Source organism: Canis lupus, chromosome 6, assembly GCF_003254725.2.
Source record: "Canis lupus dingo isolate Sandy chromosome 6, ASM325472v2, whole genome shotgun sequence".
Classification (NCBI taxonomy): domain Eukaryota; kingdom Metazoa; phylum Chordata; class Mammalia; order Carnivora; family Canidae; genus Canis; species Canis lupus.
Genome location: NC_064248.1, coordinates 10,018,675 through 10,595,390, shown reverse-complemented (window position 1 = coordinate 10,595,390; position 576,716 = coordinate 10,018,675). Strand labels below are relative to the sequence as shown.

At 45.3% G+C, this 576,716-nt stretch overlaps 9 protein-coding genes, 5 long non-coding RNA genes, 1 other non-coding gene and 1 pseudogene across 18 annotated transcripts; 7 read left to right on the top strand and 9 right to left on the bottom strand.

Annotated features, from left to right (window-relative positions):
- Nucleotides 1-1,569: 1,569 nt before the first annotated feature.
- On the bottom strand, nucleotides 1,570-2,597 carry LOC125755201 (dynein light chain roadblock-type 1-like; annotated as a pseudogene).
- A 67,788-nt stretch (nucleotides 2,598-70,385) lies between these two features.
- LOC125755179 (uncharacterized) lies at nucleotides 70,386-73,683 on the bottom strand. Its single transcript, XR_007411006.1, has 2 exons — nucleotides 73,572-73,683; nucleotides 70,386-71,345 (listed from the first exon to the last, which is right to left on the bottom strand). It is a non-coding gene; the product is annotated as an uncharacterized LOC125755179 (long non-coding RNA).
- A 37,599-nt stretch (nucleotides 73,684-111,282) lies between these two features.
- TMEM130 (transmembrane protein 130) lies at nucleotides 111,283-128,602 on the bottom strand. Of its 2 annotated transcripts, none has more exons than XM_025426200.3 (8): nucleotides 128,444-128,602; nucleotides 121,920-122,225; nucleotides 120,051-120,210; nucleotides 117,113-117,279; nucleotides 116,358-116,442; nucleotides 114,982-115,184; nucleotides 113,032-113,144; nucleotides 111,283-112,672 (listed from the first exon to the last, which is right to left on the bottom strand). In XM_025426200.3, the coding sequence occupies exons 1-8, from the start codon at nucleotides 128,526-128,528 to the stop codon at nucleotides 112,484-112,486; spliced, it is 1,308 nt and encodes a 435-aa protein (XP_025281985.1). In that variant the 5' UTR covers nucleotides 128,529-128,602; the 3' UTR covers nucleotides 111,283-112,483. The 2 variants fall into 2 exon arrangements, with proteins under 2 accessions (XP_025281985.1, XP_025281987.1); XM_025426202.3 differs by having other exon boundaries at nucleotides 111,283-112,636.
- A 5,626-nt stretch (nucleotides 128,603-134,228) lies between these two features.
- Nucleotides 134,229-248,518, top strand: LOC112646058 (transformation/transcription domain associated protein). The gene is given in 74 exon segments (XM_035717825.2): nucleotides 134,229-134,490; nucleotides 135,475-135,634; nucleotides 136,045-136,094; nucleotides 141,113-141,223; nucleotides 142,230-142,334; nucleotides 143,433-143,516; nucleotides 145,570-145,626; nucleotides 147,335-147,460; nucleotides 148,916-148,993; nucleotides 149,201-149,289; nucleotides 150,155-150,251; nucleotides 152,432-152,570; nucleotides 155,626-155,704; nucleotides 157,389-157,623; nucleotides 158,333-158,693; nucleotides 158,782-158,879; nucleotides 159,305-159,499; nucleotides 160,319-160,510; nucleotides 163,296-163,461; nucleotides 165,366-165,622; nucleotides 167,671-167,871; nucleotides 170,359-170,510; nucleotides 171,428-171,627; nucleotides 173,254-173,471; nucleotides 173,571-173,768; nucleotides 174,336-174,596; nucleotides 175,257-175,418; nucleotides 177,575-177,671; nucleotides 179,303-179,424; nucleotides 179,753-179,923; nucleotides 183,462-183,530; nucleotides 185,900-185,953; nucleotides 186,085-186,105; nucleotides 187,789-187,908; nucleotides 188,139-188,258; nucleotides 188,655-188,819; nucleotides 188,914-189,095; nucleotides 189,306-189,504; nucleotides 189,915-190,043; nucleotides 191,852-192,118; nucleotides 193,347-193,553; nucleotides 194,569-194,727; nucleotides 194,814-194,948; nucleotides 195,827-195,937; nucleotides 196,937-197,083; nucleotides 198,711-198,924; nucleotides 199,488-199,613; nucleotides 201,834-201,980; nucleotides 202,712-202,911; nucleotides 203,549-203,670; nucleotides 203,988-204,201; nucleotides 206,289-206,468; nucleotides 208,810-208,956; nucleotides 211,783-211,902; nucleotides 212,288-212,575; nucleotides 212,728-212,865; nucleotides 213,496-213,608; nucleotides 214,038-214,173; nucleotides 217,542-217,733; nucleotides 220,473-220,668; nucleotides 221,344-221,609; nucleotides 222,182-222,282; nucleotides 227,015-227,216; nucleotides 228,590-228,709; nucleotides 228,711-228,755; nucleotides 230,161-230,251; nucleotides 231,513-231,712; nucleotides 232,460-232,721; nucleotides 236,585-236,810; nucleotides 237,755-237,972; nucleotides 240,147-240,331; nucleotides 244,819-245,022; nucleotides 245,108-245,302; nucleotides 247,371-248,518. Coding segments are annotated over 73 exon segments (11,619 nt in total). The 5' UTR covers nucleotides 134,229-134,490; nucleotides 135,475-135,534; the 3' UTR covers nucleotides 247,656-248,518.
- On the bottom strand, nucleotides 154,600-165,427 carry LOC118355010 (uncharacterized). The gene is made up of 4 exons (XR_004816589.2): nucleotides 165,297-165,427; nucleotides 161,600-161,757; nucleotides 155,635-155,713; nucleotides 154,600-154,965 (listed from the first exon to the last, which is right to left on the bottom strand). It is a non-coding gene; the product is annotated as an uncharacterized LOC118355010 (long non-coding RNA).
- Nucleotides 248,519-248,866: 348 nt separating the features above from the next.
- LOC112646299 (uncharacterized) lies at nucleotides 248,867-271,985 on the top strand. Its single transcript, XR_003127548.3, has 4 exons — nucleotides 248,867-249,173; nucleotides 249,484-249,650; nucleotides 260,722-260,896; nucleotides 263,174-271,985. It is a non-coding gene; the product is annotated as an uncharacterized LOC112646299 (long non-coding RNA).
- LOC112646298 (ferritin light chain-like) lies at nucleotides 249,831-252,514 on the bottom strand. Its single transcript, XM_049110854.1, has one exon. The coding sequence runs from the start codon at nucleotides 252,214-252,216 to the stop codon at nucleotides 251,698-251,700; it is 519 nt and encodes a 172-aa protein (XP_048966811.1). The 5' UTR covers nucleotides 252,217-252,514; the 3' UTR covers nucleotides 249,831-251,697.
- LOC112646297 (proline-rich protein 3-like) lies at nucleotides 260,890-262,227 on the bottom strand. Its single transcript, XM_025426199.3, has one exon. It carries the CDS (start codon nucleotides 261,804-261,806, stop codon nucleotides 261,033-261,035), a length of 774 nt encoding a protein of 257 aa, XP_025281984.2. The 5' UTR covers nucleotides 261,807-262,227; the 3' UTR covers nucleotides 260,890-261,032.
- Nucleotides 270,185-383,644, bottom strand: SMURF1 (SMAD specific E3 ubiquitin protein ligase 1). Of its 2 annotated transcripts, none has more exons than XM_025426198.3 (18): nucleotides 383,306-383,644; nucleotides 302,719-302,757; nucleotides 301,399-301,507; nucleotides 299,647-299,780; nucleotides 299,428-299,493; nucleotides 298,106-298,181; nucleotides 296,332-296,573; nucleotides 295,524-295,608; nucleotides 293,743-293,889; nucleotides 292,269-292,467; nucleotides 290,393-290,496; nucleotides 282,562-282,676; nucleotides 281,128-281,306; nucleotides 279,418-279,555; nucleotides 278,531-278,651; nucleotides 277,339-277,540; nucleotides 275,778-275,862; nucleotides 270,185-273,431 (listed from the first exon to the last, which is right to left on the bottom strand). In XM_025426198.3, exons 1-18 carry the CDS (start codon nucleotides 383,358-383,360, stop codon nucleotides 273,332-273,334), a joined length of 2,196 nt encoding a protein of 731 aa, XP_025281983.1. In that variant the 5' UTR covers nucleotides 383,361-383,644; the 3' UTR covers nucleotides 270,185-273,331. The 2 variants fall into 2 exon arrangements, with proteins under 2 accessions (XP_025281983.1, XP_025281982.1); XM_025426197.3 differs by having other exon boundaries at nucleotides 275,778-275,853; nucleotides 383,306-383,601.
- Nucleotides 344,160-344,261, top strand: LOC112646397 (U6 spliceosomal RNA). The gene has a single exon (XR_003127629.1). It is a non-coding gene; the product is annotated as a U6 spliceosomal RNA (small nuclear RNA).
- Nucleotides 383,645-383,826: 182 nt separating the features above from the next.
- Nucleotides 383,827-386,071, top strand: LOC125755178 (uncharacterized). The gene is made up of 2 exons (XR_007411004.1): nucleotides 383,827-384,341; nucleotides 385,506-386,071. It is a non-coding gene; the product is annotated as an uncharacterized LOC125755178 (long non-coding RNA).
- Nucleotides 386,072-403,141: 17,070 nt separating this feature from the next.
- On the bottom strand, nucleotides 403,142-423,785 carry KPNA7 (karyopherin subunit alpha 7). The gene is made up of 10 exons (XM_025426194.3): nucleotides 423,692-423,785; nucleotides 422,623-422,751; nucleotides 418,295-418,377; nucleotides 417,390-417,658; nucleotides 415,924-416,006; nucleotides 413,722-413,985; nucleotides 412,048-412,281; nucleotides 410,178-410,360; nucleotides 406,960-407,106; nucleotides 403,142-404,580 (listed from the first exon to the last, which is right to left on the bottom strand). The coding sequence occupies exons 1-10, from the start codon at nucleotides 423,755-423,757 to the stop codon at nucleotides 404,467-404,469; spliced, it is 1,572 nt and encodes a 523-aa protein (XP_025281979.3). The 5' UTR covers nucleotides 423,758-423,785; the 3' UTR covers nucleotides 403,142-404,466.
- A 22,487-nt stretch (nucleotides 423,786-446,272) lies between these two features.
- On the top strand, nucleotides 446,273-510,342 carry LOC112646291 (myosin-16). Its single transcript, XM_025426192.3, has 43 exons — nucleotides 446,273-446,694; nucleotides 449,974-450,117; nucleotides 452,490-452,646; nucleotides 453,246-453,273; nucleotides 453,591-453,687; nucleotides 454,443-454,535; nucleotides 455,596-455,659; nucleotides 455,931-456,029; nucleotides 456,215-456,318; nucleotides 457,088-457,226; nucleotides 457,580-457,848; nucleotides 460,016-460,186; nucleotides 461,615-461,794; nucleotides 463,396-463,522; nucleotides 464,518-464,576; nucleotides 465,433-465,520; nucleotides 466,666-466,783; nucleotides 467,929-468,049; nucleotides 472,032-472,168; nucleotides 473,497-473,578; nucleotides 476,482-476,655; nucleotides 477,554-477,781; nucleotides 478,295-478,399; nucleotides 480,561-480,647; nucleotides 480,876-481,021; nucleotides 482,182-482,272; nucleotides 482,732-482,788; nucleotides 483,448-483,534; nucleotides 485,202-485,447; nucleotides 486,331-486,448; nucleotides 488,110-488,237; nucleotides 488,595-488,791; nucleotides 490,238-490,370; nucleotides 492,331-492,547; nucleotides 494,502-494,638; nucleotides 494,732-494,835; nucleotides 500,635-500,827; nucleotides 501,859-502,062; nucleotides 503,048-503,173; nucleotides 503,942-504,112; nucleotides 504,719-504,919; nucleotides 505,927-506,154; nucleotides 509,943-510,342. Exons 1-42 carry the CDS (start codon nucleotides 446,341-446,343, stop codon nucleotides 506,125-506,127), a joined length of 5,982 nt encoding a protein of 1,993 aa, XP_025281977.2. The 5' UTR covers nucleotides 446,273-446,340; the 3' UTR covers nucleotides 506,128-506,154; nucleotides 509,943-510,342.
- On the bottom strand, nucleotides 460,117-523,598 carry LOC112646293 (uncharacterized). Its single transcript, XR_003127544.3, has 5 exons — nucleotides 522,223-523,598; nucleotides 483,393-483,576; nucleotides 480,438-480,582; nucleotides 476,475-476,592; nucleotides 460,117-463,015 (listed from the first exon to the last, which is right to left on the bottom strand). It is a non-coding gene; the product is annotated as an uncharacterized LOC112646293 (long non-coding RNA).
- A 24-nt stretch (nucleotides 523,599-523,622) lies between these two features.
- ARPC1A (actin related protein 2/3 complex subunit 1A) lies at nucleotides 523,623-556,740 on the top strand. Of its 2 annotated transcripts, XM_049110847.1 has the most exons (11): nucleotides 523,647-523,781; nucleotides 529,072-529,140; nucleotides 530,372-530,464; nucleotides 536,633-536,737; nucleotides 542,624-542,846; nucleotides 546,047-546,154; nucleotides 548,819-549,031; nucleotides 551,039-551,114; nucleotides 551,538-551,731; nucleotides 554,463-554,553; nucleotides 556,323-556,740. In XM_049110847.1, the coding sequence occupies exons 3-11, from the start codon at nucleotides 530,401-530,403 to the stop codon at nucleotides 556,359-556,361; spliced, it is 1,113 nt and encodes a 370-aa protein (XP_048966804.1). In that variant the 5' UTR covers nucleotides 523,647-523,781; nucleotides 529,072-529,140; nucleotides 530,372-530,400; the 3' UTR covers nucleotides 556,362-556,740. The 2 variants fall into 2 exon arrangements, with proteins under 2 accessions (XP_025281976.1, XP_048966804.1); XM_025426191.1 differs by lacking the exon at nucleotides 529,072-529,140 and having other exon boundaries at nucleotides 523,623-523,781.
- A 6,649-nt stretch (nucleotides 556,741-563,389) lies between these two features.
- ARPC1B (actin related protein 2/3 complex subunit 1B) lies at nucleotides 563,390-576,482 on the top strand. The gene is made up of 10 exons (XM_025426190.3): nucleotides 563,390-563,545; nucleotides 570,479-570,555; nucleotides 571,270-571,374; nucleotides 571,804-572,026; nucleotides 572,695-572,802; nucleotides 573,715-573,921; nucleotides 574,012-574,087; nucleotides 574,850-575,055; nucleotides 575,790-575,880; nucleotides 576,146-576,482. Exons 2-10 carry the CDS (start codon nucleotides 570,492-570,494, stop codon nucleotides 576,182-576,184), a joined length of 1,119 nt encoding a protein of 372 aa, XP_025281975.1. The 5' UTR covers nucleotides 563,390-563,545; nucleotides 570,479-570,491; the 3' UTR covers nucleotides 576,185-576,482.
- The last annotated feature ends 234 nt before the right edge of the window (nucleotides 576,483-576,716 follow it).

The window sequence follows — 576,716 nt, the reverse complement described above, 5'->3', positions numbered from 1 at the left end:
TTGGTGAAGCGAATAAGCTATTTTTTGAAAATTAATTAATAATTTAACATTTTATTAGTTGTGATAAGTGACAATTTTTCTAGAGTCTAATTTTCTCATTGGCAAGAGGGAAAAAATATCTCAGATTATTATGAAGAATTAAATGAGGTCACACATTTAATACTGAAGGCTCATCACAGGGGCTCAGTAAGGTGTGTTCCCCCTGACTCCCCTAGGAAATGTAAATTATCTGAGAGTAGGCCCCCATATTTTCCTAATGCTTCTCAAAAATAAATTTTATTGAGGTACAATTTACATACAATAAAATGCACACATTTTTGTTGGATGTCTTTTGACTGTATATACACACAAAATTACTGCCACAATCAAGATGTAGGACATTTCCATTAGCACATAAGGGTCCCTCATTGAGCCTCTTTCCACTAAACACACTCTCACCCCAGGCTACAGGTAACCGTTGATCTGCTGTCTAACCCAATGGAAAAGATTTCTTTTCCCTAAAGTATAAATAAAATGGAATTTTACTGGAGGTACTCCTATTGGATGGGCTTCTTTCACTAACTTCGATGTTTTTAGATTCATCCATGCTGTTGCATTCCTTTTTAACATTTAGCAGTATTCCGTTTCATGGGTGTATCACAATTTGTAATTTGTCAATCTGTTCATTTGTTGATGAGCATTTGAACTGTCTCTGGTTTCAGTCTTTAGGAATAACCTTTCATGAACATTTGTGTACAAGTCTTTGTGTGTGGACATGTGTTTTCTTTTCTTTTGGGTAAATACCTAGGAATGGAATCGTGATTTGTATAAGTGTATATTTCACTTCGTAAGAGACTGCCAAGCTGTTTTTCCAAAGTGGTTGTCACATTTTATGCTCTGGTTGACAACATATGAGAGTTCTAGTTGCTCCAGATCCTTGTCAACATTTGGTGTTGTTGGTCTTAAGTTTTAGCCACTCAGGTGGATGTAGAGTAGCATCTCACTGTAGTGTTAGTTTGCAATTGCCTGGTAAGTAATGATGTTGACCCTCTTTTCATGTGCTTGCTGGCTATTCATGCATTTGCTTTTTTTTTTTTTTTTTAAGATTTTATTTAAGAAACACAGAGAGAGGCAGAGACATAGGCAGAGGTAGAAACAGGCTCCCTGTGGAGAGCCAGATGCAAGACTTGATCCCAGGACTCCAGGATCATGACCAGATCATGTTCATCCACTGAGCCACCCAGGTGCTCCATGTATTTGCTTTTGTGAAGGGTCTGTTCAAATCTCTTGTCTATTCCTATGGTTTTGAACCATGCCTCCTACATAAAGAAAAAAAAAAAAAAAAAGCCCAAGTGTCACTTTCCCAGCTTCCCTTGACACTAGCCTATAGTCATCAAGTCCAGGCTTGACCAATCTGATACACCCAGCCCCAAATGGAGCTGTACATTGTGAGCTGGTGATTGGAACAAGCCAGGCCAGTAGAGTCCATTTTATTTTATTTTTTTAAAGCATTTTATTTATTTTTAGTTAAAGAAAAACAGACTTTTCCAAGGGGGACAAAGTGAACTGAAGATCAGACGGAAGGAAGCATGTGTGTGGGCTGCTCAAAGCTCTTGCTCCAAAATCTGGAGGTGAGGAAAGAAGGTCCTCCCAAGAATTCAAGGGTGAGTGGCCAGCAGAGGGTTGACTTCGATAACTTTGGGCACTAGATCAGTCTAAGTAGGCTCTATGGTGATTTCTACCTGCCAGTTGGTTGACATGATTAACATCATCACTCTTAGGGGCTATTACATTAAGGAATGATGCAGGAAGCCAAGAGAGTGGCTTATTCAGTTGGATTCTGAATCACAATCAGGAAATAGGCTTTATCTGGTACAACCATAATTTCATTTTCCTTGGAGCAAATTCAAAGGAAGGTGAGATCATTCTGGGGGTCAATTTCATGTACAGTGCTCCGGGCATTCAAGATGAAGCTGTGCCTGAGGTTGGCATACTGTGTAGTGGTGGGATGGTCCATGGTGCTCTTGATTGGAATGCCTTCTGTGTTCACCATGATGATGTCCTGTACTCCCTTCTGGCTCTGAAATCGCTTCAGTGTCTCCTCCACCTCTGCCATTTCCAACCAAACCAGTAGCTTCACAACACTGGCACCAAGTAGAGTCCATTTTAGCATTATTGGTAACACTAGCTGCCACGGCATCAGCGACCATGCACATTGGTCAGTGACCTGTATCAAGGGTTAAAGTAAAGCCCAATCCATTGGAATTTTAGGGCCAGTTTTTAAGGCCAACTCACACCAGGCCTGTGGCTGACTCTGAACTAGTCTCTGCCAAATCCCGCCTGTGATCCTGGAACTACCCAACCGCTTTTTAGTGACCTCCTTTCCTGCTTGCAACAGCCATGTCTGTGGAGTCTGTTTCCATCAGGGCACAGCTTTGAGCATGGTAGGTTGATGTGTTGATTTCTGGTGTTCAGGGAGTGTCCGAGATTGTGACTTCCGCGGTGGGAATGAGAATCCATGAATTAGCATGCCACTCGTCACTGCAGCCATTACAGGCTTGGCTTGCTTTCAACTTCTTTGCCAAAGGGCTTGACAATAAAAGACACTGTTGAAAATGAAATCTTATAATTGCCTTTTTTAAGGAGGGCTGTATTCCAAGGCCTGGATCTCCGCCCACATTTGCATTTGGATCTGGGAAACCAATATGGTATGATAAGTATTTATTTTTAATAATCTGATAGCAGCAAATACATTTCCCATTTCCCAAATTCTTTCCCATCACTCACCTTTGTGTCCCTGACAAAAATAAGAACAAGCTAACAAAGATTCAACTAAATTTGCAGCCGTGGTTTTCTCCATCCCTGTCCTTTGGGAATGAATTGTTAGAAGTTTCAAAGTTACAGACTCAGCACCCTGCCTTAAGTACATTTCCGGATTGCACTTCCCAGGGGTTGGTCCTGGTTTTGCAGGATCTGAAGCTTATATGACGTGGGGGATGCTCTTTATGAAGAGAATTCAAAACTACCACAAAAGCGTTAGAAGCAGGTGTTGTAACGTGCCCTTGCAAGGGAAGGGCTTTAAGCCTGAATCTCATTAGCTCCATATATACCTATTCCTTGCTATCGCTTCCATTCTTCAAATAGCAACAAATTCTAGAAGCCATTTGCTTCCTCCCGTGTCACTGGTCTACCAGCAGGTTAAACTGCCACCAGAGCTCTGGGCTTCCTCCACTTTGGATTGATCCCTGAACAACAAGGTATCATCAAGGCCTGGCGAACCAAGGACACAGATTTCCATGCTCTGTGATCAGGGGCAAGTATAAGTTGCACACTTGCAGAAGTATCACAGGGTCACTCTTGCTCATTCTCAGCCAAGACACTGCCATCCTGCCCTCCCTGGTCACGTCTCCATCTAGGAGCACAGGACTCAGGCAGGTTCTCTCTTAGGCTCCTATGCTATCACCTTTGTGTTTCAGAATAAGTTTTGCCTGTGCAGAAAGAGGTCCTCCAACTGTCTTGTGGCCTTGGATGACATGTCACTCTCCACTTTGCTTATGTTCCATACAGCACAGCCTGACCTATATGATGTGAGGAGGCAGGAGCTTTACTGAGGAACCTGCCAAACACTGCAGACAGGGCAAGTAGCTGAACGTATGTGCTACATCCTCACGGCTGCCATGAGAGCAGTGGATGGAGCCTTACCACGTGACTCACTCTAAGACTGAGCATTAAGGAAGACAGAGCCAGAGGAAGTTTTACAACATGATCTTACATTCAAGATTGTGTGTGTTTAGCCATAGATATAGTTACAGTGAGGACAACTCTATGTTCCAAAGATGGTTGCAACCTTATCTCCTATCCCACAAGCTCTTGGGCAGTGTGACCTTCTCACTCCCCTGCCAAGGGCTGGGGTGGGTGGGTCTAATTCCTCTGTCCTTGAACTTGGGCTGGCCTTATGACTCACTCTTAACTGACAGAACGGAGAGAAAAGGGTTGTCCGTTACTTTGAGGCTCTTGAAACTCTTCCTCTCCAGATGGCTCCTCTTGGGACCTTACTTGCATGAATTAGCAGCCATGCTGTGAGGAAGCCCAAGCCACATGCAAGGCTGTTTTCAGGTGTTCCAGTTGGACCCAGCCTTCAAGACATCCAAGTCACAACAGCAGATATGTGAATGGAGAAGCCTCTAGATTCTAGTCGCCTGTCACTGTTCAAATCTTCCTGGCTGAGGCCTCACACATGTAGAACAAAGAATGTGCTCTGCCTGAATTCCAGGCCCACAGATACCATGAGCTTACTAAAATACTTGTGTTGCAGGGAAGCCCGGGTGACTCAGCAGTTTAGTGCCTCTTTCAGCCCAGGGCCTGATCCTGGAGACCTGGGATCGAGTCCCACGTCAGGCTCCCTGCATGGACGTCAGGCTCCCTGCATGGAGCCTGCTTCTCCCTCTGCCTGTGTCTCTGCCTCTCTCTCTCTCTCTCTCTCTCTCTCTGTGTCTCTCATGAATGAATAAATAAATAAATAAATAAATAAATAAATAAATAAATAAATAATACTTGTGTTGCAAGTCATTTAGCTTAGGATAATTTGTTAGGTAGCAATAGATAATGAGATTATATAGCTATATGTTTGTTCAAGATAATATGAGTAGAGAAGGGATGGGCTGAGGCCTATACCAGGCTGTTAACTGTGGTCAGAAATGGGGGAAGACAAAAGAGGGAAGAGATGGGAGGGAAAGAGAGAGAGAGACAGAGAGAGAGAAGATAAGCAAAAGAAAAGTTTCCATGATTTAATGTGCTTGTATATGATCCCATTTATGAACTTCTGTGTGTTGATGTGTAAATGTTTAAAGAGATACCTGAAAAGATGGTCTCCAAAATGTCAGTGATAGAATTTAGGTGATTTTTCTTCCCTATGATTGTCAATATTGTTGCAATTTCTTTGACAATTACCAGGCATTTGTATATAATCAGAAAACAAAACAAGCATATTTTTACTAGAAAAAAAATTTATTTAAGCAATCCTGGCTGAGGGAAGTGTCATACTGCAATGAGTTAGCCATCCTCTTAGTTGACCATTTCCTGGGCCAGGGCCCCCAGTCTGGTCTTCTGGGCCTCTGCAGTGGCCTGCAGGGATGTGGCCTTCTGGGGTAGCCTCCATCCCCCTCCCCCACACAGTCTTGCCCCTCCTGGATCCTCTGTGAGTCCCAACATTTGCCTGCCCAGACAGTATCCTATTGAGTGTGGTGATGACCGCTATGAGCCTTACCCTCCAACAGGACCTGCTTTTCTTTCCACAAATAGTAGCAGCAGTGAGAGGAAGCAGGGGTTGAAGGCCTGTCTTTGCATCGACACCTGCTACTGGATTTTTTAAACAGCTTTCCTGAGATATAAATTCATATATTCTACAGTACACACTTAAGGTAGACAAATCAATGATTTGTAGTATATTAAATTAAAATTTTTAAATTGTGATAAAATACAGATCACATATAGTTTGCCATTTTAACCATTTGTGGTGTATAATTCGATGGCATCAAGTATATTCACAATGCTGTGCAATCATCACCATTATTTATTTCCAAAACTTTTTCCTCACTCCAGACAGAAACTCTGTACCCTTTAACCAATAACTTCCCATTTCCCTCCATTCCCCAGTCCCTGGTAACCTCTAAACTACTTTCCACCTCTATGAACTTGCCCATTCCAGATATTTCACATAAGCAGAATCATAGAGTATGTGGTCTTTTGTGTCTGGCTTCTTTTACTTGGTGTAACATCTTCTAGGTTCATTTATGCTGTGGCTCTGGTCAGTACTCTATTAATTTCTATGGCCAAATCGCATCCAGTTGTATGGACAGACTCCATTGCATTTATCCATCCATCCATCCATTGAGTTGCTCTGTCTTTTCTGCCACTGGCTTTTTCGAGCCCCAAAAGTGTGTTTCTCCTTTCAGGTATGGAACACGTTTACCTTGATCGGGACCCAGACTCTGTCCTGGGGATATTTCAGGTCTGGAATAGGAGGTGGGGCGAGTAGGAACAGCTGTGGATAGAGGTGGTGGATCATGGGTAGCCGGCCCACGCCTGTGAGTGTGGCCCCTGGTTGTAGCCCGTGGCTAACACAGATTCTGGGTCATTCTCTACAGTCTAATCTGGCCTAATTCCTCACCCTGTCTGGAACTCAGTTTCTCATAAATACCTCCGTGTGGGCTGCTGAAATGGGCTGTGCAGGCAGCACTTAGCCCAGTGCTGGTCCATGATGAGCTCACGATGCACAGCAGCCATGGCAGCAAGGCCACCTTGCAGCTGGTACCTTCCACCTGCATCCTTCTACCAACTGTATTGCTCTGCCTGTGGCTTTCCTGGCAGCCAGAGCCTGCTCTGATGATGCCCATGGCATAACGGATGGAGCAGGGAAATATAGCCATCCCCTTTTCCAACAGCCACCCGCTAATCATGTGTAAACACCAGCTCTCTCGCACTTGGATGGGGTTATCCGGTGCATTTTCCCTAGTGCTTCCCAGAGTCCCCAGTGAAGCTCCAGTTGTCCATGGGGGAGTCTGGCTTGGCACCACACCCTCTGTGGGCTGCCTTCTCTTCCCTGTCTCACTTCCCCTCTCTTTTACCAGTCTTCCCTGGGCTTCCTGAATAAACCACATGCACTTCAATCCTTGTCTCAGGGTCTGTTTCTAGGCAAAATTCAAATTAAGACCCTCATCATACGAGTAGAAGTAGTAGCAGGAGTAGCAGCAGCAGCAGCAGGAGGGGTAATAATAAATAGGGTCCCATCTCATCCTCCACTTCCTCCAGGAAGCTTCCCTTGGCTGGACCCCCCACAGGGACCACCCTTTCCTACAAAGTTCCAGCAGTTGTGGCTCTAGCCTTCATTTCTCTCTTCAGCACATCCACCTTATTTTATTCCACATCTCATCAGCTGCATGTAGAAAATGCTAATTTTGTGGGCTGGCCCAGGGGGCCGACAACCGCATGCTCTGAATCTGTGATGAAGCCATCCAGCCTTTGATGGAGACAGAAGATGAAACGTGGCTGGGGCGCATCTCGGGGAGATGGGGCCCGGCATGCAATATTTAAACGGCCCTTTCATGAAAGGGAGCTACCCAAGCTCTTAACATCGGTGTTCCAGAAAGTCAGACTCGATTTTTAGCCTCAGACTCATGTTTGGGTGCACTTCGTGTCTTAAATACTCATTTCTGTGGCCTTGATATTTCAATTCATTTCCTTTCAAGTTTTACAAGCCCAAAGTGCTATCGTCATCGTCATCGGTGCTTTGTTGAGAGGCGGGCACGAGAGGTGGGGACTTGTCACATGCGACCAGGGACTGTCACTATCCCTCAGAGGTCAGTAAAGCTGACCCTTTGACACCGAGATATAATTGTGTGAACAGAGCCCGAACTACTTGAAAAGTGTAAAGTGTAAAGTTGATTTAGGGCAACACGTCTGTTCTTCCTCCCTCTTTTTTCCACTTTTTTATTGAGATAGAACTTATTATAAAGCAGATCTACAAGCACTGCTCAACGAATTCATATGCATGTGCCCCGTGCAACCACCAGCAGATGAGGATGTAGAACATTCCGTCAGCCCAGAGGGACCCCCATGTCTTCCCATCCAGCACCCCATAAGGTAATATATATATTATCTATGTTCTACATGTTATATACCTCTGCATCTGATGGTGGTTATATGGATACATAATGTAATATATATTATATGTGTCTAATTTATTGACTTCACTATTGCCATGAATTCTCTGGGTTATCAGAAAGCCAGGTACAGGGCGCCTGGGTGGCTCAGTCAGTTAAGTGTCTGTCTTTGGCTCAGGTCATGATCCCAGGGTCTTGGGATCGAGTCCTGCATCGGGCTCCCTGCTCAGCGGGGCGCATGCTTCTCCCTCTCCCTCTGCCTGTCACTCTCCCTACTTGCGCTCTCTCTCTGTTGAGTAAATAAATAAAATCTTCAAAGGAAAAGAAAAGAAAGCCAGTTATGTATTCCTATGGGGAGGAAAATTCCCTCAACCTATTATATATAGTAACTAAATTTTCTCATATGCTTGTACATGTTAGTATTTTAAATGGTACCAATGAATGATATGTCACTCGTTTTACTAAAAAACCTAAAATAGACATGCACCTTAAAATGAGCTCAGGCATATATTTACTTTAATGATTAGAATAATTGGAATTTTTTCAGGATAATGAAACTCCTCCTATTTCTTCTTATGAGCAGAGAATTAATCTTTCTCTGTATATATTGAACCAACTCTCTTTAAATCATCCCATTTTTTTTCCTCCTCATCTCCAAAATCAGAGGAGAAAAATCAAACAAAATTACCCAATGCATGTATGGGTAAAGTTCACACTTAAAAATTTTTTTTATTTATTAGTTTCAGAGGTAGAATTTAGTGATTCATCAGTTACATATAATACCATACCAGGTCATTCCATCATGTGTCCTCCTTAATGCCCATCACCTGGTTACCCCACCCACCACCCACCTCCCTTCCCTGTTTGTTTCCTAGAGTTCAGTATCTCAGACTTTTAAAAATTGTGGTAAAATACACATAAAATTTACCATCTTTACCGTTTTTAAGTATACAGTTCAATTACGTTAAGGGCATTCACTTTGTTAGGCAACTGGTCTCCAAAACTTTTTTCTCTTGTAAAACTGAAACTCTGTACCCATTTAGAATAACCTTTTACTAAAGTACAAATCAGATATTCTCTCACTTAAAGCCCTCTGAAGATTTCCCATTTCTCCTATTATTAAATCTAGGTTCAAATGATAAAGACCTTGCTACAGCATCGCGGCACTGGTGTTATTTTTTCCTGGCCACACGTAGCCTTCACCACCTCTAAATCCTCACATGGCTAGACCCTCATTTTTTCCATTCTGCTCATCACCGTCTGAAGTGAACATGTTCAGTGACTGATGTGTGGTCTACGATTTGCCTGACTGCAAAGGACAGGCTGCCTTCTTGATTACTAAATCCTCAGAGTCTAGCACGGGGCCTGGCGTTAGTAGGTGTTCAACCAGGGTTTGTTGAGTGAATACTCAAAGGAAAACAGTGAGTGAGAAGAAAACAAAGAAGATGCTGTAGGGGAGCATACAACCCATTGAGGTAAACATGCCTCCCCGTTCCTGCTCCACCCCCAGCCCCCCCGCCAAACACACACAGAAATGCCAAGTGGGTAAAAATGGGAAGACACAAAAAACAGGGTTGTGGCATATTAGGGTTATATCAGAGCAGCAGAGCTTCTAAGAGCTATATACCCAAGATTTTTACTGTAGATGTCATGGGCTGAATTGTGGCTCCCCCAACCCATTCAGATGTTGAAATTTTAACTGCCACTATCTCAGAATGTGACTGTATTTGGAAATAGAGTCTTTAAAGAAGTAGTTAAAATTAAATGAGGTCATGGAGCAGGCTCTACTACATGGTGTCCTTATAAGAAGAGATCAGGACACAGACACAGGGAGGGAAGACTATGGAAAGACACAGCGGAAAGGTGGCCATCTATAAGCTAAGGAGAGAAGCCTCGAAAGAAACCAATGATGCCAGAACCTTGATTCTGGACTTCCAGCCCTCCACCTGGTCTGTCCAGCCTCCCTCACCTCACCTCCTGCTCATACCTGCTACCTGCTGTGCTAGAAGTCACAACCCCTGGCTGCCAGGGGACTGGGATCCATGAGGACAGGATAAGCTGTGTCTTGTGTTGCAGAATCCAGCATGTGGGGGCATGTGGCTCAAAGGTGGAGATGCTGAGAGGCTGTGGCCAGAGCTGGAGGATCACATCCACCTTCACCAAGCACCCTGGTGGCCTGCTAGCCAGACCTGGCTGGCCAGGGCCATGGAGCTCAGTTACCTAAGGGGGAGTGGAAAAGCCTGCCTGTGTAGGATGGGCCGCCTGGCCACAGGATGCCACCAATTTCCTGGACTTCTGAAGACAGGTATGGAGAGGAGCACCACAGGCAGTGCTTCTGGTGGGCCAACGGGTGCCCGGTGACCTAGGTGCACAGGTAACAGAGGTGGCAGCTGCATGGCACCACTGCCCAGTCATCAGGTCCTTGTTCCTCATGGCATTTGTTTTTTCTGTGTTTTATGTGTTGAGTCAGTTGCTCAATTGTTGGAGAATTGATCCACGGATTCTGTTTCCATTGTGTGTGCTGGCTACATCTTAATAGGAGAAACCACATCTGACAGCTACCTATCAACAGACGTGGCTGCATCTCGAAATATAAGTTACATATGTAATTTGCCACAGATCTCGTGGTTGAGAACTAAACAAGATACAGGGATTTTTAGAAAGATGCTGCCTTTAGAGCATCACAGCTTTTCCCGAATAAGCGTAGCATACAGGACATCAACGAGCCAACCTTATATCAGAGACCAGCAAGTACGCACCCTCTGTTTGGCGGAAATGTTATTACAGTTACAAAGAAGATCCACAAAGATCTGAGCTTCTTTTTCAAATGTATTTTTAAAATCTCGAACCAAATGATATTTTAAGTAGACAGAGACTAATGTTCACATAATCCAGTGATCATCCATCTTGGTGGCTCACAGAGAAGCACTCATTAGCTGTTCCATAATATACTGGAGTCAAAACTTATCACTTACACTAAGCATTGCAAATTAAAGGAAAGGCCTGATTTCCTTTTAACAGAATACTCCATATGCCACATCAAAATTACAGAAATAATTGGGTGTCAGAAACACTGTTTCATTTCTGATGTTCTGCCAATGAAACAAATTACTTTTACTGAATTGTGTTTGGGGGACTCCAGCTGACCCTTTGACACTAGAAAGAAGGATTTCCCATAAATAAAAGCTTCAGGGCAATTTTACTTTGTGATTAGTGATTTTTTTCCCCATGCCACCCGATTATTAATCGTTGGGATTTGTGTTTCATATCAAGGCAGGAAATTAATCACACCGTGTACAGGACTTCATGTAAAGAAATACTTCATGAGGTCCCATTTATTTCAAAAAGGAAAATGTAGTTAAGCATTTAAATTAAATAAACGGATCGATGTTACAGCAATTACTAGGGAATGATTTGCCACATGGCAAGGAGAATGCATTAAAGATATGAACAGCTGTTTCTCAGTTTAAGTTTATAGCGTTTCAAAATTCAGGAAATGACTTTTGTGTTCTGGTTGGATTCAAACTGCAACATTAACAGAACCAGCCCATAATATAGCATTCTGAATTATAAAGCCACTTAGATACTTTTACCAAAGTAAAATGTTTTGGCAAAATGATCCAGTTCTCTGTAATGCAATTAAAGCAGGTTTCACATTAGAGTTATATATTATGTTAGTGATAATTTTCACTACAAAGATATCATTTATATTCCAAATCCTAAGCACATAGCTTCATGTAGCAGTTGAAAGAAGAGCCTGAAATTGCTGAATTCAACACAGCAGGGTAATTATAGTATAAAAGGTGAGTTGCTTTATTCTGAGGTTGGTCCAAAACTAAGATCAAGAGTCTGAGGCATAACAATCTTTGAGAGTCCTCCCTCGAGAGCATTTAATAGGCTGATGACAAGTTAGATCGAGCAGACTTTTCAAATATAAAATCCTCATGTGAAGAACAAAACCCCCAATCAAGGGATTTCTCCACCAAACCCATCCCAGCTGATCTCTTTGGTTTGTACTTTTTTTTCCTGAGGTCCTCACTAAATAGCTGCTTTCTTAAGAGAGGGAATTCTGAGCATCAGTGAGAAAAATAATTGCAATGATTGAAATAACTAATGGTTTTGAAAATCGGTTAACAAAGGCGACAGGGGTAGGGGGGAAACATTCATCCTGCTTTTTCTGAATTAATGTTTCCCAGACTAACCAGACAGTTAGGGGCATTTTTTTGTTTGTAGAAATCTTCCAGCTAGTATGCACAGAAGAAAGTGTAGATATTGCAAACTAAGCAATGGTGTGATCTTAAAAAGATGCCATCTGACATAAAACCTGTCCCTGATGCGAGGATACACTGTCGTTCATGAGTGATTTTTTTTTTTTTTTTTTTTTTTTTTGCATTTCATGAAGTGATCTTGACAAAAACTCAGCCTGAATCTGACAAGTCTTTGGATTTACGTGATTGACTTAAATACAGGAAACAGGGGAAAGGGTTATGGGACACCAGGTGGCTGCAATCAGCAAAATCCAGATGGAGGAGTCCCACAGAACCAGCAACCATGTTTCTCTGACAAATCACAAAAAAAGGTAGGGGAGGAAATAAAGAGGAAGATCCAGGGGTTTCCTCCTCCTTTTCCAGAATAAAAGAGAAATAGGATGATCCAATTGCAATGTGTGGACCGCATCTGGATCCTGATCTAAACAGCCTGTAGAAAATACATAGATTTTTAAGAGAACTGGGGACATGAGAAATTTGAATGCTTCAAAATATTTGATGATGTTGGGGACTGAGAGTTAATTTTTTAGGTATGAGAATGGTACTGTGGTTGTTTTTTAAAAACCAAGTCCTTATCTGTTAGAGACATAGTACTGACATATCTACTAGTGAAAAGTGATGAGCTGGAGTTTACTTCAAAGCAGCCCAGGATGGAGAGGGTGGGTGCATTCTGTGGGGCAGAGATGGAACAGAAGCGGAACCAAGCTCAAGCTCTTCCTGCTCCCAGTCAGGCCAATAAGAGGCAAGATGTTGAGGCAAGAAAAGCAACTTTATTCGGAAAGCCAGCACTCAGAGGCAATGGTGGGCTCTTGTCCCAAAGAACCAACTCCTCTCACTGTGAAGTCCAAGCTTCTTTTATGTCAACAGAAGGGGAACTCATGAGGAGGTTCGAGTCAGAAAGTGACTGACCTCTGTAGACATCGGAGGGGCGTCAGGTAACTTATGCATCCTTGGTCCATTGATCTTTGGGTACCGGAATCCAGCCGTGCCGCCTCTGTAAATCTTAAGCATATCAGTGTCATTTCTGTACGTACTTTCTTACCTCCTTGGATGAGGTAGGTTTCGGATTTATAGAAGCAGTCTTTGCCAATCTGAGCTGTAAGCAAAATTCCTTCGATGATTCCTATGCCTACGTGCAGGGCTAATCAGAAGTTCCAAAGCTAGAGGTCACAGCAGCAAGGGAAATAGAAACCACATGGAGTCAGACGTGCTACATTCCTCTGTGTTCTGGGAGGGACCGTGAGGTGGCCACTTATTGAAGCTAAGAGGGGTTTCTTGACATTCACATTCTCTATTATTTGTATTTGAAATTTTCCTTAATAAAAGGGTTGGTTGTGATTTTTTTTTTTTAATTTAAGATGCAGTGAAGTTCCCAAGCCAGCAATGACTTTTTAACCAAGTTCAGAAGTTAATTTTTTTAATTGGCTAAAATATCTGATCAACAAATAGATTTTCTTTCTGTGGAAAAAAAAAGGGTGGGGAATCTGCCTAATATTTTATGATTATTAAATAGTAAATTTAAAAAATACATATGGCCAGCTACAGGACCTCAGTGAACCTAATCTAATATCTTACACCCTACTCTCTGATCATTTCTCTAGAATGTTACTGCCTGCTCCTAACACCTGGGGTCCCTGTGCCTGCCAAGGGACACCCCGGATGTCTCAACCCTCTCTTTTAAGTACCAGCCTCTCTGAACCTTCTTAGTAGCTGCCAGCATTCAACTGCCCTGTACTTCCCCTTGGGCCTCCTGTGCGTTTCTGAGGCCAACTCCGACCCTGGCCACCGTGGCTTTGTTCCTTAAAATTGTTCATCCCGGTTCTTGAAAGTGTGGTTTATAAATGAATCCTGAAAAAGTTTGCTTTTTGCTAAAGGCATGCCCCTCTGAGCTGAGGGGCCAGAGTTACCGTGGGATGCCCAGTTCATCAAAACCACCAATTCGGATACCCAGGAATCAAGACAATTGCAGTGAATGTGTTGAAAAGGTTTTCCATAGGTGTTCGAAGACATGCCCTAAAGTGGAGGTCTTACAGTGCCAGCAGCCTGGGCAATGTCTAGGAGGAGGCCCATGGTCATGAGCACCTCCTGGGATCTGAGGGGCCCTTCACTGCCAGCCTGGCCTGCATGTCTGGGGCAGCTACTGAGGGGGCAACCTGGAGCCAGAAACACCCTGCAGAGAGCAGGGAGGGAAAATCGGCTCTGACACAGCATTTCTGAACCTCACTTTTCTTGTCTGCAAAATGGGCCTAATAAGTGTACCTACATGTATTGCTTACCTGGGGCTGCTACAACAAATGACCACAGACTTGACGGCTGAACATGATAGAAATTTATTCTCTCACCATTCTGCAGGCCAGAAGTTAGAATCCATTTCATTGGCCTAAAATTGCTGGCAGGATTGCACTCCCTCTAGAGGCTCTAGGGGAGGATTTGTTTCTTGCCTCTTGCAGCCTCCGTTGGCTGCCTGCATTCCTTGGCTCATGGCTGCATCATTCCAATTACCACATCTAAGCCTCCTAATCCTCAGCTCCAAAGATTCTGATTCCTCATTCCTGGGGTGGTGGGGGCAGGAATCTGCATTTTTAAGGCAGGTCAGGTTGGACTTGGTGAAGTTCTGTTTATGACTATCCAGGATCATGCATCCAGACTTCTCTCTGTTCACCAGAGAATGTGGCATCTGCCCCCTGCTCTACAGCTGGGCCCCCCAGCCCTGCGGTCAGACATGTTGACCAGCCTTCTGGAATACATCCATCAGGACCCACATGCCCAGGGTCTCATGTCTGCTGTCAGAGGCTGGGTTCCCCGAATAGCAGACCCTGAGTCAAAGATTCAGTGCAGGTGCAGGTATACTTAAGAGGGGTGTTCATTGCTGCGGCTGTTATAACAAATTACCACAAGTTTGGTGGCTTACAATCAAAATTAATTCTCTCCCAGTTCTGGAGGCCAGAAGTCAGCAATCATTATCTGTGGGCTGAAATCTCAGCGTGGGCAGAGCTGCCCTCCCCTTGAAGGCTCTAGGGGAGAACCCACTCCTTTCCTCTCTCGGCTCCAGGTGGCTGGTGTTCCTTGGCTGATCTTGGCTTCTGCCTTCCTGTCACCTTCTCTTCCACTTGTATCAAAGCTCCCTCCACCTCCTACTTCTGACAATACCTGTGATTATATTTAGGACCCACCCAGATATTCAGGAGAATCCCCCCACCTCAGCATCCTTGATCGCAATTACAGAGACCCTTTTACCTTATAAGAGAACGTTTGTAGTTTCCAGGGATTGGGACCTGATATCTTTGGGTGGCCATCACCAGCCTGTTCTACTGCCTCATGAAATAGTAGTGAGTGTTCTTGGTTTATACATGTAAAGTGTCAACAAACCGCACCCACAACTAGAAACCTGCAATCATAGGCACCCCATTGTCCTCGGCAGCCAGGGAATTGGAACCTGACACCTCAGCCTCATCCCCAGAAGCCATGCTCTGATTTTCCCCCATACCTTCTTCTGTGTTCTTGTCTCATGATCCCTGGAAGCCTGACAGATGGCCAGTGGAACCTGGGCAGTGTAGGCCCCTGAAGACAGAAGGGCCATGTCCCATGCAGACACTCCATGAGCAAGTAGTGCTGGAGTCTGCAAGCAGTCAAGGGAAGCTTGTCAACCAGTTTGTCGGAGTAAACTTTTTCTGAAGAATTGAACCTTGCCCTTTTAAATGCCTGCTTCTTTAGATTTTTTATGAAAATGTTTCTGAAGTGTGTTACATATTCCCCAGCAGTCTTGAGACTGGAGCTCAGCCTTTTGCAGCTAACTCAGTGACAGCTGCCACATGATTTTTGCTGTACCTGCCTGTCACTGGACCAGCCTGAGAGGCAGAAAGGTGGCAAGGTGCCTGCTTCAAACTGAAAGCACAGGATAACTATAATGTCCTGGTTCTTAATTTTCCTGTCTCCTTCCACCTGCCAGAGTAGCTATAGTTTACATCTGTAGGTATTCCTCCTGCAGGCAGACACCCTCCCCTCACTTCCCCTTATTTTATTTTGACTCTTCTAGTAACTGTGGGCTGGGAGGTGATACTACTGAGGCTTATTAGCACTTTTTGCAAAGGAAGAGTTAGTGGTTTCTCAAGGAGTTCTCTGAGGACGATCATATTTTTTAAAGATTTATTTTATTATTTATTTGCGAGAGAGAGAAAGAGCACGAGTGGGAGGGGCAGAGAAAGAGGAGAGAGAATCTCAAGCATATGCCAAGATGAGCGTGGAGTCTGACAAAGGGGGGCTCAACCTCATGACCCTTGGATCATGACCTGAACCAAAACCAAGAGTTGGACACTTAACTGGCTGTGCCCCCAGACACCCCAACAATCATCTTTTATTATTATTATTATTATTATTATTATTATTATCTTATGTGCCTTCCTCCACCACCAAAAAGAAACACTTTGTATCCTCTCACCTATTTTTAGCTGACATCAAATTTTTTCATGACTTGAAATGGTTGCAAAGGATAAAATGTCTCATGCATTGTAAATATTAACATTATAAAAATGACACTTATGAAATCAATCGTTTCAATGTATCCAATGAAATCTGAATGCCATAGCAATTCAATAGCCATCATCTTTCATTTGAAGATACATGAACGAGTCTTTTTTAAATAGCCAAAAATGTTGTAACTTCCATGTCTCTCCTTGAACTCCCATTTCCATCCCATTTCGCCCACAGAATTGCATCCTAATGTAATATATTTTTATGCTTGAAAGTATTTTATTAATCATCCTATCATAACTCTCTCGACAAAAAGTATAGAAGTTAAAATTACATTTTTTAATTACCTGTGACCATAAAGCTCAAGAGTCAAAAAAATTTTTTTCTCCTGGTTTGAGCTAACAGTACAATTATGAGTATCCAATTTATCAAAACCAATTCATTATCCATCTTTATAAATAATTATAAGCATAAAAATAAAATGTTGTTAGAACTGCATCTCTTACTGAGATAGATGAGGCTATCTTAATTTTCTGTTAGTTCATGAATCCATGGAGGGGTATAGCTCTGGCCACAAAGATCCAGAATTTAGCCTTAATTTTTCTTCTGTTGTTTTCAACGGAAACTTAAAAAATATATACTGGTTCATAAAATAAGTAGATGGGAATGGAAGGGGTTTTGTCACAGCAGCTCTACTCAGTGGTAAGAACTCCGTCAGCGTTATGGCCAAAATTCACATCATTATTTCTCATGAAAAGAATTTCCATCCACTGACAAGTTCAGTTGAGCTCCTTTTAGTTGGATCAAATGCCCAGTTTTGGAGACCCCTTGAGTCACACCAGTTCTCCCTCTGCAATAGATGAGTATGCCAGAGACAACTTGAACTTGGCCTTCAAATACCAACCAGATGAGTACTTGGGTTGATAGAGAGCTGCCCTACGCATGGAGAATGTCAGCTCTGCTTGGTCCGCATCCAGGACTGTCCACCCAGACTCAGGAAGGGAAGGATTGATGCTGACTGGAGGCAGGAGGCTGGGCAGGGAGACCCACACAGCTAAAATGGTGCAATACCCAAGCTGATGATCAAGAGGAAGGAGGCCATTAGGGCTTTGACTCCGTGGTGCCAATCTTCAGCTTGACCCAATTTTTGAGGTGTTTCCAACAGAGTGGACCAGAAATTATCATCCATAGAGCTGCAACTCCTTTCATTTATCAATTTCTTACGTGTGTGTTCATTTCTTCATTCACCAAGTGTGTGGAGCCTTCCTTAGCTTTCCACCTTTTGTCTACCCAACTCTGTACTAAACATTTGGGACATACAGGTGAGTTTGGTGGGTCGCTCTTCCTCAGGGGACTTTCCATGGGGGGCGGGTGCAGGCAGATCAACAACAACTCTCACCCCTCTCTCTGGAATGGAAATCCAAGCCCTGAGTGTGGCAGGAAGAAAAGAAATTTGGGATCTGGAGGATTTTTTTTCAGGTGGCGATTCACACTATGTGCTCTGGACAAGCATCCCGCCTTTTCCCATCTGAATATGTTGGCATGGGGTAGGGGGATGACTCAGATCTCCAAGCATTCCCCAAATGCTGACACCCACCTTCCAAACTGCCTCCTTGGTGGATGATGTCAGGAAAGTCTTGGGGTGGGGGGGACCTCAATGTGCCTGATGTCTAATGTCTCTAGATGGGTGCCCCCAGCTCCCCACCTAAACCAGAGCCTCATGCTGGACTTTGTCAGTTCACTGTACTTACCCAGTCATCCCTGTCTTCTTGTCTCTCTGTTTTTGAAACAGTGATGAGAGGGGCACCTGGGTGGCTCAGTGGTTGAGTGTCCTCTGTCTGCCTTTGGCTCAGGTCGTGATCCCGGAGTCCCGGGATGAATCCTACATCAGGCCTCCCATGGGGAGCCTGCTTCTCCCTCTGCCATCGTCTCTGCCTCTCTCGTGAATACGTAAATAAAATCTTTAAAAGTAAAAAAATAAAAAAAAATTAAAAACCAGTGATGATTTAGAAAGTTTGTTGACTGTTGCCATTTAAGCACTGGGGGATGTGATTTTCAATCTTTTTTCTTTCTTCTCTCTCTCTTTCCCTCACCCCTTTCACCACCTTCCTTGTCCCTTTTCTCTTGTCTTTTTGGGGTTTTTTTTTTTTTTTGGGTTCTTTTTTTTGAGATCAGATTTATTGAAGCATAATTGACATACAATAAAATTCACTTCTCTGCTTGGACATTTATGAGTTTTCACAAATGCCTGCAATGTGTAACTACTGTAGTCAAGATATAGAGCATTTTCATTGTGCTACAAAATTGCCTCCCACCCCTTTAGAATCGACCCCTCCCTCTGCCCCCACCTCAGCAACCATGGACTTGATCTCCCTCTCTAGCGGTTTGCCTTTTCCAGATTAGCGTATAAATGGAATCATGCAGCTTGTTGCCTTTCAGGTCTGGCTTCTTTTCTCAGCCTAATACACACCGATTTTGCATATGTACCATGGTTTGTTTATCCACTCTCCAGTTGAGAGACACTTGGGTCGTTTCCAGTTTGGGGCAATTGTGATTAGACTTGCCATGGAGATTAGAGCATAGGCCTCTGTGTGGACATAAGTTTTAATTTCTCTTGGATAAATGCCCGGGATCAAGATGGCTGGGTCAAATGCTAAGTACTTTTAACTTAGTGATTCTCAGCAGGGGATGATCTCCACCATCAGGGGACATATGGCAGTGCTGAGGCCATCATTCATTGTCACACTGTGGGTGTAGATGAGGAGCCCCATGGTTGAGCACTCTCAGGCCCAAACGTCAGCAGGGCTCCAAGTAGGAAAGCCTGGCTTCCACTTTTAAGAAACTGTCCTCCAGAGTGGCTTCACGTCCTCTCCAGCATTTGATGCTGTCAATCTTTCCTTTAAAAAATATTTTTTTATTTTAGCTGTTCTAATAGGTGTGTAATCGCATCTCCTCATGGTTTTATTTTGCATGTCCCTAATGACTAATGATGCTGAGCATCTCTGCAACTTACTGACCATCCATGCACAGCTAACCCTTGCACCATGCAGGGGCTAGGGGTGCCGATGCCCAACGTCCCCCCATAGCTGAAAATCCACATATAACTTTTGACTTCCCCCAAATCTAACTACTAATAGCCTACTGCTGACCAGAAGCCTTGTGGATAGCATAAATAGTCAATTAACACCTATTTGGGATGTGGTGTGTATTATATACCATACGCTTACAATAAAGTGAGGGAAAAGGAAATGTTATTAAGGAAATCATAAGGAAGAAAAAATACAATTACACAATAGTACTGTGTTTATTTTTTAAAGATTTGCAAAAAAATAAAAAAATAAAGATTTGCATGTAAGTGGACCTGCACAGTTCAAACCTGTGTTGTCCAAGGGTCCATTGTACTTGCTTTAGGGGTCTGCCCATATCTTTTATCCATTTTCTACTGAATTATTTATTTTCCTTATTATACATACTTCTTTTTTTTTTTTCCTACTTTAAGCCCCATAACAGTCCTGTGAAGCAGATTTGATAACTCACATTTTATACATGAGGAAACAGACTCTGAGATGTCATAGGGCACATGGCAAAACCCGGGGTCTCTGACTCTCCCCCCACCATCCAGGCGTGTTTGGTGTTAGAGCCCGTGCTCTAAGCCAAATAGAGCATCCAACCACTTTTGTTCTTCCCTCCCTCCTTCCTTGTTCTGTTCCTCATTCTCTCCTCTCCTTTCTCCTTTGGCAGACAAGTTCTTTCTTTGAATGAACAAGATGAAAATCAAACCAATTTTTTCAAGGAAACAAATTCTGTGTACTTCTTGATGAATGCTGGCCTACTTAGCTCAGGGGAAGAATTTGAGAACAGAAATGTCTTTGCTCCTCCAGGCCAGAACTCATGCTGAGATGGGGGGAGGGGTTATATTAGAATTTTGACAGAGCCAAGGATTGTTTGGATGAAAAACAGATCCCCATTTGAGCAGGAATGTGATCTCAGGGCAAGAACAGAGGGATGAGGTTACTGAGGGCCTTGATATACTAGACTCCAAATTAATGGCTTAGGTGCCCACTTTCTTGCAAACCTGAGACATTGGCCATGTTTCCTTGGCTGTGACTTAATAATTACAACCTGTGTTCCAAGGAAGGCTTCGTTCTTCTCTAAATGAGCAACATAAAAAGCCAGTTTCCAAATATGTGCAGCGTGAGACACATTTGGTGGAGTTAGCATCAGAATCTCATCAGCAACAAAAGAAAGAGAGTGACACTTGGGGAGGCTGCTGGTTGGATTGATTCAATAAAATTCTCTGAAAGGAGCATCAGGGTCTCCAGCTTCTGATGCTCACAGGCCATGGTGCCACTTCTGCCAGCACCCATGACCCCAGATGCTCCTTGGAGGAACCAGGAGGGCACAAACTTGCAGCCCCTGTGTGGGAGTGGGAGCGGGGTGGGATCACTGCACATCGGAAACCCCCCAATCTCTGGCTGCTCCCTCATATCGGCCCCCAAATGTCTCCCTTTGTGAGCAACTGTCTGATGTCTTTTTTCTTCCTGACACTAAAAATGTGATGTCTTTTCCAACACCATCCAGTTCTCCGACTTTCCATGCACCAACTAAGCGTCCTACAGTTCAGTCCTATTCTGACACTGACTCTCAGAGTTGACACGAAGCCCATATATGAAGAGCTCAGCCCTGCAAGATTGCAACACCCCCCCCCCCCCACTTCAGACACCAGTGACAAGTCCTAGGGGCCACTTGCACTTCTGGCTGATTGGCTGTCAATTCGGGGGTGCCCACACTTCCTCCTCGGGTTTGATAATTCACAGAACAACTCACAAGACTCTGTAAACACTTTGCTTATATTCACGAGTTTATCATAAAGGGTGCAGCTCCAGAACAGCCAGTGGAAGAGGCGTGCAGGGCAGGGTCTGGAGGAAGGAGTGCCGAGCTTCTGGGTCTTCCCTGGCACACCATCCTCGGAGCGGGTCAGTGCGTTCACCAACCTGGGACCTGTTGCATTTTATATCCCAATCTCCAGTACGTACCCCTTACCAGAGGCTAGGGCGTAAGGCCGAAAGTTCTCCTACCACCTGATCCCATACTTAGTCTTTTGGGGGACTAGCCCCCATCCTGAAGCTACCCAGGGGCCCACCCTGAGTCACCTAGTTAGTATAAATTCCGGTGTGGGGGAGAATGATTATAGCAATTAGTGATAAGGGGTCCTGGGAGAGGATTGGAGGGGCAGGAGTGACTCCGGGTTGGGGTGTGGACATGAGCTGGTGGGGCCTAAAGGCGGTGGTGGCACCAAAGTTAAGGGCTGGGAGAAGGGAGAGCCGGGCTGGAAAGAGGCTGGAACTGGGCAGGCAGCGAGCCAGACCAGGAGCCCCAGGCTCTACCCCAGCCGGCCACCCCCCTCCCTTTGCTCCTCCCACTGTGACAGGGCCAGAAGGTTTGTGCACATCTGGGGGAGCGGGCCCCCAGCTTAGCCAAGGCCCCCGGGAGGGGTGCCACTAGGCTACAGTTCCCAGAAGGTAGAAGCAAGAGAGCAGGACCAGGAGGATGTGTGGGGTCAGGAGAGTGCATGAATTGACAATTCCGCCAGTCCAGAAGCTGCCATCAGAGGCAACAGTCCAGAGGAGTTTGATCCAGACGTCCCTGCTATGTAGCCGACCCCAGGAAAGAGATCAAGCTTTAGAAGCCAGCGCAGAGGGCAGATGTGAGCACCAATCCCTCCTCGGCCAGCCTGCCCCAGGTCCTGGGACTCACAGTATTCACAGCTGCTCCCTTCCCCAGACCTGCAGCCAGGTCTGCCAGAGGCTTAGGGGCAAGTGGCCCATATCCCTGAGTCATTATTCTGGGTGGGGCCTCCCGGACCTAATGCTGACCCCAACGAAGGCTGACGCCCAGTGGCATCCTGCCAGCCCGCACACCTGGGGTAACAGGTAGAACCAGGTGGTTCTTCAGGAGTCATAATGAGACTTGTTCCAAGCCCCCAACCATCGAGGTTCCCAGGGGAGCCAGAGCCTGGAGATACCATGACTCATTAGCTATTATTTTTAGTTTTATGCCACAGAAGATGTGCAGCAACGAGATCAGCTTAAATGTCTTGCTATAAAAAGGATGATGGATGGGGGGCGGTGGGAAAAGAGGGAGAACAAGTCAGACATAGAGATCAAGGGGAGGAAAATAAGAAGTACACCAAGACTTTAGCAAGGGTTCCCCCTAAATGGCAAGATGAGGACCAATCCTAAAATATTTCTATAAAGAATTTATTTCTTTTAATAATAATTTAAAAATACATGTTAGTTAAGTAAATACACAGGCATGAGGAGCCCCAAGGAACCCCTCAAGACTCAGTGTGATGCAGGCCTCCTACCTAGTTACTGGCCTTGCTGCAAAGACTACCTCCCTCCTAGGGATTTTGAAGAATGTTCTGGAAACAACATGGACCACACGTGCACTCCTGAAACAGCTTTCTCACCTCCTGGTGTTCACACCATGTAGTCACCTCTCCATGGATGCAGATCTAGTTCTTGTAGCCAAGAGGACATGAAATGAGGGAGCATGTGACTTCAGAGGCCAGGTCGTAAAGGACATTGTAGCTTCACCTTGTACACCTTAGACCCCCCACTCTAGCTGAAGCCAGCCACTGTGTCAGAAAGACACTCCAGCAGCTATGTGGAGAACTGAGGCCTCCCAGCAACTGCCAGCACCAACACGGCAGCCACTCGAGTGAATCACACAGAAGACGCTCCTCCAGCACCAGTCAAACCTTCAATCACCTGAGTGCAACCACATGAGAGATCAGGAGCCAGAACCCTCCAGCTCAGCCACTCTGGAACCCCTGAGCTACAGGAACCATAGGATAATAAATGTTTTCTTCCTTCTTTTAAGCCAGTAAGTTTGAGGGAATAGATCATGAACACAAATGGTGATTTCCATTGGAAAGGCCTGGGTCACCACCTGAGCCCCAGAGCCAGGGATGTGAGCATCCTACTGAACCACAGGCTTGAGACCCACACACCCAATGGGATGAGGGTCGTGGGGGGCGAGGGAGGTGAGTGAGGGCAGTTGATGCACAGGCAATGTTGGATCCTGTTTTTATAATTTTGATATCTTGCTCATCATAGATTTTTTTTTGGTCTCACTTTTGATTTTTTTATTTTATTTTTTATTTTTACTATTTTTTAAAGATTTTATTTATTTCTTCATGAGAGACACATAGAGAGAGAGAGAGAGAGAGGCAGAGACACAGGCAGAGGGAGAAGCAGGCTCCAAGCAGGGAGCCCAATGTGGCACTCAATCCCGGGTCTCCAGGATCAGGCCCTGGGCGGAAGGCGGTGCTAAACCGCTGAGCCACCTGGGCTGCCCCTCACTTTTGATTTTTTAAAACGTTGCATTAAATAATTGTTTACCTTAATTGCTGAGTTTTTGGCACCCCTTAAACTGGGCGTCTTGAGGTGAGTGCCCCACATGCCTGGCCTCTTCCTGGCCCTCTTCCGTGGTCAGACTCCATCCCACCTGCAAGCCTCCATTATGCTCCTCTGCCCTTGTCCTTGGGGGCTCAGGGGGAAGGAGTCACCCCTCTGCTAACTCAGAGTACCTAGTAGGGCTGAAACTCCATGCCCTGCGTGTCTGGCCTTCCTGTGTGATTACCAAGAGCGCCACAGTCAAACATGGTGGCCTTGCCACGTGTGGCTACTGAGCATTTGACGAGCAGCTCATCCAAACTGTTCTGTGCTATAAGTGTACGTCAGATACACCTCAGTTTCCAAAGGTTTCCTACAAGGAAAATAATGTAAAAATTTCTATCCTGAATTTTTTTATTGATTAGTGATCTCCTTTAGATATAGTTTGGATACATCTATCATATATGTATTATATATTTTAGATATATTCCTTTTTTTTAAATGTGGTCAATATTCTATTTCCATTGGGTAGCCTTATTCTGGATCATTCTCCACTTCTTTCCTCAGGATCGTTTCCTGAGTACCCTTCAAAAGCCAGTTCTGGGGCAGCCCCGGTGGCCCAGCGGTTTGGCGTCGCCTGCAGCCCGGGGTGTGATCCTGGAGACCCGGGATTGAGTCCCACATCGGGCTCCCTGCTTGGAGCCTGCTTCTCTCTCTCTCTCTCTCTCTCTGAATAAATAAATCTTTAAAAAAAAAAAAAAGAAAAAAAGCCAGTTTTGCAAGCTGAGACTGAACCTCCCTTGGAAACCCAGCCTCAACCATCCTAATTAATCCCGAGGCTGTGTGAATACCCCTGATGTCCAGAAAAAATTAAAAATAAAAACCCAAGAGGTGAAGATTATAAAATATGGCCTCATATTTTTCTATCTCCCCATCACTTCCCTCTGCAGGAATGGAGACATCCACCATCCTCCAGCACTTTCTAGCCTCTCTCTCTCTCCCCTCTTGCTCTGCCCTTAGCTGGCTTCTCTTCTCACCCACTCTAGCGGCTCACATGTGTGTCCTCAGACATCAGAAATGTGTTGTGAAGATGAAGAGGGTGAGACCTCTTCATCTTCCAGGTGGAGCCAGGACCCCAGGGTAGAGGCTGCAGGACGTGGGTTTCAGCTCCAAGAGAAAGAAACGTATGCCAGAGCAGGGCCACATCACCTGAGACAGGCCCCCTCGGGACACCTGTCACCTGCTGTGTCTGAACAGAGGCCAAATGACCAGTACCAGGCTCGGAGATGCTCATCTGCACCAGAATCACCCAGAAAGTGTGTCCCAAAGGCAGATTTCCAGGGATCCACACCCCTAGAGATGTTGACTCATCAGCCCTGACAAAGGGGTCTCTAAGTCTGAGTTTTTAAAAGGAATCCTAAGAGCCACATTTTGAGAAGAAGAAGTCCCTATGCTGGCTGAAGGCAACTCTTGTAGGCTACGGGGCTAGCTGCTAAGTTAGTGTTTGTTGAAAGACTAAATGAACAAACGAACGGTGAATGAATTTGAAGACATATTAATATTCCAACAGCCTCTTCCTGTTGGATGAGAGAGGCAGCAGCTCTTGGAAAGGAACCTTATCTCAGCAACAATCCTCAGACACCTGAAAAACTTGCTGTCTCCAACAATGTTATTTTTTTTCCCTTTGGAAATGTATTTTATTCCCTAAGGAAATATTTAGCAAAATTTTTAGAGGTTTTTTTCCTGAGTTGACAAAGAGAAGTATTCCCATTTGGAGGTGATTCGTTTAGATCTAACATCTTTATGGGACAGACAATATTTAAAGTAATACTTTAAAAAAATAAAGTAATACTTTTTAATTAGTATGCATCTAGTTGTTACATATAGAAATAGCAAGTGTTATATTTTTCTAGAAAGAATAATATACTAGAAAAAAATTTTAATTTTTTTGTATTTAGGATACTTCAAAAAAATTTTTTTCCTTATCAACATTCTAATCATTTACAATGAGCCACTGTATAAGGGTATTATAAATTTTTTTTAAAATTTTAACTTAAATTCGATTAATTAACATATAGTGTATTAGTTTCAGAGGTAGAGTTCAGTGATTAATCAGTCTTTTGTTCAATTTAATTCAATTAATTAACATACAGTGTATTATTATTATTAGTTTCAGAAGTAGAGTTCAGTGATTCATCAGTCTTATAGAAAACCCAGTGCTGGGGGATCCCTGGGTGGCGCAGCGGTTTGGCGCCTGCCTTTGGCCAAGGGCGTGATCCTGGAGACCCGGGATCGAATCCCATTGGGCTCCCGGTGCATGGAGCCTGCTTCTCCCTCTGCCTGTGTCTCTGCCTCTCTCTCTCTCTCTCTCTCTGTGATTATTATGAATAAGTAAAAAATTAAAAAAAAAAAGAAAAAAAAAGAAAACGCAGTGCTCATTCCATCACATGCCTGCCTCAATGTCCATCACCCAGTTATCCCATCCTGCCACCCACCTCCCCTCCAGCAAACCTCCATTTGTTTCCTATGATTAAGTCTCTAAAACTAAAAAAAAAAAAAAAAAAAAAGAGTCTCTTATGGTTTGTTTCCCTGTCTGATTTCATCTTGTTTCATTTTTCCTTCTCTTCCTCTATGTTCATCTGTTTTATTTTGTAAATTCCACATAGGAGTGAGATCATATGAAAATTGTCTTTCCCTGATTGACTTATTTTGCTTAGCATTTGACAATGTTATTTTAACAGTCTTGGCTTAATGTGACCTTGGGATAGAATCCTTCTGGCCTGAGCACCCTCGGCATTCTCAGATGAGACCTGGGTCTGAGTTAGTGAGAATAAACAGGCTGCTTTAAAGATCTCCATTGGGCATTTGTGTATTATTTGGCTTGGGCCGCCATAACCAGGATACCAAAGACTGGGTGGTTTACACAACAGAAATTAGTTTTCTCTCGGTTCTGTTCTGGAGGCTGGAAGTCTGAGATCAAGGTGTCGGTAAGCTTGGCGCCTCCTGAGGTCTCTCTCCTTGGCATGTAGACGACTGGCTTCTCCCTGTGTCCTCAATGGTCTTCCATCATGTTTGTCTGTGTCCTAATCTCTTCTTACAAGGACACCAGTTATGTTGGGTGAGGGCCCACCCTACTGACATCATTTTACCTAAACTCCCTCTTTAAAGACCTCATCTCCAAATATGGTCACATTCTGAGGTCCTAAAAGTTAGGACTTCAACATATGAATTGGGAAGGGGCCACAGTTCGTCCTGTGACCATTTGCAATCAGAAATTTCTGATTTCCAGGGCACCTGGGTGACTCAGTCGGTTAAGCATCTGCCTTTGGCTCAGATCATGATCCCAGGCTCCTGGAATCCAGTCCCTCATCGGGCTTTGTGTTCAGTGGGGAGCCTGCTTCTCCCTCTGACTCTCCCTCTGCTTGTGCTCTCTCTCTCTCTCTCTCATAAATAAAATCTTTAAAAAGGAAAAAGAAATTTCTGATTTCCAAAGAGTCTTGAGTCCCCATCTATTGGAATGGAATCTATACTCCCAAACCCAGAGGTCAGGGCTCTGGGGACTCCTAGAACACACAACAAAAGTGAAACAAAGTCATTAATAAATGCTTGCAAATAGCATGATCTGGACAGTGGTGCTGGTCCTGTTGTCTAAGAGGGTGGCACATGGGCTGGTTCCCTTAGTCACCACACAGAGAGGGCCCTGTCTTCCCTGCTTGCTTGCCCCTGAGACCCTTCCCAACAAGACCCCCTCTCTGTGCACAGCCTCCTTCTCCTCCTTGAAACTTCCTCTCTCTTTTCTCACATTTGGGCTTGGGGAGGTTGAGTCACCCTGAAGGAGCTTGACAAAATGGCTCACAAAAGTGTTTTTATTTTAATAATTATCAGCCCCAGATGCTTCCCTGGTGAGACTCCTCACTTGAGTGGTGATAAACACAGCAACCGGAAAGTCACTTTATTAAACCATAAATGTTTGCCACAAATCACAACTAAATTAGCCCTTGGTGGAAGCTGCACAGAAGCCCGGCTGCTGCTTTCATTCCGTGAGGAAGGGAAAGGTAACGACATATTTTGAACACTGTCTCATTAGGCTTTAAAAATCCCCGGTGCCACTCTGTCTTGTGGGTTTGGACGTGCTTGGCATACATGTACGTGTGCATGCACGTGTGCCGAGGATGTTGAGAGTGGAAGTGGATGGAAGAGCAGTTGCCTTTGCGGCCAGCCCTGGCGCAGGGATCGCCATCACAGCCCACCTGTCCGTCCGTCCTGCAGCTGGAGCAGAGAGCAGATCTCCCTCCTCCCCGGCAATGCCTGCATTTGAGCAATGACTATAGAGAGATCCGGTGCTGCAAAAACTAAGCCAGGAGCCCCTCTCCAATATGTTCTTGGGAATCCCTTCTTCTTTCTTGGACTCAATTTTTTCAGCTGCAAAAGGGAGGAAATGGGGTAAGACAGTGGTTTTCAAACCCTGTGCCATGGAACCTTAACAGAGGCACCTCAGAGTTCCCTGTGATGAACCAGGGGAAGTCGGAATGGGCAGACTCCAAACTCCCCACTTCACTTCCACCCAAACAGTTCTACCTTTACCTGTTTTGCATGTTGTGGCCCTGGAGGGGATTTTTTTTTAAGGGGTCTGAAGCCAAAAACTGTTTGAAATACATTTGATTTAGTGGCCTCTAGGGAGGTTTCTGGTTTTGGGTTTCATGAAACTGTGATTCAAACATGTGATTCTGGGACCAGAACAGACTTTTGGTGGAGGAAGTTTATTCTCAAGCTACTCTTCAGTGGATGGTCATCTCCACACCTGTCTGGCAGTAGGGTCTTGTGACTCTACCTGGTATCATAATTAACCCAGTGCTGGTTGTTTGTTACCATGTCTGATGACTCTTATGCCCCCTGGAGAGCCTGGCTATGGTAAGTCAGAGTAATAACACCAGTCTCCCCTTCCTGTGCCTGTGGCAGGCATCACTAATCAATCCCCATGCTTTCCTGCTGAGCCCAGATTGGGGTCCAGCATCCTTCTCATTCCATTGTTCCAGACAGCCCCACCAATTGATAGGCAAAAGTATGCAAGATGCAAAATATTCGCCAAGATTTTCTCCTTCCCTTCTTTTTTTTTTTTTTAAGATTTTATTTATTTATTCATGAGAGACAGAGAGAGAGAGAGAGAGAGAGAGAGGCAGAGACACAAGCAGAGGGAGAAGCAGGCTCCACACAGGAAGCCCAATGTGGGACTCGATCCCAGGTCTCCAGGATCACACCCTGGGCTGAAGGTGGCGCTGAACCGCTGAGCCCCCCGGGTAGCCCTTTCCTTCCCTTCTTGATAGAAAAGTCCCTGAAGGGCAGCTTGGGTGGCTCAGCGGTTTAGTGCCTGCCTTTGGCCCCAGAGCGTGATCCTGGGGACCCGGGATTGAGTCCCACATCGGGCTCCCTGCATGGAGTCTGCTTCTCCCTCTGCCTGTGTCTCTGCCTCTCTCTCTCTCTCACTGTGTCTCTCATGAATAAATAAATAAAATCTTTAAAAAACAAAAAAAGTCCCTGAAAACATGGGGACAGACCTTGTTGTGGCTTGTGCATGGTGGTCTTCAAAGCATCTCCTTTCCTGTTCATAGGGAGCTTGGGGGAATATCTGTATCTATGGTGGCTCATATCCAAGATGGCACATCCTGGTGTGGTCCCCTCCCACACTGAATACTGCTGACCTGCATAACCAGCAGGATATTTTGGAAATGACATCATGACTTCAGACACTAGACCATGTAAGGCCTTGGGGCTTCTGCCTTGTTCTTTCTTGGATTACACCCCTTGGAGGAAACCAGCCACCATGTTGTGAGGATACTCGGGAGAGGTCCACATGCCACCCCCAGCCAACAATTAACTTGCCAGCCACATCAGTGAGCCCCCCGAGAGCAGATTTTTCCAGTCCCAACCAAGCCTTCGGATGACAACAGCACCAAAAGACATCCTGACTGAACCTTGTTAGTGAACCCCCAGCTAAGCCACACTCCCATTCCTGACCCACAGACCTTGTGTGAGATGATAAATGTTTACTGTTTTATGCTGCTAAGATTTGGGGTGATTTGTTATGCAGCCATGGGTAGCTGTTGCAATATCTGAATCTACATGTTCCAGGGAGGACTCCAGCACAAAGAAAGGTACCATGGTGATACCATAACTAATCATGGATTGTCACAGAGCTCTATAAATAGAGGATAATTTGACCCCAGGGAAGGTGAAATGTTAGTAGGGAAACCGAGTGGGAGTTTCTTTGACGTGGCTCTGACTCACCCAGTGATTCCTCACTATGGCATTGCTTTTCCTTCTACCTCTGCCCATACAAGCACATCTCTGACTGTATTTACTAGTCAAAACCAGAAGGCCTCAGGTCTCTCTCACCTTAAGAACTTATCATCTAAAATCATAATGAGGAGGCCCAAATAAAGAGAAAAGAGTGAACAAAAGGAAGAAAAACAAGCATTTTGGTTTCCCACTGCCCTTTCTCTTTTTATTAAAATACTTGTCCATCATGATTGTGAATCCTGCACCCTAACGAGTCACCTGCACTGCCAGTGCTTATTGCTTTGATGGGAGATCTTTTTTATTTGTTTGGGCTGAAGCTAAGTCATAGATTTACCGCTTTGCTCATGACCGGTCTTAAAACACATGATTTAAGTTCTCAGAATGCAAATAACTCCAGATATCCTCATAAATGGAGATGCCAAGGAGGGTTTTACTGTTGGAAAGAAAATAGCAAACAAGAAGTAATGCTGATAACAGTAAAATGGTCTCTGTATCTACAAAAGAAAAGAGACACAGAAAGAAGGAGGAAAAGAGGGGAGGGAGACATCATGACAGCTGAAATTGTGACAAAACTTAATTTTAAACTCTGGAGAACCAGCCTCCACTCACCTCTCTTATATTGTCGTTGGTCTGTGAGGTTTAATGCCTGCTTTCCTGGCCTGCCTCTGGAATATCTTCCCCCAACTGACCTACAAACACTTTATGTGGAAAGAGAGAGAGGACCCCCATGGCCTCACAATGGGTCTGATAGATGGATTCTTGGCTGCATATAAGCAACCGCCATGCCCAGCAGCCACCACAATGCCCAGGTCAGCCACACCTGCTCAACAAATGTTTGTCCAGTGATGGAGTAAATGAAGAAGGCATCCTGTGCAGTTAACTGGGCACTTATGTCACTGTGATCACCCTGGGGGCCTGCTTGAGCCTAGCAAGGGAGATATTCTCCCCACTTTACAGATGAGGTTACTGAGGTTCAAAGAGGTTTAGTAATTCCTGCTAGCAAAGGGCTGGCAAGGAAGGATCAAAAGCCAGATGTCCCTACTTTACGTCACAATGAAGCTGGAAGAGGGAGGATGGACTTGAAAACAAGACAGGGCTGAAGTTCAGGGATTGTGGTGAAGAGAAGCAGGCCCAGTCAACCCTTCCATCAACAGATATCCTATAGCGATGCCTTCTCAGCAACACAATGAATCTTCTGGACATTGGCTGTAACTTCAGAATATTCTTTTCCCTTCCTCTGAGAGCAGCATCTTTGATGTTTGGATGCCGGGGAGGGAAGGAGAAGGCAGCGTGACCCTCTTCCAAAGGGTCACCCGGCCCCCTACAGCTTCTTGCCTCTGCCCAATGCCCCTTAGAAGAGTTGTTCTTACCCTGGCCACTCACTGGACTTACCTGGGGAGCTTTTAAAAATACTGCTGCCCTGGCCCTGTCCCAGAGAGTCTATAATTCAAAAGCACACCAGGTCTGAGAACAGCTGCCCCAGGGAGAGATGGTCACCTTTAGGAAGAATGGTCCAGCTTCATAACTCCCAGGAACTGCCACAGTCTTGGTGTTGGAGGTCTTGGACTTCAGTTCTAGAATCTGGGCCTCACCCCAGCCACCTGGGAATCTGTTTGAAATGTCAGATGCTGTCCTCAGCTTCCAATCCAGTAGCCTGGGTAGACCTGGGAGGCAATGCTTTTATTGAGACACACATGGCTGGAGAGATCCAGGAACTAGGCTGAGTTCAGATGCAAAAAATGTCTCTTTTCAGCTCTTCCTTCAGCTGTATCCTCTTTAACCATGAAGGACGAGTGCTAATGGCTGCTATTTAGGATTAGTTGGTGCCAAATCACCTGCAGGCAGCCATTACTCTCTGTTAATGGGGGAAGAGCCTCCAGGGAGCTAGTGAGGCCAGGATTCCAGATGTATATAGATGTCACTTCTCAGAGTCAGGCTTGTCATCCCTGAAGTTGTGGCGTCCTCAGTGCGGGGCTGACTGCCATTCCAGAGATACTGGGATTGCCCCCACTCCCAGTAGGTGCATTTGGGTATAACCAAACTAATGGGAACTGAACCTCATTGTGTGCCAGGCACTGTGCTGGGCCAGGGAGATAAACATGAGGGACCCTGGGCCAAGGGAGTTACCAACCAGGAGTAAACCATGATGATGCCACATGAGGAATGGACACCTAAATGGGCAGGGAGTAGGGGTAGGGGGACTTCATGGGAGATGCAGCCTTGGTGGGGTGTCCTAGAGGATGGAAGATTCCTCAGGAAGACATCAGTATCACACAGAGAGATGGGACAGAGTGACAGAGGTTAGGGAGACAAGCCTAAAGCCACAGGGGCTTGATTACAAGGGCCTTAAAGCCAGGGAAGGAGCGTGAGCCATGATCCTAAGAGCAGCAGGGAGTCTTTGAAGGTGTTTAATGGCTGTTTCAGAAAAGGTGCTGGCCGGAGGGGCCTTCATCTGCCACTGGACAGATGGGACTGAAGTATAGACTCTTGAGTCCAGAGGCAGGTGTAGACTCTGGCTCTGTCACTTCCTTCAGGGACTCCCTGGGTAAGTTCCTGACTCCCCTTGGTTCATTCCTATTCCCTTTACTGTAAAATGAGGGTGAAGAGGGTACCTTTCACATGTGGGAAGGCAAGTATGAAGTCTCATAACGCTTGTGAAACATTCAGCATCATTTCTGCCCCATGACGAGCTCCCAATAATGGTCAGCTCTTATAATCATTCGCCTGCAGCCCCTAACACTGTCCCACACATATCCTGATGTTTAGAATATATGATGAAATGAACAAACAAATTAATGAATGAATTAAGTCTAACCTCATTTTATAAATATAGGACCTGAGGGGTGCTTGGGTGGCTCAAAGCGGGTAAGAGTCTGACTTTGGCTCTGGCCATAATCTCAGGATCCTGGGATTGACCCCTGTGTGTAGCCCACATCAGGCTCAGTAGGGGGTCTGCTTGTCCCTCTGCCGATCCCCCTGCTCCTGCTTTCTCTGTCTTTCAAATAAAGAAATAAAGTCTTTAAAGAAAAAAAAAAAAAAAAAACTAAACATAGTACCTGAGAAGATCAGGTCAAAACTATGGCCCAGGGCAATATAGGTATCAAGGAACAATTTGAGACAGATTTTACATTAACCATTAAGGGCCAAAATAATAACCCAAAGCCCTCTTAGACACTGTAGTACCTTCCTCAACCCTGTCTCAGGAGAGACACAATAAAGTGATGGTCCAAACTGGAGTTGTCTCTGAGTTTCACCATATTTCTGTCATGTTAAAGTTCTTGTATTAGTCAATATAGGAGAGGCTTTGTTCATTAACAAAATAACACCATCATCTAAATGACTGAACACAACAGGTTTCTTTCTAGTTCACAGTGTATATCTGGCACATGGAGGCAGGGCCAGGGGAGGGAGCAGAGATGTTTTCTCTATGCAGCCACTCAGGGATCCAAGCTGATGGAGACCTTCTCAATCGCCCAGCCAGGGGAAGAGGAGAGACTGGAGGATCGTGCTTCCTTTTTAGTGCCTCACCTCGGAAGTGATATAGGCCACTCCTTATATATCATCGGCCAGATCTGACCTAACAGTAAGGGTGCAGCTGCCACGAGCTGGGAAGCAATGGTCAACAGGAGATTGATGGACAAGAGTAATATCCACCCCAGTTCTTAATCCCCCTTTTTTTCTAACTAGAACATTTAATCAGTGCACTTCATTCAAAGGATCTGCTGCAGCTAGCTAGGTCAGATTTACAGAAATCCAATTTGAAACTTTCTGTACCTCCTCTTTTCTTCAGGAGGGGACTGAGTTTTGCTTGAATGACCGCTTTCTTTCTGTAGCTTACAAAGTCATAGGCAGAGAGCGTTATAGATCTACTGTGGACTTTGCTATATGCTTTGATTTTATGTCCACATTCATGTTCATTATAAGGCCGCTGTTCCCTTATTTAGCCAATCTTATGGCAACAAATACAAGTTTGGATGGAGATTAGGGGGTTAAATTAATCTGACAACAGTATCTTTGCTTGCTATTACAGTAGAGCTTATAATATCAGTTGGGCTGATTTAACAAAATTTATAATGTATTCTGCAGTTGATGGCTTGAGCCTAATTGAACACAAATTTATAATACCATCCAGTGTTGTAATTAAAATGTGGTAAAATTAGCCCATCAAATATTGTATATACACACACTCTCACAAAGCCATCAACAGCTTTGTTTTGTATACGGTCAATTACGTTTTCAAAGTGGAATCCTCAGAAGAATCCATCAGACAAATCAAGATGAAAGGAAACCAATTGAGAACTTAAGCCTGCTCTAAAGTGACAAGGAAACACTTGGAAAATTGTTTTCAGACAATGAGAGAAATTAATTTTCCAATGTGGTGATTTGGGGGCACAATTAGTCTCCCATGTTATTTGAATGACCACAGGATTATGGGAGCCCTGAGGCGGTTCAGATGCATGAAAAGAGAGTTGTCCATGTATCTCTGTCTAGAGTCCAGGCCATGTAGGAAAGAGAAAACAAGATGTTCTTCCCCCAAAAAACCATGATGGCACTAAAAAGGCAGATTTGCTGCAGGGATGAATCATTAGGTGGGCTTCATTAACTACAATCGTCATTTGCTATGTGATGACATATTCTATCATGGGGGGCATCTTCAGATCAAAATTGCATTTCGAGTCTAGAAATACTCCTTCCTTAAATATTTTAGAAGAAGAATGAAAGGAGCATCAGGACACAGTGCTAGCAATGGGGAAAATGTTCTCACCATCAAGGACTCACGTTCGCATTTTTATTAGCCTTCTGCTGAGGTACAGTGGAGGGGTGTTTTCTTCAACCAGGAAAAAGCAGAGGAAGGAATGGACTCATAAGGAAATGGCTTGGTTGCTCCTCTTATTTGGGGCATAAATACTGATCTGTTCCAGGCAGGGGCTTTTCCAGCGGAGCTAGCCCCGCTCTCCCCTCACTGCCCCCTGGTAGTGTTGGGTTGAACTTAGAGTTAACGGAAGGCAAGGCTAAGACCTCAACTTCAAGTTCAGGGGTTTCCCAAAACCACTTCCAGTTTCAATAATTCACCAGAGCAACTCACAGGACTCAGGAAAGCACTATGCTTACTATTAGAGTTTTGTTAGAACAGAAGAATGTAAATTAGAACCAGCCAAAGGAAGGCTTGTGTGGTCAAAGTCTGTTAGGAGCCCAAACATGAAGCTTCTGTGGTCTCTCCCCAAGGAGTCCTGGACAGTGTTTCCCCCTCCAAGCCACGGTGTGTGACAATACTCAAAATGCATATTGCCAACTAGGGAAGCTCATGTGAGCTTCAGTGTCCAGGGTTTTTATTGGGGTTTTATTATGCAGGGATGATTGAATCCTTCATGGCTGAACCCAGTCTCCAGCCCCCCTCTCCCGCCAGAGGTCAAGCTGATATCACATAGCTGAAAGCCCCAATGCCATAATCACATGGTTGGTCTTTCCACTGTGGCCAGCCTCCACCCTGAGTCATCCCCTTGACTTAAACCATCTGGGGGGTCTTCCAGAGTCACCTCATTAGCATACATGATCAGGGCTGAGAGGCACATGAATAACAAATATCCTTTTTTTTTTTTTTTTTAACAAATATCCTTCTATTGCTTGGGAAATTCCCTGTGCATAGAGGTTACCTCCCAGGAGCTAGGACAAAGTCTCTCTTTAGGGGAAGCCAAATGCCATAGACACAAGGTGACATTCCCCACCCCCTCCAGGGAGGAAGGAGCAACTGTACCTCATTGGGTTTGACCTGTGGGCAGACCCAGCCAGAGCCCAGGTTTATCTGCCCAGGCCACCTGAATTGTCCAAATCACACACACATCAGATCATGTCCCTCTAGCCTCACACCTGGAGCTACACCTGCCTCTCACTATGCCCTCTTTTATTTCCAGAGACAACTGAATAAACTTTATATGCCCTCTTTTAAAAAAGATTTTATTTATCTATTTTGGGGGAGGGAAGGGCAGAGCAAGAGAATCTCAAGCAGACTTCCTGCTGAGCATAGGGAGCCCAAGTAGGGGCTCAATCCCATGACCCTGAGATCATGACCTGAGCCTAAATCAAGAGTCAGATGCTTAGGGCAGCCCTGGTGGCTCAGTGGTTTAGTGCTGTCTGCAGCCCGGGGTGTGATCCTGGAGACCCGGGATCGAGTCCCACATCAGGCTCCCTGCATGGAGTCTGCTTCTCCCTCTGCCTGTGTCTCTGCTTCTCTCTCTCTCCTCTCTGTGTATTCTCATGAATAAATAAATAAAATCTTTTTAAAAAATTTAAAAAAAAAGAGTCAGATGCTTAACCAACTGAGCCCCCCAGGTGCCCCCCACTGTGCCTTATGGCACCAGTCATGTTGGATTAGAATTCATCCTAATGACCTCATCTTGATTACATCAGCAAAGAGCCTATTTCAAATAAGATTGCATTTACAGGTACCATGTTAGGACTTTAACACATCCTTTGCGGGGGTGGGGGAGCAATCCAATTTGTAAGACAAAGGGAGATTCCTGGCATTTCTGTCTTGCTTATATCCTGTCCTGGATCCTGCTTCTCCACCATCCCCATGACACTCTCTCCCAGTGCATCTCAGATTTCCGCCTGGTGCACCCAGCATGCAAGCATTGGCTCCAGTTGCTTTAATAGAGCACCTCAGACTGAGTGGCTTCAACCAGAAAAATGTATCGCACAGTTCTGGAGCCCAGAAGTCCTAATTCAAGGCGGCAATAAGGTTGGGTTCTCAGGACTGTGAGCGACAGTCTTATTCCAAGTTTCTCTCTAAGCTTCTGGAAGTTCCCTGACTTGTGACAGCATAGCTCCACTCTCCACGAGGTGCTGTATGTGTGTGTGTGTGTGTGTGTGTGTGTGTGCCTGCGTCCCCCAGGCACATTTCCCCCTTTCTAAGACGACTCCAGTCATATTGGATTAGGGCCTACCCTGACGACCTCATTTTAACTCTGTAAAGACCCTATCTCTAAATAAGGTCATATTCTGGCCTACTGGGGTTTAGGATTTCAACATAGGGCCTTGGTGGGAGACACAACTGAAGCCATAACACAGCAGTACCCAGCCTGCATCATAGTCTCACCTGGTGGCAGCCAGAGCCCTTCTCCTGTGAAATTGCCTCTCCTGTTGGGACGCTGTGTCCCTTCAAAGCAGTTCCATCAGACACTGGGACTAGGGCTTTTATCCAGGATATTGTTACAGATGGTGCCTCTAAAAGCTATGTTTTAATGCCTTCTCAGCTGCCACCCCCCATTCCCCACATGTCCCCAAACAGAAGCCTCATGTAATCATGGGACCTACCAGCTGTTATGGGGGGGGGGGACATCTGTAATCATCTGAACTCCTGGGAATGGGGGGCAGTTATTTGGGTAGCACATTGGCAAAGCAGGGGGGAGGTGCCAGGTGGCCAGCCCACAGCGGGGAGCTTGGACATGCCTGGAGGCACAGCAGCAAGGCATTGAGATTCAACCAGAAATCAGGGCTTTGCCCTCAGCAATATGGTTCTTCCCTTTCTCGGCCTTTCCTAGAGATGATTTAGAAGCTTCTGGTGGATATGTCCTATTGGCACATCCCAGGGGTGTGGTCCCACCCAGAGTCCTTCTCAATATGCAAAATACACATGCAGCCGACCCTCACTTCTGCAGATGACAGCTTGGAATGGCCAGGAATTGCCGATCGGTTCCCAATACAGCCTTGAAGAGCACTTAATTGTGATCCTTCAACACCCCACATTCATTTATCTCATATCTAAATTAAAATAAACATCTTATTTTTCATTCACAGCAGGTGTATGCACCTTGTACCTTTGAGTCAGGCTTCTTGAGAGCATCTGAAAGGCTCTGTCAAGGTCATGGGGCCTGAGGAACTGCCATGATAATGAAACAAGTCACCCAGCACATCCCCCAATCCGACAGGTATGGGGATCAAGCTGAAAAACTCTGTTACAGGGTGGAGGGGCGGTAAGCAATTGGCAGTGCTAGGTCAAGGGCATCCTTGGGCCTCAGGGGAGCCATCCCAGCAGCTGTTCTGCATTTGGGTTAGGGAGGGGTGCAGAGGATGAACAATTAGAGTGCAATGGTGCTTGGGGACCCTGTAGTTAACATAATAATCATCATAACTTATTTGAGGTGAGCTTGCACCAGGCTGAGCACTCTGTGTCCATTATCTTTGATCTCTTGGTCTTCTTCCTCCTCCAGGACCCCAAGACCAAGGACTCACAGTCTCATAGTGTTCGTGGAATGTACACCCCTGACTCCATTTATTGGGATGTTTCTTAGTGAGGCCAAAGTGTGGCATTGAATCAGACAGACCAGAAATCTGATCCCAGCTCTTCCGTCATCCTTCACTGTGCAGCTGGGATGGCGCTAGCTCTCCTCCTCCACCTTCAAGTTCCTCATATGAGTGGTTTATCCCTTATCCCCTCAACTACCCTAGAGGACAAGACAGATGGCTAATTAGCAGATGGCTAATAACAGGTGTTGCTCCATGTGGAGCAATTGGAACCCTCCTCAACATGGCTGGTGGGAATATACGATGGTGCAGCCACTTTGTTTTTTTTTTTTTTTTTAAGATTTTATTTATTTATTCATGAGAGACACAGAGAGAGAGAGAGGCAGAGACACAGGCAGAGGGAGAAGCAGGCTCCATGCAGGGAACCTGATGTGGGACTCGATCCCGGGTCTCCAGGATCACGCCTGGGGCTGAAGGCGATGCTAAACCACTGAGCCACCAGGGCTGCCTGGTGCAGCCACTTTGGAAAGCAGTGGCGGTTCCTCAGAAAGTTAAACACAGAGTCAGCATACGACACAGCAATTCCCCTTCTAGGCATCTACCCAAAAGAAACAAAAGTATATGTGCATAGGAAAACTTGTAGATGAATGTTTATAGCAGCGTGCTTTAGAATAGCCAAATCGTGAAAGCAAGCTAAATGTCTATCAATAGATGAATCAATTAACAAATTGTGGTATATCCATACAATGGAATATTATTCAGCAATGACAAGGAACACCCCACAATATAGAGGAACCTGGAAAACATTTACGGTTTAAATGTGTGGCCAGATACAGGGGGCCACACACTATATGGTGCCATTTATATGAAATGTCCAGAAAAAGCAGATCCACAGAGACAGGAAGTAGATTAGTGGCTGCCAGGAACTGGGGAGGATGGGGAATGATTACTAATGGCTGTGGGATTTCTTCTATGGGTGATGAAAATGTTCTGGAATTCGAGAGTGGTGATGTTTGCACAATTTTACAAATATACTGAAAACCACTGACCTGCACACTTTAAAAACAGTGAATTTTTTGGTGCCTAAATTATGTCTCAGAATTTTTCTCAAAAGGAAAGGGACATAAGGCTTCTCAGGAAACTATAAAATATTATTAGTGAGAAACACTGAAAATCAAATAAGGAGAGAAATACTCTATGTTTAGATGGGAAGAATCAGAATAGTGTGAAGATGTCAATTGCCTTCAAATTGATGCTCAGATTTGCTGCCTCCCCAGTCAAAATCTGGTCCCAGTATTTCCTCAGTTCTCGCCAAGGGTCCCACAATGAAGTGTAGGAACCCCTGCTGTAAATGAGCCTTTGCCAGCATTCTGATGAGGATGAGGGGGATGCTGTGCAAAGAACCCCTTTGAGGCCTCCCTCTTCACAGCTCCAGCTAGGGCACACAAGGAAGCCAGGCTCTGAAGCCTTCCCAGTCCCCTCTAGAATGGACCCGGAGTGCAGCAGCAGCATCCACCTGCAGCAAATGTCCTGCTTTTCGTGCAGCAGCCTTGAGATATGCCATTCCTTTCAGAGCAAGGGATTCCAGACTTCCTCCCAGCAATCTCTGCATAACTCCATTTCCTAACCTGCTCCCCCAACTCCTCTTCCAATGCCCAGCAGGCCCTGCTTTGCCAGCTGATAACATGCTGTTGGAGCCTCCCCAGTTCCTGGCAGCCACTAATCTACTTCCTGTCTCTGTGGATCTGCTTTTTCTGGACATTTCATATAAATGGCACCATATAGTGTGCGGCCCCCTGTATCTGGCCACACATTTAAACCATAAGTGGATTGGGAGCCAGAGAAATGATAGAGGGCTAAATTCAGGAGAAACAGGCAGAGGCCAAGACATCCGTACTGTGCCAGACACTGTGCTGATCCCCAGGGACACAAGCCCCAAAGCTCCACTGCAAGTCCAAAAAAGGCTTCACGGAGGAGGAGCCTTGAGCATTCCAAGCCATTGGCTCACTCTCCTCTCCCTTGATCTCCCATGGAGGCAATGTGAATATTTGGGATTTGCACTTGGCAGTCATAGCCCTATCTTCTGGTGGCGGTGCCCAGATTTTTCTTGGGGAGCCCCCTCTTTTCATTGGACATGGATTGGCAGGCCTGTTAATCAGGGTCTCCTGCCTGCCCAGGCCAGAAACCAGACACATGTCTGCAGCAGGCCAGGTCAGCCAGAAGCTAAAGCAGGCAGCACAAAGCCTGAAGACATTTAAGTCCATCTGGCCAACAGCAGCATGCAACCTCATTGGCTCCTGGCACTGGGTCCCTGGATCAGACACAGTCCTATCCTTTCTGGTGCTCAGCTCTTCCTCTTGTCCTTGGGTTTGGGAGTCACCATGTCTTTCCAATACATTCCTCTTTGGGTCAAATTTAGCCAAGAGTTGGAGTTTTGTGATGGCTTCTCCGATCTCCACCGTAAACTCCCCCATTGGGTGATAACTATGGTGATTGTGGAGGTTTGGCCCTACCCTGGGTCTAGAAATAGACTCTGATTAGCCTAAACCAAATCATATCATCCCATTCCCCTTGCCACAGTGACTGATTTAAAGGCAGATAGAAGGCTCCAATTGGTCTAAGAGCCCAGGATTTTTGTTTTGTGATGTGAAGGTCTCACTGTTTTATCATATGCAAATGAGGAAACGTGCAGCAATCCTGCAAGCAGCAGGGGTGCATTTCCAAGATGAAGCCAGAAGCGTGGAAATAGAGAGGAAAGAAACAGTTTTGATTGGCATCTTTGAGCTACTGGATCAACCTTCACCTGCTACCCACCTACCTTTAAACTTGTCCCATAAACTAATGAATCTCCTTAATTGTTTAAGCCATCTGAGTCAGGCTTTCACATGCAACTAAACCTTCCTAACACAGTTGGTTCCCTCTTGCCAATAGAGAAAGAAAGAGGCTGTCACTTTTCTCATTTTCTGGCTGAAAAACTCAAGCCCGAGGAAAAGATGACAGTGAGGATTTTAACCCAGACATCCTGATCCTACCCATTGCTTCCTGGTTCACCACACTGCCCTGAAGCCTCTTGCTCGCATGAAGAGAGAGGGGACTCCAGGCAGAAAATACTAGAATGACAGACTGTGTGTGGTGCCTGAGGCTAGAGGTTGAGGTCCTTGGGGCTGGTGCCCAGGGCCTGATTCGGAAAGGTGGCTGAGAGGAAGCTGGACAACTCTGTCTCTTTTGATTACAGTAAGGAGTGTGAACTTGACTCCACAGGTAATGGAGAGCCAGGGAAGGTCTGTGGCCAGACCGTGAGGAAGGAGATGGTAATGAGAAAGGGTGGAAGGTCATGGGGTGACATGACCTGCAGGACACCTGCAGGATGGGAAGGCAGCCCAAAGCTGGCTCCGAGGGCACACAGGGAGGGGACATCCAGGCCCCAGGCAAGGTATATCATAGGTACAGCTGAAGCTGGGGCGGCAGTTTGCCATCCAGACACTTGTCAGTTCTCCCGGGAGAAGCCAGATTCTGCTTGGGGAATGTGTGTCAGAGACTTGGGGAGACACTCAGCCAATCAGGAGGGCTCTGATCCATCTGCAAACCCAGCCTTTCCCAACACTTGGCAAAATCCTGACCTGGAGGGCCAGAGCAGTGGGCAGGGCCCAAGACTTCATTCTCAGAGTTGGTTCTGTTGACCTTGAGCTGTGGCTCTTCAGAAAAGAGGATATTTAAGGACACCTGGGTGCCTCAGTGGTTGAGCGTCTGCCTGTGGCTCAGGGCATCATCCCAGAGTCCCAGGATCGAGTGCCACATCAGGCTCCCCTCAAGGAGCCTGCTTCTCCCTCTGCCTATGTCTCTGCCTCTCTGTGTCTCTCATGAATAAATAAATAAAATCTGGAGAAGAAGAAGAAGAAGAAGAAGAAGAAGAAGAAGAAGAAGAAGGAGGAGGAGGAGGAGGAGGAGGAGGAGGAGGAGGAGGAGGAGGAGGAGGAGGAGGAAGGAGGGGGAGGAGGAGGAAGGAGGGGGAGGGGGAGGGGAAGGAGGAGAAGGAGAAGGAGAGAGGACATTCCTTACAAAGCCTGGTAGCCGACAGAGTGTGGATCGAGATGCCCCCGATGTCCCCCCACATGCACAGCCAGGCCTGGAATTTGGGTCCTTGGGCTGGTGTGGTCCAAGCGCAGCCCTTAGCTGGGTGGATGCAGCTCAGGGCCAACTCGGTTTCATGAGATCAGCACCACCTCCAGGCCTTGCAGCCCTTGGCTCCCTTTTACCTGCGTTCTGCTCTACTCAGCCGTCCCAGGGCTGCCAGCTGCCTCCCACCTTGGACCTCCTCAGCCAGGACGCCCTTTCAGTGGGCCTGGCTCTCCTCCTTTGTAGGACCCACCAGGACTGCAGGTGGGTGCATCCTGTGAGGCTGTGGGTTTTGTGTGCACAGACAGACAGCTAAGGGTAGAAGCTGCTTCACACGATGAGGCCACCACCAGCTGTGCCCCAGAATTTCGTCCCATCTTGCTGGACCTCATCTCCCTGCTCTGGGCCTGCTTGGGACCTGCACCACCATCCAGAGGAAGCCAGGAATGCAGCAGGAGGGTCCTGCCCCTCACGCCCCTCCCACTGGGGACACGACCCCATCCCTCCCAGTGGCCAAGCCAGTAGCTCCTCTCACACTACTCAGCATCGGGGCCTCCTCACCGGTGCCTCAACACATCCAGGGTGCTTTCATCCCAACGGCTCCTCTTGGATCACTTGCCCTGGGCCCTCGGCCTGGGTGCCTCGTTTCCCGGCTTCCCTCAGAGACCCCTGTGTCAGCTAGCTGGGGCGGCCGTGACAGAGCACCACAGGCTGGGGAGCTTCAGCAGGAACTTCTGGTCTCCTAGAAGCCTGACACCAAGGTATCGGCGGGGTTGGTTCCTTCTGAGGTCTTCTTCTGTAACTTGTAGGCTGCCATGTCCTCCTCTGGTCATCTCTGCATGTGTGTCTGTGTCCTTATCTCTTTTTTATTATTATTATTTAAGATTTTATTTATTTATTCATGAGACACAGAGAAAGGCAGAGACACAGGCAGAGGGAGAAGCAGGGTCCCTGTGAGGATCCTGATGTGGGACCGGATCCCAGGATCCCGGGATCATGACCCGAGCCAAAGGCACACATTCAACCACTGAGCCACCCAGGTGCCCCCTTATCTCTTCTTATAAGGATACCAGTCCCAGGGATCACACCCATACAACCTTGGTCAACTTCCATCACGAGCCCTCTCTCCAGTTACATATGGGGTTGGGGTGAGGACCCCCACATATAAAGTTGCAGGAGACATGATTCAGCCCAGAATGGCATCCTCCTCAGAAGGAACTTCTCTGACCAGCCCTGACACTGGTCACCTGCGCTGTCGCATCCCTCTTGGTAGCACTCAGCGGCCCGACAGGCCTTGAGCTCTCCCCCGGCCCTGCCAACCTCGAGGACGGAGGCCCCTCAGGAGCAAGGCCCTGTTTCTCTCCACCGTCTGCAGCTTCTAGGACAGCACCAGGACTGCAGTAAGCTCTCCATGTTTGCTGAATCCCCAAGGTAGCCCCGAGGCAGGTCCAGCTCTGGGGTGCGGTCTGATGGGACAGCTGTACAATGTGCAGAGACAGACAGACATCCAGAGGTAGTGGTGACAGGGCAGGGCAGCGGTCAGGGCTTCGGCAGAGGGGCCGAGGTAGAACAGAGCAGGGAAATCTTCAGGCTGAGGGAGAAGGGTCCCCGAGGTGGTGCCAGCTGAGGCACGTCCAGGGTGCTTGGGTTGAGGGGGTGGCTCCTGTGTGGGCTGTCTCTGCCCCATTCAGGCTCTGGAAACAAGCCCTTCTGGTCCAGGGAAGGAGAGCCTGGCATCCTCTGGAAAATTCTCCATTGCATGCCTGTGGTTGGGGGGAAGGAGGGGCTGTCCCATCATTTTTGGAAACAGAATTTAATGGGGTGGGTGAAAAATATCAACCTGTCAGCTCCACTGCGCCTGCCTGCATCGTGGCGGACACTGGCAGCTGTCTCCTCTCGGTCCCAAACCCACAAGGGGTGGGCCATCAGGGCAGCCCAAGCTCCCCTTGCCCCCTGCGCATACCCAGGGCCCCAGCATGCCAAGGTCTCTGCTCCAAAGGGCGATGCTTCCCAAACTCACTGCCTAATTAGTTTTCTCCCACTGACCCCTGACAGGCAGGTGATCACAATGGTGCAGGAGACCCTTTCTGTGGCAGATGTCATGCAACTCCCCAGCGCATCCGGGGCAGGAGCCCAGCACCTGTGCGCCTTAATTAAGCAAGTTAATTACTTGCCAACATCAGGGCCTGATCAGGCCTTTTGCACAGAAGGCCTCTGGGTCTGCTTTGCATCCTTGCAGCCCCAGGGCATCCCTGACTCCCACGCAGGACCCAGCTTGGTGCTCTCGGAAAGTCCCTGAGTCCCTGTTCATCATTTAGCACAGAAATGCGGCCACAGACTCATGGGCAGAATGAGTGGGGATATTCCCAAGGCCCAAGGCGCTGGGGAGGGAATGAGAATGTTAGGAAAGTGTTTTCAGCAGCAAAAGCACCTCATTTGCCTGTGGAAAGAGCTCTTTTCATCTGCTTTTATACCTACTGTGTGCAGGCAGGGCATGAAGGGGGGGGGTGCTGAGGTATTTGCATAGCAACAAGGGTGCTCGCTGACCTGGCTTTGGCTCAGGACCCAGACAAGCCCTCTGTTCATTCTTTAACCCCACCTCCCCCACAGCAGGCTCAGTCCTGGCTCCGTGGTCCAGCCCCCAGAAGTTCCTTCCATTATAAGGAAGTGCATGGTCCCTACCCACAATAGCTACTCAGCACCTCACAATTTACAAACTGTTTCACATACGAGGTTATTGGAATCCTCTCTGAGAGATCTTGTGTCTACTTTACATACAGGTGAATAAGCTCAAGTGTAGAAAGCATAATTCTATTAGAACTTTTCTGGTATCAAATAACAGAAATTGTTCAATTCAATTAGATTATGAAGTAGGGGGTGGGGAAAGTCCATAACCTCTTGGGTCATACAACTGAAGATGTAGGAGTAAGGTAAATGGCTTCAGGCACAGTTGGATCCAAGTGTCAAAATGGGTCTTCAGTAATCTGTCTATTGTCAGTTCTTCTGGGCTGGCTTTATTCTCCGGCCAACTCTGTCCTTATAGTGCAAAAGGACCAGCAGCCACTCTAGACTCCTGTCTCACCAGTGTATCACCACACTGAGCAGGTGAAAGTGAGGCAGGTACTGACATATACCTCCTGCCCTTGATACCTTACTCAGGAATTCAAAGACCCTCCCACCCACCCACCCCTCCTGCCCTGGGCTGGCTGAGCTTGCCCCAATGGGGCAAGACATCAGACTCTCTGCTTCTCCAGAATCCCTCCACCCCACTGCCCACTCTGTCCATACCATCAGCACCCTCTCTCCGTGGCCCAGCCACTGCGCCCTGCTCAAGTCATGCACAGTTACCCTTCCTGACCTTGTGGCCAAGGCCTGTCTCCTTCTTAGTGATGTGAAAACAGGTATCACATGGTCCCACCATCCTGTATGCATGTGTCTCAGCTCTCCCCACCCAGGCCCCAGGAAACTTCTAGAACAGGGCTATTTTCAGCTCAGCTTCCCCATGCCCAACAAAGGGCCGAGCACACAGAGTATTGAATGAACGAGCGAATGGTTGACGAGGGTGCCCACTGAGGCAGCTGTCTACACAAACTTGAAGCCATGGCCAGCGGGGGCGCTTCAAGGGAAGGGAGAGGGAGTACCTTCCACCTCATGGGGTGTGCTCAACAAGCACCTCCATCTGCAACAGCTCCCCGAACCCACCAGCCAGGACCCCTGTAGTGAATGGCAAATGTTGGTCCACAGAATGGCCACTCAGCATGGAGCTCCATCCACAATGCAGAGTGAATGAGCAGCCTCAGTAATAGGGCGGGGAGTCATTAGGAGATGATTTTGCTGCACTCAGAAGTGGGGACAATCCCACCTGCAGGCCAATCACAATCACAAGTTTAATGAGCTGGGCCCAAAGTCAGCCACCCCCCAACCCCACCCCAGGGGCTGCAAGATCTAGCAGAGAGCAGCTGACACCACAACTTCTGGAACTCCACTGCATTTGTCGATCCCCCCAGCACTGCCCAGAATTTGAGGACTCCAAGCTACACTTGCAGCAGAAACTCAACAAATGTTTGTGGAAGCTAAAATGCTTCTCATCTGTCTGCCTTGCTCCATCTGTAACACTCACGTCTTCTTCCCTCTTGCAATTTTCTGAGGGATCACCCCTTACCATGGGGAGGTCTGTGGCTGTAGCATGGGAGGGATGGCTGCCATGGCGCAGAAAGCAGGATGTGCTTGGGTTGTTCGCCTTATTTCAGTTTTTTCACCAATAATATGGAAATATTTGTAGTCCTCTTCCCAGTGCAAGTGAAAGAAACCCCAGTTCAAAAATTCTTAAGGAAAAGGAGGAATTTAAGGAATCATGTTACTAAAACATTCAGTGAGGACTTCAGGGACACAAGGGGAACAAGCATGGCTCAAGGCTCATTCTCTTGGCTACTCTAGCCTCTAAACTGGTTTCATGTGGATGGGCTCCTTCTGTGCCTGCGTTTGAAGTTGCACTCACCCCATGCAGATCCTGAGACAAATATTTGAGTGAAATCATTTATTTGGGAGATTTGGGAGCTAGGAAGTGAGACAGGGAGGGGAAGCAGCCAACATGGTGTGCACTGAGAAGCAAATTACCCCTCTGGGCACCTGGAGCTGAATGCCACGGGGGAAGTCTAGGAGAACAGTGAGAACATGCCTAAGGGGTGAGGAAGCTGGTTTATTTACCTACCAACGCTTATCCAGCCATTCGGTTCACTCCTGGCACCTGCTGAGCTCACCCCTGCAGCCAGGGACAGCTCTTAGGCAGATTCACAGGGACCTATAGGCAGCAGTGTCTGGGGTTTCCTCTGAACCAATAGATTCATGTTCTCACCTGAATCCCAGTCAATCACACTCCAGCCAGGGGTGCGGGAGGCGCTGTTTGGCTGAGAGGGTCACATGTCCCAGCCTCTGTGGAAGATGCTAAATGGTTGTGCTTGGGGCACATGCTCACCCCTAAAACTTGACACACACTCACTGAGCCTGTGTCACATGCTTACCTGGCCCCTGGTGGTAGGAGCCCCCTGGCGCCCCAAACTCTATGACCAGAGATTGGGAGAGGGATGGCTCTCCAAAAGGGGTACTGGGAGCTGGGGAGGCAGAAACCACAGCTGTCACCCCCAGAACCCTGTCACATTGTTTGGGAATTAAAGACAGTAGGATGCAGAGTGTGGGGCACAAAACTCAGCACCTGCCAGGCACCTGCCAGGCACCTGGGGCACGTGTGTGGAATCCAGCAACCCCACACGCCCCACAGCATCAGTGGATGCACCACTCCAAGCTTGCTGCCTCGTCTCCCCCTTTTTCAAGCTTTCATTTTTCTCCACCAGGTTTTTGCATTTTTTCTGGGATCTCGGACTTTGTTTTCTTTAATACAGAAAAGATTTTTTTAAAGCTTCAAGTTGGATGCTGTCTTCTGAGGAGCTCTTTCTTGTGTGCCTGCTGCCCTCACCAACCCTGCAGCGGTGTGCACCAGTGCGCTTGCTTCCTGAGCAGATGAGGCAGCCGTGGGGTCAGGGACCAGGCCTTGGCAGTGGCAGGGGAGACAGTGGTCGCCCACGGACCCATTAACTGGGCTAAAGCCTCCCCAGTGTGGGTGAGCGAGCCCTCTGATTTGGCCCTTGTAGAGAACTGTACATGCAGCCAACTAAATTCTACAACTTCTGGTTCAAACACAGCCTCGCCGTGGGTTCTCCTAAAGTCTAGCCAAGGCTTCATGGCGTTATTTTGTCATTCAGGACATGCTTATTGACCCCCTACTATCTGCCAGGCACTGTCCTAGGCATGGGGGCAAGAACAGGGAGCAGAGAGGCAAAATTCCCTGGCTTTGTGGAGCTTACATTGCGGTCAGGGTAACTAATAGTAAATAATGATTAGGTAAGGTGCACAGTATGTTGGAAGAGAGTAAACGCTATTAAGAGCTAGGTGAAGGAAACAGATGCATGGAGTGTGGGGGGGGGTTGAGGTTTGTTTTCTGTTTGTTTGTTTTTGAGGAAGGAAGGGGCAGAGGGAGAGGGAGACAGAGCATCCTAAGCAAACCCCACACTCAGCACAGAGCTCCACGCGGGACGCGATCTCACCACCCTGAGATCATGACCTGAGCCGAAATCAAGAGTTAGACGCTTAACCGACTGAGCCACCCAGGTGCCCCGGGAGCGGCGCTGAGTTTTAAGTAGGCCAGCCAGAGTGGGACTCCTTGAGAAGGTGACAGATGAGCAGAGATTTGAAGGAGGTAAGAAATGAGCTGCAGGCGTCGAGGAGACCCGTGTCCACCAGCGAGGACAGTCAGTGCAGAGGCCCTGGGGTCAAGCATGCCTCTTGTGCTCCAGCCTCAAGGAGACCAGTCACAGAAGGGGCTTAGGTAGAGAGGACAGAGGTTGGAAGTGGGTCCTGCCGGCCCTTGTAAGGACTTTGCTCTGTGACAGGAGCCTTCAGGGGGTTTGTATTTTGTGCAAGGACACACTTTGTGCTGTCCCCCTGGCTGCCCGCTGAGATTAGGTTGCAAGGTCAGCAGTGGACTCAGGAAATGCTAATGCAGCCCACCTAGGGTACCAAGGAACACAGCTGGGACCGGGTGGGAGCAGACTGCGGGGTGGATTCTGGATCCATTGGGCAGGAGAATGACCTAGGGATGCATTAGGCAGGGGGTGTGAAAGGAAAGGAATTCAGGCAGGTGGAGGGGAGGAGCAGTGGAGAGGCTGGAGCAGAGGCGTCCTGCATCCCCACAGCAGGGCTGGGGTGATGCAGGGAGCTCCTGGGAATTCAGCGTGGGGGCTGGGAAGTTTCAGACATCCAAGTGAAGAAGTCGAAAAGGCAATTGCACGCGTGAGTCTGCAGCGTAAGAGGAACACACTCAGGGGTCGTTGACCGCCGATGGTCTTGAAGCTCACCAGGAGAGGGGTGCAGTCAGGGGGAGAGGGCCAAAGTCTGAGCCCTGGGGCCCAGCTAGGACTTGAGGGAGGGCGGAGGGGAGAGACAGAGGAACCCGCCTGTGGGGTGGGAAGCAAGCGGGACGGGATGTGTGGACCAGGAAACCAGGGAAGAGGGTTCTCCCGGGGGACGGGATTGAGCTCCCAGAGCTTCAGGAGCATCCCAAGGAGGCTCGTGGGCGAGTTTGCGAGAGGCAGGGAGGAGAGGCAAGAGCCCGGGAGGGTCGTGTTGCAAAGCTGAGGAGGCAGATGGGCCGCTGGAGCAGGGGGTGGGGTGGGGAGAGCTTTCTCCGCTGCAGCAGCACAAGCACCTCCCTGCGTCGACACCACACCGTGGAGTAGAAAGACAGGACGTGGTCCTGATGCGAAGTCGTGCCTTCGCCGCTCACATCCCTGGGGGCTTTTACCAAATTCAGAAGGAATCCAGGCGGCCCACAAGCTACCAACGGCCACCCCCGGACAGATGTCACCACTCTCCCGCCCGTGACTCCTTCAGGCTGATGCAGGGCCTGGCAACCCGTTCCTGCCCCCTCCCTCCCCCTCCCTGGCTGAATAATTTAGGCACTATTCTAAGTTCAAACTAAATAAAGCAATTTAGAGTGACTAATTCTTTGTGAATTTTATGTTCCCCAAGTGTATCTGCTGGTACCAATGCCGGGGACCATTTATCCCCCTGATTTCAGCTGCGCGGATTCTGGAAGGAGATCCCAGGCTGAGGTGGCCTCATTTCTAGCAGCAGGCAACCACAGCCGAGTCTCTCCGTCAGCTTTCTTCCCACCTGAGACAGGGCTTCAGGAGGGACTCCGAGATCTGTAGTTTATAGGGGCAGGTATGTGAGAGATGTCATCAGCCATGTGGCCATTCACAAGGCCACCTCAGGACTTCACAGTTGGAGGGGATGGAGGGAGGGGGCTGGGCTGGGCTGGGCTGGGCCAGAGGCCTCTTCTCAGAGAAGATGGGACGTGAGCAGGCCCCCAAGGCCCAGGGGCTTTGGAAAGGTAATGAGAAGCTGTGTGCACACCTGTCGAAGGACTTGGAGACAGCAGACACGTGGAGGAGGAGAACATGAGTGAGGGGAGGGACGGGAGGGAAGGATTCTTCTCCACCCAGGCCCCATCTCTGCCTGTTCAAACCTGCTCCTGCTGCCCAGGTAGAGCCCCTGCACCCCCTCTGGGCTCCCAGCCCTTCATCCTTCCCTGACCCTAGCCTTGTCCCCATCTGGACTGGGAACATTTATGTTCAGACTGGCCTTCCCCTAGCCTGGACCCTCCTGGCTGTGTTGGAGTCTGGGAAAATGGGGCATCCAAGAGAGGGAATGGCCAGTGAAGGACTGAGGTCCAGTGTGCCTCCACATCCTCAAACAGCAAGGAGGCCAGTAGTCAGAGAAGCAGCACCCTGGGTCTGGTCCATAAACTGGCACAGAGTAGGAGCCTTAGGGATGACAGGTGAATGAATGGGGGGAGGGAAGGATAGAGAGATATGCACATGGGGGGTGGACAACCTCTGTCTAGGTTTTACTGTGGCTATATTATGCTCTGGCCCTGAAATGTCCTTGCTGCAGTGAGCTGTGAGCACGGGGGTGGCCGTGGAGTCCTGCCCCTGTCTTGCTGGGTCCTATGTGAAGCTGTTGGGAGCTGGATATCAGGATCCTGTGATGAACCCAGGATGGTGGCACCTGCCTGCCTGGCACGCAGGCACCCCCCACCCCCCGCCCCGCCACACACACATATACCAGCATGGTAGCCTGCCTTCGTGTAAGATGGGGAGGTTGGGTGGGGTGTCTGAAGTAGACACAGGAGGACAGGTCTCAGAGAACCTCTTGTAAATAGCCCTGTGAGGTGGCTGGATTTCCTTCTGGATGAAACTGGGGATGGCAGGAATGTTCCTGATGACCCCACAAAGTTCTTTTTAAAAATATTTTATTTATTTATTCATGAGAGAAACAGAGAAAGACGCAGAAACATAGGCAGAGGAAGAGGCAGGCTCCTGGTGGGGAGTCCAATGCAGGACCTGATCTCAGGACCCCGGGGATCACAACCTGAGCCGAAGGCAGATGCTCAACTGGTGAACCACCCAGGTGTCCTGACCCCACAAAGTTCTGAGTCACCTTTGGGAAGGCGCCAGAGGCAGGGACAGGGGCCCAGAAGCTCTGTGAACCTTAGCATCAGGCTTTGAGTTGGGGCAAAAAGCTGAACATGACTCCCCTCCATCCTGTGGGAGGAGTGAGAGCTACAGGTGAGCACCCTGGAGGCTTCCACTCAACTGATGCACAGTCCTGCTCTATTTCCTCCAGAAGAAAACAAGTCCCAGGGCCAATTCAGAGAGGAGGCCTTGATTCGATTCCTGGGGGACCATCTTAGTAAACATGTGTTAAGCATCTATTATGTGCTAGGTATACCCCCACAGGTCTATTCTAATTCTCACAACGCTGGAGACAACAATCCATTTCCATCTTGAAAAATGGGAACAAAGCCCAAAGAGGTTGTGTGACTAGCCACAGGTCACACAGCATATGAATGACTGAGTTGAGATTCAAACCAAGATCTACCTGGCTCCCAGAGGATGCTACCTACACACTGCTTGATATCAGCTCCTGAATCCTGGTCTCAAGGAATGGAAGTTTTGAGGTTGGAGAAAGCATTCGATTTTCACCTTGAAGGGATGATCCTCCCATCCCCAGAGTTCAAAGGGACCTCAGTTATTCTTCCTACTGTCAGATTTCCCAGGATGAATCAAAGGCACTAAATTTATTGTGTTAACGCGACTTCTCAAGCGTCCCAATAACGGCTCTGATTTATAACCAACACATTGTTTTAACCACATTACGAATGATAAAAATCAGTCCCACAAACTCACCTCAAGAGAAACTGTATTAAAGGAAGAAAAGAGGTGGTGAGATTAGATGTTGCATTAAAAGATAGAGTGATGGATTAAGGCCCAAAGCGTAAATTTAGTGAGACTTGCCAGAAAAAGTTGGAGGGGTAGTAAATCCAAAGTGACAGTCTGTGTACGGTGTAACAGTATTTGTCACTTTTATTATAGTTTGTTCAGAAGTTGTAGATGGCTCATTATTTAAAAAAAGAAAAAAAGCAAAACAAAATTCAATAAAGCTTAGAAATGAAAGCTTCTTTGGCTAAGGATATAGGTCGAAGCCTCAAATCCAGCCCACTGTGTCAGATCAGAGTACATACAGATCATTACATACTGGAAGTTTCTTCCTATCATATCCAGAAAATGTCCCAAACCCAGAAAATGTGGGGAAGGCTCTTGGAGGATCGCAGATCATGCCCCGGAAGGCAGGGAAAGATAGAGCCCACACCCCCACCAGGGCAGGCACTCTCATTAATAACAATGACAATATCCAAGGGTCTGACGTTTCTCCTGGGCACTCATTCAAGGGGCTTCTGAGAGCAAAGAAGGCTAGACCCCAAGGCCCGCTGCCTCTCTTCCTGTCCTAATCAGAGATCTTGGAGTAGACTGGATCCCTCCCTGCGACGGGATGACGTATCCATGCTCTCTGCTCTGTGATTTGTAGCATTTCTCGCTATTGTGCATGTTCCTGCCCATCTGCACTGCCTTGGCCATGCAAGAATTTTCAACAGATACAATATGAACAGAGGCTTGAAACATGCCTATGTTTCCAGAATAGTGAAGGCACGAGGAGCCACCCTGTGCTACTGACCTGAACCCAACCCACACTGTGGAACCAGGCCTGGCTGAGCTGAGGGGAGCCCAGACACAACCCAGCTGACCTGCAGAACCATGCACAAGATTTTTTGCTGTAAGCCATTGGGATTTTTAAGACAACTTTTACACAGCATTTCTGTAGTCAAAACTGACTGATAGGGATGCGGGCATGGCTCTGTGGTTGAGCGTCTGACTTTGGCTCAAGTCATGATCCTGAGGTCCTGGGATCGAATCTCACATTGGGCTCCCTGCATGGAGCCTGCTTCTCCCTCTGCCTGTGTCTCTGCCTCTGTGTGTGTGTGCCTCTCTCTCATGAATAAATAAATAAAACTTTTTTTTTTTTTTTTTAAGAGGCTGACTGACAGACCTCAGCTAGGCCTAATGGGCTGGGTGAATCCACCTGTCCTCCATGATACCCCCTGAGTTCCCTGCTCCATCTGTTTGTCCTTCCTGGTCCAAATAGACACATCCATCAACCAAAGTGGGAGTGATCAGTCCTGGTAGCACCAGGTGGCTTTCTAGATGCTCACAGTAGATTCCTGCTCAAAGCCTCTATTCCAGTGGCTCCCTAGTGCCTGCTGCACTTTTCCCCTGGACATCTGCTTCACTTCTGTCCCCATCTCCTCACCCCTTTTAGAAACCTCACTGTCTCCATGAAGTCCACTCTGGCCACTGTTTTTTATCTTGTTTTTTAAAAATTTTATTTAGTTATTCATGAGAGACACAGTAGAGAGGCAGAGACACAGGCAGAGGGAGAAGCAGGCTCCCTGTGGGAAGCCTGATGCGGGACTCGATCCCAGGACCCCGGGATCATGCCCTGAGCTGAAGGCAGTTGCTCAACCACTGAGCCACCCAGGTACCCCTGGCCATCGTTTTTTAAATGCCCTGTTTATTGAGGTGTAATCTGCATACAGTAAGAGGCACAGAGTTTAAGTGTGTATGTAGTTCAATGAGTTTTGAACAAATACATCCAGGTAAACATCACCCAGACCCAGATATGGAAAACTGACCATTCTTCTTTAAATTCAAATTGATTCTCCTTCCACCTCCCCACTGCTCAATTTTTTTCTTTTTTTCTTCACCTCTTAATTCACTTATTGATTTTTATGTGTATTCGTTTACTTATCTAGTCTATGTTTACCCATTTATAATATTGTGTATGATCTTTTTTGCCAAAATAATGTAAGGTCCACGAGGATAGAAATAATTATCTCTCTTGTTCACAGATGTATCCCAAGAGCCTGGAATAGGACCTTGCACATAGTCAGTGCTCAGTAAATATATTTTTAATGAATAAATGAGTCCCACTTTATAGATGCGGACAGTGAGTAAATTGCTCAAAGGAACACCATGAGTTAGTAAAGAAGAAATTGAACTCAGGTGGTCTGGCTCAAGAGTACCGTGTCTGGGCAGTATCTCATGCTGCCTCTCAAGAATGAAAAGATCCACCTGGCTATCCTGGTCCCAGGCCTCCTCAAGAGTTCTGCTTTTCCCAGGGCTTCCAGCCACCATCTTGCTTCATCCTGTACTCATGAGACTCCTGTTCTCTCTAACCAGCTCCTCAGGCAAAACTTTCTGAAGGTCAGCAGAGAGTCATCAAAGGGTCCTCATGGCTGTCTGCATAAAGGGTACCTATGGTCTCTCCCTCCTTTCCTTGGCCTCTCAAGGGGACAGCAGGCAGGGTGGTTACGGGAGGATGTTTTCCCAGGATGTCTCTCTCAGGAATGGGATCTCTTGTGCACGAACCAGAGAGTTGTTTGATTCCCACCTTTTCTAGAGTCCCTCACCTTGCCTAATTACAAGCAGAAAACATCTTGCAGACAAATTTATGTTCATCTATCTGCTTTCCATCCTTCCCTTTGGTGGATTTTCCTGTTGGCAGAGGGATGCCATCAGGGTATCACAGAGTGAGGTTCTATGTAGACCTGCCCATGAGGATGGCCCCCTCCCTCTCAATCAGGCATTTTCATACATAGCTGGTGGGAGTATGAAATAGTACAACCCTCCCATGGAGGGAAAATTGATTATAGCTAACAAAATATCATGTATTTATTTCCCCCAGCTGTGTGATCCCACTTCCTGAAATCAACCCTGAAGAAACACTTCTAATGATACTACATAGATACACGGGCAAGTTACTGCAGAATTATCTGTAATAAACACTCATATATCAGAGAGTGGTTGAAAAGCCTGTGGTACATTCACATAATGGATACTATGCACTTGTGTAAAAAAAAAACAAAAAACGATGATCTCTATATCCTGATACAGAGCGGTTTCCAGGATACATTAAGTGGAAAAAGCAAGGTATGAAAAAGTATTTACTGTGGGGTTGTTTTCTGTATAAGAAAGAAAGGGAAGAAAACGCATATACATACATATTGGCTAATTTTTGCAAACAGAAACATCAGATGGTAACCTCAAAATTAACGAAATTGGCTACCCCCAGGCAGTGAAGGTGGATGGGGTGCTTCTCTGACTATACCTTTTTTTAAAGATTTTAGTTATTTATTCATGAGAAACACAGAGAGAGAGAGGCAGAGACATAGGTAGAGGGAGAAGCAGAGACACAGGTAGAGGGAGAAGCAGGCTCCCTGTGGGGAGCCTGATGCAGGGACTCTATTCCAGGACCCTGGGGTCACGCCCTGAGCCGAAGGCAGACCTCAACTGCTGAGTCACCCAGGTGCCCCGACTATACCTTTTTTATACAGTTGTCGCTTTGGCATCAAAAACTAACTCAATGATATTGAGGAGGAAATGCCCCAAAATGATTGAGAACATAAATAAATGGAACATACTATATATTACACTGATGACATAACAATTAGAGAACTTTTTTAAAGAGTTAATCCAAGTTTATTTTTAAATCCTCTGAAGCTTCCTTAATTCGCAAGCCTAGTCCACAGTAGGCACTCAATAAATGCTTTGTGAAGTGAGCAAGAGAATGAATGAGTGGACGAATGTATGGATGAATCAAGAACTAAGGTGGGAAGCTTTGTCCAGCAGGACTACTATAAGGATTCATTATTAATACATATAAAGCATCAACAACAGTGTGGGGGGACATAGCCAGTTCATGATTGTTTTTTTATTAGTAGTAGTACTATTATTAAATACTGAGTCATGCTCTCCACGCTCATGAATACCCTAAGTACTCGCCATTGAGCTGATGCCATGCCAGTGGAGCACCTGTCGCCAGACATTTCCTACCCTACTCTCAATCACAGTCGCTTGCCAGGTTCACCAGCTCCACGGCCCCAAGTAACAGATCTGGTGCCATGTCTTCAGGCTCGGAAGACACCCAAACCATTCACCAAAAAATGTGAAACCAAGAAAGAAAAGTCCCAATGCCACAAGGGCAAAGCCTATTTCACGTTTCAGATGTCAGCAGCCTCGACACTCTGCTGTAGGTGCAATCATAAAAGTTTCAACTCTCCAGCGCCTCCTCATAATATTCAGAACTGTACACAGGATTTAGCATGAAGAAGATGCCCAGAGAACAGGCACGCATGCTGAGTTGGCAGATTATCAGGGTCCTAAGGATTGGGGAGGAGGGTTGGCACGGCCCACGTCGCCCTGAGGTCTGCCCAGGACAGCCTAGGAGGAAGGCTGGGGAGGAAGGTCCCCTTTTAGCACCTGCATCACACAGACTCGTGGCCACTCTTACAGGGCACTCAGGTTACCGTCCAGCTGGCTCTGCCCAGAGATGTGTGCCCTGGTTCCATAGTTCTCAGGGTTTGGGAACCTAGACTACCTCTCCTCTTTCCTCATCAAATACAAAGCAATTATGTCAAAGGGATGCTGAAACAGGCTGCCGCCCTCGGGGATGGGGAGGGGGAGCTAGGTGGGGCCGCAGCTCTCGGCTCAGTTCAAGGTACAGGGTTCCACGCTGCCAGATGACAGAACGCATTTGTGCATGAAAAGAGAAGCCTCAGAACAAAAGGCAAAGAACAACACACGTCCCACTCTTGGCCTTGGTGATGCTTGACATTTCTGGGAAATGAATTTAGCGCAAAAACCAACAATTCAAAACCGTGTGCCAAACAACCGATGCGAATAGAACCAGTGGGGGAAGAAAGCAACGTGAAGATGAAGCAGGTCCTAAAATAGCCCTCGTTTGCTGCTGTGTCCACGCGAGCAGAGGGAGGCAGGTTGTCAAGGGAGCTTTGTGAAAGCAGGAAAAGAGGTGGGAGCGAGGGCCTGGCTATTGAGGGAGTGTGCATGTATGGGCGGCGGGGCTGGGTGGGGGGGACGTTCCGCTTTATTCAGATTCTTGGTCTGTAAACTCCCAGCAAACTGTCTAAACCTGACTTCTGATTCCCCCGAGGGCCTAACCACCCTTCAGCTGTGCCAATGGTGTCCCAAGGCCCTTTCTACTCAACATGTCCCAAACAGACTTTTCTTTCATTGCTCCCTCCCCCACCTCCAACACACACACCCCAAACTCGCTCCTCCCCACCATTCCCCATCTTGGGGTGGGGGCAAGAGGGTAGTCTTCCCCCTTGACTTCGCCCTATCCATCCTGTGGCCTCTATGGGGAGGCAGCCTTGGTCTGTGTGAATAGGTACAGGCTCTGGAGCCAGGTGGCCATGGTTCTGGGTTCAAATCCCACCCTCCCACTTACTAGCTACATGACCCTGTGCAGGTTTGTTTCTCTGAACCTTGGCATCCTCCTCTGTAAAATGGAAGTGAGAGCACTACCTGTTTGCTACAGCACATAGAATTCATGACTTAAAACTGTAACAGTGATGAGCTGTGCCTGGTCCACATGAAATACTAGAAAGATGTTGACAATTATGATTGCTGTTTTAGTATTTCTCCACTTTCAAATATGTCCCATTTCCCTGTCCTCGCTGTCCCTTCAGCAGATCTGCTCAGCCCACCCGTGATCATTCTTCACCCTGCCTTCCCTCTCCCTCTGGCCAGGGCAGCCAGGGTGAAGGGCAGCAAGGAGGGCCGGGGTGGGGGGGTGTCCACCCTACTCCCTATCTTAGAGGTTCGAGGGACAGCCCTTTCCCTTCCCTTAAGACCACTTCGGTCATGCCTGGCCTGAGGGACTCTTACCTTGGAGGGTGTAGTGTGTTGAATAGCGTGTCCTCCAAATTCAGGTCCACCCAGCACCTTGGTTAGTGTGATCTTATTTGGAAATAGGGTCTTTGCAGATGTCTTTGAATTACGTTGATGTCATACTACATTGGGGTGGTCCCTTAATCCGATGACTGGGGTCCTTATAAGAAGAGGACACAACACACACAAAAATACATATAGACGGCAACCATGCAAGACACAGGCAGAGGTCAACCTGAGTGAAGCAGTGACCAGCCAAATATGCCCAGGATGGCTGGCAACGACCAGAAGCTGGGAGAAGCAAGGAGGGAGCCTTCCCTAGAGACCGCAGGGAGAGAGGCCATGCTGACATCTTGATTTTGGAACTCTGACCTCCAGAATTGGGAAAGAATGAATTTCTATTGTTTTAAGCACTTGGTTTGTGGTGATTTGTGACGACAGCCCCAGGGAAACTCAGACAGAGCCCGTTGCACCTCGACTTCCACACCTTCGAATACCCCTGGGGTCCTCCTTAAATACCACTTACAACCAGCAACACGGGAGTCAAACCGCCCACCAGCAGCCATGATGTGACAGTTTGTAGATGTGTAATTAAACTTGTATTGATTACGATTTTGCAATTTCTTTTCCTTCTTGCACAGCCTCTGATAGCTTTTTCTCATTCCAAATGTTCTCTTAGCCTTTGAAAAGCTTGCAGCGCAGAGGCCCTGTGCCCACGAGGCCTGGTAGGTGGAACGCCCCCACCTTTCATGCCTCCTCTCGGACTCAAAGACACCCCTGGGGAGGATGCAAGCCCTGCCAAGAGGCCACACACTGCCTGCCCTTGGTCAGAGGAAGCCGGCCCACTCCTGCATGACCAGGGCCCAACCTCTCCTGCTTGGGCTGTGATGGGGGGGCAGATATCTACTCTCACCCCACTCCCTGGGGTTCAGCCAATCAGACCCCCGCAGAGCCAGGTAGAGGTTTGGCTGAGGGGCGGTGGGTTGCAGGTCAGTTGAGACCCTCCCTAGCCTTCCTGGCCTCCTCCAAGCCTCTGAACTATCTTGGAATTGAGGTATCAAGAGAGACAAGGTCAAAGCACCCCTCCTGCCCTGCCCTACTCTTCGTGGATCACCGCCCACTCTTGGCTTCTGGCGGCTCCCTCTCTGCAGGTCTCCTATGTGCCCCAGTTTATGCCTGTCCCCCCCCGGAGGGCGCCTTCTGCCTTTCACACCACCCAATGCTGGCTGTGTTCACGAGATTCTCGTAATACCTAGAGCCACACCCCTCCCTGAGCCTCAGTTTCACATGTGAGGATTTAAGCACATGCTTGTCTCACACATCCCTGGGCGGCCAGGCGGTGCCACAGGACAGAGTGAGACACACACATGGTCAAGGTTAAAGGCAGTAAGTGCCACCCAGGGAAGAGACCAGCGCGTGATGGAGATGAGGACAGCCGAGAACAGATGACACACACACGCTGGGCTCAAGTGGTTGCAGTGTTGACTTGCAGCAGGTTGGAGAGGGGAGGATGCATGAGCGCCAGCCCTGTGCAGTGCATCCATCCTCCGTGGATCTACTCCACAGCCCCTTCGTGGCCGCAAGCACCCCACTTCCTGCTGCAGTGGAAGGGACCCACTCCCCTGCGGTGTGGGGTCTAAAATACAGACACTGCACAGGCATGCCTGAGGGCCACTGACCCTCAGGAACAAAGGGGCACTGGGTGTGAAATAGCTACAGGGAATAAGGGAATAAGCCCTGTAGGGCTGTGTGGGCTCCTCACTTCCTGAGAAAAAAGTTCTCCAGGCCAGAGTCTATCCCCTTATGTGACCAAGCAGGGACCAAATGACTGCCTTTCCCAACAGAGCTCCATAAGTAGCACCTAGAGTCACTGTTACTTTACATCCAATCTTCCTCCTCGTTGCCTCCTGGGGCCGTACCTCCTCTATTAAACATTCTTTCACAGCTGGTGTCTCCCCGACACGGCCCACTTACCCATACATACACTAAGGGGGTAGCCTGTCCTGTAGAGCAGAGGTGGGAGTGAGGAGTCCTCCCCAAAGGGCCACCTGGGTTTGCCTTTTCCACATTTGTCTCCTCTTCCTCGTGTCTGATCAGTTTTCATATCCTACCCGCCCCCACCCCCAACCCCACCCCCACCTCCTTCTTTGTCCATCCAGTCACCTTCTCCATAGGTCCTAGAGCCTCTCCGATCACCCCCACCATACCTCGCAAGGGACAGAGCCAAGGTAGATCTGTCTGTCAACGAGCAATGAACACGGTGGGTCTTCACAGGATGAGGGCCAAGGGAAAGCACACCGTGGAATTCGGTTTGCTTTCACCATCGCTGACTTGGAGAGACATCGCTGGCGACCTGTCACCTCTCATGGGGAGGCACAAGACCCCAGTTCCCTCCCACCTTGGGACACTTAACCTTGTGGTATCTCAGGGCATCCACCTGCCAGGTGGGGCTACCACACAGCCAACTCAGCCCCTGCCCCATTTGTGGGAGGTACACTCACTCTTCCCACAGTGGCTGCCCCCCGCCAGCCTGTACCATTTTATTGGATCATTGTGAAAATAGAGACGGAGCAGCAAGACACCCCATCAGGAAGCTCCAAGATCTCGGGATCCCTGGGTGGCGCAGCGGTTTGGCGCCTGCCTTTGGCCCAGGGCACGATCCTGGAGACCCGGGATCGAATCCCACATCGGGCTCCCGGTGCATGGAGCCTGCTTCTCCCTCTGCCTGTGTCTCTGCCTCTCTCTCTCTCTGTGACTATCATGAATAAATAATAAATAAAATCTTTAAAAAAAAAAAAAAAAAAGGAAGCTCCAAGATCTTAATGTCTACAATGTATAACTTTTAACTTCTTTTTAACTAAGAATTAGCTCAGAGGTAATTGCTTAAATCACACTGATGAAAATCAATACGGAGTAAATTAAATGTAAAGCAAAATTTATCCTGAACGTGTTCCTTGTCGCCTTTGAATAATGCGATGACAAAGCAACTATTTTACCTCCCAGGCTTAGAGTTTTTGTTGTTGGACATCTCAAAAGGAGATGTAATTATAGGGCCCATTTATCAAAAAGATTAAGGAAATTGGGGAATGGGAATTGGTTTGCAACAGTTGCGGAAATTAGATCAACGTGAGCCTTAGGTCTGCATTTTTCACACTGTGTCCAGAAAGTTTCTCGAATCGCACTGTTTGCTGGCCTCCCTCCCAGCCCCACAAATCAACAGCCACATACAAGGTTGATCCAGAGGGAATGTGGGAACAGGAGACAGAAAAGAGGCCCTGAGTCCTGTCCCAAGATGGAAGCCTGGGCCTCTCCACACTGACTGAAGGGAGGGGGCTTGTTTTTCTCGAACCATGTTGCCAAGGATACGGCATCCAGTCCTCCGGATCTGAATGAAAGAGCCTGGTTTCCGGGGTTTTTCGTGCATTTCATAATTTAGAATGTGTTTGGCTTTCATTTGCAACCCGGCCTGCCAGCCCATCCTCCCCACAGCTCTGCAAAGCTAACCTGTAATGAACATGAATAAATCAAACCTTCTCCACTCCCGCTGCCTCATGGGGAGGAATTTGGGGTGTTGGGAGGATCAGAGGAATCTCCTGGTTGGGGGTTCTCAAGACTCATCCTGGAAGTGTCACCCAGGGTGTACAAAATGCACACTAATGATCCCCACGCACAGGGTGAGGCCTGGGTTGGTCTTGCAGAAGTTCCCGGATCATTCTGGTGCACACCTCACTTAAGAACCTGCATTCCAGCACCCTGCTTTCTGGTCTCCAGGAGCAGCTCTGAAGGTCATTACCAGGAGCGCCAGGCCTAACACCTCTGGTAGTGCCATGGAGATGGGAACAGAGGTCCCATTCCTGGCTCTGCCACTTGCCAGCTGTGTGACCTTGGGCAAGTGACTTGATGTCTCTGTGGTCAACTTCCTTAGCTATAAAATGAGGACAGTAACAGCTCATCCTCTTGCTGGGTTATGGTAAGGCTTACAAGAGATCATGCACATACACTCTGACATGTAATGGGACCCCTACCAGTGTCCACTCTTAACTTCAGCATGTGTGTTTGTTGGTCCTACCTCATAATGATGAAAGTGGGGTCTTGGAGATGCCTTCCTGCCTCAGCAGGCTACTCCAGATGTTTCCAGGGATAGTCATTTCCTAGCCCAACCTGCCCTCTGGGGAGCACTGAGCCATACAGGGGACCCAAGGGCCCTGGACACACAGGCTTCCCTGCCTACTGGTTTCTGAGCCTGGACACGTGCATACAGCTCCCCCTCTTTGGCTGTGTCATCTGTGCACCCAAAGCCCATTCTTGAAAGCCTCTGGAAACCCTATTAAATTGTTCCCCATCTTGGAGGCTATATGATTTCCTGTGGCTGCCGTAACAAATTGTCAAAAACTGGTGACTTATAAAAACAGAAACTTATCCTCTCATAGTTCTAGAGACTAGAAGTCCAAAGTCAAGGTCAGCAGGGTTTGTTCTTTCTGGCAGTGCTAAGGGAGAATCCATTCCCTGCCTCTCTCTCCTGGCTTCTGGAGGTTGGCGGCAATCCTTGGTATTTCTTGGCTAGTAGGAGCGTCATTTCAATCTCTGCATCTTTCCCCCTGTGTGCCTGTGTCTTCTCTTCTGTTTCTTTCAAGGATACTTGTCATTGCCTTTAGGGCTCACTCTGTTAATCCAGGATGATCTCATCCCAAGATCCTTCACTTAATTACATCTGCAAAGATCCATTTTCCAACTAAGGTCATATTCTCAGGTTATGGGGGGTTAAAACGTGGATATATCTTGGGGGGGCACAATCCATTCCACTACTGGAGGGGTTTTCAATCTCTGTGTTTCCTCGGTTCTAAGACTCCATATTTTAATGTTCCTGAAATCTGCATGTATCTCACAACCAACGATAACTTCCCATGTAGTATTTCTGCCTCCCCCGAGCTGTTATTAAGTCAGTGGTGATTGTGTCTTCTTGTCTATGATGACTTGACAAGGAGGAGGTGGGGAGTTCAAGGCTGTGGTCAAAGGACCCCAATGGGCCTCCAGGCTGTGGACTCTTCTTGCTGGAGGCCAGGCCTGTCCCACCAGCTAACATGGGGTACCCTGGTTGCACCTCAAAGAGCAGATCTCCCCTGTAGGCAGGACCAGCCTAGCTTTCTCACCACCACTGGAGGGCTGTTGGTTCTGTGGCCTACACCCCACAAACTGTAGCTCTCTAGGCCCAGAGAGGAGAGAACCAGTCTCTCCTTTGTTCATATCCCCTCTTCCTCCCCCTCTGGGGCTCACTCCTAACCCTTTGAATGTCAGCTATAAGTGTTACCTCTTCAGAGAGGACCACCCTGTCCCAGGCAGTGTCTCTTTCCTCTCCCCTTCTCATCCCCCCAGGCACACACACAGTTAATCCCTCTTGATCATGACAGTGGTAATAATTTTATTAGTTTTTTGTTTTATTTTTGTCAGTCCCCACCAGGCTCTAGCTCCATGATGGCAGTGTCCACAACCTGCTCATTCACTCCAATATCCACCTTTCCAACTGGCCACAGAAAGTGCCCAGCAAGTGAGTGAATGAACAAATGAACATATGAAGAGTGAATGAGTTAGTGACTTCCAACCACACCACACCCTTGGAGAGACTTTTATAGACACTGAGTTCAACAAATCATGTCTGATGTGGGCACTACAGAGACAATAAGTGGGGCTCCCAAGTCCTTTCTTAGCAACAGATAAGTGTCATTAGATAGAATTTGTGGTCAAGTCGGAGCTGGCCCCTGACCCACAGAGGGTCCCCATCAGGACCAGCTCAGGCTGGTGCCCTGACACTCTGCTCTTCCAGGTCCAGCCTGGGGATCCTGCTCAGGGAGGGCTGAGACCCCCAGTGTGAGAGTCTCCTCCAGACCTACCCCTCCAGAGAGCAGGACTGACCCAGGGACCCCACGGCTGTGCTCTGGGACCCACAGATCCCAGCTGGTGACTGAGGGTGACAGGGTGGGAGATGGGGGCTCCACGCCTCCCCAGCAGCCCTGCTCAGCCTCCCTTAGCCTACATAGCATCTAAGATGCTCCATGCCACATCCTCTCCCCGACTCTTGACTTGCCTCAGGGTCTGCCTTGCATGTGGACTTAGGTGCCCCGCAGCTTTCCCGGAATTCTTCCCCATTGTTTTCCCCACAAGAGTTTCTCCTAATAAAATTCGACCATGGATCATAACATCCATTCTTGGGGATGCAGAGGAAGTCCTATCCGCTTGTGAGGGGACTTGTAGGGATGCAGCTCCCAAAAAGTCATTCTCGGAGGGGGGGGAGCAAAGATAGGGTGCTTCAGGGGCACCCCATGAGGCTGGCAATGTGCTGGCAACTGCACCTGCTGGGGCGGGGGTGCTGACAGGCACAAGCTTGCAAACTAGAGCATTTTCAATTGCCAGCATCCCAACTCAAACTGGCAGAAGTGAAAAATGAAAGGCTCATGTAGTAACCGAACAGTCCTGGAGGGCCTCACTCCCAACCCAACTGGGGCCTCACTCCCCCAGCCTGGGGCTGGACTCTCCCAAAGACTCACCATCGTCGGGGAAGCTCGACAAACGCCAACTTCCGGGTCAGCCAGTCCGTGGAAAAGCCCACGTGAAAGACCGTTTCTGATTGGCTTGGCTGAGGTCACATGCCCACCGCTGGCCAATCACTTTGGCCAGAGAGGTCAAGCGTTCTGATTGGCCAGGCCTGAACCACGTGGCAGTTCCGCGTGGGAAAGTCTGTGTGCCACTGCGCAAGAGTCCTGTGCAGAGAGGGGAGCTGGAGGGTGACCCCCGAAGGCAATGCTTCCAGCCGTGGAGGGTGGGTGCTGGAGGAGGGTGCTATACCCGTGGAAAGCAGGGCAGAGGGGAAGCCCAAGGCCCACGGGGGCATCCATTGTGCAGAGCTCGGGCTCAGACAGAGACAGGACCCGAGACATGCCCATGCATCCCAGAACTTTCCAGCACCTCTTCTGTCTTCGCTCCAAGGTCAGTGGGAACACTGAACGTGAGGAGGGTCGGGGTGGGGCAGACAGCGGCAGAAACGAGCTTGAGCCTGAGAAAACGGGACAGATGTGTGGAGGCAGCTCTAAGAAGGAAAGGGAAGGGCAGCCCGGGTGGCTCAGTGGTTTAACACCGCCTTCAGCCCAGGGCGTGATCCTGGAGACCTGGGATCGAGTCCCATGTCGGGCTCCCTGCATGGAGCCTGCTTCTCCCTCTGCCTATGTCTCTGCCTCTCTCTCTCTGTCTCATGAATAAATAAATAAAATCTTAAAAAAAAAAAAAAAAAAAAAGGAATGGGAAGAGGTCAGAGTCCTGGGGCTGGCAGAGCAAGGAGGGTAGGCGGAGGGGTGGATAGGAGCTTGAGCCCAGAAGCTCCCCAGTGCATACTTTATACATAAATGTCCACTGAAACGACCATCCTCTGAAGCAAGTAAATAACTAAACAAGGAACAGAAGTCTGACCAGCCAGGTTAATCCTGATAAATAGGTCAATACCTGCAGCCCCTCATCCTCTCAGAATCCACAGCCACCTCTGATGCCTTTCACAGCTGGGCCCCGATATTTCCTGGTTTGGGACAATAGGGCATTTGGATTTTTTTTAATGGCAGAATCTGGAAGCTAATTAGGCCATTACTCTTCAAAGATTTAATTTGCTTTGATGGGCCCATCTATAATCATATTTCCAAACAGCTTCTATTTAATTACTGCACAAAATGAATGAGGTCCTTGAGCAATTTGTGTCTGATAAACTCACCTCCTGTTTTAGTTCCCGAGACAAAGAAAGACACTGGGGTGCAGGTGGGGGGTGGAGACCAGATGGAGGAGGTGGGGATAGAAGCTGACATCTCAGGTGGCCACTGTCCCCCCAGGAGAAGTGTTGTAGGGAATCTTGTCTCTGAGCGCTGAAACCACAGCAGGAAGGAGCCCACTGGGAAAGGTGAAGCCCCACTTCCCTCTGGAAGGAGATCATCAGGCGTTTGGGGATGGAAACCCCAAGAGGGCAGGGATTTTATCTGGCTTTTTTTACTGCTGTAGCTCAAGTGCCTGACCAGAACTGGGCAGAGCTCCAGGTGCTCAGTAAATGCCCGCTGAGTGGGTGCCCCGAGTGGACTTGCCTGAAGTCTGCGTTCTTACAGCCTGAAGTGTGGGAGAAAGGTGTTGATTGACACCGTGGTCCTCCACCATCTGATCACCTGATTAGCTAAGGGATCTCTTGTAGCCACCAGGGCAGCTGGTGTCCAGCCACCCAGCATTCAGTCTCCCTTCTTCTGGGGATGGCACCCTCACTTTGTTATGAGGGTCCCCTTGCTCCCTGTACTCTGTCTTGGTGGGTTTTATAAGTTGAATTGTTTCCCCTTTCTCAAATCGGTGTGTTGAAGTCCTCACCCCCAGTACTTGAGCATGCGACCTCATTTAGAAATAGGGTCACTGCAGACATCATTAGTTATGACGAGGTCATACTGGAGTAGCTGGGCCCCTAATCTTATAGGGCTAGTGTCCCTATAAAAGTGGGAGATTCAGGCAGAGACACACACAGAAGGCTGGAGTGATATAACCACAAGGCAAGAACTACCAGAAGCTGTGAGAGGCCTGGAGTGGGCCTCCCCCAGTGCTTGCAAAGGGAAGATGGCCCTGTCGATGCTTGATCTTGGACTTCGGTCTCCAGAACTGTGAGACAATACATTTCTGATGTTTACTGATGTCACTTAGTTTGTGTACTTTTTTTTTAAGTAAGCACTATATATACCAAATGTGGAACTCAAACTAATAACCCTGAGATCAAGAGTCCCATGCTCTATGGACTGAACTGGCCAGCACCCGTGTGTGGGATTTTTAATGGCAGCATTAACGGCTTAATACCCTGGGAGTGGCTGTCACAATGCCCCCACCTGCTCTGGCTAAGGTGCTGATTGGATGCCCCATCCCTGAAATTTGAATCCCAAGGTTGTCAGTGAGCCCTGACATACTCTGTCAGCTGGGTGATTTTCCTGTAGGGAATCTGCTTCCTCTTCAGCTCTGAGCTTCCTTTCAAGCCTCCTAATAACAAGGGCATCTTACCATATTCAGAAATTTTTTTTCTGTTGCTGGCAATCAGATGTTCCTGACTGACGCCAGAACCAGAGAGCTGCCCCCTGTAAGGCAGGTCCCTAGGCAGGGGAGGAGACATCAGTGTTGCTCAGCGTGGAATCATCTGCTCCTTCCTGTCCCGACCACACACATTATTCAGCCAATCTAGATCATATGTTTGGTTCAGGGATGCTGCAGTGAATAAGGCAGCAGAAAGAGAGATGATTAAATAAACAATTTCAATACAGCAAGGTGGGCGTTATGACAGGAGGTATGGGGCCATGTGGGTGCACAGATGAGAGGCACCTAACTCGCTGTGGGTAGGGTGGCTGGTCGTTAATGAGAAGGGAGCAGGGCTGCCAAGAGCTGAAGAGAATGGAGCTAGGGTGACCAGCTGTCTTGGTTTGCTGGGACTGTCCCAGTTTTAGCATTGAAAGTCCTGAACCTTAGGAAGCCCCATGGCACCAGGTAACCTGGAGTGTTGGTCTCGCCAAAACAGGACACCCAGGGGATTGAGAATTGAGAAGGGGCAGGATCATCAGGAGCCTGCTGTCCTTGGAGGAAGGTTCGGATCTTAGCTAAGAGAAAGGGAAATCTTGGGGGCATCTTATGCCAGAGTGGGACACGCCGAGACCTGTGACTTTTCCGAGGGCTCCTCCGGCTGCTGTTTGAAGAATGGACCATAGGGGCTGATGGGGGCAGGCAGGCCACTTACACAGGTGTGCTGTGGGTGAGGCCCCGGGTGGCCATGGAGGTGATTCAAGCAGTGATTCTGAGTCTTTTTGGGGAGAGTGGTGGTGACAGACCCACTAAGACCCTGATGAGGGCCATGGACACTCTCCTCCCATAGATGCACATAGTTACAGGCATCCATGTGCTCTTTCTTGTGCGCACACACACTGTTGCATGTGGTTTCAGGGGTTTTACAGACCCCTAAGATCCATCATGGAGCCAAGATTCTGAACCCTCCTTTAGAATTCTAGGCGGCCACATACTGTGTTGGCATTTGCCATTTCTTCGGTGATCTGTGTCACACCTCCCCTACCTGTCCTTGCCTCTAGAGCCAAAGGCGCTCCCCAGCTCTCCTCTCCAGGTCAGCAGGGTCAGAAGAAGACCACCAGTCCTGTCCATCTGGCTCTAACTCCCGGGTCTCATCAGCCTTGAGCTGTGGGATGGTGCCTTATCTTGGTCCTCAGTAGTGACCAGCCTTTTCCCAGGCTGTCACAATGGTCCCTGCTTCTTGGGTCCTGCTGAGCTCTCTGCCTCCTGCCCATTTCCATCCTGGCTTTTCTAATCACCTGTCACCTCCAGTTTACCTCCGGTAAATCCTCCTTCACTTAAGCTAATTGTCAGGTCAGTTTTGTTCAAGTCAGGTTATGCATATAACAAGTAGGTGGTGGGGCCCAGGGTTCAAACTTGGCTAGACTTGATGCCCAACACATTGCTTTTTAAAATATCTTATTGCCTGCGACACATGCGTGTGTGTGTGTGTGTGTCTGCATGTGATGTGCGCATGTGAGAGAGAGAGAGAGCAAAGGGGATGTCCAACAGTCTCCTCTTAAAAAGATTTTATTTATTTGAGAGAGAGAGAGAAAGAAAGAGAGATCATGAGCAGGGGCTGACTCCCCGCTGAGCAGGGAGCCCACTGTGGGGCTCCATCCCAGGACCCTGGGATCATCACCTGAGCCAAAGGCAGAGATGCTTCACCCACTGAGCCATCCAGGCACCCCAACACTCTCTTTTTTATTTGAAGATAATATTACAAATGAAGGAAGAGCCTGCCCTTGACTGAAATACAAATATGTAAGCAATTTTATTCTAGTCCAAACTCCACAGAGGAAATTGTGCCTGATGTGTTATGACAGATTCTTGGGGCAACACAGTGGATGTACTCTTTCTTCTCGGAGGCGAAGGCGCCGTCTTTGACTTTCCCACCCAGCATGCAGGCCCAGGAAAGTACATATCACACACATGTGATAATGCTGCCTCCACGAAGCAGAGGGGGAGAAACTAGGAAAACAACTAATAAATAACACACCCAAGAAGAGAGAGGAATTCCCTGCCTTCTCTTTTTTTAAGATTTTATTTATTATTCACATATCTTGTTGGCATTTGCCATTTCTTTGGTGATCTGCATCACAGAGACGGGGGCGGGGGGAGGAGGAGAGAGAGAGAGAGAGAGAGGCGCAGAGACACAGGCAGAGGGAGAAGCAGGCTCCATGCAGGGAGCCCAATGTGGGACTCGATCCTGGGACTCCGTGATCACGCCCTGAGCCAAAGGCAGATGCTCAACCGCTGAGCCACCCAGGCATCCCGTCCTTGCTTTCTCTTTAATGCCTGAGAACACACCAATTACTGATGGGGTTTTAAGGTCTCTGGAAAGGAGACACACTGTTTAGAGCTCCTGGGGTAGTAGGTATCGTGGGGATGCTGGCACAGGCTGAAGGTGCCAGATGCCTGTCAGCGGTGATTGCTGGGAGGTCCAGAAACAAACGTAAACTATAAATTCCACCAGTGGAGACATCCTATGGTAGGACCTGAAAGCACTTGGAATTGTCCCAGCAAGCAGCCGGAGGCCTGGCCTTTCCTAGCAAAGGGCACAGTATGGACCGCTGATGGGCACTACCTGGGCTGTACCAGCCTCCAGTGGGTGCAGACCCCCACGCTGAGATGAGACATGGCTCTTCTGGCCCCCTCCCCTAGCCTTCGAACCATGCCACTGGCTGCCATCCAGTGCCTGGGACGCTCCGGGACCCTCTGGCTGCTGCTTCCCTGGCCTAAGTGCTGTTGACTCAGACCTGGGTCTGAGCCTGGCTGTTCTGCTATCCTTCTTGCTTCCTGCAGTTCACAAATTGGGAAGCAGCAAAGACATCGATCTAGCCCACATGGTCACTGTGGACACAGACAGTGCTTTGGGGCATAGTGGGAGGGGAAACTGAACCTCATCCATAGGTGGGGGGGGGGGAGACCCCAGCCAATCCAGCTGCTGCCCATTCAGCCTAGAACAATCCCAGGAAACAAACTGACTCTGCTGGAGCCTGCAGGGAGGGGACAGTAGCCACTGGCTTCAGGGGCACTGCCAGGCTGTTCCAACTTCACCAAACCTCTTCCTCCCACCTCCCTGGGCTGTTATAATGGTTAAAAGATGTATTCTTTCGCTTGGTGATGAAGTAACCACAGATAGAGGCTTGAACAACAGAAATGTATTCTCTTACAGTCTGGAGGCTGAGATGGAGGTTACAACCTTGACATATGAATTTGAGGGGAGGAGGGGGATGTAATTCAGTCCATATCAAATGAAATGCTGCATAGAGACCACCGGACACATTGAAGGTGGTTGGTAAACAGTAGTGAGTACAAGTCCTTTCTTTAGGGCAGCTGAGAAGGTAAGCAGAGACAGAGTATAGGAAACGCTGCAGTTCTGGTGTCTTTCCTCATTCAGCCCTTCTCTCTACCAGGAAGCCATCCTGGGCTTCATTGTCGATTGTTCCAGAGAGGAAGTAATTCAATTCCTAGCCTTATGCAAGCCTGGATCTCCCTAGAGCTTCCAAAGATGAGCTAATGGGGCCCTGAGGCAGGAATCCCAGGCCTGTGGCCCCAGCTAATCGCCAGTGGCGATCATGGAATGTCAGTAGAACCTCCAGCCCATGGCAAGACCACGGTGTCACTGCCCTGAGTCTGTGCTCCTTCCCATGGTTGAGTCCCCTGGGTCAAGGGGCAGGGAGGCAATCAATTTCTGCCCCTCTGACTTTCTTTTTCTGACCTAAACCTGTTGGTAAGATTTCCTCCAGGATACCCCCAGAGGCCCTCAGGACTGTTTACCCAAGAAGGGCACTGCCCCCAAAGCAGGAGACAGGCTCCTGAGCTCAATTCAGGACTCAGCAGACTGAAAGAAGGATCAGAAGGGAGAGGTTTCTTGGTGAACCGGGTTCATGGCAAAGCAAGATTCAGAGCAGCTCCCGGCCATTTTCCTGGTGGTCTCCCATCCTCTGCACAGAGTTTTAAATCTGCCCAAACCCAAAACAAGCTCTTCAGTGCTGGTTGTGTCAAAAGTGCGGTCTTCTTGGCCCTCATCGGCCCTTCTTCCCATCACACAATGGCTGTCCTCGTCTTCCCTTTTTTTTTTAAAAAGATTTTATTTATCTATTCATGAAAGAGAGAGAGAGAGAGATAAACAGGGAGCCTGATGTGGGACTCAATCCTGGGACTCCAGGATCAGGATCACGCCCTGGGCCAAAGGCAGGTGCTAAACCCCTGAGCCACCCAGGGATCCCCTGTCCTTGTCTTCCCTGAAACTTAATGCATTGTATCAATGGGAAGATATTTTCAAAACTGTCAGCAAATTGGTGATAATCTACCCCTAAAACATGACAAAGGCTTTTTTTTAACATTTAAAAGTTAGATTGCAATGGACTGCCCGCCCCCCATGAGGCCTATGTGTATGAAAACAGTTATTTTGAGTCCAGACAGTTTGATTTGGTGCAAATGCAGGGGTGCTGCCCCTGCCATCACCACATGTGTTAATGGTGTGCAGAACTGGGTTCTTGCCCCCACTAAGCTACACTTTGAATAATGGAATTATAACTTTTTCCCATCCTGCCTTGGTAGATCTCAAAAACTGCAAACCAGCATTTTTGGGGTGAAGCTTCAGGACCTGGATTGTACAGAATAGAGCAAAGGCAATCCCCCTATGACTCTCTCCTTCCTCCAAATCATGAGATTTATCCAGAGGAGACTTTGTGTCATGTTGCCTACCCATCAAAGCTCCTTTTCTTCTTTCCTTTGGAAATTTGATGAGATCAAAGTGTCAGCTTTCACCAGCAATGCCTGAAGAAAGTGAGAAGGCAGATGGGCCTCGCCCACCTCCACGGCCCAGAGCCATACTGCCAACGCCTTTTGAAGGAAATGCTAGACTCTTCCCGCATGCACCTGGCTCCCCTGCAAATTCATAAATGGCAATGCATGCAAGAAGTAGATGAGTTCCTCAAAAAATTAAAAATAGAACCACCATATGATCCAGTAATTCCACTTCTGGGTATTTACCCAAAACACTTGAAAGCAGGGTCTCAAAGAGGTATTTGTACACCCATGTTCATAACAGCATTATTCACAAGAGCCAAAAGGTGGAAGCAACCCACATGTCCCATCAACGATGAGTGGATAAACAAAATGTGGTCCATCCATACAATGGAATATTAGTTGGCCTTAAAGAGGAAGGAAATCCTGGCACATGCCACATTAGAGATGAACCTTGAGGATATCGTGCTAAGTGAAATAAGCCGGGCACAGAGAGGCGGATTCTGTACAATTCCACTTACATGAGGTTTCTAGAGTAGTCCTATAGAAAGTAGAAGCCAGTGGTTTATCCTCCAGCTCCCAACTGTTACTTACTGGCCACAGGGCTGTTCTGTTGGCCCCCAGCATCTGTGGATGTCCTGCTCCATATGTGGATCAAGAGCACACCTATGGCAGAGCTGGAGGTGCTCAGGCCAGGCTGCCTCCCACGTGACATGCACTAGTGACATGAGGATTCAAGGGGCCCTGACTGCTGCACTGGCTCCCACTTTAGGCCAGTGTACACTCAATATTATGTGTGCAGGGGAGATTCGTAGGTAGCAAGCATGGGATGGTCAGAGGTCAGAAGGGACAGGAACCCTGCGAAGATCAAAGACCCCCCCATGGCTAAGTGTGAAAGGGGGATCAGGGCCTTGAAACCAGCAAGCCTAGGTTTGCATCCAGTAGGACCAGGATGCATCAGGGCGTAGCTTGGAGCCTTATCTCAAGATAATAAATCCTACCTGATGGGGAGTGTGGTGGGCAGCCTATGAGATTTTACCCTTGTGAAATCCCCTCTGCTGGTGTATGGGCTGGACCTGGTGACTCACTTCTTAAAAAAATAATGGCAAAAGTTATGAGCTGTCACTTCCAAGATGAGGATATAAAAAGATTCCATCTTGCTTGTCAACTTTTGTCCCTCCCTTAATCCAAACTGCCATCTTGTAAACCACCCATGGAGGGACCACATGGTGAGGAATAGAGGGCAGCTTCTGATCAACAGCCAGGAAAGAACTGAGGCCCTTAGAGAATGGAATCCTGCCAATAACCAAGTCACTGAATGTGGAAGTGAACCCACCCCAGCTGAACCTTTAGATGGGACACCAGCCCTGGCCCACACCTTGATCACAGTGAGAGCCTTGATCACAAGTAAGCTGAACATCTGGGCTAGGCTGTGCTCAGAATCCTGACCCACAGAAAAATATGAGATAATGAATGTGTATTGTTTTAAACCACTACTCTTGGGGTAATTTGTTACAAAGCAGTAGACCACCAATAGAGGGGATGCAGTGTTTGACATGCAGTATTACTTACCGATGTTGGTTCTTTTCTTCTTTCCTGCCACAACCTCTGTCTTGTAGATCTACCAGCCTTCAGTGCTCATGCACCCAGAGGAAGATCAGCACCACCCCATCAGAAGTAGTAGCATGCTGAGTGACCCTGAGTCATCGGAGCAGGTCACATTGTGCCAGCCTGTGGAAGTGGGTGAGTAATGCCACTGTGAAAGTTCTCTATGAAAAAGAAATGAAGTCATACTAAACATAATAATCATTAAAAGTCAAGTCATTTAGTCAAAGAGAAGGAGCTAGGATGCATCACAGAGACCTGGAGTCCACCTTTTCACCTTACAAGCAGGGAAACTGAGGCTAGAGAGTTTGTGTGAATAGCAGATTTGTGTAAATAGCAGAACGAGTTAGCAGAACCAGATAGTTAATCGTGGCAAAGAAACACCTAACCAGGTGCGTCTTGGTGAGCAGAGAACAGATTCCCTGTAATTGGGCCAAACTCAAGTCGTGATTTCTGGGAAAACAAAGCCGGGCTTCAGGTGGTCCTCAAGAGTGCCTGAGATGAGAGGGTCCTTGGGAGGGAGAAAGGGGCACCATTGCTTGAGCTCAGGAGGACGGCAGGTATGAGTGGATGGTGGGCTGGAGGGGACACAAGTGAAGAAAGGACTCCTGTGTTTGGAAAGCCAGAGGCCGCTGGACTCCTGCAGACACCTGCCAGTAGGGGGTGCAGCTGTGGCAGGGAAGTGTCCAGGGCTGAGAGGAGAAGACCACCAGAGGTGCTTCCTACGGCCTGGCTGGCCCTCAACACACCGGTCGAACTCTTGGACCGTCTCCGTCTCTCAGGAGGCCCAGCCACCCATGTGTGCAGAGTGCGGAGGTCCCAACCAGCCAGGGAGACCTCCCACGGGATGACAGATTTCAGGAACCAGCATGCACCCTGGGGAGCCTGGGGGCTCCAGAGACGGCTGCACGGTGAAGCCACTTGGGAGAAGGGCGGTAGTAGTAGGGATGAGGTCTGGGTGCCAGAAGCTCCCTGGTACCTCCAGATGATTCCCGTGCTCCCCACCTCCGATTCCATGCCACTTGCCCCTCGCCCCTTCACCCCCTCACTGTGGTGTCACAGGCAGTGGTCCTCCCACTGTGTAAAACAGAATGGCCCTCTACACGTGGAATTACCGTGTGATCTGGCACTTCCACCTCTAGATATGTACCCAGAAAACATGGAAACAAGAACTTGAAGGAATGTTTGCTTATAGCACTGTTACTCACAGGAGCCAAGAGGAGGAAGCAACCCAGATGTCCATCAACAGACCAACGGATAAACAAAATGGGATCTATCCCTATAACGGAACGATATCCCACCTTGAAAGGGAAGGAAATTTGAACACGTGCTATAGCATGGATGAACCTCGAGGACACGATTTTAGGTAGAACAGGCCAGTCGTAGAAAGAGAATTCTTGTACAGTCACATCTGTATGAAGTCCCCAGAGTTGTCAAATACAGACAGATGGTAGAACGGTGCTTGCTCAGGGCTGGAGCTGAGGGGAGCAGGGTGGGTCAGTGTTTAATGTGTGCAGAGTCTCATTTGGGGGAAGATGAAAACCTTCTGGAGATGGATGGTGGTGATGGTAGCACAACAGTGTGAATGTGCTTAATGCCACTGAACAGTACACCTAAAAATGGTCAAAACAGTAACTTTTATCAACAAAAATGAATCAGTAAAGCAACTCACTAGTGGTTAAGGGGCTTTTATGTCTCCAGGATGGGCAAGATGGTCCACTGGGCGCCATCTTTGTGTCTTGGGCAATCCCAGAACTGGTTGTCCCAGGTGTACTCATGCTGACGCAGTCCATGCTGGGGTCTGCCTCAATAAACCACCAGGCAGAGAGAGCCCTGGGCACCTGTCACACGAGGTTATGTTGAGAACTAAGGGCTCTAGAGAGGCATCAAGGCCAATGCCACACACAGAGGCCAAATTGCTGAATCCATTCTTTGTGTCCCGTTGTGTCAGAGGCTGGTAGAGGGTATGAGCAGTACAGACCAGTCACTGGACATGTAGAGACAGGGAGGGGTGGGGGACACTGGGTCTGGGTCAAGGACCATGAAGGAAGGACCAGGCAGCTCTGTGCCAATGGAGCCTGTTTGAGGCCATGAGCTGTGGCTGGAGCCTGGCCTGCCTGTTCCTCAGTTTTCTCTGGAGTGTAGAATGATCCTTAAGAGCTATCCCAGGGCAGTGCCAGTCTGCAATTCTGTTTGAGGGATAAATGTGTCCTAAAGCAGGAGTAGTGTAGCAGACACCTGCTCTGCCACCTGGCCAGTGGCTCCTAGAGACCTGGAGAGCTTATGAAGTTAGAAATGCCCCACCCTGCCCCACAAAAGTCAGCTTTGGGAGCCTTGTGGGAGGCCCTCCTCCTGTCTTCATTCAAACACTCTTCAAGGATTGGGATATACCACCCCAATGCTTATGAGCCCTGGGGTGGCCCCCACCGCTCACTTTGCAGATGAGACCCAGGAAAGATGAATATGGCACCAGAAAGATTTTCTAAAAACGACCAATCTGGAGAGGGCAGGTCCCATTCCTTTTATTTCTTGGGATCCAGCTGGGCAAGGCCAGGCAGGAAGTAGGAGAGTGGAGCATGGCAGGGACCAGTCCAGGAGCCATCTCTTCCTCTGTAGTATCTTCATTGCCATGACAACAGTAGCCGTGGAGTGTTCACTCCTCTGGAGTGTTCAGGTGCTGATGCTTTACATGGGATTTCTAATCCCGTAAGACAGTCTTTCAAGGAAGTTGCCACTGTCCCCACTATATGGATGACACAATCACTGCTCAGAGTGGTTGCGAGACTGGCTCAGGGTCACATAACAGAGAGGAGGTAGGGCCAGGATTTGAACCTGCCCTGGTTCCCCCATAATAAGCATGCGGCCCCTGAGGTCCCAAACTCAAGGGACACCTGGAACATGCAAATGATGCTGAGGAGCACCCCCCACCCCCATCCCCTGTGAGTGTGGCAGGTCCCCATGGGCAGAGTCTCAGCACTGGACTTGGGAGATGCTGCTGGCTTGAAAGCCCAGGAGCTGCCCCTGCCCCAGAAGCAGGCTACAGTGGAACACACCCACCAGCAACCCCACGCTACAGCGTCAGCCAGCTGGACAGCAGGCTGGCAGCCAGCACGTCGTCTGTATAGTGAATGCCAGCAGCAGCTCCCAAGGGCCTGAGCAGTGGGCGTGTTCCCTCGGCTGCCCCTGCACATCTGCACCCCCTGTTCCCCGCCAGCCGTGGTCTGCTCAACCCCCCCTGAGGCTCAGTTCTACCCACAAGTGTCAGCCCAGTTTCCAACCCTCTCAGGGAGGTGCTGAAAGCTCTCAGCAGGCACGGGCTCAGTTTGAATTAGGTTGCTGTTGATGTTATTATTTGGGGAGAAATGCTCATTTCCAGCCCCCACACTGCACAGATCAGGGCTCACATCCAGGATTGAATGCCAACTGATTCCAGGGAGATGGCGGGAATTAACTCCATTTCTGTGCTAGAGTCAGGGGTCAGGCTTGAACCTGATGGGAAACTCCAGGGACTTTGGTGTGTGTGGAGGGTTGGGGGGAGCTGTGTGGTGTGGGGTTGGGGGTGCTCAGAGAAGGAGGTGGACAGCCAGGCTTGCCCAGGGACAAGGTTTGGAAACTACAACAGCTGGCCTGGGGTCCAGGTTTGCCTCTGTGAGCTCCACAGGGCAGCAGGCCAGGAAGTGCCAGCCTTGAAAGGGAAGACTGGCATGCAAATTCAGCTTTCTCTGAGCACCAGCCACAGGCTCCCAGGCAGGGGGCCAATAGTGAGAAAGGGCAGGGTCTTCTCCTATGCTTCCTGCAAGGATTGCTTCTCCCCTCCTGCCCTCTCTGGGACTTACCTTTGGCCCTCCCCTCCACGTCTTTCCACATCTACGTTTTGGCATGCAGAGATCTGTGTGCGTGCATCAGTGGTGCTGGGAGTGGAGACTGTTTCTTGTGTGCCTCCGGGACACATAGCTGGACTGCACTTCCCAGCTCCCCTACCAGGCAAGTCTGGCCCATCAAATCCTCCTCGACCCTCCCTCCTTCCACGGATCCCAGAGCCCCACAGGAAAGTGTAGCCACTCCATGGAAGGAGCCTGGACCCCTGTCTGACTGTGTGGAGCAAGCACCCACTCAGCCCACATCAGGCTCAGGCGTGAGAGAGAAGGAGACCTCTACTGTGGGAAGTTGCTGAGGCATGCTGTGGGTTGTTAAGCTGCTAGAGCTCCAGGGCCAGGAGGAGGCAGCTAGAAAGAGGGCCACCCAAAGTAGTGGCGGCTTCCCATGGCTTCACAAGCAGCAGAAGCCTCAGCCAAAGGAGAGGAAAGAGAAAGATGGCATCCGAGGACCCCTGGAACTACCAGGGGCCTTAGTGGGTAGGGGAATGGGTCCCATGGTACAAGTGAGGCAAGAGGCCTACAGAGAGCAGCAGCCGTGGCCAGGGGTCTCTGTGAGCAATCAACCATAGTCCAGGAGACTGGGAGGCCAGTGGGACCCAAGGCAGCACATCCAGTTACATTCCTTACCCCCACAGCCGTCATCCCCAACCCTGCCCTTTTCTCTGAGTGCTATGGCAAACGCTGCCGCTGGGTGCTCAGAGTTCTCCTTGGACATATGGCAGAGACTTGTGTTGGAAGCCTAAGCAATCTGGATTTGAATCCCTGCTGCACAACCAGCTCACCCCAGACATTAGCTCTTGACCTGCATGGCTTTACTCAGCGTGCGTGGTCTCTTCTCTTGTAAGGATACTATTCATTGAATCAAGGGTTAAATCACAAAAATTGCCTGCACCCAATTCTCCCATCCATGGGTCAGGGGCAAAGGGACAGTCTCCTGAGATGACCCCGGTGGACCACGGCCTCCTGGTGTTCATGTTCTCATGTGGTCCTTCCCCCCCTGGAGCCAACCCTGTGACAAGAATTTGGCAGAGTCATGCCAGTTCCAGGTCTGGCCTGTCAGAGGGCTGCCAGCTTCAGCTGCTTCCCTCCTGGATCCTGCACCTTGGGGAGCTCTGTGCCCCATCTACAAAGTCCAGGTCTCAGGAGGATGACCCAGAGAGGTGGACTCTCCTACCACACGCAGCAGAGAGAAGTCCAGTTGTCTCAGGGTCCAGTCAAGCCCACAGATGACACCAGCCCAGCCACTCTCTGGAGGCTTTCAGTGGGATCAGAAGAAGAACTGCACTGCTAAGTCCAGCCAGCCCACAGGACTGGGAGACATTTTAGGATGGCTGTTTGGGGGCAGTCTGTTAGTTGGTAGTGGAGAAATGAAATTGTAGGGTTTACACTCCACCTCCTTTGGGGCTGAAATCTGCAGAGAACCCGTTGTGAAACATCAGTGGGAGATGGCCCCAAGAAGCATGTGTTCACGTGGCCACCGCAAGCAAGGCTCTGGTGTAGGAGGCTTTTGGGGAGGCACCCTTTCCCAACCACCTCTATCTACTCTGCTGTCCTTTCTTCAGTATTTAGAACTAAGAATTGTGGAATTGTCAGAAGCAGCAGAACTCAAAGAGATTGCAACCTTAGGGGCCCTGGCATGACCCCGTGAGTGGCCCTTAATGGGGGGCTACAGGGAGACCAGGCTGTGTCAGGATAATAAGCCTTCTTCAAGGAGGGCTAGCTCCCCCTGTGAGCCATGGTGTCACAGAGAGGCCACTTAGCCCAATCACCCAAGTCCAGGGAGTGTGACCAGGACTTCGGATGAGAAAGGCTTCAGGTAGGGGCACGGCTCACACTGGCACTGAGGGGAAGTGGGCCCTCCATACCAAGCAGGCATATCCTCCCAGGAGATTCAGAGGGCCCTGCAACTGGGTGGTCTTGCCCAGCCCTCGTGTGGATGGGGCCCTAAGAGAACAGATCCTGCCCAGGTTTGCGCACCAAGGTAATGGCATGGTCTGGCCTGCTCATAGGTCCTGTCCCCATGCCAGGGTCCTCCTAACCCTCCATATCCCTGCTGAGGCTGTCCAGGCCAGAAGAGTAGCTTCCTGGGGCTCAGCACTCCAGGCTGAACCCTGGCTGGGCAGAGAGAGGGATGGGAGAGCTGCCCCTCACTCAGTGTCCTGTCCCCTCTGGCTGCAAGCACAGCTGGATGCGGGCTGACTGGCTGTCACAATTGTCATCTGCCCTGGCAATAAGCCAAGGCTGTTACCGAGAGTGCCATTGCCATGGAAACCATGAGTCAGGGCTGTACTTAGCAGAGCCACACTTGCCAGGGGCTCTCAGGGCCTCTGGTCTGCCAACGCAAAAGGCGACACCAGCACATAGCATCTCCTTGGGACTCGTTAGCAGGGTGGAGTGGGGGTGACAGGGAAGGGACAGGTAGGGAGAAAGGGAGGGGGAGAGAGGTAGGCAGGATGGGAGTAAGTAAAGAAACCACGTAGCCACAGGACTGGCTTAGGGGCTGCCGAGCCCAGACCACAGAGGCCAAGGGGTCCTTCCCAAGCAGCCAAATCTGCAACTTACCAAACCCAAGAGGCCAAACTCCCAGAGATCAGAGCTCAGGGCTGGGCCCCACAGATGCAGATTTAGCAGCGATGGGGAATTGGGGTGCCTCTGGATCACAGGGTTCAGCCAGAGAGGTCATCCAGCACAGCTGCTCATCTCCAGGGGTGCAGGGAGGTTTAAGGAGTTGCCCAGGTGGGGCCAGGAAGGCAAGAGGAGGAGAGCCCGTCTCTGTCCACAGCAACCTCTTCCAGCTCCCCATAGTCCAGCGGTCAGGTGGATGCAGGCCTGCCAGCTCCGGAGAAGGCTGTGTCCACACAGGAGTCCCCAGCATGGCCTGGGCCCAGCAGGAAACAGCCCCAGCCCCCAGATCTGCCCTGGGCACCCCGATTGTATTGGTGAGTCAACTGCCAGGTTCCCAGGCTAGCTCACACAAACCTCATTTGCCACATCCCCTCTGCCCCATTGCAGAGTCTGGCCCTTGCAGAGAATCGGGCAGATGCCACCCCAGGGAGGCCCTAGCTGTCTGCAGCTGCACAAGGCCCTAGGAGAGCTGTAAGTGAGGACTGCCATTACCTGCCCACCCTGAGTGACTCTCCTCTCACATCTTTACTGACAACTGCCACAGAGCTCGAAAGCCGGAAAGCTTTGCTCTGACCTGAGGACTTGGTGATCGCAGAACAGCATCGTGGCCACTCTGCCACTGAGCACAGCCCAGGTGGCTGAGCCATCCGTGGGAAGCCCCGATGTCCACCCTCACACATGTGATCCCAAGGAGGCCACAGGGCTGGGGGCAACCCGACTCTTGGCCATGTGGCTCCTGAGTTCCAGGGTGCCGAGGGACCAGGGCAGAGGGCTGACCTCCGACGGGGATGCAGCCACTCAGCTGGGGGGGAGGTGCTCTATAGCCCTTTCTGCCAGTTTGCTGAGTAAGCAACAGAAAGTTAGATGAAACGTTCCAATTGCGGGGAAAGGAAGTCAAGCATCATGTGCTGGCTCCCAGAGGACAGTCATTACTGCTGCTCCTCTAATAGCAGAAACAAGAATTAAGGGACATTGGAGAGCTGCCTGGAGGAGGACCAACACCTAACCTGCCCACCCTCGTGGCACGAGACTGTTGCCTTCGACCGAGGAATGAATAGCTCAGGGACACATCTCTCGAGTACCCCATGGCCCTTCAGTTCTGTAACCACAGGGGCTCCTGCCCAGGAAACACACCCATTCCAGTGCTGGGGGGGCCTGGATCCAAAAGCCCCCTCCTCCCTTCTGTAACAGACATCTCGTCCAGCAGGCTTGGCCCCTAACCCTCGCTTGTCTCCCAAGTCAGGTAAGTGTGATTGGTGCGGAGCTATGAATGGGCACGGATGTGAGCTGGTGTCATACAGTCTCCCTCATGTCCAGCGTTTCTCACCTTTTTTTCCATTATCACCTTCCTGAGGAGCCTTTTTAGACATTTTTAAAGAATAATTGACCCATCCCCCATGAAACTAAATACTAGGGAATATGATTTTGTCAGGTAGCGATGAGCTTTGGATGGACACACACCACTGTAATAGCTAAGACTTCTTTGGACTCTCCTCCTAGAACTAATTTTAACCCCTTGGGAGTGCCGTCGCCCCATTGAGAACGTTGGATCTAATCCGTGCATTGGTGGTGCACGTTGGGGGATGGCCACCACTCATTTGCCCATTTGGGGTTCTGTGGCAGGTCCATGGACCGGACACCAAGACTGGAGTCTCCTTACATTCAGTCCTTGCCCAGAGGTACTCATTCCAGTAGGAGCAACACACCTGGGAGGGTAATTAGCAGACAGGCTGCTCTCACCTGCAAGGGGAGCAGGGAAGCATCTTCCAGCGAGTAGGCAGTCTGGTCCCCACAGCATGATGTGAACCCTGGGAACCATCAGGGTGCAAACGGGACCCTGTGTCTCAGAAGCCTACTTGCAGGAGGAAGACAGAAATCATTCCCAGACTGCTTGCTGATGTCACACTCATGTTCTCCATGCAGGACCCTTTCCCAGCACAGCCCTCAGACGAGGCAGCGGGAGCTGTGCTGGAAGGGGAGAGGTGAGTCATCCTGGCTGGCATGCTGGACCAGCCTCTCAGCAGAGAACAGTTTTATGGTGATCAAGCCACAGACAGGGCAGGACGGGGCCGGACATGTGCCCCTGGCTCCTGTCTCTCTGAAGCCCCAGCCCTGTGACTGCACACTTGTCCTTCCTGCAAACAGTACTTCCCACAAGGTCCAGTGGCTGATGCTGCGTGCTGGCCAACGGGCTTCCACCTGCCAGCCTCTGTGTCTCGTGGCCCGAGGACTTTCCCTTGGACACACAGCTGGCCGGAAATCTCCAGAGCCAGTCCTCAACTGGTTACAGCTGAGAGCATTGGTGCGTCAGTACCCTGGTACCCTGGTTCCCTGCCATCCCCACCCCCAGGGTGGGTAACCCCAAAATGTGTGCTCTGTACTGTCTCCCACGACTTCCAGAAGCCTCGGGTTGTTCCTGTAGTGTGACCTTGCTTGATACTTCACCTTGCATTGGCCACCTCACAAATGCCCCTCGGATACTTCCCACATAAGTCACTTGCATTCAACTCCTTGTCCCAGGGTCTGTTTCTGGAGGAGCCCAGGCTGAGATGGGCTTCCATCCTGCCTCATGCTGTGACCTTGCTTGGATGCCAACGGTTGCCTGCTGCTTTGTGGATCACACCCTCAGAGCCAGGGCTGATTTTTGGTCAGCATCTGCAGAGGGCTGGACAGAGCTCAGGGGTGACAGAGAATGGAGTTAGAGGAGGCACTTGGCAGAGGAGGGGCCACTTGAGCAAGGTCTTGAAGGGTAAATAGGAGTTTGCCTGTGGAGAAAAAAGCACAGGAGTACCTCCACCTCGCCCATCTTAACCCTGAGCTATTTGCAGAAAGTACCTGGACAGCGATACCCATCACTTAGCTATGGGATTCTGGAATGTGAACTTGTATAGCTCTGACTGGTCACTCCTCAGCTCTGAAATCTGCAGTGGCTCCCCATGGCCTGCAGTGGGTCCAAGCTCTTTGGCTTATAGTTTGAAGCCCTCTGCAAACTGGCTCTACCCTACTTTCATGCTGTCACTCATGTCATTGCTGCTGCCGGCTGCCCAGTGAGCCCAACCTGGCAAAATTCTGTCTCTCCTGTGCCATCCAAACACCCTCTCCGCCAGGAAGCCACCCAGTGGTGGCTCAAAATAACGGCTCTCAATCCTGTGCCCATAGAGCACCATGGACAGACTCTAAGGCACCTTCCAGCTCCAGACTAGGGTGAGTCACTAATCTGGGTCAACCAGAAGCTCCTCAAGGTTAAGACCCATCGCGTGGACTCCCTGTACCCCCATATCCCAGCAGTAATGACAATGACCTGATGCTTCTGGGACATTTCACAACTCCCTTATATCTCTCCTTCGGCCTTGTGTAGAGAACACATCTCCACCAACACAGCTGGTTCAGATGGCCTGTAGGGGCACCTGTGCAGCCCCGGGGCTGGATTTATGGTTTAATTTATGATTTATAAGAGGAAGGATGGAGCTCATCAGGAACGCTTCAGCCATCCCACATGCTTCTTAATTAAGTGAAAGATGAGGGTCCCACTGTCTTAGGAACCCCTCTTTCCTCCCCCCCCCCCCAGTGTCACATTGTCAGAGGCAGGGTCTGGGAAGGATATGCTCAGAGTGGGTACGGTCTAGGTAGCCCAGGATAGAGCCGATTCCCCTTGCGGATGAGCCTGACACCCAAATCAGAAGTTTGAACGTATTCCTTAATTAGAGCTCGACTTTGTTCTCAGCTGCCCACTGGAGTGGGCCCCCGATAAGACCAGGCAGCATTGTTGTCTTTATGCTTATGAGGTGAATCCACTGGAAGAGCACATTCTAAATGAGATTACATCTTATACATGTTTAATGTACTGTTTTCACCATTTAAAATGCGGCTGTATTAAAATAGCAGGGAGGGAAAATTGACTCTCTGAGCTGGGTGTGGAGAGAATAGATCACTAGTGAAATGAATAATATATTAACAGAATAATGATGTTGCTTCTCATATTAATCGTATAAATCACAAGATTCTCAAGCTGTCAGCAGAAGTTTAAAAAAAAAAAAACAAATTCCAGTTTTCCAGATGAAGAATCCTGAGGCCTTTGTGGGGGGTGGGGGGGTTGGGGAGGGCGGAGCTGGTTGCTGGGGGTCACACTGGTTATGAAACAGAGGTGTTCAGGGCCTGCTGAGGAGGCTGCCAAGGACCTGTGACTTGCCCTGGAGGCGGCAGTGATGTTGCAGGAAGGCCTCCCCTCGGGTCCAGCCCGCATCCCTTGCTGAGGCCAACCATTTAGCCGGGATATGAGAAACATGAATGAGATGTGGTCCCCGGGCCACAGGCCAGGCCAGAGGGACAGTAATAAGGTGCATAGAGGGCTCCGACCACATGATACGAGGCAGGACAGAGACTGGGACAGCTTTGGGGTCAGAGCCCGATGCCCCGCCCCTGGGGCCTGTCAACAGCAAGCGTCCAGTCCTGTTTGGAGGTCTGCAGCTGCAGTCGTATGTTGAATGAGCCTCTAGTGACAGGCCGGGTGTGGGGGTGCTCTGGGGGCCATAAGGAGTGATTGTAGAGTTGCCGAGATGGATGCCGCATGTGTGTAAATATCTGCACGCCGGCTGCACGTAGCTCCACCATGGAGTGGGGGTAAATAAAGACAAGGAACTGCCCTCGGAGGGGGTGGTGGTGAATCAGAAATCAGGGCTGGAAGCATCCTAGGGAGATTCCTCCCATCCCCCTCAGTACTGCTTGTCATCAGGACTGGTCCCCTCATTGCCCCACTGCAGGCCTGTGTGGACCAGCAGGGCCTGAGCTGGCGTTGCTGATGCCTCATTGTATGGAACATGGAGAAGAAAGTTCCCCCCACCCCCACCTCCACTCAGCTGGGGAGCAAAACTCCCGGGATTCATGGGCAGCCTCAGCCCTGCCAGCCTTGACACGGGCCGTGGGAATCAGCCACTCTCACCTCCTGTGCGCACTGGGCTGGAAACCCCCCCCCCCCCCAGGCCTTATCTTGGCGCATGCTCACAACCAGCACATGCTGTGCACGGTTTCCTACTTCACAGGGGAAGGAAAGGAGGATCCCAGGAAGAGTATATGTGCGCCACTGCCCAGCTGCTGAGTGACAGGATCATTTGGGTTATGGGCACATTTTATACTCCCCCACCCACTGGTATTGGACTTAACTAGGTGACCCAGCCAATGGGATATAAGCAGATGCTAGAGGAGCAAAGACAAAATGTGCCGGCCCTCTCCCACTTCGACCATTACCTCGAGGAGTGCTTCCCCCAGGGAGCTTTGGCCCCTTCGGCCTGAGCCCCAAAATGAACACACAGGGCAGAAGTAAGCCCCACCCGCATTCCAGAGCAGAGCTGCCCTGCAGAGCCCCGCCAGGTTCTGGAGCCCACAGCTGATCCTCAGGCCACGAGTATGAGCATAAGCACTTAATTCTGTAAGTTACTGAGTTACGGGCTGGTTTATTACACAGCATTGCTGTGGTCATTCCTGGCTGATCCAGAGGCAAAGCCCAGGCTCACCTTTAGGGTAAACCACCTCCCACAGGGTTGAAACAGGGCAGCGGAGGCTCACACAAACCCAGCAACTCTTTCGAGCTTGGATCCCACTGACAATCTGAGGAATTCTTTTCCTGCACAAAACCCCTCTCCTGCCCTGGCCACGGCTAGTGCAGGGTCCTTCCATGGACATCTGAGTCAAGTCTCAGGTCTAGGCCCCCTTCCCCACTGGACCTTTGGGGCCCTAGTAACCACATGCACCCACCAACGCAGGAGTACTACTAATCCTTAGAACAAACATTTCTGAGCTCTGATAGTGTCCACCCCTTTGCTCTACCATCTCTTACTATCGCCATTATCCATGAAGTAAGCTCCATCACCCCCAGCTCCAGTCTTTAGAGGAGGAAAGTGAGGCTCAGCAGTCAAGCAACCTGCCCAGTGTCACACAGCTGATAAATGCAAGAGCCATTTCTCCAACAGAAACGGGCCTTACTCCCTACAGTGTTCCCACGCCCTGTACCAGGAGGTTCAGTCCAACATCCACTCCTCCACTCTGGGCCCTGGAGGTGGGCCACTGGGTCCTACCCAGCAGTCAGCCTCATTTGTCCTACCTGGGAGGTCAGCCCAGGCTCATGGCACCATCTGGGTATGTTGAGTCCGGCCTGGCCGGTTGGGCCACAGATAAAGCTGACTCAGGCACAGACAGGTGAGAATGCTGGGGCCTCACCAGGTCTAGGGCAGAGGTACCTGTGATCACCTTCACTGCCCTTTGCCTCACTCTTTCAAGGCTGAGGGCTCAGAGGTGGGCAAACCCCAGCCTCTGTTTTCCCACACACCCATTCTACCTCTAGGACTGCCTCTCACCTGAGAAATCATTGGCAGGGCATCACTGCCCTGAATGTGCTCAGGGATGGTGTCCAGATGTCCACAGCGGTGGCCAGCCCCGGGCTGGTGGCCGCAGCCTTGCCCTCCAGTGGCACCTGCCTCCCTGGGTGGAAGGGGGAGCATAAGGGGTGCTCTGCTCCCGCAAACCTCCAAAGTTCATGGAGGTGCTCACAGAGAGCCTGGCAGGTGAGCACTCAGCATATGTGACTCACCACAACGGTTGCCATTGGTGCAAAGCTGGACTGCCTGCTGTGCTGCTGGCCCACCCCATTTCCCTGAGGGACCACATCTGAGCAGGGAACTCTGCCCAGCAGGACCAGTCTGGTCCAGGCAGATGCGGGAGGGGCATACCCCGGGCTCAGCTGGCTGAGAGATAAAAACTTCTCCATGGCAACCCAACCTGCCCCCCAGAGGGGGTCATTGGCTTGGTTTTCCAGGCCACGGGAGGGCAGCCCAAACCCCCCAAGCTGGAGAAACTGGGGCACAGACCAAAGGCTCTCACTGCACCAGATCACAAGCTCCCCAGGCCCCTGGGCAGCAGTGGAGCTGAGCAAGCTGGGAAAGTAGGCCAGAGCCCGGAAGCCCCATCTCCCCCCTCCTCACACGCTGGGGAGGCTCTTGAAGACTGGTACCCTGACGATGTTTGAGGCTTCGGTGGAGGCGGCTCTGAGCTATGACGTGGAAGGGAAGCTACTGGCAGGCTGTGGGAGCAGGGAGGGCTCCCACAGAGTCGTCAGGGAATGCCATCTCCCGTCTCTGGTGGAGGAAGGAAAGAAACCCTTGCCTCCTTGGTGGCTTTTCCTCCGCAAAGTCTTGAAGGCCCACTTCTGGTAGCCAAAGGGGATTAACCATCAGTGTCCCGGACAGAGTAAAACAGATGGTTGTGCATGTGGTTCTGCCTCCCTGTAGAGAAAGCTGACAAGGACACCAAGTGGCCTCAGTGTCACCCAGCAAGGTAGGGGCAGTGCTGGAAGCAGACCCCAGCTGTCCTGACTTCCAGACCAGTTAGTGAAATCATCTAGGGAGATGTTTTAAATTCCAATGCCCAGATCCTACCTCGGGGCCAATGAAACCAGAGTCCCTTGGTGACAGCAGCGCTGGGCTTTTTGTCAGAATCCAGGTCCCATCACTGCTCAGTCACCTGCCTGCTCCCCAGCTGACTTCATCCATCAGCTTCAAAGCCCTCCGTGGGGCTTCAAACACTCTTTCTAAAGCAACTTAACAACGTTCTCCCTGCAGTCTTGTCTACATTGTTCACTTGCTTGACCACCTCTTCATAGATGGTTCCAAGGTCAAATTTAAAAGATCAACAGTTCTCTTGGCGTGTCTAGGTAGCTCGGTTGGTTGAGTGTCTGACTCTTTATTTTGGCTCAGGTCATGATCTCAGGGTCACCAGATCAAGTTTCATGTTGGGTTCCACACTTGGTGCAGAGTCGGCTTGAGTTTCCTTCCTTCTCCCTCTGTCCCTCCCCCCACTAGAGCGCGCTCTCTTTCTCTCTTTCTAAAAATAAATAAAATCTTTCAAAATAACCAAAAGTTCTCAAAAGTGAGGAACATTCAACTTCCCCTCCTCCACACAGCCTCTGCTGAGTTACCCCCACTTACACCCAGAGCCCTTCCCAGAGGTTCAGTCTCTCCCCTCTGCACCACTCCCAGGGCTCCTCTTGGCTGTCCTTCCCATGCTGGGCACTGCTTCCCATGCGTCCACATCACCTCCCCCTGCCCCCACCCTCAGCATGGACTCCACATCTAACTCACCCCACCCTACCCCCCACCCCCACTCCCGGCCCCTGGCATGTGGTTCCCGCCAAACAGGTGAATACTGAGGTGTGCCTGTCATGATAATGACCATCACATGACCTTGAAAAATAAACACGAGAGCTGGAACATCCCCACTGACAGCTTTGATCTATTCTGACCTGCCTATCTTGAAGTGTCGTTGTCTAAGAAAGCAACTCCTACAGGGAGCCTCTATTCTAACTTAATAAAATGTGCTTTGTGGGTACTACAGATTGAATATTTGTGTCCCCAACAACTCCACATTCATATGTTAAAATCCTAATACTCAATATGATGGTATTTGGGGGGAGGGCCTTTAGGAGGTGATTATGTGGTGAGGGCGGGGACCCTCTGAATGGGATTAGCATTCTTATAAAAGAGGCCCCAGCAGGTTCCCTTGTCCCTTGGGCCTGTGAAGACGCAGGGAGGAGATGCTGTCCATAACCCAGGATGCAGGTTCTCACCGGACACCAAATCTGCTGAAGCCTTGCTCTTGGATTTTCAAGCCTCAGAATCATGAGCAATAAATTTCCATTGTTTATAAGCCCCCGAGTCTATGGTGGTTTGTTCTAGCAGCCCAAATGGACTAAGATAGTGAGTCTACAAAGGATAGCAAACAACTGCAATGCCCCCAAGCCCCCAGATCCTGTGTCAAGCACTCCATAGATGTATAAATAGTATTTAGTAGCAGAGGATCCGGTGATCCAAGGAAGACTGCAGGGCGAGCAGCCACGAGGTCAGGTGGGAAAACTGATAGGTCCAAGTCCTGATTTTGGCTGGGCAGCTTCCCGGCTCCAAGGGCCTGGGCACTGCCTCCGCATGCTCACAGATGCACACACTCATCCTGGGGCCTTCTGGGATCGGGATCGGGGGTGGGGTGGGGTGGGGGGAGGGCAGGGTCTCCATGCACAGTGGCTCCGCGCGCTGCTGGAGGCTCCTCGCAGACCAACAGCTCCCAAAGGCGAGCTCCATGGTGGTGCATGAGGCTCCACCAACCAGGACATTTGCAAACACCATGCACTGTGCACAGAAAGCCCAGCCTGCTTTCTGTGGAAGAAAGAGAAGTGGAGGAGGAAAGGTCCAGCATCAGGGGCCCAGTTGCAATTGGGAAAGCCCAGCTGGGATCCAGGCAGCAGTGGAGGGTGGTCTGAAGGCAGACTCGCATATGGAAGAGGGGGGCTTCTTCCTGGATCTGTCAGTGGTGCCTCTGAAGTCCACAGCCGTGTTCTCACCTCACCGTGCCTGTCAGGCCTGCACCTACGTTTCTCGGACAGTTTCTCCAGGTGCCCAACAGGGAGCATGTGGCCCAGCCGGGGCCATGATGGAGACTCAGAACAAGTCTGTGAAACGGAATCGGCTCTCACCGATGCAGACTTGCTTTGTCCTTTGCACTCAGCGGGCCCCCACGTCCCTTACTTCTAGTTCGGGCATCAGCAGAGGATGCTGTGAGTGCACAGCCAGATCACTGTTCAGCCCAGGATGGGCAAATCAGAGGCAGACTGAGAATCCTGGCCCTCTCACCCCATTTGGTCAAAAGGAGATGGAAGATCAGAGGATTGGAATAGGTTAATGGAACATTCTAGGTCTCAGCTATGAGAACCTTTGCTCCAGGGTAGAATTGAAGGAATGAAGAAGGACGGGGAATTTTATCCTGGTCTCATAAAAAGGCAGTGTGAATGATCCTCAGCTGCTACTGGACCCATTAAAGGCCTAATTTCCATTCACCTATAACTTTATTAGGCTCATCCGAGCTATTCATCAGACAAGGCTGTCTTGAAAAGGGTGGATAGTGGCTTTTATTAAAATGTCTTCCTGGTGGCAAATGCATTAGGTTTTATAGTCCTACACACGCATCTGCCTTCAACAACGGGAAAGAGCTGCCTCGCCATCGCTGGGGCCGCCAGAGGTTACAGGTAAGACCTAGGAGACCAGATGTCCCAGACACCCAGCCCTGTGCCTGGGCCTTAGCGTCTGGAGTGGGTCCTCGCCCCACCTCTGGAAGTTTGGGTAAAATGTTCCATCTCAGAGAGCTACCAGATGCCTCTTGCACAGCACCAGCCCCCACCAATTCCCAGCTGCCCTGCCCTTCAACTACGTGCTGGAGCCAATGTATATTTTTGGAAACTGGTCCCAGAGTAGAGCCTGGAGAGTCTGGATAAGGGGTGGCCATCCTGCTGGAAAACTGTGACAGGCAGCCCTGGGGGCCCTAGGGTTTGGCAGGTTCTGAAAAACGTGGAAGGGAAGTGGCTGGACGGACAGAGCCGCTCAGCAGTGCAGAGTTAGGGAGAGGAGCCCCCAGCACTGGGGGAGGGAGAGCCTTCCCTGATTTACCTGTGAGGTTCCAGGTCTCCTCTGCCTTGGATACAAATCCCTCGTGGAGACAAGTAGGGAGGGAGAGCGGAGTGAGTCCCCCAGGATCAGGCCAGCTCTGCAGCTTTGCCACCATGTGGTGTGGAGCGTGTTATTGGCCTCTCTGAGCCTTGATCGCCTCATCTGTAAAATGGAGCTCGCATGCCCCACGATGCTGAATTGTTGGCAGGATTAAAGCAGTCAGATCTCACAAAGCATTTAGCAGTGGGCCTGGCACATAGTGAGCCCAGAACTCACACCAGCTGTTATTATTATAGTCGCAATAGTGCCCCCATGATGAGCAAGTGTTGAGGGTGGCAGGGCTGCCAGTTGTCCCACTCCATGGCCAACTGGAGTGAGGGGGGTGGGATATGAACTCTTCCAGTTTATTCCTAAGCCAAGCAGCTATTGAGCTGGAGCCCAGCTGTGTAGGGCTTCACGTTTGTCTGCCTGCCCCAGGAAGAATTTCTAAATAATTAGTTGTCGTTGACAATACTTGCAATGTTACTAAGGAGAATATAACGAAAGCCTACACATCTGGAGATAATAGTACTAACCTGTCTCATGGGCTGTTGTGTGGATTAAATGAATCAAATCGCGTAAAGAACTCAGAGCCAAGTGCTGTGTATGTGCATGTGCCTGCATATTTAGAAAGTTTTCTCTGGGATTCTGGCTGCCATCATGAAACAAAATGGCAGCCAGCATATTTCCCACGGGCAGATCTCTGCTTACTCGTGGGGGTGTTCCCTGCATTTCCAGAGGTTGTAAGGATGGGGAAGACCCTAGATGGAGCCAGCTCAGCTCTTGAGCCCAGGTCCTACTCCAGTGCCTGATTATACGAAGGGTGTTTCCAATATGAGAGGCCTGAACGTTTCTTCCCATACCCTTGGCCCCCTGCTGCCCACGCATCCCCTGGCTGCAGTATAGGTAGTCCAGAGAGAGCAGACCGGGGCCCCTGAGGGAGACTGGGAGACTTTCGGGGGAGGGGTGTTAGGGCAAGGCTGACGCATAATCCGCTTAGGTTTTATTTATTTTTTAAAGATTTTACTTATTTATTCATGAGAGAGAGAGAGAGAGAGAGAGAGGCAGAGACACAGGCAGAGGGAGAAGCAGGCTCCGTGCAGGGAGCCCGACGTGGGACTCCATCCGGGGTCTCCACTATCACGCCCTGGGCTGAAGGCGGCGCTAAACCGCTCAGCCACCCAGGCTGCTCTCCACCTAGGTTCTAACGGACTGAGACCAGACCACGAGGGGATAGGACAGAAGGTAGGGCAATAATCTAGGCAAGAGATGGTCATGATTTGGACCAGGCTAGGAGAGTAGAAATGGAAAGAAATGAGTAGATTCTAGATAAATTGTGAAGGTTGCCAATGGGATATGTCGTCAAACAAATGAGCTACTTGAAGAAAAAAGAGAGATCCAGAGCAAGCCAAGTGTTGGCCTGAGACATCGGAAGGGTGAAGTTGCCATCAACTGAAGGGGAAGGCCGTGAGGAGCAAGACAGAGGTAAATCAAAGCTGGGAAGGGCTAAGGGGCTCCCCCCAGGCCCACTGGGAGCCTGTTTCAGGAGACAGGAAGAGGAGGGACGGGCAGGGAAGTGGAAGATCCAGGGCCCCCACCAGCCATCTGCCTTCTGAGTGTTTGTCTCCAGGAGGGCTGCCCAGAGGAGCCCTCCCCAGGTAGCCAGGCCTCCTGCTCCTACAAAGGCTCATGCCTGTCTGGAGGGAGAGCGAAAAAAAAAACACCTTGAGGGAGGTACACGTCCTTCTTGCCAACAGATAACACAGCCCCAAACTTCTAACAGAGCAAAAAATCCCCTAAAAGGAGCAGTTGACACCTGACCCTGCTGCTACCTCCATGAAGGGCCTCCAGTCTCCAGGCCGGGCGCCTCTCGGCCCTGAGCCTGCCTGGATATCCTGCACACAGGTGCAACTCTCGGTAAAAAACCAGAATTCCTCTCGCTTCAGAAATAAAAGGTAGGCATCTGCCAGTGGTCTTAATATCTCTTCTTTTCCATTCTCAGCATGAGGCTAGGGCTCTTTATAATTCATCAAAAAGGCCACACATAATGAGCTCAGCTCTAGTTCTGCAGCCAGGGCTGTCAGCTCACCTTTTAAGGGCCACACACACACACTGGCTGGGGACCCTTAGATCTTGTTGTCCTGAGGCTGGGGATGAATCACCTATGAGTCAGGCATCAGGCTGAGCCAGCACTGCCCTCTTCCTGAGGACCAGCTGTGTTACAGGGTGGGGGGCCAGGCTGGGGGCTTCCACAGATGCCACCTCACATCCTCCTCCTCACAGTGCTAGAAGGAAGGCACCTACATACCCATTTTGCAGATGTGAACACTGAGGTACCATGAGGTCTAACATCTTATCTGAAGTCCCCTGGCAAATGTCTAGTAAAGAATCAACTTGATCCAAAAAGAGGTCTGGTCTTTGTCCTCAGCTCCCAGGAGGTGATCTTTTAGCCCTTGGAAATGGCCTGCCTGATAAGAGGGGTTTTGTTTACCTGGGGGCTTTGGGCCATGCCAGACAGCTAACAATGTGATTTAGAGTGGGGGCTTTGAGTCATACAGGGTGAACTTGACCTCTGGAGGGGCTGGACATGGAAGTCAGCCACTCTGTAAGTCCACCATGCCTATATGAGTGAACCCCAATGAGCATTCTGGACACAAGACTCAGGTGAGCCTCCCTGGTGGGCAGCGCTTCATGTACTTTGTCACATGTTGCTGCTGGACATCGTGTGCACTGTCCTTGACTCCACTGGAAGCTCTGCATCTGGTGCCATCCTGGACCCTGCCCCCTGGCCCTCTTCCCTCGAGTGATCTTAATCTATATTCCTTTGCTGTAATAAACCATAGCCATGAGTACCCCAGCTCTCGAGTTCAGGAGTCTTTCCAGTGAATTACAGAGCCCGAGGGTGGTCTCGGGGACCCCTGAAATTTGCAACTGGTGTCCGAAATGAGAGTGGTCTTGGAGATCCCTGAACTCTGCCACTGGGTGTGAAGTGAGGACCTGTGACCTGCCCCCTATTTGGTCTCCTGGACTAGGAGAGAACGTCTTTCTGTTGTTTTAAGCCCACAGAAGCTTAGGACAAGGATCTCAGCTCCTCTGCAGCTCACCAGCTGTGAGTTCGTGGAGATTTTATGGTGGCCCTAGGCAACAAATACAAGCCATCCCTTCCAGAGGCTTCTGCTACAGCAGCTTCTCTGGCTTCAGCTGCTCGAGAAAGACCTCTGCTCCAACAGGATCTCTCTCAGGCCAATAGCAACTTCCCTTCACTGTCCATTCGTTCCCTGGACCACCGTGGGGGCCGTGGGAAAGTGCCCGGTAGCCCCCACAGTTGCATTTGCTCCTGAGGCCACCCACCCCACGGGCTGCTCCCAGCCACAATGGCCCGCAACAGACCCCTTCCTGGGGCACTCAGGACCCCACAGCCAGGGATTCCCAAGAGCCTCAAGCCTCCCAGAGGCTGCACATCAGCTGAGCACATCTCCCTGCAAACCTCTCCCTCTCTCCTTCACCTGCGTCCAGCTGCTCCAGCCTTTCCCAGTCCTCCCTCCCCCTTCCGGCTGTATTAGTGTCCCGGGGCTATCACAGCGAATCATCACAAACTAGGGGGAGCTTGAACAGCAGAAATGTATTTTCTTGCAGTTTATGAGACCAGAGTCCAAGACCAAGTTATCAACAGGGTTTGTTCCCTCTGGAGGGTCTGGGGGATAAACCACTGCATGCCTCTCTCCCAGCCTTCCGTGGCTGCCAGCCATCCTTGGCGTTCCTTGGCTTGCAGACACACCATCCCAATCTCTTCACCATTGTGCCGTGACCTTCTTCCCTGTGTGCCTCTCTGTCACCCCCTCTTCTTGTAAGGACCTCAGTTGTTGGATTCAAATCATCCCGAAATCCAGGGGGATTTCATTGTGCGCTCCTTAACTAATTATGTTTGCACAGACCGAATTCCAAATAAAGTCACATTCCGAGGTCTGGGGGGACATGGCACACACACACACACACACACACACACACACACACACACCAGACCTAAGATTTGGGAATGGGGCAGGTGGGGCGGATCAGGTTGAGGATGGAGTTGCATTGTGCACTGGGACCCCCACCCCCACCCGGCTTCCCTGCCTCCGTGGGAGGGGCTCTGGTGTCACTGCTCCTGCCAGGGGAAGAAAGACCCAGTTCTGGAGCCAGGCCCTGGCTTCCAGGGTGGCCGTGCTCAGGAGGCTGTCGCGTTGATGAAAATACCACAGAGCCGTCTGCAGGGCTCTTCCTCTCACTGTCTCCCAGTGCCTGAAATAAATGAAAAAGAGATGTTCCTGGCAGAGTCTGTGGAGGAACTCCATGGCAGGAATGAAAATTGGCTGCAGCATCCAAGAAATCCTTGAATGGAAAGAGATTTCTAGGACAACACACCTCTAGGAACAGAAAGTGTCAGTGGTAGAGCCTGGGGGAGGGAGGGAGGTAAGCCTGCATGTAGCATGTCCGTGCATGTCTGTGGACACTCCCACGAGGGGCACACCTGCACAGGTGCTCACACCTACGCAGGTGTGCATACCTGCTGACGGTGTATGAACGTGCGGGCGGGCATGGGGGGCCCAGCCGAAATCACGGCGTAGGCTTCCTTCTACTGTTGGACCATCTGTCCGCCTCTCCCATCACCCCCATGCCCACTGGCCAGCTGGGGTCACCTTGTCCTGCTACATTTGAACAAAATTGGCTTTGGCCCTTGTCCAGGGCCTGGGAGGGATTCCAGCCTCCTGCTGCTCCTGGGGGATCCGCTGAGGCTGACACGGCTCCAGCCCCACCTGGCACCGAGTTCCAGCTTTCGCTGAATCCTCCATCTGCCCTGCACCGTGCAGTCTCCTGTGCCAGCCGGCCCTTTACCTCCCTCACTGGAGCTTCAGGGACTCGCTCCCATAGGCAGCTTTCTCCTGGCTCTGTCCCAGCCTCCAATGCCTTTAAACCAAAACAAGGCAACCGCGTGGCCAGTCCTGCTCTGGACCTGTCCTGGCTGGAGAGCCCTCACCTACCCCTGTCCAGGACTCACACAGGCTCCTCTTTCATCACAATGGCCCATCTGGGATTTGCTAAGCAAAGAGAGTCCCCGTCCTATGCCCAGCCCCTTGGCCCTCCAATCCTCCATCCCTGCCCCAAAAGGGACCTGCTTGATCTACAAGCTTGGTGCACCACGAGGGCCAGGAACATGGCTCCTCCCAGTCCTGCTCTAGGGGGCCTTCCCAGCCCTCCTCAAGGGAGTGGATCCCTTGGTCCTTCGAGAAATACATCCTGGAGAGACCTGGTGTTTGCCCCAACCTCAGGCTGCAGTGGTGAGGATCCAGGAATGTGTGTACTGAGCAGCCTAATCTGAAAGCCTTTACTGACAGAGGGGGAAACTGAGGCCAGAGAAAGAATCAGTTTGCCTCGGTCATGCCATGAGTTAGTGGTCCCAGGCCACAGAAAGCCTAGGTCTTCTGACTTGGGATGAGGTCTTTATCCCAGCCAATGGGGCTGGTGGGCACTCCCAGGCACAGAGCTGTGAGTGGGCATTCCTTGAACACCCCAGAATCCTCAAAGACCAGCTCTCTGAATGAGTGTCTTTTCCTGGCTATTAAAGCTGGGATCTCTGATAAAGCCAAAATTTGGTTAAAGGCAGAACCTAGAGGTTCCCTTGGGAACCCCTTTTCCCCTCTCCATGCTCAGGGGTGCTCAACTATAATGTGGGCAGAATTTAGCACCTTCCTCTCCTGTCCTCTCCACTCCAGTCCGAAAAGTACTCAGTGTCCCCATCCTCCTTCCTCTTGGAGGAAGACATTTTTGCCAAAACCATTATAACACTGTTATGGACTGGAAGATTATGTCCCCACCACCGCCACCCCCACCCATATGCCGAATTCATATGCCGAAGCTCTGACCTCCCAGTGTGACTGTATAAGGATGTAGGGCCTATATAATTAAAGTTAAATGAGGTCACAGGGTAGGGCCTTGATCCAACAGGACTAGTGTCCTTATGAGAAAAATCATCAGAGAGCTCTCCGTCTACACACACGTACCCAAGAAAAGCCGTGTGAGGACACAGCGGGAAGGTGGCCGTCTGCGAGCCAAGCACAGAGCTCTCACCAGAAACTGAATCAGCCAGAATCTTGATCTTGGACTTCCAGCCTCCAAAACAGTGAGAAAATAAATTTCTGTTGTTTAAGCCACCCTGTCTGTGGTATTTTGTTATGGCAGCCCTAGCAAAACTAAGACAAGAAACTGAAATATTTACAGATTAAATGACACCAAGTCTGAAAGAGATGCCTTAAAACAATGCAGAAGAGGAAGTGAGCAGAGATGAATCGGGATCAGCTGCAAGCTGATAATTGTTGAAGCTAAGTGACAGGTTCATGGCGGGGTCATTTTTTCCCCTCTGCTTTTATGTGTCAGAAATGTTCTCTAATAAAATGTTTGTCAAAATAGTATGGTGGAGTGGGTCATGAAATCAATTCGATGGGTCACAACCAGCTTTTTTTTTTAATGAGAAAGGATAAAATAGAATATACCAGAATGTATCATGTACAACAATGTGATACTTTGTGAAACTTTTTTCAAGGATGTGTGTGTGTGTATGTGTGTGATGTACTGGGTCTGAATGTAAAATGTACTCTTATTGTGGGTCATGATCAAAAGAGATGAAAAGTTCTTTCTCACAGGTGATTGGACCGTGGCCCCTACAGTCAGATTGCCGGGGTTCTGGTTCTGCTGCTTACTGGCTGTGTGGTCTTAAGCAAATTATTAAACTTCTCTGTGCCTTAGTACAGCTAATAATACCACTCCCATCATAGGATTGATGGGAGTGGTATTAGGATCAGGTAAGCTAATAATGTAGAGTGCTTCCAGCCATTCTCCTAACACATTGCAAGGGCTCAGAAGGTAGTAACTATTACTGCAGTGGCCATAATATACATGGAAGCTATTATTATAGCATCAGGAATTTGTTGGCCTGGATGGGAGGATGTGTGTTTTATAAGAGGAGAAAGGCAATGCTCAACCATTGTTATAGAATCAAAACTCAACTGAGTAAATTTGAGGATCTAATTGGCTTTATTCAACCATTCATGAATCCAGCAGCATCCCACCCAGTAAACACACAGATGCTCCCTGGAGCTGTACAAAATGGAAGGCTTTTGTCGGCAGGGGGGTGGACAAGGAGATAATCAGCAAAAGAAAAGAAAGGATTATCCTTTCTTAGGATATCCTCCCTTAGGGGAAGAGATGTGGTCTTCTCACTAACATCTCTGGGAAATTCCAGACTCATCCCTTTCAAGTTCCACTTCTGGAGAGGCTGAGAGTGCTAGTAATCTGGGGTTTGCTGTCCTGGTGGCATGATTACATTTTGGGCCTGTTCATTTTTTCCTTCCTTCCTTCCTTCCTCCCTCCCTTCCTTTTTAAAGACCATGAAGTGAATTGAATTTCTGGCAGTGGGGCACTTCATCCATTTGTGAATGTTAACTCTTTCACTCATATTATGGAATGCCCACTCTGTGCTAGTCCCAAGACACTGGCCACAGACAGATGCACAAGGCAAATACGGCCCTCACCCTCATGGAGACCACCCCCTATCTAGGGAGAAAAAGCAAACAATAAATGGTGATTAAAATGTCATTATTGGGGTGAGGAACTAAACAGGGTGATGGGGAATGGCAGAGAAGGGAGGTAGTAGCCTGACAAGGACTTACAGTGGCCATAATATACAAGCCTTTAGCCAAGGGGCACCTGGCTGGTTCATTCGGTGGAGCATTTGACTCTTGGTCTCAGGGTTGTGGGCTCAAGCCCCACTTTGGGTGTAGAGGTTACTTAAAAATAAAAATAAAAAAATAAGATTTTATTATTTGAGCTGAGGGAAGGGGGAGAGGAAGAAGCGCACTCCTGCCTGACTCAGTGCTCCATCCCAGGACCCTGAGATCATGACCTGCGCTGAAGGCAGATGCTTAACTGACTGAGCCACCCAGGTGCCCCAAAAATAAAATCTTCAAACAAACAAACCACTCAACCAAGAGGAAGAATGGGGCCCAAGGCTGGGAGGCAAGAGACCCTGGGAATGACAGCAGCTTCTCAGTAGGATACCACTGGTCACGCATGGCCCTTATGTTTACCATGAAAATGGAACGGAATTAAAAATTCAGTTCCTCAGGGCTCAAAGGCATCAGGCAGTGTCTGGGCAAGGACTTAGAACATTCTCATGGTCTTGGAAAGTCTGTCGGCGGGCGCTGGTGGAGACCCCAAGCTACACGGTCCATTGCGGCAGCCACTGACCACAGGTGGCAGCCGAGCTCTAGAAATGTGGCTAGGGCCTCTAGGGAAAAGAATTTCAAATTTTCTTTTATTTTAATTCGCTAAAATTAAAATTGAAAAGGGGATCTTTAATTCAATCATTGGAAGGCTTTTAACTATATTTGGAACAAGTTGGGTACGTGAATCCATTTTTCCAACTGTACATTTTATAAAATCTAAATATAGAGCAAGTTAAGACACGCTCTAAGAGGAAAATACATACACCAGATGGTGAAACGTAATATGAAGAAACAAAGGTAAACCGTCTCATTAATAAACTTTATATTGATTATATGTTGAGATGATAATAATTTGAATATATCACACTAAGAGAAGATATTATTAAGTAATCTGGCCTGTTTCTTTTCATTTTTAAATGTGGCCAGTAAAAATACTGTCAGTTACTTATGTGGTTCAAATTTATTTCTATGGGACAATGTAGGACTAGGGTTTGGAAAGCTAAGCAGTGAATGGAGAGGTCTGTAGTGGGTGGGGAGGTCTTGTTGGCTCAACACAGAGTTTGGACTTCTTCCTGGGTAATGGGGAGCCACAGCAGGTGTTTGAGCAGAGCAGTGATGCCTCTGAAGGATCTGTTTGGCAGCTTTGGGCGGAATGAGGGGAGCAGGACACCAGTTGAAAAACCATTGTTGTCGAGCTCATCAGACAGGATAGTGGCTTGGATTAGAATGGAGAGGTGCTGCCTGTTGTCTCTCTCTTAAGGGGACTTTGCAGACATGTCACCCTAAACTTCTGCTTTTCTCTTATCAGCCACCCCTCACTGTAGGGGGACAGAAAAATATAGGTGTTTAGTTGGGCTCATGGCAATCCAGAAAAAAATGGGGACACCCGCATTGTAAGGAAAATGAAAAGAACAGAGGCTGGGTGGGCAAATAGCCACTTCCACTGAGAGAAGGTGAAGGAAAGAGAGCCAGAGGCTTCAGCCGGCAGGGTGGGAGGAAAACCAAGGGGCACAACACAGGGTCTGTGTGTTTCTGGAAGGTGGGATTTGAAAGGGGGAAGTCACCTGCCTCCGTTTTGACATCAAACTTTCTAATTGATAAATGTTTCTTCCCAGTTTATCTCTTAATTCAGGCAAAAGACCCAGTGGGCAAAGCATCCTGTGAGGGGAACGACGGCACCCTTGCAAGTAGTGGGGACTGCGCGGAACCAGCTAGACCCCGCTGATTGGCCCTGGGGACAGTGCTTGACCTGACCTTCGCTGCCCACCTGCGCGCCCCCACTGGCCTCTCCTGCATTTTCCTTATATAAACCAGGAACCGTTATCAGCACTTTGGCACAGTCTTTGAGGCATTAGCCCCCTTTCTTGTTGCACCGGCACTCGTCTCTGTGCCTTGGGTCTGTCAGCCAAACTTGGTCAGCTTGGGACCCCCAGCTACAGGCTGCTGCCCAGGAGCCACTGCCTGAGTGCCCAGCAAGATGACAGGTGAAAACCTCAGGCACAGAGTGGGGCTCACCTGTGGCTCTTGACAACTATTTGTCCACTAATGTGAGCATCTAGCACTAATGTCACCATTTAGCTATGTGAGCATCACTGGTGACCTTGGGAAGAGCAGTTTTGAGGAGATGCAGGCAGGCGGGCAGAGAAATGAGAGGGAGGTGAGGTTCCAGTGAGTGTGATGCTTTCCAGAAGTATGGCTGGGGAGAGCAGAGCCGCTGCAGAGGGAGGCAGGTGGAAAGACATGGGGTGGAAGGAGAGGCCATGGCCTGCTTAGCTCCCAATCCCAGGACCTGGTATTATTAGTATTATGGCTTTTATTCCTATGCAAATGAGAAAGGTAAGGCTCCAAGAGGTGGGCCTATGGCCCCAGGTCTCCAGAGGGGGCCCACGGTCTGGGCCCAGCCTGCACCTGGGGGGGGGGGGCAGCCTCCTGCCACTGCCACTCCCGCCTTGCACCCTGCATCACCCCTGCCCTCTCCCACTCCTTCCCAGCGTCCTAATCTTTCTTTAATGAGCTGGCTCTTTGATAATCGCAGTGGGCCTTTTATGAACTAAACAAACCAAAGCTGCAGGCTATTTTTTTTTTTTTTTTTTTACAAAAGAGCTCATTGAATAAGCAATGGGCTTCTCTGCAACTATTTTTAAAGATGGAGCTGCAGGCGAGTCTGTGAGGAAAATCAGAGTGAGGGAGCTTCTGAAGGTCACCTGGCATTTAGGGAAAAATCCAGAGCTGGGGGCGCACCTCACTGACCCCTGCGCTGGGCCCTAGAGAAGGTGGAGGTCCTGGGTGAGAATCCTGCACACAACTCCACTCGCCCCCAGGGGCAGCCAGCGAGGAACTGGCCCAGTGTCCCGGCTGACTCCCTTGGACCAAAGAGTTCTGCCTCTTTTTTTTTTTTTTTCAAAGATTTTATTTATTTATTTGACAGAGAAAGAGCAAGGAGAGCAGAGGGAGAGGGACAAGCAGGCTCTGCGCTGAGTCTCAGAGCCAGATGTGGGGCTTGATCCCACAAGCGTAAGATCATGGCCTGAGCCACCCAGGTGCCCCAAGCTTCTGCTCTCAAAAAAAGAAAGAAAGAAAGAAAGAAAGAAAGAAAGAAAGAAAGAAAGAAAGAAAGAAAGAAAGAAAGAAAGAAAGAAAGAAAGAAAAAAAAGCCACAACTGCCCTCGGCTCCTGCCAGTGGCTCCAGCGTTCCTTCTTCCTCCCCCGGGCTGCTGCCTCCGGCGCCCACAGGCCACTGTCGCATCCGTGGCCTGCCTCTGTGGCCCCTCCCTCCACATGGCTTCAGACAGCCCTGCAGACACTCGTGACCTCTGCTCCATGCTGAGAACCAAGACCTCAGACCTGGTCCCCGCCCTCAGGAGCCTCAGGGCCCGACCATCTCCTCTCGGGATAAAGCTTCCACACACAACCGCGAGCCTATTCCAGCCACTCCCGAGGCATCACAGCAGAGAAACTGAGGCTTCTCAGCCACTAAGATGTCAGTGGCTGCATTTGGCGGAGCTGGGTCTCAGCCCTAGGGCTCCTTCTGCGTCCTCGGATCCAGCTGCCTTACACCCTCTAGGGAGCAACCTGTCCCAGTATAATCTTGGCTTCAGGGGACTTGGAAGGTGCTGGAACTTTGTGGAGGGCCTCTGGGAGGTGCGGTCAAGTGGATTTTTAGTCAGCCTCCCCTTTGCACAGGCCACAGAGCCCCCGAGGCCGGCACTATTATTTCCCCCAACTGAGACAGGGAAAGTGACACTCCGAAGAACAAAATTACTTGTCCAAGGTCACTCAGCTTGCAGGGATTTGAGCCCTGGGAGCCGCCCTCCCCCCTTGCTTACTCTGCCCGCCTCTGGGCTCTTGGGGGGGCCTTCCCCTCCCCATCCCCCTCTTCCGAGCCCGGGAGCCCCCTGGTGGCCAGCGCCGCCCCTGCACCTCACCTTCCGGGCAGGGACCTCACTCCCGGGGCAGGTGGGCCCCTCTGAAGGCCTGAGCTGCGGCCTGGGAGCCAGGAGGTCACATCCCAGCTGTACCACCCCTCCCGCAGCTCTGCGGCCTGCGGAGAGCCAGGCCAGAGAAACCACGGAACAATTAATTGGTGCTTTATTCTTTTTTTTTTTTTAAGATTTTATTTATTTATTCATGACAGACACAGAGAGAGAGGCAGAGGGAGAAGCAGGCTCCACACAGGGAGCCCGACGTGGGACTTGATCCCGGGTCTCCAGGATCACACCCTGGGCTGAAGGCAGCGCTAAACCGCTGAGCCCACCGGGGCTGCCCAATTGGTGCTTTATTCTTGTTGCATTTTCCCCTTCTGAATTCAGAGAAGAGAGCAGGGCCTTAGTCCCCCTCTGCCCCCAGGTCTTGTGTCAGACAATGGCCACTTCCTGGCTGTTGCGGTGACACTGCAGGACTGGAGGGGGTTGCCCCAGGCCAGGCAGTTGCAGGGATGCGGTTGCCAAGTCCGGAGGGAAGCATCCACGCCTCAGTAAGGATGACTGAGGAGGGCTACAGCTCAGCTGGGGTGTGTTCCCAGGAATCCTGGTGTTGGCTTGTTTGGACCCGAAAGCGCTGTGCCCAGCAACGGTGAGCCCCCTGTGCAGAACCCAAGGCAAGTGGGCATGAGCTGCTCCGGCCCCTGACACTCGGTGACTTGAGTCATCAGCGACCATCAGAGTGCCAAATAAAAACAAGTCCAGACTTAGGAAGAGAGATTTGATGCAAAAAGATTGTTGCAAAGACGGGGAAAAAACTCTTGCAAGAGGGAGAATTCTCTGACCGTCCGGTCGGCAGGCGTCTGGAGAGAGGTAGAGAGTTTCTCTGCTCCAGAAAAAAGCAAACCGAGGCAGAAAGTGGGGTGGGGAAGCGGGATAGAAGATCAGAGAATGTCTGGTCCTACCTCAGGGCTATTCCAGGACGGGCCCTCAGTGGGCTGGCTCAGGCTGAGGACCAAAGTTCAGGCGCCAGGAGAAAGGAGGGACGAGTAACCAAAATCTGGCTAATAGAGCACTTTGCTCTGATTGACCAGTGGAGACAAGCAGTTCAGGTCATTATTTATGATCCTGTGAGGGAGAATTTGAGGGTCTGCGTCTGTCCTTGTCAGAGGTGAACAATGGAGGTGGGCACCTGTGAGTCTCCTCTGAATCACATGGAGAAGGTTGGTTCTTTGCAACAAGTCATTTTCCAGAACACAGAGGGAGGGTGGGGGATTCCTTGAAGCCCTGCTGTTTTCCTAGGAGCGCAGGGCTCAGGTAAAAATCTACATAGTCAAGAGCGATAACACTGTTCTCATTAGTGGGTTGAATCCGCAGATAGCTAGAATGTTCATTGCATCCATGGTGAAATACAGAAATAAAGAGATCACAGGCAATAATCTTTGTCCTACTTGTTAAGATCCGGGAGCAGTGGGTATGTTGCCCTGGGAATAGCTGGTGGTGATGCTTGTAATAAGGCCCCTGCTGGACTATATGCTGCAGTCTCTGCCCCCTTGAGCTCAGAATCCTAGAGCATCTCCCTGGGGGACCTGAGCAGGGTTGGGAGGGGTGGGGGTAGGGGAACCTCATGGTTTTCTGCCAGAAGAGCCACAGGTGGTCACAGAACTCTTGTCACTGTGGTCTGGGCTAGAGTCAGGAAACTCAGCCTCTTCTGTGTCAGGCTCCATACTGGGCACCAGAAGGATTTTGGGCATGGTCCCCAGGCAGGCGTGAAAAAGAGGCATGAGGACAGCAGGCACGATAGCCCTGGACCTGTTTAGTGGCTGTTTCTCTGGTTCCTGGCTCAGTGTCGGTCATCATGGGGATAGGAGGCCCGAAGGGGCCGGGCCTTGCTGGTTCACGGCCACGTTCCCAGCACTTGCCACAATGCATGCTGAATGAGGGGTGAGCCCTGACAACGGTGGGGTTGTGGGGAGACCACATGCATCCAGGTGAAAGGGGGAAATGGCAGCACTAAGAAGGTGGGAAAAACAAGTAGGAGGGGCATGAATGCCAAACTAAGAGTTTGGACTTGGTGCTAAAGGTGATGGGGGGCTTTTGAGGGTTTGGAGCCCGGAAGGGAGCCGATCCAACCTCTGTTTGGGGCCAGAGGTTCGAATGAAGATGCAGCACCTGCCACGCCCCTCCAGTCTCTACCGGGACCAGGCTAGAGGGGCCCTGGCGCCCAGTCACACAGTCCTGGGGAGCTGGGAGAGGAGGTGTGGAGAGAGGGCAGAAAGGACAGCCAGAGTGGGAGCCACCCTCTGAAAGGGAGGCCTGGCCGGCCCTTCCCGGCTCTGGGGCTGGCTCCCTCTCAGAAGAGCTTACAGCACCCCCTGCTGCCTGTTCCCAGACTCGACCTGGGCTCTGGGGGAAGCGAATGAAAAGGACAGCATGGTCCCATCGCTGCCATCCGCAAGACTTCTGCTGCAAGGGCGGTTGGATGACCACAGTTTCCAAAATCCTAACTCAACATGAGACTCTCGTGACTCTGTAATATGCCCAGCATGCTTCCCATCACCTGCTCCCGAAGCAAATGTGATTCTTCACACTCCTGCTCCTAGGGTCCAGGGAGCTCATCTTTCACTCCGGAGGCCCTGGGGTCCCCCACACATGTTATCAGGTTCTGGATAACTCCAGGTTTGGCCTCTGTAGGGAGGATGAATAGTGTCCCCCCCCCTCCCCCTGCCACCGAAATCATGGCCTTTTGGAACCTCAGAATGTGAGCTTGTTTGGAAATAAGGTCTTGCAGGTGTAACTAGTTAAGGCGCTTGTGATGAGATTATCCCAGGTGGGCCCTAAATCCGATGGCAGGTGTCTGTATGAGAGGAAGGAGCCCGGGGACGTGGGGGAAGAAGGGCACCTGAAGGAGGCCTGAGGCTGCCACCATGTGTGTTTGAGATGAGGAGCACAGGGCTGCCAGCAGCCACCAGAAGCCACCATGTGAGGGTCTCTGCTAGCGCTTTATCCCACTTCTGAGGTGTGCCATTCACTCTCATGCCTGTACTCACACCCTTGCATGCACACCCATGTGCGCAGGCATGCACATAGGCACGTGTGTGTGCAGTTTACAGAAAAGAAGAGGCATGGGCTATCACAGAGGCGGAACACATGGATGTGGAGGGAGCTGGCTGTGACGGCCGTGGAACGCAGTGATTAGCACACCCTGGGTCCCTAAAATGCTCCCTGTTCTCCCCAGGACCTGTGTGCAAGTAGCCAGCCTGTGCCTCCCACCTTCCATTCCTTCTCCCGCTCCAGCTCTGTCTCCTCCCGAGGGGAGCCTGGGCAGCCTGCTCCTCATCACCTAGGGGAGGGGGCGAAGTTCCTGTGAGCAGAATGGTCTCTGAGCGAATGCCTGGAAAATGCATCCATTCTCTCTCTCTCTCTCTCTCTCTCTCTCTCTCTAATTGAAAAAAAAAAGTTGATGAAGTTCACATGATACACGATTGACCATCTTAAAACAAATAGTTCAGCAGCCGCTTCTGCACATTGTACAACTACCGCCTCTCTCGTTTCAAAATATTTTCATCTGCTCAGAAGAATACCCACTAGCAGCTCCGTTATCACTCGCTGCTCCTCCCTCCCAGCCCGCTGGCAACCACCAGCTGGCTCTCTGCCTATGGATCTGTCTGTTCTGCACAGTCCATGTAGATGGAATCATATATGTGGCCTTATGCACCTGGCTCCTTCCACGAGTCTAATGTTTTCAAGGTTGCTTCACGTTCTAGCGGGGGGTAGTACATCATTCCTTTTTAAGGTTGAGTAATATTCTAGTGTGTGTATAGACCACAATTTGTTTATTCTTCTGTTGGTGGACGCTTGGGCTGTTTCCACCTTTTGGCTGTTGCAAATCGTGCTGCTGTGAACAAATGCCGTGAGTGAGTCATCTGAGCTTCCGTTCCCCGTTCTTTTAGGTATGGACCTAGGAGTGGAATCACTGCATCCACACTAATTTTGGGTTTAGCTTTTTGAGGGATCGCCAAACCATTTTCTGTTTTCCATTCTCACCAGCACATCCTTGCGAATGCTTACTATTTTGTTTCTGTTGTGTTTGGTTTAGTTTCTTGTAGCCATCCTAGTAGGCATGAGGTCCTATCTTACTGTGGTTTGATTTGCATTTCCCTGATGACTAATGATGTTGAGCATTTTTTTCATGTGCTTATTGGCCATTTGTAGATCTTCTTTGGAGAAATATATGTTCAAATCCTTTGCTCATTTTTTTTTATTGGGTTGATTGTCTTTTTGTTGTTCGGTTGAAAGAGTTCACTCACTGTACCAATTGTGCAAAACAAAGAAACTAAAGCTCAGACTGTCACTTGTCTATGGTCTTGGAGCCAAACTGCAACTCAGACCTCCGTTTCTGCAGTCCCTCTCCCCACCCCAGCGGCAGTTAGGTTTTTGTAGCTGGAGTTGACTCGTGCTGACCTGTGGACATCTCAGAAAGACTACTAGGGAAGAAAAGATGATGCAAAACAAAGGGGGTCTCCTCTTCCAGAGTCCCAGGAATGCCTTTTGTCTTAGAAGAGGCTGAATGCTCTGGAAACCGGTTCCTAGGTAGGCTGCTTGAATTGTGTGTGAACATGCATATGCGTGTGGCGTGTGCCTGTGTGTTCATGCATGTGCACAAGTGTGTGCATGTCTGTGGGTGCCAGAGCTGCCTGGACCTGCACCATCTGTGTCCCGTGTCCCCTCTGTGGCACGGGAGACCTGCCACTGGAAGGAAACTACAGGAAGTACGGCTGGGTGGGACTGCCACCTGCTGGTCGCGCTGGGTGCTGCAGGTGTACTGCCTGCTAGTCGGGGTACCCACACCTGGTCTCCTGGGTCGGATGCCCAGGGCAGGAGCCTTTAGGGCCCGAAGAAGGATCTTTTCTTCTGCCCCAAGGAAAACAGAATGCCTCCTTGTTGCTCCCATGCCCTTTGAGCTTCTCTAAGGAACAGCTACAGGGGCCAGATAGCCTTCTTGGCACTATGAGCCCCCCTCCAGTTCAATCAAGCCCTTAGAATAGTTTTTTAAAGTGTAATATAAAATGATAGGATCACAAAGGAAACCAATTATAGTGAAATACAGTTATCAAAATAGTGATTGTAATATATGTGCTTAGTGAAATAAGATCCAGCACCAGGTCTAACAGCAACTGTAATTTTGAAGACATGATCAGCATAGATGATGTTTTGAGAGAACCTGCAACAATCGGAATGTGATGTGAACACATTTGGGGTTTCTACCGATGGAAGTCAAAGAACTGCTAACAGCACTGCCTAGATTTATGGCGGATAGAATCCCCACAATTGATCAAGGTTTATAACGTTGAAGATGCAATTTCTCCCCCTCCCCACCCCAAGTTTGTGAATTCTCTCCATGGATCCCTTGGGGATCGGCCACCCCAGGTTAAGAGCCCCTGGCCCCGACCTTGCCAAGTGGCCCCAGCTCCTCCAGCCTCTTGGCCAGATGCCAAGCAGGTCCCAGCCAAGCTTGAATCTTCAGTCCCTGCCTCACCACCCACAGCCTGGCTGCCTCCCTGCTCCTGCCCTCTGAGCCCCCTCCTCAACACAGAATGAGGCATCATCCTCAGAAACCAGCCCAGTGGCTTCCTGCTCTGATGGTAGACATACAGCAGAACCAGTTTCTGACATGACATCAGATGAGGCAGCTCCAGTCCCCCAGGCAGGAAAGGCCTCCCCACCCCTGCCACAGGCGGTCCCTCTCCAGGATACAGACAGGGAGATCTCTGCATCCTGTCACTTGGACATAACCCCCTTGCCCAAATCAGGGCTTTCCAAGCCATTTTTGTTCTTTTCCTTAGGATCTTCTCTTTTCTAAATTCCAGACATTGTGAGGCCATAAATGGGAGAAAGGACATTTTTCCCTCCCTTCCTGGATATTTAATGAGCACCTACTATGTGCTAGGCATTGTCCTAGGTGCTGGAACTATAAATAGTGAACACGGTAGTCAAAGCCCTTCTCTTCTTGGAGTTTTTATTTGAAGGGGGAAGACAGATTAAATACATAAATTAGTAAAATTAATAGTATGCTATGGGGTGATCATTGTTATTGGGAAGCCAAAGGAGACAGGGACTGCCAGAGTGACACTTAAGCAGAGAGGCAGAGGGGGAAGCCCTGTGTGCTTGTAGCGGAGAGCATCTGGCAGGGGGAAGAGCCGAAGCAAAGCCCTGAGGAAGGCAGAGCCAGAAGGATGAGCAGCAGGGACTGAGAGCAGTGAGGTCAAAGTGGCCAGGTCATGGCAGCCTTGGGGCCACTGGAAGGACTCTGAGCTGCAAGACATTGAGGGGTTTGGGTGGAAGAGGACATGGACCTGGTGCACAGACTTGGGGCAGGGTGAGGAGGGGACAGTGGAGTGGGGAAGGCGCCACCAGGGCAGGGAGAAGTGGACTCTGGACCTGCTGGTTAGACGGGTGGGTGCCGCATGTGAGACCAGCTGTCCCAAGGACACAGGGAAGCACATTCATTTCCTGTGGCTGTGGAAGCAAATACCACAAACCGGGTGGCTTCAAACAACAGAAATCTATTTTCTCCCAGTTCTGGAGACTAGAAGTCTGAAATCAAGATGTTGTGGGTTGAACTGTGTCTGTTCACATTTCCTAGGTTGAAGTCCTGACCCCCAGCACCACCTCATTATGTGACCGCATATGGAAATGAAGACTTTAAAGAGGTAATTGGGTTAAAATGAGGCCACGGGCGAGTCTTAATCCAGTCTGTCCTAATCCAATCTAAAGAAGAGATTGATTCTACTCTTGACTCCCTGGAGTCATAGGAACCCGCAGCCTCTCATGGTCAATATTCGGGTCCCTCCTAGAACAGCCAACTGGTGAGAACACCTGCTCCAGCCCCTCTTGCTGTCTGGGGTCAGGGGGCTGTGTGTGTGGGGAGAGCTAGTACCGAATTATGACACCGTGGGCAGCCCTGGTGGCTCAGCGGTTTAGTGCCACCTTCAGCCCAGGGCGTGGTCCTGGAGACCTGGGATCGAGTCCCACATCAGGCTCCTACATGGAGCCTGCTTCTCCCTCTGCCTGTGTCTCTGTCTGTCTCTCTCTCTCTGTCTCTCATGAATAAATAAATAAAATCTTAAAAAAAAAAAAAGAATTATGACACCGCTTACAAAGACACTAGGAGCTGGTGAGTATGCAGTTAGCTCCCCACAAATGCTCCCACCTGGGCTGCAGCTCTGCTAGCTACTTGGTACCCCTCCCCCCAGAAAGAAGCGCACAGAGACAGCACAGCAATCCTGCCTGGAGTACCTTGGAAGACCTGCCTCGCTCTGGGTGGGGAGGCAGCCTGCAAAGTGCTCGACCCAGCATACTGCCTCAACAGCCTGCGTACCCCCTAATTTTCAGGTGAAATGTTTTCCTGCTGAGCTGTACTGCAGTTGTGTGCATCTTTGGTTGGCAAAGTGAATCCTCCCTCTACTGCTGTGTTTTTTTCTGCGTTTCTGTTCCAGTGGTTCTTTCTTCCTCTTTTATTTGGTTGACGATTTGTGGCTTTTTTTTTTCTTCCAATGGTTTTAACTTCTGTAAAATAAATACCCGATAACCGCAGTTTTTACAGAGGTAGATCTCCATTTGTAGCATGAACAGCCACTTCTAAATCCCTCTGGGTGGGGTTTAGATTTTTTTAAAGATTTTGTTTATTAATTCATGAGAGAGACAGAGAGAGAGAGACAGAGACAGAGACACAGAGGGAGAAGCAGGCTCCCTGCAGGGAGCTTGATGTGGGACTTGATCCCAGGACCCTGGGATCACGACCTGAGCCAAAGGCAGGTGTTCAACCACTGAGCCACCCAAGAGTCCCAGGTTTAGATATTTTAATCCTGGGTTCTCTTGAAGGCATGTGCAGAGATGGGGACCTATATACTATTCCAGTGGGGAGTGGTTCTAAATGACACATGGGCCTCATCGATTAGGAACCCAGTAAAATAACTCAAGGCAAGAATAGAACCCCCACCCCGTCAGCTTCCTCCAAGGTCTCATTTGATCTTCTAACCAGTTATCCAAGGCACTAGGGTCTCTTGCAACACTCAGGTCCCTTCTCACCTGAACCCTGACACGCTGACGCCCCCGCGTGGGGAGTCAGAGGAAAGGCATGTGTGGCAGCATCCAGCCGACATGCTGATGCTGAAGTCTGAGACATTTCTCCAAATGACTTGGTTCATTAAAAGTGGGGCTTCCCAGGGTGGTACAGCCAAGGTGAGTTTGGGGTTCATTCCCAACCACATCCAGCTTGAGGCCTGGGGCACACCGGCTGGCCAGCTTAGGTGGTGAGGGTGGTGTGAGAGCAAAGGCAATTTAGAGAAAAGTCCAAATCTCTTAAAGAAGATGCTTAGGTAGGAAGCCAACTCAGAGGCGCACAACTCCCAAGTGTGGTCCTCAGAGCAGGAGCATCAGCAGCATCTCGAATCTTGTTAGACACTCAGAATCCCAGGCTCCACTCCCAAACTCCTGAGTGAAATCATGTGCCTTAGCAAGACCTCTCGTGATTCTCAGGCACATCCAAGTTCAAGGAGCCCTGCTGAGACTGGAGGTGCTCACACTTGATGGCACCAGGACTCCTGTGGGGACACAGGTGGCTGCCCCCGTAGCAGGTATGGACTCAAGTGTGGGTGGGATCCCAGGATCTGCATTCCCAAGTTCCCTGAGCGTGGCCTTTCTTCCAGCTCTGATCTAGCATCTGCCTGGAGCCGCAGACTTGGCTGCACTTTGGAGTCATCTGAAGGACACCTGGACCCATGTCCCAGACACCCTCCTCCTCCCAAGTCTGGTCTGTGATGCAGCCTGAGTGGAGACTGCACCTGGAACCTGGTGCCCCAGACAGCAGCTCCATCCACACTTGCCAGAGAACACATTGGCGATGCCCTGCTACTCCAAGGCCCAACCCCTCACCCCCACCACGCACAAGAAAGAGACTCCTGCCCCTGGCATCTGCTTGGCTATGTTGAGAGCACACAAGCTTTATTCAGCAACAATGGCAGTTATTTCATGAGAATGAGCTGCATGACAGCGAGAATGCTGTTGTCTGCACAAAGTCTGAGAGCGAAGATTACGGCAACAGAGCTTCACGCCCCCATAGCCCTGCCCCCTCCCCCCCAAACTGGCCCCAGTTGCTCCCTGCACTCCTGCGGGGCTATGGGGGGCCTCACTGTGGTCTCTCTCTGCACCTGTACCTGCCCTCTGTGCAAGCTCTCCGCCCCCGCCCCAGCAGGCTCCCTCCAGTCCTGCCTCCTCCTTCTCAAGGTCACCCCTGGGGGCAAGAACACCAAACCCCACAGTGAACCCAAGTCCCCACTGGCTTGCTCCTCCTTTGCTGCGAGGCCTTTTCCTCAATGGAAGTGAACATAGTCTCAGTAAAAGCAGACGCTATTTATAAAGCACTCTGTGCTCATGAAGCATCAGCCCTGTCCACCCCAAACCGCCCCACCCCCACCCCCCACAAGCAGGCAGGAAACAGTGTGTTGTTTAGAACAGGCCCTAGGAGCCACATGGACAGCACTCAAAGGGAAGGGTCAGGCCCAGGAGCTGCAGAGGCCAAGTGGAGAAAGTCTGGTGTCATTTTAGTTCTAATTCAGGACACAGCAACCAACATAACTGATACAGAAGACATCATCTGAGACACCTGTGTGACACGTATGTGTGCATCTCTGTGTGTGTATGCATATGCTTGTCTCTGTATGTTTGAGCTTTTGTGATGTAGCCTTCACCATTGGTAACCTTCCTCCCAGTTCTCTGACCTTGGCAGGGCCACGCTGTGGAGGGAAGCTTGGACCCTAGATGGATGGCAGAGGTGCCCATGTGGGAAGGATGCGTGAGGGGCAGCCAGGCACACCTGGGAGAGAGGAGGCACCCCGTTGAGTGTCAGGTTCCTGCTTAGGGTTCTTCAAAGGCAAGGGGTGGAGTAGGGCTGATGGAGGAAGTCTTACGGCAGAGGCTGAACTGTACAGATGGATGGATGGCAGGGATGTAGGGCTGAAGGGGGGGTGGTGGCGGCAGCTGGAAGTACAGATGTGTGGTCAGCAGGGTGGACAGCCCCGCCCATGTGTACCCCTCCTGCTTGGTGGCATGCACCACCCTGTCTGAAGTGCCCAGTTCGTGGTCAGTTAACGCTAACATGGGACTGGGGGGTGCTCACACAGTGTAAGTTTTGACGGATTTGTAGAGGGGTGGCAGCAGCCCGTGGTTCTCCCGGACAACCTCCAGGTACTCAGATGGAGTCTCCAGCAAGAAGGGCCCGCAGCACATCTGGCAGCAGCACCGGACCCCAGCAGGCGGCTCCGGGTTCTTGTCAGACATGGGGGAAAAGTCAAAATCAGCCACCTATGGTGAACAAAACCCCATGGGTCAATCACCCGCCTGCCAGACCCCCTTTAGGTGGCCTTACGAGCTCAGCTACCTGGTGGCACAGGCACACAGTGTTTCGCTATGCATTGCTCTCTGGTCCTCCCTCTTTGGGTCGCCCTCCCCCTTTCCAGCTCAAGGGCACGACTGCAAGGCAAGGGGTGAGCACAGCCACGAGTCAGACGGAAAGAAGTCAACTCAATTTGGCCCACCTATGAATGTGTCTTGGGTACACCACCCCCAGCCCTAGGACCCTGCTCTGACATCCAGACGCCCGCTAGGCGCCTCTCTTTCAGTCAGGGCCCGGTGGTCCAGCCTCCACACTCCTGAGCACCCACCTCTACCATGTCCTTCTGATGAGCGGCATTCCGTAGGGTCATGTACATGATGAAGGCAAGCATCATGGTGATAAGCGTGGCACACGGAAAAGCAAAGACAGCCGGCTGGATGCCTGGGGAAGAGACAGGGTAAAGTCATAGGGCTGGACAACTGGTGGTGAAGGCTTGCTTTCTGACTGCAGTGGGGAACAGAACAGTCAACCCCACAAGAGCTGTTTTTTCCTTACATACACGCATCCCAACTAGGCAAGCCCAATGGGTGAATCCCGGATTCTACATAAACCAAGTTGGGTGTGTTAGCGTTTTAAGAACTGTCCACATTACTTGACAAGAGGTGCACCCCGAGTGTGGGCTGGACTTAATGACTTGCCCTAACAAATAGCACAAGATAGAAGTGATGGCTTCTGAGTCCAGGCCATCAAAGAAATCATAGCTGCCTCCTTACTCTCTTGGGTGACTTGTATTGGAGATGGGGAAACATGTTGTAAGGATACCCTGCGACCCTGTGACCTATTGTAGCTGCCTGCCCTCCACCAGCTCTAGGCTCACGGCCTGCCCCTGCTGCCAGGAGGCTGTGTGATGGAGCAGGGGGGACCTAGGGTCTGCAGTTAGGAGGCCCTGGGTTCGAACCCTGGCTGAGCAAGCTCCCTGATGCTAATGCTGCCCCACGAGGCTGCTTCAGGGATGCCACGAGGTGAGGGGTGGGAGTGTGCCAGATGCATGGCAGGTGATCTGCACTGTGGGTCCCCCTCACACTTCCCCAACTCTGCCCCGGGTGTAGACGTTGCAATATGCCAGGAGGCTCTGCTTTCCAGGGAAAGGCAACATGGAAATATCTGGAATGCTGTCCCCTCTGTAGGATTCAGGGGGATCCTGGGCATCCAGGGCTCAGGAGGGGCTGAGGGAGGCAGGGCCCCAGGCCCTCAGTGATGCCCTCAAGGCCAGCCAGGGCCTAGAGTGGAGCACGGCATCTGCCCAGTGGCTCAGACAGAGACTGGGGACATGGGAAGGGACAGCAGCAGCATCTGGTGTCCTCGCAGGTCTGACCCTGGGGCCAAGAGCAGCTGGCAAGGTTTCTCTGTGTACCCTAAAAGCTGGGTCCTGGCTGGACACCTGAGAGGCCACCCCTCAGGGTTCTGGTATCCCACTTTCTCCTCTATGTAAGGTAGTGCTTTTCTGGGGTCACAAGAGTACCCCCTGGAAAAGAAGGGTAGAATTTCACACTATCATCAGCTAATCCTCTGACTGTAAGCCAGTGGCTGGGGCTGACTGTGACTTGGCATTCCAAAGGAAGTGGCAGATAATAGGACCCTCACTTCACACTTTCTGAGCAGCTCCCACTCCCTGGGGGCTAGTTTAGTGGCCACAACAGCGCCGAGATCTGGGTGATGGCGGAGAAGGGAGTACTGTGATCGTGACGTCTTATTTAGAGGAGGAGTGCTCACGACGGGGACAGTGTAGCATTGGTAATATGTGGGAAGGAAACCGGGGACAATGATGGTGGCAGCAAGTAAGAGTTGAGCTGTCTTGATGCTGAGCACCATGGGATCGATGGCCCTGGTCCATTCAGTGGGTGTTGGGGCCGGTGGGAGGGGTGCTGACGGTGGTGTGGGCAGTGGTACTGACAGCTGTCTGCTGGCTCTGGATGGTCCTTCCAGCACTGTGTGCAGGTAATGGTGGCAGAGCCGGTTGGTCAGGTTGGCCACTGGTATTGCGGGTGGTGTTGGTGTCAAGGGTGGTGTTGGCAGAAACCAGGGGTCCTAGGGCTGCCTGGTGATGGCACTGGTCATCTGGGGGAGCTAATGGGCACTTAGTCAACAACGTTGGTTGGGCCAGTAGGTTTAGTGATGATTCCCTCAGTGGTGGGTTGGCTGCAGGTGATGGCGCCAGGGTTGACTGTTTTTTTTGCTGCCTGTGTGGCACTGGAGCAGAAGGCAAGATGTCACTTACTGGAGGGCCACACCTGGATCCTGTGGTACTGATGCGTCTTACTGATGACATTCTCAGCCCGGATGCTAAAGCAGTAGTCCCCCGGATCCCTGAAGGTATGGGTCAGGTTGTAGGCTGTGGTGGTCACGGACACCGGGTGGCATTCCCCTTCCTCCAGCGGGAGGCACTCGGGCTTGAGCCGCCAGCACACAGTCAGAGGGGGGCTGTGGGGAAATGGGAGTGGGTTTTCAGAAATGGCTCAGCGAGGGGTGTGGGCACAGACCAAGTCTGAGAAAGGCCGGACAGCCGTGAACTTTAGTGTTCTTTCCAGCACAGAACACCTAGCTGTCCTGGCCTCTGCTTCACACCTCCCGGACCGGGGAACACGATGATAAATAAGAGATACCCCCCCACCCACCACAGAAGATGCCAGGCTAGTGAGGCAAACAGGGACAGGCACGGGCTGCTGGATGGGGCAGAATGAGCGCTCCAGTGACACACGGAGTGTGCCGTGGAAGCAAAGGGGACAGGTGAGCACATTCTTAATGAGCAAGTCAGGGAGGCCTTTCTGGAGGAGGCACCATTTGAATAGGATCTGAAAGGATAAGCAGATTTTTGACAGGTTGGGAGGGGTGAGGGCAGTCGGGGTTATCCACCTGCCACAGCACGGGCTCAGAGGCTGGGAAACAGCTTACAAAGAATGCTGAGCAGGCAACCCCAGGCCTGAGTAAAACACACCCTCCTGCCACCTCACCATCAGGTCTGCAGCCTGAGTAGCTTCCCACCCCACTTTTCAAGTATTCAGCGCCTGCCCCCAAAGCTCCCAGAAAGCTTTAGAAGCTTCTTCCAGCCCCATGGCTCATCCTCCTCTTTTCTTGGCCGCTTTGCTGCGTCCCCATCTAGCCCTGCTTCCGCGTCCTGTCCCTGTGTTGAAGGGTGGGACTGGTCCTCCCCACAACAGACCTTGGAGGGCTGAGCCCTGACTGCCAACCTCTGCAGCTCCGTCCACCCTTGTGCAGAGAACATGCCCTGCTTCCCAGTAGCTTACTACACACTCAGCCTAACACTCTTGCCAAGAACCAGACCAGTTTGCTTTCTCAGGGCTGGAGGCAGGCCCAAGCCACATGCTGAGGGCTTTTCACACGACTAGTTCCTCCCCTGCCTTTGCCTCAATGCCTACACTGCAGACAGCTCCAAGGGGCCCATTCTTTCCCCGCTGGACCACGGTAATGGAGCTACGCCCACAACTCTCCCATGGCTGCAGGGCAAGGTAGGCACCAGCTTCCACCAGCCCCCAAACTTGGGGCCCCTCAGGGGATGGAGCAGGCTCAGGATCATCCATGGGAAAGTGTGGGCAGGGCAACAAATCACCCACTGTCCGATCGGGGTTCACTCACCTCCCCAGGAAGTTCAAGGTCACTGTCAGCTTTTGGAAGGTCTGAATTAGGGTGGGCCCCAAGACCTGGATGCCTCGTAGGGTTTCTGGAAGGCAGAGAGGGCCCGTTAGACCTGATGACTGAGGACAACTGTCTCAAAGTTCTCAGGGCTCAGGGTTGTGTGACCACCACACTGTCCTCTTCCAGGCTCTCTCCCAGGGGCGAGTTGCAGATCTGCCCAGGGCATGCCTGGGTCCCTGACAGCAGCAGGTGCTGGAGCCCACTCAGAGTGAGGATGCTGGTAGGGGCGGAGGGGGGGTGTCTCTGGTAACCAGGACTAAAGATGGGCTCCGAATAAGCCAAAGTCTGGGAGAGGCAGGTTTGGGTGTTTCCCCTCTGCAGAAGCCTGAGGCCGCCCAGCCCCAGCCAGTGTGGCCCGAGACCAAAGAGCAATGTGGACCGCCAACTCACAGCACAGTGTCTGGCCACAGGCTCAGGCTCTGGGAGCTAGGAGGCCTGGGTTCAAATCCAACTCCACCTCTTGGTGGCCATGTGACTTCCATTGGGCCTTCAGTGACCTCTTAGAGGGGGGATAATGACCAGCTGCTCAGAGGGCTGCCCCAGGGGAACGTGAAGAGAGGATGTGCACCCAAGCTCAGTCCCATGCCCAGCTGGAGCCACTCTGATCTTCATGGGATCCAACCCTGGAAAGAGTGCTGCCCAGGGCTCCTCAAGGTGGCCAAATGCTCAACCAGTACCAACCCCCAGAGACGCACCCTGCAGCTTCAGTGAGGCAGAGAAGTCGCCTGTCTTCTGCACAATGCCCTTCCCAGCATTCTGCGTTGCCTGTTCCCACTCTGCCACCACCTTGAGCTTCACAGTGAAAGTTCCAATGATGGAATAGTTGTAATAGACCATAGCATCTTCAGTCACCATCTGGGTGCTGTAAGGTGACAAGAAGGGACTCACATGACCTCTTAGAGTCGGAGGTGTCCACAGAATGACAAGCTCGGCTACCAATGCTTTGTGAGCAAACTGGGCATCCTCACAACAGCAGCCCCCAGAGCCAGCCAGGATGCAAGGTCAGCCATGCTTGTGTGGTCATCTGGCTGCTGGTCATCTTTGTGCTTATAAATGACAGCTGGGAGAACTTCCAGCAACAAGCGCCTATCACCTGCCAGGAAATGCTCTTCCCCCTTCCACCAGGAATCTACAAGGGCCCTGCATTAGAGACAAGGACAATCCTGGGAGGGAAAAAGTACAAACTTTGGAATTAAGACCTTCTTGACTTTTCTAGATTTCCTATCTATATAACTCTTAAGTCTTATTTTTCTCATCTGTAAAACAGAATCGTATCTCCATCACAGTTTATGATATGACATATAAAATATTATGCTTTTTCCTGCAATTACCTGAATTACTTCAAAAGGAAATCTAATAAAATAAAGAAAATATTTGTTGATTTCTCAATGCTCTTTACATATGAAGTTTAACAAACCTTTATCTATTAAATATCTTCCAAATATTTTCTAAACCCAGTTTAGCTTTTGTCTTTTGGTTTGCTTTACTTCTTTCATACTCAGATTTTAAACCTAGTGAGCCAAATCTAGCATTTTTTTCCTTTATAGTTTCTGCCTCTGTTTCTCTATTCTTAGAAATGCTTTCCCCACTGCCAAATTATCCAATTGCAGAGGACCATCAATATTTCAATGTAGTCCTGTTTCACTGTGTTTTTTTCAATCTCTCTGGAATTGCTTTTAAGGATCAGATTGTTTTTCTTCTAGTTAACCAACTGCCCTAGTGCCATTTATTAAATAATCTATCTTTACTCACTGGCTAGAAATACCGCTGTTAACATATACTAGATGTGTACATAGACTTAGGTTTGTGTCTGCCTTTTCTGTTCTGTTCTGAGGAGTAGCCTTTTGTAGCTGCAAATTATTTGTGGCATTTTTTTTAAAAGATTTTACTTTTAAGTATTCTCTACACCCAACATGGGGGTCGAATTCATAACCCTGAGATCAAGAGCTGCATACTCTACTGACTGAGACAGCCAGACACCCCTATTTGCAGTTTTCATAATACATTTATGTATCCATTTCTATCTTTCTCCCCATCTCCACTCATCACCATTCTACTTTTCTGATTATTTTTCCTTCCGGCAATATTGAGAAATTCTCTCTTCATTTTTTAAGTCTTTTTAAGGTTCTAGGTACAATCTGCAGCTTTATTCACATAAATCCTACCACTTTAAGCTACGTTTATGCTCTTCCAGATTTAATGTTTTACAACTATTATAAAAGATTTTTTTCTATTGCAATTATATATGGAAAGGCTATGAATCTTTGTTTTGTAACCAGCCATATCAGTAAAATCTCTTTTTAGTTTTAAGATTTTTCATTTGAGGCTTTTGCGTTTTCCAGGTCATCTGTGTGTGATGATTTTTGTTTCTCCTTTATAGAATTTATATTTCTTTTTCTTGTTTTATTTCATGTCTAGTCAAAAATGTTCCATTATAGCAAAAATAGTAAATAAAGTATTTAATGTGAAAAGAAATGCCCCTAACTAGTATAGAGCCTGTCCCCTGGTTTGAGACAGATTTTCCAGATGTTCCTTATGTTATAAACTACATATATATTTATAATGACATACATTTTTATACATGTATATATGCATTCATGTATATATGTGTATGTATATGCATACTTAAACACCAAATTTAAATGAACTGTAGAATCTTTGTCACATCCCCAAAATTATACTTTATGGAACATTTATTGGACTTGTATCAAGCTTAAAAATAACTGGAGAGAAGTAGACATCTTTACAATCTTAAGATTCACAATCCTGGACATGGCGTATATTACCCGTCTACTCAAATCTTTGATATCTCTTAGTAGCTCTAGTTTTCTTCACACAAGATCTTGCCCATTGTCAGGTAAGTGTGCTCTTAGGTTTATTTTATGTACTATTTTTGTTGTAATTAGGAGGAATCCCCACTTTGTTATTCTAAATGGTTACTGTACATAAGAAAGCATGCTGAGTCTGTAAGTTCCATGGGGCTGAGGAGTGGTACACTAAGCCTTTGATGAACTTGGAAAACTGGTCTCAGTTTCTCTGCCTGAGAAATGTCTTAAGGAATGCCAATGAATGAAAGGTGGAAAAATATGGGATAGAGTAGGAAGGACCATCAGCCAGGGACTTGACCCAAATGGAAATGAGGGGTCTTCACAGAGCACCACCCTCATGGGAGCTTGGGACATCTGTGGGCTGCCTGGACTCAGTGCCTGTCCCCCATTTCCTGACCTGCCTCCTCCAGCCTGGCTTGTTTGGAGAAGGGAAGTCAGGAGAAATGAAGCCAGAACACCTGAATTCTATGACATGAGTATAATCGCATGTGCTGATATATTAGCCAGGTAGGTCTTTCTAGAATCAAATGGAAAAAATGTCCTATTTTGACCTGTCTTAGAGGGATGTTGGGGCACCAATGACCTCCTGTACTAGGTTGTAGGCACCTCAAAGGCAGGTCCTGTGACTGGCTCACTACTGGTCCCCACGTACCCCAAGCTTGACACAGAGTAGGTGTTGAAGGAATGTCTAGAGGCAGAGAGAGTGAGCAGGTGAAGGTAAGAAAGTACAGAGCAACTGTGCATGGGACAGTGAGGCCACCAACCACAGGCCAAAGCTCTGGGGCATCAGCGGGGAAGGACATACCCATCTCCGAAGTCCCAGTTGTAGAGAAATGAGGCAGTCTTGAAGAAGTTGCTTGGGTCATGGAGGAGGAAGGAAACTTTAAGGACAGTCTTGGTGAGGTAAGAACTGGGCCAGGGCAGGGAGGTGTTCTGGGTGACAACAAGGTTCCCCACGAGGAGCTCTGGGAAAGAGACCAAGGTGAGTGAGTCTTGGTGAGAGGGTGGGAAGGTAAGGCCAGGGAGTGACCTCACATGCTGGCTGGCAGGACAGCCTCTCCCCACACTAACCTTCTAGCAGAGTGAGTGGCAGCAGGAGGGGACCCAGCAGGTCACTAAACACATACATCATTGCCCCTCCTGCATGGAACACTGGTGAAGACTCACAGCACACATGTGAGCACACACATCACATGTATAGCCTTGCTCCTGCACCGCTTTTACCAGGATCCCAAACTTTCTAGCACAGAAGATGCCCAGGACCAGGAGGAAATGCACAGGCTTTGAAAGAAATTATCAGGAGAGATTTCAAATTATTAGATGAATCTAGAAAAATTAGCAGTTCTACCGATCACAACTTTACACCCAATGTGCTAGGCTGGGTAAGGACCACTGTTCTGTGTCTGCATCTCTAAAAAAAAAAAAAAAAAAAAAAAAAAAAATTAGGAGTTGATTTTTTTCACCCCAAAAGCAGAATGTAAGGTGTGCTCAATAAAACTCATTTGGAAACTGCTGAAAAGTAGGATGAAAAGAAAAGAAACCTCCTGTCAGTCAAACATTAACTATTGTTGATGTTTTGGAGAATTGCAAAGCATTTGTGTGTGTTTAACAGATATGGACACCACATACACATACATAAATTAAATACAGTTGAGTAGATTGGTTACTGAAGTTTGTGTTTTGGTTTTTAAATTTTTCTTTTTTTTTTTTAAAGATTTTATTTATTCATGAGAAACACAGAGAGAGAGAGAGAGAGAGAGGCAGAGACACAGGCAGAGGGAGAAGCAGGCTCCACGCAGGGAGCCTGATGTGGGACTCCATCCTGGGTCTCCAGGATCATGCCCCAGGCTGAAGGCGGCACTAAACTGCTGAGCCACCCAGGCTGCCCGGTCTTTAAAATTTTCTAAGCATGAGTATTCCCCCAGGACATTACAAACTTTGTAAAGGTAATTGTTATTCGTTATACAAATTACACCCATATACTTAACCAGTCCCTTTATGATTGCGTACTTAGCTTATCTCCTATTTTCTTCTGTTGCTATAAACATCACTGCAGTGAACATATTTGTACATAAAACATTACCCAAATGGAAATTTACTTCCTGAAGACAAATTCTTTAACATATTGTAAACTCTAAGAGAGCAGGGAGGGACGCCTGGGTGGCTCAGCGGTTGAGAGTCTGCCTTGGGCTCAGGGTGCGATCCTGGAGTCCCAGGATCAAGTCCCACATCGGGCTCCCTGCATGGGGCCTGCTTCTCTCTCTGCCTCTCTCTCTCTCTGTCTCTCATGAATAAATAAATAAAATCTTAAAAAAAAAAAATAAGAGAGCAGGGACTTCCTGGAAGGAGAGAGAAGTAGTAGGGTGGGAGGCTGGAGGGAAGAGAATGAACAGACAAGAGATTGAAACAGTGCATAACCGTTGATACGTATCGGTCAGCTGCTCTCGATAGGGTTATGTTAACTTAGACCCCCAGTAGCAACATGTACTTTCTGTGTCCCTTCCAGTACAATGCTGTCAGCAGTGGGTATTAAGCATTTTCTGATCCTTCATTAACATATAACAGAGAAGGGACTAGGAGCCTAATTGGTGTTTAGAGGATTACTAACCAGGGTGGATGTTTTTCTCTGCAGCAAGAGTCTGAAGGCAAATTAGCAAACAGAAAGGGTCCTTACCTGTGATAGGGAGGACAAGGAGGCTCCTCGCCACAGGCTGGCACGTCCAGCAGTCGGCAGCGGTGACCCAGACAGAGATGGGGAAGTCCCCAGGCATGTTCCCCACAGCTCGGATAGCGGAGCTGAAAGGCTCATCAGTCTTCCCCATGAGCAGCAGCGGGGTATGGATCCAGTGGAAGCGGTAGAGGCGGGAGTTGGTGGGCAGGACCAGGCTGCCGTTGTCGTTGGCCACTAGGCTGGCTGTGATGGTCACCTCTGCCCCCGTGGTGGCAGGGCCATCGGTGGTGAGGTGGAGTTCATACAGCCCTAGAAGCCCAGAGACAAACTATTTCAGGAGAGGCATGGCAAGGGACTTACTGTCACCCTCTGGGCTGGCTGCTGCTTCTTCTTTTTTTTTTTTTTTTAAGATTTTATTTATTCATTCCTGAGGAACAGAGGGAGGCAGAGACACAGGAAGAGGGAGAAACAGGCTCCCTGCAAAGAGCCCAATGTGAGACTAGGTCCCAGATCCTGGGATTACGCCCTGAGCTGAAGGCAGACGCTCAACTGCTAAGCCACTCAGGCGTCCCTGGGCTGGATTCTATTATTCTATTTTACAAGTGGAGAAACTGAGGCCCAGGAAGCTCAAATGACTTGCCCAAGGTTCCTATGGCTAGTTCATTGTAGGCTGGGATTCGAGGTACCTGGGTGTCTCGGTGGTTGAGTGTCTGCCTTAGGACAGGGAGTTTGCTTCTCTCTCTGCCTAGGTCTCTACCTCACTCAGTGTCTCTCATGAATAAATAAAACCTTTTAAAAAACAACAAAATGAAACATTGTAAGCGGAATTCAAACTCAGGTCAAACAGACTCCAGAGAATTTTTTATGCCAGCCAAGCAGAGCATTTCCAGAGCACAAGTCTGATCTGGCCAGACTTATTTTTTAGCTATGCAAATGACTCCCAACATATGTCACAGGAGGGATCAGCTTGGTTGCTGCCAAAAAATGCCCTCTATTACCCACTCTTTTAGACTAGGCTTGACATGGCAAACAAATTCTGATCTGAAACCCAAAGCTGAGTCTGGGGTCTTTTAGAGGCCTAAAGTGATAGACAGTGATAGAACAAGCCTTGGGACAAAGGTCCACTCTGATTCAGGCCAAGCCCTCTTCTGTATCTGTAACGGAGGAGGTTCTAGATCTACACTGCCCAACACAGCAGCCACTGGCCACACATGGCTGTGTGTTTCAATTACAATGAAACAAAATTTAAAACTCACTTTCTTAGCCACAGTAGCTGCATTTCTTTTTTTTTTTTTATGATTTTATTTATGTGTGAAAGAGAGCGAGAGAGAGAGAGAGCGAGAGAGAGAGAGAGAGAGAGAGAGAGAGCAGGGAGGAGGGGCAGGAGAGGAGGAAGCAGGCTCCCTATAGAGCAGGGAGCCCAATGTGGGGCTTGATCCCAAGAACCCAGGATTATAACCTGCGCTGAAGGCAGAGGCTTCAACTAAGCCACCCAGGTGTCCCATGTAGCTGCATTGCAAGCGCTCAGCAGCAAAGATACAGAATATCTTCATTATCATCAAGGTCCCACCAGACTGCACTGTTCTTAAATGACCTCTGGGATTCCCGCAGAGGCCAAGGCTGGAATTATATACCTCCAGCTGGTTGACTCCTCAGGGAATTTGAACTGAAATATGGGGCATGTAGCTCTTACAGGTTAACTGAGAATCAGTCTTAGAAGATCCTAGCAGAGAACAGGGCCTTGAGCGTTTGGGATGGAGGCCAGGTCAGAGGCCCTTTAAATAACACTCCCTTCCTGATTACCGCATGGAAGGTGACACTAAATATAACCTGAAAATAGAGGAAATAGAAAGTTAAAACTTAAAAATTTGTCTTAAAAATACAAATAATCAGTAACAACCGGTATTACCATGTGTGGGCATTTCCTATTTAAAAGAAAAATTGTGCTCACACTTTGGAATTCTATATTCTAATTGTTGTTTTCAATTCCATATGTGGGCATTTTCTTAAATCATTATTCTTCAACTGCTACCATGTGCATAATATTTTGTGTATAAACAAAGTAAGATTTTTTAAAAAAGGTTTCTTTCCATTATGAAAGTAATATGTATGTATAAAGAATATTAGAAATATCCCATTATCCCATCTCCCGAAAACATCTGCAACCATACTACAGTCCTCATAGCTCTTCTTCACATGTAGTTTTTAATTGAGATATAATCACACTCTGCACACAATTTTAAATTATTTTATTTTCACATGACAACATGTCAAAGGCATATCTGTGGTCACACTAATGTGAATTTCACTCTTGGTTTGATGATTCCTCAAGCAGGTAGATCTTTTTTTTCTTCTTTTTTAAAAGATTTTGTTTGTAAGCAATCTCTACACACAACGTGGGCTGGAACTCACAACCCTGAGATCAAGAGTTGCATCCTCCACTGACTGAGCCAGCGGGTGACCCTAATTTTTTTTCAAGTAAACTCTATCCCCAATATGGAGCTCAGGTTCTTGAGACTGAGTCCCATGCTCTGCCGACTTAGCTAGCCAGGTGCCCCAAGCAGGTATATATCTTCATTTCCAGAACTCTTCACTCTTGTCAATAGTACTACTGCACGTCTTGGTGACTATTTTGTTATAATTTGTAAATTTCCTCTTCAGATGAGATTTCTGAAAGGCTCCAGGTTAGAGAGTGTCTAGCCAGCAGACACCTCACCAGAAGAGGTAAGGCAGAAGAGGTAAGACAGGCAAAGGGGCTGCAAGCACCTCTCCGCTCATTTCCCCCACTCCCATCCACCTTCCTGGCCTCATGCACCTGCTCCCCAGGTTTCAAGTGCCTCCTAAATGCTGGCGGAACCAAGTAACATAGACCTACTTTCTGGCTCCAGATCTGCACTGAGCAAAAGAGGAGCTGCTAACCACACGTCACCAAGTTTAAATTAATCAAAGTTAATTACTTAAATTGAATTTGAACCAATACTAAAAAGTCAGTGCCTCAATTGCGCTAGCCACATTTCAAGTGCTTCACAGCCAGATGTGGTCAGTAGCTCCTCTTCAGGGCAGATACAGAATATTTCCTCCATCACGCAATGTTCTGCTGGACGGTGCCACTCTAGGGTTCTCCCCTCCCCACACCTACCATTTTCAGCCATCGCATTCTGTTGGGGCCGTAGAGAGAAGCTGTCCCAGGTGTAAGTCCCTAGTCCTTTGCCACTACTCCTCCCATCTGGGTACGTTTGCTTCCTCTCCATCACTACTAGCATTGCTAAAAGCCAGCATTCAGCCATCTGGATCACTGCTTCATCCTTGGCCCTGGCCTTCGGCCTCCAGTCCTCTCTCTCAGCACCATCCATCTCCTGCCCCTACCACCAAGGAGCTTCCTCTACAGCTAATGTTTTCACGGGCCAGCCTCCATGTAGAGTCCGAATTCACATCTTGGCACATCTATGCTGGGGCTGGCCATTTTAACTCTTGCAGTTCCTGTGACATGTTCTGTCCTTCCTAACCTCAGGACCTTTGCACATACTGTCTCTACTGCCATTCTCCACCCACACGTCAATGGATATAATCTCTTCCAGGAAACCTTCCCCGAACCCCTCGTCCCCTCAATGCTCTCCAAACAACCTGGGCACACAGTGGTCCCAACCCCAAGTTGACATGAAGGTTTCTTTTTCTCCCTGCAAGTTCCTTGAAGGCAGGGATCATTGTCATCTCCCCATGCACCCAACAGAGTGCTAGGCACAAAGGTTCAACACTGCTGCTGCCCAAGAGAGATGAGAGGGACCAGCCCATGTGGCACTGCCCCAGGAGACCATTTACCTAGGTGGTACTGACTGACCCCCTTCCTTGTGCTCCACTCTACAAGCACTGGGGGAACCCAGAAGTGCAGGACATGCCTCTTGCCCTCAGGGAGCTCACTAGAGATCTGTCGGACTCAGCAAATCTGTGACGGGAGCATGTGTGTGCCTCAACTGCATCCCATTAGCCTGTGGCAGTGTCCCCTGCCTACTCTTGACTCCTGCTCCAGGTTCCCTCTGTCCACATCACATATTTCCTGTTCTGAATCCCCTTCTCTAGAGGCATATTTTGGATTGTAAAGTCACTTGGACTGGCACTGAAAAATGGACCTGCAGTGTCTTAATCCTAAAGAGAGAATTCTAGATACTATGGCAGAAATTGCTTCAAGAAAACACAGTGTGTATTTTACACTGAGGGACATGAGTCTTCTGAGGTCCCCCATGTAACTACCTGGAGTCACCAAGGAAATCTGTACTCCCCCCCCAAACCCCCACCTCCGGGTTGAGTTGTCTTCTCCCTCCCTTTGGCTATGAGGCAGCAAGCATTTGGCCAGGCTTCACTGAAAGAGAGGCCATCTCATCCCTTCTCCCTCTTGCTCCCGCCCACCCCCCAGGCGAGGAGTGTGGGCCAGAGCGAGGCTGGCAGGTGGCAGGGACATTCGGCTGCATGCTAATGGCCATCCAGCATCTGCAGCGAGACTGGAGACAAGCGCATGTCAGCGCTACGCAGATGCAGACCCGTTGCCAGGGGAATGGACTGGCTGGGAGGAGGGAGGAGGTGGGGGGGGGGGCTGTGGCTACAGCTATGTTGCTGCAGACACTGACCCAGCTCCTGGGAGCCCCCACACCTGTCCAGACACAAGGATCCTCGGTGGGCACTTTTTCCCAAGCTTTTTTTTTTTTTTTCTTTTTTTTTTTTTTAAGCAGATGTTTCACAGCCCCCGGGGTAATGCTGCTTCTCTCTTCCTCAGGGCTCTCAGAAGTGTCCAGGGCATCCAAACTGAAATGGACTGTGAAGGCTTTGCCACGTATGGCTAAAGGAACCAAGCCCAGGTCCTGTTGCCCTACGAATCTAAACCTATCTTTCTAGGTTTCAGACCCCAGGTGACATGGCCTTGGAGTACAGATCGGCTAAAGGAGGGGGTTAGGGGTCTCCACAGGTGCGCTGAGTGACCCAGAGCTGAAAGAGCCAAAGCAAAACACCAAGTGGCAATTACCACGAAGCCTGACCCACAGAAGTAACACTCACTCACTAACAGGCCCTGTGGGCTTCCACTTTGGAGAACGTCTTCCCTGATAACACTGCATGTGGGACCCTGAACATTCTAGAAAATGGCTGCATTGGCTCTTTCACACTGCACATGTGGATAGCCACGAATGCTTCCTAAGTTACCTCTGAACAGCATAACCTGGAATTAACGAATGGTCCAGTACTTGGACTCTGGACTCGGATCTCCACTTCTTGCGTGGGAAGCATCCCATACAGGCTGACCCAGGCCCCAGGAAGGACCGAAAGGGCGTCCAAGTCTCTTTTTTCACATGTGTGAAGGAGAAGGTATGCTCCCCAACCTCATTACCAGCTTATTTTGGTCATATCATGAATAGGCCAGGCTGGGAACCATACAGGACTTCCAAAGAATTAACGTTTTGTTTTTGTTTTGTTTTGTTTAGGCCACGGTGATCATTTCCAGACACATGTAAACCCAATGGACAAGAGACCCCCATCTCTACACGAAATTTATAGGAGGGAAGCAGGTAATCCCGACCAAGCATAATTCCCACAAGGTTCTCTTAATTCATCCGTAAGACACAGGTTTTTATTTTACCTTTTGGATTCTCTTTCACAATTTTGCATTAGATCTCTTCCTCCCTCTACCATTCTTGGGGGAGGGGGGGCGTAATGAAGAATGTTGGCTATTAAACACACGCTCATCCCCAGAGCTGTCACCTGTCCCCCAACAACTCTCCAATCCGGGTTCTTTTGTTGTTACCAAAATGAGGCAGGAAGGTTGGCGCTGGCCTTTCCAGCTGGGGGGAAGGAGGGGGCCTGGAGGCACGGACCGGTGGGGAGGGGGCGGAGGGAGCACCCAGCAGAACCTGTCAGCTCGGGGTCCATTTTGGAAACCAATCCAAAGACGAAATGGCAGACTGGCCTCTTGGGCTTTAAAATCGCCACCTCCCCGAAGCCAACACAAGCAGGGGGGAACCTCTCCAGACAAGATGCCATTTCAAGGCAAAGACGCTGCTCCGCGGACAACCTGTCCGTGCTCCCTCGGGGGAGGGGAGGAGGGGAGGAGGGGAGGAGGGGAGGAGGGGAGGAGGGGAGGAGGGGAGGAGGGGAGGAGGGGAGGAGGGGAGGAGGGGAGGAGGGGAGGAGGGGAGGGCTGGGCGTGCGGACCGACCGCGCACATTCCCGGTCTCCCCGCAGCGTCCTCCCCGCCCCCCCCCAGCCACCCGCACGGGCGCACCGGCCACCGCGCGCGGTTCCCAGGGCAGGGCCGATCTGCAGGTGGCAGCAGGAGCCGAGGAGGCCCCTCGAGGGCCGGGCCGACGTGTGGGGAGAAGGATGAAGGGACAGAAGAGAGGGCTTCGAGGAGCCGGCTGGCCGCCGTGCCCTCCGCCGCGCGCTGCAGAGGCCCCGGGAGGAGGGAGGAGTACAGAGCAGGGCGCACGGCTGGACAGCCCGGGGACACCGCCCGAGGAGGGAGGGCGGCCGGCGCAGCGCCTTACCTGCGGCCACCCCAGCCGGGGCCAAGGGCAGGAGGCAGGCGAGCCAGAGGACGTGGCCGAGGCGCGGCCAGAGGGCCGGGGCCATGGCTGCGCCCGGAGCGGCGGGAGCGCCGAGGGGACGCGGCTGAGTCGGCGGCGGCGGCGGCCCGCTCCTCCCGGCGCGCGGCGCGGGCAATGCGGGGAGGTGCGGGCGCGGCGCTCGCTCGTCCTCGCCTCGAGACGCTGTGGCTGCGCGCCGCCGCCGCCGACCCCGGCCCACGTCAGCCGCGCCGCGCCCCCTCCCCGCGTCCCGCCCTCCGCGCCGCTCCCCTCGCCGCACCCCTCCTTTCCCCTAGAACCCCCGCCTCCGGAGTCCGCGCTCCTGCAGGCTGCGCCGCCTCCCGCGCCCCCTCCCCTCCCCTCTCCCCCCGTACCCCTCTTCCCCCCCAGCCCCCCTCCCCTCCCCGGAGCCGCGCTCTTCCCGTCTGCGCCTCCTCTCGCACCCCCTCCCTTCCCCTCTCCCCCGGTACACCTCTTCCCCTCCCCTCCCCTCCCCGGAGCCGCGCTCCTCCTGTCTGCGCCCCCTCTCGCACCCCCTCCCCTCCCCCTCTCCCCCGGTACACCTCTTGCCCCCGCCCCCGCCCCCACCCCGATCCTCCCCTCCCCAGAGCCGCGCTCCTGCAGGTTGCGCCGCCTCCCGCGCCCCCTCCCCTCCTCTCTCCCGCCGGTACACCTCTTACCCCCCCAAGACCCCCCCGATCCTCCCCTTCCCTCCCCGGAGCCGCGCTCCTCCCGCCTGCGCCGCCTCCCCGCGTCCGCGCCCGCCGGCTCTGACTCAGCGTCCCCAGAGGCGCGCGCCCCGCTGCACAGCCGCGCGCAGGTCCCTTTGCATTCTTCTCCAGGTGCCATTTCCCCTCTTGACGCACACGATTCGGCGATGCGGCTCCTCATTCACGTGGAGCTGTGCGCCTGCCGGCCCCGGGGCAGAGGGCCTGCAAACGCCTCCTGTCCCTCCTGGGATGCACTACATACGCTGAGACTCGTGTCATTCCTCAGTTTACCCTCTCTGTGCCAGCTGTGAAACGGCTCATGCTCACAGCTGGGCCCACAGTGCCGTCGCTGTCTCGGAGGGCCTTGTGAGACTCAGGCGCAATGAGGAGTGGCCAGGCCCTTCCTTGGCCTGCCGCGATAAAGCGGAGCATGTCTTTCTTCCTAGAAGGTGGCTGTTCCTGTCTGGCCTTCAAGACTGGAAGCTGGCAGCCTGGATCCTTGTCCCACCTCTGCCTTTGCTTAACTCTGTACCTGGGCAAGGGATCCCACCTAGAGGGAGGGGAATTGGACGACCCCTCTGGCCTGGTGGGCCCGATGGACCACGACTTGAATCACAGCATGGGAGTGAAGACACCTACAGGTATGGCCTCTGTCTCTGTGACAGGTGTGGCCTCCACTGAAGATAGGCCCAGTGGCCACACTGCCATCTCACGCTAATGGAGGCCAGACAGATTTGAGTGACCCCCTCCCCCCCCCCAGGAAAGTTAAAAGTGCTAGACAGGGGTCACTGCTCAGTAGCATCAATCACCATCGTGGGGACAATACCAGGCCTATAAAGTAGGAGACTTTGGATTCTCCCTGAGAGTTATGTGACCTTGGGAAAGTCACTTTCCTCTGAGTCCCTCACTTTCCTTTTCTTTAAAATGGAAATTGTCCCGTAGTAAGAATAAAATGAGTTAATACATAGAACAGTGCTTCAGACATTGCACTCTATCAGTACTGGCTGTCATCATTAGAATTGCTTTCAGATCTGGGAGAGTTTTGCTTGTCCATCAGGAATTGAGAAAATTATGGTTGGAAAAAAATAGTATAGTAGTAATAGTAGTTTAAGGTTATAAACCGAGTTTCAAATATTTAACATTATTCAAAGGTTTGGTTCTTAGTGGCTTTTTTTAAAATTTTTTTTTAATTTTTTTATTATTTATGATAGTCACAGAGAGAGAAGAGAGAGAGGCAGAGACATAGGCAGAGGGAGAAGCAGGCTCCATGCACCGGGAGCCCGACATGGAATTCGATCCCGGGTCTCCAGGATCGCGCCCTGGGCCAAAGGCAGGCGCCAAACCGGCTGCACCACTCAGGGATCCCCTTGGTGGCTTTTAAAACAAACTTAATGCAGGGGCAGCCGGCTGGCTCAGTGGGTGGAGCATGTGACTTATTCTTGGGGTTAAATTGAATCCCCATGTTAGGTGTAGAAATTAATTAGAAATAAAATCTTCAAAAAAAAAGTTTTAGGGCCACCTGGGTGGCTCAGTCAGTTAAGTGTCTGCCTTGGGCTCAAGTCTTGATTTCTGAGTCCAGAAGTCAAGCCCCAAGTTGGGTTCTCTGCTTAATGGGGCGTCTGCTTCTCCCTCTGTGCCTCCTGTTCATGCTCTCTCTCAAATAAATAAAATCTTTTTTTTTTAAATAAAATCTTTTAAAAAATAAAAATAACCTACTAAATGCAGAAAACGAAGTAACAAAATTTAGCTTTTTTATGTGTAACTTGATTGGATTGAATAATAATTTTACAGTAGTCGCAGATAGCCTTATCTATGTTACAGAAGCCACCTGCAAAGGCCACCCTGAAACTGATGATCAGATTATGAGGTTATTGGGGGAAAAATACAGTATTCTGAGTATTTCCCCTGGCGAAATTATTACAGTATTATGAGTTAGTGAATTGGGGGAGGGGAAGTGGGAGGAACAGTTGTCTTTTTACATTGGGCCTTAAGAAAGTTGTCTCTGAGGAGGTACATTTGAGCTCATCAAAGACGACAAGGAGCCAGCTTTGTGCCTCTGAGGAAAACATTTCAGAGGTCTGAGGTGGGCATGAGGCATAGCAAAGCCACTATGGCTAGAACATGAAGAATGAAGTTGGGAGGTACATAAGGCCAGGGAATGAGTATGAGCTGCAAAGTCTCTGGCGGGTTTTAAGCAGAGGAGGGGTGTGATATAATTTCCCCAATAGGGATGGAATTGACAGTGTCTCTGACCTCCAGTTCAGGAGATAGACAAGAAAACAGGTAAAAATCAGGGATCTCTGGATGGCGCAGCGGTTTGGTGCCTGCCTTGGGCCCAGGGCGCGATCCTGGAGACCTGGGATCGAATCCCACGTCGGGCTCCTGGTGTATCTCCTCTTGCTTCTCTCTCTCTCTCTCTGTGTGACTATCATAAATAAATAAAAATTTAAAAAAAATCATAACAGTATGTTGGATTCTTTGCTAGGAGAAGGTAAGGCCAAGGGAAGTGTTGGGATTTTGCCAACAGTAGAGCTAAGCTTAACTATAGGTCTTCAGCCTGTGCAATTAATCTGAAACTTACCAAAGGATTTGTCTACCTCCTGCTTTTTTCTCCACCCCCTTCCCAACAAAGGTTAGTAAAGAACAGCTGTTTGCACACTGATTTTAGCCCTCAGATTATTCCACCTTCCCCAACTTTGGACCTATTTCTCTTGGGGGTGTTGGTGGTAGTAGTAGAGAGGATTTTGCTTGCCAGATCTTTTTCCATGGGGAAAAGATGTTCTGACCCATTTTATTTCTCCCAGCTCAGACATAAGTAAAAAAGACATCCACATAAAATCCCAGCACTTCAACAGATGTTTGTTCTTGAGTGGCAACATTTTTAAACATGCAAGGAGCATGCTTCTGAATAGGGCACCTTTCTTCCAAAATATCTTGCAGGTATTGCAAGCTGCATTTATTATGAGGTGTGAAATGTATCTATCTGGGAAGGGAACACAAAGACTTTGGTAACTTAGTGATGATGGGGGGTGAGGAGTTAAGATATTGTCAGGAAAGGGCAGGAGGTGGAGCAAGGTCTTGGAGGTGGTGGAGATAGGTCATCCCTTTAACCCTCTGTCCATCTAACATGGTAGCCATGGATTACCAGGAGCCAGATGCTCACTATTCAACCATTCTCCTTGATGGAGTCATAGAGGAGGCCCAACACTATTTTTCCCTTCTAAGGCCTCTTGGTCCAGCCCATGCCATCTCACCTGGACATCAGGGCGTTCTGCCCCACTCCCCCTCCTCATCACTGCTCTGTCCTGGCCTGAGACATCTGCCTGCCAGGTAGGAGCTTACAGAAAGAGATCCTCTGCAGTCCAGCCTCTGGGTGATGTGGCTGCAGAACAAATGATCAGGCTGGCCACCTCCGAGCAGAACACCAGGGCTTTCCTTTGCTTCCAGGGTCTCGTCTGTTTCCAGCCTTAGCGTTCCCAAGGCCCCTGCTTGCTTCTTCCCCTTTCAACCTGTTAACCACCCCAGGAAGGGAGGAGGGAGGAAACCCCGCTCGGCCAGCCACACTCAGTTCAGTGACGGACTCTTCCTAGGCCCGACTGCCGCCTGCTAAGGGAGCTGCTTGGGTACCCACCGCCGCGCAGCCGTCCCCGCGCTGCCTCACATCCTGCCCAGGCCCGGCTCCCACCGGAAGATTCCCGGCACCTGCAGGCCCCTCCAACCTTGCTGGCGGCCCCGCCCCCGCAGGCGGAGGTTTAAAGGGCCGGGCGGCTCCAGCCGGGTGCAGTGCCCCTCCCTGCTCCCGCCGCCCGCCCAGGCCGCACCCACTTGGGGGCGGTGCGCCCGGGCCTATTTCTCCCGCGGCGGGCGCGGCTGCTTTAAGCGGGGGCGGGACTGCACCGCGGCGGCGGCGGCGGCGGCGGCGGGGGCTTCGGCTTTGCTGGGGGTCGCGGGCTGGTTCTGCAGGGGGCCGGCCGTCGAGATCAGGGTAAGCGCGGGCCGGCGCGGGCGAGCGCGGGAGGGCGGCGGAACGACCCCGGGAGGAGCGCGCGGCCGCCCGAGCCGGGGCGGGGGGGAGGGCGGCGTGGGGAGGCCTCTGCGGCGCAGCGGCTCCGCGCAGCGACAGAGATAGGCTCGGTGCACCCGGTCCCCCCGGCCCTCCCCTCCTGGCCGCCGCCGGTGTCCAGCCCGGCCGGCCGGGGTCGGCGGCCGCCCTGTAGCCTCCTGCTGCTTGGCCGCGCTGGGGAGCTCGGGAGGCGGAGGGCCGGCGGCGCGAGAATTGGCCCTCGGCGCTCGCCGTAGCACGGCCTGGAGGGCGGACGCTGGGTGTCCGGAGACGGCGACAAAAGGAGGGAAGCGCAGAGCCGTTTGAGACCGGGGAGGGAGAGCGTGGGGTTGGGGCCTCGCTTCCCCAGAGGCGCCCCGGGCCAGCCAGGCACCTCCCGGCCTCCACGCAGGCCCCTGGCTCGCCGAGCCCGGCGCGGAGAACGAAGGTAGCGGCAGCGACAGCGCCCCCTCTGGCCCGGCGGCGCCGCCTCAGGCTCTCGGCGCGGCGCGGCGCTGCGGGGCGCTGCGGGGCGGGGCGGCGGGGCCGTTTGTCCGGGCGCGGGCGCTGCGCCGGCTCCGGCCTTCCCACCTGGGCCGGGACGCGGTGGCCCCTGGAGGCCAGGCCCGGGCCCTCGGCCCCCGGCGTCTTGGAGCCGCTCTCCCACTGACCGGCGTGATGGGCGGTGTTCCCTCCTCAGCGCCCCCCACCCCAGGCCCGGCGGGACGCTGGGCTGGGCCTCCGGGGGCCCCGCGGAGTGGAAGAGTGGATCACTTCGGTTGGGGGGGCGGGTCCAGGCCTTGAAGGAGTTTGGGCACGACCGCGAGGTTCGTAGGCACACGGGGAGGCCCCGACCCTGACTCTTGGGTCCCAGGGGTTGAGGGCCGGGGTGGGGGTGGGGGGCATTCTGTGTTTGGAGGGGGGCGTGTGACCTGAAGGAGGAAGCAGCCGTCGGGTCGTCCGGCGGGCCTGATGGAACCCCTCTTGGGTCTCAGGGCGAGAGGAGTGCGATAGAGCAGCAATCCGGCGTCTCCTCCGTGTTGGAGAAGTGCTTTTGGTGTCTCAGAGAGAGTGGCCCGTGGAGGCTCTGTGGAGTCGGGGTGTCCCCATCACCACTTGGGGCCGAAGAGTGCGCTGCTGGGGAGGGCTTCCGGTACGGAGGGCTTTTGAAAGCCCTGCAGGAGGAAAAGATGAAGTCCTGAAGATGCCTCTTGACGCAGAGTGGAATTAAACGGTTATATACACAAGGAAGATAGGTAAAAGCAAATTCAGTGGGTTCCCAAGATACTTCTGTGAGTGGTCCTAAAACAAACCGGGTCTCCCTCTATATATAATGTGTCAGTCAGCCTGGAGAGGTAGTTCTTGAAGTGTGATGGCCAACAACTTGGAACATTCATTCAGAGAAGCATTTTCTAAGTTCCTGCTTTTGTGCAAGCAAAACTTAACTGCTTCCTGGGCCCCTCCCTGAACCACCGTCTCTGGGTTGTGGTTGGAGGTCCCACCTTGGGCACCTGATGATCCTTGTGCACACTGAAGCCTGAGAACCAGTCACCCAGGGTAGCGGTTGTCCAATCCAGTCAGCTGCCTGTTTGCTGCTGCTGCTGCTGTTGTTTTTAAATATTTTTAATTTTAATCTCTACACCCAGTGTGGGGCTCAAACTTAGAACCCCAGAGCCTGCAAGAGTTGCATGGTCTACAGGCAGAGCCTGCCAGGCGCCCCTCAGCTACCTGTTTTTAATACAGCCTGTGAACGAAGAATGGTTTTTAAGTTTTTAAGTGGTTGAGAAAACGTCAAAAGAAGAGTAATGTTTCGTGATGTTTGAGAATTATGTGAAATTCAAATGTAAGTGTCCATAAATTAAAATTTTATAGGTCACAGCCATGCTCTTTCATGTATGTGTGTCCATGCTATTTTCTGGCTGCAACAGAGCTAAGTAGTTGTGGTAGAGACCACAAAGGCTGAAATATTTATTGTGTCTGGTTTACAGAGTTTGCCCATCCCACAGTCTAGGGAAAGAAGGATATACAGTAAGGGGAGGGGGGCGCCTTTGATTATAAAAATCATGTTTAGAAATTAATAGGTAAAATGGATGTAAGTTTACTTTCAAAAAAGCAGAGGGAATAGTATTGTGGGCATTTAAAAAGTATTTTGCTTAATATAGTCATTTAGGTAAGATTTTCATAGAGACTGTGAAGCTGTGCCTTCAGTAAGTTGGCTAACCTTACGCTCCTTTTCATAGGCTGGGTGAACTCATGGACCTGATGCTTTTCTCTTGAGAAAGAAACCACTCAAAAGAAAAATGGCATTTGTTGCAACACAGGGGGCCACAGTGGTTGACCAAACCACGCTGATGAAAAAATACCTTCAGTTTGTGGCAGCTCTCACTGATGTAAATACACGTGAGTTGATCCTTTTTGTCATTAAAAAATGTGTTATCGTGGTTCATCTGTCTCAGTTCAGATGGTGTGCACGTTGAGAATAAAGAGTAATGTTGGCTTGTATCCTAATTTTCCTATTCTCTGCCTTGTGGAGAAGCAAAGTGATGAGCATTATTGGCTAGAGCCCCAAAGAGGCACATGTGTGTATGTGTGTGTATGTATGTGTGTCTGTATCCTTGTCTGTGCATGCACATGTATGTCTGGGAGTACGAATGTGTCTGACTGATTATAGGGAACTAGTCTATGTGCCTTCTGTTGGACGATGACAGTCAAACTGATAAGATCTGATTGCTTCTCTTAAACATTAAATAATTTTATGAAGATCCTTGACATAATTTAAATTACCTGATAACTTGTTTTGTCATTTACAGCTGATGAAACAAAGTTAAAAATGATGCAAGAAGTTAGTGAAAATTTTGAGGTATGAACTTACTATATATTTTTTTGTTGTGAGGTAAATATTCACATGTGCTTCCCAATTGCTTCTCTGTTAATCTTAGTAGTGAATCAAAAACCATTCTCTCTGTTAATGTGATTTATTGTATTTCACAACTGATATGAGATGTGTGCACGGTATTGTCCAACTATTTTTTTTTTAAGATTTTATTTATTTATTATGAGAGACACAGAGAGCGGCAGAGACACAGGCAGAGGGAGAAGCAGGCTCCATGCAGGGAGCCTGATGCAGGGCCCCAATCCTGGGACTCCAGGATCACAGACGCTTAACCACTGAGCCACCCAGGTGCCCCTGTCCTTACACTAGTGACCGTGAACCTCAAGTATCATTGAGGGATGTTGCTTTGGTTTTGGTGGTTAAACCTTTTTCAGTTTTGAGGCATATACTTTCAGGATGCAGCCAGACTGAAGTTGTGGATTCATTACTTTCACATAATAAATGTGTACCACTGGGTACAGAGAGCAGGACATCACTGTGGCTCTGTTACTTAGCAATTGCATGATCTTGAGCATTTTCTCTCTTCTGAGCCTCACGATCCACAATTTCCTGGTATCCCATGGGTCCCTGGGCTCTGTTCACTTTTCTTTGGTCTTCTCTTTGTTCTTTAGATTGGATGATTTCTGTTCTCTGCCTTCAGGTTCATTGACTGTTTCTCTGTCCTCTCCAGTTGGCCAGGAGGTTTTAAAGTTTCAGTTTATTTTTTATAAAATTTTTTTTATTTTAGTTTTTGTACTTTCAGTTTTGGCATTTCTGTTTGGTTCTTCTTTCGATTTCACTACTTCACAGAGATTATCATCACATACCAACATCATTTTGTTGTTGTTATTCTTAGACCATTTTATAACGACTGCATTAAAGTCTTTGCTAAATGCAACATTTGGGCTAGATGAGGGTTAATTACTGACTCTTGGTCACATGATCCTGCTTCTTGCATTGTCTAGTAGTTTTTGACAGTATGCCGAATACTGTATATGAGGCCAGGGGACTCTAGATTGCTACCTCCCTCTGAAGAGTCCTGATATTTTGATTGTGGTAGGCAGTTAACTGGTTGATCTCGAACATACATGGGCTTGGTTTTATGCTGGGGCACAGAGGATCATGGGAAGGCTAAGGTATTCCTTGGGTCTCTAACCTGGCGGGATTCACCCTTCAAACCCTGGCTTCCCATGGGTATCATCAGAGGTTGATTTTAGGCTTGGCTTGTTTTAGAGGCCTAGAATAGGCCTTACTCGAGGGCATGGTCCTTTCTCAGCTGGATGTCTGGGGTGTTAAAGAGGTGTTACTGAAAGTGCACTGTGCTTAGGCTGGAACCCCAGCATCCTCCAACATTGTTAAATCTCTGATACCTCTTCGTCTCTCAGTCCCAAAGCTGTCCCTGTCCGGTAAGCTCCAGGTGGTCTTTCCCCCTCTAATATGTGCAGTCCAGCCCTCTGTCAAGGTCTCAGAGACTCAGAGAAGACCATGCCCTGTAGTTCCTGTTTCTCTGGAGCTCTGCTTTGCAGATTCCGGCCACTTGAACTGTTTGGAACTCTGGTGTTTGCTGCTCAGCTCAGCAGGTCCATCCTGCTGACCTTGGGTGTCAGCCTGCCACACACCAGTCAGGACATCTGTACCCAGGCAGAGAGCCACGGTGATCATATAATGTCCCCTGCTCCCGGAGATTGTGGTCTTGCACTGCCTCTTCTCCAGTACCTGAAAACCATTCTCTGGTTTCTTGTCCAACTTTATGGTTAGTTTTGTGCTATTAGTTTCATGGGCAGGAGAGAAGATTTTATTTATTTATTTTTTATTATCTTTAATGTGAGGATAATAAAATATTTTTAAGAGAGTTAATGTGATTAAGAAAAACAGATAAAATGTTTTCAGCTTCAGGCATGGCCATTTGGACTACAAAGGATCAAATAAATGCTGGTGCAGGAATGAATCAGTGCCCTTCTCTGGAGCACTGGGTAGTATTTCCGTTTGGTGGTTTTATTTTAAGTAGATGTTTTTTAGGACTTGTTGCGTTGAACTGAGCTGGGAAAATAAATCCTGAGATATTTAGAGATTGAGCTAAAGAGCTTTCTCTTTTGCCCAAGCTGCTAACGCAAGCTGTTAAAAAAAAAAAAAAAAAAAGGTAAAGAAAACCCAAAAAATGAAAAAAAGGAGGTGGGAGGTAGAACATGATTGGCTTGTGTTCTGCGTTTTTGGAAGAACTGATAAGTGAGAACCAGAGCCCCAGCGTTTGAAAGGATGCAGTCCGTCCTGGAGGAGCTGGCAAACCTTGAGAAACAAGCACGTATGTCAGGCGTCTGAGTGCGGGCCTGGATCAAGTGTCCGACCTTTTCTCTCCTGTTTCCTGTCTGCCAGTTAGCAAGTTAATTTCTGACTTTGGTCACAGTCACATTGATCAGACTCCCAGAACTAAAGTCAGTGGAGCAATGTACTTGGGCTTTTGAAAATCATGACTTTGGAAATCCGTAGGATATAAACATTTGCCTTAAATGAAATTCAGATGACTAAGGCCTTCAAAGAATCAAATACTAGAATGACCATCAGTAGGTAATTCTAAGTTAGCACCACTACCACCCCAGAAAAATACCAGAATGAGGGGACTGAAATTAAAAAAATAAAATAAAATAAAATAAAAGCCAGTGCTTACAGGAGTCTTAGAAACACATTTCACTAAGCACTTAGGAATAAAATTGTGGGCCAAGTAAATGTCCTGTGGGCCATCTTTCAAGATAGGAGCTAAAGAAACCTCCAAGTTAGAACTCCTGTGACAAATTCATGTGGATCAAAAAGCTGGGAGCTGAGTTGAAATCCTGGCAGAATAACCAGGCAGCTTGTGAATGAATCTTTTTTATCAGAGGAATCTGAAACTCCTGTTTTGAAAATTTGGAAGCCGCAATCAAATGGGCCTCTGTGCAGATGAGCTTAACTTCTTGGTAACTTTGATAATGATACAATGGGAATTTTCTTCCTTGAGTTTTTGAATATGGATATTTTGTAAAAAGTCTTAAGCTTTGGGGACGAAAGTTGAAATACACACACACACACAGGCTCCTGTTCCCAGTGAATTCATACACCCTACTTGGGGAGAGGCTGGGGGCTGCCGGAGGACTTCTCCCATGGTGTTCTGTGCGAATGGAGCCCTGGGTGGGTCCTGGGAGCCTGGTGCTCAGGCACACGTTCCAGGAATCACACTATTTTCTTTCCTGGCTCCTGTGGCAACCCTTTTCTGGTTTTCACCTGTTTCTCTCTCTTCCTTCATAGACTCCTCTTCCAGGATTACCTTATAATGGTAGACAACCCCACATCTTTATCTGTACCCCCAGTGAGCGTCTGGACTGTCAGACGCTTGTATTTAATTAACTGCCCATATGTGTCCTCTCAAGGACTTGTCAGGCTAGCGATAGTAACAGTTGAACCCCTTGCTCTTATGCTCCCACCTTCTGCCATGCTCAACTAGTTTTAGTGCCTTCACATCCATACTTTTTTTTTTTTTACATCCATACTTTCTTATAATTTTCTGCCTTTGCAATGGCTTTCCTTAGAACCTTCTTCATTTCCACTTTTTTCATGAGGTTAACTCCTGCTGGACTTCTAGGTCGTAGTGTAAACTTCGCTGCTTGAGGAAGGGGTTCTGTGTCCTTGGTTCCATCCAGTACATTGTGGTCTCTTAGTTGCCAGTGCTTCTTCTATTATAATTCTGTACTGTTCTTTTTATCTGTATTCCCAGCATATGACTGCCTCCCGCATCTCTGAGGGCATAAATAGTATCTACTTTCTTCCTTTTTATGTTTTTTTTAAAAAAGATTTATTTATATGTTTTTAGAGAAAGTGCACGTGTGCAAACATTGGGGGGGTCGGGGAGCAGAGGAAGAGTGAGATTCCCAGGCAACTCCCCATTGAGCACAGAGCCCAATGGATGGCTCCATCTCATGACCCGGAGATCATGACCCGTGCGAAAACCAAGAATTGGACGCTCAACCAACTGAGCCACCTGCACATCCCTCCACTTTCTTCATTTTATCTCCATCGAGCACATGATAGAGCCTCACTGAATGAGCAAGTGAGGCCTTAATGGGGAAAGGACCAGGCTGTTAGAGACACTTAATTTGGAAACACTTCTCAAGCTTTTGAAACAATATTCAGCAAGCTTTATAACCTCTCTGAGCCTCTTTATCAATGAAATGGAGATAATACTTACCTTAGGTTTGTGAGGACTGAGTGAAAAAGAGTAAAAATACACAGGACGGCAGTTAGCACACAGGTGATCTGGTAATATTGCCAGACGACAATGAGCATTTACCTTAGAGCATTTGCTGTGTCTTAAATTAACTCATGTAATCTTCATGTGATTACCTAAGACAGTAAATAATATGATACTCAACAGAGGGGACACTGAGGCACAGAGGCTAGGTAACTGCCAGAGGTTCCCACTTTCTAAATGGGATCCAGAAACTGCTCTAGGAGCCATTTTATGTCACTGTCTCCAGACTATGGGGTCATTTCCAATTCTCCTTTTAAAGTCAGTGCTGGGAGAAATAATGGATTAGGTTAGATTATAATCTGATGAATATAGATTTGACAACTCAGCTTTTCAGATTAGAAAAAGGTACCAGTTTGTTTAGGCTCTTTTTCATTTTCCACTTGAAGAGACTATGATCTAGAAGCTAAATGTCTTTTCAGAGATCTCACGCTTAAGATGTGGTAGAGCCAGCCTCTAAAAGAGGCTCCAGATTCCACATTTTCCACAGCATTAGTATTTCTACTTTTAACATTTAACAGTTTTAACATTCATTTTGCATCTTAAATTGGATTTCAGGAGCAATGATCATTTTAATTAAAACTGTGTTGTAACTGAAATGTCTAAAAGTATTAAAAATTGTTGGCTTCACTACAATGTTTTGTATTTTCTTGAGGTTATAATATGTGAATTTGAAATGAAAATGTGTACACAAACTTAATGGCGTTTTCTTTTATTTTTGCACAATTAGAATGTAACCTCATCTCCACAATATTCTACATTCCTGGAACATATCATCCCTCGATTTCTCACATTTCTTCAAGATGGAGAAGTTCAGTTTCTCCAGGAGAAACCAGCCCAGGTAATCCATTGAGGAACATCAGTGGTGATGGAGGTGGGGGGAGGGGGGAATGTCATGCTGTAAGATTGTAAACTTTTTATGAATTTAAACAACTGAGAAAAGGTGGGGCTCCACTTCAAAATAAGAGTGTTTTTGTCACATAAGGATGACCTTGTCCCCAGCCATGCCTCCTCAGTTAAATTTGGTTTTAAGTCGTTCACATTTGCCAACTGGTGACGTGGGTACACTGTTCATTACAGATGAGTTCAAATATCCACAAAAAAGAAGGAATAATCCTTTAATGACCCTCTCCATAGCTACTCCCTGACTCTGCTCTTCTAATTTGAGTTCTCATAACTTCTGACCAGTTTTATCTATACCTCCACCCACTCTGTACACTCCCCTCCTTACCATGATCATTTTAAGCGTCTCCTATAAATGTTTCAGTGTCTCTTAAAAGTAACTCTTTCACTAGCATTATGGTAATTTTTAAAGTTACTGCCAAACAAAGTATTTTTATGTTGTATCAGTTGAAAGTCTAGATGCTTGACCTACCTTTCAGTTGTGGGCTCCATGGACCAAATCCTGAAAACTTGGTCAGCTTGTGATGTAATCATTCCTTGGGCCCAAGAGAATCAGGAGAGAGGATTGTAGGAACCAAACCCATGATGGAGGGAGATCCCAAACCAGGTTCAGTTTGTGTTGTGCTCTTTCATGCAAAATCCATCCCGACATTCACACACTGGTACCCTTCTGCTGGAAATAATGGTTTCATTGTGAAAGAGGGAAAGTTTGGCTTGGTAGGTTTGGTGCACAACTGTAGGGGTCTTGAAAGTAATGGTTTGTGGTACGTACTTAGGATAACATTTAAGTAATTCACAGGACCGTTTCTGAAATGGGGTCCATCTTGTCATTTGATGGTTCCCCGTGCTGGGTGCAGATAACTGTGTAACTTACGGAGTGTGAAAGAATTACTTTGGGATTCTTGAAGGATTTGATTTTTACATTTTTAATTTTTCCTCACCAGCAACTGCGGAAACTAGTACTTGAAATAATTCACAGAATACCAACCAACGAGCATCTTCGTCCTCATACAAAAAATGTTCTGTCTGTGATGTTTCGCTTCTTAGAGGTAATCTTTGAGAATTCTTGTTATTTAACCATTTCTAGGTTGTCAGTGGTTTTCTTACTGTAGAATCTAGTACTGCACAACTGCTTCCCTTTCACTAAAGCTCTGATTCACATGAGTAAAAATTTTCTTAATGTCCATTTTCCACCATTTCGCCCACCAAATTACTAATAAATATTATTATTGAAGATTTTTTTTTTTTTTTTTTTTTTTTTGAGTCAGCAGGGAATTGACTAGACACAGTGGAAATCTTTAGAAAGGGTTGGGTCAAAAAAAGAAAGAAAGGGTTGGGTCGACAGACTCGAGTGCAGGGCTCTTTGGCTTTGTGCTACTTCAAGCACAGTAAATACTCAAAAGAGTTTCTCAAATTCTTCAGGTGAATTTATTTGGTACCTGTTATATTTGCCTCTAAAATTGTTTTCTTACTGTTCTTAGCCTTGATATGTGTAGAATTCTGTTGTTTCTGGGCCCCTTGAAAAGATGAGCTTTATAGGGGATAGAGTTGGATTCAGATCCTAGCTCTGCCATGTGTTAGGTGTATCATGTTAGCCATGTGGCTTACTTTCTTTTAGCTTTAGCTCCCCTAGGTAAGATGTGGCTCACACCCCATTCAGAGAGTGTAAAGTGTTTATCAGATGGTCCAATGAAAACATAGTGGGTTTTTTAATTTTTTTATTTTTTTTTTATTTGAGAGAGAAAGCATGAGCAAGAATTGGGAGAAGGAGAAGCAGACTCTCCACTGAGCAGAGAGCCCAACATGGGGCTTGACCCCAGGATCATGACCAAGCTGAAGGCAGATGTTTAAGTATCATTTGGACCATTAAGACCTTTGTTCATGGTGTGACTTGTCTTAAGTGCCAGTTACTCATCTGTCAGAGTGTTATTCTCCAGAGCTTACTGGGCGGCATACCCTTTAGATGGTCCACCAAAGACCTCAAAAGCTTCTTATCTGAGACAACTATTCTGTGTTCTCTGTTCAATAAGTCAAATCTGAGTTAGCTGATGTAGGGTGTGTATACAGAAAAATGCTTAGCGAATGGTCAGTAATCTTTAGATTAAAATAACCTCAGAAGTATAACTTAAAAAACATTTTTTTTTTAGACGGAAAATGAAGAGAATGTTCTTATTTGTCTAAGAATAATCATTGAGCTACACAAACAGTTCAGGCCGCCTATCACACAAGAAGTAAGTGCTTATCCTGATTACGTTTATAAAAGTGTGTCAGTAGGTTTTTTTTCCACCATGTGATTTATTTATTCTCTTAGAATTGACAGGACACATGCTACTTTCAAGAAAAGGATAGCCTAAGTTTGGGGGAAATTCTTTATGGGTTTCTTTTTTTTTTTTTTTTTAAAGATTTTATTTATTTATTCATGATAGTCACAGAGAGAGAGAGAGAGAGAGAGAGAGAGAGAGGCAGAGACACAGGCAGAGAGAGAAGCGGGCTCCATGCAGGGAGCCCGATGTGGGATTCGATCCCGGGTCTCCAGGATCGCGCCCTGGGCCAAAGGCAGGCGCCAAACCACTGCGCCACCCAGGGATCCCTCTTTATGGGTTTCATAGTGACTTTTTTCTTGTCAATGTTTACATAAATATTTGGGTGAATTTGTACATTCATTGAAATTTAGTAAACTACCAAACTGGCAGAGCTTTGTGGGTAATTCTGGTATTTACAGGCCTGGTATGCTAGAAGGCTCCAGTCATTTTATGCTCTGCAGGGGTTTAAGATGTGGGTTCTGAAGTCTAGTGGGATCATCTAAAGGGCATACCAGTTCTGAAGTCAGAACTGGATTGGAATCTCAGCTCTGTAGTTAGTAGGTATCGACATTGGTAAGGTTTTAGCCTTTTGGAGCCTTTTCCATAAAATGATACTCACAGGACATATCCTCAAAAGGTATCTTGAGGAATTAAATTTTTTTTTTAAACACATATAATCTGTATATTCTGGCAAACATACCCCCTCCCTGAGATGCCTTCTTTTTTATACTGACTCTTTATTGGTTCAAATTATATGTGGAAGAGTTCATAGAGGGCAGTAATAGCTTTTGTATAACAAGAGTGGAAAGTTCGTCAAAACTCAGGTCTTCATTAAGGAAGTCATATAGGAATAAAATATAAATGTAATGAGTGTGGGAAAACCTTTGATTCTAGGTCCTATTTTATGTGACACCAGAGAACTTAGAACCAGTTAAGTATGTAGGGATGCAGTAAAAAGGGAAACATGAAGATTTCCCATTTGGAGTCAGGATCCTTTAGTTGATTTTGAGCGTATCAGGAATAAACCCCATGCTTTTCTGACTGCACTTTGATTTTCCGTCTGGAAATGCCACTCAGGAGTTTTTGGTTGAAGTTTTAAAGATGGATGAGAAGGCCTTACCACCCTGAGATTTTTGAAGAATTAAATATAGAGTGATTGGTACCCACATAGTAAGCACTGAATATGCTGTGTTAGCTGTAATTACAGTTTTCTTCTGTTGTGAACCTTACTAAGTGCCTATTGTCGATTATTTTGAAATTAAAAGAATAAAGATGAAGTAGAATTCCCATTACCTGAAGAAAACTGTTTAATGTCTTGATTTTTGTTCCTTTTCCTATCTTAGGTATATTTGCTACATAAATTTGATAATATTGCATTTGACATTTTATGTCTTGTTTCCCTTCACATTGTATAAGAGTATTTTCCAATCATAAAAAGTTCCTTATAAAGGAAGTTTTTCATGGGTGCCTAATAGTCTTTCTTATGATGCCCTTGTGTTTGGATATTTAAGGTATTTCAAAATTTTTATTTTAGGACTTTGCTGAGTGTCTTGTTGACAGTTCAGATTATTTCATGGACTGGGTTTGTAATAGTAGGATTATCAAGTCAGAAGTGTTAATGCTTTAATGCTTCTGAAATTGTTAAGGCGATTTCCAGAAAGGTTTGAGCACTTGACACTTCCCCTGGTAGTATGGGAGAGTCTCTCTCCTGTTGGACTCTATCTTGCAGGGTGTAGCAGTACTTTTTGAAAGGCAAGAAGTGGCATTTATTTTAATTTTCATTCCTTTGCCCTTCCTGAATTAGAAACTTATTTCCTTTGTGTTTCTTTTTTGGCTTGTCTGTATTTTGAGTCTGACATTTTTCCTGCCAGTTTTATGAGTTCTAACATGTTAATACTATTAATGTTTTTGCTACCCACTATGAGCGTTTTCTGTTGATAAATATCTTCCTTACACTCTCTTTTTAAAATTTTATTTTTAGATACATCATTTTTTGGATTTTGTGAAACAGATTTACAAGGAGCTTCCAAAAGTAGTGGTATGTTTTTAATATTGACTTTCTTACTTATATTCATTTATTTCCTCATTCCAAAGGGAATTTGGAATATTTGGGTTGAAAGAGTAACCGAGGGGAATGCTGATTTTAGAATGAGGAGTAGTTAGTGGTGGTCAAAATGTAGGTTAATACATCAGCATTTAAAAGAATTCTCTTGCTTTCACTGTTTAAATACATTATTTTTGACATAAAAGCAATAATATATTTTTATTGTAGAAATTTGCGACAAAACCAAGGCAAATTTGTAAGCAATCATTGATGTTGAAGTTTTGTTTTTTCACATTTTTCATGTTTTTTAAAGATGGTTGTATTCCTGTTGTGAAGCCTTTTTCGGGAAGTGGTGTACACTTTCAGCCTCCTTTTCAGTATCCTTAAAATTCTTTCCAATGTTCAAAGAAGTCTTTCTAACTGGCGTCAGAAGTGTGGGGACGGACATGGTGTGCCTGAGGGTGTGCTCCTCCCCACCTTACTCTGGCTTGCAACAACCAGTTTGGAACATCCTCCGGAACATTTCTGTTGGGGGTCCTAGTTCTTAGTGGCCCCATAACTTCCTGTCCTATGCATGTACCTGGACTGTCTCCGTGGTGCTGCTTTTCCAGATTTTCAGCTCCTGTCATAAGTAATGGTAAAAATCATTGTGCGTAAATCTCTTCGTAAGTCAAGAGTTTTCTAAAGATTTTTTTTTTAATTTAAAAACAATTTTTAAAAAATTAATGAAGTAAAATGGACTCCTTTGGTATTTTAAGGATTTTTTTTAATTAATTAATTATTATTTATTTATGACAGTCACACACACACACAGAGAGAGAGAGAGAGGCAGAGACACAGGCAGAGGGAGAAGCAGGCTCCATGCACCGGGAGCCTGACGTGGGACTCGATCCCGGGTCTCCAGGATCGCGCCCTGGGCCAAAGGCAGGCGCCAAACCACTGCGCCACTCAGGGATCCCCTTAAGGATTTTTTTTAAAGACTTTATTTATTTATTCATGAAAGACACACAGAGGCAGAGACATAGGTAGAGGGAGAAGCAGGCTCCCCTGTGCGGAGCCTGATGCGAGACTCAATCCCAGGACCCTGATATCATGCCCTGAGCCAAAGGCAGACATTCAATCACTGAGCCACCCAGGTGCCCCTGTTTTAAGGATTTTAACTTAAGAATGTGTAAAACTTAATTGAGTTCTGGGTTGCCAAGTCCTGTCAGCCTGTCATTTCAGCCAGAAAAGCTGCTGTTTGTCAGAAGCTGTTTTATTTAACATAAAGTCCAAATTACATTTAGAACTGAGGATGGCAATGAGGCCCTGGCTTTTAAAAATGTCTGTGCTTTGTTGTGGTTCCTGTCTTTGTTCTCTGAAGGAGACTTTGGAAAGTGGACTCAGTGGGGCCTAGCTTCTGGGTTCCTACCACTAGAGGCATGGGCTACATGAGGTAGTAATGTAGCATGTCGTGCATTACGTCTATCACCAGCTGGGAACAAAGGTAGAAAATACTTGGGCAAGTTTTCGTTTTCCATTGTTGGGGTAGAGAATATTGTCACTGCCGTGTTACCTTCACCCATAGAGGACTCAAAGTTATGGCATCTGTGTGACAGAGACGGGTATAACGTTGGATTTCTTCCAGCACAGGTTGGGTGTGTTTCATTGAGAAATATTGTGTCTGACATGAGGAAGAATGACTTCCACTCTTTTTATGCAGAACCGCTACTTTGAGAACCCTCAGGTGATCCCTGAGAACACAGTCCCTCCCCCGGAAATGGTTGGTATGATCACAACAATTGCTGTGAAAGTCAATCCAGAGCGTGAGGACAGTGAGACGAGAACAGTAAGTTTTTTTCAGTTGTTTTGCTTTGTTTTTATTCCTGTCTTCTGTACTGGGTAGAGGAAAATAATGAGATACGGACTTTTTATGTATATTTTTTAGTATATTGTGGGTTTTTTTTCTCTAAACAGTTGGGGCATTTAAGATAACATAAATGTGTGTGCCTGAGAAAGCTTCACTGATTCTTAATGCAACCCTGAAGTGCTGAACGGAAACTAGTGGAAATCCAAAATCACCTATTGGAAAGACAGCTGCCCAGCCGAGGGGATCGCTGCTCCATCCTTAGCCCTGACATTAACAAAGTCCCTTTAAAGCTACATATATTTAAGAAAAAAAAGTTGATTTTAAAAAATGAAAAAAAATAAAGCTACATATATAAATTTCTACCTCGGTACCTGAGAGTGTGGGCTCTGGGGACAGAAGCTTGGGGACCATGTTCCAGCACCACCATTGGGCTTTTTGACTGTTGCAAAGCATATAACATTTGTTCTAGCTTAATTTTCTCTCTCATTATCTGAGAGCCCTGTCATGTGGAATTTTGTGAAGGTCATACTGGTGTTGTCTGCAGGTAATACATTGTATTGGATGTATATGGTACACAGGTAACCTGTACTGAGCAATTACGAGGCCTGTTTTCAGGATTGAGTTAAGAATATCATCTATATTTGTTTTATAATTTTGCAGAATGTTTTGATTTGTGCTAGGGTAAACAAGAAACTGCATTTTGAAGCTTTCATTCCTTTTCTCTTCTGGAACCAGAAACTCATTTTCAGTTTCAGTCATTCTTTTCTTTTTTGTCTGCCCCTGCCCATTGTCCTGACATTTTCTGAGTCTGACATTTTGCTTACCTGCGCTGGGAGTTCTTATGTCAACATTAAAACTATTAAATTTTTTAAAATATCATAAACATTCTGTGTTTAGAAGTATATTTGAAACTAGGTAAATTTGTACTTTCTGATGTTGTTCTTTTGAATCAATTAATAGATACTAATTTAAAATTTCTTCAAGTGGGGATCCCTGGCTTGGCACCTGCCTTTGGCCCGGGGGGTGATCCTGGAGTCCCGGGATCGAGTCCCATGTCGGGCTCCCTGCATGGAGCCTGCTTCTCCCTCTGCCTGTGTCTCTGCCTCTCTCTCTCTGTGTCTCTCATGAATAAATAAATAAAATCTAAATAAATAAATAAAAATAAAATTTCTTCAAGTGATTTGAATGTCTAAGTTTTGACAAATTTTTCTGATGTTTTTACAACATCAGAAAATAGACAAACCAAAGGAAATAGACAAACCTTTATATTAAATGATAGTTCTTTGTGCTTTGTTTTCAAAATAGTTTGGCTCTTTCACCACAGGTATTTACAAAGATGTGGCAATTCTTTCCATTTTGCTGGGGTGAGGCTAGTAGCAGGCTCTTTTAAGTGCCATAGTGATAACCGTGGTCCTGCTTGCTTCTCTCTTACAGCATTCCATCATTCCAAGAGGATCTCTTTCTCTAAAAGTGTTGGCAGAATTGCCCATTATTGTTGTTCTAATGTATCAGGTATGCACATTGCTTATTAGTTTCTTGGGTTTGGGGATTCTTATTTTATGACAAAGTTCATATCTAATTTTCTGTGGCAAATGGAAGATGCGTGTGATGTACACATGCTGACTAATGTAATGAATCTTAGGGGTTTTTTGGTATGCCAAATTATTTTGCTGTAGCCTAGTGTAAGAGCATGAAAATCTGCTGTGTTTGCTTTTTTAGCTCTACAAACTGAACATCCACAATGTTGTGGCTGAGTTTGTGCCCTTGATCATGAATACCATTGCAATTCAGGTGTCTGCACAAGCCAGGTGAGATTTCTGTGGACAGCAACATGGCTGACTGCCACGGTTCTTTAATTCCAAATAAAAATATACTTGCTGTCATCTTTTGTAAGACATGGAAATTCTGGGTGATAACATTTTGGTCAGATGATACGCATTTTTGACTTTTTGAGCTTACATTTGAATAATGATGTGAATAGTTTTAGTTTCTTATTTTGAAAAGATGAGCTAATATTTTGGGTTTTTGTGTCTTGTGAATTTAGAACTATCATTAGGTGTTACTGTGCTCACTCCCAGCTGTGGGATAGACAAGCCTTGCCACCTTCAAGCCCAGTTCTTGCTGTGCCTTTCAGCATGACTGCTAAAATGTTCTCTACCCCTTGTTCCCCCTCACCAATCATTCAACGTGTGAACTGTACATATTTATCTTTGGAAGCCCCAGTGAGGCTTCTTCTCAAACTTACGAGCATCCTCTTGAGGCCTTTGTCACTCACTCTCTTGACTGCTGCCCATCTGGCTTTGGGTCATTGGAGGGGGGATCTGAGGGTGAATCAGCCGTAACAATCCCTGGTGGCCCTAACTGGGGTCTTTCATGGAGCAGACAGTCCCTGATAGAGTCTGCTGGCCGAGTGGGTCAGCCTGGCATTGGCTCTGGGATGCACATTGCAGCTGCTCTGGAATGGTTTCGAGAGCCGCTTGCTTTATGCCTTTAAACCCTTTGCATTATTTGGAACTGCACACAAATGTAGAATGTTTACAGTTGGTGCTGTGTTATGATCTGTGTAGAAATCATGCTTTTAGGACTTAGTCATTATTATAGGCTTTGATTAAATCTAACACCACCTAAAGAGTTAAGAGCTAATACTGTAAATTCTATTCACTTCTCATTTAGGCAACACAAGCTTTACAACAAGGAGTTGTATGCTGACTTTATTGCTGCTCAGATTAAAACATTGTCATTTTTAGCTTATATTATCCGAATTTATCAGGTAAGTTCATTAACTTTTAAGTCAAGTGTACTGAGATATAATTTACATGCAATAAAATACACCTTTTGCAGATACACAGTTCTGCAAATTGACAGATGCATACAGTTAGTAAACCCCACCCCCACCCCCCAAACGTAGAATCTTTCAAAGTTCCTTTTACACGTTCATAGTCCATTTTCTCCCCAGTCCCTGGCAAACACTGACTTGCTTTGTGGCACCTAGTTTTGCGTTTTCCAGATGTCAAAAAAATGACTTGGGTAATGTATATAACCTTTTGAGTATCACTTTCACTTAGCAGTAGCACTGAAATTTATTCTTGTTATTTTATTTTTATTGGGGTTAGTTGTCTTGGTCTGTCTAGGCTTCCTAACAAAATGGCATAGACTAGATGGCTCAAACAACAAAAATTTATTTGCTCACAGTTCTGGAAGTTGGGAGGGCCAATATCAAGGTCCCTTCAGGGTTCAGGTTCTGGCAAGGACTCTCCTGTGTTGCTAGTAGCCGCCTTCTTTCTGTGTCCTCACATGGGGACGGGTGAGTGGGGACGGGTGAGAGATGGCTGGTTCTCTTCTGAGGCCACAGTCCCATCGGATTAGGGCCCTGTACTTAAGACCTCATTTGACCTTAATTATCTCTGGTTTCTCGGTGCAGTCACAGTAGGGCTGAGGACCTCAACATGAATTTGAGGGGGCAGCATCATCTGAAGCTGCAGTACTGACCTGTATGGGTGTGCTATGCTAGGTGTAGCCACTCTCACCAGTTGCTGAGCATCTGAGTTGTTTCTAATTTTTTTAAAGCAGCTTTATCAGGATATAATTTACATATAAAATTCACTCTTTAAAAAAATAAAATAAAATTCACTCTTTTAAAAGTATTCAGTAAGTGGGTTTTAGTTTATTTACAGCCTTGTACCACTATCCCCACCATCCCATTTTAGTACTGTTTCTTCACCCTGAAAAGTCTTCTTGGCAAAAAAAAAAAAAAAAAAAGTCTTCCTGGCCCTGGTTGGCAGTGCCATTCAGTTTCCTATGGCCCTCAGCTCCTGGCAACCAGCGATGTCCCTTCTGTCTTGGATCCGCTGATTGCGTTTCTGGCCATTGTTAATGAGTCCATCATAAATGGACATGGGCACACAGATACTTGTGTGGGCATGTATGTTGCATTGACTTCTGTGTCAGTGCAATTTTTGAGGAGAGATTGGAACTTTAAAAAAATGGCATAATTCATAAGCCGGTGATAGAGTTTGCAGTGTTCTTCGATAGGCTGGAGGGTGATTTCAGTTCTGTTTTTCCCACTCGTAGTTGTAGTCTGTCTTTATTTCAATCCTGAGAAGAACTTGGAGGAAAGAAATGACCTTATTTCCCATTAGTCATAGAATGTTTTTGTGTAAACTTTTGGTGTAGTTGTGGTTCTCAAGTGTGGGATAAACCTAGTCCTGACCCATTGTATAACAGTGGAATTATATTGCAGTTGTTTTTTTAAGGAAAAAACTTTGTTATTTTCAGGAAAGTAAAAATGAAAACATGTTTGCCAAATTGTTGAGAATAAAAACTATCTTGGAAAGCATTCATAGCTCTTTTTGTCCTTTTTTAAGGGCATTTGTCTAGATAATGATAATTTGCACTGAGAATACGGAACATTTGATTTTGAAAATCTGAATTAGGTACTCTTGGGTATTTTAGCCAGCTTGAGCTACCTTGGTGAATTGCATTGTTACTACTCCTCAGAAGGAAAATGATGAGAGCTTGTTCTTGAGGGAAAGGGGTCTCTGGTGTCATTCACAACATATGTTAACGGGATGACAGAGTAGATTATGTTCTTTTTTTTTTGTAGATTATGTCCTATGAAATTTTCAATATTCCCCCTCCTTCCCACCAATAAGGAAGTGATTCGTATTCATTGTTAAAAGCTGGGAAAACAGAAAAATACAAAGAAGTCATCCATAATCCCATCGTGTAAAAGAAACTACTAAACACCGCTGTACGTCCTTCCACGGTGGCAGCAAGCACCCAAACTATTAAAACTTTCCAGATGCTGCTTGTTTATGAGGGTGATTACTTCATGAGGGTCCTTTGAGCCACACTTAGTCTTACTGAACTTTTTTGAGTTTATAAAATTGGGGTTTTTCTTACCCATCCCATCTGTGTCAATATTACTTTATTTCCATCCTCGTTTTGCAGGAGTTGGTGACCAAGTACTCTCAGCAGATGGTGAAAGGAATGTTACAGTTACTTTCTAATTGCCCTGCAGAGACTGCACACCTCAGAAAGGAGCTTTTGATTGCTGCAAAGCATATCCTCACCACGGAGCTAAGAAACCGTACGTCCACTTTATCTTGGAATGCTTGCATGGGCCTGTCTGCCTGTGGTACTGTAGGCATCCCCTTGTTGGTCTGAGTCTTTAGTTTGCTTGGGTGTTTTAGGCTCCATGTGTCCTTTTCTTTACCGCTCTCTCAGATTTACGCTTCCTCCTTCTTTCTCTGCCTTGTTGCCTCCGCACTCTCGGTCTGCCTCTCTACTTTGCTTGCCACCAGCATTCTCCCCATGTCTTCCCAACAGTCTCGTGATTAATGTGATCATTTTCTTAGCATAATGGCGCGTCCTCAGCATCTCCTGGTACTTCTCTGCCTTTTGGCTACATACCTTTTGAAACTGCAAGTAGCTGTTTACTCATTAACTCACAGCTAACAGTCTTTAAAAGGTGAGAAGAAAACAGAATTTTCTTTCTCCACACTGTGAAAATGGTAAATTGGTCCTGTTTTTTATGCACAAAATTACTTGCTTTTTGCTAATCTGATAATTATACTTTTTCTATCAATTATTGATATATAATTTTAAAATACTTTTCTATTTTCTATGTCCAAATCATTACATCAAAGTTATATCCTAATTGTTTTGGGTTTATTATTATTATTTTTTTTTCATCCTGTTTTGAGATGGTAATCTTTCGCCAGTAATGATTGAATATTCAGTGTTTTATTTGCCTGGCTTGTAAATTGGAGCATCTGTAAAACTGGCTTTCTTATGTAGTTTTTAAACATGAAGCGTACGGTTTGAGTAGTAACACATGAATTAATACAATAAAGCTCAGGTGTTTTATGCTGTTAAAATACAAGTTATAGTGATATTAAGTATGGATATAGCTGAGTAGAATATAGACTTTTTTAAAAACTTTTTTTAATGTAATCTATAGAGTACCGAAAAGAAATGTATGATTTTGCAAAAAACTACAGAACAAATGTGTGTGCACGTCCTCCATGTTGAGAAATTCAGTGTCACCATCCCGCAAAGCCTCCCATGTGCCTCCACGGCCAAGGGCCATCGCAGTTTGTACAGTCATGGCTCCCTTGGCCATATGTGGCTCTTCTGCATGTTCACCACTGAACAATATTATAATAAAATAATTTTAAATGGAACAGTTTATAATCTATTCACTGTGGTTCTCAGATTAACCATTAGCATTCCTGCCATTTGAGTAATGAGACTCTGGAAGGTGTGCTTGGGGAGCTATGTAGCAAGAGGTTTCTACTTGTTGAAATGCTGACAGATAAAAAACCCTTTCCCATGCTTATCAGGGAATCGTGTTCCATCGCCTGCAGCCCAGCCCTGGTGAGGGCTTTGTTTCAGCCTTTGGGCTCTTCCACAAAGATCGTTGTGTTTCTAAGATGCTGCTCTCAGGGTTTGATTGCATCAGGCTTGTTGAATTCAGCTTTCAGAGCCCCTCTCCCCCCTTTCAAGTCTCTCTACTGATTGATTTTATTTATTTATTTTTTTAACAAAATACTTCACGATACTTTGCTTTGAAAACTATAGTAGTTCTTGGACTTTGGTGGGTAACATCACATCTCAAAAAGGGTTTCATTTAAAGAAATACTTAAGGAATTATTTCAGATGTTAGTGTTATTGTACATTATTATATTGTTTGAAAATACAAAAAAAATGTATTTATATAGCTAAAATTTACACGTCCACTCACATTTTCAGTTAGCCCTGCTTTTTTGGCATCCAAAATGATACCAAGAGGTAACTTATTTGCACAAATTCTGAAGAGCAGTAGTTTGAGAAAACCTAGCTGTTCAACAATGTTACCCATTTTTCTGGAGACTCTGATTCTGGGTCATGGAGGGAATCTGGGAACTAGCGTCATACAACTCAGTTTCTTACCACTTCCTCCTTGCACATGTTGCTTGTCCCTAGCCAACCCACCAGCCACCAGTGGTTGGTGCCTGAGTCCTTTGCATTTTTCCTTCTGTGCCTCCTTCCTCTTGGCCACCTCACTGAGGACATATCAGGCACATTCCCTTCTCTAACTTTAGAGGGATTGCTGGCTGCTTTTTCATTTGGCACTTGTCCCTGTGCTGCTTTGCTTTGGGAGTTAACTGGAGATGTGCATTGTGTCTCTCCAGTGTATACACTTCTATTATAGCTTTGACCCTTAGTAGCTGTTAGCTGGTGGAGAGTGTACTTTATTTTATTTGATTTACTGACGCTGGCAACAATGCCAGGCTTATTCCAGAATCTAAACATCCTTTGGATGTTTGTGGCCAGGGCTCCCTAGGGGAGTATGGAAGAGAGGCCTAAAAAATGTAGGTTGCTGCCTTATCTGTACATCCTCAGAAATGTGATTTGTCTTCGAGTGAAGACCAGCTGTTTCTACCCTGGTGAAGTCTACAGGCCTCCAGGGGAGTAGGGAAGAGGTTTGGTCATGATGCCATCTGCAGGATTAGAGAGAGAGAACTCGTGTTGAGTTTATAGTCTGCCTCACCCAATGTGTAGGGACCCCTAACCTGGGCTCCATGTGTAAGAGAACCCTGGAGAATTTTTAGACTTTTGTAAGTTATATGGAGAAATACCCTTATTTCCATAATAAGTAATCGTAAAATGTTTAAGAAAGGTGAGTTCAGGCCAGTAGATAAAGAGACATTTAGCAGACGCAGCTCCTCCTCTCCAGATAGGTGTGGGTGGATGGTGGCAGCTTTTTTTTCATATATATTTAAGATTTGTTTTATTTTTAAGTAATCTCTACGCCCATCGTGGAGCTCAAACTCCCAACCCCACAACCATGAGTCACATGCTCTTCCGACTGAGCCAGACAGGTGCCCTTCTGGTGGCAGCTTTTAAGAATGATGGGATGGACCTCCATGAAGTACTAGGGGCAGATTCTCTGCCAGGGAACAGGAAGCTGATTTTTTCTTATTCTGTGATACAGAGTGTGTGTGGCCCAGCAAAGCCAGTGTCTTGGACTGAAATACAGCACATGTATATTTCTCCTACCCACACTTTTCCAAATCTAGACTGTAGATTGGCTACTGTTAAGTAGTTCACGGTGTCATTGGTGTCATTGGTGACATATGCGATGAACATTTGTGTTCTAGAGTTCATACCTTGCATGGACAAGCTGTTTGATGAATCCATACTAATTGGATCAGGATATACTGCTCGAGAGACTCTCAGGTATGATATCTGTTGATAAAACACAGGAGGGTCAGTGAACCCTGGCACTTTATGTTATGAATGTTGCAGCATACATAGGCTTTACTCTCCCTTTAGGTTTAGAATTGCAGGAAATTTGGAAATGCCTTAGGTTGCTTTTTGTGCCTTAGCTTATGGGGAAAAATTCATAGGTGTTTTGATTTAAATTGTAGGTAAAATTGTATCTAATTTGTATTGGTTTTTCTGTTGTTTTTTTTCTTTTTATATAACAAATGTATCTCTTTATTATGGACCCAACAAGAAGCAAGAAGGAAAGAAAACCTTTTGGTTCTACACAGAGAGTTCAAGTAAAGTGGATAATATTTTGATGTGTTTCCTTCTAGCTTTATTTTCTTACGTATTTCATAAAATGTAGTTGTGGCCATGTTTATTGTTTCTTTTTTAAAATTTTTTTTTTTAAACTTTTATTTATTTATGATAGGCACACAGTGAGAGAGAGAGAGAGGCAGAGACACAGGCAGAGGGAGAAGCAGGCTCCATGCACCGGGAGCCTGACGTGGGATTCGATCCCGTATATCCAGGACCGCGCCCTGGGCCAAAGGCAGGCGCCAAACCTCTGTGCCACCCAGGGATCCCATGTTTATTGTTTCTAAAGGGGAAAGTTAATATTACCTTTTACAATGTAAAATGAATCAATATCAGTAATTTTTTGGTTCTAATATGGGAAGTGTGGTAGGTCTTTTGAAAAATATGCAGAACAGTTTGAGGATAGTGTAGACTAGTTTTCCATATAAAATAGTTACAAATGTGAAGACACTTTTTTTTATAGCTTGCAGTTGAACTTGTCTGCAGTTGGACATAGATCATGTCACTCCTGCTTGAGATCTTCCAGTGGCTCTCTGTTGCCCTTGGAAAAGACCACCAGCCTCACCGCTTGCGTGGAATTTGGCTCTACTTTCCCAGACCTGCTGCAGCCACGCTGGCATCTGTGGCATGTTGGCCGTTCCTACTCAGGGCCTTTGTCCAGTTTCCTCCATCTGGAGATGTCTCTGGCTGTCTGCCCTATGGCCCTTTTATCCTTAAGGTCTCAGCATCAGTGTGACCTTTTCAAAGGGGCTTTGCCTGCCCTCTAAGAGCAGTTCCCCCTCTGGTCTTTGTCATGGTGCGTTTTCACATCTCCCATAGCACGTACTGTACCACTTGTTCCAATGTTTCTCCTCCTATACATGAGCTTCCTGAGGGCTTCCTATTCACTTTGGTCACGGGCACACTGGTTTTTAGCTCATGGCTGGCACATGGTATCCAGATGTTTAGTCCGTGAAAGTGCTCAGTAGCCCAAATGTTCTTTTTCTATCTCCGTAAAATGGGCACAATGTCTAAGGTGTTAATTGGCACACAGTGGTTTATATTTGAGTAACAAAACCCGTTTTGTGTGTGATTGAGCTGGTGATTATTTCTGCTTGTGTACTGTATGTGCAATCGTCACCATGACGTGCAAGAACTTTGGAGGTAAACATTTAGGCACTGAGACTAGGCTTGAGCATTGTGGTCATGTAGCTGGGAAAACTGGAACTATAGTAAGCGTGCCCCAAATGTCCCACCCCGATCATGAATTGCTGGGGCACATAGCAGGAGAAACAGTGGCCTGCGGACGTGGCCCCATGGGAATGTTGACACGCACACTAGCAGAGGTCTCTGCCCACAGGCCCCTCGCCTACAGCACATTGGCCGATCTCGTGCACCATGTCCGTCAGCACCTGCCCCTGAGTGACCTCTCCCTCGCCGTCCAGCTCTTTGCCAAGAACATCGATGATGAGTCTCTGCCTAGCAGCATCCAGACCATGTCCTGCAAGCTGCTGCTGAACCTGGTGGACTGTATCCGCTCCAAGAGTGAGCAGGAGAGTGGCAATGGGAGAGATGTCCTAATGCGGATGCTGGAGGTACCGGTTCTCCTGGGAGGTGTCAACAACCTGCTCTCTTTAATCCCACCCACTGCTAAACTTGTACAAGTGCTTTGCTAATAAGTTTATGCTACTGTCAGATTGTTAGGCTGGATCCCTGGTGTCAGACCACCTGGGGTCAAATCCCTGCTCCCCATTAACTAGCCAATGCCCTGAGGCAAGATGCTTAACTTCTCTGTGCCAGCCTACTCATCTAACCAAGGGGTAATCACAGTGTCTGTCTCCTGGGATTGTTGTGAGAGATAGGACATAATTGGTGAAAGCTCTTACACCATGGTTCCTAGCAAGTACTTACATGGAGTATTTCTGGGACACTATAGCCAAGGGCTGGGTTCGCTGTGAACACCTCTGGAGAGGCACCCAGTTGGGGTGTGGGTACTGGAGTAGAGTGTAATTGCCAAGGCTAGTGGGTGATAGTCTGGGTTTTGGAGTAGCGTGGGCCATGCCCAGGCATATCTGACAAGTACCCCAGCTTTGCTGAGCCAGAGTCTTCATGGCAACAGTGGAAGTAGTGATGCCACTGTAGTTACCATCAGGGAAGATGGCACACTCTCTTCCTTCATGTGAAGCAGAGCGACCTCAGCAAGTGGTTTCAGATTCAGAGAGTTCCTTTTTCTGTCTTCTGAAAGGGTTGTTGGCCTATCAAAGGGAATGATTTTTGTCTTTCTCGCCACTTTCTCTTTGTTAGGTCTTTGTTCTCAAATTCCACACCATCGCCCGGTACCAGCTCTCTGCGATTTTTAAGAAGTGCAAGCCCCAGTCAGAACTTGGAGCCATGGAGGCAGCCCTGCCTGGGGTGCCCACTGCCCCTGCAGCCCCGGGCCCTGCCCCCTCCCCTGCGCCTGTTCCTGCCCCCGCCCCACCCCCGCCCCCCACTCCTGCCACTCCCGTGACCCCAGCCCCTGTGCCTCCATTTGAAAAGCAAGGAGAAAAGGATAAGGAGGACAAGCAGACATTCCAGGTCACAGATTGTCGAAGTTTGGTAAAAACCTTGGTCTGCGGTGTCAAGACAATCACGTGGGGTATAACATCATGTAAAGCACCTGGTGGTAATTGCACTCTTGAATTATTTAGACATTCTGTTTTTCACAGAGTGGGTTTTATTCACAGTAACTGATTATTCTTTCTCTCTTCCAGAAGCTCAGTTCATTCCCAACAAGCAGTTACAGCCCAAAGAAACTCAGATTTACATAAAACTTGTGAAATATGCAATGCAGGCTTTAGATATTTATCAGGTAAGCAAGTGTCCTTGAACCAGGCTCCCAAGTGTAGAAGAGATGCTAGTGATGGAAGGGGTCTTGAGAGTCTCATCTGTCATTGTTTTGGATGGTCGACAGTATTTGTTCTGTAGCGTAGCATTGCGTTAAAAGTGAAGAGTTTTACTTGTGTCAGTATGTGCATTCTGTGGGAGGTGGTGATTAGTGTAAGTGGACTGCAGTAGATTTAAGTTTACTAAATTTATTCCTGTTTGGAACCCTTAGCAAAGTTCTTTTATTTTGATTATTTTCCAAAATCAAGCTGAGAATAGCGAGGTAAAAGATTGGATGGGGCATTTATTATCTAATTTGAAATGTTCTGTTTTAATATGTAGCTTATCTACTTATGGAATATGTGCAGAGATGCCTAGTTTTAATGTCCGTGGGTTTTTTTCCCGTGCTAGGTCCAGATAGCAGGAAATGGACAAACATACATTCGAGTAGCAAACTGCCAAACTGTCAGAATGAAGGAAGAGAAGGAGGTGTTGGAACACTTTGCTGGTGTGTTCACAATGATGAATCCCCTAACATTTAAAGAGATCTTTCAAACGACGGTCCCTTATATGGTGGAAAGAATCTCAAAAAATTATGCTCTTCAGGTATAAAACTCCTTTTTCCTATCTTTTCAATAGTAAATTTAAAGTTATTTATATGTTGAATACTTGGTGTTCCATTTATTTTGAGAGTTTTCTAAATAATATGGCTAAGGATATGCTTGTAGAACAAAACATTTAGTTTTTGAGAGCATGTGTGTGCTTGTGTGAGTGGGGTTGGGGTGTGGGGGAGGTTCAGAGGCGGAAAGAATCTCAAGCAGACTCCCTGATAAGCACAGAGCCCAATGCAGGGCTCCATCTCAGGGCCCTAAGATCTTGCTCTGAGCTGAAATCAAGAATTGGGCAGTTAACTGACTAGAGAAATATTAGGGTACAATACTAACATTTTTTTCGGGATGCCTAAGTGGCTCAGTTGGTGAAGCATCTGCCTTTGGCTCAGGTCATGATCCCAGGGTCCTGGGTTCAAGCCCTGAGTTGGGCTCCCTGGTCAGGGAGAGTCTGCTTCTCCCTCTCCCCCGTCTCATGCTCAGTCTCTTTCAGATCTCAAAAAAAAAAATCTTAATTTTTTTTCAAAGTATCAATATGTTTTGGATCAGTTTCATTAGTAGGAATTAAATGTACATTAGAGGTAGGCTCTTGGCATTTGATGGTGAGGATAAAATAAGGAACCTAAGTCTTTGAAGTAAACTGCTCCACTCAGTGCTCAGAAGATTTATTAGTTTTTTTTTCCTTTGGGTGGATAATTAATTTCTTGGATTATATGATACAGGTTTGATTTTGTATTTTTGGAAAATTCATTAGTTTGTGCTAAAGCTGCTTTGAGGAAGGGATTATTTTTGTCACCTGTATGTCTTGTTTTGACAGATTGTTGCCAATTCCTTCTTGGCGAACCCTACTACCTCAGCTCTGTTTGCTACGATTCTGGTGGAGTACCTCCTGGACCGCCTGCCGGAAATGGGCTCCCACGTGGAGCTCTCCAACCTGTACCTCAAGCTGTTCAAGTTGGTCTTTGGCTCTGTCTCCCTCTTTGCAGCTGAAAATGAACAAATGCTGAAGGTAAAACTCATTTAGATCCAAGTGTACTTTGGGAGTTCTTTTGTTTTGTTTTTTTTTTTAAAGATTATTTATTTATTTATTCATGAGAGACACAGATAGAGAGAAGCGGAGAAACAGGCTCCATGCAGGGGAGCCCAATGTGGGACTTCATCCCAGATCCTGGGATCATGCCCTGGGCTGAAGGCAGATGCTCAACCACTGAGGCATCCAGGGGTCCCTTATTGTTGTTTTTTAATTCCTGTTTTCACTTTTGCACAGACTGGAGTTGCTTATTTTGTATTTGTAAAGTGTTCTTTGAATTATTTTTTTTTTTTAATTTTATTTATTTGTTCATGAGACTACATAGAGAGGAGAGAGAGAGAGAGAGAGAGGCAGAGACACAGGCAGAGGGAGAAGCAGGCTGCATGCAGGGAGCCCGACGTGGGACTCAATCCCAGGTCTCCAGGATCACACCCTGGGCTGAAGGTGGCGCTAAACCGCTGAGCCACCCAAGCTTCCCTCTTTGAATTAAAAAATACTTGCAACCAATAAGGACCAAATGTAGAAAATATCTTATATATTTCTAAGCAGAGCTTCATTTATTTACCCATGACTTAAAGCGAAAACTTCAGATGCCTATGGTCGGCAGTGGGTCGCCATTAGTATTGCCAATACTGATTTTTTTTTTAAATTCAAATTTATTTCTCTGGATTACACAAGTAAAATAGCACATCAATCCTATTTTAAAAATTGAGTGATAGAAAGGAACAAAGAGGGAAAAAATGTCTTCCCTGACTTCTCCTATCCAAAGAAATAGCTGGCTTTTTGACAGTTCTGATTAAGTCAACAATTCTGCACTTTAACTCTGTTTCTTCTCTGTTCTTATTTTCTGTGGCAATACAAGAACATCTTGTTTCGGGACCATTTGTTTATTTTCCCCCTTTTTATAAAAAATTTTAACCAATTTGTATTCCTTATTAAGACTGTCTTGGAGCAATGTGTCTCCTGACATCTTTTTTTTTTTTTTCCTGACATCTTTATGGATGACTAATTGCAGTATAATCTGATCTCATCAGTTATTTGATTTTAGCAAATGGCTAAAAAACTTACCCCTGGTTCCATCTCCCACTGAAAAAGCAGCAGATGGTAGAACAAAAAAACCTAATAAAAATGTACTTCCACCGAAGGCAGAGTATTTTAATTCCTGCAGAAAGTTGAATGTTATCACCAGTTGTCTCTGAGGAATGATATCTTCCCATAGGGGAATTCTGAAAATATAAACAAGATCCTTTTTTTTTTCCTGGAGTAGTAAATGTACAGATGGCGACAAAGAGTACCAGTGATCTCTGCTTTTATGTGACTATTTCCTTAGGGTTTTTTTCAATTCTATAGTAATTACTTACCAACAACCTTGATGTTACTTTCCTGTTACTATGAAAGAAAAATACTTGACTTTTTCTAAGGTAAAAAATATTTGATTGTGATCTGTGTCCACGTGATTTATCATCTTCAAAAAAATATAATTTTTGCTAACGTTAGATACAGAACAACAACAAAAAATACAGAACAAACCTTAATGGAAGGATGTTGGAATATCGTTCAAGAAAAACATTCAAAGAACAAATTTCGTTAAGACTTCTTGTCAAAATAATATATGTAATCGATTTAGTCTGTAAAGTAATTGTATTGTGCCATTTAGGACAACAGATTGGGAACTGTGTCACTGATACACCAGCACTTTTCAGTTCACATTAAATATGCCTGTAAAACATTTCATGTGCAGCCTAACCTGTCACATGTTAGAACCAGGATCTGAAGTACTAAATAAAAAGCTAATCTGGCTTAAAATGTTAATTAAAGTTACTTTAAGCTGATAAAGTGCTTTTATATCAAAGAAATACTTACTTTTAAAATTAAATCTTTGAAAACCTTATAACCTAAGTTAAAAATTTTTTTTTAACTATCTAAAAAAGATTTTATTTGAGAGCATGACAGAGTGCACACGCTACCAAGAGCGTGTGCACGAGATGAGGGAGGGTCAGAGGTAGAAGCAGGCTCTGCACTCAGTGAGGATCACTCCCAGGATCATGACCTGAGCCAAAGGCAGCTTAACCAACTGAGCCACCCAGGTGCCCCTTACTTTTTCTTTTTTTTAAAGATTGATTTATTCATTAGGGAGAGGGAGAGAGAGCACATAAGCAAACAAGCAGGGGGAGGGACAAGCACATTTTGTGCTGAGTGTGGGCCATAACTAGGGCTCAATCAGATGACCTTGAGATCATGACCTGAGCTGAAATCAAGAGTCAGACACCCCTTTATGTAAAATCTCAATTTTCATGGGTCTTCTCAACTTTGTGTATCATATTTGATAGTGAATTTTTATTTCTGTTAGGTTACTTTTTGCATTTAGATTGTTAGAAGAAATGGGCGTCTTCATCTTGATTATTTAGTCTTCTAAAGGAGGTGACCATATATCTTATAAAGGAAGTGACCATATTCACAGGAATTGTAGGGCTGACAGACCTTGCTCCAGAGTTGTCATCTTTTCAACATCATGGAACTACACAGTAACATGGGAACCTATTAAATGTTTTTTTCCTGGACGCCCTGGTGGAAACCAGCATGTATCTTAAGACAAATTAATTTGAACCAAATGAAGGCTGGAAAGATCTTGTTTTGTTTTCCCTTTGGAATGAAGTCATCAGAATTACCTTCCATTCCCGTTTGCAGTGAACCTTCAGCGTGAAACGTGGTGTGGCCCCTCCTTGTTTAGAGCCTATTAACCTGCCTTTTCTCCACCCTGCAGCCCCACCTGCACAAAATTGTGAACAGCTCAATGGAGCTTGCACAGACTGCCAAAGAGCCCTACAACTACTTCCTGCTGCTTCGGGCCCTCTTCCGCTCCATTGGAGGAGGTAGTCATGACCTCCTGTATCAGGAATTTTTGCCCCTCCTACCAAATCTCCTACAAGGTCAGAGCAGTGATTTTGGTTGCCTCTTAGTCTCGCGTGCACATGTGAATTGGCTGCTTGTGTTTGTGAGGTTTGCCCTCTGTACCCACCGAAGGTCATTGTGAGGGGATGTATGTGTATGTCCCCTGCCAGAGGGGTGTGTGTGTGTATTTGTGTGTGTGTTCATCCCTGTGTCCACTCTCTTTAAAAGCAGTGGGATTTTGAAGGGAGCCCTCCTGTTTAGGACTAGACCTTCCCCTCCCTGCTCAGAGTTGAACAGAATTGGAAGATTTTCATCACCCTGGTTAGACCTTGCTTGTATTTTTGTAGCATTTGGTAAGCAGGCCTAGAAAGTGTTTCTAGGGCTACTTAGTAATAATATCAGGGATCCCTAGATTGAAAGAGAATCGGAGTTATAAAGCTGATTTATAAGTGTGTATTTTTATTTTGTTGCAAATTTACATAACTAGGATTCTATAATTTCCATATAATCAGGAATACTTTCAAGACATAGAGCTCAAGGGGCTGCTTAAAGAGAAGCTATTTACAACGTGTAATACCTAGGAGGCACTGGGAAATAGTTGACCACATTGCCTATAACTTGGCCCTAAGTCCACCATGCAAGGTGGCCCAGCCATAATCCAACTCTACTCTCTGTATTTTTTTTTTAATTTTTTTTTTTAATTTTTTTTTTAATTTTTTATTTATTTATGATAGTCACAGAGAGAGAGAGAGGCAGAGAACACAGGCAGAGGGAGAAGCAGGCTCCATGCACCGGGAGCCCGACGTGGGACTCGATCCCGGGTCTCCAGAATCGCGCCCCTGGCCAAAGGCAGGCGCCAAACCACTGCGCCACCCAGGGATCCCCTACTCTCTGTATTTTACCCCATTGCCGGTTGTTCACCAGCCTGAGCCCTCTGTTCTGAGGAATCTGATTTCCTCCTCCTGCACTCTCTGTGCTGTCTGCAAGCTTGTTTCTTCCTACATAGTTGTGTTAAGTGGATCCCCTTCTGGGAACTTAGCCTTTCCCTGTCCTCCTTTGGACTCTGAATCTAGTGCTGCTGCTGTGTGATGCCTTCACTGATCCCTGTTTCTGTGAGCTCTCTCCATTCTTGCTAGTTTGTCTCTCAGTACTCAGGGCAGGTCCTCATCTGATGTGTCTCAGTGAGGAAGTTAGGAAGGCACTCCGGGGACCCTCATGAAGAGTGGGGAGGTTGACTTAGTAAAAAGGAAGATCCTCTCCATTGGTAGGAAACAAAAGTGGATTTAAAAAAAAAGGGGGGGGGGTTGTTTAATATATCATAGACCTCAATTGGAGTCTGTTGGAAGCCTGAGAAAAGATGTTAGGTTGTAGACCTCAAGCTGAAGGTGACTGCACCTTACTGGAGTCCGTGTCTTTAGATTGGGCTTGTTAAAAACCTACCATGTTTATGTATGTATGTATATATAGAGAGATATCTACATATTTATTGGTATAGATATATAGATATCCCAAGCAGGCTCCACAGTACCCACAGGCTCCATCTTATGATCCTGAGATCATGACCTGAGTCAAAATCAAGAGTTGAACACCTAACTGACTGAGCCACCCAGGTGCCCCAATGTAACATGATTTCTACAAGATCTACATATAATGTTAACTATTTTATTAAGATAATTTGACATTAAGTAATTATATTAATTATAGCTTAAATTCTAATTTGTAATTTATAATTGTGTGCAGCCTGCTATCATCACTTTGAACATGACAGAAGGGGCTACGATTATAGAATAGATTTAGCTAATGCGGTAGATTAAGACCTGACACATCTTCCTGTTATCACGTTAATGTTTATGATAAAAGGCAGAACAGTTACCTTGTACAGTTTGTGTTGGGCTGTCTGGCAGTAACTCTCCTCTCTGCCGTCCTTGAACCCTGTGTTTAGGGCTGAACATGCTGCAGAGCGGCCTGCATAAGCAGCACATGAAGGACCTCTTCGTGGAGCTGTGTCTCACAGTGCCTGTGAGGCTGAGCTCGCTCCTGCCCTACCTGCCCATGCTCATGGACCCCTTGGTGTCTGCTCTCAACGGGTCACAGACGTTGGTCAGCCAGGGCCTGAGGACCTTGGAGTTATGCGTGGACAACCTGCAGCCTGATTTCCTCTATGACCACATTCAGCCGGTCCGCGCGGAGCTCATGCAGGTGAGCCCAGGCTCTTCCAGTGCCAGTGCAGGGCGGGATGCAGGGTGCTCCTGTACCCGTTCTTACTTACTGGGGAATTCTAGGCTAGTGGTTTCTAGAAGTATTGGACCTCCACTGAGCTCTCCGTGCCCCATATTGGGCTCTCTGCAAGATAAAGTAGTGTAGCTTTCAACTTGCTTTATGTGAGTCTTCTGGCTTACGCAAAGATGTGAAGAATGAAGAAATACTGTATGTGCTGAAGAGACATTCGTTTTGTAGTATTGCCCCCTTTGCAGAGAGCTTTTACAAGTGGCATGTACTCATTAAGTTGATGACCTCTGAAGGCAGATGTTATGGTTACTGTGCGCTTCCAGGGAGGTCCTTCCTTTATCCACAGAAGATCTGGAGATACCACACACTGAAGAGAAGCAAACTCGTAAGGGAAGCGCAGGGGTCCACTTTAGGGTCAAGGGAAATGAAGCAGATAATCAAGGAGCTTGTTTTGTGAAAACATTTTATATTTTCTCTTCGTGAGAGTTTGTGTATTAAATATTAGGTTTTTCCTTCATGTTTTGCTGTTGTATTGATTCATAATGTAGTTGGTAATTGTTAGAGGTTTAGGCTGCTTGTTACTTATCTACCCCTTTTGTAGAGAGTATTTGGTCCCAAGTAGGGGTCAGAATGCCAACTCCTGTAAGATAGGATTCCAGATTGGAAATTGCAGCGTGCACTTCAGGCTGGGTTGGGAGACTTTCCCCACCAGTCCTGAAATGCAGACCTTTGGCTCCATCTAGGTGGGAGAGGATGGTCCTGGAGGTCAAGTCAGGGCCTGTAAGTCTACTTTCTCATCCATCATTTGGCGAATTGAGAACCTGCCTTGAGAACAGCACTCTTGGTTCTGGAAGGCAGACTCTGAACCTGATGCAGGTGTGGGTGAGCACCATGTGGGAGGAGGAGGCAGGGATGGGACTGTGGGCCTCTTGCCATTCCAGGAGGCAGACAGCCCTAGGGAGAGACAGAGGTGAAGCTATTTCCTGCTTTTGGAGACAACCCCCCACCCTCTCCCCCCTACTAGACAAGTAGCATCTCTCTGTGATCTCATCACCCATCTCTCATTGCCAGTGCCACCCCCTCCTGGGGAGTTTAGCAGAATTTCCCTCTCCTGAGAATACACGAAAGGTGGTTGGGCTGGGCCCAGGGGTGGAGGTAGGGAGGCTTAGCACCCCTCAACAGTGTTTATTAATGACCAACCTTTTTGGACCTTTAGGGACATAAGAGAAATTGAAGCTTTGCTTTAAAAAAGAGTCCCAAGATTTTATATTGGCTATTCCTAGACAGTAATATCTGTCATTGTTATGGAAGGTGATTTAAGAAAATAAACTTAAATAGACATAATAATTTTTAGGACTTAAGGTGGTGGTTTTAGGTAAAGGACTGTGGGAAAACTGACAAGTGTTTTGAAACCATTGAGTGCTTGTGGTCCTTAACACTAATTGTGAATATGAGGTACACGTCTTTGTCATGTATTCCCATAATCCAGATCCGGTCATGATCCGTGTTTCCCTTCTTATACCGTGAGATGTGTAAGATAGTTTATCTGTCATATTTATTTGTAGGAATTTGTCATGTTTGTATTTTACAAAGCATGATAGTAGGAGTAAAAACCTGAGAACTCCCCATCAGACCTCAGGACAAGAACTTTACCAGTAAATAGCATTTCCCTCACGCTTCTGATCCCATTTTGTATATATGCTTAAACAATACATTACTAGTTTTCTTGCTCTTGAGCTCTGTAATATTTATAATATGCTACCGTTTGTGTTTCAGGGGTGTGGGAGGACATTTATGTTCACATGTGCATTTTCTTTAAAGACAAAATGTTTTTGGAAGGACGCACAAGACTATAACCTTGGCTTCTCCCAAGAAGGAGGAGGTGCATGTTTGGAGGATAGAGATGGGAGGAGGAATTTTTGCTGTATAGTCTTTTATAACTTTCAAATTTTGATTTGTGAACCATGACAGTGCATTACCTTGAAAGGATTTTTAAATGAAAGTACGTTGTGTCGTAGGCTTTATGGCGCACTCTACGCAATCCTGCTGATAGCATTTCTCACGTGGCCTACCGTGTACTTGGCAAATTTGGTGGCAGTAACAGGAAGATGTTGAAGGAATCCCAGAAGCTGCACTATGTTGTGACGGAAGTTCAAGGCCCAAGTATCACAGTGGAGTTTTCTGATTGTAAAGCATCTCTTCAGCTCCCGATGGAGAAGGTAAATTTGGAAGTCTTCAGGAACTTCTTAAAGATAACTATACATTTCATTTTAAGAAAGCTGATTTGTGTTTGAAAACACGTAAATAAACCATGTACTCTCTTGGGAGGGAATTTATTATTTTTATTTTTTATTTTTAAGTTAATCTTTACACCCAACGTAGGGCTCGATTCATAACCCCAAGATCAGGAGTCACATGCTCCACCGACTGAGCCAGCTCAGTGCCCCTTGGAGGGAATTTCTAATTCAAAGTACAAAATGTACTAGCTTGGTTGTCAAGGGGGCTTTCATAATACCAGGAGGCCAGTGGATGTGTATTGTGTGAGAACCGTGGACCCTTGAACAATTTTATCTTTCCTGATAGAGCAGGAGGTACCAGTCCCCAGCCCATCCTTGAACTCAGTCTGTTTTGATGCCTGGCAGGCTTTACTTCAAGGGTCATTTAGAACAGAAGTTAATCCCATTCTTGTCACCCCTGAGTACCTGCTTCTCAACCATCCTCTACCCACACCTAGCACCTGCTGCTTCCTGGGACGACTCCATGCTCTCTCTCCATCTGCCATTTACAACTCCAGTTTTGTTGGGTAAAAAAAATGGACAGAGTCCCCAGCATCTTGCCAGTGTCCCACTCTACTACTTTTGCTCTATCTATACTGAAAGCTGTTTCTGCCTCACTTTACTGACCCCTCCCAGTCCTCTGTCACATGCATATTGTTCCGCTTGATTCTAATCTACATTGTCAGGGTCGATTCTCCCCCTTATCCTAGAGCTGGCCTTTTTCCACCTTGTATTACAGCTTTGTTACCATGTCTTTCCAGAACATTTATCTAGCCATTATATAGTGAGTATTTTTTTAAGGGTGTTAGAGCCTTTTACATGCATCTGTGTGACTCAGCTGTTTTATAAGCCAAGTGCCAGCTGGGATTCCTGAGCTCTCTGTGGATCTGGTCTTAAACCAGCATTCTGTGGCCTGGAGCGACTCAAAACCCTCCCTCTACTTAGGCTAACTGCCCTGTTGTTATATTGTAGAGCTCTGCGTGTCCACCTTTCTCTGTACAAAGTTTACCCATGTAGTGAGTTCTGTGAGGTTTTTCTTTTTTTAAATTTTTTTTTATTTATTTACGATAGTCACAGAGAGAGAGAGGCAGAGACACAGGCAGAGGGAGAAGCAGACTCCATGCACTGGGAGCCCGATGTGGGATTCGATCCTGGGTCTCTAGGATCGCGCCCTGGGCCAAAGGCAGGCGCCAAACCTCTGCGCCACCCAGGGATCCCCAGGTTTTTCTTTTTTAACCAGACTTTCCTAAGCATCTGGGAAGAACAATATCCATCATGAGTAGTTGTCCCTCTAGAGTTATTTTCCATCATCCTCTCTCCATCCTCCTGTCCCCATACTTCTCAAGCACATACATTGCCCTGACCCTTCCCCAGCCCCATCCCATAAATGAGTGCCCTCCCCAGACTTGGGGAGGTACATCTCCAGCTCCTCACCCAAATAAACACTTCTCACCCAAATAAACACTAGTTCCCTGCTAAGAGACTACAGCTAAAAATCTGTCTACATCAGAAGTTAGTGTAGTGAATGCCCTGTGTCAGTAGCACATTCCCACATTTTAGGTAATAACTTTAATACCAGATTTCTGTTTGCTTCAGCCCGGTCGGTGGCAAGGTTGGCATCGGTAGGGAACACTAAGATTTGTATTTGATCTCTGCAGAGACTAAGCAGAACCAGAAAATCCCTTTGGAGGTAGTTTTTCTCCAAAGGAGACCAAGTTGTGGAGATAGGCTTCCAAGTCTTCTTGGACACCGCCTCCCTGCCACCACCACCCCCCAACACACACACACACACACACACACACCCGGTGTATGAGGGGCCGGTTTCCCAGCAGGGTGGCTGAGGGCATGGGGTACGGCGCTGCACCTGGGGGGCTGCCAAGGTGAAGGGAAGAAGCAGTATGGCCACACCAAGTGCCAGGGAATCCCCATTAAGATAATCCTGCTTTTGGCACACTTTATAACCTGTTATTCTTCTGGCAGATAATTGGCTCAGAGGTTATATTGATCCTTAACCACTTCCAAAATTATCCCCACAAGCCAGGGTGACACATTGAGGAGCTGTTGTCCTGCTCTATGTGGCTGTGTGTGAGTCTGCAGGGCAGGGCTGCTGTCCCTGTCAGTCCCTCTCTGCTCTTGCACACCCAGCCTTGGTGAATCTTTAATCTTTAACACAGATCAGGTTTTCAATTTATAGTTAAATAACTGTCATTAAGGATGCCTAACATCTTAGGTTGTTAAAGGCTACACATGATTTTGAGCGTGTGATTGCCTCCCCCGCCTTCCTGGTCAACCTAATTGAATAGAATAAAATGTGTGTAGCTATGAAAGTTTTCTGAAAAAATAAAGAAAACCTTTTTATCTTCCAAAGAGAAAGTTGAGTAATTGTGTAATTTCTGTGTAAACTCTAGTTTTTCTGTTTCTTTGCCGTAGGCCATTGAGACCGCTCTGGACTGCCTGAAAAGTGCCAACACTGAGCCGTACTACCGGAGGCAGGCGTGGGAAGTGATCAAGTGCTTCCTGGTGGCAATGATGAGTCTAGAGGACAATAAACATGCCCTATACCAGCTTCTTGCACACCCTAAGTATGTGGGGCACATGGTTGTCTGCGATGGGTGCAGCTTAGTCTGGACTTAGGAGTGCAGAGGACCTCCCATATTTCCTAGTGCTATGTGGGTGCTCTTTCAAGTCAGGAAGTTGACATGTTACCTGCCCAGTAGTGCTTGTTTGGGCTTTTAGATGAAATGTAGAGGACAAATCTGGTGCTTGAGAATTAAGGTTTCCCTCAGTCATCATGTTCCTGATTATTGCCTCCCTTTAAGGTGGTCAGCTTCAGGAAGCAAGTATCCTGCCCGTTTCTTGTGCTTCAGTATGGCATCCATAGTGCCTGGCACATGGTAGACAGTCAGTGGCTCTTTCACTTTTCTGGTCTATGGTGATCCTTTCATTCCCCAGATATTTGTCATGTGTTATTTGTATTTTGCTCTTACCAGTTAGGTAAGATGATGGTCTTATGTGATCACGTGTGTACATTATTTTACTGTGTTACACGGTTAGGGGAAGGGACTTTTCCTCTGTATTTTCGCATTTTTCACAGCATCAGTGGTAGGTGGTAGATGCGCTATCATGAGGTCTATAACTTCGTCTGATTGTTCCTGTGATGTGATTTTTCAACACACAACAGGCGTATAGCTGCCTTAAATGGCTTTTTCATTTCTATTTGCTCATTGATGGAGTTACTTCTTAGAATTTGGCTTACTCAGTTAAAAAGGATCAAAGTCAAGCATTGAATTTCTTTAAAAATTATAAAAATAATGAATCTGCCACCATGTTGTAATTTTGCTCCCAATTTATCACTTGTGCTCATATTAGGTAGAACATACTGGGAGTCTAGGACCACTGGTTATTTAACATTCATAGTGAAATTCATCATGTAAGTCCAGGTGGCATCATCACCTCAGCACTTCGGTGTTGTGAGAATGAATTCAATTCTATCTTTCAGCTTTACAGAAAAGACCATACCTAATGTCATCATATCGCATCGTTACAAAGCACAAGACACTCCTGCTCGGAAGACTTTTGAGCAGGCTTTGACCGGGGCATTTATGTCTGCTGTTATTAAAGATCTCCGACCCAGCGCCTTGCCCTTTGTCGCCAGCCTGATCCGCCACTACACAATGGTGGCGGTTGCCCAGCAGTGCGGTGAGTGGGACAGAGGAAGTGGTTATGTGACTTCCTTAGACGTGTTTCAGAGGAGCAGTTAGACTGGTTGGGTTTTGGCCTTGGTTTTCAAATTTCCCACTTACTGCAAGATAGTTGGGATTTCAGTGATGGGTGCAGTAGTAACTTTAAAACTGTTATCAAGTTTCATCTGTACAGTATGCCCAGTAGAAGATTTTCACCCTTTGTTTTTTGTGAAAACAGGGCCCGAGTACTTGTGGGATCACTGCATAGGAGACCGTTTGTGGTCTCACCCTTGTCACTGGTCTTCCCTCCACGCTTTGTGTTCCAAGGCCCAGCCTCTGCTCTCCACTCTCCACTCCTGGGCTGGCTCCTCCCCGTCTCCATGTGGTGCTTTTCTTTGCTCCTGGGGTGCTCATCCCTGCTGTTTCCTGCCTCTGCTTCAGGGCCCTTGGGCTCTGGATGGGGAGGGACCACTTTTGGTTGTCTCCTTGTTTTTCTTTCTAATCCATCACAGACTGGGTATGCTTACAGAAGACACTAAAAATGTCCTGACACTGCCAGTTGCTGTGGAAATTTCTGGACATTTAGTCTCAGTTTTTGCACCTCCTCCCAGACCCATGCTGGTGGGTGGACATGCTCAAGTAGCGCTGCTGCAGTTTGAGTCCCCAAGGCCCCCCACCCTCCAGATGGACAGCATTTCTCCGAATGCTACAGAGCACCCAGAACTTTCCCCTTGTAACTCTTTTTGCCCTTCTTGGCCCAAATAGTCCGTGCTGTCCAGTTTATCTTAGATTGTTTCTCAGTGTCCTTTTTTTTTTTTTCCTCAGTGTCCTATTAACATCTTTCCAACAGACTTAATAAGCTTCTCAATAATATCCATCTTGCTGGGTACCTGGAAGGCATTAATTTTTTTTTTTTTTTTAAAGATTTTATTAGAGCACAAGCCAGAGGGAGAGGGAAAGGGAGAAGCAGACTCCCCAGTGAGCAGAGAGCCCGATGTGGGGCTTAATTAATCTCAGGACCCCGGGATCATGACCTAGCTAAAGGCAGACGCTTAACCGACTGAGCCACCCAGGTGCCCCTGAGGTGTTAATTAATAATAGATTGTTCTCTTTGTGGGCTAGGTGTCATAGCTGGGTTGTTTTGTAATTATTATTTGTATGTCAGGAATGTCCAGAGTGTAGCCCATACTTATTTCTGTGCTGTGCTCCTTGGCCTGTTAAATAATTTTTTAAGAGAAGATATATGAGTCTCATGATTGAGAAAACCTGAAAAGAATACAGCTTAGAATGGAAAACATTCAAAAAATAGCCTTTGTGCAAATCAGACCATCCTAGTTTACAAGTAACTGTAGTTTAACAGAAATTGGTAGAAAAGTACTAGCATTGGATTTTATTGAACTCCTAATCTCACATTTAAAAATGAGTTAGTTTTGGGGTACCTGGAAGGGTCAGTCAGTGGAGCATACAACTTTTGATCTATGGGATTGTAAATTTGAGCCCTACATTGGGGATAGAGATTCCTAAAAAAATAAACTTAAAAAAAACAAAACAAAACGCTTTTTAATGTAGTTTTGCCATTTGAAGGACTAGAACATCCATGTAAATAACCTCTCCTTTCTTCCATGCCTGCCACCTCTTTCAGGTCCTTTCTTGCTGCCCTGCTACCAGGTGGGTAGCCAGCCCAGCACAGCCATGTTTCACAGCGAAGAAAATGGATCAAAAGGAATGGATCCCTTGGTCCTTATTGATGCAATAGCTATCTGCATGGCATATGAGGAAAAGGAACTTTGCAAGATCGGGGAGGTGGCCCTGGCTGTGATATTTGATGTTGCAAGTATCATTCTGGGCTCAAAGGAGAGGGTAAGAAAGGGGGATCTTCTCTTCTGCAGGCATTCTAGAAACCAGTTACAGAGAGTTGGAACAACATGAGGGTCTATGTGTGTGTTTTTCTCTCTCCAGGCGTGCCAACTGCCTCTGTTCTCCTACATCGTAGAGCGCCTGTGTGCGTGTTGCTATGAACAGGCCTGGTATGCGAAGCTAGGGGGTGTGGTGTCCATTAAGTTTCTCATGGAGCGGCTGCCTCTCACTTGGGTTCTCCAGAACCAGCAGACATTCCTCAAGGCACTTCTCTTTGTCATGATGGACTTGACTGGAGAGGTAGGTGATGTATGGTCTCAAATCTAAGCCAGCTGTTCTGGAAGTTTGCCTAGAGAATAGTTAGGATGAGGCAGTTTGGCAAAATGCTTTCCCAGAAGCTTAGGTTTCATTACAGTATCTTTAATAAGGACAGATCAGGACCCCCACATGCTGTCCCTGGTTATCTAAATATCTTTCCTCCTTGATAAAGAACCGTCACTGGCTGAGTACATAACACGGTATATCTGTGAAGGCAAATAATACTTCTCACGCTCTCCTAGGGCTAAATAGTGCACCTGCTGCAGGAGTTTCTACAGCAGTAGCATTCTTTATGAAGCCTTATGTAAGTGTAACTGAAACAAATAGAATGTAGTGGGCGTTGCCAGCCTACGTGTTTGGTAAATAAAATGAGTATGTTTAGGTCCACATGTTCTTTTCTGAATGACATATAGGAATTCTAAGGTGATTTAGCCACTGAAATACTGTGCGGAGGTTATGAAGTAGTCTTGTTAAAATTCACTGGCCCCGGCAGTGGAGGTGGGCCCTCCGCGATAGCCCCTTTCATTCTAAGGAGTCTCTGGCCTACAGGTTTCCAATGGGGCGGTCGCCATGGCAAAGACCACCCTAGAGCAGCTTCTGATGAGGTGCGCAACACCCTTAAAAGATGAGGAGAGAGCCGAAGAGATCGTGGCAGCTCAGGAGAAGTCTTTTCACCATGTGACACATGATTTGGTTCGAGAAGTCACCTCTCCAAATTCCACTGTGAGAAAACAGGCCATGCATTCGCTGCAGGTCTTGGCCCAGGTCACTGGAAAAAGTGTGACTGTGATCATGGAGCCCCATAAAGAGGTAAGATTTCTGTCACTGGAACTAGGATAACTTGAACAAAACTCTTGAGATCCTTTTCCTTCTCCTTCAGATGTGACTGGAAGAGGATATGTAATTTATAATTTTGTGTCCACTTCACAAAGTGCAACTATACATGCTGTCTTTGACCTCAGGCACAAAAGCAGTGTGCTTACATTAATGGCTCTATCCATAGCTGTCAGTGTCAGGACAGAAAGCTGCTTTCCTGCGTCTCTGTAGCACAGTCTGGTCACTCTTTATTGTTTTACGAATGGTCACTTTGGAAACTTGGAAGTTAAGTGTGTCTGACATGTAACTATCCACCATCCAGTTTTAGCACATGGAACATACCTTCCCTTCCCTAACTAAAGGACATCCATAAACACTTTCCATCTCCCAGTTTCTTTTCTTTTTTCATGAAAGACACAGAGAGGCAGAGACATAGAGGGAGAAATAGGCTCCCTATGGGAGCCTGATGTGGGACCTGATCCCAGGACCGCAGAATCACGACCTGAGCCAAAGGCAGACGTTCAACCACTGAGCCACCCAGGCACCCCCCATCTTCCATTTTCAAACTGATAGTCATTTGAGAATGTTATGATGAGCCATATTTGCTTTTTAAAGGATGGCGGGTTAGTAGTACTTCCTCCTTGCCTCCCCCAGGTCCTCCAGGATATGGTCCCACCTAAGAAGCATTTGCTCCGACACCAGCCTGCCAACGCACAGATTGGCCTGATGGAGGGGAATACATTCTGTACCACACTGCAGCCCAGGCTCTTCACAATGGATCTTAACGTGGTGGAGCATAAGGTGTTCTACACAGAGGTAGGGGGGTGGTGGTGCGGCGTGGTGTGGATGGTGATGACGTATGTCTGGTAGCCTGTCTTTGTGCACGAAGACTGGTCAGGCAGCACTCAGAGAAGGCCCGGGTAGTGACCACAGGTAACCAGCTGTAACCTGGCACAACCACCTGCAGAGGTACGTTACAGAAGGTAGGCCGGGTAACTGGAGATGGTCAACCATCTGTGGCTGTTTTCTGAGTCCTTCGAGCTTTAGCCTTCTCCAGGCCTTGATCCCAGAGCCTGAAGGATGTAGTCTAGAGAAAGCTGTGCTGCCTACTTTGATTGCTCTTATCAGCTGGGGCTTAGAATAACACTGGCTTAGAGCAAGCGCCAGTTTATTGAATTTATTCATCACTTAAGAATGTGCTGTGTGCTGTGAAGAACTTACCACACATGAATGCCATTATTTAGTTTGGACAGCTCTTCGTGAACTAGAGATTCTGATTGTTCTCATTTTGGGTGATAGCAGATGGTGTCCTACAAGTGTTTGTGAACTTTCCAGTATGGGGTGATATTAGAAACAGATTGAACTGTACTTCCAGTCCAATTCTAAGCATTAATTCATAGAATACAGTGATGGTTTGGTGATGAATCCCAAAGTGAAATTTTTTTTAGAACCTGAATCCTACTCTGGAGGCATTGTCAGAATGAACAGAGGCAAAAGTCATAAGAAAGCAACTTCTTTCTGATCCACACTAAGTTTGAATTTCCACTTACGAAAAATTTACCTCTTGAATTTTTAAGCCCAGTGTATTTGCTTGGACATAGAATTCTATGATCACATGGTCTAGCTTTGATCTTTTATATCTTATCGTATTCCTTGTGTAGGAGTCATAGTTCATATGTTTGGACAGAGGTTCTAGGAGAGCCACTGGAGGATGGGAGGAAGTTTCCCTTTGGTGATTCCAGAGGCACATGTGTTTTCCCCTGTGTGGAAAGTTCCTCACTAAGCTTAAGACCAGAACCTGATAGTGTTGAGTGATAAATTGCAGGGAATGCAACTGGTTTTCCAAGTGTTTATCAGTGTACTGGCTGTATCAGAACATGTGGGATCTTTTTAAAAAGAGAGACTCCTGAGTCATCTCCCAGGTTTGGAGTCAGCCCTCCAGATCTACCAGCTCTAAGCTTCCCAGGTGATTCTGTTGTGGAGTATGCATCACTCTCTTTCTAGAGATAGCTACAGATACAGGTATCTGTGTGTGTGTGCATACGCACGTATTTATGAGGAGAGTAACTCATAGTGATGGAGTGGAATAGGGTGGTGGCTTAAAGTGCTTATTAGTGTATATATCCTTTTTTGCTGTTTGAAATCTTTTACTAGGTAGGAATCTTTGAGGGAAAAAAGATACTGATAAAGTTTATCCCATTTTCCCAGGATGTAAATAGAGAAAACAGTAATAGAACAACATGTATGATATTTTGGGTATTAGATATATAATATATACTGGGGAATGATAAAATATTTGGAAAGATTTTTACAGGAATCTCTGAGTTAACAGGTATTCCCAGTGATTTTCAACTTCTTTATGCTTTTCTGTACTTGAAAAAAGTATTACTACTCAGCTATTGAATTACAGCACGTATGTTTTTTGAGCCATGGGCCCATGGCTTATAAGGAGGGAGATGTTCCTGCCATCATGATATTTGCAGTTCAGGTGATTGCCAGTTATGGTATCAGAGTGGGTGAGAAAGTATCTAAGAATTTTTTTTTAAATTTTATTTTATTTTTATATTTATGATAGGCACACAGTGAGTGAGAGAGAGGCAGAGAGATAGGCAGAGGGAGAAGCAGGCTCCATGCACCGGGAGCCCAACGTGGGATTCGATCCCGGGCCTCCAGGATCACGCCCTGGGCCAAAGGCAGGCGCTAAACCACTGCGCCACCCAGGGATCCCCAGTATCTAAGAATTTATTTCACTAATGAGGTTGACACAGTTTGCTTTAGAAGGAAGCTCTGTCACATTCAATATTCCCTAGGGTTTGAGTTTAGTTTATCAGTCATTAATCATGTTGTGTGTGTTTGTGTGTGTGTGTGTGTGTGTGTGTGTGTGTGTGTAAGATTGCTATGTTCTGTAATTTTCAAGGTTACTTGTCTTCACAGTAAGAGCAGGCTAAATTAAATTATTTTATCTTTTACAGCTGTTAAATTTGTGTGAGGCTGAAGACTCAGCTTTAACAAAGCTGCCCTGTTACAAAAGCCTTCCATCACTGGTGCCTTTGCGAATTGCAGCATTAAGTAAGTTAATATGAATTAAATCTGAAACAAGCCATGGGTATGAAGGTACAAGGAGACAGTGGTCTTTTGGGGTTGTGGTTTTTTTTTTTATGTTCTTTTTAAGGTGGGATAATCATGTTTGAGTATTTGTCAAACATATAATCTATTGACATTGTGAGATGTCAATAGATCATATAGATTGATAGGATTTAAACAATTGTTTATTCTTGTACACTATGCATTTTACTTTGTAGTAATTAACTCTTAATGCTATAGTTCTCTGATGAATCGAACGCTTTGGTTGAAGAGAGCAGTCATAGCATTCATATATTGCCAGTTTCGCCCAAATCAGAGTATATAGGAAGATCTACTATAGCCTTCATAGGTTTTGCACATTGGTTTTGTAGCATTTGAGATTCTGTTGTCTTCAAGGCTTCATGAGCAACGTCAGCTACATTGTTGAATTTTTACTCACTTAGAAGCATCACACCACACCCCACCCACCCCGTCCCCACCACCCAACACACCTTTTTTTTTGGTAAATAAATACCCAGTACAAGTTTTTTTTTAGTTGACTTGGTCTCTTGCTTTCTCGGTATGTATGTATATATGTATGTATGTATTTATTTATTTATATTTTTAAAAGTCAATGATTTTTTTAAAATATTTTATTTATTCATGAGAGATACAGAGAGAGAGAGAGAGAGAGAGGCAGAGACACAGGCAGAGGGAGAAGCAGGCTCCATGCAGGGAGCCTGACATGGGAGAGAGGCAGAGACACAGGCAGAGGGAGAAGCAGGCTCCATGCAGGGAGCCTGACATGGGACTCGATCCCGGGACTCCAGGATCAGGCCCTGGGCTGAAGGCGGCGCTAAACCACTGAGCCACCAACAAGAAAGTCCTCTTTCTTGGTTTTTTATACTCTATATGAAATGTTGCCAGAATCTTCCTTGAGTTAGAGATAGAGGAGCTGAGAAGCAAGCCATAATACCTGCATGAGCATGGGGCCGAGGTTTGGAAGACATAGCAGGTGGGAGGGAGAGAGATGCTCGGCAGCCAAGTTTGACAGCTTCTTTCCTCTTGGGATACCTTTCTTCCAGTGCCTCTTGTGCAATCCTGTTGGCTAGTACAGGCGTTGCTCTTGGTCAGATGTTCTCTCTTGACTAACATATTCCCTTTTCTGAGAATATCTGTATTTTCAAAACCTTTAACTCCCCACGTGGGGAGAAGGCTGCCTGACATGGATAGTGGAAGAAAAGCCAGGCTGCATGTGTATTCCCTCATCACCAGAGTTCAAGGCCAGTTCAGTGTGTCTGCCCACAGCCCAGCTATCCTCTCACCCCTTGTGGGGATGTCTTGGGGAAAGGGTGTCAGTGGGCACCTCCACTTCCTCCCTCTGTCTATCTGGACAGGGTAATATTTACCATGGCTCTTCTGACAGGCTGTTGGCTCCCCTCTTAAATAACACTGACCATGTGAGTTAGAAGATTACATGGCATTCTTTGATCTTTTTCGAGGGCAGACACATGGGAAGTGGTTCAGTGATTCATACTTTGTGTTGTTTGGTAAGAGCCTTTAGACAAGGAAATTGTTTATATCTTTTTAAGGTTAATAATGAAATTGATTAACCTCATTGATTTCTCTTCCGAAAGATGCGCTTGCTGCCTGCAATTACCTTCCTCAGTCCAGGGAGAAGATTATTGCTGCACTCTTCAAGGCCCTGAATTCCACCAACAGTGAGCTGCAGGAGGCTGGGGAAGCCTGCATGAGAAAGGTGAGTGGGATGCACGTGTGTATGTGCGGGCGAGGGTCTGTCTTCAGCGCTCTTCCTGTTCACCTGGTTCATGCACCTGGAAGGCTGCCTCTTGTTAGTACACATTGGATTCCAGTAATGTCTCTATTTGTTTCCCAGTAACACTGAGCCTATTAAAATAGTGACAGTAATGACTAGTCTTCTTCATCATAAACTTTTAGAATGTGCTTGCCTAATATTTCATTTTCTCACGGAAAATAAAATCTTGCTGCTAGAGCTGAATGAGTTCATTCTGTTATAAAGTGTATTTTGTTGTCTATTTTTCTCCATAACCTTTCTTTTTAAATAGTTTTTGGAAGGTGCTACCATAGAAGTAGATCAAATACATACACATATGCGGCCTTTGTTGATGATGCTGGGGGATTATCGAAGCTTGACGCTGAACGTCGTGAATCGTCTGACTTCCGTTACCCGGCTTTTCCCAAACTCCTTCAATGATAAATTTTGTGATCAGATGATGGTAAGCCATATTACATTTAAACATACTCTGTATTCAACCTGAAATTTTAAGGGTCTTTTTTTTGGGGGGGGTGGGCAGTAACATGGGGGTGGTTAAAATTCAGGAGGTGTGAAAGGGGTACTGTGAACGTCTCCTCCCATCCCTGTCTTCCAGCAGCCCATCTCCCCTTCCCGGGGATAGCCAGTGATAATGGTTTCCTGTATGTCTGTCTGAGATGTTTTACATTTATAGGAGGACATACATAATTCTTTTGTTTCCCTCAAAAGGCAGCACCATGTACACACGGGTCATATTCTTTCTATTTACTGCTCATTTCAGATCAGAACATGAAGTGCTTTTTCTTTTTTTAAAATTTTTCTAAGATTTTGTTTATTCATGAGAGACTCACAGAGAGAGAAAGGCAGAGACACAGGCAGAGGGAGAAGCAGGCTCCATGCAGGGAGCCTGATGCGGGACTCAATCCCAGAACTCTGGGATCATGTCCTGAACCAAAGGCTGATGCTCAACCGCTGAGCCACCTGTCTTCTGGCTATGTAATATTTCATTATGTGGACATGCCAGAATTCGCTTCACCATTCCCCCACTGACAAATGTCTAGATTGCTCCCAGTCTTTTGCTATTATAGACGTGATGTATTGAAAAACATGTAAGAACTTTAGGAGTTTTTTGGGTTTTTAAAATTACCAAGAAAATAATTATGCAAATAAAATACCTGTTAGACAGTGTTTAAATTTGAATATAAGCAGATGAAGGAGGTTCAGCTGTTAACTTTCTTCTGCATTCAGTTTTGCTTCCAGTAAGTAGACGTTCGTAAATAACTTAAGATTTCATGGTATGTTATTGTGGACGTGTACGTACTTCCCATGCTTCTGTTTCTCGGGTGGCCTTTGGCCATTTAGACATCTCAGGACACCAAAGATAGTTGGTTTTTTTTTTTTTTTGGTTTTGGTGCACCTTTACCCTAGCTGTAAGTGGGGGTGAGGTGACATATATAGATGTAGCGTATGTAGAGTTGCAGATATATGGATGTGTGAGGGACCATACAGCTTTTTCTGTCACCTACTGCGTCTTCGTACCTGCAGATACCTGAAAAAGGAACAATGACTGGAACACCTGACTTGGAGTTGGTAGTATTACAGTTGGCCCTAAGAATTGTAGCTGATGCCCTATTAGAGTGTTATCGGGAAACAGTATTCCATGGGAGTAAATCTCCCGAATTGGAAGGCTCTTTCCTGTTTAACTTCTAGATGTGTATACACACCCTCCCTACCAGTGTATGTGCATGCGCACGTTAACAGACGTGATCACAGTAGGTGAGGTTGTATCACTTCCTAAGGAGAGCACATCAGATATGCATTTTATCCTCCATTCAGTGTGAGACCTGTGCATGTATGCCGACTATCCCAGTGTTGTCATGTTCATTTCTTCCCTCTCCGCTGTCTTTTTTCGCTGCCTTTGCATGCCTGCCAGAAGCGATGTGCTTGTGGCTAGTGGGTGGTTTTACCACCAGGCTGACCCTTGACGCTTGGCTGTGAGCTGAGAGTTATTCAGTGAATGGTATTAGAACAGATTCTGTAGAACAGTGTGAAGAGACTGCTGTACCACTTTACAATCCATAGTTTCTGACTTGGGGTAGGAGTCGTCTTCTCCCTAGAGTGAAGTTTGGGGGTTTATGTTTTTGATTTGTTCAGAGGATTTTCCCTCCCTTCTTTGGCATGGTAGCTATTTTCAGAATGGTTAAAATTTCTCTAAATGTAGAGAATGTTGATGTTCTTGGATAAAGAAACTGAAGCTACCATTTGTCCAGCTGTGTTCCTCTGGCCCCCACCTTGCTAGAGTCCAGCCTGAGGTCTCTGCCAACAGGGCATTTGCGTGTGTGGCATGGATGGGTCTTCTGATGTGTTCATGCCTGCTGCATTGCAGCAGGGGTGGTGCAGTGGTCAAACACACATTTGCCCTTTGAGTCCTGGTCTTCAGAGCTGTGCTCTATCTCTGAGCCTTTGTTTTCCCGAGTGTGATGGGCTTTCAAGGTTAGCAGCTCAACCCTTCAGCATAATTTTAAGAGCTGAGACACCCTACTCTGTAGAATGGGTATTCATGAACACAATCCTGAAAATTTGCCATTTTAAAAATTTGAACTGCTTGATATTTGACTTTGAAGTCTCTCATGTAGTTATTTGTGGTGGATAGCTCCTTCTTGAACTAAAAGTGAACTTATGTACAATTAGTGTATTTTTTTCCTTTGGGGAATCTGAAAACAGGATAGGTGATGCAGCTGGCTGCTTCCATTTCCTTTGGTTTTGTTCCTCTCTTATCTTTGGCAAAAGAGCTGTTGTAGTAAGGTCAGGTTTCATGAATGTAGATCTTGGCGATTAATATCTTTCCAGGAATTTTACTGGCAAATAGCTTAGTGTACTTAGTTTCTTTGAAAGCATATAGATTTTAGTGTTTCTCAGTGTGTGTTATTTGGAACACTGGCCCTATAGGTGTATTTAAGTCTAAGTGTATTTAAGTCATGTGTCCCCAAGTCTCTTTTACCATGGAGTCCTTTTAAAAACAACTAGTTAACTTCCTGCAGGGCTTCAGTGTTTGAAGAACAAGTCTGGACAGTGTGAGACAATGAAGATAGTTGTGTTATTTGGATAGTCTTGTGGTTTTACCTGTAGGCTCTGAGTGCCTATCTGCCAGGCTTTGCTGGACATCATGGCTGGGAGGCTGCCTGCTGCATGCCCCGGTCAGATAAGAGTTGCTTTGGGCTCAGGGATCTCTCTCCTCCATGGTCTTGGAGTAGAACACAGTCTTACCATGTTAACAGTTGCCCTTGTTCTGCACAGAAGGGAAGTGATTCCTGTTTGCCCTAATTTGTACAGCCTCTGACCATGCTCATCTCACCTGCCCACCACCATTTCCTCCCACCCCATGCCCATTGCTCCTTAGCCATACATAGCAACCAGCCTTCTTGTTGGTGGACTCAGGGCCTTTGCCTTTCCTTTTCTCTGCCTGGTGTGCAAGACCCTCCTTGACCTTGACTGCCTTCTCCAGCTGATTCCTGTTCCTCTTTCATAACCTTTAGCATGACTGTTCCACAGCAGGCACCTGTGTCCTTTACCTGTTCTCCCCACTTGAACCTGAGGAACGAGGATAGGATGATGTCTGCCTGTCTTTCACTTCTCCACCCAGGTACCTAGCATGGTGCCCGGCTTCTACAGGCGCTCAATGAACAGGTGCAGCACCAAGTAACATGGTAATAAGAGGACAGCAGTAAGATGCTAGCACTAGAATGATCAGGTTTCAGGACTTTTTTTTTTTTTTTCTATCAGCATAAATTCAGCCTTTTGTTCATAGAACGTGACGCAGATGCTAGTTACCCTCCTCTCTAGAGCAGTGGTTGGGCTGTTTCAAATATGAACACTGCCATCCTACGTTAAATATAATGGAAATTAATGATTACATATGAATTTTCATGTAAGAATAGTATGGAATCGAACTGATCCTCTGTGAGGGGAAAAGTGTCTAAGGATGTTGTTTTTCCCCACAGCAACATCTACGAAAGTGGATGGAAGTGGTGGTCCTCACCCACAAAGGGGGCCAGAGGAGCGACGGAAACGTGAGTGACTTGTTTGCTTCTGGGAAGGGCAGCCCTGCCGGGCACTGCTGCTGGCAATGTTAATATTGGAGCAGTGCTTTTAAGTAAAATACCGGTCAGAAACCCAGTTTATGTCATCATAGTCCGTGTAAAGTGTTGAACATCTTTTACCAGCATTACATTTTGCCTTTATTTTTCTTAATTCTTGAACATTTCTTTTTGTGTTTCTTTAAAATCTCCTTTGTTCACCTTAATATGACGTTTTTGTTGATGAGAATTCTGGGAAGCTTGAAATATTAGTATTTCAATTTTACTAGTTTTGCTATAAAGTACATTTTCTAGAGTGTTTTTGGCAGCTGCTGTCTGCATGGTGGTGCATTCCTCAGCTGTGGTTTCCCATTGCTTCCCATCATCACCGCCTCATGAAACTAAGTATAGATTTCAGGACTTCAGACACTGAGGATAGTGTAGCAAAGCATCACATAAATACCTGCATGTATGTTTACAGGTCTGAAGCCCCACCCCAACTGTTTGCCAAAAATCAAATGGCCAGTACTTCAAAAACACATTTTTTATGGGTTTAAGGGAAAACTACTTTAGTTCAATTTTTTTATGTGCCTGATGTTGGTCATTTTAAGATTTTGCTCTTAAAAATAATGGTTCTTGCTGTTTTGAATCTATTTTGTATAAGTTAATATTCCTTTAAAATACTTTTTAAGTTGATAACTGTTCTATCGGTAGGATCGTGTTTTCCCTAAGTTCCTGTTAAACCTGGTGAAATTGTATGGCAGTGTCCTAATAAGGGGATTCTATAGCTTTTCAGAGGCATAATCAACGTGGCTTTTTGTCTTCCTGTGCCTATTTGTTGGATGCTGTGTTTCATCCCAACTTGGATTTTTTTTTTTTTTTTTTTGGCTTAATTATGCTTTGTTTTGACCATTCTGTGTCAAGGTGTTTTGTTTATGTAAGTCTCTATTCCTGCCGCTTCTAAACAGCCAACTAAGCAAAACTAAACCAGGATTTTAAACTTTTTTTTAGGAGTGTTATACCACCATGACCTCTTTGAAGGTTCGTTACTTATATACACAGGGAAAAATCAGGAACCTCTTTGTGGGGAAGAGCAGAGTGTATTTTAAAAGCCTAAACTTTTGGGAGTAGGTACAGGTGCCTCTGTGCTTTTCCTCCCCGTCTCATCCACTAGGTATTTTTGCTCTAAGTTTTATGTTTGTTTTATCTGTTAACTCTGCAACACACAGTTCTAGAATAAACATTTAACTCCTACGAGGCAGGTGAATTACTTCCATTAGATCAGGAAGATTCCATAAACTTGTATAGCAAGTTATTTGGAGGGCTCCTTGGATGGGGCAGGGGCAGTGGGCAGGAGACGGAGCTGTGGGTTTTAGAAAGTCCTCCCAACTCCTGCAGGAACATGTGGTGACCACCGTAGGAGTCTGCTCCTTGACCGGCCTGGAAACACCCAGCTCTGCAAGGATGGCCTCAGGCTGTGGTGTTTGGGGTCCAGGAGCAGCGTCCCCACCATTTCATCACCTCAGCCCAGGGCCAAGCTGCCTTTGTACTCTTGAGCTCTGATAATTTTTTATGGATGTTCAGAATTGAGTATGGATCTTACATCGTGTTTGTCCCCATTTGGTTGAATCCCCAAATAACATTACATAATTGAGAACCCATAACTGAAGACCTGTTAAATAGTTGACTATAATAAAACAAACACGGGGTTTTCTGTAATGCTGGGTACCGTGATGATCAGAGCTTTGCATGAGCACCATGTATAGGAAGGCTTGCCTGGTTCTGGCGTTAAACTCCCTTGGGAGGACTCAGGACCACATGTGCCAAGTCTGTGTGCATACACAGCTTCACTTCACAGAATAACCCAGATATCTGTGGGCGCAGCATGGCCTGTGGGTTCCTCTGGTGTGGGGGCCTCACTCATGCCCAGTTGAGGGAGCTAAACCACCTGTACTCTTCTGACTTGTGCTGGGAGAGAGGAAGAGATTTTCTTTCATGTCAGCACTGCACATAAGGTCATAGCTTACTCGAAACAAAACCAGATTTTTAAATGCATTTGTTTACCACAAGGTCTGACAATTTCTCCCCCTGGGCAAGAATTCTGAAATTCCTGCGTTTTAAATTTTATTTAGGGAAGGGAGGTATTCTATCCTACACTGTCTGAAGGGCTCTGTTTTGACATCAGAAGGGTGGAAGGTGTATTTTTTTTGCTGTTGAGCATTTGTTAATTATTGTGTGTGCTTTTTGATAATTGTCTTTCCTGTCTTGTTTCCCCCAATAATCTTTACTGTGTATGAGTATATGGGAAGTTTTTATGTAAATAACATAAATAGAAAAAAGATGATTTTCCTCCCCATCCTCAGGAGAGCATTTCCGAGTGCGGGAGATGTTCCTTGTCTCCATTCTGTCAGTTTGAGGTGAGAACAACCCTATTAAAGTCAGTTTATGACTTGTACTGTGAAGAACAGTTTATCTTTTCTTTTCTTTTTCTTTTCTTTTTTACCTTTTTGTTGCCTTTTTTCATGCTGTAATTTTTGTTTTGGTTCAGCCTGCCATGGAAGGGGTAGAGGTGAGAATCTCAGTGGAGGCACAGGAGGGGGTGTTGTCGCATTTGGTTTTGCTGTGATTTGTGGTTCTGTGGTGGACAGAGTGCGTTGTGCCTTGGAGTGCAGTGAGCCGTATTGTCTGTCTGTGGCGGAGTTGTATTAGTACCATTGCTGTGAACTGTCCGGATGCCAAGCATGTTTCCTATTAGGATGTTTTAAAGCAAGATGCTAAGTTCTTTGGTTTCCTACATGTTAGAATTGCAAAATGTCAATACTGTCTAAGATTCACCTGGGTTTCGCTCTTCATCATGTTTGTACGAGCTCACACATCTAACAACCTTTTAGAAGGAAACCACACAAAGAATAGCATACCTGCTAGGAAATGGGAGGAGCTCATTTCACACTCGCAAGTGCCCACTTGCCTGGAGCTTAAAACCTCCTTGCCCCTCAGCGCCCAGGTCCCCCTGCACCTCTTGCTCACGCACACCACACCGATGTAGTCCCAGCGCTGGGACTTGGGACAGTCAAGCCCCGAGCTTTCCCTCTGCTGTAAAATGGGGATGATAACATTGTCAGTCTTGTCTTCCGGTGCTATCATGAAGACCAAAAGAAGTGGTTCCCTGACTGCACTTGTAAAACAAAAACCATAATACAGAAGTGTCATGATTAGCACATTGTAATTTCAGAATAGAGCTTGCTCTGTGTGAAGACCTGGAAATTCTGTAGAAAAGAACTCTACAGGAGAGGTGGGGTGACACCAAGCCATGTTTTCTCATTTCTTCCCCAGCTCAGTTTAGTCTTTTTCTCCGTAGAGGCTTTGGGGGAAATATGTTCAGATGTTCCTGGGATGTGGTCCCTTGTGACGAGTGTTCATCATCCCCATTTTACTGTCATTAGTGTGACGGACATCCTGTTACACACAAGGCAGGGGAGTACATCAGGGAGTCTTCCCTTCCATGGCCATGGCTCCGGCCATGTGGGATCTCTTTGAATGGCGGATACCACACAATGGGAACTGCCACTGAGAACAGAAAGTTGGAACAGGAGTGATTGACCACTGAGCTGTTAGCACCTTAAAAAGTGCAGAAATTTGGCACTTCACATTTTGGATATGATTCAGTAGAGCAATTTGTCAGCTTCATCTTTAGGCCTGATTGACAAATACTTCGTACCGTGGTCAGTCATTTATTTACATTCATGTTTAATTTTTCAGGATAAATACTTAAGGATTTTTTGAAGACTTTCTTTGTGCTAAGTTTTGAGGGCCAAAGGAGTCTGTACCCTCAGAACTTAGTATGTTGGGAAGACCCCATGATGTCACAACAAAGCGGGGGAACCGTAACACTCTGACAGCCACAGGCATGCTTGTTTCCTCCACTATAGGGGGCTAAGCATAGGCAACCCAGCAGTTCACTTCCAACATTTGTCCCTATTCTCGAAAACGGACACAGCACAGTCACAGGTGTACACAGCTCCCTCTGCCCTCTGTTGACAGATGAAATCTGAGTGCAGAGGGCAGTTAGTTTCCTTGGGCCACAGCAATAACCTGACATTGATAAATTGTGGCTTTTTACATGTTAATTCTTTGCTTCTGGTGGCTAGCCTTGTGAATGTAGCTAGACCATAGTAGGGTCTGTAGTAACATTGGTATCTCTAGCTGCTAAAATTAATTGGCCTGTTTTGTAATTTCTGGTTTTCTTCATTAGGAGATGAAAATTTGTTCGGCTATTATAAACCTTTTTCATCTGATCCCAGCTGCACCTCAAACTCTGGTCAAGCCTTTGTTAGAGGTGGTGATGAAAACAGAACGGGCTATGTTGATTGAGGTAATGATCAAACTTGGGGTTAATTCTGATTCTTCCTCCATCTGTTGGCTTGTTATGTTTTAGGTGGATTAATTTAACAGCATGAAGCATGTTTGATGTTAGCATTTGCTTATAGCTGTAGCACACTCTACTTACGAGAGGGAGAGATGCCTTCTCCTGCCACGGTAGGTCAATAGGCCAATGTAGCCTCAAACCCCAAGAACATGCCATTTTCTCCATGTGTTTTCTAGGCCGGCAGTCCCTTCAGAGAGCCTCTGATCAAGTTCTTGACACGGCACCCCTCACAGACGGTAGAGCTGTTCATGATGGAAGCCACCCTGAATGATCCCCAGTGGAGCAGAATGTTTATGGTAGGCACACGATGAGCTGCAGTCAGGTGTGCCTGCAGATTTGTGTCAGCTGGAGTGCTCTGAAATCTGAAATTCATACGTCACTGTTCAGTTCCCCAGCTGTATTTTTCTGTAATGTATCCGAGTGTTAGAAACATCATTGGTGTGTATGTGGAAAGTTTGAATGGAGGAATCCTTCTTTAGGATTTTGGTGGTGGTAACGAATGAGTTGCTGAGATAATGAAATCCGTAATCACAAAGTATTATTACTGCTAAGAAGCAGGTTTTTTTTTTTTGTTTTTAAAGGGTGGTTATAGCGACTTTTTGGCTTGCCTAGAAAGACTTAGAAAGAACCTTAGGATTTGGCTTTTGTGGGTTTTGACTAGCTTAAAATAGCTTGTTTTGTTCTGTTTTCAGAGTTTTTTAAAACACAAAGATGCCAGACCTCTGCGAGATGTGCTGGCAGCTAACCCCAACAGGTTTATTACTCTGCTGCTGCCTGGTGGCACCCAGACTGCCGTGCGTCCCGGTTCGCCCAGCACCAGCACCATGCGCCTAGACCTTCAGTTTCAGGCCATCAAGGTAGCATCTCTTCTCTGAACAACTGAACTCTTCAGAGTTTAGGCAAGATGCATAGAGAATCCTGTCAGTTCCCTAACTGTCGCTTCTTTAACAGATCATAAGTATTATAGTTAAAAATGATGACTCCTGGCTGGCCAATCAACATTCTCTGGTGAGCCAGTTGAGACGCGTGTGGGTTAGTGAAACCTTTCAAGAAAGACACCGAAAGGAGAACATGGCTGCCACTAATTGGAAGGAACCCAAGCTGCTGGCCTACTGTCTGCTGAATTATTGCAAGTGGGTACCTCTGTTTGGCTTTACATTGAGTGAGTTATTCTATCCGGCAAGCTGAACTAGAGTCTCTATGGGAATTTGTGCTTAGCTGTGGTTCACTGGCCCCGTGCAGTTACACTTGTTAGAACCGATTGTGACTTTGAGCTGGTCAGAGCTCGCATGCAGTTCTAAAGCTGGCCCCAACTTAATCTGTCTTCTTGTTTGACCTTGCAGAAGGAATTATGGAGACATAGAATTGCTGTTCCAGCTGCTCCGGGCTTTCACTGGTCGTTTCCTCTGCAACATGACATTCTTGAAAGAGTATATGGAGGAAGAGATCCCCAAAAATTATAGCATTGCTCAAAAACGTGCCCTGTTTTTTCGCTTTGTGGACTTCAATGACCCCAACTTTGGAGATGAGCTGAAAGCTAAAGTGAGTCCCACCGTTAGGCGGCAGGAGCCATGGGCATTGGAACCAATTTCCTAGGGAATTGAGGGGACTGTCTGTTATGCTGTGTCTCATGGTTAGTTACATAACGTGGACTGTTCGAAGCATACAGCAGATCCGGAGTGAACCAGTGTTGAACACTAGTCTACTAGTGTCCTTGTTTTTAGAAAATGACTAATCTGACATGAGAAGACTAGACAGACTGACGTCACTTTTCCTCCTGTTTTCACCTACCTTTCCAGTCATCCACTTTAGTAAAAGGATGATTAGTCACACCCTTGACAAGATCTGGCATCACGGGTGCAACGTGACCCACTGATGCTCCTGCCTGCCTTAGTAAAGAAACGAAGAGCATAGCATTGCTTTTCTCCTTCATTTTAAAATTTTTTTTGTAGGTTTTGCAGCATATCTTGAATCCTGCTTTCTTATACAGCTTTGAGAAGGGTGAAGGAGAGCAGCTCTTAGGACCTCCCAATCCAGAAGGTGATAACCCGGAAAGCATCACCAGTGTGTTTATAACCAAGGTGACGTCACTAATACGTTGGCATGAAAAGTAACTTAGCAGATGAGTAACAGAATGCGTGCAAGTGTGTATGTGTGAGCGCATGTGTGTAATGGGTTCGTTGAAATAAACCTGTTGCCCTAAGGCTCTTATTTCTCATGATTGCATTAATTTATAGCAGAGCATTATAATTCTTACTGGTGCATTTTTAAAGGTAGCTTTACTTTAGGATGGATTGACTTTCCACACTAACAGGTTTCAATGAGAAACCAAATGTATGCCTGAACTGACGTAGATTCAAACTCATGTTATCAGAGTTACTTTGTAAAAACCCCTCTTGTTGGTCAAAGTTTTTGACGTACAGTTTCGTCCTTAGCTTTGCAAAGGAACATATTACAAGTCAGTGAGAACATCAGATCGGATCTGGTTGTCACCGTGATCTGCCTTGATCTTTTGTTGTCAAGTTCACGAAACCGTTGTGGTAGCAGTGGTGTCTAAAGTTACCTTAGGTGTTACAGTCTCTGTATTTTTATAGTAGCATTTCCAGAAAGGTTTTACTGGGTTGTGTGTTTCTTTGAGAAGTGCCTGCCTGGTGTTCCACACAGGGTCTGTCCTCTCCCATGCAGGTCAGGCCTTTGAACCTTGTTGGCAGGTGCTGTGTTTGCCTTGAGGTTGGTTGAGTGTTCTGTATACATGCTGTCTGCTGGGGTGCTGTGAGCCATGGGCATTCCTAAGGTGGTGTGCCGAGTGCGCATGAGCCCTTGGGAAGGAGTCGATTCCTTACCACTTCTGTCACTGTTTCATCCTGGGGTCCAGAGGAAGGGGACTGTTGTTCCACTTGGCAGTTTATTGGTCCTTGCATAGTCTTTGTCCCTTAACACAGGCTTTCCTCCTATTGTTTTCACCCTACCTCTGCCCTCTCTAGGAATGTGAGCTGAGCCCAAGGGGTCTTTTTCAGTCCTCTTACTGATAACTTGCTGTATTCTGGGCAACTAGATGGAGAGATGGTCACCCAGATGTGGCCCCTTCCCTTGTGCTGCCTTCTCTAGACCGTCTTTTGGGTCGGATGCTGCTAACGCGGCACAAGTAGGAGCTGGCATTTCAAGTGTTCGAGGAAGACAGAGGACACTGGGCAGGTGGGGGCCCCAGGGTGGGGCCATCGGGAGCAACAAATCCAGGAGAGAGGAGACTTGGGGGGCTAGAGGGACCCTGATGGAAACACAGTTATGGAGAAGACTTCAGCCTTTCAGAACTTTGTGGTAGACGGAAGTTGGTCTGGATGTCCACTTGAGTGAGGCAGTTGGTGCACCTGATTGAGTAGAGATACGTGGGGTGTTCCTTGGAGTGTGCCTTTTTTCTTATGTTCATAAAACACGGAAATCTATCAGATAGCTGATGTAGAAAACCGTAGCAGTTTCTTGAGAGATTTGTTTCCAGGTAGCATTTTCTGATCCTAATGCTGAAAAATCCGGACTAGATAATTAATAGCTGACTAGGAAAAAAATCTCAACTACTTGGAAATAAGAAACTCCATCCTGCAAACCACCTTGTATCAGAGGAGGCCCTCCTTGTCCCTCAAGTTCCTCCACTTCCTGCATTACAACTTCTAATTCTGCCCTTGGACACTGAAATAAGTTCATTGAATTTCTAATCCTACATGTAAAAGGAAAATTGATATGGCATCATTGCTTCCCTTGTTGTGAAACTTGATGTTATATATTGTGTGCGCACACGTGTGTGTGTTTTAAAAGTTTAAACTTGCATGATCCTTAGTAGGTAATGCAGTTCAGAACCAGAAGTGAGTTCCTTTTCTGCTTGTCTTTCCCACAGGTCCTGGACCCGGAGAAGCAGGCGGACATGCTGGACTCCCTGAGGATTTACCTCCTTCAGTACGCTACCCTGCTAGTGGAGCACGCCCCCCACCACATCCACGACAACAACAAGAATCGCAATAGCAAGCTGCGCCGCCTGATGACCTTTGCGTGGCCCTGCCTGCTCTCTAAGGCCTGTGTGGATCCGGCTTGCAAATACAGTGGGCACTTACTTCTGGCGCATATTATTGCCAAATTCGCCATACACAAGAAAATTGTTCTTCAGGTACCACACAGCTCCCTTCTACCCTCCTCATAGCCCCCGACACTCAGTGGTCTTGCACACATGTGCATGCTGCCCCCTCCTACAGTCGTGGCCTCCTTTCCTGTTGTCTTTCCCAGCACCATTAAAAATGCTTGTTTCTGACATCTTAAAAGCACTGTTGTGCTCACTTCAGCACATATACTTAAAAAAAACAAACAAACACTGTGAACTCTCCTGTGACTCTACATTCTCTCTTCCCTCCCCAATTGCCAGTCTGCTCTCCTGTTCTCTGCAGCCTTGCTGTTGAAACAACAAAATGTCTCCTTTGTCCACCTCATGCTCCTCTACACATTGCATTCTGTCTTCTTTTATCCTGGTCCATTGAAACCATTCTGGAAGCCCAGCTCCCTCTTTAGCTAAAGACACTCAACACTTTAGAACCTTCATCCTATTGACCCCCTCCCGACAAGGAACACATCTTCTCTGAGTCCCTCAGTGGTTTAGGCCTTGATGCCAGGCAGCCCTGGGTTTGAGTTTATTTTTTGCTGTCACAAGTTCTCATGACCCTGAATGAATAAATTATTTCTGTCTCTGTAAGAATTAAAGGTAATGATACAGTTCAGTGCTTAGTCGGTCTGTCCCATTAACATCTTATACATGATCGCCCTTCTCTGAGATCACATGATCAACCCCAGGCATGTCTCTTCTCCCAGCCAGAGACCCAGAGGCTATCAGTGACACCAGTTCCCCCCCAGTGTCCAGGCATGAGTGAGTCTTGGTGATTCCCCTCCACCCTCAACACCTGTCAGGTGGTCTTTGTGTCCTGTGACCTTACATCAGAATGTCACCTCTCACTTGCACTGTCCCAAGGGTGCCTCTGATGGCAGCCTCTTTTTCTCCATTTACCACACTGTATCCAGAAAGAAATGATCTCTGTGCTTCACCTGACTTCCCATGAGTCACACTAGCCTAAGTCCCTGTAGGGAGCTAGGTCTTACTCCTCTTTGTCTATTGTACCCTCGCCCAGCATGGGCACAGTGTGGGTGCTCAGTAGGAAGAGAATGTGAATGAGTTCATCACCCAAAACTTAACAAAGGAGAAAGCAACTATGTTCTTTCCTAATAAGACAGCCCTAAGGAATTTTGTAGAAATCATATTACAGAAGTGTCCTGCCTTGGTTCAGAGTGATTGGGTTCTTTGTTTCTCTGAGCCTTCATTTTCCTATATAAAACTGTCTTCCCGGTGTTAGGTTTTTCACAGTCTGCTCAAGGCCCATGCGATGGAAGCTCGAGCAATTGTCAGACAAGCGATGGCCATATTGACTCCAGCAGTGCCTGCCAGGATGGAGGACGGGCACCAGATGCTGACACACTGGACGAGGAAGATCATTGTGGAGGAGGGCCACACGGTCCCTCAGCTGGTTCATATCCTGCATCTGATCGTGCAGCATTTTAAGGTGTGTAGGAAGTACTGTAGATGGGGCTGGCTGCATGTTCAGGCATTTGCTTTGACTTTTCACTTCTCTCTAATGTTCTGCAATAATAAGGTGGCTGTTCGCCTTTTAGTAAAGGTATTTCTGGTCCGTTGATGAGCGTGTGTGTGTATGTGTGTGTGTGTGACTGTCAGTGTGGAAATGGCTCTGGTTTAGAGTAGTGTCCTAGGTTTCTGCTTTTGTCTAGGACTATATGTTTCATGTAAGTACTCAGGTAACAGTGAGTACCATTGATTTAATACTTTGAGAGGTAGTCACCGTTAACTCTAGGTCTTGGTAACATGGCTTGAAGAGTTGTGTCACCAGCACCTCCTTCTTTATAGCCAAATTCCCCACTTTGTTGGATTGATTCAAGTGTATTTCTTATAGATTTTATGTAGAGGAGAAAATTCTTTATAGCCAGCTCTTTTAGAATTGGAAGTTTGCCTCTTGGTATTGGCTGAATATCTGCAACATCAAGTCTGAAGTTAAGTACATGTTAGTAGCCTCACCTACCTAAAGAGAATTCAATATTGCAACTTTTTTTTTTTTAAGATTTTTAAATTTATTCATTTGAGAGAGAGAATGTACAAGCAGGGTCCTCAGAGGGAGAGGGAGAGGCTGACTCCCTTCTGAGCAGGGAGCCCAATGTGGGGCTCGATCCCAGGACCCTGATACCATGACCTTTGCTGAAGACACTTAGAAACTGGGCCACCCAGGCACCCCAACATTTCCCCAGTCTGTTAAGATGGTGCTAAAGGGCTGAAATCCAGTGTTCTGTTGAGATTCAGCGGGAGGCTGGGGGAGAGGGGTGATAAATACCCACACACATACAGAAAGTAACGAGAAATTTCCTAAGTCATGAGTCAGAATTTTTAAGCAGGAGTTTGGGTTGTGTGCATGTATATGCCTGTGCATGTGCGTGCGTGCGTGCATGTGTGTGTGTGTGTTGGGGTCATGGTGCAGCAGCACTGGTGTGATGCAGACCCCGTACCTGCAGGTGTACTACCCGGTGCGGCACCACTTGGTGCAGCACATGGTCAGCGCCATGCAGAGGCTAGGCTTCACACCCAGTGTCACCATCGAGCAGAGAAGGCTGGCTGTGGACCTGTCTGAAGTCGTCATCAAGTGGGAGTTGCAGAGGATCAAGGACCAGCAGGTAGGTCTGTCAGACTTCTTCCAGACTCATTCTTTCTGTTATTCCCTAGAAATCAGTTTATAACATCACGTTATGTGTCTTTTAAGCCGGATTCAGACATGGACCCAAATTCAAGTGGAGAAGGAGTCAACTCTGTTTCATCTTCCATTAAGAGAGGCCTGTCGGTGGATTCTGCCCAGGAGGTGAAACGCTTTAGGACAGCCACAGGAGCCATCAGCGCAGTAAGAGCATGTGCTTGCTTTTATGGGTTCTGTGCTTCCTTGGGGGATTTTGTTCATTTATTCTACAAATTCTGAGTGTGGGCGAAGTGCCCAGCACTGCCCCTGGACGTACCTGGGAAAGGCTGCACTCAACAAGTAGAAACCGAATGACGACAAGTAGAAACCTATTGACACCCAGGGGACTTACTCATGGTGTTTTCCAAGTCCCCAGACAGGGTTTTCTTTATGCACGTATAATGCCATTAGAATCTTGACAAGAATGGTTAATTACTTGCAGTAAGCCATTGAGAGAAACACTTTAGGGTAAGAAAACTGATCAAGAATGTGCAGTCATGTCAAGTTCAGTTTTTTAAAAGACTGTCTTATTTTGTTTAGAGGGCAGCCGCCAAGAGAGTCCTGGGGATGCTCGCTCTCCTCACCCCTTGTTGAGGTGTTGGCTCTGTCACTGTGTGCCTGAGGTTGAACTGTCCCCCTGCTACCACCACCACCACTGCTACTGTTCGTTCCTCCAGAGGATGTGATCACTGCATCCACCTGTGCTCAGCTTGGACTCCCAGAGCCATGGGAGGTTTTGTCCATTTATGTGTCTGCACATATTGGTGGCAAGCAGGTCCTGCCAGCCCAGCCCAAACGCCTTCATGGAGGGCACGATGCTGCCTCCCCTGCTCCCTGTGGAGCCTCGCAGCTCTTCTCCTTCCTCTTAAGCTTCTCTCTTCCACACGCTTTCTACAAAGCAGAGTACCAATGGCTGTCTTATCAAAAACTAAGGGAAGCACCCAGAACAGTATCTGCCCCCAGAAGGACTGTGAGCTGGCTGCGTAAGTCAGCACCTTCCTTTGGGAACGTATTGTTGAGAATGCGCTTCCTGCCTCTTCTAGGTGTTTGGGAGGAGCCAGTCGCTGCCTGGAGCAGACTCCCTTCTTGCCAAGCCTATTGATAAGCAACACACAGACACCGTGGTGAACTTCCTCATCCGAGTGGCTTGTCAGGTGCGGCTTTCTGGATGTCCTGTGTTAAGGCTTCTTCAGAACAGACTTCTTAGTAGATTCCAGAATATTATCTCTGATAGAAAATGGATAAACCAAAGTCAGGCTAGCTCTGTCACTTTCATACCAAATTCCATTGATTTTGTGACATGCTAATATTTCTGAAACCTATGTTTTATGAGTGACAGGATTTTTTATTTTTTTAGGATTTTTTTTTAAACATGTTTTTGTTTCAGCAGTGATAAAATAATGGTGTATCTTGTAATTAAGGGCATCTTGGTGTTGGCAAAACGTGGCAGTAGATCAGTGATCTTGGGCAAGTTACTTATCTTCTGAGTTACCTGTCTCATAAAGGTGCTGCTGGGATGATTCAACCTACATAAATTATATATAACATTCAGTAATCGAAGGTGCCTTTAAGCCTGTATTTATTTGTTATTCATGTCAACATATTTTTTCATGATTTATCAGGAATCTATTTCTGAAACTTCAGTTTTCCTTTTCAAAAAAGAAAAAACATTGTAAATGAAATTTTCCTAAGTAGTTGGGTTTTTTGTTTTGTTTTTTAGAATATGGGAATCTTAAGTTTATGTAGTTATTAAAGAGAATAGCAGGTCTTGGAGTACTGGTGAGGACTTCAAAGTACTGAAAAGAATCTGCTAAATTAGCCAGTATCTTCTTGGTGCTTATGTATGCTAGGCACAGCCCAGGAGGTCCGTGGGGAGGACCCAGCACTTGGACCCCACCCCAACAGGCTTGGGGAGCTGCCCAACACTAATCTATCAATCACACAAATGAGTGCAAATCCCCACTGACCCCATAGCAAGGGAGCAGGAGGATATCCCATCAGGGAGTATCTCCGAAGCAGAGAAGGCTCAGTGGAGTCTGATGGAAGAGGAGATGGCAGGGTGGGAGGGGGCTAGGATGCATGGGCAAGAGGCAGCGTCAGGAGCCTGCAGTTGTGCCGCTGAGACGGGGCCTTGAATTTGAGTGCGTTTCCAGGTTAACGACAACACCAACACTGCGGGGTCTCCTGGGGAGGTGCTGTCCCGCCGGTGTGTGACTCTTCTGAAGACTGCCTTGCGACCGGACATGTGGTCCAAGTCTGAGCTCAAATTGCAGTGGTTTGACAAACTGCTGATGAGTGTGGTAGGTGCATGTGTCTATCGCTACCACCTGGGCTGGGGCTGGGGCTGGACTACCAAATGCTGAACCCTCTGTTACCTCAGCCAGTTTTGGCAGCTAAGGAGAAGGGGGAGGGAGTTTTGCTTCCTGAAACACGTTTTAAAATTTCAGCTCCTGCCCTCAGCAGTTAGGAGCTTTGGAAGCATAGCAGTTCTCTTGCCCGTTGAAGTCTCATTTCTTAAACTGACTTCCTAGCTGGCTTGGGGTAAACAGTTTTAGTTGATTTATGCAACAACCTCTAAAATTGAATTTTTTAAGTGGACATAAAATTTGTTATTGAGAACTGTGAAGTCAAATAGTAAAGAAGTTAGTCCCCAAAGCTGATTATCTGGTAGGTTTTTTATTGTTTGTTTCTATAAAAACCATGGTCCTGTCATTTCTGGCAGCTACAAGCCTGTTTTAAACATTTGTTATTTTGCCTTGCAAAGACTAACATAGTTGCCTCCATTTTTTGAAAGGTTACAAAGATTCCCTATGCTATGAAAACAGCTGGATCATAGGCTGCCTGTCTGCAGTACTTGTTTTGATTCTAGCTTGACATAGAACTTCTAGGTTTCCTGCAGATTTCTTTCCTCTTTTTCAAATGTCAAATTGCTTTCCTGCTACACACAGTCACAGTTGAGTCAAGCTCAGCCATGAGTGGACAGCCTCTGCCACGAAATAGGCTAAGTTTTCATGATGCCATGCCCCCAGTGACTTTCTACTTTGTTTGGTAGCAAGAAGATTTTATCTCAGCCCAGTGCACACATATATGCATGTGTATATATATGTATGCATGGTATGTGTGTGTGTAAACCACAGAAACTTTTTAAAAAGCAGTACTGTACTATAAACCATGCACTCTATTTCCTATTATTAATGCTGGCATCATCTGTTAGATTGATTTCATGATCCACAATCTCAAAGTTACTTCCTTTTGGAAGGATATATGTATGTTAAGTGAAAAAGAGTAGAGGAGAAAAGGAAAAGTCAGTGCAATGATTGCATTTTTATTTTTTTAAGATTTTATTCATGATAGACAGAGGCCAGAGACCTAGGCAGATGGAGAAGCAGGCTTCCTATGGGGATCCTGATGTGGGACTTGATCCCAGGACCCTGGGGTCACAACCTGAGCCGAAGGCAGATGCTCAACCACTGAGCCACCCCAGTGCCCTGCAATTGCATTTTTAGACCAGATTTTGTTGATTTTCAATTTTTTAAAAAAGGTGCCATTTTTAAATAATCCCTAACCCAACATGGGACTCAAACTCACAACCCTGAGATCGAGAGTCACATGCTGTATGGACTGAGCCAGCCAGACGACCCTGATTTTCACATTTTTAATATTGGATATTAGTATCTTTCATGAGCTTTTTTAAAAAGGAGGTTTGACTAAATATTTAAAGAAATTTATTAAAAGAATTGTGAAATTCTGCTGTATTCGTAAGGTATGGTTGTCATGGGTTTTTATGTGTATAGTATGTTTATTTTTTGGTGGTTTTTTATTTCATTAATGGCATGTAGTTTTAGGTTTTGCTTGGTTTGTGTTTCTGTAATGGACTGTACCAGAGGATTGATATTGTCTCTGTGTGACCTGTGTTCTCCATTCCAGGAGCAACCTAATCAAGTCAACTATGGAAATATTTGCACAGGACTGGAAGTGCTAAGTTTCCTACTCACTGTCCTCCAGTCTCCAGCCATCCTCAGTAGCTTCAAACCCCTGCAGCGTGGCATCGCTGCATGCATGACGTGTGCAAACACCAAGGTTCTCCGAGCAGTCCATAGCCTCCTCTCCCGTCTTATGAGCATTTTCCCAACAGAGCCAAGTAGGTGACCTTTTCCCTGGTGTCTGAGTGGATGGGAGGGCACGGAGCTTGTCACTTGAGAGTGCTCATCCTCTGGTTACTATAGTGAGCATTTTATTATCTTGCTTTTTTGTGTGCTTTCACCTTTTCTTTAAAAAAAAAATGGACATAGAACTTAATGGTAGCAGTCATTGCATCGTGTTTTCTGGTTTGCTTTAGAAATGCTGTTATTTGTCAGCTGAATGTGACTGTTTCCTTATGGCAATAAGGGGGAGTTGGGTTATAGTGTTTTGTCAGATGTTGAGCAGCTGCCAAGATCAGATTTTGGAGTATCATAAGTAAGTGCATCTCGAGTGTGTTAATGGTAGAGCTTGGTGAGCTAAAATGTCACTTAGCTTGGTAAAGTCGCATCAGCCCAGAGAGGAGCACCACACGTCCTGCAGTGGGAGAGGAGCACCCTTGCCAGTTGCCACAAATCCCAAGATAACAAGCTCAGTGCCTAGCATTAGGAAAGTTGACCTCCCAGTGCCCGGACAGGCCTGAGAACCCAAACCACAGGGCCCACATTCTCACTTTTGTTTCAGGCACTTCCAGTGTGGCCTCCAAGTATGAAGAGCTGGAGTGCCTTTATGCAGCTGTTGGGAAGGTCATCTATGAAGGACTCACCAACTATGAGAAGGCCACCAACGCAAATCCCTCCCAGCTCTTTGGTGAGTGTGTGTCTGCCTTGGTGTTTCTAGTAGTGGTTCCATTTGGCATTGATCTCTGTGTTCTCTGGACCAGCTTTCCTTCAGGGAAAGGCTCGGAATGTCAGGAGGAGCTTTGAGCTGATGTGTGCTGCAGGCATCTGTGTGTGGCCTGCTACATACACCATAGGCCACCATCCCCTGTGGTATTTGAGGGTAACACCCTCCACCTGACCAATATCTGGGCTTCCTCACTTCTTCCTGCCTCAGATGCAGGATGGGGTTGCTGGGGAATAGTCCCATGTTGCGTGGATACTGCTGACCCAGTATCACGTCAAACACGAAGATGCTGCCAAAGCAGTGTGCAAGTATGTATAACCACTGCCTTTTATACTATGCTCACCTGTTAGTAAGCCGCTCACCTATTACTAAGCCACTCACAAGACAAGAACTGGTTCCTGTCTGCTTGATGAGGCTCTGGCTGCCCCAGGTGAAATGAAAGTTGGTTTCTCAGGTAATCAGGCCAGCTAGTTCACTTTGACCTCCAGAGATCCCTAGAAGTCTAATGTGTAGATACTTTGCTTTTCCTGAAACACATCTGAGGAAGATTAGACTTTGGGTTAGCAATTTAAAATTTTTTAAAAACTCATTTATTGTATAAAATTTTGAAAGTACAAAGGAAGGACAACTAAAAGTTGCCTCTCTACTTATTAACATTCACCCTTAACATCTTGACACGTGTCTTTTTTCTGTATATACATGTATAAATGCATATACAGGAAGCCCTTATTACTGCAAACATTTCTATCTGAATTTGCAAACTGAATACATTATTTCTTCTGAGTTTCTTGCTCTCCAAACTCTTGCTACTTGCTATCTGAAATTCAGGAGCCAGATAAATTTAGTTAAAATTGTATCCGTAATTGTTGAAGCTTGCCATCCCTATTCTGGAACCAGAATCGATTAGATAGTTGAGGAATGCTTTTGTGACTTTTTTTGAAGTTGGATCATACAGTAGATTCTGCTTTATAACCTGGCTTCCAGAGCATGAATATCTTGTTAATTCTCTAGAGGACTCTTTTAGAAGAGCTGATGACCGGTCAGTGGCCCTGCCTCCCTCCTGTGGGAGTGACAGCAGGCTGAGGGCAACACTGGGGCTGGTGCCTGGAGAACTGGTCACATCACTCCCCTCCCTGTTCTAGAGTCAGTTACCGACCCATCATCACCAAGTGTCACAGGTTCCCTCTTATGGAATCAGATTGATCATGCATTCACCCTCTACTGAGAAATTGTACAAATCTGTGAGTATTGCACCTATAAACGGCAGATAAATACTCTTTCATTGGTCTATAGTGGGAGCCATTAATATAAATTTAAAATTTAATGCGTAGGTCAGGTTCATTAAACTGTCAGGAAAGGTAACATTTTTTTTTCATGTATTCCATGTTTATGCTCTGATGTTTTGCTGATTTTTATTGAGCTTTGGCAGTTTTACAGAATGAGTACAAGCTGAATTCTAAAATATCATGTCCAGATAGTCTAGATTTTTTTTTTTAAGGACTGTGTTTCTTTCTTCCCTTTTTTTTTCCCCCCTTGCCCAAGCATATTATGGGACAAAAAACTTCACTTAGGATGGTTTGCTATAACCTAAAGATAAAATCCACACACAACCAAAGGTACGAACACTGTTTACCAAAGCATAAAAATTGGCTCTTGTGCTTGGTGTTGACCGTGCATTAAGAATTAATTCTTTGACATTAAGAATTAGAAGTATGGGGATCTCTGGGTGGCTCAGTGGTTTGGCGCCTGCCTTTGGCCCAGGACATGATCCTGGAGTCCCGGGATCAAGTCCCACATCGGGCTTCCTGCATGGAGCCTGCTTCTCCCTCTGCCTGTGTCTCTGCCTCTCTCTCTCTCTCTCTCTGTGTCTATCATGAATGAATAAATAAAATCTTAAAAAAAAAAAAAAAAAAAGAAGTGAAAATACAGTGCTCTAAAGTGTAGCATATGCCATTCAAAAGCTTGGAATGTTGACATTTGGGGTTCATCTGTACTTTTGTCAGAAAGGAGCACATTTTTGTTCAGCACATTTCAAAATGTTTTAAATATTCCATAAACATGGAATATGTGAAAAAAAATGTTACCTTTCCTGACATTGTTTTTGTTGTGATCCATTTTTTTTAACTTTTCTTAAAAAACAAAAACAAAAAACCAACAACCAACCAGCAAATTTCTGCCTTTTAGGGACCCTTATGATTCTCAAGTCAGCCTGCAGCAACAACCCAAGCTACATAGACAGGCTCATCTCGGTGTTCATGCGTTCCCTGCAAAAGATGGTCCGAGAGCACCTAAACCCACAGGCAGCATCGGGCAGCACAGAAGCCACCTCAGGTGATGGTTGTGGTCCCTGTGGGTTTTCACAGGCTCTGTGTCAAACCTCAGGGATGCTGCTGTGTGATTGAATGCTGAACCGAATGTGAAGTCCTCTTGTGTTTATGCAGTGCCTTGTCCATTTGCTCTCAACAGAGAGGTTTTGAGCATCTTATTTAAAACCAAAGTAAGACTCGTTTTTAAAATGAATTAACTCCCAAATTTGTGAATGTAAGGATGAAGGAATTTTTAGGTGGCTACACATTTATGTGGAACATTTCACCATTAAACAAGGGCAATCTGCTGGTTTTGCTGTAAAACAGATTGCATCACTCGAGCTGTTAGGCCTGACGATGACTTAAATTGCAGGTTGCAGGCCTGAGCTGTGGGCCCCAGGAACCTGCGTGATACATGGGTGTGGGTGGGAGCTGTGATTGGCACCGCTATTAGAGGCAACTCGGTACAGAAGTGCCGTGAATGTGGTTTCAGGGCTGGCTGAGTATGGGTCATCTGCCCTGGTCTATCCGCTCCATTGTCCCATCACCTGTGTGGAGGCTCTTAGAAGGCCACCCTCCCAGGCAGAATAGCAGGGGAGTGGTGAGGTACCTCAGATCCCAGAGTTCTCACTGGAGAAAATATTGGAGAGGGGGAGTGATGGGCAGATTCCGACACTCCACGTCACACACAGTGGTTGCCTATGGAAACACTGAATGTGGATTGTGGGGGTGTGTTCTTTTTCTCTGCATGAGCAGGAACGGGTGAACTAGTGATGCTGAGTCTGGAGCTGGTGAAAACACGCCTGGCCGTCATGAGCATGGAGATGAGGAAGAACTTCATTCAGGCCATCCTGACCTCCCTCATTGAAAAATCTCCTGATGCCAAGATCCTACGGGCTGTGGTGAAAATTGTGGAAGAGTGGGTTAAAAACAACTCTCCGATGGCAGCCAATCAGGTGAGCAGCCAGAGGGCTGTGCCCTGGCCAGGCAGCCACCTCCGTGTGTGTGTATGTTTAAGCACAGCTTTCTCAGCTCTTCTCCTGAAAGTTCTCCAGCAAAACATTTTCTCCCCTCTGTGACATTGACAGTATTCTTTCTTAAGATGAATTTTTCTCACTATGCTTAGCAGATTTTGACTGAAAGCTTGAAATAAGAGGTCAGTCCTCTTAATGTGGTTTTTTACTTGTATTAAACTGTTAAATGAACCTTACTTATGTCTTTATAGTGGTGTAAAGGTAAGACCCAAAAAATTAATAACAAGGGACTATTATTGAATTTAGTAAGATGCCTGCAAACTTATAATTTCTTCTATAATTTAGTTGCTTTCTCTTCCTAGTGAGTTGCAGCCCCAAGGAAAATTAGATGGGTGGCTATCTTGATTTTAGACAATTTGCAGATACAGCGAGGGTCTTTCTGTTCATAAATGACCTTGTCTTATTTTACTTGAAAAAATTACAGGAGGTTAAAAAAAAGAGAGAGCAGATGGCTAGAATACTTTTGAATATGTCTTTTTTCGAATAGAAGTAATTGACTTTTTCTCTAAAAAAAAAAATTATATATATATGTATGTATGTATACACCCAATTAATATAGACGCCTACACTTCGGGAGAAGTCCATTTTGCTTGTGAAAATGATGGCCTACATAGAAAAGCGCTTTCCGGAGGACCTCGAATTAAATGCCCAATTTCTAGACCTCGTAAACTATGTCTACAGGTAATAACTGCGGTTAACCAATTATTGCATGTGTGTGTCCACATTGTGTCCTTTGACAAAATGATGTAACAATCTTTTCATGATTGTTAAATCTCAAATATCCATGTAAATACTAAATCTTGTAACATATTTTGGCATGATTAATGCACCTTTTGCTTGAATGCTACATCAGCTCAGGTTGATTTGTGATACACCCTTGGCTTTCATATTGGTGTTTTGGAATGTTGGTGCCCACTTGTCTTCAGCTCACTGGCTTAAGGCCTACAGAGGCCCCCGCTTGTGTGGCTCTTCACCCGGTGTTACTCCTTCCATTTCAGGGACGAGACCCTGTCTGGCAGTGAACTGACTGCAAAACTCGAGCCGGCCTTCCTCTCTGGCCTGCGTTGTGCCCAGCCTCTCATCAGGGCAAAGTTTTTCGAGGTTTTTGACAACTCAATGAAACGTCGGGTCTACGAGCGCCTGCTTTATGTGACCTGTTCCCAGAATTGGGAAGCCATGGGAAACCACTTCTGGATTAAGCAGTGCATTGAGGTAGGATGGGCTCAGCTCACCATCTGTGGCCAGGGCATTGAAACTAGGAGGTGTTAACACTGTCTAAGATGAATTGGAAACCTCCACCGTAGACTGCTTTAATCTCTTCTAGGAAGAGACAAACACTTTTAAAGTTGTGCTTAAGTTGAAGGTTTTTGTTTTTTGTTTTTGTTTTGGTTTTTAAGGGTGATTTTAAGCTCTTAGAAAATGGAATGGTTTTCCTTAGTTTATAGCTAAAGGGTTCATTTTCTTCAGATACGAAAATTGTAAATTCTGTCTACATGCCCTTAAAGACACCATGAACTGGGATCGTCAGGTCCCGTCATTCTTAGAGCAGGAAGGTAGAGCAGCCAGGCCAGACCAGCCCAACAAAGCCATGGACTTTGATCCCTCAGTGTGAGGAGTCAGGGTGCCAGTAACAGGGGCCTGGGTAGGCCAGTCAGACCGTTCTAGTGGGTGGTCGGATATTCATGACATTTCTGATAGGATTGTAGTGAGACTTCCGATTTCTTGTGTGTTACTGAAATCCGCTTTCATTGGCTTAGTTACCTGCCTACTGCACTAGGCAACCTAGTTTCCCATAGGTTATCAATGCTATGTGGATGATTCTAATCTGCTGGTGTGGAAGGGGTGAAACCCAAAGGTCACCACGTTACTCTGTCCAATGAGACCGAAGATAGTGAAGTTCTTTTCAGGGGAAGAAGGGCCTTATGTACTGGGTGTCAGGGAGAGCTCATTGACATGTCTATGTTGATACTGCACGTGCGTTTCATAATGGCATGTGTTTGGAACTTGGCTAATGGCCACACGGGCAGAGTTCCTGATTTGTTCATCTTTCATTCGAGAGACTTGGTTGCTGTTAGGTGCCAGGCCCTGGGTCGGGTACTAGAGATACAAAGATGAAAACAACCTTAACCTGTGGTAGGTACACTGGAATTGATGGCGAAAGGACAGGTTATAGGGCACAAGCTGGGGATCTGCCGATCCTTCCCCCCATTTGTCCTCTCTGGTCTGTCACCAAGTGTTACCAGTTCAGGGCCACCTGCTTCTCAGCCTTTCTTCTCCTTCCTCCCTTGTGTGGCCACCATCATTGCTCACAAGGATGACAAGAACAGTTTGCTCACTGTCGACACTTTCCTCCTACCCACCACAGTTTTGCTATTGTGACAGAATTGCCCTAAATGAGATTGTGTCACTTCTTGCCTTTGTACTTGACACAAAATCAAACTTCTAGGATAGTCTTTCTTGCCCCCGAATGACCAGACCATTGCCTCTCCCTCCAGCCCTGTGCTGACCTCCATCCTGCTGGCCTCTTGTGTTCTCACACAAGCAACGATCTTAACACCAGGCTAGAGCAGGGTCCTTATTTTTCTTTTAGTCTCCCCATCTCATGGACATGTTATCACAGTGAGTATGTGCCTTTTTGTTTGGGTTTGGTTTTGGGAATTTTTTGTTTTGTTTTTTAGTATGTGTCTGTTAATGTGTTGATATGGGTCTTATCCTTCCTCTGACACTTCATCTCCACCGGAGCCTCAAAGCACCAAGTGGGTACTCAAGAAATATTTGCCTCCAAAATGCAAGAGTGACTTAGTTGAGGGGCAGTGGCCAAGTGGTGAAGCAAACTGGGATGTGGGGACTCATCAGGGAAGTGTTAGATGTGAGTGTGGAGTGTCACATTACAGAGTTTGTGAGCCACGCTGAGGAGCTTGTACTGTCCCCTCAGGGCCGTGGGAAGCCACCAGGGGACACAGGAAGAAACACTCAGGTCAGCTTTGTGTAAAGAGACAGGTTTGAGATGAGGAAGTCGATGAGTTAGGAACCTAGTCCATTCATGAGCTCATCTGGTGGGGGAGAAAGGTAATGAATTTATGCTTAAACATGGAGTCAGAGGTCCTGAGTGAGTGGTGTCTGGAAGAGAGGTTCAGACTCTCCATCTAAGCTGAGGAGAAGCAAACAGCAGAGTTGTGAGCCCAGAAGTCCTCAGGTGCACTGCAGTCAAGAGGACTAGGTCTTAACCATGGGTCCCTGCACCCCAAATGCCGGACAAATGTCCTAGGTTTGTCTGCTTTTTCATAAACTCTCTTCAGCTGCTTCTGGCAGTGTGTGAGAAGAGCACTCCCATTGGTACCAGCTGCCAAGGAGCTATGCTTCCATCCATCACCAACGTCATCAACCTGGCCGATAGCCACGACCGCGCAGCCTTTGCCATGGTCACACATGTCAAGCAGGAGCCTCGGGAGCGAGAGAACAGCGAGTCCAAAGAGGAGGTAATGCTCCAGATTGCATAGTGCCTCCTTCTCACAGCAATGTTTCTGTTTCCATTGATGAATTTTATATCAGCCTTCGATTTTGGGGAGGTGGGACGGCAAGATTCGCATATTTAAAACCTGTCTCTACCTCAGAGTTCAGAATATGGTACTTGTGTTCAATTAGATTTTTCTTTCTTTTTTATTGAGATACAGTTGACATGAATTACATTAGATTCAGGTGTTCAACAGGATTCAGTATTAACTTGTATATGTTATGAACAGTCACTACAGTAAGTCTAGTTAACATCTGTCACCACACAGTTACAAAAAAATATTTTTTTATAATGAGAACTTTTACTGTTTACTCTCTTAGCAACTTTCAAGTATCCAGTACAGTATTGTTAACTGTAGTCACCACGCTGTGCGTGACATCCCCAGGACTTACTTTATAACTGGAAGTTTATACCTTTTGACCACCTTGACCCATTTTGCTCATTCCTGATCTCCCTGCCTCTGACAAGCACCAATCTGCTCTCTATGAGATTGTGTGTGTGTATAAGATTCCACATATGAGTGAGATCATATGGTATTTGACTTATTTCACTTAGCAAAATGTCCTCAAGATCCATTCATGTTGTTGTAAGGCAAGATTTAATTTTTTTTTTTTATGGCTAAAGAATACTGCATCATATGTATATACACACCATGCCTTCATTATCCATTCTTCTGTTGGTGGAGACTTGGGTTGAATTGATAAGCATCTCGTAATGCCATTTAATTTTGAGATAGGTCACTTTATCATGAGCTAGTGCTGCTTAGTATAGGATATCCTAGTGTTTGGTGATTTTTCTCTCCAAGTGAAAGCGCATGTTGTGTTAGCACTACTCTCGGGAGGAATACCCACCATGGCTCCAGGGGGTTCCAACCAGCAGCTTGCTGTGAACCTCCGGAATCTCCATCTCATCCTGGCAGGGGCAGCCCTGGAGCCAAGAACTGGCCATTATGTCTTAATGGCCCTTAACACTCCAAGAGGAATGGCTCCCAGCATAGAAATTTAAATTGTGTCTCCTTTGGTTGTTGGCTATCAGAAGCTATCTCTCCTTGGAGTGTTGGGTTTTAGAAGTAGTCATCCACTGGTGCCCAAGTGGCCCAATTGGTTAAGCATCTGACTCTTGCTTTCGGCTCAGGTCTCCGCTCAGGTCACAATCTCAAGGTGGTAAGACTGGCCAGCATCAGGCCCCACACTTAGCAGGGAGTCTGCTTCCCCTTCTCCCTCTGTGCACCCCTCCCCTTGCTCACACAAGTGCCCACACATTCTCTCTAAGAAATAAAATCTTAAAAAAAAAAAAAAAAAGGCAGCTGCAGCCAGTATTAAAGGAGGAGGCACCTTCTTTGCTTTAAAAGGGATAGCTTAAGGGCAGCCCTGGTGGCTCAGCAGTTTAACGCCGCCTTCAGTCCAGGTCGTGATCCTGGAGACCCAGGATTGAGTCCCACATCAGGCTCCCTGCATGGAGCCTGCTTTGCCCTCTGCCTGTGTCTGTGCCCCTCTCCCTCTCTCTCTCTTTCTGTGTGTCTCTCATGAATAAATAAATAAATAAAATCTTAAGAAAAAAAAAGGATAGCTTGATCCCTCTTCTACATGTAGGATATCTACTCATTAACAAATGAGAATTTAAAATTTTCTTCTCTCTTGCTAAACACTAGATCATTTAGTGATATGATCTTTTCCTTCTGTAATTCTGTGTGAACTAAATTACCTACTTTGAAGTGATTCTTCTGCTTTTTCAAGGACACATACCAAATGGGGATAACTTGATTTGGAGGCTGGTTTGATGACTAGATTTTGGCTGTGACTTCTCAGAAGCTTCAGACAGAAATAAGATTTATTCCTTTTGGAAATAAGTCCTGTAAAACATTGTGCCAACAGATTCTGCATAGTGACCCTGACAATATTCTTAATCTGAATGAGGAAGACAACAATTGCATTGTGAGGCTATGACGGGCTGTAATTCTTTTAGTGCCTTATATTTATTATTTTTACTGTTTAGAGTTTATACTTTATTTTTCATTTTACTTAACCCAATCTAAATAGGAGAGCAAAACAGTGACCTTTCCATAGTGTTGTTTTAGCTTTTTTCCTTCTCCCCTTTAGTGTTACATAAAAAAAGAGAGGTCTGACCTAGTTAATCCGCTTGTTATTTTAGAACTTAAGATTATTTAAATAATTATAAACTTCCAGGAACCTGACTAAAATTTTACTTGCCAAAAATGTAACAAGAAGCTTGTAAGGGTCCTGTTTGTTGGGTTTTCTTCAACCATTTGACCTTTTGGTTTTACCTATTTGTGTTTTGTTTTGCAGGATGTAGAGATTGATATTGAGCTGGCTCCTGGTGACCAGACCAGCACACCCAAAACCAAAGAACTTTCTGAAAAGGACATTGGGAACCAGCTGCACATGTTAACCAATAGACACGACAAGTTCCTTGATACTCTCCGGGAAGTGAAGGTCTGTGTGCAAGTTCAGAGGGAGGGTGGTTCTTTTCCCCCCACTAAATATATTGAATCCTAAAGTAGGATTATGCCACAGTAATGTGAAACTGTCTTCTACAAGTTATAGGTAGCTTTCTTTCCTTTCTCAATTGACACCATCATAGTTCCATGAGACTCTAAAGTGGATATTCTCGGTAAAGATTTGAGAAACAAATCTCAAACAAATTTTTATAGCATCTTGGGGGAGAAAATAAGAAAAAGAAGTTAATTTTTCCACTGCTACTCTTTGAAAGAAATGGTAAAATTGTTTACTAAATATATGATAAAAAATACATGATTATTTTTCAAGTGCAGTAAAAGGGAAGAAATGAGAATAGGTTAACACGGTAAACAAAGTCTATGTCACTGTGCAAGGAGAGGTCCTCCAAGTGTATCTAAACTCTTGCTTCCACAAACTCTCAGGTTAATTGTTAATGTTAAGTGTAATCATTTCTAGTTAAAGATTAAGAGAATCCAGGGGCACCTGGTGGATGGGTTCAGTTGCTTAAGTATCTGCCTTCGGCTCAGGTCCTGATCTCGAGGTCCTGGGATGGAGCCCCATAATTGGGCTCCCTGCTCAGCAGAAGTCCAAATCCCCCTCTCCTTCTGCTCCTTCCCCACTCATGCATGCACACACTCTCTCTTAAATAAAAATCTTTAAACAAGAAAAACTAGGAGAATCAGTTAAGGTTCCATATGCCAAGTTCATTTAGAGGAGTATTACAAAGAAACAGTGATGATTCTGTTCATATCATGAGCCTAGGTGAAAAAAAAATTAGAAACTACTTCTCACAAATAGTTTCAACATGTAATTTCTCTGGTAACGTACCCTGATTTTATGTATTAAATCAACCTTTGAGCTTTTATATCTGAGTAATTATTTATGTGTTGATAAACATATAACACTTGGTCTTCTGGTGCATGGGACAGAAATCAGCATTCTTAACGTGTAGATGGAAGGTTTTCTCATTTACAGACTGAAGACTTTACCAGGCCCCTGTCCCTCTTGTCATCACTGTCAGGAGGAGGGATGGAGGATCTATGCCCCCAAACCTAAAGGTCTCTCTTGGCTAACAGTCATCACAATAAGTCCCCATGTAGATACTGACTTACTCGTTGCTTTGGCATGAGTGTAATGATCAGCTCGTTGTAGAAATCCGAGTACATTTTAGCAATACTGGATAACTGAATGAAATAGACAAGAGGAGCCAGCCCTCATGGAGCCTTTGTTGTAGTAGGGAAAGTAATAAACAGAAATAAAGTCAATATGTACTGTGTCAGGTGATGAGTGCTACAGAGAACAGCAAAGCAGCCAGGTGGCTTGGGAGTCAGAGGGAATGGTGTTCATGTTACTATATCATGTGTTTATAGAAGTCATTTTTTTTAGAGCAAGGTAGGGTTCTAAATCACTGCATTTTTGTAAGTCAGTTTAGCCCTGACATTTTCATTCTCGAAGCTCCTTGACCTGTGAAGTGGTCAGGGGCCAGTCGGCACTTCCAGGCTGTTTGTTTCTAAGTCTAGAGGGATTAAGAAGCATCCAGACAGGTCCTTCATGAAACCAGGCACACTTGCTCTCTTTTCTGCTGTGGGCATCTTGATCCCAGAATTGACCATTTTATTCCTTGGGACATCTGTGGAAGCCAGTGTCCCCTCCCTAATCTCCCTGTTGTAGGGCCACCACAGCATGCACCCACATATTTACCTCTCTCTATGGGATTGTGTGAATGAGAACAAGCCAGGAACCTATAGAATCCCCCATCTGCCCTCGAGACAAGCGTCTTTATTGGCAGGTCTGTGATCATGTATGGCCCTTCAGTGCTTTGGCCTCTGCTAAATTGACCTGGAGCCAGGAGGCAGCTGACATAGTGGCAAAGGAGGAGGGAGCACCCATGTGAGGTCATCCAGGCTCATTTTATCATGGTCTTCCTCACGGGGCAGTCTGTTACCAGCAAGGAGCATTCTTTACTTAAATGTCTTCGCTCATTTTCTTTGAAGTATTACATCTTTGCTTTCTGCATTTTTGGTAGATATGAATATGGGAGTGATTTTCTTTCTTGGATTTGCTGTTGAAGTAAGGATAGCATAATTATGACCCCCCATCACTGGAGCCCTGTCTCTGTGAGGAGGTGGGCTCCACCGGCCCAGGAGGCTTCAAGCCAGCTGCAAACCTGCCTGTTTATAGGAAGTATTGGCAGCTAATTCAGACTTCCAGAAACAGCAAAGGTGTGGACAAAGCCAGAGGCATCTGTGGATTTGGTTTAGTTTTTGGGCCCTGAGTTTCCTACCCTGACCCCTCTTGCAGTGCAGGGCAGGCATCCTGTTCCAGGCCAGGCTGCTCACTGTCCACTCTTGCCCACGGTCAGCTGCACAGACTCTTGAGTTCTTTCAGTTCCTGATTTGTTCTTCACAGTTGTACTTTTTGGCCAGTGACTTACCTCCTATGCATGTGCTCCTCCTCTTTTCTCTTTCATGTTTCCAGTGGCCTCTGCTTTGGTGGCATCTCTGTGCCTCCCGTTTGCACATCTGCACCAGCCTTGCATTTGCCCTTCTCAGATACTTGAAAGATAAAAAAACAAAACAAAACAACAACAAAAAAAAAACAAATGTAGGCATATCACTAGCTGCTAAGCACACCATGGGTTCCTGATGCTCAGAATCTGTGTTTTTGCTCTGACATGACACTTGCTCAATCTGTGAACGTTTGAAAGTGGAGGAATGTCTGATAAAGCATGAGACAGTAGTGTCCTGAGCTTGGACATATGAAGCACCCGCATGGCCACATGAATCTTTGTTGTTTCTGTAGACGGGAGCACTGCTCAGCGCTTTTGTCCAGCTGTGTCACATTTCAACAACACTGGCAGAAAAGACATGGGTCCAGCTTTTTCCCAGATTGTGGAAAATTTTGTCTGACAGACAGCAACACGTGAGTATATATTTTAAATCCTGTTTCAGGGGGCACCTGGGTGGGTCAGTAGTTGAGCATATTTGCCTTTGATTCAGGGCGTGGGATTGAGTCCCACATTGGGCTTCCCGCAGGAAGTCTGCGTCTCCCTCTGCATATGTCTCTGCGTCTCTCTCTATACATGTCTTTCATAAATAAATAAATAAAATCTTTAAAACTAAAAATAAATAAACCCCGTTTTGGAAAACGTAGTTTTAGGTTTTGATAAATATTGTGAAAGAAAGGACTCTAAGCTTCACAGGACAAGGAAACTGCTCACTGTAATCTGATAAGTGAATTCTCCAAAATCCTGTCAGATGCTACATAAGAGAGTAAAGACTTCAGTTGCCATGCTCTTTGGTTTCAGGCTCTGGCCGGTGAGATTAGCCCGTTCTTGTGTAGTGGCAGCCATCAGGTGCAGCGTGATTGTCAGCCCAGCGCATTGAACTGCTTTGTGGAGGCCATGTCCCAGTGCGTGCCCCCGATCCCCATCAGACCCTGCGTTCTGAAGTACTTGGGGAAGACGCACAACCTTTGGTTCCGCTCCACGTTAATGCTAGAGCACCAGGCTTTTGAGAAAGGTCTGAGTCTTCAGATTAAGCCAAAACAAACAACGGAATTTTATGAGCAGGAGAGCATAACACCACCACAGCAGGTGAGCCCCGCCTCTCTGTCGTCTTGGCCGGTGACCTCCCCATTCTAGTAAACCTCTCCCCAGGGATTTTAAGTTACAGCACAGTGAAGTTGCTTTATTGGGAAGAAAATGTTTTTGTCACAAGCTCTTAAGAAACCATGCTCTGTTTTCAGGAGATACTGGACTCCCTTGCTGAACTGTACTCCTTGTTACAAGAGGAAGATATGTGGGCTGGGCTGTGGCAGAAGCGCTGCAAGTACTCTGAGACTGCGACTGCCATTGCATACGAGCAGCATGGGTTCTTTGAGCAGGTAGACACCAGAGGCCCGTCCCCTGGCCAAGCCGTGGACTTGACGAGAAGTCGTTTCTAATGTTCTCAAGTCAGGGTTCATACTAGATAAAGTCACTGGTTTATTTCAAGCGTTTATCTTACATATAAAGACCCTTTGATTGGAGTTTCCGTTTAAGAGAAACCTACGTGTAGGACGTGAACATTTTTGAAACTCAGTCCTGAACCTTTTAACATTAGATGCTAAATGTGGATGCATTTTATCTGCAGTCAGTGGTCCTGTTGGAAATGGCAGGTAGATTGTAGTTAGTGTTTAAACTTTAATCCTCATGTTTGTCCTTCATTGAAGTGTGGCTACCATCCCAGGATATGGGTCTCAGTCCCATGGTAGGGGTACTGAGCCACAGAAACACCAGAAGCACAGGCATGAGCTGTGGCTTCTGCTGTCCTTGCTGAAGGACAGAGAGATGTACCCCGGGGCGCAGCAGTCTCTGTTGGCTCCGTCTGTCCTGTGGGGGATTATGTGACGCCTCTGTTGCCTACATGTGCAGAGCCTCAGGTGGCAGTGATCTTATAGAGAACCATGTAGGCTGCCCCCAGACCTGAGTTCCAGCTTGCCCTAAGTAATTGAAAGCATTATTAACTTCCTCAGGCACAAGAATCTTACGAAAAGGCAATGGACAAAGCCAAGAAGGAGCATGAGAGGAGTAATGCATCCCCTGCTATTTTTCCAGAATACCAGCTGTGGGAGGACCACTGGATTCGGTAGGCCCAAGTGCTTGACGTACTCAGGAGTCTGTTAAGGAAACTGGTAGAAGAAAAGTCTGAAATTTTCTAGTAATGAGTGCTGTTAAAGGGGAGCTTTGCTATTTTCTTTTCCTTAGAAGGAAAAGAACAATCTCAGAACAGCATTAAATATGTGACTAATTAAAAGCGACCATTGGAGAAACAACAAACGATCTCTGCCTTCCCACAAGCTCTGGTACTTTGGACTTTGCTGTGTGGTGGGCGGCTCTAGGTGTTCCAGGGGGTCAGTGTATTTCAGAGAGCTGGGGGCTCACTTCAGCCCACCCTTTGCCCTGTAGGGGGGATTTTTTTTTTTTCCCTGCAGAATGGCAGTAAACAACTTAAAATCTTACACTTTACACTCTGTGTGTTGGTAATTGAATTGCTCTTGAATCCCTGGTCTTCCAGGTGCTCTAAGGAGCTGAACCAGTGGGAAGCCTTGACGGAATACGGCCAGTCCAAAGGTCACATAAACCCTTACCTGGTCCTGGAGTGTGCTTGGCGGGTGTCCAACTGGACGGCCATGAAGGAGGCATTGGTGCAGGTGAGACACCCTCCCAACCACCAGGTGCCCCTCCCAGAGTCAGATGATGATCTCTGCAGCTGTGTGTGGTCCTTTCATGAAACCGTGGATCTCTAGCGAGTTCTCGTCACTTAGAACAAGCTGAGCAGTTTGGCAGGTGAAAGATAGCTCTTGGGAAACAAGCGTTATTTTTAGTTCTCTCTTAACACTTCCCAGATTTGTGCAATTTGGGAGTTAGATTAAGCATTCATTTGTTGTGGTGGAACTGGTGCAAGAGTGCTGCTGGAGGTGAGCGCAGCAAGGGTGAATCATGCACCGGGCCTGGTAGATTAGTAGCTGCTGTCGGCAGATATCTGCTGAATGAAGCATTGTTGTATTGAGAACATGTTCTGTGGAAGTGAAGTATAAGTGAAGCTGAGTCATGAATTTGAGTTCCACAGTTTTTAAATTCACTTCCATCCAGAGGAATTCGGTGCACAGCGGGAGAGTGAGCCCAAAAGCCCTGATCTCTTTTTCCCACCAGGGGGAATCCAAAAGCCACAGTCTTGGACAGCACAGCTCTGTGTCATCTGAGCCCCATGAAAGGTTATGATTTTTGCCTTAGTCGGTCTTCAGAGGCAGCCATTGCTGTTGCTCTTTATCGTTTCCTGTATCTGGGCCCTTACCTCATATTCCCCCTCAGCCCCTTTCCCTGCTTCTGCTCCTCATCTTTCTACCTTTTCCATGTGGTATTCATGGTTGGAGTGGAGGTGGAGGAAGTGTGTCATCCTGTTCTCACCTGCCCTTTTACCCAGCAGGACTTGTTTGTTCCCTTCTCGTAATATGGAGTTCCCTTCTCGTAAAACACATCCTGAGATTATAGTTACTGTCTCTGAAATGATGAACCTGAAATTTTAACCAATCTCATGGCTACCATGTTTATGTCATTACTGATGTCACTTTTTAACAAACCTGGAACATGTAAAAGATGGTAGAACTGAGAAAGCGAACCACAGGGGGTGGAGATAGCTCAAGGCTTGCATTTGGGGCTGGGATCTGGAAACTGCTCATCTGATGCAGGGAGTTTATGCCAGAGATAACCAATCACATCAGTAAAATGTATATCTTGTTTGTAACAAAATGCACTTATAATGGATTGTTATTTCTTTGCTCTGATAAAGGTTGTGCTGAGTAAATCTTTATAGCTCACTCTGGCATTTCCTTTCTTCTCCCTTTCCAGGGTTTCACTTAGCTGGATTCATGTAGCGTCATGCTGTCTGTAGGGCTGAGAAATGACTTTTTTCTTTCAGAAACCCTTAATTTTCTAAAAATTGTAAGGCTTTTACTGATTAGAAAAAGCTCAAAGTATATGAATAAACATTCTGGGTAGTCTGTAGTAAATTCAGATAGTCTTGGTCCAAATAGATGGTCCAAAATTATGTACTCATTTACTGATATGTTAAGGAAAAACCCCCTCAGGTTACTTCTGATTTTGTTCTGTGCATTATGATTTCAGGACTGCTTAAAGAAGTATGGTTGTTTCTAGGTTTGATTTAATTGATGGAGGGTAGCTTGTTTTGGGGTCAGAAAATAGGAGATGCCTTTATTCTTAGTGTTATGGAAGACAGATGTGGTGATTGACAGAAGCCCATCTTGAATAGTGTTTAAGCCCAGAAAGTGTGAGATTGGTATGATTTTAGAGGATCACATTGGAAGCAGATGTTTTGACAAGTTTGTCTTCCTAAATTTCTTCATTGTTGGATTATTGAGATAGAAGAGAGGCCATGAGTGTGAATGTCCTTTAAAGACGTAAGATGTAAAAAAAGGAAAGAAAGAAAGAAAGAAAGAAAAAGAAAGAAAGAAAAAAAAAGAAAAGAAAAGAAAGAGGGATCCCTGGGTGGCGCAGCGGTTTGGTGCCTGCCTTTGGCCCAGGGCGCGATCCTGGAGACCCGGGATCGAATCCCACATCGGGCTCCTGGTGCATGGAGCCTGCTTCTCCCTCTGCCTGTGTCTCTGCCTCTCTCTCTTTCTCTCTGTGTGACTATCATAAATAAATAAAAATTAAAAAAAAAATAAAAAAAGAAAGAAAGAAAGAAAGAAAGAAAGAAAGAAAGAAAGAAAGAAAGAAAGAAAGAAAGAAAGTCAAAAAAATAAGCCAAAGAGTTACATAAATGCAGGATGGCACCATCATCGTCATTATACTTAATATCATTCAGGCAGATAGTATTTTGGCACTAAAATGTGTGTGATTTTTTATCATTACCGAAAGCTGTTCAGAATGAATGTTACGTTGATTTTGTGACAGCAAATTCTATAAAATACCTTCAACAGATATATCCCTTTGTTCTTACACACAGAGATTATTTTTGAAAAGACCTTCATTTTTATCACTTATGTTTATAAATAACTGTTAGAGATTGATAAACTGAGATGAGTTCTAGTGCTTGAAGTTTTTTTTTAAATAAGCAATGTTTTCACATTTATTTTTTCTTTTCACATTTAAATACCCAAGTATCTTTTTTTTTTTTAAGATTTTATTTATTCATGAGAGAGGCAGAGACATAGGCAGAGGGAGAAACAGGTCCATGCAGGAGGCCCGATGCCAGACTCGATCCTGGGGCTCTGGGATCATGCCCTGCACCAAAAGCAGCTGCTCAACTGATGAGCCATCCAGGCATCCCATCTAGTGCTTTCTTTAAAAGGTTAGGCAAACAGCTTGCAAGGGCAGAAGTGGTGAGCACATGGAACCTTTATGGGCTCTGAGCCAGGTGGGGGTGGGGGCAGGGTCAGAACCAGGGAGAGGAAATGTGACAGCTCTGGGCTCTCCTTCATGATAGAACTGACAAATCAAGATGTGAAAACTCTGGGGGAGATTTTATAGTAGGTAACAGAGTGTGGCTTTTGAATGACAGTCCAATTTATGAATGTTCTCTTCTTATCAATCGGAATTGTTGCCTTTTGCTTTCTTGTAATGTGGAACAAATTGGATTGATGTCCTAGGATAACAATATGAATTGGAAACAATTCCAAATTGTATTTATCAGGGTGGAGATGAACATATGTTTAATACATTGGAAATTTGCTGACTGACTTTGTAGCCAAGTGGTGATTGTTAATCTGGCCTGTCACAACAGGGTTGATTGGTTTCTCTCTTTTCTGGAACTGCTGATGACTTAAGGCAAAGAACCTATAGAGATTGGCTACTCACTAGTATTTGGAAAAGGAAAGTATTCAGAAAAATGCAGTCTAAATGTATGACTTTTCTAAAGAAAGTAAGCATTTATTCATAGCTTAATTTCTGTCTATTGCCTTGCATAATTGGCTATAAAAAAATTGGCTTGCATTTTTGACCCTTCATATTGAGAGGAAAATTGCCCATTGCTTCCCATGTGATGTTCTTTCACCACCAGGTGGAAGTAAGTTGTCCCAAAGAGATGGCTTGGAAAGTCAACATGTACCGTGGATACCTGGCTATTTGCCACCCTGAGGAGCAGCAGCTCAGCTTCATCGAGCGCCTGGTGGAAATGGCAAGCAGTTTGGCCATCCGTGAGTGGCGGCGGCTGCCCCATGTGGTGTCCCACGTGCATACACCTCTTCTCCAGGTGGGTGAGGCACGCTTACCACCCTTGTGGTGAGGAGTCTTGTGGGCCTGTCGCTGCAGCCCATCTCCTGTCCAGGTGTAGGTCCATAAACCGAGCTGGACAGCAGGAAGGAAAATCCTTCCATTCATTTTGTCCTCTCTCATTTAAACTCGTTCTCAGTAAAAGAAAGGCCAGGGTCAAAATATAGAGGAATAAAATGTTGCGTCTCATTTTTAGAGCTTCCATGGTATGTAAATGACAGAGGACATTTAAGAAGTGATTTTGATGATTCTCATTTTTGCTCTAAGCATTTTCTTTAATGCCCATTATACCCCATCAGTGTGATGCCACTGTGCAACATGAGACTGCAGAGTGCCGGTTGCATAGCCTGCGCCTTAGCCTCTTCCTTGCTGGATCATCTGCACTGTTTCTGATGGTTCATTCCAGCCACACAGGCCACCTTCACTTGCCAGGCTCTGACACAGTCTCTCCTACAGCCCCTCGCACACAGTGCTCCTCTGCACAGATTGTACTTCTCCCACCTCTCTGCCTGACCTTGAGGATCCATATAAGCAGGAAGTGAAGGCTAAGGCATAACTGAAAATTGCCCAGCTGAGTGTTGAATGCAGGCCACAGCAGGCACATAGCCCCTTAGCAAATGCTGAGCAACTTGGTGGTTCTGGTCGTTTACTGACATCTCTGGCTCCCTGGCTGGCCACTAATCCAACAGAGCATAGACTTAAGTGGTTGCATTCTACATACAATAGAGCCTTGATAGAGTAGCGTACCAGTATACTTAGTGGGGGTCCCAGAGGAAGTGGAGCCAGAAGAGGGGCCAAAAGGAGTATTGGAAGAAATCATGCCTGAAAACTGCCCAAATTTGATAAAGAAACCAATTTTATTTATAAAGGAGATACACATATGAGCTTATATGCGTGGGAAAAATTGCTCATCATTAGTCCTTAGGGAAATGCAAATTAAAACCACAGTGAGATATCTCCTATCCCCTACGCTGCTGGAATAAAGACAATAATGAGAGTTGGTAAGGATGTGTAGAAATTGGAACCGATGGGATTATAAAATAGACTGGAAATACTCTGACAGTTCCTTAAAATACTAAGTACAGAATTCCTGTAGGATAGCAGTTTTGATCCTAGAGAAATTAAAACATGACCATACAAACACTTGTCCACTGATGTTCATGGCAGCAATATCCAATAATGGCCAAAATGTGGAAACTGCCCAGATGGCCACCACATGTTGAATCAATAAACAGTGGCAGATCCAGGCAGCAGACTGGCATTCGGCAAAGGCCCATTGCAGCAAGGGTGAGCCTTAGCAACACACTGAGTGGAGAAGTGGGCACAGAGGGATGCATGCTGTATTGCATCTGTGAGGAGTGTCAAGGATGGGGAAATGTGCAGAAATGATGCAGATCCCACCCTGAGGCAGGAAAGAGGATGGGAAGAGGCTGCTGGCAGATCCAGGGCCACTTTTGGGAATAAGGTAGGCGTTCCCATGCGCAGATGAAGATTATATGACTTCGGGAACATCCTAGAAACTACTGAATTGTACACTATAAAGGGAATTTCAGTGATGTTTTAATTGTATCTCAGTGAAGCTGTTGTAAAACAGATACTGCACTGTTGTGCTTTCAGTAAGCTCTTGGCAAGAGAGGTGTGCAGAAAACTGAAGGTAATGAACTGAACTCAAGGCACAGATGGAAAGTGGAGCTTCTTGCAGGCAGTGTCTGCAGTTAAGATCAGTCAGTAGGCCAGCAAGTACTAAATCTAGGTGCTGTGCTCAGGAGGTTCTAATAAGTTTAAAACCGAGATTCTGCTCCAGAAGAGTGTCCAGCTGGAAAGGGAGGAGGCAAAATTTAAAAATTTAAAACGAGGGAGGCAAAATTTAAAACGAGGGAGACTGATTCGGTGCCATGCAGTAGGGTGGAGAGTGAACATGGGATTTAGTGAAAGGAGAGACCCCCGTGGGAGGGGAGTGGAACCTTATGGGTGGGTAGACTTGGGATGGGCTCAAAGTTGTGGCCAGGGCATTTGGAACCAGCAGCTCATCTGGGGTGTAAAGGGGACAGACTCGTGAGGGACGTGATAGAAAGCATATGTGCCAGCCCAAAGGGATCGCCCAAACCATGTTTTGAGATGCTTAGTATGACCATGGGGTTTAAGTGTGGCTGGAGACCCTGAGGGCCAATGGACCAGACTGTTCTGACCTGAGCCTTCAGTAGGAGAGCCTGGCTTAGTTGATGGCAAAGGGAATAATAGACAGTTTGGGGAGCTACCCGTTAGTAAAGTGTGCTGCCTGCACCACTGTGCTCCCTCTCCTGTCTCACAGTAGCCACAGAGCTGAGTTTTTTGTTGTTGTTGTCTTTTCTTTTCTTTTTAAGATTTTATTCATTCATGAGAGACAGGCAGAGAGAGAAGCAGGCTCTCTATAGGGAGCCTGATGCGGACTCGATCCCTGGGATCACGACCTGAGCCAAGGGCAGACACTCAACCACTGAGCCACCCAGGTGCCCCACAGCTGAGCTTTTAAAAGTGGAGGGATCACAAGAGCAGAGTTTAGGGTGAGGAGTAGACAAAATGTGGATTTGCGGTATCTGGACAAGCTCGAGTGTTTCCTTCAGTATAAGTGAGTCGTGAAAGCTTTACAGTCACCAGATAGCTGATGGACTCTGGTTTATTTTCCTCATCTGCTTCTTACCCTGATGCTCACTGTGGAATCCCTTCTGGTCCCATTCAGGCAGCCCAGCAGATCATTGAACTGCAAGAAGCCGCACAAATAAATGCTGGCTTACAGCCGACCAACCTGGGCAGGAACAACAGCCTGCATGACATGAAGACAGTGGTGAAGACGTGGAGGAACAGGCTGCCCATCGTGTCTGACGACTTGTCGCACTGGAGCAGCGTGTTCATGTGGAGGCAGCATCATTACCAGGGTAAACCCACCTGGTCCAGCATGCATTCATCATGTAATTTTCCAGACATCCCACTGTTCTGCTTTCGTGTCTTGGTTTTGTTGTGGGTTTTTTTGTTTTGTTTTGTTTTTGTTTTTGTTTTTTTCGTTTTTGTTTTTTTCTTTCACCAGATGTTCTATTTTCTGGCAGGTTTGGTAGGTGGTGGTTGGTCTGGTGAGGGTAAAGGTGAGGGCAGTGAGAGATGAGGAGCTTCTCCCCACCTGCTAATGCTTCTCTGGTGAGAACAGTTGCCACTGGAAGTATAGACGGTGGGATCTGAGCTCCAGGGTGTGGCGCTCATGGTGGAGGCACCCCGAGGAGGAGCTGCTTGACAGTGGCTTGTGGAGCCTTCTCCAGGTGGCCTGGTCCTCTCTGCTCCTCCCTTCAAGCTGCCAGGCACCTCTTCAGAGCCACCTTTCTGATTTAGTTAACCATGATGCTAATGCTCAGCCGTTAGGCAGTGCTGCTTAACCTCTTATTTTTATATAAAATATCTTCCTTGTATAAAACCCAAGGAAAAGTAATGAAGGTTTGTCACAGAGTTTCCCGTTTTCATAAGCCACATGTGCGTGTTTTTCATTTTTTATTCAAGCCTTATTGCGGAACACTTTGAGAAATGTTTGGCAGGGACTGATAGCTCTTTTCTTTGCTCTCTAGCTATTGTAACTGCCTATGAAAACAGTTCTCAGCATGACCCAAGTTCAAACAACGCCATGCTTGGGGTTCACGCATCTGCATCGGCGATCATCCAGTATGGGAAGATCGCCCGTAAACAAGGACTGGTCAACGTAGCTCTGGACATACTAAGTCGCATTCATACTATTCCAACCGTCCCTATCGTTGATTGCTTCCAGAAGATTCGACAGCAAGTCAAATGCTACCTCCAGCTGGCGGGAGTCATGGGGAAAAACGAGTGTATGCAGGTAGAGTGACAACGGAAGCTGGTGCCTTCCCCCTCTGCTGAGGAGGTCTGGTGGAGCACAAGTACCCATATGGAAACTCCTGGTACAGAAAGCAGGAAAGGAGGGTCAGAACTTTATATAAACACAGCATTATTAGCAGGAAACAGTCCCTTCACAACTAGAAAGGGAAAAGATACCACTTGAGTGTTGAAGGTCCACTTTATGGTCTCTGTTTCACCTTGTCCTTGGTTAATATATTTAAGGAGAGAAAATGAAAAACAGCAGGATTATGGATGTAAAAGTAGATTTTGATGATGTTGAGAGGAATATTAATGAAAACAGGGAAACGGACTTAGGCATACAAAGCTTTGGAAGAAAGTATCTTTAAGGTATCAGAATCGAATGTGGCATTTAGTGATTCCGTTGAAGTATGCTTGTCAGGCAAGAACTGTTCATGGTAGCAAGTTGGCTCTCAACTTAAGTTGCTTGTCGATGACCCTTAGGACTTACTACCTAGAGAAATATTTTAATGCTGTTTTAACATCACTGTCTAGAAATTTCAAGAGCTTTTTTCCTTTTTTTTTTTTAAACAGGGTCTTGAAGTTATTGAATCCACAAATTTGAAATACTTTACAAAAGAGATGACAGCTGAATTTTACGCACTGAAGGGAATGTTCTTGGCTCAGATCAACAAGTATGTATGTTATACAAGAGAAGAAAAATTCATCAACTTAGTTATAACTTGAAGTCATTGTGAAGCTGCAGCTTAAAGTCGGTATGATTTAGTGATAGTTGTCAGAGGTAATTCTCCAGGTAGTCTGTCTCTGTGAAGATAGTAACTTAGAGCAGATTGATTAGCCAGTTTGATGTGTAGTACTTAAAGACACTTTTTAGAAATGAATTGCTTAAACACAGAACTGCTGAGAACATAAATACATTTCCCCATTTTCACAGCATGACATTTTGGACTAGAGTTGATTTGATTCCTTTTATGGAAACAGTTCTTATTTTAGAACGGGGTCAGTCAGCTCTGACCTGCAGGCCAAATTCGGCCAGCATCTGGTTTTTGTAAATGATGTCTTGGAACACGCCCGTTCTCACTGATGTTGTCTATGGCTGCTTTCACACTATAGCCACAGAACGGAGTAGCTGTGACAAATTGTTTGGCCCACAAAGCGGAAATCCATTTACTGTCTGGCCCATTACAGAAAAAGGTCCTAGAACCCTGCTTTAGAGAAATGAACATGAGATGAAATTTTGTTAAAAGGATACTGATGAGGGATCCCTGGGTGGCGCAGCGGTTTAGCACCTGCCTTTGGCCCAGGGCGCGATCCTGGAGACCCAGGATCGAATCCCATATCGGGCTCCCGATGCATGGAGCCTGCTTCTCCCTCTGCCTATGTCTCTGCCTCTCTCTCTCTCTCTGTGTGACTATCATAAATAAATAAAAATCAAAAAAAAATTAAAAAAAAAGGATACTGATGAAATATATTAAGATGCTGCTTATTGCCATATGTAGAGCTGTAAAGCCCACTTTTTACATTTCAATAAAAGGGGTTGCATTTTTAGCTTATTTTAAATAAGGAAGTGATTTTGTCAAGATAAATTTTTTTTTAACATTTCAAATTCACGTGACCTAAAATACACCATTCAGAAGTGTACAGTTAGTTCAGTGGGCTTAGCACATTAATGGTGTTGTACAACCATCACCACCTGCTAATTCTAAAACATTTCCATTATCCTCAAAAGAAACCATATACCTGTTAGCAGTCACTCCCTGTTTTCTCCTTCCCTTGTACCCTGACATCCACTAATCTTTATATCTCTGTGATGTTCTTATTCTGAACATTTTGTTTTGTTTTTTGAAGATTTTTTTATTCATGAGAAACAGAGAAAGCGAGAGCGGCAGAGGGAGAAGCAGGCTCCATGCAGGGAGCCTGACTTGGGACTTGATCCCGGGTCTCCAGGATCAGGCCCTGGGCTGAAGGCGGTGCTAAACCGCTGAGCCACCCGGGCTGCCCTATTTTGAACATTTTGAATAAATGGAATCCTACAGCCTTTGGCCTTTTGTGCCTGGCTGCCTTCACTCAACATCATGTTTTCATGTGCTATAGCCCGTGTTAGTACTTTGTTCCTTTTTGTGGGTGAATAATACTCCACACTGTGTCTATATGTTTTATTTATGCATTAACAATCAGTGAACATTTGGACTATTTCCACGTGTGATTACTATAAGGTGGCTGTGAGCGTTCACGTGCAAGGTTTTGTGTGAGCGTTTGTTCTCACTTGCCTGGGGCATATAGGGGTGAATTTGCTTGGTCATGTGGTATTTCTTTATCTTTTTGAGAAACTGCAAGATGGTTTTCCAAGTGGCTGCACCATTTCACACTCCCACCAGCAGAGTTTGTGAGTTTCTAGCTTCTCCACATCTTTGCCAGCAGTTGTTGCTTCCCATTTTTCTGATTGTAGCTGTGCTCATGAGTATGAAGTGGTGCCTCACTGGTTTTGATTGTCATTTTCCTGTTGATCAGTGATGTTGAGTGTTTTTTCTATGCCATTTGTTTGTCTTCTCGACAGAAACGTGTTCAGTTAACTTTGTCCATGACTAGGTTGGATTATTTGGCTTTTTATCACCCAGCTCTAATTCTGAGACATTTGGATGTAAGTGTCTCTGAGGTACACGGTTGTAGACATTTGCATGCTTTCTGGAGGCTGCCTTCTCACTTTCCTGATTATGCCCTTAATGCACAAAGCTTCTCATTTTGAAGTTGAGTGTATCTGTTTTCTTGGGTTGCTCATACTTCTCATGTCTTTAGCTATGACACCATCACTTAACTTAAAATCACAAGATTTATTCCTATGAGTTCTTTGAAGAGTCTTAACAGGGTTAGCTCTTCAGTCAGGTCTTTAACCATTTTTAGTTAATTTTTATATGTGGCAGGAGATAGTGGTCCAAATACATTCTTTCACATGTGTATAATCTGTGTCCCAGCACCAGTTGTTGAAAAGACTTCTTTCCCATAGAAGGGCCTTGGCTGCCTTTTAGAAAGTTAGCCGACCAGAAAGGTAAAGGTTTGTTTCTGGACATTCAGTTCTGTTCCATTACTGTATATCCATCCTTATGCTGGGGCCACACAGAGTTGCTTACTGTTGCTTTACAGTAAGATTTGGAATTGGGGAGCGTTCTTCAACTTTATTCATTTCCAGGATGGTTTTGGCTGTTTGAAATCCCTAACATTTCCCTTTTTGTTGTTGTTGTTGTTGTTTGTATATTTTTTTATTGGAGTTCGACTTGCCAATATATAGTATAACACCCAGTGCCCTCCTCCGTGCCCGTCACCCAGTCACCCCATCCCCCCGCCCACCTCCCTTTCCACTACCCCTTGTTTGTTTCCCTGAGTTAGGAGTCTCTCATGTTCTGTCAGCCTCTCTGATATTTCCCACTCATTTTCTCTCCTTTCCCCTATGATCCCTTTCACTATTTTTTATATTCCCTGTATGAGTGAAACCATGTGATGATTGTCCTTCTCTGATTGACTTACTTCACTCAACATAATACCCTCCAGTTCCATCCACATTGAAGCAAATGGTGAGTATTTGTCCTTTCCCTGACATTTCCACATGAGTTTTAGATTCTCCATTCCTGCAAAAGAGATCTTTGGAATTAGAGTGATTGATCGCAGTGAATCTATAGGTGAATTTGGTGTTACCATCATAACAGTGTTAAATCTTCCAGCTCATAAACAAATGATATTTATTTAACAGTGTTTTCACTTAATAGTGTTTTACATTTTTTAGCATTACAAGTCTTGTATTTCTTATGCTAAATGTATTTCTAAATATTTTATTTCTACTGATATTAGTGAATTTTATTTCCAGATTCTACATAGCTAAAGTATAGAAATACACCTGAGTTTTGTATGTTACTCTTAAATTTTCAACTTTGCCAAATGTTTATTTGCTCTGGTGTGTGTGTGTGTGTGTGTGTGTGTGTGTGTGTGTGTGTGTGTGTCATCTTTAGGGTTTTCTGTATATGAGATTATGTCATCTGCAAGTGGAGATAGTTGTACATCTTCCTTTCCAATCTGGATGCTTTTACTTTTTTTTTGCCTGATTGCTCTACCCAGGACTTCCGGTAGTAAGTTCAATAGAAGTGGTGAAAGTTCTTGTGTTGTTCCTGGTCAAAGAGGAAAACCTTTTAGTTCTTCACAATTGAGTAAGATGTTACCTGTGGGCTTTTCCTGTGTGACCTTTATTATGTTAAAGTAGTTTCCTTCTATAACTAGTTGGATGTGTTTATCATGAAAGGGTGTTGGATTTCGTCAAATGCTTTTCCTGTACCAGCTGAGATGATGGTGTGTTTTTTTTCCTTCTGCTAATGTGATGCATCACATGGGTTGTTTTATTTTTTGTTTGTTTGTTTGTTTATTATTTATTTATTTATATGTTGACCCAACACCTTGCATTGCTGTGATAAATGCTACTTGATCATGGTGTATAATCCTTTTCATATGCTGTTGGGTTTGGTTTGCATTTATATTCATGAGGGATAGGAGTATCTATTTCTCTCATGTCTTGTACGTTGTTGGAAGATGTAAAGCTGTCTCTTATTTGCAGATAGTAATGTGGTGCAGCCACTGTGGGAAATAGTTCATGAGTTCCTCAAAAACTTAAACACAGAATTCCCCTATGACCCAGGAATTCCACTCTTAGGTATATACCCAAAAGACTTGAAAACGGGTGCCCAAGCAGGTTCTTGCCCATGAATGTTTGTAGCAGCGCTGTTCACAGTAGCCAAAATGTCAAAACAACTCAAATGAATGGATAAGCAAAGCACAGTGTAGAGACACAAAGTAGTATTCAGATGTAAAAAGGAATGTGTTGGGGATCTCTGGGTGGCTCAGCGGTTTGGTGCCTGCCTTTGGCCCAGGCGCGCAATCCTGGAGTCCCGGGATCGAGTCCCACTTCGGGCTCCTGGCATGGAGCCTGCTTCTCCCTCTGCCTCTCTCTCTATGTCTATCATGAATAAATAAATAAAATCTTAAAAAAAAAAAAGGAATGTGTTGACACCTGCTACAGCATGGGTGAACCTCAAAAAATCTGTGCTAAGTGAGAGAAGCCAGGCATGAAAAGTCACGTAATACACGATTCCGTTTCTATGAGATACGCAAAATAGGTCAATCCATAGAGCCAGAAAGTGGGCTGCTGGTCCCCAGGGACTAGACATTGGGGAAGATGGAGAGTGACTGCTCCACATTATGGGGTCTTCTTTTGGGATAATAACAGTGTTGTGGCACACAACAGAGTGGCAGTTGTATGACAGTGTTAAGGTACTAAATGCCACTGAATTACTCGTTTTAATATGGCTGACTTTGTTACATGAAGCTCACCTAAAAAAAAATCGTTTTGATTTTGTCTTCTCACAGATCTGAGGAAGCAAACAAAGCATTTTCTGCAGCTGTGCAAATGCATGATGTGCTGGTGAAAGCTTGGGCCATGTGGGGTGATTATCTGGAGAACATCTTTGTGAAGGAGCGGCAGCTACATCTGGGGGTGTCTGCCATTACCTGTTACCTGCATGCATGCCGACATCAGAATGAGAGCAAGTCAAGGAAATACTTAGCCAAGGTAAGGCCAAAATAACTACTTTTCACCAAAGGCTGTCTGGTAGCCTACAGGTTTGCACGGGAAGCCAGCTCTTTCCTCATCCATGCTGGAGGTAAGACATTTTGTGGTGACACTGTCCATTCCCATTACTCTTCTCAGTGTCTGTCATAGTTCAGTAGAAAGCTAAGAAAACTGAGGCCTAACATACCTGGAGTCCCAGGACTTTAAAGCAGCAAAACCATGCCTGGCATCAGTCCTGGGAGTCAAGTCCAGTGTTCTTGGGACCTCACCCTGGACACAGATTCCTACAGACTGACTAGGCTGCCAGGAGAGCTTACCCGCCTGACACCTGGTAGATTCTCCCCTCTCACTTGCAGGAGAGGTGCACACAGTCCTAGAGCTGCTCTGCTCTAGTCGCAGGTGACATGGGATCACATGATTTCTAGAGACACTGCAGGGTATGGTCACGCTTGGTGGATTTCTGTCCCATGTTGCCCCAGCACAGCATGGAGGACAGGGCTGGTGGCAGATGTGCACCTGCCCAGAGATGCTGCTTAAAACTGTGATTCTTTCTTCCATGTTGCGCCCTCTCTTTCTCAAGAAATAACATAAATAAAACCCAGAATTAGGGGCACTTGAGTGGTTCAGTCGGTTAAGCATCTGCCTTCGGTTTAGGTCATGATCCTGAAGTCCTGGGATTGAACCCAGCATCAGTGGGGAGTTCAGTGGGGAGTCTGCTTCTTCCTCTGCCCCTCACCCCACTCATGCTCTCCCCCCCTCAAATAAAATCTTTAAAACAAACCCAGAATTAATCTTTGTAAAAAACTTAAAAATAGACCATTCTGCTTTTCTGTTTTGTCGCATTAAAGGTTTGGATTTCTTAGAGCCCCTGAATGTCCAAATTGGGAATGAATATCAGCATCTAGTATTTAAAGCCGACTCCAGAAACACACACCAGCTGTGGTGACACACACAGAGAAGTTCTCTAGATATTTACCTACTTCTCAATGTAATTGTTTCAGACATTTGTGGGCGCCTCATTCCAGGGTGATGTTCATCACAGATTTTTAGCAAAAGTCCATTTTGTTTTGGTGATGTCGTGAGTGTGAATTAACAAATTGATAGGCTCTTGAGTCACTCACCACTGCTCGCGGCTGATTGGGTCAGTTAGTGATTGGCAGTAATGTTTAATCTTGGTAAGAACTGTATTTGCATTCGGGGTTTCCTTTGTATATTGTATACATTAAGTTTAGCAATATTGTTTGTTCTTTTGGACATATTTTCCCACATTGCCAGTAAGGCTATTCTATATGCTGTTTTAACGTTGGAGGAAAGTCACTTGATGAAGGGCCTCAGAAGTTTCATTCACCTCTGGGATTTTTCTTCTGTCTTAGGTGCTGTGGCTTTTGAGCTTTGATGATGACAAAAACACTCTGGCAGATGCTGTGGACAAGTACTGCATTGGGGTTCCGCCCATTCAGTGGCTGGCCTGGATCCCACAGCTGCTCACCTGTCCTGGTGGGCTCTGAGGGAAAGCTGCTTTTGAACCTTATTAGCCAGGTGGGAGTAACAAGGTCTCTTTGTTCATGAGAAAATTATGCCTTCATTTCATGTGTAGGAAGGTATACACATTTAGACATCGGTTGATAAAAAGCACATTTAAAAATGATTGGAACAAAATAATCTGTTAGATCGTTACAGTAATAAAATGCTGATTTCTTTGCTTGCATATATTGCCACACAAAGATGCAAGTAAAACAACCTTCTTTTAAAATGTGCAGTTACTAATGAATCCTCTGAATTAGTGAAATGTGTATCTGATATTTTGCAGCCAAACTTACCTTCTGACTAAAGTCTTCATAATTGTAGCAGTTGTCCTCCCTTGTGTGGTTGTTCTGGGTGAAAGCTGTGTGCACTGCGCATGTGGTTAGGGAATGGGACACACTGGGATCCCATAGGAAGGTTTTCATGACCATGATTTGAGATGATTTCAGGTTGTCCCTTGGTGTGAAAAGCCTGATGAGTAGAGGAAGGCCCCCAACGGTGGGAATTTGGAGACCGCTGTATGTCATACAGCGCCTGTGACTGACTCCTCATGAATGAAGAGCATCCTAACCAAGCATTTAGGAACTTGCTGCTCATCATTCTGTCTCCAGCTTGCTTTGCCCTTTACATGTGACTCATCATCCATGTTGTACCCAGAAATAGTTTTATTTTTCCCCCTTTAAAGCCTGCAGCAATGAGCCTGGGTATTGGTATTTTGCCTAGAGTTTATCTCCTGGGATGTAGATTCAGTCTATGTGATGTAATCATTCATCAGACATCTCTTAATGTATGTTAGCCAGCTATTGTGTGGCCTGTGGCAGAGCTAGACTCTATTCCTGTCTTTTCATAGGCACATTTGGAAGGGTCTGAGTAACTAGCTATTCTGGCATTTTGAAGAAGCCATAAAACCCCAGTTTGGTAAGGCAAGTGTTTCTTACCTTAAACAGAAAATCTTCTGTATCCTCCTTGCTGCGGTTATATGAAGTTTCTCCCTAATGAACCTATTTGTCAGTTAGAATCTGCTTCCAGTTCCCAGTGAATTGTGCCTAGCATAAAGACTGACCTTACACCTTACATGTTGTCCCATTTCTTGGCTGAGTGAGATCCAGAGACCAGTGTGTTTTGTTGTCTTCAGATTTCCCGAATCAAAGGCAAATGTGGTTTCTGTCTTTAATAGTCCCCAGGCAGAGTACATACGCTGTGTTGATCTTTCTCAGATCTTTTAGAGGTAAACTAGGCATTTTACCTGCTGTTTAATCAGGACTCATACATGAGCCCCTGTGGTGCAGTATTTGTCTCCTTGGTTCAGAGGTAGACCCTAGCCCATTGACAAGTGGCAGCAGTTACTTTCCGTACAAATTGTCATCATCCAGAAGCACAGTGATCAGCAGTGCTCTTTATGTTCCATGTCTCTGAGCAGGTTGGACGTGTGTATCCCCAGGCGGTCTATTTTCCCATCCGGACCCTGTACCTGACCCTGAAAATAGAGCAGCGGGAACGCTACAAGAGCGGTATGTCTCGGACAGGGCAAGCTAATCAAATTGTGGAGGGCTCATTCTGTGGGGGTATTCCATGTTTGGATGGCTGGGGACACACTCCTACCCTCAACCTGTCTGTCTTTAGCCAGCGAGAAGACACTTTGGGGCTGGAAAGTAAAGCCTAATCTATGAAAGAAGGCAATGGCTCTCATGGTTGTGATTTAGTAGAGTGTTGGTTTATCTGAATGATTCGGTCCATAAGTAGTTAATTATAAAGTTTAATAATACATCCTCGTAAGGAGTATAAATGTCAGTTAGTGTGTATGTCATTTAGCTTATAAAGTCTTTAGCTGTCAGAAGAAATCAGCATAGAGATCAGTCTTACAAGATTCACCTAGAAGAGTCTTAATCTGTACTGAATAGCCCTCCTATGTAAGAAATAACTTACTAATGGTTTCTTTTTCCTGCTACACATGGTACCTTGGTAAACCATTAAAGCACCATCTGCTTCAGCCCATTTTTAACACCCAGATATTCATGCTGCTAGCGCAAAGACTTTGTAAGGTCACCTGATCCACTGGGCGTGGTTGCATTACCCGCTGCTGAGCTGGGCTGGTCAGGAGACTGCATGGCACGTTCCAGCTCTGGCCTCACGGGTCTACCTCGGTAGATGTGCGTTTGGGTCGTTTGAAAATTAAGGTTCTTTTATTCTGAGTGAGCCAAAGCTAGAGAAATAGGCATTTGGTTCTACATTTCTACAGCATATTTCTCATACAGCAAATGACTGTATTTTTCAAAAATACCTTTTTAACACATATGATCTTTGCTTTCCTAAATGGAAGAAAATGTAGACTTGCTCATTAGTTACTTTCTGATTCTCTAAGCTATCTGCAAAGAATGTATTGTGAAATATTTTCCCCAAACATTTAAAAGATGCTCAGGCTCATTAGTAAAGTTAAAAATGAGAGGACAGTGAACACTTGTGCGCCCCCACCTCAGTCCACCATGTACCACACAGCCCTGTTTGCTCTCTCTCTTGATGTGACGCTTTTTGCTTTTCACGGAAACATCTGAGGCCAGGTTGGTAGGCAGTCGCGCTCCACGTGCCCAAATCCCTCAGCGCACGTCTCCTTAGAGCCAGGGCGGCTCCCACAGTCCCTGGGGAACCGGCCTCGTGATGTATTAACACGCCTGCAGGAACCAGCGTTCCTTTGGCCGATGGGTCCTCTAGAGCACCATCTCTCGCATCGGGCCAGTTTTGCGCTGACATTGGCGTTGTGTGTGTTACTCTCAGATTCTGGACAGCAGCAGCCAAGTTCAGTGGGTAACCAGTCCCATTCTGCATCAGATCCAGGGCCCATAAGAGCAACAGCACCAATGTGGCGCTGCAGCCGAATCATGCACATGCAGCGAGAACTCCACCCAACACTTCTGTCTTCCCTGGAAGGCATCGTTGATCAGATGGTCTGGTTCAGAGAAAACTGGCATGAAGAGGTATGTAGGGGAACCTACCATCCTGTGTACTCTGGGCTGTCTTACCTTCAGATTAGCTGCCTGGTCCATGTATGTGTTCTGTGTTACCTATTTGGACAGTAAAGTAAGCAGATAGCTATGTCTGCATCCTAAGATAGCCTCAGATATTTGAAGCAGAGTATGCCAGAAGAAGATGAGATTGAGAAAGCCAGTTCTGGCCTCACCATACTTACTGTGCTCACATCTGTGAGTGCTGTAATTCACTACCACCTAATTCCAGTTAACCAGGAGCAGTAATGGGTGTGAGCAGGGTCCGTGGTGTAGGTAACTCCAGAGGCGGAGTTCTTCAATGAGCTTTTCGGTAGCCAGGCCCTCTCCTTAATCTGGTGACAAAAGGATGAGTCCTTATTATCTAGATGTTTGTTTTATTGGCCAGGAGGCCCCCTTATTACTGTTTCTTTATGCAGCAGTAACTGCAAAGCTGTCTGCATATAAGGTGTTTTCTATGGCTAATCAACGGAAGGGTGTGTGTATGACGTAAGTGGAGGTTTTTTGTTATTTTTTGTGTTCAGGACACTTCTCCTCATGATTAAAAACATAGCTGACAGTGTGGAGCATACAGGTTGCCTCTATGCTGTACTCATTGATCTTACACCTACTATGTGCTGGGAGGTGGTGGAGGGGACACGTTGGTCAGATGCTTTGTGGTCTGTTAGTTGCTGGAATTGAGAGCTGTTTTGTAAATCGTCTTGGGTCTCTTTCCACTAGGTTCTCAGGCAGCTCCAGCAGGGCCTGGCGAAATGTTACTCTGTTGCATTTGAAAAAAGTGGAGCAGTGTCTGATGCCAAAATTACCCCCCACACTCTAAATTTTGTCAAGAAGTTGGTGAGCACATTTGGGGTAGGCCTGGAGAATGTGTCCAATGTCTCGACCATGTTCTCCAGCGCAGCCTCTGAGTCTCTAGCCAGGAGGGCACAGGCTACTGCCCAGGACCCTGTCTTCCAGAAGCTGAAGGGCCAGTTCACAACCGGTGAGTCCTTTCCTGTATCTAGAGACATGTTCCACTCTCCTGTACCTAGAGAAGTGTTCCACTCACTGTTCTTCCTTTGTCTTTAACATCTCCTCTCCTTGTTATTTCTTTGTTTTCATGAGCACTGTTTTGGGTAAGCTTGCCATACTCTGTTTAAAATGCAGACTCTGGGATCCCTGAGTGACTCAGCAGTTTAGCGCCTGCCTTTAGCCCAGGGTGTGATCCTGAAGTCCTAGGATCGAGTCCCACATCAGACTCCCTGCATGGAGCCTGCTCCTCCCTCTGCCTGTGTCTCTGCCTCTCTTTCTCTCTGTGTCTCTCATGAATAAATAAACAAAATCTTTAAAAATAAAATAAAATGCAGACTCAGATCACAAGGTCACTGTGACTCAGCAACCTAAGGTTGCACATCCTTCTCTCCAGTGAAGGGTTAAGGTCTGGAGCCAGGCTCCATGTGAGGAGATGGAGGGTGTTAGGAAGAGAAAGGTTTCATGGGGAAACCACCCTTTCCTGTCCCTCCTCCATTGGGTTTTTGTGGGAAAACTGAACGGTGGGAGGTGAGATAGGCTCAAGGTACAGGGCTCAAGGTGACAAGTAGAGTTCAAACCTGTAGTGGATTCAGGTGGTAGAAAGACAAGGAGATAGTATCATCATTACTTGTCCTTGGTTTGGGTTCGTGTGTCTTCCGAGGCCCCCAAGAGCATGAATCTTGGCTCCAGCTTTGCATGATCAGTGGCAGATGAGTCCAGTCTCCTTTGGCCTCAGCCTTCACCTGCCAGACAGGGCCCCTGGTTCCCTGAGTGTGTGCATACACAGGCCAACCATGTCCCCTGGTGTGCAGGCAGTCCTGCCACCCATGTCCCACTGCCACCCTGCTGACCTGCCCGTCCTCTGGCAGAGGAGCCCTGGCGAGCACCAGGTCTCAGAGCATCTCTTTAGCTGCCTGGGGAACTCTTGCAGGCTTTTGAGTCTCAACCCATGAATGATTATCATAGGAAAGAAGATTTGTCTGGTCAACTTGCCTGCTAAAAGAAACATTTTACTTTAATTATTGCTTTTATAACTATGTCCAGAACTTCTTTCTTCACTGATACACTAAGCCATAGAAAAAGTGGTCACACTGTTTGTTGTTTAAAATATCTTTTAAGAACTGTTCCATTGTAGAGAACACAGCTAGAAATATGTGCTGTGTAGATGAGATTGAAATCCTGTAAAAGAAAATATTTATCCCACTAATGGCAAAGGATGCTTTGCAGCTACAGCCATGAGTTTCTTTTGATCTATGTCAGATACAGCATGTCCTGCCATCATTCCAGGTAGCCCCAGGGCCCCGGGTTTCTTCCCTTGTGGTGTGAGTGGGACATTAAAGGTAACGCTGGACTCCCCTTAAGCTTGAGGGCCTTCCTCAATGCACCTACCACCTTGACAAAGATGGTGTTTGAACAGTAAAACATGAGCCTCTCACACCTTTTTCACATGAAAAGAAATCTGTCATCTTAGATTTCTTTTTTTGTGACATTCACATGATGGGTCTGTCACTATTCCCTGAAAAAAAGTCCTGAGATGAATTTTATGGAAACTATCATATTTTACTCCAGGGAAATGATACTCAGTATGTCTTTATCTTAAAATGTCCACTCATTAAATCAAATGTAGTCTGAAATAGATTTCATTATGAGACAAGTCATTTGGATTTTGATATAAAAAAATACAAAACCTGAAATTCGTAGGAAGAGCGCTATGAGGCTCTAACCCTCTTCTAAGCATGGGAGTTTCATATGTCACTCAGAGCTCTGCAGCCCCTCTGATCCTCCTTTCCCAGGAAGAACCAGCTCTTGTGTTTCAGTGCCATGTTCTAGTCCACACAGCAGAGTGAGAGTTGCCCCACCTCCATCCTCGGGCAACATCGCACATGCTGGCTACTAACTCCCAACCCCGTAAGGAAGCAGAAGAAAGTTCGAAGGTAGTATCTCACCTTTATCCCAGGGATTGAGAACATATGTACACACAGGAACTTGAACACGAATGTGGCAGCCATTTTATTTGCAAAAGCACCACACTGAGAATTGATTAGCAAAGTGTGCCATATCTGTACTCACGTGAGATAAATAAAGTGGGGTTTTAGCCATTGATTTGGCAACTTGGCTGAACCTCAAATTATGCTGAATGCAAAAAAGCCAATCTCAAAAGGATACTTATTGCATGGTTCTTACCTAAGAAACATTTGTAAAATAACCAGTTGCTCAGTTGGTTAAGCAATTGCCTTTAGCTCAGGTCATAGTCTCAGAGTCCTGGGGATTGAGCCCCACATCGGGCTCCCTGCTCAGTGGGGAGTCTGCGTCTCCTTCTCCCTCTGCCCTTTATGTTGACTCTCTTGTTCTCCCTCTCTCCCACGTGTTCTCTTTCTCTCTGTCTCATAAATAAATCTTTAAAATTTTTCTTTTTAAAGTAGTGTTACAGTGGAAGTGGAGAATGGGTTAGTGGTGGCCAGGAGTTAGGGATTCAGGGCTCAGGTGGGTGTGGCCATATGGCTGACACAGGGTGCCTGTGGTGATGGACAGTTGATCACCTTGATTGTAGTGCTTCTGGGCATGCTAAGGTCACGCTGGGGTTTGGATTGCCATAGTCGCTCTGGTGCCTTTGGGCTGCCTGTGTAGGTGTTGATGGGGCCTTCACCAGCCCCTGGTTCTACATTCACATTGACTCCCAATCATTTTCTCTGCGTTTGGCCCTGGTCCAGTCCCTAGCAGCCCTGGAGGAGGCAGCAAGTAAGGCAAGCCTGCAGGAGGCAGTGAGGACCTGGGAGAGGAGTCTACATCAGGATCTCCCACACACAACCTAACTCTACAGAAGAGCATCTACAAGAGGCGCCAGAGAGGGCAGCCTGGGTAGCGCAGCAGTTTAGCGCCGCCTTAGGCCTGGGGCATGATCCTGAACACCCAGGGTCGTGTCCCATGTTGGGCTCCCTGCATGGAGCCTGCTTCTTCCTCTGCCTGTGCCTCTACCTCTCTGTCTCTCTGTTTCTCATGAGTAAATAAATAAAATCTTTAAAAAAAAAAAAAAAAAAAAGGCACCAGAGAGCCCTTCAGCTTGAGTGTGAGGGTCCCCTGCCACATCACAGATTCCTATCCTTGTCAGCAAGAGGATGGTAGCTCCCATGGGGTCTATTTGCAGCAGAAATGATTCAACTTATCCTGACCTTCAGGCTCTGGCGAATTAGAGAAACTCAGAGCCCCTTCCACCACTGGTGCTCATCTGTGTGGAACTGAGACTTTTTTTTAAAGACTAACTTTTCAGCTGAATTGACCTTTTAATATCGAATTTCAATAAAACCTGAGAAATACAGGAGTGTTTTAATTGCTTAAATGAAAAGTGCATGTTTTCCATTTTTGTCACTTCTGTTTCTTGTCTTAATTTCTTCTGATGAACTAATTTATAATTTACTGTTTGCCTGGATTGGGCTTTTTTTTTTTTTCTCCTTTAGCTTCAGATTGATGACTGTGTTGGCTTTTGGCATGGGGCCATGGTTCCTGAGTGTGATGCTTGCTCTCAGGCGGGGCTGGCCCAGGGGGCTCCTATGCTCCTCGGAGGGTTCCACGTAACCTCTGGTGATGATGGGGGGTGAGCTTTCCTGTTAGCAGTTCATCTCTTTCCTCCTGCAGTTTCGGGGTCAGCAGAGATGTTGCTCAGGCTTCAACTTACACTTTAAAGAGAGACAGAAACTAAAATGCTTTTTGCTCCAGATTAGACATAGAATAAAACATGCCTGTTTCCTACCCGCGAGGCTCTTCAGCATGATTTCGTGGTGAATTCCAGATAACCCAGATGATTAAAAATGTTTTTAATTATATTTTATTTTGAAGATTTTGACTTCAGTGTTCCAGGATCCATGAAGCTTCATAACCTTATTTCTAAGTTGAAAAAGTGGATCAAAATCCTGGAGGCTAAAACCAAGCAGCTTCCAAAGTTCTTCCTCATAGAAGAAAAGTGCCGGTTTTTAAGCAATTTCTCAGCACAGACAGCTGAAGTAGAAATTCCAGGAGAATTTTTGATGCCAAAGCCAACCCATTATTACATCAAGATTGCTCGGTGAGTGAACCCAGCATGGCAGTTGATCCACTAACACACACCACCCCGCGCAAAGCCCCGCTGCAGGGCAGAACTGGTACCGTGGTGCAGACTCATTCCCTCCCTCATGCTCTCCTTGTCCCTGAAACAGGAGAACATGAGATTGTGGAATCAGGCACTTAAAGGGTCTGGCCTAAGTGATGGGTGAAATGTCTTGAGTCAAGTTTGTGTTTCTTTTGCTTTTAAAAATACCTTTTCTGAATCCCCGTGGAACTGGACAGAATAGAAAGTTCCCCAGTCTATAAAACTCTTAAAGCTCAATATTCAAAACAGAATTGGACAATTGTAATATGTACTAGAGCATATGTTGTATCTTATTGTAAATGCCAGAAGTACTGTAACAAATGGTCATAACCAGAAGTCTGCTTTTTCACGCATCCAGAAATGGGTTTCCCAGTCGTCCGGATGTGACTCCTCTTCGGGCCAGCCCTCCCTGCTCCCTGATTTCTGTTGGCGGCCAAGGCCCATGGCAGGGAGGTAAAGGCGAGGGTGTGTAGTCTTCACACTCGCTCCTGGGGCACCTGCTCCCCGGCGGGCTCTGTGCCTGATTATCCTGCTCCTGACATTCAGACTCTGCCTCCTGCCCCCCACTGGCTCTGTGGCTTGAGGGGCTCAGCACCAAATCAGCTCCTGAGGCAGGACCCTATGGCCTGATGGTTTTAAAGCTACAGCATCATCTTCTCTTCCACCTTGTGTTTTTCCTCTGCCAGGGTGTCTTCCCCCACATTGTAAAATAATGTCACACCATTTATACCTTGTCAAAGTGACGCCTGGACTTGCAGTAGTCTGTGTTGTCACCACAATTCCAGATGCCATTCTTAAAAGTTCTGTTTTCTTCTCAAAGAAAAGGATTGGAAATTGAGGCCTTGGGGAGCTAGTATTTCATTGTGTGCTTGCTTGGGTAGGTTTATGCCCAGGGTGGAGATCGTGCAGAAGCACAACACCGCAGCCCGGAGACTGTACATCCGCGGACACAACGGCAAGATTTACCCATACCTCGTCATGAACGACGCCTGCCTGACAGAGTCCCGGCGAGAGGAGCGTGTGCTACAGCTGCTCCGCCTGCTAAACCCCTGTTTGGAGAAGAGGAAAGAAACCACAAAGAGACACTTATTTTTCACAGGTATGAGAGGTGCACTTTGGGGGTACATGGCTGATCCCGCTAGCCTTTGTGGGTTTTCACATGCTGTCTCTTGGGAACTGAGAGTGCCCTGAAGCACACCAAGGAGGGAGAATTCTGGAATGAGGGCCCTGCTCCAACAAGAAGTCACTCCCTAGCCTTTCGGCTCCTCACTACAAGATGAGTGCTTTGATGAGTACTTGTTTAGATAAGTGGGTGCCGTGTCTGGGCACACTGCTTTTGCTCCTTGCCCGGGAGTCCATCCATGCTCTGGTGAAACATTGGCTGAGTACAGGGCATATTGTGAGCGTGTTAGCAGCATGTCATGAGCATGTTTAAGTGAGCTCTCTGGATGACTTCTGGAGTTCATGCTGCACTGTGTGGCCACTGCCGGCACCCACCTTCCCGGCAGGAAATACAGCATGAGGAGGGTCGAGAAGCCCTGTGAAGGCTGTAGAAATATTGGTCACATGGCAACCAGCCTCCTCTGAGTAAGATCTTTCCATGTCAACTTATGTGTGATTTGTGGATGATCCATTTCTGTCTAATAAGGGCAGAGGTGAGCTGCCTATAATCCTATTCAGAGTAGAGAACCATTGTAAAAACATTTTAGCATCTAGTCTCCAAGATTAGGAGCCCATTGCAATGCATATTATCTAGTCCCGTGTGGAACTTTCTTCTGACCACTAAGAATCCAGCCCATTTTGACCTAAAATCTTTTACCCTTAAGTTCAATATCCTGAAAATAAGTAGATCGAAAAAACAAATCTATAGAAAACCGTTTGCATGTTAACATGTGTATAATGTGATCTATAGTGTTGATCATGTCTGGGGTAATAGATGGTTCTTTGTTTTTTCCAAAGAAACAAACTCTTTGTCAGCATCATACAACAGTTCACATATATGCCCTAGAGTCACTGTGGAATTTATGGTTTGAAGCCATGGCAGCAAGCCAGTAGTTGTGCTTTAACTGACATTAGGCGAAATTCATTCTGGGTTCAGTAGAAGTCAGAAATGTGTGTGTGTGTGTGTGTGTGTGTGTGTGTGTACCACACTGACACCAAATGTGGGTGCAGATGGTCATAGTGGCCTAGGGACTGGCTGGTGCAGACACCAGGTCAGAGCTTCCACTTGCTCACTAAGCAACATCAATGTAGCTTGCTGCTATGTCCCCCTGTGGACAAGCTTGATTTTGTTACCTTCTTGCTATCTTTTGGGAATTTTGGCTTGAAATGTCTTAAGGGGTACCTGGCTGGCTCAGTCGGTAGAGCATGTAACTCTCAATCTCAAGAGTCTTGAATTCAAGCCCCACATTGGGCACAGAGCTTACTTAAAAAAAAAAAAAAAGTCTTTGTAGTAGTATCTTGATCTAGTATTTTTAATGTATAATTTGCCAACAACATTTTGGGGTACGTACTGTACTCTCATTTATGGATGAAAAAACTGAAGTTCGTAGAAGTCCAGTGACAGTTCTCAAGTCACATCACTGGGAAAACAGACTTGGGATGTGAGTGCAGGCTGTCTGGCTCCAGGGCTGGCACACCCGGCACTTTCTGGTTGAGTGCAGTCCTTTTGGAGATCATCATCATGTGAGGCGAATTGCTTCATCAACTATGTCTCCAGTGCAAGAGTGGTCATCCAGGTGCCACATGTGCCTCACTCTCAATACAGCTCCACAAAGTTACTGAGTGGAGTGATCAGATTTCGTTCTGGGAGCTTTCCATAGCTGAACCACAGAACACAGAAAATGACTGGAGTGTTTTCCTAATTTCCCGAAGGTGGGGCCAGCCATCCCGACACCTGGAGACAAGTTAACGTAACCACACTGGATGGGCTACCTTGGAGTGAGCGGGAAGATTGAACTCTCCTGATAGAACCCTGATGGAGGACGTTGGCAGAATCTCTAACTTTTATTTTTAAAGATTTCTTTCTAAAGTGTTTCTGTTCACATGTGTCTTAATCACAAATGATGGCAGCTCGGGCTCCGTCACCCAGGAGACATGGGCCTTCTTGCTATATGCCAAGTTAGCGCATGGTGTGTGACTTTCAACTTTACCCCCTTCCTTTGCTCATGAAGGGCTGAGTGAGCTGCTCCCAGGACGTCCCCGGAGGTTAGAGTCAAGCACTACCCGGTGTATTCTCTCAGTCTGCCCAATTTCCTTCTCCTTTCTCCTCAGTTCCACGAGTGGTGGCAGTGTCCCCACAGATGCGCCTTGTGGAGGACAACCCCTCTTCTCTTTCCCTCGTGGAGATCTACAAGCAGCGCTGTGCCAAGAAGGGCATCGAGCATGACAACCCCATATCCCGGTACTATGACAGACTGGCCACGGTGCAGGCGCGAGGGACCCAAGCCAGCCACCAGGTACCAAATCAGGATGGTCAGGAGTGGGAGCTGCTGCCTGCAGCCTCACATGCAGCTACTTTCTGCGGCAGTGCTGCCATGACATGTGTGCTTAGAGAAGTAGTGGGCAGCTGAGAGGTACCTTGTTGCCTCCTTGGACTTGTGAGGTAGTAGAAATTAGGTGACCATGGACCCTAATGAAGTGACTTTTGCTGCACAATAACTTAATGGCAAACTCATTTGGCAGCCAAACTTAATCTAAGGATCATTAGGCTATTTATCCACTTAATAATCACCTTCATCTCGTTTGCTGCTGGGGTATTAGGTAACATATAGTTTCTGTACTGTGGAAACTTTCTAAAATATAAAAATTGGCGAGTTCTGAAACATGTCAGGCCCAGCTGTGTTTCGGTTGTCTTGGGAGCACAATGCCTACCACAGGCCTGGACTGCTCTAGGGTCATCGGGTGGACGAAGGGCTCTCTCTGCCTGCAGATTCCTACCTTGGTAGAAAGTAGGAGAGGTGTGGAGTCTGAATGAGGAGATTTTGTATGGGATTGTGTGGGTCACCAAGAGGCAGCTTTCTTGGCCTGCTCCCCAGACACCACTGTGTTCCTTCCTGTGCCTCCTGAGAGGGCTTCATAGTTTCTGGGAGAGATAGCATGGAGCTGGAAGCTGTCACCTGGCCTCCATCCTTCCAGGTCTGGCTGCCCAGCAGGACCCCACATGGTCTCTAAGCTGGACCATTACCTTCATTAGTCACAGTCGTTTATAAAACACTGGGAGATCCTCATGTAAGTATTTCAGTTAGTCTGGAACCTGGGAGACTTTGTGTTTTTAGCAAGATGGAGCCCACAGGGTACTCACCTCACCCACCTAGGCAGTGCTCAGGGCAGGCAGGGCCTGAGACAGTCCAGGCCTTGAGGTCTGGTGCAGCCTCCTACCCTTGTGCAAGCAAACTGAGTGGAATCCTTCCTCTGCTCTGATTCGCCTCTGTAGACACAGCTTGTAGCCTGCCTTGGGAACTGGTATCAGGGTTTCATCAGGCCACAGGCCACTGCCTGGTCACTCTGTGGACCAAGGACCATTCTGAGGGTTTGTGGGAGATGAATGGATTATATTCTGAAGGCTACATTTGCCTTTAACAGTGTAGAAATTGATGATTTCCATGTGCAAATATTTGCTTGTGTGAAGATGTCTTAGTGTTTTATAATTAGCTGTGTGACTAATGAAGGTAATGGTTGGCCATGTTTAGAGACCACATGGGGACCTGCTGGGCCAGCTAAAGATGCTGACAACAGTACATAACCGTTTAGTGTCATAGCGTTTTCTTACTCTTTGCACCCTAGCTTGTTTTCTTGCTAAATAACTCTGTTTCTTCATCCTTCGCTTTTTAAAATACCTTTATTGAGATATCATTTACTTGGCAGAAAATTCACCCTTTAAAACGTACAATTCAAGGATGCGTGGGTGGCTCAATGTTTGAGTGTCTGCCTTCGTCTCAGGACATGATTCCAGGGTCCCAGGATTGAGTCTCACATTGGGCTCCCTGTGAGGAGCCTGCTTCTCCCTCTGCCTGTGTCTCTGCCTCTCTCTCTCTCATGAATAAATAAATAATATCTTTAAAAAAAAAAACATAAAAACTACCAAAATTCCTTTAAAAAATAAATATACAATTCAGAGGTACTCTGAATTGGCTCATTTAGTTAAGCATCCAACTCTTGATTTCAGCTCAGGTCATGATCTTAGAGTTGAGAGATCAAGCCTTACATTGAGCTCCATGCTGGGCATTCAGCCTGTTTAAGATTCTCTCTCTCCTTCTCCACCCCTTACCCCAGAATACAATAAAATAACATGTACAGTTCAGTGTTTTCAGCATATTCACAGAGCTATGCAGTCATCACCACTGTCTATAAAACATTCCATCACCCCAGGGGCACCTGACTGGCTCAGTCAGTAGAGCATGCAACTCTTGATCCCAGGGTCATGAGTTCAAGCCCCACATTGGACATGGAGCTTACTTTAAAAAAAGTTAAATAAGACACTTCACCCCAAAAAGAAGCTTCATACCCTTTTCCTCTCTGCGCCCCCGACATTGGCAAACATGAATCTTCCAGCCTTCCGAATATGCTTATTCGTTATATGAAAAGAATCATACCATGTGCTCTTTTGTGGCTAGCTTTCATTTAGCGTAACGTTTTTGTCGTTTATCCATTTTGTAGCATGTATCAGTAGTTTGTTCCTTTTTTATTGCTTAACAATATTCCTTTGTGTGACTGTACCACATTTAATTTATCTGTTTGTCAGTTGTTGGACTTTTGGATTATTTATACTTTTTGACTTATGACCAGTGCCAATGACTGTAAACATTCATGTATATGTTTCTGTATGGGTGTATGTTTTTATTTCTCTTCAACATATACCTAGGAGTAGAATTGATGGGTCACATGGTAAGTTTTATGTTTAACATTACATGAACTGCCAAACTCTTTCCCAGGTGATTGCAGTGTATAAAGGTTCTCTTTTCTCTGTATTCTTGCCAATAGTTATTATTATTTTTGGTTATAGTCCATTCATTTTGGGTGATAACAAGTGATATTGAGCAGTTTTTCATATGCTAACTGGCTGTTTACATATTTTCTTTGGAGAACTATCATTCAAGTCCTTTGCTCATTTTTAAATTATATGACTTGTTTTTCTGTTACTGATTCTAAGAATTCTTTGTATGTTCTGGATGCAAGTGACTTCACTTTATTTCCTGTATATTGGCTATGTTTTCCTGTTCCTTTTCTCATGATTTTTTGTTGAAAACTGAATATTTTTAATTATACGTGGCAACCCTAGAAATCAGATCCTTTTCCCCAAGGCTTGTTGTTATTGCTGCGGTTTGCTTAGTAACTTTCCTGGACTAATTTGTAAAGTATGTTTTTGTCATATGCAGCCATTGAAATCTCTGTTCAGCTAGCTAGTGATTTGGAAGAGATTTCTTAAATGCCTTGAAGCAATAAATCTTTCCCCTTTTTAAGGGCTGTGTGTGTGTATGGGGAGGGGGTGTCTTCAACATGCCCAACTCTGCCTTCCTGTTTATAGAATCTCAGGGTCAACCAGATGTGAGAGCATGGGGCTTTCTGAGGGCCTTCTGAGGCTTTCTCATGAGCATACAAGTGGTCTTCCAGATTCTTAGGAATATATTAAAGCTTTTCCAAGCCTCTTGTGGTCATCTCATTCCCTAGTTCTTCCTTTTGTTTGCTGTTATCTTTTGTGCTCTAGCTGATATCACTGCCTCAGGCATCTGCAGCATTAAATGGTTGTCACTGATTGCTTTCAGCAAATGCCCTTCAGTTGAAGTAGGATGCTCCTCACTGACTGAATTCTGAGTTCAGAGACAAGCCCAATGAATGGGACTTTTTCAAGAAGCTCTTAGATAAGATGACTAGTGATAATTCTCTGGAGATGAGGCTTGGGGGGGCGGGGCTCACTGAACCCATTCACTCATTCCAGTGGCTGTTAGGCTGCTGGTTTCCATATAGCTGCCATGATTGCAAAGCTGTTGGTTTTCAAGGCCATTGTGGAGGTGGGTTAAAAGGGATGGGAATAGTATAATTAAACTGCTACAGAGCACACTGTCACTAAAATTCAGCTTTTTTTCTTGAGTAAAAGCTATTCAGATTGTTGTAAGCCTTTAATTTCCAGAATTTAAAAATTTCCAAAGTTCATATAAAATTTTTTAAAGTTTATTTTTATAATTTGTACTACTGTTCTTGACGGTCTATGTGGTTCTTGGTTGCTTAGGGCCTGCATTCTACTGGCTACTCAGAGCCCATGGGTAGGACTTAAGCAAGAATAGATCTTGTGCCTTTATCATTTGGTCTAACAAGAACTAAATTAACTCTGTAAACTTTTTATTGAGACTGTCTCTGAGTTTACAGTGTTTGAAATAGGTTTACAAGTCTCCTAGCACAGAATTGTGTAAAAGTGTTATGTAATATATCTGCTGTGAGAAACTAGCTCCTTCAGTTTATAAAACTGTTGTTTTTAATAGTCTTAGCTAAGAAGAGTTGGTATCCAGTTCTTTTTGTTAACTGGTCTAGTATATTTTGTAGTTAACAAATTATGGTATTTGGATTTATGTAAATTCTTGGTAAGACAAATATCACTATCATGCAGCTAAGGCTCTTATTCGGATGGCTCTGTCGTTCCTTAAAGCATACAACATGAGCCCTGGGGATGGCCTGGGTGGCTCAGTGGTTGAGCATCTGCCTTCAGCTCAGGGTGTGATCCTGGAGTCCCGGGATCGAGTCCCACATTGGGTTCTCTGCATGGAGCCTGCTTGTCCCTCTGCCTGTGTCTCTGCCTCTCTCTCTCTCTCTGGTCTCTCATGAATAAATAAATAAAATCTTTAAGAAAACAAAACAAAAAAACGTGAGCCCTAAAGGGAAAATTTTCCTTTGAAAAGAAGAAAACAAGTGAATTAAAAGGAAGCTATCGTGGAGTGATATATCATTTCAGGTCCTTAGAGACATCCTCAAAGAAGTTCAGAGTAACATGGTGCCACGCAGCATGCTAAAAGAGTGGGCTCTGCATACGTTCCCCAATGCCACAGACTACTGGACGTTCCGGAAGATGTTCACCATCCAACTTGCCCTGATTGGCTTTGCAGAATTCGTCTTGCATTTAAATAGACTCAACCCCGAGATGTTACAGATTGCTCAGGTAATTTGGTGTGAACAGGCAAAGCCTCTCCTTCAGACTTCTGCATTGTGCTGGTTAAGTTCTGAGAACATCTCCTCATGTTTAGGACACCGGCAAACTGAATGTGGCCTACTTTCGGTTTGATATAAATGATGCAACTGGAGACTTAGATGCCAACCGTCCTGTCCCTTTCCGCCTCACACCCAACATTTCTGAATTTCTGACCACTATTGGCGTCTCCGGCCCGTTGACAGCCTCCATGATCGCCGTCGCCCGGTGCTTTGCCCAGCCCAACTTCAAGGTAGGCCACAATGACTGCGCAGCACACACAGTGTTACTTAGACACTGCGCGGCCTCGCGGGCTGCTGGTCTGCTAGTAAGGAGAGAGAAAGCTACTTGTTGCTGAACAATTCAAATTTCTTCATTTGGGAAAAAGCATTTTGAAATTTTTGCTAACGCATTTAGGATGTTGAAGCAGCTTTACAAAAAGGAATTGGAAGCCTCTGTTGGACCATTTTCCCAACTATTACTGTTGCTCATCGGGTTTGTTTACTTGGTTTTGTAGCTGCTTTCCATTTTGCTTTTATGTAAATCTTTCGGCTATAAAAGGGCAGAAGAGTGGCACCTGGCTGGTTCAGTCAGTAGAGCCACATGACCCTTCATCTCCAGGTGGTGAGTTCGAGCCACACACTGGATGTAGAAATTACTTAAAAATAAAATCTTAAAAAAAAAAAAAAAAGAGGTGGAAGTATTGTCTGCAGGATAGCACCTTTCTTACTAGCACTGTGGTTACAGTGACGTGTAAGGCACACCCTGAGGTCCCAACAGTGGAAGATGAGATGGATGCCCTTGGCCACAAGAAGCTGTGGGACAACTCTGTCATGGTGACAAGGTGGCCACCTCTGCCTTCTTCGGGCAGTGATACAGGGAAGGAGGGCAGACCGGGATTCAAATCCATTTCACACTGACTCCGAGCCTGTCTTCACCACTAGAGTAATCTCTCCTCACAACTGGGGACTAAACCAAGTTATTTTTCTTTTAACTTAAGAGACCGACTTGTACCTTTTTCTTTTTTTTTTCTTTTTTACCCACAGACAAGCAGTTTGTGTCTTGAGAGGCCTTCACATACCAGTTGCTTTCCAAAAATGGTCAGAACAGTTTTAAAATTATTAGCTAAATGCTTAACTGTGAACACAGACTTTACATTACATATTTCTTGTGCTCTTCAGTGCTCAGTTGCACGTGTCCCTCTGTGGAGTGCTTTCTGAGGAAAGCATGAGTATGAACATGAGTAAAAATAGCCTTGAGATTTCTCTGTGAGTGAGCAGTCTGTGCTCTGATGCAGCAAGTTCACGGTCACTTATTTGGGGTGTAAGGCTTTAAATAGAACGTTCTCACAGAGATAGGAATGTTATACTTCTGGAAACAATCATCAGGCAGCCTTAGAATGGCATTTATTTGAAAACTTTAAAGAATGAAGGAGGCTCTCCATATTTCAGAGGCCTGTTAGAGCTTGGAGTAACGCCGTGCATTGCTCTTTGTATAGACAGTGCAGTGTAGTTGGGAAGGAAGTGGGTTTTCTCCAAACTCTGGACCAGATTTCTTAACAGCCTAAATGTAAAGAATGCCTAATTCACTAAAATGTAGACCATTTTGTATGGGAATCTCTTCTAAAAACACATTTGGGAGGCTCTATTGTTATGCCCTGTATATGGAGAAACTAAGGTACGGGGGGCTAAGTAACTCTCCCAAGGTCACCCAGACAAAGAGTATTGGAGCTGGGGCTAGAACCCAGAGTCTGTACTGTGTCCGCAAAGAGGCCTGGGGTGGCTTTCCTTGGCCTGAGACCCATACCGTATGACACCCACATACCATGTGTCCTTGTGATTCCTTCCTGTTTTAGCCCAAATGTGACCTTGTCACCAGCTTCCCTGAGAACCCCCTCTGAGCCTGCCTCACTTGCTGTTTTCTGCACCATGCCCTTCATCAAGGGCATGTCAGGCATTTCTCTGTTAGGACCAAAGCCCCATAAGGGCAAGGGCTGTTGGTGTTTCTGCTTTGTTCGCTCTTGGCTGCAGTGCCAGAACAGGCCCTCAACAGGTACTCAGATGTGTGGGGTGAAACAGACAACTGGCACCAGGAAGCAGTGTGACAGCAACAGGTGCCATTGGATACATGTGCCCTGACTCAGAGCAGAATGCTTTGCCTTTGGCCAGTGCTTGACCCCAGATGCCTTCCCTGGTGCATCGACGAGGCATCCGCCCCAGCCCTGGGTGCTATGGCTCACCATTGTTGGGCCCCACCTCGTTAGGAAGTTGCCCCTCCAGGTTGCTCCTGGTTAACCCAGCACCTTTTCCTTCTCCATGCAGGTGGATGGCATCTTGAAAACGGTGCTTCGGGATGAGATCATCGCTTGGCACAAAAAAACACAGGAAGATACCTCCTCTCCCCTCTCTGCCGCCGGGCAGCCTGAGAACATGGACAGCCAGCAGCTGGTCTCCCTGGTGCAGAAAGCAGTGACTGCCATCATGACCCGCCTGCACAACTTGGCCCAGTTTGAAGGTGGGGAGAGCAAAGTGAACACCCTGGTGGCCGCCGCCAACAGCCTGGACAACCTGTGCCGCATGGACCCTGCCTGGCACCCATGGCTGTGAGCTTGCCTGCTTCCGCCACCCCAGAACGTGAAGCACCTCTGGGCTCCATGCCCACTGGCTGTTTAGCTCTTCCCACCTGTCTGCTGCACTCACTGCAGCCTGCAGCGTCACTGGGCTGTGGTCACCCCCAATAGCATGTGTGCGACAAAGGGGAAACAGTTTTGGGAGAGCTGCCCCACCTGGAACAGGGGCCAGGCCATTAGCAAGGACAGGGTGAAAACGTCTGAAATTTACAATTCCTTTTACGAAACCAGGATTCCCCAGTTGGGGATGTCTTTGTGAATTATTTTTTACTGTGTTCCTCGGTGTGAATGTACAGATTGGACTGTAGAAGACAGTTCTGTCCGTTTTTAACTCTGAAGTAACACCTCACAGGAGCTTTGCGCTTTTGTACAGACCTTTGTAACAATTGTACAGAAAACCTACTCTGTTAGAGAAACAGGAAATTATGAACAAATCGTGCTGGTTTTTCTCTGAGCACAAACTTTGATGCTGTATGTCCGCGGCTGTGGGATCTCACTAAGTGGCTGATGTGGGTCAGCAAGGCCCCCTCTGCCCTGTGGGAACACCATTCCTACACGTTTGGATTCAGATTCCATTGGGAGCACACGAGCTCTGGGAGCTGGCAGGTGAATCTTATGCTTTTCATCGGCTGGTTTCTTGGGCACCTTCTAGACATTTACTATCATTGTACCTGGAAAAACACTTTTTTCCTTCATAATTTAAAAAGAAACAGCAACAAAGGTTTGTCCATTCACTCCAGTCTGTTAATGTTCACATTTTTATAAATATGAGCATTGAGAATGTTCTAAAATTTGTACAGTGTGATTTTTTTTTTTTAGAATAAATATTTTATAAAAGGATGTGTCGCCTCTTATGTGTGTGGAAATGCTTGTTTCTGTGAGGTGTTCCCTCAGCCCCTCAGGGACTGAGCCTTGGGGCCAGCACAGGCCAGGCTTCAGGGTGGCTTTCTGGTGACGCCTGAGAGCAGTCTCAGCTCATAACTTCGGGGTCTTCTGTGATGGTGACAAGGAAGGCGGGTCCTGACTGACAGGGTGAAACATGCCCAGGAATCTGGTCCCTTTGGCTTGGTTTCCCCACCTCAGGGCTGCTGCCTGTGATGGGTGTACAGAGGGGCAGGTGGGCAGGCGCTTGGCCTCCTCCATCCTGTGGGTGGCGCCCACGAGGCAGAAGAGCCTGCCCCGGAGGACCTGGAGGGGGGTGGTGTCTGAGGATAAGATCCGGAAAAACGGCCTGAGGGACAGGGCTTGCGGCTTGCATTGTAAAATTATGATTCTGAATTTAAAAGGACTCCTCCATTGGGAAGCGCTTTGCTGAGAGGCAGACGGCTTTCACACAACTCCGGGCCAGGATGCAGCCCTTCCCAGGCCTTGCCTACAGACCTCTCCTCCACCGACGCCCCAGGCCAGCATGGGGGAAGCTTGCGGCAGGTTTCCTGCCGTGTCACTGCAAAATCCAGTCCAAGGGGCAAAACCAGAGGGGCCGGAATAAGCGAAGGTGACCATGAGGGTGCTGGTCTGTACCTGGGATCCAGGGTCATTGGCAGTGGGTGGCCGCAAGATGGGGCTGTTACACGGGTCACTGGTCCTCAGGTGGAGGGTCCCTGATCCCTAAGTGAGTGGCCCTCCACAGAGGAGGGGTTTCCAGCTCAGAGAAGAGCAGCTCCTGAAGGTTCAGCTGTGGAATGTGGTGGTGCTGACACGGCGTGGTCAGCATTTGGAGGAGGGAAGTCAGTGTACTGAGGGCCCCAGGTTCTGAGCCAGCTTCATTCAAACCATGCCCTTGGCGCCCATCCCCCCACCTCCAGGTTTCTAGGAAAACCAGCCCTTGAACAGTGAGGGCAGAGAGTGTTCCTCCGTGGAGTTCCAGCACCTTCTGCTCTCCATCCATCCATAAGTGGAAAGGTCAGGGACCTGGACTCAGGAGGCCAGAGAACGGGTCTGTTTATGGGGGTTCTCCAAGCACCACTGCAAGGTAGGTACTGTTTTATTAAACACGTTTTTTTTATTATGAGAAAAGATACATAAGATTCACCATTATAACCATTTTTAAGTGTCCAGTTCAGTGGCATTAAGCGCATTCACATAGTTATGTGACCCCCACCCCCACCACCATCCTTCTGCAGAACTTTATTCGTCTTCCCAAACTGAAACTCTGCATCCATTAAACACAACCCCCCGTCCCCAGCACCTACCCTTATACATTCTGTCTCATGGATTTGTCTCCTCTAAGAATTTCCTTTAAGTAGAACCATATGGTATTTGTTCTTTTGTGCTTGGCTTGCTTCCCTCAGCATCCGTCCTCTAGGTGTGCCTGTGGTGTAGCATGTGAAAGCAGTTGCTGCTTTTTTAAAGCTGAATCATACTGCATCACAGGTATATGTGTATATACCACATCTTGTCTTTTCATCCATCAATGGATGGTTTTTGGATATGGTAAATAATGCTGCGTGAACACGAGGGTGCAAGTATCTGTGGGACTCCCAGTGCTCAGTTCTTCGGGGAATATGCACAGAAGTAGAGTTGCTGGATCATATGGTAATTCTGTTTTTAACTTTCTAAGGACTGCCGTGCAGTTTTCCTTAGCAATTGCCTCATTTTATGCCCCGACCAGTGGTGTACACAGGTTTCAATTTCTCCCCATCCTTGCCAATGTTTATTTCCTTTTATTCTTGTAACAACCATTCTAATGGGTGTAGTAGGGTAACGTCCATCTTATTGGGGTTTTGGTTTACATTTCCCTTGTGATTAGTGACTTTGAGCATCTTTTGATGAGTTTGCTGACCATTTATGTAACTTCTTTGGAGAAACATCTATTCAAATCTTTTGTCTGTTTCTTAATTGGACTGTTTTGTTTTTTGTTTTGTTTTTTAATTGTAGGAGTTCTTTATATATTGTGGTTCCTAACCTCTTACTAGGTTTATTATTTACACATTCTCTCCCATTTTGTGGCCTACTCTCCCATTCTGTTGACAGTGCCCCTTATGCCCCTATGACAGTGCATAAGTTTTAAATTTTGATATAGTTCGATTTTTATAGTTTTCTTTTGTTGCCCATGCTCTTTGTTGCCATATCCAAGGAATCATTGCCAAACCCAATGTCATGAAACTTTTCCCATTTTTTCTAAGACTTTTATAGTTTCATTTTTTTTTCTAAAGATTTTATTTATTCATGAGAGACATAAAGAGAGAGAGAGGCAGAGACACAGGCAGAGGGAGAAGCAGGCTCCATGCAGGGAGCCTGACGTGGGACTCGATCCCAGAACCCCAGGGTCATGCCCTGGGCTGAAGGCAGGTGCCAAACCACTGAGTCACCCAGGGATCCCCTATAGTTTTATTCTTACATTTAAATCTTTGGCCCATAAAGTAGGGGTTCTATCTCTTTCTTTGGCCTATAGATACCAGTTTTTCAAGTGCCATTTGTTTCCAAGTGCCACCCTCCACAGAATAGTCAATTTAACCATATATGAGGGGATTGATTTATTTATGGGTTCTCTGTTCTATTACATTGGTCTGTATGTCTGTCCTTTTATTTTCTAAGTATTTATTTTAGTAATCTCTACACTCAGTGTGGGGCTCGAACTTAGGACCCTGAGATTGAGTCACATGCTTTTCCAACTGAGCCAGTCATGTGTCACCTATATATGTCATTATGTCAGTACCAAGCTGTTTATTACTTAGCTTTGTTGTATGTTTGGAAGTGAGGAAGTGTGAGACTTCCAACACTGTTCTTTTTTCAAGATTCTTTTGGCTAGTTGGGGGTCCCTGAGATTCCATATGAATTTTAGGGTGGATTTTTCTTGTTTTGCAGAAGTGGTGTTTGATTTCTTTTTTTCTTTTTTTTTTTCTTTTTTTTTTTTCTGCAAAAAGCTTTATTGTCTCCATTTGGTCCACGTTTTGAGAAAGGGCTCCAGGATGGTTAAAAAGCTGCCTCATGGCTGCATGGGAAAAGGTTCAGGCACAAGCCCTGGCACTGGGGGATGCCAGAGGAGCCCCTCAAAGACTGCTGGTCTCCAGAGGCTCCTAGTCGTGCTTGAGAGTGAGCCTTTCGAAAAGATATTCACCCAGCCCAGCCTGGGGGGTGGCCAGCCTGCGGAGGTTAGTCAGGTGGTCGCCCATCTTCTTGATGAGTTTTACCTCATCTAGGAAGTGGTTCTCCAGGAAGTCACAGAGATGGGGATCCGCGCGGGCAGAACCCAGGGCATGCAGATCCAGAAGGGCCTGGTTCAGGTTCTTCTCCAGAAGCAGGGCGGCTTCCATGGCATCCAGGGTCTTCCCCCACTCATCTTGGGATGGTTTCTGCACGTCCTGGAAGAGGGCGCAGCCGCCGCGCTGGTTTTGCATCTTCAAGAAACGCTCAGCGCCCTCGCACTTCTCCAACTCGCGGAAGAAGTGGCCCACACCCTCCAGAGCCACATCGTCACGGTCAAAATAGAAGCCCAGAGAGAGGTAGGTGTAGGAGGCCCGCAGGTGCATGTTGACCAGGCGGTTGACGACGGCCTCCACCTCGGTAGAATAATTCTGACGAATCCGGGAGCTCATGGTTGATTCCAGACAAGGAATTAAATTCAAACTTGGGTGTTCACTGCCGGTGGCAGAAGATGGCCAGGAAGATGGCTCCGAAGGTTGCGACTGGAAAAAAGGTTGGAGGGTGGCTGTTGGCTGGTAGAAGGGGCGTCCCTGGGTCTGTTCATCCAAACACTGTTGAAGCAAGAGACAGATCCGCAGGACTGCCGAAAGCACCGCCTGGTGTTAGATTTCTATAGGAGTTACATTGAATCTGTAAATCATTTTGGACAGTAAAGACATCCTAGCAATGTTAAGTCTCCCAGTCCGTGAACCCAGAATGTCCTTCCATTGATTTTTGTGTCCTCTTCAACTTCTCATTTTATAATTTTTATAGTTTTGAGTGTGTGTTTCATTTTCTTGGTTTATTCCTGTTTTATTCTTTTAGATGCTACTACAAATGGAATTATTTTCTTTTTTCTTAATATTTTGTTTATTTTTTCATGAGAGACACACAGAGAGAGAGAGAGAGGCAGAGACACAGGCAGAGGGAGAAGCAGGCTTCATGCAGGGAGCCCAATGCAAGACTTGATCCCAGGACTCCAGGATTGTGCCCTGAGCCAAAAAGGCAGATGCTGAAACCACTGAGCCACCCAGGCGTCCCTGGAATCATTTTCTTAATTTCATCTTTGGGTTGCTCATTCACCTATAGAAACACAACTGATTTTTGTGTGTTGACTTTGTATCCTGTAGCTTCACTGAATTCATTTTTTTAGTTCTGACAGGCTTTTTGTTTGTTTTTATCAGGAACAAAAGATCTTTCTTTTAAGACAGTGTTGGCATAAATTTTCCTAGGGGGAAAACCATTTTAGTTGTTGGACACATGCAGTCAGAAGTCTGAAAAGTTAGGAGGCTTTAGTTTCTTGAAGGGAAAGAAAATAAGAACTGACTAAAGTTTCTCTGAAAAACTTTACTTAAAAAGGAGATCATGGGAGGTAAAAGATGAGAGTTGGGTCTCAAGGAAATGGTGGAGCTCAAGAAGCATGGAGGAAGACAGCTACCTTGCGGTAGAGGTGGTGGGGGTCCTTAGGAGGGGAAATGAGTATTTTAATGGACACTTGGGCCACTCCTGGTTAATGAACCAGCTAATGGTGGGGAGGTGAGGAGAATAGAGGGAAAAGCAGGGGGAACAGACTCTGGATTATGAACCTGTGAGCTGGTATGGAAATTTTGGCTCATCAGAAGAAAAGTGAGAAAAATCAATGTACCAAAGTGAGGTTCATAAAGGACAATCAATGATAGTCCTCTACCATGAAAAGCTTTTCTTTTAGAATGTCCTTATTAGGGGCACCCGGGTGGCTCAGTGGTTGAGCATCTGCCTTTGGCTCAGGTCATGATCCTAGGGTCCTGGGATCGAGTCCCGCATTGGGTTCCCTGCAGAGAGACTGCTTGTCCCTCTGCCTATGTCTCCGCCTCTCTCTGTATCTCTCATGAATAAATATACAAAGAGAGGGGCGGAGACATAGGCAGAGGGAGATGCGAGATCATGCCCTGAGCCGAAGGCAGATGCTCAACCACTGAGCCACCCAGGTGCCCCTAAATAAATAAAATCTTTTAAAAATGTCCTTATGAAATGAAATGCTAGTGATATGGGTGATTGTTATTAATTTCTCTAATGTTATCTTTGACAAACTAAAAAATCAATAACTATATACGAGTCTCCTGATTCTGGTCAGTATATTTTACTGGTCTGTAAAACAGAAGAGTTTGGGAAATACTAAACAAGTCATAATTATATGGGATTCTGTATAAGAGTGTAAGATGTTTCTTAATCTTTAGCTTATTTTTAACTCCAAAATTTAATGACAAGGCTAAAAAAAAAAAGCATGGACCTACATCATGCATAGATAATAGATGAAAAATCTTAAACTAACACCAAATATAATTCAGGACTATTTTGATTCCTACACCGCATGAATGTGTAGTGGTACAATTTTTATGTATTTCTGGATAACATGCATTATTTTTAGTGAATTATCTAGAGTTACTGTATTCATCTTGACCATATCATAGTCTATGGTCAAATAATATGCCACTTCACTTATGTCAGGATCCTACAACAGTAAACTTATATTTCTCTCCTCCCATCCTTTGTGCCATTGATGTCATACTTTTTATTTCTATCTATGTTAACCTCACAACACAGTATTATTTTTACACTAGGCTATATTTTCTTTATGTATATGTAAGTTAAATAATCTCTATACCCAGTGTGAGGCTTAGACTCATGACCCAGAGATCAAGAGTTACATGCTCCATCGACTGAGCCAGCCAGGCACCCCTAAACCACACTTTCTTTCTTTCTTTCTTTCTTTCTTTTTTTTTTTTTTTTAAACCACACTTTCTTAACAGGAATCATATTGTTCCTTTGTATGGGGGACTGATTTGATAAAAATGCCTAAAAGGCTCCTTAGAAAGATGGCATTGTTTTTTAGTTCTAACAGTTTTTTGGTATGTATTTTCTTTCTTTTTTTTTTTTTTTTTCCAAGACCACAGGCATGGTATGTATTTTCTTAGGTTTTTCTATTTGTAAGGTTATATTGGATAGTGTTCTATATATGTCTGTTAGGTACAACTGGTTGTAGTATTGTTCAAGTCCCCTTTTTCATTAGTGATCTTCAGTCTACTTATTCTCTGTATTATTTAGAGTATTAGAAATCTTCCACAATTACTGTAGAGCTATCCATTTCTCCCTTTAATTCTGTCAACAATTGTTTCATATATTTAGGAGCACTGATGTCTGATCCATATAATTATAATTCTTCTTTCTTCTTGGTGAATTGGCTTTTTATTGTTATATGATACCCTTCTCTGTCTCTTGAATAGTTTCTGTCTTAAAGTCTGTTTTGTCTTACATCAGTGTAGCTGCCTCTCTGCTCTCCTGTCATTACCGTTTGCACAGACTACCTTTGTCTATCCTTTCACTTTCAAGCCATGTGTGTCCTTATATCTAAAGTGAGTCTCTTATGGATGGCATCCAGATGGACCCTGGTTTTTTTTCCATCCTGCCAATAAATGACTTTTGATTATGGAGTTTATTTATATCTTCTTTTTAAGTTTATTCATTTTAGTAATCTCTATACCCAAAATGGGGCTGCAACTCATGATCCCAAGATAAAGAGCTGCATGCTCTTCCAACTGAGCCAGCCAGATACCCCTAATTCATTTGCATTTAAACTAATTACTGATTAAAGAGGACTTAGTTTTGCCATTTTATTTGTTTTCTATGTCTTAAAGCTTTTCTCCTTTCTCATTTCCTCCATTACTGCCTTCTTTCATGTTCGGATGATTTTTTTGGTAGGGAAATTTTGGTTCCTTTCTCATTTGCTTTTGTGTATATTCTACAGATATTTTCTTTGTGTTACCACAGGGATTACACTTAATACCTTAAAATTTAAGAATCTCAGTGAAGTTGATGCCAATTTAACTTCAACCATATACAAAAACGACTTTTTTAGAGCTGTGTCCTCCATTTGTTATTGATGTATCAAGTTACATCTCTATACATGGTATATCCACAAACATAGATTTTATGCACTTGCCTCTTAAATCGTGTAGAAAATTAAAAGCGGGGTTACAAAACCAAATTGCCATAATATTTGTCCATGTATTTACCTTTGCTAGAGAACTTTATTTTCTTATTTTTTTGTAAAAATAATAAACTTTATTTATTTATTCATGACAGACAGAGCAAGAGAGAGGCAGAGACACAGGCAGAGGGAGAAACAGGCTCCCCATGGGGAGCCCAATGCCGGACTCAATCCCAGGACTCTGGGCTCACGCCCTGAGCTGAAGGCAGATGCTCAATCACTGAGCCACCCAGGCTCCCCTTCTTACGGCTTTGAGCTACTCTCTAGTATCCTTTCATTACAACATGAAGGTCAGCCTTTAAGCTGTTCTCTGCAGGGCATTTCTAGTGGTAATGAATTCTGCCAGCTTTCATTTTTCTGGAAGTTTTAATTTCTTTCTCATTCTTCTTGAAAGACAGATTTGCTAGATACAGAAAACTTGATCGACAACTTGTTTTTTCTCTTTCAGTACTTTAATTGTCCCACTGCCTTCCAATGTCCAAGGTTTCTACTAGGAAGTCTGCTGATAATTTTATTGAGGATCCTTGCACATGATAAGTTATCCTTTTCTTGAAACCTTAAAAGATTTTGTCTTTGGCTTTTGAGAGTTTAATTTAAAAGTGCCTCAGTATAGGTCTCTTTGGTTTATCCTGCTCAGAGTTCTTAAGCCTTCTGGATTTATAGATACATGATCATCTTTCCTCAAACTTGGGAAGTTTTCAGCTATTATTTCTTCAAATAATCTATTTCTCTCTCTCTCTCTCTCTCTCTCTCTCTCTCTCTCTCTCTCTCTCCTCTCCTTCTGGGACTCTCATAATTCCTATTTGGGCCCATCTGATGGTATCCTATAAGTCTCTTAGCCTTTCTTCACTTTTCTTCATTCTTTGTCTTTCTGCTCCTCTGATTCACTGATTTCAAATGACCTGTCTCCGAGTTCACTGAATCTTTCTTCTGCCTGTTCAAGTTTTCCAGTGGAACCGCTAGTGGGTTTTTCAGCTCCAGAATTTCTATTCATAAATCATTTTCCTGATTTCCACTGATTCTTTGTCCATTTTCCCCCTTAGATCTTTGAGGATTTTGGGAAGGAGGTTTTTTTTTGTTTTATTTTTGTATTGTTTATTTACATTCAATTAATTAACATATAGCTTATTATTAGTTTCAGAGGTAGAGGTCAGTGATTCATCAGTCTTACAGAACACCCAGTGCTCATTGTATCACATGTCCTCCTCAATGCCCATCACCCAGCTACCCCATCCCCCCACTTCCCTCCCCTCCAGCAACCCTCCGTTTGTTTCCTATGATTAAGAGTCTCTTATGATTTGTCTCCCTTTCTGATTTCATCTGTTTTATTTTTCCCTGTGCTCCTCTTTTGTTTCTTAAATTCTGCATATGAAAAAAAATCCACGAGTGAAATAATATGATAATTGTGTCTCTGATTGACTAATTTTGCTTAGCATAATACCCTCTAGTTCCACCCATGCTGTTGCAAATCGCAAGATTTCATTTTTTTTTTTTTTTTTTTATGATTCAATAATACTCCATTGTGTATATATACCACATATTCTTTATCCATTCACCTGTCGATGGACATCTGGGCTCTTTCCGTGGTCTGGCTATTGTGGACATTGCTGCCATAAACATTGGGGTGCAAGTGTCCCTTCATTTCACTACGTTTGTATCTTTGGGGTAAATACCTATAGTGCAATTGCTGGGTTGTAGGGTAGCTCTAGTTTCAACTTTTTGAGGAACCTCCAAACTTCTCCAGAGTGGCTACACCAGCTTGCATTCCCAACAAAAGTGTAAGAGAGTTCCACTTTGTCTTTGAGCATTTTTAAGACAATTGTTTTAAAGTCTTTGTCTCAAAAGCCTATGTTTATAAGTCTATGTTAAACCTCTGTCTTATATAAGTCTATGTTCAGGAACTATTTTCGGATATTTGTGTTTTTCCTTTGTATGATGCATGTTTTATTTGTGCCTTGTGATCTTTTGTTGAAAATTGGGCATCTGAAAAATGTGCCAGTTTTTGTAGACCATTTCTGTGCAGAGGAAGACTTTTGCTGATTGGCCTGATATAGAGGCTCTTCTCAGGCTTTTTCTGGGTGTGCATCATCCCTGAGCCTATGTATATGCCTAATTCCCCCCCAGTTACAAAGCTGCTTTTAAATGTCTTAATTTTCTTGAGAGTATTACCCCGTCTTCTCGAGCCTCAGACATTCTATTATATTCCTCCATCAGTAATCTTTTGCCCCCAGTGTCTTCACGTAGTCCTCTTGCAGTTTTCATGGGCCATGCCTGTTGCTTCTTGTAGCTTCCTGTATTCTGAGATTTGAGCTGCGCTGCTTTCGACTGAGCTCCAGGTTATGAGACACAAAGACTAGCCCTTCAGCCTCTGATAGGCTGCTTTGCTCTCCCTGGTTTGTAAAAAAGGGGACTGGGGACCTGGCTGCCACTTCCCCCAAACCATGCTGTGCCACACCAGGGAGGGAGTGCAGGGGGGAGGCAAGGGCAAGTGAAAACACTTTGAAATTTCCTATCACTGTAAATGTAGCTTTTTCTTTTTTTTTCTTTTTTTTTTTTAAATGTAGCTTTTTCTTGACTGCACATTTGCTTTCTTGCTGTAGATGTTTGATTCCTAGAGCTTCCATAAAGTTGTTTCAGCCAGTCTGTAGTTTTTTGCTGTGTCTGTGGGGAATGAGGGCCCAGAGCTTCCTAGTCCTGCATCTTGGCTGACGTCACCATCTACGCCTTTCCTTTAAAGGTTATATTTTATTAAGTTATAATTTGCGAAAGTGTAAATTAAAAATCTTTTAAAAGAAAAACTCATTTACAGAAATATATCAGTCTTAAAATCCAGTCTAAATCCAGCCCTTGACACACAAAAATGAGCTCTGAAATCCTCAAGTACTCTTAGGGCAGGTCCCATAGTGAGGGGCCTGGCACCAACCAAAATCTGTCCATCCTCACATTCTCTAGACTCAGGAAAAAAGGGAATAGTTACTCATGAGATTCACTTTTATGTCAAGTACAACCATAAATTAAGCCCCAATGATTGTAACAGCAATAAAACCAAAAGAGGAAAAATTGTCAAAATTGTCTTAGAAATTATTGTTTTATTTATGGATTATTTTAACAGACTTAGTAACAACAAAAATTCTGTATTCACACTACCCATAAATAGAATGACATGGAATCATCTAAGTTATAAGATTCATATTCAGATATTCTTCAGTTATTAATCATTTTAAGAATAGTTTTATCAAGACTCTAATTAGAACCACTATATAATCTCTGAACATATGAAATATGTTTTATATTTTTAGCAATAAAGCTAAAAGAGAAAAAACTCAGTTACTTTAGTGCAAAGATAAAACTATGTAAGTAAGGTTCTAGATCGTTAGAAGGCAATCACTTCCTCAGACTGTGGATGAAGGTGGATTCTGGTGTAGACATTTCTCTTGTAGTGGAGTATGTGTTGAGCCAACAAAGACCACAGGAGGAGAGACTGCCTGGAGGACAGCATTCTCATTTTCCTGAATGTAGGGAAGTACGGGTGCTGGGCTTGGTCCCTGGGACCTCTTGGTTTGGGGAACATCTGAGTCCAAGGAGAGGACTGGCATCTTGGCCAGCGGTTCTGGGCAGATGAGTGTCTAAGCATCTGCCAGCCATCAGGAGGATGGACACGCTCAGTGGAGGGTCTCTTCTCCTGAGGGCCTGAGCCTGTGGGGGATGCCTGGGGCCCTGTACCATCACAGCTCCATGTTCCTTCTTCCTCAGGGGGCTGGTTTCCCTGCTGGGCCTCTTGGGCCTCTGCCAGATGCTTCACCCAAAATATTAGGGGTATATGTTAAACTTTTAATTTTTTAAACTTTTAATTCCTTCTGAGTAACTTTTGTCTGAAGTCTGCATTCTTTTCCTAAATTACTGTGCTTCTCTCATGGGAAATGAACTGACCTTGAGAAAGTCCACTGAGGATTTCTGATGTTTCCGGAAGAATTTTGGCCTCCTGACCAGGTTTTAGCTGTTCACATTTGTGTCTGACCTTTAAATTGCTTCAGAAAGATTCTCCTTTCTCTTTCCATGGAGAATGAATTCTTGATTGAATGAAAATACATTCCAGAAATGATACATTTCTTCATCTCTATTCAGTTTCTGCTGGACTCCTACCTCTCACTTTCTGTGACTTTTTTTTTTAAAGAGAATCATAAGGAAAAATGGGAAATTTTTAACATCCAGATTCTATTCTTTATGTGATCATGAGCTCACATAAAGTTGATTTTCACCTCTCAGGGTGAAGGAGCCCTCTGACTCGGAGATTAGAACCCCATTCCTGGGGATCCCTGGGTGGCTCAGCGGTTTAGCGCCTGCCTTCAGCCCAGGGTGCAATCCTGGAGTCCCGGGATCAAGTCCAGCGTCGGGCTTCCGGCATGGAGCCTGCTTCTCCCTCTGCCTGTGTCTCTGCCTCTCTCTCTGTCTTTCATGAATAAATAAAAAATAAAATCTAAAAAAAAAAATAAAAAAAAAGAACCCCATTCCTATAGAGCTGCAAGAATGTGCCAGACTACACCAACCCCACCAGGTAAACGCCACGCCTATTTTAAATATTTTCCAAAAGCTGGGAGTGGGGGAGGTGGGCAGAATGACTGAAGGTGAGTGGGATTCCAGTTATGGAAGGAGTGTGTCCCAGGGAATACAGTCAGTGTTGGCATGGTAGTGTGGGATGGTGACAGACGGCAGCTATGCTTCTGGGGAGCAAAGCATAACATGTAGACTTGTCAAATCCCTGTGTTGTACACCTGAAACTAGTGTAACATTGTGTGTCAATTGTACTCCAACAAAAAAATATTTTTCAAACCCAGAAGATCCTATAACTTTCATATGTAAATCAATATTGAAACTTTTTTTTTTTTTTCAGCACCAAAGAAGTTTCCTGTTGAGCAGTCAATCGGCGAAGGGGAAGAGGATCCAGGAGGCAGTTGAAGAGAGCAATGGTGGGGTCCTGAAGGCGAGTCTCTGGAGGCTGAATCGGAAGAAAGCCCACACGCTGGGCACCAGTGATGAAACAAAACTCTGGACCCCAAATGGGGGAGGTGAGAAATGGGGGTGGGTGTCATTGACTGAGGGTGGTGGGTGGAACAGCCTCACAGTAGCCGTCACAGGGCCACAGGGAAATATATGGCCGCTAGGTCAGAGGGCTCCTTCCAGCCTGGATGGGAAGGCACAGTCTCACAGAGGAGGTCCATTGACGCCTGGGTGGTAGAAGGCACAGAGGTCCTCATATCGACAGTGGCCCTTTTTGGCAAAGTGTCGGCAGACGGGGCGGTTGGATTTGTCTTCCATAACTTGGGGGCCATCCTTGGGTGGGCAGGTATTTTTGATAAGAGACCAACTTTTGAGCCTTCGGGGATTTCTCTGCTCTTTGTGAAAGCCTCCTCTGGAAGGACCCCCATGGCCTGGTCCAGGAAAAGGAGGTTCAGTATTGGCCCCCCACCAGCCACGACCATATGGGCCGCACCTGGGACCCAGGCCTCCCCGGATTGGGCCTCTGCCCCTGGGAGGAGGTGGGAGGCTCAGCAGTGGTGGAATCATTGGTCCCCTTGATCCTGGAGGACCTCTGTGAAGAGAGTCTGCATTCTTTTCTGTCTGGCTCCTTTCGCTCAACACCGTGTTTGTGAGATTCATCCAGGTTGCCTGTAGCAGGAGTTCGTTCATTTTCATTGCAGTGTAGTATCCCATTGCATGCACACACAACAACTTATTTATCCATTCTACTGATGGTGGACATGTGGGTGGATTCCAGTTTGGGGCTGACTTGGGATCACCAGGCTTTCCATTGGCCATGGGGGGAGGGCCCAGAAGGCTAGGTGGTCCGATGGGACTCCCATCCTCCTCGTCTCCAGTCTCCCCCCGCTCTGGCAGCGGGGGCTGTTGCGGAGGCGGCGGCTGCTGCTGATTCTGCTTCTTTCGTTTGGGCATCGTGGTTGCGGCAATGCGAAACATTTTTAAAGTGATCTCAAACTTTTATTTTTTAAAGCACAAGCAGCAGGGTGAGGGGCAGAGAGAGAGGGAGAAAGAGAATCTTAAGCAGACTCCATGTTCAGCGTGGAGCCCAACATGGGATTCAATCTCATGACCCTGAGACCATGACCTGAACCAAAACCAAGAGTCGGATGTTTAACCAACAGAGCTACCGAGGCACCCCAACTTTTTTTTATTTTATTTTTATTTTTTTATTTTTTCAAACTTTATAAATTTTTTTTTTTTTTAATTTATGATAGTCACAGAGAGAGAGGGGCAGAGACATAGGCAGAGGGAGAAGCAGGCTCCATCACACCGAGAGCCCGATGTGGGACTCGATCCCGGGTCTCCAGGATCACGCCCTGGGCCAAAAGGCAGGCGCCAAAACGCTGCGCCACCCAGGGATCCCTTTTTTCAAACTTTTTTAACAGAAGTTTATGAATTTTATTTTTTTCCAGTTTGAGATACAGTTGACATATGACATTGTGTTAGTTCAAGGTGTACAATATAATGATTTGGTACATGCATCTATCACTGTTTTTCTCTGATTGCACTGAAGGATTCTCTGGAGATTTTAAATGGGACCTGTAAGGGCACAGCTAATTTTCTTTCCCTGACACCATAGCACACATTTGGTGTTCTCTTTTCTCAAGACTTTTTAAAGTATCTGAGCCACATCAGTCAGTTTCTTCAAAACTTGCAACACACCTTCTGTGGGCTTTCTGCTTCCTGACAGAGCCGTCCCATCCAAGTTCACATCCCCACATTACATCCTCCCCGTATTGCTGGCCAAGTCCTCCTGGAGCTGAGCTGTGGGACCAGCTAGGGATACCCAGTGTCCCCTGCATCAGGACTGGCACTGGACTCCCGCCCCACATGCCCTCTTGGCTCATCTGACACTTTATTCCATGCGCTGACCCCCTTCCTCCTCCAGCTTTCTCCTGCTTCTGAAAACAGCTTTATGCTTCCCTAGAGACGATAATTCTGATTTAGGGCATTGTGAAGGGGACTTGTGAAGCCTCCCTTCATTCCTCTGTTGGCTTCTAGAGGCTGATTTGGTTGCAGTTACTTGGCGCTGGGTGTGTTCTGAGGACTCGCTTGAAGACTGAGCTTTCATCCATCAGCTGTTGGCGCAACTGTTCCACACATTGAGTTTTCTCTTTGCTTAGTTGACTTGTGAAACTCTTGACATGAAATCTCAAGTAAGGGGGGGTGGGGCTTTCTGTGTGAAGCTAAGCTGCTCAAGGGGGCTGCCTTTCCTTCAGGAAGACTCCTTGTCTTGTTTGCACAAATCAGGCTTTTCGTGATGAAAAATCAAGTATGACCCTAATTGTCACCATCTCCCACAGCAATCTGTGTGTGCTGGTCCCCGGCCGAGGACCTCTGCAAAAGTGTCACCTCTTGGCAGCATGACCAGCATGACATAGAGCACTGCAGCCGTCAACAGGTAGGCGAGCACGTACTCCCCTGGCACAAAGACAGAGGCTGCTCTCGCCCAACGTCCCCTGGGAGCCCCTGGGCAGGAATCTGACCCCATGACCCCCAGGGCTGGTGCACATGGTCCCTGGGGCCAGAGGGGCTTCCTGGAGTCTGGATCACCCTGGCCCTGCCTGATGGCCTATGAGCCGTGGGGGGCCAGTACATGCGGCCAGCTGTGGCCAGCATTGTCCTTTCCCTGCATCATTCTGTGTCCGGATGCCACATCTGCCCTGCAGGGCTCAGGAAACTCCCCCCATGCAGGCCTCTCCTGCATTAGGTCTGGCCAGCTTTGAATATCTAGGAGGGTTACGGGAGGGGTTCTGGAGGGTCTCACACAAGGTACTACTCTCCCCTTAAAAGCCAGTGGAATGTTCAGTGTTCACGGTTCAGGAATCTGAGGTCTGGCTGTGAGCAAGGAAACTTGATTTCAAACCCATCCTGCAAGCAGTGAAATGCTTGAGGTGAGGTAGAAGCCCTTCAGGATGTTGAGATCACAACAGGGATCCTGGGGGCCAAGGGCTCCTCCTGGGGGCAAGAGGGCTGGGGGCGCCTGGTCTGCAGGAGGCTGCCATATGACACACTGATTGCAGCCTGTGAGACTCTGAGCAGAGGACCAACTTGAGTTGTGGTAGGAGTCCTGATCCATGAAAAATGTGAGTTAAGAAAAAAAAAAAAGGGAAAAAAACAGCCATGTATACAAGGGAATTTAAAAAGCCATGCTCATGTTCATGGAAAGACACAGGTTCAAGAAAGACCAGAGAAGACCTCAAGCTTTCACCTCAGGCTCATCAGAGATAACTTCAACAATTGAAAAGAAAAAATAATGGGGAAAGAGGATAATCTGATTTCCAGATTTACATTATAAAATTCAAATGTCCAGTTTTCAACAAAAAGTCACAAGGCATACAAAGGTATGGCCCGAAAGAAACAAGTAAACAGAAATCATCACTGAGGAAGCAGACAGCAGATGTACTAGACCCAAGGACTTTAAAATAATGGTCTGAAGGCTGCTGAAAGGGCTAGAGGAGGACATAGAAAAAGACAGGAAAACAGTATGTGACCAAAAATAGGAATATCAATAGAAACAGGAATTACAAAAAAGAACCAAAAGAAAATTCTGGAGGTGACAAGTGTAATAACTGAAATGAAAAATTCCCTGAGTTTTAAAAAGACATTTAAGTAGGAAGAATCAATGAACTTAAAGATAGAACAGTTGAAATTGAGAAAAAAAGAAAAGTGCACAGAACCAGAGTCCTATGGGACACCATTAACGCACTGTGGGAATCCCAGAAGAAACAGAGAGAGAGAGGGGAGGGAGGGAAGGAGGGAGGAGTCAAAAGAATATTTGAAGAAACAACGACCCTTGGGATCCCTGGGTGGCGCAGCGGTTTGGCGCCTGCCTTTGGCCCAGGGCGCGATCCTGGAGACCCGGGATCGAATCCCACATCGGGCTCCCGGTGCATGGAGCCTGCTTCTCCCTCTGCCTGTGTCTCTGCCTCTCTCTCTCTCTCTCTCTGTGTGACTATCATAAATAAATGAAAAAAAATAAAAAAGAAACAACGACCCAGAACTTCTCAATTTGATGAAACACATCAATCTATATGTATAAGAAGCTGGACAAACTCCAGATGGAACTAACTCAAGGAAACAGCAAGATAAAGAATCTTGAAAGCAGCAAGAGAGGTGACTTGTCATGTACAAGAGATCCTCAATAAGATGATCAGATTTCTTATCCAACTTTGAAGGTCGGAAAGCAGAGGACTGATTTATTCAAACTGATGAAAGATACTTTCAGAATTCTATATCCAGCAAAATTGCTCTTCACAAATGAGGGTGTGTGCCACCAGGACTGCTTTACAAAAAGTGCTTAAGAAGTCCTTCTATTCGAAATAAAGGATGCTTGCTAGACAGTAACTCAAAGCTGCAAGCAGAAGTCAAAATCCCCAGTAAAAGTAACACATGGACTATTATAAAAGCTAGTATTATAATTTTGGTTTGTAAGTCGGCTTTTTAAATTTTCTACAGGATTTAAATACATAAAAAACTAATCTATATTACTGGGCACACAATGTATCGAGATGTAATCTGTGACATCAATCATAGGGGGAGATGGAGCTGCACGGGAGCAGGGAATTTTATGTGCTATTCAAATTGGCATAAATTAGGTTGTTGCAATATTAGGATGTTAAGTGTAATCCCTGCATAACCACCAATAAAACATCTATAGAATATATACAAAAGGAAACCAGAAGAGATTCAAAACATGTCGCTATAAAAAAATCAGATACGAAAGGCAGTTAATGGAGGAAGTAAGGGACAAAAAAAAACTATAATGTACATAGAAGATGAATAATAAATGGAAGAGACAAGTTCCTTCTTCTAAGTAACTAAATGTCAATATATTAAACTCTCTAATCAAAAGGCAGAGATTGAAGATGTCTAACTAGAAGTTCCAGGCCTGTGCTACCCCCTTGGAAACACTGAAAATACATACATAAAAACAACTACAGACTAAAATAACTTTATAGGCCCTCTGGAAAGCAGACAAAAATTTACAGCAAGCAGGTGAATGCCATCAAGAAAAAGCCACAGTCAAAATGGCAGGGAATTCTGTGGCAGTTTTGTTTGCCGTTGTCTCAACCCCTCCTAGCACAACAATGCATGGTTGGGAGGAAGCAGCCCAATTCCTGGTTTCCTTCCTTGTGACGAAAGGAGGAGAGCAGAACTCATTTGCCATGTTCTGAGCTGTCCGGACTGCCCGAGGGCCTGGTTTCTGTCTTGCCTGGCTTGGAGCTGGAGAAGATGGCATGAGGGACTGCAGGTTGGCAGCAGCAAGCAACACAACATGTGCAGACCTACAGATGCCTGGGGCAAGATATTATGAGAAGCAAAATACAGTAACATGTCTAAGGTCCCGAGAAGAAGCTGGGGTGAGATTTTGGGATATTAGGACTTCTTAAAAGCAGCCACATGTGTATGGGGAAAAGGGGCAGAGAGTGCTTGGGAAATGTATGGGCCCAGGCAGGACACGAGCCCAAAAAAGACCTGACTTAAGCCATCACTCTGGGTTGATCACAAGTTTTAGAACACACTCTGCTAATTAGTGAAGGTCTTCCTGCCATTCTGCAAAGAATGGGAAGATATGGCTGTTTTTTCAAATGATTTCAAAACAAATCTTTTGTTTGTTTTTTTAAAAAGGTATTTATGGCTTTTTTTTTTTAAGATTTTATTTATTTATTCATGAGAGACAGAGAGAGAGAGGCAGAGACACAGGCAGAGGGAGAAGCAGGCCCTATGCAGGGAGCCCAACGCGGGACTCTATCCCGGGACCCCGGGGTCATGCCTTGGGCTGAAGGCTGCAGCTAAAAGCCACCCAGGCTGCCCAAATCTTTTGTTTTCAATGAAAGATCTCAAGGCATACAAAGAAACAGGAAAACGGAAACGTTCAAAGAAACAAAATATTATCTTCAGAAACCCTAGAAACCATCCCTGGAGAACCACAGGCATCAGGCTTACTAGAAAAGACTTTAAAATAACTGTTAAATATTCTCAGAGAACTAAAGGAAATCAAGCAACTGATATATGAACAAAATGAGAGTATCAAAAAGTTACCTTCTTGAAGTATATTAGTAAAAAGAGCCAAATTCTGGAGCTAAAAAATACAACAGCTGAACTGAAAAATACAATATAGGGATTCAGCAGCAGACCTGAGCCGTCAAAAGCATCTGTGAACTTAAGACAAGTCATTTGAAATCAGTGAAACAGAGGAGCAAAAAGAAAAACAATGAAAAGCAAAGAGGGCCTAAGGGCCTTATGGGACACCATTAAACAAAGATTTGCATTACTGGGGTCCCAAATGGAGAAAGAGAGGGGAAAGGAGCAGAGAACATACTTGAAGTGATGGACAAAAATTTCTCAAATCTGAGTATAGAAATGGACATACAATTTTAAGAAACTCGACAAATTTCAACAAGATAAACCCAGAGACACCCACAGCAAACACTGAAAAACTGAAGGGCAAAATGGACAGCTCTACTTAATAGGATTCTTTAGGACCTCACTCTGAGTAAGTTAGAACAACCAACTAGAAGATCAGTAGGATCTTGTGAGGACTTGAACACTAGAGACCATTTGGACCTAATCAACCTATATACAAATATCTCCGCCAACAGCAGCAGAATATACCTTTTCCTCAAGGGACACAGGGAACATTCTCCATAATAGGCCACATTCTGTAAGGCCATGAGTCGAGTCTCAAAAAATTTTAGAAGATTGAAAGCATACAACACAGTTGCTCCTCCCACAATGGAATGAAGCTAGAAATCAGTAACAGAAAGAAAATTCATGAGTATGTGGAAGTAAAGCAATACATTACAAGGGAAATTAGAACCTATCTTGGAAAAAAAAAAAAACTATCTTGAGATAAGTGATCATGAAAACACAAAGCAGCACTAAGAAGGAAACTTAAAGCTATAAATGCTTACATTAAAAAAGAAGGAAGGTCTGAAATAAAACACCTACCTTATACCATAAGGAACTAGAAAAAGAAGATAAAACTAAGCTGAAAGCTAGCAGTAGGAAAGAAACAATATCACAGCAGAGAGAGAACAGAAAACAGAAAGCCACTGAAGTCAAGAGTTGGTTCTATCAAAAAATCAACATAATGGGAAACCTTTAGCTAAATGCCTATGGCAGGGGAAAGATGTGAACTCAACCACACAAGAGGGCACCTTACTACAAATACATTAAGAAGGATTATAAGAGAGCTCTATGAATAATTGTATGCCAACAAAATGGATAACCTGGATGAAATGGACACATTTCTAGAAACACAACCTACTAAGACTGAATCATGAAGAAATAAAGTCTGAATGGACCTATATATAACTAGTAAGGAGATTGAGTCAGTAATCAAATGCCTCCCAACAAGAAAAGTCCGAAACCCAATGGCTTCATCAGTGAATTCTACCAAACATTTAAAGAACAGACACCAATCCTCCTCAGACTCTTCCAGAAAGAGAAGAGAATGCTTTCTAACTCATTCTTAGGAGGCCAGCATCACCTTGATGCCAAAGCCAGACAAAGACACTACAAGAAAGCAATCAGTCAGTAGCCCTCACAAATATTGATGTAAAACATTTCCAACAAAACATTAGCAAATTGAATACAACAACACAGTAAAAGGATTAAACACATCATGACAAAGTAGGATCACCAAAATGCAAGGATCATTCAGTATATAAAAATCGATTTAATATGCCATATTAACAGAATGAAAGGGAAAATGATTATCTCAACTGACACAGAATCATTTGACAGAATTCAATACCTTTTCATAATAAAAACACTCAACAAACTAGCAATAGTGGGAAAATGCCTCAACACGGTAAAAGCCATACATGAAATATCCCACAGGTCCTATCATTCCTAAAAGTAAAGGACTAACAATTTTTCCTCTCAGATCAGGAACAAGACAGCATGTCCACTTTCATTACTTCCATTGAACATAGTACTGGAAGTCCTAGCCAGAGCAATTAGCAAGAAAATAAAGAAACAGGCATTCAAATTGGAAAGGAAAAGATAAAATTGCTGACAATACGATCTCATATATTGACAACTTTAAAGATTATACATGCATCATTAGGATAAATGAAATCTGCAAAGTTGAAGGATAAAAGTCAACACACCAGCCAGTTGTGTTTTTAGACAATAACAGTGTATAATCTGAAAATTAAAAATTCCATTTAAAATAGCATTTAAAAGAACACAATACTTAGAAATAAACTTAACCAAAGAGGCTAGTGACTTAGACACTGGAGACTACACAACACTCTGAAAGGAAGCAAAGACAACACAGCTGTTAGTCCAGAATGTCTCTTCTGGGTACCATGGCCAGATCAAGTCAACACATAAAGTCAACTATCACGACAAGTGTCCATCAAACCAAGGGAAATGCAAAATGTGCTACATTCCTACAAGAGAGCATTACTCAGCCATAAAAAGGAATGGAATTGTGGTATAAGCTCTAACACAAGTGGACCGTGAAGTCTGCTAAGTGAAATAAGACCTGGGGAGACAACTATTTCATATAAGATTCCACTTATATGATGTCCCTAGAATGGGCAGGTTCACAGACAAAGCAGAACAGAGGTGACCAAGGGTCAGGGGATGGAGGAATGGGGGTTACTAGTTAGTGGGTCCAGAGTTTTAGTCTGGGAGGATGTCTTAAGAGGTTTGGGTATAGACGGTGGTCATTATTGCACTATGCTTGTGAATGTTTTCATTGCCACTGGAGTGGACTTTACCAATGGGTTAACTGATAGATACTATGTGTGTTTTATCACAAAAAAAATAATTGAAAAGGAAAATAAAAATGCAAACCAATGAGTATGCCCAGTGTGTGAAGATACCAGTTAACAGATTCAAAACTTTCTCTAGCCCACAAGTTTTTCGACAGAGCACGTTCAACTGCTTGCTGTGTTTTTATTCACTCTTTCTACAATTCTAAAGTTTTTTTAAAAGTTTTTTTAAAAAAGATTTTACTCATTTATTCATGAGAGACACACACACAGAGGAGAGAGAGAGAGAGAGAGAGAGAGAGAGAGAGAGAGAGAGGCAGAGACACAGTCTCCATGCAGGGAGCCCAACGTGGGACTCCCGGATCCCGGGACTCCAGGATCACGCCCCAGGCTAAAGGTGGCGCCAAACCGCTGAGCCACCCGGGCTGCCCTACAACTCTAAAGTTTGTCCCTTTTCCATTCCAAGTTTGTCTAACCATCACCTTTCTTTTTTGTGGGACTGAAAAAACAAAAAAAAAACAAAAAACAAAAACAAAAAAACAAACTCCACCTCATTTCCACACCAAAATATCAGACACCAAAAAATGTAAAGTCGTGAGTTTATTGCATATGTAACAAAATGAATCTGACCTCCCGGGTCCAGCCTGCTGTACAATCACTGTTTGTTTTGTGTTTCCAGCTGGTTCCATAACCACATTAAATAGAACTAGTATTTCTTTAAATATTTTTGATTTTGACATAAAACACAACATTAGTGTACAATTTTCACAAAATAAATCAGCAATAAAAACAGTGGGAAGAATAACAAGGATAGCAGCAATACTTAAAAACAAGACGTTACAAAATAAATTAAAAAATACATTATAAAGTGGTTGAGAAACAAAAATAAACAAATTTTAAAAATTCATACTATGTTTTGGGAAGGCTGCCGTGCGGCACACACCTGGCTGCACATGGGGCTGGGGGACGGGGCGTCTTCTCTGCGGAAGGCCATTCCTGACAGCCCAGGTTTGAGGACCACCTCACCTGAATTGGGACCGCGCAGCTGAGCAAGCTTAGGGAACACGCTCCACCTGGGGGGCAGACGTCCCCCTCAGAAGAGAGCTGTCCTCACTGGCCCCCACACGGCCCCTCTGGTTTTCCTACCTACAGCACTGGCAGAGCGGTGGTTTGCTACATCCCTGAGGGTCGGCTGATGACCGCTGGTGAGGGCAAGCCTGGAAGTTGGGCCCCTGAAGCATCTGGGCAAAGAGGTGAGGGGGGACGGGTGGGTGGGTGGGGATTACTGAGGAGGCTGGCGAACGAGAGCTTGTGGGGAACGGGGTCTGCACAGACCCAAAGTGGAGCGATCGGGAGCTTTCACCCACTGTCTGCCATGCTACTCTTGGGGTAGCTCAATCCACTGTTGATAGTGAAGGTTCTAGAAGTGTGATGCCACTGACAAGCCCGTTTGGCAAGAGTAAACCAGGGCTCTGGAAGGTTCTGCCCTTTCAGGCTCCTTTGTACCACACAGCTGATGAGGGTGCCCACGTGCAAGTGTAAGAAGAGCCAAGACCCAGGCCTTACAAGACAGGTAACGCTCGCTGAGGTGACATCTGAACCTGACACACGGGAGCAACACAGGGCTGGCAGGTGCAGTTCCTAAGGACCGTGCCCTGATCCTCCCCACAGCAGGAAGATCGTCTTAAAGGAGCCAAACACAACAACCCTACTAGACCCTCGTCTCCTCACTAATCCCTACAGATTTTGGCCAACACCACAGAAGACTCTAGAGGTCCTTCCCACCACGGTAGGGGGTGCTCTCAGCTCCCCCGGGGAGGACTCCTCCTCACACTGTGGAGGTTCACCTTGGAGAGGAGGCCTATCTAAGGGAAGGTCTGTAGTGGGTATTTCCTCGCTCTTCCAGAGGAAGATTACGAGGGAGGATGAGAGAGACAAGGGGGATCCAGCTTCTAGAACGCCCTCAGAAGGATCATGGTAAACGAGACACAAGATAAGCCCAATGGGGGCAAGGCAGAGCTTCTGGAAGACCAAGCCCACAAGTTGGCCTGGACTTCCTGAATAGATTTAATTTTCCTTCCGCGCTCTCTCCTAGAACCTCCACGAGCAGCCCAGAAGTGTGCTCTCGCAGCTCCTGGCACCCACAGCCGGCACCCGTGGCCCACCAAACTGGCAAACCCCTCATTCCAAAGGAGGGTCTCTCCCCCAAGAGGTCCCGGAGCTCCTCACAGGGCACCCGAAGAACCACAGCGAAATAGGAAGGGTAAGCATGCCTCCAAACCCACCATGGTCCAGAGATTTCAGTAACCGAGTCATCCAAAAAAGTCCTTCCAGACCCATCTCAGACCTACAGCTGAATCCCAACGCTTAACTCCAAAACCAACTGCAAAATTTCAACAGTGAAATGTCGTGCTAATTAATTACCCCACACTGGCCCCCCCAAAACAAAAACAACAAAAAACCAAACAGGACAATTTGCTGCTGCTGCTGCTGCTGCCACTGCCGCTTCCCTTCATGGAAGTTTGTCTCCAATCAAACCACCCAGTTAAAATACTGCTTGAACTGCTTGTGCCCATTGGAAAGGGGTGTTAGAAACTCAGGGTCTGGGCTGACTTTGGCCTTGCTCAGCACATGAAGGATGTTTGGGCGAGTGAAGTGAGCAGTGATTGCTAGTGTCGCCATCTGACACTTGGAGAATGAGCAGAATGAGCAGAGTGGAACCATCCCCCCAACCTCCCCCACTGTCAGAACAGCAACTCGGTGAGGGGAGCTAAGTCACTGAGGTTATCCGTCTCCCCCTCTCCCTTTTAGACTAGTGCACACCAAGCCAGCAGCTGGAACAACAGACTTCTCTTGTTCAGCTCGTAGCAACTTCCCGTGATGCGGTGCTTTGTTAGTGTTGGGGTGCCCAGCCCACATACAGGCAGGACAGGCTGCACAGATCTGAGGCTGGTGTGGTCTGTTCTTTTATAAGCTCTGTTATGTGGCATTTTCACTGGAAAAATATCTTGAACTAGATCAATAACATGGCAAAGGGGACTCTTAACAGAAAGATCATTCTTCTCGATGCAAAACACATTTTTCAGCCAGGACACCCTGAAAAATACCCCGGGCCTCCAGCACAACTGCCCTAGTTTCCTTTACCTTTCCAAAAGGGAAGCACATTTTCGATGCAAGCTTCCTGCCGTAGAATTCCGACAGAAGATATGGTTATTTTTTTCAGTTAGAAATTAATCTGCTACCCCGAGCAGACTGCTAGGCTGTGATTGGAATGTGAGCTGCTGAACTTGCAAAGGGCCTCGGGACTGTTTGGACACAGCACAGCTAGTGGAGCTACCAGTTACGAACCCTCAGTAAGTCAAGCTCAGTTCCAGAACTTGTGGGTCGATCCTCCGCTAAAGACCACAGGGCAGTGAGCCTCTCACCATAGGGTTACAGTCATAGAATATCCTGTGTGACCGAAGCCAAATGCTAAACCTGGCTGCCTTTTATTGGATGGGTGATGGAAGGGGGTGGGAGTACTGTCATAAAGGAGGAAAATACGGGTGGAAGCCACCAACCAAAGTCCCCCCACCCCCCTTGCTCCCCCCAACGAAAAGGAGGGGAGACAACCCTTTCCCTCCGGTTATCTAGGGTTCCCGGGCCTCAGCCAGCTTCGCAGGAGGCACACAGAAAGCTTGCTTTTGGTCTGGTGGTCATGAGCTAGAATCTGTTGCCTTTGGTTGCTCTTCACTCCACAGCAAACCCACAAGTCTCCTCCACGGCTGTCAGCAGCTTCTCATAGAGCTTCTCATATGATTCATAAGGTGGAATGTCAATCCGATTAAAGCTGGAACAGGACAAAAGACGGAGAGTCATTGCTGGGGGTGGTCCAGACCTAGAACCTACTTCAAGGACAGGACAGGCGGGGGCAGTGCCTTCGTGGCCCTGAGCTAGCAGAGTGTGTGTGTGGGTGCACGGAGGAGGGATGGAGCCAAGGGAAGGGGAAAGCAGCTCATCGCCTCGTTGGGATAAGGAGGTAGAGGCAAGTTTTCCACTTCTCCCTGGTCCTTCTGCTTTGAAAGTCAAGATTTTTCATTGAACACACAGCAAAACAGCTTCTAAGATCTTTAAAACCAAAATGAAACCAGTTACTATTTCTTGGTTCTATTAGGACAAAGCTCTCAGCTCGTTTTGTTTGTTGTCTTCGGGAGGAGTTATTGCTCAGCACCAGGAATACCAGCTTGGGAGACCACTGTAAACCAGACCAGCCGCGGTCAGATCACCACTAACAATCTACTGCATGTCTAATCCTCCGTGACTTGATCTGAGACCAGATGGGCCAGCCTGGAATACTTCTTGCAAAAACAAGCTCTATCTCAAAACTAATGAAACGTCAAATCTCTGACACTGAAATGAAACAAATGATGAACCAGCATTTCCCTGGGGAAATTCATTTCTAATGCTGTTTTTAAGAAAAAGGAAAAAAGAACACCCTTAAGAAGGATATTCTCTCCTAACAAATAAAAAAATACAGAATTCAGACCGAGAGGCCATGTAGTAGCTTACTAAATTACAAGGGGTTAAGCAATTAAGGATGGTTTTTCTCAAGAAAGATTTAGGCTGGGGATCCCTGGGTGGCGCAGCGGTTTGGCGCCTGCCTTTGGCCCAGGGCGCGATCCTGGAGACCCGGGATCGAATCCCACGTCAGGCTCCCGGTGCATGGAGCCTGCTTCTCCCTCTGCCTATGTCTCTGCCTCTCTCTCTCTCTCTGTGACTATCATAAAAAAATAAAATAAATTAAAAAAAAAAAAAGATTTAGGCTGAATGGCGGTGAGTCTTTTTGTAAACTCAAGCATCAGAGGACACTCCTCACATCTGGTTCCCTCGAGGCACAGAACTATGAACGGACAGAGCCTTACATGGAGCACAGCAGCTGCCGGGCATCAACACGGCACTGTTGGCCTCGCTGGGCAGGGCGCTGTAGCCTCGCCATGGCCTCGGGATGGCGCAGACATCGGAACCCACGCCCTGAGGTTCCCAATCAGGAACCTTCTGTTACACCCTGATGCATCCTGGTGACCAGGAGCTGGCTCTCCTGAACTAGAACCACTAGTCTTTTCAATACACAGTTTCTGAGGCAAACGGTATGGAAGTAACTTGATTTTTAAACCACAAAGGAAGTAACCTGCTATAGATATTATTTAAGTTAAAATTTAGGGAAGAAACATTTTTCAATATACAACATGCATCCATCATGGACAAAGTTCTGAGAAAGGAAACGGAGCCCCAGGAAGTGAAGACTGGTAACTCCAAATTAGAAACTACAGATTTGGGGACCTGGGTGGTGCAGTCGGTTAAGCATGTGACTCATGGTTTTGGCTCTGGTCCTGATCCCAGGGTCATGGGGCCAAGCCCCAGGTCTGACTCTGAGATCAGTGCAGAGTCTGCCTGGGTTCCTCTTTCCCTCTCACTCTGCCCCTCCCTCGTACCCTCTCTCTCTAAAATATTTAAGTCTTGGGAGGCCTGGGTTGCTAAGTGGTTGAACATCCGCCTTCGGCTCAGGTCATGACCCTGGGGTCCTGGGATGGAGTCCCATATGGGGCTCTCCTGAGGGGAGCCTGCTTCTTCCTCTGCCTGTATCTCTGCCTCTCTGTGTGTGTGTGTCTCTCATGAATAAAATCTTTTTAAAAAATAAGCCTTTTAAAAAATATAAAATACTACGTTTTCGGGGCACCCGGGTGGGACTCTTGATTTCAGCTCAGGTCACAATCTCGTCCGTGAGATGGAGCGCTGGGTCACACTGAGTGTCCTGGAGCCTGCTTAGGACTCTCCCTTTCCCTCTGCCCCTCCCTACCACTCGCACGTACGTGTCCTCTCTCAAAAAAAAAAAAAATAATAAATTTTAAATGAAAACTAGTTTTCCTACTGAGAGGGACAGGTGTGCTCACACAAGACCCAGTGAGGACAAGACCTGAGCTGCTGGAGTGCCAGCCAACACAACAAAACTGGTTTCATGAAAGACTTCCGATAAGCCTCATGTGACACACTGCTGGCTGCTCGTTCCATTTGACACCAGGGCCATAGCCAGTTGTTCTGGGATGCTGATAAAGGACACAGTGCTACATAAAAGAAAAGAGCTTAGAAGAGTCACGCAAAGGGTGGCACTCCATGGGGACAGGATCCCGGTCCTTACCAGGTGTGGGCCTTTGGAAGGTTGTCTGTGTTGGCATCGATCAGGTGGATGGTGAAGAGCCGGGGCCCTGCGGCGCCTGTAGAACCTTACAAGAAAACATTCTAGTTAATGCACTTCAAAGGCAGGGCCCGGGCCCCACTGCCAACCACACCCCCAGCCCATGCCCGGGCTGCCCGTCTTGCCAGAGGGTCACGGCCTTCACACTGCAGCATGACCTCAGCCTGCTTTCGGCTATGCTGACCAGTGGCCATCCTGTGACCTGTCTCAGACATTCTAGAAAAGCTCAGGGACAGAGCAGACTGCTGAGTGTTCCTCAGGTACCCTGGCCAGGAACCCCCCACTCAAGTGGGCATATTTGAAGGGTAAAATCCTTCAACCACTAGTTATGTTTTTCCTTTTTTTGAACAATTTTTTAGCAAGCAGGCCTGCTACTGGCAGAGGACAGCAGAGTTATAATAAAAGCAGGATACAGGGTCAGGAAATCTCTGCAGGCAGAGAAACGATGGGAAAAGAAAAGAGACAAACAGCGAGGACAAAAGCCCAAGGGGATGGAAGTGACTTCTGTCAAAGAAGTCCTTGAAACACAGAAGAGTCTACAGGGAACATCCTACACGTGCAGTGTATCTGCTGTCACTAGTAACATGCAGAACTCCATTTACTAAGTTTTAGTACACTATCATTCTTCACCTTTTTCCCTCCGCTCTCAGGGTTATCAAAACTCTGGACATCAGATTATTTTGATCACAGTCGGAAGAGACAAGAGAGAGGCTGGGTACCCAAACCGCACAGCGGAGCCTATCAAGCAGTGCATCTGCACGGAGCAGGGAACTGAGGTCTGGGGAGGACCCCTGGCACTAATGACCCACAAGGCAACAAGAGACTCCACCTCCTGATGCTCAGGCCAGGCCTTTCCCCCAACATCTCAGGGCTGCACACAGAGAGCTGCTATCAGAAGACTCAGAAATGAATCCATGTTGCACTTCAAAAACTCTGATTTCTTCCCCAAAGCCTTGTTGCTCTTTGTACCCTCCCTCTACCAATCGATTCTATAGGGCAAAGGGGAGGCACTCGCTCCAGGGCCCTTCCTTGCTCAGATCTTGCCCGACTCAGCCTGGAACAAGTGCCTGGCTGGCCGGCACCCACCACGGCGGCTGCAGACTTGCCCACTGGGCCAGGGATGCTGCAAAAGGTGAGCTCAACAGGGAGCTGGGCTTTGCTTTCCCGAGCTTCTCTCCTGTGTGTTTATGGGTATTTTCTTGGGCAAAACATCATACAGCCTTGAGCCGTGGAGCCGCCAGGGAGAATGGCGACTAGAGCCCACCATCTTTTACAAGGGAGCAAGTGCAGCCTCTCTGCCAGCTGCGCACCTCCGCAATGCTAGACATTTGTTAAGGAACACAGGCCACAGCATTTCCTAGAAGATGTTTCAGGAGAACCACCCCACCACGGTGGTCCAGCTCTTCCTGCTGTAGCCTAGCAGGGGACACGTGTTGGGGGGGCAGGGCGCACACACACACACACACGCACAAGGGGTCAGGAGCCCTGCCTCCACATCAGTCACCTTGCAAAGCCTTGAACCCCTGGAGAGGGACCCGAGTGGACCCAGTCACGAACTGCAGGAGCCTGGCCCTCCTCTCCTCATCGAAGGTCTCCACGGCCTGCCAGAACCACCTGACGATGTTGCTGTCGGCCACGCAGTGCTTCAGCCGAGTGTTGGACTTCCAGTCGCTCACATCTATTTTATCCAGGCCGCCTATGATGAGCTGTGAAGGTGTTCAGAGGCAGGTTACTTCTCGAACGTCCAAACAAGGGTCCCGACACACCTCCCATGCCCAGGACGTGAAAGGAGGTGATTTACAGTGTCTGAACAGACTAGCTCCAGACTTGGGCAAACAGAGAGTGCAGCAGGATGCCCGCAGCCCAGTACCTCCAACTCATGGCCACCTCGTGCCACTTTGCAACCCCTGGCCTGTGGCACATGCTCCTGTTCTAACAACCAAGTCCACATTTGTGGTTTTGTGCCACATCCACGAGGAGTTGGTACAAGAGAACCAACTGGCAAGACCAAAGGGGCCAAGTGTAAAAAAGGGGCACATCCGGGGGTGGGGGTGGGGGGCTCAGGGGCCGTGACAGGTGGAGCTCAAGATCTGGAGCAGAGGGACCGCACCAGGAGCTGCGTACGTGTTTTTGCACTGGGGGAAGGAGGGCGCTCAGAGCTGCTGCCTGCCGCGGGTGACACCTCACCAGGGACAGAAAGACAGAAGGATTTCAGAGCCCTGAGCCATTTGGCATCGGAGGTGGATTAGAGATGAATGAACCACTATGTTCGAGCACATGAAGTGTGATTAGAGAAGACAGTAACACTTTGTTCTGAGTCTAATAATAGCAAGAGCCAAAACAGAAAGCTGACGTGGTGGGAGAATCTGGTGAGAGCAGATAATTTCTTCCCTCTGAGGTGGATACACAGGAGGGGGTTTAGGAACCTCCAGGGCTAGAGCTCCTAAAAAATATGATAAGACACAGAACGCCCCACACAACATCCAGAGAAGAATCTAGACTCACTCCACCAAAGCAGACAGCCCCTCGGCGTGGACATAAACAGGCTCAGACACCCTCGACTCCCACTGGCTCTAGCTCTATTCTTCTGGAACCCTGACAATCCCCAGCCTTGCTGGGGAGCAGGCAAGCCACACTGTCAGACAAGGCATCTGAGACCTCTATTGCTAACTTGGCTCGTCCCGCTGAGCACACACCTCTAGTTCCTTCTGGTCAAAAGGCTTCAGTAAGTGTTGAGGAATAAGTTCATTAAACCCTTTCTGTAGAGCGAGGAACTGGGCTTCGATCCCCCTCATGAACCTCCAATTCACATACAACCTGGAAGACAAAGTCACAAGTTAAAGCCAATAGCAAATAGTTCACGGGAAAGATTTTTTCCTCACAATAGGTTCTGACATCACCTGCTGAAGCTAATGCCTTGCCCACCAGGCCTCCCCTGGGGGGCACCAAACCCCCACCAGCTGGAAGTACCAGGTTAAAAATAAGTCAGCACAGGCCCTGACATATTCTCGTGCTTTGCTAAAAACAGCAGTAGGAATTAACCTGACCTGTCACAGCAAGTGGCATAACTGAAAAGTAGATTTGAAAATAAAACACGAGACACCGTGAGAGCCACACACCAGTCTGGCAGCCTAAGCACACCGACAAGCCCATATGCTTCCAGATTTCTAGTGTAAATGACTAGTCATTTATTTGCCATCAGAGGTGGGAAGGAAAACAGACCACAGTGAAGCAGACTTCCTGGAGACTGCTCTCAAGGAAACTAATAGGCTCCAAGTCTCTCCTGCGCCCACCACCTTCACACCCAGATCGGAAGGCCACCTGCAATCCCTTCCACCACTTGGGTTCTGGGCTCATTAGTCTCCCTTCACCAGGTCAGCCCTGGTGGGATCGGGGCTCCTCTGCACAGAGCCCCACTGCTGAACCCGACTGCTCTATGACTGTGATTCTGATCAAAAGTGCCGGCCGGGATGGGTAAGCCTCAAACAGCGAAGGAACTTTGGCAATCTAAATGTGAACCCAGGATGGTCCCAGGCATCTGGACGTCCCCATGGGCAGCCACCACGGTTCCCTGGAACATTACCGGACATATTCTTTCTTGTTCTCCTCTGTGACAGGAACATTTCGGCCATTGGGTTTTAGTTCATGCTGAAGAATCCTCCCGAAAGCATTGTGTTCCACACAGAAAGTGTGGTCTAGCACGGGGGTGATATCATTCTCTCTGTGGAAGTTAGGACAGAAGACGGATGTCAGACCATGGCCACAATACAGCTGTGAACAGAACAGGAGCTGGAACAGTCCAGGAGATGGATGGACGGACCAATGGCATTTACTGACTGCTACCCCCAGAGCTGAGTGGGGACAGGTGGGGAGCCTTGGGCAGACACAGGGCCTGGGACAGGCCAGGGACACTTGGAGCGGGAGGTGCCGGGGGACCATGGTTCCACGATGCACCCTTGATACTTGGCTCCCCTCGTTCACAGGAAGGTGACAGTGGCTCTGTCATCCTGTGATTTTACAAGACACAGTGACCTGACTGCTTTGTAAACAGAGTCTATAAACAGAAGAGAGGGATGCATGAAGAGCCGAGTCAATGAGAAAGCAACCTGCAGGGAGATACACTCAGATGATACTGTCCTCCCGCCCCTTTAAGGCAGCCCCTCACACAAAGTAGCACATGAGAGTCTCGATGGGCTCCTCCACCTGCCACACTTCTCGAAACAGAGGGAAATATCTCCCTGCCCCTCACAGACTACCCATTTCCAGTAGGGCCACGTGAAGTGAGGTAGAGTGCAAGACCAGACTCTCCCTCTGCCAGAGCCTGGATCTCCCGCTGCTGTGGGATCAGTTCACGTGTGAGGACCTGTGACACGCTGCTCACCATGCAACTGGGCCCACTGCTTGCAAGGGTATGTTAGGATAATTCTTTTAAATTTTTAAAATTATTTTTATTTTTTAAAGATTTTATTTATTTATTAATGAGAGACACCAAGAGAGAGAGAGGCAGAGGGAGAAGCAGGCTCCATGCAAGGAGCCCGACATGAGACTCGATCCCGGGTCTCCAGGATCACGCCCTGGGCTGAAGGCAGATGCTAAACCACTGAGCCACCCAGGCTGCCCACGATAATTCTGAAACAAAGGTGACTGAATATGGGGATCCCTGGGTGGTGCAGCGGTTTGGCACCTGCCTTTGGCCCAGGACGCGATCCTGGAGACCCGGGATCGAATCCCACATCGGGCTCCCGGTGCATGGAGCCTGCTTCTCCCTCTGCCTTTGTCTCTGCCTCTCTCTCTCTCTCTCTCTGTGACTATCATAAACAAAAAAAAAAAAAAAAAAAAAAGGTGACTGAATATAATTTCTCTTGATACTTTTCTTGTAGCAAATACTTTGACATAAGATACTTTGATGCTGATTTTGTTTTTGATACTTTCCCTCCACCTGCTAACCAGAGCCCCCCTAGAGAGTCAAAAGCAAACCACCCACCCACCTCTCAGGCCTGGGGACCAATTGTGATCAGACCTGAAAAATGTGAGGAAACAGCAAAAGAAATGAGCCTATGAAGTGAAACTGGCCAAACATCATGAAAAAAGCCAGTCAACAGAGTATTTCTTGTTAAATCTTCTTTTATGTTTCTGGTTGTAAATCAGTGTTTCTTTATTTCTCTGCACCAACTTCACACCCACCCCTCAAAAGCATTCACATGCACACACACATACAGAATGATAGTCTGGCACACAAGATGGGTGGCTGTGCACGAATGTTCCATGAACTGAACGGTGAGGCTGTACTTACAGAATCCACACCAAGCTCTTGTGTAATTCTGGGTCCACCGACTCCAAATCCGAGAGCTGGATGGGCTTCCCCAGGAGCTGCTTATAGAAGGGAACCGTGAAGCCCCCGTTTATGTAGTGCCCGTGGAACACAGCGAGACCCATGATCCGGCCCACAAAATGGAAATAAGACAGGTGGTCCTGTAGGGGGCACCAGAGAACACGAAGTCATTAGAAAAAGGCAGAGCCAGAGTGGAGAGACCCTGTGCTGCCTCCAAGCTTTTTGGGAAAACTGTCTCATTGCAGCCAGGCCCTGACTCCATCCCTCACAGGCTGTGCTCTCAGACATAGGAAAGAGAGCAGGTTAGGTGGTCAAAACTTGGAGCACGTCTTCTGCATGGATCATCTGAACATGTTACATGCCCTTAATTCAGACACCTGCTCAGGACTGCTACGTCACTGGCGGCACTCCGTGTGAAAGGATAATGCAGGGCCCCTTACTCCAAAGTTGTTAAGGATTTCAACACAGCAACTGCAGGGAATGAAACCAAGCACAGGTCCTCCAAAGAGCAAGGTGCCCAGGAAGCTGGCCCCGCGTCTCCCTGCTGCACCACAGAGAAAGCAAGCAGATGGCAAATCCCCTCCTTCTTCTACCATCCCTCCCCGAGTCCCTAGAGAAAGTGGAAGAGAAAAAAATGCAAAGAAGAAGAAACAGCAAAAAAGGAACAGAAAGGAAAATAAGTGTAAGAGGACCATTCTAAAACTAGAGCTGCTCTGGTTTTTCACAGGAAAACACACATCTCTGCTTTCCATTGGAATTATAATCAGAATTCATCAAAACCTCATTTCCATTTTGGTAAAGAACTCTGTCACACCTGAATGATTGTAGTGTAGAGCTGGTCCCAGGCTTTGCCTCAGGGGCCTTGGCCTCGGCAGCGGCAGCGGTAGCGGTAGCGGTGACCACGGGCCCTGCCCCAAAGGACAGCCCCCAAACACCTGCTGCCCAACTCTGGGCTGGTCACGCAAACACTCCACACTTACAGCCTCCTCTCAAGCAAGCAGCTAAGACTATCAGCACTGGTGGCCCAAAAGGCCAGTTGGGGAAGTTCCCATTTTGATTAGGAGGAGGACCGACTATGTAGCCCACGTCTCAGAATGACACGGTCAACAAACACAGTCCTACTACCTCAGTTCCCCCAATTGGTGATTAAAGGGCTCTGAGCATTCCGAGCAGCTCATTTTCACTTCTGTCTTTGAAAACAAAATACCCAGTGATCCCAGGCATGGGACACACAGGAGAGAAAGCCTCCATCTCAATCCAGTTCCCACTCTACCTTTCAGTATCTATTGTCAGAGACTTTGCATAAGTCTACAATGAATAAACTGAGACCAAACCTGAATATCTATTTACAAAAATTTTCCAATTCACTCCCTCTTTATAAGTGTGAATACTTACTGGATTAATTGAAGAATCCGGGTTGATTTGCAACATGTAAATGTTGTCCGTAGAATATTGGAAGAGTCCATAATATGGATTCAACATTTCATGGCATAATAAATAAAGCCACTCCCTAGGAACAATAACATGAAAGCCATTTTATACGTGTGAAATATCTAATCTTATGTCTTACCCAAAAGACTCATTGCCTGTGCCCTGGAAGGCCACACTGGAGGGATGTCCTGCTCTGAAAGAAAGTGACTTGCACAGATTGATTGGGAAGTAATAACTCACTTCTGACTGAATGACAGATGGCTTTTATGGCCCAAACCCCGATGGTTCTGAAGCTGATGAACCAGATGGACCAGAATCGGGACCGCCTCCTGCAAGCAATGTTCTCGACACGTATCTTGTCAGCTTTCCTGCACCTCAGCTGGAGTTTTCTTTGCTACTGTGCAAAGATCCACATCTCAGGTGATGATGTTCATGATGTGGTAATGATGGACAAAAGTACAATAAGAACTAAGATCCTACTTTTATTTAAAAAGAGTGTGCATGCACACACATGTACACACAACAGGAAAAAACTATCCGTGGAGCAAAGAGAAAAAGGAGGATTTACGCTGATACGTTGACAATAGTTAACCTGAGAATTAGCAGTCTGGGGCACTTTCATTTTTCTTTTGGTTCTTTCTAGATACTTTTTAAATTTCCAACTTTAACATGTTTCTAACACTTAAGTGAGGAGAAGATATTTCAGAGTCTGGGGAGACAGGGAATAAGAATGACTTTTGCCCTTCATAATCTTCTATCTTGTCAAATTCTATTTGCCATAAAAATTTATGACTTTTTTTTTTTTTTTTTTTTTTGCGAGAAAGAGAAAGTGCGCATGCAAGCAAGGAAGGGGCAGAGGTAGAGAGAGAATCATAAGTAGGCTCCATGCCTGGCATGGTGCCTGGCTCGGGGCTCGATCTCATGACCCTGAGATCATGACCTGAACCGAAATCAAGAGTCACTCGACTGACTGAGCCACGCAGGTACCACAACATTCATTACTTTTTGTAATTTAATAAAAAAGTTTAATACTTAATAAGATTAGATTCTAAGAGTTCTAAAATTTGGATGGAATATATAAGAAGAAATTATTTTCAGAATTCCTATATATTCCAATCATTTCATTGTTAAAAAAAAAAAAAAAAAGCCCCAAATCAGGGATGCCTGGGTGGCTCAGAGGTTTGGCGCCTGTCTTCAGCCCAGGGCATGATCCTGGAGACCCAGGATCGAGTCCCATGTTGGGCTTCCTGCATGGAGCCCACTTCTCCCTCTGCCTGTGTCTCTGCCTCTCTCTGTGTGTCTCTCATGAATAAATAAATAAAATATTTCAAAAGAAAAAAAAAGCCCCAAATCAGAAACAACATAAGCCTCTCAATAGAACCTGTATGATTCAGTGCTATGGTTAGCTGTGACAAGCCCAGGTATGGGGAGAACCTTACACAAGCACCTGTACCACTTCTACAAAGAGCCTCTTCTTTCTATTCAAGTTTTATTCTGGAATTTCTTCCTCTGTCAAATAGAAAAGGCATGGAACTGAGAGAGATTATGAAAGGACAAGCACACATGCAAATAATCCAAGAAAACTGTGAGGATACTCACAAAAAGGATCAGACCACAACAAAATTATGTATCAAGCTCAAAAGAATGGAAAGGAAGTGCCGGAAGCAAGGAGACCCTAAATGTCAAAAAAAAAAAAAAAAAAAAAAAAAAAAATCCTTTATTAGGAAAGGCAGAATTTCCCAACTATAAGACCTGGACTCATCCCTGCATTTTAGAGTTTGAGTTTGAGAAGAATCATTTTCAGAAGCCAAGGACCTGCAACTGTCTAGACAGGAAGTGATTAAAATACAAGCAAACATTCTGACCGAGTCACGCACGAGGTAGGGAGGCATATTAGGTATGCTAAGGAAGTGGCAAGGGGAAAGCTGACCATACAGGCAAATGGTTTTTTAATGATACAGGAAATGGTTCAGAACCAAACACTGGGGAAGTGAGCGTAAACGGATTCTCATCGACCAGCTGATGAGTACACACACCATGTGTGGGATGTATATCTCTCTATAGCTCTCTGTAGGGGGTCTGCTTCCCTACAGTACACGGAGGAAGGACCCCAGGCCTGAAACAATACAAGACCCAACTGGAGGCAGGAAAAGGGCAGAACTCACAGCTCTTTTTGCTAGAGCACCGTGTCAGCCAAGGCTGCTCCACAAAGACTTCTCTCCATGCGGAAGACTTAATAAATAAAAACAGGACACGTAGAAGGAAGAGAACTCCTACCAAACTAAACCAAGCTATTCCTGAGAATATATATAATACCAGCCAAAGGAATGATGGTAGGTTGGAACAGTTCAGGATACTGAATTTCTGAGACTATAAAGGAAATAGCATAGAAGAGGGAATGCAAGTAGTCTAATTTCAATTGTTGGGGCAAATAGGAATGTCTAGGGAGATTCTCTTTCTGCCCCCCTAATCCTCTTGCCCAGAGACAGAATTTGTGCTATTGAGGGCAAACAGAAGTTACATTTGCCAAAGGAAAGATGGTTTCTAGAATCAAGATCGAGAAGTTCAAGAAACAATCTAAGGATAGTCTTGAAAGGAAAAATGTTTCCAATGGAGAGTTGGTGCCGAGGTGAGCGCACTGTTGGGCAAACGCATGCCTTTCTGCATCTGTCATCCCAGGTGGATTTGGCGGGACGGTGGGAGAAGGGCAGAGACAGTCAGTGAGAAGAAGGTGGAGGAATCATTCCATCCGGGCCGGAAGGCCAGATTGTGACTTCTTGCTTTTTAATTCTTTTCTTTGGCTGCTGAAGAAAATACCAGCTCTACCCAGAAACCAAATGAGACCACCTGACCACCTATAATGCTTTTCAGAACATAATTTTTCTTGGGGCAACTGCTGTAGGGCTGAGAGTTGGCTTGTGTTTTCTAAATTGTGGGCATGTAATGCTGTCCTACCCCCTGACTTCCCAAGACACATCCTTACAGGAGGAGCACGGGCCTCCTCTGTAGCAGCTACCAGAGATTTCATAATTATTTGTGTAATTCTTTCATTAATGTCTGTACCTCATCAGACCCGGGACTCTGGAGGGGCAGAAATCATGTTACTTTGCTCACTGTGGTATCCCTAGTACACGTAGAGTCTCAACATTTAATGGTTAATGAGTAAACACAATTCTCATACAAATGACAGGGGTGTTAAGATTCAGTCATGTGAAGACTCATAGATGATAGATAAGAACTTCTCAATTTATATTTTGTTACCATGGAATCAATAAATGAGTATGTTATGACAACATAAAAAGATTTTTTAAATGCTACAGCAGGGCAGCCCAGGTGGCTCAGCGGTTTAGCGCCACCCTCAGCCCAGGACATGATCCTGGAGACCTGGGATCGAGTCCCATGTTGGGCTCCCTGCATGGAGCCTGCTTCTCCCTCTGCCTATGTCTCTGCCTCTGTCTCTCTCTGTGTCTCTCGTGAATAAATAAATAAAATCTTTAAAAAGATAATTAAAATGCTAGAGCAGTGCAGCCACTGTGAACGGCAGTATGAAGGTTCCTCAAAAAATGAAAAATAGAAATACCATGTAATCCATTAACTCCACTACTGGGTATTTACCCAAAGAGAATGAAAACACTAATTCAAAAAGTTGTATGCACTCTATGCTTACTGCAGCATTATTTACAATAGCTAAGATCCAGAAGCAACCTCAGTGTTCACGGACAGGTGAATGATAAAGAACGTGTGGTATACATACATGATGGAATGTTAATCATAAAAAAGGGTGAGATCTTGCCACTTGTGACAATATGCTAAGTGAAATAAGTCAGAGAAACAAAATACCATATGATTTCATTTATATGTGGAATCTAAAAAATACAACAAAACAAACGAAAGCAGAGACAGACCCATAAAGACAGAGAACTAACTGATGGCTGCCAGGGGTAAGGGGTGAAGGGCGGGGTCAGGTGGGTGAAGGGGAGCAGGGGTACAGGCGACCACGGCAATGAGGAAGTCCCAGGGAGAGAAGGTGCACAGCACAGGGTTATGGCCGGTGGTAGTGCCGTGGCACTCACTGTATGGTGACAGGTGGTGGCCATGCTTGTGGTGAGCAGAGCATAAGATGTAGACTTTTACAAAACATTATGTTGTACACCCGAAACTAATGTTACATTGTGTGTCAATACTTCAATAAGAGAAAAAAAAAAAAAACCCTCAGAGATGGGGAAGTAAAAATAAATAAATAGACTGTCCAGAACCACCACTTTTGTTCACATTAAGAAAACACACTCAAGCACCGGAAGTTGAGATCTCCTAGAAGTAGGGGAAAAAATTTCCCAAGCAAAGATGGGAAATGAAAGAAAAAGAGGAGAGACCTGAAGGGTCAGCCCAGGGAATCCAGCTTCTGAGCAAGAGGCACTTCAAGAGCAAAGCAAGGACATGGAAGGGAGGACACTGTGAGTCAGAACACGCCGCTGCTTGGGCAGCCCCTTGTCAGGTGCTCTTCTGGGAAGTGGGGACTCAGCAAGGACAGGGCAGCTCCGGGGCACATGGGCTGTGGCATGCAGGCCGGGGCCAGGGAAGGACCCTAACGGGGACTGTGTGAGCAGACTCCAGAGAACAGAGGGACAGGCTACCCGAAAATCTCAGGATACTATAGGCCTGAGGCAGACCGCAGGGAGAGTGCAGCCACCACAGGCCAAGCCTGGGGCCACCTGTGAGGCGTCAGCTGGAGGCTCTGGTATAGGGAATGACTGCCAGAATCGCTAGAAAGTTCACACTAGCTGCCTCAGGCAGTGGCCTATGCAGGACAGTGAGAAGCAGGGAGGCAGGGGGAATGGCCACAGCATGGCAATCGGGAGCCAGGAATGGCAGAGCCTGAATGGGGAGCCAGGGAGATGGAGGGGCCACAGATGGTCGGGGCAGGGCTCTCTGCTGAGGACCATGGCTGGATGGGCTCTGGGAGGTGACAGGGAGGGAGTCAGGGCTGCCCAGGGACCAAGGTAGGAGAAACAAGAAACTAGTATGAGGGGGCCACCAGAGATTGGGTACTGTTAGATTTAGGAAGCTTTAAGAATCCCTGAGAAGAGCCCAGGGCAAACAAGTGTGCTGTTGAGGGGAACAAGAAGTAGGGCACAGGCGCAAAGATGTAACCCAGGGCTCACTCGGGCAAGCCTAGGACTGAGATGAGGGCTGCTGATGCTCCGGGGTAAGGAGCACCGCACAGGGGACTGGCAGTGAGCCAGAAGGCAAACAAAGAGAGGGTAGTGTCCCAGAACCAAGTGGAAAAAAAGCTTCGAGAATAGGGAGTGACCGATGCTGTCAGGTGCTGCTGCCAGCACCTGAGCGGGAAGCACAGGAGTGGTAAGGCAGGGCCTGGGGAGATGTAAGCCGAGGGAGACCTTGACACAAAAGGCTTCAGAGGGCAGAAGGACAGAGAGCTGGGGAGGGGTGCAAGAGGAAGTGAGGGATGTAGAAGCAGGGCTAGGGTGGTGAACAACTCTTGCAAGGGGTTCTGCTATAAGGAGAACAGAGAAACAAAACAAAACAGGTCAGTGAATCAGGGAGGAGCATTCTTAAGCATATTTTTGTTTTTCCCGGAATTTCCCATTGTTTTTCTTTTTACTTTGCTCCATTTGCCTTTCATGCCTCCTTAAAGCTTTGACAGAAAGGGATATGCTGTCCAGGGAAGGCTTGGGGGCATGTGTTTCTTTTAAGAAGGGAGTTGTAGCACACGTGTGTGGGGGCAAAACCAACCCAAGAGAAAAGGAGAGAGGAACTTTTTGAGGAAATGAGACAGATGTGAAAGAACAGTAGGAGCACAAGGTTCTGGCACGTACTGTGCAAGGCGCAGGGTTGCCCTTCTGCAGGAACACACCTGGGCCACATAGGGCCATTCAGGGAATACAGGGCCCCACACAGGGCCAGATGCTAGCAGCCTAGGTATCTGGTGGTGGTAAGGAAATACTCTTTACTTCTGTGTCCTCAGAGCAAGAGGAACCAAAGTCTGCAGCTGGGAGTGAAGGTGGGTGGGAGCGAGGGAGAGGTCTGAGGAAGAGCGTAGTGGGGATGCAAGAGAAGCAGAGAGAAACATGGCAGGGAAGCATCTTCCTCCAGCCACCCTCTGCTGCTCAGGAGAGGCTCAGTGGCCCCAGGACGGACCTTTCGGAGCTGAGGTTCTACTGGCCAAGCACAGCCAATGGAAAGAGAAGTGAAGGAGTGGCTGTGGTGGTGGATGGCATGTAAGGAGGAAGGATGGGAAGGGGGTGTAAAAGAGAAAAAAGGTAGTAGATCCTGGATGACAGGTGGTCCTGGGTGGAGCTAAATAACTTCTGGTGAAGGAAGGCCTAAAATCAGACTGTCCTCAGACCACAGCTCAGGAACACCCGGTGCTGGAAGACAGGACAGCAGTGCCTTCAAAGCTCTGAAGCAAAGTTATTTTCTTCCTAGAAGTCTATAAAAAAATCAATCTATCAGTCAAAATGACAATTAACAGATATTTTCCGTAAAACCTTGGAAGATTTGCCTCCCACAGGTCTTTTCTAAGAAAGCTACTTAAGAATAGACTCTGGTAACATGAGAGAGAAAACCAAGGAAGAGAAAGCTGTGAGATCCAAAAAGCAAAGCTCTAGCCCAGAAAAAGCAGCGAAGCCCCAAGACGACAACTGTGCAGAAGGCCTAGAGAGCCAGGGCTGGATGGTCTCCATGACAGAGACACAGAAAGGAAGGGAGGTGTGGGGGATAGCAAAAGATGAAGCTTAATGGGGCCGTAAAGACAAAGCCTGCTTTTTTAGAAAAGAAGACAAACATGAATAAATCCTTGGAGAAATTAAAATTTGTTCAAAAGGCTAAAATAAATTATGAAATACCACCTAAGCCCTCAGTGAACAATATTTACGTAGTCATAACAGTACAAACAATGTACTGATTTTCAACTCTTAAAAATAATAGGCCAACATGCACAGGATACAGAACAGTCTAGAAACCTTACACCTCTACACTGTGAAAGTATGATGGATGCCAGAACATAGGAGGTAAAGGGGGAAGGACTTCTGAAGGGGAAGTCAGGAGTATTTATATCCCTTTTGCTTATGAAAATGAGGTCAAGAGATATCGTTTCCAGTTGACAAACCAAAAATAATGATGAAAACACATCATGTAAAGTTACAAAGACAATGAAAGAAGATCTACAAATTGTGACAGCACCAAATTAGGAATGGAAAGTATTAAATTAGATCTCACCACAAGCATTATCATCTATCTGTGTCTATGACCATATACATAGTCAATGCATAATGTCTGAACTTGGTCAATTTAGTGATACAATATTACCTATTAGAAGAAATAGTTAAAAGAGCAAAAAAGGCAGTTGTCTCAAAGGTGTAATGAGGTAGGATGGGAAATAGCAGCTTTTCATTTTTCTATTTTTAAGATCATGTGCAGGAATTCTTTTGACCAACATAGCATTTTGCAAAATTCCTTTGAAACAAGTGCCCCAAAAGTCCTCTCCTGAGAAGAGCAAGGCTGCCTCCCACCCAGACTAATTTCAGGAGCAGGTCCCTCGTGTTTCAGGTGTGGAGCTGTCAGATAGAGTGGAGGGGCGGGGGTGGGGGTTTGAAAAATTTAAACCTCTCTTTCCAAGAAATAAAGTGTGGCTCTGCCACACCCTCATTGCCAGAAGCGCTGAAGGCCACGTGGGAGTCCTGATCACCCCAGGACAAGCGCCTCCCCGAAAACCTCCCATCCGGGCAGTGCAGCGCCCCATGGAGCAGAAAGTGGGATTGACCCAGCCCCTCACCTTGCCACTCCGCCATAATCCAAACCTTCTTCTCCCCGGAACTTCACCATCAGCCGCTTCTTCAAATCCTTAGGCCGCATCTTCATGATCTGGCGGTAAGATTCCTGCTCGGCAAAATGACAGCGTCAGAGAGAGGAACAGGTGGCATTAAGTTACAGTTACAAAAAGGTGAAAGGTTGTCAGATGAAGCCTGAATTAGGATGCATATTCATTTAAATCCGAGTTCACTCTGGTTCCCTATCAGAGCGTTGATTTGGTGTCTAGTGTCCCATGTAGCTTATGCAGTGGCTCCTGTCACCAGATCTCCCCGGGTCTCCCTCAGAAACAAGGCAGCTGGTGCCAGGCAACACCACACCGAAAGGACACTCACAGACTCATTCTCAGCATAATCACTAAAGGCTTCAGAGCACACATCCTCCCTAGAGCCCATGTTCTCCACACAAATTAATTTTAATGTGGCCATACTAAGAACAGCTTCTTTATTTTAACCAACATGAAGATGTCACTAGAGAATCTGAATAGTAAAAACATTCTAAGCCTGTTTTTATATCTGAGGTGAAGAACCACATGATTTCCACAGAGTCAAAAAAGCAAAAGAAGGGTTTTAGTAAGACATACAGTAGCTTACCCAAAACACAGAGAACAGGTGGCCAGCCCAGCCTGCCCCCAGATTCAGCATTTTGAGTGGAACTAGCTGAATGTTTGTAGACATTTTCAATGATAAGGCACTTGAGAATCTTTTCATGCTTTAAATTTAATGTAATTCAAGCTCTGGCATCCCAAGAGGGAAAGAGGATGCTGAGTAGAATGATCTGGCAGCAACATGTCAATAATTCAGCTCTTTTCTCTCCCCAGCAACCAGTTAAGACTGCTCAACGGCCATTTTGGCCGATTCCTCCATTCGCCCAACACTGGAACACAGGCTAACCCTGGGCATTTCCTCAGTACCCATCACCATGAAGGCCGTACTGGGCTCCCCAAGCCACAGTCCTCACCCTTGTGCCCCTCCTCCTGCTGCTGCAGCCCAGTAGGATCTGCGTTCAGGCCCTATCCAGTCTCCTTTGATCACTTCTGCCAATGATGCCACAAAGGCAGGCCAGATATGGCCCATATGAAGGTAGAATCGTGGAGATTCTACCTTCCGATCATCTTCCTGGAGTAAAGGGCCCCGTCTACAAGAGGGTCCCACCTGGTTGGTGGCCTTGATCCCTCCGAGGAGCTGTATGAAGGACAGAACCCTTCCCAGGACCCAGCTGATCTTCCTTATTTCCTGAAAACACAATGTAGTGGCCATTTGGTCCCTAAGCTGCTCTGAGGAGGCCATGCCAATGGATGAAGCTCTGTGCAAGGGCAATAGAAGGAATGACTGGTTCTGAAGAAACCAGGCAGATTTTGGGAATGTGTATCTGCACAGAGCAGGTAAGAGGATTTCCAGGATTTTTTTTAATACTTTATTTATTCATGAGAGACACACAGAGAGAGAGGCAGAAACACAGGCAGAGGGAGAGCAGGCTCCACACAGGGAGCCCGACATGGGACTCGATCCCCAGACTCCGGGGATCACAATGCCCTGAGCTGAAGGCAGACACTCAACCAATGAGCCACCCAGGTGTCCCAACAGGATTATTTAGTACTAGTTTCGGTGTAAATCTTTTTATTTTCACTTTAGAGGCTCTTGAGCTTTTCAGCTTTTCAACTTCCACCACAAGAGGAAATACGGTCTGTTTCTCTGTGTGACCACTGGTCCTGAAAAAGCCCTGGAATTCACTGAGTAATAAAATCAAGGCCTGAAACACCCAATAGAAAGGAGAATGCACTGTTTGTAAACAGGGATGAAGAATCTGTGCCTCACTGCTGGTCACACCAAATTCCATACCTCAAATATTTCTTCTCTGGATACTTCGATACGGCAATGGCCGGCTTGGGGCTGCTGAAGTGAAAGCTCATGTCTGAGCACCTTCAGCTTCTGCACTAAATCTCGTTCATATCTCTGGGCAGGCAGCTCCTCATCTTCCACGGAGCCCTCGCTGGGCAAAGGCAGTGGCTGGCTGGGCTCCTTTAGTTGGCACTGGTGACTGGAAAGAACAGAAGCATCTAGGTCACTCCAAAGCAGCAGCCAAGGGAGCTGCAAGCAGCGCCCCCCACACTGAGTGACTGAACTGCGAGAAGAAATGTTCTCTCTGCTGATATAACCATACATGAAGATGTGTAAACACTGACAGTGGCCACCACTGGCCTACATAGAGAGGTCTAGATACGGCCTAAATAAAGAAGATACCCCAATTCCACGCAACTGCTCATCCCATACATTTTCAGTGCTATAAAGAAAAGCATAAATTGCAATCATTTATCACGCATCTGGTATGTATCTGTGAGACTGACCAACGTGTAGTTGGTGAGATGTGCCTTGGTGGCTAGGATTACATGGAGCTGACGTGAGAAATTTCATAAGCAGATTATCATAAAGGGGCAAACAATGCCAGTGCAATATAATGGAAACCATTCCTCATTTTCACGACCCAGGCATTTCTAAGCTCACTCAGAAAATTCTGGTAGAATCAAGGACTAGGGATAGTAGAGGGATGAAGTGGCATTTGTCTTGTTCAGGTTCTGCCACCAAGGTCAGCTGTCAATGAAAAGGGCTAATGTGGGCTCTTAGGTTCTAGAGAACACAACAAACCCAGAACACTGAACATGGGATCCCAGATAACTTTCAGTTCCAAGTTGTCCCAGAATGATGGGCATAGGACAAGGTTCCAGGGAGGAGCATTATGGACTGTAGCAGCCCTTCCAGGTGGTGACGAGCAGGCACTAAGGAAAAGCCTAATTTCACTGCCCCTCGCTCTAAGGGCCACCAACTCCCTCAGAGAACTGCATGACGGAAGCTTCAAGAATGGAGCTGTACTGTCTAATACTGCCCTCTCAGTGAATTTTATTTAGGCTGCAAGCAATAAAAGGTGGCCAACAATACAGCTTCAGAACTACTCATGGCTTTTTTTATTTTTTAAAAAATTTATTTACTTATTTGAGAGTGAGAGAGAGAAAGCATGAGCAGGGGGAGGGGAGAGGGAGAAGCAGAACCCCTGCTGAGCAGGGAGCCTGATTCCAGAACCCTGGGATCATGACACGAGCCAAAGGCAGAGCCACCTGAGCCAACTGAGCCAACCAGGCACCCACAGAACTGCTCACAGTTTACTGAGAGTTTGAAATGCATATCTGCCCACCAAATATTTATATTTTACTTATTCTCCACTAACAAACCATGCAGTAGGTACATTAAGAGAAATATTAGTAGAAAACATGAAATTATAAATGTAAAAGATCAACAAAGATTTTGTAAAAAGTCTTACTTCATGATGTGATGTAATCTTGGGTCTGTAAACTGGGTTGTCCGGTTATTATGATCTACAAAATATATTCTCCCCGAAACTGTACTTCTGACTTCCCAACCTGGTGGCAGTGGTCCAAGTTCATCACAATTCACACTGTTAAGGTCTCTACCAAAATGGAAGAAAACAGAGAGGTTTGTCCATCTGAGAGTGGAGGTATACGACCAAAACTTCAGTGAGAGGAACCTGGTCAATGCGGCTGTGTTCTGCTAAGAACAACAGTCATGGTGCTACTTACATGCCAAAGTCCTACTGAGTCCAGGCCTCCATGCTGCAAGTGGCAGCAACACCCGAGAGATAAAAATGAGGCTTTCAGAGCCTACAACCATGAGGGAACCTGGTCCCCATCTTCCCCCAGGTCCCACCTAGGGAAGAGCATTTCTTACACGAAAGAGGGCCAAGTAGCTGGAAATAGCTGATTGCTGTCAGAAAACTATTTGAATTTACAAGCTAAATTAAATGCTCAAGGTCACAAAGGTATCTTCACTGAAAAGCTCCCAGAAGCACAAGTTTAAAGTTCCAGGGGACTTATGAAATGCCTTCGAAATCTCCCATTTCTGAGCAGATGCAGCGGAAAGCGGCATTCTCATGCTTTACTGGGCTTTGTTACACAAATGTTTCTGATTCTGACCTCTCGGTTAGTGAGGTCAGTCCAGTCCAGTCACATGGGAGCAGATCATCACTGACCAAGTCACTTGTCTAATTAGCCCAACACCTGACATTTCCTACAGTGGGTACTAATGAGACACCTCATTCATTTGCAGGTAATATTTCTATTCTAATTATAGATACTGAATCTTAAACTTAATAGAGACTCGGGAAGTCAGTGACAGGAAGCTTGTTCTCAATCAAACAAATTATGAAGAGAAAGGAAAGGAGCATTACTAAAAATGTTATTAGGTAGTAATGCTATTCGAAAACAAAACAAAAAATTTGGAAAGGAAGCAAAACAAAGGAAAAGAAAAAAGACTTAACTCCATTATGGGGCAGGGGAGGGGAGGGGAGGGGGTCTCTCTGACCTGGACTCAGGTGTATGGCCTTATAGAAGGAATTCATATAGAAAAGCCTCATCTCCCCTAGCAATGGTCCCCAAGGGACTGAGGCCATAGGGACAGTCAAGTAGAAGAGAGAAAAGGTAATTGAGTCTATTTCCTTTGTAATGTTTTCTCATGGAAAATTTTCAGCACACAAAAAAGTAGAGCGAGACCATCAATGAATAACCAACATTGACAATTACCAGCTCATTGTCCATCTACCTTGAACCTGCCCCCTACCCCCCTACCCAGATTATTTGAAAATCTCAGACATCCTATCATTTCAACCATTGATTATTTTTAGTGGAAAATGAGAACAACACATCTTGAAGGACTCACTGGCTTTTCAAGCAAGAGCACATGTGATTTCATCTAGGGGTGAGGTTCTTTTTCAGTTCCGTGATCTGCTTTCAAGGTATAGGCCTGCTTTCCAAAGGACCCACTTGTGAGACAGCAGGTGCCCATTTACAAAGAGGAGCCTGAAGGGGGCAGCAGGGCTAGGACTCTAACCCAGAGAGCCTGGGTCCGAGACCCGGTGACTCATTCTCTCTGTGAAGCTGCTCTTCTTTCAGCCGGGGGTGGTGGTGGTGGTAGTGGTGTGTGTGTGTGCGTGTGTATGTGTGTGTTATCATCCAGCAGGGAGGTGGGGGGAGTCCCCTTGGACTGCTGGAGAGAGGGCTTTGGCCGTGCATATTTCAGAAGACCTACCTTGGTATCCTGGGGTCATGCCACGTGCTAACTCCAGTCTGCGTGTGCAAAAAGTAAACTTGCCCCTGCACCGTTGTTCTTTGCTCTGCACAAGACATCAGAAGATGCAGGTCAGTTAGATTCAATCCTGAGGAGAGCTTTCAATGAATCCTCAAAGCACAGAGTCTAAGCTTCCTTTCGGTTTTCTTTAAAATCACGGAGAAGAGGACAGTGATTCGCCTCTGATGGACCTGCTAACTTCACAAACCCTGTGCAAGTACTGGGGCAGCTCTCACTGCTCCCTGCTCACACCTGCAGACGTGATGCTCCCCTCCCTCCGCCGCACCCCATGAGTAGCTGGCCATGTCTCTGCCTGGAGACTGATCTCCCCTTGACCACGGTCACCTCCGTCTGCTCTCACTTCTACTATTATTATCTGCATATCTGAATCCTATTCCTCCTTCACTGTGTTCTCCTCTCTGGGGCAGTCATATGATCCCTTCTCTCCCTCGTCCCAGCGCTGTCCTTCCCACATTCAAACCACAGAAGGCTACACCTACCCTCCTCCAGCCCACGCATCATCTAGGATTTTTTTGGTATTCATTTGCCTAAAATTTTCACACGATTGCTAAACTGGGAGAGTAGAGCAATTGCTGACAAATTCATGATGTATCACCGCCTTTTTTATTGGTCTCAATTCTGACACAACCATCGTGTGGCATGGCTCTACACACATCAGCAGTTATGGCACATACCAATTATTTAAAAAAGGGTTTAAAAAACAAACCAGCATAGCCAGCAGGCGAGATGGCAGGGCAAGTTCTCTCACCATAGCCTTCAGGCAGTTCTGGTGACTGATGGCCGTGGGGTCGGTTCTGGGGCGTTTGTAGTGACCCCCGGACCTCAGGATTTCGGAGCCGCTGTGCCTGGAGTCTTTGATCTTGACTCGGAGATTCCACGAACCTACAGTCCCCTCCCCCTGCAGCAGCACCTGTACTGTCAGTGTAGGGGGCTGGCTCCTCCATGAAGCAGCTGAGTGGCCTCCCAGGCCCTGAATCTTCATACACAGTTCTGAAGAGGAGAGGAGGACAGCACACATGGGGACAGTGGCCCAAGACAAGCACCGAAAAAAAACCCCAACTCGACACTCCCCCAAACCCATTTACTGCGCTTTTCTTCAATAAAGATAGATGCCCTCAGTGCCTAGCTGCGTGAAATTCATTCTGTACTACTGAAACATAAAGACAGACTTTTTCACGAGGAAAAGCAGCCAAAGGGAGCCATATGTAAAGTGCCACCAAAGCCACATGCAGGATTCCAACCTCAGGGAGAGCTGAATGATTGAAAACCCAACCTTGCACTACAAGGAGCTCCTGAAATGAGATTTCATTTCTCTTGCTTTAAAATCAAATCCAAATACCCCATTTTCCTTGTTACTTTACTCTATAATAGAACTCCTGGCTATACAAAGTACTGCAATGACTTGGAGTACTCCCCAACATAAATCTCTACCTCCTGAACAATTCCGAAGACAATTTACCTTAACAGGCCATTCCCTTCACGAGTATTCTTAAAAAAACATATTTGAAACATTGAATATTTCCAAATATATACAAATTGAGAGACCATCTCAACAACCATCCCCTACACCCCACCCCTGGAACTCATCACCCAGCTAGAACAATGGCCAGCTCGCAGCTACTCCTCCAATCTCTCCCCTCCAATGGATTATTCTGAAACAAATCCCCAAGTGTTTCCATTCCATCCTTAAATGTTTCAGGATATATCTCAAGAAGATAAGGACCTCTTCCATTATCATGACTAAAAAAAAGGACACCGATTTTCTTTTAATATCATCAAATACCAGTGTCCAAAATTCTTCAGGCAGTAGTCTCATTAATCAAGATCTAAACAAGGTCCCCACACTGCATTTAGTAGGTGTGTCTCTAAAGTCTCTTTTATTACTAATTTGTAGATTCTCTTTCTTTTTTTATTTCTCTTGCCATGTAGTTGTTGAAGACAGAGTTGCCTCCCACACTCTACAGAGCACCCCCTTCTGGATGGTGCTTAGTGCCTTCCCTTGGGACTGGGCAGCCTATTTCCCCATCCTCTCCATCTCCAAGATGTGTGTTAATGTCAGATTACCTCTCTTTTTTGGTGTTTTAGCAACTATTAATGATTACTGTCCAGCTCCACTGAGGCACTGGAATTGCAAAACTGTGATAGTGACCAATGGGTTCTTAAGGCTGGGTTTTTTTTTTTTTTTTTTTTTTAATGTTTTAGGGCTTTTTTCCCCCTGTCATTATGAACTCAAGAATTTTTAATGTATTTGATGTGTTTCCATTCAGTGTAGTTATAATTCTCATTGATGTCCAAACTTCCATCTTTGGCCCATGAAAATCTCCTTCAGTTGGATCCTGAGTCTTGTGGGTGCAACCCCAACTTATCTTTACAGCTTCCCTTATAAAGGAAACTGGACCCTGCCTTGATCCCAAAGTTCTTTCTTGTATCTCAGGCATTCGGCACAAAGGTGTGAAGGCTACTTTCATGGAACATGAGAGCCCAAGGCAGCCAAGACCTGAGTGGGTCACAAGGATACGTACCCTTCATTCTCTACCAGTCCTCTGCAGTCTACCACAGAGCCTCCAGTGCCTATCCTGTCTCGTGTCTGTAAACTGACTAAAACAGAAAAGAACATCTTGCATTAAAATCCAGTGGCATTTCATACAGTTGTAATACAATGAGCCATTCCAAATGTGTAACTTACATACATTATTAGACAAAGCGAGGCACATGTATATACAGAAACACATCTATTCCTAAGGCTCCCAAGTATGAAGCATTTACTCCAATAGCTGCATGCCACTGCATACAGCTTGGAACATTCCTGGTAAATGTGGAGAAGGAGGTGCTGTGTTTTCACATTCCCCACAAAGATAACAGATTCACAAAAGTCACTTCCTCTGAGTGACCTCATTTGTAAAGAAGATCTTGACTTACGCTTAACAAGGACACAGCACTTTCAGTATCTGCGAAGGTCTAGATGAATTTAAATATTTATTCTCTATCCCTACTACGAACAACAGAGACATTTATAGAGTTGCTTCTACTTATTCATTTTTCCCCTGGCACATCACTCCATAGAGAAAAAGAAATCACAAACAAAAAAGTATTAAGTGAGAACTTTCTCATTACGACAATTTTCAGGATGCATACCCACTGTTAATTTATTTGGAGTCAAGTCTCTTCAAGACAATACCTGAAAGTTCTGGTGTCCTAACTCACTCTGGTATGCTGCTGAAACTAGGTTTTCTCCGACTCCTTGCAATGCACACAGTCAACATTTGAATTACCCTAAAATGCTAGTAAGATGGGGTGGATAATAGAACAGGCCACTTGACAGATAAATCGCTTCCAATGGGATAACTCCAGTCAACACTTGGAACTTTAGCACATTGGATTTTCCTCTTCCTACATATTTCAATCCTGACTCTATAAAATCCTATTACATTGAAGTCTTCCGAAGTCATCCTTGCTTTGTACATACACGACAGGGCTTCCTGAAGAAACTATTTCTCAGCTCTTGCATGTGTGGCCACCATTCTTATGTACACTTGGAGGAGACAATGACAAATTAATTATCCATGAATACGGTGTCTACAATTATATTTAAAATTATAACCCAAAATTCTTTTGAAGCCTGGTCATTTTAACTCAACTTGGAATGACGGGATGAAGGGAATTAGATAAAATAATAAAACCACACAAGATGAACGTTTTTAGTGTCGAAAAGATGGCCCCGGATGTGGCTTGTCCTCTGAAATATGTCACCACTGTCAGTGCCTGTGTGTGCTTTCTTGGTGATGAAGCGTTGAATGTTAAAGTCTGTAAAAGCATCTCTTTATACAGATGAGAAAGTTCTTACCCACTATTTGGCCACGAACTGCATCAGTATCTGAGGGATTTAGTTTGCATAGATCCAAACGCTGGTCTGCAAACAAACAATTCAAAACTTAACCCAGGGAAATGTTAACTAGGGAGGAAGGCAGGAATTTGTGTATTCAGTATTCAAAAGAAAAAAAAAAAGATGCCTCATAAGCCTTCTTCAGTTGTATTGAGAGGCAGAAAAGCATTTGGTTCTTACATCCAGTATCTTTTAATCTGCTGATGGCATTGGAGAGTAGGCGCACACAGCCCAGAAAGCCAGCTCCCTGCTTCTTGTGGATCTTCTTGTGGTTCCACACGCTGATGGTTATAGAATCAGTTTTCCCAACATACCTGAAAATACGCAAATTCCTTTTTAATTGTCTTTCTGCATTATGATAGCTCACTGAGATTTACTCTGATTGACTTGTTAGTACAAAGGAGTCCTTTTAAAATGGTGGTGGCTCTCTATTCCACATCTAACAGGCACTCAATAAATATACATCTCCTTACTTCAATGGTTAAGGAAAAGGACAACGGCCAGTTATATAAGAAGCAAATATACATAAACTAGATTTATGTATTATAAATACATAAATCTAGATATATTATTTATTATTTATTATTATTATCATGAAATGATGATAATCTTAACAGAGATTCACCCTATTTTCATAGTTCCAAAGGACAATGACATTATTCATAAATTCCCAACAACTAGGCTTAATGTAGAATACCAGTTTGCAACAAGGGCCTACTTATAAACCCACGGATCCACCCAAAGCTCACTGAAGAGTACTAAGACTTTATACCCCTCCTATTCACCATGCAAATCAACCACAGAAGGCAGCTTTCAAGACAAGGGATGACAACCACTTTCCAAGCCACTTAGGATTCTTGAGTCTAACTGAAATGGGTCTTGGAATCCAGTTACGAAAAATCCCACCGAAAACTCAGTGCAATCTGTATCCTACAAAACCAAGAATCACTCCACGTTCCTTCAATCAAAGTTTCTTACCAGGGACATGAAAACGAAGGTGTGTATAAAACAGTGGCTTTCAAAGTACAATCCATCTTATGAATGAATGTAAGAAATTGTCTGATGGTTGCATAGGCTTACACACATTCAACCACCCCAAACTATATTTTCTCTTGTAGAAATATATTTGTACTAAAAAGTGGGATTTAAAAAAATAGAGATACATATAATACATATTTGCATAATAAATATGCATGATAATAATGCATTTTTTATTTTTATTATTTTTTAATAATGTATTTTTCAAAAGATTTTATTTGTAAGTAATCTCTATGATCAAAATAGGGCTTGAACTTACAACCCCAAGGTCAAGAGTCCCATGCTTCCACCAACTGAGCCACAATATGCATTTTTAAAATAAAATTCTAGGGGTGCCTGGTTGGCTCAGTTGGTTAAGCATCTGCCTTTGGCTCAGGTCATCATCCTAGGACCCTGGGATCAAGCCCCAAGTCAGTCTCCACACTCAGCATGGAGTCTGCCTCTTCCTCTCCCTCTGGCCCTCCTCCTCTGCTCCTGCTCTCCCTCACTTTCTCTCAAATAAATAAATAAAATATTAAAAAAAACTAAAAGTACAGTAAAAACTCTACAACCAGGTTTGGAGTCTCACTGGAAAAGATAAAAAACAAAAAAGAGTAGCATATAGAAGACCTGAACTATGGCCCTTTTTTCCTGTTAGGATGGCCAGGAGATTGAAAAGTCTGAACACCACAGTTATGGAAGCAAACCATAAAAATCCACGAAAATGTCAAATGTAAGAACTTCCAAGTACACAGATTCTAAAATAAGGCAGTATGTATTCATTTGGCTGTCCACTTTTGTTATCAGTAAGAAATCAGTGAATCACTTTTATCTTTATTATTAAACATTTATCTTAAAAGCTAGATACCTACTTTCCTGGGGTTCCCCAAAAGGCTTATAGAATATTCAACTCACAGATCGTAGTGCTGGTTCCATTTTGGGTCCAACGTGTTTTTCACAGTGTCCGTTGAGTGGCACTGCCCAGATCCATCCACCACAATCTTTGCAAAGGGGTCAGGGAGTCCTACAGGAGAAGGAACAGCCACATCTGGATGAGACTACAGATCCCTCCATGTGACACAGAACACAATCTTCCAGGCTACAGAGAGCTTCCCAAACATCTAATTTGGTGAAGATCATCCTGGTGCATTTTATTCTCTAATTTAGGGTTAGTCTGATCAGAAAAATAAGTTATTGTTAGTTAGCTTTCTAATTTGGTGAAGATCATCCTGGTGCATTTTATTCTCTAATTTAGGGTTAGTCTGATCAGAAAAATAAGTTATTGTTAGTTAGCTTTCTAAGCAACCAAGTATGACAGGACTCTCAGATTTTGAGAGGCTAGAAAAAGATAAAATACACTTAAATTCAAAATTTCATTTCTGATCACTGAGTGAGCTAATTAAATGGAAGAAAAGGGATCTATAATTAATTGTCTTTAACCCTTCTAAAAAAGAATACCTAGAAATCTTTACTGATATTTTGTCTATTTTATCTATGGACACAAGTATTCACCAAGTCTTAATCAGGTAGGTTCCTAAATGGTGGCATCTGAATCACACACATCTATTCGATCAGAGAGGTGGCAAGACAGGGGCCTTTGGAGACCCACCAGTTGGGAGTCACTACTCAGGAGCTTCCTAACTTCTTGAACAGAGCCTGTGAGCCTAAGTTGAAAGTGTAAAAAATGTCACTTAAGAACTGAGCAGCATTCTTGCAAGGAGGAAGAGTGGAGAACGTCATGCTGCCAGCACCCACCTTATAGTAGGTTAATTTCTTAAGGGGTGATTTCTTCCTTCAGAAAAAGATCCTCTATTTTTTTTACGCTTCCTGTCATTATGAGGCTTTCAAAATGTGCTTTAATTTCTAAAATTCAACTTAACAATTTGACTCAAACCCAGCTATTCTATAGAAAAATGTCTCTTGTGAATTTGAGCTGAGAACACTTCATCCAACCCAAAGCAATGTATTAGTGGGCGGAAAGACAGAAAACAGGGTGTGGCCGGAACAGGGAGCAAGAGAGATCATTTTTCTTGTAGGAGTTATAAACTCCATGCCTGGCAGCTAAGGAGCCTTGCATTGTAGTCAACTTGGAAATGAAGTGTGTCAAACCACGGAGCTATGTGCGAAAGGATCGGACTCTTAGGGAAACATTCTCGGGGGTTTTTAAAAAGTTTATTGCAAGAACATGTGAAGAGTATTAAAATTATAAAGGAGCAAAAGCAGGTGGGTACTTACTGAAGAAGTCTTTCTTTGCAAGGTTCTTGGCACATAATACTGAAAACAAACAGAAATCTAGGGTTAGCATTTAGGGAGAAGATGTTCCCAACTAGTTGCTAGGGAGTGCCTTGTGTTGCCCGCCCCAACCGGCCCCCAATTAATGTGTCAAAGCCCTAACCCCAATGTGATGGCGTCTAGAGGTGGGATCTTTGGGGGTGCTCAGGTTTCAATGAGGCCATCAGGGTTGGGCCCTCTGTCGGGATTAGTGGCCTTATAAGAAGAGACCCCAGAGCTTGTTCTCACTCTGCTCTCCTTGAGAGGACACAGCAAGAAGGCAGTCATCCCTATGCCAGAAAGAGGGCCCTCACCAAGACCCGAAACTGCCAGCGCCTTGATCTTAGGCTTTTCCAGCCTCTAAAACTGTGAGAAATAGATGTTATTTAAGCCAGGTAGTCTATGGCATTGTTTTATAGCAGCACAGACAACTGAGATATGAGTCTATATTTGCAATAGAAAAAAATATTCTAGAAATTATCTTTGCCAATGATCGGCTTTCAAGTTTAGTGCTACATTAAACTAAAAAACCTGACACGTAACTAGAAAGTATTTTCTCCTCCAATTGGGAATCAACTATAACAAGTTAAAGATTTAATTTAAGTTTTAATTTAAACTTTAAACCTTAAACACATATAGATTTATCAATATGCTCTTATAACTGCATAGGATCACATGAATGCCATTTTGGTTGTTTTTTTTTTTTTTAAAGATTTTATTATTCATGAGAGACAGAAAGAGAGCGAGAAAGAGAGAGGCACAGGCACAGACAGAGGGAGAAGCAGACTCCATGCAGGGAGCCCGATGTGGGACTTGATCCTGGGACTCAGGATCACGTGCTGAGCCGAAGGCAGATGCTCAACAGCTGAACCACTCAGGCGTCCCGAATACCATTTCAAATTAAGACCTACAATATTTACTTTATGGCTACTGCTAATAGAAACAAAAGGAACTGTGTATTTTGCACATTCAGATAAATAATAATTTTGCAAATGCTAGAGAATGGAAAGCAAGCGGAGATTGATAGAAAATATGGGGCCACCATCAAGTATTGTGAAAAACAAATGAGAAAGTGCGTATTAAGAATTTAGCACAGGGGTGCCTGGGTGGCACAGTCAGTTAAGCATCTGACTCTTGGTTTCAGCTCAGGCTGTGATAGGTGGTGAGATCAAGCCCCGAGTTGGGCTCTGCAACTAGCGGAGATGTACTCTCCCCCCTACCCGCTGCCTTTGCCCCTCCTGCTCATGCTCCCTTTCTCTCTAAAATAAATAAATAAATCTTAAAAAAAAAAAAAAGAATTTTGCACAATGCTGGCATATAGAGAGAATACAATAAATGCTATTGTTATTTTAATAATGAGATGGCATCCAGCTACTGTGAAGAAATTTTGTCACCAGTTCTGTTACATGATGAAAGCTACTGTGACAAGGGAAAATTACACCAATGTCACTTTTATAGCGCTTCACAAATTTTGCCAGTTTTTAAGAATATAACCTTTTATTTTTAAATATATTTTATGAAGATATATTCATATATATTGTTCTGCAAATTTTCACTTGGTATATTTTTATGTAACAGCATTATCAGATACAATTCATACACTACATAATTCATCTATATAATGCATATAATTCAATGGTTTTTAGTATATTTGCAGGGTCATACAACCACCACAATCAATTTTAGAACATTTTCCTCATCCCCCAGAAGAGATTCCACACCCATTAGCAGTTATTCCTCAACTACCCCCACCCCACTCCTAGGCAACCACTCATCTACTCTAGGTCTCTGTGGATTTGCCTTTTGAACAGTTCATAAAAACAGAATCCTACCATACATGGCGTTTTGTGACTGGCTTCTTCCACCATACATGTTTTTAAAGTTCACCCATGTAGCAGCATGAATCAGGACTTCATTCCTTTTCATAACTGAGCGATACCCCTTTGTACGGATAGACCGCATTTTCTTTATCCATTTGTCAGTTGAGAGACATTTGGGTTGTTTCCAATTTTTGGCTATTGTGAATAAACTGTGGTATAGACCTAAATTTTATTTCTCCTGTTGGGAACCTATAAGCCGTCATGTCTAACATTTTAAGGAAGTGCCAGACTATTTTCCACAGCATCTGTACTATTTCATAGTCCCACCAGCAGCTCTGAGGGCTCCGATTCTCCACACCCTAATACTTGTTATTGTCTGTCTCTATGGTTTTTCATCTCTGTGGTTTTAATTTGCATTGCTCTGATGACTAATGACTTTGAGCATCTTTTCATGTGCTTATTAGCTATTGGCAAATCTTCTTTGGAGAAATTTCTATTTAAATTGTTTTGCCTATTTTTTAATTGGCTGATTTGCCCTTTTCTGTGAGAATTATTCTAAATATATAGATATCTATAGATAAGATATCCTTATCAGATATAGGATTTACAAATATTCTATTCTGTGGGTTTTCGCTTTCTTGATGATGTTCTTGAAGCAACAAAGTTTTTAATTTTGAGGAAATCCAATGCATCTATTTTCTTTGGTTGCTTGTGCCTTTGGTGTCATGTTTAGGAAGGCTTTGCCTAACCAATGGTGTTAGAGATTTACTCCTATATTTCTTTCTAAGAGTTTTAGTACTTTTAGCTTCTTTACGCTTTTAACTTATTTATTTTTTTTAGAGATTTTATTTATTTATTCATGAGAGACACAGAGAGAGGCAGAGACATAGGCAGAAGAAGTAGGCTCCCTATGGGAAGCCTGATGCAGAACTCAATCCCAGGACCCCACGATCACAACCTGAGCCAAAGGCAGAGACACTCAACCACTGAGCCACCCAGACGTCCCTACACTTTTAACTCTTAACTAGACAATTTAGGCTATGATCTATTTTGAGTTCATTTTGTGTGTAATGTAAAGAAGGGATCCAACTTCATTCCTTGGCAGGTGGATATCCAGTTTTACCAGCACAATTTGTTGAGAAGATTATTCCTTCCCCATTGACTTGTCTGGACCCTTGCTGAAAATTAATTCCCTATAAATGTGAGAGCTTATTTGTGATCTTTCAAATCTAGTGCATTGATCTACATGTCTCTCTTCATGCCATTACCACACCATTTTGATTACTGTCTTAGTCTGTTCAGGCTACTATAACAAAATACTATAGATTAGGTAGCTTATAAACAATAAACATTTACTTCTCACAGCTCTGAAAGTCTGAGATCAGGATGCCAGCATGATTTGGTGAGGGTGCTCTTCCAGGATGCAGACTTCTTGTAAATCCTCAGCAGAAGGGGCTAGGGATCTCTCTGGAATCTATTATAAGGCACTAATCCCATTCATTAAGGTTCCACTCTCATGACTTAAGTACTTCCAAAGGCCTCACCTACTAATACCATCACCTTTGGGAGGGGTGGGGGGGACCAAACAAACATTCAGACCATAGTAATTACCATAGCTTCATAGTAAATTTTGAAATTAGGAAGCATGAGTCCTCTAACATTGTTCTGTTTCAAGATTGTTTTAGCTATTCTGGATCTGTCAAATTGTCATGAATTTTACGATCAGCTTGTTAAACTGGCGGGGGGGGGGGGGGGGGGGGGAGGACCCAACAACCTGAAATTTGATAAGGACTTCACTGGGTCTGCAGGGAATGTGGGAGTGTTCTTAGTGTCAGCTAAGAATCTTAAAACTTCTACTCCATTAACATGGGATGCCACCCACCTTACCAGTTCATTTAAGTCTTCTTTAATGTTTTGTAATTTTCAGAATATAAGTTTTGTATTTATTTTATTAAACATATTCCTATTTTAATGATTTAAAAATATTTTTATTTAATTGAGAGCAAGAGAGAAAGAGTGAACGAGGGGAGAGGGAGAGGCAGAGAGAAAGGGAGAAACAGACTCCCTGCTGAGCAGAGAGCCTAACTTGGGGCTGGATCCCAGGACCCTGAGATCATGACCTGAGCCAAAGATCGATGTTTAACCAACTAAGGCACCCAGACGCACTCCCACACACACCAAGTAATTTAATATTTTGGGTGCTGTTGCAAATGGAATTGTTTCCTTAATTACATTTTAAGATTGTTCATTTCTAGTGTGCAGAAATATAACTGATTTTGTATATGCAGTTTGTGTTTTACAACTTTGTTGAATTCATTTATTAGCTCTATTACTTTTATTATTTTGAATTTTCTGTATAAAAATCATACCACCTGCAGATATAGTTTTACTTCTTCCTTTCCAATCTGGATGCCTTTTATTTCTCGTGCCTAACTGCCCATTACCTTCAATACAATACTAAATAGCAGAGGTGGGCATTTATCTTGGTCCTGATCTTAAAGGGAAAGCATTTAGACTTCTGACCACTGAGTATGATGTTAGCTGTGGGGGTTTTTGTAGATGTCCTGTATTTGGCTTGGGAAGTTCCCTTCTATTTCTTGTTTATTGTTTTTATCATGAAGCACTGTTAGCTTTCATCAAATACTTTTGCTGTGTCTACTAGGATGATCATTTAGTGTTTGTCCCATATTTATTGGTATAATATAGTACATTAAGTGATTTTCAGATGGTAAACCAACCTTGGATTCTGAGATAAATTCCACTTGTATGGTGCATAAATCCTTTATGTGCTGCTGTATTTGGTTCACTAGTAAGTTGTCAAAATTTTTTGGTCTATGTTTATAATGGATATTGGTCTATAGATTTTTTATTTGTATCAGGATGATGATATTGACTTCATAAAATGGGTTGAAAGGTGTTCGTGTTTTTCTTTTTTTAAGATTTTATTTATTCATGAGACAGAGAGAGAGAGAGAGAGAGGCAGAGACACAGGCAGAGGGGGAAGCAGGCTCCATGCAGGGAGCCCAACGTGGGACTCGATCCTGGATCTCCAGGATCAGGCCCTGGGCTGAAGGCGGCGCTAAACTGCTGAGCCACCCAGGCTGCCCTTGTTCTTTTTTTTTTTTTTAAGTGAAGAAATGATATTCATTATTCTTTAACATTTAGTAAAATTTGCCAATAAGCCATCTAGGCCTGAATTTTTCCTTTGTGGAAAGTGTTTTCAATTACGTATTCAGATTTTTCTTTTCTTCTTGAATCAGCTTTGGTAGCTTGTGTCTTTCTAGAAATTTGTCAGTTTCACCTAGGTTATCAGTTTCTTGGCATACAGATGTTTACAGTATCCCCGATAATCCGTTTTATTTCTATATAGTCAATTGTAGTATTTACTCTTCAGCAAAATCTTTATCCCCTTCTTTCCCAATGGACAAGGACATGGACATACACATTACAAACACACACACATACTCTCTCTTTCTCTTTAGTCTTTTTTGTGGATAAATCATAATTTATTACAGCTCCTGCTGCTGTTTTGTTTCTGTAATTACAAAAGTAATACTTACCAAAAAATGAAAACTTGGAAATGCATAAGTAGAAAATGCATGACCCTGATATCTCATTAACTCTTTGCTCAGGATTCTCCTGGCTACTTTCACATGCTTATTATTCCCACTGAACTTTAGAATCATCTTGAGCAAGTTAAAAAAAATTACTTCATAAATAAATTTGAGGGAATTTATCTCTTTACAGTACTGAGCATTCACATTCTTGAACATAGTATATTGATTCATTTACTAAATTATTCTTTCATGCTCTTAAGTGAAGTGTTATAGTATGTGTGTGTGTGTGTGTGTGTGTGTGTTATAGTATTTCAAAGTTTTCCACATTTCTAATTGGGTTTATGCTTAAGCGATTTTTGGTAGTGCCTTGAGTGGGAGTGTTCCTTTCACTGTATTTTCTGTTATTTGGATATAAGAAAGCTATTAATTTTCTTATGTTAATTTAAAATCACCCATCTTTTGCAACTCCTCAATGGATCTGTAATGTTCTTTCCTTCCACTTCTCTTTTCTTTCCCAAATGTGAATGTCTCAAAGGCTCTCACATCAAACTCAAATGTCCAAAACTGAAGTCAAAATCTTCCCACTGCCTAAAAACCTGGTCCTCTCCCAGGATCCATTACTCCAGATATCATCAGCTAAACCCGTCAGTTGCTTAAGTCAGAAATCTATGTGTCATGCTTTTACTTATTGAGCTCTTTCAAATGTCTTGACTCTTCACCATCTCCACCCTTGTTCAAATCCCCATCAGCCATCACCTGGTAACCTTTCCAAAATTTAAATCTCCCGTATCTTTCCACACTGGGTTCTCATTGCAAAACTCCAGCCCTGTCATACTCTGACCGCAACCTACTACTTCACCTCTTCAGCCTCAAACATTATCCACCAGCTCCAGCCCTTAGTTTTTCTCAGGTGCTGGTGGTTGGGCTGCTTTCAACTGGAAGAATTCTGCTCGCATCTCAAAAAGATGAATCTTTGTTCATATTTACAAGACTAGTAATGTTTTGATTTAAAGCTCATTCCAGTGGAATTTGATTACATCATAAAGTGGAGAAGGTCTCGATAGTGTCAGCAAAGATAATCTTGCCTCCATTTTGTGATCATTTAGGGCCATACTGAATCTAGTCTGGTTAATGGAATTATGATTCCTCCTACTAGAATAATTTTGTTATCTTGTCCACTCTAGGGGATAAAATGATAAAATGTAATTTACTACAGTGTAACATCCCACTTTATTTAGAGCTACCACTCATTTTTAGACACCAGTTCTGAGTGAGCTTTGGAGGACACCACAATGAACAGAAAATGAGCTTCTTTCCCTCGGCATAGAGACCACCACCTGGTTGCTTTGACTCCAACTCTCACGTGCCCCTCTGCTTTGGACACAGCATGTGTCTTACCATCCCAGAATTTCCTAATCATATCCCAGAATATCCTTATGTTGGGAATAAGTAAAGAGTAAATTACATAATATTCGCTTTGCATCTAAAAATACATGGAAAGGAAGTGCTAACTTGAGGTATGTTCTGTTAGCAGACAACCTCTTTACCAGGTCCTCAACAAAGGCAATTTCCCCAAAACACTACTTGTGGTTTCACCCACCCTCAGGACAGGCTGCAACGGCACAAATTTAGTACTTTATTATAATAACCAACTGAAGGAAAGCTCTAATTTGTGTCATTATCTCCACTATTTTTCTCTTCTCCAAGGCTAGAGCCTCTAGCTATCATTTTGATTCCTCCCTCCTCCTATATTTACATGTGTCACCGGGTCCTAGCTTTTCCTTCTTCTGAGTATCTCTTGAATTTGCCCTTTCCCCTAATTTTGTACCCAGTCTCTCACTGGTGGCTTCACTGGCTCACAGTTTAATGGAAGAGGAATGGCACCCTCCCTCCTCCAGCTTCTCCAGGCCACATGATGTTCGGCCACCAGATCCATCTTCTGAGATCAGACAAGATCGGGCACGTTCAGGGTGGTGTGACCGTAGATCAGAGCCATCTTTTGAAATGCTGTTTTCATGTTCTGAGGCCCCCAAAAAAGCTCCAATGGGTCTGTATTGTATCTTCCTGCCAATCTAAACAACTTCCTGGGTTCTAAAGTGTCCCATTCGCTGGTATTCCTTGCATTTCTCACCATTCTTCAGAGCACAGCTTGGTTCATCATGCCCTCCTCCCACCCTAGCCAGTACCACCTGGAAGCAACCATTCTTGCTTCTCAACCAACCCAACAATCCTCTCCTTTTGCTCTGTTTCATCTTCACTGTTCAGGCTGAGGCTCCTTTCTCAGCGAAGCCTCATTCAGGCCAGTGTTTCTGGAATGTCACTCTGTGGTAATGTTTCTACCAGTGCCACAGTGAAGCCAGTGAGGCCAATATGGTGAGAAGTTTGTAAAAACGGAACAAAATCATTTTAAGTGCCTGTCCTTTGTTCTGGTGTTATGTCTTCTCTGTATTTTTTCAGGTTACAATATCCTCTCGTCTTTAACGAAGTGAGGTAAAACAGGGATAATCTCACCAATGACTAGGTAAAATAAAAAGCTGGCAATTTGCTGTTGAAAACTACATTTACTGCTCCAACCACCGGCCACCCATTCCCTCTTGCTGTTCCTATTTACGCTAAGAACCAAATGGCTGAGCAGTCCATTACTTTTCACACAGGTAGGCTTTTGTCCACCCAGGTAAATGATGTTCTCCTCAGACAGGGTTTCGTGTGGAACAGGCCCCTCAACAGCCACGTAACACAGACCGTGATGAGTAAGAAAGAAAGACCCGACAGAGTAATAAGGCTACAAACACAGAAGGTATTTGAATTACATATAACATCTAAGTAAAATGCTCATCTATTAGAACATATAATTTGCCACACAGGAGAGCTGCCCACAACATGCACTGAAGTATATGGTTAGCTGTCTACCTCACCGAGCTCTTCACTCTGAAACACGCGTTTTTTTTAATCAACTTAGGGGAAAATTCTTCAAGCTACAAAAAAAAAAAAGGGAGAAAAACGGAATCCCTGCTAAAGGCAAAGCAGAAGGTTTCCTAGTCAATGTGTCACCAGCATGCCACTTTGCAGGCCCTGAACCAGAGTCACTCACCTGTCAACTCTCATACAAGCTTAAGAAATCCTCAAATTTGCATTAAGAGGGGGGGAAAAAATCACATTTCAGTTACATCAACAGACAGACTCAAAATGCCCAAACCTTTAAATCCATATAGAACTGAACTCTGTGCCACTGTTTGCTTCATGGAATAAACAACTTTTCCCAATCCTTCTCCATAAGCTTACACACACACACATACACACACACGTTTCCACTATTCACACACCATCAGGTGATATAATGATTTCTTCTTTGCAGGGAAAATTGTCCAAGTGACTCAAATACATTTTAGCAGCCACCAACCATCCCAACCGGCTTAGTAGCCGGGGGGACTCTCGTAAAGTACAATCCTTAGACGGATTTCTAAGCACCTCCTTGCTTAAAATACGAGTGTTGCAGCTTCATCTTCTATAAATGTATTAAATTAAGAGATAAACGACAAAATTGTGTGAATTATTTGAACTCTAAGTGTAGCAGAGCTCGCTCATACCCCCAAACCCTGCAGGGTAAGGTGGGGCTGCCGCGACAGAAATTGTGCCCTCCTCCCCACCTCACCCCCCCACCCCACCCCAACCTGCCAAATACACACACACACACACACACACACACACACACACACACACCAGCCGCAGCAGAGCTTGGCTCCAGGGACTAGAGGATCTGCCTTCTCCTCTGCCTGCCACTATGGGTCCCCACCAGCAGCAATACCAACACCCACTTTATGACTTGAGAGGCTCAGAAGCTCTTTTAAGTATGTTACTCCCTACCTGTTCCTTAGAGGATGAGGCAAGCAGACATACAGGGCAGGTGTCATTTTTTTCCACTTTATTGGCGAAAATGATTAAGATTCAGAAAGATTTAGTAGCCATCCCCACCTTCAACCTTCAACTCCATTCCATCCCATATTATGCTATCACAGCAGCATCCCAGCTGTCACCAGTTTTTTTTTCTTTTTTTTTAATTGGAGTTCAATTTGCCAACATATAGCATAACACTCCATGCTCATCCCATCAAGTGCCCCCCTCAGTGCCCGTCACCCAGTCACCCCCACCCCCTGCCCACCTCCCTTTCCACCACCCCTTGTTCACTTCCCAGAATTAGGAGTCTCTCATGTTCTGTCTCCCTCTGATATTTCCCACTCATTTTCTCTCCTTTCCCCTTAATTCCCTTTCACCAGTTTAAAATTAAATCCTCTACTTGTATGCTGCTTCCTATCTGTTTCTCCCTTACAGAAATGTACTGGAACAAGGAACTATGTCTTTTATATTCACCCTTGTATCCAGAGCTTGGTATGGTGCCTAGCACATAGAGGTTACCTTTAACATGTTTACTGAATAAATTATTTACTTATTTATTAAATCCATTATTCTTCTTCCTTTTTTTTTTTTTTTTGAGAGACAGAGAATGTAAGCAGGGAGGGACAGAGGGAGGGAGAGAGAGAATCTTAAGTGGGTGCCACATGAAGCCCGATGAAAGACTCAATCTCAGGACCCTTAGATCATGACCTGAGGCAAAATCAAGAGTCACATACTTAACCAACTGAGCCACTCAGGTGCCCCTTGTAAAAACCTTTTTTTTTTTTCCTTAACTATTCACTAGAACATAAACACCAAGAAGGCAGAGACTATCCTCCTGAAACATTACATTCCTGCCACAGAGCACAGGGCCTAGCATAAGTTAAATGCTCAGTAAATGTTTGTTGAAATAAATGAGTAGGTGCTTGAATGGAAAGGATGAATGAAGGAGATAATTTCGCCAGAGCCTCTGCTGTGGTCTGCCTGCCTGCCACCCTCACACTCATCTGGGAGCCCCGGGCCTGGTGGCTTTATGTACACAATTGCCACCCAACAGATCCTGTTCTTTGGAACAAATTTATGCTATTTCTTAAGCATAAGAGCATAAGGGCCATCGGATTGACATGCTATTTCTTAAGCATAAGAGCATAAGGGGCCATCGGATTGACCCCTGTAGTTTCAAGCCAGAGGTAATATTCCAATGAGGGAAAAATAAAGTAGATGTCAAAACACCAGTGATAGAAGTCCAAGGGGCATTTGGAACTTTTCATTTGAACAAAGCCCTCATTAACAAACAAAGTCATTTTTACATCTTAAGGGGTAGTTTTCAGAGATTGATTAGGCCACTGCATTCCAAGATCTATATAACATATTTAATTTTTAAATTTTGATCTTAAAGTGTTGTTTTTCTTAACACCCTAGATTTGCCCCTACAGAATAGACAGGAGGAAGACTCCTTCCTGCGGGAAAAATGGACAAAGCCAGCCTGACGGGAAGCAATTTCCAAAGCTACTGTTGGCTTCTGTTTGAGTTCTTCCCAAGCATCACAGGCTAGACACTGCATCTCATTTAAAGTCTCTTTCACTTCCAAATCATGTATTTGTCTTAAATCAACCAAATGGAATGTTTTTAAACCATGAGAGTGGACCAGAAGCATCAAGGATCAGGGTGACTTTACATGTGGAAGCATATATCCTTGCCTTAGAACACAGGAAAATCCAGGTTGTTATTAGAGAAAGTTTTATCTAAATATTTAAGGTTATATTCCACAAGTAATCAGTTCCTAGATCAGGTAATTACCAGTGTTGTCTCTCTAAACATGTTTGTTTTTCCTTTCAAATGTCCTCATTCAAATGTCATACACAATGACACTTCTTCAAGTGACACTAACTTCAACACTTGAGCCCCCAGAGTGTGGTATCTCAGATCCTGAAACGCACATGGTGATTTGGCAACCAGGAGCTAAGGGAGCATTTTGCAACGTGAGCTTCCAAAACCATTCTGGCAAGCAGACTACCTCCCAGGCAACCATCTGGCCAAACACCTCCAGTGAAACCTATCCATGGAATCTAAGGGGAGTCTGGAAGATTTGGAAACTTTGTCATTGCTTTGTGAAACTTCATTTATTTTTTTTTTAAGATTTTATTTATTTACTCATGAGAGAGACAGAGAGGCAGAGACAGCCAGAGGGAGAAGCAGGCTCCCTGAAGGGAGTCCGATGCGGGACTTGATCTCAAACCCAGGACCGTAGGATCACAACCAGAGGCAAAGGCAGATGCTTAACCACTGAGCCACCCAGGTGCCCTGCTCTGTGAAACTTTAAAAATACAACCTAAGTAAGTGCCTTTAGTGTAAAGACAGCAGCTAAAATTTATTGAATACTGACCAGGTAAGTATATTAAGTCTCTGACACACATGATTGCATTTATTCAACACCACAATTCCATGAGGTAGTTACTGTCATTATATTCATTTTCCTGATGAGAAAACGAAGGCTTTCAAAGATCACATAACTTGACTGCCACCTCCCCAAGGCAGGCTCTGAGCAGTGAATCCATTTATTCACTTAACAAATGTTTGGTGATCACACACGACAGGTGGAGCTAACCCTGTTCTACCTCTGAAGATTCCACGAAGCACAAAAAAACTCTGGTGCTTGCCCTCAGGTTACTTTCTCAGGGTTTGACCTTTAAGAAAAGTAAATTAACTTTTTTAATTTTTTGTAACAATTGCTTAAGACCAACTTCTCCAGCATGGACTATCTTCCTAAGGTTATATAATATAAAATAAAACTCGACGTTGTCAGGAAGGAAATGGATTTTAACCCCAAAAGGGCTGTCATTAAGTAAATTATATCTGATCGTCATCCTAGAAGGAAAGAAAAAAACTCTATTAACAGGAGATGATCCAAGGTTAATAGGGAAGAGAACCCAAATATCCAAACATCCTCACCTACTTGACTCCTTAAAAAAATCCCTTAACACAAAATGAAGCTGTGTTCTTCTGATGAAACCATTGTAAAGGTGATAACCACTGAGAGTGAAGGAAATTGAAGGATTTAGGGAGAAGAAAGGCAGAAATAAGCAAATTAGTCTACAACCTGATCATCAGACCAGACATAAAACAAACAGGTAAGGGGGAAAAAGTAATAATTAACAAATAATAGCAGGAGAAAGTTCTCTGAGCATTTCCTCTCCTTCAGTTACTAAGCTGACAAATGAGACTTTATTAATTTGCTGCATTGAAAGGTTAACAGAAAACTTTAGAGTGAGAACAAAGTTTAACAAGGTAACACATTACAAATATCTCCATGCATGGTTATGAAAAACCCATAATCTTCTAGAACAAAGTCCCTTATAATTTCTTCCTGATTTATCATTTTATAGCACCAAGTTCAATAGCACTGAAGTATTTAAAGGTATTATTTTCTATGATTTTATCATAAAATCTGTTATAATTACTTAGCTAATCATTACTTGGATCATGGGATAAGTCAAGGCAAAATCATTACACTCAATTTAGTCAAGAAAAATAAAAGCTCAGGAGATTGAGCAACTTGCTCAAAGTGACCCAGCAAAAGTTAGTGATGGACACAAGAGCTTGAGCCAACTATGAATTAAAACCACAGAATTCACTCAATTAAGCTCCTTCATTAAGACCACTGAATGGTAAGAAGGAAACCATCCGTTACAACATTAAAATTTTCAATTCAATGTGGCCAACACTAGATTCATAAGATCATTTAAAATAGAAAAAAAAAAAATCTGGGGCACTTGGTGGCTCAGTTGGTTAAATGTCTGACTCTTGATTTTGGATGCGGTCATGATCTCAGGCTCGTGAAATTGAGCCCTGTGTTGGGTTCCACACTGAGCCTGGAACCTGCTTAAGATTCTCTTTCTCGGGCGGCCCCAGTGGCGCGGCGGTTTAGCGCCACCTGCAGCCCAGGGCGTGATCCTGGAGGCCCTGGATCGAGTCCCGTGTCAGGCTCTCTGCATGGAGCCTGCTTCTCCCTCTACCTGTGTCTCTGCCTCTCTCTTTCTCTCTCTCTCTCTGTGTCTCTATGAATGGATGAATAAAATTTAAAAAAAAAATTCTCTTTCTCCTCTGCCCTTACCCTTAGCCTGCTCTCACTCGCTCCAATAAATAATCAATTAATCAATCAATCATGACCCAGCAATTCCACCTTTAGGTATGTAATCAACAGAAATGTACACATATACATATGTTCACCACATAGAATGGTTATAGCAGCAGTCAGCAATAGCCAAAGGCCAAGAACCAATGATTAGATAGCCATCAACAGTATAACAAAGAAGCTGTAGTATTCATAAAATGAAATATTATACAGCAGTGAGAAACAAATGACAACTATACACAAAATTAGGAAGGAATCTCATAAACATGGTATCGAATGAAAGATACAACATATATTATACAATGCCATTTATACAAAGCACAAAATCAGACAGAACTAGTATACACTGTTGAAGTCAAGTATGATTAACCTTTAGCGGGGACAAGGTTGGGACTAGAAGGGATCCTTGTCTGGAATACAAGGCTCTGTCTCCTGATTTGGGTGCTGATGACAACTGTGTGCTTGGTTTGTGAGAATTCAGTGAGTTATACACTTAAATATTTATAAATCAATCATGAAAATCATCAGAACAGAATAGAAAGTCCAACTATAGACCCATAGGTATAAGATCAAGTTGATCTGCATCAAAAGTGCTGAGATATTCAATGAGGGAGATAAAAGGGATAGTCTTTTCCAGGCTGGAAAAGGGATGTCCAGTTACCCAATTGGAATAAATAGGATATCCTTAGAATAAAAATAAACAACCTTTAACTCTTTCCTCACATCATACACAAAAATGGGCCTGAAATGTTTAAGTCTCTGCTCCATTAGGTACCACTAAGAAATTAAAAAGGCATTTTTCAGGGAAAAATCTTCACAATACATATATCTGATAAATGATTTATATGAAGAATATATAAAGAACTTACAATGCAATAATTGAAAGGAAAAACAGCCCAACTTAAAAACTGGCAAAGAAAAGTGGGATACTTCCTGAAGATATCAGATGGTTGGGAAGCACAACGAAATATGGTAAACAGCACTAATCATCAGTGAAACGCACATGAAAACTACAATAAGGTGTCACTACACAGCCACAAGAATAGCTAAAATTAAAAAGACTGACAATACTACGGTGTTGGGGAGGGTGTAGAAGAATGTAGCTGGTGGAAGTATAAATCAGAACAGCCACATCGGAGAACTGTTTAGTGGACATGTACCCTATGACCTAGCAATTCTACTCCTAGATTCCTGTCCTTATGAAAACATAATAGCCACAAAGATATGTGTGCATGAAAGCTGACAATAGTTTTATTCATAATAGCTAAAAACAACAGCCCAATATGCATCAACAAGTGAATGGACAAAGGGTGGTATACTCATAAAACAGAATGAATTACTGATACAAGCAAAACATGGATAAATCTTAGAAGCATTGAGAAACACTTAAGAGTATATGCTCTATGACTACATATACGTGAAACTTAAGAATAGGCAAAGTTAATCAACATAAAAAGCAAATCACTGGGTGAGTGGGTCCAGGAGCTAGGTAGGCAAACTAGCTGTCTTTTAAAAGGTCATCAGGAACTTTCTGGAATGGTGGAAAGGATATGGATCTTAACTTGCATAGTGGTTATGTGAGTGCTGTGCATTTGTTACAACTCACTTAACTATCCACTTAAAACGAGAGCATTTTATTTTAGGTAATCTATATTTCAATAAAGGCTATTTCAAAGTAAAAAAAAAAAGTCATAGTGCTGTATAAGAATTTACAATGATGCGAGAAGATAATCAGTATAATTAACTGAGAATAAGCAGAGCTGCTGGGTGGCTCAGTCGGTGAAGCATCTGCCTCTGGCTCAGGTCATGATCCCAGGGTCCTGGGATGGAGCCCTACAATGGGGTCCTTGCTCAGTGGAGGGCTTCCTTCTCCCTCTCTCTTTGCCACTCCCCTTGCTTGTGCGCGTGCACTCTCTCTCAAATAAATAAATAAAACCTTAAAGAAAATAATAATTGGGGGAAAGTTACATTTCTAATATCATCCATTAAAAGAAAAAAACTGCTCCATGGAGAAATGTATGCTTCTAGGACCGGGACACATAACATAAAAGGTAAAGTACTTTGTAGTGACAGAGGTAAGAAAATGCTAAAAAAATAAAAATAAAAAATAATTTAAAAAAAGGAAAGTAAAAAAAAAAATTCCACCACATTTTCACACTTTCAGCTTGACTAAAACGGACATGTTATTAGGTTTCTAGACTGAAAGAGGGAGCACATGCTGCTGTCTGCCCCTTCCTCCAAAAGCAAGAGGAAACCAAAAATAGTTAAGACAGACATACACATAGCTCTGCTCACAAAGTAAAGGAACCTCTAAAAGATGTAGCACAAACAAGAAAAAGAGGGAAACCTTAGGTGAAAACAGATGACACGGTCACAGGCAGGTAACTGTGACTGCAGAAGTGGCACCAATATGGTGGCATCTCGGGTGAGGCCACAGGAGTGGAAGATGAGGTCCCGCGAGCCGCTGCGGTAGGTGTGGCCAGACTTCTCCAGGCTCCTCAGCAGAAGGCACACTGTCCAATGGGAGCCAGCGACCCAGGGCCAGGCTCCGCCCCCAGCTGCAAGAGTGACCACAGAGCATGGCTTTGGGACACAGGATGGTGTGTCAGCAGGATCGGGTGACTCGAGCTCAGAGCTCATTCACTGCAGAGAGTAACAGCCTCTCCTGCAGCACATCGCTCCCTCATCCCTCCATCCCTCTCGCACCTTGACTGAGAAGCTCGAACCCCAGCTACAAAAGCATACAACTGAGAATCACTAAACGTCAGGAAGTCACATCACAAAAGAGAAAATAAACTCAATAAAACTGTTTTCTGCCTAAAACAGAGAACACCACATTCTTTTCAAACACACGTGGAATTTGGAAAAGCAGACTTCGTTCTAAGCTGCAAAGGAAACTTCAACTTCCCAAGTTGATAAACAGTCCACATTCATTCACTAAATGTAATAAAACATCCATACCAAATATAGAGCCTAAACAAATCCGCACATCTGGAAAATTTAAAACCTATTTTTAAATAGCCCTTGTGGTCAAAGTGGAAATGAGAAACTATTTACAATCCAAAGAAGACAAAAAAAAAATACTATATATTAAAATGCACAGGCTTACCTTCATTTGTTAAAAATCCAGAAAGATGGAAAATATATGAACTAAGCTTCCAGCTCAAAAAAGATGAATAATCCAAAGGCAGAGAAAAGAAGGAATAAAGATAACAGCGCACATTAATGAAAAAGAAAGCAGGAACATTGCCCCAAAATCCCAGAAGCCAGTTCTTTTAAATAATTGGGTTTTTTTTTTAAATGAACAAATCTTTAAGCTCAAGAAAAAAGAAAGGCAGCAAACGTAACCCACCCAAAGACAAAAGGAGGAGATAAAACCAGAAGAATAAATCTTATGAATCACAACAGTATACCACAGGAGTAACTTTAAACCAATGGCTAAGATGAAAACTTTCCTAGGAACACAGAAATTGCCAAAATTGGGCCCCAAAGTAGTATAACCCTGACCATTAACCATAGTTAGTTGAAATGGTAATTGAAAATCTACCCACCGGGGCACCTGGGTGGCTCAGTAGATGAGAGTCTGCCTTTGACTCAGGTTTTGATTCCAGGATCCAGGGATCAAGTCCCACATCAGGCTCCCTGCAGGGAGCCTGTTTCTCCCTCTGACTAGGTCTCTGCCTCTCTCTCTCTCTCTCTCTCTCTCTCTCTGTGTGTGTGTGTCTCTCATGAATAAATGCAAATCTTTAAAAAAAAATGTACCCACAAAAACAAGGCATCAAGCCCAGGAAGTCTTATGATAGAATTCTATCAAGATTTCAAGGTATGGATAATTCCCACCTTATAATAACAAGAGAAGCCACTCCAAATGAGTTCATGAGCCTGACATCAAAGTCAGAAACAACCAGCAAAGAAAACAACAGACGGCGGTAGACATCCCTAATGCTCCCGGCGTCCAGTCCTACTCTCCCTCATGAGCAACCAAAGGAAGACTAAAACCTCAGCTCCCCTGAGTTGGCTGGGACCATGTGACTGTAGTACATCTGGCAGAGGTGCTGTGTGTCACTTCTGGGCCAAACATCAGAAGAGCTGGTAAGAGATCTCCATGCCTCCGTGAGATGGTGGACCAGCAGAACCCCCATCCGCCTCGATAGCAAAATGACCATGTGGAAAACAGCCCCACTAACACGTACAAAAGTTAAATGAAGGTAACCTAGGGGGCAGGGTGACAGAGGGTGATCCAGGGAGAACACCAAGCTGGGATCTGGTAGATTAGGGTGCCTTCACCCTGACACTTGCATTCTTCCATAAGAAGGATGTATTTCTTTATAATACTGCTTTTTAAAAATAAATCTCATAGGTCCCAGGAAAAAAAAAAGGAGGAAAAGGAAAAGACAACAGACACAGAAAAGGGAAGAAGGAAAATATGAAAGAGGCAAGAAATTCATTTAATAGCTGGAGAATAGGGGCACCTGGTTGAGTGGCTGCCTTCACGTGATCCCGGAGTCCTAGGATCAAGTCCCACATCGGGATCCCCTCAGGCAGCCTGCTTCTCCCTCTGCCTAGGACTCTCTCTCTCTGTGTGTTTCTCATGAATAAATAAAAAAATCTTTTCTAAAATCTGGAGAATAACGTCACAGTCTTTGTAGAATCTTGGGTTGGGAGAACTTTTGAGACTACTCTTTTAACAGAGAGGAGACCATCTAAAACTATTATTGATGCTGTTTTCCCTGTTTATCTTCTTTTTAAACCAGGGGGAAGATAAACATGATAGATTAATTTTCCAAAAAAATTTCCAAGTTTAAGAAAAAAATTAAAAAGCTTCTAGGTTCGATTTTGTAGGAAGCAATGTCCCAGGTGCAGACACGTATAGAGGGGTAGATTTAATAATTATTAACTGTAAAACTAACAACAACAATTTCTGATATTTACTGAGCTTATTCTACGATGGGTGCCAAACACCCATCGTAGCACTTCCAGATTAAACTTTACCTAGTGTTCACAGAGATAAGAAAACCACGGTTAGGTGAGATTCAGTTATTTGCCCAAGACCACACAGCCTGTAGGAGGAAAATCTTGAGTCTGTCTGACCCGAAGCCCAGGCTCTACACAGCACCATACTCTGATACAGCGTGTTTGAAAAGCTGTAATTATGGTGACAAATTGACATACAACACAAGGAAGCCAGAATACTCTTGAGAAACCTGTATTTTTAAAAAGGCAAACAAACATGACTTAAAATAAAAAGGGAACTCTTGCTTCTAACTAGAGAATGGGAAAAAAAAAACTGCAAAGTAGTGGTATCTCACTGAGTACACATTTTAAAATACACCACTCTGTTTAGAATTCACAAACCATCAAACTCATATTTTTAAAGTGGGAATCCAATTCAATGGGTTTTAGTATGTTCAGTTGTATAATCATGACCATTTGATTTCACAACATTTTAATCACCCCCCCAAAAAAAGCCCTGTACCCATGAACAACCACCCCCATTCCCCTTTTTCACAGTCCCCAGCAACCACTGATCTGCTGTCTCTATGGATTTGCCTATTTTGGACATGTTGTAGAAATGGAATCATACGTATGTGATTTTTTAAAGTAAGCTCCATACCCAAGATGGGGCTTGAACTCACAACCCCAAGATCAAGAGTCACTTGCTCTACCGACTGAACCACTGAGGTGCTCATATGTGATGTTTTCTGACTGGTTTCTTTCATTCAACATAATGTTTAACATTTCATTCTGAAATGCTCATTCATGTTGCAGCAAGCATCAGCACTTCACTCCCTTCTGTGGTCAGATAATATTCAGCCATATGGATATACCATCTTCTGCTTATCCAGTCATCAGATAACAAACATTTTAGTTATTATCACATTTCAGGAGTTGTTTGGGCTACCATGAACAATGCTGCTAATGTACATTTGTATAACAAGATCTTATGGAGACCCGTGTTCAATTTTCTTATGTATATACCTAGGGAGAGCACTGCAGAGTCCTCTACAATCAACATTTTGAGGAACTGCCAAATTGCTTTCCAAAGTCGGCCATACAATTTCACGTGCCCACCAGCAGTGCATAAAGTTTCTAATGTCTCCACCTCCTTACCACCTCTTATTCTGTCCCAGCACCACTTGTTGAAAAGACCATTCTTTCGTCCCACCTCATAGTCTTGCTATCACTATCAAGAATCAGTTCACGATGGGACGCCTGGGTGGCTCAGCCGTTGAGCATCTGCCTTCAGCTCAGGGAGTGACTCTGAAGTCCTGGGATCGGGTCCCACATCGGCTTCCTGCATGGAGCCTGCTTCTCCCTCTGCCTCTGTCTCTGCCTTTCTCTGTCTCTCATGAGTAAATAATTAAAATCTTTAAAAGAAAAAGAATCCGTTCACGATAAATGTGCAGATTTCCCAACTCTGGGTCCCATTCCATTGATCTACGTATGCTGTTCTTATCCTGGGTAACAATGGGTCTTGATTACCGTAATTCAGTAGTACATACTGAAGTTGGGAAGTATTTCCAACCCTGTTCTAGTTTTTCAAGGCCGTTTTGGTTATTCTGGATCCCTTGCATTTCCATATGAATTCTACAATCAGCTTGTCAAATTCTACAAATAAAGCCTCTTGGGATTTGCAGAGGCGGGTCCTGTTCGGCATCTGTCGAGGAATCTGGGAAGCACTGCCATCTTAAGTCTTCTGGTTTATAAACATAGGACGTCTTTCCATTTATTTAGGTTTCCTTCAGTTCCTTTCAACAATGTCTTGTGGTTTTCAGCCTACAAGTCTTGCACTTCTGTTGTTGAATTTCTTGCTAAATTTTTTATGCTACTTTAAAGGGAATGGTTTTTTTTTTTAAGGGAATGGTTTTACATTGCTTTCCTGGTAGATGAGTGGTTGCATAGGAAAGGTGGGGATGACAGCTAAGGGGTAACAGGGTTTCTTTTCGGGGCGATGAGAATGTTCTACAATGGACCACTATGATGGTTGCACAACTCTGTGAATATACTAAAAATCGCTGAACTATATATTTAAATGGGTGGATTTTATAGTATGTGAATTCTATCTCAAAAAAAAAAAAAAAGAGAGAGAGGGATGCCTGGGTGGCTCAGCGGTTAAGTGCATCTTCCTTTGGCTCAGGGCATGATCCTGCATGGAGCCTGCTTCTCCCTCTGCCTATGTCTCTCCCTCTCTCTTTCTGTGTCTCTCATGAATAAATAAATAAAAATCTTTAAAAAAATTTTTTTTTGCTTTAAAAGAGAGAACAAACCCTATCAGGTAGATGAACAAACTCTCAGCATTTTATACTTTTCCATTTATATCAAAAGGAAAGACACTCCACTTCCCTAGGCCAATGTCAAAGACATTGTTAACACACTGGTGGTTCACTTGGAAACATTAACACCTATTAAATTGGTCTCAAACAAAGCTTGGCATGACTGCCATTATACTAAACTAGGGGAAAAGGGAAAGAAAACTTCTGCTGTTTACTTTTCTTAATGTTGATCAGGTACATTTTAGAGTGACAACTAAGTACCCTGCCCATTAAGCAAACCATCTAATGACTGCTGTGATGCTTTCAAAATTGTTGGAATAGCCTCTCAATTGAAATCCCTGCTTCCTTTGTTGATTCGAATCCAATTATTCTTAAGACATTACCAGAAACCTTTCTGATAGTACCTCAAGGGTCTCCACTGCTACAAACTGCTTTCTTTGGAGTTCAAAACACAGAACAGTTTCTCTTGGGGCACCTGGGTGGCTCGGTGGTTGAGTGTCTGCCCGAGGCTCAGGCCGTGGTCCCAGGGTCCTGGGATGGAGTCCCGCATTGGACTCCCCGCAGGGAGCCAGCTTCTCCCCTGCCTGTGTCTCTGCCTCTCTCCCTCTCTCTCTGTGTCTCTCATGAATAAATAAAATGTTTACAAACAAAACAAACCAAAACACAGAGTCGTTTCTCTTGATCTACTTTGCCAACTTTCTCACCCAACTGTGGATCATTTAATTGTTTCTAGACAACACAGTAATTTTTTACCTTTGTATCTTTGTTCATGTCACATGCTGTCCTTATGACATCTCACCAATGTTTCTCGTGCCAGAATACGGGCTCAACCATAGTGCGTGCATACAGTTGGCTCTCAATCACTACTTGTTTAAGAACACTACTTCCTATTTTATGCTAGACTCTGTCCCAAGCACTTCACCTGTGCTATCTTCTATAATCCTTCCACAAATCCTGTGAAGAAACGAAGGGTCTGAAGCACTACTTGCCCAAGGCTATGCACACTGAACCGCTGTCCTGATAGAAATTCTATTCATTCTTGGGATACAGATGAAATTCTATCCCTTCCCTGTTAAACCAATGGAGATTTCTCCTTTCTCTGAACTTCTAAAGTACTTCCTGCCTTTGACACAAAAATCTACACTACCTTTAACTGTATTTTAGAAGTAGACTTTATTCTTTAGAGCAGTTTTAAGTTCACAGCAAAATCAAGTGGAAAGTACAGAGAGTTCCCATATCCTCCCTGCCCCCACACAATATACCCCCCCCCCCCACTATCAACATCCCCCACCAGAGTGCTGTATTGGTCACCACTAATAAATCTACACTGACACATCACTATCACCCAAAGTCCACATTTACATCAGGGCTCAGTGTTGTACATTCTGTGGGTTTTGACAAGTGGATAATGACATGTATCCACCATTATAGCAGCACACAGAATAGTTCCACTATCTGAAAATTCCTCTGTGTTGCCTATTCATTCCTCCCTCCCTGCTAACTCCTGGCAACCACTGATCTTTTTCCTACAGTTTTGCCTTTTTTAGAATGTCATCTAGTTGGAATCATACTACATACAGGATGTAGCTTTTTCAGATCAACTTTTTTTCATTTAGTAACAGGCATACACGATTCCTCCAGGTCTTTTCGTGATTTGATAGCTCATTTCTTTTTTAGTAGTGAATAATACTGCATTGTCTGGATGTATCAGAGTTGCTTCCAAGTTTTAGCAATTAGAAACAGAGCTGCTATAGACATGTATGCAAGTTTTTGTGTGGACGTAAGTTTTCAGCATCTTTGGTTAAATATCAAGGAGCAGGATAACTGGATCATATGGTAAGAGTGTTTAGTGTTATAAGAAACAATCTTCCAGGGATCCCTGGGTGGCGCAGCGGTTTGGCGCCTGCCTTTGGCCCAGGGCGCGATCCTGGAGACCCGGGATCGAGTCCCACATCGGGCTCCCGGTGCATGGAGCCTGCTTCTCCCTCTGCCTGTGTCTCTGCCTCTCTCTCTCTCTCTGTAACTATCATAAATTAAAAAAAAAAAAAAAAAAAAGAAACAATCTTCCAAAGTGGATATGCCATTTTTTTACACTCCCACCAGCAATGAATAAAAGTTCCTATTGCTCTACATCTTTGCCTGCACTTGATGTTATCAGTGTTTTGGATTGTGGCCATTTTAATAGGGGTGTAGAGGTATTTCACTCCTGTTTCAGTTTGCATCTCCCTGGTGACATATGGTATGGAGCATCTTTTCTTATGCCTGTTTGTCATCTGTGTATCTTTGGTGAGATGTTTGTTCCAGTCTTTTGCCCATTTTTTAATTGGGTCGTTTTCTTATTGTTGAGTTTTAAGAATTCTTTGAAAATCTGGGTTAACAGTCTTTTATCAAATACGGCTTCTGAAAATATTTTCTGTCTGTGGCCCCAGCATTTTTTATTTCTCACATTATTCTGTCTTACAAAATTGGGCTTAAATACATTTTCTACTTATTTTTTTTGTAAGGTAATCTCCATGCCCAACATGGGACTTGAACTCACATGCCCAAGATTAAGAGTCACAAGCTCTTCCGACTGAGTCACACAGGCACCCCTGGGCTTAAATATTTCAAAGTTATTCTGAGTAGCCAGATTGCTCCTCACCTTGGGACGTAATGCCACCTAATATTTAAAGTAACTTCAATGAAAATTCTTATCTTCCACATAAAAGACCATGGGTAGCCTTTCTATTTAGTGGCAAGCAAAGTTATGAGGTGGGTGACTTACAGAGCACTGGGAGCTATGCAGGAGAACATAGGTTTGCCTGCTGCTTGCCACCTCCCCGAGTTCCCTCCCATGCCTCTCTAATCCCAATCTAATCCAATACAGTTTACAGCCCAGGTACAAGGCTAGTCCAGATTTTGTCATTTCACAGATTTGTGTCTGCTGTGGCTGATGTAAGTGCCCAGTTCCTAAGAGTGCAACCCATTGCAAACCTAGCCACCATGGGTCCCAATCACGGGCAGTTTGCATGTAGCCTGAATTGGACACCACTGGGGCTCTAAGAGTCTTGAACTCCTACTAAGCTGGTGAAAATTCTATCCACAAATTCTTTGAAGTTACCCTTACTGATGCAAACCAGGGTTATCAGAAGATATAAGGGGTATCACCAAGCCAAACCATAAACACGAGGACACTGGTGGCAAGACATCCCCTGGCTGCAAATACTGTGGTTTTGGAAAGGACCATAACTTTCATGGCACTATCAATAGTTCTCACAGTGTTGCTTGAAAAAGTCCCAATACTCTCAAAATCCACAATCACCACTAATTTAAGCAACCTCTGTAAAATTCAAACCCAATAAACAAGAATTTTTACTTAAAGTTATCTGTAAAAATGGTGGATGTCTGCACCTTATTTCATGAATGTGCTGTCAAACTTATGAAAATTAAAATCTGATAGTGGTGACAAGCTAGTTCAATGAGAAGAGAATAAGAGTCTTTTCAATGAGTAGTTCTGGGACAACTCGATATATGCACATGCAAAAGAACAAAGCTGGACCCCACCTCACATCCTTATCCAAAAATTAGAAGAAACTATAGGCATAAATCTTCATGACCTGGGACTAGACAGCGATTTCTTAGATGTAGGATTAAAAGTATAAAGAGCAAAAGAGAAAAGTATATAAATTGAACTTCATCAAAATTAAAAACTTCTGTTTCAAAAGACTTTATCAAGAAAGTGAAAAGACAAACTACAGAACGGGAGAAGATATTTATAAATCACATATTTGCAAAATCTAGTAAGGCACTTGAATCCAGAATTTATATAGAATTTTATAAACCAACAATAAAAGACAACCCAATTAAGATATGGCCAAATGATCTGAAAGATATTTCTTTAAGGAAGATATACAATTGGCCAAGAAGTCCATAAAAGATGCTCAACATCATTAGCTAGCATCAGGGAGATACAAATAAAAACCATAAGGAGATACCACTTCATACCCACTGGGATGGCTAAAATGAAGAAGGTGGACAAATCCAAGTGTTGACAAGGATGTGGAGAAAACAGAACACTCATGCATTGATGTTGGAAATGTGAAATGGTGGAGTCATTTTGGAAAACAGTTCGGCAGTTCTCAAGATGTTAAGCACACAGTTGCCATATGAACCAGCAACCCACTGCTAACTATATTCAAGAGAATTGAAAACAGAATCTTGTACACAGGGCAGCCTGGGTGGCTCAGCGGTTTAGTGCCACCTTCAGTCCAGGATGTGATCCTGGAGACCGGGGATCAAGTCTCACATCGGGCTCCCTGCATGGAGTCTGCTTCTCCCTCTGCCTGTGTCTCTGCCTCTCTCTCTGTATTTCTCATGAATAAATAAATAAAATCTTTAAAAAAAAAAAAAAAGAATCTTGTATACAGATGTTCATAGCAGCACTATTCACAACAGACAAAAAGTAGATACAACCCAAATGCTTATCAGCTGATGAATAGATAAATAAAATGTGGTATGTCCATACAATGGAATATTATTCAGCCATAAAAATTAATGAAATACTGATATATGATATATACTACAGCATGGATGTGCCTTGAACATATTATCCTGAGTGAATGAAGCCAGACACAAAGGACTACATATTGCATGATACCATTTATATGAACTGTCCAGAATAGGCAAGTCTGTTGCTATAAAATGAAATGTTTGTGTCCCCTCAAAATTCATATGTTAAATCCTAATTCCCAATGTGATGGTATTTGGAGGTGGGGCTTTTGGGAGGTGAGTAGGTCATGGGGTAGAGTCCTCCTGAATGGGATTAGTGCTTTATAAAGGGATCCTGGGAGCACCTGGGTGGTTCAGTCAGTTAAGCGGCCAACTCTTGATTTCAGCTCAGATCATGATCTCATGACCTCAGGGTCGTGAGATTGAGCCCTGCATCCAGCTCCCACTCAGCACAGAGTCTGCTTGTCCCTATCCCTCTGTTCCTTCTCCTGCACTCTCTCTCTCTCAAATAAAATCTTTAAAAAACAAAAAAGGAGCCCAGAGAGCTCCTGAAACCCTTTAGCCAAATGAGGACACAGCAAGAAGATCCCATCTATGAACCAGAAGCCATTCTCACCAAGCAATGAGTTGGCCAGCACCTTGATCTTGGCCTTTCCAGCCCTTAAAACTGTGATAAATAAGTGTTTAGTGGCTCCAAGGGCTGAGGGTAAAGTGAATAAGACCTGACTGCCAAAGTATGTGGGGTTTGTTTTGGGGGTGATAAAATATCCTGAAATTAGCTGGTTATGGTGGTACAACTCTGTGAGCACCCTAAAAACACTGGTTGTATACTCTAAAGGATAAAGTTGATGGTAGGATCATAATGTGTCAAAATATAAAATACAATAGTAGTTTTTTTTGTTGTTGTTGTTGTTGTTTTACAATAGTAGTTTGAATACTAAGTGGTACTGGTTTTTTTATATGACAAACCAAACGCTTTGGCCTTAGCTTTTATCTAGTTGGTTGAGTTACGGGCCATTATTTAAGATGTCATGCGTGCTATGTGGAATAATACATGTTACATAAATTCTTTAAACAAGAATAAAAAGATAATGGCCACCTACTACAAAAGGAGTATAAGATGTAGAGTCTATTCCAAAAGACTTTACAGTTTAACTCAAGAAACAGAACACATCAACAAGAAAACTAAACAACAGTGCAAAGCAGCTCACTTTAGCTAACCAACATTCAATTACTCATGAAGTCATATCAATTCCTCTTTTGTAGTATCTTAAATCCATTCTCTGCAGTCCCAGCACTACTGCTCAATTGCAAGCAACTCTTGTCTCATGTCTGGATTATTACAATAGGCTCTGGCATCTCTTTCCTCTAATTCATTTTAATCATGAAATAATTATTTGTTGGATAAATGAATAGAACACTCTTCATTATGTAAACTCCCCTACACATAAACCTCTGAGCTTAATCCACTTCCAAAGTGAAATATAAATTTTTCCCTGCCCCATATCCCTCCACCCCAAAATAGAGAGGGAGAAAAAGCATAAACTCCTAGTAGCTAGCACTGAAAACTTTCCAGAATCCTGTCCCACACACTTTCTGGTCTTATCACCCACCAACCCTTCCTCTCTGGTCACTCCTAGATTTAGCTCATGCATTCCCACCTCACTTCCCAACTCCTTTGCTGTGGTCCCTCCCACTAGTGTTGCCTCTCCTCATCATCATCCACATCTGTGCTTCCTGGCAGAGTTGAAGCCTCCCTTCTTCTATCAGCCATCCTCTATCCGTACTGCCCTGTAAAGTCATTTTTTTTTTTTTTTAGATTTTATGTATTTATTTGAGACAGAGAAAGAGAGAAAACAGGAGCAGGGGGTGGAGGAAAAGCAGGTGCAGAGGAGGGAGAAGCAGACTCCCCGCTAAGAGAGGGCCAATCCCAGGACACGGAGATCATGACCTTGACCTGAGCTAAAAGCAGACACGCTTAACCAAATGAGCCACCCAGCGCCCTGAAGCCACATTTTTTATTATTTACTTATAGAAGTCTCCAAACAGATTTTAAACTCATGGGAAGTAGGACCCACGGCAGAGGTAAATCTAAGACTAACATCTTGCTCCGCAAACACTGCCATATGGAATTGAACTTCCAAATGAGCTCTACAGACAGATTACCGGAATTGAGAAAAACAGAATGTTATTGTGGGAATGCTTACGTTCTGTTTGCTTGTTTTTGTGGAAGTGAGACAAGCTGAATTTCAAACGGCCAGTGGGCTTTGGATTGATGAAGAGGAAGTCATGTCAGAAATCAGATGGGGTGGGCAGGGGGAGGGAGGTGTATCCCAGGATCCACGTGCCAAATGCTTACATTTTGCAGGGAGGATCTAGATATTGATAACAAAATGAATCTTTAATATACAGTTTAGTTGGGGATTTTGTCTTCAAAACCTTTCAAAATTCTACACAATTCATGAAAGTCATATTGGAAAGTCAACTAGCATTGCTCCCCTGAAGCTGACGCTTGCACGGACCTAAAAGTCTGTTTTTTTCAGCCTATTACTCACATGTAATAAGATTTTGAGTTAACTTTTCTGCAAACCCACCTACATGGATCTTTTCACCAGACTACGTTTTCTGCTCAGTTTATATCTCCAAATGGATGGTGTGTATATGGTAGGAAGGGGCTCATTATTCATATTATAATATTATCACAAATGCTTAAAGCACACCAGTCTTCATATGAGGTCATGTGAAAGAAAAGAGTTTATTTCCTGACAAGAAAAAACCCATGAATTTATGAGGACTGGTGACTATAAAAAAATATTTTCGTGAACATAAATTAGTTGGTTAAAGTCCGTTTAGATAGGGGTGATGGGAAACAGGTGGATAATAGTTGATGCTTCTCAAATGTGAACTATTCTTCCCAGAAGAAGCCGCATACAAACCCGCCTCTGTGGCCAAGACCAGGTGGTATGGGGTTCTGGGTGTAATCTCAGGTGTTTTGAGAAGGGGGCATCAAAACAAAGCTCTTATAAAATGGATCTTCTTCTCCTCCATGATCATGATGAACTGAACATGTTGCTCAGGGTTCGGGAGCCCTCAGCCTGTCCGCTCTTTCCTTCAGCTTACAGATATCTCAGCTCACTGTAGGAACACCCCTCCCCCCCCTCCCCGTCTCATCTTTCCACATAAATCCAAGGCTCTTATAGTCAGCTTCTCTAATCCAACATGTGGGACAGGTGAGAAAGGGAGAGACGGAAAAGGGGAGAGAGAATGCACTGCATTTTAGGGGAAAAATTAGCAACCTCTGCCTTCTGTCCTGAGATACTAAATACCCCCAAAGTTTATCATTAAATGCACAATTTATAACAGAAGAAAAACTAGTGAAATGTGAGTAAGCTCTTACAGTTTCTGGTATTTAATTTCAATTTTCCTTTCCCACCACCACCAACAAAAAATGTTCAATAAACCTAATATGTTGGTAGGGCACCCAGCTGGCTCAGTCAGTGAAGCATCTGACCCTTGGTATCAGCTCAGGTCTTGATTTCAGAGTTGTGAGTTCAAGTCCCACACTGGGCTCCACACTAGCGTGGAGTCTACTTAAACAACTTAAGTAAGATCTTGGTATCAGAATCTTTTTCATAGAGCAAAATTCATAAAAGATAACAAGTTTTCTATATTTCTTCTTATTTTCACTGCCCAAGGTTACAATGTAAATTTTGAAATGCTGCACACACACAAGATTCTGCTAGGGTTCAACCCTACAAAGGAGTTACGAAGATCTTAAAGTAAGAGCTATGCTGTCAACCGGGGATTGGTTAACGATGGCCCATAGGCCAAATTTTGTAAATGGGCCTCCTGCCTGTTTTTGTAAATAAAGTTTACATGGAACACAGCCATGCTCATCTGTTCCCTTAGCGTCTATGGCTACAATGGCAGAACTGAATAGTTGTGACAAAGACCATATGGCCCATAAAGCATAAAATATTTACTCTCTGGGCCTTTTTGGAAGAAAGTTGCTGGACCCTGCTCCAAATATAAAATAGCACTGACTGCATATACATAATAACCTCAGTGGGCAAACTTCTTGGGGATCCACGAAGAGAAACATATCCCCAAAATACCACCCTGGCTTTTGATTGCTTACTCATTTATTTATATGGATGCTAAATACAAACACAATTTGAAATGTATGTGATGCATATCAACCAAACTTGAACCAGATGTAAGAAATAAGCATTCCACAAGAACACCATGAAGCGTCCCTCTCAAATTGCTATGTTGTTGTCTACTGAAAAACATTTGCAGACTCCAAGTAGAAAATGATAGAAAACTTCCATGTGTCTCTCAGAGTCTGGGCATTCACAACACTCTGCTCAGCCCTGGCTCAGAAAAACCTCTAGGTCACAGTTGGATGAGAGAGTGGGAACTGCCTTTGGGAGCCTTTTGCTTACCAAAGTACCAGACCTTTCAGGCTCTGAGTTCTGGGATGGTTCCAAATTCACTCCACCTACAAACATGAACTGTGTGAATATGGGAAGCCCTTCTCCAAAACCACCCAAAAAAGGGACCCATCTCTGGAAGAAGACTTTGGAGGAAAAACCCCTCTGAAGCCAGTCATTTGGAGCACTTGAGAAACAAAGAGCTTTCCCCAACTGCCCACTTTCCTATAGATAACAGGACCTATGAAGGTCAGAAATACATACAGAGAAGAAATTATAAGTGCTACCCTTCACAGATTCAGTTTTGGACAGCTATGAAGATGAACAAAGATTCTCAAATTCATCACCTCCCTCAGATATAAGTGTTCCCTGCCCAGAAACTCATGTCAGCTGAACTCTACCTAAGGCCTCTATTCTTTGAAGCATCCCTTGGCCTCTATCCCAATCTATGTTATAATTTTAGGCCTTTGCAGTCCAAGACCTGTTGTGTGGATCATTCTGGGCCCTGTCTCACCCTAATTTCTCCCACTCTGGGCAGGAAGCATAAGCTCCAGCCATTCTAACACAGTCCTCTTCGCCTAACCATCTCTGTCCTCTACTGGGGAATCTGGATATACAGATCCTAGCTGGATCACTAGGACCCTGACACCATATATAATCCTTCTTCACTTGACATGATCACACTCTGGGCTCAAATCGCAGCTCAGCTATTTAGCAGATAGGTAACCTGGAGCAAACGACTCAACCTCTCTGGGCCTCCATTTTCTCATTGGTACCACAGAGATGATATTTCCTATTTTTCAGGGTTATCATGAGCATCAGAAGAGGTACTTGATAAAGACAGATGCTATCAGTATTAAGCTATCTTACTAGTTCCTACTAACATGACTACTTATCAAGGACTCTCTGTATACACGGCAATGTGACAGCAAGTTCATTCTTTTTAAATTCACTAACTTCTGATGTAGGTAATATTTATCCCCAATTTACAAATATGAAAACAGACACAGATAGGTTAATTTGCTTAAGGTAACAATACATGTATTACATGGTGAGGTCAGGACCCAATCCTAGTCGTTCAAGTAGAGTTGATTCTCATTAGTCATGAATTCTGTATTTGTGAATTGTCTACTTGGTAAAATTACTGGGGCACCTGGCTGGTTCAGTCAGTAGAGCATATGACTCTCCATCTCAGGGTCATCAGTTCAAGCCCCATGTTGGGAGTAGCATTCACTTTTTTAAAAAATTTACTTGTGAGGCACTTGGGCAACTCAGTCAGTTGGGCATCTGGTTCTTGATTTTGGCTCAGGTCATGATCTCAGGGTTGTGAGATCCAGCCCCAAGTCAGGGTCCACACTCAGTGTGGAGTCTACTTGCGATTCTCTCTCCTTTTCCCTCTGCTTCTCCCCCTACACCTGTGCTAGTTTGCTTGCTTGCTTTCACGCTCATAATAAACAAACAAATAGGGATCCCTGGGTGGCGCAGTGGTTTAGTGCCTGCCTTTGGCCCAGGGCGTGATCCTGGAGACCCGGGATCGAATCCCATGTCGGGCTCCCGGTGCATGGAGCCTGCTTCTCCCTCTGCCTATGTCTCTGCCTCTCTCTCTCTCTGTGTGTGACTATCATAAATAAATTAAAAAAAAAAAAAAAAACAAATAAATAAATAAAATATTCAAAAAAATTTACTCATAACCCCAAAATCAATACTCCTGGTACTTTGTCATCACTCACAGACACGTGCAGATCAACAAAAAACTTGAGTGTCCCAATGTACACACTCCTAGCTGTGGCTGAACGATGTGACATTTTGCCTTCTCATTTCAACACTCATGCTACAAACAAGTATTGTTTTTGCAATCTATTTAGTGACTCCTTTTCCACATTTTTGTGCTTCTTGTGGGTGATTTTAAATAGCAAAATAGTGTAGAAGTGCTACCTGGTATCCCCAAACTCAAGGCGGCTATGATGTGCCTCATAGAAAAAAATGCATGTAATTAGACCAGCTTCATTCAAGCATGACTCACAGCACTGTTAGCCACAAGCTAAATGCTAATGAATCAGCATTATTATCCATTATTATTAGTTATTAATACATAATAGATACATTGTCTTTAAACAGGAGCATACATGAAACATACTATTATTGCTCAGTTGACAGAAATGTGACCAGAGACTCATAGGAACCAATTCTGTATCCTTATGAGCAAAAGATCAGGAGTCACTAACTCAGTGTTCATGGAGACTTCACAGAACGTAGTTACCGTGAATAACGGTCATCAACTGCATAGGCCTCGTTCTGTCATGGCTGGTATTACCCACACCTCAGATACTATCCCCAGACCCACCCTAGAAGGTTTTGCTCCCAAGGCCACTCCCGCAGCACCCATCAGACACACGGGTGGGAGCTAGGGAGGGCCCTGGCATAGGGAAGAACCAGAGGAGAATTAAAAAAAAAAAAAAAGGTAGAGTAAACGTGGCATTCCAATAACCTACAGCTCAAAAAAGGTGAAGTGGGAATGCAAGCTACACCCTAAAAATATAAGCTTGCTACCCTCTGCTCCCTTCCTACTTCCAGAATTATAAGCTTTGAGGATCTTGGGAATCCCTATATTCAGAAAACATTTCCAAAAATGAATTAAGGAATTAATCAAATTTAAAGCCATCTTCAGTCTTGGTATTCTCAATAACTACCAAATTTCCTTTCCTCTCATTACAAAGCCAATCTCCTCTGTTTCCAGCTCTAGCTGTAGCAATTAGGAGAGAATATGGACAGTACTGCCACCACAAAGATGTATTATGTTGCATCCTGGAAAACAAAGATTTCCCTGGAATTTGCTCCCCCAAAATTCAATAATTAATTAATTAATTAAAAAATTAAAAATTAAACAAATTAAAAAACAAATTCAATAAAATATAACAAAACAAACACCCTATAAGGACATTAAAATATTGCCAAATTGCCAGTGCCCTGTAGAAAAGGCACCCAAATTCTGAGGAGTTTTTGCAATTTCATTCCTAAAATTCTCGTGCAAAAATCATTTTATGCAAAGCTAAGTACAGTTTGATTTCTTTTCTCATGTAAAGAGTTGCTCTTAAAGACATTTTCTTCATTTAAAACAATCTACTCCAAAGCATATCATACACTCTTCTGTATATATATATATTCCAATTAAAAAAAAAGAGCCAGGGATCCCTGGGTGGCGCAGCGGTTTAGCACCTGCCTTTGGCCCAGGGCGCGATCCTGGAGACCCGGGACCGAATCCCACGTCGGGCTCCTGGTACATGGAGCCTGTTTCTCCCTCTGCCTATGTCTCTGCCTCTCTCTCTCTCTCTCTCTCTCTCTCTCTGTGACTATCATAAATAAATAATAAAAAAAAAATTAAAAATAAATAAAAATAAGAATAAAAAATTTTAAAAAATTAAAAAAAGAGCCAAATATATAACTCCAGGTTATATTGAGATAAGCCAATTTTTCAATTATGAGTTGATTATAATTTGCTAAAATAAAAGCTTTGCAGTCCAAATATTAAAGCTTTGGTAGTCTTTCTACATTGCAATACATTAATTTCAATTTTCAAAAATAACAGATAACAGGCATCTGAGTGGTGCAGTCAGTTACAGGTCTGATTCTTGGTTTCAGTTCAGGTCATGATTTCAGGGCCATGAGATCAAGTCCCATGTTGAGCTCCACACTCAGTCTGCTTAGGACTTTCTCTCCCTCTTTCTCTACCCCCTCACTCCCATGTGTTCTTTGTCTCTCTCTCTCTAATAAATAAATAAATCTTAAAACAAAAATAACAGGTAACAAAAGTCAAATTGTAAGTGTCATTAACAGCCCAGTTGATATTCTCACACAAGATTAGAAACAATTGAAAACTACTATTTGAAATCATATATATAATATCTCAAAATTAAAATCCTACAACTGTTAACAGTATCCTTAAATATTTAATTTAAATATTAAAAATACTAGAATACAAACAGGACCAAAGTAAAAATTCATCCAGAGGTTGGGCATGATTGTCAGGTGGGAAGCTTGCAGGATTCCCCCCCACTGGTTGTGGGAATCCCTGTCTTCTGTGCACACACACACTCAAATAAAATAGTGAAGGAATAATAATTAAATTACAATAAGTAAATCAAAAAACCCACAAACCTAAAAATTCATAAATAACCCCTTTTGAAAGAACAATGAACAGCTTTATAGATCATAAAGGGAATATCTCCCATGAATTGGGAATATTAAAACTGAACAAGTTGAAGGTAATGCTTATATCAATTTTAAAGTAACTTCACAACTAATTTTTAAAGTATTCACAGCTCTGACTAAATCTGTGCCTTTTAAGTCACATTAACATAAACAGGAGACTAACAGGTGAATCTGAAGAATACAAAAGGGAATTCAATTCCATTTAAATACCATCTGTTCTGCTGGGAGTTTCTGTAACACAGATGAGTTCATGTTTGATTGGTAAGCGAGGAATGACATCATGACAGCATGGAAGCCTCACTGATTCATTTGTGAGTTTCCAAAACAAAGAAGTGGAAGGAATGGAATTATGGGAGATCTCAGGCAAGAGAAAAACAAGGCCTCATCTAACTTGGCCTTAACAGGAAGCTGTATTTCAAGCAAGCTGCAGAAGGAAGCCTGCACCCAGACCTCACTCCCCAGACAGGTGGAGTCACAGCCAGGCTGAGGTCTCTCAGCTGGGTTGTGGCACTGGCTCCTGTCCCTGTCCCCTGTAATAGCAGCCCCACTGTCTCAGAACTCAACACCAACTATCCATACACCAGTGCTAGCACTCCTAGCTAGAATTTCCACTTTGCCGTTCTTGTACACTTTTAGTATCCATTTTAACAATGTCCAGCCACGCTGAGATGTTCACCTAAGCGATCCAGGTAATCCTCTAGGGTACTGATTATTGCTTTTGCTAGTAGCTACCAAGCTGCAGAGATTTTAAGAGATCTGCCACCACCTTATTTTTCTCTTATGAGGCACTATTTTTAGTGCATGATTTGCAGAATGCACGATTTTTTAGGAACATAAATATTCCATTTTAGTAGAAAGAACTATAAATGTTTCTCAAGTGCCTACCTACTATATACAGGCAACGGGCCATGTACTCAAGTTATACTTCAGGACCTAAAGATAACAGGTTTTTTTTAAAGATCTCAACTTAGAGAAACAAACAATCTCTTCATTAGTTTGCCAGAGCGGCCATCACAAAGTATCAGGTGCTGGGTGGCCTTAAGCCACAGGAAATTTGTCTCACATTCCTGGAGACTAGAAATCCAAGACCAAGGTGCTGGCAGGGTTGGTCCCTTCTGAGGGCAGGGAAGGAGAATCTGTGCTTCGCCACTCTCCTAGCTTCTCTTGGTTTGCTGGCACCAAAAGGTGCTCTCAGGAGGAGCGCTAATGTATCTATAACCTCTACCTTCATATCAATATGGCATCCTCCCTTTCTGCTCATCTGCATCCAAATTTCCATATTTGATAAGGATAGCAATCATAATTGGATTGGGGGGGGGCCCACCGTACTCAGCATGACCGCATCTCAACTAACTGCATCCACAATGACCCTATTTCTCAATGGAAAGCCACATCCTGAGGTACAGGGGGGCTGAGGACCTCAACCTATGAATCCTGGATGGTCAAAGTGCAATCCATCACCACCTCTAACTCACAAAGTGGAAAATACTAAAAACTGTGTGTTTCCAGCCCTTGGTAATGGCAAATAAGGCAAGTCAGTCGGCTAAAAAACATAAAAGCTGCAGGAAATATGAAAAGCATCTTCCTGAACACCCCACACAACTAACACGGTTGTGAGGACATACTGAACCCAGGTTCAAGTCAGTACTTGACCTAGAGAGCACTAAGAAGCTCAGCTGCCTTTTTTTTTTTTTTTTTTTTTTTGCCCTGTAGTTATTTCCTAAGAGGTGTCTTTTTAGGACTTTGGGGAATGAGGGCTGGGATCTGCTAACAGGCAAGGATGGAGTCCTGATGAAGCACATGTCAGTTTGGGATAGCCCTTGAAAGGCAGCAGGTGGGAATAGGAATTCAGATAGCAGCCCAGCTTTATAATAGCTAGGTGACCAAGAAAATCTCAAGCCTTGATTCTGGACTGCTAGTGATAACTTTCAAATACACATATCCCATACACCTGAACTATGGGGTAGACCCCTGGCCAAGGCCCAGGCCACCAGGAGCACACAGATCAGATACAAATAACACTGCAAAGGTTATGAACACATAAGTGACACTGAAACCACAACCCGCAGAAGACCATTTGGAACGCATACCCTGAACCCAACTAGGCCAATGCCTGCTAAAACAAATACATCATCATTCAACCACAGGATCAGAACAAGATGCAGAGCCTCAAAACAGAATATTCAAGATGTTCAGGATATAATCCAAAATTACTCAGCACACAAAGAATGAGGAAAATTGCCACTCACCTGGGGGAAAAGATACACTATGCAAACACTACTGTAAGAAAGCCGGCGTGGCTATATTAATATTACACAAAGCAGACTTCAAAACAAAGAAAGCCATAGGGGATAAAGAGGAACATTCCAGGATGATAAAAGGGTTAATTTGCCAGAAAGACATAACAATCTTAAACGTTTATGCGTCTAACAACAAAGCTTCAAAACACGTAGGAGCAAAACCTGACAGAATTGAAAAGAAAAACAGAAAAATCCAAAATTACAGCTGGAGACTTCAGTACTTCTCCTAGTAATCGACAGAAGGGGTAGTCAGAAAGGATGGAGAGCCATCAACTCAATGGATCAAATGTACATTTATCGAACACTTCATACAAGCAGAGACACATTCTTTTCAACACACATGGAACATTCATAAAAAAATTTTAACAAATGTAAAAAACTTGAAATTGTATAACTATGTGCTTCTGATTATAATGGAATTAACCTGCAAAGTAATAGAAAAAGATAACAGGAAAATCTCCAACACTTGGAGAGTAAACAGCACACTTATAAATAATTCATGGATGAAAGGGAATGTTTTAAGGGAGATTAGAGAATACTTAAAACTAAAAGAAAAATTTTAAATTAACATAGCAAAATCTGTGGAATTCAGCTAACACAGTACTGAGAAAGAAATTTAGATATCTTTTCTACAATTTTCTAATGTAAAGGGCACAGTGGAGTCATATCTGAAAATTGAAATGTAGTCACTTGCTGGGACTTCATACCTCATACTGTGAAAGTGGGCAGAGGACCCACCACCAGATAACCACATTGATTTCTTACAAATCAATATCCACTAACTCTAAGCTGCACTTCTACAATTTCTCAAAAATCACTACCAAACCTAAATCACTAAAGAAAACAGTAACAGAATGTTTAAAGTATCTTTCTGGTTGTGTGCATCAATGTCCAAAGAGTGTCCTAACCAACATGGCTTAAAATTTTCAACTCAAGCTATTTAATAGGCTATGAGTCCAACCAGACCAAATAAAACAGAATAAAAGTAATAGGAAAAACTGGCACAGGTATTCTAAAAAAACACATCTCCATTAGCTAGTTTCTTGTGATAAAATACACACAAACCAAAAAAACAAATTTGCACCTTTTAAAATAAATAACCAGAGGTCACGACTGTTATCCATAAAATGTTATTTACACAAATTTTTATTGGAAAAGCTGCACATGAAAAATCTAACTTTATACCTTAGAAAATTAGAAAAAGAGCAAAATAAACAGAGTGAGAAACTCCACATTAAGTTTACCTGGAGTCCCAGAGAGAGGAGAATAAGAGAGGATGGGGGGCAACAATGAAAAAGATCCTGGCTGCGAAATTTTCAAGAAGTGATGAGAAACATCAACCCATAAATTCAGAAAGTCCAAGCAGAATAAATAAAGGGAACACACATCAGGGTATATAACAGTGACACTGCAAGGAAGGAAAGACAAAAAGAAAAATCTTAACAGATGGCCACAGAAAAAGGAATGACAACTCATTTCTGAGTACTGACGATGGACTTCTCAAAAGCAACAGGCCAAGTCAGAAGACAACAGAACATCTTCAAGAAAATAACCACTAACCTAGAATTCTCTACCCAGCAAAAAGTACCTTTTAAGAATAAAGATGAAGGAAAGATGTCTTTGGACAAAACCTGAGTTAGCCACCGGTACAATTTTCATTGTTAACCATCATAAGATGCCTCTATTTAAAACACACATTAAATGGGGCACTTGGGTGGCTCAATGGTTGAGCATCTGCCTTTGGCTCAGGGCATGGTCCCGGGATCCTGGGAACCTGCTTCTCCCTCTGCCTGCCTCTCTGCCTTTCTGTGTTTCTCATGAATAAATAAATAAAATCTTTAAATAAAATCTGATAGGATTCAACGAGGGTATGATATAGAACAGTCCACTTTCTTGTTTTCATCACTAATTGATGCCTATTTTGTCCTGTGTCACACATCAGCCCCCTATTCACAGATACTCTGCCTGAAGCTTTACTAAATACAGGACAGCTAGAGAAAACAACACAGTGCATCTAGAAAGTGTACTGATCACTAAGCCCTGTGGCTGAGTAAAACCGGAGAGATTTATATTTGTACCATATCTGGTCCAGAGAAACTGCAGAATTTAGCTACATAGCACACAGTTTCCCATCCAGGGACGTATTAAGGATTGTCAGCCCTTTGAACGTCTTCCCAGCTTGTGAGATTATCAAATCCTCTGAGCAGATCTCTACCTCATTTGTTTAAAATAACATTTAAGAATTGCTTTGGTCAGGGCCTGTGCCACTGGAGAGAGAGAGGTGATGGAATCTCTGCCTCTCATCTTTGGCAGCAGCAAAGACAAAGACATGCAGAATACGAAAAAATTGTGTGGAGCCCTCCATAGGAAGATGAGAAAGGGGAACCAGCCCCTGCCAAGCAGGGAGTGCTGGGGGAGGTCATTCTATGTGGACAAGGAGCATGGACAAGGATATGCTGAAGAGGCAGATGCATTCAAGGCCAAGGGTGTGCTTCTATGGGATGTTTGCTTTAGGAGAGAGAGAAAGAGCTAGGGCCAGACTAGAAAAAGTCTCACCTGCAATTGCTCAGGAATTTGAACTTTACCCTGTGGGCAATGAGGAGCCAAACCTAATCAGATTGGCTTTTTGAGGAAGCTAGAAACTCCGGCACTAGAACAGAAAATGAGAAGGAATGGGAAGAAGCAGAAAGGAGGCATCTATCTAGAAGCTGCTGAAACAGTCCAAGGGGAAAAAAAACAAAAAAAAAAAAACACCAAAAAAGACATAGTCCAAGGAGGTTTTATTCTAATGTGGGCCCCCTGCGGGGGGCTAGCATAATGCCTTAGGCAAAGCAAGAGAACAATGTTGGACTGACCCTACCAAAAAAAACCACCTAAATTTCTTACAAAGTGCTTTCCTGCTTTCTAAGACAATTCCTTCCTCAAGATAGGTGTGGGGAGAAAAAAATAAAAGGCAGCCACACCACCATATACTCTCTGATAAAACTACCAATGCCATTCTAATACACAGCTAAAATGCTGAAGATTCTCCTTGTCTTCATATTATCACATTTTTCACTGATCTCAAGACACTGGTGGAAAGAGTTCTGAAAAAACCTGCAAAGCAAATATGCTGACCAGAGGATGCCATATATACATATTTTAATAACAAAACCAAGGAAAGACTTCAATATGTAGATTGCACCAGTTCAGTGTTTCTCCAAATAATCTAGTTTCAGATGTGCACTGATTTTTATCCACCAAGATACAAATCTTCAGTGCATACTCCCAACAACTGAGGCCTGTCCCAGGAGTTGAATGCAATCAATAGCAAAGACTCGGTATAATATTTAAAATACAATGGCATCTACCCAATGCATTCCCTTTCAAAATTCCAGCTGGGTTTTTTTTTTTTTTCTTCTTGCATAAATTGACAAGCTGATCCTAAAATTTGTGTGGACACTCGGGGACCCAGAAGCCAAAACAATCTTGAAAAAAAAAAAGAACACAGCTGGAGATTCACACCAATTTCAAAACTTAAAATCAAACTATGGTAACAAGATGACATGGGAACAGTGTAAGGCTGGACATACTTAGGTCAATAAAATAGAATCGGAAATTCATAAATAAACCCTTATATTTATACCACCTGATTGAGTACAAGAGCACACAATAACTTAATGAGAGAATAGTCTTTTCAACAAATGGTGCTGGGACAACTGAATGTCCACATACAAAAGAACAAAGTTGAAGCCTTACCTCACACTGTACACAATAATTACTTCAAAATGGGTCATGGAAAGTTAATGCAAGAGTTGAAATTATAGAACTCTCATAGAAAGAATATATAGGAGTCTTTATGACCTTGGGTTTGGTAATGGTGACTTAGATATGATGCCAAAAGGGTAAGTGACAAAAGAAGTTATATACAAACTGTACTTAATCAAAATTAAAAAGCTTTGTGTTTCAGAGGATACTATCAAGTAAAAGACAATCCACAGAATACTTCAAAACCATTGGAAAATATCTGATAAGGGATTTGTATACAGAATATATTAAAAAGTCCTACAATCCTCAATTTTATCTATAGAGATATAAGATACAGACATCTTTACATCTACTTATAGGTAAAGGGAATTTTTTTAATGATAAAGGGGATTAAGAGGTATGAAACTCTGGTTATAAATAAGCACAGAAATTAAAAGTACAGGAGAGAATGTAGTCAATAATATTCTAATAATGGTGTGTGGTGACAAATGGTGACTCCACTTGTCATGGTGAGCAATGAGTAATGTATAAAATTACTGAATTACTGTATGCCGGGAACTAATATAACATCGTATACTTCAATAAAAATGTTTTTAAAACTCCTAAAAATTAGTAGTGAAAAGGCAATCAATTTAAAAATGGGCAAAGGATTTAAAGAGAATTTTCTCAAAAGAAAACATACAAATGGTAAGTACATGAAAAGATGCTCAACATCATTAGTTATCAGAGAAACATAGATCAAAACCACAGTTAGATACTACTTCTCACCCATTAGGATGATTAAGATAAATATGACAATATCAAGTACTGGTGAGAATGTGGAGAAATCAGAACACTTAGACTTTACTGGTAGGACTATAAAATGGTTCAGCCACTCTGAAAAACAGTTTGGCAGTTCATCCAAATGTTGAACACAGAGTAGCATTTGACCCAGCAATTCTCCACTTAGGTGTATTCTCAAGAGACCTGAAAACACAGGTCTACATAAAAGCTTGTACATGAATTTTTATCAGGAGCATTATTTACAACAGTCCAAAAGTGAAATAATTCAAATGTCTATCAACTGATGATGAACTAACAAAATATGGTATGCCCATACAGTGGAATATTATTCAGCAATAAAAAGGAACGGAGTGCTAATATATAACACAACATGGACGAACCTTGAAAACATTATGCTAAGTGAAAGAAAAACCTGCATATTATATGATTCCATTGCTATGAAATGTCCAGAATAGATGATGTCCATATAGACAGACTATAGATTAGTGATTACAAGGGCTGGGGAGAAGGATACAGGGAATGACTGCTATCGGTACAGGGTTTCTTTTTAAAGTAATGAAAATATTCATGCTCACTTCAGCAGCATGTATACTAAAACTGGAATGATACTGGGGCACCTGGGTGGCTCAGTCAGTTAAGCATCAACTCTTGATCTTGGCTCAGGTAATGATCTCAGGATCATGAGATCAAGCCCCAAGTCAGGTTCATGCTGGGCATGGAGCCTGCTTATGATTCTCTCTCTTCCTCTTCCTCACCACACACGTAGGCTCTCTCTAAAAAGGATAAATAAATAAAATTGGAATGATACAGAGATTAGCACAGCCCCTGCACAAGGATGACACACACATTTGTGAAGTGTTCTATATTTTTTCTAGCCATTTGCAAGGGCATGGATAGAACTAGAGAGTGTAACACTACATGAAATAAGTTAGAGAAAGACAAATACCATACAATAGCACTCATATGCAGAATTTAAGAAACAAACAAGCAAAGGGAAAAAAAGAGACAAACCAAGAAACAGACTCTATACTATAAAGAACTGATGGTTACCAGAGCGGAAGGGGTGGGGAAATGGGTGAAAGAGGGGATGGGGATTAAGGACTGTACTTGACTCGATGAGCACCGGGTGATCAAAATAAAAACTTAAGAAAAAAAAATCGTTCTAAAATAAGATATTAACAATCAGCTTAAAAATTATTTGGAAAAACAATGAACCAAAAACATCATCACAAAAGGTGGGATGAACAGCATAGGGATACCACTCTATGAAGATTTTACCCTTAAATAATGCCAACCTGTCATATTCTTTCTAAATGTATACAATAAGATCGATTTGATCTTAAAACTTTAGGTTAAGGGATCCCTGGGTGGCACAGCAGTTTGGCGCCTACCTTTGGCCCAGGGCACGATCCTGGAGACCCGGGACCGAATCCCACATCGGGCTCCCGGTGCATGGAGCCTGCTTCTCCCTCCGCCTGTGTCTCTGCCTCTCTCTCTCTGTGTGACTATCATAAATAAATAAAATAAATAAATAAATAAATAAATAAATAAATAAATAAATAAATAAATAACTTTAGGTTAATCTCTTCAGTCTGATCAATTGACTGTTTTTTACAAAGTCTAGAGCTATTCGGGCACCTGGGCTAACTAACACCAAAGCAGAAAAAGCACATGGCAAAAATGTGAGCTCTAACAAGTGAACCAGAATGGTTTTTGAGGGATTGAAGCAAACCATGCTTGAAACTGAGTCTCTGACTTATATTTTAAACTACCGATCTAGGACCATTATTAATCATTGAAGCTTACAAATTCTTGGGAAAATTAATAAAGAGAAATCCAACTAAAGGGGACTAAGGATGCCAGGAGGGGAGGCTGGAAGGCGGAGACATACTACCCAACGCCAATCACAGACCCCTTATAGAAGAATCCTTAACAGGAAAGAATCCTCAATTACATGCCAACACTGAAATGTACATGCATCCCTTACAAGAAATGGACCATCCCAGCAACTCAGCCAATGAGAAACCCTTATCACTCTGAACTCTTTATACCACTGGACTTTTGTTCAAAACAATCCCTCTCAACTTCCTTGTTCTCCATAAAATAACATTCTTGTCCTCTATTGGACTTGCCTATGGTTTTATCATAGCTTGCTTGTCCTGAACTGTAATTCTGTTATTACCAAATAAAACTATTTTTGCTGGTAAAACAAATGACTTTTATTTTTAAGGTTAATGTACTCAAATGTTCCCTTAAAAACACTGAGGTTAACAGCAGGCTAGATGGCAGGAAATCTATGAATTTGGTGCTGGAAAGGTGTATTTTATCTAGTAAGAAAGGAAGAGAGCAACCAGCCCCTCAATGTAAAAATGCAGTTGCAAGTTCTGAGCCAAACATTATAAAAACATATATCCAGCCTTCCCAGGTGATGTGTGAAAAGAAGCACATTTATTTGAATGAGGTTTGTATCTTTGTTAGAATGTCAATCATTAGCTCCCAGTCATAGTTAATGAGTTACTGCTAGATGCATTCTATCAATGATCGAACTGAGGCTGAACTCATAGGCAAGGAAGACCGCACAACGTGGAGTGGAAAGGAAATGTAGATAGACTCACAAATCAACAAGAATATTCTGAGTCAAAGAGAGATACAAGACAATACTCATCAAATTTTAAACCCAAATCCAAGAAACAAAGGCCAGAGATAAATCTGGCAGGCAAAAGAACCCTTTACTTATTAATAAAGTGAAATTTTTTTTAGACTTTTAAAAAAAATAATTAGACAAAGAGGTATCCAATTTTTTTTCATCCTCATTTTCTTTTTTTTTATTGGAGTTCAATTTGCCAACATATAGCATATCATCCACTGCTCACCTGGGTCAAGTGCCCCCCTCAGTGCCCATCACCTCGTCACCCCAACCCCCCGCCCACCTCCCTTTCCACCACCCCTTGTTCGTTTTCCAGAGTTAGGAGTCTCTCATGTTCTGTCTTCCTCACTGATATTTTCACTCATTTTCTCTCCTTTCCCCTTTATTCCCTTTCACTATATTTTATATTCCCCAAATGAATGAGACCATATAATGTTTGTCCTTCTCCGATTGACTTATTTCACTCAGGATAATATCCTCCAGTTCCATCTGTCGAAGCAAATGATGGGTATTTGTCGTTTCTAATGGCTGAGTAATATTCCATTGTATACATAAACAACATCTTCTTTATCCATTCATTCTGATGGACACTGAGGCTCCTTCCACAGTTTGGCTATTGTGGACATTGCTGCTAGAAACATTGGAGTGCAGGTGTTCCAGCTCACAGAGGAAGACACAGACATGGCCAACAAGCACTGAGAAAATGCTCCATCCACATCACTTGCCATCAGGGAAATACAAATCAAAATCACATTGAGATACCACCTCACACTAGTGAGAATGGTGCAAATTAACAAGACAGGAAACCACAAATGTTGGAGAGGATATGGAGAAAGAGGAACCCTCTTGCACTGTGGGTGGGAATGTGAACTGGTACAGCCACTCTGGAAAACTGTGTGGAGGTTCCTCAAAGAGTTAAAAATAGAGCTGCCCTATGACCCAGCAATTGCACTGCTGGGGATTTACCCTAAAAAGGTATCCAATTTTTAACTGCGCTCAAGTTTTCCTGCCACTTATTTTCATTTTAAAATTCAGTTCAATCTTCTGAAAAGTTACCTCTGAATAAATAAGATTTATTTATTTATTTTAGAGAGAGTACATGAGAGCATGAACAGGAGGAGGGGCAGAGGGAGTGAGAGAAAATCCTCAAGCAAACTCCCTGCTAAGCGTGGAGCCCAACGTGAAGCTCAATCCCTGAGATCATGACCTAAGCCAAAATCAAGAGTTGGCCCCCTAACTGACTAAGAACCCAGGTACCGCTAAGAACCTGATTCTTGATGAGGAACAATGCTACTATTACATGCTAAAGAAACCGGCGGTAGGGTGGGGAGGGAAGTAGTGGTAAGAATGTTCCAGCAATGCTAACATGCCATTTCCACTAATTTAAAAGCTGAGATACTGTGTTCCTGGCCCCTACTTGAGTGGAGGTTTAAACATACAAATGAATACACTACAGAAGACATGCACAATTAAATCTCAAACTGAAAACACAATATGTATCTTTACCGTATGATTTGCATTCAATTTTTGTAATACGAGTGGGAATTCCACATCTAAAGATCCAAACATTTTAATCTCACATTAAGGGGGAAAAATAATATGTACAAAAATATACAGTAACTTTGTTTTTCTTAGTTTGCATTCCCACGTCTAGACAAGCTTAAGGACTATTTTAATATGCTACTGGGGCGATAAAAATACGTAACTTATGGTGTGTATTTGAAATTTAAAAAGACAAAAAAAATTAAAAATTTTAAAAAATTTAAAAAATTAAAAAAGACAAAGAATCATAAGTTAGCTCTTTTATAGGAGCATATTAGGATTATGAATTTTGATCCCATTTAAATCTATACCCTGTACAAAATACAGGCAAAATATATAAACAGTAACTTGAAATTTTTAGATCTTTTCTAAAATCACACTAACATTTTAATAGAATTATCTCCATATTTCTCTATTCTTAGTATGTAAGTTAGTATGTAATACTAACATCCCATACATCTGTCTCTTAGGAGTTTTGAAAGAGAATTTATCTACTACCGTCATATCAATATTATAACAAAGGCATGCTACACAGTGGCAAGAGGTGAGGGGGTAAATTCCTGGATTCACTGATGAAAGGAATCAAGGAACAGGAAAAAAGGTCTGGCAGAAATTCAATAATGGAGCAGGGACCATGTGCTGGTCTGATGTGCAGATGCGACACTTATAAACAAAAGTGCATAGGGGACGGAGATGGAAAACCAAAGCTACAAATGCCAGCTACCTTCTAACAGAATCTGGGCAAACCTGGAAGTTCTCACAGAAGAGCCACACTGTTCTGAAAAATTAAGTAAACACTAAAAGCATATTTGTATTATCTGGAGTCACCAAAGGAACTAAAGATAGAAACTCCGGGGCGTGAAGAAAGGCAGGAAAAGGTACTGTCAATTTTTCAACCTAATCTCTTCTGTACTACTTTACTATTTATTACCATATGCAGGTATTCCATTTTTACAAACAAACATTTTAATTAAGGAAAAAATAAAATGACATCATTAGATCTCCTTATGTATACAATAGACCTGTTTCTAATTTGAAAAACAAATTATAAAATGTTAGTATGATCCCATGACAATGAAATATAATGACAATAAAATGATAGTAATAAACATTGATACAGGCATAGAACAAAATTACCTGATGGGTTAATGGGGCAGGAGCAAGGGGGAGGGGAAGGAGCAGACAGCTTTCACTTTCTATTGCAAAAACTGTAACTTCAAAATTGAATATATATTACTTTTGACAGGAATCCTAAAGATAGAAGAATTAAACTAAAACATGTATGTCTGGAAAAAATAACCGAGAAACAAAATCAGAGTAATAGACTAATAGCAGTATTTCTCAGAGAAAGAGAGAATAGGCAGGGTTTTTTTCTTTCTTCATATTTTCCTAGGGTTTGCCCCAAATAATGTACAAATGAAATGTATTCCTTTGTAGCAGAGAACTTGTATTTCTTACAAATGCTTTTTAAGAATATATTCGGATGAAGATCTAATAGAAGTATGTTGACTTCCTTAAAGGCATCCAGCTTTATGAAATATCAAAATACAATATTTCATCAATCCTAAGGCCTGTGTCTTAACCTCTCTGAAATCAAGATGCATCTTACAATCAGTCTGTCATTGCCTGTACGTGTGTACAGATCAAAAGTACCAGCATTAAAACTTAGAGAGACGATGAAAGGTAAACAGAGAGTGACCATATGACCCAAAGATTCCACTCCAAGGTATATACCTCATAGGAACTGGAAGAAGAGGCTCAGTACATACTTGCACATCCATGTTCATCACAGCATTATTCACAATAATAGCCAGAAGGTGCAAAGAGCCCAGGTGTCCATCAACTGATTAATGGATAAGCAAAGTAGTATATCCATGCAATGAAGTAGTCAGTCATAACATAGAAAGAAATCGACACATGCCACAACAGGAACAAACCTTGAAAACATGCTAAGTCGAAAGAAGCCAGACTCAGAAAGACAGACACTGCATGATTACACTTTTATGAACTATCTAAACCAGGCAAATTCATTTAAAAAATAGATGAGAAGCTACCAGGAGGTTCAGGAAGCGGGAAATGATCAGTTATTACTTCATTACTGACCTTCTGTTTGGGGTGATTTAAAAAAAAGTTTTGGAAATACATGGTGGTAACAGTTACACAGCACTAGGAATGTAATTAACAACACTGAATTGTATACTTAAAAATGGTTATAATGGTAAATAGTTCTACATATATTTCACAACTTTTAAAAATAAAATACACCAAAACCCATTTTACACCTACATGGGTGAATTGCATGGTGTGTCAACTGTATCTCAATAAAGTGGTTTTTAAAAACTAACAGAACTAAGAATGGCCCATTCTTCTAGAAAAGGGTGCATGGTCAACACTATTTATGGCACAGTATGCAGAAATACACAAAATATTATTGATTTTGTGTCAAACAGCTGATTCAGAGAGATGAATACTGAATATGAAGATATTTTAGGAATTCTTTCATCTATATTGCTTTTACTTTTTAATTACAATGCACAAAAATACTACAGGATAAAAATTTATACTTAAATAAGTTACCCTTTCAAGAGTATACATAAAAATGAGAGATAATAAGAAAGCTCTGTCAGGGCGCCCAGGTGGCTCAGCCAGTTAGGCATCCAACTCTTGATTTTGACTCAGGTCTTGATCTCAGGGTTGTGAGTTCAAGCCCCACTTAAAAAATAAAATAAAGAGGGATCCCCGGGTGGCGCAGCGGTTTGGCGCCTGCCTTTGGCCCAGGGCGTGATCCTGGAGACCCGGGATCGAATCCCATGTCGGGCTCCCAGTGCATGGAGCCTGCTTCTCCCTCTGCCTGTGTCTCTGCCTCTCTCTCTCTCTCTCTCTCTCTGTGACTATCATAAATAAATAAAAATTAAAAAAAAAATAAAGAAAGAAAGAAAGCTCTGTTGTTTGGTTCACAGCATTTTGCTTCATCTAGGGGCACCTATAATGGCGCCATCTCATAATCAATGTGCATATGCCACTCACAGCACCATATACATACATGTCTGTGTGCATACACACGTATGCATACAGACCCTTTTCCTAAGCATCCTGTGAAATCAAACATACATTTTCATTTCAATACAGTAATTTCTGAAGATTAATAAAAAACACAGGGAAGTATATTTAAAATGAATGCCATTTTGCCAATTCGATGTGTATGCTATTGCAAGTACTAAAAGAAATGCACTGGCCTCACGTGGAGGTATGACAAAGCAGAAATCTAATATAGATATAATGTCTATTACTCATTTGCATCCATGACTCAGAGTATTTTAAACATACATATGGAAACCAGAATCTTTTCATAACTAGACTACAAACGAGAAACTCATGCCAAGATGTGACAAACACAAATCTTAAAAAGCTTCCCAGATTTAAATTTTCCATTTAAAACACAACTATTTTATCAATGCTTTGATGTAATCTTGAAAATGCAGCAACCACCAAATTTAAAATCCCAGTAACATTTTCTGGTTTTGATGATGGTTAATCACTTGTCCAGTTAGTGGTAAATACACACTGCATGACACATGCAAGTTCAGAGAAAATTCATGTATTCTTGGAGGTGATTATTGGGATTTCTTGCTACATTAAAAAAAAAAAAAAGAAATTTGCAGGGGATACCTCTGGACACAACTTTTCAACTGGAAGAAAAGCATTCCAAGACTTTCCATTTTTACAATAACTTGATCCGTTTGGTCACTATAGAAGTAACATATGCTCATCAAAGAAATCAAAGTAACTAATAAAAGCACCCATAATCTCACCACCTCTTCCATTGTTTTCATATGGATCCTTTCGTGTATGTCAGAGGGTGAGCGATGAAGTGGCTAAGGGTCCATCCAGTTCTAGAGTCTAACTTGTAGCTTCAAGTCTTGCTTCTTCTACTTACGGCCAAGGGGCCATGGACAAACTAGGCAATAGTTCTATACCTGTCCATCAAGTAGGAATAAGAAGAGTAGCTCCTTCATCAAATTTTTTACTATAATGATCCAACCCTGCCTTTTGCTACCTGCCTCTTGCACTTAATAACATGTGTACACAGTTTCCATGTCATTAAATATCCTTCTATAAAATGTTGAAGGGCCACAATGAACTCCATTACACGGCTGTTCCACCATGTATTCTGATCCCTACAGCCAGGTACTTGAATCATTTTCAATCTTTCTGTTATTCCAACAAGGCATTTATACAAGGAGACCAGGAACAACTAGAAAGCAGATGGTCTAAATCTCAGCAACAGTGACACTACATACACACAGACCAGGCCATTAGCCCAGAAGATGGCTGTTGTGCTTCCTGACCACCCGAGCTACCTTAGTTTTTGTCTTTTTTTCAAGTTTGGTGTCCAGCCTTCTAGCCATTTTATGAGTTCCCAAAAACCTTCCAAAATTCTCTTATGCTTAAGTTAGCCAAAGTCCATTTCTGTTGCTTATAACCAGAACACTTTACTGATACACAAGACCTCATTCTCGCCCATAATATTCCATTACACACACAGTACACAACCAACCAACCTTCCCAGGTCAGCTATGTCCCAGGAAGCAGTCAGTAAAACCAACAGCTATAATGCAAAGCACAAAAGTTCTCCAGGAGAAATTTTTATTCTGGTGAAAATTCTGCTACGAGACTCTTCATGCATTTATAGGCCTGGGATGCTACAATTTCACTTGTGCAAAATTACACTGAGTATATAAATCTACAGAAACACCAATCCAATCTTTCTCAGACAAAAAAAAAATCAAATTGCAAATACTAATATTATTATTACTAATAATAATTACTAATATTTATATGTCACACTATTATATGCCAGGCACTGTTCTAAATACTATACCTATTAGCCATTTCATCACTGCAATAATGTGTACATACTATCATTATCCCGTGATATGCAAGGAAAGTGAGGCATCAGAGAGACTGAGTAACTTGCCATAGGTCACATAGCTATTCAGGATCTGAACACTGGCAATGCAGCCTCAAAATCTATGTTCTCAACTGCCATATATACTGTGACTTGATTTCTGTCTCAGAATGACAGACTTTTAAATTATGATCATATAGGGATCCCTGGGTGGCGCAGTGGTTTAGCGCCTGCCTTTGGCCCAGGGCGTGATCCTGGAGACCCGGGATCGAATCCCACGTCAGGCTCCCGGTGCATGGAGCCTGCTTCTTCCTCTGCCTGTGTCTCTGCCTGTCTCTCTCACTGTGTGCCTATCATAAATAAATAAATAAATAAATAAATAAATAAATAAATAAATAAATAAAATAAATATCATATATTAATTACATTTTCATTTTATATATCATAGTTGATATGTGAATGGCAAGAGTCTATTTTTTTTTAGATTGATTGATTCATGAGAGACACAGAGAGAGAGGCAGAGACACAGGCAGAGGGAGAAGCAGGCTCCATGCAGGGAGCCTGACATGGGACTCCATCCTGGATCCCAGGATCATTCCCTGAGCCAAAGGCAGACGCTCAACTGCTGAGCCATCCAGGCGTTCCGGCAAGAGTCAACTTGGAACGCAGATGGACTTCAATAAACACTTCATCTTTTACCATAGCTTCTCCTGCTAAGACTATGATCCCAGGGCCCTGAATCATGTATCATTCCCCTTCCTCCAGCAACAAATGCCAAGTGCTGTTCCCCTTCTAAGCCTTTACTCAAGCTATTTTCCATTATCTAAAATGCCCTCTGAACCCATCACCCATCTACCTATCTCCATCCAGTAAGGCAATGGCAAGCTCAAATACCACATCCTCCACAAACCCTCCACAAGCCCATCCAGATGGAATGATTGACTCTGCCTGACCCCATATTCCTGAGATTCTTTCTGCCTCCAATAGAGCATGTGTTGCAATCTGCTAGTTTTCTTCCCAATCCCTCTCTTCCCAATGTAAGATTCTAGGAAAGCAGAAACTACATCTGATAAACTCCCTTCTTTTGTGTGGTATTCTCCAGTGTACAGAAAAAAGTTATCGCTGGAAGCAGTTACACCATTAATGACTACAGAGGTGAAGGGAATACGAGGTGTTGAAGCCTATTAGCATAGACTAGCCTGAGGAAGCAACAGGAAAATATCCATGATCTAGAAAAAGCCTATCATGTTTAACTACTCTAAACCCTTATAAATTGAAATCTAAAAACCTATCATTACGAGATACCAGCGTTTGTGGAATTTTAACGTGTATCTCAATAGGTCCTTTTATGGTCTGAGTGTGCACACTGTGGAAATGAACAAGGAGATTTTTTGGAAAATATTTAAAATATTTGGTAAATACCGAGAACACAAGGTCACAGGAACCACGAAGAAAGAGCCTAAACTCTGGCCGTCACTACAGCAAGCAGTGAGGGGACCAATGGTAGGCAAATCAGCTCTCTCACTCTAAGAATCCCATTGCCTTCTACATCTCTCGTCTTCCTTCTATTGGTCTTTCTCAAGTGATTTATGGACTAAATCAAAGCAAGGAAGCACTTTGCATTTTCTGAGTTATCCTGCTCATTGCTGCAGTAAAGATGAAATATCCTCCTTGCATTTTTCCCATATTGGATAAGTAAATATGGAAAATGATACGATGAAATCCACATAATTATAGTTATTAACCAAAAGGAATAAACTGTAGATTCTATATAAGTTTTGGGGAAAGGTACATTCCTACAACACCAGGCAACTCACTGCCCACATCACCTGCAGATCAAACAAAGGAGCTCTCCCATGCCATTTGCAGGAACAGAATTGGAAGCCACCCTTCCCACCTGACACATTAACTCTTCTGCCACCACGAGGAACCCTTACCAGCAGGAGCATCTCAAAGAATGCATTCTTTTCAGAACACTAAAGCCTCACTTTTATTCCTTTTTAAGATTTTTATTTATTATTCATGAGAGACACACAGAGAGAGGCAGAGACACAGGCAGAGGGAGAAGCAGGCTCTCCACAAGGAGCCCAATGTGGGACTCAATCCCAGACCCTGGGGTCAGGCCCTGAGTTGAAGGCAGACACTCAACCACTGAGCCACCCAGGCATCCCTCTTTCTTAAGATTTTATTTTTAAGTAATCTCTCCACCCAACATGGGGCTCAACTCACAACCTCAAGATCAAGAGTCATGCGCTCTACTGAGCTGGCCAGGCATCCCTCACTTTAAAAAATATCTACACTGATATCTGTCTAATCAGGCTTGGTCAATTCCTTATAATCCACACTCATTAGGAGTTCTTAGAAATCCCTTGCACCTAACAAAACAGGAAAACATCTATTCTCAGATACAGAGAAAATTGGGTACTCACGACCTCCAACAGTCCCCAGTGGAAATGATCTTTCTGTTCCATTTGCAGGGCTGCTTGCGCCAAACAACATCCAGTTATAGGAAGCAAACAATATTAAGCTGGTTTCAGCCTTCCCAAAGCCAATTCCAAAGTGGCACCAAATGGTATTCCCAGAGAAAAGAAGTTACCCTTAACAAAATCTCACTCATTCTTTTGAGTATTAGTAACACCACCAGGGTAGTGAGACATTTGATTGTCCACCTCATCAGCAAACTTACTTGCACTTATCTACCTGGCCCAGAAAATATGTGACAAATCTGCCAAAAGCATGACAAGGAGAAAAAGTGAGGGTGTTCATCTAATTTGCCTCACCGAGAACACTATCAAAAGTCATTCTTCTTTTAAAAAGAAAAAAATCATTCAAAACGGACATCTCTGGGCGGCCCCGGTGGCGCAGCGGCTTAGCGCCACCTGCAGCCTGAGGTGTGATCCTGGAGACCTGGGATCGAGTCCCATGTTGAGCTCCCTGCATGGAGCCTGCTTCTCCCTCTGCCTGTGTCTCTGCTTCTCTTTCTCTCTGTGTCTCTCATGAATAAATAAATAAAATCTTAAAAAAAAAAAAAAAACCAGACATCTCCAAATAAAAAGTTTTAAGAAAATCCCTTGAAAATATGTAAAAGGTACTAACAGAACACAGCTGATCACAGTGATACTCACACCCCAGTCACAACCTAAAAAACACTTGGCCATTGTTGCTGTGCACAGTCTCAACAACTGGCCCATACCAGGCATTCCCTGTTACACACTTGTACTCAAGACTTCCAATTTTTACAAGAGTAATAGGCTTTCTCATCTTGAAAAGAATCATCCCTTTAATAAAGGATAATAACATCTAAAAGAAAAAAATCTTTTTTAGAGATATGCACGTCTGGAGGTATGTATGCACAACATGTGACGTCAGACAAGTTGAATAAAGATCCTTATGTGTCTATGTAGCTACACATGCCTTCAGTCATGGGCCCTTCTGTTAACTTCAACCTCGGACTCTAGCGTCTCTCCAGATGACCTGCCCACAGGGTGACACAGCTAACATCTCAGAGGTTAAGTTTTAGAGTTTCTAAGAATAGAGCTACACTAGAGAAGATGACTTAAACATCAGTCAGATGGATAAGTTTCATACCCAGTGACCATATCAACCAAACTAGGGCACATTTTGAAAAAAGAAGGATACTATTATTAATTCTGCCAGGACAACAGGTTTAAAACAGAACTGTTCCCAGCAGAAACAAAAAATACAGTCACTCTAGACTATGCCCACCAGATAAAACGGATTTTCTACTTCCAAGAGATATTTCTCCGGTTCTATAGATGTGAAAATATGCAATAAGTCACCTCCTTTTAGGCATGTTATCTGATGATGAGAGAACACTAGGAACCAGGGGGAAAAGGAAGGTAAGATATGGCTAAGACTTGAGATATACTGTCCAATAAAGTAATGTACACACTGAGAATACTCCTGCTCATCTGGGATTTGCAAAGGACGTGGTGGTATTGTCCATGAGACATCACTTTGCAGAGCCATTTTTTTCAATTCAGTCACTAAAGATACAACTGTAAGCCTAAAGAAATAAGCACTGCCTTAGTCAAAAGAAAGGGTTAATAAGAACAATGGATCAGATTCAGAATCTACACGATCAACACATTTGTGATGTGAAGAGATTAATTTTTCCTAATTGATACTGAGTTAGTTTCACTTAATTTTAAGAAGTTGAAAATCAGTCTGCACGTCTGGAAATAAGATGTTAAGAGAATATGATGATTTCTCACAGGCAATTATTTCCCCTCTTCTCTCCTCTTCCACACTCTGCTATACTCTATACTCTACCATGTGATACTGGGGCAAGGTAGGGCTCCCCAACCTCCAGCTGGCTGGTCCCTGTTCACATCTGCCAATGGGAAGTCCTAAAGAGAGGAAGAGATAAAGAAGAAGAGGAGGTTTCTTGCCTATTTTCCCATTTCTGTCAGCATCATTCCAGCAACAGCTGAATTTCCATGCAGAAATCTATCCACAAAGGTGCTTACAGATGTGTAAAATGACACACATTCAAGGACATTCACTGCAGCATCGTGTGTTAAAGTGCAAAACCACAGACACCCTACATGTCCATCAAAGAGGGTCAGGTGATTTAACATAAATAAGGCAATGATGGAGGAAAAAAGGGACATAAGACAGAAAGAAAACACACCAAAATGGTAGAAATCTTTTTTTTTCTGCTAGTGATAATAATTAGCATTTTATTTTCTTCAGTATGGAACCAATAATAAAGCCCAAGTTGAAAAGCTGCATCTGGTTATAGACTCCTTGGTATAAATGCTTACATAACACAAATGTATGTGCCCAGGGATATTGGTAGAAGTCTTTATCAACAAATACATAAATTTAAATGTTAAACTCATCAATTAAAAGTCAGAAAAAAAAATAAAAATAAAAGGCAGAGAGGAACAAAATGGATAACAAAACATGATTCAACTATATTTCGTCTACAAAGGATTAGTTTTAGATTCAAATACACAAATAGGTTGAAAGTGAACAAATAGAGGGGCACCTGGGTGGTTCAGTCAGTTAAGCATCTGCCTTTAGCTCAGGTCATGGTCCCAGGGTCTTGGGATCAAGCCCCACATAAGGCCCCTTACTCAGTGGGGAACCTGTTTCTCCCTCTCCCTGCAATTCCCCCTGTTTGTGCTCCTTCTCTCTGTAAATTAAATAAATAAAATCTTCCAAAAATAAATAAATAAATATTAACATTAAAAAAAGATACTCCACACTAACAGTAACCAAAGACAACAGCTGGAGTAGCTATATTAACATCAGACAAAATAGACTTTAAGACAAAAATTGTTACAAGGGACAAAGGGAGATCTTATGTAATGATAAAAGAGTCAATTCATGAGGAAGATATAACCATTATAAATATCTATGCACCTAACAACAGAACCCCAAACATACAAAGCAAAAACTGACAGAATTGACGGGAGAAGTAGAAAGTTCCATAATAATAGTTGGAGGCATTAACATTCCACTTTCAATAAACAGAACAATTACACAGAAGATTAACAAGGAAACAGAAGACTTAACGCTATAAATCAACTAGACCTAACAGACACACAGAACATTCACAACAGCAGAAAACATTCTTCTCAAGTGCATGTGAAATGTTCTTTAGTATTAACCATACATTAGGCCATAAAAGAGTCTTAGTAAACTTTAAAAGACTGAAATAATTCAAAATGTTTCCTCCAACCACAGTGGAATAAAACTGGGAATCAGTAACAGAGGGAAATCCAGTATCCACAAATATCCTGAAGTTAAACAATGTACTTTTAGAAAACTAGTGGCTGAATGGGGTACCTGGGGGCTCAGTCAGTTAAGCATCCAACTCTTGATTTTGGCTCAGGTCATAATCTCAGGGTCATGAGATCAAGCCCCAAATCAGGCTCCATGCTAGGCATGGAGATTGAGATTCTCTCTCTCCCTCTATTCCTCCTCCCCTTACCCCTGCTCGCTCTCTCTCTCTCTCTCTCTCTTTCTCAAAACAACAACAACAACAACAAAAAAAAAAAAACAGAAAAAAAACCTTAGTGGGTCAAGAAAAAATTACAAGGTAAATTAGAAAAGACTTTGAGATAAGTGAAAATAAAAATGTCACATGTCCAAACATATGAGATGCAGCAAAAGCAGTGCAAAGAGGGAGAATGATAGTTGCAAAGGCCTACATTGAAAGAGGAGGATTTCAAATTAATAACCTAGCCATCCATCTATAGAAACTAGAAAAAGATGAGCAAACTAAACCCAAAGCAGGCAGAATGCAACAATAAAAATCAGAGCAGAGATAAGTGAAGTAGAAAACAAAACAAAAACAATCCTTAAAACCAAAAGTTGGTTTTCCCCAATAACAGGACTAAGATTAGAATGTCTGCTCTTGCCAGATAAAAAGCATCCACAATGGAAATGAAAACACACACACACACACCACACAGCATAATCTTATCTACAGAAAACCCTGAAGAATCTACACAGAAACTATAAATGTTAATAAATGAGCCCTGCCAAATTGCAGAATACAAGATCAACATACTAAAATCAGTTGTATGTTTATACACTAGCAATGAACAATCCAAAAATAAAGGAGATGATTCCATTTTACCTTATCAAAAAGAACAAAATACTTAGCAATAATTTTTTTTTAAAGATTTTATTTTTTTATTCATGAGAGACACAGAGAGAGAGAGGCAGAGACACAGGCAGAGGGAGAAGCAGGCTCCATGCAGGGAGCCCGACGTGGGACTCAATCCCAGGTCTCCAGGATCACGCCCTGGGCTGAAGGCGGCGCTAAACCACTGAGCCACCCGGGCTGCCCACTTAGCAATAAATTTAATCAAAGAAGTACAAGACTTATACACTGAAAACTACAATACATTGTTACCAGAAATTATAAAAGACCTAAACAAAAAACTATCCCTGTTCATAGTCTGTAATATTCAATAACAGTAGGATGGCAACAATCCCCAAATTGATCTACAGACCCAAACCAATTCCTATCAAAACCTCAAGTGCCTTTTTATAGAAATGGACAAACTCATCCTAAAAATGTATATGGAATTGCTAGGGATCCTGAATAGTCAAAACAATCTTGAAAAAGAACAAAATTAGAAGATTTACATTTCCTGTTTCATCTACTGCAAAGCAATAGTTACCAACATAGTGCGGAACTGCCATCGGAGAGACAGTCTAGATCAACAGAATACAACTGAGAGTCTGGAAATAAAACAATACAATTATGCTCAAATGATTTTTTACAAGGTGCTACAAGAGGTTTTCAATAAATAGTCTTTTCAACAAATGCTGCCAAAACAACTAGATACCCACTCACCAAAGGATTCATCTGGACCTGTAGCTCATAATATACAGAATTTCATTCAAAAGGAATGAAGGTCCTATATGTAAAAGCAAAAACTATAAAACTCTTGAGGAAATACAGTGGTAAATTTGTCATTACTTTTTTTTTTAAGATTTTATTTATTTATTCATAGAGACAGAGAGAGAGAGAGGCAGAGAAACAGGCAGAGGGAGAAGCAGGTTCCATGCAGAGAGCCTGACGTGGGACTCGATCCAGGGTCTCCAGGATCACGCCCTAGGCTGCAGGCGGGGCTGCACCACCGGGGCTGCCCAAATTTGTCATTACTTTGAATTAGGCAGTGATTTCTTAAGTATGACACCAAAAGCACAAACAATATAAAAATAAAATAAATGACTTTATCAAAATTTTACAATTTTGCACGTCAAAGGACACTATGGGAAAATGAAAAGACAACGTATAGATTGGAAGAAGATATTCAGAAATCATATATCTAATTAGGGTGTTGTATCCAGAATATATTTTAAAGACTGATAACTCAAAACAAAAAGACAAACAACCCAACTGATAGACATTTCTCTAAGGGAGAGATAAAAATGGCCATAAGCACATGAAAAGATCCTCAACATCTTTCATCTTTAAGGAAATATAAATCAAAACCACAATAAGATAGCATTTCATACCCATTAGGATGGCTATAACAGTAACTCAAAAAAAAAAAAGGAAGAAAGAAAAGAATAAGTGTTGGTTAGGATGTGGAAAAAATGGAACCCGCATACACTGCTGGTGGGATAGTAAAATGATGCAGCCACTGTGGACAACAATTTAGCAGTTTCTTAATATTTAAACATAGAATTCCATATGACCTATCATTTCTATTCTCAGGTATATATCCAAGAGCACTGAAAACATGTTCACACAAAATTTTGCACATAGCAGCATTATTCATAATACACAAAAAGTGGGAACCACCAAGTGTCCATCAACTGATGGAAAACTGTGCTCCATTCATACAATGGAATATTATTCAGCCACCAAAAGGAGTGAAGTAGTGATACACGCTACAACATAAATGAACCTTGAAAGTGTTATGCCAAATGAAAGAAGCCAGACAAAAAGGGCCATATGTTGTTAGGACTGCATTTTTATGAAATGCTCAGAATAGGCAAATTCACTGAAATGGAAAGCAGACTAGTGGCTGCCAGGGCCAGGAATGGGGAGATGCAGAGTGATTGCTGAGTGGGTACCAGATTTCTTCTTAGGATGATGAAAACATTCTGTAATTCAACAGTGATGATGGTTATACAACACTGGGAATATACTAAAACCACTGGATTATACATAGTAACTTTTACCCCAATGTAAAAAAAAGAATAAGGGGGCACCTGGGTGACTCAGTTAGTTAAGCACTCAACTCTTGATTTTGGTTCAGGTTATGATCTCAGGGTCATGAGATCGAGCCCCATGTCAGGCTCCTTGCTCAGTGCAGAGTCTGCTTGAGATTCTCTCTCTCACCCTCTGCCCTCCTCCCTCTGCTCATGTGCACATAAGCATACTCTCTCTCTCCCTCTCTCTAAATAAATAAAATCTAAAAAAAAAAAAAAAAGGCAATTCTATATATGCTGATACATACGGAAGCTTTCCAAGATGTATTATTGGGTGAAAAAAAAAAAAAGCAAGCTACAGAACTGAGTCCCCCACCTCAAGAAGGGGAGTAGGGAAAGGAAGAATATATAGGCATTTTCATCTAACACATCTTTGCAAAAATAAACAAGAATGTGTTACCATTGGACTATCTCTGGGGAAGAGAATTTCAAGGCTAGGGGCAGGTGTGAAAAGACTTCCTTTTTAAAATAAGCCATCTTACACAGTCTACATGTTGTGCCATGTATAGATACTTCCCCCCACGCCGCCATGTCGAAATAAAAACCAAACTGACCTTTCTAAAAGAGGAAATAATGGAAATAAAGGGGTGGTTATATAATGAAAATATGCTCATGGGAAAATTGTTGATCCATGCTGGGGGAGAAATACCAGGTAGTAATGAGATTCTTTTCTTTTTTTTTTTTTTTAATTATTTATTTGAGAGAGAGAACACAAGCAGGGAGAAGGGGCAGAGAGAAGGGGAGAAGCAGACTCCCTGCTGAGCAGGGAGCCCAATGCGGGGCTGAATTCCAGGACCCTGGGATCATGACCTGAGCTGAAGGCAGATGCTTCACCAACTGAGCCACCAAGGTGCCTCTGGAAATGAGAGTCTACATGTGTTTGTCTAACAATGAAGGGTACTGGAATACTGTTTTAGAATACAGTCACACCATTCCCAAATATCAGGGCATATGAATAGTGTGACATTCCTGCAACAGAACCTGGAAAGCTATTCGGGTATGTGACAAGAGGCTGGTCCAGCTACAAACTGCCTGACAGGCAGTGCTCAGGCTCCCTGGTCCCCTCTCCTCCCTCTTGAGATTTCGCTCTCTAGTCTGGGACCTGTGGGCATTGACAGGTAAGGGAGCTGATTACCGAAAGGATGTAAAAACATGTTTTCTAGGATTCCAGGAAAGAGGGAAATTTTGTAACACATCCATGATGTCCTCAACACCCCACATTCAACTCTTTCTCAGACTCGGAAGATCTTCCAACCATATCACTCTCCCAAAAATTAACATGCACTGGTTTAACTCACGGCTTCTAAGTCTCCAGTAAATGTACCCGTGCCGGACCAAAGGAAGTCCTATCATTATCCATTACTACTTACAACCTACAATACAACCCAAACAAAGTGCTCATTTTAAACATACTTCCCAAAAAAAAAAAAAAAAAAAAAAACATACTTCCCTGGACTGGTGACTGTTTCCCATTTTGGGGGATTACCATCAAATCTTGTCCCCTTATCTTTCAATTCATTACAGAAGCTGCTAGGGATTCTGGCTACAATAGCAGACTGCACACATACCCCCGCCCCCCTCCACTCAAGCAGCTGGGAGTGACAGCCAGTCCCTTCCTGCTCCATCTTCCTTATTTAGAGAGCAGGGGAGGAAAGAAAAAAAAAAAAAAGCCACCACCAAACCTGGAAGCCCCACATGGCAGCTGCTTTTGCGGTCTATGACTTAATTTAAGGAAGTATTCTATGAAACCTCTGAAAAGAATCTAAATTTAGATAGAAGTCTTTCACCACCAATATCAGCCTCTCCAGCTAGGGAACTCACATGCACAGCAGCACAGTGAGAGGGAAACAACAAATTTAAAATACTTATAAATGTGTCATCATTGAGGGAAGTGAAGCTGGCATTATTCAGGCCAAAGAAATTTTCTTCTGGTACCACCAACATCTGAATTCTCAAAAAGAAGGAGGAATGACTACAAAAACTTTTAGGGAAAGAAGTGGTGACATAAAGGAGACAGGTTTTTCCATGTAAGATTTCTACTAAGAGAGCAAGGCACTACTCTATATACCAGGATGTCTGTAATGACATAAATCCAGCAATGAAATATTAAAGTCAACATATTGTCTAAAAAAGAGTTCTCCAGCACTGAGTCAGACAGGAAGGAAAAACCATCTACTTAGCACTGCTATTTCCCCAACACCTCACTCTTCCCAAATGTGTCAAGTGAGACCTTGAACTCTGAGAAAAGAGTCACAGCAAAAACACTGGGGTGACTTGAGATTAATGGCAATTAACAGGGAGATAGGGCTCTTCTGTCTGCATTTTTTTTTCACCTTAAAGAGTAAGTCTGATCTAACTTTTTAAAGATTTTATTTATTTATTTACTCGAGACAGAAAGAGTGTGACAGCACACAAGCAGCAGGCAGAGGGAGAGGGAAAAGCAGGCTCCCTGCTGAGCAGGGAACATGGGGTTGGATCCCAGGACCCTGGGATCGTGACCTGAGCTGAAGGCAGACACTTAACCGACTGAGACACCCAGGTGTCCCAAGTCTCACATTTAAAAGCTAATCTTCCCAATGTTTCATTCCCCAAATAAAATTAAAATATCATATATAATTCTCAAATTAACATTCAACAGTGGCTCAGTCAGTTAGGCATCCAACTCTTGATTTCAGCTCAGCTCACAATCTCAGGATCCCAGGATTGAGCCCCACATCGGGTTCCACACTCAGCTGGGAGTCTCTGCTTGAGGATTCTCTCCCTCCCTCTGCCCCTTCTCTCTTTCTCTCTCTCTCTTTAAAATAAAATAAAATAAAATAAATAAAATAAAATAAAATAAAATAAAATAAAATAAAATAAAATAATAAAATAAAAATTAAGATTCAACAGCCTATCCTACTTGTACTCCAGAAAGGTTCTATTTTGCAAGCCATATCTGTAGACAGATTTCAGCTGATAACTATGTAAAAGATAAAAACAAGAGTGAAATTTTCTCTGTTCTTTCAGACATGCATCCTCCTCTTCTCCCCACCCCCAATCAGCTGGGAAACATTCCCAGATTCTTCTCAAGCTTGGTTCGGAAGTAAAGCTCAGCCTCAATAAACATGTAGCCCAGGAAATGCTTTGGATCATAGACCACTTAGAAGACTTAATCTGTCCTCCCCCAAGAGACCCCTTTTCAAACTCTGTTTGATAGGAGGGCAGGCAGTTTTATATTTTCACTCAAACCTCCTGGAACATTGCTGAAAGAGAAAATCATAGCAGTCTGGCAACTCTACAAATGGTGGAGGGAAATGCCACACCCAAGGACACTCTCCTCAGACTTCAGGGCAAACTATTGTCCCAGTGGGCTCCCCATAGCACTTACTCCCTGTGGCAGTCAGGGAGGTGGGAGGGGGACAGCCTCCACCAAGTGCCACTGGCCATGCTTCAGACAGGGTACCACCTCGGTAGCTGCTTGATGCTGTTAGGACACAAAGAAATAGCTACGCTATTTTAAAAAGCTCGCTTTTTTAGTATTTTTGAAATGTTCATGTCCTTAGCCCAGTACTACTAAAAAGACAGACTCAATCAAACAGATCTCAACCGTGTTTCTTTTTACATAATTCTAATTTCACATCATTTCCCTTGTGTATTTTGGACAACCACTGGTGTTACAGTTGGGTACTGTTCAAAATGTCTCCAAAACCCAACAGTTATCTATGCTAGCAAATTCTCTCCTAAACTTGGTTCACAAGTTCAAATGCTGGATTAGGTGGAACCACAAGATGCTCTACCTCAAAGTAACAACCAGCTTCATGACACTATTAAATAAAATATAAAATTCTTACAGAGAGAAGGTGGTGAGGAGGCCTGAGGACCAAACCAAATAAAAAATATCACAGGTGGGGCATCTGGGTGGCTCAGTTGGTGAAACATCTGCCTATGGCTCAGGTCATGATCCTGAGGTCATCCTGAGATCGAGCCCCACATTGGGTCCCTGCTGAGGTGGGATCCTGCTTTTCCCTCTCCCTCTGCCTCTCTCCCTGCCTGTGTATGCATTCTCTTTCTCTTTCTCTCTCTCTCTCTCCCTCTCTCTGTCAAATAAATAAATAAAATCTTTTTAAAAAATTCAAACTTTTAGAAGTCACCAAAACTTTACAGTTGATCCCTGAACAACAGGGAGCTTGAGGGTTAGGGGTACTAACCGCTCCATCCCTGTGCAGTAGAAAGTCTGTGTATAACTTCTGACTCCCCCCAAAACATAACTACTAATAGCCTACTATTGACTGGAAGTCTTATTGGTAACATAAACAGTCAATTAACACATATTCTATATATGTATTATATACTATATTCTTGCAATAAAGTAAGCTAGAGAAAAATTAAGAAAATCCTAAGGAAGAGAAAATACATTTACGGTACTGTACTGTATTTATTAAAAAAAAAAAAATCTGTGTGTAAGTGGACCCGTGCAGTTCAAACTCATGTTGTTCAAGGGTCAACTGTACTTATTTTTTAGTGGAACTGTAATTACAGAGTAACGTTTCAGTGATCTATACATGATACATAATAATAAGACACAGTTTATTCTGATTTTTAGTAAATAATCAACAGGAATTGATTTTAGGCCAAGTCAGAAATGGCAATAAAAAATAAATATTGGGGCTCCTGGGTGGCTCAGTAGTTGAGTGTCTACCTTTGGCTCAGGTTATGATGCCAGGTTCCTAGGATGGAGTCTCATATCGGGCTCCCCACAGGGAGCCTGCTTCTCCCTCTGCTTATGTCTCTGTGTCTCTCATGAATAAATAAATAAAACCTTAATAAAAGAGAGAGAAAGAGAGAGAGAGAGAATATTCACTTTCCTTTTTATATTGTCACTTATCTTTGTCACAATAATGCTACTGTTAACCCTCACCACCTCCCCCACCATAAACAACCTTCAAAGTGATCACTTTCTGGGAAGGCCGAATGAAAAAGAGATATCCTAACTGAATGATGTTTAACAGTGATTTTTTAATTTGGAGACAAAAAAGAACTAGATTCAGAAGTAGTATTTACACCAATTTGTAAAGTCAGAAGCCAAGTAACTTCCAAAGTGGTTAACTTTAATCCACTTATAAGATACTCAATGAAGCCTCTGGCAAGGTAGACCCTACCATATGCTGGGCAACAGCCAGGTGCTGAATTACTTCATTTACTTCTTGCAACAGCCTTATGAGGTAGGTATTATCTGAGGCTTAAAATTGAAATGCATGATTTGCCCAAGGACTCTGGTATGTGGTGGAACTGGGTGGACAGACTCCACAATCTCTAAAATGGGGACAAGAATGATGCCTGCTTCGTAAGTTTACTGAGAGGATAACTAACTCCTGAAACGTGCGTAGCACACTGCCTGACTGCCTGGTGAGTAGTAAAAGCCCAAGAATTGATAGATATCTTCATTATTATTGCCTAAAGTGACCCCAATCCTGAGCAGCAAAGCTGGACAGGAAATTGAGGTCAGGGGTATCCTAAAACCCACAGTCAACCATGAAATTCACCTTAGAATTCTCAAGTAGTTTGTATACCTGACCTAGTTTCCATAAAAAGAGCTAAAGGGCAGAAGGGGTACTCCAAAGAGTAACATTTCAAAGCTAAAGCTGAAAGCTAGCATTTGGCAGACTCTCATTCTAGAATCTCTTTGGAGAGATTCCAAATGGGGTGTGAAGGTTGTACGGGCCCAGCATCCGTGATCCAGGACAAGAGCTAGCTAAGGGAAGGGAAAGGGGACTGGATCTTCCACAGGATCTGCCTCCCCAACTCGAGTAATTCCCTCCTGTGCACTTTACGTTTGACCTACTTTGCCCACAAAGAGATTTTAAACAGTACCTGACTGTCCACGGAAGCAGTCCCGGTGTCCAAAAAAGGAAATCACTACACAAACACCAACTTATCATCCATACTGGAGGAGCCACAGCTGGGCTCCAATTAGAACCTCTAAGAAGGTCTGAAGAAAGCATGTTACAATAAAGCAGCAAGAGACTAAAGCGAGTCCATCAGAGGGAAGGGCTTTTTTTTTTTTTTTTCAAGCCCACTGCATTCCATCAGGATGTCCAACATCATTTAGTACTTATATCACTTAACTTGCTTTACAGATGCTTCTTATCCCTTCTAATTGGAAGGGTTTTTCAAGGACCAAATAGGGAATCTGATGTTAACTTGGTAACAACGCACAGACTGGGTAAATAACAAGTATTTTCCTTCATCTGCTCTCTGTCCCCTTCCTGATGTCCAGAATTTACTTGCCAGGCAACCTAGCACTTAGTAGTCATTCAATAAATTTTTGTTAAAAGAAACTCTGTAGCCCTAAACTCGGCCCCAACAAAGGATTCCTTGTATTGCCCCTAGAAAGAGGATCATCCGGCATTTGCATAAACACAGTCACACACAACACTTATGACTTTGTGAAGGGGCTGAATTTACTTCCTACTTAGTTTGTTCTGTTACCAAGTTCCCCTCGAATAACAGCCACGCACAGTAGGCATCACAACTGACCTCCTCAAAGCACTTACCCTGCCTACCCTTTTTCTAGCACTTTCCACAGCTAGCAAATGGCAAAACTAGAACTGGCACACAGGCCTCCAGCGTGGCTGGCTCCTAGCCACTACACTATTCCATTCACTGGTGCTGCCCTCTGGGTACGGAAGAGCCCCTTGTACGCTGCAGGTTTCTAAAATCAGAATTTATCATCTCACTTCCTGATGGAATCTCTCTACTGCTATCCAGGCCCCTGAGCTTGTCACTGAAGCCTGTGTCCTCTGTTTCCTCTGTCTGGTCACACTCTTGCCCCCATTCTGTCTTTCCACGTGCTATTACCCCATGGTCCCTCTCTCCATGCAGATTTTTCCAGAGCTACTTCAAATTCGACCTCCCCAGCACCTCAACCTCTGTGGCCCACAAGGAGCTCTCTTTTCATTCTGGCATTTAAAAAAAAAAATTTTTTTTTTAATGCTTAACTGTTTCTAGTGACTGTCTCACTCCCTACTGTACTGTTAAGTTCCTGGCAGAGACTATTTTTGTAACATTCCTCTCATCTTTAACACTCTTAAGTATTGTGCTCAATCCTGAGTAATGCAGCGTATTGGCTTTGGTGCTCATCCTCCTTTAGAAATAATCTGACTAGAAAATTAATATCAAATGCAAAAATTATTAACTATAATGTTAAAGAATGAAGCCTCACTAAAATAATAAAGTGCTTATTTCTCCTTTATATTTTTCAACAGAAAAGTATTCCTTTTTTAACAAACAGATATGCTACCTTTGTTTAGTAACACACTGGGGGACAATGTGCTTCTCTGGTATTTATTTAAATGATTACTCTTTAACAAGATGCCCTTTTGTCCTTAAACTATCAGATCATCTGATACGCATTTCACAACTGTTAAAAAGAAATACACAACATCAATCGGGAAAGGTTGAGATGATGCAGAAACAAATTAACATGACAGGTTTGTTCCCTGCTATCACTTTATATCCACCATAGGCTGGGTACTCCTTGAGAGAATGGAGGGGGTGCTGTGTGGGCCAGGGCAGAAGGGGACTCTCTGCTCCACATAATCATTTAGGGACCCAGGCTGATAAAGGCTCCATCATATGCCACACGGTTCCCAGTGCTCCATGGAGGAGCTGGAGGCTCTTAACTGCCTCAGCCCCACTGTGGGACAAATCACTTCTCACAATTTATTAGCCAGAACTAGACATGTGGTCCCACCTAACTACAAGGCTTCTGAAGAGCAGAGAGGTTTCAGCTACAGAGGCAGCTATGGGTGTATGAAAATGGACCAATCCCTGATCTATACTATGTGGAAAAGCATGATGCATAACAGTGCACAGCATATCCTATCATCTGTGTTAGAGAGGGTGGGGGGAGAAAAGGAAGGAAACAGAGAACCTTTGGAAGAATACAAGAGAAACTAGTAATGCCATGATAATAATAGCTACTTCTCTAGAGGCAAGCCAGTTGACAAGGGACAGGAAGGATAGGAGACTTATTTTAATGAACACCCTTTTATATCATATGCATACATCATCTATCTAAAAACTCTTGCTGAAATTTTTAGGCTGTGATGTATACACTTCAAATTAATGAGCTGGGGTTTTTTTCAGAATCAAGTCCCATCTAATATAAGAAACACCAAATCCTTGACTCATATCGCTTGAAATTAAACCCCTGGAGTAACAATGACATCATCATAGCCTTTTGTAAAGCCTCCCTGAGAGATCTTGACTGGCTCCTGTCTATTCTAAACATAAACATTGCTACGGTGCAGGCGATAAGAAAACTGCTTCTGTTGATAAACTGTTTCCTTTTGGAAATAATTTTCCTGGTATTTCAATTTAGGTACCACTTCCTAAAGTAAAACTCCTTTTCTGAAATTAAAAAAAAAAAAACATTTTCTGCTGTTAGGCTGAACCCTCTACGAAATATAGCAACCAAGGCTGGGTTTCTAAAAAGAAAACAGCACTGCTATCTCAGAATGCACTAAAACAGGGAAATGCATGGAGACAATCTTTTCCAAAACCCTAATCAACACCCTCAAGTACTATTTAAATATTTCATGTCCCAGATGTACCAGGGGACAGCCTCTGGGGCTTATGACAAGGTAACCCTAAGGGCACATCTGCTCCTCTCTTGCAGCTGGCTTAAACAAAAGTGGAATCCCGCTGGCATTCAGCTGATGAAGTAAGCTATAAATAATGCAGTAAGGAAACAGGTAGGTCAAGTCTCCAAAAAGACTTCCGTCATTCATTTCAATCAATATCAAAAATAGGTCTAAGAAATGAGCCAAAACAGGGTTATGCTACTCCCGTCACAACATCCGACATATCAGGCTCTGGGAGAAACAGAACGCTATCAAGGCTATATGCTATCCTTACAGATTTTACCCTAAATTCCAGCTTAGCATATCACATGGCAACTTTTTACTGCACCAAGTTAGTACCTAAATAGCCTGTGACTATAGCTCCAGTTCTACAATATACTTCCACATTTAAATTTTAGTGGAAAATCAAATAGCATACATTGCTTTCAAATATCAATATTATGCCTTCTAAACTGAATGTATGGGACTCCTGGGTGGCTCAGCAGTTGAGCGTCTGCCTTTGGCTCAGAGCATGATCCCTGGGTCCAGACTCGAGTCCCGCATCCGCCTCCCTGCATGGAGCCTGCTTCTCTCTCTGCCTGTGTCTCTGCCTCTCTCTCTCTTTGTGTGTGTGTGTGTGTGTGTGTGTGTGTGTGTGTGTGTCATGAATAAATAAATAAAATCATCTTAAAAAATAAAAATAAATAAATTGAATGTGTTTGCATATATCAAAGGTGTTTCTCTAAGCAGGCTTTCTGCCAACAACCTAGGTGTTCTAAAAAGTTCTGGGTGCTATCATTTCATCAACTTTCACTCGGAATAGCTTTCTCTAACTGACTATTAATGATCTCCAAAAACGCGTCTCAATTTTTTTTCTAAATTGCTGAAGAAAAGCAAATTATCAAAGTTCCCAAGCCCATCATGGGTCTTGTACAATCCATTATTAAACCTAGAGAATGAATTAGCAATTATGAAATTGCCAATATTGCAATACATGAGACCAACACCAAAGTAAGTTTAGAACAAAAAAAGAAAAGACACTTCAGGTCCCACTGCATTATGTTTAAACCGAAGACAGATGGCATTAATTTGTGGGTATGCAAACAATTTCCAGGACTTGCAAGTCAGAGGCAGCCATAATATCCTATATATCATCGATTCTAAGACATTTTTTTCTGATTTTAACATCCCTGAAACCTTCAAATGAATCACTTTGTAGAATTACTGGTGTTTCTTTTCTTGTGGTACATAAAACAATGGTGTGACTTTCAGTCAAAGTCCTCTTCCATTCACTGAAATATGACAATGTTAATATCGGCTAACATATACTGAACATTTACTATGGACGAGATACTGCATGTGGATTATTTCTTTTAATACCCACAAACTCTCAAGTGGCTCCAACTATTTCCCACCCCCCTTTTATTTTAAGCTGAGAAAACTATGAGTGACTAAGGTCACTCATCTAAAGGCACAGGCTGGCTCCAGCCCAGCTCATAACCACCCAACTTGGCTGACTGCAGAGGAAAAGGACTTGGAGGGCTGGGAGAGCCAACCTGTCTCCTCGGAACATGGGTTCAAAGCTCTGCCAACCATCTTATAAGCCCCTCTCGCTGTTTTTTAGAAAAACAGCAAAGAAAATACAGAGTTCTAAGTATCAAGAATGGGTATTAATTCAAAGCTTTCACTATAAAGGGTTGGTAATCACTAATCTTATTTTTAAAAATATACACTTGCAAAAAAAATTATATATTTGCATAAAAACCAATTTTTTTCTTTCTGTTCATCCTGAATTCAATTTATAAACAATTAGCATGTACTTTTCCCCTCTCAAAAATATCCTATCATCTCTAGAGAGACAACACAAGAATTTCCAGAATCTGTACCTGAATTTTGTTTAAATCTTAGTATTGAAATCATCCCAAGTAAAACAACAGTACACAACAATCAAGAAACAAATCAACAATGACATTTATTGGGGGTAAGTTTACATATAAAGCTACCATTCCTAACTCTCAGGAAAAATATTTGGCATCTCTACAAAAATACATCTTTTGCTTTGCACTACTACAAAGAAGGCATACTTCTTTTTCATAAGTTCATTAAATGGTAGCTTTATCATCCTCAAACTCAGCATACACAAAGCTAGCATTACAAATTTTTTTAATGGTATTGTCTAGTTATTCATTGGTTGCCTTCCTAGCAACCATTTCTGTTCCCTGAAAAGGACCCAGTTCTGTATGTTGGGTGGGACTAACACCATTACTAGATTCCAAGGAAGACCCGAATTGTCCAACCAGCACATCCCATCATTCTTGCCAAGACGGTTGGTTCAGAGATGGACACATGACCCAAATCAGACCAACCCAACAACAGGATTCAACTCCAGGATTTCTACTCCAGCAATGAGCTGCTGGGAAAGTGGACTTGCAACATTTCTGCTGGTTAAAGCTAGAAGTAAACAGTCATGGGAGTTCTTTGTAAGAGCCAATCTTTTGATCACAAGGGAAGGAGATAGCCAAGAATGGCTCAGAGGTCACAGCACTGAGAATCAAAGAGAAACTAGGTCTTTGTCATGCTATTAACTACTTTTGGACTTTTCAGTTAACTTACTGAATGAAATGCTTCCCATTGAACCAATTTAAACTAGGTTTTCTGCTACTTACTTCTGAAAGCATTCTGTTGTTTTTTTTTGTTTTTTTTTAATTTTTTTTTTTTATGATAGTCACAGAGAGAGAGAGAGAGAGGCAGAGACATAGGCAGAGGGAGAAGCAGGCTCCATGCACCGGGAGCCCGATGTGGGACTCAATCCCGGGTCTCCAGGATCACGTCCTGGGCCAAAGGCAGGCGTCAAACCGCTGCGCCACCCAGGGATCCCCTGTTTTTTTTTTTAACTAAAAAAAAAAAAATCTGCATCATGACGTATGGTATTGTAAATACAAGCCAGGAGTAAAAATGGGCTGAAGAAAGGAAGCAGGGTAAAATTCAAAGAACACCTTACCTGATCGATGCTGTCACTTACTAAAATGGGGCAGAGTAGGATCAGAGCACCTTGGGGAATGACCTAGGGGAGGTTGAGGGAGGAGGTGTGGATAAAATCATGAGTTATCCAGAGGCAACCAATATGCTATTCCTGTATGAGAAAATGTAATGTGTTCTGAGCCATGAAGACTATGTATTTCCCATTCTAAACTCTTTCAAATAGTAGTCTTCAGTTTGGTTTCCTTTTTTTTTTTTTTTAAGATTTTTTTTATTTATTTATGGGAGAGAGGCAAAGACACAGGCAGAGGGAGAAGCAGCGCCCCCCACCCCACTTCCGCAAGGAGCCTGATGCAGGACTCGATCCCAGATCCCGGGATCATGCCCTGAGCCGAAGGCAGATGCCCAACCACTGAGCGACCCAGGCATCCCCAGTCTGGTTTCCTGATCTCCCTCATGGTTGCACACAATTAAACTTGTCATCGGCCTTCCCTAAATCATCAAACCATGAGAAGCTTCACGTACCCTGACAAAGACAACTTGGCTATCCTCCCAAAAGCTCCTGGAGATGAAGCCAGAGGCAGAGAACACAGAAGCAGAGGGGGAAGGAGCTGCACAAGCTAGGAGAAAGGGCAATGTTAGCAAATCTCTGCCAGCTCCCCTTTTAGAATAAGCCAGCATGAGGACTTTTATAATGAATCCTTTAGCATCTTGGGTAAAGGAAGACTGGGGACAGGAAGGCTTCTGGGGAGGAGGGAATCAGGAAGACTGGGACACATTCAGTTTCAGGTATCTATGAGGTAGGTTTGGGAAGAGGAATGCCACCTTTTCAACCTTGCACAACAGAGAAGGACAAATAGGTTACCTTACCCAAAAAAAATTCTGTAAGTGTAGATTTTCCTCACTAAAGCTCAAGAAAAGCTAAATCAATGTCCCATGAGGATAGGCTGGCCGCCTCCTACACAAGACTATTGATTATTATAAAGATAGAAATTCATTATAGTTGGATTAAGTATGCTTCCGAGTATTTCTGTAACTGTACATGGTATGATTATCCATGTAGGACAAGAAAAACTATCCTTTTCCATCCTGTAAAATGTGTTTTCAAAGAGTAAAACAAATTGCATGCTATTTTTTTTAACCTAGGAATAAAATCACATACAAAACAAAACACACGGGGGATCCCTGGGTGGCTCAGCGGTATGGCACCTGCCTTTGGCCCAGGGCGTGATCCTGGAGTCCCGGGATCAAGTCCCACATCGGGCTCCCGGCATGGAGCCTGCTTCTCCCTCCTCCTATGTCTCTGCCTCTCTCTCTCTCTCTATCATAAATAAATCTTAAAAAAACAAAAAACAAAAAACAAAAACAAAAACACAACCCTCCTGGGGCTTGGTTTGATGACTTGCCTCCAGTGAGGAAATAGAACTCTTTGGAAACGATGAAACACAGAGAGAAGGCATTACTATTACTGTCATGTGTAAGCAGGCATCAAGCAATCCTTAAATCCAAAATTTGTAGGTAATATATGTAGAAATGCAATTTATTAAAACTTAGAATTTTTATCCCAAAGATCTAGAAGAACAAAAAGGCAGTAAATTACAGGTGGTTACAACTTTTTCTACTTTTATACAGTCAGATATTTCTTTTTTAGGCACGGCTAAAATTAATAAACAAGCCCTCAAAAAAAGTTTAAAACAAACATACTGATTATATAAATACTTAGGGAAAAGACCAAGTAAGTTATTGTTACTGGCTAATGCAAGTTAGCATTTTTACTCCCAATTTATGGATAATTTTATTTTCTAAAATTAGGTTAGAGATAACCCCAAATGACATTCCAAATAAAAGATATAAACCAGCACTATTATTTACCCCAGTCTTTCAGAGGACTCACTATAGAAAGTAGGTTTCAGGAGGACCTGCTTTCTGAATCTGAAAAGAATCATTTGGGCTTACTTAGTATTTTGCTGGAACAATGGAGGGGGGTGCCCAGAGGGTGTTTAAGTATCAGAATAAAACATATTTCTGGGTGTTTAAGTATCAGAATAAAACATACTCTCTGGGAAAGTAAGTTTGTTGAGATCTGCAAAGGAGACAGAGTATTTTCTTACTCTCCAGAGCCCAGGAATCTTCCTGTGAAGAAATATACATAAACATGGATACATACCTTTAGAGACCATTTCAGCCTTTTAAAATATATTTGGCACAATTATTTTGAATTTTCAGAACACCTACATTTGAAGACAATTACTATTAGTGATTAATGTACTTGTTGCTCTAGGAAATGCTTAAGAGCTGTAGATTGCTCTTTGTTTTAACATTTCTAATTGTTGAAAAGCAATTTATTCTCAAGGAGGAAGAGGGGGAGAGATCAAACAGTACAAAGGGGAGGGGCACCTGGCTCAGTGGTTGAGCACCTGCCTTTTTTTTTTCTTTTTTTCTTTTTTTTTTTTTTTTTTTAATTTATGATAGTCACACAGAGAGAGAGAGAGGCAGAGACACAGGCAGAGGGAGAAGCAGGCTCCATGCACCGGGAGCCCGACGTGGGATTTGATCCCGGGTCTCCAGGATCACGCCCTGGGCCAAAGGCAGGCGCTAAACCGCTGCGCCACGCAGGGATCCCATGCGCCACCCAGGGATCCCGAGCATCTGCCTTTGACTCAGGTCATGATCTCTGGGGTCCTGGGATCGACTCCTACATCAGGGTGCCCACAGAGAGTCTGCTTCTCCCTCTACCTATGTCTCTGTCTCTCTCTGTATGTCTCTCATGAATAAATAAATAAAATCTTTAAAAAAAAAAAAAGAAAAGAAAAGAAAACAGTACAAAGGGGAATACTGGGAATACTGTGAAAAGTCTCTCTCACGTGGATTCTCAGGCCCTGGTTCTCCTTCCTAGAGAAAAATCACAATAAGTATTCTCAGAAGTGTCCTTGTAGCAATATTCTATACAAATAGATCTATATCAGGGCGCCTGGGTGGCTCAGTCAGTTAAGTCTTTGCCTTGAGCTCAGGTCATGATCCCAGGGTCCTGGGATTGAGTCCCACATCGGGCTCCCTGCTCAGCAGGCCATCTGCTTCTCCCTCTCCCCCTTCCCCCTTGCTCATGTTCTCTCTCAAATAAATAAATAAATAAATTAATTAATTAATTAATTTCTTTTAAAAACATAGATCTGTATCAATTTCCCCTTTTATTTTTTTTATTGCTCATATAGTATGTACAACATTCACTCTTTAGAGTCTTTTTCCCCACTCAACAATATATCTTAGAAAAAATGTTCCATATCAGAATATAAAGCACTATCTCATTCCATTAAACAGCTACACATTCCTGGGGATATAATGTAATTTATTTAGCGAGTACTCTATTGATGCGCATTCAGATTGTTTTCAGCCTTTCATCAATCACCTCAAACAATGTGGCAATAATTTTGCATAGAAGACTTTTTTTTAAGTTATTTACTTATTCATTTTTAAGTAATCTCTCCACCCAATGTGGGTGGGGCTCGAACTCATGACCTCAAGATCAAAAGTCTCAAGCTCTCCAAACTGAGCCACCCAGGCACTGCCTGCATACACTTTAAACGTGTGAATGTATCTGTAAGAAAAATTCCTAGAGGCAAAATTGTTTGATCAAAGGGTATATACATTTATTATCTGATAGTAACAAACTCCCCTCCTTACTCTATTGTGCCAATTTGCATTTCACAGCCAACAGTGTGGAAGAGTTTCTGCTTTTCCACACCTTTGTCATCCCTAACGTATCTTCAAACTCTTCGGTCTCTGCCAATCTGCTAACTGAAAAACGGTTTCACTCCTAGTTTTAACTGGTGTTTTGTTTGGTATGTAGGGCTGGGTATCTTTTTGCCTGTTTGAAACCCATTTTCTTTCTTTTTTGTGAATTGTCTATATTCTTTGCAAACAGGTTATTGGCCTTTTCCTAACTGAATTCTGAAAGCTCTTTTTATACTAAGGAAGCTAGACTTTTATTTGCATATAGATTGCAAATTGTTTTTCCTAGTTTGTCTTCACATATTAATTTTTATCCATTTTCTTTTTCCATGGAGAAATTTCCTATCCAACTACTTAAGTTTTTTTAAATTGTTTATTGGCTGATTCTTTTGGATTTCTAAAGCTATAAGTCATATCATTTGCAAATAACAGAAATTTTGCTTTCCTATGTCTTTTTCTAGGCAATGAACAATTTTGACAGCGCATATCCCTGTATTGTTCCTGATTTTAATGGGAGTGCTTCCAAGGATTCACAGTTACAGATGATGCTGGCTTTGGCTTTAATGCTGTTTCTCTAAGGAACTTTCTGAATACATGGAGAATTCAAGTTTGTTCTTGAGTATATTTCTCATGTTTATCAATAGGTTTTATAGATTGTCTTCAGTGTCAAAGTATACCATTAGCTTTAGCATTTTACATAATTATCTAGGAATAAGAATTAACAGGAACTTATGACTCTGTATTTACACCATGCTACTCTATAAATAATTCATAACTACTCATCATAATATTTAATCCACATCTAGTCCCTGTGTGACATGAAAAGGCAGGTATCTTGCATCACAGACAGACAAACTGGATCTCTAAAAGATAGTATTTCTAAGCACCCCCTTTCCCCATAGTGGCACTTTTGGGAGCTAAAAATCAGATTCAGACCTTTGGACTCCCATCCCAGTGTTTAAGCCATAAGAAAGCACCACCGGCCTCTGGAGAATTTAGTGAATATCCAACATACAAAGAAAAAAATAGGCTGCTCTCTACAACCCGCAGCTTAGCAACATCCTCTTCCAGACTCCTGAAAGCAACCTCCAAGTTGGACTCAGGAGCTTAAAACATCTGAAACGCATCACCCAGCAGCCAGCATAATAGGTTCATGCTCAGTGATACACAATGTTGCCGACATTCCTCAGCCAATTAGAATTCCTTTCAGCTGCGATGGAGGTGAACACAGCTGGAATTAGGTGGGGCGCTTCGCCAGATGCACTGATTGTACATTATTTATGCCTTGTTTTAAAACAATAAAAGGGTTTTTTTTTTCTTTAAGCCAGAATATGGAAACAACATTGCATGCACTTAGTTTAAATACCCAAATGGATTAAATTGCATCTGTAGACACAACAGTAATTCTAACATTTTAAAAAGAAGATACGCCTGATCCACATGGCTAGGTGCTTTTGTTTTTCAACAGAGCTTTCCAGCTCCTCTCTAAGTAGCACGCTTAGGGACTGTGGTCAGCTAGGATGAGCATGCAGTGGAAGACAAGCCAATATGAATTAGGGGCTGTCTCTCAATAAAATCACTTACAGAACAGCAAGCAAACCAGTCACTTATGAAGCTGAGGGATATAAATAAATAAATGGCCACACAGTTTTAATTCTCTACTTGTTTAAAAATAGTTAACCTCTAAAATGGTTCTGAAATTACAAAAATTCGATCCAAATAAGAATTCTAAAAGTTAGGGTTTCTCAACCAGAAAATCTGAGACTTGCCAAGATACTAAATTATTTCATCTATTTCAGAAGGTTCTTAAACTTCCCTTTTGCTCTTGGCACTCAATAAAATGCACAATTCAGCTATTTTAACTTTTAACCAGTGCCCACAAACATGTTACAAAACAGCCAGTCTAGTTAAGTGGATCACTGAGCTGATGTTGAAATATTATGGGTCAGTCTTTCTTTTTTCTTATTCATGAGGAAAGACTTCTTCCCAAGTGACTCAGCCCCCAGAACCTCCCCTTACCCCCAGCTTTCCACACTAGGACCCAACAACGTGACCAAACAGAGAAAATGAAAATTTGTAATAGAGAAGGAAAAATTCAAAGTTCAGGTACCACTTTCACGGGCGCAAAAACAGGAGTTCTGACCTCAAATAGTTAGACTTGAAGGCAAAAAACTCTAGTTGGATTTCATTACAACTGCTATAAAAATACAGGTAGAAATAAAGTGTATGAAATATTTCTTGCCCAGGTCAGTTAGGTGGGGCAAGAAGCTTTAAAAAAAAAATGGATTTGAAAAAAAAAAATGGATTTGAGGGACACCTGGGTGGCTCAGGAGTTGAACGTCTGCCTTCGAATCAGGCCGTGATCCCCAAATCCTGGGATGGAGTCCCACATCGGGCTCCCTCTGAGGAGTCTGCTTCTCTCTCTGCCTGTGTCTCTGCCTCTCTCTCTCTCTCTCTCTCTCTCTCTTTCTCTTTCTCTATGTGTGTCTCTCATGAATAAATAAATAAAATATTTTTTAAAAAATGGATTTGAGAAAAAAAGGTTTGTCTTAAGACAACCCAAACGTGGGCAGCCCTGGTGGTGCAGCGGTTTGGTGCCGCCTGGGGTGTGATCCTGGAGACCCAAGATCGAGTCCCGCATCGGGCTCCCTGCATGGAGCCTGCTTCTCCCTCTGCCTCTCTCTTTCTCTCTCTGTCTCTATGAATAAATAAATAAATTCTTAAAATAAAAAAAAGGAATTTAAAAAAAAAAAAAGACAACCCAAACGTGATCAAACCACACATACAATCGGTTTGATTTTATATAAACCTATATTTGAAAGAATGTGATTTAGAGTAAAATTGAAGTTTTGCCATCCATCCCACACCCTTAGCTAACTCAGCTCAAAGAAGTGCCTTGACCGTACCTTCCTAAACTTGAGGCTGACCCTGAAGAAAATGTTCTACAAACTCAGAAGCAGCTCATGGCTAAACACCAATGACATATTCCACCTTATCCTGGTTACGGTTGTTAAAACCAAAAGTTCTGCCTGCCTTACATAAGCAAGAGTTTCCTGTGGGCATGATTGGACAAAGGCAACACTCTTAACAGCCTGCTTAACCTTTAAGAGAAACCGATCTATTCCAAATCAATCAGGCCACCCGTTATTGATGAATTAGTTATTAAGTTATTAATACAACTATTTCTCTCCAAGTTGCATCATCTGGATGCCAAAGCCCAAGTCTGCCTTACTTCCCATGTGCTACAACTTTAAAAATAGCCTCCATTTCCACATGCTATCAAGGAAGGTCTCTTCCCCCTCCTTGACTTGGAATTAGAATTTTTCTCTCTTCATAACACACAGGCACACTCCAAAAGACATAAAAACACAAGGAGATCTGAAAGTATTGCAAGGCATAAAAACACAAAAAAAGTTTAGGCATTTGCTATTTCAACTAACTAGTTAACACTGAGAATAAGATTTAATTTGCTTGAAGAGCACCATGGAACCCTTAAGATTCAAAATTCCATTCTTTACAACAAACTGGCCTAAATGACATATCTGGGATTCATTTGCATACCACATAAGAACAAAGTTTTTGCAAACCCGGCTTGAATTTAAAATAAAAAATGTTTCCAAAGTGTTTGATTTGCCAGTGAACTCTAAATGTCTGCAAAATAATGTTCTTTAAGAAAACTTGATTTTGCACGAATTATGCCCCAAATCTAACTGGACCTGTTTAAAAACTATTTTCCTGTTAAAATACCACAAAGACATCCATTAAAGTTAAGTTCTTTGAATTATAAAGACTCAAATATTCTTTTACTGCAGAGGCCAGGCCTCCAAAGCAGCTCCACATACCACCCAATCATTTCCAAAAACCAAAAGGGTTCCATAGAGAAAAAGCTATAGCATAATCAACACCACAAAATTAAGGCTTCGCATACATCAAACACAAGTGCTGTGTTTTAACAGAAATCTCTGAATATCAGCATTGAGACTTAATAACAGACAGCATTAGTACCCAGCATAATGTGGAATAAGTAGGTACCCAAAATGAGAAAGAGAATCAAAGGTTGTTACAATAAAGTTGAAATCTCATCTTATATGAAGAAACGGAGGCCCAGCAAGGTTACCTAATTTGTTCCATATCATGCAGTTTACGGGAGATTTGCCCAAAATCACGTCTCTTAATTTTAAATCCAATGCTCTCCTCACCACCAAATACAACTGTGGACCTCAAATTTTAAAGGCTGTTTTATACTCCAGTGTCTTCAGATGTTGCCTGGAATTATACTCTGTGTGATATTAATTACTGGTTAGAATGCCCCTTGTTTTTAAAAAAAAAATTTTTTCAAATATCACGCATAGAATTAAACTCTAAATCTTGTAACAAGAGTATACAACTTTTGAAAGATGGCTACCCAATATGCCAGAAAAGAAGAGATTTTCAAACTGCCCTGGACAACCTTAAAGATGATGCCAAAACCTACTCTACACCAAAACATCTGAGGTTCCAGCACCTCAACATAAATTAACATTCAACAGACAACAGACATGGATCTGCCATCACCACTAAAAATCCTGTTGCAGGGATGACCACACTCACACATCATCCCAATCACTAACACCAACAGGGATGAAGGGAAAGGGAGCTTTGGAAATAACACTCATCACTTGATCCTTCAGTATCAAATGCCATCCAAAACTCTTCAAAGCATTTCTGTATCTTTGGCATGTAAATTTCTGAATCCAAAAATAATTTGGGAGGACAAACCAAGCCCTCCCTTTTTCAAGGGAAAGGCTCAGACCTGCCAACTTGGTTTGATATATAAATGTGTATATGATACAAACATTGTAATGAGAACCTATTCCTTCTGAAACATTAATCACATTTCTACCAAAACTCATGAAATCAGTTATTTCTGCTTTTAACAAGAAAAATGAAACCAATCTGATGTCAATTACAGATTACACTGTAAATTAGAATCCAATTAAAGTTGTCAGTAATTAAAGTTTTACAAGCATTACAAAGTCAAAAACATGTCTTTCATGTAACCATAAAAATAACAATGCTTTATACTGTATCTACATAGTGAGAAGCATTTCCTCCTGGCCCTGGAACAGAGTATGTTCCTCCAGAAGCAAAGATCCCTGGGACAGATGGCTGTTACTTCACACAACCAGGGTCTGGATTTGGGTCCAAATCATTACCTGGCCGCCTTATCTTGTAACCTAATCTGACATCTTTCTACAAAAAAAAAAAAAAAAAAAAAAAAAAATTACAACACTTTTCTTGAGAAAAATGTGAGTCACGCAACAGCTCCGTACTTTCAAAGGAAACTTTCGTTTGAAAACGATCGCCATTGTTATTTTCATGGATTTTACCGAAATTAGGGCTACGCATCTGCCACAAAGTGTCCAAAACTCTCATTTGCTCTCTGAAAGCATCCGACCGAACTCTGACTCTGGGGTCCTCACCAGACTGGCCATCCAACAGAAAAATCCAAGGGAAAGCCCCCCGACAGGAACTAGCCTGAACTTTGTATTTCCCTTCCAGGGCTGGAAATACTCGAGTCCGGAAAGTCCCCTGGCAGACGCGTGTCTGCGGCCCTACGATCCGGCCTAAGGTGTGAATCTGAACGGGGAGGCGAGGCCGCAGCTCCGTGGCCCCGAGGGCCGGGGAAGGGGCCGCCGGCGAGGGGCGCATCCACCCGCGGCCGAACCACCGCGTCGCCGGCCGCAGCCGAGCTTCGCGCTCACCCTGGAAGGTGGCACTACAGAGCCTCCGAGGAGACGCGAGCACTTCATTGAGGACTCGGTGAGAGTGAATCGAGGAGCCGGCGTTCGTGCAGCTGCCACAGCCTCCAGTGGGGGGCGGGGGACCCTCAGCCCCACTCAGGGCTCTAGGATGGGGGGGCAGTGCTGGGAAAGTGCAATGGGGGAAGTACCGGGGCAGCACGGCAGGCAGCCGACAGTGGCCTGGCCCGAGGCACAGAGGAAGTGGGCCAGACTCAAGAGGTCTGGAGCAGCGGGGAAGTGAAGAGAACAGGACCGGGACACGCCACACCACAGGACTGAGGAATTCGAGGCTGAAGGAAAGGGTGGAGGCGGCGAGACCCAGCGAGGGGGCGGGGCTGCGAGATAAGCAGGGGCGGGGCCTAGGGGGAAAGGGAGCGAGCCCCGCCGAGGAGAATAAAGGGGCGGGGCCGGGAGGGGAGAAGCCGGACGGGGGGTAGGTGGGGGCGGGGGGAGTAAGAACCGGGAGGGTAGCGGGGCGAAGCGCCGGGTACCGCGGAGAAGAGGCCGCCGAGCCAGAGAGGATGGGGAGGTGGGGAGAAGCGAGGGGCGGGGCCGAGAGCGAGGGGCGGGGCCGGGAGGGAGAGCGAGGAGGCAGGTGAGGGGAGAGCGGGGAAAGCGAGGGGGAGGAAGGGGGCTGAGCGGCGGGGGGCGGGGCCACGAGGGGGGCGAGAGGGGAGAGCCCGCGGCCGGGTGGGGGCCGCGAGCAGGGAGGCGACGGGGCAGGTGGGGGGGGCAGGAGGGGAGCGGGAGGGCCGCGGTGGGGGGGGAAGGTGGGGGGTGAGGAGCGAGGGGGCGGGGCCGGCAGCCGCGAGGGGGCGGGGCCGGGAGCGCGGAGCGAGGGGCACTCGCCGAGGGGGGTGACGAGGTCCTGGGACAACGGCCGGCGTGGGGGAGGGCCACTCCACCGGGGCGCTCTGCGGGGAATTCCGGGGCTGCTGGGGGCCCGTGCGGGGCGCCAGCGGGCGCCGGTGGGGTGTGCGGGGGGAGGCGGGTGGGCCTCCCGCCGGCCGTACCTGTCAGACGGATCTTAATGCTGGAGCCGTTCCTGCGCGTCCCGGGGTTCGACATCTCCCGCCAACGATCGGGCAGCCGCGGATCCAGCGCCGCCGCCCCCCGGCCCGGCCCGGCCCGGCCCCGCCGCCGCCGCCTCAAGGTTACGGCTCCGGGCTGGGCGCCGGGGTCCGAGCCGGGACACAAACTCCGCGGCCCAGGCGTCCGGGCGGCGGGAGGATGGTCGAGCCGGGGGATCGGCGCTCGACCCGGCGCCCCCGACCCTCGCCCGCTCCCAGCCGAGCCCAGTCCAGAGCCGCCGCTGCCTCCGCCGCCGCCGCCACCGCCACCACCACCTCCTCCTCCTCCTCCTCAGAGCCGGACGCCCGCCGCCCTCGCCGCTTCCGCCGCCGCCGCCGCCGCCGCCTCCCGGAGCCGCGCGCGCTCCCGCCGCCGTGCCGGCCCGGCCCTGCGCGTGCCCGCGCCGTGCGCCCCCGCGCCTGCGTGCGTGCGCGCACCCGAGAGCACGCCGGGGCGGGGCGGGGCTACGTCGCAGGCCTGGCTAGGGGCGCGCGGGGTCTGGAACCAGTGGCGGGGCCTGCCCACGTCCTCCCCCCGGGAGCCGGGCGAAGGAGCTCGGGGCCTGGGAGCGGAGCTCGCCCTGGAGGCCGGGGGAAGGCGAAGCTAGGGTGCGGGGCCACATGTGGGCCCTCGAACCGCCACCCTCAGTCTTCGCCACATTGTCCAAGGGAACAGGTTTGCAGATGCGGACCGAATTGATTTTCCGGGTGTCTCTCCAGCCTCCGGGGCGCCCGCCCCCCCCCACATAGATATTGGAAGGAGGATTACGTGAACCCGTAGCCTGTTACGACACACCAAGCACCTTGCACAAATAGGTACCACTTTTTCTTTTTTTGAGTAGAGCTTTCAGAGAATGCAGTTTCAATGGAGAGACTTCTCAAAGACACAAAAGTCCCCTACGTGTGTTCTGTGCAAGTAGTGCGCTCTGTTGACCCGTTACACTTGCCAGAATCGCTGGAAGTGCCATATATGGACAAGGTAAACAAGATGGGAGAGAGGGATAAAGTTGAGTAGATGTTTGTTATGATCCAATCTGCATACAATCCAAACCAACAAAGGCAGCTTTACGGCCTTGGTTTCCCCGCCTTCTGCTAACACATCCCTCCCAGGATTGCAGAGTTGAACTAAAAACTAACATTTTCCCTCCTCCCAGAGTTGCAGGGTAGAGCTAAGAGCTCATTAGGCTTTCTCCAGCAAACAAACTCCTCTCTTTGTTAACCTGTAATGGAGAGGAAATAACTGTTACTAAAGAAGAAAAGCTGGGCTTGTTTACCAAAGTTGTTTTTGACCAACTACCTAATTCTTGGAAAGCCTTTATTTGGTTTGTATCTTAAGGAGCCAAGCTCCGAGCCCTTGAGCCACCCGCTTCAGTCAGACTTTCCTGGGGTCACAACCTTCTAAATAGATCCCTCTAGGGCCCCTAGACATGCCTTACCCCCTTGCCCCGCCTCAGGCTGAACCCAGTGGAAGCTGAGTGTCTCTAGACTGGATTCAGAGCTGCCTTGCTGCCTCTTGAGCTTCAGTCATTCAGTCAAATCAAAAGACATGCCCTTGGGTGGCTCATTCAGTTGGGCATCTGGATCTTGATTTTTGGCTCCGGTCATGACCTCAGGGTTGTGAGATCGAGCCTGGTGTCAGGCTCTACACTGGGCATGGAACCTGCTTGAGATCCTGTCTCTCCCTCTGCTCCTCCCCTGGTCTCTCTCTCTCTATCTCTCTCTCTCTCCCTCAAATAAATGTATCTTTAAAAAGAAAATGGGCCAGACCATTTCTTTGGCCCCTTAAAGCTCAGACTTTGAATAATTCTAGTGAAGTATCCAAGAATACAAGCTATGTTTAAGCAACAGAGCAGTAGACCCAGAATCGAGCTGTTACTCTGTAGGCAATTGTCACTAAGAGTGAGTCCCTAGGGTCCAAATAGATCCATTTAGAGTCTCTAACCCCTGCCCCCAAGTGACCGTCATTATTCTTTCAATCCACCTAGTATCTCTTCTCTTCATTTCCGTATTCAAGAAGTCCCTTCTCCCAACCAGACTAAACCTCTCTCTGCTTGCCTGAATGCTGGCCCCTGTTCTGATCCCTAGCTATTCCCAATCTAAAATACTTCCATTTCTTAACCTCATTGTTTTCTTACCTGCCTAGATGTCTGGATTGTTTCCTCAACACATGAGACAGGAGGTCACTTCTGGAGGTCACTGAAAGGCATTTTGTTTACTCATGAACAAGTCATTGCCGCTTTCATTTAACCAAATAACACCTAACGGTGTCTTTCAACATGGCCTACCCAAGGAGAACCTTCCTAATGGAAGCTAACGTTTTATCCGTAAGCAAACTCCAGCCACCACTATGTGGCCCAGGGACAAGGACTAAATAAGTCACAGCTATAGCATTTCAGAGGCTCATGGACCGGATGAAACAGACACAGAAAGTGCTGACAAGGACACAGTGATGAAAGTGTGTACTAATGGCTAGAACATAAATTACAGGACCGTTCTGCCTGGGAGGAGAAGGATGGGAAAACCACAGAAGAGTCATGGAAGACCTCAATCCAGAATGTAAACGCAGTGTTCAAAGTTGTTGGACAAGGGCATTATAGGCAGAGGGAAGGGCTTGTGCAGAAGGATGAAAATGAATGTTTTTTCCAGCACAGATTTCAGCATAAGTGCAGTAACATAACTGTTGGATCTTCTTTTTTTTTTTTTTTTTTTCACTGTTGGATCTTCTATCTGCACACCTGACCCTATTTAAAAGTTGACAAAGATGAGGGGCGCCTGGGTGGCTCAGTCAGTTAAGCATCTGACTCTTGATTTCGACTCAGGCCCTGATCGTAGGATCCGGCTCTGTGCTCAGTGAGGAGTCTGCTTGAACTTCTCTCTCCCTCCCTCTGTCCCTTCCCCAGCCCTGTGTGCACACACACTCACTCTCTTGAATAACTAAATCTTTTAAAAAATTGATAAAGATGATAAAAGCGGGATTCCTGGGTGCTCAGCAGTTTAGTGCCTGCCTTCAGCTCAGGGCGTGATCCTGGAGTCCCAGGATTGAGTCCTGCATCAGGCTCCCTGTAAGGAGCCTGCTTCTCCCTCTGCCTATGTCTCTGCCTCCCTCTCTCTCTGTGTGTGTCTCTCATGAATAAATAAATAAAATCTTTAAAAAAATTATAAAAGGTATTGGCCTACATAAAATTTATCAGCCACAATTTCGTGCTAAACCTGTGGACCAGCCCTTATCCTGAACTGAAGGTACTTTGATATCCATTCATTATGTATCAAATTTGTCAAAAATACTATCTTCTAAAGGTGTCTGGAACAAGTAGATGGGAAGTGTTTAACAATTCTGCTGAGACAGAGATGAAATTTGGTATCTTCAAGTGCCCTCTCTGCAGTGACTTTACAAAAAGTGCTGTTTTGGGGCAGCCCCAGTGGCACGGCGGTTTAGTGCCGCCTTCAGACCCGGGATCGAGTCCCACGTCAGGTTCCCTGCATGGAGCCTGCTTCTCTGCTTCTCCCTCTGCCTGTCTCTCTGCCTCTGTCTCTGTTGTGAATAAATTTTTTTTAAATCTTAAAAAAAAAGATTACAAAAAGTGCCGTTTTGACTTTGACCCTGCTTTCTATGTAGGATTTGGCAACTTATTTTATTTCTCCTAAATGTATCACTTTCCTTTGTCAGTGTTATTGGGCATTTGAAACACTTTCCAGTGAGGGTGGAAAAAATCTCTTTGGATCTAACCGCAGTAGTTCTTAACCTGTCTTTTGAGTCCCAAACCTCTTCAGGGAATCTGATGGAAACAATGGATCCTAAGCAGCCCCGGTGGCGCAGCGGTTTAGCGCCGCCTGCAGCCCAGGGCGTGATCCTGGAGACCGGTGATCGAGTCCCACGTCGGGCTCTCTGTATGGTGCCTGCTTCTCCCTCTGCCTCTCTCTCTCTCTCTCTCTCTCTCTCTGTCTCTATGAATAAATAAATAAAATCTTAAAAAAAAAAGAAACAATGGAAACAATGGATCCTTTGCCCAGAAAAGTTAATATGTGCAAATATACACCAAATTTACATACAATTTCAATGGGTTCATTATCTCTGGAAACCAATTTGAGGGTCCTGTAGAGTCCCATAGCCCTTAGATTAAAAACTCCTAATCTGAAGGAAATGATCAAGCAAATCATGCTAGGAACATCCCATATGTATGTGTCCAGGAGCCAATACAGCAGAAGCCCTTTCTGAAGGCAGTGAGTATGCATCCTGAAAAGAGGGCAGCTATGGCCCACAAATACCCACACTCTACTGGGCTCAACAACGTTACCAACTAGTGCCAGAGCAAGTTAGTTAAATTCACCAAGCCTCACTTTGCTCATCTGTACAATGGAGATAATAGTGCCTCTCACTATTGTGAGGTTTAAATTAGATGTAGATTTAGCAGTCTACTAGAGCAGGCCCTTGGTAAATGGTAGTTGTTATTAGTACATGTAAAATGCATGTACTAGTCTTTCCCCAAAACCTACGGTACTATTATCCTAGGGAAATTGGGGATGTTGTACAGAAGTGCCTGGCGGCTATACCAAATATCTCTTGGGAGTACACTGCTGTACCTGAGCTGGTGCCTCTGTGGCCAGTGGCTAGATCAGACTAGCCTTTAAGATCTTTCCTAGATCTAGGATCTGGGTCTCTTTTGCTTTTGCTTTTAAAAGCATTAAGTTTTTTAAACAATCAGATATACAAAGTTGTGATTAATTAGCACATTTCTTTATCCTTTTATGCCCAGAGGTTTTTAATTACACCCTAAGCTTAATATTACCAATATGCAAGTCTTTCCATGTTATTATCATTGGTAGGCTTTATCTTTGGCAGGATCTTTCTTTTTAAAGATTTTATTTATTTTTTTATTTGAGAGAGAGCACATGCACAAGCAGGGGAAGGGGCAAAGGGAGAGGAAGAGAGAGAATCTTAAGCAGACTCCATACTCAGCACAGAGCCCGCATGGGGCTCCATCTCACAACCCTGAGATCACAACCTGAGCCAAAATCAAGAGTTGGACACCCTGGTAGGATCTTTTGTTTTGTTTTGTTTTGTTTATTTATTCATGAGAGACACAGAGAGAGGCAGAGACATAGGCAGAGGGAGAAGCAGGCTTCCCACAGGGAGCCCCATGCGGGACTCGATCCTGGAGCCCATGAGCCAAAGGCAGACACTCAACCACTGAGCCACCCAGGAGTCCCAGATCTTTTTTAATTAAAATGTTTATTGACATCATTGTAGATTCACGTGCAGTTGTAAGAAATAATACAGAGAGATCCCTGTGTACTGTGCCCACTTTCTCCAATAGTAACATTTTACAAAACTATAGTATAATACCACAACCAGGATATTGACATTGATACAACCCAATGATGTTCAGATTTTCCCAGTTTTACTTGGATGTATGTGTATTAAGTTCGACATATTTTTAACACCTATGTGGGTTCAAGTATCTACCGCACAGACGAACTAGTGAACTGTTCCAATACCACACTTTCCTCATCCTCATGTTGTCCTTTTATACCCACACCCTTTGTCCCACCACCAACACCTGGCAACTACTATTCTATCATGCATTTCTAAAATGTGGCCAATTCAAAAATGTTACATAGATGGAATCATATACAATATAGTCTTTTAGAATGGGTTTTTCTCACTCAGCATATTTCCCCAGGAAATTCATCCAAATCATTACATGTTTGAATAGTTTGTTCCTTTTCATTACTGAGTAGTATTCCATGGTTTGGATATATCACTTTTTGTTTAACCATTGGAGGACCTGGGCTAACTCTAGTTTTCAGTTATTATAAATAAACAACTATGAACATTCATGTGCAGGCATTTATGTGAAGATAAGTTTTACTTTCTCTGGAATAAGAGCCCTAGAGTACAACTGCTGTGTCATATGGAATTCCATGTTTAGTGTTGTAAGAAACTGCCAAACTTTTTTCAAGTGGCTGTAGCATTTTACTTTTCTACTAGCAATGTTTCTCAGCATCCTTGCCACATTTGGTATTGTCACTGTTTTTCCTTTTGGCCATCCTAATAGGCATATAGCTGTATTTTATTGCTGTGGAATTATCTGAGATTTAGATTATTTCTTCAAATATATGCAACCAAGGGACAATTCTAGAAAAAATAATAATTCCAGGCACCTAAATGGCTCAATCAGTTAAGTGTCTGCCTTCAGCTCAGGTCATGATCTCCAGGTCCTGGGATCAAACCCTAGGATCAAGCCCTGTATTGGGCTTCCTCCTCAGTGGAGAATCTGCTTCTCTATCTTCCTCTGCCCCTGCCCCCAATCCTGCTCCTACTCTCTCCCTCAAATAAATAAATAAAATCCTTAAAAAAATAAAGATCCTAGTTGAACCCCACAGTCTGTGTTCAGAAACAGCTAAGGTCATAGTGAAAATAAGAAAATGATTGAACTGCTATTATCCATTTAAAAATGTAGTTTTAAAAAATAAAAAAATAAAAATGTAGTTTTGTCTATAGAGTAGTTCTCACTTACATAAGAAGTGTTTTAAACAATTGACTATCCTATAAAAATAATTAAGACACTGGCTGAGAATATAATAAGCTCATTTTTGAAAATTCAGACATGACATTTTTATTTTAAATAAGCAAATGTGAGCCCAGGCTCTACTACTACTTTAGAATCTCACGATTTCTACTGGTCTAGAAAAATAAGATGAGGGACGCCTGGGTGGCTCAGTGGTTGAGCACTTGCCCTCAGTTCAGGGTGTGATCCTGGAGTCCCGGGATCAAGTCCCACATTGGGCTCCTTGCATGAGGCCTGCTTCTCTCTCTGACTGTGTCTCTGCCTCTCTCTCTATATATATCTCTCTCATGAGTAAATAAATAAAATCTTTAAAAAAAAAGAAAAAGAAGATGAATATTCTCTAAGTTTGTTGTATCTCATCTGTAATTTATAAGCAACAATAACCAGGGAAATCAACAAACCAAAGAAAATCCCAAGTAAGACCCTGAATCATTGTTCATTGGCTTAAAAATGTTGCTAGTTTTTGGACAGGGTTAAAGGAAGCTCTCCATTATTCTAGGCCAATGGTTCTCAAAAGTATGGTCACTGAAGCAGCAGCATCACCAGGGGACTATTAGAAATGAAATTCTCAGACACCACCCCAGACCTACTGCATCTGAAACTCGGAAGGGCCCCAACAATTGATGGTTGAACAAACCCTCCAGGTGATTCTGATGCAGGCTTATGTTTGAGAGCCACTATGAAAGGTATATTGTTATTTTCCCTAGTGTCCTAACTCAAAGAATAGAGCAGTGATGTGCAAAACAAAAGTACTTTGGCCAGAATGTTAAACTAACTATAAGAAACAAGCAAAAATGGGACGTACTAGAAGAGCTTCTGCAGGTCATAGAATTCTTGTTTGATTTTATGATAGAATACAGGCAGCAATCAACACATCTGAACAGCCAAGAAGCAGTTTTTTTCTTAATGAGGAATAGTATGTCCAGGACACCACCCTGCTCCCCTAGGGCTTAATGCCATCTGTCCATACATCTCAAGATTGTAAGCACCAAAGAGTTCCTGATTGGCTGAATCTAGACCCAGCCCCAACCCCTGGCTGCTGGCGGACAACGAACAGGAAAGATAAAGCCACTTCGACTTTTGTAGTGGGATCTAGGCCACTGCCTCCTGCCGAAACTACACATAGTAGGGCTTTTTCCCTAATAGGAAGAGAACTGAACAACCCCCACATGGCTGATGTCTGCCTCACAAAGCGATGGGGGATGGAGGGCAACAGACTAACATTTGCTATGATTTTATTAAACTGATGCCAATAATTTATAGTCCGGTTGTTTTAATCCCCAAGCACATACAGACTCTAATGTGAAGATAGAGGAAGCCTAACAAGAAGAAAGGCTGAAGGAATTCTGTAATTTAAACCATGCAGGAAAATTCATGAATCACACCACTCTTGTGCTAATTAGCAAGAAAAGACTTGTAGTAAGTGCCCATCTGTGACAAATATTAACCATGGTTTGTGCTGGCAAGGAGGTGACCCAATTCCCCAGTCCTACAGATGTGCTGAACCAGTAACCAAAGCATCGCTCTCTGCATTCTGCACAGCGTTTGCATCAAACTCATCTTTCTGCCGAGATCCGGCGAGGCTCTAATCTTACCCTGATTGTGCAAAAATAGAAACAAGTACAGATGAATGTGACAAAGATTCCCCTAGTACCAAGAAAGGGGCGGGAGCTGTGTACCTCATTATTTAAAGGCATTCATATAAACAAATTAAGTTAATTTGGGGTTCTGGTTTGTGTGAGGGAGGGATGCTTATATAATTATTAGGTTCCATTCCTGCTTAGTGAACATGATAAAGATTTTCAAGGATAGCTATTTCCAATCCACTTTCTTCAGTGCCTGCCCATAGCACTGTCCATGTGCTGAAAGCAGACCCTTTGTCCACCTATCCATCTCTCTAGACTGCATCAATCCTCTGTCTGCTCAGGATCCTCCTGGAGGGATGGGGGAGGGTGGGGCTTAAGCCACAGAGGAGCTTGATGATGCCCAGTTTTTCTTCCCAAGAACATGGTTTTGTCATTTGTATGCACCAATTTATTTTTTTTTAAGTTCACTTTTCCTCTTTATTGTACAGTATAATATAAGCAAACATTTATTAGGAAACTTCAGTGTGCCAAGCAATGGGCTAATGTGCAAGGAATTTTTTTTTGCTATTAGAAACATTTTTGTTGTGAAATATAACACACGTATGGAAAAGTTAAACTCCTATGCAGTCACCAGGAGGTAAAGAAATAGAACATCTAAAGAAATAGAACATCACCAGACCATAAAAGACACCTGCATTCATCCTCCCAATCACAATCTTTCCCAGCCTCCTCCCCACGTAACCACTCTCCTCTTATTGTAATCATTTCTTTGCTTTTATTCATAGTTTTATCAATTAAGTATACGGTTCTCTTTTGCCTGTTTTTTAACTTTCTGTAAATGGAACCATACAATATATACTATTTTGTAGTACTGATTTTTTCCAACTCAACATTATGTTTTTGAGATTCATTCATATTATTGTGTTGTGGCTATAGTTCATTTATTTTTATTGTTTGCATAGTATTCTATTGCATGATTACAATTTATCCATTCATAGACATTTGAATGTTCCACTTTGGGGCTAACGTACACATTATGTTAAACTGCATTTTGACTAATATGAGCATTATATTAAATTGCATTTTCTGATTACTAATAGGGTATTACTTTGGCTATTCGGAATCCCTTTAGTGAAGTGCATATCCAATGTTTTCAGTTTCTTTGTCCATTTTTCTGTGGGATTTGCTGTTTTTCTTACTGAGTTATGGGCATTCATTATGTAGTTTGGATATGAGCTGTCAGGTCTTTTTCCAATTTTTTCATTGTGGCAAAATATACATAATGTAAAATTTACCATCCTAACCACCTTTAAATGTAAAGTCAGTGGTCTTTTTTTTTTTTTTTTTAAATAAAGATTTTATTTATTTATTCATGAGAGAGAGAGAGAGGCAGAGGGAGAAGTAGGCCCCATGCACTGGGAGCCCGATGTGGGATTTGATCCAGGGTCTCCAGGATCGCGCCCCAGGCCAAAGGCAGGCGCCAAACCGCTGCGCCACCCAGGGATCCCCTTTTTTTTTTTTTTAATGATTTTATCTAAAAAAAAAAAATGATTTTATCTATTTATGAGAGAGACAGAGAGAGGCAGAGACATAGGGAGAGAGAGAAGCAGGCTCCTTACAGGGAGCCTGATGCAGGACTCGATCCCAGGACCCTGGGATCATGACCTGAACAAAAGGCAGATGCTCAACCACTTAGCCACCCATGTGCCCCATAAAGTCAGTGGTCTTACATACATTTATAATGTTGTGCTTCACCACCATCACCCATCTCCAGAATTCATTTCATCATGTAAAACAAACTCTCTACCCATTTAACAACTCCCCATTGTCCCCTTCCCCCAGCCCCTGGCAATCACCATTCTGCTGTCTCTGTGAATTTGACTATTCTAGAGACCTCGTATGAGTGGAATCATGATACTTGTCTTTTTGTGACTGGCCTGTTTCACTTAATATCCTTAAGATTCATCCACATTGTAGCAGGTTTCAGAATTTTCTCCCCTTTTAAGTCTGAATAATATTCCATTGCATGGAGAGACTACACTTTGCTTATTCATTCATCTGTCAATGGACATCTAGGTTGCTTCCATGTTTTAGCTGTTGTGAATAATGCCATTGTGAACATGGGTGTACAAATCTCTCTTCAAGACCCTGCTTTTGATTCCTTTTGGGTAGATCTCCAAAAGTGGAATTGCTGGATCATATGGTAACTCCGTTTTTATTTTTTGAGGAATCACCATACTGTTTTCCATCATGGCCACACCATTTCACGTTCCCACCAACATGGCACAAGGGTTCCAATTTCTCCACATCCTTGCCATCACGTGTGTTTTCCAGTTTTTGATAGTAGACATCCTCGTGGCTGTGAAGTGTTATCTCATTATGGTGTTGATACACATTTGTCTGATGAGTAATGACATTTATCATCTTTTCATGTGTGCATTGGCCATTTGTAGGTCTTTGGAAAAATGTCTATTCAAGCCTTTTGTTCATTATTGAATCAGGCTGTTAGGCAAAGAATTTTAAAAGGTCGGTACGGTATGGTCCCTACATTTTGTGGCCCACATCTGGTAGTGGAAAACATCACATAAACAAATAATATATAAATGAGGCAGAAGAGCCACACTGAAGGCTTCTGTTTCTGGTGGACACCAATGTGCTATTGGTGTCCATGGACAAGGGGAAGGGTTTGGCCACTTCTCCTGGATGCATGTGGAAGGAGACTTGCACGTGTCTTAAGCAGCAAGTTTCTAAAGAGTTTCAAAGATTACCAGTGATTCATTCAGGAGCATCACTAATTTAAATTTTATACTCAGGATATATGGTTGGTAACTTTATTTCTTATAAGGAAGCCCCCAAACCTTTGCTTTTTAAAAGACTCAAGCAGCTTTCTCAACAAGCCACATCTGTTTCTGCTGTGAGTTTTCATCTTAGGTTGTCACTTAGAGGTATAATCAATTTAGACATTGCAGTTTGCTCAGCGAGCAGAGTCTGTGATGTCTTAACTAAGCACAGAACAGGACTGCCATGCCTCTCTCTAATAAGTGAGATTCCCTGGAATGAAGTGGGAATACAGTTTTATTCTAAGGAATTGCTGCAAAGGAGAAAACCTGTACTTACTACAGTTGCATTTGTGGATTATGGTTGGATTCTCAACTCGTTGATGAAAATGGAGAGTCTTGAATAGTGTTATCCCAAATAAACTAGATTGCATCTGAATGGAATATTTGGATGATAATGGGCTGGTTTCAGGAGAATACCCCCTTGGAAAAAAGGGTAGAGCTAAGTACCATTAGAGATGTTTCATGGAACCCATCAGCCAATGCATCCTTCCCCTAAAGGACTTTCTACACTCTGAATGCAATCCTTTGCAGAATAATTCCTATGTAAACGGGAGGGAGAAAGGGGGGTGTTGGGGGACTGGTGCTAACAATGAATGATTTAGACAGCTATGAATGTGCCAGTGTATTGGGGTAGCACTAGGTTTTTTCGACAAAGAGCTATTTTTCTTCTTATTGGGAAGAATTGGATTGCAGGTTCAAAAGAAAGAGTTGCCAACTTGACCTGTGGTCACTCAGATTAGAACATTCCTGGGGTTTTGATAGAAGAGTACCTGTAATTAGGAAGCCAGATTTATGGCCACAGGCAAAGAGAAAGAAAGCCCGTGTCTACGGTATTCCAGGTTATTAGGGTAGTTATACTTTTTGGAAGTCCTTCTAGAAAAGTCTCATATAAATCACTTCCAAGCTTCCCACATCTGCACCTGTGTCTTCTTCACCTTCCCATCTGTGATGGTGGAGGGTCCAAAAAAAAAAAAAATTACTTTCAAGCTTCCTTTGGATTCTGATATCTTGGTGACCCAAACATTACCTTCTCTCCCTTTCCTCAAGACTAGAGACATGTCACAAACTAACAATCACCAGTTGCCTTTCCATTAATTGCACAGAGAACTAAGAACCCAAGGCATGTAAGAACCGGGATAAACCCAGAGCAATTAATTTCCTAGCAATCCCCACATTAGGAATACAACAGGAGTGGATTTGGGATCAGCAGAGTGGTCTTAACTACTCCTGTGTTTTCTGGCCATGTGATCATGGGTGATTCCCTTACATCTCTGAGCTTCAATTTCTTCCTTTCATGTTGTTTTTTATAAGAATTACTGGTATGAAAGATGTTACCTGTGAGAAAACTTTGTAAAAGTGTCATTTAAATAATTGTTCTTAATCTAAGGATGTTTGTATCTAAACCTTCCAGAGAAGACTTTCCTTCATAAATTTACTCAACTGAATGTGTAGGTAGTAACCAGAACTTTAATAAAAGTTCCCATAAGTTTTAATAATTGTTAAATGTTATGATTCTCCCACTTCCCCTACCCCCACCAAAAGAAAAAAAAAACTTTAAAAGTTTTCTAAACAATCACATTTCTCAAAGACAAGCAAACCAGAGATGTAGAATCTTTTCCCATTTATGATTCATCCAAACCGAGTTAAAGGGTGTTTACTTTAGAGAAAAGAAACTCACACACTGAAACGCCTTTTTATTACTGGTAACTCCCAAGTCATTTATCAGACTTTCATTGTGTGGAGTTATGCTTCAGGAATTTAGGACTCAAATTCATATTCATGCAATACACCATGAGATTACACAATTTTAATGTCTTCGAGGTTTTCTATTTTTAATTATTATTCAAACACTAGCAATGACAGAATTGGGACTCCCCCTCTCTTCTAGTCAGAGGTTAGCAATTTAGTAACATCTCCCAGAATGTTTTTTTCTATACATATATTACCAGATATATAATATTCTAAAAAATAATAATATATATACACTGGTATTTCTTGATTTAATGTAACACATTATGTGGCTCCCTATTGTGGAAGATAAGGAATTCCATCCTCCTATTTTGGTACTTTCTTTGTATTGTTGCTTCTTCTATTTGTACTTTAAAAGTTTTTTGAGGGATCCCTGGGTGGCGCAGCGGTTTGGCGCCTGCCTTTGGGCCAGGGCGTGATCCTGGAGACCCGGGATCGAATCCTACGTCGGGCTCCCGGTGCATGGAGCCTGCTTCTCCCTCTGCCTGTGTCTCTGTGTCTGTCTCTCTCTCTGTGACTATCATAAAATTTTTAAAAATTAAGAAAAAATAAAAAAATAAAAGTTTTTTGAGCTCATGTTTACTCTCCATCAGCCCATAACTCATGATCCTCTCCATGTTAGATGAAGATATCAATACTCCTACCTTCTCTTTTACTTGTCCTCTATACTCCCACCTTCATATTTATCAGCTGAACCCTGACAATGTCAAGGAGGACAACATTCACATTCTTTTCTGCAAGCAGAGTTGACTTTCCTGTTTTGTCTGCTGGTTCCCTGAGTTGGTTGTTGCAGAATCAAAATTAAAATCCTACCACATTTTGGTTTGTTTCCTGTTTAGCCATGAGTTTCTTACATAATTTTTTACCTGTTATTTCTAATTGCCTTACTTTCTTCTTATTGATGGAAGAGATTTAGGTTTTCTTCATCACGTCATTAACATGACCTGGCTTCTTAGTCATTCTGTTACTCAGGTCTATCTCATTCCTCTTGTTGAAAACATTCTATCTGGAGCTGCCTTGCTGTTCTAATAAGGAACAAATAGCTTTCCAGCTTCACTGTACAACTGTTATCCTGGGATTACTTTTCAATGGACTTCTGAGTTGGTTCTGTTATTTCTTGTATCTTATGTTTTTCTTTTTGGTGATGGTGGAGGGTGGAGTGAGTTGTTTTCATTCTTTTTTGATGGTGTACATTCTCAAGCAGCTTACCTAGAAAGTATTTAGAATGTATAACCCTCCTGAATTTATATCTGAAAATACCATTGTGCCTTATATGACTATAGAATTCTCAGTTGTAATTTTCCCTCAGAATTTTCAAGGTTTTGTTCCATTATATTCTACCATTCAGTGTCCCCAGAGAGAAATCTGATGTTAGTCTTATTTGCTCTTCTGTACATAACATTGTTTCTCTCTGGAAATTTTTTGGATCTTCTATTTATTCTTGGTGTTCTGAAATTTCACAACATTGAATGTAGATTATCATCTTTTTCTCATTTATTTATCTTGGCATTCCAAGTGAGTCCTTCAATTCTGTTTTTTTTTTTTTTTTTTAAGATTTGAGAGAGAATACATAAGAGAGAAATCATGAGCAAGAGGGGAGGAGTAGAGGGAGGAACAGACTCCCCATTGAGGAGGGAGTCCAATGCAGGACTCAATCCCAGGACTCTGGGATCATGACCTGAGCTGAAGGCAGAGGATTAAATGACTGAGCCACCCAGGCACCCGAGATTCCTTCAATTGATCAGTTTTCTTTTATTATTTCTTTGATAATGTCCTTCCCTGTGTTTTCTCATTCAATTTTTTAATTTTTAAATTTTTTTTGGAACTCCAGCTATTCATATGGCAGGCTCCTGAATTAATTCTCTCTCATTTTTCTCTCTCAACTTTTTCATCTCCATTTCTTTCTGGTCTATAGCCTGAAATCTTTCCTTACATTTATCTTCAACCCTTCCCTTGAATTTTGTCCTGATAATTATTTAATCTGAGGTGGTTCCTGTTCCATAGAATCTTCTTGTTTAATGCCTGCAGTCCTATTTTCTCAAACCTGTTAAAAATATAGTAATTTACCTAGCTTCTCTATGTTTGTTTCTCCTGGGGACATTTGTTTCATTCACCTTGGCCTTTATCTTTTATCATGCTGGTTTTCTTCTTGTGCCTGATCATGCATACTTAAGAATGGGAGTCTAGGTTAATTTTTCTGGACAGTTGGTTCATATTTCTTGTATACACACATCTATGTGTTCCCATTAGGATGCTCCCATGAATAGATTAGCTGACTGGGTGCTCTATGGAGATAAAAGATTTCTTAACTAGATGGGTAAGAAGAAATGCATTCTGATTCTTGACCTTCTGTGCATGACTTGTTTTTACTCTCTGGAAATTTGTAGGATTTTTTTTACTAGAGTTTTGAAATTTTACAATGACATGCTTTCACATAGGTTAATTTTAATCCATTTTTCTGAGCTACTCCCTTGAACCTTTAAATTTGGAAATGTTTACTTCTGCTGTGGAAAATACTCTTAAATTATTTCTCTGATAATTTTCTAGCCTTTGTTTTTTCCATTCTCTACTTCTGGAATCCCTCTATTCAGATTTTGGATCTCCTAGACATCAAGATTAATATAACTTATATTTTCTATACTTTTATCTGTGTCACTTTGCTCTACTGTATAGGAGATTTCCTCAACTTCATCTTCCAACCCTACTGTTGAGTTGTTCATTTCTACTATCATTTTAATTTCCCAGAGTCCTTTTTGATCTTCAATTTTTTAAAATAGCACCTTATTTTTACTTCATGGAAGCAATAGTTTATCCCTTGAGTATGCTAGGATTTTTTTGTTGTTAATTTTTTTTCCTTTGCATGGCTTTTCTTTCAAATCCCTACCAGCACTATTTGTTTTTGTCTACATTATGTCAGAAAGCTTCCTCAAATATCTGGTGGTTTTTTTACCTATTTATTTAAGTGAGGTACTAAAAAGCTGATCAGAAGTAGCAGGATCCTGGGGTAACCTAGCTGGGTTGTTTCCTTGTGGAAGTCACAATGTCAGTGTCTTTAGGTCTTTCCCCTTGGGAAGGTAAAATTTCCCAGAGAAAAATCTTCTAGGCTCCTGTGTAGAAGATATACACCTACATTCCATTTACCCAGTGGCGTGTGGGGTAAGTGGGGGCTCATTATTCCCTAAGCAATTTACTTAATCCCCCTGCATTCAGCATGAATCTGTTTTTAACCTTGCCCAATGTATTCTAATACAGAGACCTTTTTTATCCAATTCAAGAAACAAATTTCCAGTTTACTACCAGGGTATGGAAGGGTCAGATGATCAGCTTTGTGGAGTAAAAGGATATAATGGCTTTTAAAAAATTAAAAAAAAATTTTTTTAATTTTTGGGAAATTCCTATGTTCACAGGGAAAAAACCAGAATAGTGTAATACCCATCCCCCATGGTCCTATCACTGGCCCCACTAGCCATTATCACATTGCTGGTTCTACCCTATATAGCTCTACCTCTTTCACTTCCCTTATCCCATGTTACTTTGAAACAAATTTCAAACATCATTCCATCTGTAATTGTTCAGTATATACCTCTGAAGATAAGGACTTTTTAATAAACATAACCTTAACAGGATTGTTCAACCTAAGAGAATTAACGCTTCTTTAATATCAAACCTCCATTCAATGTTCAAGTTTCCAGTTGTCTTACGTGTGATTCATAACCTTGGATGTTAAGTGTATCAAAAATGACATCAATGTCTAATGAAAGAAAGTGGAGCTCATAGGTTATCTTATTTTTTATGTTTGTTAACAATTGGAATAGAACTAATAATCCACACATTCTGGCTGGTCAATAGTCTTTTAAGTCTGTAAGTTTCCCTCGTGTAATTTTTTGTTTTTTTTTTTTCAGTTTTTTTTAAAGATTTGTTTATTTATTCATGAGAGACACACAAAAAGAGAGAGAGGGGCAGAGACACAGGCAAAGGGAGAAGCAGGCTCCATGCAGGGAGCCCGACATGGGACTCAGTCCCGGGTCTCCAGGATCATGCCCTGGGCGGAAGGCAGTGCTAAACCTCTGAGCCACCCAGGCTGCCCCCCTCGTGCAATTTTTCCATTGGAATTTATTTATGGAATGATCTTGCAGAGTTTCTTACAGTCTGGATTTTGCTGATTGCATCTCTGAGGTGTAGTTTAACATTTTTCTCTGTCTTCTGTATTTCCTGTAGGTTGGTAGTTGATCTAGAAGTTTAATTGCTTCTGTTGTTCTATGTTTGAGTTCATTGATTCTTTCCTTTCTGCTCCATTCTGGTGTTGAGTCCATCTAATAAACTTTTTTTTAATTAATGAGAGACACAGAGAGAGAGGCAGAGACATAGGCAGAGGGAGAAGCAGGCTCCCTGCAGGGAGGCGGATGTGAGAATTGATCCCAAGGCTCATGAATCACACCCTGAGCCAAAGGCAGACACTCAACTGCTGAGCCACCTAGGTGTCCCCATCTAGTAAACTATTAATTTCATTATATTTTTTAGTTCTAAAATTTCCATTTGGTTCTTTATCTTTTCTTTCTCTAAGACTTCACTGACCCTAGGCTATCATCTTAATGGTGTCTTTTAAAACGTGAACACATGGTAGAGTGGCAGAGTAGGGTAGTCAGCCTCCAAGGTAGCTCCCAATAATCCCTCTCTCCTATGCTTCACGTTTTTTTTTTTGTTTTTTTTTTTTTTAAGATTTTATGTATTCATGAGAGAGAGAGAGAGAGAAGCAGAGACCCAGGCAGAGGGAGAAGCAGGCTCCATGCAGGGAGCCCGACGTGGGACTCAATTCCGGGTCTCCAAGATCACACCCTGGCCGGAAGGCGGCGCTAAACCGCTGAGCCACCCAGGCTGCCCTACTCTTCACGTTCATGTGTAGCCCCTCCCACATTCTACCAGGGTTAGTCTGTATAACTAATAGAATATGGTGGATACGATAGTATATCACTTCTGAGTTAAATTATAAAGCCTTGGGATCCCTGAGTGGCGCAGCGGTTTGGCGCCTGCCTTTGGCCCAGGGCGTGATCCTGGAGACCCAGGATCGAATCCCCACATCGGGCTCCCGGTGCATGGAGCCTGCTTCTCCCTATGCCTGTGTCTCTGCCTCTCTCTCTCTCTCTCTTTGTGTGACTATCATAAATAAAATAAAATTAAATTAAATTAAAATTAAAAAAAAATAAAAAATAAATTATAAAGCCTTGTGGCTTCTGTCTTTTAAGCATTTCTTTCCCATGCACACACTCTTAGATCACTTACTCTGGGAGAATCTAGCTATCCTATGGTCAGGAGATTCAGGTAGTCTATGGAGTGGCCCTTGTGATACAGAACTGAAGTCTCCAGCCAACAGCCGTGGACAAACTGAAGCCCACTACCTACCACGTAAGTGAATTTTGAAGCACATCCTTTCCTAGTTAAGCCTTCAGATGAAAATGCGGTTCTAGCAGAAGCTTGAATACAATCTCATGAGACTTTGAGCCAGAACTACCAGCCAAGCTGTCTCCAGATCCTTGACCCACAAAAAATGCGTGCAGTAATAAGGTTTCTTTTTAAGCTATTAAATTTTAGGGAAATTCGTTATATAGTAGATAACTGGTACATCAGGGTTTGTTGTATTGAGTCTCTGCTCTGCCACTTACTAAAAAATGCAGGACATGTTGAATAACCTTATGAGCTCCACTTCCTTTCATTGGAGATTGATAACCATTTTTGCCACACTTAACTTTTCAAGGTTATGAATCACACATAAGAAAATATATGAAAACATTATATAATTATTAATTTATCAAACCCAACCTCCCTATATTGCAGATGAAAACTGAAAGCCCAAAGGAATGAAAAGAATTGACAGATGAAGCATTAAGTATATAAATTATAGAACTTGTCTAGGCTTCAGCTATTTAGAACAAGAGCCAGGACCAAAACCAAAGCCCACAACTCTAGGTCTGGCTATTTTTGCTACTATGCCTAAAATATCATGTGCTATTATCATTAAACATGGTCACTCCATGTTTCAGGAAAATAGACAGCAGGTAAATTATGGATTGTAGGATAGACAGGAGAATGCATTTCTTCTATAGTGCATGACAAAATTGAAGTAAATGCCAGAGTCAGTTGTTCCAATTCAGCTTTTACATCCTACAGCTGACATAGGGCCAGTTATTATTCCTTCCTTCTTTCTGTTGCTCTGCCAGTCATCCCAACACACTGAGTCCAAGCACATGGGCACCCAGCCAGAAGGTGACTAACACCAACTCTTTGCACCTAAGCCATGTAGGATAGGCAGATAGTTCCTTTAAAAAACAAAAAAAGCAAAAAACAATCCTCACTGGACAAATTGGTATCAGTATTCCTAAACTACAAATGCTCCTTTGTTATGCAATTTTATTTAAAAAAAATAAATTGACTTGGAGGGGAGAAAAGAGGCTAATAAGTATTTTGAGCCAACAAGGTCAGACCATTTGAGCAAGAATGACTAACCTTAACAGGATTTCAAACTTTTTCCCTCAGGGTATTTTTGTAAACCACCTCACCTTCTACCTTCCCCTCAACTTCAGTCTTCTAATAGAGACCAACCAATGGTGGCATTTTAAAATGTTGAAAAAGAATCAGATCTTAGTCAGATAAAAGAAAAAAAAAGGTATATGTGGACTCAAACTAGAAGGGAAAACACAAACATAAAAATAGTGGTGTTGATGGGGCACCTGGCTGGCTCAATCCTCATGAGACTCAGGGGTCATGAGTTTAAACTTCACATGGGGCATTGATTACTTAAAAATAATCAATCCAGAATAGTTGTGATGGAATGGTAGAATCATTTTTCCCGTTCTTAGTTTTGTTTTTAATTTTAAGAAATATACAAATAATACCTAATAATTATTATATATACTATATGGTAATATATACAATTTGTTACATTCTTTTACTTGTGCTTTTAACTTAAAGTTCAAACTTTATACAATGAGATCTTTTGGATTTAAATAATAACTAGTTACAGTTTAATTTTTCACCCCATGTATATCAGTTAAGATTCTTTAGCTGCAAGCAACAGAAAGTAATTCTGGTTATTTAAACAAAAAGGGAATCTGTTGTAAGAGCATAGGAGAAGAGGGGCACCTTGGTGTCTCAGTCAACTGAGTGAGTGGCTCTAGATTTCCACTCATGTTGTGATATAAGGGTGGTGGGATTGAGCCCTACATCAGGCTCTGCACTCAGCCCAGAGTCTGCTTGTCCTTCTCCCTCTCCTCCTCCCATTGCTCACTATCTAATAAATAAGTGGATGAATATTTTTTAATAAGGAGTATGGGAGAGCAGACAGGACCAAAGGGAGGACTTGGAGAAGCAGGAAGAGCATCCTCTCCACTGAGCATAAAGTCCTGCCACTGGAGTAAATGAACACTTGCCCACTATTTGTTTCTTCTATGCTCAATTCCTGGGTCTAAGATTCAAAGTCCTTGTAGGGTGGGATTCTGCTTGGTCAGAGATGTACCAAGCTAGGATGTCCTGAGCTAATGAACGAAAGAGGGAATTGAAAAGGAGTTTCCTGGGTCCCCTCCATTTCCATGTAGGAGAGCAAAACACTGAGGATCCCATCCCACCAACAGCTCTCAGCAGCAAGCATAGTCACCCCCAAAGTTGATGAGGATAGTTATCAGAAGATCTAATGTCCACTAAGTTGTAGATTTGTCCTCCCCACTAAATGAGATGTTTGTGAGAACATGAATAGTTTTCCAGCAGTATTTTAGATGGACTCCCATACATCTTTCTTCTTCAGTTATCAAGTACCAATGAAGACCTGCTTTGGGCATGACATTTTGGTGTGATGCTTCAGAGCCACAATAGAACTTGATCCATCTCTACACTCAAATAATGCAGATCAAGTCCAATCCTCCTTAAAGTGTATCCCACATCCATCATAACACTGCCTACTATTGTGTTCCTAGGTCCTTCCCATCCTACCCTTATTCTCCTCTTGATCATTGTCCACACAGCTTTCCCTGAAGAATGTTCTGTATTAACAGGTGTTCCATGACAATGAAAAGGAAATGGGAAAGAAATAGAAGAATTACTGGTTAAACCTAGCCTACAAGTGGAAATTTGTCTAGATAGCTATAAGACTATTCTATTGTTTTCAGTGTCTTCCTTTAAGATCCTTAAAGGTAATCACTAAACTATATATTCTTAGAAGATGAATTCCACATGACTTTTAAATGCAAGTGGTTTAACAGCATTTTTGATAGATGGAGGTGAATGTGTTGAAAATTTTATTAACATCTAGTTTAAAAAGCTTTATACCCATGCCAAGCCAATTCATAGAAGGTTCTCAAAGAAGTTACCCATTAGGGTTTGGTCCTTTGTTTAGAAGTCGTGGGGCCTTGGTGTTTTTTTGTTAAGCGGTTTAAGAATTCATTATCTTGGTCCAGGGCTGGTAATATTGCACCACTTTCTTCTCCCTTCAGGGAAGAAGAGACACTATTATACCTGCAGGCTCTCAGCACATTACTGCCACACAGTTGACTCCTTAACATCTTCTGTGGATTAGCAATTTGCTCTAAATTTGCCTCATCTCCCTCAGAGGAAAGAAGCATTGAAATATCTCTCAGGTTGGAACTTAAATGCAGTTTATGTGTGTGGTAAAACATACATACCATAAAATTCACCATCTTTAACCATTTGTTTGGTAGCATTAAGTATATTCACATTGCTGTGTACCCTCTCCCATTCATCTCCAGAACTTTGTCATTTCAAACTGAAGCTCTGTACCTATTAAACACTAACTATCTATTTCCTTCTCTACTGCAGCTCCTGGCACACATTTTTTAAAATAAATATTTATTAATTTGAGACAGAGAGAGAGAATGAGAACATGAGCAGAGGGACAGGCAGAGAGAGAGAGAGGAGGAGAGCCAGAAGCCTGATGTGGGGCTCGATCCCAAGACCCAGATATCATGACCTGAGCCAACGGCAGATGCTTAACCATCTGAGCTACCCAGGCGCCCTGGCACCCACTGTATGTCTACTGTATGTCTGTCTGAGTTTGACTCTTCTAGGTCCCTGATATAAGTGAAATCATACAGTATTTGTGCTCTTGTGTCTGGCTTATTTTTAAGTACAGTTTTGATACACAGAACAGTGCCCTTACAGCCAGTAAGGACACAGTGTATGTAGCTGTTACTTCTAAATCCAAAGTCTTTAAGCCTGGAGCCCTTGGATGAGTCCTAGAGATCTGAACCTCCTTTAAGAGATGGGTTTCCTAATTCCTTAACCCAGAAAATGCTGATTACTATTCTGGGTCCTCTCTGCTTTGAGAGCATCCTCTTTGTCCCAAACCAGTATTGGTTCATCTAACTGAAGGCAGACATCAACCCAGTCATATTTGTTGTATGGCTCAAGATTTTGTGGATTCGAATTTGATGCCTAATGGAATGTCATTCACTATAAACCACCAGCCCCCTGGCCACTGAAGAACTTTGAGCTCATCTTCTTCATATGGAAAATATCTAATGCATATGCAACTCAAAACTACAGTGAGATACCACTTTGCACCCATTAGGATGACTATGATCAAACAGATAACAAGTATCGGCAAGGATGTTGAAAAATGAGAACCTTCATGCATTGCTGGGGAGAATGTAAAACGGTGCATTTCCTATGAATAACAGGATAGTGGTTCCTCAAAAATTAAAAATAGAATTACCCAACAATTCCACTTCTGTATAGACCCCCAAAAGAACTGAAAGCAGGAATTCGAACAGATATTTGTACTCCCATATTCATAGCAACATTATTCACAAGAGTCAGGATAGTCCAAGTGAATATCTAAAATGGATGGATAAACAAAATGTAGTCTATCCACACAATGGAATATTACTCAGCCTAAAATATTAAGGAAATTCTGGCACCTGCAACAACATGGACGACCCTTGCAGGGATTCTGCTGAGTAAAACAAAACAGTCACAAAAGAACAAACACTGTAGAAGTCTACCTATACGATGTACTGAGATAATCAGATTCACAAAGAAAGTTAAATGGTGGTTGCCATGGGCTGTGGGGAGAGGAAAGATGGGAAACTAATGTTTAATGGGGACAGAGCTTCATTTTGCAAAGATGGGAAATTTCTAGAGATGATACTGGTGATGGCTACATAGCAATGTGAAGGTAGTCAGTGACCCTGAACCGTACACTCAAAAATGGTTAAAATGGTAAATTTTTATGTTGCATGTTTTATTACAATAAAAAATGTTTCGAAGGAGTGGCTAGTGCTGTCTGATCATTATTCCCTGCTCCTGCAGAAAAGTTAGAAGCCCTGTGTACAGTTTATCCCAAACCCCATATTCTGGAAAGAGACAAAATGCAGTAAGTAGCAAAATGTTTTGAAAACTGGACCTGCCTTAGTTGTTTGTGTTTCTCAAAAAAAAAAAAAAAAAAAATCACTTCAGCATCATATCACCTCCCTTCCTCCATCCCTCCACATCAAAAGAGGCAAGCAGGGGAAAACAAAACCAAACCAAAACCAAAAACAAACAAACAAACAAAAAACAGAAAAAAAACAAAAAACAAACAAACAAAAAAAAACAAAGTTCTAAACCAGAGGCAGGAAGACAAGCTTTTATGGGACTAGAATGGTTTCTAGGAGCCAGGGAGCTGTCACTCAGAGATAGACCATTCAACATGGATGGGGAGAAACTCAAAGCTAAGTCATGAAAGAAGCCCACCCGTCCATCTTGTCACCCACCTCACAGGAGCAGTATGGGCACCTGCCCAGTGAATCACCCGCTAAGGTGGCCTGCCAGGAGGTATGGGTACTCCTTTCCACTCTGAAATCACTTACCTCACAAAAATGGTTCTCGATAATGTTCAAAGCAGTCAGGGCAACCTGAGGATTCTCATGAAGTTGCAAAGCCTCAATTTTATCAATGCCACCAATTTCTTCTATCAGAAGACACAGATTTTCCTTCTCTGAAAGCTTCTCTGCTGCCTGTGGGTATATAAGAAAAAGTAAGACTGGACAAAAGCCCTTTGGAGGTAGAGCTTTACCACTGTGGAATCAGACCAAAGGCTCCCATTCCTGAATGGACAGCCACAGTTTTACTTTTCCCTAATTAAGATTGCAGGATCAGGGGTACCTGGGTGGCTCAGTCAGTTAAGCATCCAGCTCTGGATTTTGGCTCAGGGTTGTAAGATCAAGCCCTACATTGGTCTCCATGCTGGGCATGGAGTCTACTTGAGATTTCTCTCTCCCTCTCCCCCTCACCAACTCTCTTGTCTCTATCTCTGTCTCAAAAGAAAAAAACAATCAGGATTTTCCTCCTCTTTTAGATGTTGATGTTTATAGTACACAGATTTATATTAATTGCACAAAATACAACTTTTGTCAAGTATACTGCCCTCCATAAATACATTGCTACTACTGTTTAATAGATATCCCCTTTCTAATTAATGGAAATTGTTTAAAATTTAAAGTTTAAAAGAGTTCAAGTAATGTTATTTAAATGTAGGTGTTCTGGCCATACCCTCTCTGGAAAGCTTTGAGAAGTAAGATGAAGGAGACCCTTAATAACATCATGGGAAATAACCAAATTCCCTGGAAACAAGTAACATGAGTGGATTTAATCCAATGCTGATCATTGGATTTATCATTTAGAGCTGTTTATTCATTCAAACATTTACATCTACTATGGGCAAGGCCTACAAAACCTTATGAAGATGTGATTTTAAGATTTTAAGATGTTATTGGGGCAGACAGGTAAATAATTGTTACAGTACAGAAAGCATAATATAGTAAATGATCAGTTGTTTAAGTTAAAGAAGATGTACATAAAAGGCTTGGAAAATAACACATGTTCTTGATAAAGAGTGCTGTGCCAGGGTCAACCATAGGATAATCACAGTATTCCCAAAGCAAAGAGGGGCAAAGACAAGATTTTTTTTTTTTTTTTTTTTTAAAGACAAAGATTTGAAGGAATAAGTGTGGCTGGCATTTTAGGAGACAGGGGAGTAATTTAGCTCAACAGCCTATTTGGGAGAAGTGAAGAGAAATAAAGAAAAGGCTTTGGTGTCAGCTCCTGAAGGGCTCAGCTCTCTATTTTGTGTGCAATGATAAGAAAACCTCCCGTGGTTCAAGTTAAATATTATTTAGTCTACACTGTCTACCTGATGAGGGTTTGCACTGTATCTCTAAACCTTGACACGCTCTAGTCCTATCTGCAGGTCCAAAATGAGGTGGGTTTTTTTTTTTGTTTATTTGTTTTTTTGCTTTGAGCAAACAAACTGAGGCAGGACCAATCTGCTAGATTAACCTAAGAAAGCTGGGGAAAGTGGGATGATCAAGAGCAGTCAGAACTCTGGGAAAGGATTTTGGACATTGACACCACAGCAAACAGCCCCAAAGTCATTTCAAAAAAACTTGAGTTTCACTCTGCTGCCCAGAGGACCTTGTCCTCCTAAGCTGCTATTCCAGTGCCTCTCTCTGGTCTGTCAGATATGGTTTTCCCCAGACTCTCCCAAGGAAAAAAATCCCAAATGTTTAGTTCAAATGAAACAGATGAAGTTAAATTTCTACAGCCCACAAGTGTGCTTTCACAAAGTGGTATATCATTATGTCCAACTTTCTCTATGGGTGGCAAGTCTCTATTCCTCATCTATGTGATTTACTCAGTCTTAGTGTCTAATTGGGTGCTGTTTCAAATCTGTTCTTGACTCTGGTCAGTTCTTTCCAAAACAGTTACATGAAAAGGATGTTTAAAGTGAGCTTTTAAAAGGAGTCCCCTGGTGCTACTTTGAAAATTTTCAAGCAGGTTAGTTGCATATAAAAGAACCTTAACCAGATGACTATAGCCAGCCTTCAAGATGGCCTCAGATGATCCCTACCCTTGTATAGCTTCCTCCCATGTTGAGTGGGGTTGTAACCAATAGGATGTTGTTGAAATGATTTCCAAGGCTAGGTCATAAAAGCCATTAGGGCTTTCACCTTGCTTTCCTAGATAACTTCTTCCAGAAGAACCCAGTTGCCATAATGTGAAGACACACAAATGATCCTATGAAGAGGTCCACATAGTGAGAATAACCTTCCAGGCATGTGAGGGAGCCAACTTGGAAGCTGATCCTCCAGCTTCCATCAAGCCTTTGGATGAGACTGCAGCCCCAATTGACACCTTGAACCTCATGAGAGGCGCTGACCCAGAACCATCCAGCTAAGCTGCCCCCAGATTTCTAATCCCAGAAACTATATGAGATAATAAGTATTTGTTCTAGACTTCTAGGGAGTAATCAATTATGCTGTGATATAGAACTGACACAAATGGTCTATGAACACCGAGTTTCAGAAATAAGACTTTTCTAGATTTCTAATTCAAGTCTTTGTGGCCAGTTTCAAGATCTAACCCTTGTAACTTCTTGCTGCTCTTTTGAGTGCATCTTATGTTTTAGCCTTCTAAAAGAGCCAGCCATGTGGTTCACAGACTGCTTTCCCCTGCTTCAAACTTTTGATTGGTTTCTCCATCTCACTCAGAGTAAGCTGAAGTGCTCCCACACCTTATGTGATCTGGGTACTCTGAGCAGGACTACCACCTTCTATGCATTCACTCCCACTCATCCTTGAGTACTCTTCCCCCAGATAACCACAAGACTCATTGCTTCACTTCTCTTAGGGTTTTACATAAATGTTCTTCCTGAGACAAGTTTCTGCTGACAATTACATACAAGGGATCACCATTCTCTCTCCCTCTCTGAGCCACCAGTGACTGCCCTTTTACCAGATAAACTCTGAACTGCTGTGTCTGTTTCTCTCCCCATTAATATATGAGCTCAAACAGAACAAAAAATATTGTTCTGTTGTATCCTGAGCATTTGAAACAATGCTGGGCACTCATTTGAAAAATGAAGATGGACCTTCTTTGCAAGTCCTGTTTTTGTTACCCATAGGATACATGGCCAGGAGGAAGGGTGAAGGAGTAGAAAGAGAATCCACATGTGAGTTTTAAGAACCAAATTAAATGCCTTAAAATTGGAGACTGCTGTTTAAAAACCAACCTGCTTCAAACAGCTCACCTGGAGGATAAAAGAGATAACGTCAAGGATGATGATAACAATTTTGGTGTCTTGTATGGTAAGCAGATTCACTAGTGGCTCCAGGACTCCAGAGTGGACAAGGTGGATCAACTGGTCTATGGTGCCTCCAGTTGTGAAGTTAGCCACGATCCAAACAGCCTCTTTCTGGACTTTAAATTCTCCCTACAGAAAGAGAACATTTACATTCTTTACAGATCCTGAAGACATTAAATATAGAGATGCTAACACTTAGTTCAATTTCTAGGTAGGCTAATGACAGCCAGGACTGTATGTGCAATTTACATAGAACACCCCAGCAATCTGCCTCCAGTTCTTATGCAGAAGACAGCATCTTTGAGAAGCCCAGAAGCAGGCAGGCAGACTCCTATGGGGCCTTAAAAAAGGTTCTAAGTTGAAGTAGACTCATTTCTTTAGGTCAGGTTTATGGGAAAAATAGACATTATGCTTGGAACTTTAGGTTATAGTGACCCAGAGGTCAACATTTCTGGTATTTCTGTCACAGGAAAACTATGGACAAGAAGCTCCAGAGCTACAAAGCTGAGCACACAGAAGTAATCTCAGGGACTGAGCCAGCCCAGAGGTGACAGAAGAAGGCATTGAAACATTACTCAATGTATGCCTTGCCTTGCATTTACAAGAAACAGTTTACCCAGAGGTATGGGAGTAATTTGCCATAGATACTTTTTTTTTCTTTTTAAGATTTATTTATGAGAGACACAGGGCAGGGGGGCAGAGACACACAGGCAGAGGGAGAAACAGGCTCCCCACAGGGAACCTGATGTGGGATTCGATCCCAGATCTCAGGATCATGCCCTGAGCCAAAGGCAGATGCTCAACAACTGAGCCACCCAGGCATCCTGCCATAGATCCTTCTATCCCCAGGCAGGAGTTATTCCCGCTTTAATGGCTGGGGAAAAACTGTGACCTCAGCTTAAAGAACAAACAAAAAAGGACACAACGATAACTAGCTTGGAGCCAGTTGTAATTCAAAAGGCAGTTGGAAATAAAATTACTCCTTGATTCGTGACTGGATGTTCTGATTAGAATATGTACAGACTCACAGACACACAGAGGATAGGAAATACCTGATGGACTGAACCCTTGATTTGGGTCACACATCTGGGAAACCACCATCCAACTGGAGAGCAGGCTCACCACCAGCAGCTTCTCTTCCCCATCCTACCACGCTTGCCTCCCCACCCCTACAAGACTGAGCCACTCCTGGCTCATTTCACACGTAGAGGATTTAAACATCTATCACATCCATTCGAAGATGGCAAAAAGAAATGCTGACAAATAGTAGTAGTCCTGGGAAAGGCAAGTAGGAGTCAGGGGGAAGAAGGAAGCTTTATTGTATTTCTACTTTTATATCTGGCTTTTCAGTGTATATTACCACTCTAATTGATGTGATTTTTACACTGAAAAGGCCACCTTCAGTGGCCTTTCAGTTCTTCAGTGTCTAATATCACCATAACCTGATAGGTTTTTCCTCCTAAAACAAAACCAAACCTCCCCTACCCCTCTCTTTTGGCAAGTAGAGTGGATGGCCCATTCTTTTAACACTAAAGATAAACCAATATTTTCCAGCTCAATATTTTTTTCTGAATATCTGATCCATGGGATCACCTTTTCATTGAACAATGCCTGTTTAGTCTCTTAAATCTTTAATGGGTCAGCCAAAATGAGATGCCTCTTCTTTTCCAAGGAGAGTTAGGAAACTAAGGTCTCATAGCTCTGTTGTGAGCTCAATTAATTTGCTTCTTAGCCTGTGTCTGAATTCCTGGAGGAGTTCAACACAGGGCCGGTTGGAAAATAGCCTTTTGTCACAGACACGGAGTGCACCGCTTACATTTTTTAGCAGAGCCACCAAGGGAGGCAGCATGCCGCAAGCGATCAGCCGCTGGATGTGTTGGCAGGGCCCTGCAGCCACATTGCTCAAGGCCCAAGCTGCCTCCTTCTGGATGGAGGACTTGGGGTGCATCAGGAGTTGGGGCAGCACGTTCAGCATGCCCGCGTCAATAGCCATCTGGGTCTGGTAATCCGTTCCTGTGACGATGTTCCCAATTGTGCGGAGAGAGGGGGTCTGGAAGAACAAGGCTAGGAGTATAACCAAGCATTGCAAATGTATCATAACAGAAGGAGATGATCACACCAAGCTCTGTGCATTCCCAGATATTTGTCATGCCATGTTGATGGTGCTCAGAAAACCTGTGAATAGTGATTAAGTCCATGATCCTTATTAATTCAGCACATCCACAGCCATTTGCATAGTTTACAGGTACTAGGCTAGCCTCTCGATAGTTCCAGCTCACATGAGATAGAGGTCAAGTGTTGCCTTTATTAAGAAATGATGCTGCCCTTTCTGTATCCTTATACTGGGAAAAATCACTAAATTGATTACAGTGTGTATAATGTAATAATTTCTACCAAATTTGTATTTAGCACCAGTATCAAGTTTTTGTTGTATATTTAATTGGAGCTAATGAGATCCCAATGGCATTTTTTTTTTATGTATTCACAAACTCCCTCTCAACTCTGTAGGTCCCCAGGATGGGGGGTGCAATTGGGCTCAAGACAACCATCCTCTAAGGGCTGACTGCATTTATTTTGATTTCTCTGCACCTGTAATGGCTGCCCCAGCACAGACTATCAACAGTTCTGGAGTTTTCCTAGCCTTATATGCTAGGTATCTGCTAATCAAGTGAGAGGTAGAAGTAGTGCTATAGGCCAATCACTTTGGCAGGATGGCTCCAAATGGGCCCTAGGCCCCCCCACCCCAGGACTAAAAGCTTTTTATAGATACTGTTGGGGGCAGAGAGGGTAGAAAGAGAGTATCTCCAAACTAACCTTGACATATGAGGAATACTATGCTAATCTAGACATAGATGATCACTAAGGCTGCATAAATATACGTTAGCCACAGTAATCCAAAAGGCCACCCATATCTTAAGGCATGTCTTCAAGAAGCATATTGTATAAGGGACACATTTCATAACCTAGCAAAGCATTTGATTTTTTTTTTTTCATTTTCACCTATACTGAAATAGTCTAATAACAAACTGGGGTGAGGATAAGAGGGAATTTTCTTTTATACTTGAGTAAGAAATTCAAATGTTACAATGAGCTTTACATTAATACACTCACACATGTGCACACCGTATTAGCCAACTTGTTAACATCTGCATGCACAGATCCTTGGAAAGCAAGGCCACAGCCACAAAAGAATAGTTGGCTGGGTGAAGGTATTATTTTAATCTGGTGCTTGTCTCTATTTTCTAGCTACCAGAGGAAGACAAAGTAAATTACTTAACATCCACTAGGACTTTTGGATCAAGAGAGATTCGTCTTTGGCTAAAGAGTAGCAGAAACCTGGGAAATGCAGATGACAAGCTTTGTTCTAGGTAAAGTAAGAGATCTGACTATGGAAGACTGTGGGTGGGAGAGATCTTGTTCAAGTGAATAGGACTCACATATTCTAATCTGAAGGCCCATACAGACCCAGATGGGAGCCGGGGACATTTACCAAGACATTGAGCTCTGAGCTGCTCATAAGCTGGACCAGCCTGGGCAGGACCCCTGTGTTGACCACTTGGCCGATGCGCTCATTGCAGCCATCGGTGAGGTAGGACAGGGCCCAGCAGGTATCCGAGAGAACCTCACTGTCTTGGTGCTGCAGGAGGTGGGACAGGACAGGCAACATTTGCTTCACGGCTGTCTTGCAAGGGTAAGGATTTTTGTTTCGGCACAGGTTGGACAAGGTCCACGTGATATTCCGCAGAAACGTGATCTGTAATAAGGAGACTGCTTCCAGCATTGGGTGCAAAGAAGGAAAAATGCCAACAGCTGTGTGTCCTTGCCATCCCTGATCAATATTATTGACCAGTGTGGAGCAAGTATTTGAGCTTCATGCAGAATATGTTCTCGATAGTGATGCATACAGAGGAGACCGAGAATGAGCTTTAAGCTTCCTTTTCAAATGTTAGGTGGAGGTTTCCTCATATTCTTCAAAATGTCCCTCCCCACTTGACTCAGTTGATGACCTATTTTATTTTTCATTGACAAAACAAAGGCCAAGCACGAGTTACTTGGTCTGCACAACTGTCACTCACTCCACCAACATGTGGTAACCACATTCCTGATCTTTGTTCAAGGGTCAGTCTTCCTACCCTGCATCTGGATCCCATTTTTGCCTTTGAAGATTCTATCCCCACCATCGCTTTTCTGCATCCTTCCCACACTCTGGGGCCCACCTCTCTAGCCATCATCCTGCTCCTACTTTTCCCAGAGTCCATCTCTATTCACTGTCTACCTTGCAGCTTCCCATTTGTTCTTCCACCCCTCTGGTCATATTTCTGCCCCTACTTCTTTGTACTGGGTGATGAAATTGGTTTCTTCCAGGCCACCAAATCCAACAGCTGCTTTTTCAATTCTAAAGTTACTGTCCCTCTTAGCCTTAGTTAGTACCCCTCTTGAAAAACCTCTTCTTGGCACCTATGACACCAAACCTGCATTTCTATTGCCAAATGGGCTGTTTCTTCTCAGTCTTTGGGGCAGACTCTGATTGTTAGAGCCTGAGACCCTTGGTCCCAGGCTCTCCTTATATTCCAGGTCAGGGGTTGGCATATTTCTTCTGGAGAAGGCCAGAGAGTAAACACTTCCAGCTTTATGGGCCATAGGGTCTCTGTTGCAATTTTTCATCTCTGCCCTTGTAACATTACCAAAGCCACAGACAATATGGGTAAAAATAAATGGGGATGGCTGTGCTCCAAAAAAAAAAATTATTTACAAAAGCAACCAGCTGGCCCCTGCTCTAGTTGATCCTGCCCAGCTTGATGACGTATGCATGCACGACTATCTGGACCTGCATTAACCATCTACCTGATGTTGCTGTGATGATGCCTCTCACTCACCTCAAATTAATATGTACAACTAAGGCTCTGATTCCTTCTTCCTTCCATCCTTCCCATTTCTCTAGGAGAATAGTCATCCAAACAACCTAACACAAAACCTTTCTTCTTCCTATTCCCCATGTCCAGCATGGCAGCATTCCAGCTCCCTCCGCTATCACTTTACAAACAGCCAGAAGGGTCTTTCCAAAAGATCAGATCACTTCATTTCCTGCTTCCCTCTGCCAGCATGTGGGTGTCTAGGACCCTTGCCCTACTTGTCATCTTGCACTGCTGTCTCTTTGCAAACTCCCTGGTCATGTCAGCCATTTTCTGATTCCACAATGTCAGGTTTTCTCTCTCCTTGGGGGATGGGTATTCCCTGGGCTTTTAGAAGCTACCTTCTCTTCATTTCTGTTTGAGACAAATCTAGAACCAACATTTATCCAAAGGGGTCCCCTATTGTTGCCACATCAATCAACTTTGACTCTAAGCTTCAAACGTAGACCTAATACCTAGGATCAGAATAGATGACCCATTAATTCTGTCTGTGCCCCTTGAATGGAGAGCTTAAACATCTACTTTTGTAGGATTATAAGCTTAGAAAAATTTTAATGGACCTCTTCCAATGCCCCCTGAGGAAAAATCAGCATTACTGGCCCTTGGGGCCAAATTCAAGTCAATCTCTGTCCCATGTGATATTCAATCCTAGGCCTTGCTTATAATTGCTGTCATAAGGGACAAGGTAGCAAGCATATGACCTAGCATTGACTTAAAAGTACTTCCCCAATTTCAGAAACTTGTTACCTAGCTAGTTTTTCTACTTCAAAGACTCTTACTGGTATGGTTGATGAAACCAGGGCCAGCAGATGTGGAATGGCATTGCTCGAGATAACGATGTCTCTGAATTCTGAGCCATCACCTACAAATAGATAAGAATGTGACAATTAAACAGGGAGCGGAGAGAATCCTGGGCTAAGTGACTCATTTTTTAAAAGGCTGTACAAAGGGAGAGAAGCCACAGTATCCCTGGGTTGGACAAGTACATAGTATAGGCATGAACTAGATCCTGGGTCTCCATCATGTCAGTTGGGTAGATAGGCCAAGTGTGAAAAGCAGGCACTACCCAGCAGTGATCATTATAAGTAGTCTGTGGACACATAAAGGAGGCAGCCAGTGGGTCCAGGAAGTGCTCAAGACTCTAAATACTGGTAGCACTTCACAGCATGTTCCTCAGGAAGATGAAGGAGGCTATTGCAGGCCAAATTGTCTTCCCAGGCGACTTTGACATGGGGTGGAAACTTGCAAATGCAACTCAGAACCCAGTGTGGGGGAATGGGTAGATGCTAGCCACCTGCTGTCCCACTCAGGCAAGAATATACCAATTTGAGACCTTAGAAGTCTCAGTTTATAATACTCCAACCACCAAAGCAAGGCATAGGTGACTTTATACCACCCAGTTTTGCCTGTTCCTTACTGAACCAAGCAAAATGAAGGACAAAGTCTCTGCAAATGGGTGCTTGCTTTCTGCAAGCATTTAACAAGCAGACTTGTTTTATATTCTGTGTTTGTTAATCCCAGTATCTGAAGTCCTTGGAGGTCTAATCATACTGTTTGTTTTTGCTGACTCAGTCATGGTGGGTTGTTGATTCTCTGAACTTGAAACTGCTAATATTTGGCTGATCCTAATTTGTCAAAATCCTGAGGGGCCCAATTGAGTTCGTATCCTCCCAAGAGCATTGTATTTATATTCAGCCAGGAATCCTGGAGCTTCCAACCCTGCAGCACTAACTCCTCATCTTATGTTTTCCTGGACCATGCAGGGAATATAGCATCAACCCCAAATTCACAAGGCCTTTTAGGACTGCATTTACAGGGACTTGTACCCCACACTGAGGAAACATTTTTTTTTTTTTTGCTATGTTTCCTTAGTAACTTTCACTGGAGATAGAATTCTCTCAGGGTCCTGGGTTATGCAAGGGTCTATTATATATGCTGTATGAGTCAAAGACTTTTCTTTTGTTCTTGAAGCCATTAAGACTTGAGGCTGTAGGACCCCGGTATTGACAGACCTCACTAGACAGCCTATAGCTTCAGCACATACTGGATCATTTGGTTGCCACTTTAGTTTTTGGTCTCTGAACTGGACTCTGGATTTTGAAAAAGCCTGTCATACTATTCTCAGCTTTTCTAGATATTTATACTGAGTGTATTGAATCTTTATGCTACCCAGAGAACTCCCATAGCATGCCAGATGCCCGGCCCACTGGCTTCCTACCCCAATGGGAAGAGGGGAGAGTCTCACCTGCTATATTACCAAGGGCCCATACTGCCTGCTCGCACACAGTCATGTGGGGGGAAGACAGGAGCTCAACCAAAGGTTGTATGGCCCCACCTTCCACAACAGCTTGAGTCTGCTCGGAAGTCCCTGAAGCAATGTTGGTCAGAGCCCAGGCTGCCTCGAACTGTAAGCAGGGATGAGGTGACAACTTCAGGAACTCCACCAGCCTGGGAATGAGCCCTGCTTCAACAATCAGTTTTAGAGGAGGGTTCTTTTCCTGGGACAGCATTTTCCTTTGTAATGAAAGGGAAAAATATATATAAACAAGTCATGTGAGGCTGATATTAAGAACCTCCTTTAGGGATCCCTGGGTGGCGCAGCGGTTTGGCGCCTGCCTTTGGCCCAGGGCGTGATCCTGGAGACCCGGGATCGAATCCCACGTCGGGCTCCCGGTGCATGGAGCCTGCTTCTCCCTCTGCCTGTGTCTCTGCCTCTCTCTCTCTCTCTGACTATCATACATAAATAAAAAAATTAAAAAAAAAAAAAAATAAGAACCTCCTTTATAAGTGTTCTTGGCATTCCTAGCTATCAAATGAGACTAACATCTGGGGCCAGAGCTACTTAATATCCTAACGTCCAGCCTGTAGCACTTTGCAGTGACAAGGCAATATTTTTCCCTTTAGGTATTATCTATGAGCTGAGATCCCTATAGAGGCCAATTTAAATTAAGCAATTCATCTCTGACAACACTTGCATATCTTAAGTTGTTCTCAAGGACGGTGTAGAGGAATAATTTAGTCTTGCTTTTGAATGGACTTGCCTTGTCTTATATTGTGTGGGCATTTTGCCACTTCCACAAAACCAAATAGGCCACTGGAGCTCATTTCTAGCTAGGAACCTATAAACAGCAGAAGTTTGTTTGGTGATACCTGGCTGCCTGGGTGGCCTGGAAACATAGGTCTGGATCTGAGGTATTCACACCATTGATTATTTCTTGCAGGGTGAGGCTGACCTGCAAGGAGACACACATTCAGGTCAGAGTCTCTGCCCAAAGGAATAATGATGGTTATCTAGTCCTGCCATCTATCTGATGAGAACAGGCTGGCTTGGACAAGATGTCCCAGTCTGCACATTGGTCTCCATTAGGGGAGAGAAGAACACTTGGAGGTCTTATAGATCTCATGGATCTGTGGGATACTCCCTATGCTCTGGGGAAGGGGTCATCCCTATCATCACTTGTATCCCCAACAACTTTTCATCCCATGCAGTAAGAACATGATGATCAGCAAAAATGGCAGAGTAAGGACCTCCAAAAATTCCCTCCTCCATAAAAACAAGAAAACCAACACGAGTAGTTCAACCTTCCAAACTCCAAAAATTGACCAAAGGCTTGTAGCAATTTGTTTTATTTGATCCAAAAAGAGATTATTCAAGAAAAAGAGCTAATTTCAGGAAGAAGAATTCTAGGAAACAAAATCTATCAACATATGAACAGAATTATACATCATGACCAACTGGGATTTAATCCAGAAAGGCAAGGGCAGTTCAACATATGAACATCAATATAGTAGGACTTATTAATGAGATGGGGGAAAAGTACACAATCATCTCAGTAAATGCAAGATAAGCATTTGACAAAATTCAGGCACACTTCCATGATAATAAACATTCAACAAGCTAGAAATAAAAGGCAACTTCCTCAACCCGATAAAGCCATCTAATAAAACCCCACAGCTAGCATCATACTTAAATGGTAAAGGATGGAAAGTTTTCTCCCTAAAATCAGGAACAAGACAAGGATGTCCACTCTTGTCACTTTTATTCAATGTAGTATTGGAAGTTCTAGACAGATGAACTAGGTAAGGGGGAAAAAAAGTCATCCAGATTGGATTTTCCAGATTGGAAAAAAAAATAAAATTTATTGCTATTTGCAGAATTCAAGAATTTGAAGATGGAAGAGCCTAAGGAATCTCCACATATACAAAAATAGAGGTTCAGCTAGGCTTCAGGATTAACATATAAAAATCCCTTGTATTTTTATACATCAGCAATGAACAATCCAAAATTGAAATTAATAAAATAATTTTATTTTCAATATCAAAAAGAGTAAAATACTTGGGAATAAATTTAGTAAAAGTAGTACATGGCTTACATACTGAAACTATAAAAAAATTAGGGAAGACCTAACAAATTAAAAAATACACATGATCATGAATTGGAAGGCTTAACATTGTCAAGATGGCAATACTCTTATAAACTGATCTATAGATACAGTGTAATCTCCATTAAAATCTGAGCTATCATTATAGAAGAAATTGACAAGTTGATTCTAAAATTCATTTGACAATGCTAGGGATCCCAAATAGCCAAAATAATCTTGAAGAAGAATTAAATTGGAAGACACTTCCCAAAACCTACTACAGAGCTATAGCAATCAATTCTGTGTTGTGCTGACAGAGGATAAACATATTGATCAATGGAAGAGAATCCAGAGTCTACAAATAAACTCTTACATTTATGGTCCGTTGATGTTAGACAAGGGTTGGAAGACAATTCAATGGGGGAGAGGATGGTCTTATGATGTTAGGACAACAAAATATCCACATGCAGGACAACGAAATTGGACCCCTACTCACACCCTTTACAAAAATTTACTCAAAATAGATCAGGTCAAAAATAGAGAACTAAGGTCTAAAAATAAGAACTAAAACCATAAAACTCTTAGAAGGAAACTTAGACATAAATCTTTGTGACCTTAGATCAGGCAATGAATGGATTCTTAAACATTATACCTAAAGTATAAGAACCAAAGATAAAAGTAGACAAATTGAATGGTTTCAAAATTTAAAACTTCTGTGCTTCAAAGGATTCTGCCAAGAAAGTGAAAAGAATCCACAGAGTAAGAAATATTTACAAATCATATATCTGGTAAGGGTAGGATAAGGGTAAGGGTATCTAGTCTCCAGAATAGACAGTATAAGGAACTCTTACAACTCAACAATAGATGAACAAATCACTCAAGTTTAAAAATGAGCAAAGGCTTGGAATAGACATTCCTTCAAAAGATCTACAAATAGCCAGGAAGCAGATCAAAAAATGATCATCATCAGTTGTTAGGAAAACATATCAAAATTTTATAACAATATAGCCCTTTGTACCTACTAGATGGCTATAATATGAAAATGGACAACAATAAGTGTTGGTAAGACTGTCAGAATGTGATGTAATTGGGTGATCTGATGAGCATTGGGTGTTATATGCAACTGTTGAATTGTTGTAACTGATGAATTGTTGAAATCTACACCTGAAACTAATGATATACTATATGCTGAATTTAAATTTAAAAAAGAACATCAAGGGATGCCTGGATGGCTCAGTGGTCGAGTGCTTACCTTTGGCTCAGGTTGTGATTCTGGGGTCCTGGGATTGAGTCCTGCATTGGGCTCCCTCCCTGCGGGGAACCTACTTCTCCCTCTGCCTAGGTCTCTGCCTCTCTGTCTCTCTCATGAGAAAAAAAAAATCTTTAAAAAATGAAAATTAAAAAAAGAACATCAGAATGTACAATGGTATAGCTACTTTGAAAAATAGTTTGGCTATATATTTGTTTCCTATTGTTTTTTTTTTAAAGGCTTTATTTTTTTATTTATGATAGTCGCAGAGAGAGAGAGAGAGAGAGGGGCAGAGACACGGGCAGAGACACAGGCAGAGGGAGGAGCAGGCTCCATGCACCAGGAGCCCGACGTGGGACTCGATCCCGGGTCTCCAGGATCGCGCCCTGGGCCAAAGGCAGGCGCCAAACCGCTGTGCCACCCAGGGATCCCTGTTTCCTATTGTTACTGTAAAAATTACCACAAATTTAGTGGCTTAAAACAACACATTCTCTTACAGTTCTGGGGGGTCAGAAATTCATGATCAGCTTCACTAGACTAAAGGAAGGGCTGGCTCTTCCTGGAGGCTCTGAGGGAAGAATCAGTCTTCTAGCCTTGTTCAGCTTCTAGCGGGGCCACCTCCATTCCTTGGCTTGTGACCCCCTCCCTCCATCTTCAAAGCACAACATGTTAATCTCTGCTTCTGTTGTCCTATAACCTGCTCTAACTTGTCCTTCACCCTTATAAGGACCAACGTGATTGGTCCCATCCAGCTAATCCAGGATAATCTCCCCATCTCAAGATCCTTAATTTAATCACACCTACAAAGTCCCCTTTGTCCTACAAAGTAACATTTACAGGCTCTTGGGATTAGGAGATGGAGGTTTTGATGGAGGGAGTAGGGTGAGACACTATTCAGTTTACCAAAGGTAGTTCCTCAAAGAGTTAAACAGAATGATCATAGGACCCAGTAATTCTACTCCTAGGTATACTCAGGAGAATTGAAAACATGTCCACACAAATACTTGTGTACAAGGCAGCATTATTCATAATTGCCAAAAAGGGGAAACACAAATGTCCACCAACTAATGAATAGCTAAACAAAACATGGTATATCTATACAATCAGCTATAAAAGGAATAAAATACTGACGCATGCAACAACGTGGATGAAACTTGAAAATGTTAAACTGAGTGAAAGAAGCCACGTATGGCAATTCAGAGAATGCTTACAGCCATTCCATTTGATGGCAGCTACTATGTCAATGGATCCACTTGCCCAGATTGAACTCATCTCTGCCCCATAAGAGTCCTAATCCCAAGGGTGCAATGATGGTTAAGGTGGAACATAGGTGGGGATGGATCATCAAAGACACGTAGATACAAGGCTAGTGGAGTCTAAGAGAAGAAACTTCCCCATCAGAGCATTCCAGAAAGGATTTTCAAAAACAATATTGGCCTGCAAGTCAACCCAGAATTTGTACTGAGTGAGGCTGAGGTGCATGGGGAATGGAAGACAGAAGACAGCATTCCGATCCTAGGCAAGCCGTTATATATTGAGTGACTAGATGATTCTGAGAGAGAACCTTCCTAAGCCCTCATTTCCTATTTCTGGCCAAGTGGTGGCAAGTGAATTTCCATTAGAAACATCATCTTGCCTACCCCACCCTGCTTAGAACATAGATCCCAAACTCACAGTCACAAAGGTGACAGCCCTTAGCTTTCTGAAAACATCAGCTTAGTTCTAACCGTGAACTCTCCATTCCTCTCCTTAAAGACCCTCAATGAGAACTTGCAAGTTCTGAATCTATGAAACATCTTCAAGCCAGAGAAACTAGCTAAGGACGTATTTCATACACAATTCTCATGAACACCACATTCCCAGTGTACCCCTTTAGTTGGTTGTTCAGAAGCTGGATCAGTGGAGAAATTGGCGATATTTCTTCTCTTTAAGGCCTGCTCATCTTTCTTGGCCTTCCGGAGTTCCAGGCTGACTGCTATCCTCTGTTGCCGCCTCATCTAGTGAGGAAAAGAAAGAATTGAAGCCCTTAGAGTAGGGAAGTTAGCTTGTCACCACATTTAGCTCTTCAAAGCTTCAGATTCCACTTTTACAGTTGCAACAGGCTGGAAGAGTTAAGATCACACAGTAAATAGTCTCAGCATGGTTTACCTCCTCTGCTTTCTCCCACTATACCACATCCAGAAAAATAGTCAACCTTCTGCCCAAAATGAAGGAAGTCTATCTACAATCTTGGCAGGCTAGGACTCTCTCAGCTGGAAAGCCATGTGAGCAAAGCATCCCATTGCCCCGAGTCTGAACACATTTTCATCAATGCTGATTAGTCCCTGAAGAGCAGGTGGGCCTCCCGACCGTGGGGATCCAGGCAGGGCTGGGAACTGGGATGTCACAACCCACATGTCCCCTGACCATTTCCACCATCCATCAACAGGTCATTCATCTAGTCTTGATTTAGTCCCAGGAGGTTTACTTGGATGCCAGACTGAGGAAGATGAAAATTAAAAACAGAATAATATACCTTTTTTTCTTAGATCAGAAGAAACCCGTAGACTTTATAGTATTGGGAGTCCTTGGGAGAAATGATTTATCTTTTAGATCTCCATTTTGGTATATTTGCTTTGTCATCCCCATGTCCTGATCCTCCATTCCATTTGTTTTTTTTTAATAGAGGGAGAGAGAGAGCACGTGAGCATGCATGCACATGAGCAAGGAAGGGGCAGAAGGAGAGGGGAGAAAGAATCATAGGCAGGCTCCACCCTCAGTGCAGAGCCATCAGGCTCACTACCCTGAGGTCATGATTGGAGCCAAAAGAAAGAGTCGGACTCTTAACCGACTGAGCCACCCAAGCACCCCTGCTCCATTCCATTTATGATGCATCTCAACCATGAGATTTTCACTGCACTGCTCCTCCAGAGAGTGAAGCAGTGGCTGGGTACTCACAGACACATCTTTGCCTCGGTACTTAAATTTTCTCAGCCTCTCTTCTGGAGCATGTAAAGTCGGCATATTGACTCGAAGTGGTAAGCCACCTGGAGGTAAAGCAATTGCCAGGAGATAGTCAGCACCCAATGTGTGGGTTTCTATGTCATAGCTATCCTTGCTCTAAGCCCTGGAAGAGCTCACAGTGGATGGAAGGGCAGACTCAGGATGTCAGCCTCCCCAGGCATCACCACCCGGGCTCAGTAGGCAATGAGCACCATGGAAGCCAGAGGAGATCGGCTGTGGGCTGCAGCAGTGAGGGATACCTTTTGGAGGCACTTCAGCTTGAACTGGGCCTTTGATGGCTAGGGTAGGCTGGAAGGGAAGTATAGAACCCTCTCATGTGGCTATATCTATGTAGTTCTGTACGAAATGTCTGTGTAGGAACTGGTACCCAACCGGGACAGGAAGTTGACCCTCTTCTCCCACACCCAGTCCACCAACCCTTAGGTCACAACGATCTCAAGCATAATCTGCTCCTTCTAATTCTTTGGTTGATTTCCTCCACCCTGGACCAGGCCACCATCATCTTCCAGCTACACAATGGCAATTGCCTCCCACCTCTTCCCCCCACCTCTACCATTGCTGTATTCCAATCTGTTCTCCACACAGAGGCCACGTGATCTCTTAAAGATAATTTCCCCTGCTTCAAACCTCTCTAGTGGCCGCCACTGAATTCAGAAGAAAACTCAGACTCTCTAGGATGCCCACTTTGTGTGAGCTGGGCCCAGCCTTCTTCACCTGCAGGAACATTTTGAATTCCTATATAAGAATCTAAGTATCTTCCCAGTCGGTTTTATATTCTCCATAGCTTTTACCAGCACCCCAAATTTTCTTGGTTGTGCATCTTTCTCCCTCTCCTCCCAATGACAACGGGGTCATATGTGTCTTAGGTAAGATTCCTCAGCCCTTTCATCACGCATAACAAATAGTAAGTAGGTACTCAGATATTTGTTGGATGAGGGTAGTGGGTGATAGGTCACAAAGGGAACCGATCCCTAATCAGAGGAGGTTATTCAAATCAGGCCACATTTTAACCTTCTCCAAGGCAGTGGGCAATGACATTTCTTACAAGTATGCAATGAATATCCATCTGTTTCCAAGTACATGGGATGAGCCAAACTACATTGCAGAGAAGGAAACACTGGATAAAGATGACCAGAGTCTATGGACTCTAGTCTTGAAGATAGAACAGCTGGGAATAATTTTGTTAGGAAAGACTAATTTAGACACATCAATTTGAATGAGACAGTTTAAACACAGAATTCCAGAAGTAGAGAGCCAAGACTGAGGTCTTAAGAAGAGAGATAGACTTTGTGTGAGAATAGAATAATAACTCAGTCTTGGTGACACTCCTTACTATGGCCCAAAAGAAAGAACCACCAGCAAGGGACCAGGAAAAATAAAGGAATTTGAGTCAAAAGAATGATAATGTCAAAGAAGGGAATTTGAGTCAAAAGAATGATGGTGTCCGAGGCACTTGCAGTAATAGCAGATACCAGGCCATGGACAAGTCCCTAAACAAAGTGCTGCCAGTGGACTAAGCCTCAGAATAGAGGCACAAGAAGCTCAGACTAGAGAAGAACTATGTCCTATACTTCCATCTACCTTTAAGTAGCCTCAAATTCTGCTCCATAAGGAAGAAGAGTTGCTTTTTAGGACCAAAAGGTAAATCAGACACTCCTTTTTAATTTTTTTTTTAATTAGGCTCCACACTCAATATAGGACTTGAACTCACAACAATGAGATTAAGAGTTGCAAGTTCTACTAAGCCAGCCAGCTGTCCCCAGAATATCCTTTAGAACACTTTCTCAAAAGAGTTTTCTAGTTGCTATGATAGCCAGGGTCGAGAAGATTATCAGCTGGAAACTGAGATTTAGGTCGGATGTAGGCACTATACCCTACATCTTCAAGAGATAAGACACAAGATGGCATTTTCAAAATCTGGAGTAGAGTAGTATTAGGGCTCCAGTTCAGGGAGCAATGGGCAAAATACATTTATCACATGCCAGGAATGTCAGACACTTGGAATTAAATGAAGCAACATTAATAGTAAGGTAGAGATGGGGCTCCTAGGTGGCTCAGTCAGTTAAATTTCCAACTCTTGATTTCAGCTCAGGTCTTGATCTGAAGATCATGAGATTAAGCCCCACATCGGGCTCTGCTCAGGAGGGAGTCTACTTGAGATTCTCTCTCTCCCCCACTCCAATTGCACAGGCTCTCTCTTGAGCTATCTAAAATAAAATTGAAAAAAAAATAGTAGGGTAGAGATAGCCCCATTTTACTGGTAGGGAAACCACCTCAGATGTCACTTCCCACAGAAGCCCAGAGTGCCCACAGCTGTTAAGCTTCAGAGCCAGGACGTCAGCCTAGATCTGACTCCCGCATCCATGCTTTGGATCACTAAGCTTTGCTGCCAATAGTCTGTAAGGAGTTCTGATGAGGAAAACAAGTCACCACCATTGGTGGCACTTAACACACGTGGGGATGTTGGAAAATAGGAAAGCATGTGTTTCCAGCAAGGGAGGCCACTTCTGAAACATTGCTACACGTTGCCACTTCATTGCTATCTCTCTCCCCCACTGTCTGGGGCCTGACCAGCTGGGTCCATGAGATCCTCTGAATGTGCCTAAGTTTGAATGAAAGGTTCTTGTGTCTTGGGAGACCCGAGACAGTGTCTGGTTCCAGGACTATTCCACAGGATCCTCTGCCACAGCCCAGAACGTGTGGCCATTAAGGAAACTTGGAAGTAAGTCAGGGGTTCAGATGATAGCCAACTTCCTTCAAATGTTCACTAAAGGCCAGTATGGCACAAGCAGAAAAGCTCAACTTCAGATAGAACAGGATAGACCCCCTTTACCCACTGGGGAAGGTCGTGAAGAACAGTTTGAAAGGCACAGATTTGGGGCCACCTGGTTTGCTGAGCCAGTTAAGCATCTGCCTTTGACTCAGGTCATGATCTCAGGGCCTGGGATCAAGTCCCGAATAAGGCTCCCTACTCTGCAGGGAGTCTGCTTCTCTCTCTCCTTCTGCCTACTGCTCCCCCTGTGCTCTCTTTCATTCTGTCAGATAAATAAATGAAATCTTTAAAAAGAAAAAAAAAAGTCACGAATTAACCAAACCACTCATTTGGGGACAGTCTGCAAAATCAACTGCAAAGCGAATTCTTCTGGCTTTCACAAGTTTCTCTAGTCACAGCTCAAAGTGTGCTTCCTTCCCCTCACATTGCTATTTGTGGCATCCAGGAGAGCCACTATCCCGCCACCCTTTAGCAGTGGCATGAAAGAGCCAAGCTGGAGGCTTTGAGTTGGGTACACGATCAAAGTCATAACCTTTTGTCATTGGTTCCCAGAGATTGAGATCCAAAGAAAGCCAAATTGGATATTTAGGCAAGCATCACCAACATCAGGGGATTCACACACACACACACACACACACACACACACACACACTCACACACATCAAGGCTCAGGCCAGCTCTGCTGCTCCCCGCACACTAGGAGGCTCCCACCCTGGGTGTCAGGTGGCAGAGGCCCTGCCAAGGGACCCTGGCTGTGCTCACAGTCTTCCAGGATACTGAGCTGCTCTTGACCTTTCATTCCTTTTGGACGAAGGGAAACTGGGGACTCCTAAGTCTTATTCATGGCACTGAGTCACCTCCTCTGGTTGGAGCACTACAGGCCATTTTTAAAATACTTTTCTAGATCTAGCCAAGCTTTGACTTTTCACATCTTTCAAGAACTGAGAACTGGTTTAAATTAAGATCAAGATCATCCAAGAGTTGGCTTCTAGGAAGGAGTATTTCTCTGATTTTACATTAACACACACTCATGGTATAGACGATTTAATACCTCAGAAATGTATTGAGCATTAACTCCCATAACCTAGTTAGCTTCTAAAAACTCACACACATGCTGAGCAGCTAATTATAGAAGGGGAGTTTCATAGACACGATTTGGCCACACGTTTCTCCACTTGCCTGTACTATGGACTTTTTTTCTTTTCTAAAATTTAAGTAATCTCTATGCCCAACTTGGGGCTCAAACTCATGACCCCTGAGATCAAGAGTCACATGCTCTACACACTGCACTAAATAGGTTCCCTAACTCTGGACATCTTTTGATGTCTGTATGTTCAGATCTACATCACTAACTGCCACTTCTTCAAACTCAGTGGGTTTTTTTTTTTTTTTAGTGGAATTTAAACTAAAACTACACATGGGGTTAGAACGAGGGTCATTCCTTGGGAAGACCCACTGACCTCAGCCCCAGTGTAGCAGGCACAGCTGAGGCAAGAGTACAGGGATGAAGAAGCAGCCATGGGAGTGTGCACACCTAGGGGGAGGGACCCCACCTTGGCATTCATGGGGCTTTACCAACATGGACAAGGCATGTCCAGACACTGAGTGTGATGCAGGAGACACCCAGTGAGGTATCCCTCCAAGGCTCACCCTAGCCCAGAGGGGAGGCAGAGGTCACAGCAAGAAAGGAGGCAGGAGACCGGGCCCTCTTTCCAGTGATCCTACCTCAGGGCTTGGGAATGCTCTGGAAGTGGATAGAATCACCTGGGGTTGATTCTCAAGGGTGAATATGTCCCAGGAGATATTTCAGGGCGAGGGAACACAGGCAAAGGCACAGACACCTGTGTGTCTCTAGGCTTCCCTGTACCTGCCAGCTCCCATCTGGGCTCTGCAGAGTAAACGGACACCCAGCAATTGCCACATCCTCCTTACCCACCCAGAAAACAAGCCAAGCACCACTTAGCACAATTTCCATAAACCAACCCTGAGCTCAACACGGAGAGACCCAGCCTACGCCTTCTGGGGATCGTCCCAGTGAGCGGGCCACTGGCTTTTCTGGGGGGGCAAGACTGTAGCAGCCAAACCCAATCCCCAAGCAAGAGCTAGGTGTCCCGTCAATACCCAGACAGAGGCCTCTGGGAGGACACGGCCACACCAGGAGCTCTTGACACCCACCCACTCATCACTCACCCGCAAGAGAGCCACAGCCTCCAGCCACCCCCCAGCCACCCTGGCAGCCCTTAAATGCCCTCAGAAGGCAGCAGGTGTTTGGGGGCATTTGGCCCTTCCCCCAGGGTTGGTCTCTGACCTAAGTCAATGGATCTTAGCTCTGGATGCACATTGGAAGCACTTGGGGAGCTCTGAGCAGCCTACCACCTGGACCCCAGCCCCGAGGTCGATTGAGTTGGTCTAGGGGGAGGCCTGGATCTCCAGGTGCTTCTCATGTCCCAGTGAGGCACAGACAGGAGTGGGGGAGCATCACCCTCCAGGAAGGGGTTTGCATTCTGGGCGTTTAAGGCTTCTGGGATCCAGCTAGATTGGCCTCTCCTAAAATTGGAGTATTAGGCTTAACGCTGCTGAGGAACAGTTAACAAATGTTTGTTCTTAAGGCAGGCTTTGGATCAAAATGGAAATTGGAACAAAATTTCACATATTTATTCAACTGTGGCACCTGGCTGGCTCCGGAAGTAGAGCATCCAACTCTTGATTTCAGAGTTGTGAGTTCAAGCCCCACACTGGGCATGGAGCCTCCTTTAAAAAAAAATATTTGGGATGCTGGGTGGCTCAGAAGTTAAGCATCTGCCTTTGGCTCAGGTTGTGATCCTGGGGTCCTGGGATGGAGTCCCCTATTGGACTCCCCACAGGGAGCCTACTTCTCCCTCTGCCTATATCTCTGCCTCTCTCTCTGTGTCTCTCATGAATAAATAAATAAAATCTTTCATTTCACATATTTATTATTATTTTAATATATTTCACATATTATTATTATTATCTTTTATTTATTTATTCATGAGAGACAGAGAGAGAGAGGGAGAGAGACGCAGAGACACAGGCAGAGGGAGGAGCAGGCCCCATGCAGGGAGCCCAATGTGGGACTCGATCCCGGGACTCCAGGATCACACCCTGAGCAGAAGGCAGGCGCTAAACCACTGAGCCACCCAGGAATCCCCAAATAAAATCTTTAAAAAAAATGTTAAGGGGCATATGCTTCTAGAAACTTTGGGGTGTCTGCCTGGCTTAGTCAGTGGAGCATGCCATTCTTGATCTCAGGCTTGTAGGCTTGAGCTTCACGTTAGGTGTAGAGATTACTTTAAAATGAAATCTTTTTTAAAAACCCAAATATTTATGGAGTCCTCATTGTGTGCCAGGCCCTGACACACAACAGTGAATAAGGTGACCTGGTTCCCACCCTCCTATCAGAAGCAGAGATGGGCCCTCCCAGCAGAGGCAAAGCAGGACCACAATTGGGACAACACAGGCAAGGGAGGTCAGGGAGGGCTTCCAGGAGGAGGTGGTGCCAGAACCAAATCCTCAGGAAAAGCAGGGATTAGCAGGTGAAAAACTATGAGAAAAATGCTCCAGGCTGAGGGAACAGCATAGGAAAAGGCACTGAGGCAAGAAAAATGGCCATGGTTCTCCCGGGAACAGAAACCATTCAGGATTGCCAGAGGGACAACAGGATCAGGTGCTAGGCAAAGGTGACCTGGTATACAGGGGAGGGGGCAGTGGGAGCCGTCCACCCTGGTCCAGGCAGTGAGGGGTTACACTGTCTGTAGGGGATGTTAAACCAATGATAAAACCAACTACAAGTCTGGTGCTTTTTATCATCATGAGCCAGGAATTCTGAACAGTGTCAGTGAGCTTCACCACCTCATTACTCACTTTGAAAGCTTTTGAGTCTGGGGAGGGCAGTGGGGAGACGACCCCCAAGGCTTCAATAGTGCTATTTGCATGGCTTTTGCTTTTTTATTATGGAAAGTTCCAAATCTGTAAAAATAAAAAAAAACACTACAAACAAATCCTCAAGTACTGGTCACCCAGGTTCCATAATTACCAACACCATCTTAATTTTTCTCCCACCACCTTTTCTTTTTTTTTTTCCCACCACCTTTTCAACTTTGAATGTATCAATATTTGTTGGTGTGTGTGGGTTTTATTTTATTTTATTTATTTATTTGAGAGGAAGAGAGAGAAAAAGAGAGATTGAGAGAGAGTACAGGCTCATGAGCAGGGGGAGGGATAGGAGATGGAGGGGAAGAGGGAGAGGAAGAAGCAGACTCCCCGCTGAGGCTCCCTTTCCCAGGACCCTGAGATTGTGACCTGAGCCAAAGTCAGATGCTTAACAGACTGAGCCACCCAGGCGCTCCTATTTGTTGGTGTGTTTTAAAGGAAATAGAATTATATCAGTTCACCCATAAATATTCAGAATGAATCTGTAACACATAAAGATGAAAAACTAAAACCAAAATACCACAATCCCTCCTCACGAAATCCACAATCCTTTTAGTGTGTCATTTCAGAATATTTAGGCTAGCCTTGGGGAGGTGAGAGGCAGATTCTCTCCAGGACAGGGCCAGAGGGAGGAGGGGCAGGCAGGGGGTGGGGGTGGTTGGTGGCACCCTGGTTCCTGGAGGGGAGGAAGGGGAAAAAGCCAGGCTCTGAGTGAGTGAAGCATGGAGTTTCAGGGTTGGACACTCTCATTCAGGTGCCTGGAGGACATTGAGGTGGGGATGCAGTAAAAGCCAGTCTGTTAATGCTGGGGCAGGACTCGGTGACCCACTGGACGTGGTGGTGGGTAACAATGACAGAGACACATAAACTGGTGCTATAGTTTCCTTTTTTTTTACTTTTTTTTTTGGTGCTATAGTTTCAAACTGAGGTGGCTGATGAGTGGTGATTATCAGAAGAGAGGGCATTCAGGATGACATATAGGAGGCCTGAATTTATGGGGTCAAGGCTATCAGAGGGACTGGCCCAGGCCCCCAGCTCTGCTCCTTATCATCTCTGTCCCCTCTTTGGTTGTGCCCCTTCCCCTTCAGGCTTCCCTGTCACACAGCTTAGAGGGATCCCTTTAACATGGATCTCAGGTTATACCCCTTTGCTGCTCAAATACTTCAGCATGCTCCAACATGCCTACAATCACCTACGAGGCCCTCTGTGCACTGCCTTACCCCCCCATTCTGTTCCTTCTAGCCTCACTCCCACTCTCACTTCCAGCCATCCCACCCTCCTCATTGCCCCTCAAAGGCATCAGGTCCATGCTGGCCTCAGGGCCTTTGCACCTGCTGTTCCTGATGCCTCCTTCACTTCCTTCAGGTCTTAGTTTTTAGAGACCATTCCTGGTCACCCTAAAATCAAACCTCACCCTGACTTTGACCTCCACCTTGCATTCCTGTCCAACTGCCTAGCAGTACTTGTTAAGATTTGAAATGCAGAACATTTACTTGCTTATTTCCCATCTCCTGCTCTACCACCAGCCCCCCAGAACTATGTCAGCTCTATGAGGGTCGGGGTGTTGCCTGTTTTACTCACTGCTTTATCTCCAATGCCAGGAAGAATCATTGCTCATTATATTGTTTGAATGCATAAGTGGGCACACTGGCCAAAGCCAGGCTTTCCCTCTTCCCCCACTGCATTATAAGTGTCCCTCCTCCAACACCCACAATGTACCCAGGATGACAATGGGCATGCTCAATAACCTTCCCAAGCCAAGCATCAAACTGGTGTTCTTTGAATAAACCTAATCAGCGTGCACAGGAGGGCCTTCAGGTGCTACGTAAAGAATTTAGAGAAGCAGGAGGAAAAGCACTTTGGATGGAACCCAGGTGCTCAAATGGAAGTCATTTCATCCTCGCCTACACCTAAGCCCTGATCATGAGTAAAGGCCACACCATCCACCCGGTGGGGAGCCCACTCCCCATCTCCTTCCTCCCTCAGCTTCACCCTCCACTGAGCCTCAACCTCTGTTCTGCTGACTGGTCAGGTGACACTTGCTCGCTGGTCAGGTGACACTGTCCTGTAACACCCGTCCGACAAACTCTTAAGTTAAATTTTCAAGAAGGAATTAGATGGATGGGTTTACTTACCTGGTTTGTTTAAGTAAACCTTAAGTGCCTCGACTCCTCTGATGTAGTAGGAATTACCAATCCTGTTTCCCGGGGCAGGAAACCGAGGCTGCCGACATTAACATGACGTGCCTGGGGTTACATGATGGAGGAAAACCGGGTCTGTGTGGTCCCATCTTTGCCTCTGCTCTGGGCTGTGCTGGGATGGTGCCTGATTTCCTTCCTAACTCCCTCCCTCCCCTCTTCCTTCTTTTATGGTGGTAACATACAACATAAAACTGACCATTTTAATCACTTGTGAATATACAGTTCAGTGCATGCAGTACATTCACGTTGCTGTGCACCTGTCCCCACCATCCATCTCCAGAACTTTTTCAACTCCCACACTGAAAGTCTGTCCCCATCAAATGCTAATTCCTCAGCCCCCTCCTCCCCCGCCTCCCATACCCCTGGACGCTCAACGTTCTACTTTCTGTTTCTATGAGTTCGAGTCCTCTAGGGACCTGACGTAAGTGGAATCATACAGTATTTGTCATTTTTGTGACTGGCTTAGTTACACTGAGCATCAAGCCCCATCCGTGTTGTAGCAGGTGTCAGAATGTCCTTCCTTCTGACTTCTTTCTTTGAAACAGGAATGCATTTTTTTATGTTGTTGTACTTAACATTGTTATTCATGGTGGCATCCCAAGTGCAGGGGACAGGGCCCATATCCTCCCAGGCAGGGAGGAGTATTTATCGTTGACTTTACCTATAATGGCCAGTGCAGAGGATCCCTGAGTGGCTCAGCGGTTTGGCACCTGCCTTCGGCTCAGGGCATGATCCTGGAGACCCGAGACCACGTCGGGCTTCCTGCATGGAGCCTGTTTCTCCCTCTGCTTCTCTCTCTCTCTGTCTCTCATGAATAAATAAATAAAATCTTTAAAAAAAATAATGGCCAGTGCAGGGTGGTAATAAAAGCAGACTGGTTTCTAGTCACTTTTCATTATTGTTTCAAATCCTCAACAGTCAATGTACTGCCTTGTTCTCCTATTCTTGGCCAACTACTCCCACCATCCCCCCAACTTGGTACATCACGGATTATTTATAAATGCCTATTCATCATATTATGATATAAAAAGAGTTTAAGAAAAAGAACCCTGGAATTGGAAAGCTGATGTAACAATTCCTCAGGGGGTTCAGGAAAAGTTCTGTTTGAGGTCAGCCTTTGGGAATCTGCTGGCTCCTGACAAATGCAGCCTTCGACTTGCTTGGCCTCTGCATGTGAGAGCGTGTGTGTGCCTGTGTGTACGTGGACACACACATGTGTCATAAAGTCCCTGGGGTCTAGAGAAACTTTAACTTCCCAGGATGATGACCCTTATGGAACTAATTTTAGATTCTTAGTAGATGCTATTTGGCCCAGAAGCAGGAGATAAGGAAAGGGGATGTTAAGGAAAGTGAAAGGCAGGGTGGGAAGACAGCAAAAGAAAACCGAAGGCTTATTATTCATCCGTCTGCGAGCTCTCTGGTAAAATCAGAAACTGAATTCCTCAGTGCTATAGTTACTTCCTAAAAGCATGTTCTATTTATTTAGTGGCCTGGTCCAGCCCCACTGCTCCCAAGTCTCCTCATCTGCCTGATTATTCTAAGCATTTTCATTTCTGGGAGGATGGGAGCAGTCTACAGATGTTCCTCCTCTCTGGGCCTCTGAATAGGAGAGGCACAGATCACACCCAGAGCCCACGGTCACGTGTGGCTTTCATCTGAAGCTCACGTGACTAAGGAGCTGGGCCATGGACAAGGCTGTGTAGGGACCAGCTACTTGGCATCCATTCTGTGCTGGCTCCGCAAGGTGCAGGAGTAGATCAGACAGGGTCCCTGCTGCCAAGGAACTTAGAACTCAACTGTCATCACTTGAACACCTGGGCTCTGATAATCACGAGATCTTCCTCTCTGCATTAGTATCTCATCTTGTAACAACTTAGTGAGGTGGATATTATTATGATCCCAGATAAGGAAGTGAGGTAGGTATTTAAAGACAGCACTGTGTGTCCAGTGCAGTGCTTCCACTCCCTGTGATGGCTCCATGAAAGACATGTGGTGGACATGTTCTCCTCACAGAGTACTGGAAAATAAGGTCAAGGTTCATCCAACCCAGTCCCTGGCTCCAGAAGGAGCACCTGCTAAGTGGACAGATGGATGAGTGAATGGATAGATGATGGATGGATGGATGGATAGATGGATAATGATGGATGGATAATGAATAAATGGATGATGGTTGGTGAGTAGATGATGGTAGATGATGATGAATGATGGATGGATGGATGAATGAATGGATGGATGAGTAGATGATGGATAATGGATAAATGATGGATGGACAGATGATGGATGGATGAATGAGCGGATGATGGATGGATGATGGATGAATGGATAATGATGGATGGATGGATGGATGGATGGATGGATGATGAATAGATGAATGAGTGGATGATGGATGACACATGGATGATGGATGATAAATAGATGGATGGATGGATGGATGGATGGATGGATGAGAGATTATCCAGCTGAATTGGGGTTTGAATCCACCTGGGCTTTTCAGACACTAGGCTTTATTCAACCTTGGGAGACTCACAGAAAGTAGAGACTCTCTCTTTTGGAAAAATAAGAATAAATGCTTCTTGACAAAGAGGTGTGATGCCAGGGGCATGAAAAGTTGGAAATATTTTTAGATATTTTTGAAATAATAAAATAAAAATGGTACTTCAGTGCCAAATAAAATCAAATTGAGATATAAGTCTAAGCGCAATATGAAAAAGAAAGAAATTCAGCTGGAGAAATTGATTTCCAGCAGCTTTGACCCTCATATTTCTGGGATCCCATGAAATTCACCATTAATGAAGAAATCTCCAGTTGGCTTGGAATTGGAGAAATCCTTGTCCAGGTCCTGGGTTGTCTCTGCCTCAGGAGGAAAGCACTGTGTTCAGAAGAGCCCGTCTTAGGCCCTCTCTTTCAGAGCCTGCAAGGAAGATTCCAGCAGTGGCCTGCTGGGGCTCACCCTTCCCTGAGATGACCCTACAGGATTCCAAGGGTCTCTGGGGCAAGAGGCTATTTCTGGGTCCCAGGCTCTGTATCCATGTTTGGTCTTCAAGGAGCACACTGTGAACTTTCCTCCACCTGCCAAGGCTTCTTCCCGCAGCCCTCCTGGGAGGACACTGATCCCCTTTCCTCCAAGATGGCAAACAACAGCTGAGAATGTAGCTTCTGGACCTTACCAGGAAGTGCCCTGCAACCACCACCCTGGGGCACAAAAATGAAGGGAGCCTCTTGAGACACATCGATCAATGTTTGTTTCCTTTTCTTTCCCCTAAAGAAATAATTCCAGATCCTGAAAACAGTCCTTCTCATTGAAAACACTTTAGACAACAATGATATGTTTAAAGAAGGTTTAACTTGGGGCACCTGATGGTGGCCTGGTCAGTTAAGTGGCTGCCTTCAGCTCAGGTCATGATCTCAGATTCCTGAGATCGAGCCCTGTGTCAGGCTCCCTGCTCAGCAGGGAGTCTTCTTCTCCCTCTGCCCCCTCCCTCTACTCATGCACTCTCTCTCTCTCTCTCTTTCTTTCTCTTTCTCTCGTTCTCTCACACTCTCTCATTTTCAAATGTAAATGAAATCTTTAAAGAAGTTTAACAAAAAAATCACTTGAAATCCCACCACCCAGAGCTAGTAAGTTTGACTGAGCATCCTTTCAGACAAGCTCCTGACACATCTGTTCACACAGTGCCATTTTGCAAAAATGGCTTCAAGCTCTTCTATATTCTTTCTTAAAACAAACAAACAAACAAAAATCCCAGTGGTATGCAGTGGGCTTTGTTGAATGCCAGTAAATATGAATTTACATTGTCAGTTTAAAAAATATTCATTGTACTTTATTTATATTTACATTATATTATTTGTTATTATTTATATTTACTCTATTAACTAATTCCCTGTGGATGGACATTTAAGTTGTTTCCAACATTTTGTGGGGGGCCATCTCAAAGCTGCCTGAGAAAGAGGAGAGAGTAGGAAGGATGACCCTTGGGCTTCTATTTTTTTTTTTAATTTTTTTTATGATAGTCACACAGAGAGAGAGAGAGAGGCAGAGACACAGGCAGAGGGAGAAGCAGGCTCCATGCACTGGGAGCCCGACGTGGGACTCGATCCTGGGTCTCCAGGATAACGCCCTGGGCCAAAGGCAGGCGCCAAACCACTGCGCCACCCAGGGATCCCACCCTTGGGCTTCTAAAGAGGTTGACCAAGGGGCTGAAGCGGGAGCCTGGGCAGTGCCTGGGGAGTGTGTAGCTCTGGGCCCAAGGCTAGAGGTAGGTGCCAGAAGCCTCAGGTTTGTCTCAGTGGCTTTTCCAGATCAGAGGGTTCCAGAGCCTGAATTACCTACCCTAGGGGTCTGGGTCCAGCCCATCCCTATTCCACCAACCTAACAATAACCCACACACTCAAACTGTGAGGAATGTGGAGCTGGGACAGAGAAGTGGCAATGTGATGCCCCCTAGGGGGCAGAGATCAAGCTGCTAAGGACATAACCCTGCAGACACCTGCCGAAATCAGCTAAGGAACATGGAGGCATGATAAATATATTCCAATTCTGTTCCCTCCCTTCCCACCTCCAGCCCCAAACCAAGTCATCAGAACTCATGGCTCCAACTCTTGACCTGGCTCAGAGGAGCCCAACATGCTCTATGGAAGCATCCCAGGAAATAAGCATTAGTAGATAAAGGTGGAATTTCTTGGGGTCTCCATTCTGTGTCACTTGGGGAGACCCTTAACAGGTAGGCAGTATAATCCCACTTAAAGCATTTTCAAGACAATCCACAGACTAAGAAAATTTTTACAAAGTACATATCCAGCAGTGGTTTTGTATCTAGAATATACAATTCTTGAAATTCAGCGTTTAAAAAAAAAAAAAAAAAACCCACAACTACCTGATGAAAAAACACAGGCAAAAGATCTGAATGAACACCTCACCAAAGAAGACATGTGGGTGGCAAATGAACATGTGAAAATATGCTCAACATCCTTAGTTGGGGGTAATTAGTGAAAAGTTTAAGAAAGCATTTTCAAAAAAAATTTTTTTTTAATTAAAAAAAAAAAAGAAACATTTTCAAGTCCATAATCCCACTTGATTGTTCCATCAGTTCTGGGAGATTAGTAGTCATTTATTATTATTATTTTTTTATTTCCATTTCATAGTGTAGAAATGAAGGCTTGTGGAGGTTAAGTCACTTGCCCAAAGGCAGAACTGTGACTCAAAGCCATGGAATTTTTTCCACTTGGGAGGTTCCTGTATTCTTTTTTTTTTTTTTTAAGATTTTATTTATTTATTCATTAGAGACACACAGAGAGAGGCAGAGGGAGAATCAGGCTCCCCAGGGATTGCCTGATTTGGGACTCGATCCCCAAACCCTGGGATCATGACCTGAGCCAAAGGCAGATACTCAACCACTAAGCCAGCCAGGTGCCCCAGGTTTCTGTATTCTAAGAACATTCTAGAAACAAGCACTTAGTATCCAATTGGACAAGGCCACACTTCTCATTTTAAGCAAGGACAGAAGACCATGCCCCAAGCACATATCCCCGCTTACCACCACCATGGATAGACAGGCCAGCCTCAAACAGGAGAACCTAGCATAGGCCTGCCCCTCTAGGTGCAGGAAACGTACCAAGTGAGTGACTGTTGAATGTCCAACAGTAGGGGCTCTCATAGGCTGGAACCTACCCCTGTGGACCTTCTGCAACTGGCCCTTTGCTTCATAGAAAGGGATGCTGTTCCAAGAGCAGCTGGTTTCCAGCCCAGGGCCTGGCACACACAGCAGGAAAGCTGTAGCTTTGGCTTCCTGGCCCTGGTTCTGGATGGGAGTTTGATTTTCTTCAACATACCTTGACTGAGAACTCTGTTATAGCTGAGATTCTGGGTCCTAATCCTGGGAGTGGGGCACTGAGTGTTGGGGTCTCAGGCTGGCACAAGATTGACCAGATACCACTCCTCCACTTTTATCTTCTGTGTCTCCTGTGCCCTCCCCAGCGTTTCCTCCAGAGGCCAAGGGGCCACAGTGCAAAGCCCTCAAAGGCAGATAAAGCATCTAGTTAATTGTCAATCAGTTGCCATAGTCTAGCAAAGAACTTAGTGCAGAGCTCACAGAACTGGGAAAAGGAAGGAAGGTGGGGGACGGATTGACACATAAGGGCCAGCAGCTCTATTTCCTAAGCCAGCTGTTTGCAGGCAGGGCCCAGTTCTCCGTATATTAAAGTCCCGGTGTTTCTGGATGTAGATGAAATAATAATTCCCATCTCGACTACTATCTGAACACAGTATTGTACTGTGTTCCCACCAGACAGTTCTGGCTTTCACTCATGCAACTGATATTTATTGACCATCTAATAGATACCAGGCACTTGATATACATGAACTCACTTCATTCTTGGAACAAACCTAGCTGGTAAGTACCACTACCATCCCCATTTTACAGACAAGAAAACTGAAGCATGGAGAGCTCACTAGAGGGGCAGACTCAGAAAATCTGGTTTCAGAGTCCAGTGTTTGATCAACATGCTCTGCTTCCCAGGCCAACCCCAGCCCTTGCCATGCTTACATTCTACAAGGGAAAGAGCCCAGAGATCTAGTATATCCGTAATGCACTGCTGAGAGTTGTAAGTGCTAGAAAGAAAAATAGAGCCATGTCGCAGATGCTGACTCACTGTGTGTCTTTGGGCAAATTGCTTCACCTCTCTGAGCACGTTTTCTCATCTGCTAAAAGCAGGTCATTACTCATCGGCCCCACCCATCTACCCAGACCCTTGGAAAGATCCAAATGGAGCTAATGGACACGGGAACCCTTTGTTCTTATCAGTGTATCAATACCAATCCAGGACTCTAGGGATTTCCGCCCCCCACCCCCGGGGGATTTAAGTCAGCTTGCTCTTAGAGAAAGGCATAACTAAACATCCAGATATCTTTATGAGCCAGGTAAGTCCAAGTCCAAGGCTATTCTTACTGTATTTTTAAAAGCAGGTAGCATTGTGTGTACCCACCTGCTTTTGGAAGATGATAGTTACCTGACACTTACTTTGAAGGCCTTCTCCTGGCCAAGCACTCTTACAGAAATGGAACTTTCTAGAACACTGGCCACTAAAAACTCCCTGGTGAAAAGCTCAAGAGAGACAGAATGGCATGTGCTAGAGATCTTGTGTTTGCTCCCCATCCATTCCACCTTGTGCTATGTCCTGGGAGGCTGACCTCCACTCACTGCCTCCCCACGTCTCTGCTCTCTAGCCTCTGGTTGAGTGCGGCCATAGGAGATGTGAAGAGGAAATGGGTGAGTAGGTCAGGAGATTCAACCAAGAGCCTGGCCCCTGTGGGGTCTGGCTGGGCAGTAGCCAGGCCATCCCCACGAGGACTACACTCTTCCCACTTTTCCTACACTTTTCTGGGATGTGGTGGCTTCCCCACTGGCTCTCCACAGCCCCCATCAGTTCTCCTTAACCTTGCCACCCCTACTTAAAAATCTCTCCTTTAAGCTCCAGACTGTGACCCCATGGGAGTGTGCTCTCTCCTACTGGGGCCCAGGCTGAAAAATCTCCTGCCAGGGAACATTCCTTCCCAGAATCACTGTGAGCAGGGTCCTATTTCTTCTTGCTGACCCCTGCTTTCATCAGCCAGAGGATGAAGATCGTGTGGGAGTAACCTGGAAGTACCCTGGCTTTGGCTGGGGCATTCTAAGGATGGACTCTAGACCCCAGCTCCCCCTGCAGCCTCTCCTGGATAACTGTCTTCTAAGGACCCCCAGGAAGTGGGGTCTGGGAAGACCTCCTCTCCTGCTCTCCCCAGAGAAGCTCCACCTATATCTGTTGACAAATCAGACTTCTGCTGCTAAAAAAAAAAAAAATTAAAAAGAACCCTGTCAGGTGACCAGAATTTGGGGAGCAGCTGATTGGCAGGAATGGCACCTCAGCAGCATTGACCTTAGCCATGCTTGGAGGCATCTCAACCAAACTCTTATTTTACCTTTGGGGAAACTGAGTCCCTGCTTGAAAGAAGTGTGGTCCATCCTCAAGTGTGAAGTATTCAGGCAGAGCAGGTGCTAGTGAAGATTCCATGTCATAATTGCTTATTAATACAATTCTTCATTGAAAGATTCCAGTTTTCAGAAACACAATAATAATGCCACGGGGATCAGTTGATAAAAGGAAGCCTCTGCAAACATTAATATGTATTAAATCAAAAGTCCAGTGGTTATTATCTTGGTAAAGTAGCTGCTTCCCAGGCACAAACCCAGAGAGACAAAAAAGGAAATCAGCTCTGTGCTCACTGACCACTAAGATGGGTTCCTCTTTCCTTTAAGAGTGAATTAAGGCATCCATAACCTAAATATAAAATCTAAAACCATACAACTCTTAGAAGAAAATGAAGGAGCAAATCTTCATAACCTTGAATTTGGCAGTAGCTTCTTAAATGCGATGCCAAAAGCACAAGCAACAAAAGAAAAAAATAGATAGCTTAGACTTTGTTAAAATTAACTTTTGTGCATCAAAGGGCATTATCAAGAAATTGAAAAAGCCTACAGAATGGGAGAAAATATTTGTAAACTACGTATTTGATAAAGATCTAGTATCTAGGGGCTCTTGGGTGGTTCAATCAGTTAAGCATCTCACTCTTGATTTTGGTTCAGGTCATGATCTCAGAGTGGTGAGATCAAGACCCCTGTCAGGTTCCACACTGAGTGTGGAGCTTGCTTAAGATTTTCTCCCTTTCCTTCTGCCCCCCCCCCATCACTCTGACACACACTCTCTCTTAAAAGAAAAGGATCTAGTATCTAAAATATATAAAGAACTCTTATGACTCTACAACAGAAAGACAAACACCCAATTAAAATATGGGCAAAGGACTTGGATAGACATTTTCCCAAAGATATGCAAATGACCACTAAGCACGTGAAAAGATGCTCAACATCATCAGTCATTAGAGAAATATAAAAACCGAAGTAAGATACCACTTCATACCCACTAGGATGACCATAATTTAAAACAAAACAAAAAGGAAAGTAACAAATGTTAATGAGGATCTGGAGAAATTGTGAAGCACTGGTAGGAAGGTAAAATGATGATTCAGTCGCTGTGGAAGCAGGTGCTTCCTCAAAAAACTGAACATAGGGGCCCCTGGGTGGCTCAGTCAGTTAAGCGTCTGGCTCTTGGCTTTGGCTCAGTTCGTGATCTCAGGGTTGCGGGATCAAGCCCAATGTCTGGCTCCCAACTCAGTATAGAGTCAGCTTGAGATTCTCTCTCCCTCTGCCCCTCCCCCCACTCATGCGCATGTTCAAGTTCTCTCTCTCTCTCTCTCTGAAAATAAATAAAATCTTAAAAAAAGAAAAAAAACTTGAACATAAAATTGCCAACTGATCTAGCAATTCCGTTCCTAGGTAAATATGAAAAAAAATCTAAAACCAGAGCTCAAATAAGCATAACCGTATGTTCATAGCAGTGCAATTTGCAATAGCCAAAAAGTGGGAATAACCTAAATGTCCACCAATGGGTGAGTGGATAGAATGTGGCAGATCCATACAACGGAATACTGTTCATCCATAAGAGGGAATGAGGTCCTGACACCTTCTACGACTTGGATGAACTTTGAAAACATGACGCTAAGTGAAAGAAGCTTGGCACAAAAGGTCACATGTCATACGATTCCATTCATATGAAACACCTACAGGAGGTAAAACCATAAAGATAGAAAATAGATTGGTGGTTGCCGGGGCTGAGGAGAAGCTGTCTAAGGGGTACCAGTTTTCCTTTCGGGCTGATGAAAATGTTTTGAAATTAGGTGGTTGTTGTATAACATTGTGAATGTAGTAAATGCCATTGAGTTATTCACTTAAAATGGTTAATTGTATGTTAATTAAAAAAGAGTGGGAGGGGGTAGAGATAAGGGTGGAGGCAGAGCCAGGAAGAAAGTCCCCCAGGCAGTTTCTTCCTCCAGATCCAGAGGCCATCTCCGAGCTGGAGAAGGGGACAAAGGATACATAGAGTCCATCCTTCCCCCTGACAGATGGGAAAGGCAAGCCCAGCAAGGGCAAGGACTTGCTCAAGGTCACAGAATGTGTGGGAATCCATGGAGGAATTGGAGGCAGGGCTTTAGGACTCAGAGCTGGCACTGCATCAGGATGCCTCTCCTTGCCGTGGTGGGCTGGAGGGGGCCCATGGCCATGATCAGATGAGTGAAGTCCAAGCTCGCATGGGCCTTCCAGACCAAACAGGTCCTCAGTCAAATGCTTATCTGGGCTCATCCATGCCAAAGGCTTTGGATGAGTCAGCCCGGGTCTTCCTCCTTGAGAGTCGACCCCCTCCATGGGCAGAGTTCTGGCTTTAAGCAGAAAGCTCATTAGCCAACTGTTCTATTTATGCCCATAGCTTACACCCCTGGGCTGAGGTCATCAGTTTCCCCACAAGGGCAATGGGAGGAAGGGGAATGTCCTAAAATGACAGCATTCACTGATCCCCCCTGAGGGACCTGGGAGCATCCAGGCAACTCTGGAAGGTGAAGCCAACTGAGCCACCAGAGCCCTGAGGAGCTCTTTTCTTTTTTAAGGTTTTGCTGGCTCAGACCTGTTGAGCAGGTATAAAAGGGAATGGCCAGCCTCTGCTGGGCACCCAGTCTCTTCCAGCGTGGTCTCAGGTGGGTATCATGGGGGCTGCCGGGAGAGATGGGAAACAGGGAGGTGGGTGCTACGGAGGAACCACCCGAGGAAAGTGGGTGTAATGATGAAAGATTAGCAAGGGGGAGCAGGAGGTGAGCATTTCTTGAGCACTTGCCTGCCCCAGGGTCTGCAGAGTGAGCATTTCATGCAGTGCTCCAGGGACCTGGACCCATAGGAGAGGAGGCAGCTACCAGGGCTCATGCTGCATTCTGCAGTGAAACAGCAGCAGTTGGGATTCGAACTCAGATCACCCCCACTTCACTGCACCATCTGCCTTCCCTGGTTGAGGGTGGGGGAGGAAGGAGGTGCTGGGTTTACCCAGGGTACAATCCCAGCCCTGTCCTTCCCACACTCTGTAATGCCTCTCTGCATCTGTTTCCCCCTCCTCCACCCCACCCCAGGACCCTTGCAGCTTTTGCATTCTTCAAGCTGAATGTTTTCTGTTGTGTGGTTTATGATTTTAAAAGGGGGGGGGGTGTTCTTAGGGGTGCCTGGTTGGCTCAGTCGGAAGAGCAGGCGACTCTTAATCTCGGGATCTTGATCTCTTGAGCCCCACGTTGGGTGTAGAAATTACTAAAAACAAACTTAAAACATTTTTAAATTAAAAAAAAAAGTGGATCTTAGCTATCAAAGATGCTGGAGAGGGCTGATTTCTGGAAGGATGAGAGTAGCTTAAATATGCAGGGGGGCCAGGGAGGTGGGCTCACTACTGACCAAGAGACCAATGAGAGAAGTGGGACCTGGTGTCTGAGGCCTGTACAGACCAGGCCTGCCTGGTCCCAGGGGTCTGTGTTCCAGGCCCCCAAGGCAGGACAATAGAAAAAACCCCTTAGCTTGTGGTTCCTGGCAGAAGCGCCATTAAAAAAAAAAAAAAAAAAAAAAAACCTAAAAAACACAAGCAGTCTAATTGGAATAAACAAAGGGAATTTCTGGCCCTTCTTCCCACATTAGAACAATTTAAAAAGGAACCTAGCCCTCAGACACTGAGCAGTTGCTTTGTTTTAATGACAAGTCTAATGCATTTTAATCTGACTTTGCTGATACTTGCATTTTCTCTTCATGTAGATTTTGGTCTCATTTCCCTGGTGACTTCCATCTGTGTTAAACAGAAGCAGGAAAATGAGGCAGCAAAAAGACAATGCAATTGAGCCATTGGGGAAAACAAATGACAAAAGGAAGTTTATGTTGAGCAATCCTCTCTTCCAGAAAGAGGGAGGGGCGAGGGCCCACGCAGCCACTGAGCTGCCCAAGGTGACTGTGACAGAGCTGAGGGAGAGTCACATCTCCTGGGTGCTGGGTGGACGGCTGGATGCTCTCGGGGACACGGAAGACTCCCAGCCCAGTGCTCCCCAGGGAGGAGACTCAGGATGAGTCAGGCAGGGTTATAGTCTTAGGCGGTGGGGAAACAATTCAATCGTGATTTTCACTACCTTTAACTGAAATGTATCATTCCCCACCCCACTTTATAATACAGGCAACAAATCTCAGCAATACCTGTGACTTTGTCCTCAATGAAAGCCACTGTGATTTCCTATCACTGGACAACGTCACAGAGAGATCGAAAAGATTTGTCGGTTCAATCGTTGCTTGAGAACAACGCTGAGCTGTTAGACCTGTGGTCAGATCATGTCATTTGATGTGTTAGTGAAGGAGTGCACATGTTACTGTATCACGCAGGTTTACTATTTTGTCAATTATATTTGAATACCATTTGTTTCCTTGATGATCCTATGCATTTTACTACCTGAATTTAAAACATTAATTTTGTCCGGGGGGAACACAGACATCACCAGATGGTACAGGATGCCCACCCCCTTCCTCTCATTTGTTCTCATTTTCTATGAAATAGGCCAGTTTTGGGGTTGGAGAACCCAGGCTACAACCAGAACTCTCTAAGCTGGACCCCACAGAGAGATGAGACCGGGAGGAAGTGTCTGGCTTTGCTGCCACCTCTTGCCTCTCCTGGGTCAGCCTCTTTTGGAAATACCGGAGCCCTTGACAGGAAAAGCTGGAGCCCTCCTGAGGATAGCTCGGTGCAGCAGGGTCCTGGGAGGCACAGGCCTGAGACCCTGCATCTCCAGCTGGCTTATTTAGAGCTGGAGGCTGTACTTGGTCTCTAGAACAGCATTGCTGGCAAAGGGGCTGAGAACGACACCCTCCCCAAACTTTTGAGAAGGTTCTTCACTCCTAAGACCAACTGAGATGCCCGACTTCTCCCTTTGCTACCACGAGTCCCCAGTTCTCCTTCCTCGTGGTTTGGTGAAATTGTCTGGGTTTGGTGACCAAGAGGCCCAGGCCTGAACCCAGGCTAATCATCCTAAGAGAAGTAATCATCCTAAGAGAGGTAATCATTGAATCTTGGCAATTTTCAGTACCAAGCATTTGCTTAGCATTTGGCAAAGCCCGTAGACCTCAGCTCAGATTAGTATTTTTAAATACATTTAAAAAAACTACATAGGCTTACAAAGGAAACCAATTGTATTAAAATATAGTTATCAAAATATTTAAACGTTAACCTGTGATGTAGTCATTAAAAGTATACTTCTTTGTAAGTGGATTTAAATAATATCTAACTGAGGGTCTAATAAGACTATAATTTCAAAGTTGAAATGAGAGTAAATAATATTTTGAGATGTCTGCAACCATGCTAAAATGAAAGGAGAATAGCTGTGGTTTCTCTTGGGGACAAACCCAACAGAAACTGTGTTACTGGGGTACCACTGTGCCTTGTGGCCTCTGTTCATACCTTAAAGGGAAAGCAAAAACCAAATAGTAATTGTTTTTCTTCCCCAATTTCATGGTTAAGAGCCTTGCTTTAATCTCCCCAGGCTCTTGTCTTCTCCATAAAATGAGGAGACCCCTACCTCACAGCCTTAGCGTGAGGGGCATATGAGAGGACAAATGCAAAAGTGTTTTGTGGTTGGTGGGGGGAGGTGGGTACAGAATTCTGAGGAGCTATTACCTTATTTCGTATTCTTGATTATTAAGACCTAATGGCACCAAGACACCCAAAGTGACATGAGAGAAGCAACCCCATTTCTCTCGGGGCTTTTGTTCCTGCCTATACATCAGTCTTGGCAAACTTGTTTTTCCCTACAGCACCCAGGGAAGTCCTGGTTCCCTCCCTTGGTTCTTTTCTGCTCCTCCCTCTGCCAAGCCACGATGCCCGGTGGATACAAAGGTGAATGTGGGGATGATGTGGACCCCATGCCCTTCCTGGCACCTCCAGAAAAGGAGAGGATCGAAGCCATGAACAAGCCCTATGACATCAAGAAGTCCTGCTGGGTCAAAGACGAGAAAGAGGGCTTCATCGCTGGGGAGATCCAGTCTGAACAGGGTGACCAGGTCACTGTGAAAACAGTCAACAACCAGGTGAGTGAGGAAGAACCTCTAGGATGAAATGATCTTAGGGAGTGACAGATACCCGGGCTCTGCTGTCCATTCACAAGAGGCAGGGTGATAAGAAGAGCAGGTGCCGCTGAGTCCTGTGTCCTAGGTTCAAGCTCAGACTTGGCTACACTCAAACTGTGGCCCCGGGCAAGACACTTCCCCTCTCTGAGCTTTGCCTCCTTCCCAATAGAGATTCTAACATAGTAGGACACATGGAAATACTTTGTAATGCTCTGAAATAGTACGTGTGTGCACAAGATTGTCAAGGAACTTACGTATCTTTAAAGTCCCAAACAGGGATCCCTGGGTGGCGCAGCGGTTTGGCGCCTGCCTTTGGCCCAGGGCGCGATCCTGGAGACCCGGGATCGAATCCCACGTCAGGCTCCCGGTGCATGGAGCCTGCTTCTCCCTCTGCCTATATCTCTGCCTCTCTCTCTCTCTCTCTCTCTCTGTGTGACTATCATAAATAAATAAAAATTTAAAAAATAAATAAAAACTTTAAAAAAAAAAAAAAAAAAAAAAAAAATAAAGTCCCAAACAGCTTTCCTGTGGAGTGAGAGTGAGCATCCCAGCGTCAGCAGTTGCACTGTGTGCCAGGAACATGAGGCAGGGCCCAGAACATTCTGGCTGACCTGGGGAGCTCTTCACCTATGCGCTCATAGATGGTGCCTCCCGAGCCCCTTGCTGCACGGCGGCCCTGTGCTAGAGCTGGCTTGTCCTGGCCTGTGAGGGCCCAACACCCAATGCTAAACAACCAGGGGCTTTGCAGCCAAGTATTAAACCTTTGGCAACTTGATGTCAGCCACGGTGGAAATATTTACATTGTGGGAATTAACAAATAATATAAATCAGGGATTTTCCCCCTGTATAGCTAGGTTACAAGCACACCACTCTCTGCTGGTCTACATTGTGTCTAATTGTGGGGGTGACTTGAGACAGTGGGCAGAAAGTTTGGTTCATTAAACCCCTATCCTGCGGGAGACTCCTCGTAAGGTGCTGGACTTGTTTAATCCTTTCAATAATCTTATGTAGTAGGATTTTAGGAGTTCCTATTTTGTAAAGGATCAAGGAGGCCCTACGTAACTTGCTCACGGCCACAAAGACAACAAATGATGAGCTCAGATTCAAACCTAGCTGTATTGGGCTCAATTATTGGGCAGCAGGAGTGCAAGGTGGTCCTTGGTCAATAGCAGGAATACAAGATGCCAGAAACCTTCTGTGATCAGAACTTGGAGCAGCCAAGCTTCACTTTGTGCTTTGCTTCACTTCAAGGGGAGTGGCAGCAGGGAGATGAGGCTATTCCTCCATTCAAGGGGGTTGGAACACAAAATTCAAGCTTACTTCTGGGAGAACCTTCTTTTCAGAAAGGCAAAGCACTGCAGTCTTTTAAGGAGTAATGTACAAGAATATGGAGCTCCACAGGCCCCAGTTTAGATACACGTTAGGGACAGCACATAACTTCCGTGAGCATCCACAAGTTTGGGACAGAAAGACTGACTCACCTGGTTTCTAAGATAAAGGCAAAGGCCCCTGTCCCCTGCCTGAGCCAAGAGAGAGAAGTGTCTGCCTCAGGGTGAGGTCCAGAGATATGGGAATTCCCAGAAATGGACTCTCAATAAAACTCAGCTTGCTTTACCAGGGATGTGGTGACCATTAGTGGATAGATTTTCCAGAACTGTCAAGGTTTCAAATTATCTGCCTATTGGACTCATAAATTATTAAAAGTCCCAGAAATCCCAGCATGTGTTCAAGCCTCACATCTCAGGCTGTAGGCAGCTCAAAGATGTTTGTTTTCTGGATCACATGTCTTGAGCTTTGGTCCCAGATGCTGGAACTCAAGAGCTGGTGCTGTTTTCATTTACAGATGAAATTGGGGCACGGAGGGAGGATGGGGTTTGCCTGCCATGCACAAGTGCTCCGGACTCCTAACCCTGTGCTACTTTCACCCTGACACATTTACTGCTCAGAAATCATTGTATTATTATTATTATTATTATTGTATTGTCTGTTTGCTTGCTTTCAATTTTATCCTTCAAGTTGGTTTGGTGGGAGCAGGGAAATGTCTTTTTTTTTATAAGATTTATTTATTTATTTGAGAGAAAGAGAGAGAGCATAAACAGGGGGTAGGGGTAGAGAGAGAAACAGACTCCCTGCTGAGCAAGGAGCCCAAAAAAGGGCTCGATCCCAGGACCCTGGGATCATGACCTGAGCCAAAGGCAGACCCTAAACTGACAGTCACCAAGGCACCCCTTATTCATTTGTTTTAGAGAGAAAGCAGGGGTAGGAGCAGAGGGAGAGGGATAAGTAAACTCCATGCTGAGTGTGAAACTCAACGAGGGACTTGATCCCGTGACCCTGAGATGGTGACCTGAACCAAAATAAAGAGCCGGATGCTCAGGGGTTCCTGGGTGGTTCAGTTAGTTAAGTATCTGACTTTAGCTCAAGTCATGATCTTGGGTTCCTGGGACCAAGCCCTGCATCAGGCTCAGCACCCACTGGGGAGTCTACTTCTCCGTCTTCCTCTGCCCCTCCTCACGCTTGTGCTCTCTCTCTCTCTGTCTCTCTCAAATAAATAAGTAAAATCTTTAAGAAAAAATAAAAATAAAAGATTCAGATGCTCAACCAATTGAGCCACCCAGGCGCCTCCTTTTTTTTTTTTTTTTTTTTAAATGAAAAAGTTCACTGCTGTTCAGAAACCACCACCAATTCTCAAGGCAGAGAGCCAAGAGTCATATCTCTGCAAGTGTCTCTAGGATTGATGAGCAAGTTCTGATCAGCTATTAGAATGGACTTGGCAGGTGGCATCTGATTATTAACTGCTTAGTTAATAAGTGTGTAATATGAAATAAAACCACACATTAAGTCATTTACAAAAAAAAAAATGGACTTGGCAGGAAGAGAAGCAGGGCCCACAGGTGCTCTGAATGTAGGAATGGAGCTTATAAGGTATTTTACATGATCTCATTTAATACAGTTCTCCCAGCAACCAGCCAAGGAAGCTACTGTTATTCCTTTTTTTTTTTTTTTTTCTGTTATTCTTATTTAGAGGGGAGGCAGTTAGGACTCAGATGGCTTTGGAGATCTCTCCTCAGCCCAAGCTACACAGTGGGACATGGCTCGACCAGGAGTTGGTCCTACTGGTCACCTGACTCCAGCTCCTTACAGGATACCAGAGAGTATGTGGTACCTTGTGCCAGAAGCCCATATGGCTGTCAATACTGTTTCCTAATTCCTGTTGTATCTTGACACTCTCCCACCCAGACTGTCACTGTGAAGAAGGATGATGTCCAGCAGATGAACCCACCCAAATTCTACCAAGCCAATGACATGGCGGACATGACTTTCTTGAACGAGGCCAGCGTCCTGAACAATCTGCGCCAACGTTACACCAACATGAGGATCTATGTGAGTGCCTGGGGCTAAGGGTGGGGATGAGGGGTAGCTACAGATCTTCTGCCCCTCTCCTGATGGGGAGGGCACAGCAGCTGCTCCACCTTCCCGCAACCATCACACAGTATGGCTCAGATAAGGGCACAGGGACCGTGCTTTTGACACATTAGAACTTCCACTCTCAGCCTTCAATGTCTCAGTGATGGTGCCATCTCCATGGGCAGCTGATATACCTTTTGCTGAGGTTATCATCTGAGAGTCTTCCTCCGCACCACATCCCTGCAAATTCTCCCATCAAAACATCATTTTCCCTGTTAGATGTCATCCCCTGTCCGCCCATCCTTCCATCCATCCATCCATCCATCCATCTGCTGTCTTCCCCACCCTCACCCTCAGACAGGACTGGCAGGAAAGGGTGACTCAGCAGCAGCAGTCCCAGGGTGATACAGTATGTGTCATACTCTCAACTTAAGCGGGGTCTATCTCATCTTTGTTTCTCCTTCTTTGGATCGTTTTCTATTTAATAAGATTCCTTTTAAAAACTCAGTATGTAGGGGCTCCTGGGTGGCTCAGTTATTGAGTATCTGCCTTTGGTTCAGGCCTTGATCCCGGAGACCCAGGATTGAGTTCCACATGGGGCTTCCGCAGGGAGCCTGTTTCTCCCTCTGCCTAGGTCTCTGCCTCTCTCCTGTGTCTCTCATGAATAAAGAAATCTTACAAAAAAAAAAAAAAAAACAACTCAGTATGTATATCTCAGCTATCCTAAGAAGAAGCTGGGGAGGAGGAGAGAGGTGTTGATTCCCATGTAGGCCAAAGTGGAAGGTTTTTTTTAAAAATATTTTATTTATTTATTCATGAGAGACACAGAGAGAGAGAGGGGGGCCAGAGACACAGGCAGAGGGAGAAACAGGCTCCAGGCAGGGAGCCGAACATGGGACTTGCTCCCAGGTCTCCAGGATCATGCCCTGGCCCAAAGGTGGCGCTAAACCGCTGAGCCACCCGGGCTGCGCCAAAGTGGAAGGTTTTAAAGTTGAACTGGGTGCACCTGGGTAGCTCAGTCAGTTAAGCATCTGCCTTTAGCTCAGGTCGTGATCCTGGGGTCTTGGGATTGAGACCTGTGTCAAGCTCCTGGCTTGGTGGGGAGTCAGCTTCTCCCTCTCCCTCTCCCTCTCCCTCTCCCCCTCCCCACCGTTTGTGCTCTCTCGTGCTCTCCCTCTCTCTCAAATAAATAAAATTTTTTAAAAACATCTTTGAGGTTGAACTGGAAAGAGTCATGGAACAGGGCAGGGGGCAGTGGTATCAGGTGGATGTGAGTGTCCAGCAAGGCGAAGGACAGTTAAGAACTCATGGATAGGGACCCACAGACGTGGCCATTCTCTACCCTCACTTATTCTCCCCTTGGATAATTTCTTCTACTACCTCATGGTTTCTCTGATTTTTTTTTTCTTTTTAATGGGACGATTTCCTTACAGAATTGCCTTGTGATGAAAAGAGAAGCTGGTGCCTCTTCTTAAGAGTAGATCAAACCCAGCTGCCTGCCAGAAGGGGTTGTGCCTGCACAGGGAGGACTTTGCAGCTGTGAAAACACCCCAGAAGTCTCTCTGTAAACTCTCATGGAAAATCTCCCAGACATATTAAATGGATAAAGCAAGATATAGAACAGTATTATAGAAAGTTATCTTTTGTTTTAAAAACAAGAAGGGGGAGTGATAATGTATCCCTGGATCTGTATGTGTATGCATCAAAAACCGTGGAAGGAAAAAAAAAAAAAAAAAAAAAACAAACAAAAAAAAAAAAAACAAAAAAAAAAAAAAATAAAAAAAAAAAGAAAAAAAAAAAAAAAAAAAAAAAAAAAAAAAACAAAAAAAAAACCGTGGAAGGGAGTGTTAGCAATTAACACATGCTTACCTGTGGGAGGAGGAGGCAGGCACTGAACTGCTGTGGGGATTTTTTTTTTTAAGATTTTATTTATTCATGAGAGACACAGAGAGAGAGAGAGAGGCAGAGACATAGGCAGAGGGAGAAGCAGCCTCCCTGTGGGGAGCCTGATGCAGGACTCAATCCTGGGACCCCAGGATGAACTATGAGCCTTTCGGGCATCCCAGTTGTGGGGACTTTTGCTACATATTTGCCTGTTCAGTGACTACATTATCTATGCAAATAATTAAATCAAAAGAAAATGAAATAAATATATATGACAGTGAAGGATTGTTTTTCTCACTGACTAGGTGCTCAGATACAGATTTTGCCTCCAGGAGGGGATGCCACTATATCTATGTAGGCTGGCAGTGCCCTCCAGCCAGGCTGCTCTAGGGTGGGCTAGGGCATAGAGGGAGGAAAACAGCAGGAGAAGAAGCCAGCTGACTGTCTTCCTCTCCTCCTGCCAGACCTACTCGGGCTTGTTCTGTGTGACAGTCAACCCCTACAAGTGGCTGCCCATCTATGGAGCCCGCGTGGCCAACATGTACAAAGGCAAAAAGCGCACAGAGATGCCACCCCACCTCTTCTCCATCTCTGACAATGCCTACCACGACATGCTCATGAGTGAGTGGGGTGGGGCCTGCTGGGGTGCTCAGGGTGGGTGACAAAATCTTTAGAACCGTGTGCCACCCAGTCCCAACCCTGACTCCATACTACCCACTGAAGTTCTTGGTTAAGTGTTGAGAAGCAGCAGCGTGTGACCAGGTACCAGCGCTCAGTGAGGGTGCAGGGCATCTGCTAAGTACCAGCCCCATCTCACACCCCATCTCACTTCAGCTTCACAAAAACAGGGGATGCCAGGTTAAGTAACTGACCCAGAATTCAAGTAACCACTTGTATGATCTCTGCAGTACTGCATGGTGGCCCACAAAGTGATTTTTATTATGTTGCTTGTGATTGGGTAGCTATATAGGATGGGGTTGATGGAAACAGTGGCCAGTAAATTCTTGGCCCTTCCACAAAGGTGAATGCTGCAATGGCAGGCATGTAGTCAGGGACCCTGCAGGATCTAGGGCTTTTGGCTTCTGCTGGTTGCTGCAGCCCCCCTCCAAGCTGGGTGAAATACGGGGGAAATGCAGACTGTTTGGCCAGAGTGATGTCAAACGTCTAGTTTCTAAGTGTTTCCTAATTACATCTTCGTGTTGCTGTTTTCTTCTCTGCAGATCGTGAAAATCAGTCTATGCTAATCACGTAAGTGTCCCTTCTGTCTCTCGGTCTCTATACATATAATTAAGTTTGTATCTTATACATGTAATTAAGCCTTCTTAGAATTAATTGGTGGGATTTTGTATGGAAATCTTCAGGCTGTGAGTGGGCTCAGCAGGGTGTTAAGGCTGCACCTGTGAACTGAGGGTGGCTTCTGTGTCCCCCACTCCCCCCTCACCTGTCTGTCCCTGTCCTGGCTGAGGGATGAATCACAGTAACACTCAGCCTGCACCTTTGATTGCATTGCCTCTCTATGGCCAATCCCCTCTTTATGCTTCCCTCTTCCTATTTCCCACTTGCAGTGGAGAATCTGGTGCTGGGAAGACTGAGAACACGAAGAAGGTCATCCAGTACTTTGCCAATGTTGGGGGGACTGGCAAACAGTCCTCAGATGGAAAGGTAGGGCTGACAGGCAGGCTCAGAGTGTGTCACCCTAGCCCGGCCTGTTCTCAGATGTACATGGAGGGGACACACGGGAGGGCACACATGGGAAGGTGCACAAAGGAGGGCACACACAGATGGGCACACACGGAAGGGCACACTTAGAGGGCACACACAGCAGAGACCATGTGACCCTCGTAGCTGTCCTGTGGGTTCGGGTCATCTTACAGAGGAAGAGACAGGCTTGGAGAGAAAGGTGAAACCACCTAGGGAGAAGGAGCCCAGGGACCTGGGTCTCCTACAGGATATATTCTACTGCCCCAGAAAATGCAGGTGACAGAGCCATTTGTGCTTGGCAGGGAAGAAAGGGGCATACCAGCTCCTCCTTCAGCTGCCTCTGCAGACCCTGGGGCACAAGGAGCAATAGCTGAGCCAGTGGCAGCTGTAAACACTGACAGAGAAAGGGAGAGTTGGGGAGGAAGACCAGGGATGCCCCGGGAAGGGGTTTCAGGCTCACTCAGGAATCTCTCCAGCAATAGCAAAGTATAGAACAGATGAGAAACAAGGCCTGTCATCTGACAGGTGCCCCTCCAATGTCAGGACAGCAGAGGGACAGTCATCAGGTTGGTGGCCCTCTTCCCAGGTTCCTTCCTGCCCTGATTTCCAGGCCTCCCAAGGCCCTTCCTCTCTGGGTTCCTGGCTCAAAAGCCATAGGCCTTTGAAAGGCCCGAATCACCAGGCAGCACCCAACCTTGTGTTTCTCTCTGGGTCAGGGGTCCCTAGAGGATCAAATCATCCAGGCAAACCCTGTGCTGGAGGCTTTTGGGAATGCCAAGACCATCAGAAACAACAATTCCTCTCGCTTTGTAAGTATGAGCAGCAACAACAGGGGCCCCTAGTGTTGGTGGGACAGGGGCCACCTGGAATGCGGGGATGACTATCCCCTCATTCCAGGTAAGGAAATTGGGGCTGATTTAAACATGCAAATGGAATGAGGCAAGTCACAGCATTTCCTTCCCACAGACTGTTAAGGTCTTAGCTGTTGGAGTCTAAATTGAACAGAGCCCACATCAGTATTTAAATCAAGAAGCTTGAAAGGGGAGACTAGATAATAGGGTGATGGAGAGGCTGAGAAGTCAGATGGGGGAGCCAGAGATTCACAGCTGTTGGAAGCTGAGGATGACTCCCCTCATCCCTCCCCTGCACCACCACCCTGTCTGGGGGGATACAGGATATGTGCTGTCCCTGGCGCCCTGGTGGATCCTGAACTACCTCAGCCCTCTCATGGGAGCTCTACTTCCGTACTACCTGAGGTGCTGTCCATGGAGGAGAAATGCCCGGGGCTTCCCTCCTGATTCCTGGTCTCCTGCGGGGGCAGAGTGGGGGGACCTCACTGCCTGAGCCAGTGGGCTGGCAGGGAGCCTAGGTAAACAGGACTGAGCTGGGAGGAAGGGAGGGCAGGTAAGAAATAGCGGTGACAGGCAGGAGCAGCAGAGATGGAGACACCTATTTCCAGGAGAATTTATCGGTGGTTCTACCAAAGGTCAGGGAGAGGGATGTGGTATCTCAGTAAGGAGACTCAGGATGTACCCCCTACTGCTGCTGGCCAAACTCCCCCCATGCCTGCCTCTAAGCAGATTTCCCAGCAGTCCCAGCTCCTCCCACTGGTGCTTCTCTCCCCCACAGATGCCCTGTGGGGCTACCCCACAGACCCTTAATTTTACTCCAAGCTCTGTCCATCTTCTCTACTGTGTGGGAAATCGCAGCTCCGCATATAGCCAGCCACGCACGTGTGGCTCAGTCACACTCCAAACGGCGCCCTTGGAATTCAGGGGTCTGCCAGTAAGGGACTGTGGCCCAAGCTGGCCCATGTGTTGGTCTAGAACTCCAAGCGTCCTCCCTCACAACCCTCCTCTCTCTGCTCAGGGCAAGTTCATCCGAATCCACTTCGGAACTACGGGCAAACTGGCTGGAGCTGACATCGAGAGCTGTGAGTCTGGCCCCCTTTGGAGGGTTCTTCTGGGCGGACCAACTACAGAATGTGTGAGCCCCAGTGCTATCTCGTGCCCAGGGGGCTGGCCCTGCTCCTGGACTCCCCTATGTGGGCAGTCAGGCCCCTAGAATCTGTGTCTGGGGCAGAGGGAATGGCCCTCTAGACTGGCTACTGCATGGGACTGTATGGAGAGGGGAGCCCGTTTGCACCCTGCATTCCAGACAGAATGGGACTGTATTTATGGGCGTGTTTGTGTATTCCCTTCCAGATCTCTTAGAGAAATCTCGTGTCATCTCACAGCAAGCCGCTGAGAGAGGGTACCACATTTTCTACCAGATTCTCTCTAACAAGAAGCCCGAACTTATTGGTAAAGATCTTTATGTCTGCCTGCCTGCCCCTTAACTTGCTTTTCCTCTTGTTTCAGTGACAAAGGTTCCTGAGGACAGTGCCCCCTCCACCCTGGGTTCTGCAGGAATCCCTCTGAGTTAATGCATAGGTTACAGGGAACTTTCTCAAAGTTTTACTTACATCTTGCTTTCCTGCTTTTGGCAGAGAGTTTGCTCCTGGTCCCCAACCCTAAGGAGTACCACTGGGTGAGCCAGGGCGTCACAGTGGTGGAGAACATGGATGATGGGGAGGAGCTGCAGATCACAGATGTGAGTGGACCTGGCAGTGCAGCTGGCAAACAAAAGGAAGAGCCAAGACAAACCATGGGGCCCTGCATGCACTGCCACCAGAACTAGGGTGGGGGTTACTCAGAGCAGCCAGGCAGCAGCCCACATTCATTCTCCCCCTGGAGATCTCTGGAGCCACAGGTGGCATTTATCTCAAGTCTGTCGTAGCAAGAACTGAACTAGGATCCCATGGCACCTAAGGGGCCATCTAGTCCAGCTCAGCTAGAAGCGATGCTCCTGTCACCTCAGTCCCCACTGCACCCTCCCTCTCCTTCTATGACACAGAGAACTTCTGTGAAGGTCTGACAATAGAATCCATTCCTGATGCACCTTTGCCTTTTTCTGTCCTGGTACCTAGCATGAAGACTTAGCAATAATAATGATAGTAATGATAATGTGACTCCCCAGTTGTTATTATGTATCAAGTACTCACCAGGTGTCAAGTGTTGGACTGAACATTTACACATCATTCTGGTTTATCCTTAGGACCACCCATCTCCCCCCTTTTGCAGATGACTAAACAGACACTAGGGAGGGTAAATAAATACAATGACAACATAGCAGAGTGTCTGGCCTGGGCTCCTTGGAAGAAAACAGATGTACCTCTGGCCAGGGAGCGTCTGACCTCCAGACCCCACACCGTATCAGCGTGGCCCATTGGTGCCAACCCCACGACTGCAGCACCATGGCCTCTCTTCCATGGAATGAGAAGCCAGGAGTTTCTTGCCTTTTCTTCCCTGTGGCCCTGCAGGTCGCCTTTGATGTGCTGGGCTTCAGCGCAGAGGAGAAGATTGGTATTTATAAGCTGACTGGAGGCATCATGCATTTTGGCAACATGAAGTTCAAGCAGAAACCCAGAGAGGAGCAAGCTGAAGTGGACACCACGGAGGGTAGGTGTTTGATTGGGGCTGTTCATGGAAGAGGCAGCCAGTGGTAGGGGCTTCTGGCTCTCTGAGGCTTCATGCACATTTCAGAGACATGCCATAAGCCAAGAATGTTCCTTGGACACCCAGACATCAATAATCTCAGAGAGAGTCAGAGCCATGATTTTGGTTTCTGCATTCTGCTTTGCCACTTGGCCTTGAATGAGTGTGGAAACCATCTCGGACATCTGTTTTCTCATTGGCAACACATAGTCTCTGCCATCCCACCCTCCGTTCCTAACCCCAAGAGATGATGTTGGGTTTCTCTGGGGCAGGGCATCATATTTCTTTCACTCACCTGTTTTTTCTGTCCTACTCAGTGGCTGACAAAGTCTCCCATCTCATGGGCCTCAATTCCGGGGAGCTCCAGAAGGGCATCACCAGGCCCCGGGTCAAAGTAGGCAATGAGTTTGTGCAAAAGGGCCAGAACGTGGAGCAATGCAACAACTCTATCGGGGCCCTGGGCAAGGCCATCTATGACAAGATGTTCAAGTGGCTGGTGGTCAGGATCAACAAGACCTTGGACACCAAAATGCAGAGGCAGTTCTTCATTGGCGTGTTGGACATCGCTGGCTTTGAGATCTTTGAGGTGTGCCTGTCCTGGCATTCTCTTTCTGCTTTGGGGTGATCGTTTTTCTTTTAAAAGCTACTTTTCACCACGATTCTCTCATTTCTCATCTTGGACCTGGAGTGGGCCAATCTCAGGTGTTTGCTCTTGGGTCTCTGACTTTTGGCATCCAGAAAGTTCCATCTTCATTTGTATGGAGCCAAACCATAAAGAATTGTGTGAACATACTGGATAGAATGGGTGGCAGGCTAGAGCTGGCCTGTACTGCCTTACAAGGGCTGATTGTTAAGTTTTCAGGAATTTTTTTTTAAATATTTTATTTATTTATGACAGATACAGAGAGAGAGAGAGAGAGAGGCAGAGACACAGGCAGAGGGAGAAGCAGGCTCCATGCAGGAGCCCGATGTGGGACTCGATCCCACACCCTGGGATCATGCCTTGAGTCAAAGGCAGACACTCAACACCTGAGCCACTCAGGCGGTTTTCAGGAATTTTTTGATCTAGTTGACATCATTTTGATACCCTTATACCATGAAATTGTCCAACACTTCAAATTAGGCTCTTTCTTTTTTCTTTTCTATTTCTATTTCTTTTTCTTTTCTTTTTTCCTTTCCTTTCCTTTCCTTTCCTTTCCTTTCCTTTCCTTTCCTTTCTTCCTTCCTTCCCTCTCCCTCCCTCCCTCCCTCTCTCTCTTTCCTTCCTTCCTTCCTTCCTTCCTTCCTTCCTTCCTTCCTTCCTTCCTTCCTTCCTTCCTTCCTTCCTTCCTTCCTTTTGTTTTTGAAAGACAGAGAGTCAGCTGATATACCAGCACAACACTGTGGCCTCCCACTTCTTTCCTGCACAAAAGAGACTCAGGTCTCAACAGACTAGTGTTGTGGGTCAGGAATATTTTACCTTTGTAATTGGAGGCAGCATGATTAGGAGATATGGTTCTGGACTCAGGTTGGCCATCAGCTAGCTGTGTGGCCTTGGGAAAGTAGTTACTGAGCCTCAGTTTTTTCAACTCTAAAATGAACAGGCTGGAAGAGATGATCTATAAAGCTCATTTCACTCCATTATCCTACTATTTTAAGATTTCCACTGGCCACAGATGGATTCTTTTTAAATCAACTTAGACCAGGGGCACCTGGGTGGTTCAGTCAGTTGAGCATCTGACTCTTGACTTCGGCTTAGGTCTTGATCTCAGGGTTGTGAGTTCAGACCCCATGTTGGGCTTCACACTGGGCATGGAACCTACTTAAAAAACCAAACCAAACCAAACCAACCCCACCAGTTTAGCCCAATTTCTTTCAGACTCTAAAAGGCTAATTTGACTGCCATCTACAATAGAATCATTTAATTTCATAGGTGGAAGGAGGCTTCAAGTTTCCAGACTGTGCTCCCTGGCTTTCTGGGAAGCCACTGATGGCCAGCAGTGGAGGGATTAGGAGAAAGGAGGATGATCTGTGCCAACAACATAGTGTGTGCAATAAACAAACAGGGTTTGAATCTTTGCTTGGCCACTTCCAAGTCGTGTGCCTCTCTTTCTCCACCTATTAATGGAACACCAATCATTCTTGCCATATAAGGTTTGAGCAGGTGTGACTTGGCACAGAGTCTGGCACATGGGCGTGCTCTGTGATTGCAGTGGCCCCCTCTGCTTTAACCTATTTTTCCTGAGGATTTCGGGTGAGATTTCATTAAGAGAAAGCACTCTCTGATTTTTTTAAAGGTAACTTGTAAACCCCTCAAACCCCTTCATCCTATAGATAAGCATTAAAAAAACTGCACACAGAGAGCTGTCTAAAGGCACACAGGGTCAGAAGCATAAAGCCTCTCAAATGATTTCTATGCTAGAAAGAAAGTGATTCTTTCCACAATGATTTTAATTAACCACATGAGGTGGTATTTGAGGTTTGGGCCCCCCAGACCCCAGCCCTCACTCTCTTCTGCCTCTCTCCTCCGCAAGCCTGCTCCGCAGGTTCTATGCTGCTCTGTGCCTTTGCAGAGGAGGGTAACCGAGAAGGGCTTCTTGCAGGGCTGATGAAACCCTGCCTGGTGGTCAGCATTCAGGCATCTGGGGTAGCACCTGAAATGGTTGGCCCTCAGCAGATTTGAGCTCTGCCTGTGACTCGTCCCTCAGTCCTGGTCCCAGGGAGGCTCTGTCTGCGTCCTGGCTGATGCCCTGCTCTCTGCCCTCCCACCCCAGTTCAACAGCTTCGAGCAGCTGTGCATCAACTTCACCAATGAGAAGCTGCAACAGTTCTTCAACCACCACATGTTTGTGCTTGAGCAAGAGGAGTACAAGAGGGAGGGCATTGAATGGGTCTTCATCGACTTTGGCCTTGACCTACAGGCCTGCATTGACCTCCTGGAAAAGGTAACCTGCTGTTCAATGGTGAGGGTTAGAGAGAGGTGAGGGCCCTGACTAGGGCATGCCTCAGAAAGGAACTTCACTGGGGTCTATGGGGAAGTGACCTTGGTAGGTCTGACCTCTAGCTTCCTCTCTGCAAAATGGGTACAGTAGTTTTGCAATGACCACTGTTAGTTGGGCTGTTAGATGCCTCAACTCACTGGATCATCACAACCTACCATTCGTGTGTGTGTGTGTGTGTGTCTGTGTGTGTCTGTGTGTGTGTGTGTGTGTGATGTATTATAACCATTTTGCATATGGGAACATTGAGACATAGAGAAAGGAAGTAACCTGTCCAAGGTCATACAACCTGTGAATGGTAGAGTCAGGTTCTGACCTAGTCAGTCTATTAGCCACCCCTGTAATTACAACACAGGGAACGTTTTAGCAAATGATCTAGTTCAAGAATATATGTTTTGATCCAATGCAGAAAAGGGATAGAAAAAGGATATTAAAAGGGCAGATGACAAAATCCGAACAGTCTGCTCAAAGTATTATATCAATGTTAATTTCCTGGTTTTCATTATCATTACTGAGATTGCGTTAACATTTTGAGAAGCTGGATGAAAAGCATGTAGGAATGCTTTGCACTCTTTTACAAGCCTAAAATTATTTCAAAGTAAAAACTTAAAAAATAAAAGAAAGAAATAACATATGTCATCTCTGAGGCTCAGCCTCGAGGCTGTCATAGAGAATCTATCAGCAAGGCAGCCAGAGGTCTCTGATGTGAGACCAGCCTTAACCTCCCAGGAAAAGAGTCTCCAAAAAACAGGCTGTGTGCACAATCCACCTGTCCCCTACCACTTACAAATGCCTTCCTGTCCAGCTGTCAGAGAACCTGAAATGTCCTCATGTTTGAGCTTTGGGATTAAGCATTGCCCTCTTCCAGAAATTTTCCTTAGAAATCCAGCCCTCCATAGGTTGGGGGAGTGATGAGGAGCAGCATTTATAAGCATTTATGAGCTTGCTTGTTCTGTGAGAAGAGACCTAGAAACCCTATAGCCAGGAATGTCATTGAGGGCAAAAGCAGATAAGAGAGAGTTAAACACAGAAAGGACAGGTGGCATTGACTTTACCATTTTCCTGAGGGCTAAGCCTGCCTGGCACCACTATTCAGGAGGGATAAGCATTTGGGGAGCTATGTAGCCCCTGCATACCCCCACTTCCCTTCTGTTAGATTCAATGAATCCTAGCCTCTTTCAAGTCTAAATGGCTTTAGCATTTGAAGACCAGACCATGGAGCTACTGCACCATTACCAGGGGTCCTTATCCAGAGTTCTGGCTGCCACCTGGGTGTCTGGGACATCCCTCCCACCACTCCCATGCCAATACCTGAGTGGCCCCATTGGGGTCCTGTGACCTCCTCTAATACCATTTATCATTTTTCCCTTCTAGCCCATGGGCATCTTCTCCATCTTGGAGGAACAGTGCGTCTTCCCCAAGGCTACCGACGCCACCTTCAAGGCGGCCCTGTATGACAACCACTTGGGCAAGTCCAACAACTTCCTCAAGCCCAAGGGGGGCAAGGGCAAGGGGCCCGAGGCCCACTTCGAACTCGTCCACTATGCAGGCACTGTGAGTACCCCTCAGTGCCCCCTGTGGCCACCTTCCTGCTGCAATCAGCTTGGGTTATTATAGGTCTTTCCTGCCATGCTCTTCCTGAGACTTTCTGCCTCCAACTAGCACAGCCAAGATAGAACAGCGTGATCAGCTTGGAGAAATGACCTCTGATTCATATTTCTTCATCACTTCTCCCTCTGGGAATTCCAAAACAATCAGGGAGCAGGCACCAGTTCATCCCTCAGACCCACCAGGGCCACACTATTGTCTATGGCCCTTGATTTGATGGCTAAAGCTAGATCTTGGACAGAATTTACTTGCAAAAAGCAAAAAGAAATTCCACGACCCCAGCAATTACCCCCAATTGATTAACTTATCTCTCTGACTGCTCACGGCCACCAAACCAACAAAATGACATCTCCAAACTGGCTTTTTCATTCATGACAAACGTAGTCCTTGGGGAAGAAGGAATTAAGTGCAGCCAGGACTCAGGTTCTATTTGAATAATTGATAGGGGAGACGTTTGTTCAGCTAGCTTTCAAGAATGAGTTTGGTTTCCTTGGGATTGCAGTATTGCCGTAAATGCCAATGCTCCTGTTACCACCAGAGTTCGTTGAGCCTCTGTGGGTTTAACTGCAGAGAAACAGCAGCCTTAGGACAGAGCTGTCAGGAAAGCTGCTGTTGGATTGGGCACTGGAGCCAAGATTTTATGATCTCATCAACCATAACAATACCAATTACTTGCAAAATGAATCACGCCAGTGCCTAAAGCAAACAGCTGATTGTGGTGCACTACCTCACCTCCCACAATAAAATGCGAAGAGCTCTGGATCTGTAGCAATGGAATATTCAAAGTCTAATGGGGCCTATGCCCTTCTAAGAAGGCCTGGAGGTGATGAATGTCTATACTACATAAGAGAAGGAAAGCCCAAAAGTTTTAGCTTCTTATCTGCTTCCCTCAGTTCCCTATGCTCATTGGAAGAATCTGAAAAGTGCTTCCTCTTTGCCCCTCCAGCTAGGGCCACGTGGCAAAATGGGAAGCAGAAATGAATGTATTTCCAATTACCTGAGCACATGGAGCCCCTCTTCCACCAGGCAATGGCCAGGGGATATGTGCCCTTGAGCAAGGAGAGACCAGACACCCTTGTAGGGAGCTCTTCATGTAGCTCAGGATTTCCCTGGTCAAGGCCAGTCATTCACATCAAGGGCTGAGGCTGGATGAAGGTCAATCCACACCTGGGTAGAAAAAGAGCCAGAGGTCAGGCAGGCTCAGAGTAGCCAACAAAGCAAGACATGCAGGAGAAGGTCACAGCCTGACAGCAAGTACCTGGGGAGTCCTGGTTTGTTGGAAAAGCTCAGAGACAAGGGGCTTAAACAGGCAAATTGAAAATGCCCAAGAAAGCAGATAATGAGGCTTCCACTTCATCCTGTGGTTCAGGGATGCCCCCAGGACTCCAGAAAAGTCATCAGTAATAACCAAAGCCCAGGAAATGGGGTTTCAGGTTGACCCTGGAAGCCCAGAGCAGGCCAAAATGTAGGTAGAGGTTCTGGCTGTGGGACCTTGGAAGATTGAGGCTGGACCTGAAGGTAACCACTGGCACTTGCCCCTCCTCCAGGTGGCTTACAACATCACGGGATGGCTGGAGAAGAACAAAGACCCCCTGAATGAAACAGTGGTGGGTTTGTTCCAGAAATCATCCCTGGGACTCCTGGCCCTTCTCTTCAAAGAAGAGGAGGCTCCAGGTACAGCTGACCCCTTGTGTCTGGTCTCCCCATACCAATGCCCATTAGTGACCAAAACGGAAATAAGGAAACAAAACTCTCTCATTAAACTCTTGCTAAATGGATGAATGAATGACAAGTTGCTTGAGGTAGGCCGTGGACAATGGTGCCATGGAGAGATGCAGATGCATCCTGAGATTCCATCAACTGCATTGATCGCTGGGCCCGTATCACCTGCAGGTGGAGCGATACTGCTTTGGAAGAGTTGAGGCCCAGATGCTGTGTGCTTATTTTCTGCTCCCTGTTCTCCTCTGTCTGAGGCAAAGGCCAAACCCAGCCCTGCTTCCTATACCATGGAGGTCATGTGACCCACATGGAAACACCCCGGGTGGAAGTTGCCCAATGTGGCTGCCACTTGGAGGGGCAAGAACTGCAAATTTCCTTGAATTCAGAAATCTTTTCATCATCAACATGCAATTCCTCCAGATGGTCTGTGGGTTCTTCCTTCTCAGGCAATGGGAACAGTTTGTCCCCTTGTGTAGCCCTAAATCACAAAGGGTTACATATTCTACAGAGATCTAATGCTCTTATTGACAATAACCACAGTCATCCCATTTACCCATTCACTGGTAGATCTCCCTTTCCTGTTGTGAGGGCCCCACCTTACCTAGTCCCAAGAAAAGCCTTTTTTTTTTTTTTTTTTTTTTTTTTTTTTTTTTTAAGAGAGAGAGAGAAAAAAAAATTGAGAGGGGCAGGGGCAGAGGGAGAGAGAGAATCTCAACCAGACTCCCTGCTGAGTGTGGAGCCCAACTCAGGGATGGATCTCAGGACCCTGAGATCATGACCTGAGCTGAAACCAAGAGTCAGATGCTTAACCAGCTGAGCCATCCAGGGGCCCCCCCAAGAAAAGCCTTTTTAAACCAGAGAATGCATTTCCTTGACACAGAACACTTAGCAGAGGCTGCCTGTCCCAGTGCTGTGTTCTAACATGAAACATGCTTGTCTTTCTTCCTCAGCTGGAAGCAAGAAGCAGAAGAGAGGGTCTTCCTTCATGACAGTCTCCAACTTCTACAGGGTGAGCAGGGGCTGCCCCACAGGCCACTTTGCATCCAGTGAATCCTCCCCTCCTCAAACCCTCCCTTCTAATGGGGTGGTGGTCTGCCTGCCACCTCACAATGCAGGACAGGATGATTTCATTTCTATGTCTACGATTACCTCTTTCATCCAAGGAGTCTGTTTCCTTCTGAAGGGGTCACAGAACCACAGGACCTCAGACCAGGAAAGACCCTTAGGGATGGTTCCACTTAACCATGTCATTTTAAACTGAAATCCAGAGAGTGGTATCAATGGACATATCAGTACCTAAGATCTTGAGTCCAAGAGTTGGCTGGCAGAAATTCTGGGCTGATCACAACTTCCACAGATTTGGGGCACTACCGGGGATACGTTCCAAAGTGCAGAAGGGCAGCCACTAGCAAGATGTTGCCCAAAGATAGATTTATTTCTGAAGGATCTGGCTGCCCTAAGGCAGGACAGGCTATGTCATTGGAGGTATCCAAGCAGAGGAGGAGGGACCATCCAACGGGCAGGGATTTGTCCTCACAGGCACCAGAGTTTCCTTCTAGTACTAAGACTATGATGAGCCATCATTGATTCAAGAAGGGCCCTCCTTACTGAAAGTCATGTCACCTTGGGCCAGTCCCTCTGAGAGGACAGGCACCGACCAAGATGATATCCATTGTGACAGCCACTAGCCACATGTGGTGGGTGAGTACTGGAAAAGAGGCTGGTGTGTCAGAACTCCATTTTAATTTTAAGTTTTAATTTAATTAATTGAACTCTAAACAAATACCTCTGCTGAGCATGGGGGTCCTGCAACACCAACACTGAACCCTGCTCAGTCTTTCTGTTTCTTTTTCCTCTATCACCAGGAGCAGCTGAATAAGCTGATGGCCACCCTCCACAGCACTGCTCCCCATTTCGTCCGCTGTATTGTCCCCAACGAATTCAAGCAATCAGGTACATTGTGGGAATGAGTTTCCCTGTGAAGTTAGTGTTTGCTCAAATTAAGTACCCCCCTTTTACTAGTATAGTGAACACATATAGCAGTTTAATTATTTTTGAGGGATCCCTGGGTGGCGCAGTTGTTTGGCGCCTGCCTTTGGCCCAGGGCACGATCCTGGAGACCCGGGATCGAATCCCACATGGGGCTCCCAGTGCCTGGAGCCTGCTTCTCCCTCTGCCTGTGTCTCTGCCTCTCTCTCTCTCTCTCTGTGACTATCATAAATAAAAAAAAAAAAAGAAAAGTTTAATTATTTTTGAAATATGGAGTACTGTTTCTCTTTTTTGCCTCCCTGTCTTTCCACCAATTTTTCAATTGGACAATTTTGACCCACTGAAACAATAACAGTTAATAAAAATAGCTAACATTTGTTGAGCGCAAGCTGTAAGCCAGGTATGAATTAAGTCCACTTTAAAAAAAATTTTTTTTTAAGATTTTATTTATTCATGAGAGACACAGAAAGAGAGGCAGAGACACAGGCAGAGGGAGAAGCAGACTCCCTGCGGGGAGCCCAATTCAGACCTCGATCCCAGGACCCTGTGATCACAACCTAAGCCAAAGGCAGATGCTCAACCACTGAACCACCCAGGTGCCCTTAAGTCCACTTTTAATCACCAGGGATGATTGGGGCAAAGTGGTGCACCAAAGGATCCCCCCCAAAAAATGGATCATCTAGGGACACCTGAGTGGTTCAGTCAACGGAAAATCAGACTCTGGTTTCAGCCCAGGTCATGATCTCAGGGTCCTGGGATTGAGCACTGCATCGGGCTCCATACTCAGCACAGAGTCCCTCTTTCTCCCCCTTTGCTCCTCTCCTTACTCAGCACATGCACTCTCTCTCTAATAAATAAAATCTTTTTAAAAAATGGATCATCCAAAAGTCATGTTCTAGCTGCTTTGTAAAGCAAAAATCATGTTCACCAGCTGGAAGTCACATTCGGGAGACCCTTTGGGTCTTGGCTGAATTGTGGGGCCCCCTGAGCAGTGATGGGAGGAAACTGGGGTCAACAATATAGATGCTCAGTTAGCTTTCTGCAGTGGCAAGGAGTAGCTTGTCCCACCCGGGAGCACTGACAGCATCCTGTGCCCTCCCTCTTGGCAGGTGTGGTGGACGCCCACCTGATCATGCACCAGCTAGCTTGTAACGGAGTCCTGGAAGGCATCCGTATTTGCAGGAAGGGCTTCCCAAACAGGATGCAGTACCCAGAGTTCAAACAGAGGTGAGTGGTGTCTCTCTGATACCGTGAGTATAATTCTCAGTTTCCAGGACTGACTGATAGAGTCCTGTTGTAGCAGACAGTACACCTCACAGCAGATACCACCTCACTCTCATTACTTTAGTATGCACTGGCCTGACTTTCAACTGCCAGAACCTGCATTTCTTTGCCTGAGGGCTTTCTCTGGCTCTGGAGCTTGCTTTGCTACTTGGCAGGCTGAATGTCTCAGGAAGTAATGCCTCCCCGGGAGCAGCCCTCCACCAATGACTAAGGACAATTGGCATATAAATACTTCAACTCCCTCACTCTTCTGGTGGGCTGACTATGAGGCATGTTCTGGCTTCCAGATAAATGTCTAACAATAGGCTCTCCAGGTTAAACTTAAAAAAGATAATAAAAATAAAAAAGCCCTGATGTGTAGTGTCTTTGGATTTCCATATAAACACTCCCACGACTGATTTCGAGCCAGCGATGTGACATCACTGAATGTGGGGTTGGAAGAGATGCACACAATTGGCTCTTGCAGACCAGTGGGAGCTATTCCCAGTGTCCCCTAGCAGCATCAAGCCCCAGCTGCCCATTGTGATAACTGGCCTTATAACATGGCTCTTATTAACTTCCCTGACCCCCTTCCCAACTCTGCCAACGCCCCAGAATAAACTGTTTGCACTCGGAACTTTGTCTCAAGTCTGCTTCTAGGGGAACCCCAGCTAAGACCTCCACCTCAGTGATTATTTTCCTCCTTCCTGCTAGAACGTATGGCCACAGATTGATGGACCAGGACAGGTCACTGGAGGTCATCTTATCCAAGCCCTCTGAAGGCTCTAAGCAGAGAAGGACTCTAAATCACAAAGAGGGTTGCTGGCATGTCAGGAAAAGAGACACTTCTCCTATGCCTGAAAGAAAAGATCAGGAAGGAAAGATTTTGGTGTCTTATTTCCAGGAGCACCTGCCCCCTGAACTCCTGACCTACACCAATGTTCACTTCTCAAGGTCTCCTGCCAGTCCCACCCCACTGCCTGCTGTGGGCATCTTTAAAATAGGTCTAAGCCATGATTCCAAGGCCATGTAAAGATCAAAAGCATGGATGCACTTCCTGAGCTGCCAGCTTGGCATGATGATGACCGTCATTGTCTCTCTCCCACCAGGTACCAAGTGCTGAACCCCAACGTGATTCCTCAGGGATTCGTAGACAACAAGAAGGCCTCAGAGCTGCTGCTTGGGTCCATTGACCTGGATGTGAATGAATACAAAATCGGGCATACCAAGGTAGGGCCTTCCCATGATATTCCCTCCCTAGATCACTCAGCCTTGTCCCAAGAAAATGAGCTTCAGGGCATAAATTCCAGCCCAGAGCTGACCAGTTGCCTGCCTTGGGCAAGCCCCACAGCTGCTGAGAGCCCCAGTTTCCTCCTCTGAAAAAAGCAGAGCTGATACAGCTGATCTTGTGGAATTTGGAGGGTGATTAGCAATAATGTGGGTGAGAACCCAGCTCAGACAGGTATTTAATAAGTGGTAGATGATTTCCTAGGCCTGTACAAGGCCCGGTCATGAAGCTGTGTGTGTGTGTGGTGGGGGGGGTGAGGTCTGAGAGTGAAGCACCATCATCCCAGCCCACCCACACCCAAAGCTCCAGCCCTGAGCTGGCAGGTGAGTCGGGCTTGACTCACAGAGAATGCCTGATCCTGACTCACAGGGCCTGGGCTGCCCTGTGTCTGCCCCACTTCCTGGCCCCGCAGAGTCCTCTTGGGATCGGAAGGGCCAGACAGGCAAATGGGCCAAGGTGTCCATCTACAGCTGCCCAAGCACACTGCACCCAACATGACAACCAGGATGATCCAGGAGGAGTACTAGCTTTGCATTCGGGAGCATCAGGCTCAAAGCCTGCCTCTGTGCAGCCCAGAGCAGGTCACTTGCCCCTCTGGGTCTCATGAGTGGCATAGGCAAGCACAGCTTCTCCACAGGCCTGGTGGAGTGCATGGATGCTCCAGGCTGTGTGTGCAGCCAACACATCTGGCCACTTAGCAAATGCTCACAGAGCACCTCCTGTGCCAAGCATGGTTCAAGGCTCTAGGGATATACCAGTGAACAGAACAGAAAGAGTACCTAGCTCCCTGGAGCTCACTTTGTGGTAGCAAGTGTTGGCAGAATTGTTCTGCTCTAGAATCTGCCAGAACTGTTAGCTTTGGCGTCCTTTACAATTAAGACATGCTGTGTATAACTAATTTGACTTATAGGAACACTTCAGGTTTTGTCACAGAATCACTGAATACCAGCTGCTTCCCCTAGTTCCCAACTTTGAAGGATGAGAAACTTGAGGAAGCCTGGACAGGGGCATGGAGCTGATGTGCCCAATTCCACAGAACTAGGCAGGATGGAGCAGGCCTCAGGCCCTATGACGCTGCTCACAGGAAGGGGAGATGGGGCTGCTGTTGCCAGCATTTGACACAGCTACTGGCAGGGCAAACGGACTGTATTTTGCTGTTGTTCAAGGGTTGCATTGGGAACCTCGGGTCCAGATAAAGGCCTGGGGATTCTGGGGACAGATTTCCTCCCCAAGGATCATCTAGGCTCTGGTGGCAGAGGCAGGACAGAGAACAGGATGATTCTGCCTGTAAACTGTGTCCCTATCCCCATCGTTGGCTCACGTGGGCCCTACCCCCAGCCACACGTTCACCTCACTGCTCCTAAAAAGGACACACCTCAATGACAAGCAATTCTGAAATATCAAGAAGCATTTTATGAAATCAAGCCCAAAGTCTCAACCCCACAATGGCTAGCTCTTTGGGTTTTTGTGGGGGAGGAAGGCATGGAGAAGGAGCATTCTTTTCCATTCCTTTCCTGTTTCCATAGCATCCACATAAAAGATTTAGTTGGGGGCTCTGCTCCCTGCCCCAGTGTGGGGAATTGCAGATTCTTGGGGCTGGGAGGACTCAGGGTCCTGTACTCCCATTGAACAGGAGGGGAGATCAAGACCTCCCCAAAGAGAGTGACTTGGCTAAGGTTACACAGCACATCCAAGGCAGGCTGAGGCTAGGAATAGGTCTCCTGTCTCCTTCTGTCCTTCTGGAAGTTTCTATCATGTCCTACTTGAAGCCTATGAAGATGTGTTACATTATGAAACATATTAATAATAAAACAACCACTTGTGAGCCCACTTAAAAATCCAGAACTTGGGACGCCTGGGTGGCTCAGCAGTTGAGCGTCTGCCTTCAGCCCAGGGCATGATCCTGGAGATCCAGGATAGAGTCCACATCAGGCTCCCTGCATGGAGCCTGCTCCTCCTCTGCCTATGTCTCTGCCTGCCTCTCTCTCTGTGTCTCTAATGAATAAATAAATAAAATCTTTTAAAAAAAAAATCCAGAACTTAATCTTTGCATCTCTTTCCTCTCCTTCCTCCCCACCCCCAGGAATAACCTTTGTCCTGAATGTTAACCATTCCTCTGCCTTTTATTTTTTATTTTTAAAAAGATTTTTTTTATTTATTCATAAGAGACAGAGAGAGGCAGAGATATAGGCAGAGGGAGAAGCAGGCTCCCTGTGGGTAGACCAATGTGGGACTCAATTCCAGGACCCCAGGATCACGCCCTGGGCCGAAGGCAGACACAACTGAACCACCCAGGCGTCCTAATCCCCCTGCGTTTTAAAAAATAGTTTTATCACATATGTGTATGGCCCCAGATTTTGCCTGGTTTTGAGCTTCATGGAAATATCATACTTGGTTTATTCTTCTGTAACATGCTTCTAACACTTCATCATATTTCCAAGATGCATTCTCGTTGGTTGGTACATGACATTCATTCATTGTCACAGTCCTTTCATGCTGCCTCAGACAGCCATTCCGCAATTACTCTTTCTCCTGCCCTTGGAAATTTATTTTTCCCCCTGCAGTTATCAAGAATGCTACTTTGAATATCTTTGTGCATGGTCCTATGTAGGACAATGCACAATGTAGAGCAAAATTCTCAGCCTTAGCTATACATTAGAATTATTTGGGGAGGGGTAAAAATACCAGAGCCTCGCTCCAGAAATTCTTCAAAATCACCTGTGTCCAGCTATCAGCATCTTTCCAAAGCCCTCCAAGCAGAACGATGTGCAGCCAGGGCAGAGAAAGATATGTTAATGCTGAGGAGGACAGTTGCCTGTTTCAGGATGTGCAAACATCTAACTTGATGAAGGAATGCCAAATCGTTTTCTCAAACTGTTGTACCAACTCACCGTCTCCTTGATCCACAACCTAGCCAACACTTGCCTTTTTGGAAGTCTTGAAAGTTGCAGGTGGAAGGAGGAATGATTGGTATCTTGTGACCTTAGTTTGTATTTCCCAGAGGTTGGGTGTTTCTTGTTTTTTCTTTTTTTTTTTTTTTTTAATTTTTATTTATTTATGATAGTGAGAGAGAGAGAGAGAGGTAGAGACACAGGCAGAGGGAGAAGCAGGCTCCATGCAGGGAGCCCGACGTGGGATTCGATCCCGGGTCTCCAGGATCGCGCCCTGGGCCAAAGGCAGGCGCCAAACCACTGCGCCACCCAGGGATCCCTGTTTTTTCTAACACATTGCAAAGCTGCCCCTACTTTCCTGGGGATGTGTCCCACTCATGCACAAGAGCTTGGTGCCCAAAATTGTGCAACATTGGTCAAACTCTATATCCTTTCTACAAAGTCAACATCACCCTGCCCTCATTATCCCCTCTTCCCACTCCCAGATCCATAGGGGATCCATAGGGGATCATGACTGTCCAAAGGCTATTTTGCATGACGGTAAAGAGGGAAGGCCCTTTGCCACCCTGACTGTTGGGCAGTCACTGTAGCAGTGAGGATTATGATGATCTCACATTTTACTTATACCTTCACAGTTTATACAAGACTTTTCCTCCCAATATCTCTATCTAATCCTTACTGCAACCCTTAGGGAGGGATCAGCATCCTCATTTCACAGATGAGGAACTGAGGCCCTGAAATGTGAGGAGACACATCCAGGGTGCCCAGCTAGTAAGTGCAAGGCCAGGGCTGGGGCCTGTAGGAGGATCCAAGGGTGAGAGAAAACAGTCACTGGGGCCAGCAGTCGCCCTGCTATTGGAGGTCTCCAGGCCAGGGCCAGCTATTCCTGAGGGGCCTCAGACACCAGCGCCAGAGGGGCTCTCTTAACTTTTAAGGACCTCTTGGAACCTCTGGTACTTTGACTTAAAACTCCCAAGTGGCTGCCACTTGGTGACAGCTGGGCTATTTTCAGATGAGTGTGTCCTTCCCCCAGGTATTCTTCCGAGCGGGCATCCTGGCTAAGCTTGAGGACATGCGGGACGAACGTCTGGCCAAAATCATGACAATGTTGCAGTGTCGCCTCCGGGGTTTCCTTATGAGGATTGAGTTCAAGAAGATGCTGGAACGAAGGTAGCCCTCACAAGCACCAGTGGGGCAGAACCACAGAGGCCACATTCACCCGCACAGAATGAGCAGAGACCATGCCACACACACTGCAGTCAGCTCCATTAGCAACACTGGGTAGTGAGATGAGGGAAGGGTGCCAATGTCTTCACTGGCCCAAAGAACCCTGTTTGGAGCCTGTATTAGTTTTCTGGAGCTGCCATAACAAAGCACCACAGCTGGGTGCCTTAACACAGTGGAAACATTTTCTCACTGTTCCAGAAGCCAGCCCATCTGAAATTAAGGTGTTGCAGGCCACACTCTCTCTGAAGCTCTAGAGGAGGACCCTGTTTTGCTTCTTTTTTTTTTTTTTAATTTTTTAAAAATTTTTATTTATTTATGATAGTCACACAGAGAGAGAGAGAGAGGCAGAGACACAGGCAGAGGGAGAAGCAGGCTCCATGCACCGGGAGCCCGATGTGGGATTTGATCCCAGATCTCCAGGATCGTGCCCTGGGCCAAAGGCAGGCGCTAAACCACTGCACCACCCAGGGATCCCCCTGTTTTGCTTCTTACAATTCTGGTGGCCCTAGGCATTTCTTGGCTTGTGGCTGCATCATTCTGATCTCTGCCTCTGTCTTGGCAAGGCCCTGCCTCTGTGTCTGTGTCTCCACACAGGCTTCCTTCTTATGTGGACACCAGGCATCTTGGGTTGGGGGCCCACCTTTTTCCAGTATGACTTCCTCTTAACCTAAGTGATGACATCTGCAAAGACTCTATTTCCAAACCAGGTCACATTCACGGGAACTGGGGGTTAGGACTTGAGCATATCTTTTTGGAGGGGGACACGATCCAACCCTTAACAAGGGCCACCTAATATAAACCCTTCTCTTGCAGCCTATAAGGCACTTCCCCTTATTGATCAGTGTGATGATACTGTGACTCAGACTACCCTGGCTGGCCTCTAGCTGACTCTGGCTCTTTGTGGTCCTAGTAATAATAGCAGTGATGAGCCAATAACCACAATAATGAGTTTCTGATATCCACCAGGCCCTCCTTGACCCCGGCTGAAGGTGGGGACACCAGTTAGGGACTGAGGGTAGGACAGCAGCCCAATCCAACCCAGGGCCTTGGCACACAGGAGGTCCTCAGTAAATGACAGCCCAGTGAAGCTGCCAGGGACAAGGAGGTAGATTCCAAAGATTGCAGATGGATAGGATTCAGAGTGTAATGGGTGATTGAAGAAGGGAAATGTAAGAAGAAGTGAGTGGTCTGTCTCAGCCTTGTGCTGTCTGGGAGGCCAGGCCCTGACACCTGCACTTTAATTCACACAACCCCGGATTCCTTTTTTGCAGAATCGGCCTGAAAGTCATCCAGCGGAACACACGCAAATTCCTGGAGCTGCGTTTCTGGGGCTGGTGGAAGCTCTACAACAAGGTAGGGCTCAGGAACAGGCCAGCCTGCTGCTGCCCAGGAGGACAGGGGACCTGAGCTCAGCCTGGGTGGGGGAGCCTCTCGGGAGTAGGAGGCCACAGGATGCTGCAGGGACAGTCCAAAAATGAGATGAGGAGGAATCCAGCCTCCTTCCAGACAGAGGCTAATTCCTCCCTGAGGAAGACATCAGTGTGTCTTCCCACCTCATCTCATCCCTGAAAATAGCATCCTGTTAGGATGGAAAGCATTCCCTACCCCCAGACACACACACACACACACACACACACACACACACACACACACAGAGTAGGCTTGGTTACCAGCACCTCCCCCTGGACATGTCGAGGCATCTTCAACTCCTTTAGTGAAGTCCAGCTTTAGAGGTGGAGTGACCTCAGGAAATCCTGGGATCTGACCTCCCTGTTCCCAGATTCTTCTGAGACAGCAGAGAGAGCAGTGAGTCAGCCAGGTGGTGGGGCTACAGGACCTCCAAGCAGCCAGCCTACCCTTAACCAATGCAGGAGGCCATGAGCCATCCTCCTGATGCAGGTGAAATCATACTAGGTGATGGTATGCACACCTTTGGCCCCCATTCCAGGGGAACACAATGCTGGGAACCAGAGGTGGCCGGATGCAGAGCTGCTGCATTCCGGAGACAGGAGGATGGTGTTGTTTCAAGGGGAGCCTTGTGGAGTGGGGGACAGGCTCCAGGTCATCTCTGTGGCCTTGAGGCCCCTACGGCTCATGTAGAAGTTTCTTTCTACTCCCCATGGGAAAGCACTATCTAACACAGTGCTAGCCACAGGTTCAAAGGAGAGATAGCAAACTCTGCATCTCCAAAGGCCAGCCCCCTCCTGGGCCTGAGATAGCAGAGGAGTCCAGATGAGCATTTCTCAAAGTTCAGTTATCGTTGGTAACTTCCCCACTTGTTCTATGACTGACCTCCTTTTCTTATGTCAACTCACTTTTTTATTCTGAAATTTGTATTTTAAAAGGAAACTTTGTATCCTCATCTGCTTTAATCTCATCCTAAGCAAGCATTATCCACAAAATGGTGGATGTGATGAGTGCTTTTCTGTTTTTTTAAAAAATTATTTCAAAAAATGTATTTAATTTCTTATTTTTAAAAGTTATTTTATTTTTTAAGATTTTATCCATTTATTCATGAGAGACACAGAGAGAGAATGAGAGAGGCAGAGACACAGGCAGAGGGAGAACCAGGTTCCATGCAAGGAGCCGGACACGGGACTCGATACCCGGTCTCCAGGATCGTGCCCTGGGCCGAAAGCAGCTCTACACCACTGAGCCACCTGGGCTGCCCTAAAAGTTATTTTTAAAGTAACTATGTAACAATGAATATCTAAGGATTTCTGTGCAATGCTAAATCTATCCCACTTGTGCCTTTGGTATTTGTGTCACCCTCTGTGAAGCTCCAGACTAACAGCCTTTAAGATTCTTCCAGGCAGGGGGCACCTGGGTGGCTCAGTGGTTGAGTGTCTCTGCCTTTGGCTCAGGTCATGATCCCAGGGGCCCCTTTGGGCTCCCCACAGCGAGCCTGCTTCTCCCTCTGCCTGTGCCTCTCTCTCTGGGTCTCTCATGAATAAATAAATAAAATCTTTAAAAAAAAAAAAAAGAAAAAAAAAGATTCTTCCAGGCAGGACACCACCCACGGTCACAGATGAGGGGTCAAAGCCTGGAAACTTCCCCGTTCTTTACTAAAAATTAAAACTTCAAATTAAATAAATAAATAAATAAATAAATAAATAAATAACTTCACCAATTAAACATGGCGGAGCAAGGTCCTGTTCCATTGAGTAAAACAGTAAAACTAAAAATCCTTTACTGTTAGTTTTTAACTAAGCTCTAATATTATTGAATATTAGAATCCCCATAGGATTGATGGGGAAGAAAAACAAACCAGGTTGCAGAGACTTTTACTGAATAGAAAGTGTTACATGATTGTGTTTATGTGGACCTGCTCCCGTGGTATCCCACGTCCCCACAGCCCAGGCTGGCAATGAGGCTTCCCTGTCATCTTGGAAGATAGGTGATGCCTTCTCCCAAATCCATCTCCACAGGGCGTTGGCCCTCCGGAGAAACACATCCATTGATCAGGAAATACCCTGAGGGCCTGTCCCACCTGTTCTGCTCAAAGCTGCAGGGACACAGGAAAGCAAGAGGGAGGTTTTTGAGGAGCTAGAGGTCTAGCAGGGCAGAGAAGTAGAGGTGGATGGAGCTGATGGACCCAGGGTCCCTTGCAGGGTAAGAAGGGCCAAATGCATGTAGAGGTTAGGATGGGTGCAGCGGGTACAGAAGAGTAGTGAGTAGCTACTGCAGGCCAACACACAAAGCAGGCCCAACCATACAGAGATCAGAGCCAGAGGGGCGGAGGCCACGAGGCAGAACTGCAGCCGAGCTGGAGTGGGGTGGGCAAGGCTTTGTGTGGGAAGACCATGTAGAGGGCTGGGACTTCAGGCTGGGGACCAGATGAAAGAAGTGAGAGAGAAAGACTGAGAATATACACAAGACAGAGAGACAGAAAGAGAGAGAGAGAGAGAGAGAGAGGAACAAGTAAGGGAGAAAGGTGAGGAAAACCAGGGTTCCCAAGCACACACAATTTACAGAGCATTTATAAGTGCTGGGCACAGCTAGACACCAACAAACACCCAATTTGGTGTCTCTTAGGATCCAAGAGCATCCTGAGGATTGGTTCTAAGCAAGGATGGGCCTTCTCTGTGGAGGCTAGGGCTGCTTTAGGGCAGCTATGGAGAGGCTCCAACATCACTGCTGCAGCATGAGCTTTCCACCCCACCAGGGGTGTGAAGTCCCACTGGAGGCTGAGCCCCACAGCCCACCACTGTGCCCCCCACACCCCCTAAAATGGTATGGTGTTGCTCACCACTCAGGTCAAGCCGCTCCTGAACGTGGCTCGTCAAGAGGAGGAGATGAAGGCCAAGGAGGAGGAGCTGAGGAACGCCATGTCCAAGACACAGGAGCTGCTCAGCAGGGTAAAGGAGCTGGAGGAGAAGATGGCCACGCTCAGCCAGGAGAAGAATGACCTCACCATCCAGCTCCAGGCCGTATGTGGGGGCTGGGGTGGGGGGGCGAGATGAGGTGTGGGAGCTGGGGGCCCTGGCAACTACCAGGATTCCAGGGTCACCGAGAGTCAGACCTAGGGAGGGAGGGACAGCCTTCGAAGAAGCTGTGTAGGAGCAAGGTCACAGCAGTAGAAGGACCACCCATTGATAGAAGCACCTTCCTGGCCTCCACCCCTTTATGCCTCACACGATTATTTCCCTTAGCTTGCAGACAGAAAAACTGAATGTCAATAATGTTATGCCAAGAAGCATAAATCACATAGTCTGGTTGGACTCTCTGGCCAACTGTTGTCTCACGCCCCTGACCCCATCTTGGGGAGACCCTGATGGACACCCAGGTTGTCCCTCTTCTGCCACTTCCTGTCCGTTTGACTTTTGACAATTCTGCTTCCCCTGCCTATCAGCTCCCACATTCCTTAACTGTAGCTTACAGTAACACGTGCCTGGCTGGCTTTGCGGGGTTGTTGTAAGGAGGACTCGTGGATGGGAAGTGGTTTGTTAACACAGAAGTACTAAAATCAGCACTGGGAGTCATTTGGGCAGATAGCCCAGGCCCCACTGACAGATGGAGGCATAGGCACATCCAGGCTCAGCAGATGGGATGGCACAGCCTGAAGTACCAGTGCTGTCCTCGACTTCTCCTGGACCACCTCTGCTAAAACCTTAACTGGGATTCCGTTAAAGTGCAGATTTAAATGCAACAGGCCTCAGGGGAAGCCTGAGATTTTTTGCATCCCAACCGGTTCACAGGTGATGCAGCTGTCGGTCTGGGGATGGCCCTGCTAGACTGTGTTTTGTCACACACATCGCATGGAGCTTGGAGATAGTGCTCAGACCCCTTTGGGACTCCTTTGACTGGTGGTGTTCTTTCTTCCTCCAGGAGCAAGAGAACGTGATAGACGCCGAGGAGCGCCTGACCCAGATGATGAAGACCAAAATGGACCTGGAGAGCCAGATCTCAGACATGCGGGAGCGGCTGGAGGAAGAGGAAGGTACAGCAGCCTCCCTGAGCGCCACCAAGCGCAAGCTGGAGGGGGAGATGAGCGACCTGAAGCGGGATCTGGAGGGCCTGGAGACCACGCTGGCCAAGACGGAGAAGGAGAAGCAGGTGAGGGGGCCCTGGAGCCTGACCCCGCTCCTTATAAGAACAGGGAACCCTGTGGAGGGGTCATACCTGGAGCTCCCACAGCAGCACTGCCCAGGGCCCTAGCCACCTGCCACATGGGGCTATTTTAACTTAACTCAATGCAATTTAAAATGTGGTTCCTCTGCTGACCTAGCTGCATTTTGAGTGCTCAAAAGCCACACGTGGCTAGCGCTACCACGTTGGATCGTTGGATTGTTGGATCGGCAAGTCTGGTGGGGCCCCAGAGCCTACTCCCTAAGGCACTGCTGACATCTGAGGACCGGACTTTGAATAACAAAGCCTAAACTGGTGGCTCTCACTACCCTAAGATTCCTACTTGGTTGGTTGGGGTATGCCCTGGGCGTTAGCATTTCTCAGGCTCCCAAGTGGCTTTGGACTACAGCCAAGCTGAAGAGCCCCTCTCTCCGAGCCAGTGCCTCCCCTGAGGGCGTTTCCAGCCTTAAGGGCCTGTCTCTCTCCTGCCCCCATTTCCAGGCCCTGGATCATAGGGTCCGCACCCTGACTGGGGACCTCTCGCTCCGTGAGGACTCCATCGCCAAGCTCCAGAAGGAGAAGAGGGCCCTGGAGGAGCTGCATCAGGTAGGCAGCACTGGCTTCCCCTTGGCAGAGCAGGTGAAGCTTGGAGACTGGAGACCTGGACTCAAATCTTGGCTTTGCTGCCCCTCTGCTGGGGCCTGTTGGGGAAGTCACCAAGTCTCCCAAAATCTCGGTTTCCTCATCAGTGAAGTGGGCACTGTCATGTCTTGTTGCTCTCCTACCCGGTTCGTTGTGAGTGGGGTGACTATAATTTATCACCCAAACTAGGACAGTTTGAGTGAAAGAGGGCAGCAGGCATGAGCAGGATGGTTCCAGATGCAAGGTATGTCCCCAGACACATCAGGATGAAGTGTGGTGCGTGGAAGTGCCCTGTGAATGCTAATGTACCAGCAAACCCTGATCCATCTTGGCAACAAAGGGCATGAGCTTTTGCCATGGGGAGACTTATTCAAGTGTTACGGGCTCAGGCTCCTGAATGCAGAGCCAGCTCTGACCAGCCACCAGTGCTGACTGTGGCACAGACCACTTCCCAGCTCTGGAGATGCAGGTACACAGAGCAAGCTGAAGCCCAGAACCAAACCATGGACCCCATTGCCATGCTTGCTGATACCGTGAACACACAACAGGTTCTCTGAATACCTTACTCTCCCACCTCTGGAAATATTTCTCCTTAGACTGGAACTCTCAACCACTTCAAACTCAGAGCCTCCCTTCTATAACAAATATGGTCAATTCTCCTTACTCTAGGTAGTCATGTTCTAAAAAGTCACCACAAACACTGAGGTAGCAAATACTGAACCTCAGTTTTAAGGGGTTAGGTTCCTGCAAGCCTCTGGTTACATTTTTGTCAGCCAATCAATACAGAATACATAGGATTACAATCAATATGTTACCTTGTTTTATGAACGTTTCTGTTGAAAGACACTATTTGGTCCATATTGTAGATTCCTGAACATTGAGCTCACAGTCAACAGCCCTATATTTCGCACCAGAACAAAGCTTATCTGGCATACAAATTTCCTCTGTGAGGGCACAGCACAGCCTTCTTGTGCTTGGGAATACTAGACAGCACAGCAGCACTGTGCATGGGGCCATGTTATAAGCAAAATCACCAAAACAAAAACCATAGCACTGAAAAGACTGTGAAAAAGATACTTGTTTGCAGTCTGAGGAAACCAGAAGGCAGAGCATCACCTTATTCAACTGCAGCTGGGAATGCGCACTCCAGGAGACTCCAATTTTTTGCTGCCTGCGCATGTCTGCAAATGACCATGAAAGCACCACAAGTATTGATTTGGGATTACAAATAAATTTTAGATAGTAGGCAAACTGAAAAATATATAATCTCCAAATAACGAGCACAGAGCCTCTCTTACTATCCTAAAATAAAAATTATTATAAATAACATATAACTTTAAAAAAATCAATAGGGTGCCCTTCTTTTTAAGGGGGGGATGTGAATAGAATGTAATTTTTAATAGATAATGGGGCTGTCGCCATGTAAAAGCTCAGGAGATCCACTAGAAGACGTTGTGAGCAGGAGGCTATCCACCCGAGCCTGCCTAGGTGGCTACAGAGGGTGTGTTGGTGACGCAGATAGCCAAGTGTGGCTGCTGTCACCAATAGGAGTTTACAAAATGGTAAAGAACTCTCAGGGAGATTTTGACAATAACAAATCTTCTCTCAGTTTTCATGGTGGAAAACTGGTAGATCATTCTTTAAAATGTAGTATATACTAAATGAAAAATAAAATAGTTTAGTCATATGTAAAGTGGTACCAAGTGGTGCCAGGTGCTACGTTCAGAAGAGTATGATTATTACTTTATTTACATGAATGCCTGGGTGGGGCATCAAGTGTGTGGACTGCAGAATGATTCCTCATGGTGCTGGACCGTCCAGAGCATGCCATCTTGTCCAGTAGCCCTGGAACCACCCACTAAGTGCCAGTGGGGCCCCCAATCGTGGTGACATCCAAAAGCCCCCCACAAATTTCTGATATGTCCCATGGGGAACCAGAGTCTCACTGGCCATTGAGGGGCCACCTGAAGCTAACAGGTGCTTGGGTCTGCCCCCAACTCACCTGACAGTAGGGGCAGGAGCATGGTAGCTGTCCACTGAGCTCAGAAGTGATGACCGAGAACCAGGTCTATTCAGCTGCTCCTGCATGGTTCATGGGACACACGTTGTGTATCTTTTCCTCCAGAAAACCCTTGATGACCTGCAAGCTGAGGAGGACAAGGTGAACCACCTGACCAAGACCAACAGCAAGCTCAGCACCCAGATCCATGAGGTGATGCCCTGTTGCTGTAGCCAATTCTATACCTCAGGGGCTGGGTCCATGCTGGGGCACAGAGCCCACAGACACATTTGGGGAACTGGACTGACCCATGCCCCTGGGGAAGCGAGGGCCTGTCTGAGGCTACAGCTAAGGAACCAGGCCCAGTCTGGTTCCTTATCACATTCTGGTCTCAGACTCACCTCCCACCCCCACTTTCTCTTGTTTTTGTTGTTTCTGCAGCTGGAGGATAACTGGGAACAAGAAAAGAAAATCCGGGCAGAGGTGGAAAAGGCTCGTCGGAAAGCTGAGAGTGACCTGAAGATGACCATTGACAATCTCAATGATATGGAACGGTCCAAGCTAGACCTGGAGGAGGTGGTGAAAAAGTATGCTCATGCAGTCCTTTATTCTGCCCACAACAACATTAGCAGTATCAAGCACTTCCTGGATGGTGCCAGGTGCCAGGCACTGTGCTGAGGGTTTCGTGTGCTTTAATGCATGTCCCCAGCACCCACTATGTGCCAGACACTGTGCCCAGCACAGAGGATATAGGAAGGGGACAGTAGGTGCTGCCCATCCACAGGGAGCTCCCAGCTTCACACAGGGCCTATTGGGCGCCAGCAATGAGACCAGTACTACAAGGCACCTGCCCCTAAAGGCAGGGAGTCTTCATAGAAACCCACAAGCCAGGTTTTCAAAGATCACAAGGAGTTGAGGTGGGTACTTTATCAGTATCGCTCCAGCAATAACATGGGAGACAGGTGAAGTGGAGAAAAACTGGAAGCCAGAAAGCAATCAGAAGTCCAGGTGTAAGCTTGAACCAAGTAAGAGGCTGAGGGAATGGAGATGAGGAGTCAGACAAGGCAGGCTCTCAAGGAGTGGAATTTGAACAATACATCTTTGAGGTACATTTTGCTAAGGCAGTTTCAAAGCACCACAGACTGCCAGAAGGGTATGCAGCTACTAGCTCTGTGTCTCAGCATATTTCTTCTGTGGCACACTCAGAAAGTGCACGTGACCTTTACCATCCTACTCATCTACTTGGTCTCTGGTGTCTTAGTTTGCACATGTGGATCCTTGGCACATGGCACCCACTTATCAGAAGGAAAAGTTTTTAGAGGAAATTTTTCCCTAAAAAGGCAAAGCATCCTGGTGATTCTGGAGTCCCTAAAATATAAGCTGTACCAAGAGCAGTGATTTCTGTCTGGTTTGTTCACTGATGTGTCCCTGGAACCCCAAACATAGTAGAGACACAATGAACTTGTACATAGTACAAGTAGAGACTCAATAAACTGGCACATAGTAGGGACTCAATAAACTTGTACCAAATTAAGAAGTGAATGAATAAGCAGATGGAAAGCATGTGCAGCAGATTCTGGGGTTCTGCGGGGTGAGACCTTCTGGGCCGTCTGAAGGCCCGAAACTGGGGGATGAGTGGGTTTCAGCAGGTTCCAGGCTTCCTCCAGCAGCCAAGATTCTGTTCCTTTGCCAGCCAGCTGGTCTCCCCTTAGAACTTTTCCTCAGGAGACCAAACCTTCTCTTGCAGGAGAGATATGGAAATCAATTCTGTCAACTCTAAATATGAGGATGAGCAGTCTCTGAATTCCACACTCCAGCGGAAACTAAAGGAACACCAGGTGTGTCCAGGACTGGGAAAACAGAGCTCTCCTTTTGAAACGCACTTCCAGGCACTTTTGTTTCCATCAGCTGCTTCGCTGCCTCGGTTTCCTGAGGAGCAAGACTGTCCCAGAGTCCTTGAGACTCGTCCATGTTCACCTCACACAGGCTTATAGTCAATGCCCTTACAGTGATCACAAGGCCCTTGACAATCTGCCCCTGTTTCCTCCCTGACCTTGTCACGTTCCCCCACTGCTCCCCAGCCACAGCCATGCTGGCCCCCCATGGGATCTCACAGCCCCCTCCTGCCTCAGGACCATTGCACACACTCTCTGTGTCCTGTTGCCCTCTTCTTTTGACAGTGTCCATCATATGCTCAGCTCCTTGCCATCATTTCCATACTAAAAGGCCAAGTGGGTAAGTCTGTAATCTCACCCAGAAGAGATGACCCCCTTCTGCTTTACTTCTTTGTCTGCTAGGCCCGAATTGAGGAGCTAGAGGAAGAACTGGAAGCTGAGCGGTCAATGAGAGCTAAGGTAAATGAAATGCCTCTGCACTTTTTGAGCCTAAGGACACAGTGCCTGCTACAGTCCAACCACAAGTACATGCTCACTCAGGAAAGCAAAAGAGGACAGGTTACCAATTGAAAAGGCCTTGTTGATTCTTGAGCACCTCCTGAGCACCAGGCAGTGTGCTACATGAGAAATACTAATTACAATGCAAGACACAAAGATACTATTTCCAGTGTGAGTCCAAGGAGAGAAGGCCAGCAACGTTAGCCTGGGGACTCAGAGAATGAATTCAACAGGCTGACACTGGGAAGAATTTCTAGGCAAAGAGAAGAAATAGCACCTCTCTGCACAGTTATAAGGATGTACAATGAAAAGGAAAGAATGGAAAAGGGTTCTAGGGTGGGGATCCTAGAAGCCAGCAAGCTGGTGGGAGGTGAATCCTAACATATCTAAACTCCAGATTCATCCAAACTGAGCTGGGGGTAAGTATGTGCAGGAAGACCCACTCAGTGCAGGAGAAGGACACAAGCATCCTTCACTGAGTGTATAGAGTGGCAGGCAAAGGGCAGGGCTCCCCAAAAGCAGGCCCCCAGCCTCATGGACACCATGCAGTCACTGTGGTCTTTACCAGAGAAGGAGGGGCTCCTGCATGGCTCCTGTCACGGTCACTCAATCTTCCCCAGGTGGAGAAACAACGCAGCGACCTGTCCCGGGACCTCGAAGACCTCAGTGACAGGCTGGAAGAGGCTGGGGGAGCCACGTCTGCTCAGGTACCATTATCAGGGTACCAAGGAACGCCAATTCCTGCCTGCCTGCAGGGAGAAAAAAATTGCTGGGTGATAAGCAGTTAGTTCTTGCTGAATTCCTGGAGCTACCTTGAGGAGAAAACAATAATAAAGAAGAGGCAAAAGAGGGGCTGGTTTGGTCCCCTCTCTCCCAGGCTCCTTAGCTCAGTGGTGTTGACAGAACCAGGACTGGACTAAAGGCAGAAGGCAGTTCCTCATTGTCTGGTACCTGGCCATAAGGGTAATGAGGGCAGAGGGGGCAGTGCCTGAGAGTGTGAGAACCCCATAGAGGAGGGGTTGGAGGTATGGGTTCTAGATTGGTTGCTTTTCACTGAAAAGCCAGTTGTTTCCTATCTCTAGGAGTTAACTCCCCCTGCAAGGGGCTGTCCTTCCAAGACCAGCAAAGCCCCGGATGTCAAAGCATCAGAATATAGAAAATGAAGACATGGTTAATACAGTGGGGTGACCACCCACACTCAGGGCTGGAATCCAAGCTGAGCCTCTGGTGTGGGATACATCTTTCTCCAACTCATATAAAGGCATCGTGGAGACTGTCAGAAGCCACTTGAAACTCTCCTTCTAATTCCGTGTAGTCAGGTCTCTTACAAATGCAGACTCTGGATCAGAGCTGAGAGCAGAAATGTGGATGGTGTCCCTTAGCACTAGAAGGCTCCCTGGACTCCATGTCCCACTCCCTCAACATTCCAGCCATAGTATGCACACTGTGGAGGGGCCCAGGTGTGGTCGGGGTCCCAAGGAGGAAACAAAATCATCCCCATTGGTTTAAGCAACAGGCACTAAGAAGGGACTATGTTTAGTGATGCATAAAAAGTTAAGGGAGGGGATCCCTGGGTGGCTCAGCGGTTTAGCACCTGCCTTTGGCACAGGGCAAGATCCTGGAATCCCGGGACCGAGTCCCACGTCGGGCTCCCGGTATGGAGCCTGCGTCTCCCTCTGCCTGTGTCTCTGCCTCTCTCTCTCTCTCTATGTCTATCATGAATAAATAAATAAAATCTTTTTTTAAAAAAAAGTTAAGGGAACAACAGGATGTGGGACACCAGAGGGACGGTAGGAAGCGGGGTTATAGGGCTGTGTGACATTGGGAGCCATGGAGCATGGTTCATTCCAGAGGCTCAGGGGGAGTCTGTCCCAGCCTCTCTCCTGGATGTGTGGGTTGCTGGCAATCTTTATTCCTTGCTTGCAGGTACATCACTCCAATCCCTGCCTCTGTGGTCACATGGCCTTTTTCTTTGGTGTCTCCCTGGACCCAAATATCTCTCTCCTCTTATAAGAATGACCAGCCATTAGGTCCAGGCTCTCCCTAATCCAGTTATGACATTTTAACTTGTTTATATCTGCCAAGATCCTGTTTCCAAATAAGGTCACATTCACAGGTATCTGGGTTTAAGAATTGAGCATATCTTTTTAGGGGACACAATTCAAGGCACAACATTACCCAACCAAATCCTATGGGCAACCCACCCAGAGGCTCCAGATTGATATTTCCATTAAAAAAAAATGATATTTCCATCAAGACGTCCTATCAGTGGGGTGCAGAAATATCAAGGCACCACTGAGCAGGTGGGCAGTGTCTGCCCTAAGGAGCCCAGTGCAGGTCATTTCTGCTAAACCCTGGTTCTTCTCTCTCCCAGATTGAGCAGAACCGCAAGCGGGAGGCGGAGCTGCTGAAGCTGAGGCGGGAACTGGAGGAAGCAGCCCTGCAGAGCGAGGCCGCGGCCTCCACACTGCGCAAGAAGCACACGGACTCCATGGCTGAGCTGACAGAGCATGTGGAGAACCTGCAGAGGGTCAAGTCCAAGCTGGAGAAGGACAAGCAGGTCATGAAGGCTGAGATCGACGACCTCAATGCCAGCATGGAGACTGTGCAGAAGTCCAAGGTGAGGGAGGACCCCCACAGAGCCACAGGGAGGTGCCCCAGCATCTGGCCACCTCACAAATATTCCCCCCAACCCCTAGCGAGCCCAAGGCATGTTCTGGATATTGTGAGGGGAACTAAAATGAGCTCATCACAGATCCCACTGGATGGTGTATAACCTTGGCTGAGTTCACAACCTGTGCTTCAGCTTCCGCAACTGTAAAATGGGGACGTTAATAATCCCTACTTCAAAAAAAAAAAAAAAAAAAAATCCCTACTTCATAGCGCTGTTGTGAGGGTTACAACAGTCCCTGGCATTTAAGAAAAGCTCAATAAATGTGAGCTATTAAGATGACCATTACATTAGGATGACTATATCCTCAAGGAGCAGGGAGACTAGTAGGATAAATGCATACATCACCATAAAGTGATATATGGCAAGAATTTTGGAAAAGCAAGGAAGCCATTAAACATGTGTTTATCAACCATCTGCCATGTGAAGAGCCTTCTTGTGATATGAGGGAAAGAGGGGATCCAAAGGTGAAAAGGGATGATGCTTTGGGGTCCCTGTGGCAGCCAATTTCATACTCTCACAAGGTATCTTCACAGATCCTGTTTTAACTGCACTAATACTAGTAGTATTTTTTTCTTAAATGTATTTTTTGACTTATTTAAGAGAGCGTGAGAAGGAGGATGAGCAAAGGAAGTGGGAGAGGAAGACAAGCAGACTCTAGGTTTCTGTTGGTAGAGATAGCGACCTCGGGTTGGGGAGAAGATGGTTCTGAGACAGGGACATTCTAGAAGGACTAGGGAGGTAGTCTACGAGGCTACACCACGGGAACTCAGATGGGAAGCAGGGAGGACCCGTTCCCCATTTCCACACTGAGTTCATTCTTCCTGAACAGATGAATGCCGAGGCCCACATCCGAAAGCTGGAAGATAGCTTATCAGAAGCCAATGCCAAGGTAGCCGAGCTGGAGCGAAACCAGGCAGAAATTAATGCAGTCAGGACCCGCCTACAAGGTGAGCTCACCCCTCCCTACAGCTTCCTGAGGACCCATTCCTGGAACAGAACGGGGACCTTCAAAGAAACTGAAGGCATACCTGGGTCCTCTTCCCAGAGCTTTCTTGACCTTGGAAAATTCACATCCCCTGTGATGAGACAGGAGATTTTATTCCACCCATTGAGTGTTTCAAGTATCATCTTTGCAGTGTAAAACAGGGAACACTATTCAAAGCATCTCCCCACCAGTTCTGTCAACCACTCTGTGAGATCAGCAGAGGGGCAGTAGAAAAAAAACAATTTTTAAACACTTTAAAACATGACCCACATACTGACAGTGAACATGTGTCACTAATGAAGGAGCCAAAAAACAGTAAACCTGCCTTTGAGGGAACTTGATGGGCAGAGATTTATACAGTCAGTTGGGGAATGAATGCCTACATAACTTGGCTATATAAAACTGGTTAATAATACTGCAACCTCCGGGTTTTGTTTTGTTTTGTTTTTTTTACCAGAAGAAATCCTTTGCATCTCCACGACAAAAATAATTTGCAATTTATCACTATTTACTTAATACCTAACTTTACAGAGGCTGGGCTCTGATCTGTGGTAAACAGCAAGCCAAACAAACACGCATTCCCTGAGACAAGTAAACATTCCTTAGGCCAGTTAGACAATGTTCCAGTGTGACACCAGAGAACCTGCTGGCATCCTTTGGCCTTATTCTCCACATCCTGAATACTCTCTAAAACTAATATACCAGATGAATGGATAAAGAAGATGTGGTCTATGTATACACTGGAATATTCCTCAGCCATTAGAAACGACAAATACCCACCATTTGCTTTGACGTGGATGGAACTGGAGGGTATTATGCTGAGTGAAATAAGTCAATCAGAGGACAAACATTATATGGTCTCATTCATTTGGGGAATATAAAAATAGTGAAAGGGAATAAAGGGGAAAGAAGAGAAAATGAGTGAAAATATCAGTGAGGGAGACAGAACATGAGAAACGCCTAACTCTAGTAAACAAACAAGGCAAAGTGGAAAGGAAGGTGGGCAGGGGCATGGGGTGACTGGGTGACGGGCACTGAGGGGGGCACTTGAAGGGATGAGCACTGGGTGTTATGCTATATGTTGACAAATGGAACTCCAATAAAATAAAATAAAATAAATAAAATAAAACCAATATACCCATTTGATGGATAAGAAAAATGAAGCTCAGTGAAATAAGGTAACTTGCCGCAAAACTAATGACTCAGAGCAGAACTAGAAGCCCCTGCTCATCCTCTCTGGCTCATGCACGTCTTCCTGGCCTCTGGCACTGGAGATCAGTTCACAGATGACAAGAGTGTAGGTTCTGGGACCATGACAATTTTTTTCAAACACTCTCTGCCCCACTGTTTCCTTCAAATGTCTTTACTGTATCTCATGCCAGGGGCTGGGACTTCATTATCTGAAGCCTTGTACCCCATGCAGACACCTGGGCATTGGCAATGCTTGGACAATTGCTCCTGCCCTTGCTTAATTTGAGCAGCTTGTATGTAGCCCCTTCCAGCTCAGTTGGCCAAGTCACCATATTTATTGGGTACTTTGGGAATGCTGCACTGGGGGAGCTTAGGATCTAGCTGGGAGGCCAATTTTTCATCCAATATTTCTCCCATTCCCTTCTCACCCAGCTGAAAATGGGGAACTGAGCCGGGAATATGAAGAATCCCAGAGCCGGCTCAACCAAATCCTGAGGATAAAGACATCCCTGACATCGCAGGTGGACGATTACAAGAGGCAGTTAGATGAAGAATCCAAGGTTTGTTTGGGGGTGGGGTGGGAGTGACAGAGCTGCCTTTCTGAACAAAGTTACAGGTTATAAAGATGTAGAAGGAACATGAAAGATATGATTCAATAGCAAGTTGAGAAGTTAACTAGAACACTGTGGCATGCTATGTGTAAGACTAAATGAAACAGATACAATTCCATATACTTGTGGCCAGTAATTGGAACAAAGCAAGGAGAATAAACCCTGATGGTTTGGGTTGTAAAATCAGGTGTCCTTTGCCCCCCCTTTCTTGCTGCAATGTGATCCAATATTGTGTATATCTAAGCGATGGCCCTGGGGGCCATAGAGACCAGTAGGGCCTCTGACAGGCTTGGCTGGTCCCCGTAGTCTCGCAGTGCAGCCATGGTGAGTCTCGCCAACACCAAGCATGACCTGGACCTGGTGAAGGAGCAGCTGGAGGAGGAGCAGGGAGGCAAGTCAGAGCTGCAGCGCCTCGTGTCCAAGCTCAACACTGAGGTGACCACCTGGAGGACCAAGTATGAGACCGATGCCATCCAGAGGACCGAGGAGCTAGAGGAGACCAAGTGAGTGTCACCCTGTGCTGGAGAGCAGGGAAAGCTGTGGTGGGGGTGGTGCCATGCGTCTGACCATGTCAGCCACTGCGGAGGCCAAGACCACAGCCAGGAGAAGGCAGTTCACAAGTTTCTTTTAAAAGGGGTAGGAGAAAAAAAGGGGGGGGCGGGTAGGAGATGGATATGAGTCTGGACAGCAAAGCCCACTTTGTGCCCTTAGCAGAATATCTAGCCTTCAGGTTCCATCTTCAAGGCTCTCAACATCGTCTGCCCTGAAGGGCTCAGGCTTCCAGCAGGGAAGTCAGGAGCAGGGCTTCCACCTCCAGGCTGGGCGTCTCTGCCCCTAAAGTGCTTGGGAAGCTTCCACAGGTCTGGTGGGTCTGGGGTGGGGCCTCTGGTTGATGCTGGGAGGATGCAGACCACACTCAGTGGCAAAGGCCCTCACTCTGCTGGTTCTCCTGCTCTGTGGTAAATATCCTCAAATCTTCCTCTGCAAACTAGAGAATTTGCAAACCTGCTTGACAGGTCTGAGGAAATGAAAGCGAACACATGCATGTGACTCTGAGCCACCTTCTTGTATAGGAACAGGTTGACTTGGTTGCCCATGTGAAGCCCTGCATGTGAGCCACTCTGTCCCAGGCAGGGAGAAGACCCTGGCCTGCTTGCAGGTGCCTTCTGCCCACTGGAATTTGTGGTGACAGGATAGCAATAAGTACAGTGACCTCCAGTTGACATAAATAAATCTCTTATCAAAAGCTCTTTAGGTGACTCAGGCAGTTAAGCGTTTGCCTTCTGCCCAGGTCATGATCACAGGGTCCTGGGATCAAGCCCCACATCAGGCTCCTTGCTCAGTGTGGAGTCTGCTTCTCCCTCTCCTCCTCCTGCTCGTGTTCTCTCTCTCTCTCTCTCTCAAATACATAAATAAATATTTAATAATAATTTTTTAAAAGCCCTGTACATATGGAACCTAAATCTGCATCCTGCAGCTCCTACCTCCCGCCCTCCAGCCCTTTTCTGTTGAGAGTGGCCAGAAGATGCCTGGTCTCACTCCAAAGCTCAGGCTAAATCTCAACCCTTCACCTGTCTCTGCCTGGACTTTCTTCCCCAGATACCCATGGTCTTCACCCTTCTCTCCCTCTGGTCTTTGCTCAAGTGTCCCTTTCCTTCTTTATTTTCTCCATGGGGCTTAATATCTCTATGTCTATCCCCCATCTAGAGCAGAAGTTTCATGAAGGCATGGGTCTTAGTCTGTTTCTCTAAGGCCTAGAATGATACCTGACACAGAATAGAAACAATAAATAATTGTTGGATGGATGGACAGTGACTGCTTTCCTCAAAACACTCTCCAATTCATTTGCATCTTCTCCACCGTGACACCAGAGCTCAGCACCACAAACCCAGCCCCTGGCCCATGAGCTACTCTGTTTCCCTGACAGCCTCTCTTGCCCTTGCCCACAGGAGGAAACTGGCCGCCAGACTCCAGGAAGCAGAAGAGACAGCTGAAGCTGCCCAGGCCCGGGCAGCCTCCCTCGAGAAAAATAAGCAGCGACTCCAGGCAGAAGTCGAGGACCTCACCATTGACTTAGAGAAGGTCAGGAGGTCAAACACTCGCTAGGCCCAAGGGACCCCAGGGAGCTGGATGAAATTATCACATGTCTGGGCTTAGCAAGAAGAAACAGGTGGCCCAACAGGATGGAGCACAGGGTTGGTACTCAGGCCCACTGGACACAGGTTCCTGCCTGAACATGTGTTTATATACTCCGAACTCTGAGATCTTTTTTTTTTTTTAATTTTTATTTATTTATGATAGTTACAGAGAGAGAGAGAGGGAGGCAGAAACACAGGCAGAGGGAGAAGCAGGCTCCATGCACCAGGAGCCCGATGTGGGATTCGATCCGGGGTCTCCGGGATCACACCCTGGGCCAAAGGCAGGCGCCAAACCGCTGCGCCACCCAGGGATCCCCGAACTCTGAGATCTTAACACTCAACAGGCCATTATTCAAATAGGTCTATGATGAGGACAAAACTTAGTCCCAGGAAGTCATGCAACTATTGTCTCTGTTTCCCTTTTCCTCATGCAAACCACATTTCACACACTTTGTGTGGCCAAATACTCTTGTTTGCATCCCTGGTTCAGACTGATCAGCAAGTTTCCAAGCCAAATTAAGTAAGATTTCCACTGGCACACAGCAACCCCATTTTGGTCTAGATAGGGCAATTGCTTCATGACAGCAGTGACGGAGACATAGGCAGAGGGTCATAACCATATGAGAACCTTCAGAAAAATAGTCCCCAAACCCGAAAAGCTTTTGCTAACCCCCTCATTTAGAAATTAAGCAGAAATTTACAAAATCCAATACTGCACAGCAGCAAATACGTAGTTCCCAGACAGTAATGAAAAAGGTGAAAGGTCTATGAAAAATAAGGTCTGGGCAGCCGGGGGTGGCTCAGTGCTTTAGCGCCACCTTCAGCCCAGGGCCTAATCCTGGATTCCCAGGATCGAGTCCCACATCGGGCTCCCTGCATGGAGCCTGCCTCTCCCTCTGCCTGTGTCTCTGCCTCTCTCTCTGTGTCTCTCTCATGAATAAATAAATAAATAAAATCTTAAAAAGAAAAGAAAAGAAAAATAAGGTCTGAGAACAATCAGCTTTGATTCACAAGAAAAATAAGACCAAACCCATTTTTCAGTTGGACAATAATGTATAACACGTAGTAGTAAATTACAGAGAAATAGGTTATGGAGAGTTGGGTGAATGTTTTAAATCTGGGAAGGCTGGGGATCCCTGGATGGCGCAGCGGTTTAGCGCCTGCCTTTGGCCCAGGGCGTGATCCTGGAGACCCAGGATTGAATCCCACATTGGGCTCCCGGTACATGGAGCCTGCTTCTCCCTCTGCCTATGTCTCTGCCTCTCTCTCTCTCTCTCTCTCTCTCTCTCTCTCTCTCTCCCTCCCTCTCTGTGATGACTATCATAAATAAATAAAAATTAATAAATAAATAAATCTGGGAAGGCTGCCGGTACCCAGATCCCTCATTTTACACCCAAGAAAATCCTAGCCCAGGAAGATAAGATAGGACTGCCCAAGGTCACACATCTAGTAGTAGAAGTCTTAGAACTGGGATGTAACTGGGGTGCCTGGTTGGCTCAGCCAGTGAAGTGTCTGCATTCCACCCAGGTCATGATCTCAGGATCCTAGGATGGAGTCCTGCATCGGGCTCCCTGCTCAGTAGGGAGTCGCTTTCACTCTCCCTCTTGCTCTGCCCCTTTGCCCATTTGCGTGTTCTCTCTCTCTCTCTGTCTCTCTCTCCCTCTCTCTCTTTTAAAATGAATAAATATTTTAAAAGAAAGGAAAAGAAAAAAAGAACTGGGGTGTAACTCTCTCCGGAATCCCTGCCCCACGCTTGTGCCATCCATGTGGAACTATATCCTAGTCCCCAAGAAGTCTGTGGTCACCAGAATTACTAAGGAGGTTGGGGAAGGTAGGCAGGAAGGCAAACGAGGGGAAGGGGCTGGAAAGTCAGACCTCCGGAGAGCTTCCGCACCTCTCCCCAGGCCAATGCTGCAGCTGCTGCCCTGGACAAGAAGCAGCGGGTCTTTGACAAGATGCTGGCCGAGTGGCAGCAGAAGTGTGAAGAGCTGCAGGTGGAGGTGGATAGTTCGCAGAAGGAGTGCCGCATGTACATGACAGAGAGTTTCAAGATCAAGACTGCCTACGAGGAGTCTCTGGAGCACCTTGAGTCTGTGAAGAAGGAGAACAAGACTCTGCAGGGTGAGTCTGAGGCGGGGATAAAGACACAGGCAGGGCCTCCCTCCTCCCAAGTGCATGAGAGGTTTGAGCTCCTGGCACGTAGTAGGTCCCCGATAAATCTGCCTGGCTGGCAAACACCATGTAGAAGCACTCAGGCACTCAGCAATAGGACTTCAAGCAGGTGAGTTACTTGACTGTTCCATGCCTCAGTTTCCTCCCCTGTAAGTTGGAGAGATATTGCCTTCCTTATAAGGTGGTTGTGACAATGAAACATAATATGTGAAATCTTCAGTCAGTAGATTTTGTGTATTGAGCCTTTCCATGTACATAACATACATACACATGTAAGATTTCTTACATATAGGAGGCCTTGGGCTGAGATTTTGTTCTGTTGGATACTATTTGAAAAATGTTACTTATCTGTTGAAGATCACTTTGCCATACAGAGATCTGGCTGCATGATTTGCTTTTATGGCAGGTGTACATTTCTAACCACAAAATTGGTTGCACAAGGGATATCAATATTTTTATTTTCAAGAATGGTTTTTGGATCCCTGTTTTGCTGAGTAGCAAACAAAATCTCAGTCAATACAGGGTTTCCTTATTTCAGGTTAGGTGACTGATGTAGGGTCACTGCAATGCAAAGGGTAGAAGCAAATGGTCCCAGACTGTCCCCAAATCTGCCCAAGGTCCTGGTCCCTCCCTGGAGAGCTGTCAGCTTACAGGGGAGAATCATGAGAGCCCAGCATTTGAGGTATGAAGGCTCTGCTTTTGTAACCTCGAAAGTCTAAGTACTAAAGGACTTGAATATAAGTACATGAGTTAAGTTTGGGGAGGAACAACCAAAACACCCAAATCAAGGTTGCTGGACTAGGAGAGGACAGAAAACAGGAGGGAGGTGATAATGAGGCACTGCTGAGGGTCCCTGCCAATGGTCTGGAGCCCTGCCTCCTCCCCTACCCACTCCATTCCCCACCCCCATCCTCTGACCAGCTTCTGGTGCAGATGATAAAACTCCCAGGTAACCTAGGGGTTAAGAGCAAGGGAATATGCACCTCATGTGGCAGGTGAAGCATAGGTGAGAAAAAAAAGCCTTTAAAGTACCTCCAGACTGGTGGGAGCCACAAAGGAAAGTGACTGAGCAGCCTGCCTAGGCTGAGAGAGTGTGAAGCAGCATCACAGCGTTCCTCATGGTCTCAGAGCAGTGCAGTGGGGAATGTTCTAGAAACAGCCATTATGTTCAAGGACAGGTGACGGGAAGCTATGTGGGCTACAGGTGTGTCTATGATGCCAGCACAGGTGGACACCAACAGCTGAGACTTAGATGATGTCACCAGTGCTCTCCAAACCCCACCTGGAATTTAGAAACCCAGGTGGGGAGACCTTGCATTAAATGAGATTTCTCTGAACTCAAGAGGGCTTGATGTAGAAATGGAGTTTTGTCATGAATTAATCAGGACAGTTACATTTCCTGGACACCTCTGGTTGTGGGCTGTTTTGTGACTGCTCCAAGGTGCTGTAAATCCCTCAGAGTTCCTCTGGGTGGGCAACAGAGAGGTCTCCCAACTGAGGAAGATAAGAAAGGCTCTAATCCTTTTCTTGTGAGGTTTTCAGACCTGGTGGTAGGGAGGCAGAGGGGAAAAGGGGCTCCCTGAGAGAAGAATGCCCTGAGTGTAGGCTTCACAGGCCCAGGGAGTCCTGGGCACTGGTCCCAAAGCTGCTCTGTGCTTGCCTGCTCTTCTCTGGTCCTCAGCCTCCCATCTATAAAATGAGGAACTTGAACCCCCTGTTCTCCAATGTCCAAGCCCTGATGCTTCATGAGTCTATGACGTGGAGTCTATTGCTTCTCTTTAGAAACAGTGAAGCTAGGATTGCCTGCTTCTACCCTGACATAGGAATGTCTGTGCCACATGCCATGGCCCTGGGATGCTGGTGGTCCTCATATGCCTTACTGATGACAATATTCCTTTCTTAGAGGAGATAAAGGAACTGATTGATCAGCTGGGTGAGGGAGGACGGAGTGTGCATGAGCTGCAGAAGTTGAAGAAAAAATTGGAGATTGAAAAGGAAGAACTCCAGGTGGCCCTGGAGGAAGCTGAGTCTTCCCTAGAGGTAACTATGTGGCCATCACCTTGGAGGCTGGGTCCTTGGCCAGGGACCACGCACCTACTTGGCCAGAAAGGCTGATGTTTATATTCCTGGCAGGTTGAAGAGAGCAAAGTGATTCGAATTCAGCTGGAACTGGCTCAGGTTAAAGCTGACATTGACCGGAGAATCCATGAGAAAGAAGAGGAATTTGAAGCTACAAGGTATGGGGCTGAGGCATGGGAGGCTGATTTTAGGCAGCATGATGGAGTAGAATCCAGAAACTCAGGCCTCTGCCACCCATTAGTCATGTGACCCTGGACAATTTAGGTGAATACTTTGAAATATAGTACATTAGTGATCACAAAACCCCATGAGATAATGATCAATAATAATAATAGGGATGCCTGGCTGGTTCAGCAGTTGAGCTTCTGCCTTTGGCTCAGAGTGTGATCTCGGGGTCATGGGATTGAATCTCACATCAGGCTCCCTGCAGGAAGCCCATTTCTCCCTCTGCCTGTATTTCTGCTCTCTCTGTGTGTCTCTCATGAATGAATAAATAATATATTTAAAAATAATAATAATAATTCAAAAGTGGACCAAGGACTTGACTAGAAATTCCTCCAAAGAAAATACACAAGTGGCCAATAAGACATGGAAAGCTGCTCACTGTCTCTAGTCATTACAGAAATGCAAATCAGAACTACAGTGAGATACCACCTCATACCTATTAGGATGGCTACCATCCAAAACAGAAAATGACAAGTGTTGGCAAAGGACATGGAGAAACTGGAACCCTTGTGCACTGCTGCCAGGAATGTAAAATGGTACAACTGCTGTGAAAAACAGTATAAAGGCTCCTCAAAAAAATTAAAATAGAATTAACATGATCCAGCAATCCTCCTTCTGGGTATCTACCCAAAAGAATTGAAAGCAGGGTCCTGAAGAGGTATTTGTACACCCGTGTTCATAGCATTATTCAGAAGAGCTACAGCATGAAAGCAACCCAAATGTCCATTGGCAAGTGAATGGATAACAAAATGTTGACTATACGTAAAATGGAATTTTTTTTAAAGATTTATTTATTTTCTTTAAAGGTTTTATTTATTTATTCATGAGAGACACACAAAGAGAGAGAGAGAGAGAGAGAGGCAGAGACACAGGCAGAGGGAGAAGCAGGCTTCATGCAGGGAGCCTGACATGGGACTCAATCCCTGGTCTCCAGGATCACACCCTGGGCCGAAGGCAGCGCTAAACCTCTGAGCCACCGGGGCTGCCCTAAAGATTTATTTGAGAAAGAGAGAGAGAGCGAGAGAGCGAGAGAGCATGCACAAGCGAGGAGAGGGGCAGAGGGAGAGGGAAAGAAGAAAGACTCCTTGCTGAGTGCAGGGCCTGATGCAGGGCTCCATCTTACAACTCTGAGATCATGACCTGAGCCTAAATCAAGAGTTGAACAGTCAACCTACCGAGCCACCCAAGCACCCCTATACAGTGGAATTTTATTCAGCCTTAGAAAGGAAGGAAATTCTGATGCCTGCTACAACATAAATAAACCTTGAGGACTTTATACTAAGTGAAAAAAGCTAGTCACAAAAAGACAGACACTGTATGATTCCACCTACAGGAAGTACTTAGAGCAGTCACAGTCATAGAAACAGAAGGTGGGGGCAGCCCGGGTGGCTCAGCGGTTTAGCGCCGCCTTCAGCCCAGGGTGTGAGTCCCGGGATCGAGTCCCATGTCAGGCTCCCCACATGGAGCTTGCTTTGCCCTCTGCCTATGTCTCTGCCTCGCTCTCTCTGTGTCGCTCATGAATAAATAAATAAAATCTTTAAAAAAAAATAGAAAGAAAGAAAAAAACAGAAGGTGGAACAAGAACAGTAGTTGCCAGGGGCAGGGGAAAAGAAGGATATGGGGAAATTTGTATCTAATGGGGACATAATTTCAGTTGCATAAGGTGAAACGAGTTCTGGAGATGGGATGGTGGCAAGGGTAGCACAGCACCATATATTTAATATATTATTAATATATTAATAATATTTATATAATAATAAATAATATTTATATTTAATAATATATTAAATATATTTAATAAACATTAAATATTTATTAATATTTAATATTTAAGTGCACATTGGACGGTGCACTTAATAACGGTTAACATAGGAAATTTTATGTAACGTGCATTTTCCCACAATAAAAAAATTAGGGACAAACCCTTCTGAGATAGGTGTAATTATCCTATAGCTTCCTCATCCCTGCTCTGGGGCATGGGGAAGCTTAATGAGATGGTAGATATGAATGTACATTATTACCTGCAAAGCCACACAGATACAAGTTATTATTAACATTCATGAACCCTTAGAGAACATCCACCACATCACAGAAAAGAACTGATTTGTTGGGGTGCCAGGGAGTGCTAGATTTGGAGATTTCATTTTAATCCAGTGTCCATTGTTGCTGCTTGAGGTTCTAAGAAACCTTTGGACTCAGCACTAGGTTTTAGTTTATAGAAATATGATTTGTTCGGGATCCCTGGGTGGCGCAGCGGTTTAGCGCCTGCCTTTGGCCCAGGGCGCGATCCTGGAGACCCGGGATCGAATCCCACGTTGGGCTCCCGGTGCATGGAGCCTGCTTCTCCCTCTGTCCAAATCCAAAACTGCTCTAAGAAATATGATTTGTTGTGATTCTGAGATGATCAACACATTTGCAACTATCCACATTGGCACCCTGCCTAAACTGCCTGTCTGAAATCTCCCCACACTGCAGCTTCCTGAATTTACGACATACCCCCACAATCACTCCTGAGGGCTGTAGGCTGAACCACTGGGGAGGAAAAGCCCCATAACTCTGCAGCCATCAGGCTAAACCTGACCCCCACCCTAAATATCTAGCTATGCCACAATGTGGTGTGTGTGTGTGAGTTTGCAACAGACTTGAGATATAATTTATACACAGTTCACCCATGGCAAGGGCAAAATTGAGTGATTTTTATTTGTGCAATCATCATTACAATTTTAGAACATTTCATCACCCCTCGAAGAAACCCCATATCCCGTAGCAAACTGCTCCATTTCTCCCCATCACCCCCACTCCCAGCCATAGGCAACAACTAATGTAGCCAACAACTTTCTTTGGACTTGCTTATTCTGGACATTACATATAAGTGGAATCATACAATATGTGGCTCTCTGTGACTGTCATCTTTCAGTAGAATGTTTTCAGGCTTCATCCATGTTGAAGCATGTGTCAGGAAGTATTTAATTCCTTTTTATTCCTGAATAATACTCCATTGTTTGGGAAGATCACATTTTGTTTATTTATTCATCAGCTGATAGACATTTGTGTTGCTTTCACCTTTTGGCTACTGTGGGTAAGTGTCCCTATGAACATTCATATACAAGTTTTTGCACGGATCTAGGTTTACATTTCTCTTGGATATATATGTACCTAGGAATAGAAATTCTGGTCATATGTTAATGCTATGTTTAACTTTTTGCAGGACTGTCAGATTCTTTTCCAAAGCAGTTGCACCATTGTACATTCTCAGTGCTAAGGACTATAGTTTCTCCAGATCTTCTCCAAAATTTATCATTATCTATTTTATCATAGCCATCTCACCGTGGTTTAGAATTGTATTTCCATTATAGCTAATGATGCCAAGCACCTTTTATGGAGAAATGTCTATTCTAGTCCTCGGCCCATTTTAAAAACTAGGTTGTTTGGGATGCCTGGGTGGCTCAGTGGTTGAGCATCTGCCTTTGACTCAGGTCGTGATTCCGGGGTCCTGGGATCCAGTTCCACATCAGGCTCCCTGCGGGGAGCCTGCTTCTCCCTCTACCTATGTCTCTGCCCTTCCTTTCTCTGTGTCTCTCATGAATAAATAAATAAAATCTTTAAAAAACAAACTAGGTTGTTTATGATTGAGTTTTAAGATCCCGGGACGCTGGGATCATGCCCTGAGCCAAAGGCAGACACTCAACCGCTGAGCCACCCAAGTGCCCCCCTTAATTTTTTAAAAAAAGATTTATTTATTGCTGGGCGCCTGGGTTACTCAATGGTTGAGCGTCTACGTTTGACTCAGGTCATAAACCCAGGGTCCTGGGATCGAGTCCTGCATCCCGGGACCCGCAGGGAGCCTGTGTCTCCTTCTGCCTATGTCTTTGTCTCTCTCTGTGTGTCTCTCATGAATAAAGTCTTTAAAATTTTTCATTTATTCCAGAGAGAGAGAGAGAGAGAGACTGAGTGTACAAATCAGGGGAGGGGTAGAGGGAAAGGGAGAGAATCTCAAGCAGACTCCCAGCTGAGCAAGGAGCCTCATGCAGAGCTCCATCTTGGGACGCTGAGATCATGATCTTAGCCAAAATCAAGAGCCACCCTGCCTTATCACTTTCTTAATGATCCTCTGAAGCACAAATGTTTTTAATTTTGATGAAGTTCAATGTATTTTTTTTCCTTGGTAGCTTGTATTTTATTTTTTAAGGTTTTGTTTATTATTTGAGAGAGCTAGCATGAGAGAAAAAGAGAGCAGAAGCAGAGGAGAGAGGTAGAGGGAGAAGATTCTCTACTGAGTAGGGAGCCTGGCATGGGATCTGAGCTGAAGGCAGATGTTTAATGGATTGAGCCACCCAGGTGCCCTGGTAGCTTGTATTTTAGGTGTCATATCTAAAAACCCATTGCCTAATCTAGTCACAAAGATGTCTACTTATGTTTCCCAGATTAGGTAAGAGTTTTATAGTTTAGGCTCTTACATTTAGGTCTTTGATGCATTTTGAGTTAATTTTTATAGAAGGTGTGAAAGAGGGATCCGACTTTATTCTTTTGCATGTGGATATCCAGTTGTCTCAGAACCACTTTCTGAAAAAAACTGTTCTCTCCTTGTTGAATGGTCTTAACATCCTTGTTGAAAATGAATTGACTGTAAATATAAGGGTTTATTTCGGGATACCCAATCCAATTCCATTGATCTATAGGTCTATCTATATACTAGGACCACAATATCTTGATTACTGTAGCCTTGTAATAAGCTTTGAATTTGGAAAGTGTGAGTTCTCCACTCTACTCTTCTTTTTTCAAGACTGTTTTGGTTATTCTGGGTCCCTTGAATTTCTATACAAATTTTAAGATCAGCTTGTCAATTTCTGCAAAGAAGTCAGCTAGGATTTTGATAGGGATTGCAGTGAACCCCACCTTAGCAATATTAAGTCTTTTGATCCATGAACATGGATGTCCTTCCATATATTTAGATCTTCTTTAAATTTTTTCAACATGTTTTATAGTTTTTCCTTGTATTCATTTTTTAAATCAAAGTGAATCAAAATTTTGTCCCCTTTTGAGACTGTCAAGATACCTTCTCCAATCTAGAAATTGAATACATCTTAAAGTGCTGCAAATCCAGTCATGTGCAAGCACATAGAAGGTGTTCAGGGGTGAAACAGAGGTGAATATACTATGGGACAGGTGACAGGATCTTTGCATGCTATCCATTTATTTCCCTCAATGAAAAAATATTTTTGTGTGTGTTTCATTACCTCCTCTGGTCCCTTTCTATGAAAGGAGATTAACACAGCTTATCTGAGGGCTTTATGAAAATGTTCATTATGTTGATTATGATATAATTAAACATAGTAAATACAATCAACTGATGACTGCTAAATCTAATTTGTATGGCCAAAGCTCACATGTTGTAATTTTTAAAACAGGCTAGCATTTGGATTTAAATCCTGGCTCCATTGCAGGCTAAACCTCTGGCATGTTTTTGTCATCTTAGAGCCTCCGTTTCCTTACAAGGCTATTTTGCATATTACATGAATTGAGATCCCAAAAAATATGTGGTAAACATTGACCTGTTTCTTTTCCCAAATCACAATGCTCCCCCACTCACATGTTTAAGGGGAGATAGAATTTAATTTCAAATATGGTTGCCATGTCCATGTTGATGCTCCCACACCTCTTACCTAGGGAGGCTTAGCACAGCCTGACCAGCGGGCCGAGCATGCCAAGGTCTTCTCTGTTTGGACTTGCAGGAAGAACCACCAGCGAGCAATCGAGTCCTTGCAGGCCAGCCTGGAGGCAGAGGCCAAGGGCCGGGCAGAGGCACTGAGGCTCAAGAAGAAGATGGAGACAGACCTGAATGAGATGGAAATCCAGCTGGACCATGCCAACAAGAACAACAGCGAGCTTGTAAAGACATTGAAAAGGCTGCAGCAGCAAATCAAGGTAGCAACCTGGGAGGAGGAAGAACTAATCACAAAGTAAGCCATTGCCCAGCCTGCAGGCTTCTGGGAAGCTATATACATGTCTGCAGCTTGGATGGAAGCATGGATGTGAAATGTGGGGTGGCTGGCAGTCCAGGGAGCAGGAGACTTGGGGGCTGCATAAACGAGAAGCCCTAATCACCAAAGTCCATATCCTGGATGACTGAAAAGAGGGAGAAAAAGAGGAAGACAGAATGTTGGTCCTGTCTTGGTTTTTAAAACCATATCTGACTTATTATAAGTGAATTCAGGCACAGAAAAATACAGGACATAATACACCCCATATATCCACCACTCGCCTTAAGACATAAACACAAATAGAGTTGAAACCTTCCTTTATCCTTCTCTGTCATTGGGCTGGTCTTTCAAGCATCTGTAGCTGGATCTATGCATTCAGCACATATTTGTTGGATATTTGACCAGTCTAAGCACTGCATTAGGTGCTAGGGGTATAAGAATAGCCACAAAAAATAAATTAATTAATTAATTTTATTAAATAGTAAAAAATAAATTAAAAAAGAATAGCCACAACAAACAGACATCCCTGCAGAAAGACAATAAACAACAAATAAATAAAACTGTAGTATTAAAAAAGGTGATAAATGCTCTGGAAAAATAACAGAACCAGGAGAAAGGAGAGACGGATTAGCCAGCAGGGATATAATGGTCAAGGTCATGGAGGAAGGCCTCCATGAGAAGGCCCTGCTGGAAACACCAGGTGCTCTGTCATCAGAAAAGGCTTGACCTCATGCTAACCGTCCACTAGACAAATCCTCTAGACACCGGGGTCCTGGCCAGCTAAGCTTCAACCTGTCCCCAAGGGCAGGTCTACACCTCACTGTCTCTTCCTCCATGGCCTCCACCTTCCCAGTCCTACCCCAGCACCCCGCTGAGCCCGGTCCATAAAGGTCACAGCACTCTCAGGCCCAGCCAGCCCCAGACTTGCCAGGGCCCAACAGGTGGGCTCAAGCCAGGTCCTCTTGACCCCCCCAGGACCTGCAGGTCCAGATGGATGAGGATGCTCGGCAGCATGAGGAACTGCGGGAGCAATACAACCTACAGGAGCGGCGCCTGAGCCTGCTGCAGACAGAACTGGAGGAGGTGCGCTCAGGCCTGGAGGGCAGCGAGCGCTCCCGCAAGCTGCTGGAGCAGGAGGTGGTGGAGATCACCGAGCGGCACAATGAAGTCAACATCCAGGTAGGATGGCAGCTTGCTGGCAGTGCTATGCAGACTCATGCTTGGGGTACCAGAATGGTGCCCAAACCTAGTGGGCACCCTTCAGAACTTCAAGGCAGATAGAATGTCTCACTTGGGACATTCTCAGAACACACCTGCAGAGACTTCACTTGTTATGGCAGGAACCCTGTAACATAAATCTTAACCATATTCAGTGCACACATAGAGGGTGAACTACATGCATGATGTTGTCCAGAGCTTTCAAACATTCCCAGACTTTCCTCTGGGGATTCTGATCCACGGGGTCTCTGGTGGGACTCCAGAAATCTAAACTTGTAAATCCAAACTCCTCAGGAGATTCTGATGATTTAGCCAATTTTAAGGATCACCATTATCTTCAATGTAACCAAGGACAGAACTTCAGAACTGGAAGGGATCTAGAATATTGCAAAGTCTGACTTTCATTTTACAAATGAAAAACTGTGACCCAGAGAGTTGAATCCATGGTCAACAATGGGGACTTCCATCTATTGCCAGTGGTAACACCAGTGCTGCTTATGATATAATCCTTTACAAGCACAGCTTAATTCTTACTTAGCATCTTACGTGAATTCACCAGAAGAAAAAATGTGTATGGGACATATAGGGATTGCAACCCCATTGTAGAGAGAAGATCAAAGCTTAGAGGTAAAGAATTTATCCACATAGGTGGCAGTACTAGGGCGTGAACCTGGGTTTTCCCAGCTCTGAGTTCAGGATTGTTCAAGAGCTGCGACCCACCCCAGGCCTAAATGACATTATTCTTGGGCTCCTTGTGACACAAGTTCTCCTCTAAAACCAAGAGCAAAATGCAGGGAGAGACCCTACTCCAAGCAGGGAGCCCAGGGCCATTTCCTGTTGGGGGGTTTGGAAAGTGTGTCTGGGAGAGGGTTGTTTTTCCTTCCTGGATCCAGCAAGGGCTGTGCAGACTTCTGGCTCACAGCGATGTCTTCATTTTCTCCTTCAGAACCAAAGTCTCCTTGTAGTCAAGCGCAAGCTAGAGTCAGATGTCCAACGCATCTCCAGTGAACATGAGGAGCTCATCAGTGAGTTCCGCTCGGCCGACGAGAGGGCCAAGAAAGCCATGACTGATGTAAGTGTGCACACTCCCTGGTGTTGGTGGAAAGGGACCTGGGCACTAAGGCCAGGCTGCCTGCTGAGAACCAGGCCACCCTTGGAAGGGAAGCCCACCCTCTCCCCTCAAAGGTCACTGTGCTAGCGCCTTCCTGGGAGGGCTGTGGGCCTTCCTCTGGGGAGTCTGGAGGATTCTCTGAAAAGCCAAACACATGAAAATAAGGAATAATTACAAGCTACACATGACCATGGGAGAGATCAGAGCTTGAGGCCAGGTGCATGGGTCAGAGGAGCCATTGAAAATGGGCTTTTGTGGATAGACCTTGTGGCAAGGAGGAGCATTCAAATAGCCTTGAGGAGAGCATTAATGAAAGGAGTATCGTTTGGGTGCTCACACGACCCTGAGTGGCAGACACCATGTACCCCACTTTAAAGATGAAGAAGACCCATCTTCAAAAGGGACCCATCTTCAAAAAGATTTTATTGCCAGGCTCCTTGCACTTGACTGAAATGCCAGGAGCTCAGGAACACTGCTGGTCTTATATGGTGCTGTGTCTGGAGAGCACAGACCCATACTCAGTATGCAGATCCTCTGTGAATATTTATGGAATGAATACAAGAATGAGAGGGTAAAATGACTTGCTGAAGGCCGCACAGGGGCTGGATGTAGACCCTCATCTTCCTCCTCCATTTCTGTGCTTTTCCCACCCTCTGTGCTGTGTGCCTCATAGAGGAGACAGCAAAGAGTGGCTGGAGAGCCCCAGGCCATGCTTCTCCCCTCCCACAGGCCGCCCGCATGGCAGAAGAACTCCGGCAAGAGCAGGACCACTGCATGCACCTGGAGAAAATCAAGAAAAACTATGAGATCACCATCAAAGACTTGCAGGCCAAGATGGAGGAAGCTGAGCAGCTGGCTCTGAAAGGAGGGAAACGCACAATCATGAAACTGGAAGCCAGGGTAAGGATGCCCCTGAGCTGAGCCTGGAGAGAGAAAGGGGAGACGTGACTGGGCAGGGGCCTTTTCCCAAAAGACGCCATGCCTGGCACTTGATGAGGGAATGGGTTATTCAGATGCTAGGACGGAATAGGAAATTGAGACAAGAGCTGTAATTTATTTATATAAAGGTTTCTCCTCCTTTTCCCTGTCATCTTTTCCTCAGAATGTGCTCCACCCCCAAGCAGGGCAGGTCCCAGGATTCTTCCTCCATCTCTGTTCCTATTCTCTTTCCATCATTGTTCTTCCCTATTACTAACAACAAGCCTTAGCCTTCACCCTTGGGGTGGCGGAGCTAGACGGGCCCAGGAGGTTTGGTCACCTTGTCCAGCCCCTATCTCCCCTACTTCCCAGAGGAAGATACCTGAGGCTCAGGAAAGGGACCCATCTAACAACCACAGCAGGTGTATGAAAGGCAGAACCACCTGACCCTCCTGTCCAGGCCTTGCCGGCCCTCTTCTGGGGAGGAAGTGGACATGGCAGCTGTGATATCCCCCAACCCAAGACCACTGAGCTCCCAAGTTCAAAAACCTGCATTCCCTCAGCCACGTTCCTCTCTTCTCCCCTCAGATCAAGGAACTAGAGACAGAACTGGATGGTGAGCAGAAACAGCATGTGGAGACAGTCAAGACACTGCGGAAGAATGAGCGCCGCCTCAAGGAGCTGGTCTTCCAGACGGAGGAGGACCACAAGACCAACCAGCGCATGCAGGAGCTGGTGGAGAAGCTGCAGAACAAGCTGAAGGTCTACAAGCGGCAGATTGAAGAAGCGGTAGGTGCTCGCCGCATGTCTCTAATATACTCTCCCTCCCCAGCCCAGGTCTCAAGACTTGGTTAGAAAGAACCACAGGGAAGGAATCAGGTATTGGCCAAAGAATGACCCCCATGAGCTCCATGTTCATGGCACTTCATTCTCGCTATCATGTTGGAAGAAGACCGGACACTACCCACAGGAGCTAAGAACATGTAGAAAATGCAAATATCTCCTAAGAACATCCAAACTAAATCAGGTACTCACTGCAAGGTGTGCTCTAAAACTGGGGAAGGTCTTAGCTGCCTTCATCCTACTTCCACTGCCACCTATGGCCTTTGCCAGGATAACTTCTCTCTCCCGCTCATACTGTTAAACACAAGACCCTTCCCTGATTTGATCCTCCCAACACGAGGCAGGAAGAATGATATTTTTAGTCCATTCCACAGGTGAGGAAATAGCCCAGGGTGGGATATTTATGTCATGTTAGTAAATGTTAAAATCCAAATGGTCAGCAAATGATGGCTTCAAGTCTCTATCCTATGCCATACATCCACTAACCAGCACCAACCACCCCTCAACCCCCACCCAACATAGAAATTTGACCTTGCCACTGTTCACTGCCAATTCTGGGGCTACCACATTGAATCCACCAGCCACTCACACAACCAATGCCTTTCCCAGAAAGCTCAATAAAGACCAGGCTGTGGTTAATATGGTTCTAACCCAAACAGCACTATGACTCTACTGGGGAGACAAGGGGATGGGAGATGTGTGGGAAGGGCTAGGGAAAGCACTAAATCCCCATCTTTCATAGTGGGGCACCACTAGCTGATGCCTAAAACCACAAATTATAGAAGCACCAATAGAGCACATTTTATTTAGAGATACAGATGTCAAGGACAAAACAGAATTAGCTGAAAGTATTGAAAGACTGAATTCTTACATGTCTATGTAAAACCAATTATGCACATTTAACCAGAAAAGGCCAGGTTTACACTATGTTTTCCACCATGCCTTTGTCACAGGAGGAGCAGGCCAACCAGACCTTGGCTCGCTACAGAAAGACAGTGCATGAGCTGGATGATGCCGAGGAGCGGGCCGGCATGGCGGAGACTGCCCTGAACAAGCTGCGCACCAGACACCGCGTGGCTGGCAAAGGCATCACCTCTGTGGAGATCATTCAAGTGTCCAAGACAGGGTCCTCCAAAACCCTTTCTGAGGAATGAGGTTCTCCTTGTTCCAGCCTACAGCCAGTAGGTGTGGCAATGCCCATGCTCTAAGTTTACCTTCTCTGCTCCTGCTTTGTTCCTTCCAATTTCCATGCTTCCTGTCTGCCACACCCTGATCTCATGCAGTGGGAATTCCTAAGTTCCTGTCCCTTCAGCTGCAACACTCCCTCTCTGCATTCTCAAAGCCCTCAGGCATGGTGCTATCTGTAACACAAGTGCTAGTGGTCATGATGCTCCCCCATTTGGGTAGAAGCTCTTTGAAGGCAGGTGCCATGCCTGATGCCACTTGACACAAGGCCTGGCAGAAAGGCGCTAATGCTGGTTTTCACTGGAGAACCTTAGGGATGTTTACAAGCGTATAGGTGTGTATTCATCTTTCACATCCCCACAATATCTTTATTCTCGAGGATTTCATCAATACTGGTTGAATTTGGATTTCTTACATTAAGGAAATAATAGTAGTAGTAGTAGTAGTAGTAGTAGTAGTAGTAATAGTTGCAGTGACAATTTCTAAGCACCACCTACAGGGGGACAATGTAAAATAGTCCTTTATTCTTTGATTCAGAATGAACTGAGAAAAAAAATATAGGAGATAAATATATAAAAGTCAAAACGTTAGTTTTATTATAATTCTAGATTAAGAATTTAATAGGTATCCAACCTGGGCATCCTTTTTTCCACTCCAGAATTAAAGGTACCTGCAGAACTGAACAACCAGAGCCCTGCTCCATAAGGAGCAACTCCTACTCCAAGGGGAGGGATAACTAGAACTCATCACCCCTATAGGCAGATCCAAAAGGAGAGACTACATGGGGTTAATCCCTTCCTCCCTGCTTTCTTCTTCAAAACACAGGACAAATCACTCCTCTTCCCATGAGAGGAGCAAGGGAAAGATGAGGAGAAAGGGGAAGAACATAATTTCAGAGCAGTGGTTCCCCCAAAAGGTGGTCCTTTGACCAGTAGCAACATCAGCATCACCTGGGAAATTGTTAGAAATGCAAATTCCTATGCTCCATTCCAGACCTGGTGAATCAGAAGTTACTGGAAGAGGGCCCAGCATCTGTGGTTTGACCAGTGATCAGATGTATGCTCAGGTATATTAGAACGAGTGCTATAGCAGGAATCTCCCCTTACAGAAACACAGAGCCAGGGAACAGAAATTTCTCCTTTTACCACACCTAGGTATATGGTAATGTTTTTCACTAACTTATTTATCCTATAGTAAGGAGATATATAAATATTTCCATTTGTCAGGTGAGAAAAATGAGCTCAGAGAAGTTCAGTGACTTGCTCATGGTCATACAAGCCTGGTGCTATGGAAAGGCAAGCTGTCTTTTCTTTTAATTACTATGGAGATGAATAGGGCTGCCCTCTGTTTAGAATTAAGCAGGACAACTCAAGATCAAGGACTTGGTTTAGGTTGGGAGGAATGGGGCTGAAGTCTTAGTATACCAATGGTCCAATCTCCATGGATTATGGGAATTTTGTTCTGGCCTTGTGTTCAAATATCCAGATGGGGGGCACCTGGGTGGCTCAGTGGTTGAGCATCTGCCTTCAGCTCATGTCATGATCCCAGGGTCCTGGATTGAGTCCCATATCAGGCACCCCACTGGGAGCCTGATTCTCCCTCTGTCTAGGTCTCTGCCTCTCTGTGTCTCTCATGAGTAAGTAAAATATTTTTTTAAAAAAATCCAGATGGATTAGCCCCCCAATGAGGGTAAACTTCCCCACTCACTTATAGCTCCCTCTCAGTACTGGATCAGGTCGAGTTTTAGTCCAAAGTGATAACCCCATTGACTTTTGAATTCAAGCTGAGCCTTTTCTTACCATTTGCTTAGGAAGGAAACAAAAGATAGGAGACAATCTTTTTCCTAATTCTCTAATTTTTAATAATGATTAGCTCACGACGTGAAGGAAACCACAGGCTTGTCTTTGGATGAATACTACAACTAATGTATAACCATCTCCTTTCTGGGCAAAAACCTGAAAGGAGTCCCTTCTGTTGAACTCTCATTTTGGTAGGGGTGACTTGGGAGGCTCCCTGTACCACCCAGACTCAGGAGGTCCTTCTAAGTCAGCCTCCAGGATTTGCCATCTTATGAAACAGATCCCCTGCCCTGCCTTGGTGACTGTTTATTTCTGGGGCGCTGATCTTGGTCCAACTGCTCTGTCTCTAAACCATGAGGCCATGGGCCTGCTAACAGCATCCAGAGGTGATGAGGCTCTTTTATCCCATTTCCCCTTGTTGCCGTCAGCAGCCATGAAATGTCTTAAGCAAACTAGTATGAGTCAACACTGAGCCAAGACCCCACAAGAGTTTAATTTTCCAAAGTGGTTTTATATTCAGTCCCACAAATATTGACCAAGCTCTGAATATGGGCTAGGTCTGGACTTTGAGATACAGATATGAAAAATGAGTAAGAAAGAATGTCCTGGCCAGCCCGGGTGGCTCAGCGGTTTAGCATCGCCTTCAGCCTGGGGTGTGATCCTGGAGACACGGGATCAGGTCTCGTGTCGGGTTCCCTGCATGGAGCCTGCTTCTCCCTCTGCCTTGTGTCTCTGTCTCTGTCTCTCTCTCTCTGTCTCTCATGAATAAATGAATAAAATCTTGAAAGAAAGAAAGAAGAAAGAAAAAGAAAGAAAGAAAGAAGAAAGAAAGAAAGAAAGAAGAAAGAAAGAAAGGAAGGAAGGAAGGAAGGAAGGAAGGAAGGAAGGAAGGAAGGAAGAAAGAAAGAAGAAAGAAAGAAAGTTAGTTAGTTCTCCCTCAGGGAGCTCAGAATCCGGTGGAGAGGTAAAAGCAAACATCAACACAAGGCTGTGAGTAAATGCTCTGTGATGCTGTGTTTGCATCTCACTGGAAAGGATCACAGGGAAGGAGTGACTGGTTTAACCTGAGGTGACTGGGTAGAGCAGCTCCATTGAGGAAAAAGTCTAAGAAATGTCTAAGGCAGTGCCACTCAATGAGTGGTCCCTGTTTGTTACTTGCCCAAAACAACAAAAGTACAGAAACTGAAAGGAAGTTTATAGAAATTTTTATATCAATCGTTACTGCCATGACATCCAAATGCATGATCAAAGTATTTTATAAATGTATTAGTTTCTTATATTAAGTAAAATAAATGAAAGAGAACAAAATTTTTAATGGAAATTGAAAAGAATAAGTAAATTGATCTCTCACCAGCTAGAGAAGGAAAGAAAGGAACTCCAGACAGAAGACCCAACATATACCAAAGTGCAGAGGCTGGATTCTTACAAGGGAACAGTGTGACCAGGGAAGAGGAGCTCAAGAAGAGGGGAGAGTGCTGGATGTGGTGGGAGATGAAGCTAGCAGGACATGCATGTGTGAGGCTCTGAAGGGCCCCTCTGGGTACAAGTAGTCCATAATTTCTCTAAGGAAATCTTGTTAATTTTTAAAATCCATGTGTGGAATGTGACGAGCAGTGGCTTTTCTTTCTTAGGAAGACTTATCACAATGGCAAAACAAGACTGTGGGTCCCCCATGAGACCCCACAGGCCAGCTTGTGGTGAGCACTGTATCCCAGGGGACCACACTCCAACCCTCTTGATGGCCTGTATGGAGTCCAGGCCCAGTTGGGTACCCCAGACCCAAAGGTGTCTCTAAACCTTCACAACCTCACACAGAATTAACTAGCTATGACCCAATAATGGTGTCCATTATGAGAAAGGAAGCCTGTACAGCTGTAGCCCAGGCATTTTGGGGACACCATCTCTCTAGCAAGAAGGAGGCAAAGATGTTAGAACCCCCAGCTCTGTTCATAAGGATGTTTTTACCCTCTCTTTTTTTCTTCCAGGGTGACACAGATCTCAACAGCAGACCATTGAGAGGGAAAACATATGAAAATAGAAAACTGGATATCCTGAGAATGTTTACTATGCAAAAGGAAGCACAAGCCAGAAAGAGACAGGTGCTACGGAATAAAGATAGCTGTGGGGGAAAAGAGTCTGAGGATGTAAATACCCAGCCATTAGAGGAACTAAAATTAGTGTGTCTTCTCTGAGACTGCATCAAGCTGTGTAAGCACTTGGATAACAGTAACTATGGATCTGTTTTAGTTGAGATCCTACATGTTCATGTCAAAGACGGAATATGTAATGTCTGTGTGCCCTGGCTGTTTTCTACAAGCAATTCTTCATGTGGACAGTTTTAATGCCCTGTCCCAATGCAGCTTAAATAAAGAAACCTGAAAAATAGACTGGAGATTGTGTATTAGCAATGAAATTTTATTTTTATAAGGCTTGCGAATCCAAGGGAAATTTTTATAATATGTCAGAATTCTGTTTTACTCCTATATTCTAATTCACAGGCTTACATCTATTGGAAACCATGAGAACTATGCAGTCTTGGTAAGGTTCACTGCAAATTTGAAAGGGTAGATCAAAGATATGAAGACTATCAAGGTTTCATCACGCTGAGAAAACTATAGAATCCCTGAATGGATGTTATAGGCTCCATCCAGGCTAAAGACACACAAGGCCCCCACAGGCTCTCTACCTCAGCATCTCCCAAGATGTTCAGACACAGGCAAGCTTTTCCTTGAATTAAGATTTAAGTTCTTCCTTAAATCAAGCTGAGACCTTCCCCCTGGCACCATCTACTTTTTAACCCTGGTTTTGATACCTAGACCTTGCAGAAGGTCGTCAGTGGGAGATAGTTCTCATGACCCTCTAAGACTTCTCTTCTCCAAGGCTGAATATTCCTGGGTCTTTCAACCTTCCCAAGTGTGAGAGGGTTTGTTGTCACCTTTAATATCCTAGACCCCGTTCCTCCCCTCACTTTCCTAGTCTTTGGAGTGCAGGATTGGAGGAGACAGCACCATGAGGGCTCCCTGCCAGTACATAGCCCCCAGATCACACCTCTTCCTAGCTCTCTAGAAATGGTGTCTTCCCTTTGGCTTTAAGCATTCTGACCTCTCTCCAATGCCCTGGCAGAGAGAAAAATCATTGTTCAGCTGGTAAAGGAAGGGATGTTAACATGCCATTGTGACTCCCTCTCTCTCTCTCCACACTGCCCCATTTCACCCTTGTGATGGTTCTACACCGGTACCCACTAGGAACCATTGGGTTCCTTCTGTGCAAATGGATCAAATGTGAAGACACTGCCCTCTGGTGGTAGGGTCTCCAACTGCTTTGTGTGAATTTCCTGGGAGACACTAAGTCACAGAATCATAGAATTAAACATATTGGAATCTTGGGGCTCAAAGGGATATTCAAGTGTCTAGTCCAATTCTCAGCCAGTTGGAGATTCCCCTCCATAACATCTCTAAAAAAATTAATTCAACTTGGACCTGAATCCTTCCAGTGAAAAAGGGCAGCCCATTGCAGTTTTGACTGACAATCATGGTTCAAAATAAAATGGAGACAGAATATGTCTCCTTGTATTTTGCCCTCATTTTGATTTACTCTTTACCTCTGTAATTACATAAAATAAGTCTAATTCTTATACTTTGAAGTCAGACAAACATGGGTTCCACTTTCTCAGCAGTGGGACCGTGGGCAACTTAACCTATCTCACCACTTATTTTCTCAACCATTAAATGAGGAATAATAACAGTATCTGCCTCTTAGGAATGTGAAGTTTAAACAAGATAACCTGGCATAGAGCCTATTATGCACAACACTTAGACACTTGCCAAGTTTCTTCTAGCATTCTGTAGGACTTAACATTTCATCTCCCAAAGGAAGCTTGGCCCGGCTTGTCAGTCTGGCAGCCTACATCAAGAGACCTCTTACTAGAGAAATGCAAGGGGAATTCCATGAAGTTTTAAGACCTCATCATTGTTTCCTGGTGGATAGTCTATCCATGGTCTCCCCACATGTGGTGAATTTCAGAGCAGCTCCTCACTTTGCTGGATAGGGAGCAGGGGCAGAAGCAGATGTAAGTGGGCTTAGTGACTTGCCCAAGACCATTCAGTTAACAGCGACCTAAAAATTCTTCATTGAGTAGAATTAGGAAAGGCTTCTGATCCAGTATTTATAAGAACATGGATTTCATTTAGCCACATATGCTGTTTTTGCCTAAGGACATTATAATTTCAGAATGGCTTTAAGGCCTAAAAGGATATAATCTATGGCCTTAGAAAATAATAGCATTAATTAGTATGCATGAAGACCAAAATCAGGGCAGTGGCACCAGGTTCTGCAGAGTAAATGGAGCAAAGACTATTTAAATGGTTTTGCTAAACGTTTGGGACTAGCTTTCAAGGCTGCTAAATTTTGTATCACTGATTATTTTAACTGTATATTATTTCTTTCTGTATTCTTGATACTCTGCCATCTGAGGTCTCCCTGACTGAGGAGATATGCCTCTTCCAGAGCTTGCCGATTCTTATAGACAGCAAACGGCTTTCATCTAGACTAGCCAATCCAGAGTCCATACTCCAAATTATCTCCTCTGTTCTGCTTTTATATTCTAGGAGGCATTATTCTTCTGCCCTCATCGTCCCAGGGCCAGATACAAGACAATTAGGGACAGCTCCTGTACTCCAGAATCTACTGAAATTATTCAAACTAGCCAATCCTAAGCCTGCCTACCTTGTCTCACCCATTCCTTCCCAAAGAAACCACAGAAAAGACTTGTGTGCACACTTTCCCTTGCTCTTTCTGCCTGCTGGCCTATACTGGCATTTCTTCACATGGCCCTGAGTGGCATGACATGACATGCCTCCTTTATCTAGGGATGGGTCTGAGTATAAAAACTTCCCTCATGACAATCATTTCCATATCTGTATGTCTTACCACATCTGATTAAAAACAAACCCCAGGTACATTAAAAAATACTAATTATTGGGCAGCCTGGCTGGCTCAGCAGTTTAGCACCACCTTCAGCCCAGGGCATGATCCTGGAGACCTGGAATCAAGTCCCACATCGGGCTCCCTGCGAGCCTGCTTCTCCCTCCGCCTGTGTCTCTGTCTTTCTCTGTGCCTCTCATGAATAAATAAATAAAATCTATTTTAAAAAATACTAATTATCTTCCTCCTCCTTTCACATGTGAACCAACCCTGCAGCCCTGTACGGAAACCAGAAAGTCTGGATCTTCCCAAGGAGTAAACCTTTGGGGCTTCCAGAAATCATCACAAAGACCCCTTGACCTTTCCACCCATAGGCTACCAGGAATTGGGGCTGGAGATCTGTTGTGAAAAGGCCAATCTTGAGTTACAGTAAAATCACAAGACTGGAAGGAAACCTGCTGGCTATTAGAAGGGACTATTCTTCCCTTTACTTCCAGAACCCTGGCTTAGACTAACAAAAAATGTATCCTGCAGCTTTGGAGCATTGATTCCATAAAACTTTTTTTTTTCCATAAAACTTTTCTCTACACACATTTTAAAAAAATTCACAAAACTTTTATTTATTTTCTTTTAATATTTTATTTATTTATTCATGAAAGACAGAGAGAGAGAGGCAGAAACACAGGCAGAGAGAGAAGCAGGCTCCATGCAGGGAGCCCTACATGGGACTCGATTCTGGGTCTCCAGGGTCACGCCCTGGGCCGAAGGAGGCACTAAACCGCTGAGCCACCCAGGCTACCCAAAACCTTTAAATATAGGCAGCAAAATAGTAGCCAGGCATTTAGACCAAGGGGAAAAGTGTATTATAAGCATTAGGTTTAGCAATTAGGAAGGCCACCGTGGGAACAGGTACAAGAGAGACACTCACCCCCATTTTGGAAGATAAAGGAAGGCAGTCTGGGGAAAATCATGTCTTTGCTGAAGCCTAAGTATGAATAGGAGTCGCTCTCCCTCAAAGTGGAGGGGAGCATGTGGGAAGTGTAAGTGGGAGTAGGGAGGACCAGCTAAGAGCGTGCTTGGTGGCAGGTGGCAGCACATGAGCAACAGCTGCAGAGACATTCAATGATCTTACATGCCAACCCTGCATCACAGACAGTTTGGGAATTGAATTAGTTCAGTGTGAGAAACCCAGGTCTCCACCTTGCCACATCCTATCTTTCCACAACCATGTTTAAGACAGGAAAAGAAGGGGGCATTGGGTGGCTCAGTGGTTGAGCATCTGCCTTTGGCTCAGGTTGTGATCCCAGGGTCCCACAGAGAGCCTGCTTCTCCCTCTGCCTATGTCTATGCCTCTCTCTGTGTGTCTCTCGTGAATAAATAAAATCTAAAAAAAAGGACAAGGAAAAAAAAGACTTCTTCATCATCCTTTTGATCAGGGAGCATATTTATTCCTCCCTAGGAGACTTGAGTCCTGATTGGCAGAAATGGGTCACATGCCCATCCTTAAACCAATTAGCAGCAAATGGCAATGGGGTTGCCACCTAAGGCAAGGAACATTTGAGGCTCATTCCCAAGGTTAAGGAAGGGCCTGGTCTCCCTGACAGCCACCCAGACAAAAGTAGGGGAGTCAAGAGGGTAAAGGTGATGTGTGGACTGCTCGTCACATAGAGGACATGGTAAGAGATGAAGGTGACAGAGCATAGATACCTTGATGACTTGTTATGGAGTGTGGACTTTATTCGGAGGGCAAGAGAGGTTTGTCATAATTCAATTCAGATTATGTTTATTTGGGGCAGAGAATACAACATAAGCAAAGTTGTGTCCACTGCATCACACCAGAAGACACATGAGGTCAATGTGTGCCACTTTGTGATGTTGAGTTTGATCATTTGATTAGGGTGGTGTCCACCCCCACCAAAGAATATTCTATAAAATAATTGGTGCGGACTCTTTAAGACTGTCAATGTTGTGAAATGCAAAAAAAAAAGGGGGGGGGTAAGGAGTTATTTCATATTAGACTACAGAAACATGATAGTTAAATGCGGCAAATGATCTTAGATTGGCTCTAGGATCAAGAAAAAGAAATTGAAAAAAAAAAGTAAAAAAAAAAAAAAAGAAAAAAAGAAATTGAGGGGTGCCTGGCTGACTCAGTGAGTGGAGTGTGTGACTTGATCTCAGGACTGTGGGTTCGAGCCCCATGTTGGATGTAGAGATTACTTTAAAAAATTAAAAAAAAAATCGTTAAAGAAAAAAAGAAATTTCTGGAAAGAATATTATTGGTGAGGGACGCTTGGGTGGCTCAGCAGTTGAGCATCTGCCTTTGGCTCAGGGTGTGAACCCAGGGTTCTGGGATCGAGTCCCATATCGGGCTTCCTGCATGGAGCCTGCTTCTCCCTCTGCCTATGTCTCTGCCTCTCTCATGAATAAATAAATAAAATCTTTTAAAAAAAAGAATATTATTGGTGAAATTTGAATATGAACTTACAACAAACTTATGTATTACATAATTTTTATAATTAACTTATGCTAATTATTTTGATAGTAAATAATAATACTGAATTAATGTTAAATGTCCTCAATATGATTGTTATATTATGGTTATGTAAAAGAATGTCCTTGTTCTTCAAGATAAATACTAAAGTATTTAGGGCTGAAGAGTCACGATGTCTGTGACTTACAAATGGTTCAACAAATAGGGGCACCTGGATGGCTCAGTAGGTTAAGTGTCCAACTCTTGGCTCAGGTCATGATCTCAGGGTCTCAGAAGAGGCTCTGTGCTCATTGGAGAATCTGCTGGAGATTCTCTCTCTCCCCCTCTCCTTCCACCCCTCCCCCCACTTGTCTCTCTCTCTCTCTCTCAAATAAATAAATAAATCTTTAAAAAGGGAGGGAGGGAGAGGGTAAGGGGGGAACTGATGGATACTAGATGGAGGAACTCAGTGTCAGAACTACCAAAGGTCAGGAACAAAGTGAGACACACATCTGAGGGTCAGCAAGCTATGCACAGTCATTGGAGCTGAGAGCCCGTGTCTGATCACTTTGGGAGTGTGTGCAGAGGGAGGCAAAACTTGAGTTAATCAGCATTTGAAGTTCAGGCCCAGGGATCCCTGGGTGGCGCAGCGGTTTGGCGCCTGCCTTTGGCCCAGGGCGCGATCCTGGAGACCCAGGATCGAATCCCACGTCAGGCTCCCGGTGCATGGAGCCTGCTTCTCCCTCTGCCTGTGTCTCTGCCTCTCTCTCTCTCTCACTGTGTGCCTATCATTAAAAAAAAAAAAAAAAAAAAAAAAAAAAATGAAGTTCAGGCCCAGAGGCAGCAACCAAACAAGAACAGTTATGCTCATAAGTAAACCAGCCATTTCATTCCATGCTCTTCAAAAATATTCACCAGACTTGCAATTTTCTACAACTTTAAATTTGTTCCTGGAGAGACAATCTTTGTGTTGGTCAGCTTCCCTCCAGATGTAGAATTAGTTAACTTTTCTCTAACAGTTTCATTTGGATCTGTGACAAAAGAAGCAGCCCACAAATATATCTGAAATATAAGCAGACAAAAGCAAAGATATGCTACATACTACAATTAGAACTATAGTCATCCTAGGTTAATCCATTTCTGAAAATAAGTCTAAGGTCCAAGAAGCCTATTAGATTATTTTAAATGAGAAATAAGAATGCATGCACTGCCTGCCCAAAAATTCTAACCAGTTTCTCTAAATTATCACTTAAACCCTCTTAAATCGGGAACGGGAGTGGTGTCAAAAGTACTCAAACCAAAATAAACCAAAAAAACCCTTTTAAACCTATAAAACAAAACTCTCCAAAATTTCCGCATAATATACACATTTTACACGTTTACATGTATCATACCTAATTATTTAACACTTAACAAACTCCACAGTGATTACATTTGCCAGCAGTATGCAATGATATACATTATATTAGATGAGAATTAAATATTCCCTTAACCTGCAACAAACATACTGCAAAGCAAATAAACAATGTGATAATGTGTTAAAGATATATAATTAATGCAACACAATTTAGCAAAATGAAGTAGACAAATAGAGCAATTTTTAAAAATAATTACTTACCAAATGATTCTGGTAATGGAGAATTAGGGTGATGGACAACTCTCCTACTCCTGATAACTAGAAAAGTGGAAAAAATATACAAAGTATCTACTCAAAGATAAGAGAGAGCAATATGATAGTAAATACCAGGTCAAAATCCAAGAGAAAAGAGAACATCAGAGAATGAGCCTAGATTTTTGGACTCTGTGTGTGCATCTCTAATGAATAAATAAATAAATGAATAAATAAGAGACACACACACACACACAGAGATGCAGAGACATAGTCAGAAAGAGAAGCAGGCTCTATGCAGGAAGCCTGACGTGGGACTCAATCCCAAGGCTCCGGGATCACACGCTGAGCCAAAGGCAGATGTTCAACCACTGAGCCACCCAGGCGTCCCCAGAGTTGACATTCCTATTCAAGTCTGAAGGCCAGAGCAGCTGTACAACCAGAAAGAGCCAATGTTCCAGTTCAAAGGCTGTCAAGTGGGAGGAATTATCTCTTACTTGGGGGAGGTCAGCCTTTTGTTCTATTGAGTAGTAAATAGATGCCGCTATTGGATCATGCTCACTCACATTACAGAGGCAAGTTGCTTTATTCAGTCTACCAATCTGAAAGGCCAACCTCACCCAAAAACACCATCACAGAAAAACCCAGAATAATATTTGAGCAAATATCTGGACATCCCGTGGCTCAGTCAAGTTGACAAATAAAATTACCCATCACATCTGTGTTTTGGGATGGGACAGTAGGAGGGAGGATGAATTAGAAGATGAACATTCTTCTTAAGGATGGGAGCACAGCTTTGAGTCATCTGGAAAACCCAGAAAAATATCAAATCCTAAAAGTAGATTAGAGTGATCCCAGATTGCTGACATCCTCAGGCACTTGACAAATTTAAAATTAAAATCTTATTGGGGCAAAAATAAAATCATTTTAGGTGTCAAATTATTCTTACATAATTTTAAAATTAAAATATTAGATACAAAAAAATATTAGATACAACATAGATAACCAACCATATAAGAGGACAAGAATACAAAATGAGTCAAAATAAGAAGTTGGCAATAGAAACAGTCCCATAGGAACTTCAGAAAATGGCAAAAGCATGATATTTACTATAGAATTAAAATGTATGCCAAGAATAGCATATAATTATGGAGAAGAAGAATAATGGAATTAAGGTAGTCTAAGACCTTTGCAATATCCAGGAAGAGAAAGTACTAATCATTAGTTTGCTCTGTAGGACAAAAACCCTGAACTGCAGCCTTTGTTACTCTCTATGGTATAAATGCTCCCATGGTGGCTGATTTCAAGCTACCAACAAGAGGTTGCTGAACATGAATTTAGGAAAAGAGAGGCACAAGCTGTTCTCCTGAACCCACTGTGGCCCACTCCAGCACACCTCTAAATTAGTTCTTGAAAATGGAATTTAAAAAAATACAATCAATCCAAAAGAAGTCAAGAAAGGAGAGAGGGAAAAAAAGAGAATAGTCAGGACAAAAATAAAGCATATACTAAGATGATAAAATCAAATTCAAATATATTAGTAATTCCTGTAAGTGTAAATAGATGGATATTTCAGTTAAAAGATGAATATATTATAATCATAAATTGCAACTGCATGTTGTTTATGAGCAACACATCTAAAAGCATAAAGTAATAGAAAAATTGGAAGTAAAAAGAAAAAGAAAGATATACTAGTAGGCAAACCCTAACTCCCAAAAAGCTGGTATAGCTATATTAATATCAGAGAAGTAAATATTAAAAGCAAAAGCACTATAAGAAAGGAATATTCCGGAGCACCTGGATGGCTCAATTGGTAGCCCACGGGACTCTTGATCTGAGGGTTGTGATTCAAGCCCCACAATGGGTGTATAGCTTATTTAAAAAAAAAAAAAAAGTAGAGAGAATGCCATGGTGGGTCAGTCAGTTAAGCATCTGACTCTTCACTTAGGATCTGGTCATAATCTCAGGGTGGTGAGATTGAGCCTGCAGTCAGGCTCCCCACTCAGCGTGGAATCAGCTTCTCTCCCCATCCCTCTACCCCTCCTCCCACTCATGTGCATACATGCTTGCACTCTCAAATAAAGAAATATTTTTTAAAGGAATATTTCAGGGGGATCCCTGGGTGGCTCAGTGGTTTAGCACCTGCCTTTGGCCCAGGGCATGATCCTGGAGTCCCGGGATCAAGTCCCGCATCGGGGTCCCCGCATGGAGCCTACTTCTCCCTCTGCCCGTCTCTGCGTCTCTTTCTCAGTCTGTGTCTCTCATTAATAAATAAATAAAATCTTTTTTTAAAAAAGGAATAGTTCATAATGGTACATCCAACTCATAAAATATAACAATTCTATAACATAGTAGCATCTACAATATAGCCTCAAAATATACAAAGAAAAAATAAGAGAGTAGAAATAGACAACTCCATGATCACTTGGGACACACAAGTGTCCCAACACACTAACACACCTTTCCTTGGGACACACAAGTGTCCCAACACACTAACACACCTTTCCTAGTAATCAAGATAAGCAAGCAAAAAAAAATTAGTAATTAAGTTAAAAAGTATGCCATTAAGGTAGAAATCCATAACAAAAATGTAACTTAAAACTCCCATGTTTAAAAATTAAAAAATGCCAGGGATCCCTGGGTGGCGCAGCGGTTTGGCACCTGCCTTTGGCCCAGGGCGCGATCCTGGAGACCCGGGATCGAATCCTACATCGGGCTCCCGGTGCATGGAGCCTGCTTCTCCCTCTGCCTATGTCTCTGCCTCTCTCTCTCTCTCTCTCTGTGTGACTATCATAAATAAATAAAAATTTTAAAAAATTAAAAAATAAAAATTAAAAAATGCCAGTTCTACACAAACTCTTGCAGAAAATTTAAGAGAAAGAATACTTCTGAACTCATTTTACAAAGGCTGAATTACTCAAATACAAAAACTAAAAAAAAAAAAATTACAAGAAAAGTAAACTGCAAAACAAAATCCTTCATAAGCCAAGATTTTAAATTACTTCCTGTTTTTAATTTTTTAAAGTATTTTCTTGGGATCCCTGGGTGGCGCAGCAGTTTAGCACCTGCCCTTGGCCCAGGGCACGATCCTGGAGACCCGGGATCGAATCCCACGTCGTGCTCCTGGTGCATGGAGCCTGCTTCTCCCTCTGCCTGTGTCTCTGCCCCTCTCTCTCTCTCACTGTGTGCCTATCATAAATAAAAATAAATAAATAAATAAAAAAAATTAAAGTATTTTCTTTGACTTTGTTATTACTTTTGGTACTATGTCTTTGAGCAAGTTGCTTACAGCTTCTAAAGATTTTTATTTTATGTAATCTCCACTCGCCAATGTGGAGCTCAAACTTCCACCCCAGATTAAGAGTCGCATGCTCTACCAACTGAGCCAGCCAAGTAGCCCTTAAATTGCTACATTCTTGTTTTTTTTTTTTTTTAATTTTTATTTATTTATGATAGTCACAGAGAGAGAGAGAGACGCAGACACAGGCAGAGGGAGAAGCAGGCTCCATGCACCGGGAGCCCGACGTGGGATTCGATCCCGGGTCTCCAGGATCGCGCCCTGGGCCAAAGGCAGGCGCCAAACCACTGCGCCACCCAGGGATCCCTCTTGTTTTTTTTTTTAAGTTTTATTTATTTAAGTAATCTCTGGAGTGGCTGGGTGGCTTGGCTCAGTTGGTTAAGAGTCTGCCTTCAGCTCAGGTCATGCTCCCAGAGTCCTGGGAGTAAGCCCCAGTCATGCTCCCTGCTCTGCAGGGAGTCTGCTTCTTCCTCTCCCTCTGCCCCTTCCTGCAGCTTGTGCTTGCTTTGTCGATCTCTCTCTCTCAAAATAAATAAATAAAATCTTTAAAAAATATATTTAATAACCTCTACTCCCAACATGGAGCTCAAACTCATGACCCCAAGAAGCAAAATGTATAAGAAGTGGCCATGGCCTCCAGATTTACAGTCCAGTGAACTACAGATTTTACTTACCAAATTAGGGGGAAAAAATACCTGGTATTCATAAGTTCAATCATATTGAACTTATAAGAAAGACATCAATGATAGTACGGTATTTATATACCATCTGAGACTACCTTATGCCCCTAAACACCCCACAAACTAAGTGGTCCCATCCCTGTGCTATGGAAACGAACTGAGTAAACAGCCTAGAGAAAATCTGCACACATTTTTCAGTCCTCTGTATTGAATTTTATAAGATTCTTTCCAGAGGAAACTTTCCCTCCTTGGAACCATTTAGGACAATATCTAAAGGAGAGGGCAATTAGGACAATTATTTAAAGCATAAGCATTATTAAGCATTAACATAGAGTATGTACTTATGCTTTTGCCCTTTGGTTTGCTTATAGCTTTTATAGGCATTGATTCAATAAACATTTCTAACAATCTCTCTGGTGGATAGGTGGTAGGCATCAACCCATAGAAGATATAAGATGGAGGGAGAGGGTAATCTGGCTGGCTCAGTTGGTAGAGCATGTGACTCTTGATCTTGGGGTTTGTGAGTTTGAGCCCCACATTGGGTATAGAGATTACTTTAAATTTTTTTAAAAAGAAAAAACAACAAAATGGAGGCATGTAAGTGTTCATTGACAGTAGTGTTCACTGTTGTTCAGCTTGGGCTCAAGGGAGAACCAATCTTCTTACTCTCCAAACCACATTCCAGATACTAAATCAAGACCCTCCAGAGAAGATGGAAATCCTTAGGCAAACATAATCTTTCTGACCTATGATTGGGTACTTTCCTGACGTATCTATATGAGCCCCCCCCCCCCAACTGGTGGTAACCTCTCTGTTCTTTGAAATCCCAGATGGTTTATTTCATTCATTCATAGTGTCATTCAACAAATATTAAATAGGACCTTCCACCTTTGAAGCATTGTGTATTTCCTTGTATTTAAAATTATGTGTGAACTGGCCTTGTCCTACCTTCTGAGCTCTTTGAGGACAGAAAGATCTTACCCAATTCCTTTGTACATTTATGGAAATTCTTAACACAATACTTGGCACTCGGTGAGTACTCATTAAATACTTGATGACTTTCTGAAGTTTGACCAAATTCCAATTCAATCCTGTTCTTACTCCAACTGACTCCATAAAGCAAACAAAATCATTCCATGATAGTATCCAACCTTTTACTTCCTCCCATTTCCCACTTCTAAATACCGCCTTCCCTGATACTAATTCTCTAAAAGAGAATCCTCATTTGGGGTATCAGATCAGTGTCATCATGCATGTAAAAAAACAACCACTAAAAATAACTCACCCTCTTTGGAACTCCAATGTCTCTTATAACCAGAGCATGACTGGATCATAGGAAATGCTCTGGACCCTGCAGGTATCAGGAGGCCAGCCCTGGCACCGTCCTGTATCAACACCTTCATCAAGGTTTACTGATTTGTATGTTATCCTCTTCTATCCAGATTATAAACTCCTTCAAAGAGAACCGTCTTTTGTAAGGAGGTGGGATCTAAATAAAAGTTGGTATTTTAGCTCTGGATACCAACTCTACATACTTCTGGATTGGTTCATGTAACTTGCAGACACACGAGGCATCCTTGCATCCATGTGTGCTGTCCTTCCTCTGCCAAAATGTCACTGGGAGGGAGGTAAAATAATTTAAAACAGGAGGGAGGTAAATTAATGTAAAACGATCTTTCTGCTCTCTCATTTGTCCTCCATCTCTCTAGGACCAAAGACTTTGTAGCCATGGGGCAAAATAAAACCAATTACTTCCAATGCATTAGTGCTCCTTGGACAGCTGGATTACCTGGCCCTAGTGAACAGAGTGTGGTTCTGAAATCAAGAATGGGACAACTTGGGGATCCCTGGGTGGCTCAGCGGTTTAGCGCGTGCCTTCCACCCAGGGCGTGATCCTGGAATCCTGGGATCGAGTCCCAGGTCAGGCTCCCTGCATGGAGCCTGCTTCTCCCTCTGCCTGTGTCTCTCTCTGTGTCTCAAATGAATGAATGAATATTATATATATTAAAAAAAAGAATGGGACAACTTCACTTCTGCGAACATCACCCTCTGGGCAAGCACTGGGATCAAACTCGTAAGCCACGAGAGGCACTCTGTTGGTGACCTGCAGTGGCCCCAACAACAGGAGTGCTGCTCCAGGATTTCCACGGGTTCAAGGACGCCAAGTCTAGCTTGGAAGTGAGGTTCAAGGCATTCTGCAGAAGCTGCATCCGTGCAGCAATCACTGTCTCCACGTGTTTGGAAGGGTTGGGGGTTGGGGCAATGATGAATTCCCTCCTCCATCCCGTGGCGCCATCTTGGGAGCAGGGAACAAGTGATTCCAACCCCAGAAAGGTCGAGAAGGTTCCTCGGGGAGGGCCTCAGAGGCTTCCCACACCGAGAGACTGGCTCTGAAGAGGGACACTTCTCTCTGAAGGGAGAAAAACTCGTCATTCGTCGAGTCCCTGTGGCTCGAAAAGGCCTCAGTTCTCACTAATTCCTTTCCTGACAAAAGCACTTGTGAAAACGCCGACGCTCCACACGTGGTTCCACGAATCTGAGAAAACTTCCCGAGGAAAGAAAGAAGCCATCCAGGCGGCTCCGCCACCACCTTCGAACCCGCGCGGACGCAAGACCCTCCCCGGCCGCACCCGCGCCGGCCCCCGGGTCGCGCGCCCAAGCGGGGCGCGTGCGCAGATCGCCGCGCCGCCGCGCTGCGCAGGCGCCGTGGCCATTTCCGGGATCTGTCAGCCGCTCCCTCTGGGCCTCGGTCCTCCGCCCGCGCCCGCCGGAGCCTGTTCGCGTCGACTGACCAGAGTCCGCGAATTCTCCGCTCCGAGCCGGTCCGGACTGCCCCGATCCCAGGTAAGGGCCAACAGGGCGAGCTCCTGGCCCTGTCGGCCTCCATTGGCCCGGCCTCGCCCCGGACTTGAACCCGCGGGGGCGGTGAGGCGGGGGCTTAGGCCGCGGGGCCCAGGGGCTGTGAGGGGCGGGCCGGGTCTCCGGGCCTGGCCTCCGGAGGTGGCGGGGGTCCCGGTTCTTTGTGGGGCCCTCCGAGCCCGTGGGGTTCCCGCACACACAAACCGCTTCCCTCGAGGTTTTCCAGCTCTGAGCCAGGATTAGCGGCTCCTCCACCTGCGCTTCCATAGCCCTGTTCACTTTTCTATGATGGGCTTTTATCGCAATCTGTAAAATTGTCGTAAATGAGATGACCTCCCCCTGGTCGAGCGTCACGACGGACAGTTCCTTCCTTCCTTTAGCAGCTAGGTTGGGTCCTGCGCACGGTGGGCGACCCTGGAATGTCCCAGGGCAGCCCTCAGTCTTTCAGCTCTTGGGGTGGGAGGGCCTCCTCGAGTTCCTTAAGCTTACCCCTCTCGAGAATTGCCTTCTTTTTTTTCTTCTTCTTCTTTTAAAGATTTTATTTATTCATGAGAGACAGAGATGAGAGCTGCCCTCTCTTGAGTATTGCACAAACCCGCCCCTACTCGCTCCGTGGAGCCTTTTATGTAGCCCCTTCCACGTTCCAGCCTCTCCGGTAGGAAAACGGCCCAAATTCCAGTCCCGGCACCGCTACTTCGTTGAGGAGACCCTGGGAAGATGCTTCTCTGAGTCTCTGTTTCCTTGTCTGCAGTAGGAAGGTTCTTAGGGCCTTTTTTTTTTTTTTTTTTTTTTTTAGGATCAAGTGCATTTATTTGCATTAATTGCCTAGAATAGTACCTGGCCCAGAGTAGGTGCTCGATCAATATTAGCTATTCCATCTGTTCTGGGCATTCTGTGCTTATCTCTTTTTCCTTCCTTTCTTACTCCCCACCTCCGCCCCAGACTTGAGGACCAGGGAAGTGTCAGATGTATTTATGCTTCTGGCCCTATCCCTGCGCTTAACTACGCTGCTGGGAACATGGTAGGCACTTAATAAATTGTAGCTTAGAATCTTTGATGAGAAAGCCATCTGTTCTCATACTGCAGCTCTGGAGCTTGAAGGAAGATGCTAACCTACTTTTACCTGCTTCGACTCATTGCCTAAATTACCTACGTTAGCCTCGTTCTGCCCTTTTCTTTTTTAAATCAATTTTATCTCACCTTTTGGTACCAGGTAGGTCCTGGGTTTTTTCAGGTACCTAAGGAAAAAAGGAGAGTATCAGTCTGGAGGATGTTTTTGCCCTGTTAGGGAGTGGGTGTAACTGGCTGGTTCCTACCACAGAGTATTCAGAAGCCTTGCAAGGTTAATTCTTCTACCTATCATAGTTAAAGGAGGGGATTATCTTGGAAAAAACACTTGCTTGGAGGAAGAGTGGCATATTTTGATCTAGTTAACTAATCATATGCTGAAACAAATTCTGCATAAGGAAGTTTAAAATGATTTGCTGGTGGTGCTGGTGCCTGACATGGAAACCAAGTCTCTGGACATCGTGGAGGGTGTGGTGACCTTGTTGGAGTAGAGTACCTGGTATTGCTGGGTTGGGTAATGAGAGCAATTAGAAACTGGATGAATCACAGTGTTGGAAACTGACTCTAAACAGGGAACTGAAGTCTTCACTGTACAAATACTTTCAGGCTTCAGGGCCAATATTTCAAAATATATGTAGACATTTCCAAGTTCAGAGGATAATAACTGGTGTGTACTTTTAGAGATGGCTCAAAAGCCTTGGGTCAAAGGAAGAAAGGGAACTAACTTAGCATCTCTTTTGGGCTAGGCTTCGTACTACATGTTTTCACATGTTATCTCACGTAACGTACCTACAGCCTTAGAATGTCAGTAACTTGTCCATTTACATCTCTTTTAAAAATGAGATTTAAATGTTAAGTGATCGGCCCAGGATGTCATAGCTAGCATGTGACTAAGCTTTAATTGAAACCCAAAAAAAAAAAAAAAAAAAAAAAAGAAACCCAGGTTGCCTTCACTCCAGAGTCCATAGCAACCAAACATCAGAATGGCTATACTCAAAGTGATAAATAGTTGAGTTGTAGAGAGAGTGCCTGTAATCATACTATAAATCATTTTTTTCTCTCATTGCTATACAATAAAAGGTTATCAATAGAAGCTTGTAAAGTTTCATGTCACCACCTTTTCTGTCCCTTTTTCTCCTATCTATTCCAATTAAGACAGAGCTTTTCAGGTTTCACTTAAATATTAATCACAGTTTAGAATTAGAATTATCTGGCAGCCCGGGTGGCTCAGCAGTTTAGCGCTACCTTCAGTCCAGGGCGTGATCCTGGGGACCCAAAAATTGAGTCCCACATCCAGCTCCCCGCATGGAGCCTCCTTCTCCTTCTGCCTGTGTCTCTGCCTCTCTCTCTCTCTGTCTCTCATGAATAAAAAAATAAAATCTTTAAAAAAAAAATAGAATTATCATCCTATGGCAGAAGGTCTGTTTTTCTTGGTACAGAATTCAAGCTATTACCCTCCTGCACTCACTGAGTTGATAAATACAGACTGTTTGCTGGGTGCCTTATACATTTGAGAAACATGAGTGCTGTCTTACCCTACAGACTTAAAATACCGACATGATTATAAATGAGATACAGGCCTAAGTATATGTTCAAATATGGGACTTGAATGATAAAACAAATTTAGAAGTGCAATTTTATTTATTTTTTTATATTTTTTAAATATTTTACTTATTCATGGGGGGCGGGCAGAGACATAGGCAGAGGGCGAAGCAGGCCCCCTGCAGGAGCCAGATGAGGGACTCATTCTGGGACCCCAGGATCACGCCCTGAGTCAAAGGCAGATGCTCAACCTCTGAGCCACCCAGGTGTCCCTAGAAATGCAATTTTAGAAGTAATTATGTCGTTATGTAAATGTTTACTTCTTTTGAAAGCTTTGCTACCTTGCTTGAAAAATTGAGTTGTGGGACACCTGGGTGACTCAGCAGGTGTGTCTGCTTTCTGGCTCAGGGCGTGATTCTGGAAGTCCCAGATCGAGTCCCACATAGGGCTCCCGGCATGGAGTCTGCTTCTCCCTCTGCCTATGTCTCTCCTCTCTGTGTGTGTCTTTCATGAATAAATAAATAAAATCTTAAAAAAAAAACAAACAAAAAAAACCTGAGTTGAGGGGTGCCTGGCTGGCTTAGTCAGTGGAGCATGTAACTCTTGATCTCAGGGTTGTAAGTTTAAGCCCCACTTTGGGTATAGAGATTATTTAAAAATAAAGTCCTTTAAAAAATTGAAGAATGAGAAAGTCTTTGCATCTGTTCTTTTTAACTATACATGAAATATGTGTTTTTATTGCATGTAGATAGTCACATTGAATTATTATTTGTAGGCTTGTTTTAATTAACAAATGAGCCTATAAAAGATGGCATTTGAACTAAATTGCTTTTAATTAAGGAGATACTTATGACACAGTATGTTATTTTGAGTAACTGAGTAAAACCTGTTGTGATGGGTAAGCATCTGATATCAGATATAAAAAGAGAATCATGCAGTGAGCATCTGGAAGTTTATGTTTTAAAAAAACATGTTAAGCAGCCTCATTTGAATTTATTTAAAACATTTTTTAAAAATTTCCAGTTAGATGCTTTTTCTTTACTTGTGAGTTGCAGTTTGCTTTCTGGAACATATAAGTAAAAAACCAGTGACCTAAATATCTCCACTTTAGAACAGAATATGAAACATGGACATTTCTCTGCCAGTTCAAGATACCATGTTTTATTTAAGGGTGCACTTAATCTCTTTTTGACCTTTGGATTCCTTTACAACAATTAACAGAGACATTTCTTCTGCTTTCCACTGAGATTGATTTTTGCTTTATCTGCTGAACTTTGATCACTTCATAACCTTCTGGTGTCCTTTCCATTTGTTTCCTATTTACATGAGAATTCCTATCGTACAATTCAGTCTCCACCCTGGGTTAAACACTTGTGCTGAAGTGGATTGAAATTTCAGTGTTGTATGAGTGCCTTTTAGAAATAATAAAGGGATGGGGGATCTTGCTGCTTTAAAAAAAAATTCTCATTTCAGGTAATGGTTGCTTCTTTGGTGGCTTTGGTTTGGGTGTCTATGAAATAGAAAAATTTTTTAAAGATTTTATTTATTTATTCATGAGAGACACAGAGAGAGAGAGGCAGAGACGTGAGCAGAGGGAGAAGCAGTCTCCCTGTCAGGAGCCCAATGTGGGTCTCCATCCCAGGACCCCGGGATCATGACCTGAGCCAAAGGCAGATCTGAGCCACCCAGGCACCCCGAAATAGAGAATTTTATTTGATTTTTAATTTAATGATGTGTCACAGATTCCTGCTTTTCATTTTCATTCAAAAGTTTAAAGAGCAATGTAAATAAACACCTGTAAAATGTATCCTCTGTGTAGATTTATGTTAACATTTTGCCAGGTTTGCTGTTTGTATATCTACTTGTCGTCCTGAACTACTGAAAATAAATTACAGAAAACCACCCCTAAACATTTCACTCTTAAACACTTTATCATCTTTATCTCCTAAGAGTTAGAACATGCTCCTATGTAACAGCAAACAGGTGTAGTTAAGACATTTAAAATAATTCCAATTGTTATGTAGTATGTAGTACAAATTGATATTTTCCTTATTGTACAAAATGTGTCTTTTATGACTTTTTTAAAAGATTTTCTTTATTCGTGAGAGACATGGAGAGAGAGGCAGAGAGACACAGGCAGAGGGAGAAGCAGGCTCCATGCAGGGAGCCCGATGTGGGACTCAATCCCAGGACTCCAGGACCATGGCCTGGGCCGAAGGCAGGCGCCAAACCCCTGAGCCACCCAGGGATCCCTTTTTATGACTATTTTAAAAATATAGATCACAGGACACCTGGGTGGCTCAGCGGTTGAGTGCCTGCCTTTGGCTCAGGGCGTGATCCTGGAATCCAGTCCCACATTGGGCTTCCTGCATGGAGCTTGATTCTCCCTCTACCTGTGTCTCTGCCTCTCTCTCTGTCTCTCATGAATAAATAAATAAAATCTTTAAAAATAAATAAATAATTTTTTTAAGAGAAAACGAAAACATATTTTCATTACCTATAACATTTGTGCTGCATAACTAATCCCTTGAGATCCCTGTCTGGGGATGAGTCCCACATCAGGCTACCCACAGGGAGCCTGCTTCTCTCTCTGCCTCTGTCTCTGTGTCTCTCATAAACAAATAAAATCTTAAAAAATTCTCTCTTCTTTATTTCCTTTAAACAGAGAAGTAGAAAGAGAAAGAAAGAAAGAAAGAAAGAAAGAAAGAAAGAAAGAAAGAAAGAAAACAAGGAAGTAGGTCTAGATTTTTATTGGATTTATTTATTTATTTATTTATTTATTTTATTTATTTATTTATTTTAAAGATTTTATTTATTCATGATAGACACAGAGAGAGAGGGGCAGAGAGACCAGCAGAGGGAGAAGCAGGCTCCACGCAGGAAGCCCGAAGCAGGACTCGATCCCAGGACTCCAGGATCACGCCCTGGGCCAAAGGCAGGCACTGAACCACTGAGCCACCCAGGGATCCCCTAGATTTTTATTGGATTTAGAGCAAATATGTTTGGCAGAAATATTTGACAGATGGGTTGCCATATTATTAGGTTTCTCCAGGATAGTCTTGTGATCTGTTATAACAACATAACTAATAGTGTCTCTTTTTGCTTTCTTAAACATATTCTGGTCTGGTTGATAAATTAGTGGTCACTATTTCTAAATGATCATGTGCACTTCATGTTTCCTCCCATCAGGAAGCCCATCAGATTTGATTATTCTGCTTTTTTTTTTTTTTTTTTAAGATTTTATTTATTCATTCATGAGAGACCCACAGAGAGAGAGAGAGAGAGAGAAGCAGAGACACAGGGAGAGGGAGAAGCAGGCTCCATGCAGGGAGCCGGACATGGGAGTCTATCCCGGTTCTCCAGGCTCAGGCCCCAGGCTGAAGGCAGCGCTAAACCGCTGAGCCACCTGGGCTGCCCACTGCTCTTTTTTTTTTTTTAATTTATTTTTATTTATTTATAATAGAGAGAGAGAGAGGCAGAGACACAGGCAGAGGAGAGGGAGAAGTAGGCTCCATGCCAGGAGCCCGATGCGGGACTCGATCCCTGGACTCCAGGATCGCGCCCTGGGCCAAAGGCAGGCGCCAAACCACTGAGCCACCCAGGGATCCCCAGCCCACTACTCTTTTTGATGATAAATGTGATTCTTTGGTTAAGATGGTGACTGCCAGAGTTTTTTGTTGTGAAGCCTCATTTTTCTCTTTTAAATTAGTAATCTGTGAGATGATAATTTGAGACTGTGAATATCCTGTATCCCAACAATCTTTAACTTATAGTTTTTGAGTCCCTTGATGGCCCTTGGCAGAATAAAGTATACATTGGTAATTACAGTGCTTGTGGTATTTAAGTGATTAAGTTTTGACATTGAGATTGATTTTTTCATCGAACAGTAATGTTTTATTTGTCTCCAGACAACCGAAATTGTTTTGCCTCCCATTTTAAATGCTTTTTTCTGTTGCTTATTACAGCTTTTTATCCTTTGAAAACACTAAGAATAATGTCCCTGCATCAGTTTTTACTAGAGCCAATCACCTGTCATGCCTGGAACAGGGATCGTACCCGTAAGTATGCTATTAACTTTACTTCCTTATTTTGGTGCCCTTGATATTTTTAGATGTAGGCACTTTTTTAGGGATCACATATTTGTTTCACATGTGAAAAGAGCACAGACATGAATTCGGAAGGAAACTAGGTCAGTTGTTTGGTTTATAGATAAGAGAAACCAAGGCCTAGAGTTTCCAGTAGAAGGAAGTAGTGGTTGATGTCAGAGCCATCGCTAGATCTAAGCCTTCTGGCTCCATGTCCATATCTTTTTCCCCAGTACCAGTTGGAAAATGGTTTATGTCAGAGGGATCTTTCATTGCCTTAAGAACCTAGTGTCTGGAATGGTTGTATGATGTCACAGTCATCCCAGCATTTAGTCAGACTACTAGGACCTAGGAATAAACTATTACAGAGGTATATACTTATTCCTGATGTACTAAGAGCAGTCTTGGCTAATATTTACTGTATTATTTGTAATAAGCTTGAGTTTCTTGTTTTCTTGCTCCAACCAACTACAGTGGGATGCCTGGGTGGCTTAGCGGTTGGGCGCCTGCCTTCGGCCCAGGGTGTGATCCTGGAGTCCCGGGATTGAGTCCCACATCAGGCTTCCTGGATGGAGCCTGCTTCTCCCTCTGCCTTTCTGTGTCTCTGCCTGCCTTTCTCTCTCTCTCCCTCTGTGTGTGTGTCTCTCTCAAATAAATAAATAAATAAATAAATAAATAAATAAATAAATAAATAAAATCTTTAAAAGAGAGAGAAGACTCTCAGAAATAGGCACAGTACAACAAGCAAAGTGATAGTATGTATGCAGGAGGCCAAAAAAAACCCCTAAAAACAGAAGTGTAGTATGCCCATAAGTTATTTAAAAAATTATTTTTATTTATTTTTTTATTTATGATAGTCACACAGAGAGAGAGAGAGAGAGGCAGAGACATAGGCAGAGGGAGAAGCAGGCTCCATGCACCGGGAACCCGACGTGGGATTCGATCCCGGGTCTCCAGGATCGCACCCTGGGCCAAAGGCAGGCGCTAAACTGCTGTGCCACCCAGGGATCCCGTTATTTTTTTTTTTTTTAATTTTTATTTATTTATGATAGTCACAGAGAGAGAGAGAGAGAGAGGCAGAGACATAGGCAGAGGGAGAAGCAGGCTCCATGCACCGGGAGCCCGATGTGGGATTCGATCCCGGGTCTCCAGGATCTCGCCCTGGGCCAAAGGCAGGCGCCAAACCGCTGCGCCACCCAGGGATCCCTATTTTTTTAAATTAATTATATTCACTTCTTTAAAATAAAGCTTTATTGAGATATAATTTGCATAACATAAAATTCACCCTTTTAAAAGATGTGTGAGCAGTTTTTAGTATATTCACAGTTATGAAATAATACTACTATCTAGTTTCAGAGTATTTTCTGTCACTCCAAAAAGACTGGGACGCCTGGGTGGCTCAGCAGTTTGGCGCCTGCCTTCGGCCCAGGGCGTGATCCTGGAGACCCAGGATCGAGTCCCACGTTGGGCTCCCTGCATGGAGCCTGCTTCTCTCTCTGCCTCTCTCTATCTCTCATTAATAAATAAAGTCTTAAAAAAAAAAAAAAAGACTGACATTAGCAGTTATTACCCATTAGAAGTTTTGCTCAAAACTTCCAGTCTTGGGGATCCCTGGGTGGCTCAGCAGTTTAGCGTCTGCCTTCGGCACAGGGCGTGATCCTGGAGGCCTGAGATCGAGTCCCACATCAGGCTCCCTGCATGGAGCCTGCTTCTCCCTCTGCCTGTGTCTCTGCCTCTCTCTCCCTCTCTCTGTGTATCTCATGAATGGATAAATAAAATCTTAAACAAAACAAAACAAAACAAAAAAAACATCCAGTCTTGGGTGCCTGGGTGGCTCAGTGGTTGTGTGGCTACCTTTGCCTCGGGTCACAACCCGGGGTTCTGGGATTGAGTCCCTCATCCAGCTGTCTGCGGGGAACCTACCTTTCCCTCTGCCTATGTCTCTGCTCCCCCCACCCCGCCCCATGTCTCTCATGAATTAATAAATCAAATCTTAAAAAAAAAAAAAAAAAAAAAAAAAACTTCAGGTCTTCAGCAACTACTCACTCTGGTCTGCATGGATTTGCATATTCTGGACATTTGTACAAGTGGAATCATACAATATGTGGCTTTTTGCATCTAGCTTCTTTCACTGACTATAATGTTTCAAGGTTTATCCATGTTGTTCCATGTACAAGTACTTTATTACCTTTTATAGTTGAATAATACTGTACAGACATACCTTTTTTTTTTTTTTTTTTGAGATTTATCTATTTTAGAGAGACAGTGTATGCACAAATCCAAGTTAGGGGAATGGCGGGGGGCGGGGAGGAGAATCTTCAAGCAGACTCCCTGCTGAGTGCAGTCCAACTTGTGAGATAGAGCCCCAACCTGAGATCATGACCTGATCCGAATTCAAGAGCCAGATGCCTAACCGAGCCACCCAGGCACCCCCTAGACATACCATATTTTCATCAGTTTATTCATTAGTTGGATGGACATGGAGCTGTTACCACTTTTTGGCTATTATGAATAATGCTGCTGTGAACATCACATACCAGTTTTTATGTGGACACGTTTTCATTTCCCTTGAGTTTATACCTAGGAGTTGAATTTCTGGGTCATATGGTAACTATGTTTAACATTTTGTGGAGCGGCCAGGCTGTTTTATATAAGATGTGAAGTAGGGGGCCCATTCATCCTTTTGAATGTGACTCTCCAGTTGTCCCAACACCATTTGTTAAAGGCTACTTTCTCCTCACTGAACTGTCTTGGTACCCTTGTCAATAATAAATTGAGTGTAAATGTGAAGGTTTATTGAACTCTCAATTCTGTTCCATTGATCTTATGTCTATCCAAATGTCAGGACCACATTGTCTTGGTTACTGTAGCTTTGTAGTAAGTTTGTAATTGCAAAGTATGAGTTCCAACTTTGTGTTTCTCAAGATTCTTCTGGCTCTTCTAGGCCCCTTGCATTTTCATATGAATTTAAGGGTCAGCTTATTCATTTCTGCAAAAAAGCAAATTGAGAATTTGATAGAGATTGCTTTCAATCTACCATGTAGATTGAAACTTAACAAGATGGTAAATCTAAAGCTTCTGTTTTGTGATCATCTCACAGAGCTTCATAGCTGAGTTTCCTATGTCTTCTGTCTCTACGTTCCCATGGAAAAATGGGTTTTTGGAGTATTTCCAATTATTTTTAGTACAAAGTTCATATTGTTCTCAAACTACTTGATAAACTTAATATTTTAAGTTAGATTTTGTTATAATTTAAAATTTGTAGCATTTTTGAGGTTTAGATTTATTTCTTTTTTTTTAAATTTTTTTATTTATTTATGATAGTCACACAGAGAGAGAGAGAGAGAGAGAGAGAGGCAGAGACACAGGCAGAGGGAGAAGCAGGCTCCATGCACCGGGAGCCCGACGTGGGACTCGATCCCGGGTCTCCAGGATCGCGCCCTGGGCCAAAGGCAGGCGCCACACCGCTGCACCACCCAGGGATCCCCAAGGTTTAGATTTGGATTTGACTTTTGAAATCCCTGTGAGCATCTTAGAAATTTAGAGAAATGTGTATAACTGATTTTGAGAAAGTACTTAAAGACTTAGGATTTTAGAGCTAGATACTTATCTGGTTCCACAGTTTCAATTGTAAAACAGATGTTAACTTTCCTAAGGAGGGAAAGGAAAGGTAATAGAGTAGAAGGTGGGAGCTAGTAAATGATTGCTCTAAAGTGTGAATCGGGATTCCTGGATGGCTCAGCGGTTTGGCGCCTGCCTTTTTTTTTTTTTTTTTTTTTTTAAATTTTTTTTTATTTATTTATGATAGGCACACAGTGAGAGAGAGAGAGGCAGAGACACAGGCAGAGGGAGAAGCAGGCTCCATGCACCGGGAGCCTGACGTGGGATTCGATCCCGGGTCTCCAGGATCGCGCCCTGGGCCAAAGGCAGGCGCCAAACCGCTGCGCCACCCAGGGATCCCTGGCGCCTGCCTTTGGCCCAGGGCGCGATCCTGGAGTCCTGGGATCGAGTTCCATGTCGGGCTCCCAGCATGGAGCTGCTTCTCCCTCTCCTCTGCCTGTGTGTCTGCCTCTCTCTCTCTCTGTCTATCATGAATAAATAAATAAAACCTTTAAAAAAAGTCTGGATCATAGATCCTAATTTTAATTTTAAGAAATCAGTGTTTTGGGGATGCCTGGGTGGCTCAACAGGTTAGCACCTGCCTTCAGCCCAGGGCATAGTCCTGGGGTCCCAGGATCAAGTCCCACATTGGGCTCCTTGTATGGAGCCTGCTTCCCCCTCTGCCTGTGTCTCTGCCTCTCTTTCTGGATCTCTCATGAATAAATAAATAAAATATTAAAAAAAAAACCTTTTTCTTTTTGTTTTGTTTTAATACTTTATTCATTTGATAGAGATAGAAAGAACAAGCAGAGAGGGGGAAAGAGAAGCAGACTCCCCGATGAGCAAGGAGCGTGATATAGGGCTCACTCCTAGGACCCTGGGATCATGATCTGAGCCATCCAGGCACCCTTTTGTGTTTGTTTGTTTGTTTTAATGAGTGAACTATAAAGGAGGAAAAATCAATATAAATTCAAATGAAATCTATCATATATATGTATATTCTTAATATTTCAAATCGATCCAAGAGATTTCTCTTAAAAAACAATTTTAGGGGTACCTGGGTGGATCAGTGGTTGAGCGTCTCTGCCTTTGGTTCAGTCATGATTCTGAGGGTCCTAGGATGGAGTTCCTCATTGGGCTACCCGCAGGGAGCCTCCTTCTCTCTCTACCTATGTCTCCGCCTCTCTCTGTGTCTCTCATGAATAAATAAATTAAATCTTAAAAAAAATGTTTTTTTAATTTTGCAATTCATACTGGCTTTATTGTAAAGGAAAGCTTTGATGTATTATATGAGCAGAATTAAGGTTTTTTTTGATAAATTAATGGTTCCAACCTGGGTCCATGTAGCAGTAATGAAAACATAGGAGCTATTGTCAGTGTTTCAGAAATTGTAATAGAAAGTAAATATTTATTGCTAATAATGTTGGACAGGTGAACTAAAATAAAATGTCAAATATATTTACTGTGGGCTAAAAATTATATCAGCAAAGTATGATAACATTGTTTAATTCTTACTAGTTAGAATCTTAATTGTATATATCTTTAATAAAATGAATTTTTATTTTTTTATTTTTTTATTTTTAAGATTTTATTTGTTTATTCATGAGAGACACAGAGTGAGAGAGAGAGGCAGAGACAGAGGGAGAAGCAGGCTCCCCACAAGGAGGCTGATGTGGGACTCGATCCTGGATCCCAGAATCAGGACCTGAGCTGAAGGCAGACACTCAACCACTGAGCCATCCAGGCATCCCAATAAAATGAATTTTTAAATTCAAGTTTTCTGCAAAACATTTTAAAATATGGTTTCCAAGTAGAGGTAAAAATCATAAAAGGAATTTTTCGGGCAGCCCGGGTGGCTCAGTGGTTTAGCACCGCCTTCAGTCCAGGGTGTGATCCTGGAGACCCGGAATCGAGTCTCGCCTCGGGTTCCCTGCATGGAGCCTGCTTCTCCCTCTGCCTGTGTCTGTGCCTCTCTCTCTCTCTCTCTCTCTGACTCTCATGAATAAATAAATAAAATATTTTTTAAAAAAAAGAAGGAAAAAAAAGAATTTTTCGGGGTGAATATTAGGAACTTTTTTTAAAGATTTTATTTATTTATTCATGAGAGACAGAGAGAGAGAGAGAGAGAGAGAGGCAAAGGGAGAAGCAGACTCCCCACAGGGGAGCCTGATGCGGGACTTGATCCCTGGACCCCGGGATCACATCCTGAGCTGAAGGCAGATGCTCAGCCACTGAGCCACCCAGATGTCCTGGGAACCATTTTTTTTTTTTTTTTTTTCTGGGAACCATTTTTTAAAAACATTTCTTAGTCCTTCCCTTGAACCTAGTTTTAAAATGCTGACCTTTGGGATACCTGGCTGGCTCATTTGGTGGAGCATGCAACTCTTGATCTTGGGGTCGTGAGTTTGAGCCCCATATTGAGTATAGAGATGACTTAAATAAAGAAAAATCTTAAAAAAAAAAACAAAAAAAACTATAACATAGCTCTTTCTTGGTAACAGTTTCAACTTGAGGTGTTAACTGTTGACTTTTTCTCTCCAGAGATTGCTCTTAGCCCCAATAATCATGAAGTCCACATCTATAAGAAGAACGGGAGCCAGTGGGTAAAAGCTCATGAACTCAAGGAGCACAACGGACACATCACAGGTAAAGAAAGACAACCGTGAACTTAGTGTGATACTTGCAAATCAAGCACTCTTCCATTCAGTAAAGAGCCTGTTAAAGTAAGTCTGCCACAATATTTAAAGTTGTGCAGCATTTACTGAGTTTTATTTAGAAAACTTGAGAAAATATCATCATAGTGATCTCAGTTTTTAAGTGCTTCTTTTAGCCCAGCTGGTCCCCTGCACTCCACTAGTATATGGAAAACACTTATCCTACTCTAAGGAGTGAAGAGCTTAGATGAGGTGATGAGATGAGAAAGTGAAAACTAGACATCTAGGGCATCAGCTGTGTGAAAACGTAAGCCACATTGTGTTCTCAAGTGCTGAGGGGATGCAGTGTCTTCCAGAAGCTTTCTGTATGTTGTTTGTGGGGCAAGGAAGACATTCCAAAATATTGAAAAGGACGAAGAGTAATGTAACAAGCACTCACATTACCACCACCTGGAATTAACAACTGCCAAGAAACAGAGCTTTAATAATATAAATAGGAGTATTATTCAAGATTATGGTACTGTCCCTCCCACCACCAGTCCTGTTCCTGTCCCCCTGAAGCAGTCTGTAATTTGCTATGACATTGTCACAGTTCATTTTTAATACTTTTACATACACATATACATATTCATATGTAATCTTTAGTACTTTTGGCTGGTGTGTTAAAGTGCTACATAAATGGCATCATGTGCATCTCCAGCTTGCTTTTGCGTTTCATGTTGTTCCTGAGCTCTATGTGGATCAAGTTTATTCCTTTTAACCACTGTTTATTTACTCTCTTTTCTCCACTGAAGGACAGTTAGGCTGTTTGCAGTTTTTCCTTATTATAGTGAAGTGCTAAATTGAGCATCCTTGCGCAGATCTCTTTGTGCATGCGTGAATGTTTGCATATGGCAAATTTGTTGTACCACCGGGGTGTGCACATCCTCAACTTTACTAGGCATGGTCATATTGCCTGCATCCTGGCCCCCCTGTATGGGAGTGCTTATTTTTCCCCATCCCACACATACTTTATATGATTAGATGGTCTGATGAGTGAAAGGTTGTGTCTCTAGAAGTTGCATTTTCCTGATTAATAGAAAAGTTGAGCATATTTTTTGATGTTTATTAGCCAACTGTGTTTCTTTCTCGGACTTTACTGTTCATTACTCCTGACCATTTTTCCATTGAGTTTTTTTTTTTTTTTCTTGTTGATTCATAGAGGAAAGGATCTTAAAGCATTAACTCTAAGGCAGATTCCCAAGTGTACATTAGCTTTCATCTTTGACAAAAACTATCGATGACTAGAAGGATAAAGATGGCGACCAGAGCAGTGCCGAGTTTCATTAAGCAGGTGTTAAATAAGGGAGGTTGGAAAAGTAAGAGATAAAAACAATTTCTGTAATGGTTTGCAGAATTCAGTGAACCAAATCCTGATACTAAATTTTAAGAGAATGAATTGCTTTTTTGTGAAGTGATACTGGGCTATTTTTAAACGGACATATCCACTTACTGTTCTGTTCAGAAAGAATTCTTGTTCCTTGATCCTTACCATTATTATTTTTTCTTTATCCATTTTCTGGCAGAGTTGATTTAGCCTCTTGCTTTGAATAGTTCGGTCAAGCATGTCACAACTTATTCATAACTTTTCAATTACAAATTTCTCACTGCAGTCTTGGATTTTCCCTCTTTGCAGTGACGTTTGCTCTCAAGTGGGTGGCAAAGCAACTGATAATGATTTTTTTTTTTTTTTTTAGTTGTGACCCTGGAATTTTACCTCTAAACCGCCAACATACTAATGAGCTTAAAGATATCCTTCCGCCAGCCGGGGAAAAACAGCATGTTTTGGCCTGCATCCTTTCCATTTTATTCTCCTGCAGAAACTCATGACCATCCCTTCTTGTTTTAACCAGTGATTTGAATGTGATGTTAGTGAGCATCAGGAGCTAACTGACTATATTACTGAGCCAGCATTAAAGACATAATTTATAATTTCTATTTTTGTTACTATTGCTTTCCCGTGACCTTATTTCTATTAGGTTTGGCCTGTTTTCTTTACATTCGCTTGCCAGTGGCCTTATGGCCTAAAAATAAGAACATTCATATATTTTTAAAATGTATTTATTCATTGAGACACACAGAGAGAGAGAGGCAGAGACACAGGCAGAGGGAGAAGCAGGCACCATGCAGGGAGCCCGATGTGGGACTTGATCCAGGGTCTCCAGGATCATGCCCTAGGCTGCAGGCGGTGCTAAACCGCTGGGCCACCAGGGCTGCCCAACATTCATATTTTAAATTGGAATTTTAGTGTTAGGAAGTACTGTGGGGGTTTTTTTTGTTTTGTTTTTTTAAGATTTTATTTATTTATTCGTGAGAGACACACAGAGAAGGAGAAGCAGGCCCCATGCAGGGAGCCCGACGTGGGCCTCCAGGATCACGCCCTGCCGAAGGCAGGTGTTAAACCGCTGAGCCACCCAGGGATCCCCATTAGGAAGTACTTTTAAGGGCAACCCGGGTGGCTCAGCGGTTTAGCACTGCCTTAAGCCCAGGGTGTGACCCTGGAGACCCGGGATCGAGTCCCACGTCCGGCTCCCTGCATGGGGCCTGCTGCTCTCTCTGCCTGTGTCTCTGCCTCTCTCTCTCTCTCTCTCTCTCTCTTGCGCTCTCTCGCTCTCATGAATAAATAAATAAATAAAATCTTAAAAAAAAAAAAAAAGGAAGTACTTTAAAGTGAGAAAGGGCTAAAGTAAAGGCCAAAGAAATAGCCAAAAAAAATGAAATACTTAGTCATGTTCTTTTTTCTCCTCGGCTTCTCTTTTGAAATTCTTTGAACTTGGGCCTGTTTTCATCCAAATGCTCAAATGACATTTTTTTTAGATCTGAAAAAACTGTTGTTGGAAAAATCTAAATATAACTGTGGCAAGAGACCAAGGATCAAACATATTTTCTCAGAAAGATAGTAACTACAGGGGAAAAAAAATCTTCTGAAGATTTCTAGAAGAAAAGACTAGTCGGTACTACAGAGAAAAGGAGTATGGTTAACATCAAAGATATCAGAGCCCTGGTGTTTGTTTCTTTGAGTTTCTTTTTTTTGTGTGTTAAAAGTGATCACTCTTCAAAAAACATCTTACTATGGACATTTTAAACAGATAATATTAAAAAGGCAGAATAATGTAGTATACCCACCATCACCCAGATTCAGCAGTTACCACCTCACAGCCAACCTTGTACAGTTTTTTTTTCTCCTCCTTGTACAGTTTGGAAGCACATCCCAGACACTGTATCATTTCATATTTCAATTTGTGTCTTCAAAAGAGAAGGACTCTTCTTTAAAGATAAGAACTCTTCTTTTCAATAATAACAAATACAATAGTTTGGGTTTTGTTTTGTTTTGTTTGTTTTTAAGATTTCACTTATTTATTCATGAGAGACACACAGAGAGAGGCAGAGACATAGGCAGAGGGAGAAGCAGGCTCCATGCAGGGAGCCCGATGTGGGACTTGATCCTGGACCCCAGGATCACACGCTGAGCCAAAGGCAGATGCTCAACTGCTGATCCACCCAGGCATCCCAGCTGTGACCCTTTTTACAGCTTCCATATTCAAATGAAAGATAGTTATAGCAGTAGACTATAAGTATGAAACAAAGCAGAAGACGGTCCTATTTTTTTAGAGTATGAATATTGATTTTTTTAGGTGCCTCATGCTTAAACACCTCAGGAATTCTCATCAAACATGTAGGTGTTTAATCAGCATTGTGATCATATGGAATAAGGGGTAAAATTTTAGATTGTCAAAATCATCACAAAATCACTGAACTTTCTTATTACAAGGTGATATTTTGGATATTAGGGGATGCATTTGTTTTCTTTGGTGTAACAAATACTACAAATTACCAGCCTAACCAAAACAGGTTGATTATCTCACAATTTTTGTGGGTCAAGTAGCTGGGCATGGCTTATCTGGGACCCTGGCTTAGGGTCTCACAAGTTGTAATCAAGCTGTCAGTCAGGGATGAGTTCTCATCAGAGGCTTGACCAAGGGAAGGATCCACTTCCAAGCTCCTTCAGGTTGTTGGTGGTAGAATTCATTTCCTAGCAGCTGTAAGATTCATGTAATCTTGTCCACTAATTGTGTACATCTAATCATCTTTCCAGCATTCCATTGGTTAGAAGCAAGTCACAGGTCCTGCCCATACCCACAGGGAAGGGATTTCCCTAGGGTCGGCCCACCATAGTAGTTTCAAAGGCTTGCTTCCAATTGTCAAGAAACTTGTAATCAAGTTAAGAAAACAACACATTCATAAAAATAACAATATTTTGCATCACACTTTGGGGAATTTATCATAAGGAGATCATTTTAACCAGAACAAAAAAGTGTGTTCCTGAATGTTTATTCCAATGTTATCTATTTTAGTAAATGATTGGAGACTAACAAAACATTCAACAATGAGATGTTTTAGGGAATTATGATAGATCACTGTTCTGAAATAATCTGTAACTGGTACTAATTTATAAAAGGGAGTAGAAAATGTTTGTCATAATATTAATATCATTTTGGGGGAGAAATGTATACTTACATAAGAATGGGGGTGGGGCTTTGTTTACCTCCTGCACATCCCTTTGTGATATTTCTTTGTGGGTATTGCTTTTGTAGTTAAAAGTAAAACTTAAAATCCAATAAAGAGGGCTGCAAGACTATCCTATAATTAATGGATTACAAAATATACATTACTTAGAATACAGTCCCTCATATCTTTTTCCCCTCAGTGGTACAAATAATTGAGCAGACTATTCCTGTAGGTGAAAGAATAAATGAACTCTTCATACAACTAAAGTCACTGTGAGTTATGACCAATGGAAACTTTGATTTTCATTCATCCTTTTTCCGTTTACATGTTAAGAATGTTAATGATTAATATTTTAATGGTTAATAAGAATTTATTAGTTGGGACACATGGATGGCTCAGTCAGTTAAATATCTGACTCAGACCCTGACCTCAGGGTTGTGAGTTCAAGCCCTGTGTTGGACATGAGCCTACTTAAAAAAATAAATAAATAAAATATATATATATATATATATATATATATATATATATATTAGTGACATTTCTGTATATTCAATGTGGAATTATATTTATAGGAAATACTTCATCATGTAACTATAAAATGACTGAGACATAGCAGATTTTACTCTGGATATGTAACAAACTGATATTGACTTTGAGATCCCTCACAGCCACCAAATAAGTAAAAATCTGGTCAAATATGAAAAGTAAACCATATATTCAGACACATATTTAGATCTTTTCCTAGTTTAGATGCAGAGATACTCAAGGACTCTTTCTAGAACCTGTATCATACAGAAAAGGTACTTAGGTTAGTTTAAATGACAGTGACCCTCAGAAGAATATATAATGAGTCACAATTTACATTTTTCTCTCTGTTTACTGAAGATTAGTTTATCCCGATGTTTTATTTAGATGTCATGTAGCAGATTTTTAGTTAATATCATGGAGTGAGGTCTGTTAATGAATAAAGGTACTTTTAACACCCCCACACACACACACACACACAAATCTAATAAAAGGTTGGTTTTTATACCAGGTAACTTGAGAAACCTTTGAGTGGATAGTAGAATGCCCCTGTTTAGTTTTGTAATCTCCACAATCCTAAAACAGCTTTATTCTGCCTGACTTCATGGAGGATCCTGTTTTTGAACTTCACAGACAAACCTTGCCTTGTGTGAAATGATGATCAGGACCATAGATGGGGGAAAGGATGGGACTGGGGAGTAAGATCCCATGCCCACAGCTAGCCCTGCCGGCAGTACCCACCTGGCTGTTTCATGTCTCTTGTCATTGGCCAGGCAAAGCACATGACACTGCGTCTCACTTGCAGGTATTGACTGGGCTCCCAAGAGTGACCGCATCGTCACTTGTGGGGCAGACCGCAATGCCTATGTCTGGAGTCAGAAAGATGGTGTCTGGAAGCCAACCCTGGTGATCCTGAGAATTAATCGTGCAGCGACTTTTGTCAAGTGGTCCCCGCTAGAGAACAAATTTGCTGTGGGAAGCGGAGCACGACTCATTTCTGTTTGTTACTTCGAGTCTGAAAATGACTGGTGAGCAATATCTGAGTATTTTTTATTTCTTTCTGTGGAATTCTACATTTGGAGCACTGTGTTCTCTGGTGACTTCTTGAGGCACTGGCTGAAGGCTTAACTATAACTTCAGTTTTTCCTCATCTGGAGATTTTTTTTTTTTTTTTGCCTCTGAAGATCTCCATTTCCTCTGAGCATTTTTCCTTCTTCCATGCTACATTCAGTCAAATCTCCCATCTTTCTCGTCAATACAGACCTGTAGCCCCATTTTCTGATCTCCTAACTGGCATGTTCTGTAAGATGTTGTTACTCTTCTCATTCTGTGCTGCCCACATTGTTTTCTTATTCTTATGGGGAAATCATAAACTTGAGATTGCCATGCATGACTTGAGTAATTTTTTTCCTCACTATCTACTTAAAATATCTTCTGAAGATTCCTACAGATAACACTGTACTCCTTTATGATTTATTGGCTAACCAAATCTGTCTTGGAATAATATTTTATTCATTTAAACTGTTGAAGTAAAAATTGACCGAAGTCTTGGAACCATAGTCAGCCTGTTGTACTTTTTGTTATAAATCACTTGTAGCTGAGCACTCAAAATACAGAGATTGATTTTATGGCTAAGTAACTTATTTTAACTAATCCTTCTTGCTTATTTTGATAAGAAAACGACTCTATCTGGCATGCATTCACAAAGGGTAGTAAATAGCCTTCAATGTGGAATTGTCATTCAGTACTAATCTGGCAGTGTTTGTATTTCCAATAAAAATAGCAGAGTACACATTACTCTTTATGTTAGTGTTACTGTTTGCTTTCTGCTGAAACAGTGACAGGAATGGATTATATTATGTTTTGTGAAATTCAGTGAAATCTCAGAAATTTTAGTTCTTTGGAAAGAAAGTCTGTGAATTTGCAGCAAGATTAAATTATGAATTTAAGACCTGCATTTTTCTTTCAAGTATGTGTAAAAATAAGTCTAACAAAATGTTGTCTGCCAGAAATCATTTTAGGAGACTCGCTGTAATGAGTAGATAAAAACTTCCCTTCCTAGGTAACATTTAGTCTCAGCAATTGCTCACATTTTTATTCACTGACAAAAAATCTCAAATGTAGGTAAATTGGTCTGTTCTATAGTACAAGGTATTGTCATTTGGAGAAGACGTGTTCAGGGGAGTTTCTCAGCTGTAGAACATTTCATTGGAGTGATGTGAATACTTAAAAATCATCTCTAAAAGCCTTTAAGAAGGGTGCCTGGGTGGTTAAGTTGGTTAAGGATCTATCTGCTGGGCAGCCCCGGTGGCACAGCGGTTTAGCGCCCCCTGCAGCCTGGGGTGTGATCCTGGAGACCCAGGATCGAGTCCCACTCGGGCTCCCTGCATGGGGCCTGCTTCTCCCTCTGCCTCTCTCTCTCCCCAACCCCCACCCATGTGTCTCTATGAATAAATAAATAAAATCTTAAAAAAAAAGAAGAAGAAGTGGTAGCTACTTCCTACAGTTGCTACTGCTCCTATTAAAAAAAAAAAAAGGATCTATCTGCTTTTGGCTCAGGTTATGATGCTGGGGGTCCTGGAATCAACCCCCATATAGGACTCCCAGCTCCATGCAAAGCCTCCTTTTCCCTCTGCTGCTCCCCACCCCCCGCTTGTGTACTCTCTGTCAAATAAATAAAATCTAAAAAAAAAAATAAATAAAAACCTTTAAAGTAACTACGTTATAAGCAAGTCAGAATATTATCTATTTTTCAAAAGGAAATTTTTTAGGTTCCTAAGAGAAAGTTTGTGAAAAAGTAATTTGACATTTAAGGATGGGTATTTGGCTTGATATTACAGCTCCTTGGCTTTTTTTTTTTTTTTTAAGGTTTGTTTTTTTGTTTGTTTTTTGTTTTGGGGGGGTTGTTTTGTTTTGTTTTGTTTTTGAGAGCACAAGAAGGGGGGCAGAAGGAAAGGGAGAAGCAGACTTCCTATTGAGCAGGGAACCAATGTGGGGCTCGATCCTAGGACCCTGGGATCACAACTCGAGCCAAAGGCAGATGCTTAACCAGCTGAGCACCCAGTTGCCCCAGTCTCTCAGCTCCTAAACAGCAGAACATGATTGATTTTTAAACAGCAATTTAGGGGTAGAAACTGAATTAGTGAAGCCAGAGTAAGGACTGATCTCAGACAGAAAAAAAAAACTTTTTTTTTTTTTTTTTAAGATTTTACTTATTTATTCATGAGAGACACAGGGAAGAGGGAAAGCAGAGGGAGAAGCAGGCTGAATGCAGGGACCCCGATGTGGGATTCCATCCCGGAACTCCAGGATCATGTTCTGGGTCAAAGGCAGGCACTAAGCCACTGAGCCACCCAGGGATCCCCAGAAAAAAAACTTTCAAGTGGAGCTAGAGTATCAGTTAGAACCTCCCATAAGAGGTTGTGATTTTCTCGGTTGTGATTTCTCTGTGAAAATAGTAATTCACAGCTTCACAGAGACGTAGTAAGGAAATTGAGCTATTTTACAAGCCAGACTTAACCCAAAGTGAAATCACAGGTCGCTGCATCTTTATTAAAAAAAAAATCTGCTGAGTGAAGTAAGTCAGTCGGAGAAGGACAAACATTATATGTTCTCATTCATTTGGGGAATATAAATAATAGTGAAAGGGAATATAAGGGAAGGGAGAAGAAATGTGTGGGAAATATCAGAAAGGGAGACAGAACGTAAAGACTGCTAACTCTGGGAAACGAACTAGGGGTGGTAGAAGGGAAGGAGGGCGGGGGGTGGGAGTGAATGGGTGACGGGCACTGGGGGTTATTCTGTATGTTAGTAAATTGAACACCAATAAAAAATAAATTTAAAAAAATTTAAAAAATAAATAAATAAATAAATAAAGGCTTTTCAGCGTTCCAAAAAAAAAATCTAAGTCATTTCAAACCACGTATTGTATTTTAAAGGTTAAAGTAACATGTAATCTGAAACTCCACAGGCAGTATCCAGAGTTAATCCATAAATATAGTTACTCCTGGGGATCCCCTGGTTGCCAGGAAAGTTCAGAATGGACTGCTGTGATAAGAATGTCAAAGCCTAAAAGAACAGAAAGGACTATTTATGGCTCCTCTTCCTCTATGCCTTCCTCTCTGGAGAAGACCTGGTTGCCACATGTGTATCACCTAGCACACCTTTGTTAGGCCCTTTGGTAGGCTTGAGGTGTGGATAAACTGAAATGGATGTTCTTCTTTTGTAGGTGGGTAAGCAAGCACATTAAAAAGCCGATTCGCTCCACGGTCCTCAGCTTGGATTGGCATCCCAACAATGTTTTGCTGGCAGCAGGATCGTGTGATTTCAAATGCAGGTGGGAGCAGATGAGAATTGGCAAACAGAATTGATCTGTTCCTTGTTCATCTTTCAAGTATTTTTCAGGTTCCTTTTCCTTGCAAGGTACTGTGTTAGGCACTGTTAGGGACTCAGAAGTGAAAGGAGCTTGGGATCTAAGAAAGCAAACACAGATATCACAGAGAAGGAAGGAAGTGGACTGGGAGGTATAGTAGGAGGGAGCTGTGAGGGTGGGGCCGGGGAAATTTTCTTTACGCAGAATATTCTGCTTGGAGCAGAGGTATAGAAGCCCTCAGACTATGATATTATTTCTCATTTCATAACCCAGGCAGAGATTTGGCAAATTCCTGGCTGAAGCTAAGATGAACAAAACATAGCTGAACAATGCTGTGCTGAACTATTTGCTGTTCTTTTTTTTTTTTAAGATTTTATTTATTTATTCATGAGAGAGAGAGAGAGAGAGGCAGAGGGAGAAACAGGCTCCATGCAGGGAGCCCAACATGGGACTTGATCCCAGGTCTCCAGAATCACAACCTGGGCTGAAGTCGGCGCTAAACCGCTGAGCCACCTGGGCTGCCCTGCTGTTCCTTTTCAGTTCAAGTTTTTTATTTGTTGTTAGCGTGAAGCTAGAAGAAACACAGCCACTTTGCTAAGAGCTGTAAGGCTCATACAGTGTAATTGCTTTTTAAAGCTATTTTTTGCCAAGAAGGCTTTTTTTCCCCTTAGCCAAAAGAAAAGCAAATAAATGTTACTTCACATTGACAACACGGTGGGTTGGGAAATGGGATGTATCTTTCTTTAGTAGGCTATGTGGAGAATTTCCAGAAAACATGGCTTGTGATTTATTATATCCAACAATATCCAAGGATTTGGTGGTTTGTTTGTTTGTTTGTTTTAAAGATGTGTGTGGAGGGGATCCCTGGGTGGCTCAGCAGTTTAGCGCCTGCCTTTGGCCCAGGGTATGATCCTAGAGTCTCAGGATCGAGTCCCACATTAGGCTCCCTACATGGAGCCTGCTTTGCCCTCTGCCTCTGTCTCTGCCTCTCTCTCTGTCTCTCATGAATAAATAAATCAAATCTTAAAAAAAAAAAAAACAATGTGTGTGGAAATTTGGCTGTGGAATGGGGATACATCTGGAAAAAGATTGGTTTTTCTATGTAAGAACCAGTGTAACAGCATCATCTGGTAGAATTCAGGAGTTTTGTTGTCTATGATGTGTTACCCAGTCATTCTAGCTCCCTTAAAAGTTGGAATTGAATGATCCATACACTTAGATTATTGGACTGTGTCTAAAAAATCTGGTTCTGAAAATGGGTTGCCAATTCTTTTGATAATATTAATTTCCAGAAATAAACTTTGATTTGTGGTCCTTTGGGTAAGAGTTCGGTTTTTGACTGAGAACTACCCAGCCTCTGATGACTAGAGCCGTGGCTTTTGTGATGCTGATTTAAACCCCAGTGATTCTCATACTCATAAATAGAGAGGATAAACTGATGGTTGCCAGAGAAGGAAGGTGAGGGGATGGGCAAAACAGGTAAAGAGGAGTGGGAGGTAGAGGCTTCCAGTTATGGAGTAGTCACAAGGAGGACCGGGAACATGGTCAAGGGTGTTGTACAGTGACATATGGTAGCTATACTTGCAGGAAGCATGGCATAGGGTATAGAGAAGTTGGGTCACTATGTCGTACACCTGAAACTAATGTAATACAGTATGTCAGCTCTGTTTGGATGAAAAAAAAGCCCAGTGATTCTAAGGTCGTGTCCTCTAACTTACAGATAACCCACTGTGTCCTTCACCTCTCCAGTCCTCTGCCTCTTCCAAAGCTACTACTGTCATTGTCATTTGGAGGCAAATATCCCAGATCATTTTAGGGAGTCTTTAAGTCCAGAGGTTCTTAAAGAAAAGCTCTACTAGGTAGATTCCCAGCTGCTCTTTCTCCCTCCTGCTTCCTGACTCTGCATCCAAACCTCCTCACACACAGCTTCATGGAATGAGAGAAGAGAGAAAGACTGCTGACAGCAGGCTGTAAAGGACCCTCCTTCACCCTGGACGCTACCAGCCACAAAGACTAGACAGTGAGCTCTGATAGCATGGCAGCATGAGGGAGAGCCTGCCCACTCTCTCCCCGGCCTCCCGTGGCTTCCTCTTTGGATGTCCCTTTCTTTCTTTAAACGGATTAATGCCATTGGTTTATTGCAGCTTAGCAGATAGTTTCCTCTCCTACCGTTTGACTGTGTGGGCTTCCTGGAATACTGTGTTGAAAATGATAGTGAAGTAGACAGGAAAAAATGCTGTGCTCACTTAGCAAGGTCAGCGAGTGCAAGGGAGGGGCAGGATGGCAAGATCCTACCCCAGAACATGTGCTCTGGGATGGGAGGGGGGAAGGGCTTTGGTGTTCATTACTTCTAGAACTGCACCCCTAGTGCAGGGCATGACACGTTATAGGTCTCCATGTATACCCTTCAACTGAGTATGCATTTTGCCAGACTCAGATGGGCCTGTAGGCAGCCCTAAGAACCAGGTCTTAAGAGATTTATGACTGTGACTTTGTCATGTTTCGCTTGTCAAGAATCAATCTCTGCATTCTGAGACACCTTAGGGCAGCTGCCTGTGGCCTGTTTCTATATACACAATACTTTGATTGATTTTTTTTTTTCCTTCTTTCCTGCCCCTTAAACTGCAGAGTGTTTTCTGCCTACATTAAAGAAGTGGATGAAAAGCCAGCCAGTACGCCCTGGGGCAGCAAGATGCCTTTTGGTCAGCTGATGTCAGAGTTTGGTGGCAGTGGCACTGGTGGCTGGGTGCATGGGGTCAGCTTCTCTGCCAGCGGGAGCCGCCTGGCCTGGGTCAGCCATGACAGCACTGTATCTGTTGCTGATGCCTCAAAAAGCGTGCAGTGAGTATTTGCCTTTTGTTCGGAGTTAGGGAGTGGGTTGGGATGTCTCACTAGCTGGGTTAAGTCTTCCCTTCCCTGGGTGTAATTACATTCAGTCTTGACCCAGGACTGCAAGGCCACCTTTAAAGTCACAGACACACATTTAGATGTCTGTTTGGAGAAATTTTAGAGTTAGGTCTCACTTCAGAAACACTTCTTAATGGAGGTAGTGATGGTGATTCCTTTGAAGAACCCTCCTGGTTTGCTGTCGGTAAGAGTTCCTTCAAGTAGCCAGTTTTGTCTGTCAGTGTGAATCCCTTACAACAGGTAAATATCATCCACCAGCCTTAAGTAGGAGATAGTGTTCTTACTCTGTGTCATCACTGAACAGTGACTCCATTAATTTGGAGTTTCATTCGGTAATACTTAAAACCCTGATACCAGTTCCTCCGGAGTATGCCAGAAGAACTCGAATTGCAATGACTCACATGTGAGTGAGGACCTGCCCAGCCCTAGGGAGAGCACTGGGCATCTCCTCACATGTCAGAGTTTATATCTGCCCATCATGTGCTGGAGGAAGAGAGATGATGATTGGGATTCTTTCCCCTATGAATGTTTGTTCTTTCCTGGTGAAACCTTTTCTGTTAGCAGCTAAAAGTCACCTACCTTAAAGGTTTCCTGACTTGTCTACCTGTGTGCTGAGAACCAGTCACCTCAGGTGATTCTGCACCCCCTACTGTACAGTGACAACAAAGTGACATGTCAGAGAGGATATTTTTTTCCTAACTGGATTGAATTGAGTTTATCTTATTTTTTTTTTTAACACCAAATAAATGATGTAGTCTTCTGGATTTCTATGCATGTACGGGCACTTACATATCTTTTCGTTTTTAACACAAATGGGACTGTGCTATACATTTGATACAGTAATTAGCTCTTTATCATTGTTGGATGTCATGGTTATTTGACTTGTGTACAGTTTATTGTATTGCATAATAAGCTCTTAGCATATGCTTATTACAAGCCCCTGTCTGCCTTCATATTGATTTATGATTTGGCTTTTCTGGCCCTGGTTACATCCTCTGCCCTTCCCCTTCTCGAACATAAATAATTTCATGTAGTGGGAACCACATGTGCCACAGTAAGGCCTTAAGATAAGGTGTTAGGACTTTAATCCAATTTCCGTGGTATTGGCGGGGCCGGTGAGGGAGCCTCTCCTGAGACAGAGTTAGTTTTGAAAATGCATCATCTTTTACATGAAGTTCTGTGATCCGAATTCATCAACCAGTGTGTCTGCCTGCCATGTCTGTGTGACCTCTTGGCCAGGTGCTGGAGCAGATAAATATTAAGTATCTATGTATACACACACCTTCCCCAGCCCTTTTGTGTATGAGCTCATGGCTGGCCAAGACTATTGTATTCATTGGTAGCCCCAGCTCCTCTCCCAGTGCCTGGCAGAGAAAAGAGAGTAGACTCCCCTAGGTGTTTGTACCCACCCTGTATGAGCCCACAGTGAGCATGGGCAAGGAGAGGATGGAAGGACAAGGTGTTCAGTCAGTCATAAGTGACAGTGACACCCAGAGGGCTAGGTAGTCCAAGAGAGGAGAAGCCACTTTAGGTGAAGAGCTCCAGGAAAACTTCGTTAAGGGGATCAAATTAAAGCTGAGCTTCAGAGACCGGGGTGGACTTTGGACAAACAAGAGACAGCAAGTGGATAAAGGGGTGGGAGCAAAGACAGAGATAGGAAAGAATAAGGGCTCGCTGGGGACCAGTTGTCATGAGTGGGGGCCTCAGAAGCAGTGGGGCATGGGTCAGAGAGGGTTAAAGGCCTCTGTTTCTACAGGTGACCCCAGGGCTGCATCATGCTTGAGATTCCTGAAAGGACAGGTCATAGGGCTCCTTTTAAGCATAAGCTTTCGTTTATACTGCATGAGCCCCTGTACAAATGGGTCTTTTGTCATTTGTTGTGTCTATAGAGAAGCTGTGTGGTCTGTTCTACCTCAGTTTAATGATTATTCTTGTATTCAGGGTCTCAACTCTGAAAACAGAGTTCCTGCCCCTCCTGAGTGTGTCATTTGTCTCAGAGAACAGCGTTGTAGCGGCAGTAAGTATTTCTCTTCATTGTACGTTGTTGTATGCTGTATTTCATTCTCCAGAAGTGGAACAATACACATTCTGCGACTTTGTACCCTGGCACCAACCAGAGTAGCCTTTTAGAATAGCTGGTCTGGGGACTCCTGGGTGGCTCAGTGGTTGAGCATCTGCCTTTGGCTCAGGTCATGATCTTGGAGTCCTAGGATCAAGTCCCGCATCCGGCTCCCTGTAGGGAGCCTGCTTCTCTCTTTGCCTGTGTCTCTGCCTCTCTCTCTGTCTCTCATGAATAAATAAATAAAATCTTTTAAAAAAGAAGAAGAAGAAGAAGAATAGCTGGCCCAGAGGAATAAGAGGTGCCTGTGGTGTCTATTCTGTCAAGGGGTCAAGAGGTGGGCAGCATGCCCTACGGTGCCTAACTGGAATCTTATTTCAGGGCCATGACTGCTGCCCAATGCTCTTTAACTATGATGACCGCGGCTGCTTGACCTTCGTCTCCAAACTAGACATTCCGAAACAGAGCATCCAGCGCAACATGTCTGCCATGGAGCGCTTCCGTAACATGGACAAGAGGGCCACAACCGAAGACCGCAACACAGCCTTGGAGACGCTGCACCAAAACAGCATCACGTACGTGCTACCCAGCTCCCTGCAGCCCCCGGGAGCCTCCCGTAGTGGGGCCCTGACTGTCTATGGAGATGTGTCTGGTGACCAGAATGCCTTTCTTCCCCTCCTTATTTCCTGCTGGGTTCCCTCTGTGAGTTGTGTGTACTGTGTGCCCAGATACTCCTCCCTCAGGAATGAGAGCAGAGTCTGTAGCTTCCCAACTGTGGGCTCTTTCAACTGCTGACAGGGTGAACTGCCCTCACCCAGTCATTGTTGTGCAGGGCATCCCCTGTGAGGAGTGCTGATTCCCCAGCAGATGTGTGAGCTCCTGTGCCTGTCCCTGCAGCCTCTTCCAGGGCTCGCTTTTTCAAACCCTGAATGAGGACAAAAGGGGTCTTTTCAGGAATGTCACATTCCTCTGGTAGTGAACACATGACAGGAAGACTAGTTATACCCTGCCTGAAAAAAGTCATTCTAGCTGTCATTTCAGCTGTGGATTTCAGGTAATATATACCAGTCAGAAGATCATTTAATTAAAGAAACAGAATTCTTTGACATCATATGGCAAAACCAAGAGTTTCTAGACTTCAGTTTTTCATGAGGTATATAGGAACCGTGTTTTATCCAGAAAGCTTGATTTTTTTCTAAATCTAAAGGAAAAATGTAGTCTGTTCTTGATACTTAGGTACCGTAAGATTTTCTCTTTTTAGGGCACCTGGGTGGCTGAGCGGTTAGTTGAGTGTCTGCCTTTGGGTCGGGTCGTGATCCCGGGGTCCTGGGATTGAGTCCCACATCAGGCATCCTGCAAGGAGTCTGCTTCTCTCTCTGCCCATATATCTGCCTCTCTCTGTGTCTCTCATGAATAAATAAAGAAAATCTTTAAAAAAGAAAAAAAGATTTTCTCTTTTTGACTAGACCTTTTGTGTAAAGAAACTTTCATTGTAGTGATTATAACGGGAAGAAGATTGGAAACCTCTAGACTTTCTTTGAGAGAATTATTAAATGCAGGTTGTGCTTATCATCATGTTCAGTAGAAAGGACCGCTGGACTTTATAGGCTGAAACGTCTGTGTTCTCTTGAAAATAATAACTTGAAGGCATAGCAAAAGCATTCTTGTGCTTCAAGTTTCTTTATCTTGAATGACTTTTGAAATTATTTCTTACGAATTTCTCTGAAGTTTCCCTGCAGACTGTGTATCAGGAAGTAAATACCTCTCGTTGCATCTTTGAGACTTTCCTGTTAAAAATAAAAAGACCCTTGTAGATCAACGTGTCTCTTTTATTTGTAGTCATTAAGTCTTCTTGGCCCTTAAGCAACAGGTCAGCAAACTTTTTCTGTAAGGGACCAGAGAGTAAATATTTTAGGCTCTGAGGTGGTAGCCAGTCTCTGTCACAACTACTCACATCTATTGTGGCATGTGAGCAGCCATTGGCAATATGTATGTAAATGTGCATGGATGTCTTTTGTTAAAACTTTATGGACACTGAAATTTGAACTTCCACATAATTTCCATGTCACAAAATAATTGTCTTAATTTTTTTATGACCATTTAAAATCATTAAAGCTGTTCTTAGCTCACAGGCTGTATAGAAACAGGCCATAGTGTGCCATAGCTTTGCCATCTCCTTCCTTAGAGGGAATGTTCTAGACATTTCAGAGAAGAAAGAAAAATTGAGCTATAAAATTTTCTGGCAAGTTTTTTTGAGGGGCACCCGGGTGACTCAGTCGGTTTAGTGTCTGCCTTTTGCTCAGGTCATGATCCCCTGCTCATGGGGAGCCTGTTTCTCCCTTCCTCTCCACTTGTGCTCTCTCTTGCTATCTCTGTTGCACTCTGTCTCTAATATTTAAAATCTTTGGGCAGCCCTGGTGGCTCAACAGTTTAGCGCCGCCTTCAGCCCAGGGCCTGATCCTGGAGACCCAGGATCAAGTCCCATGTCAGGCTCCCTGTGTGGAGCCTGTTTCTCCCTCTGCCTGTGTCTCTGCCTGTGTGTGTGTGTGTGTGTGTGTGTGTGTGTGTGTGTGTGTGTGTGTGTGTCTCATGAATGAATAAATAAAATCTTTTAAAAAAATAAATCTTTTTTTTTTTAATTCATGAGAGATAGAAAGAGAGGCAGAGACATAGGTGTCCCAATAAATAAAATCTTAAGAAAGAGAGAGAGAAAGTTTTTCAGGTAATTAGGCTAAGACCAGTTAGTTGTTTCATTCATCTCTTTCCCTGCGTTACTTGCTTGGCATCTTGTGCGTCTGAGTGCTGCTTATGGTTACAATGAGTAATTTCACACACCGGCCAAGCTCTTGGCTACTGCACCCTGCTTGTCTGGGAGGACGATTTGAGTTTCTGTTTGGAGCCAGTTGGATTACAGTCGTGCTTCATCCTGCCTCTAGTTTGTTTCTGTTTTGTTTCCATTTTCAGTCATTGCTGTGGCACTCCCCGCACTCGGTGCTCAGGCAGTTTACGGATGGTGAGGCCTGGCCTGTCTCGCCTCTCATGTCCCAATAATTAATGCAGCACCTCACCTTTAACCTTGTCTCAGTCATGGCTTTTCTAGACATCTGGTAATGAGATGCATTTGAATATCTTCTGAGTCAGGTTGCTATAGCCTCATATCGATGGACAACTTGATATTTAGGAATGGGGAATTTGTTGTCTTAAAATGCCCTCACGAAAAAAAAATGCCCTCATGCTGTTAGGGAGGTTGGGGCCCACTCCTACCACATACCCTGTAATCTTTCTTTTGTTTTTACTTTTTTTCAGTCAAGTGTCTATTTATGAGGTGGACAAGCAAGACTGTCGCAAATTTTGCACTACTGGCATCGATGGAGCCATGACAATTTGGGATTTCAAGGTATTTCCCACTTTTCATAAGAAATCTTATTTATGTTAAAACTCTTCCGATGACAAGACTTTTTCTCGTTTCTTGGAACAAAATGTCAAGTCCAGTGCACATCAGAAACGTAGAACATCACTTTGTAGTTGTCTTTAAAACCTGAGTCTAGGCACCTGGCTGGCTCAGTCAGCAGAGCATGTGACTCGATCTTGGGGTTGTGAGTTCAAGCCCCACATCAGGCATAGAGCTTATTAAAAAAAATAATAATAATTAAAACCTGAAAGCCATTAGGGGAAAACCAGATTTTCTCAGTGAGATGGGATATATCATTCCAGATCTCTATTTGTTCCTGGAGGAAAAATTGAGATTTATTTTTGTAGCAGGCCATGTGTTGAGCACCAGTCTGTTTAACTATATAGATATATTTTCGTGGTTTACACTAATTAATCTAGGAAACATTCACTAAATGCCTGATGGGTGCCAGGCCCAGTACTAGGCATTGAGGATATTGAGGTGAAAGAGTCCTCAAGGGGCTTGTCCAGTAGAGGGGGTAGGGGTGGGGTGGTGCTCCAGAAGAGGAGCCAGTGCCTCTGTTTCTACATTGAGGAATTTGAGGGGAGGTGGTGCATAGATTGCCAGTACTTCAGGGAAGAGATTGGCCTGAGCCACATCTCCAGGTGCGGTGGGATTTGGGGGCACATGGGAGTGAGGGGCGAGCAGTCTGAGTTGCAAGAGCAGAGCAGCTGAGCTCAAGCACGCCGTGAGTGTGAGGCTCTGCCGGTGGTCAGGGCTATAAGGGGGTCCTCCAGAAGCCCAAGGTGGAACTAGGAAACAGGTGATGACATGGGCAGGGAGAGGTGGCTGGGCTCTTGTCTGCAGACGACTAGGATTTGGTCCATAGCCAAGTAGAGAAACCCTGGGCTGTAAGGTGTGGGTGGCCTGGGCAACTGTGTGCTCCAGCAGAGGCTGTTGAGTCCAGTGAACAAGTGAGGAGGATGTGCCCTCCGCCTCTGACAGGAGCTTGGCCCCGAGCTGCTAGACCAGAAAGATTCAGGAGGAACAAATGAACACAGTAACCTGGAGATTGGAGGATAGTGGGCAAGATAAGGAACCAGAGGGGAGGAGCCAGGGTGAGCCTTCGAGTTTCATTTCTCCTGGTTCTTAACCTCCAAAATAGGTAAATGTTTACAGAATTCTGCTCTCGCCTGTGCAATACCATAATGTTTGATTTTTCCTCCCTCCTTGGATGAAATACATAATATGGAAGAAACCCTCTAGAATACTCAGGAGAAACAGTCTTCCTCTAAAAGCCCCTCCCACACACCCTTTTCACCTTGCCGTGCTTTCCATCCTGAGCATTGCAGCCCCCATGAAGTTAGCTCCCAGGGCATTTACACTCTGTGCTTTATTCTCTGAGTCCTTGGGCCACATCTCCTCTGCCTGGGTGTTGTGCCCCAGGCCCGCTGCTATGTGGCCTGTGAAATGCGGTACCTCGGAGAGGAGGCACGGTGGAAGGTGGGAGGTGCCGCACTGGGGCCTCATGCAGGCTGGAGCAGGTCCAGATCCTGTGGGGACTGGGAGGGGAGCTCAGGGCTTGGGAGGGCCTGCAGGGGGCCCACGCCTGGGAGAGCACGTCTCCAGGGTGAGCTAGGCCAGATTCCAGATTCAGGGGTGCAGGGCCTGCACATCAGTTTGGGCAGAGGGGGCAGTCTGGGGGGCCGGGGGATCAGGAGGGGAAAGACGAACTGTCCTCAGTTAACCCTCAGAGTTCTTCCTCCATTTTCAAGACCTTAGAGTCTTCCATCCAGGGCCTTCGGATAATGTGAAGCTGAGTGAGCCTCCCAGATCCAGCATGACAAACTGACAGACTGACAAACTGACAAATGTGCTGACACAGCCCCACCGTGTGCATGGTGGTGAGGAGAGCCAGCCGCAAGGAAACACTGAAGACACATTTGGCGCCAATATCGTTTGTGTGTTTTTTTGTTTGAATATAAGTGGTGACAGTGTTGGTTTTTTAAAAGCAGCAGTGATTTGGGGGTTTTTTTGTTTGTTTGTTTTTTTGTTTTTGCTATTTCATTCCATTCTTGACCAAAGCTTCTCTTTAAGTAGTTTATTATGGAAAATTGTCACACTAACTTAAAGGAAAGGGTGGGAAATATGTAAATTGTCTGCTAAACAATTAAATAAAAATACTGAATGTGGGTTTGGTTTGGTTTCCTTACATACACTATTTCTATTAGAAAAATAATGACAGACGCTTCATTAGATAGACTAGTTAGGGGATGCCTGGGTGGCTCAGCAGTTGAGCATCTGCCTTCAGCCCAGGGTGTGATTCTGGAGACCTGGGATCGAGTCCCACATCGGGCTCCCTGCAGGAAGCCTGCTTCTCCCTTTGACTACATCTCTGCTTCTTTCTCTTTGTGTCTCTCATGAATAGATAAAATCTGTAAAAAAAAAAAAAAAAAAAATAGACTAGTTTTCATGGTAGAATGCTAGATTCTAAGTTTCTGAAGTTGAGCCACCCTCCGACAAAAACCATGTGCTAAATGCTGGCTTCCAGTATCAGAGCGCTGCTGCAGACAGAGCCCGTGGGCCGTTCAACTGGTGCTCACGAGGCAGCAGTGACACCATGGCTGCGAGGCCCCGTGAGGCAAGGTGCCCTGGGTGCTGCGGGGACAGGCTGTGGGGAGAGGGGAGACACATGTTACCCATTCAGCTAAACATTATTGGGCCCAAACTCAGTTACTCTCATCATAATTAGACGGGAAGTTTGACATGCCAACGCTGTGAACCTTAGAGGTGCAAATATAAATAATTAGCAGAGGAAGTAAATACGGAGTAGCCCTGACACAGCCATACTCTTCATCTCCCTGGCCCAGGAGAAGGAGCAGTTGAGGTTCAGTGGGTTGAGTCCCCTCAGCAAGAGAGTTCTTGGCTTTGCCCGAGAAAGAATTCAAGAGCAAGCCGTTTAGAGAAAGGGACAAAGTAAGTGTAGAAGTAAGAAAGGAACCGCTTTCCAAAGTAGCAGTCTCCTCCCAGATGGGGAAGAGGATCCAGCCCCTGCCCGCCATCGCCCTTTTGCCTCTGACAAAGGGTTTTAGAAGTTTTTAAAAATTAGCTAGCTGTGCAGGAGGGGCTTACTCTTTAACTTTGGGTTTATCATTTATATCGGGCAGTTCTTCCATTGCTTAGGGTTGCAGAATTACCCACATGGAGCATTGGTAAGAATGTCCAACCTTCATGGCTTTCGCTGCCAGAGGGAGTGGGGTCTTGTGACTCCTCTTTTTTATGACCTTTTAGGTTAAGGGTCAGCCTAAAATCAAAATGACTTGACTCTGGTCAACTTGCCTCCTGCCTCACAGTGATTCGAAGACCACTAGTTTGAGAACACTGGTAACAGTGCTTCTCAGAGGACATCATGACCTATTCTCAAGAGTAATTTTGCAAAGGGGCAAAATTACTTTGCTCCAGGAGAGAATCTCAGCAGCCAACGGGCTGGCCTGGTGGGCCTGCCTCTTCCCTGTTTGCTGTAGCCGCCTCCCGGGACCCCCTATAGCAGGAGCCCCCTTGTGTATCTGTGTTTGCACCCATGCATCAGCAAGGCTGTTGTCACAGATAGACAAGAGTAGGCCCCAAATAGGAACTAGCTAAAACTGTTTTTTTTTTTTCATTAAATCACATGGTTTGGCCAGCAAGCCCAGAGGTGTTTAGAGAAACACTGTATTCCATGAAAGAAACAGCAACAAAGAGACAAAAGTTTCTAACTTTGCCTCCAAGAACTTAGCCAGAGTGGTCTTTTAACTTGGGCCATTTCTCACTGGTGGAAGAAGGCCCGTCCCAGTGACAGCAGCGGGAAACCCACAGTGCTGGCGTGCTGGGGTCTGCAAGCCCTCTCCTCCCACGACCTCTAAGACTTAGGCTGGGCCCAGGGCCCCCATAACTACCAATGAGGAGAGGGGGTGCTCTGGGTGATTGCCAAAGTCCTTTGATTCAAGGCTTTGGTCTGTGATGTCAGGTTGTGGCTCTGCCAAGTTGTGTGGCCTTGAGCAATCTAGTTAATATCTCTGAGCCTTTGTACCCTCATTTATGAAATGGGAATAGCAGGATTAGTAATTCCTGTTGGATACTCAGAAAAGCTGAGGTCCGCTTTTAGGCTTGACACTGGCCCTATAATAGGCCCAGGAGACCCTAATGGTAGTAAGGGAGAGTGGGAAGCAGTGTACAAAGAATCATGCAACCCAAAGAAAAATCCAATAGTTCTTTCCAGAATATGCTGAGAAAGGCTGAGTTCAGCCTCAGAACCCAGGTTGATTGCTTAGGCAACTCTTCAGTTGGCCCAATAGCCATCACACAAGTAGTTTAAGTTCCCATTTGTGGCCAATCTCTGGAGGCAATGATGTGAAAAGTCAGGGTTTCCCCAGGCGCCTGCAGCGTGGCTGAGGCATGAGCTACCTCATGTGGGCTCAGATCCCATTTTGATCAGTACGTAAATTATAAGGCTAGGTTATTCATTTATACATAATAATTCAAATACTGGGTTCAGTAGGTAGAATAATGCCCCCCCCCAAGATGTCCATGTCCTAATCCCCAGAATTTTGCAGATGTAATTAAAGATTTTGCAACAGGAAGAAGATTCTGGATTATCCAGATGGGCCCAGTGTAATCCCAGGGATCCTTATGAGAGGGAGCAGGCAGGTGAGTCAGAGATGGGGCCACAGCGGGGAGTGTCACAGGACCACGGGGCCCAGGAATGCGGGCAGCCTCTGGAAGCTGGAAAAGAAGGAAACAAGCCTCCCCTGGAGCCTACAGAAGGAACGCCACACTGCGCATCCCAAGACTGGGGACTTTGACCTCCAGAAATGTTAAGAGAATACATTTGTGTTTTCAGCCAGCCTGTGTGTGGCAAGTTGCTACAGCAGCAATACGAAACTAGCACATAGGGATCCCTGGGTGGCTTAGCGGTTTAGCGCCGCCTTCAGCCCGGGGCCTGATCCTGGGGTTCCAGGATCGAGTCTCACATCGGGCTCCCTGCATGGAGCCTGCTTCTCCCTCTGCCTGTGTCTCTGCCTGTGTGTGTGTCTCTCTGTCTCTCATGAATAAATAAAATCTTAAAAAAAAAAAAAAACTAGTACATATAAGGTCAATTTGGAAAAAGGAAGTATAGTCTAGAACAGGTATTCAAATTGAGGTCAGAGCCATTAGAGGCTGTAAAAATTGATTTAGAGGTCATGACTGGCATTTGATAAAACTGAAAGGAGAAAACATTTGCATGGCATGTAGTAAGAGTGCGTCCCCATACCTAGGTTTCGGATATAAGTGGGGGTGTGTACTAGGCTACAGTATGTATCACTGCGGGTTGTCACCAAAAAAAGTTGGAAAGCTACCTCAGTAAAGTCAGTCACGGGGTGAGGGGGTGAGGGGTCGGGGGGGGGGTGTCCCAGGAAGGGAGCTGTAGCCATGCCTTTGAGGCACTACTTAATAATAGCTACTGGCCCAGGCACCAAAGTAAGCAACCGACAGGCATCAACTACTCACAACAGGGATCCCTGGGTGGCGCAGCAGTTTAGCGCCTGCCTTTGGCCCAGGGCGCGATCCTGGAGACCAGGGATCGAATCCCACGTCAGGCTCCCGGTGCATGGAGCCTGCTTCTCCCTCTGCCTATGTCTCTGCCTCTCTTGCTCTCTCTGTGTGTGACTATCATAAATAAAAAAAAAAAAAAAAACTACTCACAACAACCCTACAGGGTTGGAGCTGTTACTGCCATATTTTAAAGATGCAAAGCAAGTCCAGAGAGCGGGGGAGGGGGGCTGGCTGTCACAGTCAGTGGAGCATGCGACTCTTGATCTAGGGGTTGTTGAGTTCAAGCCCCATGTGGGGTGTAGAGATTGCTTAAAAATCAAATCTTATTGGTGCCTAGGTGGCTCAGTGGGTTAAGCATCTGCCTTCAGCTCAGGTCATGATCCTGAGGTCCTGGGATCAACCCTGCATCTGGCTCCCTGCTCAGCAGGGAATCTACTTCTCCCTCTCCCTCTCCTGCTCCCCCAGCTCATGCTTGCGCTCTCTCTCTCTCTTTCTTGCTCTGTCTCAAAATAAAATCTTTTAAAAAAAAATCTTTAAAAAAACCCAAAAACCCCAAGTCCAGAGAGCAGAGTGACAGCCCGCATTGGAACCGGGGCGTCTCTCCAGAGCCCCAGGGGTAACTGCTAAGCACGCCCCCTACTGGGCGAGGGCAGGGAGTGGAGATACCTAATGAGCAAGTGCAGGTGAGTCTGCCCAGGCTCAGGGGTGCAGGGAGGTCACAGAAACTGACAGGAGGGCACCCTCCCTACTATACCTTGTGGGGTTGCATTGTAGTTTCCAACTGAACTGATACAAAACCATGTGGCTTGGAAGAGTGTGGGCAACAGGTGCGGCCCCCTGGGGCCCTGGGACATGGGATGCTAAGCCTGTTCTGGGCCTCCTGGGCTTTGTCCGCCTCACACGTGGCCTGGGAAAGGAGACACGGGGGTTTCTCCTCTTCCTCCTCACAGGGGTCAGGTGGCAGTCCCTTGATCTCAGGGAGAGAGACCCATCATCCCCGTCTGGAGGTGGGCACACGCGGAGACAGAAGGAGATGCGACCGGGTGCTTGGGGAAGGTGTTCCTCCCTGGTCTCCCCATTGCCTGGGCCAGCCCACGGCGTCCAGAGTGCAGAAGCCTGGCGCTTGGCTGCCCTCTTGTGACCAGGAGGCAGCAAGGACGAAGGCGCAGAAAGCCGGAAAATACCCCGGTGACCTGAAGTTATTACCTTCCTCCAAGTCAGCCAACCCTGAAGAGTCAGCCTGGGTGAGTAGCTGCAGTTCTTGGAAAAGAGAGAAGGGGGAGTGCAGCATCTTTACCCCAGGTCCCCCTGGGGTGGGTGGAGCAGGGGCAGTTTCCAGAAGAAACCAGCTCTTTGAACTGTTCCAGAACTCCAAGTGAAATCCCTCCACGCCAGGAGTGGCTTCACTTCGGGCTTGGGGAACTTGGTCCCCTAGGGAGCCGGTTCACAGAACACCTGCCTTGGCTTCCTGGCCTGAGATCTGCTTTCCTGTCCGCTGGGTCTTTCCTCCCTGAGGGGGGTCCGCAGTGCTTATCCTGAGTTTGCCTCACTTTGCAGAGTCCGAGATGGAGGCAGCCCTGCAGGAGGAGTGCCTTGTGCGAAGCTCATTTATCTAAGACTACTCGTCGGGGTTCCTTCCTTCATCCACTCATGCAGCAGGTGCACGAGGAGTGCTTCCCAAGCGCCAGGTGCAGGAGGGCTTCCAGAGCAAAGCCAACCCGGTTCCCGCTCACAGAGTTTATAATCCGTTTTCACCATGAGGAGGTAACCCTCAGGTGTTTAGATGTGTCTGGATGCTTTTAGAGATGGGTAACACAGTCTCAACCCAAACCAAGCTTAAACAGTAGAGTCCTCGGCTCACCGGTCCCAGTGGTCTGAAACCTCTGGAAGCTGGTTGGGCTCAAGCTGACCAGTCAGAGTTTGACCAGGGTGCTGGTCATTTCTGGGATTTCCTCCACCTGAGCTCTTTGTCATCTAGCTTCCCTTGTGCTGTTCCACTTTCGTGTTCAGATTCTTACAGCTCACCCAGAAGAGTCTTCCCTCCCTTCCACCACCACCACCACCATCATCATCATCATCATCATCATCATCATCATCATCATCATCATGTCCTGGGCTTGCTTTACCCTGGCCATCTGAGCTCATGAGCTCAGGACAGGGGACCCCAGGAGCCGATGGGGTTAGAGCCATCAGGCCCATGCCAGAGGTGGGGGTCAGCTCCCCCTGGGGTCATTCCCTGGGCATCTAGAAGCCAGGGAGGCAACAGATGTGCCCTCTGTGTTAAGTTGCACTTGTCCCCCACAAGAAGGGGGTGCTGGTACAGATCATCTGAAACTTTTTCTGTTCATCCCGCAGCCATGCTGGGACTGGCCACAGCTAGATGGGAGGGCGGCGCCAGCCCCTCAGAGTCTCAGCCAGGAAGGCTGCTGGCGGTCCTTTGGTCCTTTCAAACCATAGCCGAAGCTTGCTGAGCGCTCACTGCGCGCTCACTACTGGGAGAGCTCCCACGTTTGGAGACAAGGAATCCTCCCAGTCACCTTGCAGGGGCAGGATTCAGTGTTGATGGCAGCCGGGACTGGTGGGCGCAGGGTCTTGCTGGGAGCCCCGCAGTCACCTCCAGGGCAGAGGGTTGTGGACAGAGTGAGCTAAGAGACAAACCCTGCAGGGGGGGGACGGGGGGAGGGGGGAAGTGTTCCAGGCAGAAAGAAAACCATGTGTCAAAGCCCCGGGACCTGTCAGGGTGGGCGTCTGGCCCCAGATCCCGATCCCCTGCCTCCGGAAAGACCACAGAGCCCCAGTGCGGCTTGCTGCTGCCTGCGCCTGGGAGGGAGGACTCCTGGGGAGGAGCCCCCCGCTAAGAGAGGGCGCAGGAGGGGGTTTTCGCCGGGGGCTCCCCCATCCGCGCAGCCACCTGGCCACATCTCCACCGATGAGGCAGAGGCTAAGGATAGAAAGACCCCTGGGGACCACTCGGCCCAAGACCCAAATGCATGTGGCCACAAGGCCACCAGGCAGCTGGGAGGCAGGAGTGGACTGCGGCGGATCCAGGGGCAGGAAGTCGTCAGTGCGAGCCCGCGGGCACCCGGTCCCGGGCCTGCAGTTGCCGCGCCCCGTGGCCATCAGCTCCGGGAGGAGGGAAGGCGCGCACCCCGCCCAGCTGCCGCTCCGAGCCTCAGTTTCCCCGCGCGTAAAGTTGCAAGGGGCGGTTGCGGAGGAGCGCCGGGCGCCCGGGCTCCGCGCAGCCCCCACCCCGGATGGGTGGGCGGGGCCTGGGCTCTGGCCGCCACCCTGGTTGCCGCCCCGGTCCCCGCGGGGCTGAGGCTGAGGCCCCGCCCCCGCCCACGAGGAAGTGGCTGCGGCGCCGCGCGGGGCCCAGAGCCGGTTCGGCGCGTCGACTGCCCAGAGTCCGCGGCCGGGGCGCCCCGAGGTGAGGGGGCTGGGGCCGCCCGCAGGGGGTAGCGGGGAGTTGCCTGCAGGTGGGGAGGGTGCGGGGCGCCCGCGGGGGCGCAGGAGCGCGGGGAGGGGGTGCCCGGGGGAAGGGGCCCGGGGCGGGGGCTCGCCAGGTGCGTGGGGTCGCCCGGAGGCGAGAGCAGGGCCCGGGGTGGGCGGCCGCCTCGGGGCGAGGGGAGCGCGGGGCGCCCTGGCCCGACCCCCGCCGCCGCCCCGGCCTGCGCTCCCCGGCTCTACCCCGCGGCCGCTGCCCCCCGCTATTCCGGGCGGCGAGGGCCCCACGCCCAGTCACTTCCCCTCCATCCTCCAGCCTTCCGGGTTGCTCCGGCCGGGAAATGAGCTGGCGCCCCCGCCCACCTGGCCCCTCCCCCGCGCCCCCGCCCCCCCGCCCCGGCCCTCCGGGCGCCCCGGGGCCGGGGCCGCCGACCCTACCCGGAGGGGGTCCCCCTTCGCCGGAGGCGGGGACCCAGCGGGGCCGCCCGGGGCGGTGACAGCAAGGCCGGCGGGACTAGCGGGAGCCCGGAGCCCGGAGCCCGGAGCCCGCCGCCCGCCTAACGCGGCGCTGAGCTGGAGGCCGTCGGCGGGCCCCCGCGCCTGGCAGGTGGTGCTGCCCCGGCCACGGGCACCGGTTCCCGGGAGGCCCCCGGGCCGGGGTTGAGCGCGCCAGCTTCCTTAGCAGGCCACCTGACGGCTCTGGACCTCAACCTTCCTCCTCTGTAAAATGGGGACCTTTCAAGTGGCGAGGCTTACCTGGGATAGTGTGTGGAAGGCACTGGGTTGTGCCAGGCACACGCTGGGTACAGGTCGGTGCTCTTCCTGCTGCCACTACCATTGTAGGGCCTGCCCGCACTTACCAAAGTGTCTGGATGATGCTAACCTCTGAGATTTGGGGGTCAGAATCCCAAACTGCCATGTAGGAGCTGTGTGGCTTTGAGAGATTCTTGTTTTTATTTATTTATTTATTTATTTATTTATTTATTTATTTATTTATTTATTTATTTATTTATTTATTTATTTTTAAAGATTTTATATCTCTGTTCATGAGAGACACACACAGAAAGAGGCAGAGAGACACAGGCAGAGGGAGAAGCAGGCTCCCCGAGGGGAGCCTGATGTGGGACTCAATCCCAGGACCCCAGGATCATGACTTGAGCCAAAGGCAGATGCTCAACTACTGAGCCACCTAGGCATCCCCGATTCTTGACTCTGAGTCTTTTTCCTCATGTACAAAATGAAGGTTTAAAAAAACACGAAAGAAACCCAAAACAACCCTTTAGGCTTGCTCTTGGGGGTAAAAGAATGTATGTCAAAGCTGTGGGTAAAAATGCTGTGCATTTAAAGATGCCGGTAAAGGTAGTTTATGTGTGTCTATGTACATAATCCACACAGGTCTTTTCAAATAGTTAAATGATATCCCAACATGTTAGTGTCACAATTTACTCTTGCCATATTTGTAGTCATCTGGATTTTTCCACCCTTCCACCATTCTAGAGGGGGTTATTATGAACATGTTTGCTTAAAAAAAAAAAAAAAAGTCGGTGGTTATTTTCTTAGCACCAAAATGAATCTATGCCACCAAAGAGTGTTAATTTTTAAGTTCCTGTTTGTGTTATTCTGCTTGTTCCTACCCAGTTGTTGAATTGTTTTTACATCGCTCTTCTGAAAGGCTGAACAAATGAGAATTTCTCCACAACCCTGCCAACATTGAGTTTTATGTGTTTTTGGATTTTGTTTTGTTTGGATTGCTTTATTAGTACGCTTTATGGTGCTTTCTATGATTGTTTTCATTTATGTGTCTTGACTTGATTTTTGCCTGGTTAAGACTTCAGGAGCAGAGTTGGGGAGGAGGTTTTGGCTGGTCTGGGGTGGCAAGGCCTATTCCATACACAACAGGAAGTTGAGTAACTGCTTAGCACGCGTACAAAATGGCTTACTGGCAACTCCCTGGAGCGTCTGAGCTGGGTGGGGACTTCCCTGAGTGCCTGTAGGGCCAAGATCCTGCTCCAGATGGCTCCTGCCTAGATTAGCCTCAGATACAGCCAAACCTCTGGCTTCAGAGAACCTTGGCCAGGTTTTTCTAGAAGCAATAAGGAACCTACAGCTAGTGCCTTGTTCAGCCCCCACCTTTTCTGGTAGAGATGTGAAGGAAGTATTGGCTGAGGGCATCCAGTTGGTATGGAGAGTTAGAATTTGACCCTAACGCTGTAAGGAAGGAGCCCTGAGGCCCTCGGTCAGGCAGCCCAAGGCTCTACCTGGCTTGCTTTGCTCTGAGGGGAGCTGAGTTCTTCCCAAGTGCTCAGCAGAGGATCTTCTAGATTTCAGATTTCCAAGTTTTGCTAATCATTGACCCTAATCAGGAAGAACACAAAACAAAACTGAACACATACTCCCCAGTAAATATTTACAAATTGCATACATATGTCACTGAAATAATAAAGCATATTCATTCCTTGGAGCCTATCCCCTAAAGAAAAGGATGGGATTTATTCAATTTGCCTTCAAGAAATACGTATTGAGCACCTGTTATGTGCCAGGAACTCTAATTGGTGCTGAGGATACGTGGGTGGACATAGCACCTACCATGCCCCTAGATAGTTCGCGTCCATACCCCGGTGCATGGTTTCTGGCATGGCACCCTCTGGATGGAAACCACACTCTGGAGACCCAAAACCCCTCCCAGACCTCATGCCGCTCTTCCCTGTGCTCTCCCACGCCCAGCCCTGGGTAATCTCCAGCCCATTTGTACTGAGCCTTCACTGTGTGCTGAAAGGACGCAGGGAACGTGCCGCTGGGAACACAGAGATCCTGGCGTTAGGCTGGCAGAGGGGAGCCAGCCAGGGGAGACTCCACATTTGACCCACACTCCCCCAGCCTCTGTTTCTGGGATAATGAGGCACAGATCACTGCACGTGGACTCCAAGTCCCAACACGGTTCCTCTCTCTGTCCTCAACAGTCAAATGGGCCCATGGTGCTGGCTCACGGGGCTGCCTTGACAAGTGGGTGGGTGTCCTGGAGGCCATGGCCTCAGCCTCCCTTTGTCTCCCCGTCCCCGGAGCCATTGCTGAGGCTTTGTGTTGTTAACAGGCTTGGGCAAAAGCAACTCTAGTTGCATAGTCTTTAGGGTGACTGGCTGGCAGTCGGTGCCTTCCCATCCCCCCATGGAGGTTTTCCTGGGAAGGATTAAGTCAAAGTTCCCGCAGCAGGGGGTGGCCCAGTGTGAAGGCTGTGTTGTTGCTTTGCCTGACCACGGGAACAATCCAGTGATTCTGCTCTAGGAGGATGTTGCCCTGAGGCAACAGTGGCCAGAGAAGCTACTCTTCTCTCTGGGTTGCCACTTCCTCATTTGTAACATGGGGGGTTGGGAGTCATTGCGGAGGCCCTGCTGGTTTTAGTTGCTTTGCAGAAGTTATGAAAAGGAGGAAAATGCACCTTCTCTCCCAGCCCCTTCACCCATATCTACCCCCTACGCCCTTTAAGATGTTAGTTAATTCCATGTACTATGAGTATTTCTATCTGAATTCATGCTAAAGTGTGGTTGGCTGATAGATGTGATCTGAACTACCCCCCCCCCCCCGCCCCCCGCCTGTCCCGCTGTGCCTGTGGCCCCTTTCTCTCCCACTTGCAGATCTTTAGATCCCAGGAAACCATGGTCAGGGCTCCCAAAGTCCTCTTGGCTGTGTTACTCACTAGTATGGGGGCTGCCATCTTCAGCAGACCCAACCTCTCCATCCTCACAGCCTGGAACTCTGGAACATACACTAAACAGGCTCTTACAGCCTGGCCCACACTTCTAGATACTCTTGCCAAGACCCTGCAAGGAGCAGAGACCTGCAGCTGCACCGCGTGGGAAGTTGCATTCTGCTGCCGAGCTGTGGGCCCAGGGACCCCCAGGGCTGTAGCCACAGGGCTTCTTGCTTCCGGGCCACCAGGGGCTGAAGGGGCAGGGGCTGGCTGGCCTCCACCCTGGTTCAGCAGCCAACAAGAGCCTGGCTGGGGTGTGGGAGTGAGCCTCTGGCCTGATCTATGCCTCCCTGGCAGTGATGGAAAAGGGAGGGGTGGGCAGATGAGCACAGATGGACCTGCTACTCCCACTTCTCAGTCTTGTGGTCTGTGGTATGGATAGTGATGAAGGGCTCCAGCCAAGCTGGATGCCAGTGCTGACCCAGCCCAGAGGCACCGGAAGTGCTGAGGAAAGTCCCCATCAAGCCTGCTGACCTGAGCTGAGGGCCCCCAAAGCACCACTTCCGGGGCCTTTGCCTTCCACAAGAGGCCTTATAAGGACAGGCTGGGGAAGCAGCCCTGGTGGGAGCACAGTGCTTGTGTGTGTGTGTGTTTGTGTGTGTGCATGCATGAGGCTGAACACAGGGAGGGAGGAGTGTCTTGTGTATACACGTGCAAGGCTGAACACACGGGAGCGGGTGCGGCCTGAGCCTGGGCTGTGGACTGAGCAGTGTGGACTGAGGACTCACTTGGTGCCGAGCTCTAAGCATGTCCCTGCCCTGTACGTGCACTTGTGTCTCCGTGAGACAGACCTGGGCCGCCCCAGGAACCTTCCAGAGCTTCCTGCTATAAAGGAAAATTTTGCATCTGGGGCTGGCAGGAGGAGCAGGGACCGCAGGTGGTGAGCCCGGGGTCAGGGAGCCAGGCCCCACAGGATCCCTGGTGCCGCCTGGGGCCAGCTGGAGCCCTGGATTGCCCGGCTGTGCAGTAGGCTACATGCAGTTCGTCCCTCCCTGGCCTCAGGGCCCTGGCTCAGCGCTGGGCCTTCCCACAAGGCCTCCTGGCCAGCCATGTGGGTAAGCTCAGCCTGAACAGGTGGCCCTTCTTCTGTGGGGCCAGGTAGGTGCTCCCTAGTTTCCGGGGGGTTCCAGGGCCCAGGCCCAGAACTAGGGGGAAGCCTTTTTTAGCCCCGTCCATGGGATGCGGAGCTGCCAACTGGTCGGGGAGACAGCCAGGCTCCTGGTGACACCTGCCAGGTGTGACTGGGCAGGTAGCTTCCTCTCACTGAGCCCCATCCTCTCCATCTGTCACTGGGGCTGTGGCATCCGAGCACTGAAGTCCAGAACACCTGGGGTGAGGGGATGAGTGTAATAGGTAAAGGGCCTAGAGCCTACTTATCTTGATGAGTGCTGAGCAACCTATAGAATTGAGTGACTATATTTTACACCTGAAATGAATATAACATTGTCAACTATACTGGATTAAAAAAATGCCTGGACTGCTTAGAGCTGGCAAGTAAGGAGCATTCAGGAAATGGTGGTGTGTGGGTTTTTTTTTTTAAGATTTTATTTATTTATTTATGAAAGACACAGAGAGAGGCAGAGACACAGGCAGAGGGAGAAGGAGGCTCCCTGTGGGGAACCTGATACAGGACTGCTCCCAGGACCCCAGATTCATGACCTGAGCCAAAGGCAGATGCTCAACCAGTGAGCCACCCAGGTGCCCTGGTGGTGGGGTTTTGTGTGTTTGTGTCTTTAAAGATTTTAAGTAATCTCCACCCCCAACATGGGGCTTGAACTCACAACCCCAGGATCAAGAGTCACATGCTCTACCAACTGAGCTGGCCAGGCACCCCAGTAGTGTTTTGGTGTGGGTTTTTTTTTTTTTTTTTTTTTCTGTAATTTTTTAATAAAGAGCTTATCGAGCACCTACTGCGTGCCAAGCATCTAGGCCCTGGGGAAAGCATTGTGGACAAGTGAAACCTGTCTGCATCAAGCTCGGCAAGGCCCAGCTGGGCGAGAAAGGCAGCCGGCAACGTGGATGAGGACCCTGTAAGAAATGGTCAATAGTGATCCTCTGTGGGAATTCAGTCCAGAATAGGGAGTGCTGGGGTGGGGGTGGCGGCTGCAGTTTTGAATCAGTGGCCAGAGGTGGTCAGAGAGGCCTCCCTGTGAAGGTGGCGTTGGGACATGAAGGGGAAACGCGGGGCTGGCCATGGAGGCCCCTGGGGGTAGAGCTCTGGAGGCGGGGGAACAGCCAGTGCCAAGGCCCGAGGCCCCTGTGCCCCGGGATCAGCCGCTGGGCTAGCTGGGGAGACTGAATCCTGCACGGGTGGGTCAGGGCTGGGTGTCACCCCATGGGAGCTGGGTCTCCTGAACACCTACCGGGTGCCGGGTGAGGAGAGAATGGGTTTGAGGAAGTGGTGTGCACTCTGGGCCTTTCTAGAGGAGTAGGACTTTGCCAAATGGAACAGGGGTGGGCAGAGCTGGGTGGGGGGGGGAGGGGACTGCCCCTCACCCACTGTGCTGGGGATCCCACCCCACCTCAGGTGCAGTGGGCACCCCTGAAGCTCAGTGGCAGTGGGGGGAGGCTGGGGAGGTGTAGTCAGCGCAGGGCCCGTTCTGGGGGTGCTGCCCTCTGTACCCACCTTCACCCCACAGTCCAGCCACCCACTTGGGGCCCAGTCCCGCCCCTCCTCCCTATGGAAGGAGCAGTAAGTGGTTTTCTGGATGAAGATGGGTTGTCTGTGTGGGTCTGTGCCCTCACCTGCAGGCCGGCTTCCTCCCCTCCCTCTCCAGAGAACCAGAGCTCTGGGTGGGAAAGGCTGCGGGCTGTGCACTGGTGCCCCTCTCATTTCATCCTCACTCCATCCTTTTCTTTTTTTTTTTTTTTAAGATTTTATTTATTTGAACGAGTGAGCGCACAAGATGGGGGGAGGGGCAGGCTCCCTGCTGAGCAGGATCCAGGATCATGACCTGAGCCCAATGCACTTAATGGACTGAGCCACCCAGGTGCCCTTCACTCTGTCCCTCTGCCAGGTTGTGGGGGGGGCCTCTACCCTTGAGGAAACTGAGGCACAGATGATGAGCACAGGTGACCCGGGTCAGGGTCAGCACACCGCACTCATGGAAGGTGGGGCCGGGACCAGAGCTGGGGCTGACTCGGGGTCCCTTCCTCTCTATGGCACAGGAGCTAAGCGGCCATGGCCTACCACAGCTTCCTGGTGGAGCCCATCAGCTGCCACGCCTGGAACAAGGACCGCACCCGTGAGTGCTGCGCGCAACCCACCGGATGACGTGGGGCGGGGGCCCCCGGACTGTGTGCGGGCAGTAAAACAGCCAGGCGCCCTGGACTGGGGCTCGGAGGGCTGGCCGGCCCCCTCCTGCGCCTCCAGTCCTGAGGGTGTAAGAGGGACGAGCCCTGGGAACGTGCAGGGGCAGCCAGCGAGGGGCACTTGAGTGGAGGCCAGAGCACAGCCCTGCGTCCAGCTCGGGTGCAGGTCCTGCTCGGGCTCCCAGACCGGGGGTGGGTCGGGGGTGGTGGTGGAATGAAGACAGCCTGGAGAGAAACACGAGAGGATGAGGGGAAAGCACTGGAGGCAGAGGCGCTGGTTTAGAACAGGTGGCCAGCGGGTCTTTTGGAGGTGAGGGAGGCAGCCATGCCATAGGCCCCACAGCGGGAGAGCCCGGCATTGTCAGGAACAGCAAGCAGCCCAGGGCTGGAGTTGGGGAGCAGAGGGGGGTAGCTCCCCTGCTGTGGTGGTGCCTGCGGGTAGTGGGTACTGGTGAAGGATGGCTAGTCCCGGGGAGGGGGGGTGGCAGGGTGCTTCAAGGAACTCTGCACCAAGGCAGGGGGTGAAGGACCACATGTTGCCCAAGTGGCGTGAAGGGTGCTCCTGGTAGAGGGGTGTCATGAGGGAAGGGGGAACCAGGGCATGCACCCCACCTCCTACTACCTACCCCTACCCTTCTCTCCTGCAGAGATTGCCATCTGCCCCAACAACCACGAGGTGCACATCTATGAGAAGAGTGGGGCCAAGTGGGTCAAGGTGCATGAGCTCAAGGAGCACAATGGGCAGGTGACAGGTATGTCAGACTGACTGGGATCACTCTCTTGAAAGGAGATGGGATGATGCAGGGCCAGCCAGTCACTCTCCCAATCACTGTGTTAGGATAGTTTGGGTTGCGAGTAACACAACCAGTATTTCAAACTGGCTTAAGTTACAAAGGGATGATGTTGGCTTATGTTACTGAAAAACTGAAGATGTTTCTGGGCTTCAGGAAAGGCTTGATCCAGCAGCTCAGCTCAGCATTAGCAAGAACTCATTTATTTCCTGTCTCTTGGCTTTCCAGCACATTTGGTGATATTTGGGAGCCGTAACTCTCAGTATCAGTTCTACAGGCATCCCGTGGAGCAGCTCTCATCCAAATTATGGCCTCTTAAGCCCCTCCTATGTGGATGCCAGAGCCACCTCTGCTTGGATGGCTTCAGCCTGTTTCCTCCCCACTCCACAGGCATTGACTGGGCCCCTGAGAGTAACCGAATTGTGACCTGTGGCACAGACCGCAATGCCTATGTATGGACGCTGAAGGGCCGCACATGGAAGCCCACACTAGTCATCCTGCGGATCAACCGGGCTGCCCGCTGTGTGCGCTGGGCCCCCCATGAGAACAAGTTTGCTGTGGGAAGTGGCTCCCGTGTCATCTCCATCTGCTATTTTGAGCAGGAAAATGACTGGTGAGTGCCCAGGCAGGGTCAGAGTCAGTTTGGAGGGATCCCGGGGCCACCGACCAAAAGATGTTGGGACTAGTGTCCCAGAAAGTACTGGATAGAGTTTCAGGAACCTTGTTCACATGACACAGGGGAAGAATGTCCTCTCTGGACCTTGTAGGGGAGGCAAGGAACACTCCCACAGCCCTCAGTAATGAGGGCACAGACCACAGCAGGACCACCTCTGTGGGCACTACACAAGGCCCTGCACAAAGCCTGGTACTCACTCCCTGACCGCCCCTTGGGCTGGGCATCGGTTGTCCCCACTTTTCAGATGAGCAAAGTAAGGCCCCATAAGGTCACTTGTCCAAGATGTCCAGCCTGTCATGGTCCAGGGCCACATCATCATCTTTTTCCCTGGGTCCCTGTAGGCAGAGCCTAGGCTGGAATCTGGGAGACCTGAAATCGAATTCTGCCCTGGCCAATTAGCTGCTGTGTGACTGAGCCGGTCCCAGGGTTGTCATGAAGCTTAAGGGAGACCAGGGATGGAGTTCCCACCTGGAGGGCACCCAGTACCCTACCAGCCCGATCCAGGCCCCTCCCTCTGGGGACCTTGGGGGTCTGCAGGGCCCCGTGGGAGTGTGGAGTCCCTGGGGTGCTGAAGCTACCAGTTCCCCTCCCCTCCGTGTATCCAGGTGGGTGTGCAAGCACATCAAGAAGCCCATTCGCTCCACGGTCCTCAGCCTGGACTGGCACCCCAACAATGTGCTCTTGGCCGCGGGCTCGTGTGACTTCAAGTGCAGGTGAGCCGTGTCAGCCCAGGAACCGGGGACTGGAAGGTGGAGGGAGCCCTGCGGGGGGATCTGGGGCCTCAGTCTTGTATCTGTGATGTTTACTTTTGGAGGGGTCACCACTGGGTCCTGTCTCCAGGCCATGGAGAGGCTTGGCAGGATGCACCGCACCCCTTACCACTGCTTAATGGCGGTGAGAACTCTTTCCTAGGCCCTCCTGTCCTTGTTTCCTTGTCTACCATCGCAAGGACAAGGAGTGGCTTCTACCTTCTCACACTAAGGCATACATGACCGAGAAGCAACACACCTGCCTTGTCACCTTGGGCCTGGAATGTAGTCTCCAGTTGCCATTGGCTGTTTTTATTTCTGGGTGCAGCTCCTGTGGGCCTCCCAAGGCCTGGGTCTCTGCTCCGGCAGGCACCAGGACGCCTTTGGAGGCCCCAGACATAGAGACAGTAATGTCCTGCTGAGGCTCTGTTGGCGGGTGGGGAGCTGGTGATCTGTCCTGTCCGGTGACCCCAAGCTGGCCCTGGGACAGAGAGGGCGTTAATGTGTGCTGGCTAGAGCTGCGGGAAGGCGGTCTGGGCTGGCAAGTTGCAGAGCAGGGAGGAGGAGAAGCGTCCCAAGGGCCGGCTGCGGAGCATAGGCGCCAGCATGGTGGAGACCAGGACAGCCCCAGGGGCTGTGTCAGTGTTGTTAGTCCTCAGATGAGGGCCCCAGGGCCCTGGGAGTTCATGGGGGACCTCCTGGCCCCATTCTGCTGCACGAGGGCACCGAGGCCCAGATTGGCCCAAGCATGAGGACTCAGGCCATGAAGAGCTGGCTCTGGTTCCCACCAGTTCCGGGCTGAGCACTGACCTCACCGGGTGGGTCTGGGAGAGACGCCCCAGTCATGGAGGTCTGTTTCTTGCTCTGCCCTGGCAGGATCTTCTCGGCCTACATCAAGGAGGTGGAGGAGCGGCCAGCACCCACCCCGTGGGGCTCCAAGATGCCCTTTGGGGAGCTGATGTTTGAGTCTAGCAGTAGCTGTGGCTGGGTGCACGGCGTCTGCTTTTCGGCCAGTGGTAGCCGCGTGGCCTGGGTCAGCCACGACAGCACCATGTGCCTAGCCGATGCCGACAAGAAAATGGCGTGAGTAAAGGCCATGGGGGGCAGCAGGGGGGTGACGGGCACAGGGCAGGAGGGGCTGGAGCGGCTGACCTCTCTGTCTCTCTCTCTCAGTGTTGCCACTCTGGCCTCTGAAACGCTGCCACTGCTGGCCCTGACCTTCATCACAGAAAACAGTCTGGTGGCAGCGGTGAGGCGGGGAGGGGGAGAGTGGGAAAGGGAGAGAGGGAGGGGTGCTGATGAGGGTGGCCCTTTACTGGTTCCCTGCTCCCCCTCCCCCAGCCCCTAGTCTTTTTTTCCTTCCTGGTCCAAATAGGCTGGGAGGGGCCACCTGGTCTCTAGCATGCTCCCTGGCTGCTGTGAAGGGAGAAGGGGGAGCAGAAAATTGTGCCCTGCACTCTAGGGTTTCTGCTTCCCTACTAACTCTGGCTATGTGGGGGCAGCACAGTTGGGAACACACATCCAGAAGGGCACTGCCCTCCCTCCTTCTGCCCACTGATCTCTCCAATCCCTTTTCACCCCTCAACAAACCTCAGGTCCCGGGGGGGTGGGGCCAGGGGGGGATCAGGCCTGGTTTGCCTACAGAAGCATTCAGCTATGGGTGTTTGCCCAGAGTGGGTGTAACCAGTTGGGCAGGGCAGAAGGTCCCCAAGCTTCTAGGAGAGTCTTGGACAAGTTTTCTCAACTGGGCGTTGGCCTTGCCAGGGGAGGGGGCACCCCTAGATGCTCACCCCCAGCATGTGGTCCCTGTTGGTATGCCTGGCGTCAGCGTAGCTGTCTCTGAACTGGCACTGGCTTCCCAGTAGCTCCACCCAGGTCCTGCCACCCGGCTTCTGGCCAGACAGCCCCCATCTGTGTCACGCCTGGTCTCCAGCCTGTTGACTCACACAGAAGATAGGGGTGCTGTGCCAGCCCTCGGGCCTGCTCCAATGATACCCCCACCCTATTGCAGGGCCACGACTGTTTTCCGGTGCTGTTTACCTATGACAGCACCACAGGGACACTGAGTTCTGGTGGGCGGCTGGACGTGCCCAAGCAGAGCTCACAGCGTGGCCTGACCGCCCGAGAGCGCTTCCAGAACCTGGACAAGAAGGCGAGCTCAGAGGGCAGCGTGGCTTCTGGCTCCGGCCTGGACTCACTGCATAAGAACAGCGTGAGGTGAGAGCGGGACTGATGCCACTGGGAGGAGAAATAAAGCCAAAGTAGGGGCTGGGGGCCCTGACTGAGGAAATGGGGTGACCCTCTAGGTTGCACAAAAATAACATCGGGCCAGGATGCAAACCCAGCAGTGGGTGTGCTCTGCATTTTTTGAAGAAGGTCTGTGGGATGACCAGAGGGCACCCAACCCTGCAGGGCAGGGCTGAGGCTGAAGTGGTCCTGCTGTTGCCTCCTTGTGCAACTAGGCAGGATGAAGAGAAACTATCCACAACGCTCCAATCCTGCCAGCCACAGGTGTCCACCCTGCAGCAACCTGGGAAGACTTCCTGACTTGGCCCCTTGGCTGGGTGACCCCCTCCCATGGCTATCAGGCCGTGTTTTCAGACTAACCCCTGAGCCCAGCCTTCAGGGCTTATTGGAATGACCCCGCATGTCCTCCCAGCTCCAGGTTTTGCTTTTTGCCCCCATCCTGCTCCACGGTCACCCTGGACATTACCCCACACACGTGATTCATGCCGTTGCACATCTGGTTCTATTTCCCTGGATTTCCCTTGGCACCTTGCACATTCCTGCTCCTCCTCAAAGCAGACTCATGCAACCCCGCGGGCCACCTCCCAGGCTCTGTGCTGAGCACCCCAACTGTACATCCCAGTGCTTCTCACTGGAGTTAGCTGCTCCCCAGAGGGCAAGCAGGGCTCCAGCTGGGACCCGTCAAGCCCCCCTCTTCTTTGCAGCCAGATCTCGGTGCTCAGCGGGGGCAAGGCTGAGTGCTCACAGTTCTGCACCACAGGAATGGATGGTGGCATGAGCATCTGGGATGTGAAGGTGAGTCCTAGCCCACCATGGCCCTTCCTCCCCCTCGTCCTCCCTGGAAAGCCCTCTCCGTCCCTACAGAAGAAAGGCACTTCTTTGGGATGAAGAAGGGGGAAGAGTAGCACCACCCTGGGCACCTCCCTTTAGGGCTGGATTAAAACCAAGTCTGTCCAGCTCCAAAGCCCAGGTTCTCTGTCCTCTGCCTGGCTGGAGCTGGGATGGCGGTGAGTGGGACCACCGTGAGAACTAGCCTGTCTGTTCTGCTGTCTCTTTCCAGAGCTTGGAATCAGCCTTGAAGGACCTCAAGATCAAATGACCCATGAGGAATATGTTGCCCTCATCCCCACTGCTGGGGAAGGGGGTCAAGAAGGCTAAGGGTCGCTTTGCTGAATGTTTTTAGGGTAGTAGTCTGGGTCCCCCTGGAGACTGCTCCAGCCAGAGGGGAGGGCAAAGTGGGGAGGGGAGGGAAGCTTTTCTTACCTATTGAAGGAACATAGGTCTTTTTGTCAGAGAAATGTTTTCATTTATTGTTAAAAACAAAAATGTTCCCAAAGCACTGTGCTGGTCATGAACTGCTTCAAAAACATGGAGGTAATAAAAAAGCAATCTTAGAACTGGTCTCCTGTGTTTGGGAGAAGTCCGTATTTGCATGGGCACAGGTAGCTTGCTTCTGCTCACCAGCAAAATTGATCCTTAAACCTGAGGGTCTTCTCCTGAATACTTCCCTTTCCCCTGTAGTCCTGTGGGGAGTGGGGGTGGGGGGGCAGACCCTGGTGGCTGTCACTCTGTAGTCAGTCCTAGACCGGTGGTTGCACACCTTTCCAGGCTGCTTCTGAGCTTTAATGGAA

Coding starts and splice junctions, on each gene's coding strand:
- TMEM130 (XM_025426200.3), bottom strand. CDS start 128,528: ATGGCCCCGGCCCTCTGGCCGCGCCTCGGCCACGTCCTCTGGCTCGCC. Junction 113,145..114,981: donor GATCCAGGTGTGGCCCTCCA/GTAAGTGACATC, acceptor TCTCTTCCCCAG/GCATCCAGCCGGCTGTCTTT. Junction 112,673..113,031: donor ATCAGAAGGACATGGTAGAG/GTGGGTGCTCAG, acceptor TGTTCACCATAG/GTGGCTGATTTTGACTTTTC.
- LOC112646297 (XM_025426199.3), bottom strand. CDS start 261,806: ATGTTTCGCATTGCCGCAACCACGATGCCCAAACGAAAGAAGCAGAAT.
- SMURF1 (XM_025426198.3), bottom strand. CDS start 383,360: ATGTCGAACCCCGGGACGCGCAGGAACGGCTCCAGCATTAAGATCCGT. Junction 301,508..302,718: donor TGCAAAGAAAGACTTCTTCA/GTAAGTACCCAC, acceptor CTTCTCCTGTAG/GACTCCCTGACCCCTTTGCA. Junction 292,468..293,742: donor AGATTACATCACATCATGAA/GTAAGACTTTTT, acceptor TGTTCTTTCCAG/TCACCAGTGCCAACTAAAGG.
- KPNA7 (XM_025426194.3), bottom strand. CDS start 423,757: ATGCCGACTTTACATGCTCCAGAAGAGAGGCTGAGAAAATTTAAGTAC. Junction 418,378..422,622: donor CTGAACAACCAACTAAAGGG/GTACACTGGGAA, acceptor GTCTCCTTGCAG/GTCAGCCTCACCCTGCAAGA. Junction 412,282..413,721: donor GCTCAGAGCTCAATGTCTTG/GTAAATGTCCCC, acceptor TTGTTCTTCCAG/ACCCCCTCTCTCCGCACAAT.
- LOC112646298 (XM_049110854.1), bottom strand. CDS start 252,216: ATGAGCTCCCGGATTCGTCAGAATTATTCTACCGAGGTGGAGGCCGTC.
- ARPC1B (XM_025426190.3), top strand. CDS start 570,492: ATGGCCTACCACAGCTTCCTGGTGGAGCCCATCAGCTGCCACGCCTGG. Junction 573,922..574,011: donor GATGCCGACAAGAAAATGGC/GTGAGTAAAGGC, acceptor TCTCTCTCTCAG/TGTTGCCACTCTGGCCTCTG. Junction 575,056..575,789: donor CTGCATAAGAACAGCGTGAG/GTGAGAGCGGGA, acceptor TCTTCTTTGCAG/CCAGATCTCGGTGCTCAGCG.
- ARPC1A (XM_025426191.1), top strand. CDS start 530,401: ATGTCCCTGCATCAGTTTTTACTAGAGCCAATCACCTGTCATGCCTGG. Junction 530,465..536,632: donor CTGGAACAGGGATCGTACCC/GTAAGTATGCTA, acceptor TTTTCTCTCCAG/AGATTGCTCTTAGCCCCAAT. Junction 546,155..548,818: donor TCGTGTGATTTCAAATGCAG/GTGGGAGCAGAT, acceptor CTTAAACTGCAG/AGTGTTTTCTGCCTACATTA.
- LOC112646291 (XM_025426192.3), top strand. CDS start 446,341: ATGAGAGAAGCAACCCCATTTCTCTCGGGGCTTTTGTTCCTGCCTATA. Junction 477,782..478,294: donor AGACGGAGAAGGAGAAGCAG/GTGAGGGGGCCC, acceptor CCCCATTTCCAG/GCCCTGGATCATAGGGTCCG. Junction 488,792..490,237: donor GAGGAGCTAGAGGAGACCAA/GTGAGTGTCACC, acceptor CCTTGCCCACAG/GAGGAAACTGGCCGCCAGAC.